Source organism: Pituophis catenifer, unplaced genomic scaffold (genome assembly GCF_029215685.1).
Source record: "Pituophis catenifer annectens isolate HBS135680 unplaced genomic scaffold, rPitCat1.0.hap2 SCAF_2, whole genome shotgun sequence".
Taxonomy (NCBI): Eukaryota; Metazoa; Chordata; class Lepidosauria; order Squamata; family Colubridae; genus Pituophis; species Pituophis catenifer.
In genome coordinates, this window is record NW_027256882.1 from 73,586,882 (window position 1) to 74,163,597 (window position 576,716).

At 37.4% G+C, this 576,716-nt stretch overlaps 1 protein-coding gene across 2 annotated transcripts; it reads left to right on the forward strand.

Moving 5' to 3' along the window:
- The first annotated feature begins 2,473 nt into the window (after positions 1-2,473).
- Positions 2,474-441,481, forward strand: ERC2 (ELKS/RAB6-interacting/CAST family member 2). Of its 2 annotated transcripts, none has more exons than XM_070933636.1 (15): positions 2,474-3,130; positions 92,701-93,117; positions 153,389-153,463; positions 164,752-164,907; positions 171,823-171,990; positions 223,950-224,117; positions 245,991-246,128; positions 251,490-251,630; positions 253,329-253,469; positions 268,257-268,450; positions 290,970-291,135; positions 343,177-343,337; positions 413,544-413,691; positions 434,777-434,908; positions 441,455-441,481. In XM_070933636.1, the coding sequence occupies exons 1-15, from the start codon at positions 2,474-2,476 to the stop codon at positions 441,479-441,481; spliced, it is 2,889 nt and encodes a 962-aa protein (XP_070789737.1). The 2 variants fall into 2 exon arrangements, with proteins under 2 accessions (XP_070789737.1, XP_070789738.1); XM_070933637.1 differs by having other exon boundaries at positions 291,000-291,135.
- The last annotated feature ends 135,235 nt before the right edge of the window (positions 441,482-576,716 follow it).

Below are 576,716 nucleotides of genomic sequence, written 5' to 3' on the forward strand. Positions count from 1 at the left end.
AATACAATGAGCGAATATAATGGAGAAAGTTCTAATTCTGTATTATTCTTATGTATACTTAATCATTCTCTAGTTTGTATTTTTAAATAACTTGATGAAGTCTAATGTCACCTGAGGTTCACTTCCATTTTTGTTGGAAGTAACCAAAGCTAAATTGCAAAGAGTGGCCTCATTACGGCATCTAACTTTGTTTCTACATGTGAAAACCACTTTTGTACTTGTTGAGAGAAACCGAAAGAAATGCTACATTAATTTTGGGATTTGACTATTAGAAATGTTTACTTACAGAAATACTGGCTACTATTGAATTTTAGATTGCAAGGTTAATTTTTTTAATTATTTGTAACTGCTTCAAAGAAAGTTGAAAGCTATTTTTTCCTTTATCTATTTTCATCTTTATTCCTTTGCACCTTCCTTTCCCCCCTATCTTTTTCCTTCTTAATAATTTTTGTTTGCTATTTATATTTTCTTTTGTAGAATTGTAATAAAGTATATTAAGGAACCTTATTACTGCTCATCGTTATGTTTGAACCACTTCACAGTGTGTTTTACTATTATATGTCATCTTTCCCTGTAAGCACAATTCTAGAAGATAAGAAAAGAGTCATTGTAGCATTTATAATTAAAAGATGAAAAATGAATATATGGGATATAATAGCCTGATTTGGACACAAAATAGTTTGCATTTAATTAGGTATGTGTAAATGGAATTTGTTTGTTTAACAATGTTCCGTGTTCACCATAATTTAAGTATTTAGTAGCCGACAGAGATCCATAAACCACAAATAATGATAGGTCCTTTTGGGAAGAGGGAAGTTGGTATGTTATTTCAGTAAATGTATGGCAATTTTTTCAAGTAATTTCTGATTAGAGCATAGCAGCCACTTGTCAGTACTGGTAGTACTGGGGTTATCAGGTAGTTTTGGAGTTGTTGCATTTTTTTTGTTTGATAAAGAGATGCTTGGGAAAGCAATGCATTTTTTTAAAATAAAGAACAAACAGTAATCTTAATATTGCCATGCCTTTCTCCATTTTTTTTTTACTATATTTGGAACCTTGAATAATGTTTTGGAAAATTTGAAATAGAGGAATGGCAGTGTTAGGAAGCGTTAAATTAGACTACTTAAAACAATTTAAAATGGGTTATTTACATCTTCATGATGTCTGATAATTTTTTCATCTGTTCCATTTTTATAAGAAGGAGCGCATTTACATATTTTAAGACAGACATAGTACTTTATCAAGAGCCGCAGTGGCACAGTGATTAGAAAGCAGGACTACAAGTTACTTCTGCTGACTGCCGGCTGCCTGCAATTTGGCAGCTCAAATCTCACCAGGCTCAAGGTTGACTCAGCCTTCCGTCCTTCCGAGATGGGTAAAATGAGGACCCAGATTGTTGGGGGCAATATGCTGACTCTGTAAACTGCTTAGAGAGGGCTGTAAAGCACTGTGTATATAAGTCTAAGTGCTATTGCTACTGCCAGTGCTATAATACTAATTCCCTTTTCTGTGGCAGCACTTTTCCTATGGAACACTCTTCCCCCTGAAGTTTGATAGATCTCCACACTTTTAACTTTCCATAAGGCTTTAAAGACCCAGCTTTCCCATCAAGCATTGGGAACAGATCAGATGATGCCACGTTAGCACAGATTGGCACCAGGATCTTGTTATTTTAATGTTTTATGTTTTAATTGGTTGCATTTTTTTATTTTTTAAAATTATTTTAAAGGTCTTCTAATCTTGGATGAGAGCTGCCCAGAGTTGGCTGAAAGATGGGTGCCAATATAAATGTTATAAATAAATAAATAAAGTCTAATCTTTATGATTGCTGCTTTGGGAGCAGGAAATTACCCATCATGTTTCTGGCCATGTGACTATTAGTTCTGTGTATTCAGTGACCATATGAATTTCATAACATATGAATGAAGCAAAGCTATAAATAATAATAAAAATATGTTCTTTGGTACAACGATAGTTTACCTTCTTTAATTAAGCATTATTTACTAAATACTCATCTTATTTTTGATACTCAGGATTAATTATACGACCTGGAGAATTTCTAGCAATGCAAGATTTCATTAGTTTTTAGCACTGTGCTCCTATACTGTAATATGGTATTTTTAGCATTTCCTCTTTTCTAACCTTTGGATGCTAATTGAAAAGAATATAAATATGAAGACTTAAAAAAAATATTACCAAGTTCAGTGAGTGGGATTTGCAATTTATATAACCTGATATATGACATGAATTAGTTCTCCCAGATGTCGCTGCTATAGTGTTACTTGCACAACAATAACATTGTTGCTTTATTTTCAGATCTCGAACCTGGAAAATTGATTTCAACGAATGTGTTGCCTTCTGGAAGAGTGCTGTGAAGCTGTTTGCCAACATTTCCAACTGAAAATTAATGCTAGGCATCCTACTTAAGAGAAGAATAGTTTCTTGTTAAGTAGTACCACACAGTAAAATCAAAATGTATGGAAGTGCAAGAACAATCAGTAACCTGGAAGGCAGTCCTGCCAGATCTCCACGTTTGCCGCGGTCGCCTCGCCTGGGCCATCGGCGAACAAGTAGTGGAGGAGGTGGAGGGACAGGTAAAACTTTATCAATGGAGAACATTCAGTCACTTAATGCTGCCTATGCAACATCTGGACCAATGTATCTGAGTGACCATGAAGGTGTGGCATCTACTACTTTCCCAAAGGGCACAATGACTCTTGGAAGGGCTACAAATCGAGCTGTCTACGGTGGACGAGTTACCGCGATGGGAAGCAGCCCTAATATTGCTTCTGTTGGCCTTTCCCATTCAGATCTCCTTTCTTATACTGATCAGCATGGAGGGTTGACCACTTCCTCACATCATCACCATCATCAAATTCCTTCCATGCTGAGGCAAGTAAGAGACAGCACCATGCTAGATTTACAGGCTCAGCTGAAGGAGTTACAAAGAGAAAATGACCTTCTAAGGAAAGAGCTAGACATCAAGGATAGCAAGCTTGGATCTTCCATGAATAGCATCAAGACCTTCTGGAGTCCAGAGCTTAAAAAAGAAAGAGTTTTGCGCAAAGAGGAAGCAGCCAGAATGTCTGTTTTGAAAGAACAAATGAGGGTTTCTCATGAGGAGAATCAGGTAAACAATGAACAGGAAATAATGACATATATCAATTGAATAGCATGTCTTAATTTAATTACACGGTTATTCCTTAGTGATATTTCTTGTTCCTATGAAAACATGGGTATGTCTTTGATATGGTTGCCATCTATATTGCTACTTGATCACTCCTTAGTTTGCATTATTTTCAATAACTTCTATAAATACATAAATATACATCTTCACCAGGTAAGGGAACATACTCAGAAATAGGTGTCTGCTGGGCCATTAGAACTGTTCATTTATGTAAAAAAAGGCAAAACATGCTGTGGTACTTTGAAATGCATCAACACATATTTCATTTGATAGTTGCTTTTCATTTCATTCTATATTTTGAAGTGACGTAGTAAATGATCTCTTATGAGTAGTGGCCTATGTCAGTGATGGCAAACCTATGACATGCAATTCTTGGAAAGGGGACACACCATTATGATTTGGGTGACACACCGGAGTTCAACATCTGACAAAAACTCTTTTTGAAAGCACTCCCTGTTCTTGTGTGATTTTCTGAGTTATTGTGAGAATTGGGTGTGCTGTTGTGTGGCCACTAGAGTCACCAAAAACCATATAAGAACAGGGAATGCTTTGGTGTGGTTTTTGGAGGCCACAGGCCACAGAAGAGCATTCTGCAAGAGTGCTGCAGGAATTTTGTTCTGCAAGAAGAAAAGCCTTGTATGACACAAAGCAATCTCAGGTAGGCCATAGGGCCTGTCAACTGAAAGAGAACACTGCCTGAAGGCAAAAGAACATGGCAGATCTTGAGGACCACTAGGCCACAGGGCAACTATATCAGTCTCCGAGTCTTTTCTCTGTTGAGCAATGGCATGAAATGGCCTTTGGAATGGCAATGATGGTAATAGGGCTGAAGTTGAGGCCCAGGCCTCTACTTCAGACCCAGCCTTGGCATTGCTATCGGGTGCTGCTATTCAAGATGACTTAGATGGTGGTGAGGGAGGTGGAAAACACAGAGAACTGCTTCTCTTTTGTTTGGGTATGTGTAGCAGAATCAAGTTAGGCATTTTCTGAATTTCTGACATGCCAAACCCAAAGGTTTCACCATCACTGGCCTACAGTTATAAAACTGAAGATTCATCTGAATTACTATTACAACATCATCCAAGGGCATCAGAAAGCAAAGGCAGAGAAATCATCTTAGTGAGTCCTGGTAACTTACCATTATTACAGTTTCATGGCGTTAATGGTGGAGTTGGAAACAGACAATTGCTTCCTGTGACAACTTGGACAGGATCGTATTATTGACAAAAATAGATAATGATATTGTCCAATTTCCTTGATTACACATGTTAATATTTCAGTGGAAAGTATATACAGTACATTCATGATGACATATGATTTCCATGAACTGACATGTCATTATGGAGGATGTTTCTGAACTATTCTATTGTATTTAGAAAATAACCTCCTTTAGAAATGCTGAATAATTAGAAAAATTATTTCCCTTTATATCTTTTGGCTGTATTTTTGTTGAAAACTAGGCAGCTAGTCAAGAAAACGATGGACTCTTCTGAAATAAGATCTCCAGATAATTGCTTGGAAGGAGTTAGTAGTGGACGATGTTTGCGTTTAATTCTGGGTTAAAAATCACAAAAGTGTATGAAGTTCTGACTAGATGCAAAATGATTGTATTTGGATCTGGAAAGGAAATTAAAATATTATGGGGGAATTATATTTAAATTGAGTGTAACGGTAAAGGTTTCCCCTGTCCAGTTATGCCCAACTCTAGGGGGTGGGGTGCTCATCTCCATTTCTTAGCCAAGGGTGACAGCCTTGTCCAAAAACACTTCTATGGTTATGTGGCCAGCATACACTGAGGCACATGGAACACAGTTATTGACTGGTGGGGAGCTTCTACCATCAAGACGCATGACATACTGACATTTTCAAAATAAAGTATATTGTAATTTAAGATAATTAAAGGATGAGATACAATCTTGAACATTGCAGTGGAGGATAGAAGCTTTTGGTCATCATCTCTGGGTTTGGTTTTATATTTCTCCATTCCATAAGTGCCACAAACGCAAAAGCAATAGCATTTAGACTTATATACCACTTCACCGTGCTTTACAGCACTCTCTAAGCAGTTTACTGAGTCAGCATATTGCCCCCAACAATCTGGGTCCTCATTTTACTGCTCTCGGAAAGATGGAAGGCTGACTCAACCTTGAGCCTGGTGAGATTCAAACTGCCAAATTGCAGTCGGCTGGCAGTCAGCAGAAGTAGCTTGCAGTACTGCATTCTAACCAGAAGTGGTAGTCAGCCGGTTTGCACCAGTTCGGGAGAACCGGTAGTGGCAATTTGGCCTGGGTCGCCGAACTGGTAGCCACTTCTGGCTGGCCATGCCCCCGCCCAGTTGCCCTGTCACCGCTCGCTCACCCCTTTCAGCTGCTCGACGCTCACTCATCCCTTCCGGCTGCTCGATGCTCACCCCGCCCACCCCCACCCTATATATGTTGCCTTTGCCACATGGCCCAGCTAATCGCCTTGCCAGTTGCCTCACCAATGACTGCTTAGCTCAGCTCACCAAAGTTAAGCAATGCATGCCTCCTGCTCTCCCTTCACCTTGGGTCGGGGGCCAGTGCCCCGAGGCCCTGACCTGCCACCTGCCTCGGTAAGGTCAGAGAATGCACGATTCCCCAGCTCTGGCCTTGCCCCAGAGCTGTCGCCACTCACCATTTACCTCGACCAAGTCGGGGAATGCTCCATTCCCCAGCTCTGGCCTGGGCCTTGCCCTGGAGGTCTGCTTGCTCACTGCCCACGTCGGCCAGGTTGGGGAATGCAAGATTCCCTGGCTTCGGTCTTGCCCCAGAGCCTCCGCCCGCTGCCCGCTCTCACTTAAGCATGACGCGTTGCCCTGTTTCCCCTCCTTCAGAGGCCCTGGCCCTTAATCTCCCCACTTCCTCCCCCATGACCGCCTCTTTTGTCATCCCGTGGCTGCGATCTTCCCTTCCTCCTATGTCTGGCTGCCAGGGAAGGCAAGCCAGGGCTGAACTGTCGTCATCGCTGGGCTCCCTATCAGCCTGCATCTCTACCCCCTTTTTGCAGGATGCCTGCAGCCGCCAGAGTCCAGCTGCACCGAAAAAAAGATGCGGCTACAGGCTTCTTGAAGCAAAAATGACTGACCTCTGGCTTCATTTCTCCAACACGCCGCCACCCTTTTCTATGCGCCAGCTGCACAGGCGCACTCCATTGCCTGCTCTGCTGCTCCGCTCGTCCAGCCCAATGGTGATCATAAGTCACTGACTACATATATATGCATGTTGCCATCCCATACAATTTTTTTCATTCCATATAGCACTACATAGCACTGTCTCTTGTCCTTGGTATGCTAATTATACAAGAGCTTGGGTGAGAAAGAGATGCAGTGCTTTCTCAGGAACAAAATGTTGCAATCACTATTGGAAAAAAATGCAGTTTTCCCGGAGCTGAAATATTGTTATAGCTTTGCTCAACAATTTTCTTTGGTGAATGGAATTATAAGTATTAAACCATTGCATGGAAGGTCCTTTGATAAGATAAAGTAAAACCAAAATAAAATATAATAATCTTGATTCAGATTTCTACTGTACCGAACTAGTTAAACTGTGTGTTAAAAGAAAATGTTAACATGAAAAGTGTCAAATCAGTCTACTATTGTTAATGCTTAGTACTTCTTGGGAGTGTTTTTTCTTTCTTTCTGCAGCTGTTTAGTCCTTATGTTGTTACGTAATACTTATAAAATATATATGCTTTACTCATAGTAGTTAGTGCTTTGGTCTGTACAAATTTCAAATGCTGAAAGGAAATGATCCATAAGAACATCTGTGGTAAGGTAATAACTCTTTTAAAGACAATTTGACTACGAAAGTCAATGTTTGGCTTTTATCTCCATGAGGTTCCATATGACCAAGGAGTTGTGTTGTCAGGACCAGCTTTACCAGAGCTTGGCAGAAGGAAGGAGAAAGGTAATGGGAGAGAGAAACAAGCTGATCTCCCACTAAATATGTGAAGTCAGAGTGGCAATTCTACGTTAAGGGAGGTACCAAATTCAAAGAACATCCCCTCTGAGTCATTTCTTTGGCATACTTTTCAATCATACCTAGAAGGAAAGATTGAAGGATTCCAACTAGAAAAACTGTATCCTCTCATTGGTTTGCATAGTAGCTGAGATAGTTATCTTATTATCCTTCATATTAATATACAGTATGAGTCCATTTTTGAGATAATGGCAGGGGTGAAATGCTCCCGGTTCAGACCGGATCGGCTGATCCAGTAGCGATGGAGGCAGGTGGTTTGGAGAACCAGTAGCAAAAATCCCTGTCCCCCCCACCATGCCCAGCTGAGCTGCACAATCATCAGAGGCTTTTTTTTTTTACTTTTAAAAGCATTTTTTTCTACAACCTCTTCAGCGTAAAAAATGCTTTTAAAAGTAAAAAAAAAAGCCTCTGATGATTGCGTGGCTCAGCTGGGATCGTCAAAGGCTTTTAAAAGAAAAAAAACAACCTTTTTTTCTTTTAAATGCCTCTGACGATCCAAACTGAGTTGCCTGATCGACAGAGGCTTTTTAAAAAACTCAGCTGGGATCGTCAGAAGCATTAAAAAGAAAAAAACCCTATTTTTCTTTTAAATGCCTCTGACGATCCCAGCTGAGTTGCCTGATCGGCAGAGGCTTTTTAAAAAAGCCTCTGCTGATCAGGCAACTCAGCTGGGATCGTCAGAGCCTTTTGAAAGCATTTTTTTACAACCTGTTCGCCGAAGAGTTTGTAGAAAAAATGGTTTTAAAAGTAAGTAAAAACAAATGGCCACGCCCACCCAGTCACATTACCCCCCCACCAAGCCACGCCCACAGAACCGGTAGTAACAAATTTTAGATTTCACCACTGGATTATGGATAGGATTGTCTAATAGACTCTTTAAATTATTGGCTGGGTTTACTGCCAGAATGTGATATCCTTGTTTGTGCACCAGTGTGCCATGTGAACTGAACTTTTACATCATGATTTATGGTTTAGGGAGTTATGCAGTCATGACTTGGAATATACTACTCAGTAGCCTATTGGGAAAAAAAAGATTATCTGGGTAGTTTCGGAGAGAGGTCAGCTAATACTGTTTGTTGAAAAATATTATAGTACTATTTTTTCAACATAATTTTTGTATATGATCATTTTCAGAACAGAAATTAGAAATGGAGATAACATATTTGCAAAGGGTTAGATTGACAGGATCTTCTGGCAAACCTTTCTAACCTGGGTTATTTGCTTGGAGATGTTTCATTATTTGACTAGGAAACACTATTAGTGCTAGTGATTGTGGGGTTTATTCTCTGTTTATATATAATAGCATGCTCTTCCAGTATTGGTGGGGGTGTGGTTTTCTCCTTGGTATATCCCAGTGGTGGGTTGCTACCGGTTCGTCCCGGATCGGGCGAACTGATAGCGGCGGCAGTGGGAGGCTCCGCCCACTTGCCCAGACGTCTCTGTGCATGTGCAGAAGTGACACACGCGAGTGCACGTGCATCCACGAGCAAAACGGTAGCGACGGAATTTGAATCCCACTACTAGTATTTCCTCCTTTAGGGTATTATTATTTTCTTCTTGATTGCTTGTCAGGTGTTAATCTCTGCTTCTCTAGGTGTTGGATATTGAAGAAGGATGTGTTCTAATCTTTTTGTTTCATTTTTAGGGTTTTTTATTGTCTCTTTTGAATGATGTGTAAATATGGTTTATCTGAATGTATCCATTGATGGCTGATTTGTCTGAGTGCCAAGCTTCCATTTTGGGATTTAGTTGGTCTAAGTTCCTTACAGTTTTTCAGTTCCCCTATTGTTGAGTCTGTCCATATGTTGTGAGATGAAGGAGTTTTCATGGTCTCTTCTAACTGGACATGCTCTACTAATTTTCTGCCTGTCTGTCTTATATATTTACTGTTAGTCTTTATACTGCATGTTGGAGATAATTCCTGTTTTTTTTCCCCTGGGTCTACTGGGCCTTTTGGTTTATTTAAGACATTTTGGAAGGCTTTAGTTTGTTTGTGCATTAGGGTGGTGCCTTGTGGTTGTAGTAGTCTGTTGGTTGTGTTTGAGATATTTCTGATGTATGGCTGTGCTATCCTTTTTACAGTTTGTATTACTTGCATTGTGGTGGGTTGAGTGGTCAGGTACTTTTTGATAAAGTTATGTGGATATCCATTTTGTTGAAAAATGTTGTTGCATTTCTGGTGTTCTGGGTTGTTGCAGTGTGTTTTTGCTCATCAGAATAATGTTCACAGCAATTCTTGTGACACGTTGGGTTGTTATTTTGATAATGAAGTATTTGTTTCTAATTTGTCATGAATTTCTCTGCAGGAAGTTGTTTTTTCTTTCCTTGTGAATTTTATTCCTTTTAAGATATTGCTTGTTTCATGTGTCTTCTGTAGTTTTTTCTTTTGTATTATACTGAAGGTGTCATGTACATATAAGATGCATACTTTTGGTTGTATGCATAGGAGTGCTACAATTTTTAGACATTGCATTGCAATCTCTGCTACGAATCCTGGGAGTGATTCCCATGGATATTCCTCTAATTTGTTGGCATATTGTCCATCAAATTGAAAATAGGCAGTGAGGCAAAGTTTGATGAAGTCCATGATTCTGGATAGTTCAATGTGCATTTAGTTAAGTCGGATGTGTTGTGTAGTATTGCAGCCATAAATTCTTTCACCAGTTCTGGGTCTATGGATATAAAGAACGCCTTGACATCAAATGAAATCATCATTTTATCGTCTTCTATTGTTAGGTCTTTGATTTTCTGAAAGAACTGTAGTTGGGAGCTGATAGAATATTTACCCTCCTCTGTGAGATGTTCAAGTTTATTGTAAATTCTTTGACTGTATTGTATGTGGGGCCCTGGCAATGATACCATTGGACAAAGAGGTATATTGGGCTTGTGTATTTTTGGATATCCATTGAAGTGGGAAAATGGATCCCCTGGTTTTCATCTGGCACTGTTTTTCTTTTGTTATCTGACTTTCATGATTAGGTCAACTTCTCTTGATGAAGTTGTCAAATTTCTGTACCAAGTTGGTGCATGCAGGGATATAGATTTATTTGTCTTCTAGTAATTCTTTGATTTTTTGTGTGTATTGTGATCTGTCCATGACAATTATTGTTGTTGTATTTTATTGAATAGTCCGAAGGCCTTTTCAAAAAAAAAAAAAAAAAAAAAAAGGGAAAGATAAAACAAACGTTACAGAAATAACAGTGTAAAAATATATGGTATATATATTTCAGGTCTGGGCACAGCACGGAAACGGCATTGGTCGCGTTGGTTGATGATTTCTGGAGGGCTCGGGACAGGGGGTGCTCCTCTGTTCTGGTCCTGTTAGATCTCTCAGCGGCTTTTGATACCATCGACCATGGTAACATGCTGCACCGGCTGGAAGAGTTGGGGGTGGGAGGCACCGTGTTGCGGTGGTTCTCCTCCTTTCTCTCCGACCGGTCGCAGTTTGTGTTGGCAGGGGGGCAGAGGTCGACCTCGAGGCCTCTCATCTGTGGAGTGCCGCAGGGATCGGTCCTCTTGCCCCTTCTGTTCAACATTTATGTAAAGCCGCTGGGCGAGATCATCCGTGGCTTCGGGGTGAGATACCACCAGTACGCTGATGACACCCAGCTGTACATCTCCACCCCAGGCCACCCCAATGATGCCCTTGAAGTGATGTCCCAGTGCCTGGAGGCTGTGCAGATCTGGATGGGGAGGAACAGGCTCAAGCTGAACCCTTCCAAGACTGAGTGGCTGTGGCTCCCGGCAACCCAATATAGTCAGTTGACTCCATCACTGACTATTGGGGGCAAGTCTTTGGCCCCCACAGAAAGGGCTCGCAATCTGGGAGTCCTCCTGGATATGCAGCTGTCCTTGGAGGAACATTTGACAGCTGTAACCACGGGGACCTTTTGTCAGGTTCGCCTGATTCGCCAGTTGTGGCCCTTTCTTGATCGGGATTCCCTGTGCACAGTCACTCATGCCCTCGTCACTTCTCGCCTTGACTACTGCAATGCTCTCTACATGGGGCTCCCCTTGAAGAGCACCCGGAGGCTCCAACTGGTCCAGAATGCAGCAGCGCGGGTAGTGATGGGAGCAGCATGGCGCTCCCATGTAACACTGCTCCTGCGTGAGCTGCACTGGCTCCCAGTGGTCTTCCAGGTGCGCTTCAAGGTGCTGGTTATCACCTTTAAAGCGCTCCATGGCATCGGGCCTAGCTATCTTCGAGACCGCCTACTGCTACCGACGACCTCCCATCGTCCCGTGCGCTCCCACAGAGAGGGCCTCCTCAGGGTGCCATCAGCCAATCAATGTAGGCTGGTGACCCGCAGCGGGAGGGTCTTCTCTGTGGGGGCACCTACCCTCTTGAATCAGTTGCCCCCAGAGATAAGGAGAATCCAAGACCTTAGTGCCTTCCGCCGTGCCCTTAAAACCCACTTTTTCCAGCAAGCCGGCTGGAATTTTAAATGTTTTAATTGGTTTGTATTTTTAATTTTGGGCCAAATTTATATATATTTTAATTGTTTTTTAATATTTGTATTTTATGTTTTTTTAATTCTGGCTGTACACTGCCCTGAGTCCTCAGGGAGAAGGGCGGTATATAAATTTAAAATAAAATAAAAAAATAAAAATAAATATGACATTAAAATTTAACAATATCGAAGTTCAATAACTAAATTTCCAAAACTAGATAACCCAAATAAGATAGCTCCTCTCTAACTCAGCTCGTCTTTCTTACAATCAATGAAATTCTTTTCAATGTAACTGGCTCGTATTGCTGTCATCCTTTTAAGATAGCGAGTCATAGCCCTTACCAGGGGAGGAGAGTCTGCCTTCAATAGAAATGTTAATTTATGCCTTACATTCCAGTGGGCAAATTTATTTATAATTGGGGACAGATATTGTTTTCTTACTTCCTCATACAGCCTACATTCAAATATTATATGTGCCGTATCCTCCACAACGTTTGCCCCACATATACAACAATTGTAGATTGGCCTTTGCCTGATAACAGGATGATGATGGTTTGGTTTTTCTTTAGATTTTTGAATGCGTCTCTGTCCTCTGCTTTGAGCTAGTTCTGTGTTCTTCTGATCTGTAGGATTATTGTCTGCTTTATGTTTTCTTGGGTCTCTGTTGTAGGTTCTGTGGGCTTAAATGCTGCTTCTAAGGCTGCAAAGAATTCTCACTGATTAGTATCATCTATTTATAGTTGAGACCTTTCTGGAGAATATTGTGTTCTGCAGTAGATAGTGGGCGACTGGACATCTTGACAACGCATCCAGGTTCCGGTACCTCTTTGCTTCTGGGATATAGTTTGGCTTGGAGTTTGGTTTTTTTTTTCCAGCTTGTACTACTATGTGTGCATAAAAACTATCTCTTCCTGAGCCTGCTCTGAAATTGATATGATTAGTTAATTGACATGTTCATTATATTCAGTTTTATGGCCGATAGTGCTCAATACACTCAAATAATGTTAAAAATGGCAAGAGTTGTATTTATTTATTTATTTTATTTATTATTCTTATTTCTATGCCACCCACTCTCCAAGGACTCTGGGCGGCTTACACTAAAGACAGTATATTAAATAGCATATTGCCCCCTAACAATCTGGGTCCTCATTTTACCCACCTCGGAAGGATGGAAAGCTGAGTCAACCTTGGGCCGGTGAGATTTGATCCGCTGATCTGCTGAACTAGCAGTCAGCTGAAATAGCTGCAGTACTGCACTCTAACCACTGTGCCACCTCGGCTCATTAATGCCCAACATATATGCCATATGACTAAATACATGATGAAAAAAAGCAGCATTATTAGCACATCTCTCTTCTCATGTACACACCATGATGTAGGATTTTCTTTTCTTTTTTTGGGGGGGGGGTTGGGATCAGTGGTGGGTTGCTCCCAGTTTTGTCCGGTTCTTTAGAACTGGTAGTAAAAGCGGCGGGAGGCTCCGCCCACCCGCCCAGACATCATAATTGACGATCTGCGCATGCGCAGAAGTTTCTGCACAGAAGCACGCGCACTTGTGCAGAAGCACACAAGCGCGCTCCCATTGCAAACCAGTAGTAAAGGTAAGTAGAACCCACCCCTCGTCAGGATATGTTATTGATGTCAACCACAGTAGCAAAATTGTTTGGCCATTTTCTCTCCTCACGTCCTAGATTTACAATTTTGGCAAGGTTGCAAAAATAAAATTCTGGCAAGGAATGAGAAAGATAAGGAAATAGCTCTAGATTTATGAAAAAATCACCTAGTAGCATCTCTCATTAAACAAACATTACATTGTGGCATTAGATGCCAGATAGATATGTAAAAATAATTGTGAGAAAACATCATTATGTACAATAATTTATTTGATTGCTATATGTAGAAAAGAAGCTTTCAGTTAATGAAGTAATTGGTCGTAAGAGTGACTTCTTTTTTAATTGGCAGATTATGTATGGCTAATTTGGATTGGGAACTGTACCATACCTGATCATTTATTTTTAATTTTCTTCTATTACTTCATCTGTTTGTGATTAAAGAAAGGTAAGTGTGCAAAAGATAATATGAAATATGAACAGGTTCAAATGTAATTTTGAGGCAATGGCAATGAATCATACACTTGTAGTTATAGGTAGTGTTTGATCACTAAACTAATGAATACAGATTCTCTAGAATAGCAAACACCATATGCCAGTCATGCAAATATAGACTCAGTGGTATAGAAAAACGGTTCTTTAAAAAAATGTAAATGTGTTCCTCCCTCATAATATAATTTCATTCAAGATTAACCAGACTTCAGTCCTACTGTATTAAAATGAGACTTATTGTGGTTTCTTTGAGGTCCAACCGCACAATCCTATACAAATGTACTAAAAAACACAGCATTCAGTAAGGAATGCCTCAGGAAAAATATATAAGATCATGAGCATACAAAAGTTCTGCTGCCATCCACATCTTCAACCCAGTGGTGGAATCAGGGGTGGGTTCTAAATTTTTTTACTACTGGTTCTGTGGGCGTGGCTTATTATGTGGGCATGGTCTGATGGTCATATGACAATTCTTTAGGATTTAGCAGAGGTACTGGTCTACCAGGCTTTTAACTGCTTGCAGAGATGTACCGGTCTACCCATTTGTTCTTGGAGTGTTCTGGTCTACCCATTTGTTTTTGGAGGCACCGGTCTACCCATTTGTTTCTGGAGGTGCCGGTCTACCCTTTTGTTTTTGGAGCACACTGGTCTACCACCACACTGCCTTTTAACACTGATCAGCTGTAGGGCGGCCCTTTGAAGCCCTGCGGCAAGAGTTTAAACAGTTTTTTTCCTTCTAGCCAATCAGCTGGGACTCGGGAGGCAGCGAATAGATTGGGGGCAGGGCCAAATAAAGGTAAGAATAATGCAGGAGGCAGCACAGGAGGGCTCAGCTCCCGAACAAAGAGAACCAGTTCAGTGACATCATATCGTCACCGCTACTGGCTCGGCTGAACCGGGCCAAACCGGATGGAACCCACCACTGGGTGGAATTCAAATTTTTTTACTATCCGTTCTGTGGGCGTAGCTTGGTGGGCGTGGCAGGGGAAGGATACTGCAAAATCTCCATTCCCACCCCACTCCAGGGGAAGGATACTGCAAAATCCCCATTCCCTCCCCACTCCTGGGGGAAGGATATTGCAAAATCTCCATTTTCACCCCATTCTGGGGCCAGCCAGAGGTGGTACTTGCCGGTTCTCCGAACTACTCAAAATTTCCACTACCGGTTCTCCAGAACCTGCTGAATAGCACCCCTGCTTCAACCAATATAGCTCTTAAAATCAGCAGAGCCATTTCTAATATATTTATCCATAAATAGTTAAACAATCAAACAACCAGACAGCCTTGCATATTCCCTGCTCAATGCTGAACTATTTGTATAGTGTTCCATTTATTCTCTCACACACTTTTCTTTTAATAATAGCCAGCAATCAACTCTATATTCATGCAAAGCATAATCAAGCTTCTTCACTTGGTCACCTTTGCATTGCTCTCATCACTTCTAAGCTACCTTCGGTCTCTTAAGACTTGGTTGTGCCAGCAAGACTGGGGACTCCAAAGATGAATTTGTGGGGTGACTCCATTAGCATCCCTATATCTATTATGTTCTTGTCTGGTTTATTTATTTTATTTTTTTAATGTTTTTATAATTAATGAAAATGGTGGTTTTGCATATTTATTCATTGTTCTTAGCTTTGTTGTATACTGCTCAGAGTTACCTTGATGAGATGGGTGTTTATATAAATTAGATAAATCAATCAATCATATACTTTCTCTCAATCAAGAAATACAAAGTACACTTACTTTGTTCATATTCATAATTTTCTCCATGACTTGATGAAGAATAAAAATCTAGTTTGCACAAGAGTTCCCTCGTATAAAGCCAAATTGCCCCACTTTGCTCAACGACATGAAATAAAAGATGATGTAAAAAGAAAAAATTGATTTTTCAAATTTCTGTTCATAGTACATGTGTGTGTTTATAAAACTATTATGAATAGAAAGTTGAAAAATCGTGTTTTTCTTTTTACATCATCTTTTATTCCTTTAAATGATCCCATTCACTACCTTCATGTTTGACAAAGATATACATGATTATTTATTTACTTACTGCAATGTAAGTTGGCATCTTACATAATAGAAGAAAAATGATTTCAAAATTCTATGACTCTTCATATCCTGCATAAATTATTTGACAAACTATTCCTCTGAAAAGTAGAAGAGGTAGAAAGGAAAATTCATACTGCTTTTGTATGAGGTGGGCAATTTGTGGTTGGTGGGCAAACATGTAAAGTTTTTAGAACATAAAATTTTGAGCTTTTTCAGCATACTGGTATAACATGAAAAAGAAACTGACGCTTTTCCTGCCCATTTCTGATAATGTCTGCTATAATTAAAAGATTCTAAACAAAAGCCAGTTAGGACAGGGCAGTGGTGAAATCCAAATTTTTTTTCCTACTGGTTCTGTGGGCGTGGCTTGGTGGGCTTGGTGTGGCTTGGTGAGCATGGCTTGGTGGGTGTGGCAGGGGAAGGATACTGCAAAATCCCCATTCCTTCCCCATTCCAGGGGGAAAGATATTGCAAAATCTCCATTCCCACCCCACTCTGGGGCCAGACAGAGGTGGTATTTGCCAGTTCTCTGAACTACTCAAAATTTCCACTACCGGTTCTCTGAAGTGCTCAAAATTTTCACTACCGGTTCTCCAGAACCTGTCAGAACCTGCTGGATTTCACCCTTGAGATAGGGAAACTGAAGTTTCTGGGCACATTCTTGCCCATAGATATTATATTACATGCATATCATTTTCGAATTCTGTAGGCCAGGTAACTTCTGAATTGTAATTCAGCATCATAGAATTGAGGAGTTAGAAGAGACCACAAGAATCATTGAGCCCAGTCCTCTTTGGTATACAAGGAAACCATCTAAAATATTTATGAGAGGTAGCTCTTCTTTGTTGTTGTTGTTAGTTGCAAAGTCATGTCTGACCCATCATGACCCCATGGACAACATTTCTCCATGCCTTCCTGTCCTCTACCATCCTCTGGAGTCCATTTAAGCTCACGCCTACTGCTTCAATGACTCCAGCCAGCCACCTCATTCTCTATCGTCCCATTCTTCTTTTGCCCTCAATCTTTCCCAGCATTAGGTTCTTCTCCAGTGAGTCCTTCCTTCTTATTAGGTGGTCAAAATATTTGAGTTTCATCTTCAGGATCTGGCCTTCTAAAGAGCAGTTTTAAAACCCTCCAAAGGTAGAGAGCCTACAACTTCTATAGGAAGATTGTTCCAATGTCCGCACCAGTGTCATCTAATCCACTTCTGTGTAAAATTCCTTTATAGAGCCCTTGCTACTTAGAGGTCAGTGGAATATATTTCATCTCAGTATAAGACTGCAATATTATTCTTCTTTTATTTGGGAGGTTTAAAGGTCATTTGAGAAGCAAGGCTTTGTATTCCTTACCAGCTAAACTCAAACATCATCCCACACCATAATGGATATTTGTTTTTGTTTTAATGGATTTTACACTTTCAGTCATCACAGTTTTCTAAAGTAAGGTTTGTGGTCTGAGGCTTATTGTAATATACACTCCTTAGCCAATTGTGGTTTATTTGATTGTCTGTGTTTAAAATCTGCCTTAGCATAAACATACAAAGCAGATTATAGAAATCGTGTGATGAAAGGTGTGATTGAAAGCTGTGATTACTTGGATTATATGGAAGAACACAGCGTTAAGCTGTTGATGTATTCTTATGAATTATTTATCTGCCTAATATTGCAGTATTTTACATTAAAAGGCTTTCTTGTCTTTAATAACAATTTCAATTTTCTTTTGATTCCTCTGTGATTGTGATATAACCCTGGAGATTTACTCCACATCATTTTTCAGAATATTAGTTCTATTCTGTCTTTCTGAACCTTGACATTATCCTGTTGCCTAGAGGAAGACCAGAAATTACTTTTTCCAGAGGAAAAAGGGAGAAATGTAGTAGAGGGTCAAAGTTATCTCAACTAGATATAACTTCAGAAATTTTGACTGTGCTGGACACTGCACCTGATTGTAATATCTTGTGATTTGGGGCATGGTGTTATTAGTTTTTCTATCATATAGTTACTAGGTCTTATTCAATTTGTCTACATTAACAGGTGCCATTCTAAAGTCTTTATAGAATACTTTAAAATACTTTAAACAATAAATAATTTAGACCTAAAAAAAAGAAAAAAATTAAAATACAAAATATCCAGGATAAAAAACTTTATCCATCACTTTATCTACTAAACTCAAGACCTGGTTATCGTAATCAGGCCTGGGCTTGCAAGGAACCAGAGATATGTTCTGGTGTCTCCATTGTGTGGTGTCCATTCTTATCCTCCCTTTGCATAGGCTTGGTATATTTGTTTATATAATTTCTTTTTTAAAAAACTGGATTTTATATTTTTATATTGCCTGCCTTTATATTTGTTGTTATTTGATTGTTGTGTGCTGCTCAGAGTTGCATTTTGAAAGAGGGATGGCTATACAAATTTGATAAATAAATAAATAACTTATTCACAGTGGAAGGTGCACAGATCTGTGTTAAATTCAGATCCAATGGTTTCCGACAGCCACCTCTATGGTCCAACATTTCATCACCTTTCTAGAGTCTCTAGATCTCTAGATCTAGAGATTTTAGAATATAGAACAAAATCATAGGGTTAGAAGAAACCTCGGAGGTCTTCTGGTCTAACCCAGTGGTGAGTTGCTACTGGTTCGTCCTGGACCGGGCAAACTGGTAGCGGTGGCGGTGGGAGGCTCCGCCCACCCACCTGGATGCTTTTGCACGTGCACAGAAGCATCGTGCATACATGCAAAAGCATCATGCACACGTGTGAGCGTGCACACGCGCATGAGCAAACCGGCAGCAAACTAAATTGAAATCCACTTCTGGTCTAACCCCCTGCTCAAGACAAGAGACCTTATAGCTGTGATGGCAAACCTATGGCATGGATGCTGGAAGTGGCATGCAGAGTCCTCTCTGTGGGCATGCGCACTGGCCAGCTGCTCTCTTCTGGGTTCTGGCACATGCATGCATACCGGCCAGCTAGTCTTCGCGCAAAGAGCAGCTGGCTGCCGCATATGCGTGCATCAGAATCCGGAAGAGCAGCTGGCCGCCGCACGCATGCGCAACAGCCAGCTTCTCTGTTCTGGGTTCTGGCGCTTTGGTACACTAAGTTTTGGCACTTAGTGCCAAAAAGGTTAACCATCACTGCTTTATAGCATTCTAGTCAAATGTCTATTTTTGAAAACCTCCAGTGATGAAGCACCCACAACTCTGGGGATTAAGCTATTCCATTGACTAATTGTTCCTGGTCATTTAATTGGTAGCATAAAGTTCCCTTATTGGTATTGGCAGAGAAAGGATTAACTGTATCCTCCAAGGCTGATAGATAGAACAGTGCAGCTGTTTCAGTTTCCGTGTCTGGATAGGAATATAATTGAATTTCCGGTCAATACCACTGAGGGCAAATCAGGTGAGGGGGTTAGGTTTTTTAAAATAGATTTTTATTATATGATGGATTTTAAAAATGTTCATAAACCTCTTGGAGTCACCTATCTGTCGGTTGGGTGGCTATGTATATTTGTTTAATAAATAAATAATAATAAAAACTAAGTGTGAGAACCTTTGTGTGAGCAAGATGTAGTAAAAATATTTGGAGAAAGGAAGAGAGGAATAGATGAACTTATAATAGCAGAGGTATGAGGTGGGCTTAGAATCAGGTCAACAGAGAATATTTTATCTTGATATATAAAGTACATAGAGAGATTTCACACCTCATACCTCAGCTACAATGACCTCGTATTACAGTAGAATATACCCTTCTATTACTATTTTTCTGCCATTAATAACAAACTTCAAAGCACTTTTATGGATTCTTAACTGTAGAAACAGATTACTCAAACAATTTAATTAGATTTTCAGAGTGAATTTATTTCCCAGATTAGAATCACGGAGCGTGAAAACCCTCGTTTGCTAACTTTCTGTATTAAGCTATGCTACATAACAGAACTGTGTTCTGCTTTAATGCTAAGGGGAGTCATGATTCCTTTTTGTCACTGGAACAAAACCCCATCACTTCAGATTTTTGCTAAATCAGGGGTGTCAAACTTGATTTCCTTGAGGGCCGCATCAGAGTTGTGTTTGACCTTGGGGGTCCGGGTGGGCGTGGCCGGGATGGGCATGGCCAGCTCAACGTCATTCATGTCTGGGATCCTGTTTTCGGCCACGATAGCCTCCTGCAGCCCTCTGCCAGGGAAAATGGAGCCTGGGGGACACAGGAGGCCATTGTGGCCAAAAATGGAGCCTGGGAGGGCTGTGCGTGGCCCTCCCAAGCTCTGCTTTCAGTAGCAGAGGCACTGTGGCTTGGTTCTTCACTATTTCCAGGGCGGCTCCGCGGGCCAGATTGAAGCATCCCTGTGCTAAATGGTCCACATTAGTTGTACGGGCTTCAGAACAACTCTTGCTATTTTTTTTAGTGTTATTTCCTACAGCAAAAGCAAGACACTCTTAATAATACTTACCTTAGACTTTTTGCCTGAAAGCGCTCATATTTCAGCCTAAACGTTTCTCTAGGCATTTTGTTTTCCATTTTTTCTTATTCCATTCTGGAAGATATATTTTCAGAAGCATTTCATCCTATTCCATGAAAGGCACACAAGTATCACATTTTTTCCTAAACATTCTTACATGCCCTTCTTTCTGTATATTGTATATCAAGGGGAAAAAAGTGTGTTTTCTCCTGCTTCTTGAGTGTTTCTATAAGATACTTATTGTATCTTATAACTGTTACATTTTCTAGCACCCTCTTCCAGCCTCACCATAAAGGTAGTCCTCGACCTATGACCACAGTTCAGCCCAAGATTTCTGTTGTTAAGTGAGACATTTGTTAAATGAGCTGTGTCCCATTTTATGACCTTTCTTGCCTCCATTGTTAAGTGAATTACTGCAGTTGATAAGTCAGTAACAGTGGTGAAATCTTCTCCGGTTTGCTGCCCATGCATGCACGGTGTGCATCAAATGCGCAATGCGCACCAAATGCATGCTGCATGCGTGCATGCACATTACTGCCAAACGTGCACTTTGCATGGAAAAAGGAGGCTTGGGAAGGTAGGTAGAACAGTGAGGGGGGAACAGCTGTGCCGTGCGATTTAGATTCACTAGAAAGCAGGTTTTCCTGCTTTATAGCGATTTTAAATCACGTGGCACAGCTGATCATTGGAAATACCGTTTTGGAGGGACCCAGAGGTGGGTTTCAGCAGTTTCTGACCAGTTCTGGAGAACCAGTAGTGGAAATTTTGAGTAGTTCGGAGAACCGGTAGTAAAAATTCTGACTGGCCATCTATTCTCTGCCTCCCGACTCCTAGCTGATTGGGAGTAAATGGGGATTTTGCAGTATCCTTCCCCTGGAATGGGGTGGGAATGGAGATTTTGCAGTAACCTTCCCCCAGGAGTGGGGAGGGAATGGGGATTTTGCAGTATCCTTCCCTTGGAGTGGGGTGGGAATGGAGATTTTATAGTATCCTTCCTCTGCAACGCCCACCAAGCCACGCCCACAGAACCGCTAGTAAAAATGTTTGAAACCCACCACTGGAGGAACTGATAGCTTTTCTTTACTACTGGTTCACCTGAACTGGTAGTTTTTATCTCTACCGGCTCACCCGAACCAGTGTGAACCGGTAGTATTTCACCGCTGGTCAGTAACCTGGTTGTTAAGTGAATCTGGCTTTCCCATTGACTTTGCTTGTCAGAAGGTCACACAAGGGGATCGATCACATTTCCCTGGGACAGAACAATGTTCATAAATATAAACCAATTGCCAAGCATCCATCCACATTTTGATCATGTGATCATGGGGATGCTGCAAAGGTCATAAGTGTGTAAGCCACTTTTTTCAGTGCCATTGTAACTTTGAATGGTCACTAAATGAACTGTTGTAAATCAAGGACTATCTGTAGCCCTGCTCTGGTTTCCTCCTTTTAAATAATTTAAGATTTTATTAGAAAAATAGTATTTTTTTAAAAAAATATTTTCTATGCTTAAGAAATAAATAACATGCTTCCTGACAAGGCCATAACTGAGCGGCAAAGTACACATTCATAAACTCATGAAATCAATGGACTTAAATAAATCTTTATTGCATTTAAATTGAACGAAACTGTATTAAAAAACTTATTTAAAATATTGTCGACTTCTGAATTGAATGTGGTTTACAATCCCTTGACAACAATAATTGAACTCCCCTAGTAAGGAGAATATTTTCTAAAATAATAGTACGATATCTAAAGAATATGAAAGGCAGACCTCTTTAGCCATCAAGTTTTGTCTTCTGCCCCTTTCTATCCACCGCAAATTTTTTCTAGAATTTTAGGGGTTCCTTTTGAAACTTTTGGGCTACATTGTAAGATGCTTTTACATTCTGTAAAGAAATGTTGGTAGCTTTTGTATATTCTAGTGGCCTTTTGAAATAAAAAGATTCACAATTAATTTTTGCAGTGTTTAAAGCAAAAACAACACTGCAACTTTTAAAAAAGTCTACCCTCAATATCTGGTCAGAAATGCTTTAGTTGTAAGGATTTGGGAAACGTTAGTCAGGATAGTTTGAATTAATGTTCTTATTAAGAATGACATGCTGTGTAATGAATAGCACAAGGGATGCATAAATTGAGCATTAATTGTCCTATGAAGGTGGTCAAGTGACGAAGGAATAAGATTTGATTTACCTTCAGTTTGGTAGTATTGATTAGTTTTCTTACTATTTTCTTAGGTTTGTCTCTTGTTTACAGCAAGATGGTTTTATTGAACCAGAATGCTTTGTTTTAAGTGGGAAAAAAGGTCCATGCCAAGCTAGAATGCTAATTCTATATTTGTATTCCTTGCTAATAATACTCTTATTATACCTGTATTCATTTCTTTTTTCCCACTGTTATATCATTATAAAAACATGAGGCATTCATATAAAGCATACACTTGCAGATGAAAATACCGGTACAACCAAAATTTCTCTTTGCTATTTGTGTATCCTTCCATAATAAATATTAAACTTAAGCAAAAGATTTATTTTTTTATACGGAATGTCAGTCAAACTGGTATCAAGCCTATCCTAACTGTTTTGAAACAACACATTGATGAGAATATCTTAGTTTACAAATCTTAAGCACAAACGGACAAATAATTTTATTTTAGGGATAATTGCATTTGTGTTTTTCCTCCTGGAGAAAATCTAGCTCTGCGGCTGCTAAGAGTTGACACACCAACTTGATGGCACATAATCATTGTTAGCAATTCAGAGACAAAATGAGTGAGATAAAATGATATTTGTTGTTAGGTAGAAAATAATAATTATTCATTAACTGCATGACCTTATTGTGTTAATGCAAGCTGAAAACGGAAGTTGGCTGAGTCTTGATAGGAGACATCTGTTTCTCTGTATCAGAGAACACAGGGAACAATTCATTTCTGGATCTCTGGCATGGAAAGGAAGTCTTGTCTACAACACAGCTCTTCATTAGAGAAGCTGCATACTGGATAAATGAGTAAGATCGTTAGTTTACCTGTTCTGTCCTTCTCAGTGACCCTTCTGGCTTCTCCTGAACCTTGTCCTTCTTGAGAGAGAAAAATGGGCTGTGAACTTTTAGATCATCAGTTTCCAAGGAGGTAGTTGTGTTATTTATGGCAACAAAAAGATGAGCAGATCTTAAAGATAAGTCATGATTTTGATGTAATTGAAAGGAATCAGAACTGACATCTATAATTAGTCAATGGAAGCCAATTAGATTATCTTCTCATTCTAATTAGCTAATTAATTAATTTTTATGCCACCCTACTCCCCAGTGAGGTGACTTTGAGAAGCTTACAGATAGAAGAATGATTAAAATATGTTAAAATATGAAATCTACCCAGATTAAAAATTTTAAAAATTATATTAAAACCAGAAGTAAGAAACAGATGGGGCAGGGATTCTTTCTGGAACCATAGACTATTCTCAGATGTTTCACAGAAGATTGGGCAAACCTGATTAGTGAATTAGAGTTATGTTTGTAGAAAACGTTTAAGGACAGTTTTCTTGACTCTCATGCCCCAGTGGTAAAGCCCATCATATTCACTGGGTTCCCCAACCCTGGGGAATATGGGGAACAGGGATGTGGAGGCAATGCAATCTTCTTTCACAAAGCTTCTAAGTGCATTATACAAAATGGTATAAATCATGGTGTTCAAGACTGTATTGTGATTGCTTGCAATATATTACACTGCAGTGTAACATACTTACAGTACTGAAATATAGTTCCTAAGAGCTTATGAAGAATTGGCCCAGGAATACCTAGTGTTAATATATCAGTTTTAAAGTAGTTTTGTTACATAGAACTAATTTTAAAACAGTTGAGTTTTATAAGATTCATAGTTGTGTTTTAATTTAATTTTTAATTTGGTGGCATTTTAGTTTAGAAGTACCTGATGATTAAATGACCTAATATGAATTAAACATAACCAAGATCCTTGCAGAATTCTAGTCTTTTTGAATGAGTTTTTTTCTTCTATGTATGGATGTGACAACAATAAATTAAGTAACCTTTAATTTGGAATGGCTGATGCTAACCTATGTAGAGAAGAATCAGATGATGGTTAATGTACTGGATACATGGTCAATGGGAAGAAATGACGCAAATATTTAATAGAAAACAGAATTTCTGTTGTACAGAAAGATGGTTTATTATTTTATTTTGAAGTGGGTTATTGTCCTAGGCTATTTGTATCACTTTTTTTAAGTATCTAGATCTAGAGCAGGGGTGTCAAATTTGATTACATTGAGGGCCACATCAGGGTTGTGTTTGACCTTGGGGGGCCAGGGTGGGTGTGGCCAGAGTGGCATGGCATCGGCGTCATTAGTGTCGGAGGCACCGGTGGTGGTCCGAGCTCTCTGCCAATGAAAAAGGGCTCCCTAACTCCATTTTTGGCTGCAATGGCTTCCTGCAACCCTCTGCCAGGGAAAACAGAGCTCAGGAGGACCTCCTGCAGCCCTCCTGAGCTCCATTTTCCCTGGCAGAGGCACCGCAGGCTGGTGCTTTGGTGTTTCCAGGATGGTCCCGCAAGCTAGATCTAAGCACCCTGCGGGCCCCTGAGCCTTGAGTTTGAGTTTGATACCTCTGATCTAGAGGTTTGTGCCCATGACATGTATGGAATCCTTTGATCAAAGGAAGAAGCTAATCTTTACATGGAAAGGAATAGAGATACTGATCAGAAGTTTCTGTTTCAGTTGTATGCCTAGAACACATGGCCAGTTAATTTCAGGTCCTGATTCTAGTCATAATAATTTTTTGAATTTTTTTATGCAGGAATCTTTGCAGGAAGATACATGGGGAGGGAAGGAATACGTGGTAAAAACTACTAAGTTACTGTTAACATTTGCTTTCAGAAGCGTAGACCTCAGACATGAGGAGAGGAAGCATGGAGTATTTAGTCATTTCTGTACAAATTTTGAAGTCAAGCTAGAATTAGGCCTAACACTTACCTCAACACTTTTAAGAACAGATTTATTTTCAGTAACAACACAAAATACATTAAGAAAATAAGTGTGTTAGTTGCAGAGCATTAAATGATTTGTAGGCTGGTGTTGAAATTAGTCAACACCAACATTGGGTAAGTGATATGTCAGAAAAACATTTTAGGCTGGTAAGCAGGTGGTATCAGCAAATCATGAGAGCCAGCCTTTTTTTAGGGGGTGATCACACCTGAAATACATCAGTCAGATTTGGATTTCAGATTTGTATTCTTTAATTTTTCTTTCTCTCTTTAGTCTGAAAAATCTGGAAATACTCTAGACTCTTAATGACTGTTGAAGGAGGCACTGCACTACACTTGAACCCTGTAATTTATGGAGTATCCTCACTTGACCATTAGCAATGAGCAATCCCTGTAAGGACATCAGGTTCTTTGCAAAATGATTGATGTCATTTCTATAGTCACAAAGACAATCCAGGAAACACTGAAAAGAAGTAATTTCTGTGCAGAAAGACCCATTAAACAAAGCTGGAAAACCACTCAATCACATTGTATGTTTAGAAAAAGGAAATAAATCCTCCAGACCTATAGATTTGCTTCAGAGAGAGAAAGACAAGAGCTATGCCAAATCAGTCCATTGGCCATCTAGACCAACCTTCTATACTTCACAGTGGCCAACTGGATGCATACGAGATACTTTGGGCTGGACTCAATGCTTATAGTCCTCTTGCATTGTCACTTTGCAGCAACAAATATGTAAGACATGCTGATTATGATTTAGGGGACAGAAAACTGACATCAGAATTGTAGCCACCTGATCTTTCATGCACTAATCCAATCTCCTAAAACTTTTTTTGGATCTATTTCCGTTACCACAACTGCTGACAGTGAACTCTATGTATAATTTAACCCATGGAATAATGAAGAACACAGAATCTTTTTAAGATAAGAATAGCTGGAAAATCCAGTCATAGTAAGCCTGTTTTGGAGGAAACATTTGGAAGCTCCTAATAATCCCTTTTTGATTTTACCACATTGAACAGTTGGCTGCCCTCAGCAAGTATATCATTTGTCTTCTTAGTCCTAACTCTTGATTATTTACTTACAAGTTAAAAAACACAGATATGACCATCAATATCTATGTAGATGGGCCATTATCAGTGGTGGGATTCAAGTAATTTAACAACCGGTTCTCTGCCCTAATGATTTCTTCCAACAACCAGTTTGCCAAACTGCTCAGAAAGTTAACAACTGGTTCTCCTGAAGTGGTGCCAACTGGTTGAATCCCACCACTGGCCATTATGTACATTTCCCCAATATGAGCATTTCTCCCTTATTCCTGTTCTTTGTTCCCAAGTTTTTAACCTGTTGCCAGGCCATGAGATCACATCAGTGGTGGGTTGCTACTCGTTCGCCCCAGATCGGGCGAACTGGTAGTGGCAGTGGCGGGAGGCTCCGCCCACCCGCTCGGACACTTCTGTGCATACGCAGAAGCGTTGTGCGCGCACGCAAGTGAACCGGTAGCAAACTAAATTGAAACCCACTACTGGATCACATGTCTTCTTTCCTAGAAGCTGAATTTGTTTATGAGTTTTCGGTGAGGAATAAAGAAGAGTTATTTTTGCTTGTACCACCAATGTATTCACGTTCTTAGGGATTGTTCTTGGAGCAGACCCTCATTCCCAGTATTCTTTAAAAAGTATAACAATCAGAAGATTGCATGACTTAAAAAAAATAGTTTCTAGAATTAGTTATACCTGTATCAATATATTACATAGCAAGTTATTAAACATGGAATTATTTTTATAACTAAAAGTGGATACTTTCTCTCTCATAAATGGATTTACTTTTAGACAGTGCATTAAAAGGAGCTAGAAAAACAGGTGAATTAGCATCATTAATGCATTGAATCCTATTTTGTTTTTCAGACTGTCAGCTGCATGTGAAATCAGGTAATATATTTGATGCTTTGCAAATATGATTGGAGAAAAATGCTGTGGATATACTATATTTAGACTTTAGTGACAAAGTAGACCATAGCCTATTTCTTGGCAAGCTGGGACAGTGCAGGATAGACTAATCCACCACCAGATGGATTTGTGATTGGCTGACCAACCACACTCAGCATGTGGTCCTGAATGGAGCTACATCCATGTGGTGGGGAGCATGGTGGGGTACCTCACAGCTCTGTCTTAGGCTCAGTCCTCTTCAATGTCTTCATAAAGGACCAAGATGAGGGGATTGAAAGAGCACTCATCAAGTTTGCTGCGGGAAATTGCTAACATTTTGGAACATAGACTCATGATTCAGAAGGATCTTGACAGACTTGAGCATTGGACCTTATCCTACAAGATGTAATTCAGTGGTGAGAAAAGTAAGGTTAGGCAGGAAAAAAACAGATGAACAGGTAAGAATAGGCAGTACTTGGCTCAACAGCAATGCCTGTGAGAGAGATCTAGGTATCCTGGTGGATCACCACTTAAATATGAATCAGCAATATGCTGCAGCTGTCAAAAAAGTCAACACAGCTCTAGGCTGCATCAACAGAGGGGTAGCATCAAGATCACGGGAAGTGATAGTACCTCTCTATACTGCACTAGTGAGTCCTCATTTGGAATACTACATCCAGTTCTGGTCACCATGATACAAAATAGATGCTAAGGCCCTAGAAAAAGTGCAGAGAAGAGCAACAAAGATGATAAGAGCTCTGGAGACTAAATTGTATGATGAATGGGTAAGGGAATTAGGTATGTTTAGCCTAACGAAGGGAAAGACTAAGAGTGACATGATAGTTGTCTTCTAATACTTGAAGGGCTATTACAAGGAAGAGGGGGTCAATTTATTCTCCACAGCACTTGAGGGCTGGGCAAGAAGCAGTGGATGGAAGCTCATCAGAGGAAGATCCAACTTGGAACTAAGGACCGATTTCCTGACAGTGAGAATAATTAACCAGTGGAACAGCTTACTTCCTGGAATTGTGGGTACTCCATCACCAGAAGAAAAGATTGGACAACTAATTTCCTGGATTGTATATGGATTGCTTCCTTGGGTTGGCTAGAAGACCTCAAAGTTCCCTTCCATCCCTGTGATTCTATCTCAAGGCAACACAAGTTACCTCTTCATCTTTCTGCCCAATAGGCAGTAGAGATAAAAGCACTGAGCCATCCAAATGGAAGCTTTGATCAGAAAAAGGGGATTGGACTAGCAGCTTCCAAAGTCCCTTCCAGCTTTATAAATTCAGATTCTAAAATCAGTTCTTTTAAGGAATATAATTAGCTATTTTAAATACAAGGTTTATATTTTAATAAATCTGTCAGTCCAAGCAAAGAGAGAAAGCGAACTGGCTCAAAATCATCCTGTCTCTTAGACACCCTTTGTGTCTGAGGCAGAAGTACGGTAGAATTTCTAGTCTGGTGCCCAGTGCCTTTGACTATTATACCAAATGGGTTCACTTTGATTATATGCTTCGATTAAGATGGCAAAAAAGAAACTTCAGGCTATAATTGGAAAGTTATTTTTCATTGGTGTGGGATATAGGGATCCTTATTCACCACTACAAGAGAGATTCAGTTTTAACAGTTTGTTAAAATGTGCAACTGTTTTGACATAGGTAATCAAACAAGGAGTAATGTTGTTGAAATATACCCTTGAGAGTGTTCTTTACACAAGAAAATCCAGTTTAAATTGTCAAAGGTCTTCTGTGCATCTAAGAATAGCAATACTATTTGTTTTTCATTGTGAGGTTCCATATTCCAGAATATCCAAAACATTTCTAATATTATCTTGTAATTGCCTTTTAGGTAAAAGTCCACACTGATCTTCATGAATAAAATTCATGTGAAATTATTTTCAAACTTTTAGTCAAAATTATCATAAACAATTTAGAGACATTACATTCAGTGAAGATATCGGACAATAATTTCTTGTTAAAGTCTTGGTCCTCTTAGGTATCAAGGCCATTTTAGCCTTTTTCTAGCTATCACGGATCTTCCATTCTGTAAAATAATATTCATTGTTTGTTATAAAAGGTTGTAAAAGTTCATCCTCAAAAACAGGCCGTTTGAACCAGGTGGCTTTCCTGTTTTGGTCTTTAAAATAGCTTCAGACACTTTCCTTATTGTCATAGATCCATTCAAAATCTGTTTCTGATTCTCTGTAAACTTTAGTAAATTCTATTTATGTTAATATTCATCCACTTTTTAAGAAGAAATTTCTCGACCTTCATATAAAGTAATAGCAACAAAACACTTTTCACATAATAGTAATATCTGTTACCGCAGTATTTCTTTCTTATAACTTTAATACTTCTTTTTCTTTTCACAATTTATATGCCAATCATTTCCTTGTTTTATTTGAAAATTCAAAATTTCTTTGCTTTGCATAATTTATCTTTATTTCCATTTCTCTCACTGTTAATGTGGATAGCTGCCTGTAGAAGCTTAACTTGGTGAATAGTAGTTAGTTTATGATGGTTGTAGCGGTCAGTGAAGTGGTGGGTTGCCCCCAGTTCGCACTGGTTCTATAGAACCGGTAGTAAAACCGGCGGGATGCTCCGCCCACCGACCCTGACATCATCAAAATGCTTCTGCGCATGCGCAGAAGCTTCTATGCTTATGCAGAAGAGTGTGCGTGCGGCCCCCTTGCGAACCGGTAGTAGAGGTAAGTAGAACCCACCCTTTGTTCAGTGGTCATGTGATTAAGATCTGTAAACTTCTTAGCTTGCTTCTGATGAGCAAAGTCAATAGGGGAAGCCAGATTTGTTTAATAACCATGTGATTCACTTAATGACATAAACAAATCATGTCATTAAGTCAAATCATGTCATGATTTGTTTAATGTCTATGATGATTCATTTAACAACCATGGTAAAAATGGATATAAAATTAGGTCCAGTTACATGATGATTTGCTTAATAACCTCATTGCTTAGTGACCAAAATTGGGTTCCAAATGTGGTCATAAGTTGAGGACTTCTTGCCCTGTTTTCTAAGGCATGCCTGTCAGAAAAAAATATTCTGTTTTCTAAAAATATTGTCCCTTTTATCCATTTAAAACTCTTTTGAATCACAATCTTGTTAAGATTGTTCCATTTAAATTAAAATCCTTGAAGATACTTTTTCCCCTCTTTCTCGCTTTAATTCCCCAAAGAAGACAAATCACTAAGTGACTTTCTTTCCTGCCATTTGGAATGGCTCCCTTAGGTTGTAAATGTAGTGTTTAAGAAAGTGAGGTTTTTTTGCTGGTCGTATGTTCACAAATGTTGCACAGTACTTTTGAATGTGCTGATATTTCCTTAGTTCCTAGGCTGCTCAACTCACAATCAACTATAAGAAATTATATTTCTGTAACTCCTCAAGAGGCAAAACTATCTGGAGCAAAAGGGGGTGACACCCCTCCCCCCAAATATCTCCTTCTTCTGGAGAGATTTTTTTGTCAGTCAGCACCATCTCTTGGCTGCCAATTTCATCACAGTGTTGTCTCTGCTTGTGTAACCACTCACAGGGACAACTAACACATCACAGATCCTCACCTGAAAGCCACTTATATTCTATGATACTTAAGAGTTTTACACCATAGATAGAAGTAGGGATGGATGAGGAATTTATATATTTTTTTCATCTCAGTTCAAATTGACCTGAATTGTAATCCCTGGACTAGAATGTAGGTTGAAAAGTAGCTATTCATCAGAAAGCATGCTGTGGGAAAGACTTCAGCAATTTTAGGTCAGGTAGGCTGATATGGAAAAGATTCTTTAAAAGGAAATAATGTCTTCAACCAGTCCATGTTTAGAAATTGTATTTAAGCCTCTTCCCACATTATTAAAAAGGATGAACTCGTATCCTATCTATACAATGTTTTTCTCTTCCCCCTTTCTCTTCAAGCAGTTCTTCCTTCTTATATTTGTGAATTAATTCTCTCTCTCTCTCCCTCCCTCCGTCTCCCTCCCTCTCTCTCTCCCCCCTCCCCCCTCTCCCATTTTAACTGAGTTCTGATTACTCAATTTTGCATTCAGCCCCATTCATTTATGATCTTATTTCTTCATATCTAAACACATACATTTCTTAAGTAACTTATTTCCACTGCATTGTGTTTAATTCTCCCGATATAACCTACTTTAGTTTTCATATAACAAAGTGGGTAGAAGCACATCTTATACACAATGAGATTTGCATCTTTTGACAAAAATCCACATATCATCCAATAGTTTTTCATGACTATTTGCGTATATAAAAAGTTTCTGTACACATATCTTAATTTCTAGTGAGATACTGTCAATGTACACAAATACTTTTGATTGCTCTAGTTTTCCATCATGTCTGTAAAATTGTTACTCATTTATTCCATTGATTTTTATACTTTAATTATCAAATATGTAATCCTTGTTGTATCATATCCAACATTCACTATCCAACATTCACTACAAATTGGGTTCTTAGCAAGAAAACATTGGTATACAAAGTCCATGCAAATTCACATCCATAACAAATAGACCTCTAAACTTACCACAGACATTCTTTATAAATGTATTCCTAAGTACATTGAACCATTAAGGGAACATCACACATCCACGTCTTTCTTCCTCCTCTCTTATTTTCATGCCCCTTTCTGTTCATTAATCAGTGTGCATATTTTCAGAGACATGTTTCATTTCCATCCTAAGCTGCTTTTACCATCTTCATATGATATATTATGCAATTAAAACATATTCACTTTATACTTTTTCCAAATAAAAAAAACCTGCAATAAATTGTTTTCACATTCATACATACTTCAGTTTTGACGAGAAGCAAAATGACTTCAGAGAAAAACAAAGTCCTGTTACCTTTTGAAAAAGCACCTTTGCGACCTGAATGACTGAGAATCTCCATAGATATTCCTAAGTGACCTTCATTACAGCTATCTGCCATGTGCATTTTTCTCCTATAGAGCCCCTTTGTTCACCATTCTCATTTCATAATACCCCTTAGTGTAACTCCATATTCTGCATTGTGAAATACAATTCTTTTCATGCTGTTTCAAGTTTCTAGGGCTTATGCGTACTTCCATTCAGTTTATTGGGATGGCATTCTTTCAAAACGCTACACAATTTCCCCCCAAAGTCATCCCTTCTATTATCACCATTCGCTGGAAGATGACATTTAACTGTCACCAACCTATGGATTTTTTCCTAGGTATTGACAAAAATCTAGAAAATACCAATTCACACTTTCTGACATATAATTTAACTCTCATTCATAATTACCACCATCATTTCCTGAATGCATTCATCAACTCCATTCTACAAAAACAGTTCACATTCATTCACATCTATTATATCTGTAGATATAAAATATCTTGCTCCATCCCTCCCCTCCCTCCTGTGTTTGTGCATACACACACAAAATACCAATCAGCTTTGGCCAGTGTACCATAAGTGAAACAAAAATCCAGTTGTACCCAAAGCATGTTCGTGATACACCAGATAGAATATCTAATTTAAAAACATTTTTACAAGCCAACATACTCCTGCCTGGTTCCCACCGACTATGAAATAAATGTGTTGATGCTACACATACTGATACCAGTTCATGATACTGATATTTAAAATGTTGGAAATTGGTCTGAATCAACCTGCTGATGAAATCCAGCAGGTTCTGACAGGTGCTAGAGAACCGGTAGCGGAAATTTTGAATAGTTCAGAGAACCGGCAAATCCCACCTCTGGCTGGTCCCAGAGTGGGGTGGGAATGGAGATTTTGCAGTATCCCTCCCCTGGATTGGGATGGACATGGAGATTTTGCAGTATCCTTCCCCTGCCATGCCCACCAAGCCACGCCCACAGAACAGGTAGTAAAAAAAAATTGAATTTCACCACTGGTCTGAATACACTATTAACAAAACAAGGAAACCCCTTGAAAATACCTATAATAAAGAGTAAAAGTATCCAAAACTGGTAATCTTTGATTAGGTGTATCTATGATTAATATCTGTAGAAATATCATTCTTGATAAAGCAAATCAAATCAAGAATGCTTGCCATACTCCTTCATATCGCATATTTATATATATATATATATATATATATATATATATATATATATATATATATATATATATATATATATATATATACAATTGTTCCCAAGTTTCTGTTCTTATTAAACTTTATTTTATCCCTTGTATTATTTAATTTCTAATCTTTGTTGGTTTTGTCTGTTTTGCTTAATAGAAAAGCAGTAAATAGGGAAGTAATAAATACAAGCAAAATGGCAATAGCATTTAGACTTATATATCGCTTTACAGTGCTTTACAGCCCTCTCTAAGCAATTTACAGAGTCAGCATATTGCCCCCAACAATTTGGGCCCTCATTTTACCCACCTTGGAAGGATGGAAGGCTGAGTCAACCTTGAGCCTGCTGAGTTTTGCAGGCAGCTGGCAGTCAGCAGAAGTAGCCTGCAGTACTGCACTCTAACCACTGCACCACCATGGCTCATATGCAGTCAAAATGCAGTCAGCCTTAATTTCTCTTCCAGTTTTTAAATGTTGAAAGACCTGATTATGAATTTTTTATATCTTTTTAGACACTCTTGCAGATTTGCTAGAAATTTCATTGCTTGTATCAAAGCATAGAAGATAAATACTTTGCAAGCTTTTAGAAAATATATTATATACACATAGGAATAGTAATGAGGATTGTGCAGTAACTGTATGGGCTATTTTTCTCTGGTTAACATGAACACTATATCTGAAGCAGTATAACCTAATTATAATTCTAATTATGTAAAATCATTTTGCTAGCAACTAGAAGGAAAGTATAAACCATGTTTTAAGTAAATTCCTGTCCATATTTTTCAGATAATTCAGGATTTTGGAAATGACACACTCAATTTTTTCCCCATGCCCTATTATTCTTTAACTAATTTGGTTCATAGTAATAATTTTGATAGGCTGCAATGAACAAATGTCTTTACTGGATTTATGTAACACTAGTTGAATATAGTTTTTTGAATGTTTATATTTTTGAACGACAGTAAGTCAACTCTTTTATCAATGTGGATAATTAAGCATATTTTAAGGGTGAATAAAAACAACTCTTAACAAACAGAACATGTGGTAAGTGCTACAAATGTAATGGACAAAACATATGTATTAATTATTAGCAGAATAATGTTGAAAAAGGCATGGTATTAGAAGTTGGCATTGTGATTTGAACATTTAATTGCATTTTATAGTACCACAGGGAATGTCTCAAATTTATAGTGTAAATACCAACACCAATGATAGCTGCATTATTTTTTTAACATTAAAGTATTGTATTGCAATAGCTAATATTTAATACAGGAGAGTTTGTTTACTTTAGGTCTTTTATGAAGAACAAGGTCAACTTCCCACTTACAAACCTATCTTGAGTCTAATACACTTACATGTTCTAATATTATTTACAAAGGCTCTGTGTTCTTCCAATCTAAAGGAAAGAAATGCTCTTATCCCATAGGTATTATTGGAGGCAAGTAGTAACAACTGAAGCTTATTTTTCAGTGAAAAAAAATGCAGTATGAAGAGGGAAAAGACTGGTGTCCTGCTTTAATTCAAGACCTGTTTTTCCCAATTTAAAGCAGATATTCAATGTAATGTGCAATTTGATTTCAAATTTGTATAAAGTGGATTGTTTTCAATAACAGATTTGGCCTTCCTAACTGGGGAGCACGGCACTCTAGGAATTAAAATCAATCATGTCGAGAGAGCTCTATGTTGGAGAAGTGTATTTATTTATTCCAGCTAAGTTTATGTGATTGAAAATAAAACATTTACTATCCAGAAAAGGTCAGAATCTAGCAAATTGCTAAAATAATTTTAGCTGTCCAGATCTGAAGTTGCATTTCTGAAGCTGCAGCCACGCTTTTGGGTGAAACTGAAGCTTAATTGGAACTGTAAAAAGATTTGGCCATGTAATTTCAGACAAGAGGAGATTTTCTTTTTCAACTACCTTTGTTTTTGATGATTGTATTGAACAGGGGTGTAACACTGAAGAGACAGAGATGAAATTTTTAGTTTTTTGGGGGCCCAGAAAAATTTAAATTATAGTAATGATTGCAATAAAGACTTACTTTATTTATTTTGTTTTATTTTGTTTTATTTTATTTTTATTTATATGTCACCCTTCTCCGGAGACTCAGGGCGGCTTACAATGCGTTAAGCAATAGCCTTCATACTTTTGTATATTTTATACAAAGTCAGCTTATTGCCCCGACAAACCGGGTCCTAATTTTACCTACCTTAGAAAGGATGGAAGGCTGAGTCAACCTTGAGCCTGGTGAGAATTGAACTCGCAGTAATTGCAGGCAGCTGGAAGCTAAATAATACCTTTAACAGTAGCATTAGTCTGCTGCGCCACTCAGGCTTACAGCAGGGGTGTCAAAATCACATCGTCACATTGTCATCACGTGACGTATCACAACTTTCCCCCCTTTGCTAAACTGGGCATGGGAGTGGCCAGCATGTGATGCATCCAGCCCAAGGGCCACGAGTTTGACAGCCTGGCTTACAGTATCATATGACAGAAATCCAGTATATATACACTGCTCAAAAAACTAAAGGGAACACAAGCAGAAGACATCCGAGATCTGAATGAATGAAATAGCCTTATTAAATACTTTGTTCCTTACATACAGTAGTTTTGTATTCCCTTTAGTTGTTTGAGCAGTGTATAAACTACTGTATGTAAAGAACAAAGTATTTAATAAGGCTATTTCATTCATTCAGATCTTGGATGTCTTCGGCTTGTGTTCCCTTTAGTTTTTTGAGCAGTGTATATTTGTTCCTGCCTACCTAGCAGTTTGAAAGTATGCAAATGTGATTACATATATAGGTACCACTTCAGGGAAGATAAGTGTTCCATGTGCCTTTGGGTAGAGTCATGCTCGCCACATGACTATGGAAATATTTTCAGACAATGCTGGCTCCCTCAGCTAAGAAACAGCAATGAGCATTGCCCCCTAAAGTTGGACCTGACTGGACAGGAGAAACCTTTACCTTTATAAATATATTCATCTTTTTAAAAAACATACTAACTGAACACAAATCTCTAAATAAGCCTCAGTAGTGATACAATTGGCTATTTTACCCTCTGGATTCAGTGTTTGAGTGGGGCACATGATAGATAGAAAGGTATGTAATGCCACTTCAAAGTGTGCCAAGCCACCTCTCCTTGGCTGGTGCTTTGCTCATGATTTTGCTGAGTATAGATTTTGAGCTTTGTTCCAAGTCCTATGATAAATACAATCCTAAAGTACCTTTTCTGAAATCAGTGAAAGCCTGATTCCAAGATAGGCAATAGCTTTCATAAAATACATTTTGAAAGGCTGTGACAAAGCCTTGCATCTGGATGGCTCAGTGCTTTATCCCTATTATCCTTGTGCAGAAAGATGAAGAGGTAAGTTGTGTTGTCTTGACATAGAATCATAGGGCTAGAAGGGATCTTGGAGGTCTTCTAGTCCAATGTCCTGCTCAAGGCTAGAGTCCATGTACCATCCAAGATGGGTGGCACAGTGATTAGAATGCAGTATTACAGGCTAACTCTGCCCACTGCCAGAAGTTTGATTCTGACTGGTTCAAGGTTGACTCAGCCTTACCTCCTTCTGAGGTTGGTAAAATGAAGACCCAGATTGTTGGGGGGCAATATGGTGACTACGTACATTGCTTAGAGAGGGCTGTAAAGCACTTTGAAGTGGTAGATAAGTCTAAGTGCTATTGCTATCCAGGAGAAATGGTTGTCCAACTTTTCTTGAAAACCTTCAGTGATGGAGCACCCACAACTCTGTTCCAAAGACAAATGGTTCTGTTGGGAAATTTGTCCTTAGTCTAAGGTTGGATCTTCCTCTGATAAACTTCCACCCATTATTTTTTGTCTGGTCCTCAGGTGCTTTGGAGAATAAACTGACCCCTTCTTCTCTGTAACAGTCCTTCAGGTGTAGGAAGACGGTTGTCATATTACTCCTAGTCCTTCCCTTTGTTAGGCTAAAATACTTACTTCCCTTAGATGTTCATTGTATGGTTTAGCCTCCAGTCTCCTTATCATCTTTGTTGCTCTTCTCTGCATCTTTCTAGATGAGTTTAGAAGGTGGGTGACCATTTCAAATCTGTGACTGAAACAATCAAGAGTATTTCTAGCAATTGCCTTTGAATTTTGATTTTGCTTTTTATTTTTTGTTACATATATACTAATGATGTTATATGCCCTGACACACCTAAGATAAGCATTAACTGGCCAGTCAAGTATTATTGCTTGATTCCTTCATGTTTACACATCAAAGCCAACCATAGTCCAGTACAGATTATATTTTTTCTGCCCTAGATATCAAACCATCAGTATTTTTATTCCCCAGAATGGCTCATTTTGATTTCTCTGTTCATGCAAATATACAAACATCTCACCATTGCGTAAATTGAAGCAGTGGTGATCAAAAGGGTAGAACAAGTTAAAAAGAAATGCTCAGTCCAACCACAAACTCCTAACACTGTATAAAATTTGCCTATATCACTTCCAATGTAATACCATCCAAGATGAGATGTGAGTCAAGAGAAGCAGCAACTATGAATCTTTTGTTCTGTTAGCAGAAAATGCTTCTGTAACAGAAAAGTCGTACTGGATGCCTCTATATAGGGGAAATCAATAAAAAAATTGAACAAATACCATTATATCTACTGTATTAATGTTTATTCTTGACTGAGGTAGATATTTTTTTTTTGAGAGAAACAGCAGCAATCTACACTCCCCCACTCACACTTTAGCCAAATTAATTAAACAGATGTTAACATTAAACAGTATACTTTAGTTAATTAAACAGATGCATGCCTTTGTTTTTCACATAAACAGTTAACATATTGGGGACATATTTTGTAGTTAGGTTTTCATTGTTATTCATACATATACAGCTATTTGCTCATCTGGTAGCTGCTAAGAAGGAAATTATTCTTAGCCATCATCAGTCTGGTATTTGCAGAAGCGCATAAAACAAAAGGAGCTACAGAATTAAAGTTTCAAATTCTGAATGTAAACAATGCTACAGAAAATGAAGGATACAGTGGTGATAGATTTAATAATGGATTCTGTTCCCCACCTCCCAACTTCCATAAATTTACCTTCATGCCAGCAGTCTCCCAACTTCCCTCATGTGGTAGATTATTTTAGTTCTCTTTGTCAGGGTTCCAGGTAACACCCCCAACGAAAGAAGACTCTAAGGCTAGAAGTTCATCAAAGTTCCATTTTATTAGAGATGTCTTATTGGCACATCTGGGAAAACCCGAATCTGAAAGCTTCCAGGTTCCCCCCCCCAAAAGAAAGTCCAAGTCCCTTCCCCCTACACCCACATGTCCATCACATGGTCCAATCAATGCACCATCCCAACTGGAGATGCCTCTCAGTCACACCATTCCAGGTGCAGGCTGGACTCTCAGAGTCTCCTTGACTCTCAGAGAAAAAAATATAATTATGGCTAGATATCCCTGCAACTCCATGCAATCCCCCCCCTCCGAATTTCCCACAGCACTAACTGTGGCAGCCCTGAAGATCCAAAGAAAAAGATGGCCTCCAGGGCTGACACTCTTCTCTTTTGATCTGATTGGTACAGGGTCCCCAACAGAAGTTTATGTTCCCACTGGGGCCGCTCTTAATATATTGAAGATTTGAGTCTTCCCAGTCAAAAAAAATCCACAATCATACAGAGAAGAAGGCTTTGCAAACAATATGGGTATATTTGCTAAGAAAATTGTATGAATATGGCAGTAACATTTTGATGATTTTTTTATGTCAGATGATGAAATTCCCAATGTAAGGACACACTCTTCTAATTACAGGGAAGAGGATTGAGCTTTCATGAGATGTGGAGGTTAGGTAGTTTGTTCACAGATGGTGCCAATATTGAAAAAGGGGTTTCTTGGCTTATAAGGACACATGTAACTAAAACACTGAATGAATTGAAGACAACACTTGAAATTGTCAAAGCAGAAATGAAATATAGTTAATTGATGCTTTAGAAAGAAGTGAACTTAAAGGACTGGAGTAGGCCTCTTTAAATTACAATATATTTATTCAAAACATCAAACCATAAGAAGGAATGAAGTAAAAGTGGAGCCCAGAAGCACATTACTAAAATCATGCTTAGCTGTAACTCAATAACAAGATCAGAATTAGTGACTACTTAGTGAACATTACTGTTTGTATATATGCAGCTTATATACCACAGGTAATGATGGAACATGGCAAGGAATTCTATGGCAAATTGTGGGAGTTACTAAATGAATAATCTAAATAGAAAATAGTAGTATGAACAGGTGATTGGAATGCAAAACTTGGAGAAATTGATGAAGTTACAGCAGCAGTAAATTTATATTGGAGGTAACGCCTTCAGAAATAAATTAATAGAATTCCAGGAAGATATAGTTTTATTCATTGCTAATAGTTTCTTCTAGCATCATAGGTGCAAATTCTAGATCTGGATATCAGCACAATCTTACATCTCTAGCAGGGATGAAATTCTACTTTGTTGCCTTTAAGATCAGAAGCAAAATTCTGATCCAATAAAAGAAATACATGAGGGGCCCTTGGTACTCTCTGAGCTTGTTTGTTTTCTTCCAGATGTTTCACTACCTTAACTAGGTAACATCATCAATTACCTAGTTTGGGTAATGAAACATCTGCAAGAAAACAAGCAAGCTCAGAGAGTACCAAAGGCCCCTCATGTCCACCCGGAGCTACAAATATTCCCCTATATTAGTAAAAGGAGTACTGGTGCTTAAAAGAGAACCGGGGCAAATAAAAACCCATGGTTTTTCTTTTCATTTATATATTACTGTATTTTTGTCTATGGCTTTTAATTGAATAAATGAATGAAATTGTCAGCTGCCACCTCATGCTTGTGCTTATGCTTGGCTACCACTCGGTGCCAGTCTGCCATGGACTCTTAGGGGGAGTGGATGGGAATGGGAAAGATTCAAGGGAAATTAAAAATTCACTGTATCTCCCTGTGATGCAGCTTCAAGGTCAGCTGGCTAGGAATGGAATGTAGCTGCATACCAACTAATGGAATTAAGGGTTGTTCTTCTTTAGAGGCTCAAGCTGAGGCAGGTTTGACTGAAATGAAGTTATAGAAAGCTGGAAAGACTACACTGATACCCTCTACAAATAGACTACTAGAATGCCAGAAATATATGTAGAAAACTGATTGTCCTAGGTTTCACAATCAATTTTGGGCTTATCACAATAGGGGAAGAGAAAGACTTGCTGGTTCTTTCTCCTTTGCTATTAACTCTTGTGTATTCTGATGAATCTCTTGGATAGTGATGATAACTCACCAGTTTTATAGAGTTGAAAGGCGTTCAGTTCCACTGAATCCAACTTTCTGTTTAATGCAGGGTAGCTCTCCCTCCTTAACATCTTCATCAATGATTTAAACAAGGCGATAAAAGGAGAATTCATCAAATTTGCAGACGACACCAAGTGACATGAATAGCCAACACTCCAGAAGATAGGTTCAGGTTACAGAAGGATCTTGACAAACTTGAACCCTATCTAATAAAATGAAATTCAATGGTGATAAATGTAAGATTCTACATTTAGGCAAGAAAACCAAATGCACAGGTTTAAAATAGGTGGTACTTAGCCCAATAGTAGTCTGCAGAGGGATCTTGGAGTGCTAATGGACAATCACTTGAATATGAACCAGCAGTGTGCTGCAGCTGCCAAAAAAGCCAAAGCAGTCCCAGAGGGATAGAATCAAGATCACATAAAATGTTAATACCACTTTATAATGCCTTGGTAAGGTCACATGGAATATTGCATCCAGTTTTGGTTCCCACAATATAAAAAAGATGTTGAGACTCTAGAAAGAGTGCAAAAAAGAGCAATAAAGATGATTAGGAGACTGGAAGGCTAAAATATATGAAGAATGATTGCAGGAATTGGGTATGTCTAGTTTAATGAAAAGATGGACTAGGAGTGATATAATAACAAAGTTTTGTAGTTATGTACCGGTAGGTTTCCCTCCCCCCACTCCACCCTGGTAATCACCCTGATTTTGATTTGGAGATGTTTGTTAAAATCCTCCAGTGATTTTCTGTCTCCATTTGGAATGAATCAATGCCTTGTAAAGATCATTTTAGTTGTTCTTTCACTAAATTCATATTTGTTGTACCCAAAGGACTTGTCCATAGTATTCTTAGACAGAATTGCCCAACATTTCTCTTCCTTACTAACTTCCCATCTTGGCTTTTACCTAGTAAAATTTATCAATCAGCCAATCAATCATTCAAATTTCTAGGCCACCCAACTTCAGACCAAATGTGGGTAGTGTCACAAAACTTAAAAGAAAACAACATTGTATAAAAAGGGCAATACTCAGCTGAGAAAACAACATCATGTTCTTCTACAACATCATCCTAAAAAGCTAAAAAGTATTTAGCTTTTTGTCATCAGCATTTAGCTTTTTAAATTGTGAAATGGATAGTAAGCTTCTTTTGCCTTTTACAGCTACAGGTTTGATCCAAAGCTTTTAATTTGGCTTCTTGTTTGCAATTTTGGTTGAACTAAATTCACACCTTTCATTTTTATACTCTGTTACAAAAGTCTAGAAAGTCAAGTCAATTGTGCCAAAGGATCAAATTGGGAATATTCCTATTTTTTAAAAAGACATTTTCATGTAGATTGAAGAGATTTATCAGATTCAGGTAGAAACTGATAAGGATTTTTTCAAAGGTCTCATGCATTTTCTGTTGAATTGAGTTTCCAGCTAGCAACTAGGTGTCAAAGCAATGCTTTGGATGAATAAATTTAAAATTACTATAATAGATCAAGTATGCACAGTTGGGTATGACTTTCAGTAAAATCTCGACTAAGGTAGGAAGAATTAAGCAGATCCTTTCCCCCTGACCAGCAGTATATAAATAAAAATTGGAATCCCAAACTGTTAAAATATTGAGAATGTGATACACTATTTGAGCCAGTAATCTCTGAAGTGTGTGTGTGTGTGTGTGACCCAGGCTGCTGTGATATTGAATAACTACCACAGTATGGAAACTCTCCTTGTAGTTTGTGAAATTTATTAGCACAGTGTGCACTAGGTTTTTCTAATATTTGGTGTTATGAAAGTGAACGTTAGGGTGGAATTGTAAAATAATCTTTTCTTTTGTAACACACTATAGCTGGGAACCTAAGAACGATTTTAATTGAATGTTGTACTATTTAATTGAACATAACATTTTCTTTTACCAGCTAATGTTCGAAGTGTTTTTTCCATACAGTGCTGGAGTCTGACAAAGTATATGTTCAGAGATAGAATTACTTATAAACTCTTTCCATATATCCTTAATATTTGCTTGCATGAACCAGAAAGAGGGCTGAGACAATATCTACAGACACCTCACATCTTGGACATAAACTGGTTTAACGTATCCCCTCAAGACGCCGATATAGGGCATTACATGCCAAAACAACTAGATACAAAGGTAGTTTTTCCCCCCAGTGCTGAACACCTGCTGAACACCTAATTCCCACAGCACTGACTTAAGCCTAAATAAATTTATCCATGAAGTAGGCCATATTGTTATTATCCTTCTCGACTTCTCATTTCCCATCTTTTCTCGTCTTCTCATCTTTTCTACTATCTTCTCCTATTGGTATCTTATGATTTGTCACTTATTGTTTGCATTTTATGATTAATGATTGTAATTATGATTTATGATCTATAACCTATCACTTTGTTGTTTGTATGTAAACTGAGAGCTTATGTACCAGAGACAAATTCCTTGTGTGACCAACCATACTCGGCCAATAAAATTCTGTTTTGTTCTGTTCTGTTCTCCTGAAAGTAGACTTGCAGAAAAATCTTACAAAATGGAAGCAAAGATACATCATGTCTTCCTCTTCTCTCTCCAGGTTTCTTTTTTTCCTCTCATAATAGTCAACTTTTCCATGGCAATTGGGTATATTCCATCTTTAGAAAGTTGCTTGCAGATGTGCCCCCTCCCTCAGAATTTTGTGTTTCTCCCCCTTGTATGTGGATGGTGCTGTTTTGCACATTAGAACTTACGCTTGCAGGACAGGAATTGTTACTGTTACAGGATTATTGGAAACTGAATGCAGAATTCATTGTGACTTGACAAAACCTTTTCACTTGAAATTCCCTGCACATTCCCTTCCGCCTGAGTCTGACTGTAGTATCTGATAGTATTACGAGTCTTGCTGAATGGTGCTGAATGGTGATACGTCTAGACAATTTATTGTTTGTTTATAGTACAATCCATTAAGTGATTACTAATTGCTGGAAGAAGTGGCTATAAAATATATATAAGTTGGTTTTATTGAGACCATACTTGCATCCACTAAAGACAAGCAAAGAACAATAAGTTTTGTCAGATCAATATTGTATTGTATCTCATATGAAATCTTGTGATTTTACCTAGCATAAAATTCCTACACAGCAAGCATAATTTCTTGAACCTGGAATTAATAACCCATTGTGCTAATAAACATATAGAAAAGTATCAGGTGCTAAGATTGGTGTCTTAGCATTAATTTATAGTTGACATTTACAGTGGACGTTAATAATATATGGATGAGAGGAAGCTAGCAAGATAATCTATAATGAAATAGTCAGTGCACCTCATCCTGTCCTGACAATCATCTGAGATTTAGATAATCTCTGATGTAAACATCTCTCTGCCATTATGAAATGGAATCAGAGATCAGCAACACACAACCTTGGTTTGATTTTGTTTCTGCAAGTGACCAGCTTGGGCCTGTGACATGAATGATATATGTCCTTCCCTACAGCTGACTGAGAATAAGAATGAAAGAGAAAGTAGGAGAAAGAGACAGAGAGTAAAGGAATCACACTGCCCATTTTTGCTCTGGCATCTTCCCTTCCTGCATATTTTTGTTCTGACCTAGGCTTCCTGAGAAAGCATAAATCACAATCTCAGTCCCCAAAAACCTTTTATTGAGATTTTTTAATTAATGATTCACAGTCTGTGCAGATTCCGACAGATGTCTGCTCGAGTTGACACAGTCTTTCAGGGTAATGCTGATAAGCACCCACCTTTATCTCCTTTGAAACGCTGCCAGAGACCTAATTGCCAATTAGTTTTGCAAGACCAAACATAGCACAGAGTCAAACAGGACTTCTCAGAGCTTGAACCAGCTATATGAACTAATTGCTTCCTGCAAAGGCTCCTCTTTTATGTCTTACAGGAGAGGCCAATCAACTCCAAGCCTTACTCCCGAGTCACCCTTTTTTTTCCTTAATTGTTCTTGCCTTCTGGCAGCTCTGCGCATGCGCACACTGGGAACTGGCTCACACTGTTCTTCTGCCTCGCTGATGTCAGATTCTGGAGGTTCTGGAGGCAGCACATGGCCCTGGCCTCCTCTTTGCCTTGGACGCAGAGCCCTTGTCCAAACCTTCTCCAGACTCCAGGACTGGCCCACGTTCCTCCCCAATCTCCTCACTGTCCGACTCTGCTGTCAGCTCCGCAGGCTGCTGGCGGCCACAACAATTTTTTCACTGAGTATCCCTAAGGGAAACAGCTTCTTTACACCCAGAGTTTATATTATTTGCTTATTTAAAACATTTATATAGCTGCCCATTTTAAAAACAATTCTGGTATATATGCACTTGAATATTGCAGTATTTTTATGTATCTGTTCCTTCATTTTTGCAATGTGATTTGATACCCAGTTATCACTGCAGCCTTTTAGCTGCACAAGGCCTTGGGATTGGTGGTGATATCGTACTTCCTTCTCCTACCTCTCTAACCTCAAAAGGCAAAACATTTTTATAGCGCTTTAAAAGTATGCATATCTAACATGCAATTATGCGTTTAATTAAACCTTTCTTGATTTAGCTGCTGGGAGCCCTAAGGGAAATGACAGTTTATTTCTAAAAAAGATTTGATGCATAAGGACCTGATTTATCTCTCATTAGTCTTGCGTTTTACAAGGTTCAGCCCTGTGGGTTTTAGGAGCTTTTCTGTGATTGAATCTCTATGAAAGTGAGAGAAGAATTCAACTGCAGTTTTCTCTCTCTCTTGTTGTTTTTTCAGATGTCCTGATTTTAGCATATTGAGCTGGAAGTGAAGGTGCAAATTAATCCTGTTAGATGTTCAGTTAACTGTTAAAACAATTTTGAATTAGGGAATGAGAGAGCTCACCCACAGCGCAGATAGAAACAACTCATGTTTCAAATGTATGTTTTGGTTTTTTTAAAAAAAGGTCATGGTGGCATCAAAATATTATAAACATTTTTACATTTAAATACAGAGACGACTGAAAAGTAAAGGGATATGACTCAGCAGGATTGCTCAAACATGGCAGACCTGCTGTCTAGGTGCATCCTTTTGTTCAATAAATTACAGAAGGTGAATTACCATGGAAACTAAATGGTTGGGCTATTATTTATTGCTCCTAGTGATTTTTCCTATTCAGAAGAAAGCAGATAAGAAGGGGAAATGAATATACTTACTCCACACCCCACCAACCCAATCCAGTCAAGCATGGAATACTCCAAGTGTTTGCATATAAGAAGAAAGTGCAAAGTATAAGGCAGATATAAACATTTATTTTTATTTTATTTTATTTTATTTCATTTCGAATTTATATACCTCACCTTCTCCCGAGGGACTCAGGGCGGTGTACAGCCAGATAAAAACATACAATACAAACATTAAAAACAATTAAAAGAATATATATTAATTTGGCCCCAGTTTAAAATGACAAACCAATTAAAAATATTTAAAAATATGTTAAGACATACAGCTGAGTATGGATCTTCTGAGTTAATAGGCTTTGGGCAATGCCTTGTGTTGATACTTGGAATTAGGAATATTGACTGAAATTATAGTTTTGCCTTTAATTAGGCTCATCTTGCATATTTAAAACATTTATACCGCTGCCCATTTTAAAAATTACTCCGGTATATATAAGAGACACTTGTACAATGTGTCTTTCAGACACACTGATGTTTCTAAATGCTTCTAAATATTAAATAATATTAATTTATCTAATCTTGATTATTCTATACATTACGGTAGAATTCCACCTGCTATATGTCTGGCTCATAAAGTTCTGTTGTGATGTGACCTGGCTTTAAGAAGCTTGACAACTGCTACCCAGACTGTCAATTTCTGTGTCTCAAACAGGATCCTCCTGAGGAGGGATGCTTGTTGCGTGTTTTTGAGGATCAGACTCAATAAATGATTCAAGAACAAAGTATTTAAACAAAGCACTATTTATTTACATTAGGCATTCTATATTCTCTGAATGATCGTAGATAGAAGCAAGGAAGGAGGTGCATACATCCCCTTTTATATCAATGAGGCGGAGTAAAGGATGGGAGTGGTTACATATGAATATATTAAGGAAGGAAGAATAAATTAACCCCTGATACCCTGTGTATGTACATTTTCCCCATTTGAGAATAAGGCATTTACTTGTGACAATGCTTACCTTAATAATCAGCTAAAAGAGATTCTTGTTATTCTCTTCCTTTTCAAGAGACAGCTGCAAACTATGCTGTCCCTTGTCTGACTGTTCCCTAGGCAGCGTTTCTGGGCCCAGCTCATGCCCACATACCATTTACAACAAGAAACCCAACCAGATGAGCTAATTCTACATTATTATAAAGTTTACATTACCAGAATCTTGGAAGTCTGAATGCACATCTCTCCCCCCTATCTCCTTTACAGCAGGGAAGGTCTTTTCTGAGCCTCTTGCCCTACCTGTGTTCCTGCTGCAAGCTCAGCTGCCTTTTATCCGACCATTTCTTTGGTTGTGTCTCTTTGTCCTATATCCCAGGGTCATGCCCACATACCATTATAGAGATTGTGCATGCATTATGGTTGTTATTTTTTCCTGATGTTTATTTTCTCAATGCAAGCTTACTTACTGTATGTTTAATGTACTCTGGGATTTCTGTGCAACAAGTTCTCCTACATTACTTGTGGCTCTATCCCAACTTGTGAACTGCTCCATGACTTTTCTCCTTTGTAGTTTTCTACGGGAGATAACCTTTAATATGATTTTAGCTGATATATTGCTGATATATTGTTTTTGCATGTGGCTATTTAGAGTTAAAAAGAAATGTTTACCCTCAGGGTCCTTTGTTTTTTAAATAAAGGTTATTTTAATAATCCCTGGTGAGGTTGATTTAACTCCCAAAGGGAGTAGGGATTGATTTACCACCTTTAAAGTGCTCCATGGCATAGGACCTGGGTATTTGCGGGACCGCCTTCTGCCGCCTTCTGCCTCCCACCGACCAGTACGCTCCCACAGAGAGGGACTCCTCAGGGTGCCATCGGCCAGGCAATGTCGGCTGGCGACCCCCAGGGGGAGGGCCTTCTCTGTGGCAGCTCCCGCCCTCTGGAATGATTTGCCCCCGGAGATAAGAAGGATATCGGATCTCCGGGTCTTTCGCCGAGCCCTGAAAACTCTTCTTTTCCAGCAAGCAGGGCTGGCGTGAACCCCGCCCCCTTTTTTAGTTTTTAATTGTTTAGTTTTAATCTGTTAATGGGTTTTAATTCACATTGTTTTAATTCGGGCCAAAGTATATAATTCTTTTAATTAATTTTAAATTTTGTATTGTTATGTATTTTAGTTCTGGCTGTGCACCGCCCTGAGTCCACTAGGAGAAGGGCGGTATATAAATTGAATAAATAAATAAATAAATAAATTTAGCTAGTCACATGCTTCAGAACTCCACAGTCAGGAGGTGGTGCAACAGAATTTATTTCATTTTCATCATAATTTCCCCTCTTTTAAATGCATCTTGTGGCATTCCCACTTATGAAGATCTTATTTATAAATATAAAAATATAAATAAGAAGTGAAATTGCTAAAATGCACAAAAGGAATTGAATGCAGCATATTCTGGTAGGTGCACATGAAATTAATTCATTTGCTGTGATGGTTGAATGTTACACTGAAGCACACAGTGATAATGAAAGAACCAGGGATTAATTTTAGGGGAAATTGTGCAATTCCAACTAATGCAATGATGGGGAAGGGGAGGGAATTGTTTGAGAGGATATGAATGGATAGATAGAAACAAGTCAAAACAGCAAATAAAAAGTAATAGCTATTTGTTCAGTGAGAATATGCCTACAAAGTATTTTTTGTTTTAATATGTGGTTTATGGACAAGCCTGTTCATATGTATACTTAACAAAGGAATGAATCTAAAAGCAGGGTTGATTTGACAGTTTGTGATGAAAGATAAGAATTACTGAATGATTGGGACAGATGTTGATTATGAGACAGACCATTATTTAGTAGTGTCAAGAATGGATTTGGGGAAAATGGATATGAGATAAAAGGAAGAAGTGAAAAAATGGGAATGAACGTAGAATAATTGTAGGAAGAACAATTGTGACTCCTATATGAAAAAGCATTAGAAGATATATCCATCTCAGCAGAATAAATCAAAATTGGATATAAAGAAAAAGGATATGGACACTTCTTGGAACAACGTGAAAAGAATTAATGACAATATGCCACAGAAGTGTGTGCAGTTATGCTAATGGAAATCTGAAATGAAAAAGGCTGTATATGAGAAAAAGGCATATAAAAGTTTGCTTTAAAAAATGAAGATGCGAAGTATGTATTGAATGCAGTATATAGAGGGAAAAAGAGATTTGCAAAGAATATAATCAAAGAGAGCAAGGAATAGTTAAGATTATAAAAGGCAGAGAGAATGTTGAGTGATTTTCATGAAAAAAAATTTTTTTGGAAGAGCTAAACAATGCACCTTCATTCCATCCATCCATTCCACAAAGTGAATGAAATTAGGAATAAAGTCGATGTAATTATTTGGAGTGCAATGGTGAAGAAATGATTAAAGGGTGTTTTGGAGATTTGTTTGGGAATTAAATGATACATCAAGAGTGAAATTGATGGCCAATTTGGTCTAGTGGTTAAGGCCTTAGGCTAGAAACTAGGAGACTGTGAGTTCTAGTCCTGCCTTAGTCATGAAAGCTGGTTGGGTGTCTTTGAACTGGTCACTCTCTCTCAGCCCAACACTCTTCACAACTTTGTTGTGTTGGGGAAATAAAAGGACTGAGGATATTATGTATGTTTGCCATGTTGAGTTACTTATAAAGTAATAAAGCTGGAATAACAATCAAATAAATAAACAGGAATGCTAAACTCTGTGACAATATTGAAAAATGGTGAGCCTCAGATGTAAATGATGAAACTGGGAAAAAGTTAAAATATGGATAGCATTTGCTTATGGAATGTCTGTGTAAAGAAAGAGCACATCTTGGCCTGATGATTATCTATTTGTTTACCAAATATATGAGGCTGCCCATCCATCTTGGGGTGGTGAACAAAAGTAAAAACCATCAACAGTCATAAAAGAATACACAGAACAGACAAACAAAACCAGGTTGAGTTTCTTTCATTAAAAATCTTTTTTTAAAAAATATGCATACAGTACATCCAGACCAGAACTTTTAGTTTTAAAACCTTGCTTGAAAGTTAAAGTAAAGTATACCCCTGTTGTATGAAAGGGATAAAATTGCAGAGTTACAATCATAGATTGATATATGATAATATACTAGGATATTGAAATGATTGTTTTATGATGGTAAAACATTTGGATAGTTAAGAATTAACCCTGAATATAGTAAAAATATTGGTAAATGAATTGACGAATATAATTTAAAAAGGTAGCTTTTCAACATACTGCAGTAGCAATTATGCAACATGATTTGTACTGAGTACAAAAATGAGTGATGACCAGGTTTTTCAAAAGCATATTGAGATGGTTTAGTCACACAGAATGAATGGGGGATCAAACTGCAAAATATGAAGGAAGAATTAATGGTCAAAAGGAAAGAAAATATTGTGAAAGTCAAGATGGGAGGAAGTTGATGAGATCAATAGAGAGATGTGAGAAGTATAGAGAACAAAAAAAAATGTTTATGAATTAGAGTATGAACACCATGACACCAAGGTTGGTTTCCAAAGATAGAAAGGTATGAAGAGATAGTTAATGATAATGGTGAAAATCAGATTTAAATTTCTTTTTCTTGCCTCTTATTTTTTGTCTTTAAGTTATTGTCCTTTTGTAGTTTGTATAATGTTGCTTACCCGAAAAGGGAGAAACATGATAAATATATAGGATACAGATATACTGTACATCAGTGATGGGTTTCAAATTCTTTTACTACCGGTTCTGTGGGCGTGGCTCGGTGAGCGTGGCATGGCTTGGTGGGCGTGGTTTGGTGGGCATGGCAGGGGAAGGATACTATAAAATCTCCATTCCCTCCCCACTCCAGGGGAAGGATCCTGTAAAATCTCCATTCTCTCCCCAATCTAGGGGAAGGTTACTGCAAAATTCCCATTTCCTCCTGATCAGCCAGGACTTGGAAGGCAGAGAATAGATGGGGGCGGGGCCAGTCAGAATTTTTACTACCGGTTCTCCGAACTACTCAAAATTTCCACTACCGGTTCTCCAGAACAGGTCAGAACCTGCTGAAACCCACCTCTGCTGTACATCCAAATACATGAAGGTGCCGATGATTTCCTTTTTTAAACAAAAAACCCCCCCTCATTAACTAATGATTATACACATTTTGGAACATAATTCTTCATCTTCTTGGTGATGAACATGAAATTTTCATCAAAATGTGAACTTTTCTTAAAAAGATATTTTAGGATATCAGAAATGATTTGCTGGCTTTACAACACAATGGGCATCTCACCAACAAGACTTGTATACCATCTGCCTGAATCTGCCCAAATCTTACTGTGTAATAACGTTGAAGTGTCTGTCACTCAAAAATAAAAGATATGCCATCTGGCCATTTTAAAAACTGAAAAAGGGAGTGTTTACAGAAATCTCTGGAAATGTAGGGGCAGGGTGTTATAAATTATAGACAGAATTCTAGGGTTGTCCTGTGCAAGGAATTATACTGGTATGTTGTTGTCATATTATAATATGCACAATGATGAAAAGACAAGGAGTAGATCATAGTAACTATTTTTACCTATTCCTGTGGCAAAGTGTGGAACAATGAGGACTGGTGATCTAAGCTTGAAATGATTGGCATTTCCCAGATCTCTATAAGATGAATGTCCTGTTTTTGGTAGACTGCTTGAAATCATGAGTTGCTAACAGGGGTGAAATCCAGCAGGTTCTAACAGGTTCTGGAGAACCGGTAGCAGAAATTTTGAGTAGTTTGGAGAACTGGCAATGTCACTGTGTTTCTTGTATTTGTCAGCTGGGCTCCCATTCTGAGACTTACGGTAGACTGATTTGACTCTTATCTCAGAAGCCACTGCGCATGTCCACATTCTTTCACTTTCTTCTAACTTTCTTTGTTCGCCTGCCAAGAGGTACGGCAGGAACGCTGCCAAGATGTAATCATTAGCTAGTAAGATGTTTTTACTTCTTTATAATAAAATGTGTTTATTAGAATATATCTCGAGTTTATTTTCTTAAAGTATACTGCATGGAAAAGTCACGGTCCGTCTCTACTTAGGTGTAATTACCCAAAGCGGAATGGGATTAATTGCCACCCTGACACGTGGTAGCAAAAGATGGTTTGGATTGATTTATGGCTTTTTCCTTGCTTGTTACTTTGAAGATAAGCGAATAGGCTAATTAGACAGATGATTATTTCGGCGACTGAGGAATGCTGATTTAATTACTGCAAGATGCCAAAGAAGAAGAAAAAAGGAAAAATGACAGGCAATACCACCTCTGGCTGGCCCCAGAGTGGGGTGGGAATGGAGATTTTGCAATATCCTTCCCCCAGGAGTGGGAGGGAAGGGATTTTGCAGTATCCTTTCCCTGGAATGGGGTGGGAATGGAGATTTTGCAGTGTCTTTCCCCTGGAGTGGGGTGAGAATGGAGATTTTGCCACGCCCACCAAGCCACACCCACAGAACCGGTAGGGAAAAAATTTGGATTTCACCCCTGGTTGCTAACAACAATAGACAAAGCCTGGGGAAAAGTACAGGTAGTTCTCGACTTACAACAGTTCATTTAGTGACCGTTTGAAGTTACAGCGGCACTGAAAAAAATGACTTATGACCGTTTTTCACACTAATGACCATTACAGCATCCCCATGGTCATGTGATCACCTATTGCGACCCTCTGACAAGCAAAGTCAATGGGGAAGCCGGATTCACTTAACAACGGTGTTACCGATTTAACAACTGCAGTTAACAAATGTGACAAGAAAAGTCATAAAATGGGGCAAAACTCACTTAACAAATTTCTCACTTAGCAACATAAATTTTGGACTCAGTTGTGGTCATGAGTCGAAGACTATCTGTATTGTGTCACATACTTGATACAGCCACTTCATTACCACATTAATCAGTTGGTTCTGAGGTCCAAGTTAAAGTTCTGATTTCACCTATAAAGTCCTACTTGGCCCAGCTCCTGTGTACCTTCAGGGCCTTCTCCTGTGACTAGAATCAGCTGGTCCTGGCTGTGCATTTTGGAAAGAGAATCTTAAGGTCCACACCCTAGGGGAGATGAATGGAATGGGGCCTGGAGATATTTCTTCTTGATGGCAGCCTCAAATTTTTGAAGCAACTTAGCCCTTGAAGTTGGTTTCTATAAAACAAAGAAAATCATTTTGTTTTGGCATGTAATTGGGTGTTAATGGGTATATTGGGCAGCCTTAACAATTTTTGTGATTCTGTTCTGGGATGTTAAGCATGTTTTTGCAATTAATATTATAATATCGTAAATGGTTTTTACTGTTTTAGGCTCGGGTAGCTAAAACATTTAAATATAAAAAATTATAAAAATATAAATACTGGCCCTGCAAAATAAGATACATTAAAAAAAAACAATGTCCTAGTCTTGTGAAGCATCTGTTTTTCCAGCCAGTCTTAGAATAGACCAGCCATCTTAAACGAGTCGGCCATAGAATTTAGATTTACACGCCAGTAGAACTGAGACTGCTCTAATCCTAAATTCAATGTTTGGTTAAACTCCTCTAGTAGAAAAGGCTGGGTAGAGTTGCATTGACACTGCAGTGTCATAATCAATTAGAGGAAGACATCCATGCCCTTTTTTTAATTGCTAGTGTCTGCTGGTGCGTCTCAGCAAGCATTGCCATTTTGTTCTTCTTTTGCTTGATTTTGTAACAGGCAGTAAATAAGAAGCAGCAAAATGATAGTTCTGCAGTTGTGCCTTTATTTTTGCTACAGGAGAAGCCAAGGGCTTCCATTGCTGCCCAAGAATGAGGGATTGAGGACCACAGTCCTCAATCTTCTATAAATACAGATAGTCCTCGACTTACAACAGTGATGACATCATTGAAAAAAGTGACTTATGACTGTTTTTCACACTTATGATCCTTGCAGCATCCCTATGAATACGTGATCAAAATCAGGATGCTTGGCGACTGGTTACAGTACCCTGGGATCATGTGATCACCTTTTGCGGCCTTCTGACAAACAAAATCAATGGGGAAGCCAGATTCACTTCACAACTCTGTTACTATCTTAACAGCTGCAGTTATTCACTTAACAAACATGGCAAGAAAAGTCATAAAATGGGGCAAAATTCAGTTAACAGCTGTCTCACTCAGCAACAGAAATTTGGGATTCGATTGTGGTTGTTATTCAACAACTACCTGTACTCCATTGGGAATATAGATGACATCAATAGCAAGGGAGGGGATTGCCCGATGATCTTGAGATTACAACAATGGTTCACACCATTATAGTTTTTAGTAGAAATGATACCAAAGGAAGAGAGTTGCCAACACTGTACTTATGAAAATATCACTCTTGAAAGGTATAAAATAGGTATGGGAACAATAGATCCATATTAATGTATTTATGGATTGAATAACCACTTCTACCAGTCAGCTAATACATTCAGAGTTTCTTACATATACTGTATACTGGAAACTCATATAAATACAAATATAGCAACACGACAAAAAATAAGCAAGATATGAGCAATACCATGAAAAGCATATTCTTTGGCTGTCATCCGAATGTTGTCAGGGAATTAACTAGGATAATGGGCTTCAAAATCTGAACCCCATTACTAAGAATGCCTGAAAAAGCCCTTCTATTTTCCATAAAAGAGACATGATTTGATGTCTTTATCACCCATGTGGGATACAGCTGTACTTTTCGCACTATTGTCATGTCATGCTAAGAAACATAAGGAGATCTGTAGTAGTAGAAAATAGTGGTAAGAATAGTAGAGCTATGTGGTAACAATTGGCTTTCTGTGGATTATTTCCACACATTAGTTGGAATGTATATCTTGTAAGCAACAGAGAGTGCATCTTCCTCTGTGATTGCTGTATTGTTTGTTGTTCAGTTATCAAACAAGGGGCAAAAAAAAAAAAAAAAGCCTGATTGTTAAAAAGAGTTCCTGTACTTCAATAATGGTTGCTGGGCGATTCAAAAAAATGGGTCTTTACTTGTGTTCTTTCAATCTTCATGCCACAAAGCAATTCCCCCGGTGACAGTTCTAACAATGCCTCTATTTGGTGGCACAGCTATTAATGCATCTGTTAAACTACAGGTAGTCCTTGACTTATGACCACAATTGAGCCCAAAATTTCTGTTGCTAAGTGAAACATCTGTTAAGTGAATTTTGACCGATTTTATGACCTTTCTTGCCACATTTGTTAAGTGAATCACTTGAGTTATTAAGTTAGGAACATGGTTGTTAAGTGAATCTGGCTTCCCCATGGACTTTGTCCACCTTGTCAGAAGGTCACAAAAGGTGATCACATGACCCCGGGATACTGCAACTGTCATAAATGTGAGTCAGTAGTCAAGCATCCGAAGTTGATCATGTGACCATGGGGATGCTGCAATGGTTGTAAGTGTGAAAATTAGTCATAAGTTATTTTTTCAGTGCCGTTGCAACTTTGAGCAGTCACTAAATGAACGGTTGATGATTACCTGTATTAATACTTGGTTAGCTCTTATATAGGGTTAGGGTTAACAACTGGGCTAATAGTCAAAATAGAGTATCTGGTGTTCTAGCATAGTGGCATTTAATGTCATTTCACCCTTAGTGTTCAAGACAGCATATATGCATTTACCACAGATCATTGCAACTTGTACATATAGTATTAGCACCAGGGATGGGTTTTACTTACCTTTAGTACCAATTTGCAGTGGGAGCACGCACTTCTGTACATGCGCAGATCACCCATGATGACATTGTGGCGGGTGGGCGGAGCCTCCCACCAGTTTTACTACCAGTTCTATAGAACTGGACCGAACCAGGAGCAACCCACCACTGATTAGCACTTAAACTTGCATACCACTTCATAATGCTTTACAGTACTCTCTAAGCAGTTTACAGTCAGCATATACACAGATAAGTGAAGTGCTCCTGTGATCTATTCATGATAGGAATTTATTTATTTATTTGTTTGTGTCTTTGTAACACAAGGCAGTGAACATACATAATATTTCTTCCTTCTTCTATTTTCCCTCCAACAACAATGCTACGAGGTGGGTTAGGCTGAGAGAGAGAGAGGCCAACCCAGAGCCACCTAGCTGGCTTTCATGGCAGGACTTGAACTCACAGTCTCCTACTTTCAAGCCTGGTGCCTTAACCACTAGACCAAACTGACTCTATTGTTCTATACCACGGGTGTCAAACTTGATTTAATTGAGGACCGCATCAGGGTTGTGTTTGACTCGGGTGGGCATGGCCCACTTGTGTCAGGGTGGCACCTGTGGTGGCCCGAGCACTCTGCCAGTGAAAACGGACTCCTGAGCTCTGTTTTCAGCTGGGATGGCCTCCTGCAACCTTCTGCCAGCTAAAATGGAGCTCAGGAGGGATGCGTGTGGCCCTCTTGAGCTCTGTTTTCATTGGCAGAGGCACTGTGGGCCAGTCCTTTGATGTTTCCAGGGCAGCCCCAAGGGCCAGGGCCAGATCTAAGCACCCTGCGGGCTGGATTTGGCTCATGGGCCTTGAGTTTGACACCCCTGTTCTATATGGATTATGTTGAGAAACTGAGGTTAAGAAAGAGAAACAGAGAATGATGTTGGTAAACATGAGATATATAGTAATAGAGAGGTGCTAATTCTTGGAAGTAACCACCAAACTACAGGAGTCCCATTACTGGTCTTGCCTGTGATTTGCAAAGTCCTTATGTAGAATCTCTAAACAGGTTGCGAGAAGACAATTCAGTCTTCATTGTGAACCCATTTTGTACAAAATATCTTTTTTTCTCCCATCATTGTTAAAGAACATGTTATTCAAAAGGCCTTTGAAAATTGCAGGATGCTGGCTATCATTCATACATACTTTAAGTCAATGGTATTTTATTTTTATCATGGAAATGACTGCTGCTTAAATGACCCAACACATATTCTGAAAACCCAAACTGTGTCTTCAAAGAACCGTATGTTCTTTGGACCAAAGAACAGAGATACATTTTAAATTGACCCATTCTCATTAAACAAGTTTTATCTCCGATTCTGACAATGGCCATCCTATGTATCTTCTTGCAAATTATAAAGTCTCAGCAGTCTGATAAGGATATATTATCATACAACAATATCATATATTTGTCACAATAGTGACATGCAATATTATACACTTTTACACTTTTAATTTCCATACCATTTTTTCATGGTTAATACTATGCAAAATGGTCCTTATTAATTGTTGAATGGAAACACTAAGGCTGCTTAATTATAGCTGTCTGGGAAGAGAATCAATTCCTGTGGTTACCATGACATTGAGGATTAGAGAGAATTGAAAAGCTGCCTGCATTTTCCAGGGCTGGACTTGCCCATACGGTTTATAGGATACATATAATATTCTGCATACAGAATAACTCTGCCATTATGTAAATATTTTGTTATTAATTGATATCAGAAGAATAGTTGAGCTCATTCAAGGGGAAAAAAAATCACACTATTTTTTGTTGACTTTGAGTCCTTATCTGGCCTTTCTACAAAAATAGCTCTTAATGGAGACTTTTTTTTTTAGTGGAGACTTTTTTTTAAAAAAAAATTACAAATCTATTTAAAGAAACAGCAGTAAAAATAATTAGGATCAAGGTAAAATAAAGCTGCAAGTATTTTAACTCCTTGGCTAGAAAAATCTACTGAAAGAGATTATATTGCTCATTAACAAGACAACAGTGAGAAGGTCAGCCAGGCACTCTGCTATAAGGGCTGTGCAATTTCTTTCAAAGAACTACTTTGGAACACGCTGGGAGCAGCTCATTAAAGCAGCTGCATCTGTTTCTAGGATCAGGTGGTTGCATCAGCAGGCAGTCCCAGCTGACTCCACAGGTGTTTGCATGCATAGCCATTTCATTTCCAAATAGTGCTTTCAAAGGATTTGCATGGCAGCCTTATTGCATTGTATCTATATATAATAACACTCTTCAAGTACCTGAGAGGGTGTCATACTTGTGAGCTGTTTCTGTTGTTGGAGAATGCAGGACATTGAATAATACCTTACCAGAAGGCAGATTCTGGTTGAATATCACTAAAAAAAGCATCCTAAGAGCAGTTTGATAGTGGCGTTTCTTCTCTCTGCTGGCTGTTTTTCAAGCAGAGGCTGGACAGCCATCTGTCAGAAATGGTTTAATTTGGATCCTTGTTCTGAGAGGGAGGTTGGAATCAATGGCAGGCTTCCAGTTATATGATTCTGTCATAGGGACAGCCATATAGTAATGCATAAGGCATAAATTTAAAACAGGCATCGACTGCCAAAAAAAATGTAAAATTAGCTAAGCTAAGGGGGCATGGAGGAAAACCTGCACACTGCTAGGAATCCATAACATCCATATTTTCTATTACAGTGAATGAGCAATACAACCCCACTGAATAGGAAGAATTACTAATTTACTGAGCATGGGGATAGGGCAGCAAAGTGTTGGAATGGCAGTGAGAATCCAGATTCACAATCTTGAATCATTAATATGTGTTCACATTTTTTTCCTGTTTCTCACAGTAATGGGAGCTTTGTAGGGTCATGGTTTAATGATATGTTTTATAATTAAGCTGAATAATTTCCAAAAGGCAATGTTACATTATTTTTCCTTTCCCCCTTCTCCCCCACCTTTTGTCTTTCCCCCCCTTTTATTTCTCCCTATTTAAAATTGAAGAAATTTTAAAAAGCCAAGCAAGCACATTTTAAGACTCAGTGTTTAAATTATTATTTTTTTTAAAAAACCCTGCCTGCCCCCATTTGAACATTGAAGCTTAAGTATTACTTTCATCCTGATAGAACATTTGCTAAAATAATTTCTGGGGTATAGGATGTACTTTTCTCATTCGAAAATGATTTCTAATCTTTCACATCCGAGCTTATTAAACTTCAAAAATTACTTTTAAGGAATAAAAATGCCTACTACCTTTGGGAGATAGGTGGAGTTTTTGTTTTTTTTAAGGAGTATTGTTTTGGGTTTGGAAAGAGAATTGAAAATGACATCTGGCTGATAAGTACCCCATTGTTCTCTGTTTTCTCTGTTCGCTCCAAGTGCTGTTGGAAGAAATATCCATCTGGTTCAGTTCCAAGCAGGGAGAAAGACACTGGAAACATGGAGGCTGATTGGAAAGATGGTTTAATAGAGCAGAACCATCAAGCACATGGTCCTGGTGCAGCTGAACACCAGTGGAGCATGAGATTTATTTATACCATCTCTTGGGCCTTGCCCCTGAGCTTCCTGTTCCTGTGGCAAGGACATGCATTCTATTGGTTGCTGTCAGACTCCCTTGGGACTATGCATGGGTCATAGCTGAGGTTGTCTGATGAAATGAAGGGGCTTGTTGTGCGATTCCTATTGTGGCTGAAGGCTAACTTTACCTTGGTTCAGAGCCAGACTTTGCTGCAGGCAGTAACGGATTATCAAATCTGCATTTCTAAACCTGCCCCAACTCAGTATCTGCTTGGTGTGTGTGAGTGTGTAGGGAGCTGAGGCTCTGAGTTTCTGTCTCCCTTAAGATTTCTCTTTCTCTTTTAGGGGAAATATAATATTCTGCCTTCTTAATATTTCTCAAAATATTTCATTTTTCTAAGAGAGGGGTGGGTGCTAACTTTCTACAGTACCAAATGTGTATAAGGAGTTACGACTGGTGGCTTAATGACCATCTGAAGTTAAAACAGACCAACAAAAGGTACTTACAACCCAATTTCTAAGTTCCAAAGGCTGTACGGCTGCTTCATTTGCTTAACAACTGGCATGTCTGTTTAACAAATGATGTGTTTGCTTAATGACTTGTACCAAAAAGGGCACAAAATCAGGTGTGCTCATTTGGTGGCCTAATTAATGACCACAGCTACTTACAACAGTAATTCCAGGGACTATTGAAACTACAGTTCACATCCTATTGCACTGTGCCTTCCATAAGGACTCACGGACTTCCTTCATAACATCTTACCTGATAAAATACCCCAGAAACATCACTCTTTTTAAACATACAACTGCCGTTATCAGATCAGTACAATGTCATTTCTTTGTAGCTAAATTTTGTTATACTGCATGCAAAATTAGGCAGACTTTGACTGCTCACCGACAATCCACCATTTAATTAATTTAATTTAATTGCAATTAATTAATTTAATTGTAATATATTATCTTGTCTTTATTATTCTTTCTAATGCTACTTGTTTGTAATGCTGCTCTGCGACCATAATAAAAAATATTAATTCCAGATCAATTACAGTCATAAATCAAGGGCTACCTCTATGCTCATTTGCAAATACCAGACATGAGAATATAATGGCAATTTCTCTACTTACGATTCTTAAATCTGCTTGCTAAAAAAGTGGCCATTTGAGTGGCTGATCTTACCTATCTGATCACTGAGATTGCCAATCCGTGTAACAGGAGAGGAGACCACATATGTATGCACATGTGGATTATTCTAGAATATTTTTGTATAGGTTTATATAGGTACAGATCAACAAACTTGCAACCACAATTGAATTTATTTTCTCCAATCCACTGTGGTTTGAAAGTAGGGGTTTATAAAATGTATTTTGGCTGGTACTGGAAGAGGGAGCCAGGCAAATAACAGAAAAGTCCTGCCTCAGCATTGAAGCAGCAGAGACAAATCACTTCTCAAGTCCTTGTGGTTACTCTTTAAATGTGAACCCCATTCCTACAAAGGATTATAGTGTTTTTCATCAAAAAGGCTGAAAATGATCAGAACCCCACACAACTATATTTCTATCTGATTTGATGTTTGCTTATTCTTCCTCACTTTCAAAGTACTGTGCGTCAGAATATTAGTTCATTCCGAGGAGATACTGGCAGGGAGAAACAATGGCTATTATCCACTTGCTAATAATGCTTAGGGTGAGGTCTGTAGATGAATTCTCCAATGCCTTATAAGATAGGATTTAGTGACACCTTCTAAGTCAGGGTTTGGCAACTATGGCCACTTTAGGACCTGTAGATTTTAATTCCCAGAATTGGCTGGCTCAGGAATTCTAGAAGTTAAAGTCCACAGGTCATAAAAGGGACTATCATTGGACTAAGTGACACCCTCTAAGCAGGGCTGTCAAACTTGCGGCCTGTGGGCCCGATGCATCGTGGGCTGACAACGCCAGTGCCACTGGTTCGGACCGGTTCGCAAGAAAACTGGCGGGAGGCTCTGCCCATTGACCCAGACATCATCACAGGTGATCTGCGCATGCACAGAAGCTTCTGCGCATGCGCAGAAGAGTGCGCGGGCACGCTGTGAACTGGTAGTAAAGGTAAGTAGAACCCACCCTGGACCACGCCCCCATGCCCGGTTTAGTGAAGGGGAAAAAACTTCTGATACATCATGTGACGATGTCGTGACAATGTGAGTTTGAGACCTCTGCGAGTCTAAGCCAAGGCCAAAAGTAGAACAAAAGTCTTCCATCATCTCATTTGGTAACATAAGCAGTCAGAAAGGACCTGCAATTAACAGCGTAGTTCTCCCCAGTTATAGAATAGCAGGGATACAAAAGAGACCATGGTAATCATTATCACAAATGTAGCCTATTTCACATCCCTTTTCTATCTCCTGCTCTGAATCATCCATCAAAGCAGTTTCCAGGTCTAAAGCTGGATCAGAACAAGATAAAACTCTGTAGGATTTGTGCAGTATCTTACTTTGCTTTTTATGGACATAATATCCTAAAGGAATAATTTTATTGTTATTCGTGCCTTAGAATGAATTCTTAGATGTTGAAAATCTTTGTGACGCATCCAGAGCAGTGTCACAAAAGAAAGGAAATAAAATGCAGAATGAATGCACCTTAGGTGGTATTAACAGTATAAGTGACATGCGGCTAAATGGCATCCATCAGAGCACAGAGACACAAGCAACTGAATATCTGAGCTGAACAACAACACCAACAAAACATGTTTGGAATAATTTTTAAACCAGCAATAGGAACATCTGCATTGTGTATTTGTCCATTCAGAGTAAACACTTTTACATACCATTAATCTGATGGAAATTAATTTTTTGGTTAAGAATAAATGGGATATGGATTTTAAGACTATGGATGGAAGTATTAATTACTACTATTAGGATTAATCCTAACCCAAACAGAAGGTACAAGTTTGATTTTAAGCAGCACGTTTTATACAATAAATCTTCATAATGACTGCAATTTTTAATGTTTTATAATAGGTGTTCCCCCCCCCAGTTGTATTTTACATTATTTACAGATGAATATTACAATTCAGATTTGGTATATTTTTATTTTGTGTGTGTTTATATCAAAGTGCAATACGCGGCAGGGTTGAAATCCAGAAGGAGAACCAGTAGTGGAAATTTTGAGCAGTTTGGAGAACCGGCAAATACCACCTCTGGCTGGCCCCAGGAGTGGGGTGGGAATGGAGATTTTGCAGTATCCTTCCCCCTGGAGTGGGGAGGGCATGGAGATTTTGCAGTATCCTTCCCCTGCCACGCCCACCAAGCCACGCCCACAGAACCAGTAGTAAAAAAAATTGGATTTCACCACTGATACAAGTCCTATTCAACAGGAACAGCCCTAGGATGTAATTTGACTAGAGAGAAAGTAACTTGGCCAAAGACACCCAGAGTGGGCTAGAATTTGAGCAAAATGTTTTAATCATTAAGTTATTCTAGCTTCCAGTTAGTTCTGGAATAATGAAACATGTCCTGCTGAATTTTGACAGCTTTGACAGCATACCTGTCTGTTACAGTCTTTTTAAAAAATCCAATTTGGAAGGAAAATATATAGATGTTTGTCACCTACATATATATTACCCAAATGCTATGAAATGCTTCAGAATATGTAGAGTGTAATATTGAGGTTCATTTGCAACTCAGCCTTCCCTTCCCAAAAATAAGTAGGAAGAACATGCACAGTCTCTACTTCTCAAATGAAGATTCCAAAGAGAAGTTCCTCTTTTGCTAATAATCAGTATGGAATAATAGGCAATAATAGGCAATAGCACTGTGAAATCAAGGAGAACAGGAGACACAGTTGGTAGAAGAAGGTACTGAAGAGAAGGAGCAATGAAAACCAGTGAGAGTTGGTGACTAGGAAGAGTTAGGGCAACGTTGGTGAACCTTTTCGGCACCGAGTGTGGGCAGGGTAGGGGAGTGCCAGAAACGGGAAGAGCAGCTCCTAGGTGCACACGCCCAAGAGCACTGGAAACCGGAAAAGCAGTTCCCCAGAGTGAATGCACCCAGAAAGCTGAGCGTCCAGTTTCCAGCATGTGCATGCGTGGCAGTCACCTGGTTTTCCAGTTTCTGGTGCGCATGTGCACATGAAGACCAGCTGGCTGGCGTACATGCGTGCGCTGGAAACCAGAAGCTCAGCTTCCCGATGTGCGCATGTGCACCAGGGAGATGCTTTTCTGGTTTCTGGCATTCCCATGCCAGAACCTGGAAGAGTAACCGGTGATGGCTGGCGTGCTCGGAGAGATAGCTCTGCATGCCACTTCTGGCACATGTGTCATAGGTTCGCCATCACGGAGTTAGAGAAAGCATCTAGAGGTAGTCCTTGACTTACGACCACAATTGAGTCAAAAAAATTCTGTTGCTAAGCAAGGCAGTTAAGTGAGTTTTGTTCCAGTTTACAACCTTTCTTGCCACAGTTGTTAAATGAATCACTACACTTGTTAAGTTAGTAATGGTTGTTAAGTGAACCTGGCTTCCTCTTTGACTTGTCAGAAGGTTGCAAAAGGTGATTGCATATCCCAGGGACACTGTAACCCTCATAAATACTTGCCAGTTGCCAAATGTCCAAATTGTGACCATGTGACCACGGGGATGCCACGAGGCTGGTGTGAAAAATGATCATAAGTCGCTTTTGTTCAGTGCTGTTGTAACTTCAAACGGTCACTGAATGAAAGGTTATAAGTTGAGAACTTCCTGTATAAACTTTCTGATCTTAAAGAATTGAAGTGAAACTCTACCTTCATTGTCAATGACTCATAGTTGCTTCTCCTCAAGTAAGTACTAGCCATCTACATCTTAAGTATATTTACTATCCACAAAGTGAAAACCAGATTCTAGCTGGTAAACAGAATGGGACAAGGTGTGAGGATTTTTTGCTTTTTTAAAGGTGCTGATGAATTCAGCATAGGGCTGACCTTGCCTGGCCTTGGGTTTAGTGCCTGAATGGGAGATGTCCAGAAAATTCCAGGGCACTTGCAAATCAGAAATCACTGGCATCAAAAAAACTTCATTGGAATTGAGCTGGCCGTGAGGGTATTAAAAACAGAAAAGCAAACTGAACAGGTGTGTAAACAGAAAGCGGCAGTCAGCAGAGATAACACAATGTATATGACTGATTTAGGTCCATGGTCGCATGGGATGGTGTTGCATTAGTGGTACAGATGTGCAAACGTTTGGAAAAAAACAGGTTGAGATCTGCAAATGGGATTCTGATGAATCTGATGCAGCACCCAGGTCACCTGTTTCCCATTTCCGAATTACGTAAATTATGTGTTTGGGGTAATACATAGCCAGCGACTACCCAGTTTGTCTCAAATTGAGTTTATATGGAGAGAAAAAACAGTGGAGTCTACTTGTGACCCCATATAATTTCCAGAAGGAAATTATTAGAAAAATGTATTTTCCCAGTGTCTACTTTGGGATCTGTCAATCTTAAAAATTCAGCTCGTTTTAGTGCTTGTTTGGGGGCAGGGCAGTTTTTCCAATTCTGTGTTACTGTTTCCCCACCCCTCCAATCTCAAACAATACCCATACCTGTATTCATCACCTGTTTCATCAGTTGAGAGATGCATTTTATCTTTAAAACTCTTTGCGAAATGGTTGAAGGCCCTCTTCAATGTAACTTTTCAAAAGGCATTACTGTTATGCTCCCGTCAGAGTCTGAATCTGTGGGGGAAGATGAGCTGGAACAAGAGCCGACAGAGATTGAGGGGGCGGCACCGTTGGCCTTGGAGGAAACTGGGGAAGGGAAGAGTCAGTCCAGGCAAGGCTTTTCTGAATTAGTAAGGCCTGCAGACAGGAAGGAGCAGGAGAGGCAGAGTTCAGGAGAAGAGGAAGGATTACTCCCTCCTGATCAGTGGTGAAATCTAAAATTTGTTACTACCGGTTCTGTGGGTGTGGCTTGGTGGGGGGCTGTAATGTGACTGGGTGGGCATGGCCAATTATTTTTTTTTTTTACTTTTAAAACCATTTTTTCTCTTCAGCAAAGAGGTTGTAAAAAAATGCTTTCAAAAGGCTCTGATGATCCCAGCTGAGTTGCCTGATCAGCAGAGGCTTTCTGCCGATCAGTCAATTCAGCTGGGATCGTCAGAGGCATTAAAAAGAAAAAAAAGTTTTTTTCTTTTAAAAGTCTTTGACGATCACAGCTGAGCCGCACGATCATCAGAGGCTTTTGTTTTTTACTTTTAAAAGCATTTTTTCGGTCAAAGAGATTGTAGAAAAAATGCTTTTAAAAGTAAAAAAAAAGCCTCTGATGATTGTGCGGCTCAGCTGGGCATGGGGGGGGGCAGGGATTTTTGCTACCAGTTCTCGGAACCACCCACCTCCATCGCTACTGGATGGGTGTTCCAGTCCGAACCGGGAGCATTTCACCCCTGCTCCTGATCCGAGAACAAGGAGGGAAGAGAGAAGGCGAGATCAACGCAGATTGAGCCGGCTATGAAGGAGGAGAGTGCCCCGCCCCCTTTCACAAGGCACACTTGGGGACTCAGATGTAAGGAGGTGCCGGTGGGAGGGCCATTTATTGGGAACAAGCATTGAATCTGTCGAGCCTCGTATGCACTTGCCAACGGCTGGAGATTGCTGTATTCTGTCTCGTGGGGCTTGCCCGGTTTGCCTGCTTCGCTGAACTTCTTGCTCTGGTTACTGTTTGGCTAACCTGGTTTATTGGATTTCTGGCCCTGGTTACTGTTTGCGCTAACCTGGCTTATTGGACTGCTGGTCCTGGTTGCTGTGTGGCTAACCTTGCTTACTGGACTACTCGCAGCCAGAGGCTTCTGAAGAAGAGCTTCATGTGAGAGCTTTGCTCCAGGACTTGTAGTGAATGTGGGAACATTTGGGGGCACAGTTGGAGCAATAAAGGGGAGTTAGACCTGTTTTCTGGTTGTGTTGCTTTCGTGCCACACCCCGGGTCATCATACATTACTATTTTATCAGCACTGATCTATCCCCATGAAGTTTTCTTAAGCTGATGGGCAACTTTCCCAGTATTTGAAGTCAAAGTATCTCAGAAGTTTATGCAAGAACTTGAGATTTACAGGTCGAGATATCTACAGGTCGCAAGCGCAGTACCCAGGTGTATTCCATGTAGAAAACAATTGGAATATTCACCTTCAGCAATAAAAGTAACTAGGCAAAAGTTCCAAATAGGAAATGAAGACATTGCAGTGCATGTGCACAAGGCCATGTATGTGTATGTACATCCTTTTTTTCCCACCTAGCTATCTGCACAGAAGATGCTGTCTAGTATTCAGTTGCAAGATATATAATGTTCATGCCCCTTTGAGAGATGCATGTTCCATTACATGTAATATTCCATTAAAATCCACACAAAGGATAAAGTGCTTATTAAAAACACAAGTAATCCTTGACATATGGCCACAACTGAGCCCAAAATTTATGCTGCTAAGTGAGACATTTGTTAAGTGAGTTTTGTCCCATTTTACGACCTTTCTTGCCAGAGTTAAGTGAATCACTGCAGTTGTTAAATTTTGTTGTTAAATGAATCTGGCTTCCCCATTGACTTTGCTTGTCACAAGGACACGAAAGGTGATCACATGACCCCAAGATAGTGCAATCATCATCATAAGTTGCCAAGTGTTTGAATTTTGATCCAGTGTGAAAAATGTTCATAAGTCACTTCTTTCAGTGCCGTTGTAACTTCAAACGGTCGTTAAATGAACTGTTGTAAATCAAGGACTTACAATTTATACAGCAATGACTAAGTGATAGAGGAAAAAAATCAATAGCATTTTTATTTTACACTCTTTCAATAGGTGACTTTTTTTCTTTTTTTATATTTTCAACTATAATAAAGACTAAATTAACTAGGTAAAAATTTCCATCCTGCCAGGTAAATCCATAGTTTTTTTATTTCAAGGATGTTGGCAAGAGGTCTTCTGCAGCTTCAGCTTTCATTTGATGGACCATTTTAATTTATTGGAAAAAAGTGGAGCAATAAGCAGATTACAGGAAGTCTGGGATGCATTTAAAAATCAGCAGTTTTCTTTCACGTTTGTAAAATGAAAGTAGCATTCATCTAGTACATTAACTCCTGGTAAAAGAAGGCTGCTAGCTTTTTGTCCCATTTGATGATGACAAATACACAAATTTGTAGGATATATTTATTTTTACTGATTCATTCCTAAATCAGTATTTCTCAAAACAATTCAACCTTGAGGAATGGGGAAAAGCTGCAGAAAAAATTAAACTCCTTGGATTCTTCTTATTCTGCTACCATAACTTTTGTCAATCTTAGCAGGATAATTGATAAATGGCTAAAGCAGAAAGATATTTAATTTCAATAAAATCGTTCATAGTAAGAGCTGTATAAAAGTATTTATTGCTTGGGAACCCAACACACACTTTGGAAATAATAGAAGCAGGTGCTTTCTTTATAACAGCAAAAGGAGGCAAATTCAAACACTTGAGACTCTCTAATACCTTTTAGCTTCATTGGGGCATTCACCTTTCTCAGTAAAGAAACATAAATGAATGTGGTTGCTTCCTTATATTGCTTTAATTCATGCTTAAAATCTTTTTTTTAGTGGGAAATTCTTTGTCACTTCTCAAACCTAAATGCATCAACTGAAAGAATCACGGATAAGATCCTTGTTTATTTTTGCCTGGCTATTCTTTGCCTTTTGTTCAAATCAGTGGTGGGATACAATTTTTTTTACTACCGGTTCTGTGGGTGTGGCTTGGTGGGCGTGACATGACTTGGTGGGTGTGGCTTGGTGGGCGTGGCAGGGGAAGGATACTGTAAAATCTCTATTCCCACCCCACTCCAGGGGAAGGATACTGCAAAATCCCCATTTCCTCCAGATCAGCTGGGACTCGGGAGGCAGAGAATAGATGGGGGCGGGGCCAGTCAGAGGTGGTATTTACCGGTTCTCCAAACTACTCAAAATTTCCACTATTGGTTCTCCAGAACTGGACAGAACCTGCTGAAACCCACTTCTGGTTCAAATGTAGATAGCCTTCAGATCAAAGATCAAACCCTATTCTTATGTAGTTCTTTCACATGTACTTTTCTCTTCTCCTTTCTCTCAACATTCTAACATCTTGGTTTAAGAAAATCTGAGGGACTAGTATAAATGAAAATAACGTAAAGGATGGGAAAAGGGTCAGAAGTCTATATGATCATACATTTTCTTCACTAATTAATTAGTTAGCTGCCACCAATGATTAAATTAATAAGATTTCCCATCAGTGAACTGTCATTTTGTTTCCTTAAAAGCTGAGTCACTGCTCAGTCAGCTAATCTTTGATGGTAAATTGATCAATCCAGAGCCTTAGCAGGAAATAATGACACAAGCCTGAAGGGTTCCTACCACAAGGCAGATCATCTGGACACCTGTTTTAAAGCCTTAAATTTTGTATAGAAATATTTATTTCTCTTCAGCTTTTGTTGGGTTCAATCACTCAAAGAGCTGCCTTTCCTTTTATCTAATTAAACTAAGATTCTATTCTGGTTTGTCTTGTACATATAAAGTGCCTTAAATATTTAGTTGTGCACCCGACTATTTTAATTCCAGAGTCCATAATAATGGTTAAGCATTTATTCAGTCTCCCCCAGGTACAGGTAGACTTCATGTTAAGACCACATTGGGACCAGAATTTCCGTTGCTAAGCAAGGCAGTTGTTAAGTGAGTCATGCCTGATTTTATAACCTTTGTTTGCCATAGTTGTTAAACAAATATCTGCAGTTAAGTGAATTACACAGTCATTAAGCAAATCCACCTTTGCTCATTGACTTGGCTCGTCAAAGGCCAGCTGGGAAAGTCTCAAATGATGATCATGTGACTCCAGGACACTGCAACCATTGTAAAAACATGCCAGTTGTCAACTGCCTGAATTTTGATCACATCATCATGGGGACTCTGTGATGGTTGTAAGTGTAAGTCACTTTTTTCACTGCCATTGTAACTATGAATGGTCATTAAATGAATGGTTGTTAAGTCAAAGACTCCCTGTCAGAGATGAAATGCTCCTGGATTGGACAGGATTGCCTGATCCGGTAGCAATCTTGGCTGCTGGTTTGGCAATCCGGTAGTGATGGCGGAGCAAAGCTCCGCCCACCCGCCTGGGTGTCATTACTTCCTGGTTTTAACGTGCATGCGCAGAAGGTTTTGCGGGCACTTCTGAACCAGTAATGAAGGTAAGTAGATTTCATCCCTGCTCCAGTGGTGGGTTCATAGGAGAGAGAACCAGTTCGCTATGAATGTCAGTTTGGCCCTCCCCCCCACCAGTGCGCTATACCTACCTTTATTTCCTTTGTTTTTTGGTCAGCTGTAAGGCGTGGCTGAGGGGATTGCCATGCCTCAGCTGTTCTGTTTCCTAATGCTCTTGCATGGAGTGCAAGTTTGGCGCGTGTGAGAGCGAAGTGAGCATGTGCATGGTGATTGCACGCAAAGTGCGTGTGCGATGCGAACCAGTGGTAAAACAGATTAGAACCCACCACTGCCCTGCTCCCTGTACTGTGAATTTATATACTATATGCATGCTCATTACAATAATAAATTATGATTACTATTTGATAGTAATCAAATAGTAGGAGATATGTGATGAAAATAAGTTTTTTTTCTTGTAACACTAAACATTTAAAGTTCTGTCTGAATGTAGTTAATATATGTCTTGTTTGTTTATATTACCTTTTTTAAAAATACTAAATCATATCTAAAATGCATATGCAAGGACTATTAAACAATAATTCTAGCAATGACACACAGTTTTTAAATTATTTATTTACAGTTTAAAAACCCTCATTAGGATTTCTCAGAGCAGACATGTTTTTTAAAAAATGTAAAATAGATATCCATCGTACTATTCCTTTTTGTAGCAAATGGCATTATGCAAAGAGCATAAGCAAAGTAAATTAAAAGAGGGGAAAAAAGGAAATCTAAATTGTGTACGCTAACCATTTGCTAAATTTCTCCATTTCTTTCTGTCCTTGCAAACTATTCTTGCTTCTGCTACATCCACACCCTGATCAATACATTGTTATTTGTTCTTAAAATTGACCATTTCTCTTATTTGGAAGACCTCATCAATTCTATGCAGTGACAGTATTCTTATTGCACCATTCTTCCTTCCTTCATATATTTGCTTTATGATGTGATCCTCTTTCATTCCAATATACCCAACCACCAATGTTCTTCTTTTGTAATGGTCATCCACTCAATATTGAATCCATGTTCACCCAGCACCCATTTATTCTTGGCTTTCTCTTCTTGTTTCCCCACACATTATTATCCCTTTCTCACACATTCAGCTAACTCACTTCTGTAAATATTAGCTATTTTCATTCCCCCCCACAAACATTTGTTCTCTACCACACACCACATGGTATCCACATTTTTAAAAGAAGAACAAATCACAACCAGTCAATTGTCACCTGCTCTGCCTTTTATCTGCCTTGCAGAATAAAAGATTTAAGAGCAGAAGATTCAAAAGGGAAAGAATGAGTTCAAAGCTAACGTTCCTTGGAGGGTATTATCATAGTTTTTATCCTCACCACTCAAAAGTTCTTATCTGGTTCCCACCTGATAAACTTATTCTGGCAAAGGGACCCCAAGTGTTAAGTGTCAGATATGTATTTGTTTTCGATTGTAGCAGCTGAACCATTTGTGGTTTAATATGTGGGTAATTATTAGGACAAAGCTCACAATTTGCTTTGTTTCCATTAAGAACAAACTGTTCAGTAGAACAAATGTTCATTAGGATGAAGTTCAGTAGAAATCAAAATGAAAGCTCTTGGCACTCTCCACTTGTTTGAATTTCTTTTTCATCTGGGGCTTTAAGGAAATAATTCAAGCTGCATTTGGCAGCTCTTTTGACAATCAGTGATGCAGGTGGTGTTTTCCCTTCAGTTATGCTTTATAAAAATGGCTAGAAAGTATTGTTTGGTCTGAAAAAGTCGTAGTTCAATTGGTCAGAAGAAATTGAACATCGGAAAAAGGCAATGGGAAATTGATAGATAGGCAGAGGCAAATACTGCAAAGTTTAGCAATATATGTGTTGATATCAGTGGACTAGAACATCTTGGAACCAGTCCAGGCATCAGGATTATACTAACAATAGGATAGGAAAGTGAAACCGGAAAGTCAATGATTTTGACAATGAAATTTTAAAGATATTAGAAATGATAAGAAACAGTAAACAGCAGAAGAGACTGAACTTCTATGGAGATGAGAAGGTTTCAGTTTTTTATTCTGGGAATAAAATTATCACTTTGATTATGCACACTTCAAGATTGTAGCACCTGGCCAACTATGAAAAAGCTAAGCCAGTTGGAGTTGGGTATCACAAGCATGGGAAAACTCCAAGAAATTCCAGAGGTGTAGGCAATGCACATTATTTCCATATTGTTGCATGGATGGATCTATATGGTCAGTTGAACTCAACTCAAGGATTTTTAAAAATATTTAAATAAAGAAATAAGAATATCAGCAATAGCTGTCATGCTCTATATCAGAGGTATCAAACTCAGGGCTGCATCAGGGCTGTGGTTGACCTTGCGGGGCTGTGTGGGCGTGCCCGATAGGGTGGGTTTGGCTGGGTGGGTGTGGCCAGCTTGATGCTATTCTCCAAACTGCTGGCATGTTTTCTGTTTGCACTGGGTAGACCAGGCTGAAGCCATGCTGGCCTGATGTTTCCTCTTCACATTGGGTAGACCGGGTTGAAGCGACGTGGGCCAGTCCCCTACATTTTCCAGGATGGTCAGATCCAATCAAAATCATGGGCCGGATGCGGTTTGTGGGCCTTGAGTTTGACACCCCTGCTCTATATATTTGATATGACATGTACATGGCTATTCTTTTTGAGTTCATGCCATACTTATTGAATAACATATGCACATTGGCCTTCGATCTGCAACTGCATGCAGTCTCACAATAATCAGATTAAAGCAATACACTCGCAGAAGAGAAGTGCTACACTGAAAATGGCACAGTTATACATACCTGAGGAATTTGATCTTTGCTCTGAATCACAGATGGGTCTGAATATAGTTATAGTATGGATTTTGCAGTTTTCTATATTTTAAGCAGGAAAAAAAATCTTCATTTTGCAATGAAATGTACATTTTGAGATACATTTTGAGGATGTATAATTTGGGAAAAATGCATAAAGATATATATTTAGTGAAGAGGTGAAATCCAATTTTTTTTACTTCTGATTCTGTGGGCGTGGCTTGGTGGGTGTGGCAGGGGAACTATACTGCAAAATCTCCATTCCCTCCCCACTCCTGGGGGAAGGATACTGCAAAATCCCCATTCCCTCCCCACTCCTGGGGGAAGGATATTGCAAAATCTCCATTTCCATCCCACTCTGGGGCCAGCCAGAGGTGGTATTTGCTGGTTCTCTGCACTACTCAAAATTTCCGCTACCGGTTCTCTAGAACCTATCAGAACCTGCTGGATTTCACCCCTGATTTAGTGAAACTATATGTTCAAATTAACTTTTTCTCATATGTATTTAAATTTAAGTTTTTCTACCTGCTTTGGGCTTTTGTTGTTGTTGTTGTTGTTGTTATTCCTGTTTTCCTTCACTTGCCAATAATAAGACTGAACAAATTCATTTGGAAATGTAATTCAAGCCAAAATAAAGCTGCATTGGAGTTTAGGATTTTTCCCTCTAATCACATGAATGATTACTTATCATATTGCTAGCTCCTTTATTTGAGTCAATAGGTCAAATGTTTTAGAGTGTAAATTGCTATAACTTGGCTCAACATTCTGAATTTCAAAATTCCCTAGGTTGGATAGCATTTCTCCTTGTTTTAAGCTGCCAGAGAGCAGAGCTGCCAACCTATTATCCTCTCATCTTCACTCATAGCATTAGGAAGTTCTACTGCACTGATTTTTTTTTCCACCCGAAGGAAAGCTGGTGCTTCAACAGCAAAGTGCAGTAAGACTATGGTGGGGATTGCAACGAGAGTTGCAACAAGTTTTATTTATATATTTGTTAGATTTATAGTCCACGTTTCTTTCAAAAGCTCAAGGACTCTCACATGGGAATCTTCCTTCATTTTATATCCCTCCCTCCCTAGTGAAGTAGGCTGGGATGAAAGAGGAATGGGCCCACATAGAAGACTTTCAAGGAGACTTTTTTTTTTTGAATATATGGTGCATTTTTTATATTTAATTATTTTACAGTTTCTTAAAGGCACCCTGAACCCTTTACCAGGATAATGACTGGCCTAGTGATTTATGATAATGTCCTTAAATTTCTAGAATATCACTTTTCAGATAACAAAGCTGGACTTGTATCCATCTACTATTACTTCTCACTATGCTGTCTTAAAAGTGTGCAAGTTTTATGGCTCTAAATGGATCTAGGGCAGTGGTGGGCTGCAATCAGTCTAACAACCGGTTCTGTGAGTGCACGCTTAAAACACTTGTGTGCAGTGTTCAAAGTACAGCAATTTGAAGCTCAGCTGCTTACCTTCTAAGGCAGCCCTGGTAAGTACAACAGTGGAGGTGCGGAAATCAGCTGTGCTGCGCGAATCAGTTGAGCCAGAAAGAAGGAAATATAGGACAGGATAGAGTAGGGGTGGGTGGGTGGGGCCAGCTGATCATCAGAACTACCGGTTTGCCTGAACTGGTCTGAACCAGCAGCAGCCCACCACTGGTCTGGAAGACTTGCAAATAATTCTTTCAATTACAACTACACTATCAGGATAGTCAGCAATAAGTGCAGAGTAAAACACACAAATGCTGTAAATTGAATTCTACAGTGCATATTGACATTTTTTTGTCCTAAGTGGGACGTGCGGTTACAATTTGCTAGTATAAATGCTCCTTGGGTCCCCTAATATTTCAATGAGTCCTCTGCAGACAACGGCAAATACAAGCAACTGGATATCACTTGCAATTAGCAAGGTATAATTTGTTCTGGAGCACCCAATATGACAGGCAATGCAAAGAGAACAAATATCAGAAATTTATTCCCTCTCCTCTTATAATTCAGTCATGCATACCAGTCTTGCTTAATAGGAAAAGATAAAAACTCTTGAGCTAAAATCCTAATCACTTCATGGATATGCTCATATAACATTTTTGGCAACAGTATATAAGTAGTTTGCCATTCCCTGTTGTTCAGTCTAGTCTAAACTAATTAACCTATAGCCCAATATTTCCTGGTCTTCTCACATCCAAGTACTAATCAGATTCAATTCTATTTAGTTTTGCTGAGATCAACCAAACCTGGCTAGGTACTGCCAGTCAAGCCGGACGTATCCAGGTGGCTTATTTCTTTTCAAAATAGAGTATAGACTCTTTGCAATCTCTAGAACAATGCTTTGGCTGTGAAACTCTAGGATGGTAGAAGCCTATTATTATTACTTGGCTCTTATGCACTCAGTTTCCTATAACTGAGTCCAGGATTGAACCGAGTGTCAAAAATAGAACTTGAGGGTTCACAAAGCTCATGAGATGTTTCCACTGCCGTTGGCATTTTAATTCTGTATTATATATTCATAGTGCAAATTCCAGAACAAATCATAAAGAGGTCAAAGAGACAAAAATTGAAAGGCTTGGTAAAGCACGTGGCAACACACATACAAAAGAGGTGGAACTTACTGTAGTCATGCTTCTGTGTTGCTGCTTTCATCAGCAAGATATTGGGTGATATTTCACAATATTTTATTTTATTTATTTATTTTATTTATTTGATTTGTATACCGCTCTACTCCCGAAGGACTCAGGGCGGTGAACAGCCAACAATAAAATACATAAATACACAAAATTTAAAAACCCGATAAAATCAAATTAAACTTTTTGGCCCAGACAAATTAAAATACCCCAATAATTTAAAAACAGATTAAAATTTAAATATTTAAAAAGGGAAGAGATCAGGCCAAGCCCGCTTGATGGAATAAAAAGGTCTTCACAGCACGGCGGAAGGAGCGCAGATCCGGGATCCTCCGTATCTCCGGGGGGAGCTCATTCCAGATGGTAGGTGCCCCCACAGAGAAGGCTCTCCCCCTAGGGGCCGCCAATCAACACTGTTTGGCTGACGGCACCCGGAGGAGTCCCTCTCTATGAGAGCGTACTGGCCGGTGGGAGGCTATTGGTGGTAGTAGGCGGTCCCGTAAATAACCAGGCCCTAAGCCATGGAGCGCTTTAAAGGTGGTAACCAAAACCTTGAAGCGCATCCGGAAGACCACCGGGAGCCAGTGCAGCTCGCGCAGGAGAGGTGTTACATGGGAGCGCCATGTCGCTCCCATTACCACCCGCGCGGCCGCACTCTGCGCCAGTTGGAGCCTCCGGGTGCTCCTCAAGGGGAGCCCCATGTAGAGAGCATTACAATAGTCCAGGCGGGAGGTGACGAGGGCATGAGTGACCGTGCGTAACGAGTCCCGATCCAGAAAGGGACGCAACTGGCGAATCAGGCGGACCTGATAAAAAATCCTCCCGGTCACGGCCGTCAAGTGCTCTTCTAAAGACAGCCGTGAATCCAGGAGGACGCCCAAGTTGCGAGCCCTCTCCGTGGGGGCCAATGATTCGCCCCCAATAGTCAGTGATGGCGTCAACTGGCTATATCGGGACGTCGGAAACCACAGCCACTCGGTCTTGGATGGGTTGAGCCTGAGCCTGTTCCTCCCCATCCAGATCCGTACGGCCTCCAGGCACCGGGACATCACTTCAAGGGCATCGTTGGGGTGATCCGGGGTGGAGATGTACAGCTGGGTGTCATCAGCGTACTGATGGTACTCCACCCCGAAACCACGGATGATCTCGCCCAGCGGCTTCACATAAATGTTGAACAGGAGAGGTGAGAGGACCGACCCTTGCGGCACCCCACATATGAGGGGCCTCGGGGTCAACCTCTGTCCCCCTGTCAACACAGACTGCGACCGGTCAGAGAGAAAGGAGGAGAACCACCGCAACACAGTGCCTCCCACCCCTAACTCTTCCAACCGGTGCAGCATGATACCATGGTCGATGGTATCAAAAGCCGCTGAGAGATCTAACAGGACCAGGACAGAGGAGCACCCCCTGTCCCGAGCCCTCCAGAGATCATCAACCAACGCGACCAATGCCGTTTCCGTGCTGTACCCGGGCCTGAAGCCTGACTGGAACGGATCCAGATACGTCGTTTCATCCAGGTGCTGGGGAAGCTGTTGCGCAACCACACTCTCAACAACCTTTGCCACAAAACGAAGGTTGGAGACCGGACGATAATTTACCAACATTGCCGGGTCCAGGGAAGGCTTCTTGAGGAGAGGCCTCACCACCGCCTCTTTCAAGGCGGCAGGAAAGACACCCTCACCCAGCGAAGCATTTATAATCCCCTGGAACCAGCCTCGAGTCACCTCCCGAGAAGCCAGCACTAACCAGGAGGGACACGGGTCCAATAAACAAGTGGTCGCGTTCAGTCTACCCAGAATCCTGTCCACGTCCTCAGGGGTCACAGGATCAAACTCATCCCAGATAACATTCTCAAGACCTGCCCCAGTCCCTCCCCCTGAGACTATCCAGTCGGAGTCCAGATCTTCCCGAATCTGAGCGATTTTGTCATACAGATATTGGACAAAATCCTCGGCTCTACCCTCCAAGGGGTCCTCCCGCGCTTCCTTCCAATATAAGCCCCTCAACGCTTTCAGAATGAGTGAGGGCTTGAATCACAACATTCTGTCCCATTATCTTGCTAGTTTTGACATACACATCCCATGCCTGAGATATATCATTGTAATAGAAGAGAATATTTATGACTCAGGATTGAACTGTGAAGTCTTGGTGCTCTCTGATCTTGGTTGTTTTCTGCAGACTTTCATTACCCAACTAGGTAATATCTAGAGCAGAAAGCAACCAAACTTAGAGAGCTACAAGGACTCCACATCTATGATTTTAAACTGTCTATAATATAATAATATCACTATCCTATCGAAAGCCCGTTTAAGCTATTTATTACTGCTGCTCCTTAAAGGGCAATATACTTTATACCAAAAAGAGGGTGAAAATCTGGATGCGTCTTATACTCCAAATGTAGCCCCGCCCAGCTTCTCAAACGGAGGTTTCATAGGCTGAAAAAAGCATCAGAAACGAAGCTTCAGAAAAGAAGCCCCCAAACAGAGCTTCAGAGGCTTTTTTTTTTCTGAAGCTCTGTTTTGGAGGCTTTCGGGGCAGGAAAAAAAGTTTTTTTTGAAACAGAGTTTCAGAAGTTTCAGAGGCAGAAAAAAAAAAGCAAAAAAAAAAAAAAAAGCAAGGCACAGAGTTCACAACCAAGGAATTTGTTGCTAAAATTCATCTCTGGGAACAGCTGATTGGGGGTATTCTGGGGGGCTGATCCACCTGCCAATCAGCTTTTTTCTTATTTTCCTCCCCAAAAACTAAGGTGCATCTTATACTCTGGTGCGTCTTATACTCCGAAAAATACGGTCATTTCTATCACTTCTCTTAAGCATGTACTTGAACAATCTTTGCTGCAGAGACCTCACCCTGGAAACCAAAAAGGAGAAGGATTCTGCTATTGGTAAGATTCAAGTCTGTCAACATTTTGATGTGGCCCAAGTTGAAAGGTAGTCAAAATAATTTGTCAGAAATGGGTCATGGCTACATCCATCTTTGTTTCTGTGAAAATTATACTGCTTAATTTAGTGACTATAAACAGTGGTTGGTAAGTCATTCAAGCCAATATGTAAGAACCCCCTAAGAGTAGAAAATCAGATGTAGCTATTATTTAATTATTGACTTTGATGACCTGATTGCTCCATATTTGTGATCTGTGCATTAAAAATGCTAGCTTGAATTAAACTTTAATTGAAACATCTGTGACCTAATTTTTCAGAAGTGCTGTTTTTTAACACTTTATGGATTGATATAAGAAACAGAAGGTGAAATGCACCTGTGAAAGTCAAGGCATAATATTTTCTTCATCACTGCCAAAAGAATTCAGCATACAGTGACTCTGGCTACATGGCTCCAGGAAGTGTTGGCAGTGCCAGAAATAATTTATATCTAGTTTCTTTGATACTCCAGCACAGAGAATGCCTCGTGCCAATTTCATAGCACAGACAAGAGAGTTCTTTTTAAATGAACATCATGGTTTACATGCAAACCTGAGTTTATTGGATTGAATTTCAATAAAGTTCTAGTTGTAAAATGATCTAAAGGGAGATGAAGAATTTAATAAGAATCAAGATCTTCTCTTTAGTATTGGGCTCTTCGGCTTTGAAATGGAGATGAGCAGTCTCTAGCAGGTTACAAAATCTTTGCCAGCCTAGGCTCATAAACCAAGCATTATTGTATGCGACCTCAGTGAAAGGCAGGGAGTCCGTCCAATTGGACTGCTGATAGTTCACGTAACACTTCAGGTACTGCTCTACCATGGCATTCAGTCTCTCCCCCCCCCATTGGTGCTTGGGTGAAAGATCAAGCTAAGGCCCTGGGATGACCCAATTGACCGCAGGAACTCCCTCCAGAACTTAGCCATGAACTGGACCCCTCTGTCTGAGATGATCCTTCATGGCACTCCATGAAGTGGTAGATGTGCTTCAGGAACATTTTGGCTAGCTGGTGGGCTGAGGGTGCTCCGCTTCAGGGTATGAAGTGTGCCTGCTTGGAGAACAAATCTATCACAGTCCAGATCATTGTGTTCCCCCCACTCTTTGGCAACTCCACTATAAAGTCCATTACGATTTCCTCCCATGGCATCCTCAAATCTGGCTTTTAGCTCTTGTAGGAGGGGGGCTGTCCTCTTGTGGAGGGCTGCTAGCCATTCCCTTGCTTCTCCCTCTAGCCCCTTGGCAATGGTATTCACCATGGCTCTGGGGGATGGGTAGAGGTGTCCGTAGCACTCTAGGTGGACCCCAGCCGAGTCTAGGATTAGAGCCAGCTGATCTGAGTCCCCATCTAATTTCCCCCTGAATTGGGGCGGCTCATTTAGTGCTGCTCCTCCCTCATATTGGCCCCTGTTGGCTTGCATGGAGGAGGCACCAGCTTGGGCTTATTGTCCTTCTGGTGGGTGGAGAAGGGGGGCTGCGTTGCTGTCTGCATCTCCTCACTTCAAAGGGCTCAGCTGCAACCCCCCTCTCTTTTGGGTGGCATGACATCCCCTCATCACGAAGGGTGGCTTGCTCAAATTCTTCCCTCATGGATCTCTGCTCTATGGATCTCCCCAAGGGTTCCATCAGAGTTTTTAGGAGCCTGGCCTGTTCCCAGTCCCACATCCATTCCATTCTTCCTAGCTCGCTCAGGGGTTTTCCCCAGCCTTGGGTGCTAGGGTGGGGGAACTCAACCTCAGCTGCTTTAGGGATTTTTTTTCCACCAATACTCATCCCTTTTTCTTTTGGTTGCTGGGGCAGGTGTCTCGGTCAGGGAGGGCTGCACTCTGGTTCTGATTGGGCTGCTGTGTCCTGGAAGTCCCTGGGTGGAGGCAGGTTCTGCCTCTTTCCGGGTCACCTGGAGCAGGCTCTCTTCAGATAGTTTGCCCTCTGCCATGGAACCTGAATTTTTCTCCACGCACCCCAGGGATCGGGGAGTGACTGGAGAACCAGGGGCTCAATAGTCCCGGTCATTTTGATTAATTTTGAGAGAGTTGGCTTGCTGTCAGGGTTCCAACCAATGCCCTAATTAAATCATGATCCTCGAGCCAAGCTTCAAAAGAAATCCAGTTATGTATTAGGAGCTTCATGTTGGCACGTTCCAAGTGAAGCCAACTCTGACTGCACTTAATTCATGCCCTGGCTCTGACCCTGTTTCCCCCTCCCCCCAAGGTGTGTCATCAATCACATTCCCCAACGAAGCAATTTCGCCAGTTGTAGAAGTCCCTCCCTCCAGCCACTGTGGATCTCCATGGAGATGGCCTTTGAAGATAACACTGAAATGTCACATGGAAGAAATGAATGATGTACTAAATGTTTGTTTGTCTTAAAAAATAAAAAAAACCCTTTTTTTTAAAAAAAGGAGATGGCCTTGACAAAGAGATAACTGGAATGTGCTTTTATTTTGACTGAAGTGTAATTCCTTTGCTGCAGCTGTGAAGCTCGTTTCCCCATCCCCGTGCCTATGGCAACTTGAGAGCAGGTCAGGAATGCTTTGTGAGTTGACAGAGCAGTGAGAAAGGCGCGGGGGGGGGGGGGGGGAAAGATATGTAATAAAACTCAATATTTTTATTTCAGTTACTTACTGGAATAGAAATCTCTACAAAAATGCTTCATAATTGACTAGTAATGTCAGTAGCATTTTGACCCAGCTGGTAAAGTCACTTGTAGCTTGAGGTCACAATTAGTGTATCTATGCTTATAGAGAAAACTAGCTATCTCATCAAGCATTACTTTTGTAGTGATGATTTAATATGTGCATTAAAAATCAAGTAACCACCCTATACAAAACCCCCTCAAACCAAGTTCTCATTCAAAGCACAAATGACAAGGCTCAAATTATCCTACTTCAGTTATGTTATGCAAAGACACAACTTTCTGGAAAAGGCTTTATTGTTGGGAAAAGTAGAAAAGAAGAGGGTGAACAGTGGCAAGATAGATAGATCTACTTGCAGTAAATCCTTGGAAGACCTTAAAGTATAGCTTAGGATAGATCGTTCTGGAAAAAATGTATTTATGTGGTTGCTAGGAGTCAAAAATGACTTGATGGCCCGTAATCAATAGGTTTTGAGAATATTAACACTGTCCAGATTACAAAACTTACAAAACTGGTCCCCCTGGTTCAATTAAATCTTATTATATTTCTTTATTCATTTTATTAAAGTTCTAGAAAGTAGGCAATATATTTGCCAGACTCAAATATATTTTGAGCATTAATCTCAGGAAAGCAATAATATCAGAGAGAGCCTGATATTATTCTAAAAGGGCTTGCTAGATCAATTTTTCTTTCCAAGGAGATGCTAGACCAACTCTAGAATTAAGAAAAGCTGCAACTTTATATATGAACATATGGGCAGGGTAAATGCTTCCATCTCACTGTTCCACGAAAAGTTCAATTATGTATTTCCATTGTCTGCACACATTCACCTGTCTTTGCAAGATATGGATGCAATGCCATCGTGTGGCCAGAAATTAACTTGCAAGCGTTTCTTAGTCTACCAGTTATTTAAATCTCAACAATTAAGGAAGATTACAACAGAGGAAAAATACAGGGTTCAGAAGCGCTGTGAAGTTTGAGTCTTCTCCATTTGGATACTTAGCTTAATGTTGTTGTTTTTTATAACCTGAGATGTGGTTTTTTCAGTAATTAGTCCTCCCAATTCATCTGTTAATAATAATCTGTTTTATTATCCCAGGATGAAGCAGCTTCTCCAAATTATTATTTTCTTTGTTGGCATGTCCTGAAGATTGTCATGATTGTAGTCCTGAACTTCTCTATCTCCTCCTTCTCCCCATTTTTCTATTTCTAGCAGTATAAAGTGTCAGGCAATCTTTTCACAGACTTTGAATGGAAACTAGCTCTACCCTGCAATTACTTAGAGGTTGCCAGTCTAAATTGGAAGGCAAGTCTGGGCACAGAATCTTTGAGCATATGCAGTGTAGGATTTGACTCATTGAAACGAACCCAATTTAGCTGCAGTTGCAGACTGGTACATATTTAGTTTTGTTTGTACTTTGCCAGACTTTTGAGAGGGGGTTGCAGGGAGTAGGGTTGTTTTTGCTAAGTTGCTGTATTTACAAATTTTCTTCAAGAAAATGATTCCAGAGACCCACCTTATTAAAATTAGTCTGCTGTTCTTATCCATGATGAAAGAGTGATGTATACCTAGGATGCAACTTTAAGTGTAATTGGAAGTAAATTTATTTCAAGTAATAAGACTTATTTTTGTTTATATATAATAGTTGTATGTCATATAAGTTACACCTGGTATTTATTGCATTTGGAAATATTTAATAACATATTGGAAAGTACATATGTTCTTAGATGATGAAAATACTTTTTAAAAACCTCAGAGAGACAAATCCCTGTTGAGTATTCCATCCAAAGCAACACACAGAGAGTCTCTAGGATAAAATATAAATGCTATATAAAAACAAGTTACAAAACTTTTTAAAAAAATTAAATTTAAAAACTTTTAATTTTTAATTTAAGGTTAAAACTTTTAAAAAGAATTTTAAACTATAAAACTCTTTTATACAGGTCTGATTCCCAGTTACACTTCTTTCTTTCAAGTAGTCTAAGTCAGCAGTGGAATTCAATTTTTTTTACTACCAGTTCTGTAGGCGTGGCTGTGGGCGTGGCAGGGGAAGGATACTGCAAAATCTCCATTCCCTCCCCATTCCAGGGGAAGGATACTGCAAAATCTCCATTCCCACCCCACTCTGGGGTCAGCCAGAGGTGGTATTTGCCAGTTCTCCGAACTACTCAAAATTTCTGCTACCGGTTCTCCAGAACCTGTCAGAACCTGCTGAATAGCACCCCTGGTCTAAGTCCTTTCACCTTCTTGTCTTGACTTGTGATACGTTGCAGGGCTCAGGATCTTGTTTAAATCAAGCTCCTGATCAGCTTATCCAGTCTAAGTTGTGTGTCTCAGGGACATTCTCTTCAGGCAACTGAGGTTTATTAATATATTTATATATCAAACATCTTAACTGTCCATCTACCTCACAGAGGAGCTTTGGGCAGTATAGAATTTAATCAATACAATCAAACATTAAAACCAAATAATTTATTAAAAATGTAAAATAACATTATAAAATTGAAAGATATGGAGAGACCCAAGATGGGGAGACTAAGAGTTTTAATACAGGTACTTGTGGAGAGATTTCTAATGGGCCAACCAGTCCAATTGCTGTGTGGGCCTTGTGTGCCCCAGACAAGGCTACACAGCCAGGTTTTGACCCCTTTGTGGAAGGCCAGAAGATTGAGGACTTTTCACACCTGTGGGCAAGATGTTCCACAAAGCAGGGACAGTGGCAGAAAAGGCCCTCTTTTTTGATCTGCCAGGTGAAATTCTCTGACCAACAGGATCTGTAGCCTGACTTCCCTGCCTGAATGAGAGGGGTGGGCTGATGTGTTTGAGTGAAGCTGGTTTCATAGGTAACCTGGCCTATGCCATGTAGGATTTTATTGGTAATAATCAATACCTTGAATTGGGCCTGGAAGCAAACCAGAACTCTATTATTATTATTATTATTATTATTATTATTATTATTATTATTATTATTATTATTATTATTATTATTATTATTATTATTATTATTATTATTATTTTATTTCTATACTGACGGTGTACAGCCAAGATAAAACATTGCATATAAAATTTAAAAACAATTTAAAAAACAATTAAATAATTTCGGCCCAAGATATTAAAAACAACCCAATTAAAACCAAATTCAATTAAAACTGAGAGGATGGGATCAAGCCAGCCCAGCTAGATGGAATAGGTGTGTTTTCAGGGCCCGACGAAAAGTCCGGAGGTCTGATATCGTGCGTATCTCAGGGGGTAGGTCATTCCAGAGGGTGGGTGCTGCCACAGAGAAGGCTCTCCCCCTGGGGGTCGCCAGCCGACACTGTCTGGCCGACAGCACCCTGAAGAGGCCCTCTCTGTGCGAGCGAACCGGTCGGTGGGAGGCTATTGGTGGCAGAAGGCGGTCTCGCAGATAACCCGGCCCTAAGCCATGGAGCGCTTTAAAGGTGGTCACCAACACCTTGAAGCGCACCCGGAAGACCACAGGAAGCCAGTGCAGCTCACGCAGGAGAGGTGTCATATGTGAGTGCCCCGTCGCTCCCATAATCCCCGCGCGGCTGCATTCTGGACTAACTGTAGCCACCGGGTGCACCCCAAGGGGAGCCCCATGTAGAGAGCATTGCAGTAGTCCAGGCGGGAAGTGACGAGTGCTTGAGTGACTGTGCGTAGGGAGTCCCGATCCAGAAAGGGGTGCAACTGGTGTATCAGGCGAACCTGATAAAAAGCCCCCCTGGCCACGGCCGTCATGTGCTCTTCTAAAGACAGCCGTGGATCCAGGAGGACGCCTAAATTGCGAGCCCTCTCCGTGGGGGCCAGTGATTTGCCCCCAATAGCCAGCGATGGCACCAGCTGGCTATATCGGGACGCCGGAAGCCACAGCCACTCAGTCTTGGAAGGGTTGAGTCGGAGCCTGTTTCTCCCATCCAGGCCCGCACGGCCTCCAGACACTGGCACATCACTTCAAGGGCATCGTTGGGGTGGCCTGGGGTGGAGATGTACAGCTGAGTATCATCAGCGTACTGATGGAACTCCACCCCAAAGCCACGGATGATCTCACCCAGCGGCTTTACATAAATGTTGAACAGAAGGGGCGAGAGGACCCACCCTTGTGGCACCCCACACGCAAGTGCCTCGGGGTCGACCGCTGCCCCCCTGTCAACACAGATTGCGACCAATCAGAGAGGTAGGAGGAGAACCACCGCAGAACGGTGCCCCCCACCCCCAGCCCCTTCAACCGGTGCAACATGATACCATGGTCGATGGTATCAAAAGCCGCTGAGAGATCTAACAGGACCAAGATAGAGGAGCAACCCCTTTCCCCCGGAGCCCTCCAGAGATCATCCACCAACGCGACCAATGCCGTTTCCGTGCTGTACCCAGGTTGGAAGCTGGACTGGAGTGGGTCTAGATAGACAGCTTCATCCAGGTACCGGGGAAGCTGCCGTGCTACCACACTCTCAACAACCTTCGCAGCAAAGCGAAGGTTGGAGACTGGACGATAGTTAGCCAATACAGCCGGATCCAGAGAGGGCTTCTTGAGGAGGGGCCTCACTACCGCTTCTTTCAAAGCAGCCGGCAGACCCCCTCACTCAAAGAAACGTTAACAATCCTCTGGAGCCAGCCTCGTGTAACCTCCCGGGAAGCCAGTACCAACCAGGAGGGACACGGGTCCAATAAACATGTGGTCGCATTCAGCCATCCCAGGATCCTGTCCATGTCCTCGGGAGCCACAGGATCGAACTCCTCCCAGATAACACTCTCAAGACTTGCCTCAGTCATCCCGTCCGGACTTACCCAGTCAGAGGCCAGGCCTTCCCGAATCTGAGCGATCTTGTCATACAGATACTGCACAAAATCCTCAGCTTGACCCTGCAAGGGATCATCCCGCGCTTCCAGATGGAGGAGGGAGCGGGTCACCCTAAACAGGGCGGCTGGGCGATTATCTGATGACGTGATAAGAGCGGCAAAATAACTAGATTTCACCGCTTTTATCGCCACTAGGTAGGTCTTAATATGAGACCTCACCAGTGTTCGGTCGGATTCAGAATGGCTGGTCCTCCAACTACTCTCCAGGCATTTTTTCCGGCGCTTCAACTCCCTCAGCTCCTCGGAGAACCAAGGAGCTAGGTGAGTTCAGTGCCGGGTCAGAGGCCGCAAAGGCATAACGTGGTCCAAAGCCCCGGTGGCCGCACTATCCCAGGCGGCCACCAGGTCATCAGCCGAGTCGTGAGCCAGAGTCTCAGGAAATGGCCCAAGCTCCAACTGGAACCTATCAGGATCCATCAAGCGCCTGGGGCGGAACCACCTGGTTGGCTCCGCCTCCCTGCAGCGGGATGTAGCGATTAGAAAGTCCAGTCGAAGGAGCGAGTGGTCAGACCATGACAGGGGTCGATGACTATATCCCCTGTATCAAGGCCACTCGACCACTGACCAGAGACAAAAACTAAGTCCAGAGTGTGTCCACCCGTGTGAGTAGGGTCATGAATTAACTGAGTAAGGTCCATGGCCTTCATGGAAACCATGAACTCTCGAGCCACCTCAGATGTTTCGCCGACAGATGGCAGGTTGAAATCCCCCATGACTAGAAGTCTGGGGGTACCAACCGCCACCTCAGCTATGACATTGAGCAGCTCGAGCAGGGCCGTTGCCACGCGGCAGGGAGCCAGGTACGTGATCAACAAGCCCATCTGTACTCCACGACCCCATTTCACAAAAAGGGACTCACATCCGGCTATCTGTGGAACAGTGGTCTCCCTCGGATCAAGACTTTCCTTTATAATAACCGCCACCCCCCCGCCCCTGCCCTGAGCTCTCGGCTGATGGAATGCTCGGAAACCTGGTGGGCACATATTCAATGCAGTTCACGGAGCAGAGATTTTATATGTGCCCTTCTTTGGGCTCCCAGTATAGCTTCTCTGGCCACATTCTGCACCAATTGAAACTTCCACATACTTTTCAAGGGTAGGTTCAGTCCGATCTTCTGAACTTGAGGACCGAGATGAATCCCTAACAATAGTTCATAGTGAAGATACAAATATGTTACTTGAATGTAAAATTTAAATCAAATTGTTTCAAAAGCTATTTGTATTATACAGAGCCTCCTGGATTGGTGTAGTGGTTAAGGCACCAGACTAGAAACCAGGACACAGTGAGTTTTAGTCCTACCTTAGGCATGAAGCTAACTGGTGACACTGGACCAGTCACTTTCTTTCAGCCGTACAAAACAGGCAATGGCAATCCATTTCTGAAAAATCTTGCCAAGAAAACTGCAGGGACTGGTCCAGGCCATGAGTTAAAAAAAAGCAAAACTGACTTAAAGACACACATCACAAACACACACACACACACACATGTTGGATACATGTATAACAGGATAAAAGAGTACTGTGAAAGACTGGAAATATAGTAGTTCCTGGAACTAAACTGGGGTGACAGAAGGGATGCCTTTTTAGCACTTCCAATGCAAGTGGAAAGCTCACCCCAATAAGAAAAAGTGGTTATAACACTTTTTGTCCAAATGTGCAGGTTTCTTTCTAAAAGAGAATAAAAAGGGTGAGAAGTGTTTCAAGATCTATGTTTAACAAGAAGGGAGGGAGAGAGGGAGGGAGAGGGAGAGGGAAAGGGAGAGAGAGAGATTTCTCAGATACAACATGGCTTTTTTGCCTTTTGCTTCTGCTTTTTCCAGTATTGTTTCATGGAGAGGAAGAAACCATGCTTGCTGAAAAATCCCTTATTTTGCAGCTGGGACACAGAATAGAATAGAATAGAATTCTTTACTGGCCAAGTGTGATTGGGCACACAAGGAACTTGTCTTTGGTGCATATGCTCTCTGTGTACATAAAAGAAAAGATGCATTCGTCAAGAATCATAAGGTACAACACTTAATGATAGTCATAGGATACAAATAAGCAATCAAATCATATTAGGAAACAGTCAATATAAATAATAAATTGTATATAAATCATAAATAAATTGTAGCTGTGTGATAGTGGTGAATATCTGTAGCTCGAAGATAGGATGAGGGTGGAGATTTGTTCTCCGAGTTTATGGGTTGGTTTCCAAACATTTCGTTATCAGGCTAGGTAACATTTTCTGAGGAATTTACCAATGCTGACATTCTCTAAATTCTGCTGAAGATATTACTTAGCCTGGTAATGAAATATTTGGAAACCAACCCACAAGTTTGGAGAATGAACATCCACCCTCAACAAGAGCTGTTTTCAGTTATATGGCAAAGAAGGAAATGACTATACTGGTTTTGCATATTATGTTATTGATCTTGCAGGGAGATCTCTTAGAAATCTGATAGATACATATGTTGCCTGGAAGAAAGAAAGTCTCTCCCTCCTCTCTCTCTCTCTCTCCCTCCCTCCCTCCCTCCCTCCCCCCCCCCCTCTCTCTCTCTCTCTGTGTGTGTGTGTGTGTGTATGTGTGTGTGTGTAATTCATTTACAAAGGAAAAGAGAAACCCTATTGTAGTAGAATGCAAACACAATGTCTCAAGTTCAAAAATAACTAAACAGTTACAAAATTAAGCAAAGGCTGAAGTAGTATGATCAGGTCTTGGCAGCTTTGTTGTAAGAAATATCCGAGAAGTCCTTGGAGGAGATTCAAAGGAATTATTTTACCGAAAAAGAGGTAAAAAAGAAAATAAAATGATCTGTTTAGTCTAACCGAAAATATATGATGAGTGGGAAATTCTTGTATACAGTTGCCAATAAAAAAAAGTATTAATGAACAGGCGAAACATCAGTGAAATAAACAGTAACTACTTTGAAGTGTATTCCTAGCATCCTGGGATTAACTGAGACTATGAAATCTTCATTTGCCAGGACCTGTTGGCGCTACCGTAAAATTGCTGTTTTGTAATGAGCTGTAAGTAGAATTATAGCCCTGTTTCTCTATTTTCCTGCAAAAGCGGATCTTTAGATTGACAAGAGAGCCAGGTGAATGTGGTGGTTAAGGCATCAGATTAGAAACTGGGAGACTGTGAATACTAATCCTGCATTGGGCACCAAGAGAATATCACACATGAATAGAAGCAAAAAGAAAAAGAAAAAAGGAAAGAAAAGAAAAGAAAAGAAAAGAAAAGAAAAGAAAAGAAAAGAAAAGAAAAGAAAAAAGGCTTACTTACACTTTCCTGCAGCCATGCTTTAGTTTCCGGGCCTTTAATCATCCTAGTTGCTCTTCTCCACACTTTTTCCATCTCTAAAATTAATTTAGCCCCCTCCCCTTTTCATATATGTGCACAAAGCATTGCTTGAATAATTACTCTTGTAAATATACATATACCCAAAGAAATTTGAGGGCATATAGGTAACGTAGGCTAACATAAACCTTCCAGCATTTGCTTGAGAAAGACCCATTGAGTTCTATGGTTCTTAATCCAAATAGGTTTGCTGAGCATGAGCAGTGCTGTTCATCCAGCATGCTATCCTCTTTTCTCTGCCATCCCTCTCCATGTATTAAGGTGCTTCAGTGGAGAGCCTCTTTGTCCATCAACCTCCTTTTGAGTCCTGATTTGCACAGAAATTTTCCATGGATGGAGGGATCTCTCCACGAAATGAACCTCTAAATGAGAAAAGTTGAGAAGTGGGAGGTAAAGTCAGTATTCTTCAACTCAACTGCTTGAAACAACCCATTCAATGATTTCTTCATCTTATTTCATCTTTCATCTTTGCAAAAGTCAGAAGGTGTGGGATTAGGGATCTACCTCCCTGTCCCTCTTGAAATGAAGTAGCTTTTTTGTCTCTGTTGTCTTCTTCAGTGTTCTGCCCCAGCTACGTGTCCCAAGAAGTGTAGCACACACACACAGCTCCAAAAACTCTGTTTAATACAAACAGACCACTTTCAAAATGCAGGCTTTAAGGACAAATGTCCTTATCAACCTGCTATGAATTACAGAGATTAAACAAAGTCTGACAAGGGTTGGCAATCAGCCCAGAAACCAAGTTGTAACAAAAAACTCACTCTCAAAATGCTCTGCGTAGGACCAAGTGTTGTTTCCAGCAATCATTGCTATCTGTGAGCGAACCTAAATAGGCTAAGGGAGTGGCCAATTAGCCCCAAGACTTACTCTCAAGGAGACCTCCTTCTGAGTAGCCATTCCTGCCTTTTGGCAGCCCTACGTGCTCAAGCATTGAGAAGAAGCTCCTCCACTTCACTCTCTTCACTTGAAGGAGCCTCTGGAGTTTCTGAAGGCCCTGGCTGAGTCTCTGCCTCTGGCACCACATCCTCTTCAGCCTCCTCGCTGTCTGACTCGAGCACCAGCTGCACAGGCTGCTGGCGCGACACCATACCAGCCTCCTCGTCATCGGGATCAGCCACAATCCGCACAGGCTGCTGGAGGGCCACAACATTCAGCTACTTACTTTTATTGTTCATACTCATCATGCTGTTACTGAATTTAACAGTGAAGTTAAAACACACTTCCTCCACTTCACCGCTAATTTGGGAGCAAGGGTGAAATGCTACCGGTTCGGGCTGGTTTGCCCGAACCGGTAGTAAAAAATGCTTTAAAAAGTTTAAAAAAAAAAAAAACTTTCGACGATCGTGCGTCGCTCAGCTGATCTTCGGATTTTTTTTTTGAACTTTTCAAGCATTTTTTTACTACTGGTTCTCCGGATCCGGTAGTTAAAAATGCTTTAAAAAGTAAAAAAAAAAAACAAAACAAAACAAAAAACAGAAAATCCAAACGTGCATGTTTTGTGCAGACTGCACATGTGTGCGTGGCACACATCTGGCACGCATTGCACAGCACACATCTGGCGCTCACCACGCATGCGCGAGCAACGAACTGGTGGCAACTGGCGGAGGCTTTCACCACTGTTTGGAAGAACATCCACCCTCTCCATAATTATTTTGAATAAATGTAACAGTTGCATGTACACCCATATATTTTTCTAGAAAGGATTTATGTGTGTGCTGGTATGTAGGGATAAAAAAAATGAGCATCTATATGCATGGATATCTAAGCTAAGAATGAAGCTTATGTATATAGATACTGTGTGCTAGGAATGGCGGTGGTGGGAAATAAATGTGTAAATGAGGAAGGAAATGTGTTACTAAAAGAGTGGAAAATGTAAGTTTGAAGGAATGATTTTGTACATTGCAATCAAAGCCTGCATCTGCCTAATTTTTACATTTAACATTTAAAAAATTTAATGGTTCCATTTTTGCTTGTATGATGTTGTAAGCCACCCAGAATCTTCTGACAGTAATATGGGTGGCATATAAATTTAATAAATAAATACTGTAAATAAATTTACTAGCTTCCCCCCAACCTGGAATGTTAATGAATAAGAACTAACACAGGCAAGAAAAATAAATCCATTCTAGAATTTCCTGATAGTGGAAACAATTATCAACAGGAAGGCTTATCTCTAGAAGTTATGACGTTCCATCATTTGAGGTTTTTAAGAAAAGATTTAACAAGCATTTGTCTGGAATGATACAGGTTCTCCTGCTTGAACAGGGGATTGGACTAGAAGACCTCCAAGGTTCCTTCCAACACTATTACTCTATGTTCTATGTTCTTATATTCATCATCTCAGTCAAATGACATCTGTTTTTCTTGAAATAGGCCTTTTTGTGACTAGTAGCATCAATTATTTTGGAATTGGATACCTGGAAACCATGTTGCATCATTTAATATCTGCATAAGTATGCTCAGTCTCATCCTAAGGATCTTTGTTTATGTGTGGAGGGGGACAGAAAAACAAACCATCTTGATGGGAGGAATGTACACTTCTTTGAGAGACTCCTCAGATTGGTTTAGAATTTTTTTCAACCTAGGTTAATAGTGTAAAACAGAATGCAGTACATTCTGGAAATGGAATTCTGTTAGTAATTTTGTTTATAATTGTGTTCTGTCATTTAACTGGATGATGGCTGGGAGGCAGAGAGGATGTTCCTTTTATTTCTGCTGTACTTGCCATATTTTTCTTAATAACAGAAAGATTTTATGTAATTGCCAGCTGGCTTTGGGAATTGATTAACTAACAGCAGACATTAATCTTTAAACAAATTAACAGTAACTTTGGTTTGAGATGCAATTTTTATCGTCAGTGTTTAGCAATAAGCTATAATAGAACTGCATGAGTTTTGGGATCTTCCATAGTGTAAGCTGGGACTAGTATATATTCAGTAGATGACAATAAACACATATACACATTTTTCAAAGCTACACTTCAACATGTAAAGCCTGATCATACAATCTAATTTGTATAATCAATTCTTAAACATGAATGTTAATTTTAAACAGTAAGTACTGTTTAAGTAAGTAAAATACAATCTAAAACTCAAAGTCTAGAAACAACTAACATGAAAATAAATCCTGTTTATAATTAATATTCAGTGTTCATATGCCAGTGCTTAATATGATTATGTGACATGCCGGCTCTTTGGAAGAATATTCAACCCAACACATGTATTTTGAGATGATAATGTACTGTTGTAGGAGCAAATATCAAATTGAACTTAATATGGATGAAGATTGGTATCAAGAGTAAATAATTTGGTCAATCCATGAATTATAACTCAAATTCAAAGTTGCAATTCTGGATCCTAAAAGTGTCTTGTGCACAATATGCTTCATGGAAAAGCAAAATAAAATTCAAAGACATCTTGTCCCCTGTAAATGGGGCATTTGTGGGGTGGGATAAAAGTGAAGATGGCAGTCGTAACTCTGTAGTTGAAAGCTCTGCTTTTCTTTATGGGAGAGGTCTTCAGATGTGCAGTCACACCCCCATCTTGACTTTTCTGATTCCCCATCCCCACACATGCCTCTGTCTGTTACAAATTGTCGCAGTTAGACAAATCAGGAAAGATGATTACAGATTTATCCATTAGTATTGTCAAGGGCATGTGCAGAATACTGCTGGAGATAATTTTTGAATCATCAAAGTTGGAGACTTTGAATCCAACTCAACTTCTTTTGGTCCTGTGTGCAAAACTGCATTTTTGATTGCATGAAGGGGTGGGTGCATGTGCTAATATTATGGAATTGTAATGCTACTGCATAAGCTGATACTGTTTTTATTTTCTGCTGGGGATGCTTTAAGTGAGCTTTAGTTCTTTTGGTTGAATCGCTTTTGCTTGCATTTAAACTTTATGTTGATTTTGCTTCATTTTTTTTTCCATTTCTCATGCTGTTCAGGTTTTGGATGCCAGGAAAACAAAGGTTTGTTCACTTTTTGCAATCAGTTTTGTTTGCAAAATGTAGCATTTCTTAATGTGTGGTTTTTGATATGCTTATCTCAGTAGCTGCAACAATCCTGCTTAATAAAGTGGCTCATAGCTTTCATTAGCAACTTCATTTAACAGTTCAACTCCTTTACTTTCATACGGCGTGATTAGCACTAATCACTTGCACAGCTGCACTGTATGAAAATGTCTAAGCTTCTCTTCCCTCCTACACCCCAACCAAACCTGATTTCTAAGGCTTTTTAGATACAGTGTTTGGTTATGGAATGCCAGTCTTTAACATTTACATTTTTAACACTGTTCTTTTCACCTCCTTGTCATAAGGTTTGTGGTTCACTCTGGGTAGTATGTGTAATTTGTACTGTTTGTGTTTTTCATTCATCTCTCTATGGTTTCTAACTGCAGCCAAGAAGCATCATAACAAATACTATCACTCTCATGTGTAGATTCTCACCAGAAATTTTACTAATGTTTGGAATGTTAAGTAAAGGTTACTTAGAAGTTTCTTTTTCATTGCAGCATCTTCAGTTAACAATTCAGGCGCTCCAAGATGAACTTCGAACCCAGAGAGACCTTAATCATCTCCTTCAGCAAGAAAGTGGCAACCGAGGGGCTGAGCATTTTACGATTGAACTGACAGAGGAGAATTTCCGAAGACTTCAAGCTGAGCATGATAGACAGGCAAAAGAGTTGTTTCTCTTGAGAAAAACCTTGGAAGAAATGGAGCTGAGAATAGAAACCCAAAAGCAGACACTGAATGCCAGAGATGAATCCATCAAGAAGCTTCTAGAAATGCTGCAAAGCAAAGGGCTGCCATCCAAAGGAATGGATGATGAAAACGAAAGAACTCGAAGGATGGCAGAAGCGGAATCTCAGGTTAATCATTTAGAAGTGATCTTAGACCAGAAAGAGAAGGAAAACATCCATCTTAGAGAGGTAAGGAAACCATGCTCATTTTGAACAGAATTCAGCTGCGGTTTTTGCAGAGTCTAAAAAACAAATGGAAACAGGATGGTTGCAATCTTACTTTCTGTAATAGTTTTATAAGTGGTCTTCCTCTCCAATCCACTTCCCAAGTGGCAAGTAGAATGTAAACATTTGAAAGTGATCCCCGTGCTTCGCCAATGCCATTTTAAACTTCTGGCTAGCAGTTCTGTGGAACTTAACTGTAAACTATTATACTTTATATGAGTGATGTTTATCTTGGGGAGTGGGTGTCTCTGCATGTCATAGTACACTCCTTTCCTCACACAGGGCCTACCAGTCATTCAGTAAAGTTTATGCAAAGCAGCCAGCAGTAGAGCTGAATTCTGGATCCTTGTCATGTTAATTGAATGTTGCATCTTACATTTATTGAAGGGAGAATTTTTGGCTCTTTTCTACTACTTGGGAAGGTGATTTTGCATTTCTGTAAAACAGCTTTTCTATGCAAGACTTAATACTGTTTTTACTGTATTACTGTATAAACATTGGTCTTGCTTAAGGGTCTGCTGCTGATTTTTGATAGTACAACAAAGAAGAATCTAAAGATCATCAAAAAGTGGTTGGGCTGAATAAAAACTGTTGATCATGGGTTAAACTTGGGCCCAACTGGATTAAGAAGGTCTAAGAAGAATATTCTCACTTTCACACATGGTTCCTCTTCCAGCTAGGATGTGCCATATTGAAGCATACATACAACCCTTAACTCATGAGTGTCCAACTTTTCAGCTTGTCTGGGATGCACTGAGTGAAGAAAAATTGGATTGCATATAAAATATATATTATAGTTAAGGTATATAAATTACAAATTTCCTTTAAAAAGTTATGATTTTGTGGGGCCACATTAGTAGCTGTCCAAGGCCTCATGAGGCCCGCAGGCCATGGCTTGGGCATGCCTGCCTTAACTGGCCTTGGATCCAATTTTTAATCTGACAATTCCTATGCTAACGTGCTTAATTCTTAGAATTCTAATTTCCTAAAACTATTTTTATAGGAAGAGTTAATCTTGATTAAATCATAAAGCAATTGTACAGATTACAGCACAGCATCATTCTTTGCAGCATGTTTTGCAGTGAAGTTTTTGAGGTATATTTGATGCAAATAATAAACATTGGCACCATTTTTGTAAAAATGTGGGTTTTAGGGAAAATATATAGCTGCCAGCTTTAATGGAGCAAAAGCTTACTAAGAGTTAATCAGATGTGATAGTGAAGAAGAGATGCCAAAAGAAGGTAACTCCTAGCTACTGGAATTCTGTCTCAGTTGTCCAAGCTGCATATTTCATGCCAAAACAAGAGATGAACACGAAGCTTTCAGGCTAATATAGCACATTTCATTCCTTATGTTACACAGAGATGGGCCAATACTTCTGTCAGTCTTTTTCTAGCTTTGGGGCCATTTTTACTCAATTTTGCCTTCTGCAGCTTATTACTGCAGCTTGATTGGATGTGAATCTATACAAGTGATCTCAGACAATGTACAATAAAGTCACTATGGATTGTACTTTTCTTTTCTTTTTCTCTGTTTATGTCAGCTAATGAGGAGACATTGAAATGCATGTATATGGGATAGTAAGACTTTATCAGAATACAATGGTCAATTTTGCATACTTATTAGGAAATTGCAATAAAAATATTAGATTTACTATTAAAGTTTCCAGTTGTCTTCACAATGCTTTTTAACTTTAATAGGATTCCTCTGTGATTAAGCTGTGTGATAAAACATAGAATAAGCAATGTTTTTTGGGAAACATTTAAAATCTTCCTTTATTCAGAGCAAAAAGTAATCACACTGCATGAGGCCCATTTTGATGTTTCCAAATAAATGCATGTAGTTGAATTTCTTGGTGTGCAAGCTGACACCTCTGAGAAGAATGAAGTGAAATGGAATGCTTTCTGTTTAAGAAATACTTATTCCTTTCATGAAGACAGATAGTTGCAGAAATTGTCTCCAAATGTAGTTATTGAAGGTAGTTTTTATAATCCCTGAACAAATTTTAATAGTGGAAGTGTTCTTGTTCGAATGGCAGCTTTCATTGCAATATATTTTTACACTGCCTGACTATGAGCAAAGGTTATTTACAAATGCCTTCTGTTATTGTGCTTTGTATAAGTTAAACAGATACTTAATAATATACATTATATTCATATTATTAACTATATGCATTATAAGAGCCGAGGTGGCGCCGTGGTTAGAGTGCAGTACTGCAGCTACTTCAGCTGACTGCTAGTTTAGCAGATCAGCGGATCAAATCACACTGGCTCAAGGTTGAATCAGCCTTCCATCCTTCCGAGGTGGGTAAAATGAGGACCTAGATTGTTGGGGGCAATATGCTATTCAATATACTGCCTTTGGTGTAAGCCGCCCAGAGTCTTCAGAGAGTGGGCGGCATAGAAATATGACAAATAAATAAATAAATAAATAAATAAATAAATAAATAAATAAGAGGCATGCTTAATGATATGAGCCAATAGTGTGCTGTAGTTGCCAAAAAAGTCAACACAGTCCTAGGCTGCATTAACAAAGGGATAGAATCAAGATCACATGAAGTGTTAATACCACTTTATAATGCCTTGGTAATACCACAGTTGGAATACTGCATCCAATTTTGGTTGCCACAATGTAAAAAAGATGTTGAGACTCTAGAAAGAGTACAGAGAAGAGCAACAAAGATGATTAGGGAACAGGAGACTAAAACATACAAAGAACGGTTGCTAGGTTTGGGTATGTTTAGTTCAATGAAAAGAATGATGACTAGGGGTGACATGATAGCAGTCTTCCAATACTACTTTGTGGGGTTGTCACAAAGAAGATGGAGTCAACCTATTCTTCAAAGCACCTGAAGACAGAACAAGAAGCAATAGAAGGAAATTAATCAAGGAGAGAATCAACCTAGAATTAAGGAGAAATTTCCTGACAGAACAATCGATCAGTGGAACATCTAAGCTGACTTTGTATAAAAAAGAACACCGCTTGGGCCCCCCCCCAAAGCCCTACTAAGCAGGTATATACAAAAGTATGAAGGCTATTGCTTAACAAATTGTAAGCTGTCCTGAGTCTCTGGAAAAGGGCGGCATATAAATCGAACCAATAAATAAATAAATAAATAAATAAATCTTGCCTCAAGAAATCGTGGGCACTCCATCACTGGAGGTTTTTAAGAAGAGACTGGACAGTCACTTGTCTGAGATAGTATAGGTTCTCTTGCTTGAGTAGGGCGCTAGACTAGAAGACCTCCAAGGTTCCTTCCAGCTCTATTCTATTCTAAAAAAATGTGTTGGGTATAGGGTTTCCTACCTGAGCAAGGGCTTGGACTAGACGACCTTCAAGATCCCTTCCAACTCTGTTATTCTGGATACACTCAAGTATTTAACTTTTTCCCAAAATGAGTAGAACATGTTTAGTCCTTTGAAAATAAAATAACAAAAGAACAAGGAAAGTTTACACAGGATTAGCAATGAGCTATTTCAAAGCCAGGATTCCCAAACTTTCTCTTATAGATCAATGGATCCAAATAGAATTAGATTTGGAGTAACCAGAAACCGCAGCATTAGTATTCTTATAATCTCTGTAAAATCTCTTAACGAAGTTTACACTAACTGTATAATTTAGGGAGAAAATGTGTCAACACCTGGACAGTAATTTTTTCACTCTTCTTAAAATGTTTACTTTCCAAGTCCTCAGAGCAATTCAGAGCATAGGCCAAAGCCTTTGTAAAGTTCTAGTTGTTACTGGACACCTTGCATCTGTTCCAGATATACTACATGTAATCCTCATTTAACATTGACTTGCTCAACAACTGTCCAAAGTTACAATGATGCCAAATAAGGCATACTCATGACTGGTCCTTTTAGCTGTGGCTGTTAATCATGTGTCACTTAATCATGATCTGAGCATTTGGCAAGTGGCTTGCAATGATGATGCCACAGTGTTCTGCAGTACCACAACTGCCATTTGTGACTTTCCCTGCCAGCTTCTGACAAGCAAAGTCAATGGGGAGCTGGCAGGAGGTTGCATATTGTTGTGGAGGTTAATAAATCAATAAACCGTGAACCTCTATCTCTATGAAACTCTACTTAAACAAATGAGCCTCTGAAGCAGCCTACAGCAAATGTTTTTATTTACACAATAAAAACATAATAATATATATATACAATTAATAAACATCACTAAGTTACTATTATAAATTATACTGTCAGCTATCTATCTATATACACATCTATTCTCTCTAAGCTATGCTATCTATGAATATTCTTCCTCAGAAGAAATACCACTTTATACCACAGAACTGCTCTTCTAACGGACTTCCAGACTGCTCAGTTATCTAAAGGAAGATCCTAGAATACAATACAATACTAGACAGAAGATCAAACTGAACAGCAAGGTGAAGAGCAAACTGAACACCAAACTGAAGAGCAAAGATTTCTGTTAAGAATCTCCTTTTATATTTCTAACTGTGACAGTTAGAGGAGGGCCCTGGAGATTCAAACATATTAGCTGCCCTCTGATTGGCCCACACATCTGTACATTCCAAAAGCCATTAATAGGCACAGCTATAGAGAAATAATTTTTCTCTAACACATATGTTGAACATGTGAATGCAAGGCACTGTGACTGTGAGGGATTCACCAAACAATGGCCATTAGGACAGCTAGCTCTGTTGTTGTAAATGGTGCAGTGATATGATATTGCACATTATGAATATATCGCTTAGCGACAGATTCCTGGCTCCAATTACCCTTGGTAAGCATGGGTTATTAGTAAAGAGAAAATGTAGGCAGAAGAACCTACATTGGTTTTAAATTATGTAAATTAAAGTTTATTTACTTATTTTATTAAATAAATGACTGGGTGTTTCACAAAGAAAAACATATTCATCTAAAATTGCACTTTGAGCAACTTGTAGACTTTTGTATTTGGGCAACATTTGTGATTAAAGGCAGCTTTTCCAATGTTTATAACAAGTTATTTTTTGTATCCATTTTTTCAAACTGCTTTAAAGGAATTTGGGGGTGTGATTTATGACTTGAATAGATGACATTGTAATGCCCCCCATAGCAAACTGCTCTCAGAAGTCAGCACTGCCAATATACAGAAAATTGGAGGCTACAGTATTTTGACCCAAAATGGGAAAGGTGCTCTAAAATAAAGTTTAAAATCACTTCATAAATAACATCGTACTCTTACATAGACAATGTATTAATCATGCTGTTTCAACTTTATGATGGAGCCAGTGTGGGCTTATACTTCACCTCAGATTTCCATATTTGTGTACAGTAAATTATATTCTATAACTATATTTTATATTATATTTAATAATATAAAAATACATTTAATTAACTTTCCTGTTTCAAAATAAAGGATTCCTGACTTTTATTCTCAAATTTTGTCACACATCTGTCTGATGTGATAAAAAAAATAATTCTTTTTTAATCATGTGGAAATCTAGCACAGATGGTTATTATTACTCTTTCTTAAATGTAGTGACCTCACATGCTTTACTCTAAGTACCTTAAGGATTAAATATATATAAATTATTACTGCTGTTAAAATCTTGCCTTTAGTTGATAAATCTCTAATAAAGTGTAAAGTTCCACTAAGTGTTTTATGTATACATATACCGATACTCTCACAAACCGAGTATACATTTAATGCATTTTCCCTAAAACAGAATATGATGTCATTATTATGTGCAGTTTTTAACCCAGGCTTCTATCAAAGTTGTTTTGTTAAACTGAAAAATAGGGTGGTGATGTATGTAAGTGTATAATTATACAAGTACCCGTTTCAAATGCTGGACAACTTAAACCAGAGAAAACTTTGCTTCTCTCTCTGCAAATAACCAACTGAAAGGATGAGGACTGATAATAGAACTTGAACTGCTGACATGAATTATTTATGGCAAAGTTTTTAGAACTTATTCACGGAGTAACATTTCTTCTGTAAAACAGATGCTTTGCAAACATTTGTGTTTATTGTAAATGCCTTTCATTGGAGCCAGTTATAATTTACTAAGGAAACCTTTTATCAACCCCAAGCATTTCTTTCTCCATCCCTTTGAGAAGTTAGTTATACAGATTAGCAACCATTCCAACACCAGCCTCTTTATTAGGTTCATTTTGACTTATTTTAGACAAGCTCACAAACTGTGAATTGTGCTTGAATATATGCAGATATGGTATAAATATAACTGCATGAGCTCAATATATGGGTATGTAACATTTCTCTCTTTGTGTATACATGTGTTCATGCATGCTATGAATACCATCCTATCAAAAAGGCGATTGTATTTTATTAAAATTCTGTGTATAAATTAAAATACAATATTTTGGACCGAATTCGTAGGTGTGGAGTAGGACGCTTTCATAATCTTGGCACAGACCCCAGACAGGAAAACATAGATTCACTCCAATTATATTCCTGAAAACAGTAATTATATTTAAGGCTGGCTGAAGGCGTTTTTGCTGCCTCAAGCACTACCACAGCCAAAATATTAGGCGCAAAGGCAGGACAAGCTTTTTTTGCTACCTGAAGCACAGCATGTCACAAGTACTTTTCTCTTGGCTCTTTAATTTACTTACTTGTAAGTAAGTTTCCATAATCAACTGAAAATGTACTATGCCTTTATAACAAATGGTGGATGAGGGTGGGGCTGATGTAGAAAATAATATCCAATAGTCTTCATATTTAGACTGCCTTAATTTTCTGCCCAGCTACAGAAAGACAAGTTATTAGCATTCTCTCCCCCCCCTGTAGTTTTCTTCTATTCATCTTTTTTTTTTAATTATAGGAATTACAACTAATTAAAGGTTTAACCTATTTTATTTAAACCCATGTCAAAAGGTTCCAGGAAATTATGCTGCAAGTGGGTGCAAAAAAAGAAGATGAGGGCTGCATGGATCTACTGGCTGTGTGGGATGCTTATCACAGCATTTTAACTTAAATAACGAAGGCAAGTGGGGCCCAATTCTTCCCCAGCAGAAGATGAAACTCATCACATGCATTCACACTGTCCCTCGGGGCATAGCATTCTTAGACTACAGTTAAAAACCACCATTCCCTGTCTTCCAAATCTAAATTCAGTGATGATAATTATAATGATGTTACAGTATGTCCAGTCTGAGAAGAGCATATGTGACTTCATTAACTATGCCAACAAAGTTTCTGCTGACCCAACTGGGCTCTAACAAGGCTGGCAAATTGTTCCGTGCTTATAGATTTTCTGCAGGCCAGTTTAAGGACAGAAGTTGGGATATTTCTCACCCAGCTTTATCAGACAAAATAACATTATCATTGTCCTGGGTGTCCTTTGACATATATGGGCAGTTGGCTGAGAAGGGATGGCCATCTTTAATGTTGCCTAAGTGACAGCTCACTGGTACAGAGGTGCTCTGCTCACCTATCTGGTCACCTAAATGACCTATCACTATTTCTGTAAGACTAGCAACTCCTGTCAAAACTGCACACCTGACAGCTGTTTGGGTGGAAGCAGAAGCCTTCACTTCTGCTTCATTCTTGTTCCATCTTTGATCCATTGGCCTGGTAGCCATACTATTTTTGGATGTGGGTTTGCTAGTCGTTCTGTATTGAGTGGAATGGGAAACTGGCAGTTTTCTGCCAATTTCATTCTAGCTTCCTCAAAATGGCACTTTCCAAGTAATAAAAACAGCAGGAAACCTTGGCTGTGCTAAATTCATTGTTGGCAAAAACAATGAGAAATTTGTGGAGCCTTTTCTAATGAAAAATCTGCAGTACATTCCTTTGGAAACCAGCAACATACCCCTAGCAGAGCCAAGCTCCCTTTCCTAGTTTAAATTGATTTTCTATGCAAGAAAATATTTATATTTTTTACATAGAAAGGAAACCTTCCTATGCAAAGTCATCTGTTGACTTTGGGCTAGTATAAAGAAATGGAAATGTTATGTTATGCCAGTTGTACCCATTCATGGACTGAGGGGCCCTGCATATGATCACTCATAATGATATCTTCCTGATTGGATTGTTGCAATGCAATCTACATGGGGCTGAAAACCACCTGTAAGGTTTACTTGATTCAGAATACAGTGACATGGATAGTTATGGGTGCAGTTCCGTATGGCTACTCTGAGAGATGCACTGACTGCCCAAAAGCTGCCAAATATGATTCAAGCTGCTGGTTATGATCTCTGAAGCCTTACATGTCATAGACTGGGTTACTTGAGGGCCTATCTTTTCCCAAGAACATCTCTCCGCCTGATATGCTCCCAAAGGGAGAGCCTGTTCCAGGTTTCTTCTTTTAAACCTTGTCATCTTTTGGGACCTAGAAAGCCTGCCTTTTCTATGGTTGTACTTGTTCTACGGAAGGATTACCTTCACTCTCCCCATATAACTCTTGTATTTTGTTGTTTTCAGGAAAATCCATTAAGATCTGGCTCTTCCCCCAGGCATTAGTGGCTAGTTTAGTGGAAGTTATATTCTGGGAGTTTGGTTGCCATTTTATATTTTGTAATATTATATTGTCTGTAGAGGTGAGTTTTCATTTGTTGTCTGTAAATGTGAGAAATGGAAAAGTTAGTTAGGTCCTTATCTAAAAACATTCATTATTTATGTATGCATGAACGTTTGTATGTATAAATGTCTTTCCCCCCTTTTCCTTAATTAATAAAAAATCCTTAATTCTTTAAAATACTCTTCTGTTAACATTTAAGTAGACAAATTTATAATCCTGTATGGATAATATAGGACTGATTGCATTATATGCAAGTACTTCAGGTTCTTGGATTTTTTTTTTTAAATAAAACATTAAGAAGCTATATCCAACACATACAATATGATGATTCAGTGTCATGTTTGTTTGTTTTTTTAATTTACCTCCTGCTGATTTTCTTGTTGAGATTCAGCACTAATACAGAAATACAGCCTATCCAGTTGAAACTTTGTCTTACAGTATATAATCTCAATTGTAATATGCAATGGGGAAATATTTGGATCAGGTGAGTAGTATCTGCAGAGAATTATGCACTAAGATGCATTTGCTTGCATCTTAGTGGGAATACTCTGGAAGACATCACATCTGAGGCTTTGAGTTTTGCATATTTAATCCTAGATAAGTGGGAAAATAGCTTTAAAATATGAAAATACATTTTGCAAATATTTCCTATTAGATTGTTACATTCCGTGGTGGCGCAGTGGTTGGAATGCAGAATTGCAGTCTAAATCTGCCCACAGCCTAGAGTTTGCTCCTCACTGGCTCAAGGTTGACTCAGCCTTCCATCCTTCCAATGTCAGTAAAACGAGGACCCAGATTGTTGTGGGCAATATGCTGACTTTGTAAACTGCTTAGAGAATGCTGTAAAGCACAGTGAAGTGATATATAAGTCTATATTGCTATTGCTATCTTATGCAGCCAAGCTTTTTAGTAGGATTAGTAATACTTTGTTATTGGCTTTATTTACATTGCAGAGTACTGGCCACCTTGGTAGCAATAGAAAAGCTGGAAATTAAGTAAAAGAAAAAGAAATGGGGCTTTCATTGTAGAGGTACCCCAATTGCTGCCAGGGAGGAATATATTGATGAAGAATCAATAAATGGAGTGTTCTGGGAACTGTTTATTTTGAATCCACTAGATTCAAAGTCATTCTATTACTGTAGGTAATGTAATATGGGCCAGTCAACCGTACCAGCCATGGATCAGGAGAAGTTAATTTATCCCATATTGCTAACGTGGGAGGGGCGAGTGCAATTTTTAGTAATATCAGGATTTTCACATTGCACATTTTTGGCCTTGGCCAGAACAAAGTGGTAATGTTGGAATGTGCAAGAAGATATGCCAACATTATTTCTCCCCAGCCCCATAATAATTTGCTCTATATGTGTGTTTGGGATTCGGAACATAGCCTAAAGGTGCGTCGTTACCATTTACCATTCCAGGTTTAGCAGCTATGTGACTGTTTTTCTTCTCTTTCCTCAAATATCTTTTTTCCTTTTCTGTTTATTTTTTCTGTCTTAATTATAAGAGGAGCAGCAACAGCCTCTTGAAGATTTGGATCAGGAAATAACTGGTTGGTGAAAAAATAAATTCATCATGAAACATTTAATACATTCACATAGACATATATAAACAGATGGTATGACTTGGGTTGTATTTCAAGACACGGATTTGCCTTTTAGGGTCCTCCCAGTAGCTTGGATTATGGTTTTAAATCAATTAAAATTCATCTTTTCTTGCCCAGTGGATGTCCAGCGAGCCTTTTTTACTTCCTCGGAGGCAAAGGTTAAATTGATCTAAGTGTAAATAATCATGCATAGAGCAGCTGATGGTCTTGGTAAAGCTGCAATTATGTAGGTTCACTAGGTGGCACTATTGAATGAGGATTGTAAGATTTCACCGTTTTTGCAACCGAGTAAGCTACGGTTCCTCAAACTCTTGTAATACATGATTTCTAAGAACTACTTCTGGAATGATAAACTAATGGGTGATTTTTTTGTCGGGGCCTGGTTAAAATTTGATTCCTGTTCGCAAAAGTCCCCTCTCTCTTCCTTCTCTATTTTTTTTTTTTTTAGAACTTGTCTCCTCCTCCCCCTCTTCTGGGAACATTTAATCAGAATTTAGGATTTTAGGAAAAATGAAATTGCTACATGAAATTGAACCATCTAAATTAAAAATAAAGTTGCCTCATAATAAATCTGTGTCGTTCTGTTGCAGCAGATGAATGTTGAATTCAAACCTCCTTTCCTGTGTATGCATATTGCTTGCAGCCTTAAGGGAGTAGATAAAAAACAACAACCAATTTATGACAAATGCTCATAGTTGAGCAGATACATTTTGTGAAATCAGAATGTTCCAAAGTTATTTTTTGCATGCCGTTAAAACTGCAGTATCGGTGCTATAAAACCATACCAGATGGTTCATACGTAGAGCTCCAGAACCCCTGAAAAGCCTCACGTTACCTGATTGGCTCTAAAAATAAGCTTGTGCAGATATATCACAGAAGCACAGTGATATTTTATTTTAATGAAATGCCTCATAACTTTACCTGCTGTATAGTACATTTATTTGAAAAACGATTAGTCTGAGTTAAACTTTAAAATAACTATTGTTAATTAAGCAAAAGGGTTTTTACTGAGTTAGTTCGACAGACTCAGTACTACCTCAGGGGCAATAATAGTAAGTTAATTCATTGATTTAACAGTAATTTACCAATCACAGCAAATATTACAAATTATTGAAATAATTTTTAAAAACCTTTTCTTTTTAACCTCATTTTGACTTTTTGTGTGGATTACTATATATAAAAATAGTCAGCCAAGCATCAGTCTCCCAAGTACATTAAACAGGAAACACAACAAGATTTATTTTTTTATTTTATTTTATATTGGATTTCTATACCGCCCTTCTCCCTGAGGACTCAGGGCGGTGTACAGCCAGATTAAAAAACATGCAGAACAAATATTAAAAACAATTAAAAGATATATAAATTTGGCCCAATTAAAACTCATTACCAATTAAAAACGTTTAAAACATTTAAAAAACAGTTAAAAATTTCATCTTAAGCCAGCCCGGCTTGTTTAAATAAATGGGTTTTAAGGGCGCGACGGAAGGCACTGAGGTCTTGGATTCTCCGTATCTCTGGGGGGAGCTGATTCCAGAGGGTAGGTGCCCCCACAGAGAAGGCTCTCCCCCTGGGGGTCACCAGCCTACATTGTCTGGCTGATGGCACCCCGAGGAGGCCCTCTCTGTGGGAGCGCACGGGTCGATGGGAGGTCGTTGGTAGCAGCAGGCGGTCTCGAAGATAGCTAGGCCCTATGCCATGGAGCGCTTTAAAGGTGATAACCAACACCTTGAAGCGCACCCGGAAGACAACTGGGAGCCAGTGCAGCTCGCGCAGGAGCGGTGTTACATGGGAGCGCCATGCTGCTCCCGTCACTACCCGCGCTGCTGCGTTCTGGACCAGCTGGAGCCTCCGGGTGCTCCTCAAGGGGAGCCCCATGTAGAGAGCGTTGCAATAGTCAAGGCGAGAGGTGACGAGGGCGTGAGTGACTGTGCACAGGGAATCCCGATCAAGAAAGGGCCGCAACTGGCGGATCAGGCGAATCTGACAAAAGGTCCCCCTGGTTACAGCCGTCAGGTGTTCCTCCAAGGACAGCTGCATATCCAGGAGGACTCCCAGATTGCGAGCCCTCTCTGTGGGGGCCAATGACTCGCCCCCAATAGTCAGTGATGGAGTCAACTGACTATATCAGGATGCCGGGAGCCACAGCCACTCAGTCTTGGAAGGGTTGAGCTTGAGCCTGTTCCTCCCCATCCAGATCATAGATGAACTAATTCCACTTTATTGTAAGTCTGCCAGCGTTCCGAGAAATGCACCCATTGAAAGCAGAACTCCAAGGCAGGTAGATTCCTCATAGAACATGTTTATTGGAGACATCCTATCGACACAGCTGGTGAAAACCAACTCTAAAAGTTCCTGTGGTTTTCACCTAATTAAAAAAGTAAAACTTCGCTCCTTCCCAATGTCATCAGTCACATTGTCCAATGAATATAGCTGGCAGGCTCCTCTCTTCCTTCACCAGCCACCTGTTACAATGACCTTGGTTCCCACAGGAAAACCTTTTATTTTGACTGTAAGCTGGGCTATCTACTTTCCCCCTCCTGTCTCTCTCTCAGGCTTCATGGCAACTATAAGGCAGCACAAGATGGCTTCAGTCAGGTTCGCTTCAGAGTTGACAAAGGCTACATTAACAGAATCTTGCAAGTCTGAAACTACAAACTGTTTCCTTTTACTGCCTGATAAATTAGGGCAGAACTTTTCTAAGTTTCTTTCTCTGCCCATTACATGATGGTTGGCTCCTCCCCCTTTTGTCTGATAGTTTCTTAGAGGCATCTCTTCTTCCCATCTTCCAAGGTCATTGTCACATTCCATTACAACAGGGCAAAAACCATGCTTAATTTGATTTAAATTATGATTACTTTTAGTTACAATTAACTATAATTTACTCTCTATCTTGTTCTGTCAGATTAAAAATTATGATTTATAACCACTTTGAAGAGCTCATATCCAAGATTTGGGCAATTCCTATAAAGCTCTATTGTGATCTACTTATTTAAAGGGAATAACATGAAAGTTTAACAGACTTTAAATGTTGCAATGATTAAGAGTTGGTTTCTTGTTCGGCTGATGTCACTTTTTAGTGGTCAATGAGAACATTATTATATAAAAATCAAATGGGTAGTAGAATTCCACAAATATTGATGAAACAGAAATATTATTTTTTAAACAGAATAAAAAGATGAATTAATTAAAAACACTGGACCAATGTTATATTACCATATGAGAAGAATTACTGCAAAATCATATTCAATCATTTTTTAAAAAAATATGTGATTTTCTTCTTCAGGTGATTGTATTTATTCTTCTTACAGCAATAAGGTTTATAATCCTTGTGATGATTTCACACTTGTGCACAAATTGGAATGCATATCTAATCATCTTAGAATCTGATACTCGATAGAGAGACTAAGGAGTTAGGTAGGTTATAATGGCATTTCCAGTAAGAAATTTCCAATATAATTGAATGTGTGTAAGAAAGGGGGCTACAAGCAGCACTGTTGTACAGCAAGGAATAGACGTGAAACTTGTAGGGAATTTTTAGGATAATGGGAACATAGACAGCATTAGAAAATGAAGAGCATTTAAGCCTTCTCCAGGACTGTGGATTTTCAGAGTTAAGTGGCACAGGAGATAGGTAAGACCAATAATTTCAGCTTTGTTAACTGATTTTAAAAGAATGAATGACATCTTATTACTTCAAACTAGTGAAGTAAATAATAAAGAATGGCTAATGCTGCTGACCAGAGACATAACAATTTGCAGAGTCACAATTTCAGAAGAAAAACCAGGATTACTATAAAACTGTGCAAATAAAACCTGGTGAAAATGAAGAAATGTAAAGAATTGTAAAAGAATGAATCTAAAAGTCTACCCTTAACTTTCAAACCAACTGGTATAAAACAATCTAGATCTTAATCTAGATTTTGATTTTGAGCAGCTCAACCATATCAGCCTGTTCCTCTTAAATGTGAGGGTGCCATATAATCTGTGTTTGTTCGGAGGAAGGAAAAACTTTACAGAATCATTGAAGCATAGGGTTGGAAGGGACCTTTGAGGTCTTCTAGTCCAACTCCCTGCCCAAGTCAGGAGTCCTCATACCATCTTGGACAAATGGTTGTCCAATCTTTTCTTGAAAATTTCCAGTAATGGTACATACACAATTCTGGGAGCCATGCTGTTCCATTGCTTAATGGTTCTCCCTGCACGAAATTCCTCCTTATTTCCAGGTTACTGTGGAGAATAAACTGATGCCCTCTTTCCTGTGGTAGCCTTTCAAGTATTGGAAAACTGTCCGCTGATTCTGTTAGCTGTTCTTCATAGGATGTAGACTCCAGAACCCTAGTCAACTTTGTTGCTCTTCTCTGCACTGTTTCTAGGGCCTCAGCATCTTTTTTGTATTGTGGTGACCAGGACTGGACAAAGTATTCCAAATGTGGCCTCACATCTCTCTGTTGATGCAAGACTACATTGGCTATTTTGGCAGATGTAGCATACTGCTAACTCATGTTTAAGCAGTGGTCCACCAGGACACCTAGATCCTTCTCATAGGCACTGTTGTTGAGCCAGGTACCACTTATCCTGTACCTTACTTTTCTCACCACTAACTGCATCTTGTTGGCTAAGGCCCAATGCTCAAGTCTTCTGAATCTTGAGTTTATCTTCCTATTTGTGTGTCATTTGCAAACTTAATGTGTGCCCCTTCAATCCTCACATCTAGATCATTTATGAAGATGTTCAAGAGCACTGGGCCCCTTGAGGATCCCTCCACATACTTTCCTATTTCCCTAAGCATAGATGTAGTTTCATTAAGGACCACACAATGAGTATGTGTATTTCATGGTTATCGCCTGATATATTCTTCATATTCTGGCAAGAAATTACTTTGTAAGAACAAGCACTAAATGAAGTTTTAATGCACTTTTTGCAGACCATTAGAATTCAGTACATCAATGGTGGCAGTTTTTAAAAACTGAGTTCCAATAAGCTAGTTTAAAATACTTTCCCATGTATTTCAGCCCTAAAGAAATTGTATTTTTTCTTTTCTTTGAAAAACCTTTAGCAGATTTAGGAAATAGAATGTTGTAGGTCTAAACTTTGTTGGCTTCTAAAACCTCATCTAAAATAGTTAATGTTCCCAAAGTGATCTGTATTCACTTACACTGCAAAATACTTTTGGGAAGCTGTTGTCTTGGAATAAAATGAACTGGAGCTACTTTTAAAACAAAACAAAAATTCAGAATCCTCCCCTCCAGCCACATTGTTTTTGATGTACTTATTTGGGGCTCTTGGATAAAACCTCTAGATAGGCATTTGCAGAATTTAAACTGAAAGGCTAAATAATTTTGTTAGAAACATATGATTTCAACATGTCGTGACACTAATGGGATGGAATATATGCAAAAAGTATCCAGAATTTGGGTTTTGAATTTTTGTGATGTAAAGCTAGCCTAGGTCATGTTGTTACAAGGTAGCACAGACTTGAAAACAAATGAGCCAGATAAGAAACCAAACTGCCAGTTTTGCTCTTAGCTTCCAACATACAGATTTCTTGGCCTGATTGCTGCATATTCAAATATGTTTGGCAATATTTCTAAAAAACACTCCTTTACTATACTTAGCATTTACAGTACTGGACTTTGTCTTTAATACAGGAAGCCCCTCCGGGATTCTGTAATGTGCTAAAAAAGATCTTGTCTAAAACTCATGAAAATAAATAACATCTAAAATCTGGTTTGAATAAATGACTAAAATGAACAAAAACCTTTTCTGTGTGTTCAGTTTATATGTACAGTTTATGTGTATGTTTATATATGTGTACATACTGGCATCCCCATAGCTATAGGGTGACATATATTATAAAACCTACAGTCATGCACCAAGGACTGTTTTGGTCATAGATCGTTCTCATTGTTTGAGAGAGAGGGATTATTTTTCCAACAATATATTTTCAATTCTTTCTTTCTTTCTTTCTTTCTTTCTTTCTTTCTTTCTTTCTTTCTTTCTTTCTTTCTTTCTTTCTTTCTTTCTTTCTTTCTTTCTTTCTTTCTTTCTTTCTTTCTTTCTTTCTTTCTTTCTTTTTTCCTTCCTTCCTTCCTTCCTCCCTCCCTCCCTCCCTCCCTCCCTCCCTCCCTCCCTCCACCTTGCCTTGCCTTGCCTTGCCTTGCCTTGCCTTGCCTTGCCTTGCCTTGCCCTGCCTTGCCCTGCCCTGCCCTGCCCTGCCTTGCCTTGCCTTGCCCTGCTCTGCCCTGCCCATCCCATTGAGCATCTTGATTTATATGAGGTTCCACTCCTGTTTTTAGTGTTCTGGCTCTTTTGATATGGTTAGCAATGAAGATTTAACATATGCAATCAAGTTAACTGCTCAAATGCAATTAACTGTGAGAGAGGTGAGTTACCTTGTTGGAGGTACCTCTGCTTATCCTCTCCATTATAGAAAAAGGTTTCTTTCAGAGATCTCCCTGATCTCTATTGCAATCTTCCTTTGGAGTAAAGCAATTATCTTTTTATTCTGCTGCATTTAAAGGGTGAAGGGTATTTACTGCCCAATTACAGTATATATTAAAGTGAATCTTTCTCTACTGGTTTAAATTGGATTGCCATATGTGCAGCCTTTAACTTTTTGATCCTACCTACACAGAATTATTGGCTTTGTTCATGGTGATATAAGCCATCATGGCAACTATTTGCCATCAGGCAGTTAATATAGGTAAGATTTATCTGTATAGATAAATAGATAAATATAGATGTATCTGTATAGATAACTAGGACTCTCCATTTAAAATATTTCCGAGTACTTCATTGTGGCTAATTATATTTTTATGTTACATTGATCAATTGAGTGATAACTGATTATGTGCTGTCAAGTCAGTGTTGACCTTTAGCAATGTAGATTTGCTCCATGATGATCTGTCTCTAATTTGGTCTTTCAGGTCTTCCAACGGTTTTTATGTTTTATGTTGAAATTGAAAATGGCCCAAACTGAAGGGAGGAGGAAATTGGACTGATTTTGAGTTAGTGTATATTTGCAAGAAGCAAATTTAGTTCATTTGTAAATATATGCAGAGCCAGCAGGCATATAATTTAACATATAAAATATATGTTAAATTAAGTTGTAGAAAAACAGATCAGTTTAAAAAAAGTGTTTGATAGCATTTTCTACATCCTTTTAAACATACTGCTTGGTAATCTGAGAATGTACGATCTAGTTTCAGTCCCTCTGGTTTTGTATCAAAAGTACAATGTAGACGTTTTGGTAATATGGATGTTTTTTAAAAATGGCATATGAAAAGCCATGCTGCTAAGCACCATTGTAATTCCTTGTGTAGCAGATCTACATGGAAAAGCTATAGTCCAATGGTGGAGCACAAGCTGAGAAACTTGGAAAGTGATTGGTATATCAAGTCAGTCAATCCATCAATCGTCAAGTATTATATCTAGAAGACTGCACGTAACATTTGAGAGCTGTTCTGATCTAGTATAGTAGAATGTAGTGAGCTAGATGAACCAAGTCTATGTTTGAGAGAAGCCCTCAAACATAGACTTGGTCTTGGAAAAAGGCTGCTCAAACTCCTGGCTATATAGCAGTGCCCAGTGGGTAGGCTGGTTGTTGGTGGCAGCTGAGTTAACAGATGGCCCAAATGTGGCCATAAATGCAGGTGGGACCAAATGGGTCCAAATTTTGTTCATGTGTCTGTGTGGGGATTGCAATAGTGGAACTTTGAGCACTTGTCCTAAATCACTTTGCTCAATGTGATCATAATTTGGAACAGTTTCTAAATGAATAGACATTAAACAGGGACTAGCTGTAACTAATATGCCACTAACTGCTTGTGTTTAGAAGATAGGATTTAAGAAACAACTGAAAGTCAAAAAAGGAGAAAAATGGAGAACTTTTTTTTAAAGTATTGAGCAACTTAGAGTTCCTAAGAATGGAGATGTTTTGGAAAAGATAAGCAGAGAAAAAAAAAGTAAGGATAGAAATGGAGATATTGGGAATATGATGTTGACATTTATAGTTTCTGCAGTAAATTGAAAAAAATGGCCATGCTAATTTTTTTAACTCTTTGACAAGGATCATAAAGTTTCTGGGTTGAGAGGAATGCTATGGCCTTACTTCAAACGTTAAATTAAATGTATATTTAATTGACATTAATTTGATCAAATAATAAATATATTTTATTATAGTTGGTGATCAATGTTAACTGCAGTTCTAAGGCAAATCAGATAAAGTAAAAAAGAAAAATAAAGACATAAAAACATCACAGAACTAATGTAAAAAGTTCCTGAAATTATTAAACAAATTACCAAATGATTAAAATTCAGTGAAGCTGACACAATTATTGCCTGTTCACATGTTAATAGTTCACTTCTATCATGTTAACATTCAGTCATAACATTAAAAACCTTTAGGACTATACTTTTGATTTTTCCGGGGGTGGGGGGGGTAGGCATGTACAGTCCTGGAACTTTAAGTATTATATTACTACAATGGAAATATAATATTCACAGCATGTAAAAATTACTATAGCCCAATGTTTAAATAGATTAAATTGTGACATAAAATCACATTTTTGCAGTCTTTCCTTATTGCAAAGAAAAAGCGAGTTCAAAGGCCAAGAATTATAGATAAAACCAGCATTTACTAACTGGTATGAAAGTGATGGTCATAAAATATGTTATGATGCTTTTGGCAATGGCCCAAACTCAAGAGATCCGAAAGTCTTCATAAATTGACAGATTGTAGATTTGGGGATATAATTAAATAGAATAACAGAATAACAGAGTTGAAAACTTAAAGTGTTGGAGCATTCACAAATTCTGGAGGCAAGTTGTTCCACTGATTAATTGTTGTAACTGTCAGGAAATTTCTCCTTAGTTCTAGGTTGCTTCTCTCCTTGATTAGTTTCCACCCATTGCTTCTTGTCCTGCCCTCAGGTGCTTTGGAAAATAGCTTGAAACCCTTTTCTTTGTGGCAGGCCCTGAGATATTGGAACACTGCTATCATGTCACTTCTGGTCCTTCTTTTCATTAAACTAGACATACCCAGTTCATGCAACCATTTTTCATAAGTTTTAGCCTCCAGTCCCCTAATTATCTTTGTTGCTTTTCTCTGTACTCTTTCTAGTCTCCACATCTTTTTTACATCACTGTGACCAAAACTGGATGCATTTTATAATACCAAGGCATTATAAAATGGTATTAACACTTCATGTGATCTTGATTCTATCCCTCTGTTTATGCAGCCTAGAACTGTGTTGGCTTTTTTGGCAGCTGCTGCACACTGCTGGTTCTTATTTAAATGGTTGTCCATTTAAATATGTTCCTTCTCACAATTGCTACTATTGAGCGAGGTACCACATAGACTGTAGCTGTGTGTTTTGTTTTTCTTGCCTAAATGTAGAACCTTACTTTTTTCACCATTGAATTTCATTTTGTTAGATAGCACCCAATGTTCAAGTCTGTCAAGATCCTTCTGTATCTTAAGCCTATCTTCTGGAGTGTTGGCTATTCCTGCTACTTGGTGTTGCCTGCAAATTTGATATCCCCTCGTCCAAATCATTGATGAAGATGTTGAAGAGTACTGGGTCTAAAACAGAGCCTTGGGGTACCCCACTGCATACTTCCCTCCATGTAGAAGCAGTTCCATTGAGGACTACATGTTGAGTGCGGTTGGTCGGCCAGTTACAAATCCATCTGGTGGTGATGCTGTCTAACTCACATTTTTCTATTTTATCTAGTAGTAGATTATGGTCTACTTTATCAAATGCCTTACTGAAGTCCAAGTTAATTATATCGACAGTATTCTTCTGGTCCAATAATTTTGTCACTTTATCAAAGAATGAAATAAGATTAGTCTGGTATGATCTGTTTTTGACAAACCCATGTTGGCTTTTGGTTATTACTTTGTTTGCTTCTAGGTGTTCACTGATTCATTGCTTGATTATCTTTTCCAGAATCTTCCCTGGTATTGAGGTCAGGCTGATAGGTCTGTAGTTTCCTGGATCTTTTTTTTTTCTTTACTTTTTTGAAGATGGGAACTACATCAGCTCTTTTCCAGTCCTCTGGCAGTTCCCCGGTGCTCCAGGATCTTTGAAAGATATAGTTCAGTGGTTCTGTGATCTCGTCTGCCAGTTCCTTCAGAAACTTGGGGTGTAGTCCCTCTGGTCCTGGTGATTTGAACTCATCTAGGGTAGACAGGTGCTCACTTGCCATTTTCTTCCCTATTTTAACTTGTGTTCCTAATCTGTTTTTTGTGGTTCTGTTTTTGATAGGTTGGGCTGTTTTTTCTCTTTGTGTAAAGACAGATGCCAAAAATGAGTTAAGTACTGTATTTTTCGGAGTATAAGACACACCTTTTTCAGTTATCAATAGTGGATCAGTTTTGTTTAAAACCTACTTGTTCTTCTGCAAGGATATGATTTTCCTCTACCTAGATTTCAATTCTATTGAAAAGGAATCTAGCATATATTTTTGCTGCAATGTCAATGTCAATCAGACTGATGGACCTATAATTACTAGGATCCTTTTTATTTCCTTTTTTATATTTGGGGACAACTATTGCCACCTTCTGCCATGTTTTTAACATGTTGGAAGAAGATTTTTTTGGTTATTATTTACTTTTGTTGCAAGCCTTTGTTCATTGTGAGCCTTAGCTTTCCTCATTTGGCAGGCTCGGGCTATTTGCTGATATTTTGCCTTAGTTATGTGCCCCTCTTTCCACTTTTTATACTTGTCCTTTTTGTCTTTCAATTTGAAAGACAAAAAGAACTCTCAATTTGAGAGTTCTTTATGCAGCCATGTTGGTTTCTTTTGAGAGCTGTTATTTTTCTTCTTCATTGGTATTGTATTCATTGGTAGTGAAGCATTAACATCTTTAATCCTCAATGTATTTACAACATGTTGGTTCATCACTGTAAGTATACTCAGCCAAAGCAGTTATTAATAGACATGACTGCATCTCTATTATCATTCCTTTAAATTATAACAAAAACAGCATCCAGCCTTCTCTGAACATCCATTGAGGAGTACAATATTTTGATTGATCAACTTTGATCTGTAGAATTTCTGTTTTGTGCGTACTCATTCAGGTATAAAATTATTGCAAGAGGTATATTCCTTCCAAATTTTGGCAACTAGTGATAGAAAGAGAGCCCCTTGGAGAAAATACTGGCTAAAGACTGGGATTGTGTAATCTGGTAAATCAAGAATGTGGGAGGAAAAGATATCTAGATTTTATTAGCATAACAAAATAGCCAAATGGGGAGGCAAATGCTAGTATTACATTTATCTCTTTAATAGCAGCCCTTATAAAAATATCAAAGCAGGAGTGAACTTTCAACTATTTATTTTTAGACCAGGAAGCTTTATTTGCTTAATTCTCTCACATTATGTTGCTACTAAAAGCAGAGAGGAAAGATATCCACCTTTCACAAAACCCCTGGCTCTTTCATTTGCTATCTCTACCATCTTCTCCTCTCTTCTACTCCTTCCTTCCTTCCTTCCTTCCTTCCTTCCTTCCTTCCTTCCTTCCTTCCTTCCTTCCTTCCTTCCCTCCCTCCCTCCCTCCCTCCCTCCCTCCCTCCCTCCCTTTTATTGTAACAACAATGGCCACAATGTCCTCTTTCCTCAAAGCTTACTACTGTGATGCCTTTGCTTTTAAATGTTTTCAATAATTTTATTATGCTTTTACCTGGATTTTGCATTGGCACTGGTGCAATTTATAGAAATTGTCAGACTATTTCTGCTTGTCTACCAAAAAGTTCATTACCCAAAAGATTGCATATTCCCTAGCTACATATTCGAATAACATTATCTTCAATTCATAAAACTATAATATGAGCAGTCTGTTTCTTAAGAGACTCCCAAAACAAATGGGATAGATGTATAGTTCTTTAATATGAGATCATTTATCCAGCTGTAGCTTGAGAATTGCACTGGTGCCAATTTAAAATCCAGGTAAAAGCATAATAAAATTCTCAAGCATTATTTTAAATCCTGATAATAAGGATATCAAGAAATTTCCATTTCACTTGAATGGGCACAAGAAATCGATTGGATTGATGAGAAGCATTGTGATATAAAGTATATTTCCCACAGGTATGTATGTACGCATGGATTGTGTGTGTGTTCATTTTACAAAGTAATCCTGAGAGTTATTTCATTATGATTATCTTTATTATTTTTTTAATCAAGGAAAAAATATTCTCTTTGACACTTTTCCTCCTCCCCAATACCTCCTGGGATAGAAACTACTTTGAGGGACTAAAGCTACTTGTTTAGTTTGTTTATGAAGTACTATTGGAGGATTATAGTTGCAGTTTGACATTAGAACAAAATGTCAAAACAGTCTCTTCCTGGGTTGATCTCATCTTTTTCCCCAACTGAAGTCCTTGTCACAGAAGGGTATAAGCCTTTGGCTGGTTGGAGCAGAAAAGGTTGACAAAATGAAAGAAGCAGAGGCAAAAGGTTATGGTCTCAGAGGATCTGTGTTTAAATCACTCCACATCTCCTTTCTGAGAAGTCTTTCAGCTGGAAGAAAGTCTGTCTCTTTGCTGATTGGCAAATAGGGAACATGGCTGAGCAATAATACATTGATTCAGGGACAGATTGGGGACCAAGATAGACGTCCAACGTGATGAGAAGACTATTGGTAGATCCTTGGGAGGGTAAATGTGCAAACATAGAATGTTTCAACATTTGGCTGAGATGAGCAGGCTTGGCTCAACTGTGCTGGATGACACTTGGTGCACTATTTAAGATATAAAGATTTTTAAAAACCCTTTATAACATCACACAAATGTTTTACAGCTGGGTATCAGGGCCACTGAAGAGTGCAGGGCTGCCAGAGGGGAGCCAAATGTCATTTGGTCCCAACAAAGGTGATGGAATGGCCTGTTCAATTTCCCCTACTCTTTAAAGTTTACAGCTTTGCAAAAGGGGATAAATCTTGGTGTCAATATGAGCTTCCCTCCCAAGGTTTTTTAAGCTGTGAATATAGCTGCTTATTTCCCTACTTAAAAAAAAACCACAAGAAAAAAGAAATTTGGATTTTTGAGGAAGTATATCTTCTGGGTGTAATTACTGCCTCTCTCATGGGTCTGAACTTGGATAGAAGAGAGAACGAAACATGACAAGCTGGCAAAAAATGGTAAATATTTTATTAAAACTACTTAGTCTTGACAAATATTTGTTACTCTTACAAGTCTTCATGATTGTTCCATGCAGTAACCTATTCCTCATGTTGAAGATTAGCTTTCATGCAGCCCTTGATGTTTTTGGCTCATTTAATGGATTTCTTTCATAAATGCAGAATCTTGATTGAAACTTCAAAAATGTCACGCTCCAGGCTGGAGTAGGAAGTTCTTGCAAGTGGGTTGCAACAGCCAAAGTATTCATTGCCTTTAGATGCTTGTGACTCAGTTGACATGCTGAATGTGAAGGCAGGTGTGTGGATGTTTTGAGTTTACATCTCTTAAAGGCAAAGGTGCTGGTTAGAATTAGCTGGGGCTTTTCTTTTCTTTTGCCACCCTCTGGATTCTGTTTGAACTCTAAAGCTTATTTGTCATGGTCTGAAAGTTCTAGCCTTAATCAAAGGCTGGGATTCTGAAACCTGAGGCAGCAGAATGAAGCCCATTCATTTTGTGCATTGAAGATCAGGCACACCCCAACAAGGCCACTTATTCTTATACACCAATTAACGGCGATGGGAACAAGTACTAGTTTGTTCTGGTGTTTGAGATCAACTTCTTATTCCAGCTATATTTCCATTTCTTTTTTTAAAAAATCTTTTTTTAATAGTCATCAGGCATTTTCTAAAACTTTGGGGAACATTCTGAATAGTGGAAAAAAGTGAAAGATGTGGTGCATTCTATTGACACCTCTGTTTCTTTCCAAGGTCGGGTCCTCACATTAACCAAAATCTGGTAACTGTTGGCATCAAAAAATAGGAACTATGGGAATAGTTCATGCCAACCATTTCTTCTGTCAGTCTGAGGCCAGAACACTGTTAATTGAAGGCATATGGTCCTTTCAGTTAAAGTTTGGGTTAAAATAACAATAGAAAACTGTAGGGATGACCTTTCTTTTGGGAAAAAAAATAGGGAAGATTACTTATTAGGGGAAGCGGTTGGCACTAAAATTCTGCTAAGTGATTTCATGTTACCTATTTCTTTCTTAAAACAGTATTTACATTGGTGAAATGCACAATAGTTGTCTTTTCCCTCACTATTAAAAAAAACCCCTAGTGTGCAGGTTTTGTTTAAAGCCTTTATATGCTAGGCCAGCAACCTTAAATACTCAAAGAACCATTTGGGCCCATTTCCCACAGAAAAGAAAACACTGGAGCCACAAAATCTGGGTGGGGGTGGCCAACTCGATGTCACTCACTTCCACCAGTCACATGACCCCCTAGCCATGCCTACCCAACTGGTCAATAGGGCAGAGAACCAGTTGTTAAAAAACACCGGGAACCGCAAAATCCTTTTGACATATCTTTCTCTCCCCTCCCTCCCTCCCTCTCTCCCTCCCTCTCTCCCTCTCTCCCTCTCTCTCTGTATCTCTCTCTGTCTCTGTCTCTCACCCCCTCCCTATGTATCTCACTGACTCTGCCCTGGCTGCTTCTCCATCCCCCACCGTCACCCTTACCTTCTCAAGCCAGGCGAGGAGTGACTGGGAGGGGATGCTGAGGGGTGGGGCCAGCCAGTGGTGGGATCACCTGACAGGGAGTCACAGCAAAGGGCTGCAGATTGCTGACCCCTGTCAGCTAGGCAGTTTCACGTCTGCATTTCATGGTAGGGAAGGCAGAGTGGGATTTAGCCGGTTCGTACTGGTTCGGGCGAACTGATAGTTGTGACCTGCACCCTGGTGCTATGCTGTCCTATTTTGCTGCGTTTTTAAAGTCGTGTGCATGCATGCAAGCATGTATGAGCAATATTTTTGGTGCTGGGGCGAACCGGTTGTTAAATTATGTGAAGCCCACCTCTGAGGGAAGGATTCGCTCAGTCCTATTTTCCGAAACTTACAATATGTTCAGCAGGTCCCGTGTGATAGTCGAAAGTTTATGATCTTTTCTTCTTTCTTCCTTTTAAAAGGTGAAAAGGGATTTTGGTAAAGTTCAGACTAGGTGGGGGGAACAGCATGTTGTCCTTCTGTATTATGCACACGGTTTCTTGATAGAAATTTGATATGAACTTCAGACATGGGTAGGTATTTAGATCACATGCGTAAACAGAATGGTGTTTGCATCTTCACTGCCATTTCCGTGGTCTGATTCAACCACCTCCAGTCTCCTTTCCTTTTAAAAAGAATGTTCTGTAAGTCTCCAATTTCTCACTCCGTGTGGTGTGTTGGCCCGAGGATAAACCGGTAGCTCTATTTTTTTTTAAAGATCCTGTGATTGAAATTAGCTATATTTTATTTTCAAAATGCAATTATTGCATTGGGGTTAGTTCAGACAAGACTCTGGGGATTTGGGTAACTTGAGTGATCCAGTGGAGGAGAAATACAGTAGTTGTGAGAATTCTTTCAGAATGGAAGAGAGGAATGGAGGACATAATAAAATCTTGAAGCTATGTGTAACAGTAGGATCCAGGAACTTAAAGAAAGAGGGAAAAAAATTAAACTCAAGCTGCATGATATATTTCCTCTTTCATAATAGTGGAGGAGAAATATGGTAAAATTGTACATACTTATCTGCAAATATTGCATTTGTAAAAACTGTATTTGCATTTTAGCTGCTAAAGATCTGTAGTTAAAATTGGTTGTGTTCATCAGATGGTGCCCATGCAGTTAGTTTCAATGGAATCTTCAATTTCAATGAATTTTTAAGGTAATTGTATAGAATTCCAGTCATGCCCCATACTAACCACTTGCAAAGATTTATTAGTTTGCTTTGTATTTTAATTTGCTAATTATTTTAAAAATTAGAGTGGTAGTTCCTTTAATGATGAGTAAAAGCAAAACAAGATATATAATGATTTGTGGTTTTCTTTAGAAATGGAATTATCACCATGGGCTTCTACATTTTAAAGACATGTATTTTTCTAAATGTTTCCTAAAGCTCTCAGCTATTTAAAAAGTAAATGTCTTTAAAACATTGGGAAAATACCACTGGGAAATTTTTTTGGCTATTTACCAGTTTTACTTATTTATAAATTTTTATCCTGCCTTTATTTTTGGTTAAGACAGTTGGCAAACTTATGGCTTCCATCTTCTTTTTTTTTTTCCATGACAGCTGGGTTTTCTGCTTAAGGAAGGACTAGAATTCACAATCTCCTGGTTTCTAGCCAAGTACCTTAATCAGTACACCAAACTGAGTCAATGTTATATGTTTTTGTCTATTATTATGGGTTGGTCCCACAGTCAGCCAGATGTTTAGACTGGGTTAGGAATTTTTATTCACCTATTAAGTCCTTCCCAAGAACTTGAGATAGGCTGATGTTGATTTTTAATGATATTAAAGTAATTGTTGCAGGATGTACTTGTAAGCTGTTCCAAAGGTGCCTTTTGCAATTAACCGATGGTGATTTTGTCAATGCTGATGGCATTCAAGTGATGCTGCCGATGGTTTGGTATTGAACCCAAGGCACCTATTACTATTGATATTATTTTTGCTTTCTTTTGCCACAGTCGTTCTACTTCTTATCAGCAGATCTTTATATACACTGCTCAAAAAAATAAAGGGAACACAAGCAGAAGACATCCGAGATCTGAATGAATGAAATAGCCTTATTAAATACTTTGTTCCTTACATACAGTAGTTTTGTGTTCCCTTTAGTTGTTTGAGCAGTGTATAAACTACTGTATGTAAAGAACAAAGTATTTAATAAGGCTATTTCATTGATTCAGATCTCGGATGTCTTCTGCTTGTGTTCTCTTTATTTTTTTGAGCAGTATATTTTTTTCCAGTTCTTTCTCTTTTGTTCTGCTATCTCCAGGGACTCCAACATGTCCAGACTTTTTTGTCTTTCTTATCGACACTTGTTAAGTCTGGGATGTTATTATTATTATTTAGATATTCTTTGTTTTTTCTAAACACATTTATCTAACAACAAAAATTAGTTTGTGAATTTCTTATTGTTGTATTTACACTAAATGCAAACCAACTCCACATTGTTTGTTACTGAAATGCAACAGGAAGTTTTCAGTAAACATTGCCCCGTTGTTCAACAAGGGTGTGTTTATATGTATATAGGATTTTTTTTACAGATGTAGATGATAGCTTTTTTTTTTTTAAATAATTTTCCAATTATTTGCGCAGTAGGTGACCTGTCAAAAGCCTTGTGTCAAAAAGGAAATTCATTTTTTAGAATGACAGTTTTTTGCCATATAGGTCTAAGGAACAAGTATCCTAAGACTGAATGTTTATACATAGCAATTTGTGGACAAATAAAGTGACTAATATTACTCTGGTGTTTAAACTGAAAGAAAATTATAGACCCTGTTAAATTAAATTTGGGAGTGGAAGACATATTATGCTTCTATGGTAATAAATGTCCTGTATTGGAGTTCAACTTTTATCATACCCAGAAACTGAAATTTATCTTATTTTTCAAAAAAAGAAAAGAACATAAAAGCAAAGTGGAAAAAAGAAACTTAGTTTATATTTTTGAAAGGGAAGAAGATAATGCTGCCACTGATCTAGAGCAGTGGTTCCCAACCGTTTTTTGACCATGCCCCACCTAAGCATCTCTACAATCCTGATGTCACTCCCCCCCCCGTGACATATAATTCTTACTTTACTCAAAAAGTGAACTCTACTCATGCAAAGGAAGCCTAAAAGGCCATTAACTTGGTTTAAACAAATTGCCCCCATTAAAAATCAAATTGCCCCCCACATTGTGAACCACTGATCTAGAGGCTGGTTCCAAGTTAAAGACAATTATATAATCTCATTACTTTTAGCATAGATAAAAATTATTTTATTGTATACATACAGTTTTACTTTTAATGGAGCTCTAACAGCATATAATCAACATCCAGTTGATGGGTTACATTTATAATAGAAACAATTTCTTGCACATATTTTAAAGGTTTACAGAAAATAGATAAAAACTGAGAAAAGGATATCAGTCTTTAAGTGAACATTCAATCTCTTTCTTAAGTTTGTGTTTTCAATATTTATATATCACTTTTTTGAATAAGCCCACTGAGGATGTAAAATGAAAATGTTTTATAAAATCTATCTCGATGTCTATCTGTCTATCTTTCTCCCTGGTTGTTTCTACCCAGATGTTTGTCCCCATTTCATCTGGTCTGCCAAATGGGCTTGTTTCAGGTCCTATTGGCTAAGGAATATTGATTGGCACGACCCAGGAGGTATTTTCTACCACTTTCCCTCCAGAGATCAGGATGGCCTCAATCTGCTGGCTTTTCATAAGGCCCTAAAGACTTGGTACTATGCCTAGGCCAGAGGTCAGCAACCTGCGGCTCGGGAGCCACATGTGGCTCTTTGGGCCCTCTGCTGTGGCTCCCTGTCAGGAGATTCCACCACTGGCTGGCCCCGCCCCTTGCCCTCCCCTCCCAGGCACTCCTCACCTGGCCTGAGAAAGTAAGGGTAACGGCGGGGGATGGAGAAGCGGCCAGGGCAGAGACAGTGAGATACAGAGAGAGAGGGAGAGAGAGAGACATAAAGAGATACAGAGAGAGAGGGAGAGTGGGGGAGAGAGAGAGGGAGGGAGGGAGGGAGAGGAGAGAGAGAGAAGTCAAAAGAATTTTGTGGTTCCCGGTGTTTTTTAACAACTGGTTCTCTGCTGTAATGACTGGCTGGGTAGGCATGGCTGGGGGGGAGGTGTTCATGTGACTGGTGGAAGTGAGTGACATCGAATTGGCCACACCCACCCAAGTTTTGTGGCTCCCGGTGTTTTCTTTTCTGTGGGAAATGGGTCCAAATAGCTCTTTGAGTATTTAAGGTTGCAGACCCCTGGCATAGGCTTTGGGCCTGCAGTGTGGAAGGGACCCATCTGTGGGGTGAGGTGTTGTTGATTGGACACTTTTTTCAACTTCTATGCATTTTTAATTTTTCTACTTGTATTCTACTTGTATTTCTCTTCTCCTAAGACAATGACTGCATGAGAAAGTGACAGTTTCTAGGTTATGCATATTAATATTGCCATTTGTATTGAAATCCATGTACAGTGATAAGTGCTTGGAGAGGTTATTGCATTTGATGCTGATGTTCATGTGGTTTTTTTTGTTGTTTTATCCATTTTATTAGACTTTTCTCTCATCTAAAGCTGAAATCAAATTGCTTCCTTTCTTTGTGCATACTACCTTTAAAAAAAACAAATCCCACCATTTTCTTCTCTTGGAAGCTTTTTCAATAGAAACAGGGTGTTCAAGGGGAATTTGTTGGTATGGAGAATACAATATCTTGCTTCATGGGACCAATCTCTTTTGGGTTTTTTTTTTTTTTGAAATAATTTTTGTTATAAGCAAAGAGGTACAAGACAAAAGTTCTTTTCTTAAAGTGGAACTGAGGATTCCTTGGCATCAAGTGCCCAGAGAATCTCTTTCATGAATCCCCTACACCTTTACACTTTCCTAGGAATACCACTGAATATAACATCCTTGCTTAACTATCATTTATTCAATCACACAAGATGGTAAAGGCTCCCTTTGCAAAACCTACAAACTAGGCTGCACCTGATTAGTGATTGAATGGAAATCACCAGGACATTTCAAAGCAGTAAACTAGACTGGGGATATTGAAAAAATCCTGGAAGAAGGCAGTGATAAATCATAGCCACATTGTTGCAAAGAAAACAATAGAAACCTTTTCATGTAGCTACCAGGAGGCGAGCTTAACTTTAGATGTTTCTCATATAAAAAGATTCATGCGACTGGATTTGAGTATTAATTTTGATTCCAGTTGAAGCATTTGATGTTGTAATACATGCTCAGCTTTTTTCTCATGTTTTGAAAATTTTCACTATTTAGCTTTACAATCAACTTGTATAGCTAATCATCAATATTTATTAGCATATACAGTATACATGTTGTTTTCTTCTATTTTCCTGCATTGCAAAAATAACAAATCCAACATCATTTAACAGTATATTGTTACTACCAGTTGAAAGCATCTTTGGTTTCATGGCATTCAGTTAATACAGAAAGATTAAATTACAAGAATAAATACGTTGCTGTCAAGACATGAAACAAGAAGTTCAAGAGAACTCACAAAGCAAGACTGTCAGGGAATAAAATGTCGGAGGCAGCTTGCATACAAGGGGGAAAACTGCTTGTGAAATTTATGGGCTTTATGATAATCTACCAGGAATTCAACTTGAAGCAAGTCTTTATCTTTTTTCAACTTTGTTTCTAGAAATTAGAAAACATCTTTAAGAAAGTTGTCAGCATTTCAAAGGATTGGACTCTTGTAATTAATTTAAAAAAATCCCCTGAAGTAGCAATAATCTGATTTGTTAAAGCCTAATCATTTGCTGGCCATGTGATATATTTCAGCTACAGATGTTCTGTGTGGAAGGTAAATATTCTGCTGAGTCAAGCTCAGGTCCCGATTGCTAGAGTCATTTCCATGCTGTTTTCTTGGTAGTAATACAGAAATGCCTTCCCATAGTTGCCTTCTTCAGGAATGTTTGTTCATCTAGCCATCACTCCTAGAATTCCATTGGTACCTCATTCATGACATTCATGATCTAAACTTGTACTGCCTTACGCTTATCTGCTTAAACCTGCTTGGAAGATTAATTGGATTAATGTAAAAAATAATTGATCCTATATTGAGGAAAAATATGTTTTCCCCTAAATTAATGTAAATTATCGTAACCTTATACATGTATATATTAATTCTATCTTTCTCTTTTATAGCTATACTAAGTCTTTAATACCCACAATTAAACTTTAATATATGTGTTCTTACTGTTATGATAGTGCCATGTAATGGGGTGAGCTCCCGTTATTTGTTCCAGCTTCTGCCAACCTAGCAGTTCGAAAGCACATAAAAAATGCAAGTAGAAAAATAGGGACCACCTTTGGTGGGAAGGTAACCCGTGTGCCTTTGGTGTTTAGTCATGCCGGCCACATGACCATGGAGACATCTTCGGACAGCGCTGGCTCTTCGGCTTTGAAACGGAGATGAACACCGCCCCCTAGAGTCGGGAACAACTAGAGCATATATGCAAGGGAAACCTTTACCTTATTGTTGTATTCAACATTATGACCATGTCCCATGATGATAACAGCAGCAATTGTTCTGATGAGCACCCTCTTTCACTGAGCCATCTCATTGCCTTTAAATTTCTCAGTTATCTGGATCTGCTTCTCCCTTTCTTTGATGTCTAACTATTAACCTAACTATTAACTATTAGACTAAATTTTTCCAAGCAGGATTCTTTTAAAACTGTGGATTTTAACTTGAAAAATTTTCAGCAACGACAATGCTGACTACAGAATTCTGGAAATTGAAATGTAGATTTTTTTCAGGACAAAATCTGCTTTAAATTTTCTTCCCTTCCTTCCTTTACTATGCAAAGTCTCTTCCTGTATCTACACTTTCTCTCCATCAATTTCTCTTTCTTTCTCTTCTAAGTGTTGTGATGCAACTTTGGGGATTTAGAATATTAAAAAAAAATACTCAAAACTAATCCTATGTGGTGATTACAGAAACAAAAATCTTCATTCCATCCTTAAAAAATCATCTGGTACAGCAGCAGAATGTCATAACTATTTATGACAAAATTAATCATCCACAGAATGATGTCTTCAAATATTGCCAAATTCCAACCCATATCGCTGGTCATTTATCAGTGTTGACAGGAGCAGTTAGGTGGAGCAGTTCTGTCCTAGCCTTGTTTTAATGCAATTTCAGTGGGATAGGTTGAGAATTGAGCATTGAAGATGAAATACTGTTCTTTTCACTTAGAATCTTTTCTTACTCTCATAGCGTAATTGCTTGAATGGCTACTTTCCTGTGTCCTTCCTCAAGGCATAGACAAGACATTAAAAAGATAAGTAGGATACATTTCTAAAATCCTCCTATAGCATTTGGATGAGTTACAGCATGCCAGGATTAGTAGGATTTCCAATTCAACCCAACCCAAACCGAATAGGGGTGGGTTTCACTTACCTTTACCACTGGTTTGCTGCGTGCGCATGCTCACTTCACATGCACGTGCTATCCGCGCATGTGCCTGACCTTCCACGCATACGCCCGGCCTCAAAAATGTGCCTAAATAGCATGACTTGGAGCCGGAGTGGTGGGCAAGCCCAACCACAATCGCAGCTAACCGGTTCACCTGAATTGGTGCAAACTGGCTAAATGCCACCTCTGAAACCGAACCCAAATCTTTATTTAGTGTCATAGATCAACATGACATTTATTTGTAAAGGTAAGCTTTTGTCAGAGAATGAAAAAGACTGAGTACAGTGGATGACAAAACTGAATAGCTATTTCAGGTAGTCCTCAACTTACAATCATAATCGAGCCCAAAATTTGCATTGCTACACAAGACAGTTGTTAAATGAGTTGAACCCCATTTTACAACCTTTTTACCACAGTTGCTAAGTGAATCAGTTCGATTGTTAAGGGAACCATGTGATCGTTAAGTGACTCTGGCTTCTCTCATTGACTTTACTTATTGGAAACCAGCTGGGAAGGTTACAAATGGTGAGCCCCAGAGAGTGCAACTGTTATAAATACATGCAGTTACCAAGCGCCCGAATTTTGATCATGTGACCATGAGATGTTGCAATGATTGTAAGTGAAAATTGGTCATAAGTCACTTTTTTCAGTGCTGTTGTAACTTCGAACAGTCACTAAATGAATTGAATAGAATAAGTACCTACTGTACTTATATGTATACCAGGGGTCTGCAACCTTAAATACTCAGCCATTTAGATCCATTTCCCACAGAAAAGAAAACACCGGGAGCCACAAAACCTGGGTGGGCGTGGCCAACTCGATGTCACTCACTTCCACCAGTCACATGACCCCCCCAGCCATGCCCACCCAGCCGGTCATTAGGGCAGAGAACCAGTTGTTAAAAAAACACCTGGAACCACAAAATCCTTTTGACATATCTCTCTCTCCCCTCCCTCCCTCCTTCCTTCTCTCTCCCCCTCTCTCCTCCTCTCTCTGTATCTCTCTATGTCTCTCTCTCCCCCCTCCTCTATCTCGCTGTCTCTGCCCTGGCCGCTTCTTCATCCCCTGCCGTCACCCTTACATTCTCAGGCCAGGAGTGATTGAGAGGGGAGGGTAAGGGGCGGGGTCAGCCGATGGTGGGATCACCTGACAGGGAGCACAGCAGAGGGCCCAAAGAGCTGCATGTGGCTCCGGAGCCGCAGGTTGCTGACCCCTGGTATATACCTTAATTTGTTTCTTTGGAAACAAATATTTTATACAGTAACTACATTTAAGAGAATATACTCAGTAGATGCAGTCCAGCTATGCAGTTATGATAGTGTAGAGGCATGAAATGTAATACATTATGTTAATATAGTTAGTGAAAACAGATACTTTCTTAAACCATGCAGAAAGAAAATACAATGCAATCAATATTTCAAATAGAGCAAAGGCAGCAGAAATCCAGCAGAAAGGGAACCCAATGTTAGAATAGGCAGTAATTAGAATAGACAGCATTAAAATGAGTGTTGCACATTAAAAACCACTTAAAGTAAACTTGTCTTTTAAGTTTTAGTGAAAGACTCATAGAGAAAGCCTGACTAATTTCAATTGGGAAGGCAGCCTAGAAACACACCACTCCAGATAAGGCACTTTCTCTCTCTCCCTCACACACACAAACAGTTGTGGTATCTCCTAAGATGATGACATGGATATTTATTTTCTTTAAAATATTTATATTCTGCCTTTTAGTGTCAAAAATAAAGGCTGAAGTATGAGCCCTTTGCAGTGAACTATATGGAAAAGAACTAAACATTATGGTTAAATTAGACAACGAAAGAAAACAATACAGTAACAAATTAACTCCTTTTAAAAGAATACTACCATAATTAATATATAAAGTTGAATTACAGTCAAACTCCCAAACTATTGCAAATTATGTTTATTAAAAAATAAACATATATTTAATTGTTTACTATTTCAACTATTAACATAAACATTATTCATCATTAGTGATTGCTCTATGTGGCTTTGTCCTTTGTCAATAAAATTAATATTAAGTTGGTTGATTTTGCCTAAAATGCAATGAAATTAGAAGGGAAGAAGCAGGAAATGAGCACAAAGGCATTACTCTAGTCTTCCCCTCCCTGCTTTGGCTTCCCATCAGCTGAAACTACAAGAATTGCTGCCTGTGAAAACAAAACAAATTTAGTGCCAACATGACTTATGCAGACTTGTAACCATCCATTTGAAGTTATAACAGCACTGAAAAAAGTGACTTATGACCATTTTTTACACTTAATAACTGTTGCAGCATCCCAATGGTCATGTGATCAAAATTCGGACTCTTAGCAACTGGCTCATATATATGATGATTACATGTCCCAGGGTCATGTGTGATCATTTTTTGTGACCTTCTGATGAGTAAAGTCAATGGGGAAGCCAGATTCACTTAACTTCTTACTAACTTAACAATTGCAGTGATTCACTTGCCAACTATGGCAAGAAAGGTTATAAAATGGGGCAAAACTCACTTAATAACTGTCTCACTCGTAGTGGTTGGTAGGTATATGTAGCACTTTCCCATAAGAACAATAGTTTTGTAGGGAAGCACTCATTTGCCTTAATCGAGAGTAAAATTATGAGTATGGTGATGATTTCATTAATGTGAAATGTTATAACCTAAAGATAGTGAGGGTGGACATCCTCTGCCAAATATGGTGGTGACCTTTAAGGTACTTTTTTTTTCACCCATAGATTTTGGAAACTTTTCTGGACAGTGCACAATATTTTGAGCAAGGACTTAAAGTAAACACAGACCCCTCTCTTGCCCTTTCCCCTCCAACAGGACAGTTAGTTCAATTTCAGAGATAATCATTGCTTTAGAAATACCTCTTCTGGCAGTTTCTTTACTATGGTTATTATATCGTGATATTTGGATAATGAAAATAACTAGGCACTCTGTGGTTAGTGAAAAGAACTTTGAAGCTATTTGACTGAAAATGCTAGTGAGGAAAAAATAAGGGTTGTGAGGTTGCAAAAAAAAAAAAAAAGAAAAGAAAGAGAGAGAGATAGAGAGAAGAAATAAAAAAAATAGATTGTAGCCTATTTTGGGAGGTGATTACTCTTTGAAATACAGCTCTTTTGGGGCCAGCTTCATGAATTATGTAATGCAAAATCTTACCATCCTATCATCTTGCCAGGAAATATCTATGAATTTATTCACAAGCAATGTAAGAGGGCCCTTAGTGGACCACAAAATGTCTGTTTACTCCCATAATTCTGAATTATAGTCACCTGAAAATTATAGATTTCTTCATTCTTCAGTTATACACGAACATATAACAACATTCAAAGTCTTTAATTCTAATAATATCAGCCTTCTTTAGCTGAACTCGCTATTCTGAATAACATGCACATCTGAATGGAATTGTTATGGCAGAGATCAGCAACGCTGCGCCCTTAGCCATTCATGTCACCTGGGACAGTTCTATGTGAAATCCCCCAGCCCTGAATAAATAAATGGCTGAATCTTGTGAAACTGCCAGATCTTGCCTTTCAGTTTTCTCACACAAAATCAAGAGAGAACTTTGGATGAAAATGCTGAAATCTTGTAGGAATTTCAGAACAGGAAGGCCAAATCTAGAGGGAAGACGTGAGATTTGAATTGTTTTAAATGGGTTTCCCCATTAATTTGGGCACTGTGCTGTTATGAAAAATGATGTGACGACATTTGGTAATATGGAACAAAGAAGTGATAGAGAGCCTCTGTTCTGGTTTTTTCCTGATGTCAGAAGTCAAATATTCAGTTCCACATCTGTGGTCTGGCAGGATCCCACAAAACCACAGCATATGCACTTTCAGCGAGAATGACATAGGAGTGAAAAAGCATGAATAGAACTAAAGGTTGGCATAAGAAGGCTACATAAAAAATACAGCTAAGCCTTTATTTTAAGCCATGCTTGATTTTTTTCTATGAATCTGAGTATGTGAACGTGTGTGTGTGTATGTGTGTGTGTGTGTGTGTGTGTGTGTGTGTGTGTGAAAAGAGAGAGAGAAACCAAACTGTTTTCTATATATCTCCTTATCTCATATTAATACAATAAAGTATGTATTTAAGCATGCCTAGTTACTATCAAGTTATGGTCCTAGTAACTCAGAGGTGGGCTGCTACCAGTTCGGACTGATTCTCCCGAACTGGATGTTAATTTTCTCAGCAGTTCAGATTTAATAAAGCTGAGTAGTTTTATTAAACAATTAAATTTGAACCATTTGCTGCCACTACTGCTTCTCATGGTTGTTTGATGGGATTTTAATATTGTATTATTTTTCAACGTAGACTGGCAAATAATTCTGATTTTGTGGATTACCTCATAAGCGTGGGAAACAAATGTTCCTAAAGCGATGAATCTAACAACTTTGTTATATATTTAGCTCTCACATAATTACCCCCCCCCCCCCCAAATTTAGAGTTGAGTACTGGTTTGTTGATACTTCCTTATTAAAATATAGCATCTGATTTCATGTTATTCTTCAAATTGACAGGTGATCAATATTATAAATAAAACAAGAAGTTGGCATGCCCAATACATATTTGTTCAATAGTTACACTTTGGGGAAATAAGGCTACTGAAGATCAAGACAATTGGGGCATTTACAGATATCTTAAACATATGCACAGTCCAGCCAATGAATGAACTCAAGGACCCTGATGATGGACAGGCTCACAGAAATCTAAGCAAGACCTCATGAGTAAGTTTTTCTAATAAACAGAGCATTCATGTATGTTTTTATTGAAGAAAAGAACACAGTGGCATATTTGCCAAAAGATACATTTATTTTCTCCTTCACTATATTCCTTTGCTATTGTTTTCTAGCTTCTTTGCCATTATTCTTATGGAATGGGAGAAAGACAGAAAAAGAAGAAGTGAACAGAACATCGGATTAGATTCTCTCTATATCTCTTCCAAAATACTGTATCATCTATTAGAAATTATACTGTGAGAAAGAAAGTCTAAAAAAGCAATTAAGGGACCTCAGTCTAAAGGACACTAACCCAGGCAGGTATAATTGCAATTCTTTGCTTTTGATAGAAGGTTTGTGCTGTTGCTCTATGTATACTTTAAGGCTGCCTGGGAACAGATGAATGAGCCAGATGAATGATAAGACCTTGAATAGTTTAATACTAAATTTACAGGTTCTATGAAAGCATTAGAATAATAAGCTTTTTTTTTTTATCCTTGTAGGTTTTAAATGGCATTATATAGAAGCATTCCTTTTGCCTTCAGAAGATTGAGCAAGATGGGAATGAAAAGAATCTGGCAACAATTAAAGTGCACTTCACCACCCACTGCAAGCATTCTGTCACACGGTGGATTGAGTGAACCATCAGATTGTGTAACTTGCCTGTTTTTAATCATGTACATGCTACGGGAATAAATATAATAACAAAAGTAGGAAGAAACATTCAGCGTGAGGATTCTTTTATTCTCTTGTACCTCTGACTAGGCAACAATTGTATTTCACATCTAAGATACCACCAATAGTAGATTCGTTTTCATTAATTGTGGTATTGTAGTTGTGTACAAAATGGCTAGTTTCATGCCTGCTCCATTGCCTCCTCCACCATTGTTTTAAAATTTAGCTTTTGATTTATTCCCTTTTATATCATTCAGACAGAATTCTAAAGATTTTTTTTCCCTCCATCCATTGGAACTGTAATGTCATGGATTATTTATTTTAAAAAAGTTATAGATAAAACAAGTCAAAGTCAAAGCTAAAAGCATTATTGTGTTTTCTATATTGCCATCTCATTACTAAATATCTGATATCAAATATCCAGTGCAGGGGTGGGTTCTACTTACCTTTACTACCTGTTCACAATGGGGAAGCGCGTGTGCATGAGCGAAGCAAGTGCGCACGTGCTCTCTTCTGCGCAAGCACAGAAGCATTTTGATGATGTCAGGGTCAGTGGGCGGAGCCTCCCGCCGGTTATACTACTGTTCTATAGAACTGGTGAGAACCGGGGGCAACCCACCACTGATCCAGTGGATAAATTATTGAGGCAGATAAGCTAGTGATATTTTGTGCGAAGGTTATCATTATAGAGCATGGGAGGAGACAAATATGAATAAATGGAATTTGCTTATTTAATACATTACATGAAGATAGTAATCTAAGGGAATTTTTTTTACATGACAAGCACCAGTGGCAATATTAGAAGCAACTTGCTTTAAGAATTGAACATCAAGAAAGAAATCTCTGTAGAAATTCCCATGCTATAAAAATGATGTTATTGGGTACAGTAATTTAGTTCTATCTGGGTCTATGGCCCAGATGTTCAGAGAAAATGAGTACCCTCAGTTTATTGATGCCTGGTTTGTCATATTTTATATCTTCTGGAAACTGATTCATTCAAACAATTGCTGAATTCAGTATTACAAGCAAATGGGACAGTTTTAATTTACAGATACTTATTTAGATCAGCATGCATTAAAAGCATAATTAAATCCTAACTGAAATCTTTAAATTAAACTTAGTACAATAGAAATAGTGAGCCACTCTGAGTTTATCCAGGGCAATTAATGCAGGTCACGTCACCTTTACACTGGAGGACAATTTCTCCATTTTGTGCAAAATCTGTCTTAAAATTCTCTCTATGTAGACAAGCGATACCTTAACCAAAAGTGAGAGGATAGGGGAAAACAAGAAACCCCTGAGTTGGACCAAACATATCTACAATGAGGCTTGTTATTTATAATTTTCTCACACTGGGGAATAAAATCTAAATGAATTAGTCATGATAAGTATTATAGTGTTGGTTTCAGATTATCCTTCATTTTTAGGGAGAAATAGTAAGAAAGGATAAATGGAATGTAGAAGAATATATTTCTTACAATACCCAGAATCCATACTTAGTGTGCAGTACTATTTGTAGTTTTTATTGTGAATGATTCTGATTGCACTTATAACTATACTGAATTCTGCTTCTATGCTCTAATATTTTAGGCCATTTTTTAAAAAGTTGGCTTTGGCTTTTACAACTTTTACAACTCCAGAAGTTGTAAATGCTCCAACACTGGAAGTTTTTAAGAAGAGATTGGATAACCATTTGTCTGAAATGGTATAAGGTTTCCTGCCTAAGCAGGGGGTTGGACTAGAAGACCTCCAAGGTCCCTTCCAACTCTGGTATTCTATTCTATTCTATTCTATTCTATTCTATTCTATTCTATTCTGTTCTGTTCTGTTCTGTTCTGTTCTGTTCTGTTCTGTTCTGTTCTGTTCTGTTCTGCTCTATTTTCTTTTAACTGAAATCATAGTAATTTCGTTGGCTGGGCTTGTGAACCTTATGTGTTTCAGGTCAGCATTACCTCCTACTGGCCATGTGGAAGTTCCTAAACATTCATGACTATAATTGTACATTCTTGTTCCAAAGCTAAATATCTTTTATTTCAATTGCCAATAAGTTTAGATTATTATCTAAATTATTATGTCTTCATAAACATCTTTGATTTGAAATTATTTGAGGAATAAATATAGGCAAGTTACACCAGACCCTAGTCCTTAATTTTTAACTGGTAAAGAACAGTTACAGAGAGCCAGTTTGGTGTGGTGGTTAAGGCACCAGGCTAAAATTTGGGAATCAGAGTTGCTCTCTCACCTTTGACACAAAGCCAACTGAGTGACCTTCAGCTGGTCATTCTCTCAGCTCTAACACTTCTTGCCAAGAAAACTGCAGGGATTACTCCAGGCAATCTGCTAGGAGTCAGGGCTAACAAAATCACACATCCAATACAATCTCTCTCATAGCTAATATAGTTTCAGTCTCTGTCTCTGTCTCTCTCTGTGTCACACACACACAAAACAGGTACACATGCCTATTATCAATGTTTGGTTTGAAATATGGGAAGAAAATGTCTAGCAATTGGGAATGACTTTCTTCTTCCCTAAGCCACTCTTAAATTAAATAAAGACATCTTATATTTACATATACTTCCTAACAAATTCTACTTACATTATAAATAGTATAGCGTAAGCATTCAGCAAATGGAATGTTTGTATATTGGTATTATATAGTTTGAACCAGAAAAATCTCAAAAGTTCTGATCTCTTCCACTCTTTTTATTTTTAGGAGTCAGACCAGACCCTGTTAATGTAAATACAATGGAAAATGCTGTTAACATGGTAGACTCTTGTGTCAAGGTCTGCTTTTGCAAATCAGACATTCGCCACTGGGTAGCTTTTTTTCCTTTGGATATTTATTCTGTCACCACGAAGACATAACACCCGCAGTTTTGTTTGTATGTTCATATATGCAGTCCTTGCTGCTGGATTTATTTGTAATTACTATTTCTAAAAAGTAGATGACATCACTTATGTTATATCATGTAGCACTAATGTGAGTAAAATATAAAGACAGAAGCATTCAAGCCATCTGGTTTACAGATCCTTATAGAACTGAAAACATATAATTTTGGGCTTTAGATTTCACTCATGGTTAATGCTGTTCAAATAGGATGAAAATTATATGTTTTCTAATGTGTACCTGTAGCCTTAAAGATACAAAGGAAACAGAAAAATAAGGAAAAAATATTAAAGTTGAGCTGAAATGTCTCAGGAAATAGTTTTCTGACAATCTCTTGAACATTTTCTACTTTTCTCTGAACTATTTGAAAATTTCATTGCTTTGTGGAGAACACTTAGTAAATGTTAGTTTGTCAACTGTGGGCATAAACTGTGAATTCCAGACTTAATAGTTCTGAGTGTTACTTTAATAGTTTTGGAGCAAGGAAAGGGATTGGCTGCTGCTCTTTCCAATCCATTATTTACAATACAATACAATTATAAAGGAACTTAATTAATTTAATTCTTTATCAATTAAATACAAACTTGCCATAATGATTGAGAAAGACAGATTCTAGAATTGAACTGGGAACTGGGATAAACTTCCAGGTGCTTGATGTTCTTAAGAAATTTGCCAAAGAAAATTTTCCAGAAGACACATTGTTACAGGTTTGACCTAAACACTTAATTTATTGTCACATTGCAGTTGCTAAGAAGTATCATTCAGAGAATCTTCATCCTCTGAAATCCCTGGGGAAATGTCACAATGAAATACTGCAATTTATTGCATGTAATTGAGAGTAGGAATTCGGGTATTTAGGGCAAATCTTTGGAATAAAGTATGTGTTTATGTTTCTATATAATTTCTGTGATATAATGGAGTAAAAACTACTATACTATAAACAGAATTGCTTTGAAGAGCAGGGAGTCCCATGAATTTCATTATACTCAAACTTCATTGGGTGTTCTTTGATGTAACTCAAGAAAACATGGAAGTTTTTCTCAAGGTTTGCTAAGGATTCAGTCTATTTTCACACATGCTTCCCTTCAATCATATTTTACTCTTCCTGCGTTCATCAACCCAGGTTTAACTTCATACCTAGGCAAAGGGCTTCATAAATCAAGTCTGTTCACTTTATCATATGCTTTCTCTAAATCAACGAACACGCAATAAACTTGATAACATTTGTGCACTTCTCAACATGCTGCTGAAGAGCAAAAATCTGGTTTGCATACCCTGCACCTGGCATTAAGCCACACTGTACTCTTTCTGCTTTTCCCTTTATATAGGGAAACAATGATGGCATTCTTCCAGTTGGCAGACGCCAGTGCAATTTTCCTACACACAAACAGGTTTCATAGCCATTCCATAAGTAAACCATATCATATTTAAGATTTCTCTAGTTACACCTCTATATTTATACAACCGTCTTCTCCATTATTTCAGCATTCTCAGAGTGTTTACGACTTCCTTTTCATAGTTTTTTTTACTGGGACCCTAACATTTATAGCATTCATTTCAGTTCCATTCTTTAACATATCACTATCATTTCCATATAAATCTCTAAAATACTCCTTCCAACAATTTCCTCACTTTGGCTTGGTCCCAAATCTTTTCATCACTTTTGTTTTATTCCCATTCACTCTGCTTGTTTAGCCCTCTTCACCCTCTTCCAAAACATTTTTTTAAAATTACCATCAAAACTGCTCTGCATTTTCTTTGCTTCTTTTAATTGTTACATTCTTAGTAACTATATATATTTTCCTTTCTATCACAATCTTACACATGACATGGTCATTCTCTAGATTGGCCTAGGGATACTAACATTTGCTGACCAACTTGCTTTTATCAGTTGAGGATTTCATATATTGTTTTTAGTACAATAGAGAAGGCACAGATGACTCTATAATGTCTTACTTACATTTCAGCCATATTTGGCGTTTTCTGCTAATACAATGGGCTAATTAGCCAATGTACTCTAAGAGTAACCAAAGTCTAGTTTTATCCAAAACAAGTCAGCATGATTCTCTACAAGCTAGGATCTCAAATCCAGAAACTAGTTTGCAAATCAATATAACTTCCTGCTTCCTACTAACTAGGAGGTATATGCAATGCACTTACAATCAGGATACATTCTCTGTGACTCATGTAAGAATACATAGTATTCTTACATGAGTACATGAGTACATGAGTACTTACATTATGTACATGAGTACATAAAATCCATAACTTCTTTTTGTTGCTAAAAATGCACTCTCAAACTTTGAAACTGGGTAAAGCACAACCAGCAACTTCATGAGATAATATTTACTTTACAGCTTTCATTTACAGAGTGCCATTATTGGCTTAATACATACTGTTTTGATAACCTCTATGTTTTGTTTTTCACTCTAGTGGTATACATGGATTTGATGCAGGATTTTTACCTATCAAATTAAAGGGAGGGGAAAGGAAAACAATTATTGGCAAATAGTTTATTTCAAAAACTACTCCAATTAAGAAAAAACTCTGGTTTTGGATTATACATTGCTATAAACCAAAAGGTGTTTGAGTTTAGTTTATGCATTGTGTGAACTTACCCACTGATCATTCTTCTTTAAAATCTAACTTGTAGCTCAGTGACAGACTGTGCATATGTCTAAAATTCAATCTATACTAGTTTGGGCCATTGATCCTTTTATTTGAATGGATGTTAAATGGCTGTTGATAGATTACGAGTCCCCACAGTATCTTGTCTGCCCCCCAAAATGTAATGCAATGCCATTGGTAATTCCATGCCTCCCTCTCTATACAAGAATAATGGCATGTAAAACCATTCTTACAGGTCTTCTGTTCTGTTTAATTTGAAGCTAGAAAAAGGCCACGTAGATTGGATTTACACTTAAATGTTTTGCCTCTCAACAAGCAGGAAATCTCTATATATTTCTACTTAACCTTTATATTTATGATGCTGGGAGGAAGCATGGCATTGTCAGGCTTCCATAAATTATCTAAAGATGTGTGGTAAACAAAACTGTGTATTTTTGTCCTTTATTAATGGATCTCAACGCAATGTTAGTAATAATATCTATTGGAAAGGTTGTAAAACTTTTGCCAATCAAGATGGTCTCTATTGAGCTAAATGGACTATTTATTTGAATCACTGAATGTCCTAAAACTTGGTATTAAAGTCCTCTTTTGGCTATTGCTAACTTTGTAATAAGTTAGACCATGCCAACAGGTCAAAGTGAATGTCAGTATTTAAGGATCTCTTTTAAAAAACATGTTTACTTAAAATTTGTCACAGTGGAAATATTGGTTTAAGATTTGTGATAAAAGCTTTTAATGTTAGTTGCAACCATCCTGACACTTTAATGATATGAGCTATAGTACTCAGAGTAATGGAAATTTGACCTTGTTTAAAACCATTATGTACTAGATTGATTGAACATTTTGCTTACAAGAGCATCCATTTATTCTATGCTGTCTAGATCTGATAAAGCTAATCACACATATTACATTTCCACAAATCTTTTTACTGTAGTGCCAAATATTTTGAATTGTAGGAAGTTGGAAGGCTTCTAGGGATTTTTAAATAAGGGAGAAAGGACAATAACATTCATTTATTTCAATAGCAAATGTCACATGTAACAATAGATGATTAATATAACAATATTACTTAATGTGTTCGATGTAACAGTGTATGAAAAATTATGATAGGTATTGTTCATCTACATTTGAATTTCAGTGTGTGAGATTTGAGGTGAAGGAAATGTCTCTAGAAGACTCATATTTATGGTATTTTGGAGTAAAATTCTATTTTAGTTATGTGGCTATTATTTCCAGGCTTAGTAAAAAGACAAAAATAAACACTTTAAGTACCATATGGATATATCTTCACATTGGCATGTTAGCTGCAAAAGGTTTAAGAATATAAGGTATGCATTGATGCTTGTAAGATATAACTTTGATGGGGTTTAAAGTAAAGGCTAGAATATTTATGCTCAACTTCTGATGACTTCATGAACTTTCCATATAGATTTCTGAGTTTTATTTTCCCAGAAAACCAGATAAAGTGGTAACTTGAAAAAATAAAGCTGATTGATTATTATTATTGATCGTGTACTAATGTAAATGCCCTGGTGGGACAGTTCAAGTCAATATATGATACTACACTGAAATATTTTACTCTTTTTTGTAATATTTTTTTCAAATATAAGTATTATTTAAAATATTTGCTCCTTGAACATTTACCCCTATATAATTGCAAAAGAAGTTGTAATCCACTTTTGTATGGTGAAACATGAGGTTTGGTAAATATATATACATTACCCACCTATAGACAATAGGTGAAGAGAAGTAAGGGTACACTTGAGAAGTAAGGCCACCACCAAATGGAATATAGATTTTGTTCAACTAAAAATATACTATACTTGGAGCAATCCTATCAATTAAATTTTGAAAAGTTAAGGGAGGTGAGAAAAAATAGATAACAATAGCCTTTCCAGAATAAACATGTCTCAGAAAGACTCAGAAGAATGAAGTTTTAAATAATCACTTTTATTTGAGCCATTATTTATTTTGTGAACCAGGAACAATGTATTTAGAACTTAATTTGTGTTAGGATTTGATAGGCATCAATGACAAAAATGAGATCTAGAATATGTAAAGAATAGGTAATAATATTCAACACAGGTATAGGCCTTAGGAACAACAGAGAACTTTCCTTCAAATGGAGAATATGAAAAGATATAAACTGATGCCAAGGTCTGTTTCTGTTTGGATAGCTTTGACTTCTGGAAAATAACACTGGTTCCTGATTTATAAACACATCCCGACAGCCATACATGTACCTGTTGCTTTTAATACTGAGCGCTTAATCAGAAACAAGCTCTGTGTGCAGCAGGTTTTATTTCCTAGTGATTGTGAATAGGATTGTGACTATAATATACCATTTATTTCTCGAAAAATCAAATGTATTTACAATATAAAATATTTATGGACTGAGTGGCTACTCCAGATTTCACATACTAGCAAAATAATGCTTAGGGTCATTCAATACAAATTACAACCTTACATGGGCAAAGCGATGCCAGATGTTCAAGATGGATTTTGAAAAATCTGAGGAACACAAGACATTAGTGTTGATGTCTACTGTATAATTGAAAAAGTCAGAGAATACCAAAAAGAAATCAACATGTCCTTCATTAATTATAGAAACACCTTTAATTGTATAGATCACTATGAAAAGTGCTCTGAAAAAATTGGAATCTCAGATCAGATGGCTTCTGACCAGCAATGTCAATGGAGAAGCCAGCAGGAAGTTGCAAGTTGAGGTCATGTGACATTGCACTTACTGACCATAGATAATTCACTTCATGAGCACAGCCTTAACTGACTTTGCAGGTTATGACTATGTCACTTAGTGATGGAATTGTAGGTCCCAGTTGGGGTTGGGAGGATTAGCTGTATGTAATAATGACAGATACAGATCCTTCCGTAGAGTTTATGCTTTTTAAGATCATTGTTAGCAGTACTTCTCCTTCTTGTTAAGCCTACATATCCTATCTCATGTGGTATAAATCAAGAAGACAAAGATTGCCACCAATCTTGTCATTATGTCACCATTATTTGATGAATGGTGCTGTGGGTGTGTCTAAATAAACAAATAAACAAATTTAGTGATAGGCAGACTCCAGTAGCTCAGTAGTGTTCTGCTATTTTCTATGTATGTCTTTTATTTAAACAATTGGGCTGCTGTGCATAAACTGAAAATATGTTCCTTAAGAAATCATTGCCAGCTGCTGGCAAGCAGTCAAAGGAATATAGTGAAGGAATAGTTGAATTCAATAACAAGCCTGGGTACAATTAAATGCATGTCAGGTGCTGAAGAGGGTATAAAGTTGGCAAGAAAAAAGAACATGATTATGTACTCTATTTTGGGTGTATTTTTGTGTGCACTGATTAATTTCAGTGGTTTATACTGTAGTTCTGCTTTACCTGCATTATTCCATTGTGCTCTGGTTCAACACATAAAATCTATTGTATTTGAGCCTGGTGCTTTGTTGCCTGGAATCCATGCATCTTTTCCATTGGGAAAGCAGTTGAAATAACCACTTATTTAGCCGTCTCTGCACATATGTAATTAGAACCAATAATTAAAAGGACAGTAGGACTCATTGCTAAGTAGATCAATTGCCTAAAGAGGCTAGAAAACACTATCCTAGGAAAATCACCTCTTTTAGGATACAATAGGTCAATTTGCTGTGGCCAACTTACCATGGCCAATTTGCTGTGGCCAACTCACTGCAACCAACTTGCCGTGGGACAACTTGCCATGGCCAACTTATTGCAGGACAGTTCACCATGGGACAATTCAACAAATACAAAAGTTAAATTAATTTCAATGAAATGGTGGCAATAATAATAAAGTCAATCCAGAAATACAAGAGTTACAATAATTTCGATGAAAACATGATCACCAATAATAAAAGTTGCTAAATGAAATGACTAATACAGCATTGAATTGTCCTACGATGAGTTGTCCTGTGGTGAGGTGGCCATGGAGAATTCTCCTGTGGTGAGTTGATTGCAGTGACTTGGTGGTGGTGAGTTGGCCACAGTGAGTTGTGCTAACCCTTTTAGGAAGCTAGATGTGGATGTAGCTGAAAACTTTTTGTTCCAAAATGCCAGCAATAACAGACCAGCTCTATGTACCATTTTTCTTTTTATTTGTGAGTCACTATGATTAGTTCTTACCTAGAACTGCTGTATATCTGATTCTTAGCAGGTGTGGATAGTAAGATGACCCCCGTGGAGTTATGCCTGATCTGTTCATTATTTAGGCAACAGGGGCTGAAACAATTTTTGTTGTTGTTAGTTGCAAAGTTGTATCTGACCCATTGCGACCCCATGGACAATGTTCCTCCAGGCCTTCCTGTCCTCTACCATCCTCTGGAGTCCATTTAAGCTCACGCCTACTGCTTCAGTGACTCCATCCAGCCACCTCATTCTCTGTCGTCCCCTTTTGCCTTCAATCTTTCCCAGCATTAGGCTCTTCTCCAGTGAGTCCTTCCTTCTCATTAGGTGGCCAAAGTATTTGAATTTCATCTTCAGGATCTGGCCTTCTAAAGAGCAGTCAGGGTTGATCTTAAACAAATTTTAAACAAATTAAAATTAAACAATTTTAAGCCTTGAGAAACAATACAATATTCAGAAGCAGTTCAGGCAAACCCTTCTTTGAGTCACTGGAGTAAAAAAACAGGGGATGGGAAAGGAAGTACAACACAGTTCAATCAGCAAGGTTCTGTTGTTATAGCCAATCTCAGTAAAAATAGTGTTAGCCTTATGTGGAGCTAATGGTCTACATAGTGAGGCTTACAGTAGCTCTGCAGCTCTGTGATCAAAGTTTTTAGTGTGCTCCATATTTAAAAGTTAAGATTTTTGTGATGTACAGTTTTACCTTTTCTGCAGAATAACAGGAGCTGACAAAGCCTATCATTTCCCTTTTACAGTCTCATGAATATTAATTGAAGTTGGCTTTTGGGAAGAAAAAAATCTCTAGGTTTTCACATTTTAGGTACTATTTTTGTTGAGATGAGTCATGTACAGAAGACTTCAAGAATAAAAAGGCGGCAATAATTGAACATCACATACCAACCAAGTAGATAAAGCAAAATGCCATTAATTCAATTTTGCCTTTTCAGTTTGATCGAACAAAAGGAGTTGTCTTCATTTGTGCTTCCTTTCCTGAACTTTGTTGAGGTTGTGCTATTGCCCAGAATTGAAGCTTGTACCTTTAAGCTTATTCAATGAGCCTTCAGAAGAGCTGCTTTGCTGTAACAATTCAATGGTGTTCTCTGCAAATAAGAATACGCCTATTCAATTTCATAAAATATCTGCACTTAAAAAAAAATTCATATAAAATTAGAGATCTACTAGGTCCGTGATGGCGAACCTATGGCACGCGTACCAGAGATGGCACACAGAGCCCTCTATGTGGGCACACTCGCCGTTGCCAGCTGTTCTTCTGGTTGCCGGTGTGGCAGCCAGCTGGTCTTTGCAGGTGCCAGAGTGCTGGAAAATGGCCAAAAACCAGGTCATTTTGGGGCCGTTTTCTGGGCCATTTTCAGGCCATTTTTGGACCATTTTCTGGGCTGTGTTTGGGCTGTTTTCAGGATGCTTTTCATGCCATTTTCTGGCCTGTTTTTGGCCTGAAAACAGCCCCAAAATGCCCCCCAAACAGCTTGAAAAAGACCTGAAAATGCCCCCCCCATGGCCAAAATAGGTCAATTTAGGGCCATTTTCAGGCTGTTTTGGCCTGAAAATGGCCCCAAAATGGCCACAAAACACGCACCGACCAGCTGGTCTTTGGGTTTCCGGTGCTCTGGTGCGCGCACACATACACATGCACGCACATTCCAGTTTGGGCACTCAGTGCCAAAAAGGTTCACCATCACTGTACTAGGTTATATCAGCTGTACTATGTATACCAGACCAAAAAACTAGCTCCACGGGTATTTTAAAACTGCTTTATTACATTGGCTATAGTACCGTAATAGAATCTTACAAGTCTGATAGTAGTTTACTTCTCCTTTCCCTTCACTCACCTGTGAAACTAAGGAGATATCTATCTGAGCTCTTTCCTACTCCCTTCAGATTGTTTGAATTGTGTTTTTTGTCTTGCTGCTGTAGGAACAAGTTTAGCTTATATCTATCAAGGTCATCTTCATTCCTGTCTACAGGTTGATACTAAAATATTAGCAAGACACTAAGTATGTTTTGGAATTGGGGAAAAGTCATAATTCCCCTGCCTTGGTCACACCAGTTTCTGGAAGCTGGACTTGGTGGTCTCACTTGGGTTCCATGGAAAACTTAGGGCTGTTGCTGAAGGTTTGGTTTACAATCCAGTTGAAGCATTTTTTATTTATGTTATTTTTAAAATTGATTTATAATAATAACTTTATTGTCATTGTACGTATATACACAGTATACCCATACAACCAAATTCACTTAACACCCAAAGACCAGGTCTAACACACATAACAATCCCCAAACACATCCCCGCCCACTACAAATTCCCCGCCCCTAAACCACCCAAACATCCACACAACAGACCAAGTAATGCTGTCCAACAGCTCACTGATGCCCTTTAATCCATTGTTGAATGCAATTATAGCTCTGGGATGAAAACTATTCAGAAAACATATGGTCTGTGTTTTAATTGTTCTGTATCTTCTGCCAGAAGGCAACAGTCCAAAAAGATTGTAAGCAGGATTGGAAGAGGCTCTGAGAATGTTATCCAACTTCCTCAAACAGTGAGATTCGAAGATGTCATCCAGGGCTGGTAGTTTGAGCTCCCATACCATGCAAGAATGCCGTATGTCAGGACACTCTCAATGGTGCTGCGATAGTAGGACAGAAGTAGATGCTGAGATAGATTTATCTTCCTGAGCATTCTCAGGAAGTACAGCCTCTTCTGTGCCTGTTAACTTTCTAGTCCATGAGAGGTCCTTTGAGATATAAATGCCCAGAAATTTGAAGCTACCAACCCTCTCCACCTCCTCACCATTTATGTACAATGGTAAATGTACATCTCTCTTCCTCCTGAAGTCAATTATAAGTTCTTTTGTTTTTTTTTGGTGTTAAGTGTTAAGTGTAAGATTATTTTCTTTACACTATAATGTCAGCCCTTGTACTTCCTTTCTATAAGCAGACTCATTGTTCTTATTAATGAGCCCCACCACTGTCGTATCACCCACAAATTTAATAACTGTGTTGGTATTATTCAATGGGGTGCAGTCATGTGTATACAAGAAATTGTGTGCTTAGCACACAAACCTAGGGGGCTCTTGTGCTTAGTATCAGAGTAGAGGAATGGTAAGATCCCATCCTTACTGACTGTGGCCTATCTGTCAGAAAATCCTTTATCCACAAACAAATCCTCTAATTTATACCCAAATTGAACATTTTAAGAAACAACCTGTTGGGTAGAATGGTATTGAAGGCAGAGCTAAAATCCACAAATAACAGCCTCATATATGTTCCCTGTTGTTCCAAATGATTCAATACAGTATGGACAACAATAGACATAGCATCGTCAGTTGATCTATTACTCCTATATGCGAATTGGCATGGGTCCAAAGTAGATGGAAGACTAGCCTTAATATAGTTCAACACCAGCCTCTCAAAAAATTTCATGACAACAGATGTTAAAGCTAATGGTCTATAATCATTAAGGGATACCACTACTGTCTGCTTAGGGACTGGCACTATAATAGATGTCTTCAGGCAGGTAGGGATAGAGCAGGGAGGGCAGGGTAGGACGCGACAGGGATAGATTGAACACTCCAGCTAGCTCTACAGTGCAGTCCCTAACAACTCGTCCCATGATTCCATCAGGCCCAGCTGCCTTCCGGATATTAACATTCTGGAAAGCGTGTCTCACATCAGAGATCTGCAGTAGAAGTGGTTGTCTATTGATGGTACATGTTAATGGTGTACTATCAGTGGTAAATGCTGGAGTGATGGTCGTTGTCTCACACGTTAGATATGTTGTCTCACCTTTATTATTTTTATAAACAGCTCAAGTTGGTGAACATACTTAATACTCTTTCCTCTTCCATTTTTTCCCAAAGCAACAACCCTGTAAGATCTTAGTTGCCTGAGAGAGATTGACTGACCCAAAGTCATCCAGCTGGCTCCAAATGTAACACTAGGTGATAGCGATAGCCAGGGGAGCTTTTGCATAGCTCTGTGTGGTGTGCCAATTTCATTCTTATCTGGACTGGGAGGCACTGCATATCACATCAGTATTTCTGCATTCTTCTGTTCATAGGCATAAATCTGGATCAGAGTTAGAGGAGAGAGTGGCTCATGGGAGTCTGATCCTTCTCAATCTCTTTGCTTGGATTGGCTTTGTAAGGTCAGTCTTTTCCAAGACCTTCCTTGGTTTCTCTTCCTCTGCCAAGCACGAATCATTCACACATCATAAGGCTACACTGTTGACAGACTTTTTTTGTCTTGTAGAACCAGAAAATTCAGCCCAGGAATGGTACTGTTATTTCCTTATCAAATCGTTCTTTTAAAAAGTAAAAAAGGATGTTGAAATGAAACCACAGTGATTCTCAATAGGATCTAAATAACTGGTGTAATGAAGAGAGGCATTTAAAAATATTTTTCAGGACTTCAGACGTATTATAAAAAAAATCCCCATCACTGGTTGTAGTTATATTTAAACCTGATTCATTAATTCAATACCAGAGGGGACATAGTAAAACATTTTTTTCCTATTCAGAGTGAAGAAACATACAGTATCAAACAACTCAAGACCCAATTTTTCAGAAGAAGAAGAATTTAAATATTTGTGATGTTTCTGACCCAATTTGCAATCATCTCTCTTGTTTTGAAGGCCTTCTCAAAGCAATTGCCTTAAGATGGTTTATGAGGCAACAACATGGAGAACCACATGGCTTTGAATAGAGTGAAGTGGCTTTACCAGAGGGCTTGGCCTAATTTGTTGTCTGTTCTGACCCACCATTTCTTAGTAGAGTTGACATATGTCACATACCTATAGAATCTCTTCCTGGCATCATCTCTCTCTTTCAGTAAAGGCTTTCATGAAAAACTAAGACAAGATGGCCTTGGATTGTGGTGCCTATAATCAAATATATCCCAGAAGCACTAGCTTGCTTATTTCTGCTTTGAAAGATAGGCTATGATCATTTTTCTCGAATCTTCTCTTGTTTTTTTGCATCTGACTCAGATGCAACTTTCTTCCCAGCTGTCTGTGGGTTGGCACTGATCTACAGCCAAAATTTTGTTTGCTTTTATCTAAGACATGTCTGGGACAATGTGGCATTTCTGTAATTATAATTAGAATTATATCAGCAGAATGTATATCTTTCCCCCCATTTTAAGGAGTACTTTTGAATGAATGCATATCTCTATAGGCTCATAATTTATACTATAATTAATAAATCTAATTGTTGACATCCATTGCTTGTTATCCTGCCTACAGGTGCTTTGGAGAAATATTTGCCTTGAGTTTTAAAAATCGCTTCATATTTTCCCAAAAGTATCATTTAATATATTTTACTGGGCTTAGCAAAGCTATCTATACTGTGATGATGCTAAAATACTACATTTAATATTTACAATAGGAACATGCAATGCTTTAGATTTGATTTCCAAAGTTGCTTCAAAATTCTTAATCCTGGGAAAATGCATAGTTGGTTTAAAGAGCTACAAATGGATACTATGTCATGTGCTCCAAAGCACTTTTTGGAGATTGAATCTAAAATATTGCATAGCCCTAATTTATGTTCTGATCTGATCCGCCCTAATTTATAATTCTGACCAGCTGGAAATATCTATTGAGCAGCGTACTTAAATATAAACAAGGTATGGAAAGTATGAACGTGGCTTGTGGAAATCTTTCCAATCCTTTTATCCAGTAGTCCTATGTTTGAATAGATGTATGAATTGGAAAGTATGGGGTCAGATGATCAAGAGTAAAGTGGTCTTGGACTGGAGTGGACATCAACAATTCAAGCTAATGCTTGACTTCTGAAGCAGGGATGACAAACCAAAGATATCTCTGCAAAAGTGTAGCTGAAAACCCCAATGTAGCTGAATCTCTCAGGATAGAGAAGACGAGATTGCCAACATATGCTCCGGATGGCTGCTTCCAATAAGGAGATCACAGGACATTGGTTTTCTGTGGGTTTGAGCTCTGGCAGACAATAGGATTAGTCATCTCTCTTGCAACTGTGACAGAAACTTTTAAAAGACTCTAAATTCACAAATGTCATTTTCTAATAACTTTTAAAAATTGCTCATCAGCTACTTCCAAACTATTAGAGACCTTTAGAATGACAAGTTTGAAAATGCCAGGTAGAGCACTCTTTAATCCTGAATGAAAGAAAATGTTAATCATAAATTTAAGAAGTCAAAGAATCTGAAATAAATAGCAAAATGCTAAGTAAGATTTTGATCTTAGAAAGTTATAAACAAAGTATGCATCCATATATATTGGCATATCAAAACTTTTATGATTAGATTTCGGAATTAAATATAAAGTACAAACTTTATGAGATTCAGATCCTGTTTTGGTTTTTATAAGACATAACATAGATAAATAATTTCATAATTTCAAAAACTAGACACTAGAGGTGACCCAAGATTTTAGGTAGATGAAAGATATACATAATTGCAAGATGGTGCAAGAATAAAAGTACCGAAGAAGACTTTTGAAGAATGGAATAAAAATATAGTAGTCACAATATCAACAATGTAAGTGAGGATGTCTGCTTCTATGGATAGACTATGTCCAAGAGATATTATTGAAGAGATGTAGAATGTAGAAGAAATTTTATTTGACAAGACAGAGATGGTATTGAAAGTGAAAATGATTTAGAAATGATTGTGTTTCCCTGGATCTCCAAAAGAAATTTCCTTTTAAAATTTAAAAAGGAAATAAAATGACAAACCAAGAGAGTGAACTGTATAATTTTTACCACTGGATTTACAAAAGAGGGTTGTTAAAGTCTCGCTATATTTGAACAAACTAAATATTAAGACTGTTAGAAGTAAAAGAAGGGAATATAAAGTCAATTTATTTGATCAAGGTGAAAATAAAATGTTATTATTTCTAGCTAGCCTTTATGATCTTTCTGATGACACCAGGACTGAAAAGATGAAGCCTTATGAATTTGTTTATAGATAAAAGATGAGATATGGAATGAAGAGATACATGTCTGTAATCTTAAGCAGGGTAAATAGATGCTATTTTTTATATTTGTTGTGACGAAGTTTGGAAGTCACTTCTTTTATATATTTCTTATCTCTTTATTATATTCTTACTTTTTTTCTCTTTTATGTTCTTTTTCCTTGCACTCCTTTCTTTTCTTTCTTTAGTTTGTATTAGATTTTACTACTATAACCAAACTTTTTGATAAAACAATTCAAATTGATACTCAAGTGCATTATGAGAATCCAAGGAAAATTGCATTCTCATGCACTGTGGCTACTTTGTCCCTTTCCCATGATGTAGGGTTAGGGTTAGGGTTAGGAATCGTCTTCTGAGGGATAATCAGATGACATGATTGTCCCCACAGCAGATATTCCTGTTCCTTTTTTTTTTTAATAACACAATCATTCTGAACAGGACCAAATCCAGCTACCTATAGCAATGAGAAATAACAGAAAAAGATCACAGTTTTCCTATTGCTTCTTCTTATGCAACCCTCTTGCTGTGTCTTTACCGTTTAAACCTCATTTCATCTGGAAGTGAATAATATTGATAAGAGAGAAAAGAGAACTCAGAATCTAGAGCAGTGATGGCTAAAGTTTTTGCCATCACGTGCCAGGAAGGGGGGGGGGTTCGCGCGTGTGTGTACCTACACCCATAATTCTATGCGCCCTGCCCTCGCGCATGTGCACGCAACCCCCTGATGCTCCCCTCACCCCTGGTACGTGATGGCACGGTAGGCCCATTTTTTGCTCTTCACAGCCTCCAGAGCCTTTCTAGGAATCTGGGGAGGGCGAAAATGGCCTCCCCCCCCGGAGGCCCTCCAGAAGCCAAAAATGGCCCATTTGCCAACTTCCGGTCCCACCAATTTCATCCTCCCCAGACTCCTAGAAAGGCTCTAGAGGCTGGGAAGAGAGAAAAATGGGCCTTCCTCACACCCTCTGAGGCCCCCCAGAGGCAGGAATCAGCCTGTTTCCCTACTTCTGGTGGGTCCAGAAGGCCCAAAAATCAGCTGGCTGGCACACACATGTGCGCCGGAGCTGAGCTTGCGTGCCCACCAATAAGGCTACACATGCCATCTGTGGCACATGTGTCATAGGTTCTCCATCATGGCTCTAGGGAAAAACATCAGATGGATTAGCAAGCAAAAAATAATATTGACTATGCTGTGTGTCTATATTCTTCACATTGCTTAATGATTCTAATCCAAAAATAATGAAAGCATTCCTGGAAAAAAAAATCAAGAAATCAAGTGTAGTCAGACTTGCATTAATTGTAAGAGGAATTGTGTGCCATGAACTGAAGACCTTGATGCTTACGAATATCAGCTTCTTTAGTTTAAATATTAATAGCAATGCATGAGGCAATGTCAATACAGATGTAGACATATTTATAACATAATCCCCCATGTAAATTCGTTACTCAAGTACCTGTACTGATGTTCTGGTCTTTATCAAAAGTCTTCAGATGTCAGCTTTGAGGTTTGAAATTCTAATTGTGCTAGATTCTCCATATGGATGGGTCCAAATCTGTTGATGGTCTAAGTGTACATCTATATCCATGTTGGTGAACCTATGGCATGCATGCTGGAAGTGGCATGCAGAGTCATCTCTCTGGGCATGCCAGCTGTTGCCTGTTGCTCTTCCGGTTTCCGGCGCGCAAGTGCACCGGCCAACTGGCCTTCACACAAGCATGCACGCCAGAAACCGGAATACCAAGTGACTGGCACACATGTACAGGTCAGAAACTGGAAGTTCAGCTTCCTGGTGCGTGCATGTGCCCTGGGAAACTGCTCTTACGATTTCTGGTGCTCCTGCATGTATGTGCTGGGGAGTTCCTCTTCCGGTTTCTGCTGCTCCTCCATGCGTGCGCTCCTGTTTCGGCACTTGATGCTGAAAAGGTTCACCAACACTGATCTACATGCTATCTTGCAATGTGAGACAATAAGGGGAGACTCTTAGACAAAATTTGCCTAACATATTTTCAAATGGGTCAGGATGCAACAAAACTTGTATGCATCTTATTTCAAGTAGGTACTCTTCCAAGATTGTACGATTGAAGGGGAAAAATGCCCCTCATTCTTCAATTACTTGAATATTCATTAAAATAAAGAGTGCAGGTTTTTCTTAAGGGCTCAGTTTGTAGCAGATGCATTGGAAAGGTTTGAAGGGACAGAGTAATAAACTGTAAATCATTTTCTGATCTTCTCCAGAATGCCACTGCCCGCTGCATTTTGCCAGAAGGAATAGGAAGGAAGCACTTTTAAGAAATTTGATTTATGTTGCAAACAGGAGAAATCTAATAAGGCACGGTTGCCTATTATGATAGAAATTTAGAAATGCTCATCTCTGGCAGCAAATATATCTTTGACAAAAGGGATGGAAGTTTGGGCTTTTTTCCAGGGGTGATGGATAAACACCCAGTTCATATGCCAAGTTCATTCTTCAATCCCCACTTTTTGGGATTGTTCAGTTTTAAAACTAACTTAATACCTGGCTAGATAGTTTTTTGGCCAGATATTCTCCTTTCCTATTCCAAAACTCTGATATAATAATAATAATAATAAAAGCAAATTATACATTTATGTTTAAATCCCATCAACTGAGACATTTCCCACTTTAAGAGTCATTTGGCTATTATTCTAAAATGTAGGAATTATCAAAATGGTGAGTCACTTGCATTCCTGGAATTTAAAATAATGTCTGGTTTGGTATTTGGATTTAGCAGAGTAAGACTATCATTTGGAGAATTATGCACTTTTAAACTCTACTAGTTTCAGTGGAAATGTAGATTTAAAAAAATTAATTCTACCATATTAATAGATGAAAAATATATGAAAGATGATAGATAGAAAGAGAGATAGACAGAGAGATAGAGATACACAGATAGAGATAAGAAAGAGAGGGAGGGAGGGAGGGAGAGAGAGAATGCACTTAGGCTTATATACCACCCCATAGTACTAGCACTTTACAGTTGTTTCTGAGTAGTTTACAATATATTAGATAGAGATACTGTAGATAGAAATAGCTAGCTAGCTAACTAGATAGTAATCTTATGTATGTTTACCCCAAAATATGTTCTGCTTTGTTTAATAGAATTTATAGCTTTGTAACTATATCCATGTAAAAAAAATGGAACCAAAGTACAAAGTAGGCATGAAGTTAAATCCATGTTTACATTTGTTTAGAAAAGTGAAGATTAAATTTAGTTATCTCATTAATTGAGATCACTTCTCCCCCTCTATTTTTAAAAGATATTTCTCTTTCCATTGATATGAAAATTGATCCCTGAGCCATTGGCTCTGAAAGGAGACCTTTCATGGCAACTTCACTTCCATAACTGCTTGTGGAAAAAAACAAAAAGTTAACAGCACAGCATAGAAAGAGTTAAATCCTGTCCTCCTGTACCTTGATGGGGTTATGATTTCTTCCACATACAGCTATTTGAAAGCCAACTTCCAACAGCATATGCATTTCTGCCTTTAATGACAGAATTTCTTTGAGACCCTGAAGCCTAGCTGATATGTATTTTTATCTTACATGAACTTTAGAGCTTCAAATAATAAAGAGAAAAGGGTAATTCAAAAATCATTTTAAACAGAGATTTTGGAATTGCATTGAATGCATTTAAAATACTTCAGAACAATAGGCAAACCATTAGGAATATGATATTGTAGAAGATACTAGTTGTTGCCATGGAGCTTAGTAATGAACCTGATCCTATGTGAAAAACAAGATGAGGGAGAATTTCACATGTTCAGCCCAAACAAAACTTTTCCTGATTAGAAAGACAGTCTAAGTGACTTTGTTTTCAAAACCAAACAAGACTTGCAGTGGTTGACCAATGACTCAGAAGATGCTGGCAATATGGGGGGAGGGGGGGTGGAAATAATAAAAGTATTTCCATCACCTCTGAATCTGCTGAAAGTAGATCAGTTTCTCAGTATTTTTGACAGGCCAGCCAGTTATCCCAACATTATTGTTTTTTTATAGTATGATTTTTATATTCCAAAGCAGTGTTGCTCAACCTAAGCAATTTTAAGATGTGTGGACTTCAACTCTTAGAATTCTAGTCAACGTGCTGGCTGGGTAGTTCTAGGAGTTGAAGTCCACACATTTTAAAGTTACAGAGAAACCCTGTTCCGAAGTCTTTTTTTTTTTTTTAAAAAAAGATCCTAATGATTAGAATAATGCTTCTGATCTGAGAACCATCCTCCTTCTTCATGTTAGTTAAGAAAAGATGGGCTTTTGCTGAAATGGTAGAAATTGCACTTTTAAAACTATTATTATTATATTGACTGTCACCATCTATAAGAAGTGTGATGGCTTAGAGGTTAAATATGCTTGTCAACTGGAAAGCTGACAGCCTGGGTTTGAGACCCGAGTGCTGCGTTACCAGGCAAACTCCCATTTTTGCCCCAGCTCCTGCGTACCTAACAGTTTGAAAGCATGCAAATGCAAGTAGGTAAATAGGTACCATTTCAGTGGGAATGTAAGAGCGTCTATACGCCTTGGTATATAGTCATGCTAGCCACATGACCCCAGAAATGTCTTCGGACAATGCTGGCTCCCTCAGCTAAAAAATGAAGATGAGTACCACCCCACAGAGTGGGAAACAACTGGTCAAAGGAAATTTTTATCTTTACTTTACCACTGTCTATAGATAATTTGTGTAATTTCTTGTCTTTCTTTCATCATTTCTTTGGCCTTATGCTTCTAACACAGGACTTTTAGTAAGGAAAAATATCCTATCAGCGTATGTGTGACAGTGAAACTCTTTAGCAGGATAGATGATGGGCTACCCTTCCCTATATGAATTCAACTGGACAACTGGACAAGCAGGAAGACTCAGCTCAGTTTGCATTGCCATGTCTAGTTCTATAATTCCATGACTGCTTGTCATGCATCATCACTGAAATTCATTTCATCTGACTGAATTTCACAATGTTATGTAGTAATAAAAGCCAATTTTCAATGTTTGAGGATGCTCTGTGGCTTTTGCTGCCAGTACAATAACTACCCCTCTGAGATGAGTTGCAGGATTCAGTGACATGGAGTGGGGGGGGGAGGGGATTTTAAAAATATTTATAATCAGTTGTTTAAGACAATTCGTACTACTGTTTATCATGAAAGGCAAGGAAAATAAATGTGATCGTGTAATTTCTATTTGATTCAATGAATTTGAAGATAAGAACTTCCCATAATATTTTTTTAAAATCCATTTGCTGTTTAATCTGCTATGTAGTACCGATATCTTGCATCATGTTTTAAACTATTTATCAAAACCCTACTTCTTAATGTACAAATGGTTGTTCTTGGAACGATTGGGACTAATGTGGAAGTAAATCTCCTAAGGAGTGAAATGCAAATTTTTATAAAACATCAGATTGTGAAAAAAAAAAAAAGATGAACCAACATACAAAACCTACATTAGACAGTTCTACATCAACTTACTATATAATTACTATTCTGGAAATGTCAAATCTGAATGCAATGTCTATAAATTACTTGGTTCCAGCATCAGAGAAAAACAATGCAGCGAAGTTGAGCAGAAATTTTAAATGGCATTTCTTTCTTTCTGTCTTTCCTTCTCTCTCTCTCTCCTCCACCCCCCACGTCTTTTCCTCTGTGTGTTTTAATTAGCAACATAATGTACTGCAATTGAAAGACTTATTATTCAATGCTTGGGCAGAGAGGTATCATAATCTCTCTTCGTCCAAATGCAACATGCTGCCTTTGTGACTGCTGACATTAATTATTGAGAAAGAGTTCCGAAATAGCACATGTGTTCGGAGCCTTTGCCTGTAACATAAGATAGAGATGCAAGAAGGATTTGCAGGCAGTGATGTACCTGTAGCATTTCGCCTTTTGTATGCCTGAACTGCTGTGAGATGTAAAAAAAAAAAAAGAAGAAGAAACCTGTTTTGTAGATCAAATCATGGAAAGATGAGTCGTCAAGCTTACTTTTATCGTGTCCCTCCACAGGAGTTGCACCGAAGGACACAACTTCAGCCTGAGCCAGCAAAGACAAAAGCTCTTCAAACAGTCATAGAGATGAAGGTATGGATGTTTTCCCATGTTTATTCCATGTAAGGCAATGACCCCGGTGAGTGCTTGTTGGATGGATCATGGAATTGTCCCTTGCTTTTATTGTATGGAATACATGGATTTATGCAATATGTGTGTATGTCATGTTGCAATCACACCATTTGTTTCCCAGAGAGCATCAATCAAATTTGTCAGATTCGAAAATGTCTCCTATACAATACATGTGACAAATACCTAAAATACTTGGCTGGGAGAAACAGGGTTTCATTAAAGAGATCTTTTTAACATTTTGCAGTCTTTCTTCAATAAATGCAATTTTCCCATTCTGCTTGATAGATGTATCTGTTTTGCTAAACAACTTGCTTTTGATACATTGTTAGAAAATATTTTGCAGATTTTTTAAAGGAAGGTAGCAGTTTTCTTTATATTAACCATCTCTTTAGACATTTTGAATGGTATCAAAGCAAGTAAATTATTCTCCATTCTATATTATGTTCACTTTTGTTGTCCTGAATATAGCCTATGCTATTTCATTACATCCATAAATTATGAAACAAGTTACCCTAAGTTTAGGTAAATGGATATTGAATAAGATAGCAACTTTCAGGTCTGATCACATGACAGTAAGTTATATGTTGATTTCAGTAATGATATCCTTTCCTACTTCTGTTAATCATCACAAAAGGGTTTGTGGTTGAATAGGTGCTATTGACATATGGGTCATGAAAATAATGGCCTGCATTATGATTTGCAGAACAGCAGTATATTGTTTCTTTTTTTAAAAAAATGATTTTCATTGAAGAATTTTATGCAACAGTAGTTTCTACAATAATAAAAGTGACACAATTTTAAGAAAAAGAGAAAAGAATAAAGAAAAATGATGACTCAAGAAAAGAAAAAGAGAGAAAAAGAAAATATAAATAAGAAGCTTTCAACCCTCTTTAAAGCAGTTAAAATAAATTTATCTCCTGTCCTCATTCTTTAAGATTATATCCTGATTCCATTCTTTCCATATTTTATGCTTTCTAGTCATAAAACCCATAAATCACCAGTTCAATTTTTCCATTTTCAGCAATAAAATTCCATAAAGGATTTTCAATTATTAATAATTGTTCTTGTTTACTTTTGCCTAGTCAAACAAGCCAATTTTGCCATTCCTGAAAATACTGTCAACTTTCCTCCATTGTAGTATGTCCAAATATTTCCAACTTTGTGAATATAATAATTTTGCTTCATTACGATTTATAAAAATAATATTTTCTATCCATAAATTCCAACAGCATTATTTTGTTTCAATGGTACCTTGGTACTCAACTGCTTTGAAACTCATCGAATTTGGTACTCAATGCATTTTGATGCAAAAATTTTGTCCCGGTATTCATTGTTTGTTTGGTATTCAATGCACAAGTTAGAACTTGTTGGTGTTGCTGCCTTGTGTCTCATTACACTTCTAATGGGAAAAGTCTGTTTGGTAGTTATCGTTTTTGGTTCACATCACACCTCCGGGAACCAATTAATGATGGGTAACAAGGTATTGAAAATCTGTTTCTGTTCTGTAACCCTATAATAAAATTAAAATAAAACTAATTTTAGCATTCATAACTTTGGTATCCGAGTTTGGTCTACCTCAAAGGACTGATATCGGATGAGGCTGCAGCTTTTCCTTGTTGCCACCACAGACTACTTAGGAGTAGAGTGGAATTTCCACTCTTTCTTCTCTCTAGTCTCTGCTTTATTTGCTATCTCCTCCTTTCTTTATTAGCAATCAGGCAAACAAATTCCTTCCCCCAAACACTAATACCTACTGCTTCAGTTACCACCTTTTGTCACCACCCACATGCACTTCCTCATGCATGTCTCAGTTGCTTTGTCCCATTTTCTCTTCACCTCTGGTTGGGGAAATTGACTCCTCCTCTTTGAGTTTGTCATATCTCAAAACACTTAGTTTCCTTGACATATGTAGTTTGATTGGCTCTCTGACTTACTTTACTCATTTCCCGTTCTTCTGATTTCCTTCTTATTTATAATTCCATTCCTATTTACATCTTTTATTTGTATTTTCCAGACTTTAGAATGACACTTTACAGGCTTGCTGTCCTCCCTATCCATTTCCTTTCTTCCTGCAATCCTGCAAGATTATCTCTAGTACTTCTTCCTCTTCTAGTCTGCTTACCCAGACATTTCTCCAGATTTTTCCATACTTGCCTGGACTGAATTTCCTCCCTGATGTTTATCTCATTGAGCCCATCCAGTTAGCTCAATGGGAAAATCACAAAAACACAGATAATCTTTATGAGAATCAGATCTCCCCTCTTTGATCCTGCTCCTCAGAGGATTTAAAGCCCCATTGTATAGCCCATGTTAACAATAAGAATAGAAGGGCCTGGTGGCTCAGCAGACTGATAGCATTGTGATTAATACCAGCTGTCTGCAATTAATGTAAATTCGAATCTCACCAGGCTCATTTCATTTCATTTTCATTTCATTTCATTTTATTAGATTTCTATACTGCCCTACTCCCGAAGGACTCAGGGCGGTGCACAGCCAAACAATAAAAACACATACAATACAAAATTTAAAAATAGAATAAAATCGAATTAAATAATTTTGGCCCCGACAAATTTAAAACCCCAAACTTTTAAAACCAATTTAAAATTGAATATATAAAATACTAAAAGATATTTAAAATTTTAAAAATCTTTTATAAAAGAGGGGGAAAATTAGGCCAGGCCGGCCAGGTGAAATAGTAAGGTCTTTAAGGCGCGGCAGAAGGTGCGCAGATCTGGGATCCTCCGTATCTCTGGGGGGGAGCTCGTTCCAGATAGTAGGTGCCCCCACAGAGAAGGCTCTCCCCCTGGGGGCCGCCAGTCGGCATTGTTTGGCTGACGGCACCCGGAGGAGCCCCTCTCTATGGGAGCGTACCGGCCGGTGGGAGGCTATTGGTGGTAGTAGGCGGTCCCGCAAGTACCCGGGTCCTAAGCCAGTCTCCGGAGAAGGGCAGCATATAAATCAAATTAAAAAAAAAAAAGAATGCTTAAATCAAAGCAAAACATTACTTACTAAGATCCTCAATGAAATGATATATAAATTCACAACTATAAGATAAGATCATATACAGTATGTAAAGGAGGGCATCTGATCCAGTTTCAGGAAGCATTTTCCTGCATTTTCAGAAAGCTAATTTTCAAGAACATAAATAGTCTTTAGAAAGGCTATTTCATCTGCCATATGTCTTCTAATACCTACCTACCTACCCACCCATCTACTTACCTATCAGCCATCTAAACCTAACATGAGCTAGGAGTATTAAGCTCATTCTGATTTCTAGTCATATTTCAAATGTTAGTAAATGAAAAGTTTAATATCTACACAAAATAACTGTATAGACTTTGCTCATATGCTCTTATCGATTTAGAAGTCACAGCTCAAGCCTGACACATTTTCAAACGATTTCCATTATTACAAACATGCCTGTTAGAATACCATTTGTGCAGGCAGAAAAAAACCCAAGTCTATAACTCACTGATAATCACTTTCAACCAGTGGTGAAATCCAATTTTTTTTACTACTGGTTCTGTGGGCATGGCTTGGTGGGTGTAGTGTGGCTTGGTGGGCGTGACTTGGTGGACGTGGCAGGGGAAGGATACTGCAAAATCTCCATTCCCACCCCACTCCAGGGGAAGGATACTGCAAAATCTCCATTCCCCCCCTCCTGGGGGAAGGATATTGCAAAATCTCCATTCCCACCCCACCCTGGGGCCAGCCAGAGGTGGTATTTGCCGGTTCTCCGAACTACTCAAAATTCCCACTACCGGTTCTCCGAACTGCTCAAAATTTCCACTACCAATTCTCCAGAACCTGTCAGAACCTGCTGGATTTCACCCCTGCTTTCAACACATACACCTTTGGAATTTCTGATGGATTTATAATTCACATTATTATAAACTTCTTGTTAGTATAATATGGGAACAAGTGGCTGAAATACTTAAAAGGGTAGCCTGAGATCACAGTGTTTGAAATATTAAAACACTTTCTTGGATGATACACACACACACACATACACACACATACACACATACACACACACAACTATAGGAAATGAGCACTTGTATGTTACATGCACATTTCTCTCTGAGAATATATATTTATACACATGCATTTACACAGGCTTTATTGCGATTCACAAGAATACAGATTAAACTGTGTAAGCATAAGCACCAAGAAGTACTTTCCGGCTGCTACTTTATTCCTAAATGGGAAAACTAAATTTCTACAACATAGTTAATAGTTCACTTGAACTATGTTCAATAGTTAGTTGAAGCCTGAGAAAGGGCACTGAATGTAAATTAACAAACAGATGCACATGCAACTGTTAGGAACAAAGAGTTCAAAAGCAAATGAGTAGAAAAATAGAAAATAAAATGGAAGGGAAAATCACTCCATAAACACAGGTAGTCCTCGACTTATGACCACAATTGAGCACAAAATTTCTGTTGTTAAGTGAGACATTTGTTAAATGAATTTTGTCCTGTTTTACGACATTTCTTGTCATAGTTGTTAAGTGATTCACTGCAGTTGTTAAATTAGTAACCCGGTTGTTAAGTAAATCTGGCTTTCCCATTGACTTTGCTCATTAGAAGGTCGCAAAAGATGATCGCATGATCCTGGGATATTGCAACCGTCAAAAATATGAATTCCTTGGCAAATTTCTGACTCTTGATCACATGATCATGGGGATGCTGCAAAAGTGGTAACTCTGAAAAACGGTCATAAGTCACTTTTTTCAGTGCCATTGTAACTTTGAAGGGTCACTAAATGAACTGTTGTAAGTCGAGGACTACCTGTTCCTGTGCTCGGCTTCCCTTTATCCCTGCTCCCATTTTTTTCTCTTCTGTACATGCTCATTAGACATACAATGCAATACGATCAGGTACACTCTTGTATAAAATAATTGGGGTAGCTCTACCTTTTCAGTGTTGATCTCGGATATCAACGCACATTCTGGCTGAAGAACCATCACTTCTAAATCCGTGACCGCATGCAAGCTATAGCAAAGTCTTAAACTTTACATTGTTACATTGATAACAATGTTGCATTATTATCAAACACTTCATTTTTATTTTGGTGCCTCTTTGAGGCCCAAGTAGAGAGGAGATAAGGTAAGGTAAGAATTGTATGCTATTTACACAGTCAGGGAAACTTTGCAGTCTCATTTTAAGAACTTATTATACACCTTTCTAATGGAGGTGCAATAAATAAAATAAATAGCGATATAAAATCTGAGTTTCATATTGCAAGACAGGAAGTAAGCATATCCAAAATTCTTAAGTGAATGAATTGTTTTGTGGTTTACCCCTTGCTTCTTGCAGACACAACCATCTTTATATATTGATCCTGCTGTGGCATTTCAGGTATGTTACAGCACTGCTGCTGAAATCTGAGTGTGTAGTGTGCACTGCATAGCTTTTCCTTTGTATTAGACTCTTCTATCTCTAGTTTTACATTAATTTCTAGATTGTCTCACAATTGCAATATGAACATATTTACTTAGAAGGGGAATTTGGAGTGGAAAATATATAATTTCACCTGATCAGGACAGCTGAATGTGGTGTGCATAAAATTTGGGGAACTGATGATACACTTGCCCTCTGTATGAAATGGCTCAAATACAATTAGAGTAAAACAAAATGTATGTGCCAATTAAAATATAGGGCAACTTATAAGAAATATGACTTTACAACTTGCCAAATACACAAAAATATATTATCTTAAGGTTTTCTTAAAACAACATGAATCTCCCAGCACCCACTAAACTTTCCTGAACTTTCACAATTTCCCCTAGCCCCTCGTTTCATCAAATGTGGACACCCATCACCATGTATGATTCCGACTAAATGTCAGTGGGAGTTTGCTCCAAGCTCCTCCTGTACAAAATTCACGAACTTTTACTTGGCCTATACTTGGCCTATACAAGCAGGGATTCACCTGACTTCTAAGAGAATATCTGCAGGTCCTGCTCTTGTCAACATGTTTAGCTTTACCTCATGACTTCTTAAATTAAATTGGTCTTTATCCGATATAATTTAATGTTATATACTTCAGCAAGTCTTCTGTGTAGGTTAGAATAAAAACTATTTTAAATCTTTACTGCTGAGGAAGCAACCTCTGTACTATGCACAACTTGCATTTCTACAAAATAAGAAGTCTTTCTGTGAGGGAAATAGGTGATTTCAAAATCTGACAAACAAAGAAACAAACAAACAAACAAATCCTGATGGGTATCTTAGCTTTCATGGACTTTTTATAAGAAGTTACTAGCAATGGTGTCCTTCTCGTGGATATAATATTTATATATATAAAAACAACACAAATATAATAATGGAATAATTGCAATTATATAATGACAATATACTTTTTGTATAGAAGATTTTTAGTTCATTAGACCTTCTAGAACACAGATAGACTGCAAATGGGCTTCATGTGAGATTTTCCTTTAGTGTCCATTTTGTGAATGCTTTGTGTGTTTTTGCTCTCTTACAATATCAAACTTCACTATCTAAAGCTTACAGTACTAAGTCTGTTTTTTCCTGAATGTTTTAAATCTTTATGCCTGTTTTAGGAACTTAAAAGAAAGCAGAGGCTTACAGCCATACTTTTTGAAGACCATTAGATTTAGAAGCAATGCTGTGGAAGATCCAGTGGTTAGGCTACATTTCTGCAACAATTAATGATCTCAAGATTGCTTCCTCATTTTTTTTATTACTTTATTTTCTCCCATTAAAAGCTTCTTGTAATTCAGAATTACACACAGAGCTACCCCAGAAAAATGTAAATAAGGTATTGCAGCACTATATCACTCATATTTCATGTTCTTTATACAAATAAAATATTACCTTAAAGATTATAGGTATTTTATTTGGCTGCTATCATCTATATTTATTATAAAGATTATATATTGATAAAAACAAAGAAAATAATAATCATAATAAACATAACATAACATACCAAACCAAACATAACTGTAGTTGAAAAGGAGAAAATGTAGTTAATTGATGTGGCAATACCAGGGGATAACAGACTAGAAAACAAAAAATTGGAAAAGATCACACAGTATCACAAAGATACAAAGATCTCAAAGTTTTAAAGCTGAACACTGAAATTAAAAAATTATGGCCTAAACCTTCCCACTGGTTATCAGCACATTGGGTGCCATACCAAAAAAATACTGGACAGCACTTGTGCATTGACACAATTTTCATTTGTCAGTTACAAAAGGCCACGCTGCTTGGGTTCACACACATGCTATGCAGATACATTATGAGGTCCTACGTTCTTGGAAGAATTTAATGCTTATGAAGGCCAAACCCAGCTAAAGAATTGACAACTGTGACTTCACATTGTTGTGAACGGAAAACAATAATAAAATTTCCATCTGTCAACTAGAAAAAACCACAGTGCTTGGCTCTGCAATTATATTATGCCAATACACTTGCACTTCCTGGGTTCCTGGGAAAACCTCAATGTGTCTGAAGGCCAACACCAGCTAAAGAATTGGCAGCCGTGATTTTACATTATTGTGTGTACAATAATAAAATAAAGCCCATCAGGCCACTTAGAACATCAGTTCAAATGGTTTGTATGGGAGAACTGTCTGTTGGCCTCATCGGATCAAGATATGGTTTTGAAATGGGTCCCAGAAGATGCTACCATGTATATTAATTAACTAATGTATTCAGTTTATTGCATCATTTAATTGAAATAACTCAAAGCAGCATACAATAGGTTAGAAAAATCACAATCTTCCTCCAATGTATTCATTAGTATGTTCAGCATGTTCCAGTAGAAAGTTCTGACCTAGGCTTCCTGAGACAGTAAAAAGCTTAGTCCCCAAACCCCTATTTTTATTTCAACAGTTGTGAATTCTGTTTATTCACAGCCCATCATGAATCACAAATAGAGTCCGACAGAAGTCTGCCACAGTCCTTCAGGGTAAGGCTGATAAGCACCCACCTTTATCTCCCTTGACACGCAGCCAAAGACCTAATTGGCAATTAGCTTTGCAAGGCCTCATGGAGCACAGAGTCAAAACGGAGCTTCAGAATTTAAATCGACCAGAATGAGCAAAGTTGCTTCCTGAAAAGGCTCATGTCCCTTTGCTCCACCTTTATGTCTTATGGGAGGGGCCAATCATCTCCAAGCCTTACTCCCGAGTTGCCCTTTTGTCTTAACTGTTCTTGCCTTCTGGCAGCGCTGCGCATGCACGCACTGGGAACAGGCTTCTCTTGTTCCTCTGCCTCGCTGATGTCAGACTCTGGAGGCTCCCGAGTCAGCACCTAACTCCCAGATGGCTGTCAAGTTTCATTGTGCTTGAAGTGCTGACAATGGCCCTGGCCCCATCTCTGCCTCTGCCTCTGACACAGACCCCTTCTCCGAGCCTTCCCCAGATTCCAGGACTGGCCCATGTTCCTCCCCAGCCTCCTCACTGTCCGACTCTGCTGCCAGCTCTGCCGGTTGCCGGTGGATCACAACATAGAAAGTACAATAACTCTGATAGAGTTATTCTATAGTTTTTGAGTGCCTCCAAAATAAATTTCTCTGAATAAATCAATGTCAATTTTAAATACTCTGAATCCTCAGCAGAATGCCTTTTCCTTTTGTTAAACAATGAGTTGGATTAAAAGTTGCACATGCAAAAATCTGCTTGCACATGAAATCTTCTTGCTGTGAATGTAACTGTAGAACTATGTGGAGCATCTGGAGTACCAGACAGGATGCATAGCTCTGTGACACAAATTGGGGTAAACTGGCTACTGCCTAAATAGAGGAAATGTAAAACTATATGGATACCAAATCTGAGATGATGAAAGAAATCTTATTTAAATAAAAAACTTTTATTTTTTTAAAAATCCTGGTTATATGTTAACTGATGCAAATACCATTTATAGTAAAACATTCTAAAGCCCTTTAAATGTAGAGGCTTCTAAGCAATTTGGACTGGATTTAAATGCAGAGACATTATGTACTTTCAGGGCCCAGTTAGCATAAGAAGAGTTAGTGTAATTTCCTATTCCTGGTTTGGCATCCTAACATCTAATGTCCTCCAGAAAGACTCTAGAAGATGCAGGTCTTGCAAGTGTGCTACAAAGAGGAGAGAAAGTTACAGTATATGATGCAGCACATCATTTTGGATTCTAAGAAAGCATTGAAGTGCGTAGAGCCCATAGAATGACTGTATGGAGAAGCATTTCCTTTTTTTAAATGAAGAAGTAGAGAACTAATGAAAATATATATTTTTTCAAAATAGCGTTATCTACTCCAATTCTGGGAAATGGCAAGGAAGAAATAATTTCTTCCAGCCCAGTGAAATAAAGTTGAATGGATTTTGTATTCAATTTCATCTGGAATTCCCAGATGATCCGGTATCCTAATACTATCTAGAGCTAACCCTACTAAGCCTCTGAGATCAGCCACTTCTGGAAAACCTTTGAAATAAAAATCTGACAGACACAAAGATATAGGAATTTTAGAAAAAGTTGAAACTACCACATTTTTATCAGTTGTTTCAGTATTCAGTATGTCCTGAACAGTATGTTCAGGAGCCACAGTGGTGCAGTGGTTAGAGTGCAGTACTGCAGGCTACTTCTGCTGCCTGTCTGCTGCCTGCAATTTGGCAGTTCGAATCTCACAAGGTCAAGGTTGACTCAGCCTTCTATCCTTCCGAGGTTGGTAAAATGAGGACCCAGATTGTTAGGGGCAATATGCTGACTCTGTAAACTGCTTAGAGAGGATTCTAAAACACTGTAAAGCAGTATATAAGTCTAAGTGCTATTGCTATGTTTAAAGAAATCTTCAAATGAATCTCAAATATAGTGTCAGCAGTTTTGGTTTTCATTTGATTCTTAACCTTTTCTTTCCTTGTGTCATTCTTAGAAATCTTGAATTCTACCTGTTATTTCTCATTGCTTTTCTTGATTTTGTACTCATGGCCAGAGAATTTGATCTGTCTAACCAAATCAGTGCAGCTTCCCTGCCAAATTGGATGGGGCAGAAAAACTATACAAGTAGTCCTCAACGTACGACCACAATCGAGCCCAAAATTTATATTGCTAAGTGAGAATTTTTTAAAGCGAGTTTTGCCCCAATTTATGACTTTTCTCACCACATTTGTTAAGTGACTGCAGTTCTTAAATTAGTAACACGGTTGTTAAATGAATCTGATTTTGCTTGTCAGAAGGTTGCAAAAGAGGATCACGTGACTCTGGGACACTGCAACCATCATAAATGTGAGTCGATGGTCAAGCATCCGAATGTAAATCATGTGACCATGGGGATGCTGCCATGAAAAATGGTCATAAGTCACTTTTTGAAGTGCCTTTGTAACTTCAAATGGTCACTCAATGAAGAGTTGCAAGTCGAGGACTACCGAAACTCTCATTCATACAGCTCGCTTTTAGTTCTCCTGGCTGACTGTATGGAAACTTGAGAGAATATATATTTTCTGCAACAATGGTGCACTCATATTTTCAGGTCAATGCCTGAAGAGGTTAGTCACACATTCACTAATTGTTCTGCCCAACATAAGAGAACAGATGATCTTCTACTTTTCTGCCTGTTGCAGTAGGTACCAGCATCCTTAATTTCACAGTAGCTGGAAACAGAATACTTATTTTTCTGTATTGTACAGGCGGGTACAATAGGGTAGGGAAAGATTCCACACCCAAGTTGAAGGAATTTTAAAATATTTCCATTCATCTCTTAAGCTGGCTCCACGTTAGAAAGTAATGAAATAAGTGTGGTATAATGGTGGCTTTCATTTGGTTTGGATCTATTCCATTCTTGTTTTATCTTATTTGAAGAGACCGTGGCTTTTTATATCAGATGTGGTAGTGAAACAGATGTCTTAAAAAGGTTATAAACTTTTGCTTTCTCACTGCACAATAAAAGTATAGTTAGACCCAGATTTCTTGGCTTTTTTTTGTCCATTTTCTTACATTTATTTTACTTTATGTTCTTTTATTACTTTGCATTCCAGCCTACTTTTCTATTCATAGCACATTCAGAGTGGCTGTTTAGTGGCTTAGACAAGTGAAAATTTTGACAATAATGTATATATTTTTATTCAGCTACATAATTATTACTGAACTTATCTCAGTGCTATTTGGATAAGAAAGGGCTTCAGTTCCTTGTGCCAACTTAGTTCTTTAGATTTATTGCTCTTGTATCACAAGTTATATGTCTGCTTTTCATATAAATAATTTGTATAATAATTGCATACCAACACTTTCTTTACAAAAAAATAGGACACAAAAATAGCTTCCCTGGAACGTAATATCAGAGATCTCGAAGATGAAATACAGATGTTGAAGACAAATGGAGTTCTGAACACAGAAGATCGAGAAGAAGAGATCAAACAAATAGAAGTTTACAAGAGTCATTCCAAGTTCATGAAAAATAAGGTATGTGCAGCTAAGAAAACAAGACATTAAAATTCTGATTTTTGAAGGAGATTGGTGATTGTACTGTGTCAACAAAAGATCTGAAGAGGAGTATCTAGTATTAAAGAAAACTTGCCTGGTAAACAAGGTAGATTTTTCCCCCATTAGTAATTCACTTGCTGAGAGAAGTTTCCATGTTATATCTCAGGTACAGAGACAACCTTTGTTAGAGCCATGTCAAGCCAGTGTGAAAAATGTGCCTTATTTTGAGGACATTCCCTGGGGGAAACCATATTAAATTGCCACAGAACAAGTACTTTTGTCCCTTTGAATAAAAAATCATGACAATGGCATTCCTGTTATCAGTTCTTGGCCATCTCTCCTTGCCGAGTAATTACAGCAAAGGCACCTGTGGGACTGGAAATCATTCATAGGTCTTTCAGGAGATTTTCCATGTTTGCAACAAACAACCATCAATTGTTTTCAATATTAGGAAGCAATGCAATTTATAACTCTTCAGTGCAGATATGATGCAAGTAGAATAAAATGACCTCAGATGCAGACATAAAACACCCGAGTGAAGTCTCATATGTCTGATACCCAAAACTCTTGTGATCGTTGTTGACCATTCAGATTTATACTGTGTAAGATGGTTGGTCGTATAAATATTTTAAACAAACTAAAAAACAAACAAATACATTAATAGGCTATACAAACCTAAAACAGTACTATATACTGTATATGGTTCACAAGCAATCATTTAATTCTGAGGGTTATACTGTATATTAATTGGAATTCTGATAACATAAAGAGGAAGATTGTAATGATTTTGTGAATAAGGGACTCAATGCAACAGAGTCCATTGTTATAGAGAAAATCAGAGCAAAATGTTTGTATGTGGTTGTTGGTCACAGCCATCTGATCAGTACTTGGATAATCGTGCCTCATTCTGATGAAAGCCTGCCTAACCTCTGTCAGCAGCCCTGTCCTTCTTCTGACAATTGAGATTTGTAGCAAAAGATCGTACTTTTGCCATTCATCACAGGACCTTTCAAGGTGGAAAAAATATTTATAATGCTGTCAGCAAGGAGATCTCATTATACCCCATCTGTCCAACCTGAGATCACTGATAAAGAACCCCTGATAAATGTAAGTTCTGATTGATAGCAAACAGTAGAACAAAGCTCTTTTCATGGTCAACAACTTAAGGTGTTATAATACCCTTTGGGAGGAAAAAGCTTGGATTTAAGAAATAACTATTTAAATTATTTACAATTTAAATGGAAGAGGAGAACATGTTGCTAAAGGCAATCCATTGTGGAACATTGCTAACTTCCCTGGAAAGCTAGGTTACATCAAAGTTTGGGTGGGTACAGAAATCAAAGACATTAACAGCAAACACGTTCTTCCAGATCCCCAAATGTCTAGGTGAAATGACAAGAATAGAAAAATAGGAGCAGGTAATTTGCTGGTTCCATCTTGCATGATTGGCTCTGGCTCTGATGGCAAATAAAGGGCTCGCCTTCTGTTTGCAGACTGGCTCTAAGAGAAAGAGATGTTTGAGTTAGCAAAACACACGCAAGTCAAGAAGCAGCTTGCACAAAAAGACAATGATTGGGATTTGGAGGAGAAAGCTGCAACACCCTTTGATTGCCAATTAACTGATTTGTTTGCCAGTTAACTGATTGCCAATTAAACTGATTGATGTAATTTTATAACATATGGGCAGTCTTAACCATAGTTTCAACTGGGAAACTGAGCATCCTAGATCAAACTAAGTCCAAAACCACTACAGAATTCCTGGAAGCCTGGCACTCAGACAAATCAGCCATCAACAGGCACACAGAGATAAATATCATCTACATAACATTCAAAAGAAACAATAAAAAAACTAAAAAGATCAGAACATCTTCTCACCAACAATCAACACCCAGATTAAACAGAAATTAATATCAAGTTTAACATTAGACCAACAATCAAGCAATAACCCAATCAAGGAACTATCAACTCGGACAAACAATCAAACAATAAACAACAGTCTAATCAAGGAACTACCAAGACCACTCCCACCAACACTGACAGGACAAGCCACTAGTATATAAACAGAGAACAAGCTCCAGGGGTGGGCTGCTGGGGGTTCGCAGGACTACTGTAATGCTCTCTACATGGGGCTCCACTTGAAGAGCACTTGGAGGCTCCGACTGGTCCAGAATGCGGCTGTGTGGGTGGTTATGGGCGTGACTCATTGTGCCCACATGACACCTGTCCTGCATGAGCTGCACTGGCTCCCAGTGGTCTTCCGGGTGTGATTCAAGGTGTTGGTTACCATCTTTAAAGCGCTCCATGGCTTAGGACCTGGGTACCTTCGAGACCGACTTCTGCCGCCAGTAGCCTCCCACCGACCAGTCCGCTTCCACAGAGAGGGGCTCCTCAGGGTGCCATCGGCCAAGGTATGTCGGTTGGTGACACCCAGGGGGAGGGCCTTCTCTGTGGGAGCTCCTGCCCTGTGGAATGAACTGCCCTCAGACTTGCGCAAGATCTCCGACCTCCGTGTATTTCGCTGTGCCCTCAAGACCCTGCTGTTCCACCAGGCCGGGCTATCAGTGTAAAGGATTTTAAATTGGGTGTTTTAAATTTTTGGGTTTTAATTTGGCCAAAATTATTTAATAATTTTAATTATTTTTTTAAGTGATGTCTGTATATTTTTGTGTTTTTAATAGGCTGTACACTACCCTGAGTCCTTCGGGAGAAGGGCGGTATAGAAATAAAATAATAATAATAATAATAATAATAATAATAATAATAATAATAATAATAATTTAAGATTCTGTGCAATTCAGAGAACCCCCAAATCCTACTCCTGGCTGGCCCCGCCCACCCTGCCCATCCCAGGAGTCCCCACGTGGCCTGTTTTGGATGCAGGTAAGTGCAGGCGCGCATGGAGGCATGGGGAGGGTGAAAAACGGGCCTACCGGAAGTTCGGGAGGGCTGGAAATGGGCCTGTTTTGAGCCTCCAGAGGGCCTCCGGAGCTTGGGGAGGCCTTTTTCACCCTCCCAGAGGCTTGAGGAAAGCCTCCGGAGCCCGGGGAGGGCAAAAACACCCCCCCTGCCATGGTGCAGGAGGCCAACTAGGCCATGCCCACTATGGCCACGCACACCCAGCAACCAGGCAGAGAATCCCTTGCTAAAATTTTTGAAGCCCACCCCTGGCAAGCTCCCTTCCCTTCTAGAATGGATAATGTTACTTAGTTGGACAATGAAATTTCGTAGTTGGACAAGAAAACAACTAACTGCCAAAGAGCATGGAGGCCTCCACAATGAATTCTTAAATAAATCTAAATAGAATTTTTAAAGACTTATCAGGTCTGGTTCCACTATTTGAGGTGAAATAGATCTTGTGGCAGAAAGTAGTCATGGGGACTACTTGGTTGCTTCTGATGAGAAATGTTTTTTAAAATTGCCCTTGTGGAATGAATGCAGAAAATACTACTTTTTTCTTGCTATGACATACTGACAGCATCATGTTCAAGATCACTTTACATGATACATTCTGGAATGAGATTGTGCTGTGAGATTCCAGCATTGTAGAAAGAGGAAAGCAGAGTTGTTTTAATTGATTTAGCTGTCATTTATGAAAGGAACATCTTTACTTATTTTATGTTAGGATTTATATGTATACCATGCAATTTGTTTTTACATTTTGTTTCTATCATGCTTAATCCTAAGTATTCATTGGAGAGTTGCACACTTTTCAGAATCAGCTGACTGGCCTGGCCTGCAAATAATAAACAAATAAATATGCAGACAAGCAATGAAGAAAGGAAGGAAGAAATAAAAAATAAACGGAAAAAGTATCCGAGAGAATTTTCATGGCATTTTTACATCCTGAAATCTACCATTTGCTCTCCCTTTAGAGATATTACAAGAAACATTTGTTAAAAAGAATTTTAACATCTTGTATGAAGCAGGAAAGATTCATCAGAGTAGATCTGAAATGCTTTATTTTGTGAATGGCAAAACTCTTTACCAGCTTGCAAATCATGTTGAGAATAAAAAGAAATATATAGCATACCTGAAATGAAAATGATTCCATATTCGTTGAACAATTGGCTATCAGAGTTTGGTGAGTTGAATCATCAATAAAAATAGGAAGATCCTTTGATAGAGATTAGGTTGTGTGGTACCATCTGGGACTAATATAAACCACATGCTGCAGTATGTATTGGTGTCAACTTTCCTTCCATTTGTATTGTGTAATATTACTCTCACCTTATTTTTCTTTATTCCAATTTTGGCTCTTTGTCTGTAGTGACACAGTTTTGTCGTCAATGCATTGGTGATATTACCCATTTTCATTTCTCCAAACAAATCATTTCTAAAATGTTGTGCCTTTGAATATTATGGTTCCATTGTATTCTTTAATAATTTATTCTTTAATAATGCTTCTTTGTCATAGTTATGTTTGATCCCAATTAGTTATTCCTTTCTTCTGTGGTTCTTTTGGGCAGAATCTGCCTTCAATTATGGTAGTTTGAACTTCTCTGAATAGGGGAAGTGCACAGAGACTTCATTCCTAATCATATGTAATCTTTATAAGTTATTATGTAATTTTAAAAAAAATCAAGTAGGATAATGGTTCTGATGTAGATATGTGAGTTTGCATTTTACTTTAGATGTTCCACATGTGCAAGTATATATAATATACCTTTTGGATTTAATTCTGAAAGAATTAATTTTGTATTGTGAACTAAAAAAACCCAGGAATTTGTAAGAAATATTTCCTTCTAATGTGACTTGGTGGTATTAAAGCTGATAAATATTGTACTTTATTAATTTGGAACATGTGGTCTGATCACTATAAATCTGTGATTAAATTCCAGCTTTTTTTGGCTACCATTCTCTTTTTAAACCCTTTTCCATTTTCAACATGTAGTGTAGAATGAATGAAATCCACAACTAAAGAAAGATAAACAAATAAAGAAAGATGGCTTCAAGCATTTCTTTTCTGCTGTTCCAAAAAGGTTCCACACCCATTTGCACTATTCTGGGGACCCTCCTCAACAATTATTGCTTAACGCATTGTAAGCCGCCCTGAGTCTCCGGAGAAGGGCGGCATATAAATCAAATTAAAAAAAAAAATTCTCAGAAAGAGGGCTAATGACCAGATGACTGAAAGGAATATAAATTCCATCCCCCATCCTCCAGTCAGAACTGAAGAAACCTCTTGGATGAGAAGCAAAATAACTGGAGATATTGAGTTCAGGCAATCTTCTTCCTGGGCTCTTCCTCAGATTCATGAGTATTAACTACTGCACATAGTATTATATGTTTATGGTTGTATATTACCTACTATATATGTAATAGAATAGAACAGAATAGAATTCTTTATTGGCCAAGTGTGATTGGACACACAAGAAATTTGTCTTTGGTGTATATGCTCTCAGTGTACATAAGGAGAATAAAATACATTCATCAAGAATAAAAAGATACAACACTTAGTGATAGTCACAGTTACTAATAAGCTATCAAATCATACCAGGAAACAATTAAAACAATATGAATTGAAAGCAACATGGTTATAGTCATAAGTGGGAAGAGATAGATACTAGGAAGGAAGAAAAGAATAATAATAATACAGTCTTAGTAAATTATTTGACAGTGTTGTGGGAATTAGTTGTAAAGAAGGGTGATGGCATTCAGGAAAAAAACTGTCCTTGTGTCTAGTTGTTCTGGTGTACAGTGCCCTATAACTTCGTTTTGAGGGTAGGAATTGAAACAATTTATGTCCAGGATGTGAGGGGTCTGTAGATATTTTCACAGCCCTCTTTTTGACTCGTGCAGTATACAGATCCTAAGGTGATCATTTAGATAATTTCCATATTCTTTTCATGGTTTTCAAGAGAGTAAAGACTGTAAACAGAAGGAATTTTACACAGATGTTCCAAAGCCATTTGAAATTTCATATTTAAAGCACGATCACATGTACAGGCCATTATTTGAAAAGTCAATACTCGAGTACTGAGAGGCAGTATTGGTAATACTGTCCAAATCATATGAATCATATACCTGCTAAATTGTCACAGGAGCTGCTTGGCCTTACATTGATTCCATAGTATTCATTTAACTGAATATTAAAACAATGTCCTAATAATAAAAACATTTGAGAGGGGATCAAATTGCTGAGATAAGACGAGATTGCTGGAAATGTTGAAGCGGAGGCTAGACAGACATCTATCTGAAATTCTTTTAACTTGGATTCCTGCACTAAACTGAATGTTGGATTTGGTGGTCTAAATAGTTTATTAGGTTATTATAATGTTCTAATGCTAATTAGCTTGTTCCATGTAATGGCCAGTGATTGGATCTTAGGTGGGAGTAGGGTAACAGTATTTTGATTGGCTTTCATTGACTCAGCTGTGGAACTTCTGTATCCAGAAATACCTACAGTCTTAGGACAGAAGAAGCAAAATTATTATGTATTTCCAGGACAAGACCACCAATTCCTATACAGTAATGCATGCAAAATTGAAAGGGAAACATTTCCCCTTGATATGTTGAGCATAGTTATTTGAATTGGGAAATTCAAATTCAAATTCTCTAGGCTTTTACATTTGTAGGTTTCCCTAATCAGAGTTACATTCTTCAACGTTTGATATTGACCAACTGGAGAGCAGTGTAGCCCTTTTTCTCCTCTTACTAAATGAGCTTCGTTCATATCCTTAATACATAAAGGTAGCTGCAGTTTTTCCAGGATTATTATTTTGTAATATTTTACTTTCATGTTGTATGTTGCCTCCAATTTGTTCACATCATGATAAACAGTAATCCCAAAGTTGATCAAATTAAATATAAATTGCCCATCTGAATGCAACTCAATGTGCAGTATTGAATACAGTATTTGTTAACATTAATTGTCCTCCCCTTCATTTATTGCAGATTGACCAGTTGAAGCAGGAGCTTTCAAAGAAAGAATCAGAACTTCTTGCCTTACAAACTAAGCTTGAAACCCTTAGCAATCAGAATTCAGATTGCAAGCAACACATAGAAGTGCTTAAAGAGTCGCTTACTGCCAAAGAACAGAGAGCTGCCATACTTCAGACAGAGGTAAGATAGTTTCTTAGCATCTTATTCAGGATAAATGTTTAGTTAATGGAGTGTGTCAGAATTAAAGGTGACATTCGGGTTACAAATCTGTGCAAAAGACAACATCTAATTTAAAAAAAAAAATGGCTCCAAAGTAGTAAAACAGTTAGATGCCAAGATCCGTTCTCTAACACTTACAAATTTTCTACTAACCAGATGGGGTTGGTTTTTTTTTTTTAATTTAGAAGATTTCAGCAGGAAAACCACAATAAGTATTAAATTAAACCAATAATTTAATTTCCCCCTGTTGCTAATATACAATTGCTTTCATTTATCTCTTTTATAAGAATGCTTCAGTTAAATCTTTGGAATTGGCACATTGTTCAGAAGGATATACAGATTAGTAAGAATATAGTAACTGTAAGAAATATGTTCAAAACAAGGGCCAAATGATTAATTAATGGGGAAAGAGTCTTTTGACTTTTAAAAAGGTTAATATTTCCAATGGGTGACCTCTGAATTTGTTCAAAGCTGTTATTGCAAAGAAAGCATTGGTTTACCTTAAGTTTGTATCTGTTGTGTGCTTGTATATTGTTGTGGTTGAAGCTGAAGTAGTCATTGACAGGTAGGACATTGTAACAGATAATTTTATGTACTATGCTTAAGTCAGACTGAAGTTGGCGTAGTTCTAAGTTGTCTAAGCCTAAAATTTCAAGTCTGGTGGCATAAGGTATTCTGTTGCGAGCAGAGGAGTGGAGGACTCGTCTCGTGAAATATCTCTGGACCAGTGGTGGGTTGCCCCCGGTTCAGACCGGTTCTATAGAACCAGTAGTAAAATCGGCGGGAGGCCCTGCCCACCGCCCTGGATGTCATCATTAGCGATCTGCGCATGTGCAGAAGCAAGGTGCGATCCTGTTGTGAACAGGTAGTAAAGGTAAGTAGAACCCACTCCTGTGCTGGACTCTCTCAATTGTATTAATGTCTGATATGCAGTGCGGGTTCCAGACAGATGAGCTGTATTTGAGAATTGGTCTAGCATGTTTTGTATGCTCTAGTTAGCAGTACAATATTACCAGAGAAGAAGCTTCACAAGATTAGGTTAACAACTCTTAATGCTTTTTTGGCAATGTTGTTAGTAAAATAAAGTTGTCTAGGAATCATTCAAGTACTCTCCTTCTCCTAGCTCCAAGATGGCTTGTTTATTGTTGTTGAGGATGTGATTGTGCATGTTAATAACTTGTGTTCCTTGTTGCATTCTTCCCTCCCCCTTCCCCCCTACCTCTGTTGCTTTTCAACTGCTAAATTTCAGTCTCCTTGGTGATCTTATTCCCCGATTTTGCAAAATCTTACAATGGTATACAATGGTGAGTTTGAATACAGTTGCAAGGGATTACATGTGCATTGTTGTCATGACATAATATATCAAGATCTAATTTCCAAAATCATACAATAACATACCAAGGACAACAGAAACTACTAAGTTCAATTGGCTGCAGCGGAGATAACTGCTCTCCTTTAGTGGCTGTGATGATGGACAGGGCTAGGAGTGGAAAATAGTATATTAAAAATCACATTGAGGTTCACTGACTCTATTGTCTGCATTTTATTTTCTCTCATGTTGTCATAACTAAAAGATGCAAATACAAATGTGTTTGTTGGTTTAAATTTGTTGTGGAGAATCTTAAGAAAAATAGGCCAGTAAATTGAAAATTCCATTACGCTCCATGCATTGTTGAGGGTGTTAATTATAGTTTTGCAATTATCCCTTTGCATTGACATGGATTTTTAACACATGATTCTGTGCTGTTTTATAAGAGAAATTGCATTTAATCTCTTATTTTAAGATCATGCTGATACAGTCATTTAGTTTATTATACGTTAAAATTGGTGACAAACAATGTGAAATTGCTGGCTATGTTTTCTTAAGCAGTCTGTAGGGATTTGGTAATTAATTACTGCACACAGTCTAAGTAATTATAAGAACTATCATTATAGCAAATTAAGCAGGAAATCAATTGAAGCACAGTTTCAATTTGTAGAGTATCTCTGACACTCCTTCGTTAGAATAGAGGTAGCTTTTTAAAAATATAGAACCATTTGTTTGACAACAAACCAAGTGTAAAGTTAATAGTCATTTGAAAGGAAATGCTGTAAATGTTAAAATAGGCCTTATCAGGAACTGAAGTTAATGAAAATGATTCCATAATTCTATGAAGAATTACTGATGTATACTGCATATTGCATATTTTTTTAAATGAAACTGAAACAGAAAATAAAATTTCAGGTGCCTTGATTTTAAATAAATAAATACACTTTTAAACCAAACTATCTTTAGATAGTAGTTACTTTCAGTGGTGGGTTTCAAAATTTTTTACTACCAGTTCTGTAGGTGTGGCTTGGTGGGCATGGCAGGGGAAGAATACTGTAAAATCTCCATTCCCTCCCTAATCCAGGTGAGGGTTACTGAAAAATCCCCATTTCCTCCCAATCAGCTGGGACTTGGGAGGCAGAGAATAGTTGGGGACGGGGCCAGTCAGAATTTTTACTACTGGTTCTCCGAACTACTCAAAATTTCCGCTACCAGTTCTCCAGAGCTGGTCAGAACCTGCTGAAACCTACCTCTGGTTACTTTGTAGGAAACAGGTAAGCAGAAGTGCAGAGAAGGCTGTTTCTCAAATCTAATTTAAATGTTAAACTTATTAAATATCAGAAGCAGCTTTTGAATTAATTCAATGGAAAACAGATGTATCATGTAATATGTGTGTGAATGTGTCTGTATGAGTAACCACCACGAAGTGGGTAAACTGGGATTTTTTGAATTTGCAGTGTTTCACTTCCTTGTGTTGTGTCAGCCAAGGTTACAGGATAAAAAATTATCTGCCTGTAATATGCTCTAAAGCTCTTGGATAACTCCACTCCTTCAGTACTATGTTCCTTTAACTTGATAGGACTATAGTGTGTTTCAGTTGGCTTGGGGCTTTTGCTAATAACAAATACTAACCTACTTGCCTTTTATGTATGTGTGGGGAGGTGTATATGTGTGTGTGACTGGAACTAGTTCAGATAACTAGGGATATGATGTTATACATAGTCTTGTGAAGCAGTTAAAAATAGGCCAGGTTCACTCAAATTTAAATTGTACATATGAGCACTTGATTTCAAAAGAGGAATTGTGTATCAAAAAATTGAAAATTGATGAAGAGGAATCTGGAAAAAGAAATAGAAAGGGACACATAAACTCTCAGAATACCTGTGGAACAGGGGTGGATTCTAATTTTTTTTACTACCGGTTCTGTGGGCGTGGCTTATTTTGTGGGCGTGGCTTGGGGGGTAATGTGACTGGGTGGGCATGGTCAATTTTTTTTCTTTACTTTTAAAAGCATTTTTTCTACAACCTTAAGAGGTTGCAGAAAAAAAATGCTTTTAGAAGCCTCAGACGATCAGGCAAGTCAGCTGGGATCGCCAAAGGCTTTTAAAGGCATTTTTTTTCCTACAACCTCTTTGCTTGAAGAGGTTGCAGAAAAAAATGCTTTTAGAAGCTTCTGACGATCAGGCAAATCTGCTGGGATCGCCAGAGGCTTTTAAAGGGATTTTTTTCCCTACAACCTCTTTGGCTGAAGAGGTTGCAGAAAAAATGCTTTCAGAAGCCTGTGATGATCCCAGTTGAGCTGCGTGATCATCAGAGGCTTTTTAAAAAACTTTTAAAAGCATTTTTTCAGCTGAAGAGGTTGTAGAAAAAATGCTTTTAAAAGAAAAAAAAAAGCCTCTGATGAGGTGGGCGGGGTAAGTGAGCGGCGACTGGGCCGGGGACCGATTCGGGGGCGTGGCCAGCCAATGTTATTACTGGTTCTCCGAAGTACTAAATTTTTTTACTACCGGTTCTTGTGAACTGGTACGAACCAGGAACAACCCACCACTGCTGTGGAAGCATTTGAAATTTGGCAAACATTCCATGAAAAATATCACTAAGAAGGATGCCAGAATGTCGGAGGGACCAAAACAAAGAAATTATCAGAGGGTTAGAAAATTTTATTTGTAAAGCTGCCCAAATGAGAACAAAATGAAACACAAACTGCATAAATGCAAAATAAAAAAAAACACAAAAAGGAATAAACAAAACCCACAAAAGGTTTTATTTCTTTATTTTTTATTTATTTCTAAAACATACTGTAAATTGCAACAAAAATGAGATTTCTTTTTAATAATTTTTAAAACTAGAAAAAACAGGGCATCAAGGTAACTGGATCACTGGGTAAAGACAGACAGAAGGCAAATCTTTTTATTTATTTATTTTATATTAAAATTACATAGTATCAGTCCAGGTAGTTATCATCTCTAGAACTCTTTAAAAAAATGAAATATGAACTTTTCATTTAAAACGTGACTTCTAACAAAACTCCACTGTTTGCCCCTAACACCGCTCTGCATAGAAGTTGGGAATGTGGTCACCAGTGATGACTGCTGTATTGTATGTGGGATAAAAACCATGAAATTCTGAATACCAGTCCATAGGAAGCAATTGCACAAGAAGGCATAGTTTGTATGTCCCATGTGTGGCCTTCTCATTATCACTTGTTACCCACTGTGGGAAACATGTTGCATTGGGAATTATTGTTTCTTAGAATTTGGAAAACATGCCTCAGGATATTCAGGCTAAAATTTGCAATTGCCTGTTTTGTGGCCACATAACACTGCTGGCTCATATTTACTATTTAATCTATTGATGTTCCATTCCCCCCCCCCCCCCCTTAAATACTATTTCCAAGCTGACTGTCACCATTCTTTATCTATTTATTTGGTAAATTAATACAGCTGTCTATCTCACATTTGTGACTTTGAGTGGTGTACAGAGTTAAAAAGACAAAACAATGCAATAAAATAATAAAAAACCCAGCAAAAAAACAATTAAAATCTATTAAAAACAATAAAACCCGTTAAAATTCATTTGAGTGCAATTGGTGAGATGAGTCATTCATTTACTGGTGCAAATTTATTGCAATCGAGTCATACATATTTAGGTGTGGTGATATGGCTTCCTTTAAACTCGGATCCCTTCATTTTGTGCCTTGTTTCTGATCTACTATTGTTAATGTTACTTATCATGATCATGAGTTTCATGAGGGCTTTTTTTTGCTGTGTATATATGTATCGGTATTGATTCAGTTTGAAAATATTCCTGCAAGATAATTAGGATTCTGAATCTGTGTATTTCTTAAGTGGCCAAAGGCAGAAATGTCAACTAGTAAAAAGAAAAGATTTGTCAGAAGTGCAGTTTTAGTGGATGGGCTTTTGTTAGTGGTCCTATGAATGCCAAGATATGTGCCTAGACAAATTTTGATTGAATCAATCCAGTGATTACATTATATCAGAGATGCTACAGATAGTCAAAATAGTTGTCATGGTAACATACATATTTTCCTCTAATTATTGTGATTTTTCCACTCCAACTAATATATGCGGCATCTGTTATTTTTCAAAATGCTAACTCTGTTCTGATTTGGAAACCAGACTGAAAAACAAAATGCGTAGCATAATAAACGTAAGAGAAAGAGAAGAACTATGAAATGAGAAGGATGATGCTTCATTTCAACTAGAGACACAGATTCAAGAAGTTGAGATGTGAGACCAACTATGTAGTCAATATTCTACCCCTTTGGTTTTTTTAAAGAAAGGCTTGATTCTACTTTTCAGTGATTTTAGCCAGTGAAAGAACAATAATAATAACAATTCACATATATAGCCTCAGTAGAAGGAAGACCTTTGTGTTTGTTTTAAAAAAACCAACAACATCTTAACTGGTAGAAAATGGTTGTAGCCTGGGGTGGGTTCTACTTACCTTTATTACCGGTTCGCAATGGGGCTGCGGTCGCATGCGCAGAAGCTTTCTGATGATGTTGGGGTCAGTGGGCGGAGCCTCCTGCCGGTTTTACTACCGGTTCTATAGAACCAGTCCGAACCGGGGGCAACCCACCACTTGTTGTAGCCCCATAAAGACTAATTAATAAATCCAGGCCTTTGGTGTAGCTGTGACTGGTAGCAGTTGAAGTGTCTCTTTAGAAATGAACAACTAAGAGCAAAAATGCTGAAAATAAAATCTGCCAAGAACATCCCTTAATTTCCATTTCTACTGTAAATTCCTGCAATCTTCTCTGCAGAAAACTCACCAACTGACAGAAGATAATTTAGTAGAATAAACCATCAAACCAGAATAAACCGAATAACGATGTGAGAGTTGCACTGGTTCTCATTGTTTTCTGGGCCCGTTTCAAGAGGCTGGTTATCATCTTTAAAGCCATGTAGGCCTCATTACCTTCAAGCTGTGGTGTTGGAGAAGGCTTCTGTGTGCATTCCTTGGACATCAAAGGTGATAAACAGGCAACGACTGGAGCATAAAAAACCAGACATATCACTGGGGGGCAAAATCACATAGTTCTGTCTTCCTTATTTCAGCCCTGTCATGCAATTTGAATTTACCGAAAAAGGCAGTTATGCTCAGGATGGCGAGCAATAAAATGAAATGAGGTCACCAAAAAAACACAGTGACTAGACACCATCAAAGCAGACATCAGCCAGAGCATAAAATACCTGAAAGAAGCCATAGAAGATCGGAAAATGTGAAGAGAGCTGATCCAAAACATTGCCAAGAATCAGACACGATTGAATGGACAGCATCCTCACTTTCAGGAGTTGCCCTTTCTAGTGAAATCTTCCCACCCGGTTTGTGTCATCTGGGAGGAAAAGCTCTGTGTTCCCATGTCTGGGAGGCTGTGGTGGGCAAAGGACTGTAATTGAAAGGCTGTTAATTTCAGTTGCAGTTCCCTCTTTCTCTGGGACAGCTTTTGCTAGAGCCTGTGGAAACCAAGCACAGCAGGGAAGGGGAGTTCATGTGGGATGAAAGTAAGTATTCCTATCCCAGGAGCGTGTGTGTGTGTGTGTGTGTGAGAAAATATTTCAAAGTGACCTCACCCTAATTGCTATAAATTTGCCTGGAATTTTTTCCTTTTTTCAAGCTTATATTTTTTACCTTGACCAGCATTCATTTTTTTTTAAAAAAACCCATAAGGTCCTCCTTGAATTTGATCAAGTGACTTTGCATATTTGGGCCATCTGGTGATAGGGTTCTTTGGTCCTGGATGGAATGACAATCTATGACTCCTTCTGGACTAATGGCTCCTGCTGGAAGAGCAGATGGCAGCTGTGGCTAGGACGACCTTTGCACATCTTTGGTTGTGTGCCAGTTGTGTCCCTTCCTAGACCAGGAGATTCTGTTCACAGTCACTTTGCCGGTTTCAGATGTGGTTGTTATAAAGAAAGACAGAGTTCAGGTATTTACCTTAGTAAGCCTTACGTGTTTATTAAGCTGAATAAAGACTGGCCTCTCTTAGCAAGGGAGAACCCTGAACACACTTTAATACTCATATATATATGTTTGCTACATTGTCCACTTCTCCACCAAGAAGCACTGGCACACTCCACCCAGACATGCTGGCACACTTTAGATAAGATAAAAAAGTACAGAAATAGCTATCCACCATCCTTGGAGATCTTCCAAGGACATTGGGTGTCATCTCAGGGACTTTGGGTGTTTCCTGAGGAACTTTCCATGGCATTGAAGGCCTGCAGAAACAATGGTGACATTGGCACATATGCTCCCTCAAGACTTTTAGTAGAAACATTAGTTTCCTGGTCGACAACTCGTCCTCTCTTGACCTCTTGTTTGGATTACTGCAACACACTCTTCATGGGACTCTCCATAACCCTGATCCTGTTGACCTTTTGTAAGGCTTTGGAAGACCTGGCTTTGTTAGTTCGTGAAGGGCCCCGTTTCCTGGCTATATTGACATCTATAATGGATATTTTTCCTTGACTGACATATATATTTGATTTTGTACTTTATTATATCTGGTTTTGCTTGATGATAGTTTGTCAATCAAAGGCATTTGTTTGACATGAGTGGCTGCAGAAGTTGAATGAATGAAAAATAAACAAACAATCCTTTTATTGAAGTCTGTGTAACTCTAGCTTCCTTGATCATGCCTTGCTGTGAGAAGCTTGGTTACTTATATGATCTCTGTGAATCTTGGAAATAAAGATAATGCTAAAGACTGGCTCTTTGCTTTCCAACAAGCTACCCTCCTATTAGTTCATTTTTGCAAAATAAAAAAGTCATTAAAAATTACATCCAGATGAAGTGGGGATCCTGGTAGCTCTCAAGATAAGTGTGTGGAAACTGTATCATTAAGGCCAGAAAATACTTTATGATTATCTACCTTAAGCTCTAAATCCTGGATGGGCATGGTTGGTGGCTTCATCCAGTTCTTGGCCACAAATAATGTTACCTTGAAAGCCACAAGGAACCCTTAATGTAGTTATGCAATTTTCAGAATTTAAAATTAGATTGCTGGCTTTTGACTGCGAGTAATGACAGGAAACAGGCCAATTTAGACTGTCAGGGCATTTCCCAATACCTGCATTAACATGCCTTCCTCCCATGATTTAATCATGTAGGAAGTATGTTGACATAAATTGTACTACCCGCAGTTGAGCTTTGCTGCATTTAAGGAGTGAGATTGGGCAGTTGCAACATGGGGCACCTGTATGAATATCTACGTTTGTCTCTTTAGATGGCTCTCATTTTTTTTTAATTTCTTGAATAAATTGTTTGAAATTGTGTTTATAGTATCTGAATGATCAAAATCTGTCCTTCTGAATCTGTTCTTCTATAAGTCTGATCCTTCTTTATTTCTCTTCACCTTGATAGTATTATTTCAAGGATAATATGGTATTTTTCTTCCAAGGTTCTGATCCCTTTACTTCTTCAACCAAAGCTTCCTTATGGGTAAGGTTCAGGAGATGAGGACCTTCTCTTTTCTTCTACCTTTTGATAAATGAAGTCAGCAAAAGATGACTGAGAGTTGTTTGACCTCTTGACTCTTGAACAAGATAGATTTCCAGTGGTTGTAAGGTTATTGAAATCTCCCGTTGTCGATATTGTGTGTCTTCTTGAAAGTTTGATAATCTAGCACATCATATCTTTTGTCTATCTATAATAAACTCCCACAACAATCCAGGGGTGGTATTCACTTACCTTCACTACCAGTTTGCAAATGTGAGCGCAAGCGCACATGCGCAGAGTGTCAAAAATGGGACGTGATGACATCTGGGTGTGTGGGTGGAGCCTCCCGCAGCTGCCGCTACCGATTCGCCCGAACCAGGTAGAACCGGCTGAATACCACCACAAATCTATTAACAGTATGCATGTATTGAAGAAAGTTAGGAAGCCATATTTATAGAATGTCAGCAGCTATAGTATTAGCCTCTATTCAACATTCTTGTATTTTGCTTTTCTTTCTGTCTAAGTAACAAACAAGTTGGTTGGCTTTTTTCCGTCTATATTTTTGCAGTGATCAGATAGGTTTGATCTTATCTTGGTTTTCTTCTCTTGAACATGATCACTAACTCATATCTGTACTTGGAGACAAAAAACACACAGAAATGGTAACAATGTTAAAATTATCGCATTTAGCTTAGGGAAATAAAGAAATGTCTCAAATCCCAAAGGGAACAAAATGAAGCTCCAACTCCCCTGTCTACATTTGTGATATTGTTTCATCCAGCTTGCATTATTGACCCATCCACCTCAGTTCTTCCTTTTTATTCTTATGTATTTATTAAGTTTATATGCCACCCATTTCACTAGCCAAAGTTCTTGGCTCTATCCAAATATTTAAATGGCACCAAAGGATTGCTTAATCCTCTAGTAGGGAAAGGCCCAGAATCACTTTGGATAGTAAGATTGGCAGCATATAAATTTAATAAAGGGATGTGTGTGTCATTCTTTCTGATGCATGAACTTTAATGTCAGAACATTGGTACTTTAATTTTGGTGCTTTAGCTCTCAACTTTTATATTGAATATATTGGAATTTTGATTTGTTTCATGCCTTAAAGTCACTGTTGACTCCATGCAATTGCTTGGACAATTCCCTGTAATTTTTCTGGCAAGATTTCAGAAGTGGTTTTCCAGTTTCTGCCTGATAGAGCCAAAGGAGAGAGATTGGCCCAGGGTCAGTTAGTTGGCTTTGTGCCTAAACAGGACTAGAAATTCTAGCTTCCCAATTTCTAGCCTGGTGCCTTAACCACTGCACCAAACTGGCTCTCTATACTGGAGTTAATGTGTTGTATTTATTTATTTTATTATGTATGAGTGTCTTTGCCCTCAGGTGGGCAGTTTTCCTGTAAAGATTAGCAACAGTCTAACCCATTTGCTTCTTTGTAAGCAGCTCATATTGCCTACCCGATCACTTACAACTGTACTTTTAGTAAACAAAGAGCCAATTCAGGCAGACTCAGAGAAATGTGATTTGTTTCTGATTGCTAATTATACATAGTTATGGGAATATTTCAGCTTGATTCCTGTGTGTGTCTAATGGGATTGTGGTAGACAGTCGATTTTTTGGCACTGTTGTCATTTCTTGATGGAGATTTTTAACTCCTAGAAGTTCTATTATGTCATTAAGTTTTCCACTGGTGTGATAAGAAACAATTTTCAGGGGAGATTATGAATTGTTTCATGCAAGATGGATACCATGAATACATGTATTATTTTTTCCATCCCTGTGGCCTGGATGTGATTATCTGTCCTGATCTTGGATCTAATCTAGATGATTTGTCTTTTGAGGCTTCTTTGCCTAGGTAACAAACTGACACTGCCATCATCAAGAAAGAAGGCTAATGCATTAGGTGGTTTTGGTAGTGATTTCAGCTTCTATGAAGTGAAGAATTGTATGGTACTTTATGTGAGGCCCTACCTGGCCTGGTCATCCAATCCATTTCTGATTTTGACCTTCTTGAGTAGGAACAGATGATTCCAGGCAAAGAAAGGCTTATTCCCCAAATAAGCAAAACCTATATGGATAATCAGGTACTAGAGAAATAAAAAATAACTTTATTCAAAAAAGTGGGTGAGCCTAGGAACATCTTTACTAAATGCAGCTTATGCAGGTAGTCCTTGACTTACGTCCACAATTAAGCCCCAAATGTATGTTGTTAAGCGAGATAATTGTTAAGTGAGTTTTGCCTCATTTTTATGACTTTTCTTGCTCCATTCGTTAAGTGAATCACTACATTTGTTAAATTTGTAACACAGTTGTTAAGTGAATTTGGCTTCCCCATTGACTTTGCAATGGTCATAAGTGTGAAAAATGGTCATAAGTCACTTTTTCAGGGCCATTGTAACTTTGAACCATACTAAATGAATGGTTTTAAGTCACTCGCGTCACTGTAACTGTATGAACCGCTTTGTGAACTTTTGAACAGAAGTAGAAGGAAAATATTCACAACAAATATATCCTGATGAGATTGTTCTTTCAGGCTAATTTAAATATGGCTGTTTTTTAAAAATAAAGATTGGGAAGCAAGATTTCAATTGTATTGCTTTTCTTACACAATAGGGTAGAAGATTTAGTTGGGATTTGGAAATATTTTCTGAAGATGTACAAAGCCTAGAAAAAATCTGGCATATCAGGATATCAGGAATAGAACAAGCATCTTTTAAAACAAATATCCAATTTAGCTTGTCACTATTCCACTATTATTAAATAAACATACCCCAGATAATTTCTACTTCATCTTTTTACTTGACTTATTCTTTTGCAGATCTGCCATGCTCTCAACATCTGTTTAAGAGGAATTACATCTGCTTTTGTACAGGCTACAGAGAAGACCCAAATGTCACTATTTTACAATTGTGCCCAACTATACAAGGATTCCAAATTTGGATGGGGGGCATTGAATGATGTGCTATTGCCACAGTAGCAGAGTGCAACTGTCTGTTTCATGTTCCTCCATCCTCCCACCCCAAGGAAATAGGAGCAGAGAATTTAGATTGATGCAGAGGGCTGTTAAATGTCCCCAGTGACCACCACATTTCCCCAAATAAACTGCCCCTCACAGCTGCTCTAAGGGGAAAAAAACTTAAGTAGTCAGAAAATCCGTTGCAGATCTCCTGGCAAAATATACAGTTTGGCCCTTAGGCACATTTGAGTACAATATTAAAGGCTTTAGAAACTTGATGAGGACTGCAACTACTGTGGGTTTCTTCACTCTCTGTTTTCAGCAACAAAGAATTTTCTGTGGGTGAATTTAACAGAGCCTCATGAATGTGCCCGATGCAACCGTGTTTCGGATGCAGATGGCTGCTTTGCAACTCTGCCATGAAGGCTTCTAGTAAATAAAAAAGCCTGTGGACCAGTTGGCACTAACATGCGGGAACAATTTTCTTAGCTTGGAATTGCTGTGGGAAGTAATTACAGTTGCTGAACACACTGAGCCATGAAAGTTGTGGTTGTATATTTGAGAAAAAGGCATAGTGCAGTGCTACTGTGCACAGTAACACCTTGTTATAAATACTGCTTTTGTTAATGCCGTGTTTGTGGAAAGGAGACATGAGTTAATGAGTAACTTTATTAAAATAATAGTTGTACTACAAACCCACAGTAAGGAAAATCTTCAAAAGCAAAGGGCTTGCTACCTCTGGCTGTATTTATTATATAAGAAATGATCAAACCTCTTTGAAAAGAAGGTTAATTTTGCACTTAACCATGAGAAAAAATAGTTTATAAGAAAAATCACTGATTAAACAATGGCTGGCATTGAAGTTTTCCTTGAACTGCTTGTTATTTTTGTCTACAATTTATAAAATATACTGAGAGCTTTCTTTTCAATTTAACTTGGTCTGCACTGTTCAGGCAATGCTCCAGCTTATGAAAAGATATGTGAAATTATTATATTATTACATTCTAGCAATTTATTAATAGTCGTATTCTAATAAGTTCTTAAGAATCCTTTGGATGCCATTGTCAGGTACATCCTTATTACTGGGATGTAAACAACAGTATGCTTTGCTTGCAAGATAATGTTTAGATTAAGGATCCTAGTTTACATAGGATAAGTAAATATAAAACTTTGATTGTGCTTGTAGCATTCTGACCAAAATGTGCCCAAAATGACTTGTATTGTCTCCTTATTGTGTATGATAGTGGTATGACTAAGGCTGGTGATATAGAAAATAGTTCTAAAACATGTGAACACATTGTTTGTCTAAATCCACTGTGGTTGGTGAAGCCAATATTGATTAACTCATCTACCAACAATTTTGGCAAATGGAGAATTGTGACTTGGAATGTACAGTATGTAGAATAGCTGGTAAAGAGCATGACCTAATACATGGGGGAAAAAAAAAGAAAAAAAAAGAAAAAAAGAAAAGAAAAAGACTTTGTATTTGTGAAACTAAGAAGTTAAATTTTGGTTCAGAATTGTAATAGAAGGGAATAAAGGTGGTCTGATATCAGAGTTGATAAAAGTGAGTGAAATTGTAGTTGAATTTTGAATGAAAAGATTACATGCATGTTAGAAAAGATCATTCAGGTCAGTTTTTAATGTATGTGAAAATAACCATTTATAATTTCTAATTACATGTTACATTTCAGTGAATGAACAAAAGATGAATTTGGAGAAATAGTGGGCAACATTTTAAATAAATTATATCCAGGCATAACAATTATTCTATAAATTGGATGAATGGGAATGAGAGAAGAGAATACACTAATAGTGACTGGGTCATTAGGATACAGAAGCACAAATTAAAACGGTGATTGTATTAGGAGTACCCAAAAATGGTCTGTTGGTTTAGAATATGTAGTTTAAGCATATGTTTATTGCTGTGTACACAAAGAAACTAAAAGTAGGTTTAGGATACCAAATTGAGAAAATTAGTGAAGAATACAGTGGTGACAAGAAGTTGTGAATATAGAAAAGTGCATATTTTGGTAGCATCTAGATTGGATCTTGGGAAAAAATGAATATGGAAAAAATGTGCCTTTTATGAATAGGTACTAAAAGGCAGATGAATCCTTAAACAGAATAAATGGAAAGTGAGCAAAAGGAAAGACAATGCATAAGTTGTTTGAAACACAATAAAAATATGCTATAAAGAGCCACAGAAGTTCTTGAATTACGCTAATAGAAATAAAATATATTTAACTTTTGAGCAGTGCAAAGTCATGTAAGATGGGCAACTCTATATATTTCAATAAATAAACAATATTTATTGGAATGATGATGTAAAAGAGACTGTTTATATGAAAAAATGAAAATGAGGGAATGATACAAAAATGATAAAGTCTGAATTTCAGACTTGATAAAATATCTTCAAATGGAAAACAATAGTTGCAAGGAAAGTAATCAAAGAAGGTCCAAAACAGTTAAGACAAACATAGGATAGTGAAATTGGTGGGGTGGGAAATAAATAAATAAATAAAATAAAATAAAATACTTAAAAGAAGCAGAAGAAATGTAGACTGATTTTGATGGAAATTAGGAAAAAATGTTTTGGGCATGGTGAAGAGGATGGAACAAAGAACTTCCAGTGGAATGAATTGATTTAAGAATGAATATGATGAAAATATTTGGGAGAAATGAGGAAATGCTGGAAAGAATACCTCGGTAGTCCTTGACTTTTGACCAGTGATTTAATGGCCCATTTGGGAATGTAGATTTGGATTTACTGCCATGAGTTTCACTTAACAACTGCTGTAAAAAATAGTCAAAAAATTGTGTCTCGTCATTTGGTGCCTCAACCTATGACCACAATGATTTTATGACCAGAATTCCAGCCCCAGTTGTGGTTATAAACTGAATATTAGTAGAAAACTTTACATCTATTTGTGTTGGTAAAAATATAGAAAGTAAAATAATCTGTTCTGAGGAATGAATATTTCTCAAAACAATTGAAAATCACTTTGCATATGAATATGGTTCTGTCCACATATAGATGTGAATGCTGAGTGTGCATGTATGAGTATGATAGATGTCTGGTTTTATGAAATTTTATGCAGCTATTATTGCCAGATTTTCTGGTAGGGGCAAATAACAGCAGATAAATGCATGCTGTAGTCAGTTATTCCAAGGAAAATTAATATGCTCATTGTTTCACTGTGAAAGATGTTGGGTGATTAAATTGATAGTCAAACTGTATATGCAGATCAATTCCTCTTGTTTTTTTTAAAGTGCAGATAATTGACTTCAGTTAAATAGTTTGTATTATTTCAAAGGTGTACATGGAAGAACCAAATGACTATGTCTGATATGTCTTGTTCCTGAAATGAGAACTTCTATTTCCAACCAATTAGTTCTATAAGCTGCTCTTTGCTAATATAATGGGCATTATTAGAGCTGCGTTGCAAAATTAGTAGATTATTGCAAAATCTGGATAACTACTAAATTATTATAAAAGCATGTCAAAGACTCTAATGCTTTGTGGCAATGTGGTAGTTATGGGAATTTTAAAACCACAATCTGTTAGCATAATGTAATGTTATTATTAAAAGAGAGTCAGAAGAACTGCTGCAGCATTGCTCCACCAAAGTTATATGCTAAAATGAAAGTAATATGTAAAATGAACCAAATGGATATAGGTTTATATTTAGCAGCTTTTCATTTTCATATTAAATATTAATATTAAACCTGGGGCTTTTTTTTTTTTTAATTTGATTTATATGCCGCCCTTCTCCGGAGACTCAGGGCAGCTTACAATGCGTTAAGCAATAGCCTTCATTCTTTTGTATATTTTATACAAAGTCAGCTTATTGCCCCCACAAACTGGGTCCTCATTTCACCTACCTTAGAAAGGATGGAAGGCTGAGTCAACCTTGAGCCTTGGAGAGATTCAAACCAGCAGAAATTGCAGGCAGCTGTGTTAATAACAGGGTGCACTAAACCACTGTACTATCAAGGCTCTTTCCAATTTGGGTTGCAAAAGTCTAATATACTAAGGTAAATCTCTGCTCCCCTATAGTGCCTGTCTCAGCTTTTGCAACCAAGGTATGGTAGTCTTAGTTATATTCAACATTTCCATTTGTATTCACATACAAGATAATTCATATTTAACATGGGCAGTCCTCGGCGATATTTAATGAAGAACGTAGATCAGGGGTGTCAAACTCAAGGCCCGTGGGCTGGATCAGGCCTCCGGGGTGCTTGGATCTGGCCTGTGGGGCTGCCCTAGAAACAGCAAAGGACCGGTCCATGGTGCCTCTGCCAGTGAAAATGGAGCTCTGGGGGGGCACGTGCGACCCTCTTGAGCTCCGTTTTTGCTGGCAGAGGGCTGCATCAAGGTTGAAAACGGATGTTGAACTGGCCATGCCCCCCGGGCCACACCCCCTGCCCCTCCCCAAGGTCAAACACAACCCTGATGCGGCCTTCAATGAAATCAAGTTTGACACTCCTGACATAGATGAACTGTGGATGTCCATGTGTTGGAAATATAATTCTGAGTTTGTTCTTTTGAACGTTCCCTCCATTACACTTGGTGATAGATGCTCAACCTAGTAAATAAGTCTTCATGCACAATGTGAATTAACCCTGACTCAGAGTTGCATTACTTAATTTGAGGAGTACAATGAGAACACACACACACATTGTCTTAACATATAACATCTAGTTTAAATCATCACAGCTTAAAACCAACAAACTCTTGCCCCACAATGTACGGTAAAATATTTTAAAGAAATACAAAGCTGAGAGCATTTTTAAACAAGAGTCAAGAACCTGCTGGATTTGATTGACTTGAATTAGCTTGATTGCCTTTTATCAAATGCAGCTGCTCTATTTAGCATAAAAATGCAAAACATCTAAAAATCATTTGCCTTGCAGCAGAATAGAAAGATGTTTTTGCTTAGGTTTTAAAGATGTTTCAAATGTGTATTCTACACAGATTCCCTGAGAATAGATCCAGAACATATCTTGTTACAGAGAATTAGCAGAAATATTGTAAGCTTTCAGAAAATTAATGGAAGAAAAAATGTTGCATTCTGAATGACATATTTAGATATCTTAAAGCTTTAACTGTTATAAATTAAACAATTCAAAGATGTTTGTTATAGTGTCATAATCAAACATCTGCTGCTAAAGCTTGATAGAAAAGCCTCCAGAACTTTTAACATAATGTACAATTAGTCTCACTTGACTGAACATTGTCATGGTGCAAAGAAAAATTCAGGAGTCATGTAAAACTAATTTTCTGTCAAAATCAGAAAAGAGACCTTTAGTCAGTTACAGGATACTACAGCTTCACTTTGAATTTGAATTGATAGGTAGATAGACAAATTTAAATAAGGGAGAAAAAAATGTGTTTAGGAATGTACTCCATGAATAAGACATCCTTTTTTAGATCTTCAGCTAGGAAACACTTGCTTCCCTCATCCTGTATGTACAGTATGAAAGAGGCACAAAGACTGGAAATATCATTTATTTGTTCTCTCTCTCCACTTGATGGATAAATTCCAGTTATGGCTTTCCTCAGTAGGCCATGCAGTCTTCAAACAGATCCAGTGTGCTGTAATGGTTAGTTCTCAATGTAGGACCAAGGAAACCCAGATTCAGGGAACAGTGTTCAAATGCATCCCTCAGGCATAGGAACTCATTCAGCATCTTTGGGCCAGATACTCTTTCAGACTTATTTCATAGAGCAACTGTGGGGGGAAATTGAAGAAGGGAGCACTATGAAATGCCACTTAGAGCTCCTGAAGGAAAAGGATGTAAATCTAATTAAATTCATTTAATTTGCACTATGACACACCGAAGCACCAGCCCTTAAAGTATAATTTTTGTCCGTGCCTGGCTGATAAAGGCTTTCATCATACTAAGCATATAGATTTAATTTGAAGTGGGTTAATGCCAGTTTATAGGCATGGAAATGTGCTTTCACAGGTCATTGTCATGATCATCATCTTGGCACTTGAAGTGAAATTCTCTCACAGTGGGAATTGGAATGGCTGTTTTGCAAAATACTGCAGAATTAGAACAGAGGTACCTTCCTTCCTCTTTATCAGGCTAGGGGGTGGCAACATGCTCCCCTGCATCAAAAGGCAACTAGGAAGAGGATCAAAGACATAAAGGCCCTGCCTTCAGTTATTCACTGATAAAAGTGGACTAGGGTACACATATCCAGTTTCAAAGATTCTGCAACCTAATCCCTTTTCCTTTAACAAGATTTGATTAATGGGACTGTGAGAACCTAGGAGGAAGAGAGCAAAATAAATAAATCAGGAGTTTGATAGTCCTCTTTTTTTTGACTAACATGTTTTGTTTAAAAAGCACAACTTTTTGTGAGCTGCCATTCATGTCATGATGGTTATTTTTTAAAAAAAATTTGAAAAAGTATTACCGGAGTCCTCCTGACTTTTTTTTGAGGGCCTTGAGTGGAAGTGAGATTTAGGGATTCAGCAGTAGCTTTGGCTACTCTATTCTCCAATTACTCAGCATCTTCAGTGTTCTACCTAGTTCTTCATCATCTCATTTCTAATTCCACCCATCTCCCACCCTGTCTGCTGGGGATGTGGTGGGTTTCATTTAAGGTGGCATCAAGCATGTGAAGTAGAATGACACTTCCCAGCTCTGCAGCTTGGTAATATAATCCAACTACAAGGAAGACGCCCACCTCTCTCTGATAAGCTGACATTCCTTTTTTTAGCCAGCTGACCTAATTGGTTTCGGCAGGTAGCACTATTTAAAAGAAGCGAAGGAAGGCAGGAGCTACAGGGCACATATGTCAAACTCGCCATGTCACGTTGCCGTCATGGGATGTTTCATGATGTTTTTCCCATTTGCAGAGCTGGAGTGGGTGCGGCCTGTGTGTGACACATCTGGCCCACGGGCTGCCAGTTTGATACCTCTGCAGGGCATAGATGTGCATACTCATAGCTCCATAGGGCAACTTGAATCAGTTTTTCAAGTGCTTGTACACTTCTTCTTGTGTATCACTTGCTGGGCTGACTTTTTGTGCACCATTACATCAGCATTGCTTTATTGTCACCACATTGATAGACTATCTTCAGGATGATCTGTCCCTACTTTGCCTTTCAGGTCTTCTGGTAATGTACTTATTGCCCGTGTAATCTAGTCCATCCACTATGCTGCTGATCATCCTTTTCTTTTCTTTCTTTTCACCTTTATGAAGCATTATGGACTTCTCAAGAAGCTGGATTTTCATGATTATTATAGCTCAGAAAATAGTGTAATTCTATTCAATTGCCGATGTTGTTCACACTGAACTGTAAGAACTCTGTTAAAATTACACACACACACACACACACACACACACACACACACACACACACACACTTACTTTTAAGAATAACCTTTTGGTTTAGCTGGTTTTGGACTTTCACTGTAAATCAGTCTACACTCAAATATACATATACAAATAAATTGACACAGTACTGCATACTTAGTTTGGTGGTGGGATCTTGGCAAAACATATTTCATGTCACCAGCTGCTCAATCATTTTAATAAACGTAGCAAAGAACTGAACCTGGAATCCTCTGCCTCTAAAACATACAGATTTTCTTACTTCTGGCATTTGCAAAAGTTAATGTTACGTTGCTGTAAAGAAGACTCGTGTTTTTTGAGCACACCCGTTTCTGCACAATATCATAAGTTGCTCTAGAAACATGTGAAAGCATATAATCATATTAGAATGAATGTAAAATTCTTTAGACTTAATCTAAAACTATTCTCAATTTAGTTTCTTCCAGTGAAGTAAATATATGAAGCATCAAGATGTCATTCCCAACATGCAGGGTTAGTTAACAAGAATTATTACAGAGTAGCTAAAATAAATCTTTACTATATTTTGTGATTCCATTCAAGTGATTAACAACCGTAACACTAATAAAAAGCATAGTTGTGATTCATTCAAGAATCACACCACATAAAACTAGAGTGGATAAAATAATCAAACAGTAATGAAAAAGTATGCTAAATAGTTAAAATTGGCATAAGAATGCAAATAAAATCAGTTGAAATAGTAGCCTGTCAGTGAATGATAATTAGGATTGAAACTAAGCAAGGCTTCCTTCAGAATCCAGGAAAGTGATATGGAAATGCTCCTGACTTGAGAAGACATTGTTGTTGTTATTGTTGTTGTTAGTTGTGAAGTTGTGTCCGACCTGTCGTGACTCCCATGGACAACGTTCCTCCAGGCCTGCCTTTCCTCTATCATTCTCTGGAATCCATTTAAGCTCATGCCTACTGCTTCAGTGACCATCCCGCCACTTCATTCTCTGTCGTCCCCTTCTTCTTTTGCCCTCAATCTTTCCCAGCATTAGGCTCTTCTCCAGTGAGTCCTTCCTTCTCATTAGGCCAAAATATTTGAGTTTCATCTTCAGGATCTGGCCTTCTAAAGAGCAGTCAGGGTTGATCTCCTCTAGGACTGATTTGTTTTATCGCCTTGCAGTCCAAGGGACTCGCAGGAGTCTTCTCCAGCACCATAGTTCAAAGGCCTCAATTCTTTGAGAACCATGATTCTTTGAGCACCCTAGTTCTTTGAGTTCTTTGAGCACCAGAGTTCAAAGGCCTCAATTCTTTGAGAATTCTTTGAGAAGACATAGCAAGATCCATTAGACCAGTGTTTCCCAACTTTGATAACCTTGAGCTATGTGGATTTCAACTGTGGACTTCAATTCCCAGAATTCCCCAAACAGCATGCCTGGCTGTGAGATACTGGCTGAATTCTGGGAATCCTGGGAGTTGAAGTTCACAGATGTTAAAAGTTACCAGGGTTTAGGAGCACTGCATTAAACTGGGGAGTCTCATTCCTAACTTAGTCAACAATGCCTAAGTGAATTCTAAATCCTGTTGCTCAAAACTCTACATCTAAATTTCAGGTTACATGTTATTTGAAAGGATGTTTCACTATTTATTTTTTTATTTGTTAATACAAAGAAAGTACAATAGGATGATTATAGAAAACTCTATGTCCAATCTTTTATGTTCCTTTGTCACCTGCCGCTTGGGATCACAATGAAAGAAATGTGTTGCATTGAGAGATAGATAAATACAGTCTTATACATACAGTAAAAGTATCCATAAAACATAACATATAATGACTATAACTTCATTATACGCTGCACTGTATTAGTAGATACACCATTTCTGCAAACACTTGTTGCTAAGTAACAACATTCACAATAACTGCTATCATTTTTAGGTTTTTTAAAATCAGGCTATATATAGATATGTATGGCCAGGCAATCTGAACAAATGTTAAATTCTTTTTATAGATTGCCTGGCCATTCTGCTTTCTGTTTCCCCCGGTGATGATACTATGATGCTGTTAAATATTTGAGGATATATCACATTTGCACACAGCAGGACCCCAGATAGCTTTTCTCTGGAACTATATAGTAGAAATATCCTCTAAAAAGAATTTCTGTAAAATTCAGAATAAAAAAGAGAGAGCAAAAAGTTTAAGGTAGCCACGAACTTAGCCTACCTTTTCTCAGTACAATATCCAGACTTGTCACTCCAAAGGTTCCTAATAACTGAAAAGCAGTTATTGAGCAATTTCTGAAAGTGATTTAACAAAAAAGTAGTAGGCAAACCTCGTGTATTTTAAAAAGTTCCTTCATGGTTTGAGCGGGATGGCTATTCCCTTGCGTCTCAGGGCTCTAAACCTGTTGAAGACAATTGTGTGGTAATCTCTCTGTGAGGAACAACTGTCTTTAGCACTTGTAGGTGGGCTCAAGTCCTCCCTTTCTCTGGGAGCTGGTCTACTCACTGTCTTCATTCCATTGTGAATTGGCTGTACTTTGGTAAAGCTGTCTTATGTTTGCATGAAATCCTTTCCTGGAAGTCCTCAGATCTTATGTTTCTTGAACTGAAATGATCAGAATGACAGGAGAGAGGAATCTGGTAGGGAAGGGAGAAACTTAATTTCATCAGTTCGGAACAACCTCTATAATTAACAGTGCTTCAGGTTCCTGTATATTGAATTCAGGTCCCATCTGCCTTCTTCACAGACTGATAAAACCACAGAGAAAATGAAAATAAGATTTATTTTCTTAAACAAACACCACACAAAGAGGATAGTCGAGATGATGCTTATATGTACTCTTTTATTTACGCTCTAAAAGTTCTGGAATGCTTGTGATTTGGCTTACTATATAAACTATTTTCTCTCCCTTAGCATATTTAAAATGGTTTGCCGGTATGGTTTAACAAGGATAACTCAATATAATTCTTTGTACTATGTGACATCAGGTTAATTCACATCTTGTATGCATTTAGGCAATGGCACAATGCAAGTGTTGTTACTTGCCTCTCATGTCTATTCTGTATGCCTAGGTCACCAATATTAGAAGAGGATTTTCCTCTTCTGTGAAGGTTTCAGAAAGAGGCAAAGAAACTTCCTTTCAGTTTGTCCCAAAGGTGCTTTTTCAAAAGGCAACCGTACTTTGTTTTTTCCTTGAAGATGTTTTGCTTCTCATCCAAGAAGCTTCTTCAGTTCTGACTGAATGGTGGAGGATGGAAGGATTTATATTTCTTGCAGTCATCTGATCATTAGTACTCACTCAGAATGAGAAGCAAAATGTCTTCAAGGAAAAACAAAGTACAGTTGTCTTTTGAAAAAGCACCTTTGGGACAACCATGACCTGGATGACTGAGAAATTCCATAGACCGGGGGTGTGTCAAACTCAAGGCCTGTGGGCTGAATTCGGCCTGCAGGATTCTTAGATCTGGCCCCTGGGCCCGCCCTGGAAACAGCGAAGGACCGGTCTATGGTGCCTCTGCCAGTGAAAACTGAGCTCAGGAGGGCTGCCTCCTGGGCTCCATTTTCACTAGCAGAGGGCTGTAGGAGGCCATCCTGGCTGGAAACGGAGCCTTGATGAGTGCAGTTGAACTGGCCGTGGTCCCTGGCCATGGTCCCTGGCCATGCCCCCCCCCGAAGGTCAAACACAACCCTGATGCAGCCTTTAATGAAATCAAGTTTGACACCCCTTCCATAGACTTTCCTTTCAATTTCTTCATGCATTGGCTTTCCCCTACCTGCATTACCATGTGGCAAAGCTTCCAGGCCTAGATTCGGGAGAGGAATATTCTGTTAAACTTGTTATAGCTTTCATTTCCTTCTTTTGGAGAGTAGATCTCTGGACAAAGAGTTACTTGGTCCAGCTTTCAGTGTTCACTGACCAAGACCAGCACTGACTTTGAAAGGGCTATGTCAGTTCTTGCCATCCCAGTAAACTACCTTGCTATTCTAAAGAGACCATAAGGCATATGGTATAACTCTTAACTATACTTTATGAATGATTATCAGTGCATCTATTGAATATGCTTTGAACAGAATGATACTCCTGTTTTTTTGTTTTACATTAGATCCTGTAACTATTTTGTTGAGAAAATGTTTGAATATTTTAGTTTCTTTCTGATATTTCATTTGACTTTATTATAATTTCAGATATGATTTCTTCCATTCCAAAAAGTGGAAATTTAGATGTTTATTTCTCTAAATATGTAGATACTTTGCATAGCTGAGCTAGGCAGAAAACTCTCAAGATCATATTTTATTCATAATATCTTCTCCCACCAGCAAATAATATTTGAAATACCATATACATATGTTTAAGTCCTATGTACATTATCATATCAATTTTCTTTTTTTAATGTAAAAATCTATGAGAAACCATCTGGACTAGATTACTATGTACAATCAGATTAAGGGCTAAGAAGCAGAATTTCCTGCCAATGAACTAAAAAGAAGATAAGAACAATGGAACAGTTAACACTTGAGAGATTACAAATTTATGACAAAAATATAAATTAAGATGCCAAACAGAGCCAAATTCAGAGAACCCTAAATTCTTTTACATGTGACTCTCAATCTGGGTATGAAAGCCATATGCATCAACAGCTAAGGTCTTGTCTGAACACTTTTCTCAGTGTTTTGTGACACTCAGTGTTTGATTTAAAATCATCCAGTGGCTCTAATTTGCACAAGAGAAAATGGTAACTAAGCCTTTGAAGATTCTTCTATCACCAGGCCAGTGGTGAGTTGCCCGGGTTTGGACTGGTTCTATAGAACCGGTAGTAAAACTGGCGGGAGGCTATGCCCACCGACCCCGATGTCATCAGGAAGCTTCTGCACATGCGTGTGCGGCCCCATTGTGAACCAGTAGTAAAGGTAAGTAGAACCCATCCTGCACCAGGCCAGTCAGTTTCTCTTTCAAAACCAGAAATTTTGTGGATGCACTTTGTTGTTGGACAAGACAGGTTTCTATTAGAACTAAATTAGAGCTCAGATTGCAGAGAATAGCAATAGCAATAGTATTTATACACCATTTCACAGTGCTTTACAGCCCTCTCTGAAAGGTTTACAGAGTCAGCATATTGCCCCCAACAATCTGGGTCCTCATTTTACTGACCTTAGAAGGATGGAAGCTCAGTCGACCTTGAACAGGTCAGGATCAAACTGCTGGCAATACTGCATTATAACCACTATGCCACCACAACTCTTTATTCTACATTAATTCTTTATTTTACAGAAAGGATAACTTTCTGTAGTCTCTTAGCTTTAAACAGTCAAGTACTTCTGTTACTAAAAGACACACATGAAAATAAGACCCACTGAGATCACAATAAGTTGCTTTGTAGTTGGTTTTTTTTTTGGTCAAAATGATTTATTGGGCATCGATGTCAGGAATATTACTACTTGCATATTGTGGTGGTAATAGGCAAAGAATTTTTGTTCATAATAACATGAATAAGCCAGCTGGAGGTTTAACAGATTTCCCACCCCAAATCTGTTAAAAGAAAGAAAGGAAAAAAACCATACTGATGTTACTTGCCCTAATAATTTGCAGGCTTGTAGGCACAAGATTTTGTTTTGTTTTTAAACCTGCCTGCTATAGATATCATAAAGCAATTATGGCTAACCTTTTCCAGAATGAGTGCCCAAAGCACGTGCCAAACCCCTCAAAATGCAATGTGCATGCGTCTCCCCGTGCATATACGTGTGGCCCCCTGCATGTGGCCCAGCCCCTGTGCATGCATGTGCACCCCCCACACATGTCCCACCCCTGCGCATGCACACGTGGCCCCCTGCACATGCTCCGCCCCCCATGCATGCGCAGCAGAGACCTGACGACCAGCTGGCCGGCGGGAGGCACGCACACACACATGGCAGAGCTGAACTGGGTAGACGGCTCATGTGCCCACAGAGAGGGCACTGCATGCCACCTATGGCATGCATGCCATAGGTTCGCCATCACAGTCCTAAAGGCTTAGTGGCAAACAAGCCAAGAATCTCAAATCTCTTCCTGTGTGAATAAAATATAAGCCTGGAAAACTAATTTAGTATTAGAGAAAAGAACCTGTTTTTGGTCTTTCCCGAATGTAGGATGATTTTGGGATGGAAAATGAAATAAGAGAAATCTATGAAGGAGGAAGGATTATGCTACTGGGTTACTCAATTGTCCTCTTATTCCTGACAGAGGTAGATTCTGGTTGTGGATGAGATTTCATTTTTTCTAATAGCCCTTGCTGTAATTACCTTTGCATTTTATATAACTGCCTTTGAATTCTATATAGCAATTTTCCTGTCAATCTCTTCCTGGAGGCCACTTCTCGGCTGTGTTTCCTCCCATGTGATCCATTCAAAGCTTTTTCCTCTTTTCAGGTTGTCCAAACTTTGAATCTCCTATAGTTGACTATTAAGTACAGTAGAACCTCTGGTCACGAACACTTCTGACCACAACCAAAAAATTCACAATTCATTTTGGCGGACGATTTCCCCTTCCACACCATTTTTTTTGTAAGTGCCAAATTTCCAAAATTAAGGTCAAGTCACGACCAATTCAGGTTGCGACCAAAGTTATGCAACAAATTATGGTCATGACCAGAGGTTCTACTGCAGTTTGCTTGTTGATAAATGCTTGCTATTTTCTCTATGTGTGTGCGCGCCCATTGCATTTTGGGGGTTCAGGTGCACGCGCACGCTTTGGGCACTCGGTCTGGAAAAGGTTAGCCATCACTGGTATAGGATTTTCTGCTTGAGCAGGGGATTGGACTAGAAGACCTCCAAGGTCCTTTCCAACTCTATTATTCTATTGTCTATACCAGGGGTGCCAAACTTGCAGTGTCACATTGTTGTCATGTGATGTATGATGGTTTTCCCCTCTTCGCTAAACTGGGGGTGGGGGTGGCCAGCGCGTGACGCATCCAGCCCATGGGCCACGAGTTCGACACCCCGGTCAACACTGTCAATTGGTCTCTTACATAGCTCAAACTCTCTCTCTCTCTCTCTCTCTCTCTCTCCCTAATAGTTGAAAACAGTAAATATTCAGTGGTGCAAAGTGCTCTGCTAAAGCCATATGCTTTCTCTCCTTTTTCTACTTACTCACAAGAAGCTTTTCTGCCTGCAAAGAGGGTACTCCCTGTTCTGCTATTTATAAAACCCAGTCCTTTCTATGTTCCCTTACATATGTTTCTAAGCTAAATCTTCTGTTTCCAAAACTAGCATTTTTCCATCTATTCTATATTTCCTCCAGCTTCCTGATTACTTGGGAATTACTGGTTGCCAGAAAGTTTGGAAGAAGAGCAAGGCAGTTCTTAGTTCTTATTTCCTACAACGTGCAACTTAGTGTTTAGCTGAATAATTTTTCCTACCTTGCACCAACTTTATTGGGCATTGGGCTGCATTCAGATTGTTTTTTAAGTCACTTAATTAAAGTCAATGGGTTATCTAAACATTTTAGATAAGATACATAAGAATAGTTTTTTAAAAAAACAAAGGTAGTGGAAAAGTAAGACCCAAGCAAGTAAACAAGGGCTCTAAAAACATCTAGAAGGTTATACTTTTCCAGTATATAATTACTTGATTATGATTATTAATTATAATTATTAGGATAACTAAGTCTTATTTCTTGTTTTAAGAAGCTAAAAATCTAAAGTTCCAATCAAGGATCAATAAGAAGAACTATGGTCAATACTGGATGAATCACCAAATAAAACTATGAATGCAGTAGATTGAGTGAAAAATGAAAGTATGTTCTGATCTAAATCTACCATGAAATTAAAATATAAACAGTATGTGTTGGAAAGCCACATTTGGGATGAGGCACAAATCCATACATTGAATTGTAGTCCAGGAATAGTTTCAGTTTAAATTAAATTCTGTGTCAGATTTACTTTTAAGGATAAAGTAATTTTAGATATTAAAACATAATCCCACAAATTGGTTAACTATTCTTCCAAAGAAGGAATCAGACAACTTTTCCAACCAAATCCATGTAATATCTTTGCAGTCATTAACATATACAAAGCTACTTCAGTGCACTTAGAGGGAATATGTGTTTTGGTAACATTGAATAAGAATATCAGTTTTAACAAACATTTATTTATTACCCAATGTTGAGGCCATCCAACTTCTTGACTACACTGGGTGACTTAGAAATATGAAGAAAATACCTATAAAAACAGAGCATAGCTGACCAGAAGAACAATATGAACAGCTAGAAAATCAAACTTATCTAAAGAGGATTCCACACAATTACCCTACCCCAAGATATAGGAGAACAATCAGGTTTTCATGATTTCCTATACATGATAAGGATAGGAATTGTATGACTCTCTGAGCATGTTGGGGAGAGTTGTTCCAGAGGATAGACAATGTAACAGAAAAGGTATACTTCCTGGTCCTGTAAAGTGACAGTGATAGTTTGTGATATCTAGCGCACACCCATTCTGCTTGATCATACCAGATAGGTAGAAAGAACTGGAGATAGAAGGTTCCTCAGATAACCAAACTCTAGGCCATGAATGGCTTTAAAGTGCTAACCAGTACCTTGAATTGCATCTGGAATCGATTTGGGAACCTATGCAGCTTACAAAGCATGGAGTCACGTAAGCATAATGCAGCATCCCCATCACTGCCTATGCTGCCGCATTCTCACCCAAGTTTCTGGATGGTTATCAAGGACAACCCCATCTCATATGTATTGCAGTAGACTATACTGCATACATGAGTGACTGTTGGAATGATCACTGGTCTAGAAAAGGAACAACTGGCTCACCAGATGTCCCAAAGATGCTCTTTCAAGAGGCAACTGGACTTTCTGTTTTTTTTTTTTTTGAAGACATTTCACTTCTCATCCAAGAAGCTTTTTTAGCTCTGACTGGATGGTGGGAAGTAGAAAGAACTGAGTCCTTTCAACAGTTCCAAGAAGGCTCCACACTCATTTGCACTACTCGGGTGACTCTGAGGACACAGATAAATGATAAATCTCTAGGTGGCCTCAAAGACTCTCTAAAAGAATGCAAAAGACTAGCTGTCTGCAAAGAATATAAATCCTTTCATTCCCCACCATCCAGTCAGAGCTGAAGAAGCTTCTTAGATGAGAAGCAAAATATCTTCAAAGAAAAACCAGAAAGTCCATTTGCCTCTTGAAAAAGTACCTTTGCCTCTTGAAAAAGAATCATTATAGACATTTGGCAAAGCCTTCCTGGTCACAACTGTCATCTGCTGTTTGAGCAGGAGTTGCAAATCCAAAAGAATCTTGAATGGAGTCTAGAATGGAGAAGTGCAAGCCCCTGAAAAAATTAGCAATGGAAGATCCTAGAACCAGGAGGCCCAAGCAAGCACAGCCACTCAGACTTGTCAGGATTGGGTTGAATCTGTCTCCACGCAGGCCAACACAACCTCCAAGCACTGAGAGAGGAATTCAGTAGCATTGCTTGGTCAACCTGGGGTTGAGTTGTATAATATATTGATGATACCCAATCGTAAAATGATAGAAAACCTCACTCAGTGGTTCCATATAGATGTTAAACAGAAGAAAAGAGAGTATCAAACTTCTAGCATTTTTCAAGTAAAGTTTTACAACTGTGCTCTCTCCACGTGTCAACCCCAATTGAAAGAAACTGAAAAGAAAGAAAGAAAGAAAGAAAGAAAGAAAGAAAGAAAGAAAGAAAGAAAGAAAGAAAGAAAGAAAGAACTATTGTATCAAAAGCTGCTGGGAAAAGTTTAAAAGTTGTTTCATTTTAAAATGAATTAATTTTCAATTTCAAATTTCAAATTGGTATTAAATTATTTTTGTTCTAATTATAATTCCCACCATTTTAGAAAATATGTTATTCATTTTAGCAATCAAAACTTGTGGTATTGTCAGTGATAAAATATCTTATACAAACTTTCTTTAAATGTAATATTCAAAGTAAATGTAATACTCTTCTTAACAATGACATTCTCTTTGTTGCATCGTTCAACAATCTAAACAATCTAATTAGCCAAACAGTTAATTTTCAGATGAAGCAAATAGCTAGTATAGTATATATCTTCAAAGCTGATATACTTTCTTGAGAATACACATTTATTTATTGTTTCAATCTACTCCTCAGCTTTCTACCCATTTTGGTAGAAAGTTCAGCTCTTATATCATACAGGTTTTCATATTTATATTGTACTTTCAGTTTGAAAAAGAAAATTGCATGTTTTTTCAGGTAAGTAAGTTAGGAAAAGAGGAGTAATTCTGATTTGGCATTATATCATTAGGGAAATTCCTGCTGGCAATTCACTTTCCATCTTTTTAATTAGTCAAGGGTCCCAAGGTATTATAGAATATTTTCTATCAGTTACATTACTGAGTTATAACCTAATTAAGTAACCTTATCCAAAGTGATGTTCTTAGCAAATAATTTAATAAGGACATCCAATTACATTATCACATTTCTGTAGAATGTGGAATTCACAAGTTGCATATTTCTCTGATTAGACTTGAGAATTCTCAGCTACACAGTGTAGTTCATGTATGTGCTAAATGTAGTAATATAATAATAAACTAGTGCTTAATTGGCTTTCTGCTTTAAATTGTGGCCATTTTTACACATACTGAGCTACTGAGATAATTAATTTTAAAGTTTTCTAAAATGAATAGCTCCAAACAGGTTTCTGAAGTAAAGCTAAGGTTTGATTCCTTCCCTCTGTCCCCAGCAAAACCATGTGGAAGGATTTATGTCATTTCTATGTTGCTGATGTGGTTCATGTCCAGATATGAGGCTGAGAGAGAAGGCTTTATAAAGAAGACAGACAGCAAATCAAGCTAGTCACTGCAGTACCATGGATAGCACTGAGTAAGAGGTGATCCATAGGACTGATATTAAATTAAACCCACTTTCTTATGTTTTGTCATCCAAGGCTCCTTCTTACACTCTACCCCTTCCCAGCAAAAAAAGAAAAGAAAAAGGAAAAAAAAAAGAGAAAAAAAGAGAAAACTCTGAAGACAAAGGCCTTTGGATAGGAAATTTGCATCCTTTCTTTTCAGCTCTCATGCCTAGTTTATTACCTTCTAGGGTACATTGCCTTAATGAAACTGGGAATAAAGCTCATTGCTGCACTGGTTACAGGAACCGTGGTTTTAAGTCCAGATTCATGAGCCTTGGTTTTCAGAGAGCTTTGGCATCTTAGCTTCAGATATTTCCAGTTCTGGGGTGATGCTAAGGCCTCCATTGGTAGGTTAAATTTTGTGGTCCTTCTTGCAGGTGACATTTGGGTTTTTGAATAATGACTCTTATATCCTGTAACTAGAACTACATAGATTATTGCCAGATTTGGGTAATTTTTAAATATTATTAATTAGAGAAGGCTAAAATGATAATTTGTGTGAGAGAGGGGTAAAACACGAAGAGAATTCATTGACTTACATTCTATTAATCAATTTTTAATATACCTTTTTGGATATATTATCACCATCAGCTGATGACTAGATAAAGTAATATAAAATTTTGGAAAAAAAGTTGATAAATAGTTAAATAGATTATTGTAATGCTGATATATTAGTGGTTTAACCTAATGCAGCTAACATTACTTCCAACTTTTATTTGGAATTTTAGATTTTCCTAGGGAGAAGAGATTTGGGTTTTGAAATTTCTTCCAGTGATGGAATATTTTAAAACTAAATTTATGAGGATAATCCTTGGCATTCCAATATTTCATTTTTATGGTCCATGAGTATTTTTAAAAGCACTAGTTTGTCCATACTATATTAACTAGCAATGTAATCAATGTCCATTTAATTTTTAGAGGACACAGAAGTGAATGCTATGACAGTCCAAATTTCCCTCTAATAGTAATGATTGGGTAGAGGATTTCTCCTGTTATTTCTATTCTATTTCTTTTCATACAAATTATTTAATTTCAGGTTATTGTAGGAAAGCAAATTACTCTGAATTCCTGTAGGTTCTTTATATCCATGGCAATGAGGCAGTATGAATTTTGTTTTGTCAGATCTTAAAGTTGGAAGTAATGTACTGAAAAAACACCCATTCATCAAGTAAAAGGATGATGGAAAATCCAACTAGAATGTCCCTAAAACACAAATTGCAATCATTCATTTATATCTGTGTCCTTTGTATTATCACAGACGGAGCTACAGTATACGCACTCAAACTCACATACATGCAAGAATTTCTCTAGATGTGGAGGTTTCCCATTATCTTCTTTAGCACTGTTGGAAATGATTAGTTGGTCACCATGATGATAATGATGCAACATTAGGTGACAATATTATCATCGTCATGAGTGGCAACTTTTCACATCTGAGGACTTTTCTCCCTTCTATCTATTGTTTTTTTTTTCCTTGGTGGAATAATTTTTGACCATGTGAGGTATTTATACAATTTACACATTCGGTGAATAAAATGAAAAAGAGAAATTTGTGAAAATTGACTAAGTTTCATGCTAAAATTTAACACAATTTCCTTTCATAGGCAGATGATAGCAACAGCAGTTTGGTTGGAAGGAATATCTAGAAACTTTTATGTTCTCTATGTAATACTTTCTCCTAATTTTTTTGGGCCTTATTTATTATGTATTTTTTTCTTGCAGCTGGTAAGTGTCACAATGGCAAAAATAGCTAGTCTGTCATAAAGAAAATTGTACTTTTCCAGTTGATAAATATATAGTAATATGTTACTTTTCATTGAAGTATAGTATAGTGCAATACTTTGGGATGGGATTTGATTTGGGAATGTTGTTTCCCAAACTTTCACTTTTTTTGTATGTTCACATGAGAATTTTGACAAAACTCCATGCATAGATAGATAGCTAGATAGATAGATAGATAGCTAGATAGATAGATAGATAGATTTGTTATGGTCATAAGAACTCATCAATTTTAATTCAGCAAAGTAGGTCACTTTTACATCACCTAATTTCTTTGGAAATTTATTCTTCCCTTTCAGTTTTATCTCTGATAGATTCATATGTCCATTTCCATTTCTCCAGGGCTGCTCATGTGTTGCTTTTATCAGTCGTGAAACCAAAGATTCCAGCTGCCACATCTCAGCTTGGTGATTCAGTTTTTGGTTGCAAACATTTTTGATCTTTTGATAACCCTTGCTCACATCTGTCGTATATTATTCTGAGAAGCTTTTGCACAGGATGGTTTGTTATCTTTTTATAGGTGGTTGGCACTGGAATCTGGCTCTCCTTTATTTCTTGATTTGGAAGCAGCAGTTTATGTGTCATTAATAAATGTTTCTGCCTGTGGTTAAGTTCATTTTGGGATAGCTGTAGAATGTTATGGAAGTGGAAAGATAGATTTCAAAGGAAGCACCAATGGAGATCTGTAATAATAATATTTGTAGTATTCATTGTTTAATGTGGTGTTTCTTCTCCACAAACCAAGAGAACTCAACTGAGAGCTTTTGTGGCTCTTTACATTATTTTTTATTGAAATGGTTGCTTGTCAAGCCTTAGAAAAGCATATTATTTTCACATAAATTTTGATTGATGTACTAGTTCTGGAAGGCAGCATGTCATGAAGTTGATAGCTTTCTCTTGATAGTTCACTAATGAAGATACATTTTTACTGTCACTCAAACAATGGCTCAGGCATGCAATTGTTCTACAAATTAAAAGACAAAATAATTTCCATTCAATTCTCCCAAATTATAAAAGAAATGACTCAATATGATTTTTTCTCATAACTGCTATCCACCCAATAATGAAAAAATTCTCTGGGTTGGTTATGTTGCAAGTAACTATATATGGTTTAAAATAATCAAAAATAATGCTAATATATTATGTGATTGTTTACTACCTTTTAAGATGTGTTTGTGCATTATGGTTGCTGGAATTGTGATGTGCGTACATATCTAAACTTGCTGGCCAGAGATTTGGGCTTATTTTTCAGCAATAGGCAACCACTTGGAATCATAATGTACTATTATCTTATGAAGCATAACATAATTCATAGTGAACTATTGTTGAGTTAGGCAAGATCAGAAAACATTAGGAATCTTGGTATGTACTTTAATGTGGTTAGGGTATTGTAACAGAATCTTGAAATCTGTCAAAGTTTTTTTTTCTACTTCAACTTATACTTAATAGAGTCAAGGCAGAGTTATTTTGAGGGTCTTTCACACATTTTCTACTTTTCCAGGAATCAAATAACTTTGCTGTAATGGCTTGGCATTTCCCTTCCCCTTTTCTGTGTCAAGCAAACATTCCATCAGAAATATGGCTTATCCACTTTCCATGTCTGAAATTGGAATCACAGCTCATGCCTGGTTTGTTTCCAAGACATGCCCAAGATATCTGCCGTACGTTAAAGCTAAATTGTTCTGTGCTTTCTCAAATTAACTCTCTAGTCTGAGTTGGTCTCAGAAATATGTCCCTTCCAACTTCTCTCTGAACAGCTATCAGTGTAGACGCAGATGGCCCTAGTGTCAAAGCAGGATGCAAAGAGGTACTGAAAGGGACTACAGTTTGTCTATTTCCATTCAAAGAATCACTTTCATAGAACATATAGTCGCAGAGCTGGATGGAATCTTGGAAGTCTTCTAGATCGGGGTCTGCAACCTTAAATACTCAAAGAGCCATTTGGACCCGTTTCCCACAGAAAAGAAAACACCAGGAGCCACAAAACTTGGGTGGGCATGGCCAACTCGATGTCACTCACTTCCACCAGTCACATGAACCTCCCCTCCTAGCCATGCCTACCCAGCCGGTCATTAGGGCAGAGGACCAGTTGTTAAAAAACACTGGGAACCACAAAATTCTTTTGACATATCTCTCTCTCCCCTCCCTCCCTCCCTCCCTCCCTCCCTCCCTCCCTCCCTCCCTCCTTCTCTCCCCCCCCTCCCCCTCTCTCTGTATCTCGCTGTCTCTGTCCTGGCCACTTCTCCATCACCTGCCATCACCCTTATCTTCTCAGGCCAGATGAAGAGTGACTGAGAGGGGAGGGCGAGGGACAGGGCCAGCCAGTGGTGGGATCACCTGACAGGGAGCCACAGCAGAGGGCCCAAAGAGTCACATATGGCTCCGAAGCCGCAGGTTGCTGATCCCTGTTCTAGATCAACCCCCTGGTCAAGGCAGGAGATCTTATACCATCCCGGTCAAATCATTGTCCAGTCTATTTTTTAAAACCTCCAGTGATGGAGCACCCACAAATTCTGGAAGGCAAGCTATTCCACCGATTAATTGTTATATTGTCAGAAGATTTCTCCTTACTTCCAGATTGCATCTCTCTTTTATAAGCTTCCATCCATTACTTCTTGTTCTACCCTCTGATGCTTTGGAGAATAAGTCAAAATCTTCTCTGTGGCAGCTCCTCAAGTACTGGAAGACAGTTAATATATTCCCCCCTCCCAATCCTTGTTTTTGATAGGCTAGACATACCAGCTCCCTCAACCATTCGTCATATGATTTAGTCTCCAGACTCCTTATTATTTCTTTGCACATTTGTTGGGGTCTTACCATCTTTTTTGTATCATAGTGACCAGAATACTGTATGCAATATCCCAAATGTGACCAAAGCTAGTGCAGTATAAAGCAATATTACCACTTCTTGTGATCTTGATGTTATCCCCCTCACTGCAGGTATAAAGATGCAAATGGCTTCTTATGCTCTAACTGTAGTGGTTTATATTTCTATCTTCATTCCACATAAATTAATGGACTCTTTTTTTTTTATTGCAAAAGTTTTACAATTACATTTTCACCCCTTTTTCCCCCCCTCCTCCCCCCCAAACTTCCCAACCTCCCTAACCCTCCCTAACCCTCCCCTCCCCCCAGACTTCCCTATAATATACTCATAACTCGTAAGAAAAAAACACAAGAAAAAAAACCCTTAATATGACACTTATATGTAAACTTGAACCCCTCCCTCCCCTGTATAATTTTTCTTTTTACCTCATTACATTAAAATATTTCTAAAACATTATTTTCAGATAAAAGCTATTTGATACTTTCTAGTTTGATATTTGTTCTGAACATATTCTATCCATCTTTTCCATTCCCATTCATAAGTCTCTTGTGAGCAATCTTTTAAGTATGCTGAAATCTTCGCCATCTCTGCAAAGCTGGCCATCTTCAAAGTCCATTCCTCAATAGTGGGCAAAGCTTTATTTTTCCAATATTTACCTATCAACAATCTTGCTGCTGTTATCATATACAATATCAGTTTTGTTTCACCCGATGTAAAACCCTTAACTATACCCAATAAAAACAATTGTGGAGAGAATTGAATTTTTTTCTTCAAAACATTCTGCATGACCCACCAGATTTTTATCCAAAAAGCCTTAACTTTCCTACAGGTCCACCAAACATGATAATACGTAGCATCCAAACATTCACATCTCCAACATTTTGGCTGAACATTAGGGTACATACATGACAACTTTTTGGGATCTAAATGCCATCTATAAAACATTTTATAGAAATTTTCCCTCAGATTCTGTGACTGTGTAAATTTAACATTCTGAACCCAAATTTTTTCCCATGTTTCCAACATCACTGGTTCCTCAAAATTTTGTGCCCACTTAATCATACAATCTTTAACTAATTCGGTTTCTGAATCCCTTTCTAGCAAAACATTATAAAGCCTTTTGATATGCATTGGACCTTTCTCTTTTATATGTCTAACCAATTCTTCTTCGTGCAACATAATACCAGTTTTTTGGTCCTCTTTCCATCTCAATTGTAATTGATTATATTGTAACCATGTTAGATTAATCCCTTCGTCCAACAGTGTCTGCAATGTCTTCAGCTGCCATCTGCCCGCATCTGTAAAAAGAACCTCTTTGTATAAAAACCCCCCGAGTGACATTATATTTGTATTCCACAAAGTATGACCAAGATCCAGCCATAGCGGTATTTTATAATCCCATTTGAGTCGGTGCTTCTTCCAAACTCTCATCAAAGAGTCTCTAAGTATATGACTTTTAAATACTTTATCAACTTTGTCATCATAAAATAAGTAAGCATGCCATCCAAATTCGAGATCAAAACTTTCTGCATTCAGTATTCCAGTCTTTTTCCTTCCAAACCAATCACTTGTTAAAGTTAAAGCTGCTGCATCATAATATAACTGTAGGTTTGGAAGTTTAAGACCTCCTCTTTCTGGAACATCTTGCATAATTTTCAATTTCACTCTCGGCTTTTTCTCGTTCCAGACAAACTTATTGAGTCCAGTTTGCCAGACTTTCAATTGTTTATCACTTTTAAGCACCGGAATCATTTGAAACAAGAAAAGAAATCTTGGCAAAATGTTCATCTTAATTGCTGCTATTCTTCCAAGTAGAGACAGCTGCAGTTTTTTCCAAGTCTCCATGTCTTTCTGCACCTCTTGCCACAACACCTCATAGTTATTTTGAAACAATTTCATGTTTGATTCTGCAACCTGAACTCCTAGATATTTTACCTTAGGTACAGTCTCAAAACCTGCCCTCCTTTCTAGCTCATGTTTACGATCTTGTGTCATGTTTTTAGCTATCATTTTAGTCTTTTTTGAATTCAGTCTAAAACCTGAAACTTTACCATAGTCTTGTATAATGTCCTTCATCAAGATTATTGATTCCATTGGTTGTGATAGGGTAACAACCAGATCATCTGCAAATGCCTTTATTCTGTAATCCTCTTGCCTAATCATTATACCTTTCAAGATATTATTTATTTATTTATTTATTAAATTTAAATTTATTAGAGTCCCATATTGTATTTAGCAAGACTTCTAATGTTAGAATAAATAAAAGTGGGGACAACGGACATCCCTGTCTTGTTCCTTTTTCAATTTTAAACTCTGTTGTCAAACTTCCATTAATAATGATCTGTGCCTTTTGCTCTTGGTAAATTGCTGAAATCGCCTGTATAAATTGATCCCCAAAATCCATCTTTTTTAAAGTCTTTAGTAGAAAATTCCAATCCACTCTATCAAAGGCCTTCTCTGCATCCAAAAAGACCAGCACTGCAGGAATCTGTTTATTCTTCTCAAGATATTCCAATAAATCTATTACTTGCCTTACATTATCCTTCATGTGTCTGCCCTCGATAAATCCCGCTTGATCGTCATGAATCACCTTTTGGATTACTGGCATCAACCTGTTGGCTAATACTTTCGCATAGATTTTATAATCTGTATTCAAAAGAGATATTGGTCTATAGTTCTCTGGTTTTTTAGGACCGACTTGTTCTTTTGGTATCAAAGATATATAAGCAGTTGTCCATGATGGGGGTATTTTACCCCCTTGTTGAATATTGCAAAATAAATCTCTGAGTTGTCCCACCATTTCAGCTTGCAAAGTTTTGTAATACACTGCGGTCAAACCATCCGTGCCAGGAGCTTTGGCTGTTTTTAGCTGTTTAATTGCTACTATTATCTCCTCCTCTGTTATAGGATAATTCATTCTTTCCTTTTGTTGATCAGTAATTTTTGTAACTCTTTTATCATTTAAATATTTTTCTATAAGTCCGTTCTGCACCTCCTCTTTGGCATATAGTTTGGTATAATAGTCCACAAAAGCTTCTTTAATTAATTTTTGTTGAAAAATTTCTTTCCCTCCAATATCAATACTATCAATAGTCCGTATACTTTGTTTTTTCCTCAATGTGTAAGCCAACCATCTGCCCGGTTTATTAGCGTTACAAAATGTATTATGCTTCGCATATTGTAAGTTTGTTGCAACTTGTTCCGCCATAAGCATTTGAAATTGGTCTTTCAAAAGTTTTATAGCACTACATATTCTTTCATCTGTTGGATTTTTAATAAGTAACTGTTCTTTATTCTTTATTTCTATTTCCAATTCAGATCTTTTCTTTTGTCGAAACAGTCTATGTTTAGAGTTCATGTAAATAAGTACCCCTCTCATATAAGCTTTACTTGCGTCCCACACAATTTCGATTGGGGTACCTTTATTCAAATTTATTTCAAAAAATTCTTTCAAATGCTTTTTAAGTTCTGTTATATTTTTTTCGTATCTAAACAAGTTCTCATTTAATCTCCAAGAACGTCTCTCAACCTTATCCATCTCAATTTCTATCCATACTGGGCTATGGTCAGTCAAAGTTCTTGGAAAAATCTTTGTTCTTTTTGTCTTGACAAGTAAGTCATCTGACAACAAAATGAAATCAATCCTAGAAAAGGATCTGTGTCTGTCAGAAAAAAAAGTGTAGTCCAATTCTTTTGGATTATGTATTCTCCAAACATCTTTTAGTTCCATATCTTCTTTCATGTCAAAAAAGGTCTGTGGTAATCTGATCCTAGACTTTGCCAAACTCTTTTTATCTAGTTTGGAATCAATTACTCCATTCCAGTCTCCCATAATTAAAATAGATCTGTAGTCCCATTGCAGTATTTTAGTGTGTAACATCTTATAGAAATGGTCCTGTTGTTGATTGGGAGCATAAATTCCAATCAGAAGAATTTGGCCATTTGCTGTAAGCAATTCAATTGCTACAAACCTACCATCTTCATCTGCTTCTATAACTTTAGCTGTTAGCTTTTTATTTACATAAATAACCACACCATTCTTTTTTTGCAAAGTTGAAGATATAAAATGTGTTCCTAGTTTGGAGTTTATCAAATATTTTTGATCTTGAGTTGTGATATGCGTTTCTTGTAAACAAATTATATCATTATTAAATTGTTTCAAATATGTAAATAATTTCTTCCTTTTCTGTGCTGAATTCAACCCATTAACATTCCAAGATAAACACTTAAACGTCATCTTCATCTTTCTGGAACAAAGAGCAGAATAATCGAAGGTCATCCGAAAGCTTCGATCTCGCTCCCCCCATGGCTCCAGTCTCTTGTGCAGTACTCTTCACTGCCTTCTTGTCTTGTCTTTCCTGTTGTTGTTGTTGCTTTTGTTTAAGTAACTTAGATTGAGCTCGAGTTATACGTTGATCCTTAACTTCAATCATCCGAACCGGGTCCAAGATTGGAGAAGATTCCAGCAGAGGCTCATCCAGAAAACCTCCTTCTGCGCCTTGCATTTCCTCTAATTCCTGCTTAGACTGTTCTTGCAGTTCTTGTTGAGGTTGCTTCTCTTCACTCTCCTTAATCTCCAAAACTGTAGATGTACGTGGAGATGGTGTTCTTTCCTTAAGAATAGTAGTATAAAAGTGCTGTGCCTTCTCCACGGTATTCAAACGATATCTTTCTCCCTTGTATCTGAAAATTATACCAACTGGGGCGTCCCACCGAAATGGTATCTGTAAATTTTGCAATTCCTTAACAAGAAAGCCGAATTCTTTTCTAGTTTTCAGCATTTTAGGAGGTAATTCTTTATAAATTCCAATTCGTGAGCCCCCCACTTGCACAGAAGTGTAAAAGGATTTTTGCAGGATGTCATTTCTTATTTCTCTATCTGTAAAATATAAGACCACATCTCTGGGCAATTGTCTTTGTCTGGCCACCCAAGAATTCACTCTGTAAATTTTGTCTATTTTGTGAAAAACCACATCAGGATTAACTTGTAAAATCTTGGCCAGGGCCTCAGAACAAACTTGTCTCAAATCCTGTCTTTCCTCTTCTCGAATTCCTCGAAGCCGTATGGCAAACTCCATTGCCCTGAATTGTACCATGACAATCTCATTTTCAACTCTTTGCATTTTATTGTCAACATCAGCAATTTTATAATCATTGTCTTTCATCTTAACATTAACTTCTGATTTGAGTTCTTCAACTTTAAAATCAACTTTCCCAATAAATTCTGCCAGGCCAGACGCCACTTCTGATATTTTTTTGGTCACCTTGTTTTGATTCTGTTTCACCATATCTTTAACTTCATTAATTTCCTGCATAAATTCCTGATGTGATTTTTGAAGTTTATCATCTATCTCCTGTTGAGATTTTTGAAATTTATCATCCAAAGTTTTAGAAATAAATTCTTTTAAATCTCCCACATCAAAATCTTTTTTCTGAGTCTGTATCTGTTGTACTGGGGGAGGCTGTGCTTTATGTGTGGGAGATCCACCTCCTGTTGCCTTCGCTTCCTGCTTCTTTGAGGCCATCCTGCCACGTAGGCTGGTTTTACTAAAAAGGGAAGTTCTTCTTCCTCTCCCACCTCCACAAAGACTTCTAAAAAAGTCCCCCAGATTTAATCAAATAAAAACCAAAGTAAAGCAAAGTCCAGTATTAAAAAAGGAGAAATTTCTCTGTTATTCTCTTGTTACAAGCGAAGCAACTTTGTAGCAACTTAGTAACTTTGTAACAAAGCAAGATAACTTCACCAATCCACACTTGCTGGCTCGTTAACTCTAATGCTGAGCGCCATATTTTTTCAAGTCACTTTCACTCATTCGCATTTTTTCTTAAATTGAAAAGTCAACAAAGCGCTAATACTTGTGATTCCAAGTTTCAGGGTTCAAGTATATATCCGCTGCTTGTTAAAGTTGATTCCTTTCGCTTTAAATGTTTACTGCAGCCGGCTTGTTCTGCAGAAGCAGAATCGTCCCACGCCGCCCGGAGTCTCAGCAGGTTGGGAGGGAGCCGCGCCTGTTTCCTCCCCAGAAACGATTCCCTGGGGGGTTACAGGGGCTCGACCTGTGCCCTGCTATCTCTCCTCCAACAATCCTCAGGATTTTGAAGTTTTCGAGCCACTTCTCGATCGCGAAGCGGCTCTACAGGCGGCGGGGCTGGCGGAGCTTCAAAAGGCACCGCCGCCACCGAAGGCTAGCAAACCGGAAGCCTATTAATGGACTCTTTTTTTTTTTATTGAAAAAGTTTTAAAACAAACAAATTTTCCCCGCAACCCCCCCAACCCCCCTCCCCCTCCCCGACTTCCCAGAGCAGAACACAAGGTATTTCTATTGATCTTTAACAATAATCTAAATTGCATAACCAATCATTAAACTAACACCCCTATAAGAAAATTTCTTAACCCCCCATATATAAAATCCTATTTCTTAAACATAATACATCTAATATCACTTATATAACGCTTATACAAATAAAAGAGATCATTCATAAGCTATTTGATATTTTTTGGTCTGATACTTATTTTGTATATAATCAATCCATCTTCTCCAGTCCTGTATGTACCTTTCTTGTGTATGATCCTTCAGATATGCTGAAATTTTAGCCATTTCAGCTAAATTAGTTACTTTCAATATCCAATCATCAATAGTAGGCAAAAAGTCCTTCTTCCAGTGTTGTGCAACCAACAATCTTGCTGCTGTTATCAAGTTCAAAATCAATTTAGTCTCTGCAACTGTACAGTCCGTAGTTATACCCAGTAAGAACAATTGTGGAGTAAATTTCAGTCTCTTTTTAAGAATATTCTGCATCACCCACCAAATCTTTATCCAAAATGCTTTGATTTTTCTACAAGTCCACCATATATGATAATAAGTTGCATCATCACAGTCACATCTCCAACATTTAGCTTGCACGTTAGAATACATACATGATAATTTTTTAGGATCTAAATGCCATCTATAAAACATTTTATAAAAATTTTCTCTTAAATTTTGTGCTTGTGTAAATTTCACATTTCTAATCCAAATCTTTTCCCAAGTTTCCATCATTACTGGCTCTTGAAAATTTTGTGCCCATTTAATCATACAGTCTTTAACCAATTCAGTCTCAGAATCTATTTCCAGTAAAGCACTATACAACCTTTTAATATGCATTTGTTTTTGATCTCTAATTTGTTTTACCAAATTCTCCTCATTTTGCACAAAGCCAGTTTTTTGATCTTCCTTCCATCTAGCTTGAAGTTGACCATACTGAAACCATGTATAAATTATACCTTCTTCTCTCAGTGTATCTAAAGATTTCAAATACATTACCCCCCTTTCCATAATAAGAAGCTCTTTATAAGTAATCACCTCCTGTTTTTGTTCTATACTTATATTTTCTATTGCATGTCTAGGATTTGCCCATAAAGGTATCTTATAATTTAACTTATATTGATATTTTTTCCAAACCCTTAACAAAGCATTTCTTAATATATGAACCTTAAATACTTTATCCACTTTTTTATCATATAACAAATAGGCATGCCATCCATATAACAAATCATAACCTTCTAAATTCAAAATTCTCCCCTCAGTTAAATTAAACCAATCACTGATTTGAGATAAAACCGCTGCTTCATAATATAATCTTAAATTAGGCATTTTAAGACCCCCTCTTTCACGTGTATCTTGTATAATTTTCATTTTTATTCTGGGTTTTTTCCCAGCCCAAATAAAAGTATTAACACCTTTCTGCCATTCTCTCAGATTTTCATCTTTCTTAAGCACAGGTATCATTTGGAACAGAAATAAAAATCTAGGTAAAACATTCATTTTAATTGCTGCAATTCTTCCCAATAAAGACAACTGTAATTTTTTCCAATTTTCCATATCCTTCTGTACCTTCTGCCAAAGTACCTCATAATTATTTTTGTATAACTTTGTGTTTGAAGCTGCTATGTATACCCTTAGATACTTAACCTTTTTAACTATTTCAAAATCTGTTAATCTTGCTAGTTTGTCTCTTTCAAGTATAGTCATATTTTTAACTATCATCTTTGTCTTATGTGAATTAACTTTAAATCCTGATACTTTCCCATATTGATCAATTATATCCAATATATGTGAAGCCGACTCTATAGGTTGAGATAAAGTAATAACCAAGTCATCTGCAAAGGCTCTTAATCTATAATCTTGTTGTCTAATTACAATACCCTTCAATTTTTCTGAATCACGTATCTCATTCAATAATACCTCCAAAGTCAAAATAAATAACAGTGGGGACAGAGGACACCCCTGCCTTGTTCCTTTCTCAATTTTAAAAGCCTCTGTTAAACCTCCATTAACTATGATCTGTGCTGTTTGCTGCTGGTATATCGCTCTAATTGATTGTGTAAAATATTCCCCAAAGTGCATTTTCTCTATTATTTTGAACAAAAATTGCCAGTTCAAACGATCAAATGCCTTCTCTGCATCCAAAAATATAAACGCTGCAGGGACTTGATTATTTTTTTCCAAATATTCCAGTAAGTTTACAATTTGTCTAACATTATATCTCATTTGTCTCCCTTTTATGAACCCTGATTGATTATTATGAATTATTTGTTGCATAACTGGCATTAATCTATTAGCTAATATTTTAGCAAAAATCTTATAATCAGTATTCAGAAGTGAAATTGGCCTGAAATTCTCCGGTTTAATGGAATTTTGGTCCTCCTTTGGAATTAGTGAAACAAAGGCTGTTTTCCAAGAAGGTGGTACTCCTCCTCCTACTTGTATTTTATTAAATAAAATTTTTAGTGGTTCTAACATTTCAGATTGTAAATGTTTATAATAAACAGCTGTTAGACCATCTGTTCCCGGGGCCTTACCTATTTTTAATTGTTTAATTGCCCCAGCAATTTCCTCAGAAGTTATTGGCTGATTCAATCTCTCTCTCTGTTCTAGCGTTAATTCAGGAATCTCCATCTTTAAATATCTATCAATATCAGCATCTTGAATTGCATCTTTAGCATATAATTTTGTATAAAACTCCAAAAAAGCCTTTTTTATTAAATTCTGTTGATAAATCTCTTTACCTCTAAATTCTATCTTGTCTATAAGACGTGATTTCTGTTTTTTCCTCATCGTGTAAGCCAACCATCTCCCAGGTTTATTAGCATTACAAAATGTGTTATGTCTGGCATATTGTATACTGGTTGCTACTTGCCCAGCCATTAACATATTAAATTGCTCTCTTAAAATATTAATCATATCTTTTGCCTTTTTATCTCCCGGGTTAATTACAAGCAATTGTTCTTTCTTTTTAATTTCCTCCTCTATCTCTTTCCGTCTATTTTGTTGTTTTAATCTATATTTATTATTCAAAAAAATTAATGTTCCTCTCATATATGCCTATTAATGGACTCTTGATGTATGGTGCTTGGTGATTGTGAAACTGAGTCATTGTTGTCTAACTGCCATTTTTGGCTGTTTCCTTTCTTAAACCTCATCCAGTGTGCAAGGAAAAAAACAGGACTTTTTGCTTGGTTGATAACTTTACAAAACATCTTTTCCCATCCTTTGCTTATGATTACAGGTGATGAGGGAGTAAAGAAGAGTCAAGAAGGTATATGAATAAACAAGTCAGGGAAGCCCAAGTTTAGTTTTATCAATGAGATCATGCCCATTTTTGTTCTATAGATATAATTTAATAGGAGGAAAACACTGGGAGTATCATCTTTCTGAATAGCCGTGTTTACTATTCTTTCTCAGTTTCTTTTAGCAGAAAAGGAAGTTTAGAGATTTCTTGAGTCAATCACCTTAGATGTATCTAAGAAGAGGGAAGGAAAGGTTCGGTGGCTTGTTGGAATATTTGGTTCCTGTAGTTCTGGTACGATGTCCAATGAATAGCAATAGTAATAGCACTTAGACTTATATACTGCTTCACAGGGCTTTACAGCTCTTTCTAAACAGTTTACAGAGTCAGCATATTGCCCCCAACAATCTGGGTCCTCATTTTACTGACCTCGGAAGGATGGAAGGCTGGTCAACCTTGAGCCAGTGACATTCGAACTGCAGAAGTAGCCTGCAATACTGCATTCTAACCACTGCACCACCACAGCTCATTAGCTGAGTAGCCATTGGCTGCTTGTACATGATATCAGTATTGCAGTACTGTGAAGTATTGCAGCACCATGAATTGGGATAGCAGAAACAGTGGGCAATCAAATCAAAACTCTGAAACAAGCTGGGGTCTCTTGGGTCATGTACAAGGCTAAACAAGATGAACAAATTTGATCAACCAGTTAGTACATCAGCTACTTTTTAGGTGTGAGGCTTTGTAGCCTATTTTGCCTTTTTCCAGTTCTCAGTGATTTATGGGGATTACTGTAGCTTCTTACACTTTCACTTTTGAAGGTTGGAGATTAGGAGTTGGACAGACAAGGGAACCAGTTTGGAAATTCTCCTGCATATGGGAGTATAGTAATAAAATAAAAGCCTTTGAAAGCATACAGTATGTGGCTTCTCTTTTAGATAAGCGGACATCACAACATAGGCCTCAACTCAGTCAAATGACAATATAGATTATTGTTAACTGACTCAGAATGACTCTATTTTTATTGCTTAGAGAATTGACTTGGTAAGGGGGACCACACTAAACTGAAAAATAGGGTAGTTTCCAAGATATAAAGATTTGTGAAATTATACGTAAATAGTAATAATTGCATAAAGATGCAACATGAAACTGCATCTACATAGTTAACTGTAGGGTGTCTGTTCTTTTTCATAATCAACACGTTTTACAGTCTGAGGTGCGAGCACTTGCTCCAACATGCTCTGAAAACTAAATCTACTCAGATATATGTTTGGATGTTGCAAATGATGGACTAAAAATTGTATTGAGTAAGGCTCATGGAAAATTCAAGACTTCAGTTCCAACTGTTTGCTGACCTTGCTTCCAGCAGTGCCTTCATGTAGGGTTGGAATCGATCCTTCATGTTAAAGTCCTACAGTATATTATAATATCTGTGTGACATCTGTATGCTTAACTAACCTGTAACACTGGGAGCCCGATGGTTTTTTTGCCCCAAATGTGTTGATTTCTGGCAGCCAAGCAATTAGCGTCAGTATGGAATTGAGGTTAGTGACTTGAGAATGGATCTCAAAGAGTCACTTCCAGCCAATCCATCATTCCAGCCAACCCAATATATTTTCCAGGACTGTTGTGGAAATAAAATAAGGAGAGATTCTCACGAATGGCATTTTCATCTTTAAAAAAAAAAAGAAAAGAAAGAAAATTAAGCATATTAATCTGAAAAAATTAAAATGGACGCTATAAGACACTATAAGATGCTAGCTGCCAACTTCTACATTATTTACTATACACACAATGAAAATCAAGATAAATTTGTGCCATGTGTTAATTCCCAGTTTATGGGATTTTAGAGCAGAGATTCATTTGCAGGTCTGTCTTGGTGCCATGTGAAACCTAAGAGCAATTTGACTCATCAGCTCCAAAACTGTTTCCTGAGTGCCCTTTCCTTCCGTCTCTTTGTGGAGTGCATCTGAATGATCTGACAGCCTCTTTCATGATGATAGAATAGCAAAACACGGGTCCCAGGCAGTAGAATTTGCCTGAGGGTGAGACTGCATTAAGTCCACCATCAACCCCTTTAAGATAAGTTTTATCTTTAGCTGAAAAGTAAAGCTATTCAGATATTTTATAACTGGGGCAAAGTTCACTAGGGACAATAGAATCTTATACCACCAGAGTGCCCCAGAGTAAGATCAGGTTTCCCCAAAACAGCTGGTAAAATTAGACTTAACATTATAGATGTAGGCAAATATTGGATGGTCATCAAACAGAAAAGTCAGTGAAGGGATAGAATCACTGCTCTGCTAGCATAACTTCTTAGATTTATGCATTACGGCATGTACAGGTCCTACCTTTGGCCAATGAAAGTACAGTAGTTTGGTTCTTGGCGTGATATTACTAGTTTGATGGGGTGGAGATGGGGCAATCGCTTGTGTAGCTACAATGTGCTAATAATACTGTACATTAAGAGAGGGGCAGTTTTGGGATCAATCAACTAGCATTAGAACACAGGATGAAAACAAGCAGCATATAATTTGATTTGTTAAGTCGGATATGAAAAATCTTAGAAAAAAATATTCCCTACAACAATATGAAACTTAATATGAGGTTAAACATCAGATAATAATTGAGGAAAGATAATTAGTTTTCTTTCTAGGGCAATGTTTGTGTGTATGTGCACACACACACACACACACACACACGGGTGCAAAGTATATCAATCTCTGGGGTGATCCCATTCCAGAGTGGAGACACTGTAATACTGTACAGTAAGCACGTTTTCTGGGTTCTGACATTGTTGGACTGATGGGATCAACGCTTTATGATCAGAACTGACAGACAGAAACTATTGTAGAGATGTGGTCCATCAGAGAGGCAGAATCTACATCAAATGGGCCTTTGAAGGTAATAACTACCACCTTGAATTGTAACCAATGCAGTTTGCAAAGCCGTGGAGTCACATAAGATGCTATCAAGATGCTCCCAAAACCATTTGCATTGCTGTGTCCTGGACCAAGGTTGCTTCTGTAGGGTCTTCAAGGGCTGCCTTGTGTCCAACACATTCCAGGTCTGGTCATGACAGCGTATCATGAAAGTGAGGTCATCCTTTAAAATTTTGCACAGACATAGCAAGCATTCTAAAAAATTCAGTTCTTATGCAGAACTTTTATCTTGCTCAAAGATGTGAATCAATATTTTTTTTTTAAAGAAAGTGTAAATCCAGCAATATCTATGTATATATATATATTTAGTTTGAAATGGATTAGCAGTATTTACATCTGCAGCCCATCCCATCCTTGTATGCTAAAAGTAAATGAACTGGCATTTAGTAAATATAACTCCAAATAAAGGGTCTTAAGGAATCTTAAAAAAAAAAGAAAAAAGAATGGAAGTATTTAAAATTTGTGTTTTATTTGCACTCTATATAATTGATTGATTATTTTAAAATTTGGTTCTGAATACTGTAAATTTATAACTATCATTTCATTGTGAAATAATACAGATTTACAAATGACCTACTTCCTTTTCGCTGTTGTTAAAAATACAAATGACATCTATAATTTTGTAGCAAGTATTTTAAAAAGTGAGGTAAGTTCAGTGAAGTAAAACTGGTGTTGGAATGTTTATTAAGAAAAATGTCTAAGTATTAATACATGTTATTGATTCAGTGGTGAAATGTAAAATTTGTTACTACCGGTTCTGTGGGCATTGCTTGGGGGGTGGGTGGGTAATGTGACTGGGTGGGCATGCCCAACTTTTTTTTTTACTTTATAAAAGCATTTTTTACAACTTATTCGCCCAAATAGGTTGTAAATAATGCTTTTAAAAGTAAAAAAAAGGCTCTGACGATCACAGCTGTGGTGCACGATCGTTGGAGCCTTTTTTAATCTTTTAAAAGCAGGAAGTAATGACACCCAGGTGGGTGGGTGGAGCCTCGCACCACCATCGCTACCGGTTCTCCGAACCACCTGCCACAATCGCTATTGGATTGACCGATCTGGTCCGAACCGGGAGCATTTCACCCCTGTATTGATTCCATATTAGCCCATTTGTAGCTGAAAATGAATTCAGCATTAGATTCTGGTGATGAATTTCTTGTTTAAAATTCTTTAATCTTAATCCTTAATCCTGCATATGACCACAATGTAAAATTGAGTATGATGTTATTAATTTAGGTTCCATTTAAACAATTCTCAAAGCAGTCTATAATGCATTTTTCCCCACATTTAATTAATCGGATTTCCTATTGCGTGCTTCAGGTTAGTCGCACTTGGAGAATGCATATATGGTCATGAAGTGTCTCCATGCAAGCATAGACATGCAAGCATAATCAAAATTTAATCTGGTCTGAAAGGTTCTTAATCTTTAGGAGTTGCTTAGGGAAGGGGTAGTTATCATTGTCAAGAGAAATGAATGTGGGTTCAAAAAGACTCTAGTCACAAAATTTTCTACACTTAACTTTCCAGATTCTTATCATTTACTACTTAACTGTTAATTTAAGAGAGATTTTGAAAGCTTGTAGTTTTCTAGAAGGTCAATAAATGATATTTTTTTCCATCCATCTACTAGCCCAAATCTTTTAGATTAGCCTGAATTTAAATTGAATTTCTAATGCACCCCTATTCTATAATCACACTTAAAACTTTCCCCATACCTCTCTTTAATTTTTGAGGTTGAGCTGTGCTGTAATCTTTAGTACCAAAAGTGTAATAGTTTTCATTCAATTTGTCAACTTGCCCTCCCTGTTGAAGAATGGGTAGATTTTTTCTTCTTTTTATGGTTAGCATCTTATTAAAGCTCCCTCTTTTTTACAAAGTGAAAATGTCATTTTCAGCTGTTCTTTAGTTTTTAAGTTTCCTTCATCAGTGAAGAATTAAAAAAAATGATGTAATGCTTGTTTAGCATATAATTGATTTCCCTCCTGGAGATGGCTGGATACAGTTCAGGCAAAAAAGGGTTTGGTTGCTGGGAAAACCATTCTCTCTCCTGCTCTTTCTCTCCTCCACTTCTCCTTCTCACCCACCCCCCAGTTGCACAGAGTTGCATGAGAAATTATAGGCTGAGAGAATAACTAGCATTCCACGTCTCATTTGTACATGGAAATATATGTCTGCACACGCTAGACCACACACAAGAGTCTGCATATAGGCTAACTGTTCCCTAGTGATACTGTTTTACTTGTTGCTTCATATCTTTGTGGCAGAACTACTCTTAGTTTTATATTGCTTTAGGAAAGCAACTGTGTAACAGGTCTTCGGTTCCTTTACATCTGGAAAATTAAGTAAGTAAAGGTTGGGCCAATTGTAGAGGTACATAAACTAGGAAATGGAATTCAAGTCCAGTTTATGTTGCATTTAGGGAAAAACCGAGTTAAAAAATAGCCTTTTCACCAGTAGTGGGTTCCATTTACCTTCGCTACCAGTTTGGAACCGGTAGCTTAGCTCGCACGCGGCACTTCTGCGCATGCGCAGAGTGTCCATGATGACATCTGGGAGGGTGGGCGGAGCCTCCCATTACCGGTTTGCCTGAACCGGGGTGAACCAGTAGAAACCCACCACTGCTTTTCACCTTACTATCTTCTTGAAAAAAAGTAATGCAAGGAAAAGTAATAAATAAAAATATAATATAAGAGTTGAGTGCAACAATGGTAATGCAATAGCGTAATAGTGAATTTATCAAAGAATAGTAGTTTTAAACATTGGTGCAGATATCAAGATTAGATCTCACATTTTAAAAATATGGACAGTTCAATGCCTCCATTTATTTATTTATTTATTTATTTATTTATTTATTTATTTATTTATTCGATTTATATGCCGCCCTTTTCCAGAGACTCAGGGCGGCTTACAATGCATTAAGCAATAGCCTTCATACTTTTGTATATACCTGCTTAGTAGGGCTTTCGGCCCCCCAAGCGGTGTTCTTTTTTATACTGTCAGCTTATTGCCCCCACAATCTGGGTCCTCATTTTACCTACCTCGAAAGGATGGAAGGCTGAGTCAAGCTTGAGCCTGGTGAGATTTGAACTTGCAGTAATTGCAGGCCGCTGGCAGCTAAATACTACTTTAACAGCACTTAGTCCACTGCACCACCAAGCTCCTTAACAGGAATGTCAAACTTCATTAGACATCCATTCATTTTTAAACCAACCATTATAATTAAAAATATTTGTTTATAAAAATAAAATCTATTGAGTTCTTTATTGAGCTGATTATTCTTGATGAGATTTACAACAGGTTGTAAGTAGCCTGAAAGTACTTGAGAACAGCAGATGGGAAGACACATTGCATTAAGACCACGTGTGCCTTACTTTTGAGTTAACAAGTTGTGTAATGCCAAACATTGTGGTTAGTTGATTTATCTCATGGCTTACTATAATGTGTAAACCAAGACATAAGCCAGTACAATTTATTCAAATCATGAGTAAAGCAAAGCATAATCCATATGGTATGTGAACCCAGCCCATCGTTGTTAGGCTTAAAGGAAGATTGGGGGTGGGGAGGGGACTTAATGAATGAAAAAAAAATCCACTCTGAAGTATTTTTATGTTTTAGAGCTTAAGTCAGTTAAACCTCAAAAATGTTTCAAAATGTATTTACTCAATTTTTTAATTTTCTTTTTTCCAATGATGGCATACTTCAAAAAGGATATAAGTGACTAATTTAGAATAGTTTATCTTCAATTTTAAGAGGAAAAATATCAATTAAAGGCTTGCAATAGCTTTGAAAATATTTGGCTAGTCATTTTCAGTGGCAATGTGTTCATGTTTTTAATTTATTGAGGAATACATTTTATCTTTCCTCTTGCATTCTCACCTGTTTGTTTCATGGTCATCCAAATGTCAATTTCATTTGTTTGTTTAATAAAAGGATTTTTAATCATTGATAGTATTTTTATGTCTTCTAAAGTCAATATTTTGGGCTTTCTTTTCCTGTTATAACAAAAATGAAGAAATAATTCTTACTCACAAGGAAGGCTGATGGTGTCCTTGTCAGGGATCTTTAATAATAAAATGTCTAAATTCCATTCAACTCAGCATATAACTTTTCCCTTGAGTACAGAGATGAACTCAGCCATTGCAGGAACAGGAAGGAACATGCATCTTGAGATCAAATAGATCATCCTAATTGGTCCCAAATTGATTTGCAAAAATAGATTTGCAAATATGTTCCCCCCCACCATAGTTTAGCATTACAAAACTCAGTACAAAAAAAAATAGAATAAATCAGTTTTATTCACAGACTTTTCTCTCTGTACAACATGCTGTTCCCAAATGAAGAAGATATAATTAATATAAATAGAATTACTGGTCTGCTTTTTTATGCCATAGAAGCACTGACTTGGTTATTAAAGCATTTAACCAAGTATATGAAATTCATCTTACGCAGTTATTATTTAGTAAAATATGACATGGTTGTAATTCAAATGATCCTTTAACATTGTACATTATTTCATGATGGTTACAATAAATACAGATAAATGATCACATTGAGTTCAAAACAGGACTTTTAAAAAATGTCAATAGAGTTTTGATCCTATTGTCTCTAGGTTTATATACCAGATAATACAGGATTACAGAGTACTTTGTTTCTCCATATCAACCGAAAAATTTCATTTTTGGAATGCTTAGAAAATGGTATTTCTCCAAGTTTTTGCAAAAATATCTTACTGGTTGTTTTTCCAGTTTGAAAATCTACAACTAATAGCTATCGCTGTTGCTTTCTGTGTGTTGTAAAATTATTAGATATGTAAAATATGTTCAATGGCTTTACTGTTGTGATATTTTGTGATTATTCTATGTATTTATATCTTCATGTTTTATTATAGGTTGATGCCTTGAGATTACGTTTAGAAGAAAAAGAAAGTTTTCTTAATAAAAAAACCAAACAACTGCAAGACCTCACAGAAGAAAAAGGAACTCTGGCTGGAGAAATTCGAGATATGAAGGACATGTTAGAAGTTAAAGAAAGAAAAATTAATGTTTTACAGAAAAAGGTAGGTATTATGAGAAGGACCATTATAATTGGACAATCAGTAGAAATATGCAAGGCTGATCAGAAAAGAATATGGATTTAAATTCAAGTGAAATTTCAGACCCCCTTTCATCAATGTTAGTTATGAAGAGCCAAGAGACATCTGAGGATTATTACTAGAGAATATTCACACCAACAGTCTTTAGTCTCTCAGGCTTCCCCATTTTCATTGACTTGAAAATATCAAGAAAGATAAGTTGCTATGGGTTTGCTCAGACTGAGAAACGGGGACGGAATACTGAAGATCTATAGCACAACACAACATAAACAATGAACAATTTAATATTTGTGTATAGTCATACAAATATTTGATCAGAAAATGACTGGGGAAGGTGGTAGATAATGGATTTTTTTTCCTAACATGCTTACTTCCTATTTTTATAATCCCTTCTTGGCTACATAATCTAGTTAAAAATCAATGGGCAAGTATACCTGCTAGTAAAAAGCAAATGATTATATATGTGTAGGATATATTGTTTTGTTTGGGTTATATGTGATTTGGGTTCTTCTCACTTAAAAGAATTGAATGGTATGATGAAGTATACGTTTTGCTCAGTTAATTAGATGTTATACTTGAATATCAATTTCTAATGAATAAATACAGATTGAAATCAAATTTGTCTTGAAAATAATTCCATGTAAATTCATATATGTGTTTTATAGTTTGTACTGGTAATACCTAATATTTGGATTATATGTTTTAGGGTGAGATTAACACTAGGTTTTTAGAATAGATTTCATAATGGTAAGTACAAACTAATTCATGTTTTCACTTGCAAGATCAAATAATTTTTTCTAAGTGTAAAGGTAAATAGTGCTATAAGGATTAAAGGATTCAGACCAGTTATTTCTGTTTAAATGCCTGGGTTACGGCTGTAGTTTTCTCTGTGGCCTTGAGGACTGCATGATTTATTTCCAACAGATGGTGTGATAAATTCATTCACAGATGATTTATCTGAAGAAAGTTTTAACTGAAACACTATCCTCTTTCCCTTCCAATTGTTTGAGTAAATTCATATCATTACACCATAAAGAAAAAGTTCACTGTTTATTTTCCTTGGGTCTGGTGTGCAGCCTCCAAGTTATGCATTGGGTTTTCCATTTAAACTGTCTTTTTAAAAATGGTCTTCTTATTAAGTTTATAAGCGTAGACTGATTGTAGAACATACTTTCCTTTTTAAAAGGCCTTTTCTACTTACTTACTTCCAGAGGGCTATCTTACCTTTTCTCCAGGACCAAGTAAATTACTTCCTCTTGGTCATTTCATGAAATGGCATAGAAGTTTCCCTGTCTATTTAATTCTGAATCCAAATGCTTATACATAGATCTCTGGGGCTTACTATATAACAATAGCAATAGTACTTAGACTTGTATACCACTTCATAGTGCTTTTACAGCCCTCTCTAAGTGGTTTACAGAGTCAGCCTATTGCCTCGAACAATCTGGGTCCTCATTTTACCCACCTCGGAAGGATGGAAGGCTGAGTCAACCTTGAGCCGGTGAGATCTGAACTGCCGAACTGCAGCTAGCAATGAGCTGAAGTAACCTGCAGTGCTGCATTCTAACCACTGCGCCACCTCGGCTTTTAATTATATCATTATTTATATTATATCATTTTGGGAAGATTCTTAAAATGCTTTCTTGTTTTAACCTTTACCCAGTTCCTGATGCACTTACACTCTAGTGATCTTTTTTTTAAAAGAAATCTTTTGACCTAAATAAGAGGTTCCTAAGCTTTTTGCCATCACCCCTCCCTTCAGTGTAATTTTAATGCACCCACATCACCTAAAAATCCAAACACCAGAATGAACACATATGAAGATTGAAAACAATACAGGGAAATTTTGGGAGAGGTGGGTTTAGTATAACAACGTATAACTAAAAGGTTCTTCGCACCCCCCCCTGAACTCTGTCTGCACCTCCCCAAGGGAAGTACACTTCACAGTTTGGGAATCCTACCCTAAACAATAGAACAACTGTGGAACATATAGTGATCCTGGAAAAACATGAGTCTGCTTTAAGTAGTTGAAGAGAGATGCTATATTTATTCTTCTGTGAGTTGTGAAATACATTTTGTCTTTAATCTGAAGCACTGCACAATTAGAGCAGATGTTCCCAACTTCAGTCCTTAAGGAAATAGATATAACATAAAGTGGTTCCTGAGGGTTTTACTCTGCTAGTCGTAGCCGCCTTTGGTATGTGTGTATGTGCCAGTGTGGGATTCAATTTTTTTTTACTACCGGTTCTGTGGGTGTGACATGGCTTGGTGGGTGTGGCTTGGTGGGTGTGGCAGGGGAAGGATACTGTAAAATCTCCATTCCCTCCCCACTCCAGGGGAAGGTTACTGCAAAATCCCTATTTCCTCCTGATCAGTTGGGACTCAGGAGGCAGAGAATAGATGGGGGCAGGGCCAGTCAGAGGTGGTATTTACCAATTTTCCGAACTACTCAAAGTTTCCGCTACCGGTTCTCCAGAACTGATCAGAACCTGCTGAATACCATCTCTGGTGTGTGCTCATGTCTGTTTCTGTTAACCATTGAGCCAGCACTGTCCAAAGACAATTCCATGGTCATGTAGCTAGCATGACATCACACCACAATGCAGAGCTTACGGTAGGGGTGTCAAACTCATGTCGTCACACAGCAGCACGTGATGTATTGGGACTTTTTCCCCCTTTGCTAAAATGGGCATGGGCGTGGCCAGTGCATTCAGCCTGCGGGCCAGGAGTTTGACAGCCTTGGCTTATGGCATGGTGGCTCATGGCTTAATAGACAATGGAGAAGGTCTATGTTCTGGAGGTTCGAGTTTTACCACTGCGTAATGAAGTGAACTCCCATTATTTGCCCCTGCTCCTGGCAATTTAACAGTTCGAAAGCATGTAAAACTGCAACTATATATATATATATATAGCAGGGGTGAAATGCTCCTGGTTTGGACTGGATCACCCGATCTGGTAGCGATGGCAGTGGGTAGTTCGGAGAACCGGTAGCAAAAATCCCTGTGCCTCCCCCGCCATGCCCAGCTGAGCCACGTGATCATCAGAGGCTGTTTTTTTTTTACTTTTAAAAGCATTTTTTCAACAACCTGTTCGGCTGAAAAAATGCTTTTAAAAGTAAAAAAAAATGGCTGAGTTGCCAGATCATCAGAGGCTTTTAAAAGCATTTTTTTCTGCAACCTCTTTGGCTGAAGAGGTTGTAGAGAAAAAAAAATGCTTTTAAAAGCCTCTGATGATCCCAGCTGAGTTGCCTGATCATCAGAAGCTTTTAAAAGCATTTTTTTCCCTACAACCACTTTGGCAGAAGAGGTTGTAGAAAAAAATGCTTTTAAAAGCCTCTGAAGATCCCAGCTGAGTTGCCAGATCGTCGGAGGCTTTTAAAAGAATTTTTTTCTGCAACCTCTTCGGCGGAAGAAGTTGTAGGAAAAAAAAATGCTTTTAAAAGCCTCTAATGATCCCAGCTGAGTTGCCTGATCGTCAGAGGCTTTTAAAAGCATTTTTTTTCTACAACCACTTTGGCCAAAGAGGTTGTGGAAAAAATGCTTTTAAAAGTAAAAAAAAAAGAGTTGACCATGCCCACTCAGTCACATTACCCCCCCAAGCCACGCCCACAGAACCGGTAGTAACAAATTTTACATTTTACCACTGATATATAGGCACCACTTTGGCGGGAAAGTAATAGATACAACCTAAGTATAACATTACCCCACACAATCCTGCTGGATTTGGCTAACGATCCATTCTGTCCTGGATCAGAATGAGATGCATCTTACACCAGCATTTTGTTTCTTGTAGTAGACCACCAGCTGCCCCTGGGGTGCTTGCAAAGAAGTTGAAGACATAATCTTCTCCCACTATTATTTCCCTGCAACTAATATTTGGAAGAATGCTAGCCCAACCTACTAAATCATTGAGACAAATAGCCCATGTTACATTTATTTATTTATTTATTTATTTATTTATTTATTTATTTATTTATTTATTTATTTATTTATTTATTTATTTATGAAATTTATATGCCACCCTATCTCCAGCTGGACTCAGGGCGGCTCACAACAGTTAAGAAACATCTAATAAAAAGTTAAAAAATTAAATCCAAATCTCATAATTTAACAGTTAAAAGTAAAATTAAGACTAACAAGTTAAAATTAAATTAGAATTAAAACCCCATCAGTCCAGGCCGGCCAAATGAAACAGCCACGTTTTCAGGTCATGGCGCAGAGGTCGGGGGCCACCCAGAGCTTCAGAGGCAGTTGATTCCAAAGGGTAGGCGTGCCCACAGAGAAAGCCTTCCCCCTGGGGGTCGCCAGTCGACACTGTCTGGCCGACAGCACCCTGAGGAGGCCCTCTCTGTGAGAACGCACCGAGTGATGGGAAGCTGTTGCTGGCTGCAGATGGTCCCCCAAATATCCCGGGCCTAAGCCATGTAGGGCCTTATAGGTAATCACCAGCACCTTGAATCTACATGGGTATGTATGAAGTTATCCAGTTAAGCTATCTAGGTTAGTGGCTGTATCAAACCAGGGAAAGAGACACTAAATTGGCAGAAAGCAGTAGCGGGTTCAATTTACCTTCACTACTGGTTCGGAACTGTGAGTGCGCATGCGTGTGCAAGCTCACTTTGCTCGCATGTGGTGCTTCTGCGCATGCGCAGAACCTTTTGTGCATGCGCGGAGTGTCCGTGATGACATCCGGGTGGGTGGGCGGTAGAAACTCACCACTGCCAGAAAGTATTGATTCCTTAGTTCTGTTGCTCCTTAAGATTCACTTAATCAGTGTGGAGGGCAGAGCTAAGAATGGTTGTGCTTCGAAATAAGATTTCCCTCCCAGTTTGTGAAATTCCAAGATTATACCCAAACTATATGAAAATGTTTTATTATTGTTTTATGGGGAGATTTTTTTTTTAAATTGATGGCACTTTGTTCTTTGGTCTGAGAAGGATGCTGTAATTTACTTTGTGAAAGGAGCTGCTCAGGCCAAGGTCACCACAATGGAGACTTCAGGTGGGTCCTAATACCCATTACATTTGAATAGGATGCTATACTTTAGTGTTGCTAAGACTACATGACTCAAATCCATGCCTCTAGCATACAAATCACATTTATATGGTAAGATTACTCATCTGACACATGCTGATTCTGTAAGGCCATTCATTGTTTGTTCCAAAAATGATAATAGCTTACCTTAATAGCCTTGACATCAGTCATTTTACAGAGGACCATAGGTTCCTCTGTAAACTATAGGACACCCTTGGATATGTGCATAAGAGAAAGCTGCTCAGGAATAATTTGCTATAGCTTGTTCTAAATCTTGAGATATGACAGATTTACTCCCTGGTTTTTGGGAAACTCTCCAAGCAGTCACTGGAGATTGACTAGATCCAAAGGGAATTGAGACAGGTCATCTTAATTGATATAACCTCCATAAGGAGGGATGACTACAAGCTTCTGGGTGACAGAAAGAATGTATGTGTTTCACAAAGGGCTAACAGAATACCCTCAGCCCTCAAGGATAAGTATGTGTCAGGCTAGATATTAGTTGCCAGCCTGCATTATCTGTTTGTCATAGTAGCCATGAAATTCTGAGCAATTCCTGAGCCAACTCCCAAAAGGAAGAAGGTTAAAACCTTAAAGGATTGTAAGTTTAAGGGGCTCAACAAGCTTGAAGACATCAGGAAGAGCCACATTAATATAATAAATATTATTTTATAATTTTATAAATATTAATGTTAAAGTGCTGTTTTAATATTTCTTAGTACAACTTTGAGCAATATAATTCCACAATGAATCATGTTACTTTATGGTTATTAGAAAATTTGACAGCACTTCCAAAGAATGCACCTAAATGCAAGATCATGTCAGCGTTTTAGGATTATTACAACTGGGCTTTGTTTCTGGGGTCCCAGCATATCTGATGATTTATTCAGTTCTTGATTTGATTTATTTGTAATCTATTTACTTTCGTAGGGCATGTTGAAATCAAGATGTATACAGATGGGTATTTCTGAAAGTAGAAAATATGCTACTGAAGTTTTACTGAAATTATTACAGTTGGGGAAAAAGCTGTAGGCAGATTTTAGGAAAGGAAGTGATAATAAAAGAGGATTAAAATAATACTTCACCTACAAATCTTTCCATATAAAATTAATATAGTTTTCATGTTTAATGGTGAAGGCATATAATTTACTAAGTACACTACAATTTACAAGCCAATCAAAGTTAGCAACAGGTATCCTACAATGTAATGTAATTGGTATGCGCAGACTGAATTTGTTTGTAGTGTCCTGCTCAGATTAAGGGTATGTGGTGTGTGGACCAGATATCAGAGTTTCCAGGTATTGTGAAGTTGTTAATCATATTCTTAAGCTGGGTTAAGCTGCTGAACATCGTAAAGCAAAGTTAACTTAGGTACGCAGATTGTTGAGCAATTTTCACTACTAGCAAAAGCTGCGGTGGGGGTAGTAGGAGATGTTAGAAAATATAAGAAACTCTGGGAATCATGCAAGACTTCTCTTTTGTAAAATAATTAGGAGACATTAGAATTAGAATAATACAATATAATCTGTTCAGATAGCCTTCTGAATAGCCTTCATATTACAAGGCAATATGGATGTGCCTTGAGACGGTACATCTCAAAACCTTGAAGCAATAAGAAGAGAAACTAATACTGTGGTAGTTCCTTTTAATATTCCTAAATATGATTCAAACGCTTAATCAGATTGAAACCAAGTCCAAGAAGAAGAAAAATAACTTTCACTACTTTGACTCCCTTATTTTCTCTTTAAACTGTCTGCCCCAGAGCAGCTTTAATAATCTTGTAAAAATGTCTAATTGGCTTGAGGCGAGTTCTTTTCGTGTCTTTCTGGTGTGAGAACTACTCAGAAAAGAAAAACAGTTTGAAACATATTTTTAAAACATATTTGATTATATAAATTGGTGCTTAGAAGGTCTGAAAATGGATTAGTCAGGTTTTTCTGCCCTCCCCGCCCCCGCCTGTAAGTGCAGGTCACCTGTTAAGAATAAATACTTTCACTTACAGAATGTAGATTGTGATAGTCTTATACATTTGGCCTCAGTAAGTAGCATCTGGAGATCGCTTTGTTTCAAATGCATGGTTCAGCACTTAATGTTTAAACATGGAAAACAAATACAGATAGTCCTTGGCTTATGAAAGTAGATGACCATGTGTACCCTGTGTGTACTGTACATGTAGTAGATGTTGCTAGATATGTAGTATGTAGTCTATTGTAAGAAAAGAAAGTGAAATCACTGTGTGTTGAATGGAAGAAAAGAAAGTAAAATCACTGTCTGTTAAATGGAAGTGAGAACAGGCTATGTCAGGAGAAACTAAAAATAACTTGAAAGCAGTGGATTTCTTAAGAAGTACAAATGGTAAAACAAGAAGATAGAGTGTCAAGAATGAATGAGTACTGAAGGAATATGGGTTTTACAGGGGTGTCAAACTGCAGATGCATCACGTGCAGGCCACACCCACCCCAGCTCTGCAAATGAGAAAAATGTCATGTGATGGCAATGTGACGCAGTGAGTTTGACACCCGTGAAATACAACAAGTGAGTGACTAATATGAAAGTGGTATACTGAAGTGGCTTCGTCATAGTGAGAAAATGAAAACGCAATTGCAAAAAAAAATATTTCAGTAAGAAGGGGAGAGATGGAGAAAACTGAATTTGAATGGAATTGGTGAAATTTAGAGAAAGGAGATGAAATTTAAGAAATAAAAGGCAATATATGAAGTGGTGTATGGTCATAGTAGGTGTAAAGATGCTTTGCAAGCCTAGAATTTTATGGATAAGAGCAATGAGTTGGAATAATCTAGATTTGGCTATATTTTCTTTCCTTTCTTCTTTTACAACTGTAATTTATTTTGCATACTATCTCTTGCTCTGTTTTTTTGGATTACATTGCTTACCTCCAAAGCTAGCTAAGTATATATAGTGTGTCTCTGTGCTTGAAGTCATAAAAATGGCCTCTTTCAGTGCTGCTAGGACCTCTGGCATCACGTAACAAGGGAGTTCTGTTATGGCAGATCACAGAAGCCAGGAAGGTCAAGTGTCAAGTACATGTGTAATAAACTTCTGAATCTCCAGGAATCTGATCAAATCATCTGATTGCACAAACTGAAATGAAGCTATGCAAACATGACAAGAGGAAAAGGCAGGCATCCTTGACTAATCCTGAATTTGTGACTCAGATTCAGTTTTACTACAAGGTCACAGTATTGTGGTTCATGATCACAGACCCAAAAATATTGGCAGTAAACTTTACTCCTTCCTTGAACTGCATTTCTTTGAGTTTCTGGGAGTGTTCAGCCAAATTATTGCACCTTGCTCAACAAAGTATACCAATGATATAGTTCAGAGATTAATTGTTTGCAGGATTTGTGTCCCGTCCCCCCAACGTTCTTTAGGAAAGAAAAGCATATATCTCAATTATTTTTATAAGAAGAGTCAGGAAAATTGTGTTTCTGTTTTTAATAATGGAATAACGTTTAACATCTTTGTTAGCTTATTTTCTCAATGCAATGTATCCATTAACAAATACATACGAAGCATAAGCTGGTATGAATCAGCGCTGATCCATTCAAATTGGATCTTCAACTTTCACAGATGGTGTGATTCAGAGATTGTGATTCAAGATACAGGGAAAAACTGATTCAAGCAAAGCAGCTTTGCAATTTTATTGAAGAAACAATTGGCCAGAGACTAAAATGCGGATGAAATACAGTGGCTCCTCTTCTTCCTCTTCCTTCTTTGTGATATTTTTGTATGCATATTTTAAGGCAGAGATAGTGGAGCTAAAGAAACTACAGAGTTGCAGGCTCCAAATTGTCCAACAAAGAGTAGTGAAAATATTCTTGGCATAATGGAAAAGGGTGCACCTCCATCTTAAAAATATAAAACTTTCAAAAATAGCTTGAAGGTTTATCTGGAGTGACCAGCTGGCGTGATACTAGAGAATGATACTATGATCACTTTTTTGGAGTGGTGTAGTATTTATGAGGTGAAAGTTGCCAGAGCTAATTGGCAAGTTCAGTCCTTCCTAGAAACGCTTCCTATCATTGATAGGTAGAGCACATTTGGAAAGTTGCCCTTGTGTTGGTGTCATGGTTGTAGCTAGTTACCAAAGGCAAAAGAATCAGGTTAGCCCAATGTGCCACACTCATAGAAAGAAGCTAGTAAAGAGAAAGCATTTTTAGTCCTTTGGATGATGACTCTTTCGCACAATTATGATGTCATTCACTTGTTCATAGTAATTGTTCAGGAAGTTTAACCTACTAGCACTGATAGACAGTGTGATTAAAAGAGGTGATTGCAATTCACTGACTATATTGCCTGCAGGTAGGGTAGAAAATACTTTTTTTTAACTATAAGATAGGTAGAGTATATTTATCCTATACTCTAGAACAGGAGTGTCAAACTGGATTTCTTCGAGGACCAGATCAGCATTGTAATTCTCCTCTGCGGGCCGGTGGGAAAGGGCGGGGACAGCATGGGGGAGACAGGATGGCTGCCTCCTGCAGCACCCTGCCAGCCAAAACGGGGCGAGGGGGGTCCGTGTGCAGCCCCCACACCTTGTTTTCACCCTCCATGGCCTCCTGCAGCACTCTGCTGGACAAAATGGGCCGTGCGCAGCCCGTTTTTAGGCCGTTTTCAGCCCCATTTTTGGGCCATTTTCAGGGCTGTCTTTGGCCATGCAGGAAGCCATGGAAGGTGAAAATGAGGCACGGGGAGGCACATGCAACCCGTTTTAGCCACCAAAGGCATGCGGGCCAGTCCTTTGTTATTTCCAGGCCGACCCCATGGACCGGATTTAAGTACTCCATGGACCAGATCCAGGCTGCAGGCTTGAGTTTGACACCCCTGCTCTAGAATATTCCTTGATTTTCTGTTGGGCTCCAGTTTTGCAAACTAAAATGGTTCTTCTTGTGTCAGATTAAGCAATACTGATATCCCTCATAAATTAGTTATTTCAACTTTCTAGCTAAAGGTAAACCAAAAGTAACCAAAGTTTGAAATTATCCTTCCCTTCTAATTTTTGTCTATATTACACAATCTTTCAATCTAGTACCTTAATATTGAAAATTATGTCCTATAAGCAAATAACAATAGCTTTCACCCAATAATGTTTCCTTAGAACCTTCCTCCCTTCCTTCCTCCCTTCCTCCCTCTCTTCCAATTATTTTGCCCTTGGGATGAAGAAATTGTTGTATAGGATTAATAGAATAATATACTTTGGTTTATGAGATAGGGATTTAAATCCTGGCTCAATTCCAAGCTTCAGTATGGAGTATTTTTTCAGCCTGACTTGTCACATGGGAAGGTTAGAGAGAGAGAGAGAGAGAAAAAAAGGGGGTTAATTTAGCACATGGCTCCAAAGAAGGAAAAATTAAAGTGCAATGTAAATGGCATTTTATCAGGTCAAAATGCACTGTTGTATACATTGCCTCTTATTCTCAGTGCAATGTAAATGATTGTTAATCTTTTAGCAGCATGGAGTAGAGTGTGCTTATTATTTTCACTGTTTATAATTATAGTTTTTACTATTGAATTTTCCTCCCACTGGAAAATTTTTATAATGGAAGTATATCTGGAGATAATAATGTCAGCATTTAGTTATACTGTATCTGCTATTAAAAAACACTATTTTGATTTTTTTATTAGGTCCTTGTTTAGTTGACACATTTGAATGTACTATCTTGAAGTAGGGTTAAATAACACTGAATTTAAGTCCTGCAGAGCAGGCTTAGTATGGAAACTGTATTAATTTCCTGTCTCACAAGTTTCTTTTGAGAAGTGATTTAGAATGAATGAAGATAAATATGCATCCTTGTTCAACCAGATTTTTCTTGATAAAGTTCCTTCTTGCTTTGTCTTTATTCAGGTTGATTGTCTTTGACCTCACAGTTTGGCAAAATGCAGGAATAGAAAAAAAAGGAAGGAGAAAATATTGAGAGCAGTTGAGTAACTTTCTTATTGTCAAGAGGGCTGCCCTAGAAAGGAATTTTCTACCCAAGTCGCACCTCACACGCCAAAGTTAAGGTTTCCTTTAGTGGCTGTGATTGTAAATTTCTGATTTGGTTTAGCTGGCTTGCTTTTATTTAGTAAGGAAGCTTCTGAAATGTATTTCTGAATGAACTCTGCTCTTTCCCTTCTGGAAGGAAATTCAGGTAGGTTGGCATCTTTTATTAGAATTGTGTGGCTGATTGGTTGATTAGGTGCCCTCATAATAACATCAGTACTGGTTTTCACTTACCTTTGCTACCGGTTCGGGACTGTGAGTGTGTGTGTGCATGCGCTTGCTTTGCTCGCACGTGGCACTTCTTTGCATACGCAGAACCTTTTGCACATACGCAGAGCATCCGTGATGACGTCCGGGTGGGTGGGCGGCGCCTCCCGCCACCATCGCTACTGGTTCTCCTGAACCAGGGCGAACCAGTAGAAACCCACCACTGAATAGCATGCATTAATGAAAGAGTACACATTTTTGGAGTATCTGTTTATTCATTCCCTTGTTGAAAAAAGATGACTTTACAGATGACTTCATCTAGTTTTGTACTCCTCGTGATCCAACATGAACGTATCTGGCAAATTATAAGTATATTGAATAAGGAACATCCTATTGACATGCTGATTAGGTTTCTGAGATGGCTTATTATTTGGAATGTTCAGAGTGATATGGTTCACGTTCCTTTTGAAATGCAACTGTCATTCATTCATAAATAATGCTCAAAATTTAGGGTAATAATTCATATCTTAAATTTAGAAAACTGGTGATAGTATTCTTCTTAGGGCAAAATTGATCATTCTCAGTAAAAAATAATTTAGACAAAATAAAGCAAAGCTTGTATGTGTTTGTGCATAGGTTTCAGTTGAACTACAGTAAGGAGATGGGATATTTCTACTTCCGATGCAAAAAGATTTAGTCAGCTCTTCCCAAAGTAAGGTTAGAACATAGTTATTCTTTGGATTTCACTGAAATTTTAATTTTGTAATGTAGTTTTCAGTTAAAGTCCCTCAAATAACTGGACTCTTTGTCCTGTAAGTCTTTATAGATCATAACTAGCACCTTGGATTGCACCTGGGCGTTTGCTAGGAACCCATACAGTTTGTTAAAGAAGAGAGTCATAAGGCACACTGAGGTAAACCCATCAGTACCACTGCATGTGCAACTGCATTCTCAACTAGTTAAAGCCTCCCAATAGTCTTCAAGTGATACCCATGAAGAACACCATGCAGATCCATGTGGACTCATGTTTGTTGATATAACATTGTATCCATTTTTATCTCTTTCAGATGAAATCTAAAATAGTCAAAGCACCCAGAGGGCTCTCTTTTCATAGAACCTCTGTTGGATGTCATCTTTATCATGGATAGCTGGAGAGTAATATCCTGAGTAGCATTACATTAATGTTAACAAATCCTACTCCGCTCCTATTGTATGACCCTGTTATACATACTTTGTAAATAGGGGCTGTTGTCTCCTCTTTTTTCCCCTTGTATATGTTCATCCATAGCTTACCCATTCAAATTCTCCTGGTGCATTTGGTAAACCTAATGTAGAAGTACGCAATCTTGGTATTTTAGAAGAAGGGAATGAATTAGGATTGACTTAATTTACAAAATAGAAAATGGAAGTCTGTAATACTGAGGAACATGAACACGTAAACCTTATGATTTTGTTCAATTAATACAATACATTTTAATTATGTTTATTACTTACAATAGTGCTTATGAACATCTGGCTCAGTGAAATTTCTTTAGATCTGTTAATCTTTTCTCTCCTTTTAGAAGTTTTCAGTGTGTACTTTGTTCCTCTTCTGCTTTCTACATTGTGTCTTTGAGTGGCCTTCCCACTCTTTTTCTCCCACTGCCTTCTGATTTCATTCCTTCCTTTTAAGTCATTGATCAAAATGTATTTTATTCTACAAAGCTTCTTCTACCTCAATAAAAGAGACCATTGACTACTCTTTGCTACTTATTTATTTAACAGGGATTTAGTGTGGCTTCCTTTTTTTTAGCCAGCACAACATTTTCTTTATTTTGTGAAACTCTTGCATTCGTGGTAATTAAATAAGACCTGTGAAACTTTGTAAAAAAATATTTTAGTATACTCTCGCATTGACTATAAGTGAAAATTATAAAAACACAGATTTAATACTGTGAATTGAAGTGTGTTAAAGTGAAAGATCACTACATTAAGGTGACACCTTACTGCAGCAAGTTATACTGTATGCATATGAATATTTGTAAAATTAAAACCATGTCCCATTATGGAACATAATTAGGGCTATAATAAAAAGATTTAAGTGTTTTTCTGTTCTTGGATCAGGTCCATTTATTTGTTGCCAACAATCTGATAATCACAGGGTCTTAGAACTACAGAATCATAGATTTGGAAGGGACTTCAATGTTCATTTAGTTCAACTCCTGCTCAGCACAGGGTTTCCAAAGCATTTTGAACCAATAGCTTTTCCAATCTCTGAAGAAGGTTTAAAGACCTCCAATGAAGGGGAACAGATTCACATCATGAAATAGCTTATTCTACTGGATGACTGTGAAATGTATTTTACATAAATATTTTTTTTTGTCTTCACATTCAATCACTCATGGAACTGAGAAGTATGTTTGGCTTGAGATCAGTGATAATTTGTGAGAAGTATTTCCTAGTCTTCCAAGAGATTATATTATTTCCAGACTTTTAGAATGAACAAAACTTACCTCTTTATTAATCAAATTTATTTTCTTTAAAATGAAGTGCATTATTTTCCGAAGATACTATCCCATAAACCTACACAAACCATTTAATGAAATACTTGGAATTAGCATATGAGAAGTTTCTTCTAGTTTAAAGACTAGTAAGGAAATGTGAGCTCCCACCAATTTTTGTCAATTAGATTACAATTTGATTTTTTATTGTGGCTAAAGTCATTGCAAATATATTTGTCTTATCGATCATTAAACAATATGATGGCACTAATCAAGGATGTTCCCTGTCTTCTCTAATCTTTAACTTAGTTCTTGAATATGTAGCTTCTTTCATTGGACGATGTCAAGATATGCAGGTTGTGATGATAGTTGATATTGATATTGAATACAAACTGTTCTTACGGATAGATGATATCATAGCTATTGTGGATAATTTTTCAATTCATTGCCAAATCTTATTGAAGCTACAAGCAATATGATTTATGTTCTGGTTATACCATCAGTTAGGAAAAGTCTAGTCTTTTTTCCTAAAGGATCTAAAATATCTATTCATTGATATCTATCCATCAACTAATGTATATTTTAAGAGGGATTCCAATATTAATTTCTAATAAATATTTTATACAGATAGAGAAATTATTGAGAAACTTTTTTGAGTATTGCCTGCATTGAGTACAATTAGATAGTAAGTTCATGAAGCCTTTGAAATCTTGGCAAGTAGTAGGATCAGGGTACAATAAACTTGGAATTTCTTTTCCAGACTTGAAAGCTGCTGGACATATACTTGGTTATTAATAGATAAGTGATTAAGTTTTCAGTCAGAATATGAATATTGATATTATGGAATATTTAAAATTTGAAGTTAATGAGGAAAATGTTTAATTGGAAACCCTGAGCCAAAGTGTCAGCTTTGTGAGGTAAACCAGACAGGAAAGATGGCTAGATGAATTAATTCTACTTTATTGTAAAATTACATCAACATAATCTTGTAATTCTGAAGGTACAGTATACTCCCCCCCCACCAATTTGTGACTTTCCTTTCCAGATTAGAGGCATATTATGGTTGTTTGTATGCAACAGTGTCCACATTTTCACTTGACCATGTCTCAGGCATGCCTTATTCTTTATTAAGCTGTGTCCCCTGAAGTTCTACTAGCTTCTCTCCAGCCTATAATGGAAACAGACTTAAGATGACCTTAACAATCTTTTCACCAATGCTGTAAAGTAGATCAATATTTACATTGCCATATTTCATTTAGTGTCCATAGACAAGGAGGGATCATCTTCTCTTAAGCTATGGAGGCAGGAACCTTTTATTTAGTTACCAGATACCAATTCTCCCTGAATTTAGTGGAACTTAACATTTGAAGAAATATTGATAATTCTGTTAGGTCCACACAAACTGTGCTGATTCTTAGTTCAATCTTTAGCCAGTCTTAATATATTGTCTCTCCAGTAAGGTGAAGGTGCTTTATTAAATATAGTAAAAATACTTTGCTACAACTGTACAACCAGAATATTTATTTTATGGAAGAAAAATGAGGCTGGAAAGAAGATAGAGAAGAGAATGTTAAATCTCCATATATTAGATCTTGTACACTGCAGGAACTACTGTCCCTTTTCTACATTTAGTTTCTCCGTTACCTGGAAAAAAAAATCGAGAATGTGTTATTTTTAAATATGTAGAATTAAAGAGGTCATGGAAAATGATGCCATGTTTTAACAGTTTTTTTTTTTAAATAATCTCATAGCTAGTTGTGAATACATTTTCCTCCAAGTTGCTTAATTCCTTGCATAATTTAATACTATGTCTGAAAATAGACTTTGAATCTCAGAAGAGTCAAAATCAAGATCAAACGAACTTCATAGTCGAATTCTCCTTTTTAAGTTATGGTTTGAGTTTAATTTTTTTTTTTAGTTTCATAAAAAAAGTATGTGGAGAAAGTTCCAATTAATCTTTTAAGTAAAGTTTTAAAAGAAGTCTTTAACATGTATCTGTAATTATTGGTGATTATAGTGTTTTATCACCACTTGTAGCTTCCAGTACACTATTTTTAAAAACTTAAATGACAAGGGATTTTTTTGGTTTTGTTTTGTTTTGTTTTGGGGTTCTTAAATTTCTATCAAATTGTAACACTTAAATCCTTTGAGCATTTAAGAAGCATTCCTGAAATGTTTGCCAGAAAAGTGACAAGTTTACCACTTAGAAACTTATTGACAGGACACATAATTGAAAAGATTGCATGTGAAAGATTTTAATGATTTTTAATAGATGGAGTGGCAGCTCTAAATGTGTTTATACCCATTTATGGAAATACCAAAGGATTATGTGAAGTCATTTTAATAGACAATTGTGCAATCTGATTGCAGACAAGGCAGCTGGAGATTATACGTATGATTCTTATCTTGTCTGGTCATGTCTTCTATATGCTGGTTAGAAACACATTTAACACTAGTGCATTGACAATTGGTGGTGTCACCTCCCATCTATCTAATTAGTTTTTCAGTTTAAAAAAAAATGAAGAAATGTCCCTGATGTCACCAGTAATTGCAGTGTTGTCATTTATAATGATTAGCATCTGAATGGTTTTTCAAAAGATATATTTATTAATTTCTATCTTATTGACATTAACTTAAGAGCAATTGTGAAAATAATCAAGACCAGGTTGTACGTGGAAAAAGCAATATTAACATGACTCAAATGTTTTGAAAGAGTGTAAAACTTGGAGTTCACAGGATCTAAACGTTCTACTCACCATTGTCTTTTGGAAGTGTAATACAGAGTGCAATGCACATAATTTAATGTCTGTATCCTTTAAGGAAAGCATTTTTACTAAGTGCAGCATTTTAAGACCCACAGTCTCAGATAAAGCTTGTAGTATAATACCATGATTTCTAAGAGAACTGATATAAAGTAAATACATGAGAATTCAGATAAACATTCAGGAGACGGTATTAATTTAGGGTGTTTATTATATGTATTGTAGCCAGAGATAATTTAAAAAATGCCCAAACCTTGTATACAAATTATATTCTCCTCCCTGCTCCATTTTGTTTGTTTGTTTGATTGCTTTGCTTATATCTATTCACAACTATATTTTGACAGAATCTAAATGTGTAGTGTCTTTAGAATTCCACAGGGTGTCGTAATGTAGTTGTTGAATCCATCATAGAAATGAAAGAAATATGATGTATGCTCTTTGGAAGACTAGTTAGCATTGATCTGAAAACAGAGAATGCATAATGTTATAAAACAGCAAACTGTTAATTTATTTACTGATTGCCTTTTTTCTACAGTTTTGTATAATGCTGTTGTGTGTAAAGAAACAAGAACTTACAGACTCCTTCCTAAGAAGCATCTGTCCTTTATACTGGCAGATACATAAATCCATTTAGTTTTTCTATTTGCCCAGAGGAAGGTGGAAGTAGAATATTAAAGAGACTCTTTAACCTATTTTTAATTCATTTTTTCCTGCATTTATTTTATGATTCATATGCTTGTCAATTTTTAAAAATACACAAATCTATACAAATAAAGATACAGAGCTGGATATTCAAATAATAATGATTGCAGGCTCACGGATCAGCTATATTTCATGTATCAATATTGAGCAACATTTTGCTGATGGTTTATTTTCTCTTATACACTTTATGGAGCATCCTTTGGTAGGGCAATGGACTTGAGAGCTTATATTGTCAAATGTTCTCATTCAAATTCTTATCTTCTATTAGAGATTTCATTCTATAATGATGACCAAAACTATGATGAAATTAAAAAATAAACTACCCAGATTTACGTAAATTGAACAGTAGCAGTACCTCTATAATTTCCTGAACCACTGCAATTATTTTGAATAGGATATCATTACAGATAGTCCTTGACTTACGACCACAATTGACCCCTAAATTTCTATTGCTAAGTGAGACATTTGTTAAGTGAGTTTTTCTCCATTTTATGATTTTTCTTGCCACAATTGTTAAGTGAATAATTGCAGATGTTAATTAGTAACATGGTTGTTAAGTGAACCTATGGCTTCCCCATAGACCTGTGATGGTGAACCTATGGCACATGTGCCAGAAGTGGCATGCAGAGCCATCTCTCCGGGCACACCAGCCATTGCCCGTTGCCATTTTGGGTTCCGTGTGGGAGCACCAGAAACTGGAAGAGCAGCTCCCTGGCACGCATGCATGTGCTGGGAAGCTGAACTTCTGGTTTCTGGCATGCGCACGCACACCAGCCAGCTGGTCTTTGCACGTGCATGCACTCCAGGAACCAGAAGACCAGGTGACTGGTGCGCATGCACATGCTGGAAACCGGAAGCTCAGCTTCCCAGCATGCACATGCGCGCCGGGGAAATGCTCTTCCAGTTTCTGGTGCTCCCACATGTGTGTGCCAGGGAGCTGCTCTTCTGGTTTCTAGTACTCCCCTGTGCGTGCTCCTGTTTCAGCACTTGGTGCCAAAAAGGTTCACCAACACTGCCATAGACTTTGCTTGTGAGGTCACAAAAGTGATCACAGAACTCTGGGACACTGCAACCATCATAAATATGAGTCTGTTGCCAAGCATCTGAATTTTGAACACATGACCGTGGAAATGCTGCCACGATCATGTGAAAAATGGTCATAAGCCACTTTTTTCAGTGCCGTTGTAACTTTAAACAATCACTAAATGAACTGTCGTAATTCGAGGACTACCTGTAATTATCATTAATTTTCTTTACATCGATCAAGATTTTTTTTGGCAATATTAGTTTTACTTAATTGCTCCATTTTCTCAATGTTTCTGTTATTTTTTTCTTCTTTTTTGTCCCATTTCCTCAAATACATAGATAAAAAGCAGAAATTTGCTTAACTTTAAATTTAAAAAATCATTTATGTACTGTTGAAAATAAAATGTAAGAATGCACTACTTAAATTGTTTAGTTCTTTTTTTATTGTACTAGAGCATCATAGACTAACATTTTTCTTGTATCCCAACCTTTTTTCTTTTGCACTGTACAGCAAATAGATGCAACTTCCACCTCCACCCCACCCCCAAACCATTTTAACACGATACAATTCTGTCTCTTGGGGGTTTCCAAAATAATTTCTATCATATTTGTAATTTATGTCAAGCATTGCAATCTAGAAAGTATATGACATTTGAGATGGGATGGGTATTTTATTGCAAATGAGGAACACTTCTGCCAAATATATTTCTTCAAATGAAATAAATATATTACTTTCCCATTATATCTCAGTTTGGGTATAAAAGCTTATAAAGAAACTGCAAAGCAAAGTAAGCCAATGACAGTCTAACTATGCAACCATCCCAATGCAATAAAGTTTTAAAATACTGTATATCTCATTCACAAGTTAGAATATAATAACCTCACCATTGATCTACACTGTATCACATCTCTGGAGGGCTCCAAATTGAGGGAGATAATTTTATGGTATTTAATAGCTATATGGGACTACCCTAGGTGAAATTTGAAAGCACAAATAAATGTAGAGGGTCACAGTGTATGTGAATTCCAATAGTCTTCATTGGATTCCATATACTTTGATTATTATTGACTGTTGGAGTAGGTGCATCACGTATCATCATAAGGTTGTGTGGCATGCCAATAACAACTGACTATGATCAACGGTACAGAAATGTGGATTTGCATTTTTTTTTTTTAATTTTAGGTGAATCATTCTATTCAGTTAAGATTTATTGAAATGTTGACTGGCAATAACTCTGCACTTAAATAGTGGCTAAATAAGTGGCATGACGGAAGAAAACTTTCCAGGTAATCTAGCAATGCCAGATCACCTTTCAAAAGATCTGTAAAACAGGGACTTCCGGTTGATGTCGTGGCGGGGTCGGACATGAGGAGCGGATCTCCGAGCTCCCGTGCTGAATTCTCCCTGTTGGTGGGCTCTGAGAGGAGCCAAAACTTCCCTGTAGGGGAGGCAAAGCAAAGAGGGGTGTCCTGTGAGGTCATGGAGAGTCACAACTCTCATGCCTGACCCAGGATTTTTCTTTCCCTCTCAGCCATGATGTGGAGAAGAGGCAGCCTAAACATGGCTGCCACGAAGCTGGGGCAGCTGAGGAACACCTAAGACTGGTGCTGGAGTGGAGTTAGTGAACAGTGATTGAATCTGGTTGAGAAGATTCCTTTTTTTTTTTTTGCATTAGTCCCTAAACTTAAAGGAAAAAAGAAGAAAATCCAGAGAAGAAAAGAGACTCTTAGAATTACCTTTTTTAAAGTGGCAAACAACCATAGAGAGAAATAAAAGAAACTGATGAAATGGAATGAAAGGAACTGAGGGGAGAAAAGCTAAAGATTTTTTAATCAAAGAAAATTAGATTTTAAATTGAGTAGACATTGTTATGGAAAGGCATTATAATATGCTGGAACTATGTACCTGAATTGATTTGGGTATTTAATTCTGTCGCTATAAACTGAATTAAATTTAGATTTTAATTTACCACATTCGAAACAATGTTGAAACCTCTGTTGATGCTGCCATCTACTGGTGAATAGAATATACTAAACTCCTGCAAATCTAGGAAAACTTTGACAGAAGAAATAAGCAACATCTTTTTGAGGGATTGAGGTGATACTAACTTTGTTATAATTAATTACTTTACTATTGTGATAAGGAAGACTTTTAAGTAAAGTAAAGTGACTTTTGTTGTGCGGAAATTGTCTGGACTATTTAAATGTAATTGATTACTAACCCTGAGATGTAAAGAGCTATGATTATTGAACTTTGATGAGCAAAACTGGAACTGAATATATTGTTTGTGGCCCTGACTATAAGTGGACTTATTAAACTAAGACAAGCCTTTTCATGGGGAAATGAATGAGTTTTCAAGAGAAATGACATGGATATTTCAAAGCATTAGGCATACCATGACAAAGAACCAAAGAGAGATAAAAGACTTAATTCAAGGCATGAATGACAAAGTAGAAAATATGATACAACTGGCAATGAATGAAGATCAAAGTGTCCAGGAAAGAGAGGAGAGGATGGAAAGAATGGAGGAAAAGATAGAACAGACAAATCACCAAATAAAATAAGCAGATGAGAAAAACTTTTTGAGAGATATAAAAATGGAATTGGAATTGGATACTCTGGAAGATGTTTTTGAAAGGGAAATAGGACTATGGGTGGATACTCTGGAGATTTGGCAGTTTAGGAGGATAGAGATGGAGAAAGACGGAATAATGAAGATACAGATGTTGACAGAGACAAAGATCCAAGAGAGGAGTATGGGAGGAAAGCCGAAAAACAAATAAGAATTGAAGTATTAAAATGGACAAGGGATATTGGATAGAATAGAGCTATTTTTCCCCCTTTTTTCTTTCTTCTTTTTTCTAATATAATGATGGCCTGATTAAAAACTAGAAATAGAGGTAGAAATAAGAATATATACCTTTACATGAAGGACTATGTATTAACATAAATATATGTTTTAACATTAGGATTAGTGAGAGTGATCTGACTAGAAGCCAGAATAGAAGTAGAAATAAGAATTAGGGGGAATATTAGTAGTGATAATTTCTATATAAATTGAAAATAAGTAATAATTAGATGGAAAGATGAGAGGTTGGAAGATGATATTACTATGTATGTTCAAGAAGATCATTGACATTAGAATGGAACATTGAAATATTGAATAACTACTTTAAAATAATGAAGTACACTAATATTAGGATTATATAAATTTGATTAATGTAACAATAGACTGTTGTTATTTGTATTAACATGAATTATACCCAGAGGCCACACTGTTCATGTATTGATGTCGATATAAGTTTAAAAATAAAAACCCAATAAACCTTGGGGGGAAAAATAAAGATCTGTAATACTCTTATTTTAGGTCCAGTCTTGAAAAAAAATGCTAAATGCTTTGTTAAATCAGGTTGAAATGGAAGTCTTTTTCCTATATTTGACTAAGAAGCATGATACATTGATTTTAAATATAAATTTTGGTCTACATGTTCTAGTTCTGGATTTCAGAAAGAAGCACCCAACCTATGCTTTGTTTTGTTAGGATAGCATGAAATCTTAAACCTTGCCTTCTGTGATAAAGAAACATTTCATTATCTTGCCTCTCTCTCTCCCCCCCACAAAGATTGAAAATCTTCAGGAGCAACTTAGAGATAAAGACAAGCAACTAACTAATTTGAAAGATCGTGTGAAATCATTACAGACAGATTCCAGTAACACAGATACAGCTCTAGCTACCCTGGAAGAAGCCCTCTCTGAGAAGGTAGGTTCTCTTGTTTCCTTCTACAATTTCTTTTTAGAATTGGCTCTGATGTTCTACCAGCTGGTCCTTTGGACACAGAAATCTCTCCTAAATGATCAATTTCATTGAACCATGTACAAAAACTATAAAGATCTTCAGGATTCATAGATCCTGTTTGGGGTTAGTAGATATTTCTGTCTTAAAATACAAATAATTCATTTCCTAAGGTTCCAAACATGTATTTGTGTCTGGACAGCTAAAAATTACAGCTTTGGCATTCTCTCCTCAGTTCTGATTGGCCCAACAGTTTCATGTTGGTAAAAAATTGAATTGCTGATGTTGTTGCAAGTCAGGGCTCTAATGCATCTTGATACAGAGGATCATCCTGATACAGAGAACGTGGTGGCTCAGTGGCTAAGATGCTGAGTTTGTAAATCGAAAGGTTGGCAGTTCAGCAGTTCGAATTCCTAGTGATGCGTAACGGGGTGAGCTCCTGTTACTTGTCCCAGCTTCTGCCAACCTAGCAGTTTGAAAGCACATAAAAAATGCAACGTAGAAAAATAGGGACCACCTTTGGTGGGAAGGTAACAAAGTTCCATGTGCCTTTGGCGTTTAATCATGCAGGCCACATGACCACGGGGATGTCTTTGGACAGCGCTGGCTCTTCGGCTTTGAAACGGAGATGAGCACCACCCCCTAGAGTCGGGAACAACTAGCACATATGTGCGAGGGCAGTGGTGGGATTCAGCCAGTTTGCACCACTTCGGGAGAACCGGTTGTTAACTTTCTGAGCAGTTTGGCAAACTGGTTGTTGGAAGAAATCATTAGGGTAGAGAACCGGTTTTTAAATTACCTGAATCCCACCACTGTGCGAGGGGAACCTTTACTTACAGAGCTTTTGGTCTCTGTGATTGAGTTCCTGTTTGCTTTTGTGGAAAAAAAAAAAGACATTAGATTAGACTTGTAAGAAGAGAGATATAAACCCAGAAATGCTTGCCAAACAAAATAAGACTAGAAAGGATACATTGTTGCAATTTCATTATATTTGTGGTTAAACATCCAAAACATGATATCTAAAAGCATTTTAACAAGTGTAGTCACCACCTATCTCAGAGATACTGCAGTTCAAGTCCTCTTTGTTTTGTGTTTGTGAATTATGATGTTGAGCGTTTAATAGAATGCGTGACTGACAACAGAACTAGATTTCAGTCAATAGAGTAGGAAAAATAATAACTAAAAGGTACAAGTGTCGCTGTGTAACCAAATTAATCTTAAGTGATAACTTTAAACCTGCCTACAGAAATTCATAGTATTTTGAGAGATATTTTTTCCATTGTGCTTAGTTTTCTATTTTTTATTTCCTATTCTATTTTTGTTCTTTTTAATGGCTTTGAAGGGTCACATAACATTGTATATGTAATGTTGCATACATTTTCCCCAATTAGAGAATTCTTTCCTTAATGTACAAATTTTTAATGTAATTTTTCTCATATGCCTATATTACTGTGCATTTTCCTCAACATACATACACATTTGTATAGGTTTTAAAATTGTGAGCTGCATTACAAAATGTAGAAAAATCTGGCAAGGACTATATTCTAGTTTGTGTATAACTTTGAAAAGTGCAAACTGGATCACTTTGTGCCTAAATGTGAATGAAATGCTGTCCTTTGTCTTTGCTCTTCCATATGCTGCACTGTCAAAAGATAGGATTGATTTATCCATGTTAAGATTACAAATGAGGTAGAGAAAGTAGTTGCAATGTTGGAGAAGGGATGAAATAGAGATCTGTTTAAGTAGACAGGTTTCATTTTCTGTTTGGCCCTGATTTTCTTGAGGACTATCACAGGGCCCCAAGTCAGAGTAGCTATTTCACATTATTGTGGGCCAAGAACATTTTCCAGGTGCTAAATTTTGGGAAATCATAGTTAAAACAGCCAATAGTGTGGTTGATAAGAAATACATTAGAAAAATATTTAATTAGAGATAAATTAGGAAAATATAATTAGACAATTGAGGTTTAGGATTTCTACCCCATTTGACCCACATCTTCTCTGACAGTTCACTTCTCCAAGAAACAAGATCTTTACTTTAGAGTTAGCAAAAAAGAAGAGAGTACCTAATATATCTTTTTGCACATATTCGCTTGTGTTCCGCCACTCATTTTAGTTGTGTCTTCATTTTTTCTTTTCTACAAGAAGTTCTCATTATTGCATCCCACCCGAAGCCTAATTATTTTACATATGGTAATAAGTAATGTTAAGTATTAAGATAAGCTTTATCACTTTACCATTTTCTGTCCAGAAAAGGTCATTCTCAAACTATAGTTAAGGGAAGCTCTTAATAAATTAATCTACAGTAATTTTTCACTTTTAAAATTAAGGATGGTCACTATTTTAGTAATAAATGTGACGTAAGGATAATTTGTATTTGGGTAGAATGCAAAATGATCACTTCCCTACAAACCAGAAATCTAAGAAAACCTGGAATGTGAGGGGCAGTTGACTGCTGGACAGAATTAAAAGGAAAAGAAAGCTATTATCAAATTGAAAGACAAGACAAGACAAGACAAGACAAGACAAGACAAGACAAGACAAGACAAGACAAGACAAGACAAGACAAGACAAACAAACAAACAAACAAACAAACAAACAAACAAAAGATCTTGTTCTTCTCTACAGCCCTTCTACAATTTGATATAGAGAAGGGCTTTTGCTGATGAACAATTTATAACTTACATTTTGTATCTATATAACGACATTGCTAAATAAACTTTAATTTGCTAAATAAACTTTAAAAGAGCCTTGGTAGTATAATGGTTTAAAGCACCCTGTTATTAACACAGCTGCCTGCAATTACTGCAGGTTCAACTCTTACCAGGCTCAAGGTTGACTCAGCCTTCCATCCTTTCTAAGGTAGGTTAAATGAGGACCCAGTTTGTGGGGGCAATAAGCTGATTTTGTATAAATATACAAAAGTATGAAGGCTATTGCTTAACGCATTGTAAGCCGCCCTGAGTCTCCGGAGAAGGGCGGCATATAAATCAAATTTAAAAAAAAAATTGTTCATAATCAACTGATCCTCCCTATAAACAAGACAATTTAATACCTGTCCCCAAAGTTTTTCTTGTATCCAGATGTATCGTGTTGGCATATGTAATGAAATGTTCAAATATTTTCCAAAATAAATTCAGCTAAAATATTTATTTCACCAAATTTATTTCGCCAAATAAATTAACTGCTGCAATACAATTGGGAAAATTATTATTTATTTATGTCTTTATTAAATATTTATATGGCTGCCCAGCTCACATGCACCCAATTCTTCCAGCATTTTATAAATAAGAACAGGGGCATATCTGGAACAGTTCAATGTAGATTTTCCTTGGTTAAAGGAAAATGGGATGGAAAGTTGGAGTCCAGTAAAGGAAGAGCAATATCTTCTGAAGAAGCAATTCAGTTGACACTTCAATAATTTTTATAAGAAGGATTTCAAAGTGAGACCACATTTCTGTTCAGTCATATTGCTGATCAAGTCCATCTTCCAGGTACAAAATCTGTAGAATACACGTGTTAGCCAGTAGATTGTTTGATAAGAAATATAATGGAAAACCTTATATTTTATATAAACCTAAGATAAAGTAAGAATATCTAAATTTCCCAGATTATCAGTATTTTGGAATATCTCTCAATAGTTACAGTATAATACATATATCAAATATCCAGGTTACTAAGGCTAAGCTATCAGAGCCATTTTATGGAAACCCAGAATACACTTCTAGTAAGAAACAAAGTTCACTAGATCTGTTGAATTCAAATCTGGATGAGCCATGAGATTTATCGGCTGAGATCTTGATAGAGATGGCTATGTCATGTCTTTGGGGAATAGATGCAAGCAGCATTTCATCATGGAACAGTAGCTGTCGTTTTCTACTGTATATTGTGTGGTGTGTGTGTGTGTGTGTGTGTGTGTGTGTGTGTGTGTGTGTATGTATGTATATGTATGTATGCATTGACAATAGAGATGTACCTATTTTGTGTGTTTATTCTTTGGATAAAGTGAACCCTGAAAAAGTTAATGCTGTATGGGTGCAACAAATTTTTATAATTTTATAATTCTAGGAATTCTGGGCAGAGGAATTAAGTGAGGCTAATAGTTATTCAGTCAGGGTGGGATTAGGGCTAGTGTTGCAATAATAACCAGTAATAAGTGAATAGTCTTCCATTCTGCTTGACATGAAAGAAATATCTAAATTTGCCAGTATTGTATGTTTGCCTTAATTAGTGCAGTTCATCATTGCTATCCATCTAAGGATTTTCAGCCTTTCTATAAAAATGGTTTTTAAAATGCAGTAGCTAATAATGCCTGTTCTGTATCAACATTCTTATCTTATTCAAGATCATTGGTATTAGAGATGATTGTTTTTCTATGTCAAAAATCTCCCAGTGTGTACGCTTGGAAAGTCCCTTGACTGAGACCTGATTAGTTGGTTAAATAAATGGCTTCACTTGAATGTTAAAAATCTCACAATAATATTAACATTAGTTATATATTTGTACATCTAGTATGATACATAGCTTTTGCTACAGTACTGATCAAACAGAAAGCACTTTTGTGTGATGTACCATATTGTACTACAGAAGAAAAGGGCTAAGGTTATTAGGGAAACACAAATATTTGCACACTCTTTTAAGAGTATACTTTTCAAGTGAAGTATGTATTTTTCCCCCTCTTGAGTTATATTGCTTGTTTGGCTTCTGAGAGAGGGACTGTTGCTTGGTTCCTCCTTTAGAATGTTAGTTTGGTCTGGAATATCAGCACACTGACAATAATTATTTATTCCTTCGAGAAAAGTGAAGGAATATTAGAAAGTTAAGTTTACATTCTTCCAAATCTATTCTTACATTCTCCCATTTATTTCATTAGTCAAATTTTTTTAATGAAATAAACCCAACCCATCAATTTGCCAAAATGGCCTACTAGAAGTTATTTACAGAGACAATCAAGAGTTCATATCCAAGAGATGGATACATTCCCAAATTCTACACTACCCAGCTTTGTGCAGCCTCTCACTGGGATCTCAGTAGATTGCCTGCTTTTCCTACCTGTTTTAGACAGCAAAAGTGAATTCTCAAGCATCTGAATTCTCCCTCACATAGTTGTTAGTCAGCACTTGAGCCTGGTGGGTCACACTGGAGAAATTCTGTCCTAATATGTAATTGCTTCTATTATGGCCTTGTTATGTATGTTCTGCTGTTGAGTGCCATGCTTGATTTTCTATTTGAAAATGTAAAATAGTGTATTTTTAGCTTCCTTTATGTTCACAGAATTTTCAAGCTGCTGCTTCTGTTTTAAAATATACCCATATTTTTATGCATTTAGGAGAGAATTATAGAGCGATTAAAGGAGCAGAGGGAGAGAGATGACCGTGAAAGAATTGAAGAGATTGAATCCTTCAAAAAAGAAAACAAAGACCTGAAAGAAAAAGTTAATGCTTTACAAGCAGAGCTGACAGAAAAAGAGGTCAGTATTTGCAACCAATAAAACATTTTATTGTAGGGATTCAAGTGTTATAAAGAATCAACCCTTTACAAGCAATGTAAATGTTATAAGTTGGTTATTAAGGCGATTTATCATACTTCAAACCAAGTAGTTTTGCAATCTTACAATTTTTATGCATCTGTTTATAAACAGTATCATAGGATATGGCAGAATCCAGCCAACATTGGCTATTCTAGCAAAAGCTAACAGTAAAATATGGAGAGGACATTGGTGGGAGACCATGGGGCCAAAGACTAGACTGTAATGTTGAAAAAAATAATCTGGAAGAAGAATTTGTTTTCTGTGCCAATGCTGAGAAAGCTGTATGGGTATGTCCTGCACAGGTATTTCCTGGTGACAGATTTGTCAAGCTTAGATGAACAGAACAACCTTGCTATTTTATCTACTGGGTAAGATCTGGATGTATTCTTCCCTGAACACAATTAGTCTGGATTTAGCATGGATTCTACTAATTAGAAGTAGGGATGATTTTCACTTCTTTTCACTATCTTCTTTATTATATTTTTCAAAGAGGTCCCATACATGTGTAATCGATTTTATAGAGATTGCACAGGACTATGGAAGAAAGGGAGATAAAGCTTCAAGAGCTGTCTTAAAAGAGCCAACACAATCAATGACTGTATTCCATCATTTCTGCTCGTGGTTCTAGAAACCTGCATACAAATGCTGGTTAGCTTACTATAAGACTTTATACATGGGGCTGTTTCTGAAGATGTTCTAAAAGCTTTGATTAGGACAGAATTTGTTTAGGTTATTAATTAGAACCTTGTCTTGCAATTAGTTGCAATTTATACTTTAGTTATATTTTATACTAGTATTTTGTAATATTGCTCTACTGGCTCTTGCAACATTTGCCAGTCTAAATCAAAAGGCTTCTTTTTTCCTTTGGACTATGGTATCTGAAAATGACTTTTTTCTATTTAAGCCTTGATGTTATCAACAGAGACCAACTTCTAAAGATAGCAACTAGTGAAACATCTTGTCAGTGTTGTCTTTTTAGGATTGTAGAATCCTATCCTCAGAGATGAAGGAGGCAAAGTTTTTTTTTTCTAAAAAACAGATTGAATTACATTTTGATTTCAAAATTTAGGATGAAGTTGCTGAGTGGACATGAAATATGCATTTTAACGCACACAACTTCCTTTTACATACCTATTTTTCCCTTCTCTCCACCATGGTGAAGGGAACCTTCACTCTTGTGCCTTAAATATATTTGGCGAGGGAATAATTGTTACCCTTCATGAAAAAAATTGTGATTCTAAGGAATCCTAGAATGACATAGCTAGGCATTTGGTTCCACTGCTGTTTCATGGCCTAGTTGACAGTTAATTAGTTAGGTAGCTCAGAATGGAGAAATGTGGACCAGGATCATACAGAGTAGTATCGAACAAGTCTACATGGTGGCTTTGATTATGGAACTGAAGCTCTATTTCTTTGGTTTGACTAATAAAAAACGAAAGGTTATCTATAAATTCTGCCTCCATGTGAATACATTGTAAGTAGACTACTTGCTTTCAACCAATAGATTCTGAGATATTGGCACTACTAGTCATCAGAAAACTATATCTCTCACAGTCCAAATCTACTGTGAAAGGTTTACAAGCAATTGCAATCTGGTAATCTCCATTTTCAATTTGTCTCCCGTATCTTTTTTTCTAGTCTAGCTTAATTGACCTCAAAGAACATGCATCATCGTTGGCTTCAGCAGGGCTGAAAAGAGACTCCAAATTAAAGGCTTTAGAAATAGCCATAGAGCAAAAGAAGGAAGAGTGTAGTAAGCTAGAAGCACAACTGCAAAAGGTAAGCATGATGGAATATTATTGATTCTTACTCTAGTTGCATGTTGGCATTTTTGTAGTGAAAAATGTTTCTGTTAGATTCTGTTAGTTTCAAGCTCCAAGTGTTAATGATTTGAAATGTTGACATGATGCTTTATCAATTTTTCCACTACAAAGTCTTTTTTGTTAGTTAAACTGTTTACATCTCATGTATTGTTATCAAAGGATTGTTATAAGCTTAAAGTAGAAGAACATTTTTTTTTATTAGTAGTGCTTTAGATTTGTTCTTAAGGAAAAAAACTATTGTATATAATTGAATATTGGATGTTGTCTAGCTAGCACATCTAATCACATTTGAACTAATAATTATCAAAATAATTTTTACTATATTTTAATAATGTATTAAATCACATTAATACATTTACTATCATACCTTATTTATCCATATGTCAGTTACTATTATATGTAGTCTTCGTTGAAAGACAAACTCATGGCATATTTCTTGATTTAAGTATCATGTTTGCCTTTCAAAATTTGTAAATAGCCATGTTGCCAATGACTTAATGAAGGTACAATGCTTTAACTGAAGAGACAGAATTTAATGTTTAAATTTGACTGTTTTCTGGCTTTCATGATACCTTGGAAAGAAATATATAATGTGAGTAATAATTAAAAACAAAGATACTGTTTAAGATTTTATGCACATGGTACATGGTATCTGGGTAATCTTGTCTTAACCTACAAAATAAAAGAATATACTACTTATACTGCAGTTGATGCTTTGCAGTTCAAGATAGCATACTAAAAAACAAAATATAGCAATACACCTAATCACTGTCAGCCAATTAAACTTTGATATGAAGTAATCTGTTAGTCTCAATATAGCACAAAATATATCTGTTGCACCACTATAGATTTGATATCCATAGCATATTTGGGCCATGTACACTATACATAAATTATGTGTAGCAGTTATTCTTTCTTGCAAATTTGTATGTTACTGTGGTCACACAAGGCTTTCAAAACCCTTCTTGCTAGATTATGCCATGCTAGTTCTGGGAAACTAAATATGATTTTAAAGTGTTAGACAGTCCACTTCAAATTAATATCAATTCTTGTATAATTTTATTTATTTTAATTTAAACCAGTGTTGCCTGCAACTCAGGTCCCAACTATGGTTTTGGAAATAAACCAGGAATTTGTGAAATTAGCAATCAAACTATTGACAATTGATATAGTTAGTGGGGAATGTGAGTAGGTTGGCCTTTTTCCATGGAAGCCCTGTTCATACTTGGTTACAGCTGACCACTTGTTGACCATTAATGGACCAGAATATTAAATTATCAAGCCTTTTTGCCTCATTCAACTTTTGTAACATTTTGATTGATTTAGTTTACAGCAGCAGCATTTCTCTGCAGAACTTTAACCTAGAGACAGATCAGGGGTTTGTTTTGTTTTTTGAAATGGTTTTTTCAGATTTTTTTTCTGAATGAAAAGAAAAGGCTTAATAAAAGCAAGAATTCCCCCCTCCATTTCATCATGTTATTGATATCTTAAAAGCTAATATCTACATTGTTTGAAGGAAAACATAGGTTGTGAATAATAATGATCAACAATGATAATTTCTGATTTATATTTTATTTGGTTACATTAAATTCAAGCAATCATTTAGAAGAAAATGGTCACTGGAAATCTTGAAATGCAGGCATTTCAGTTTTAAGAAAATCACTGATTTGGGCATTTGGTTTCTAATGATAATGTCAACAGTCAAAATGGTTTAATTCCTAACATATGTCCCTTTTAAAAAATTCCCTTAGAGCAGTGAAAACTGATGGATCTAGAAATTAATGGTATGAGGAAACTAAGTTGTTGCTTATCTGTTATAAAAGGAAAAATGATCATGATTATAAGAAATAAAAAATGAAACTCTTTCTGGAGTTAGTTTAAAGAGAAGAAATGTATTTCGCACTCCCCCCCCCACTCTCCCTCACTCCCCCCCCGCCGGCCCTGCTAGTTCCATATTTTTATTTTGGGAAGCCAGGAATAGATCAAATGGAACCTGCATTAATCTTAGGAGAACATTATGAAAGTAAGACCCATCAAATTCTGAGGCTTCATCTTTCCTGTTTGAAGCATGGGTGGATCTGAAAGTTGAAGTGGGAATCCTGAAGAATGTTTCTAATGCAAAGTTAGTTACTGGAAAAGGAAATTTGGGTGACAGAGCTGTCTGGAATCACACAATTAAAGCCTTACCTGTAACATGCACAAAAAGGGACGTGACATTCATGGCTTCTATCTTGACCTTTTTGACCCCTCCTGTGGATCCCTGCACTGGGCTGTGGTACCATACCTGTGAAAGCTCTGTTGATACATGCATAGGAGGTTATGAAAAAAAAAACTTGTTGATGTTTATTTCAGAAGATGTCTCTGTTTTCAATGTTATATCACTGCCTTTATATTTATCAGCTATAATTTTCCATCACTTCTTAGATGTGGCCACTACTATTACCATACTAATTAAGCCATACACTATTCTATATTCAAATAAAATGGAAATTAAATTTTATCTTAATATGAAAAGAAAGTGCCACATTTAACAACAAAATCTAATTAATCTTTCTTATTTCCATCTTTGAACCTTTGATGATAAATTGCAGCCTTGGCCAAAAACACTTCTAATGATTCATTGCTAGAAACCAGCACTTAATGTATCATCAGCAGTGGACAGCTTTCTGTATTTCATGGATTATTTCATTTGAGAAAGGGAAAGTAACACAACCCTTGGATTTTATACTCTAGCCATTCTTTTCTATGAGCCAAAATCAACATTTATTTTTCCCTAGAGCTTCTCATATCCAATAAGGAATGCTTAGAAACTTAAAATTTCTTCTTCTTTTTTAAATTCCAAGTTCTTCTGTGCAAATATGCCAGTTTTGCTAAGCTAATACTGTTTTCCTGGATCTTTCCTTCTTTTCCTGTCTGTGCTTCATTCTTCCCACCTTTGCAATGTAGCAAGCTGAACAATTGTTCAATCAGATGTACAATCCCGTAAGTCCTTTCAGAAAGTCTCCACTGTAACATATGAAAGCATGAGGATCTATTTTACCCATCATGATGTTCTATTCTTCCTCTGTAGCGCTTTGCAGAACCTATGATGGCTTCATTTGCATTGTGTTAAATTAAGTGGGCTCTGTGGACTTTAAGGCCAATGTTCTTTTTAAAATGGTATTCATTAAAAATTGGACAAATAAACCTTGCATTCAAATTTTGCATTGCCTTCAGGTCCTCAACTGCTTAATTGTAAGAAAGCATGAAAATATCAAGCTTTAATTGTTATTTTACTGCTATGCTTATGGCATACTTTATTAGATCCTTCAAATTAAATGTAAGCTTTGGAAAGTTATTCACCGTTTCTCAAAAATATTAATAAATGCTGTTATCCTGGAACAAGTGATATCGCATAACATGCATTGGTTAGTAGATAGTTGAGTTTTAAGTATAAAGAAAATCAATGTCCAGCATTGGTAATATATTTCAATTCAATCATTTGACCATAGTTACAGATCCATGGCAAAGTCTGTAATTACAAAGGTATTTAAAAAATGGGTTACAAATATAATATAATAATAAACAGGCAGGTGTATACAATCAAATGGTATTGATAATTCAAGACATCACTTAGGCCATTATCTGATGCTTATACTTTGTAGGAGGAAAAGTCTTGTTAGTTTATGGTAGCCCCAAATCAGGAGGAGTCTGATAGCAACTTTTCTGGCTACAAAAAATGATTAAAAGGCAAACTGATGCCTTTTAATAAAATCTGTTAGTTAAAAAACTTGCTACCAGATTTCTCCCATGTTTATGGCAGAAGACAGAAACGTATTGTTTCTCTAATAACTTGGCTTTTATTTGCGTTAAATACCTTTGCTTGCATCTACCAAAGCATTTTGCCAGAATAGGGTTGTGAAATGTACATGTGCATCTCTATAAAAATTACACAAGAAAAGCGATAATGATTGGATCCACATGAGCAGGTGTGCTTTTCATATGGTCTCCCTCTGAAAGAGCTCTCATTACTGCAGGTGGCACAATGTTTCTTCAGAACCTTGCAATCTTTTGGCACTCTTAAAACACAAGTGTAAGCATGCCAGCAAGAATTTTGCTGAAGTGTACACAGCTGAGAGGATGAATTAACCAGTGGCTATTTCAACCAAAGAAATGCCATCGTGTTTCCTTTTAAGCACTTAGGTTTTACATTTATGTATTCAGCAGTTTAAAAAAAAAACTACCGATGAATTGTCTGGCTTCTTAAAGCCTTATTAATGTTATTGTGATAGATGTTGGGAGGGTCTATGATAGTTGGCCATGGCCAACTTGCCATGGCCAACTTGTCACAGCCAACTTGCTGTGGGACAATTCACCACAACCAGCTAGTTGCAGGACAACTTGCCACGGGACAAGAGTTACACTAATATCACTAATATCAAAGAAATAGTGGGATAGAATCATTAAAGAAAGGATGCAAAAGGAGAGGCAAAATAAAATGTGAATGGCAAAAATAAAAACCATTATTTATTTTAAATAATTAAATAGCATTGTTAAATTGTCCCACAGCAAGTTGTCACATGGTGAGTTGGCCATGGCCATGGTGAGTTGTCCTATAGCAATTTGGCTGTGGCAATCTGTCCCATTCCAATGTTTGGGAAGTACCCAGCCTGGCAGGGAGGCGGGATCAAGCACAGAGCTAATTTGGAGTCACTGCACAACCACAAAAGGCTAGGGCCAACCCCCTCTAAATTTCTTGGAAACTTATCTAACTATTCCCAGGAATGGGCTGTCAGATTGGGGAGATTCTTGTATTATAAGCAGTACATAATAACGTAGTTAGCTTGAACTCTGCGTGTATGGGTCTAGTTATTTGTGCCTAACACATTGCATAGAGCAGGCTTCAATGATTGGGTGAGAAGAGAGCATACGTCATAAATCAATCAGCATTCCAAATCTGAAAATCATTTTTGAGGAAAAAGTGTGTTTATGTTACATATATTCATGAAAGCTATTTTCCTATATGCATCAATAGAGTTATATTAATGATAGAACTTCATGTTATCCTATATTATAATTTTAATAATTTTTATAATTTTTTATAAAATTATGTTTATTAAAGTTTTGTAATTCGAGTCTGAAGGTAGGACATGTCTCTAAGCAAGCTATGTATAATATACAGAAGTATTATACTCCCTCTTAACACAGAACTGTTGTAATAAAAACACTGAGTGAATAAATAAGAGGTTTTTGCAAACATTCCCTTATTCAGATCTACCCTGTAATTATATTAAGTATTGGGTAGCATTAAGTTCATATAAAACCTGGAATTATTCTTATTATTCTCTGCTAATTGAGTGCGTCAGCTGTTTTAGTCACTTCAAGTGTTCCAGGCTTAAGCTGGAGATAAATTATCAATGAAGTATAATTTCTTTTTCAACAGAAAGCAGATTTCTAGCAAGATAAACTTTGATGGATGGCAAATGGTTGTTGCCCCCAAAAGATAGAAATTAGGTCATTTTTCATCTAGGACTACTATGAACTGGGATGTTTGTAAACTACAGAGTAAAGAGGGCTTAAAAGTACTCATCTCAAGCATTCTAAAGCCCATTTCATTTAAATGAGATTTCCATCATCTTATCTAAAATATGAAATCTATCTGGAGCCACTATGAAAGTGAAAAAGATGTATTATATACATGACCCCAGTATAGAGAGGTATATTATATGGCCTATAGAAAGGCATTCAGCACGGTTCAGTCTGCCTACTGTTTTCGACAGAGAATCTTAGTGTGATTCAGGGCATAAATACATAAATATCCCTTTAAGAATCTGAAAGATAGTGTGAACTGCATGCAAGATTCCCTGTAGAGATCCTGTGAATAGTGGGTGATGGAAAGAGGCTGACATAAGAGTTACTCCTAGTAAAGCTTATATTTTGGAAACTGTTCACAGTTCCTCACCCTCCCCCCTTTTTTTGCTTTAAATCCTTCCAAAAATACTACACTGATTTAAATTCAATTATACTGGCTTAGTATCACAATGAAACAGGGTCAATGTGACATAGACATGAAGGAGCCCATCCTGGCTGAGAGGCTGCATGACACTATTTGATTTTCTGAGTGTAAAACCAGAACTTGACATTTTTCACTAGAAGTTCTATGGCTAGAATAAAACATAGTTTGGCTCAGGAAGCTGCCATAGCAAAAGGTGAGCAATGAGATAACTAATCTAATATATTGTTTTTAGACAAGTTCTTACTCGGGATATTCTCCTTAACCTACTTAACAAATTGCAACTCATCAGATTTCTACAAGTGATTACAATATACTGTTTTGAAATGATATAATCCAGGAGGTCATCAAGCCCAACATCCTACATCAATGCAAAATAATTTTACTTAAAATGGAGATTTTTTTTCAGAGCATTATGCTGTCTTTTCAATAATTTCCTAACCAGTGATTTGAAACATCAGTTCTACACTGAGATTCTGTTAACTATTCTCTAAACCTTGTACATGAACTGTTGCAATGTGGTTTATAGAGGATTGTCTCCAATATTACTGAGAAATTGCTCTTGGCCCAGAATGTAGTACTGTGAACAGTTATGGGCAGATTTCATAATAACCATATAACAGGGGTGTCAAACTCAAGGCCGGGGGCAGGATCCGACCCACGGGGTGCTTAGATCTGGCCCGCAGGGACGCTCTGGAAACAGCAAAGGACTGGCCCGTGGTGCCTCTGCCAGTGAAAATAAAGTTCGCATGTGAACTCCTGAGCTCCATTTTTGCTGGCAGAGGTTGCAGGATGCCATCGGAGCTCGGGAGCCCACTTTTGCTGTCAGAGTGCTCGGGCCACTACAGGCACCCCTGACACAAGTGACATTGAGCTGGACACACTCCCCCAAGGTCAAACACAACCCCGATGTGGCCCTCAGTGAAATTGTTCTGCCCCAGCTCCGGATTTCCGAGGATATTGACACACACCAATGGTCCTTATCAAATTTATTAAGTAGCAAGAATAAACAAGACCGGCAAAGGTTGGCAACCAGCCCAGAAAACAAGATACGATAAACCAAAATACTCTGATAATAAATACGAGTTGTTTCCAGCAAGAAAGCACTAGCTGCGTGGGACTTAAATAGGCTAAGGGAGTGGCCAATTATCCTCAAACCCTACTCTCGAGTAGACCTCCTCCTTCTGAGTAGCCACTCCTGCCTTTTGGCAGCCCTGCGTGTTCGAGCATTGAGGAGAAGCTCCTCCACTTCACTCTCTCCACTTGAAGGAACCTCTGGAGGTTCTGAAGGCCCTGGCTGAGTCTCTGCCTCTGGCACCACATCCTCTTCAGCCTCCTTTCTGTCCAACGCGAGGGCCGGCTGCGCAAGCTGCTGGCGCGACACCACACCAGCCTCCTCTTCATCGGGATCAGCCACAATCCGCGCAGGCCACTGGCGGGCCACAACAGAAATTGAGTTTGACACCTCTGCCATATAACATCTCTGATTTACAAGTTGCACTGCTTAACAGCATGGATTGTTATTCTTAATAATAACAGCAGACCTCTTTATGGAATTGAAGTTGCTGGTTATAAAGCCTACATAGCATCATGCCTAGATGTCTGAGGAACTCTGTGTCTCCCATGGTTTCTGCCCATCCTGTATGATCAGGCAGAATTTTCCAGTTCCCATCAATTAAACAATATCTTCTAGTAAGACTCACAAAGCATGTCTTCTCTAGCATAGCATCTGCCCTCTGGAACAACATTCCCTCAGAGATTTCAATTGTGAGTGGCCCAGAGTTGATTGCAGTTGGACAGTGTCTTTAAGTTGAATAAGTACAATAAGTTAGACTGCTCCTCTGCACTTTAAATGAGCCTTAAAAAAACTGCATCTTCCCTCAGGCCTTGGGCTAGTTATTAGGCCCCTTTGGATTGTGTGTTGTATGAGAAGGATGGTTTTTATGATTGCTTCTGGTCAACTATTATTCTCTTTTATTATTGTGATGCTTCTTGTCTTTTAATAAACAAACAAGCTAATTTTCTGAGAGATGACATTTGGCGGCACTTGAAAATATTAAAGAACATATTGATTTTGGTGGATTTATAATAAGCATTTATCTTTCTTTGAAAAGTAATAAAAGGAGAATGCATTCTATGTATTTATTCTATGACCCTGAAAGACATCTTTAGATCATTGGTTGTGTTGGTGGATATGAGCCCTACAAAGTCAGGATCTGTGCTTTTGTGTGCCCGATATCTCTCTCATACTTCCCTTTGCTTTCCAAGCTTCGGTTGGTTCAAAATGCAGTGGCCTGCATGATTGTGTGCCGGTGTAGCTGTGCACATGTCTCATCTCTCCTGCAGGGGCTGCATTAGTTGCTAGTTTGCTTTCAGATCCAATTTAAGGTGCTGCTTCTCACTTCAAAGTCCTACATGGCTTGTAACCAGGTTGTTTGAATATCTGGTAAGTCAGGTAGATGTGATGTCCTTTTCTCATCACATCTATCTGACCCACTAGAGCAGGGAGGCAGGAAATGCTATGGGTCCTCTCTGTTAAGGAGGGTTAAGATCAATCTAGTGGGATCACGAAGAAGGGCCTTCTTGTGAAACTTCATTCTATCTATATATTCTTCAATTCTGATGGTATTTTCTACTATTTGAATCCCATTGCCTCAGTCTATTTTCTTGTCAGAGGAACTCCCTTAAAGAAAAAGATAGAGTGCTTTTCAGTTGATAGTAATTGTTTTTGTGAAAACACACCAAATAAAAAAATAGCAATTCCCTGGTCTTGTAACCTAATTTGGTGATAGCTTCTGTCTTAAATAGTTCGTGGATTATAATGTTTTGCTAAAAGATCATATTTTTGAATCTTTCAGTTTGTCCTGAGGTTATCTGTATTTTGTAGATAATGTTTTTGTTTTCTGCATTAAAGGAACGCTATCCATTGGATTCTGTTTATCTAAATGTTTGCAGAAACAATGGCAAACAGCAAACAATCTTTAAAGTCAGTTTAGAGGACAGTTCTAAATTATAGCCTCCAATCAATCCCAGATATTAACTAATAACTGGAATTGAACCATCTCAGATGGCATAGTGTTGTTAAGTCCAATTTGAAGGATCTAAGGTATTTTCTTGCATGCATCTTTCTGCTGTCTCATTTATTAATCATACTCATATTTTGGCTCTTCTAAATAAACATGTATTGCTCTTCTTATGCTTATATACCAATGTTGGAAGAATAAATGATGCATATAACATGATAATAAATAACGTACACCTTTTCACTTTTTTACATTCATTATGATAAAGTAATATTGCTGTGTATAATAATTTGAATAACAAGGAAAAATAATGTAAGACTGGTTTCTTCATAAAACCTGATTAGGTTTCTCTCCCCTTCCTCCCAAATTCAGCCCCTTCTCTCTCTGTGGGTGTGCAGAAGCATGAAAATCAGTTGACAGTTCATAAACTGTCACACGGATATTCTGCACAAAAAAAGTCTCATGCTCTAGCAGTTTTTAAATGTTAATTTATAATTCATTCAGCTTTCTATAAATATTTGGAAACAATCAAATTGCATGAGTGTAATTATGACTGTATAAAATAATGGATGAATCTCCTTTTCTTTAAGCTTATCCTGGATATGATCCCAAAATAGCTAAACTATGTTGCTGCTGCAATCCATCAAAACTAGCAGAGACAGTTGATTTAAAATATACCCTAAGTGCTGCTTGGCCTTGAAGACCTGCAAATCTGAAGCAACTATGTATCTTCCCCCTGAGTATACGTTGATAAAGCAGTTGTATAGTTCTCTGGGCTTACTCATTGAACCCCAGATGCATATCTGGTTGCCTGCTCTTAAGCAGAAAAAAAAAAATGAAGGGGTCTTTAATATAGCTCAGCTAAATGTGGACCACATAATTGGTGGACATTACATTTTCCGATCTGAAACATTCATAGGAATATAGACTGGGAAGAAGGTTGGAAGGAGTGTTGGAGATCTTGTAGTCCTTGCTCAGTGTAGAGATATTGTAATCCTTAACTTTGTCTACTGAATGTACTATTAAACAATAAAGACCAGTAGATAGAAATTGAATAAACAGTATGAAGAGGTCTGCAGGTAGCTTCTGTATTCTTTTGATGGCCTTTGAAAATGAATGAGCGGATAATAAAGGATGAAAAGGATAAAAAAAGAGGAAAGTTCTGATCTCGTCTCTTGGAATTTCCAAGCAACCTAATATGAGATGCCCATTTATAGTTACTAGTATGATCTCTATCTTTAATAAGTTGTAGATTTTTTTTAGAATTTCAGAAAATATATTTCAATGTCATGAAGCTGAATGGAATATAAGAAACAAATTTCTTAGAGCAGAGTTAATGTACATATTGCTACCCTATCCATAGGCTATCTGGAGTGTATATCTTAAGTGACTTTTCCTAGTGACTTGCTCAGTGTGAACATTCTAGTTCTGTGTGATAAATATTGCAACACACTCATAATTAGGCCTTCCCATGCTACTCTTTCTTGTTTTTTCAGTGTACAGCACTGATATCTATGGCATATACATGAGATGTGCAATATGGGGGCCATAAATATGAACCAGCCCCTAGATGCAACTAATTAATGTACAAAAACCCATACAAAGAGCTCAACACATTTTGCATAGCAGACCCCATCCCCCATCCCCACTAGGAATATCCATAGAGGAGGGAAATAAAAAAGTCAATATGGTGATCACAACTACAGGTACTCCTAAGTTAATGACAGTAATTGGGACTGGGAACTCTTTTGCTAAATGACATGACTACATCATGTGATCACCATTGCAACCCCCTGTGAGCTTCTCCATTGATTTTGCTTGTTGGAAACTGGCAGGGAATGCCGATCACATGAATGAAGGATGCTGTAACTGTCATAATTGTGAGGCAATTGCCAAGCATCTAAATCATAATCATGTGATTGCAGTGACTGCAACTCCGAGGACCTGTGTAAATTTCCTTGTTTAAGGCTGTCATAGCTTTGAACAGCTGCTAAATGAATGGTCATTAACCAAGGACTACTTGTATGTAATCAAAGCCATGTCCTGATTTAGCCACCATCTTGATGTTTTGACTGTTCTTTGCAGATAATTCTGATCACATTTATATCTTATTGTAAGTCCAGCAGTTCTCAGATCAAAAGGATTATTCTGAACCTTTTGAAATTGGTTTAGATGCAGATTTGACATCTAAAGGTAACTGAGGCAGATGGCTCAGTTACCCTGCTGATTGCTGAAAATAGGAAAGACAGAGTACTGTGATGTTGTTATACTCCTGGATGCCTTGGCAGATCATTATACTTTATAACATTAACTATAATTGGGTAGTGTTGGGCTTTAAGATTTAGTGAATGTGGGCTAGATAGTAGATTGCAGACCACGGTACCTCTGAAACCGCTGGCCATTGTTGCCAGCGAAACATCAGGAAAACTGCGGTTAGACCATAGTCACTAAACCCTGAAGCTAAACACATACTAGCCATAAAAGCCTATAGCAGTGTTGGCAAACCTTTTTGGCACCGAGTGCTGAAATGGGAGCACACATGCGGAGGAGCGCCAGAAACCGGAAGAGTAACTCCTTGGTACACACGCATGGGAGTGTCAGAAACCGGAAGAGCAGTTCCCCGGTATGCATGCACGTGCTGGGAAGATGAGCTTCCGGTTTCCAGTGTGCGCATGCGTACCGGTCACTTGGCCTTCTGGTTTCTGGTGCTTGCGAAGACCACCTGGCTGGCACACATGCGTGTGCCAAAAACCAGAAGCTCAGCTTCCCGGCACGCACATGCACACCAGGGAGCTGCTCTTACAGTTTCCGGCATTCTTGCATGCATGAAGACCACCTGGCTGGCACGCATGTGCATGCACATGCACGCATGTGCATGCCGGACCCAGAAGAACAACGGTCGATAGCTGGCATGCCTGGAGAGATGGCTCTGTGTGCCACTTCTGGCACGTGTACCGTAGGTTCACCATCACATCAATATATTGACTCTAACTTCTTATTCAACAACATGAGGAGAGTTAAGTGTTCTCTGCTGGCTGGTTATCCTCTGAGTCCAATTCAGGATGCTCATGATAATGTTTAAAGCCTTAAAAAACTTATAGACTCAACCACTTACAATCTGTCTCCCTCTTGAAGACTATTTTGCTGCTGCTGTTTCCTTGGCTCAGTTGTAATCCTCTCTTAAAGAAGTGATGTATAGTTCTCCAGATATCCCAAGAATTCCCACAGAGATATTAAGAATAATAACCCCTGTTTTTCTTTTATGAAGTTGACACCTCACAAAATAAACCTTTTGGGAGGGAAGGGGTCAGCATTTGTCCTGTCTGAAATCCTCCCCACAATCTACAATCTATTTCCATCTTGTTTCTTTTCAATATTACGCTGAATGAAGATTTTACTTACGAAAGCCTATCTGAAAGAAACAGACAAAAATATTATTCACCAAAAGTTCTGGTTCATTCTTCTACTGATCATTTATCTTTGTTATTCCACGTCTATTTCTTATTTGAAATGGACCATATAAACCTTCACATTTTTCCCCTCTGAAGAAAAAGTAAGTCTAGTAAATAGAACAAACATTTGCCCAAACTCTCAACATCTCAGCTATTTTAAAAAAAAAATCTTTAAAATTCTAAAAATAATACTTTTGTTTTATTTGCCAAATGGCAAATGCAAGAACTTCTTTAAATGAACAACTATAGTATCAACTCAGCATATAGCATAGATATATTTTTAATCTTATATCCTCAACATCCTTTGTAATTATACCACCAAATCTAGCATGAATTATTAAGGTGCAGAAGTGTCATGATTTATTCATTGTACTCTGAAATAACTTTCAACCAAGTCTTCCATAATTCTATTCAACTATTGTTTCACTAAGTACATAGATATGTCCCACAAGTGGGATTCTACCATTGCTAATTAATTTGTGTTGTTTTCTACTGTTTACCCTCTTCTGTCCCATATCCTATAATAGACATAGCATTATTGAATTTTTAATTTTAGAATTTCTAGATAGGATTCAGGGGGCTGTATTTGCAACCTTTAGGTTCTCATTGAGCCCTGTCCCCACACCCAATAGAACGGGCGTTCAGGTAAGCCAACACCCTTTCTAAGGCACTCGCTATTAGACTATCCAAAATGCAATTTCAGAAAAGTCACTATTCACATTTTAATATTAGGGCATACTTGGATTTGAACAAGTTTGCACTGAAATGAATGGAGGTAGCCCACAGGAATACTTGACAACTGTGTATTTTGTAAATGGTGTACGTTATATTTGATTTATGGAGAAAATTATTCCCTTCGTGTTTAATCTTAAGCTTTTTCAATCATGGCAAATTCCTTGTATTTCTAACTTTTCCATTTAGAAAGTATACTGCATATTAAAAAGTTTACATATAGGCAACAAATGTCACACAGCTCAATTTCTTTGTGGATAAATGGTGCACTTATGATTTGTTTAGATTTTAAAAATAAGTCTATGTAGAAAACTCGCCACTTTTGAAATGTCCTCTGAAGTTTCTTTGAGAATAAGAGATCCACTCAGACTAAACCTGTCTTGATTATCCTCATGCTTGACTAATATGTTACATGCAGATAAACTGCCCTGACCATTAATTCATTAATAACTTGATTTTTGTACATTACTTCATATTTTCCTGAAACTCAAGAGTTGTTCAAAACTGAAAAAAAGTCATTGCAAAGCATGTCAAGCTTCAAGAAGTAGATATCAATGTGATCTTTTATCTGAAATGTAAGCTTCGTTTAGCCTGTCACTGTTTTCTTGCTAGTTTATTTTCTGAAATAATAAATGTGAAAGGAATAGAATCAACACCGAGACTTGTACTGTATTATTAGCTAGCAGCAGAATATGCAGTCTTTCAAAGTATCCTTAAACCTTTAAAATGTATTTGTGTACATTGAAAAGCTGTTCTCTGAATTGTGTCTTTAATGTGCACTGCAGTTAAACTACTTGTTTTCTCTCTGCCTGCTCTTTGAAGATGCCAATTAGGAATAATGGGAAACAAGGGGTAGGCTAAGCATTGCAGTGCATTCTTGTTTACATCTGTGTGTGATTATTTCAGTGTAATGTTTTAAACCCTTTTGGCCCATTCATGCTCTCAATGACATTAATGAGGTTTTGCCATTAGCTTTAATGGGAACAAGACTGGGCTTTGCACTTTTCTTTTCTGTTGTGTTCATTGCATTCTTTCTTGTTTGTGAACTGACCAGCCACTCATGCATGTGTTTGCCAGGTATGTTTATTTGTGCTGTTCCATGAGGGGCTTCTTTCTCCTTATGTTTCAGGTTAAGTATTGGCAGTATGAAATAAAATAAGGGAGGAAAAGGGGGATTTGGGGTAAAACGGTTGGTTTGAGGCATTCACATCTTGTCTGAAATAAATAACTTACATTAAGTTGTTCAAGATTTGCTTAAAGTAGTTATTAAATCAAACCATATCAGGTGTAGACTTAAGTTAACTTGTTCAATGTGATTTTTCCAGGAAGAATTTTCTTTCTAAAACTTAGAATTATGGTCTCATCCCTCCCCTCCCCAAATAATGGGATATTGAAGGAAAATAGTTTTTTGCCCAATAGCAAGAAAAGGTCACCAACTCACAGAATACTTAGTTACCCTTTTGTTATAAAGAGCTTAGTGGTAAAGACTAGCGCTATAAACTAGGGGGAAAGGCTAGTGATTGATTTATTTTTTAATTTAACAGGCTCACGAAGCTGAGGAAGAAGCTCGGAAGAATCCTGAATTTGCTGATCGATTGAAGCAGCTTGACAAAGAGGCTGCCTACTATCGAGAGGAATGTGGCAAAACCCAAGCCGAGGTGGACAGGCTCCTAGAAATCCTCAAAGAAGTAGAGAATGAAAAAAATGACAAAGATAAGAAAATTACTGAGCTGGAAAGGTACACTTCTTATTGTCTGTGTTTTCTCATAAATACATTCTATATCCCTGCTTGATGAAAAGAAATAGCAAAATGTATCATGGTAGTAGGCAAATGAAATAGAACAGCACCATACGTGATACGACAGGGTTTTTAGAAAAATATGGTTCTGTGTAAATCGCTTGTCCAAATGCTTTTGAAGATTCAGTACGATAATAAAGTCTCGGCTCCTTTATAGAGAAAGTTTGCCTTACCAACCGAACCAGGGGGCGGCTGGGGTGGGGAGACTGCATTAACATTTTTTTTTTTTTTTTTGCAAAATTGAAGGAGAAGATAGTGTAATAGAATAAAAAAAATGAAAATAACATGGACATCAGACTTTGCTGAAAGAAACTGGGATGTAATAAGAATAAAGTAAAACTAAATAAAAAATATTAAAAATAGAAATGGTACACTAAAAGGTTATGAATGTAAAATTATTTAGAAGTTAACATTTGTACTTAGAACAAAGTAGTGTAACACTTGATAACTTGAAAAGTTGACTTTTGCATCAAAGAATTGTGTTATGATTGTGTCAATGAGGCCTTGTTAAATCAACATAGTCCACATCTGTGTTAACAAAAGCACACCAGTACACAAATAAAATTAGATTGTATAAAAAGTATGATTGGGAACATTTATTTATTTGCATATAATAAACAAATATACACATCTTGCTAATAATTGTCTTACAACTGGTTATTGCCACAGTATTAAAAACTCAAATTTCTAGCATCAAAATGGTCTAGATGTTGCAACTAAAACTAGATGTTTCAAATAATCTTGGAAAACAAGGAGTGCTCAGCTATAACAAAAAAACAAGGTTTAGCATAATGTTTTCCAGAATCAATGAATAAAGAGCTAGGGTTGTTTTCCATTCCTTTTTCCATATTTTTTTTACATCCCCCGTTTCTTCCCAGCATTCCAATTTAATTTTGTTCAATTTCTTCACTGTTTAAAAATAAAAACTTAAAAAGAAAACAGAGTAAGAAATGTACACATTACTATGATATTTAATTTATAAATGATCCTTACAAATGGCTTTTCTTTTTCTTGCGTTTAATGCGTACTGGGTTACCAAATTTGATCTCTGTATTTTTGGAATTAACCAGATTTACTGTCTCCCATCTTTATACCAGTAGTCTTTGATTTATGACTACAATAGAACCCAAAATATCTGTTGTTAAGTGAGACATTTGTTAAGTGAATTTTGCCCCATTTTATGACCTTCCTGCCATAGTTGTTAAATGAATCACTGCAGTTGTTAAGTTAGCAACATGGTTGTTAAGGGAATCTGGCTTCTACATTGATTTTGCTTGTCAGAAGATCACAAAAGATAGATCACATGACCCATGGGGATGCTGCAACAGTTGTTAAGTGTGAAAAACAGTCATAACTCATTTTTTCAGTGCCATTACAATTTGAGAGGTCACTAAATGAACTGCTGTAAATCAAGGACTATGTCAAGTAACACCCCCAAGGAAGGAAAACTCCAAGGCTTGAGTTTTCTCAAAGTTCCATTTTTTTCATTGGATCTTCAGGCCTGCCAGACTACCTGTGGTGTCTTCCATTAATAGACTAAGGTTCTCCCCACAAGACCATTTTAAAGCTTCTCCACAGTGCCTAACTCAGCCTCTTCATTGGCTGCCAAATTGATTAGTATCTGCTGACATATATGAACAATCTACTAGTGACCTGTACATTAAGTCACATCAGGCAAAACAGTCAGAGTTCTGTTTCATGTATTGGTGATGGTGACTTTGATGGGGCAGGAAGATGCAGGTTTCACTCCCACGTAAGTCGTGGGACTGCCCTTCCCGCCAGCTGTGGCACTCACTGCCAACTAGCTGTGTGTGTAAAAGATGCTTCAGGGTAGGTAATATATTAGAGTTCAAAGGCAGTACACATAAGAGGAAGAAAAGATAACATTTAATTTCTTTTTATAAGAATAAAAGGAAAGAGATTAAGGCATTCTGTTTGCATATTTTAAAAGACTTCAAAAAGAAAGGGGAAAAAGTATTTTTCTGGAATCTGTCCAATTCCATTCATTTGGAAAATTAAGAAGTTTGGGAAAGGATGTGTATGCTAAAATTCAATGCCATGTTTTTTTAGGCTAGGAGATTATTGCTGGATTCATCTATAGAGTCTCTTACTGCTTCAAAATCTCTAATCTTGTGCATCTAGTTATTTAATTTTTAAATATTACTCTTGTTTCTAAAGCATACTTCCAAACCTCGAATATGTACAAAAGTTGCAGATGTTTTAATACTTTTTTTTGAACCATGGAGGTTCATGTAGAGAAGTGAAAATATTGTCTTCTGCTCCAAAGTATTAATGCCTTACTGTGTAGGATCTCCTGTGTAGATCTTCTTGTTTCATTTTTGTTCTTTCCTTGGAGAAAGGAAAGTGATATTTACATTGAATGGAGAATTATAGTATAGTAACACCTTGATTTAATGGACTATTCATTGGGAGTGGAAGGCAAACTCATGCTTTTTGAGGCAATTTGCCTTAGGTGAATTATGACATCCCTACAGAAATGACATAAATAGATGCAAATGATGTAAATCTCATTCAACTGAAAGTAAATTGAAATGGCTGGTCTGGATTTCTTCATAGGCGACAGACTTGTTCATTTTTTTCATGGTTGTATCCAGACAGATGATTTGTCCATTGCATCTGAAGTCAGTTAAAAGGGTGATCAATTAAATCAAGATTTTATTGGAATTCAGAGATCTTACAGATTAAGTTATCCTTTAAATTGCTTTCTTAACTCTTGTACAATTTTTAATTTTTTTTGATAAAGAGATAAAATAATGTTTAGGTTTGCTACAGTATATGCACGTGTGTGTGTTTGAGAGCTTTCTCCAAGTAATTACAGCTACATCAAATTCATTCTGACATCATTGTAGGAGATCACTAGAATTGTCTTTTCTTGCATGTATATCAGGTTGTTCTTAGACCAGGGGTGGGCAAATGTGGCCAAGCTGTCTCAGGAATTCTGGGAGTTGAAGTCCACAGGTTGTAAAAGGGCCACATTTGCCCACCCATGTTTTAGACTCTGTTATCATGACAAACGTGAACTAGCTGTCTATTAGAGAAGAAGTGGGAATTACGAATTACTCCAGCTAAGAGGAAAATATCACAGTATTGTAGTTTTATGATTTCAATTAAACAGGAGAAAATATTTTGATGAATTTGTTTTCTCTATTCCTCATTATTGGAATGTCAAGTAATTTTCAAAATGTAGTTTATTGGTTTATTTTAGTATAACGTTTATTTTCAAAATGAAAAAGAGTAATGGGAGACCGAGAGAGCGGCAGAAAAACATCCAAAGCACTGAAAATAGGCATGGTTTTTCTTCTTCTCTTGCATCGCTTAAAACATTTCACTGAAATTAAATGGAGTTAAGGCAGAATTGATAGGAGCAAGTGCTTTTTTCACATAGTGCATCATTACAATGAAAATGTTGTATTACAACATTTTGTATTACATGTGGTATTACAGCATTTTGCATCATTACAATGACAATGAGTCTTCGGAGGGGGCGGCATATAAATTGAATTAATTAAATTAAATTAAATTAAATATTTAAGAATTATTTAAAAAGTATTCTTACTGAGAATCAAGAAATCTACCCTCTTCTTTTCATTTTTTTTTCTTCCCCTGGGCTGGCAAGGTTGTTGGTGAGGCTTTTTACCAATATTAGCCTTTTTGGGGACTGATATGCTCCTCAAACTTCCTTTACTGTATAAACATATCAATATTCTGTATTTAATGTAAAGTAATATACACAATTACTTTAATGTAAAGTAATATACACAATCATCAGATGATGACTAAACCTGACTGCTTTGTCCCTTTAAGTCAGACATTCTAATTCTAGCAGAAGAATGAAAATCTTAAAGAATGGAGCATTTCTTCAAGGGCTGCGATAGGTGTAATTTGCAGAGGTTGTAAAGCTCATTGGCTGTTGTTTGCTCATATTTGATATAAAATCTGTGTGGTTTCAGTATGCAGACTTCCATTAATATGATCGGTTGAAAGGGTTATAGTTGAACTACTACCAGATAGTTCTGCTAAAGGAAAACTAGGAAATTAAGAATAAGAAGTAAAGAAACCAGCATACCCGATAGGTATTTAATGGTTTCTGATGTTCCCCCATCTTTTTTAAAATAGTAAATATATCATCTTTTGCAAAGTAGTACAGGAATGTGCACCTGTGATGTCTCTGGGGATTATTTTACTTTGGCCTTAGATAAGAGTTTGTATATTGCTTTGACTAATTGAAAGGACATGTTAAATATTTTTGCAGAAAATAAGTTATCAGGCATCTGGATATTCTCAGAGATGAAGTATTAGTCTTATTCTTGGGTCTGAAAAAGATTGCTCTCAGCTTTAGCAAGAACTGTATTTCCATAAGAAAAAGAGTGTCTTTGATCAGTGTAAGTGATCAGTACTCGGGAATCACCAACATAAGAATTCTTTGAACATGTAGCCAAGCCATTTAACTTCCTTTATTTTTCATGGGTGAAGATGACTTGCTCATATGAGTCATCCGAAATCCAAGTCGGTCCGCTTAAGGCCTTCCAAGAAAGAATGCATCCTGCCAACCACCTGGCCTTGTAGTTGCCACCATCTTCATTGTGGTTTCCTGGACAGGGAGTGTGTCTGAGGCAGATTTTTTCATAGTAGAAAAGCTATTGCTTTTTTTTTTTAAATAGTCTTTATTTACATTTGTAGTTAAAAAGAAGACAAAAACCAAACAAAAGGAAGAACAGAACGACAAAACAAAAAATATAAGAGAATATAAACAATACCTTAATAAGCTAATATTTAACATAAACCTATACAATAGATTCATAATACAATCCGGGGGAGACAGAACAACCTATTTTGAGTTTTTATACCAATCAGGTCTATCCGACCTCACTTTAAAGTATCTTCAATATATACAACGCCTATTTATATTATATTAATCTGATTGTTGTCTTCTTTTTGATAGCTATTGCTTTTGTACACTATTCACACAATTCTGTCTTGATTTCCTTTTTAAAAATTTTTAAATCATTGATATAGTAATTGTTCATTTTTATGTTGTAAAACTAAAGCTTTTCTTCCCTTTATTTCTTCAGTATCATTTTCTTTCTTTCTTTCTTTCTTTCTTTCTTTCTTTCTTTCTTTCTTTCTTTCTTTCTGTCCGTCCATCCGTCTGTCCCTCCGTCCCTCCCTCCCCAAATGGCTGCTTTCAGTCTGCTTCAGTCAGCTTGACCTTCAAATCATAACTATTGATATGTTTTCCAATTATTCCATTCATTTATCAGGTCCCCTAATTCTTTAAATAAGAGTATACTTTCCTCTAGCTGGTAGTGTTTAAAAGAATAACAAAATCCTTTGTTACAGGAAGGGGCCTTTGTACTCTGCAACCTGATTTTGTTTTCTTTTCACTTTTTTTCCCTTCTTATTGTTGTTAGACTTTGTCTCAGAATTTCCTGATTACCTCAAGCATTTGATATGGTACAAATTCAGCATTATAAATTGATATATAAGGAAAGTACAGGAGCATTCCCCTGGCACAGCGTAATGTCAGTCACAAGATTTTGAAATATTTAATAGTGTGCGACAGAGTGAAAATATCTCTAGCGAAGATCTATAATTTCTGAAACTGAGCTCCATCAATTTCAGTCAACCTGTTATTTAGTTATAACTAGATAACTGCCACTGGATCAGAATAAAAAGAGAATTTGATATTATGTATTGTAGATAGCACCACATTCCATTTTTTTCCTCTAAACCTCTCATGGTTTCTTAAGAGATTAAAAAGAGTCTCTGTGAAATTTTATAGTAAATGTTTCTGGTAAATAAACTGTTTTCTACAGAGTCCTCTCTCTCTCTCTCTCTCTCTCTGTGTGTGTGTGTATTTGTGGGCATATAATGAAGAACTCTTGTGTGAAGATTTGTACTAAATGAGTGTGATAACTTTTGTTTTTTAAAAAGAGGTTCTTTTAAAATCCCACAACTCATATCTTCATTAAATGTACTCTTTCAATTAGTAAAGAAAGTTAAATATCTTCTAGTAGAAGCTCATTACCAGCTAATATAATTGATAAATAAATAACGGAGGAGGAACATAGGAAACAGATAAATTATTCCTAGGAATTGGAATCCAACCTGCTTCACTATTTCCATTAAAACAGAAGTCAGTATTTTTTCTGGCATTCTGTTCTGCTGGTATCTTTTTTTTTCTAATTTAAGGCTACATTTTTTTAATAGTTTCATATATATATATATATATATATATATATATAGGTCTTTGGTTATTCGGGTCTTCTCCCACGTAAAATTGGAAGTGTCTTGGCGACGTTTCGACGAAGTCTCATTCGTCATCTTCAGGCTGGTGTTCTCGGCTTCGTGCTTCCAGGAGCAATGTGAGATCGCAGCTGTCTCTTCCTTTTAACTGCTAGTGGGGGTGTGAGCTGATTGGGTGGGAACTTGGCTGTGTTCTGATTGGGTGGAGGTGTGTTCTGATTGGTTAGGGGCTTGGCTGTGCTCTGATTGGCTGGGGGTGTGTTCTGTTTGGGTGGGGGCTTGGTTGTGCTCAGCTTAGTCTGAGTTGCAGGGGGATTTGAGCTGGTGAGCTGCGTTGTTGTTGTTTGGCTTCGTGTTTGTGGCCGTGCGAGCTCTTCATGGTGGGTGTCAGTCTGCTTCATGTATGGATTGGAGGGGTTTAAAGTGGCTAATGATGCAGCTGCGGTCTGGCTTCTGGTCCTTGGTCGTGGCTCATTATCAGTGTGGGTTTGAGTCTGCTTTCTGCGTGGATGTGTGATGGTGACATCAGGTGTGGCACTCGTGAGTGTGGGTCTGGTGTCATTCGTCGTGTTAGGGACTCGTTTGTCAATAAGGGCGGGTTTCCAAATGGCTGGTAGGCGGGAGGTATCGTCTCGTTTGTTCATGCTGTGTGGGCGTTTTTCTATCTCGATGGCTTCTCTGATTATCCTGTTGTTAAAGTGTTCAGTTTTGGCGATAGTTCTGGTCTTTTTAAAGTCAATATCATGTCCTGTGGCTTTAAGGTGTTGGACTTTAAAACATATATATATATATATTTGCATTTGGATAAATATGGAACTTTTTTGTATCAACAACCTCTCATATATGTAACTGTTATCATCTGTCTTCATAACTTTTCTCCAAGCTAAACTTGTTTGTTTTTCTCACTGTCCTATAGAATTTGGTTTCTGGTTGTCTTTCTCTGAATGCATTTCAGTTTCTTATTAACAGAGGGACAGAATCAAGATCACATGAAGTGTTAGTACTCCTTTATAATGCCTGGTAAGGCCGCACTTGGAATATTATATCCAGTTTTGGTCACCACAATATAAAAAAAAGATGTTGAGATTTTGGAAAGAGAGCAGGGAAGAGCAACTAAGATGATTAGGGGATTGGAGGCTAAAACATCTGAAGAACGGTTGCAGAAATTGGGTGTGTCTAGTTTAATGAAAAGAAGGACTAAGGGTGACATGATAGCAGTGTTCCAATATTTAAGGGGTCGCTACAAAGAAGATGGAGTCAAGTTATTCTCCAAAGCACCTGAAGGCAAGAAAAGAAGCAATGGATGGAAACTAATCAAGGAGAGAAGCAACCTAGAACTAAGAAGAAATTTCCTGACAGTTAGAACAATCAATCAGTGGAACAACTTACCTCCAGAAGTTGTGAATGCTCCAACACTGGGAGTTTTTAAGAAGAGATTGGACAACCATTTGTCTGAAGTGGTATAGCGTTTCCTGCTTGAGCAGGAGGTTGGACTAGAAGACCTCCAAGATCCCTTCCAACTCTGTTATTCTGCTACATTAGAATGTCCTATTTACCACCTTCTAAACTGACTCAAATTTCTTGTTAGTCATTCAGTCTTTTTTCCCCCAAATTAATATCCAGACTCATGATAAATATGGGCAAAATAACAAATAATATTTGGATGACTAAAATGTGCAAATAAACATAATAATGTAAATTTATTTGCAACTTGTGAATATGAATATGTGAAAGTGGATTAACTTACTGCTATGGTAGATGGTAGTAATTTTGTAATTTTATTTCTAATTTAGTTTCTGCTGGTCTTTACTTGGAGCAGATGTCTTCTGCTGTTAGAGGGACCCTCACAAAAGAATGCCTTTTAACAAATCATCCAGAGGCTCTTTAATTTTTGGATTGAAATAAAAGAAGTAATATATCTTTTTGCATATGTTCCCCAGGTGCATAATTTTAGTTATCTTGTGTTTTCATTTGCCAGCAGGATTCCAAGTCACATTTATTTAACTTAAGATCTATACATACTATGCATTTGTATGATTGCATAAATATAAAATATTTCAGTGTAAATTAAAACTCAGCCGGTAGCATTCTTACAGATTGCTGATAATCACCTGGGCAAAACTGGTGAATATTACTGTTTGTCTTTTTTAGTGAGACAGGCTTTAGTCAGCAAATCATTTTACTATGGCACCATTAGTTTTACCAACAAGAATGGGTAATTAAAGTTTTGAAGTTCAATTTTTTCTATGACAGAAATGGTTATATGTGGATGAACATATAAGCCCCACTAGAACCTTGTGGACTAATATAAAGAACATTTAATGGTGTGGAAACATAGAGGTATGGATTAAACTTCTATAGAAATGCATTAATAAATTAGATAAAAATCTGAGAGGAATATTTGTCCCTTACTATTTTCCATGTTTTAATACTAGTCCATTGTCTGATTCTTTGCTCCATCTGGTAACGCTTACAAGTATTAGAAGTTAGCTCTATTTACCTTATAAGTTACTTTCTAGCTTGGAACATGAAAGAGAGCAGTATGGAGACACTTTTTGCAGTGGTTCTTTTATTCTTGAATCTTTATAAGTTGTTGAGAAATCAGACAATGCAAAGGAGAACTGACCCCAGACTAGAATTTGAAATAATTATTTTTTTTAAAAAATCAGCTTGACTTCTGGTTGATGTCGTGGCTTCCTCAGACACAGTGAACGGGTCTCTGCATTCATTGTGCTGATTTCTCCCTGTTTGTGGACTCCGAGAGGAGCCAAAGCCACCCTGTAGGGGTGGTGAAGCAAAGAGGGGCACCCTGTGAGGTTGAGGAGAGTCGCAGCTCTCCTGTCTCACCTGGGATTTCTTTTCCCTCTCAACCACAGCAAGAAGAAGAGGCAGCTAAAGATGGCTGCTACAAAGCTGGGATAACCAATGAACATCTAAGACTGGTGCTGGAGCGAAGTAGGTGAACAGTGACTGGAACTGGGGGAGAGAATTTCCTTTTGCTTTAAATTCAATCCTAAGAAACAATTTAGAACTATTTGCTCACAATTATCTGTTTAAGCAGTATCTGAGCATTCTGAGGAACTACCAGATCAGAAATGAGGGGTGTAAAAGAGAAAAATAACAAACTTTGAAATATACAGAAAATTGGACTCTCGAATTGGGAAGATGTGGTACTGGGAAGGCACTTTAAAAATGCTGGAATCATTTACTTATAAAACTTATTCAGCTTTTATAATTGTTTTACAACTAAAAGATCACTTGATTAGTGGCAATACTGAAATTTAAGCTGAGAGTGCCACCTGCTGACTATTAAAATATCTATTGGAATTCTTTTAACTACCCTATGACTACTGGAAATCCAAATATGAAAATAAGGAAGCTTTTTTTTAACTAAAGGGACCCTTGAATGTTATGCTAGAAGGCTGAACCTATAAAGGGGATATAAAGAGGCTTTGGATAACTTTTGGGATTATCTAAATGGAACTGACTGTTTATCTTTGGGACATAAAGAACTGGGACTAGTGCACTCCCAGTTGGACAAAAGTTGATTTTTTAAAAAACTAAAACAAGATGCTTTATGAGGCAGAAATAGGTGGAATTTCAAAGGAAATGGTGTTACTCTTCCAAAACACAAAAGACACCATGGAGAAAGGATTTAAGGAGATTATGGAAAAAATGGAAAATACCATATGAGGCAGGGGTGAAATGCTACCAGTTCGCATCAATTTGGGGGAACCGGTAGCAGTGGCGGCGGGTGGTTCAGCAAACCGGTAGTGGCAGCAGCGTGAGGCTCCGCCCACCCGCCTGGTTTTAACCAGGAAGTAACTTGTTTTTGATCCTCTGCACTTGCACAGAAGGCTTTGCGCATGCGCAGAGGGTCTAAAATCCCACGTGAGGCGCATGCACGCGTACTTCCGAACCAGTAGGGAAGGTAAGTAGATTTCACCCCTGATATGAGGGATGATGAGTAAAGAACAAGACACCCAAGAAAGGGAGGAGTCAGAAGAAGAAACCAAAGGAAGAAGAGAAAGAGGAGACAACAATGGAAATAACAGTGATTGATGAATTAAACCAGGGAGAAAATGTATTAAGAGAGTTGGAAGAGACGTTTGAAAGGGAGACAGGGGCCTGGGCAGAAATTTTGGGAACTAGGCAGTGGAAGAGGATAAAGATTGAACAGCCAAGAAGCAGATTCTGACAGAGATAGAGATCCAGGAAAGGAATTTGGGAGGCAAGTTAAAAAAAAAAAAGCATAGCAATTAAAGTATTGAAGCGGGCAAGGGACAATGGATAGATGATTTTTTTTCTCTGTTGTTTTGATTTGCCTTTCCTTTTCTCTCTCTTTATTTTCTTTTTTTTTTTACGTAAGTGACATGATTAGAAGTTAGGTAGGATAGAAAGAAAATGTTTTTTTTTAGTAAAAGTTGATATGATTAAAAGTTAGAATAAGTGATAGAAATAAGAAAAGGGAGAACGTTAGTGTATACTCTTTTATATAATAAAACAAAAGTAATAATAAGATAAAACATGGAATAATTGAATAATGACAGATTGTAACTTATTATAATTGTGTATCACTATTAGAAATATACGTATAAGTTGATTGATCTAACAATTATGATTAATTTTACTAGTTGTATTTGTATTAGAATGTTGTTCACCCAGATGCCACACTGTTCACGCATTGATTTGATATGTTTATAAAAAATAAAAAAAATAAAAAAACTTTTTTAAAAAATCAGCTCAAAAAATGTTCTGGAATCATTTTTACATTTGGTGTTAATCCTCAGGAAACTATGGGAAATATGCCTCTGCCTAAAATTATCTGTTTGTATCAATGTATTTTATTATTTATGGAAAACATTACAAAAGGATTATCCAAATTTCAGTTCTTTCCTTGTTTGCTTAAAGAACAAGAATGTAAGGGAACACTCTATACTATGTCAAACACTATGATGAGGATGAGGACTGATAAAAGCAAACTCCATTCCTAGGCTTATGATAATGTGTGTCCCAGATGCTGATATTGTGCAGCAGAAAAAGTTTCAGAAAAGTTTCAGCCATTAGGATTATGGGAGATTTTTCTTTTATTCCTTTTAATTAAGAAAGCTGATAAATAACAACTACTTTAGAGTAAGCTGTCACCAGAATATTCAAATTGCCTTTCATTATAATGCTGTCACTACCGATAAGCCAAATAGATACTGGCCTCAGGTCAAAGGTTTTCTATTGGATTAATTTGACAATAGTATTCAGAATACATTGTTTATCTCTGAGCAAATGAAAAACTTTTAAATCAAGCACTATGTTACAACTGGGCCAGTGGTGAAATCTAAATTTTTTTACTACCAGTTCTGTGGGTGTGGCTCGGTGGGCGTGGCAGGGGAAGGATTCTGCAAAATCTCCATTCCTACCCCACTCCAGGGGAAGGATACTGCAAAATCCCCATTTCTTCCCCACTCCTGGGGGAAGGATATTGCAAAATCTCCATTCCCACTCCACTCTGGGGCCAGCCAGAGGTGATATTTGCCGGTTCTCTGAACTGCTCAAAATTTCCACTACTGGTTCTCCAGAACCTGTCAGAACCTGCTGAATTTCACCCCTGAATTGCACTCTATTTTTATTTTATCAGGATGCCTTTGGCATCTCTGAGTATACCAGAACAAACTTGGAAATAAAAATTGTGCTTTGCAGCATGAAATTATTATTTTTAATTAAAGTTTTAATATATATTATTATGATAAGCCTGAAATCCTCCTCTTCCTTCTCCTCCTCTGATTTACTGCTAAATTTTGACTGCTATAGATATATATGCCCAGAAGTGCCCAGAAAGAGAACGAGAGGCAGAAAAATGAATATGCATTATCTGCTCATATATTAAATGTTAAAGCACATCATTAAAAATCATTGTTAAGAAAATAGAAGAGCTTAAGTGTACGTATAAAATGTATGTGTAAAATTAGGTTAGAAGCCTAATTTTATTATTCTTGTGTAGCAAAATTATAGGCTTGATTAAAGAAATCTGTTCTTATAATCCAGCCATTTTTTTCTTCTGCAGTGGATTTGATTATATAATTTGGTTTACTAGGGAATGCCAACAATGTGTTTTTTTCAGCTTGAATAATCATTAATGTCTGTCCTTTTTTAAAAAAAGAAAGTGTTTCTTTATCATTTCAAGTATTTTCTAGTTTCTTTAATTATTTTTTCTGAATTTTAATGAATCAGTATTTTCCATAACAATATTTTATTTATTTATAAAATTTATAGGCCGCCTATCTTATCTCAAGGTAATTTCTATGCAGGCTGAGATGTAAAATATAATAAATATAAAATCAATAGCTATAGTTAGAATTCCCATCTAGGCCAATACTACAAATAAAGATATAACTGACCAAATAGTTTTCCTATCATCCTGTGATGGTTTTCTGCCTGTTTTATTTTGAAAAGTAAAACTTAGTGAGATGTTTGAGCCAAGGGAATGTTAAATCCAACTTTGCAACAAGTTTCTGTTTTCATAGGGTTGAGTTTTGTGGCCCTGGCACTAAGAGTGCTATATCAGAATATCTATAGTACACAAAATTATGATATTTAAAGAAAAACAGTTGAAGAATATGGAAAGCTTATAACCATCACATTGAGCAAATCTGCACTGCCTGGTTGCTGCATTGTCTGCAACCATTTTAGGATAGTGGAATAATGGATGATACTGTCCTGTACTCCCCTCTCATTTCAGGTATGTTTTCTTGCTCCATTTTTCAAAATGCTGTTTTTCGATTTACATGCCATTACACTACATGCCATTAAATCATTGTTGACTCTTAGCAACTACATAGATGGATTTTCTCCATGACGAACTATCCCTAACTTGGTCATTCAGGTCTTCCAATGCTAGATTGGTTGCACCGTCTATCCACTTTGCTGTGGGTCATCTTCTCTTTCTTTCTGACTTTCCCAGCATTAGAATCTTCTCCAGACATAATGTGATAATTATCCAGAAATAATTTGGGAATGTGATAACACATAATGTTTCTGGAGTAGGATAACTTGATCCTGGTCATTTGTGCCAAAAATAAGCTCTGGGTGATGATCTATTCTTTGCACTTGACTACTTCAAATCTGTTTAGAGCCATATGACTGAAGCCACATACAAGCATTTGTAGTATAGACAGACAGGCAGGCAGGCAGGCAGGCAGGCAGGCATATCTTTTACTCAGACAGGAAAGATCTTTCAGCTTAGTTAATAGTTGCTAAGATCTGTGTTGTCTACTACAGTTACATTTAACTGATCTCCTGCTGCAATCCAGCAGTTGCATAAAAATAACAGAATTAATAGAGTTGGAAGGGACCTTGGAATCTAACCAGTGGTGGGATTCAAGTAATTTAACAACTGGTTCTCTGCCCTAATGATTTCTTCTAACAACCACTTTGACAAACTGCTCAGAAAGTTAACAACCAGTTCTCCTGAAGTGGTGCGAACTGGCTGAATCCCACCACTGAGTCTAACCCCCTGCTCAAGCAGGAAATCTTCTACCATTTCAGACAAATGGTTGTCCAATCTCTTCTTAAAAACTTCCAGTGTTGGAGCATTCACAACTTCTGGAGGCAAGTTGTTCCACTGATTGATTGTTCTGTCAGGAAATTTCTTCTTAGCTCTAGATTGCTTCTCTCCTTGATTAGTTTCCACCCATTGCCCTCAGGTGCTTTGGAGAATAGCTTGACTCTCTCTTCTTTGTGGCAGCCCCTGAGATATTGGAACACTGCTATCATGTCTCCCGTAGTCCTTCTTTTCATTAAACTATTTATTTATTTTTATTTTATTTATTTTATAATTGGATATAAAATAAATATTTTATTTATTTTATAATTGGATTTATATATCGCCCTACTCCCGAAGGACTCAGGGCGGTGAACAGCCAAAAGATAAAATACACATAACACAAACTTTAAAAACCATATAAAAACACATTAAATAATTTATATTAGAGTTATAATATTTCTCTAGTTTATACAATAAAAATCCAACAGGATTGTTTTTCATTACTTGTTTTCTTTCCCCGAGTATCTATGTCCATTTTTTTTTTTTGTAATGCCAGAAGTGCAGTGTTTCATCACTTCTCCATCACTTGTGGTAAAAGGGTTTCTGTCCCTTTTACTTGAAGACAAAAAAAGTTTTCAATTCTTATCTTAAAAGACCTCAAAGAATGTTTCCTTCTTTTATTTCAAGTGGCTGAGAAACATGAAATGGTTCAGCTCAGGGGAAAAAAAACAATACATCTTAAAAATAATCTTTCAGTTGGATTTCAAACCAAATATATGCTAGGAAACTGTAACAATGAGTGCACTGTTGCAGAACTTCGGTTTAAGATAGCTCTCTCTGGAGAACATAGTTTGAAAGAAATGACTTTTTAACAATCTATTGAACTGGTTGCAGTGTCTGCCAATGTTTGCATTTTGATAGATATAACTCTGTATTTATGTATGTAGGAGGTATTATTGTTGCTGTTTTGGTACCTTCATGTCAGTGATGACTCCTGGAAACTGCCTGGACAAGTCTCTGCAGTTTCTTAACAAGATTCCAGAAATGCTTTGCCATTGCCTGCTTCCTCAGGGTGAGAAAAAGTGACTGGCTCAAGATGACCCAGCTGGCTTTCCTATCTAAGGGAGGACTAGAATTCAGGTTTTTTTATTTCTAGTCTGGTGCCTTAACCATTACTCCAAACTGGCTCTTTTATTTTTACAGGTAGTCCTTGACTATCTGTAAACATTAATCCATTCATTTAGCGATTGTTCAGATTACAGTAGTACTTTAAAAAATTGATTTATAATTGGCCCTCACTCTTATGACTATTGCATATGGTCACATCAGGGGTGGGTTCTAAATTTTTTTACTACCAGTTCTGTGGGTGTGGCTTATTTTGTGGGCATGGTTTGATGGTCACGTGACAATTCTTTAGGATTTAGCAGAGGTACTGGTCTACCAGGCTTTTAACTGCTTGCAGAGCTGAACCTGTCTACTCATTTGTTCTTGGAGTGTCACAGTCTATCTATTTGTTTTTGGAGCCACTGGTCTCCCCATTTGTTTTTGGAGGCACCGGTCTACCCATTTGTTTTTAGAGGCACCGGTTTACCCATTTGTTTTTTGAGCGCACTGGTCTACCACCACACTGCCTTTTAACACTGATCAGCTGTAGGGTGGTCCTTTGAAGCCCCACAGCAAGAGTTTAAATAATTTTTTTCCTTCTAGCCGATCAGCTGGGACTTGGAGGCAGCGAATAGATTGGGGGCAAGGCCAAATAAAAGGTAAGAATAACGCAGGGGTGCGGCAGAGGGCCCAGCTCCCGAACAAAGAGAACCGGTTCAGTGACGTCATATTGTCACTGCTACCAGCTCGGCAGAACCGGGCTGAACAGGGAGGAACCCACCACTGGGTCACATGATCTAAATTTGGGCACTTAGCAGCCAGCATGTAGTAATGATGGCTTCCCAGGGTCATGTGGTCATAATTTGTGACCTTCCCAGCCACTGTCAAACAAGCAAAGTCAATGGGAGAAGCTGGATTTGCTTAACAACTGCAATGATTCACTTAACAACTGTAGCATAAAAGATCACAAAATCAGGCATGACCACTTAACTGCCTTGCTTAGCAATGGAAATTCTGGTCCCAATAGTGATTGTAAATTGAAACTATCTCTGCACAGGAAGACCCAGTCACAGAAAAGAAAGCAATTGTTCTGTTAATTTTCTAGAACAAAAATTTGGGAGAGCAATGTCCAGTGGGAGGATAAAGTACCCTGCAATTTGGACTAAATAATTTACAAACTGTTGCCAACATATTCCCAATCCAGACATGTTCCTATTTCTGTTCTGTGAAAAGCATTAGTTTGCCTCCCAAATTATTTTTTAATTAATTTAATTAATATTAGTGTAGGGGTAGGGGTGTCTTACAGATCAGTGTGCTTCTTTAACAGGTCCAGAATATACATAAAATGCAATAGCTTTTTATGTTGTTCCCACCTCCTTATTTTATATTAGTGTATCATTTGTACTTTTTAATGTAAAAACTTTAACAAAGAGCTATTAACTTCATAGGGAGCAACAAGAGGTTTGCAAGTATTGTTGCCTGCTTTTCAAATTGCTCTGAAGAATTCCAAGGATTGGAAGCTGGCTTTTATTTCTGCTGGGCCTATTGGAGTAATTTCCTCTTAAAAGCAGACAATAATCTGTGTATTTTTTCATGTTAGTCCTTCTATGCAATTTACAGTGCTATAAAATGAAATAAAGAAAGTGACCCAGATGGCTGATTAAAGGTTTTAGTTTCGTTGCTGGATGAGTAACAAGTAGTCTTAGTATTTTTGCTATTATTTATGACAGAAAACCAGACCCTCCTAAGCAGATAAGGATCCTCCTCCCACGAAGGGACTTTGTTTCTGGAGAATTAAACATGATGAGTCTCTTAATTGTAGCTCTGGTCTTTTGAAGACTTTGTTCTGTAAGATGTTAGAGCAGCCCAATAAACTGTAACAGTGAGCCAAATAAGATAGTAACCTGCCCTTTGCAAACATGGGTTTAAATTTTGACATAAAATTTAGAGTCCTGAACAATTGCTTATATGCAGGTGGTAAAGCTAAGATGATGCAGTAATAGGACTGCAGAGTTTCTAGAGCTATTTGTCAACTCAAGAAACTCATTGTCTCTGCAAAACTCTAGTTCAGATTTGTGTATACCGTAATTAAAGACAGGCTCTGCTCTAAGGATTGCTTGTGGGTCTTTTATCCATCCCATCTTGTTGGCAGAAAGAAAGAGAGAAAACAATTCATATATTTCGTAGCACACCCCAAATGTGAGGGCTCCCCCACCAATATAATCATATTTCAGTTTTAGTTATATTTGTCAATATCAATTTAATGTATTGTTTAGTGTTTATATTTTTGTTTGCGGCTTGTACTAATTAATTGATATAGAAATATAATAACTATAACTGGGCAAAAATTATCAAGATTGTAATTTTCTGGACATAGTTGATGAAAAATTAACAATAAAAAAACAAAATGGAATGAATGGAATGGAATGGAATGGAATAGAATAGAATAGAATAGAATAGAATAGAATAGAATAGAATAGAATAGAATAGAATAGCAGAATTGGAAGGGACCTTGGAGATCTTCTAGTCCAACCCCCTACTCAGGCAGGTAACCTTATACCGTTTCAGACAAATGGTTGTCCAATCTCTTCTTAAAAACTCCCAGTACTGGAGCATTCATAACTTCTGGAGGCAAGTTTTTCCACTGATTAATTGTTCTAACTGTCAGGAAATTGCTTCTCTCCTTGATTAGTTTCCATCCATTGCTTCTTGTCCTGTCCTCATGTGCTTTGGAGAATAATTGGACTCCCTCTTCTTTGTGGCAACCCCTGAAATATCCTTTCTCCTGAGATATGAAATTGTTAGTGGGATTTCTTTTTCTGTTTTTGTTTATTGTGTACTGTTCAGATTCCTAGTGATTCAGAAAGTATACAAAAACTGAAAGCTAAATAAATAAATAAACGAATGAGTTGCTGGTTTAGAAATTAAACTTAGAACACATGAATCCATAGCTTAAATGTACTTCAACATACACAAATGTGACCATGATGTTTGGCTGGCTATATTTTCATTGTGTTTATATGTTCCAAATAATTTTCCACTTGGGGAATATAACAAATTCATTCATTATTTGTACCCATGCACCATATATCCACCAGAACTAGACTGGGGCAGATTGAACAGAATGCCTTCATAATCAAGTGGAAATCCATTCTTATAACAGTCCTCCATATGAGCTTCCTGCAGCTCTCGAAATCTGCTCTGGGGGTTTCAGAAATCACTTTCCTTCATTCCTAAATGTGAAGTAACTTTGAGTCATAGAAATACATAGTGCTTCCCATGGTCTCAAATAGAAAATAAATAGGCAACCATGCTCATTAACTCCATAATTGTCTACTATGGAATAAGGGTCTACTTTCTATCATATAGAAAAGGCAGTGTGTTACCCAATATTGATGCTGTTCATGTTGTTTCCCTATTTAGTTTGATTGGCTTTAATTGAGAATTTTCCCTGATGACTCTCCCTTAATCAGAAGGGAAGCATCTTGCTGTAATATAAATGGAAGTCGTCAAGATGCAATTGCTATTTAGTAGGAAGGCCACCAGAACATACAATGGGCCTACCTTTTCTATGATACCCTGGGCAGCAATTTGTTAAGCTATCAGAGAATCTGATATGGATGAAGTGATGCATTAAGAATGCTGTTTTCACAAGTGGGAGTTTCAGACAGGAAGGGAGAAGTTATAGCATCACTGAAAAAAAAAAAACAACAGTTACTAAAATGGATAAAGAACTAAAGAAGTATAATAGGCCATCTTTCTGGGGAAGAGGACTATGAAACTAAAACAATCACAAGAGTGCTATGTGATTTCCCCATTGTTTCCTTTTCTGAAACCCACCATCCCATCCCTCTTTCTGAGCAAACTGTTAAGATTTAATGTGTCCTGCTCCAGTACTACTGCACATAGCATTGTCAAACAAGATTACATGTCAGAACTCCATTGTACTTTGAGAGCAATGAACTTGGCTCCTCTTCTGTTGTTTCAAAGCACTTCATTGCATCGAAGCATTCAATTTGTGAAAGATCAAAGGTAGAGTCAAATAAAGACAAAATGGTATTCATTAGCTAAGGGATATAAATAAGTTTAAAAATGCTAAGAGTGAAAGAAAGAGGGAAACTTAAGTAGACAGAATATATAAACACAGAATAGATAAGCTAACAAAGAAATATTTGGGATTTAAAAATTAACTTCTTTCCCAAGTGTTATATTGGAATAGATTAAATAACTTGCTTAAATTGCATTTATTTCAGTAATCTTATGTCAGTATCTATTGTTGGTAGGGAAGGGGAAGACATTTGTTAAAATGTAGTGTAATGTGATTGTTCAACATACTGGGTACATCATCCTCATCCATCAAATTGTTCTTTTAAGATGCAATGCAGAGGAAGAGCCACTTGGTCTCCTACTTTCCAACTTCATTCTTCTGTTGTTATGTTACAAACAAGAGTTAGGGCTAGAATAAGTAGAAGACACTCCCTTAGGAACTACCTGTGTTCATTACCCACATGCTCTGGAAAGCTCTGTGCCTTTTGATAAGAAAAATGGATAATGTTAGTTCTTGCCTTTTGTTTGCAAATGTATCTCTCCCTACTTAAAAAGTTAAAGCTGGCTCTACTTTATATGTCATGTTGGGGTTCTTCAATACCAGTGCATTCCTGAACTTGGGCTATCTGCATCCTAGACTGCATGCTATTATGGAATAGAGTGAACAGACACCATGCTTATAAGCTGTCCCAGGTACATGTGACCTGTCAAATCTATTACTCTGCTGCAAGTCGCTGAATAATTCATATCTCAGCTAATAAATAAAATATACAAATCCAGACTTATGAGCCACCTCTGAGTATAAATATATAGCTATTTTTGTGATACTAAGCAAAATATCTGAAATTGTGTGTCCTATTCCGCCCCCTTCTCTCTCTCACACACATATGCTATGGGTGTTAGAAGTCTTTATTGAGGCTTACAAGCCCTGAAAAGTCTTCCCCAGAAATTTCTCATGCCCACATCAGCACCACCCCCAAGGTTCAATAGGCTATTCGATGAAAATCCCATGCCAGTCCAGAGAGCAAAGGCAAGCCCACAAGCCAAAGACAAGTCCAGGGTTCAAGAGGCACAATCCAAAGTTCGAGATACAGAATCCAGCAATTAATGCAAGAATCACAGTGGCTAAAGAATGCACAGCAAGCAAATGGTCATGTTCCCAGCATCGTTTTAGTCCAAACGCTGAGCTAAATAGCTGCTCCCCAGTGCAGCCCATGAAGAGGGGCAAGGCTGCTGCCTTGCAAGTAATATGGCTTCCTTTGTTGTACCTGCCTCCTCTTAACCCTGTGAATTCTCGAATTGGGAGGGGAGAGACAATTCTTCCTTATCTCCATTGGCCAGTTGTAACTGTGTGCCCCTCCTCCTGAAACCTCTGGCTTCCCAGCTGCAGCTGTGCCTCTTCTGTTCCTAGTTCAACTGGCAGTTTGTCCATTCACTTCTGCTGTAAATACTCTGCTGGGCTGTGCATCTCCTGGCTCAGAGCTCCCAGCCACCTCTGGACGTTCATCTATGTGCCTCCCAATGTCCATGAACCAAGCTCTCCCTTGCCGAAGTAGCATCCAGAGAAGCATCTGGGGAAGCAACCAGGGAAGCCATCACATGGTGTATGATTTAGACTTTTATAGGTGATGAATCCATGAAAAAAATAACAATTAAAATATTATTTAATCAAGTTACTGTAAATTATTAAATAGTTTTGTCTCTTTGTAAATTGAGTGGCATATATATTTATTTACTTACTTATTTAAATTGTATCTTCTTACAACAAATTGTACCTGCATGTTATCTCTTTGTTCGGGGCAAAATAAATTGATAAAATAACTCTTCCTATTGGGTGTACCATTGGAGGACCTAAAGGTTGGAGTCCTGGAGAAAAATTGTCCTGGAGAAAAATCTACCTGTGTGATTGCTCTGACTGGATAGTACATAATCGGTCAATCAATCCAATCCTTTCATGGAAGCATACCATGAGCTGAGACTAATAGGTTTTCTGAATAATATAAATAATAAGTTTTTAAGAGAAGAGTTCAGTGGGAACTCTTTTTAGAGTAATTTGGAGAACAATGTCACAAAATGGTTAAAAACACATTTTTTAAAAAAAATATAACTTAATTGAACAGCTTTAAAAAACTTCAGTTGTAGATGAAGTAAAACAGGAATAATAAAAGGACGAGACTTTCTTTAAAAAAATACTCAAAGAACAATTAATATTGTTATTGTGCAAATTATACAAAATGTTTTTGGATCTCCTTCCCATTTTCTATATTTTTTCCACTGAATATAGAAAACATGACATTCTTTCTACATTATAACTATATGAATCATATTTCATCATATTAACTATAAAACTGGTTGTAGACTGGAAAATGGTAGTTACTTTCCTATGCTAAGTAGACTTAATAATATTTATTTTTCAGGATTGTTCTTGATTGTTGTTGTTGTTTTTAGCCTAGAACCATTGGGGAGCTTTCTCTTGAAAATAGCATTTGCTTTTCCACTACCAGTATAATTTATACTATTATTTTGCAATAAATATCTAAGGACATAGCATTTTACTTACTAAATATTCACAAGGAAATAAAATATTTAAAAATAAAATGTACAATCATACATAATGCCTCCACCTCACCAAATGCTTTAAAAACTTTGCGTGATCATATGGACATTAGAAAATATCCTTTCCTTTTGCCAAAAAAGATTAGTGTGCAAATCTCTTTTGGAATTTGCACATGACTATTATTATATAGATAAAACGAAAGAAATTCCTCAGAATCGTGAGAGAGTCAAATAAATTAATATCTAAGAACTCAAGCAGATAACAGTTATGTTCTCACATTTCTTCTGCAGCCTTTCATAGTAATTAGTCAGTCATAAAATAATGCTAAATAATGGCTTATCATCGTTGAGAAGTTTTAATTGGTCATATGTGGGCTTTTCTGGATGCAGAGACATGATTTTTAAGTTGTGATGGACTAATTTTGTTTCTGAAAGTAATGTTGGGATGTAGTTTTGAATCAATTTAGGTTGGAACTGATTTTTAGAATAAAGTCTTGGCATGGAAAACAATTTCTGAATGGATGTTTTAATTTACTCAGAGACTTTAAAAGGAGAAACCAAGCCTTCTGAGAATACCAGGTGCACTACCTAGCCATTTCAGTCCAGATAGACAATCAAATATTGGAGTTGTAAAACTGAGAACCCTTAATTTGCAGCAGTAATGAAATGTTATGATCCCTGTTTTTAAATTTTGCCCCTAAAAATAGAGATGGGGACCTTGGAGTTTTCACGTCTAAAATTAAGCCAGTCTAAACTACAACATATTTCTATCTTAAAGATTGCTTCATGCATGTCTAATCTGCAGTACCATCCAGTATTTCCTATGAAGCACTCTGATTTTTCATAGACTTCCTACTTTGGAATGTGTAATGAACAGCTCTGCCTGATGATGAGCTTTATACTGTCGTTTATACATTTGCTCTCTTACATTGTTAATAGGCCCATTAGAATTAACAAGCATATGCATACTATTCTTAGACACATGAAGGATCAAAACAAGAAGGTGGCCAATCTGAAGCACAATCAACAAATAGAAAAGAAGAAGAATGCCCAGTTGCTAGAAGAAGTTCGGAGACGTGAGGACAATATGACAGACAATGCTCAGCATTTGCAGGTAAATTGCTTCATTTTTTATAACACTACTATACTAAATATTTTACTGTTTGTCTACACATGACTGAGTTGTCAATCCAAATAACACATATACTTCATAGCTAGTGATTAATAAAGTATTGATTTTTCTTGATTGGCAAATGTTTAGTTACATACAGTAGATCCCATATATCCCATATATAAATCTTTTGGTATCTTTTGTCTTTATTTATTTAAGAAAAAGTTCTGTATCCTTGGATTTGTCATAGATATCACTTAAGAAATTGGTCTGGGCTACAAAAATCTACATCCTACCATTGCTACTAAATGGTAGCAAAGATGCAGAATTTTTGTTTATTTAGACAATTTATATATTTGCCTATTTCCCCAAACTGACTTTAGGAGGTGTATAGAACTTTATTACTTCCCTGCCCCCTCAAAAAAAGAATAGTTTAATTTATAAAAAGCAGCATTTAATATTCAAAAAAACCTATAATATATTCTAAGAAATTAGTTCCTATAAATTTAAAATTAATCATATAGGACGATTTTGCAAGGTGTAGCTAACAGTCCAGGATTCAAGAACACTTATCTATGAAAACTACCGGTAGTTGATCTTACAGGCCATTAGATGGCAGCAAAAAGATATAAATTTTTGTCTCTTTTTACTGCCATCTGGTGGTTTTTCACACTTTGCAGTCCAAATCTTAGTGAAACCTCCTCCTCCTCCTCCTTCTTCTTCTTCTTCTTCTTCTTCTTCTTCTTCTTCTTCTTCTTCTTCTTCTTCTTCTTCTTCTTCTTCTTCTTCTTCTTCTTCTTCTTCTTCTTCTTCTTCTTCTTCTCCTTCTCCTTCTCCTTCTCCTTCTTCTTCTTTTTCTCCTTCTTCTTCTTCTTCTCCTTCTCCTTCTCCTTCTCCTTCTCCTTCTCCTTCTCCTTCTCCTTCTCCTTCTCCTTCTTCTTCTTCTTAACATACAGAAAACTTTTCAGGGATATACCCCAAGCTTTTATTCTGTGGAAGGGAAAACACTAGAAGAAGCTTCTAGTGCAGATAGATCTTGCTCTAAAGGCCAGTGAGATATACTGTATTATGAGAATATTAGTCTGAATCCATGGATACAAAGTGGAATTCACAGGCAAGAAGAAAAGACAGAAGTCAATAGTATCATTGGGTTTACAAACATGCAAAGAAAAGTCTCAATTTAAAAGCAAGTTCTAAAACATAATGAAGCTGGTCTCTGTAGTTCACTGGAACATTAGGCAGGTTGATATATCTGTGATCTACAAAACTTAGATCAGAGGGTTTGGTGCTCAGAAGATGAAGCAGCATGGTTTGTCTATTCTTTCAGTCTTCAAGTTAGGCATTCTTTGCTTGCAGTTACAGTAGTAGATCTTTAAAACTTTCCCCAGATAAAAGACAGTTGACACATTTATTGCACTATCTCCTCTTTCCTATAAATCAAAGGTACATGGTATTGCAAGCTATTTAGATAATTTGGCACTGTTGTCAAAATACTTTCCGTGTATGTTCTACCCTTCTTGGAAATAAAGATATAACAGTGTTAGGTAACCATCAATCTTTAGGTAACATTTAAAACCAGCTGCCTGAAACATTGTTCATTATCTGTGGACACAAGGAATAATCAGTTTTTCAATCCTGTCTGGCCTTTTATAAAACTCATCTGGAAAGATTAAGAATTTTCTCTTTTAATCTTTCCCCCCCCCCTCTTGGCTCAAAATACTTAATTTTTTTGGTGATACCTTCGTTAATCAGCTTCCATGTATCACATCAAATTTGTTGCTTTTGTCTGAATACTTTTCATGTTTCTAAAGTAGTATTTCTGTTTTGCACATAGCACTACAAACATGTTTCATCATGAATTATATTTTTTAATAATAGAAGTGAAAAATGGACCATGATGACTTTATATATATTGGATTGATGTATACATGGTTTTTTAGAGGTAGATCAGACAAAATAATATTTTTGTTCCATTGGAGGTCATGCTTTTGATTTAACCATTGGTATCCCAGGTTACATTAATGTACATGTCTATTTAGAAGGAGTTTCAAAAGCTTCTGCCCCTGAAAAAGTTGATCAAATTAACTTTGCAAATCTTAACATAAACTAGTGAACATGCCCAGTGAGTTAATGAGATGAGGGCATTTCAAGTTGCCCCACTACTTGACCTTCTCCTGAGTGGCACTCATGCTATGGGATATTATGCTCAGGAAGTTCATTGGACTCCCACTTTTCCAGTATTTAACAACATGGGAAAATATCCCTGTTTGTCCAATTTTGTTAATTTACTTTAATGATATTTATTTTTACCCCTCACACAGACATCCAAACACCATCTAAAAGTTAGCTTATGTGAAGATCTTAGAAGGTGGACTTTAGATAACCTCAACAATCATTACAGCTTGCGGAATGTTAAGATCAGCATTTTGAAATATGCTTATTGGCTCTTATACTGTACAAGTGACATAAAATTGGAATTATACGCAAAGTTTTGGCACTCTACCATATGAAGATGAGTGACTTACTATATAAATCAGCATTAGTCTTCATATATCTTAAGGGGGCAATCCTATAACCGATCTTGGTAGTCTGATTTAGAGAACAATGGATAATTAGGTCATTAGGTCTAGTTCTCCAGATGGCACGCAAATCAGATTTTTGCAAACAATACTTTGGTCATTGCTGCCAAATCTGGCTCAGCCATCAGTAAGGAATCCAGGATCATTTCCAAGTTGTACACCTGGCCAAAGGAGGAGTACAAGTCTGTTGTATGCTATTATCCAGATCAGCTTCTTCTCAATCCACTGCAGCAGTATTTTTCCAAGATTAAGTTTCACTTCCTCTTTTCCACTCAGTTCAGAATCAATTCCAGGCACTTGTTTAAGAGTTTCTTAACCTTTCTAAGAATGGTGGTAAAAAACAGAAAGGGAGAGCTATTTGTCATCAGCAAATTAATGACACTGAAATCTCCATCTCTAGGCAGTTCTTGGCAGATTCATTTAAAACTGAATAGGATTGGGATTCTTGCTTGCCTTAGACAAAGTCCACTTGAAGAAGAGAAATTCTACTATGAACATCTCGTGAAACAGATTACATCAGAATCAGTGTAGAAGTGTGCTTCCTAAACTCAGGCCAGATGTTGGAAGAGGAGATGGTGATAAATAGTAACAGCTGCCAATTAGAAATTAGGACTTGTACTCTCAGTATCCAGTAAGTTAGCAGAACAAATGAAGGCCGTTCAAAAGCAGAATTATGAAGAGATTGGGATAAATCTATATAATTGATTTGTTCCAAGTCACGAGTTCTTCACTTTTGGCCTGGAGGCTTTTATCAGCCATAATTGGAAAAGATCCAGAGAACAGGTAGTGAGCTGCAAACTTCCTGGCTAGTTTGTCCATATTCTTTGGGTGAATTAGATAATGTGCATCTTTCCCAACTTGATGTTTTGATATTAGACTGATTATAATTGCAGACTGATTACAGAGTAACTTCAAAGTCAGCACAGAACTCACCAGATACATGTAATAGCAATAGCACTTAGACGTATATATCACTTTACAGTGCTTTTACAGCCCTCTCTAAGCAGTTTACAGAGTCAGCATATTGCCCCCAATAATCTGGGTCCTCATTTTACCCACCTTGGAAGGATGGAAGGCTGAGTCAAACTTGAGCCTGGTGAGATTCGAACTGCTAAACTTCAGCAGCCGGTAGTCAGCAGACATAGCCTGCAGTACTACACTCTAACCACTGCACCACCATGGGTCAAAAAAGGTTTTTTTATAACTGAGAATAGCATTGATTATCAGCATTGTGCAGATGTAAAGACCATGAAGCTTTCAGTACCTACTGTCACTGAGTAATACTTAAGATAATCATATACACAATGAGGGTTTTTTTTGGCTACTCGCAAATCTAATAATTTAAGATTGCATAAACTGCTGCAATTAAACTACGATTATGTACTTCTAGGAGTTTTGGCATTGGTGGGTTGTGAACCAATGCTACTCTGCATTGTCACACAAGTGGAAAGCTCAGAGCAGATGAGAATCATATCCCTGTTGGCTGAGCTACTCATCTTTCCTGTTTTTCTAGTTTATCCCTGGTGACTCAGTTGAGGAATAGCTGAAATCTGATGGAATTGGCCTTTCGCCATAGCTGATGGGTGACCATGTTTTCTATGGGTCTACTTTAGTAAGTCTGCTTTTTAACTGAAGTGGTAAACCATCAGGTGAAGCCTTTTTCAAATCAGTCTCCTTCTGATACACTTGCTGTATCATTTATATATTCCATGCACTATTAATGTATTATAATGTTGAACTTTAAATTTGATCTTACAGACCACACAGAAATATTCAGTATATTTGGCTGAGTTGCACACTCAGTTTTCTTTATTTAAATCTCATACACCTTTTCTGTCTTCAGCAAATTTTCTTTTTTTTTTTTGGAAATTCAGTCTCATATTGCATCCAAATGGATAACGATTGTCATATTTGGTTAAACTCCATTTTAATGCTTCTCTCTCCCGAGTATAATAAATTAATGAAATAACATATAAAGAAATGTAACAGCCAATATTTTATGCCAATAAAATATCCTTAGAATTCACTCCAATTCATTGTCTAAAAACTAAAGTATATTTTTAAATATTTCCATTTTTTCTTTTATAGAATCCTTGGAGATAGTATATTTTCCTCTCTTCTAGTGGTTAAGATGAAGTGTGATTAGCTTGACAAAAGTATATTTTGGTATGTTTTCATTTTCAAATCAAAAGATCCCTGGGGATAATATGGTTACTTCTTTTCCAGTAGTTAAAATGACCACTGAGATTTCCATACATATTAAACAAAACAAAAGAGAAAAGATAAAAAACATGACAGATCAACAAACAATATCATGGATCTGTGTACCCTTGAGATTATTTGCATCTCTAATTACTGCTTCCTTGATTTATAACCACAATTGAGCCCAGAATTAAGCTCATAAACTGTGCTGGTTGTTAAGTGAGCCACACATGTGATCACCTCACTTAATGACCACAATCTCTGAAGTCTGGCGGTTGTGGAACTTCTGGGTTTGCATCTCTGCAAATCATACATGGCCTCTCCCGGACTTCCTTTTGAGGCATCCCATGCTCCATTTCCCATTTTGCTGAATCCTACACCCCCATCACACTTTGGTCCATTTATGTTTTCCAAATATTGTTCTTAGGATAAAGAAGCAACTGGTTGATTATAATTGTGGGTGCCAAGCACCCAAATTTTGTTCATATGACAGCTGAGACGCTGTAGCAGCCATGACTTTTAGTACAAGATATAAGTCCTTTCTTTCAGCACCATTATAATTTTGAATGTTCACTAAAGAAATGGTGATAAATTGGGGACTACTTATATGGATAAATTTTTCCAAGACAGGAAAAATTACTAATAACACAAACCTCAAAAATCCTTGACTTTCAGTAAAACATATAGTGCAATGTTTCTCAACTTTGACATCTTTCAAATGAGTGGATTTCCACTCCGAGAATTTAAGAGAGTTGAAGTCCACTCATCTTAAATTTGTCAAGGTTGAGAAGCACTGGTATTGTATATTACTAATTTCACACACTTCAGTGAGATTTCTCTTCCTATGCATAGATGCTTTTTTTTTTGTTAGCCTTGTCCATGTGCTTTCACATTTAGCATATCTTTTTTATCTTTTCTTCATAAGAAAAGAACTGTATATATAAATTAGGTTTAATGTGTTCATTTTCTTTGTCAGTCTGTCTTAAAGCTCTGATTAAGTTTGCTCTAGAAAAGCAAACTTGTGCCATTCATGATTTATTTCAACAGATTTAAAAAATGTTAGCATAATTACAAAACACAATCAGAAGTTGAACTTAGCTCATTTAAAGATAGCTAAACATGATAACTTACATATATGTGAATATAATAGCTGAATGTGAATTTGATTTTTACCATAGATGACTACTGAATCATTTTCTTTTCTTGGCCAGTAAAGATTCCATTAAATTGTGAATATATTCCATATGTATAAAACGTCTGCCAATGTAGTATTACTATAGTGGGAAAGACATTTCACTGAATTCAGTGGATGAGAAGACTTAATGAATGTCCTAAAGACAGAATTTGATTGATATGACTGAAGGCAAGTGCCAGATTTGAGGTTTTATACTATTTGATTGAAAATTGAGGTTTATGCCATTTTGCAGAATTAAAGTGACTCCATTAAACAAATCCCATTTAATACTCACTTCATGTTATTTTCTTCAAGGAAATATAAAATTAACATTTTACTTTCATCAATCATGTCTCCTTTTATGGGACTTATTCCAGGTAAGCTATTTTTCTTCATTTCTTTGGAGAAAGTCCCACTGAACTCAGATCAGTTGAGGAGATAGGATTGCATGGTCAAGGAATCCATTGCACTGTTGAGTTCTGGAGTTGAGTTTTTTCCTGGATTTTCCTCTGAAAGTAATACATAAATAATAAACAATGGAAAAACTTCACTTACACATGAATCTCTGTGAAGATGTTCATATAAAATATACATTTGGGAGTTCTAACCTCTTCCAGTGAATGTTACAACTGCTTAGAATATTGAACTTTTGAGCCAAATCCAAGGTGACAAGATAAATTAACATGGGCAGTGTTCAGAAGAGTGATGATGAAATAGATTGTTGCAAGCAAGGAGCTACTTACAGGATCAGAGCTAGAAACATGATCTCTCAGACCATGGACAGCTCCAAAAACAATATCTCAATTGCATAAAATTCAGCTGTCCTTGAATCTAGATGAAGACCTTGAAGATGGTTCTGAGTACAGTCCCTTGCTGCAGTGTTTTTGAAATACACCTGAACTTTAGTGATGCTCAGGACAAAGAAAATTCCAGAGAAGGTTGCTTTCTAATGCCCATATTGTTCTTTAGTAATGATAGTTTATGGGAAAAAAAGATGCTTTATATCTGGAAGATTTTATATGAGAGTCAAGCATATATAGAGCATGTAAAAACTTTGGTAACGTTATGCATTTTAAAGCTTTAACCACTAAAAATAATCTCATTTTGTTAAGTAGCCCTAACTTTCTTATTGATATGGTTTTGGTTTTTACCAGAGCTTTTCCACATATCTTTTTTTTAAAAAATAAATATGATTAAATGGTCCAAAAATTATAGAACTTAGGAAAAATAAAACAAAAACACCAAGATGTTATCCTACGATTGCCTTTCTCCTTTTGGTATTTATGTAAGAATTCACACCTGTAGGACTTTTGAGGATAATTACATTCAACATACATTCAAAAATAGTATTTGTTTTTTTGTTGCTGTTTTTTTTTTTGGTTAACCATATTTTTTCAATCCAGAAGTAATTATCCCAGCTTTACAATACAGTATAATAGCAAAAAAAATAAAAAAAAAATAGCTACCAGATTCTCTGCAACAGAAGCCATGTCTCAGTTTGACATCATCAGACTCATAGTAAATCATTGCAGCCTAATATAAAAAGTTTTTCTTTTTTTCAGTTAAGTTTATGGCTTGACTAATATCTTATCAAGTTATAAATCTGAGCAATCAACTTTATATAAATTATAATCAAAGTCAAAAGCAATTATTTTGAAATCCTGCATTTATAAAGAAGTAATAAATTACCTGTGTCTTATAAAGAAGTGGAGCTTAGTCAATTCAGTGTAAAGTTTTACTCTTTCACTATTTCTTAATATGGTTGGCATATAATTTCCAAAATCTGCTGATAAACTACTGAGTTCTTTAAATCTGTATTTACACTTTTACCATGCTTTGGGGGCTACATGTATTGAAGCAGTAAAACACACATTACAAAACCATTACATTGAAGATTATAAACTGCTGTTCATAATCAGTCTGACATGGAATGGCAGAGCAACTTTAGTATTATTTTGAAGTGATGGTGTCGGGGTCTTAATGAGACAAAGTTCAGGATGTAGCCAGTGATTAGCAAAGACAAGCACTGAATTAAAAATGGTCCCAGTATGTTGTGTGAACCCAAGAGATTGAGTTATTTGACTAAATTATGGTTATGTTAATGATGAATAAACATATTTTATTTAAATCATCCAAGCTTACGTGCCAACAATAAGCTATAGTGATAATGAGGTTGAAGAGTTTTACGATGATGTGTCCCACCTTCAAGACAAAGAAAAATGCCGATACAAAATACTAATGGGTGACTTTAATGCAAGAATAGGAATAATGATACCTGAAGAAAAAGCAACTGGCCCACATGGAAATGGTGAACAAGATAATAGAGGCAACAGACTAGTAGATTTTGCTGAAGGACAGGAATTTTACATCATGAATTCCTTTTATAAGAAAAAAGCTAGCAGAGAATAGAGATGGAAGAGTCCATCTGGACAAGTGCAATTGACTATATCATGTCAAGTGATAAAACTATATCCTGCAATTGTACTGTCATCAATCATTTTAACATTGGAAGTGCCCATAGAATGGTACAAGCTAAAGTGAAGATAGACTGTCAAAAAGAGTGTATGAAAATGATAGACATCACAAAAAACAAAAATAAAGAATGATAAGCTGTTAGAGAAGATAATAATGTTCTCTTCTTCCAAGATCCAGAAGAGCTACAAAGACACATACAAGCACTGCACAAAGCAGGAGAACCATTTAGCTTAAAAATAAACCTGAAAAAGAGACAAGTTATATTTAATAAATTCACTAAAGAAAGGAAAAAAAAATATATCTGGAGAAAAACTAGATATAGGAGGTATTACATATACCTTGGCCAATGGATCTCAATGGAAGGTGATACAATAAAGGAAATAGAATGTTGTGTTAAATGTGATTGGCAAGCATTCAGCAAGCTAAGAGTAATTTTCAAGAACAACCTCCCACTATGTCTGAAGACAAAGGTTTTCGATCAGTGCCTGCTACATGCTCTACCAAATGCTGGTGAAATATGGACACTAACATCACAATCAATACAAAAACTACGAGTGGTGCAAAGAGGAAAGATACATGCTCAGCATTACCAGACAAGATATCTATCGGTGTATTTAATTTGCATACATGTCATATGAAATCATATTTACATAACCATGTTATCAAATAAACTGTAACCTATTACAGTGGCTGAACTGATGCAAGTTGTTGATCTAGTTACTGAATCCCATGTGCCTAAGGATAAATTTGTACCTTCAGTGCTAATAGTCATCTTGAAAGTTTATTTTAATATAACTTGAATATATGTATGCATACTTGTTAAATATATGTTAAATATATGTAGCTGTAAAGTGAAATAATCACCGGTTTCATGGTTTCTCTTGATACTATCCTCATCCATCTTGAACCAGATCCCAAAGTAGTTTCTATAGTAGTGCTTCCAGTTGTGGACCACTAGGTGGTGATAGCACAAATGTGCAGCTTGCCTTTACCAGTTGCATTAACCAAATCAGTAGTTAAACGAAGCTTTGGCTTAAATTTTGCTCAATCAGGTCATAGAGCTCATTCCTGTAGATAAACTACCTTAAACTACCATAAGTTAAATAACCTGATGTCTATCGGAGTATTTAATTTGCATACATAAGTGTGTGCATGCGTGCGCACACATGCATGCACACACACAACATTATATGCACACACACACAGACATGTATAAGGGAAAATTATCATTGGAAAACTATTCTGTTCCCTCTAATATATTTGTACTACTTTACAGAGTAGTGGAACAATTGCACAAATTTCAGCCTCTGTATGGAGATTGTGATCATAAGTCATGATGGCAATAAAGCAGGTCATCACATGAGCTGGCTGGGGAATTCTGGGAGTTGAAGTCCACACATCGTCCAGCGGCCAAGGTTGAGAAACACTGTTTTAGAAGGTCCATCGTAAAGTTCACTAAGCGACTGCTTATAAATTGAGGACTGCCTGTAATACATTACCAATATATGTAACAGGCTTCTTAAGCCCTTGTTGCTATTCAGGAAAAAATGATTGGAGAGGGATCAGTTTTCCTGGAGGTGATACAGTCCAAGGAAGTCTTGGCCTTTTCTCAGTGTTCCAAATAATACATGCCACAAAGGAATAATCTGTTGAAGAAGGGGTTTTTGTGTGTGTGTGTGTCTGTCACCTTTTTAGTCAGAGCAATTTTCTCCCACTAAATCTTCTTTTTAAAAAATGGGGAGCAGGAAGGAAGGAAAGTTATTGAAAATAAGCAGAGCAAGTAACTGAAAATAATAGCTTATGTTGGCCACGTTTGAAATAATGAACATGTTGGATATCCCAAAGGTGTTTTTTCCAAAAGGCAACTGAAGCTTCTTGGACGAAAAGCAAAATGTTTTCAAGAAAAAAGCTTGAAAGTTGCCTTTTGGAAAAGCAACTTTGGGACAACCATGACTGGATGATTGAGAATCTCCATAGATAATATGTTGGATAGTTACCTAGAAATAGGATGGCGTTTTGGCATGTACATCTAGAGCTAATCACTGATTTTTGACAGTTTTTTCAGAGTAGATTAACTGTCTATGAAACAAGAAATAACTTAAATCTTAATAGTATTAATTTCTAGAAATCAATACTATTACAGGGAATAGTGCTAATCCTCTGGCATGCAATATTCAAAGAATGTTCAGTAACAAGGAGGAGGACATCAATAGTCTATGTTTTAAGATAAGTCATCCACCTGTGAATTGTCTTAGCAGCATCTATTGTTGGATGAGCTTTTGCTAAGCCTATATAATTACTTAAGGAAGTAGCATCCAGACTCTGTTAATAAAATATAGATATGTGCACATCAACCTTATTCAGTTGAACCATTTATTTTCAAAGCTACTTGTGTTTGGAACATTGGACTATAAATAGTATAGAGCAAAGAATTTTGAATTTAAAAAGTCCCTGGTTGAACTTCTGGCTTCTTTGATTAAAGGGTTAAAGTAGGAATAAAGATTTTGATTTTCATCTATTTATTTGTATATTTGCGTTAGTAATATTGTATGATATTTGACTGGATTTGATTAGATTAAGACAGCTGGTGCCTTTAGATTTGGATGGCAGAATGGCTAATGTTCAAATGAATTGTAATCCAGAAACAACAGGAGGGAAACAGCATCAGGATTGCCTGTCACCAGATAATACAAGGACAGATAGTATAAGAGTATATGGATCAGTGTCGCATTCTAATAAGCTTGTTTTGATTTAACATACTTTTTACACACTGGAGTTATACTGTAGCAATAACACTTACATTTATATACCACATCACAGTGCTTTACAGCCCTCTCTAAGCGGTTTACAGAGTCAGCCTATTGCCCCCAAAACCCTGGGTCCTCATTTTACTTACCTCGGAAGGATGGAAGGCCGAGTCAATCTTGAGCTAGTAGGACTCAAACTCCTGGCAGCTGTCAGTCAGCAGGAGTAGCCTGCAGTACTGCATTCAACCACTGCGCTATCACCAGTTATGTTTCTTTTGCATTAATATTCTAAAAATATTACTGAAATTATAAAATAATGTTTAAAACATTACAGGGAATGTGCAGATAAGTATTTCTTTTAGTAGTTTTTCTGTAGTGCAAACTAATAATAAAATATGTGTCTAGAATTCACAGCGGCAAGTAATGTCCAAAAGAAGGTATTTAATACACATTGTTTTATACCCTCTTCTGTTGCTCCAGACAATAAAGCATTTTGCTAATGAGCAGATGCTGACAGATGGTCTCTATATCACTAGCTGAGTCTCGCTTTAGTTGCCTCTGGAGAAAGATCCACATAGCCGCCTTGAGAATTAGATAAATTTACTAGGCAGTTCTAGGATAGCGAAAGTGAAAAATGCTGCAGATATTGAAATAAATAGCAATAATGCAAACAATTTTGCTTTCTTTGGAAGAACATAACGTTTAACTTTTTAGAATGCACTGCCTATTTATTTGATAGCTGTTAAGTCAATAAATCCATAATCATTTTGTTTAGTTTGATACTGCAAAATTCAAAAGATAAAAGATAATCCAGCCACATCACAAAGCTATTAAAACTAAAATAAAAGAATCAGTCTTTAAATGCCATTCCTCCAAGATAGAAAATGTCAACTTACTATATGATCTCATGATTAATTTAACATGATAACACAATTAATATAATGACAACATGAGCACAGGGATTTATTTTTCCTTATCTGATGATGTTTTTCTAAACAAACCATCCTACCTGAAAGCCTCAAAAATGTGTATCATTAAAGTTATTGGACTGAATGTAATTCTCCAGGAGGAGGCAAGAACATCACAGTGCAACTTTCATCATTTTGGCATTATCTTGGTTAAGAAGTTGAGAGAATCTGGAAAATCCCAAACATATAATAATAATAATAATAAACTAATAAACAATTTTCTAGCTCTCCTGCACAAAACATCTGCAAACATGTAGGAAAGGAATCAGGACATACAACAAGGATAGATAAATTTTTGCAGCACCATCCTGCAGTGACTCAGTGCATAGAATACATTTAAGAAATGGGGTTTTGAGTCCATCAAAGGGAAAGTGGATCTTAACTCACCTTTTATTCAAGGATCTCAGTGCTCAAAGACATAATATAACCTCCACAGAGTACTTTTATAATTGCATACTGCGTTTCCCTGAAAATAAGCCCTCCCCTGGAAATAAATCCTCTCCCGAAAATAAGCCCTCCCTGAAAATAAGCCGCCTTCCCGAAAATAAGCCCTCCTTGAAAATATTTAAATGCATGCGCAGCCGGTCCCCACCATTTCCTCTGGTTAGGATTAGGGAGACAGAGCTGGAAATCAGGTAAGGCGGCAAGTGGAGCCCCATCTTGCTCCACACGCCCCAAAATAATAAGACCTCCCGAAAATAAAGCCAAACGCTTATTTCGGGGTCCAAAAAGATATAAGACAGGGTCTTATTTTCAGGAAAACATGGTAGTTGTTACTGCAGGTACATCTTGATTTTTATATTCTCACTTCCTAGTTGAGGAGGAACTTTCGGTGAATGGCTTTTTGTTTTAAAAACTGGAAGTTGGCTCCCACTGAACTGATTGAAAAATTTCTGCACTAAAGAGTTACAAACTTTATTTCTATGTATCATTATTTTAATTATAATTATTGTTATTTACTTCATGTAAATGTGAAAAACCTCCATGCTATTCCTGCTGTGTCCTTAATGCTATTCCAACTTAGTCTTTCTGCTGGTGGTGTATCTTTTGGCATAATAGAGATCTGCTTGTGAGTTTAGCTGCTCGTAACTCCCTTTTCAAGCAGTATGGCGGGACTTCTTCAAGAGCCTAAACCCTTTCGCTCAGGTTAACTCCAGCATAGGATTTCATTCTCGAGAGTCTTGAAAATGCTTCTGTTGAATTTCAGATATGTTGCAGGTTTGTCCTCTCATATCTGGGGTGGGGGGTGGGTGGGGGGGTTAAAATATGTAGCATTGATTCGAATGCACTAAATGACTGCTGTACTGTCAAAGCCAATTAGACCTCTGGAAAATGAAGTATACTGCTTCCTCATGTCATTATATTGGATTTGTTTTGTTAGCATTTTTCCTTGTGAAAGAAGCTTTATGAAAAACCAGAAAATTACAGTTCACAGATGAACAGTATCCTCAAAGGTTTGCTGAATACTTGAGCAAGCATAAGGTTTCAGGGAGTTTTTTTTTTAAAAAAAGTGAAATACTCCCCTCTTAAGCTGATTAAATCTTCAGTTAAACTTTTAATTATCCTTACTCAGGCTTGAGGATTAAAGCTGTAACTATGCTGTAGATTAGTGTAGAAATATACATTTTCCCATTACATGTTTTGCCACATGTTCAACTGGAACTTTTCTTAAAGTTTAAAACAACATATTACAAAGTAAAATATTATTTAGCAAAATGGTGTGGGTCGCAGTGAAAAAAAAATCTAATTTAAGGAGAAAGCATGTTTTACACTAATTGTACAACAACCACATATTAGCAACATCTTTAATATGCTTCTACTAAGGAGAAGTGGTATTCTTCCTTATCAAACCTCAGAAAAATTCAGTTGTATAATGTGCTTTCTAGTGATTTATATTTTGGTAAATTCGGCCCAGAAAACATACAAAACCATCAGGGATTTCCTGAATCAATGTATACAATTTGGTTTCAAATCCTTATTTCATCAGGAGTTCATTATGTGACTTGAACTATTGCTGTTTTTCAGCTTCACCTACCTTACAGATTTCTTATAAGGTTCAGCCTGGAGAGGGAAGGGAACATACAGTACTTGTTTTCTTGAATTTATAAAGAAAAGGTTTCATAAAATTCCCAAGTTTGTCCTTTTTATACCAGTTTAGGTGGACAGGGGGAAATCAGACAATATATTTACAAATAGGAGAGAGTGTATTTTATTTGGTGTGTAAATGAGACTGAACATGTTCGTGAAAGTCAATTCTACAGTGCACAGCACCATCCTCAGGATTACTTCAGGACATCGCCATAAAGTATCTGACAGATCTTTCTCTTACCACCTTGAAATGCCTCGTCTTTTTTAAAAGAAAGAAAATGATAACTGTTCTATAAGTAATGTGTTTTCCGTCTGAATATTCCTGTGTTATATCTTCTTTGAATCAACTTGCTTTGATCTTGTTTTGAAACTGACCATTTGGAAACCTAGGGTGAAACCCTTTTCCTCAAATGACTTGAAAAATGATGAAATGGTGCACCAGTGGATTTATTTTACAGTATTTTTTTAAAAAAGAAAAGTGTAGTAGCAACATAGGTGCAATCACCCTTGTGCAGAGGTGGGCGTCACATAATGTAACAACCAGTTCACCCAGAACCGAAAATGTGAGTATGCGTGCTCTCTCTTTGCTCACGTGTGCACCTTCCGTGTGTGTGTGCAGCAACAAAAACATGACCGGATAGCGCCGGTGCAGGTGGGTGGGCCTAGCTGCTGCTCGGAACTACCGGTTCGCCTGAACTGGTCTGAATGGTAGCCCACCTCTGCCCTTGTGCTTCTTGATCTCTCAGTGATTTTTGATATTGATAACCAAGGTATGCTGTGGACTGGCCCTGGGGGTTGGCACTTGAGTCCACTTCTCTATAGTTCTCTTAATTGGAGTCCATTTCCCATTGGAGTTGGTGAAAGAGGAGAGGGGGGGAGAGGAGAGGAGAGGTCATTTCATTGGGTGCCACTTCCAACTGGTGTTGGTGGAAGAGGAGAGGTCATTTACTTTTTTATTGTTTTAGAAATATTCACCTGATAGGATTTTAATGTTTTAATGCTGCAGGTTGCCCAGAGTCATTTTGATATAAGATGGGCATTGAATAAATAAATAAATAAAAAAACAACAACAGGTCCATCTTTGGGGTGGTGGTGCCACAGAATCCACACTATCTCCCCTCTTGTTTGCCATGTACATGAAACCATTGGGTGAAATTATCTAATAGCTTGGAATGGATGATAAACTTAGACTGCAGTCAAACTAAGTACGGTAAGGCTGTTGAGGTCCTGTTCCAGTGTTTGGAAGTTGTGCAGGTCTGTATGGGGGAAAAACCAACTCTAACTCAATCCTTCCAAGACCAAGTGGCTATAGATGTTGGAATGACTTGGATCATCTGTACTCTTGGATGCAATATGTGAATCTTTCTGAATGTACAGTTTTTGCTCAATGAACAGTGGCAGCTGTTGACAAGAAGGCTTTTGCAGATCTCTATCTGGTCTGCCAGTTGTGTCCCTTCCTGATAGAGAAACCCGTTCACACAACGACTTGTGTCCTTACCGCCTCATAGCTCATGTATTTCAATGCACTCTACACGGGGCTTTTCTTGAAATCAGATCCAATATGGAGCAGTATAGGCAATAATGATTATGCCTTAGTTTGCCTACGTAGAATGCCATCTTCATGAATTGCATTGGTTACCAGTATGCTTTCATGTGTGGCTCAAGCTGCTGTTTATCGTCTATAAACCCCTGTTTATTTGAGGTGCTGTCTATCACCCAGAGCAAGTAAGAGCCAGAAGAATGGGTATCCCAAAGGTGCTTTTTCAAGAGGACTTTACTTTTCTTTGAAGATGTTTTGCTGAAGAGCTGAAGAAACTTCTTAGATGAGAAGTGAAACATCTTCAAAGAAAAATAAAGAAAGTCCACGCCTCTTAAAAAGCACCTTTGGGACAGTCATAACCTGGATTACTGAGAATCTCCATATAGACAGAAGAGTGGGTGTACAGGTCCCTTTGTTCAAACAGTGCCATCTATTGGGACCCAAAAAGTGTGTTTTCTCTATTGTGGTAGTAGTTATACCTGTTAGTTGTTATTCCTGCATGTGCATTTTGATGCTTTAACTTCTTAAACATTTTAATTAATTTTCTGTGTTTGTATATACATATTTATATAAATATATACAAAGAAATACATATTTCAGCTGCTTTTGTGGAAAAGGAAGCTGCGAAGTCACTCCAATGTGGGAATTGTCCTATAGAAGGATAAAATAATTTATGGTCTAGATCAAATACTTTACAAGCTACTGCAAAAGTGTTTCAGGATTTCTGTGTTTAAACTTCACAACCAAAGCCTGTGAAGTTATAATACAAACCCATATTAACCTAACATTTATTTTTCAGTTTAAAATATTTAAAGTACATATTATGTATTTTAGAGAGAACCATGTTTATTGAATCTATTCTCACTTAGCACTATTTTCTGATCTGTGATAGAAATACAATTTTGTATTTCTATCACAGGCTCTCCCAGGGGGAGAGCCTTCTCTGTGGGGGTACCTGCCCTCTGGAACGAGCTGCCCCCGGAGATTCGTTGGATTCCTGACCTTCGTACCTTCTGCCGTGCCCTTAAAACACTATTATTCCATCAAGCAGGGCTGGCCTAAAATATCATTTTTAATGGGTTAACTTATTTTAGATTATTGGCCAAACTATTTAATAATTTTAAATTGTTTTAACTTTTATACTGTTGGTTTTTATCTTGGCTGTACACCACCCTGAGTCCTTCGGGAGAAGGGCGGTATAAAAATTTAATAAAACTAAACTAAAACTAAACTAAACAATCTGAAATTCAAAAAAAATGGCTTACATTTAGACTTTGCTTCCCATAAATGGAAGGATTTTGTTGATTCACAAATAGCTTATGATCCTGTAAAGAAATCACTTTTTGACTGCTGAGAACAAATCCTTCACAAAGCTCTCCAACAAACCATAAGATGAATGAAAACAATGCACTGCTAAAAGTAGTAATGGCTAAAAGGAAAAAAAAATCAGAAAATACTTTTCCTTCTTCTACTTGAAAGTCTTCCAAAAACAGAGCTATTTAAAAGCTGGGAGGAAAAACTACCCTTTTTCCAAATGAGGACATCCTGAACACAGTTTTGAAATTGATTCCGTATTTGTCCCAGTGGCCTTTTTGATCCATATCTGTCAGGATTTTGAATAGCTCAATCAACTAAAATGGTATTCTGGTGGCCAAGTTCCAAAATACATTGGTAATGAACTTTTTTGGACTGGAAAGCAGCAATTGATCCATACCAGATAGCATCAATTGTTCTACACCAGATAATACTCTCTGGGAATCATTGGTTTGATTGGTTCAAGTCCTTTTGGTCTTTTGCAGTATCATATGATGCATTACAATCCTGGGAATTGCATCTTATTATAGATATCCTCCGGGTCCAGTCCTGGATCCTATTTTTCTTATTTCTCTTAGTCTTCTTGATTCATGATCATAGTTTTCAGTGTCCGCTATTCTGAGGATACTTAGATTTATCAGTTTTTATATAGTTCTTGATGATGATGCACAGTGAACTTTGACTGAATATCTTAATGTTATTACAGTGATCTTTTCCCAGCTTGAAATCTTGGGGTCATAATTGATAACTTTGTGGCCATTTATTATTTTGTAGGCAAGAATGCAAATTTTCACTGAATGAGTATTCATAGAATACTCATTCATGGAAAAACATAGCTTTATTGGTATTTGCTTCAGTTGTTTCAGGCCCGGATAATTACAGATAGTCTCCTGGCAGGTGTTTTGATTTCTTTCTCCAACCCTTGATCTTATACAACAGTGTTAGCACTAATAATAAAGAAAGAGAAAAGAAATACATAAAGAAGTAATTTTCAAACTTCAGACATTGTTTTGTAGCAGAAGCAGTTAACAAGCAACTTCAGAAAGTGATGAGAAATAGAGTAGAAGAGAATAAAATTTTTTATTGGCCAAGTGTGATTGGACAAACAAGGAATTTGTCTTTGGTGCATATGCTCTCAGTGCACATAAAATAAAAGATATATTCATCAAGAATCATAAGGTACAACACTTAATGATAGTCGTAGGGGACAAATGATACAAGCAACAAAATTACAGCCATACAATCATAAGTGGAAGGAGATGGGTGGTGGGAACGATGAGAAGATTAATAGTAGTGAAGACTTAGTAAATAGTTTGACAGTGTTGAGGGAATTATTTGTTTAGCAGAGTAATGGCAAAGTGGGGTTTGCAAACTTAAGTTTCCTTTCAAAGTTTTTGATATGATTGTAAAACAAGGTGTCTAATCCTATTGTCACCCAGTGCACAAATTAATGGAAAACTACTATCCTATGGCCTCCTCATGAGTTATCTAGAGCACAGGTGGGCAATCTCCAGTCCTCTTCTTATCCAGGGAGCTTTCAAGGAATTGGTCTTTCTCACACTTGTTGACTCTACTTTCACAGAGCCATCTTCATACCTTCCCTGGAGGTTTGGCTGTGTTAATAGTTGTTTGGATGGTTCCTGGCTCCTCTGTGTTTTATTTTAATATACTGTATTTAATCTATGTTATTGTAAACTGCCTGGAGTCATGTATGTAAATACATAAGGCTATTATTATTAATAATAGTACATCTATGAGAAACTTAATATATAAATTTATATCTTTATTTAAATACATGTAATTTATGCTATTAAATGGAGGTACAAAAACTGATCCCCACATTGTTCTTTCTTCTAGTCAGGATTACAATGCCCAAAGTTAATCCTGAAAGTGTGAAAATTTATAATTGTGTAATGAAAATCTTGCACTCTTCTAGTCTAGGATTAATGCCCAAAGTTAATCCTGAAAGTGTGAAAATGTATAATTGTGTAATGAAATTCTTGCACTCTCTCCAAAGAATATTTTATACATCCTTTTAAAATAATGTGGTGGAATAACAGCAGAAAAGGCTTCTTAAAGTGTAAATCATTGTAGTTACATTTACCTTAATCACATTTATTTTACTTCAATTCTCAAAGGAATTCTAGACCATATGACTAGTTCTCCTTTCATTTGCATGAAAAAGTGTAAATTCAAATTAAATCTCGAGTAAGCCTCCTGGGAATTATTATACCAAGATAAATAAAGTTGACAGAAGGCAATCTAAAGCTCCAATCCTCCAATCCTTATTGTATAAATTCTTGCTATTTACCTTATGGTTAGTGGGATTTGATCTATTTCCATTTTTAGAGTAAAATACTTGGACAAAATGCCTAATTCAAGACTGATGTAGACTTGTACATTGAATTGTAAACAAGAGACTAAAGTGAAAGGCATTTTGAATAAGGTAAGTAGTTTAAAAAATAGGCTCCATTTTCAGGATAGTACATGCAAATTCATGATGTTCTATGATATCTAGTCCTGAAACATTGCATGTTGGCCAATGGTGACATAACGGAGGGGAATGGTATGTGTAATGATGTAGTCACATCATTAGGCAAATGTCATAACTTTGCATTTGTGTCTTTTGTTGCTTTGTTTGTAGTTTATAATTCATTATACCATATGTATATTCATGTGCTGACTGTTTTTAATCTTTATTTATTTTGTTTGTTTGGGTGTATTTGTGTGTGTGTGTGTAAAAATGCTAGGGAATTCCTAGCATTTTGGCACTCAGACAAATCAGTCATCAACAAGCACATAGAGAAGTTGGGTTTTAGAACTTCTTTAGAATGGTTTTACACACCATTCAAAAAGATAATGAAAATCTAAAAAGGAAACAAAATGATCACCTCATCCTCAGCAGTTAACATTCAGATAAGCAAGGGTTAAACACCATGAGCAAAGTTAGATAAACAATCAAGCAGTAACTAATATGCTAATCAAGGAACTACCAATGAGAAAGCAACATCTTCACCAACATTGCCAGGGCAAATAACTGTATATAAATAGAGAGCAAACCCCATTCTCTCCAGCACTGAAAATTTTATTTAATTATCATATTTAGAGACTGCCCATTTCCCTCATAGAACGACTCTGGGAAGTGTTACCTAGCCAGCTAACAAAATCTCTGCAAGAAAATAGCTAAATTCAGAAAACACTATGGACTCCATGGTGTATATGTGTGTGTGTGTGTGTGTGTGTGTGTGTGTGTGTTTGTGTGTGTAATATATTTGTAAGCCATCAACTGTCTTTTAGGGATTTGGCAGTATTATCACTGTTATATTTGTTGTCCCAAAGGTGCTTTTTTTCAAGAGGCAACTGAACTTTCTGGTTTTTCTTTGAAGACATTTTACTTCTCATCCAAGAAGCTTCTTCAGCTCTGACTGGTTCTCACCTTCCAGTCAGAGCTGAAGAAGCTTCTTGGATGAGAATCAAAACATCTTCAAAGAAAAACCAGAAAGTCCAGTTGCCTCTTGAAAAAAAGCACCTTTGGGACAACCATGACTTGGATAACTGAGAATCTCCATAGATGTTATATTTGTTATTGTCTTTATTGCCCAAAAATTGGAACACAGTAATGAAATACATGCTCATTCATGAAGCTGTAGTTGTATCTCCAAATTTGGCACAGGTTTTTCTTTTCTAAAACCCGAGTTCTCTTTAGTTGGCTTAAGATGCAAGTACTGAAATGTAATGATCAAGGGGTCCAAAAGACCCTGATTGCCGACCCTCTTAACTTAGGGACTTTGCCATCTTTTAACAGAAATTGTGGGAAATTCAATTCCTCAGTGATTTTAAACTAGCGTCTTCTGGAGAAAGCGAGGGAATTGTAAATGAAAAATGAATATGACTAGACCTTTAACAAACTGTGATAAATGAAGCTTCAGCCAGATATACCAAATAGCTTATGGCCTTTTGACAATGCTGTGCTGATTTATGGTTGCACAAGGAATTCAAGAATTTTGCATAGTTTGACCCCAATTCTGGAAAAACAGTTTCATTTTTGGCTAAGATTCAGTTTGAGTATTGGCTTTGAAAAGCCAAAGCAATATTTAAGAAGAGAATGATGGCCAAAAAGAAAAGAGAGAGACAGAGAGAAGAAGAAGAGAGAAAAAAAAAACCCAAGAAGGAGTGAAGGGAGGGAGGAAGGGGGAGGATGAAAATGTAACCTAGAGAATAACATTACAGAATAACAGCCTACATTTCTGTTTTTGTTCAAAAGAGTTCTAATTATGATTATCCTTTCCTATTATTTTCTCGACCATGGAATGAACCCCCAGTTAATTACTTTTTTTAAGAAACACAAAGCTTAAAAATTCAACCATCTATTATTGTGAAAAGATTTCTTAAGAAATGAGTCCAGGGCTTTTAATCTCTGGAAAAGACTAGATAATCCTGGGGAGCTGCTCCTGGTCCATGAGGCTAGAACTAGCCTGGATCATCTGATCTAAGAAGGTGTCCTCCATGCCTCTGATCAGAAACATGATTCTCCAATAGGACGTGCAAAAGGCACTTGATGGGATACCCCTCCAGTGACGGACAAAGCATATTACTCTTCTAATATAGCATCTGTGATGGCACAGTGGTTAGAATGCAACATTGCAGGCAAACTCTGCCCACAGCCTGGAGTTCAACCCTGACCTGCTCAAAGCTGATTCAGCCTTCCATTCTTCTGAGGTCAGTAAAATGAGGATCCAGATTGTTGGGGGCAATAGGCTGACTCTGTAAACCACTTAGAGAGGGCTGCAAAGCACTGTGAAGCTGTAATATAAGTCTGCTATTTCTAAGTGCTGTCCAGCTAACCCCTTGTTTTTTTTCTTGGTTATACTGTGAAAATATAGAATCCCAGTCCAGAACAGGACTGCCATGAAATGGTATTTGGAGGCTTAAATTGTCTTCACCTGCTTCATTTCAGAATCTGTTTCCCACCCAGATGAAAAAAAAAAACAGTTTCCTATGGGTAAATTTGGGGCAGGGTTATTCTCCAAAAAAGCAACTGGGGCATAAGATTTAAGTTTCCTCTGTCTGTTTATATGGTTCCTGGCTCTGGATTGTAACACCCTATCTGTCAATAAGGTAAACAAAAATGAAAGGGTATGCATGAAATGTAACATGTGTTTTGCTCCTGAGTATGTGCCATGTGATAGAAACAGAACTCACAGAAACACTTTGGTCATATATTAACCTTATAAACATAATGTGATCCCAATATTACAAATTGTAATTCTTTAAACGTCAGCAAAATGCAATGACTTCTGTTGCTTTTAAGTCCTTGCCACGGATCTGGTATGTAAGTACAGATTGCATAGATGTGTGTGTAACTCTCTCTTTCTGTGCTGTGCGTATATGTATATGTACTATATTTAAGCATCCTACTGGCATTAAAAAATCTCCTGCTTATGCTCAGACTGTCAACAGTTTTATTTAAAAAATAAAAGTTTTGTGGTGGACCGCTTAAGAAAGTTGATTGAAAGAATAAAGACATTTAAGTCATAATTTTAGCCAAATCCTTCAAATCAGGCCAGCCAAGTTCAAGCTTTACCTTGCCTGCTATTTGTATGTGATTCAAGTATGGAAAGTTTAATGGATGAACATTAATATGAAATATACCATTGTAAGGGGTGGGCAATCTGCTGCTTGAGGGCCAGATGTAGCCCTTGACCTCATCTGGAAAGCCTTCTCTCAGCCATCAGTTTAAATCTCTGGCAAGAACCATCACCCTTTTCTCTGGCATGGAAAAAGAAAAAAAAAGTGTCAGGGAGATAAAAAAGGGGTGCCTTTGGCAGAAGAATGATCCCTAATACCCACTGTATAAAGCTAACTGTATTTATCTCCACAAAATCCCATATATCAGCTGTCTTTAGAAAAACTACTTGCAGACTTGGAATTGTCATGAGCAAGATAGATTCGGACATGGGAGGCAATGCCAGCTTGACTATAAATTTTATTCCATACATTTGCCTGTGGAGAACTGGTGTTGTCCAGCAGAGTAAGACATATACATTCATATTTGAAAAAAACAAAAACCTTTGTCCTAGTCCTAACTCAGTCTTGGATTCAAGAGCCTTTAACATAAGCATCTTTTTTGGCTTTTGTTCTCTATCAATGAAATGTGAATAGTAACAACTGACTTATACAAAAAATGTTTTCATTGGCTCCCATGTCACTCCCCTCTCTGTTTTTGTTTTGTTTTGTTTAAGGATTTACAGAACCAGCAATCCTTTCCAGCTGACTTCAAGCCATCATATTAGGAGTTTCTTTGCCAGAATAGTATTTTTTTTAGCTAATATTTTTGATGCATGTCAGATAACTGATGTTACTTTGAGAAAAATAAAGATTTAAGTCTATTTAGTGGAAACTATAGCTTTTAGCTGATTTATTGATTTAATTTATGGCTCTAAAGGTCAAGGAAATATCTAAATGACTGTTTTTACACCCATGTGCAGCTTAATGGAAGAAACTAAATCTTCAGCCATACTGGCTGTGAGTTTTGGGAACTGTAGCGCTTAACACATTTGTATGGCTCCGTCTTGAAAAAGACTGGAAAGGAAAGTTTTATCTCCTCAATTGAAAATATGAAGTGTTATTATTATTGTTATTACATCGGTTGAAGATAAGAACTGAAACAGAGACAGATACAGTATCTAGACGAGTAGAAACTTCAGGCCTGTCAGCAAACCAAACATGTAGCTTGAAAGGGGCGAATTTTTTTTTTAGTGGTGTTACCCTCTTGAAGGGGAGGGAACCAGTGATGGGTTTCAAAAACTTTTACTACTGGTTCTGTGGATGTGGCTTGGTGGGCGTGGCATGGTTTGGTGGATGTGGCTTGGTGGGCGTGGCAGGGGAAGGATACTGTAAAATCTCCATTCCCATCCCCCTCCAGGGGAAGGTTACTGCAAAATCCCCATTTCCTCCCGATCAGCTGGGACTTGGGAGGCAGAGAATAGATGGGGGAGGAGCCAGTCAAAATTTTTACTACCAGTTCTCCAAACTACTCAAAATTTCCGCTACCCGTTCTCCAGAACTGCTCAGAACCTGCTGAAACCCACCTCTGAAGGGAACCTGCAAGGGTTCATTTCTATTTGTCAGCTGAAAATCTGTTTGGAAAATTTTGGGACATTTCTTTTAATAGAGAAAGCTTATGTATTTCTGGCATCCTGTTGACTGTTTTGAAAATATTTAATATTGAGCAACAGCACATTCTGCAATCCCCATTTTTCCTACTCCTCTGCTTGTTTGAAGGCATTGAAATAGTTTATGGCCAACAATGGAAGAATTTAGGGACAACTCTCAAGGGCAGTTTGTCTAGCAAACAAATGAAGAAAGCATGTAAGATAGATTTACAGCTTAGAGGAAGCCTATAAAAATCGACTATAAATGAATATAGGAAAACAGATGCAAGTCTGTATTAAGCAAGGAAATATGTTGTCCCTGAAAAGTAGATTTTTTTCCAAAAAGTGCCGACAGCCTATGAATCGCATTGGAGACAATGGGTCACAGAAATGTTCAGAAACATTATATGCTATTGGAGGAGGAGGAGGAGGAGGAGGAGGAGGAGGAGGAGGAGGAGGAGGTATTAAAATACAGTTGATCTCAATTTTATCCATATTATATAATTAGCATTCATTGCTGAAAAACAATATAGGATACATTCTTGTGCATATATTGTTTAGTTTCATGATACTTAATTTTTAAATATATATTTATATCCCTGTTTATACTGTGTTGACTGTCGTTGGTCTCACAGCAATTTTTTTGGTGTGGATTTTACAATATGTTCTATAGATTAGAACGAATAGGATGATTAGGGGACTGGAGACTAAAACATACGATGAACGGTTGCAGAACTGGGCATGGCTAGTCTAGTGAAGAGAAGGACCAGGGGAGACATGATAGCAGTGTTCCAATATTTGAGGGGCTGCCACAGAGAAGAAGGGGTCAAACTATTTTCCAAGGCCAGACAAGGAATAATGGATGGAAAGTGATCAAGGAGAGATTCAACCCAGAAATAAGGAGAAATTTTCTGACAGTGAGAACAATCAACCAATGGAACAGCTTGCCTTCGGAAGTTGTGAGAACTTCATCATTGGAGGCTTTCAAGATGAGACTGGACAAGCATTTGTCAGAAAGGGTGTAGGGTCTCCTGCTTGGGTGGGGGGTTGAACTAGATGACCTACAAAGTCCCTTCTAACTCTGTTAATCTGTTAACAGATTTGAAATCATGAAATGCACAATCATAGCTTTGGTCATGAATAAGTATTTCATACTGATATCATCCATAATATCACTGAGGCATTTTGTTTTCTGTTGGCCCTCTGTTTTTTATTATATTCAATTTTTCCAAGTATCAATGTCCTGTCCAGTGAGTCTGTCCAAGATATTTGGGCTTTGGTTTCATTAATAGTGTGTCCAGTGAATAGTCTGGTTTTATTTTATATAATTAATTCTTCTGGTCCCAAAGTATTCTTAACAATTTTCTCTAGCATGAGAATTCAAAGGCATTATTTTTTATCCATTTAGCTTTCTAAATGATCCATGATTCACAGCTATATGTTACAAATGAGAAATGAGGGGGTTGACTTGTTCTCCAAAGCATCAGAGGACAGGACAGGAAGTAATGGATGGAAGATCAAAGAGAAATCCAACCTAGAAATAAGAAATTTTCTGGCAATGAGAACAATTAAAAAATGAAATAGGTTGTGCCTCAGAGTTGTGGGTGCTCCACCATTGGAGGTTTTCAAAAATAGACTGGACAACTATTGGACTGGGATGGTATATAAGGTCTCCTGCCTTGAACAGGAGGTTGAGCTAGAAGACCTCTGAGGTCCCTTTAAGCTCTATGATTCTATGTTCTATGATCATAAAGCAGGCTATCTCATGACTGCTGTGATTTTATATCTTTTTTGGCAACACTTGTAAAGCAAACACCGAGTTTGTTAAGTGTGCTCATTGTTTGCCATGGGTTTCCATGGCAAACTGGTTTCCAGAAAAAGTGTCATAAATCATGGTCACGTGGCCATGGGACACTGCAACTGATAGTAAATATGAGTTGGTTGTTGAGCACCCAAAATGCCATCAGAACTTTGGAACTTGGTCATAAATATCTGTTGGGGTGGGGTATTGTAACTTTAAACAGTTTTTAAGCAACTGGTCATAAATTGAGGATTTTCTATAACTTCTTCTAATTAATATATCTGATAGAACAGAAATGGATTCTACCTACCTCTTGCTCTTGGGTCAGTGGTGGGTTGCTACCGGTTCACCCCGGATCGGGTGAACCGGTAGCGGTGGCAGCGGGAGGCTCCGGCCACCCTCCCGGATGCTTCTGCACATGTGCGGAAGTGTTGTACGCGAGCGCAAGCGCATGCACAAGCGAATCAGTCGCAAACTAAATTGAAACCCACTACTGTCTTGGGTGAATGCCCTCAGATCACTAAAAAAATTGCAAAATTTTTATCTATTGCTATTAGATGGTACCAGAACCTATTAAAGGACGCATAGAGGCTTACATTATCATTTACTGTATTGTGCTCCTTCATTTTCACTATTTTTTACATACAACATATATATATATATATATATATATATATATATATATATATATATATATATATATTCTCTTAATAGCTATTTCATGATGATCTTCTTCTAATATTCACATTTTCCCCTTTTTCCCTTTATATTATTCCAGTTTCTTCTTGTTCCCTTCTCTTTTAATTAGTGTATTTCTTAACATTCATATTAATTTTATATATTGACATATTCGTTCTTTCCTTTTTTACATGTCACCCCTATTTTTCTTCTCCATTATTCCTATTCTCCAGCCACTTATACCATAAAGAAAAGGAGCATTTTCATTGTTTTTAAGTCATACTTCTTCTTCTTCTTCTTTTTTTTTTTTAAAAAAAATGATTTTTCTGAATAATTTCATCTTTGATCAAATAAATAAATTGACATTACCAGGATCACACCATTCTCTTAGTTCCGTGGCATAGGAGTCAAGAGGAAAAAACATTTATACAGGTAGTCCTTTCCTGACAATAATTCATTTTGTGACCATTTGAAGTTTACAACATCACTGAAAAAAGTGGCTTATGACCGTTTTTCACACTTATGACCATTGTGATCATATGATCAAAATTCAGATCCTTGGAAACTCATTTATGATGGTTGCAGTGTCCCAAAGTCTGTTGTGACCCACCAGCGGCCTGCATGGATTGTGGCTGATCCCGACGACGAGGAGGCTGGTGTGGGGTTGCGCCAGCTGTCTGCACAGGCAGCGCTCGCGTCGGACAGAAGAGGATGTGGTGCCAGAGGCAGAGACTCAGCCTGGGCCTTCAGAATCTCCAGAGGCTCCTTCAAGTGGAGAGAGCGAAGTGGAGGAGCCTCTTCTCAATGCTCAAGCACGCAGGGCTGCCAGAAGGCAGGAGTGGCTATTCAGGAGGAGGAGGTCTCCTCGAGAGTAAGGTTTGAGGATAATTGCCACTCCCTTAGCCTATTTAAGTCACACACAGTTAGTAATTTCTTGCTGAAAACAATGTGTAATTATTACAGAGCATTTTGGAGAGTGAGTGTCTTATCGTATCTTGTTTTCTGGGCTGGTTGCCAATCTTTGCTGGACTTTGTTTATTCTTGGTCGTTATAACTTTGATAAGGACCGTTGATGTGTGTCACAATCCTTGGGAATCTGGAGCTGGGGCAGAACAAAGTCATGTGATCACCTTTTGTGAACTTCTGACAAGCAAAGTCAATAGGGAAGCCAGATTCACTTAACAACCATGTTACTAAGTTAAGTGCAGTGATTCACTTAACTAGTATGACAAGAAAGGTCATAAAATGAGGTAGAACTCACTTAGCAAATGTCTCACATAGCAACAGAAAGAAAGAAAGTATGGGCTCTTTTGTGGTTGTAAATTGAGGACTACAGTACCTGTACAGCATATTCGTAAGAGAAAGGTATGTCATGCTTCATCTCTTTTCTGGAAATATTATATACCGCAGTGTTGGCGAACCTTTTCGGCACCAAGTGCCGAAATGGGAGTGCACGCGTGCATGTGTGCGTGTGCATGCCAGAAACCGGAAGAGCAGCTACCCAGTGTGCATACGCGTGCTTGGCGGCTGCTCTTCCAGTTTCCAGCACATGCATGCGCACAGGCCATTTGGTCTTCTGGTTTCTGGTGTGCATGTGCGAGCGAAGGCCAGCTGGTTGGTGCGCATGCATGCACTAGAAACCAGAAGAGCAGCTGCCTGGTGCACATGCGCCCACTGGGAAGATAATTTTCCGGTGCGCACATGAGCACTGGCCAGCTGATCTTCACATACACATGTGTGCCAGAAACCAGAACACCAGGTGGCCAGAGCGCATACGCGTGCTGGAAACCGGAAGAGCAGCCACGCGGCATATGCACCAGGCAGCTGTTTTTCTGGTTTCTGGTGCTTCCGTGAGCATGAAGACCAGCTGACCGGTGCAGCGGAAACCAAAAGAGCAACGGATGATGGCTCGCGTGCCCAGATAGATGGCTTTGCGTGCCACTTCTGGCACATGTGTCATAGGTTCGCCATAATGGATATACAGCATAGAGAACATGAGAAAGATCAGTTTGCTTCAAACTAATATATAAATTAGATTGTGTGCACGGATCCTATTCCTCCACCCCCAATTGGACTGTGTAACATTTTGTAACCTAGGGACTTTTCCTGGCTTTATAATACATGCTACAATTTACCCATTTGTCTCAACTTTTCATGATACAAAGCTGATAAATGTTAGTTATTATCCCATGTAAAGGCAGATAATTCTGAGCTGAAGTCATCAGCTGTTTAATCTTGGAAACCAGCATGCCAGAGATGCTTAGGTCAGGAAGAGAAAAATTAAGATATATCGAATTTAGGCTGCAGAGAGAATTTTGGAGGGTAGAATGTACAGCAATTACAGGAGTTGGAATTAATCCAGGTCATTGGGATTAACATTTTCAGTATAAAAGAAAGAACCAAGGGATTTTCAACGATAAAATATGGTCTTTATATCACTTCTGAAAGACAACACCTTCTGAAATTCAAAGCTAATTGTCTAAACCATCAGCTTGGCTACTCAGTGTATGGTATGCTTGCACTGCTTTAACTACCAAAAATTGACCCAGACTGACTTTGTTTAATTTGACAAAAATAATAATCACACTGTACAGGGAAATGTAGTTCTAAAAAGAAAGGGACAGGTGGTAAATTGAAAGAGTCCTCTGAAGTTACAGACATATTCCATTCCCATCACAATGCATACTGTACATAGTACTTTATCAAAGTCACTACCATTCAGGAATCCAAGGTTTAAGGTAACATATTTTCAGGTATTTCAAGTTTCTATTTTGTTGACCATTCTCAATGTCCCTGTCTGAAATGATTTCAGTTTATTTGAAACCCTCCATGAAGTGTGGTTTCCAGAAATCAACTTAGAACTTTAAGTGGGGCCTGACCAAAGCGGAATAAATTGGAATGATTATTTGACATATTATGACAATCATATTTCTATTGATGTAGTGCACATTTGCATTTTTTTGCAGCCACATCTTGTTTTCAGTTTGATGCTGAGCTTGTTGATCGAAAGGTCAGCACTTCAACTGTTCGAATCCCTCGTGCCGCATAATGGGGTGAGCTCCTGTTACTTGTCCCAGCTTCTGCCAACCTAGCAGTTCAAAAGCATGTAAAAAATGCAAGTAGAAAAATAGGGACCACCTTTGGTGGGAAGGTAACAGTGTTCCATGCGCCTTCAGCATTTAGCCATGCCGGCCACATGACCACAGAGTCGTCTTCGGACAGCGCTGGCTTTCGGCTTTGAAACGGAGATGAGCACCACCCCCTAGAATCGTGAATGATGTGTGAGGGGAACCTTTACCTTTACCGTTATTTTTCCAATATCTTTCTTACAAGTACCATACCAAGCCAGGTATCCTCTATGCTATGTTTATTTTATGCTTCGTTTCCCAAATGAAAAACCTTTTATTTTTTAACATTTTGTTTAAGTGAAAATCTTAGCACTTGTTTCTATTGCATCTCTTAGTCTTATACATTTCTCTACTATGTCAAGATTGTTTTGAATTTGGTTACTGCTTTCTATTCTACCCTATCATTTGTTCTCTGCAAATCTGATAAGAGTTCTTTCCAACCTCTTCAACCCAACATTAATAAAAACATTGAAGAATGGAAGGTTTAAAATTGAGCTTTATGCCACCTTTTGATACCCCCTTTCAATTTAATGAAGAACCCCTGGGTGCAACTTTTAAGCCAGCTATGTATCCACTGCCATCCATACAATGCTAACTAGTTTGCTAATCTGCATGTCATGGGATACTTCATCAAATGCCTTGCTGAAGTCAAGCTATATTAAGTTCTTCACAAATTTCCATGCTGACCTCTTGTAATTATCAGTGGTTTTCTATGTGGTTAAATGCTGATGCCCTTTTGAGTTGCTTTGTCTCATCATGCTTATAGATAAATCTCTTGATAATGTGCTTTAAAATCTTCCAGGTATTATTGTCAGACTGACTGGATTGTAGTTTTCTGTATCTTCAATTTTTTCCTTTTTTGCAGATGAAGTTTCTGCTGTCTCAGTTTTCTGTCATTTCATCATTTCTCATGTTTTGTTTTTAAAGCTAATGCATACTGGTTTGATCACACCATTAGCGAGTTTATTTAGTATCCTTGAATTAAATTAATCTCATCCTGGAGTTTGGCACTCATTAAAAGCAAAGAAATACTGTTTGACCATGTTTCTTTGAATCTCAACCTTCAATGTTTTTATAATTTCCTGATAGAACAGGGTTTTCTTTTAATCAGAGAAGTCTGCACTAAAATAGGAATTGAATATCTAACTGGACTGTCTTTCTATTTCCCATATTTTTTTTCTCTCCAGAACTTAAAATAGATTTTTGTGTAGCTACCTTGGCTATTCCTATTAGTCTGTATTTCTCCCCATCATTGGAATGTTCTGCACTTTGATTTTATTATTTCTTTTGTTAGGAACTGTTACTGATTTTGAATTCTCTTGTCATGCTATTCTGCTTATCAATGCTTTGCGTTTTTGAAGGTTAATTTTTTTGAACTTCAAGAAATCTGTTTAACTGTGCTCCTGCATTACAAGCCTTTTTTTTTTATTCCTTCTGTTCAATCATGTCCAATTCTTGGAGACTACCTGGACAAATCCATACAGCTTTCTTAGCAAGTTTTTTTTTGAAAATGGTTGCCAATGCCTTCTTCTTAGGGCTGAAAGAAAGTGACTAGCCCAAGGTCACCCAGCAGGCTTTGTGCCTAAGGTGGGACTAGAACTCACAGTTTCCCAGTCTCTAGCCTGATGCTTTACAACTAAGCCAAACTGGCTCTCATTATAAGCCTACTTTCTGCCAATTTTCTTCATATTTTCACTTCATCAATTAAAGTTTACTGTAGAGTAATATCACAAGACTCACAATTCGGGTAAATAGGCAATTTTCTTTCTCTTGATGTCATATTCAAGTCATCTCTCTGACCAAACAGTAAAAAAAATCCGTAATTAAAACCTTCAGTTTAAAAAAAAAACCTCTGTAGTTAAAGTCAAAATAGCAAATGCATCAAATGATGGATTTTAAATTACTTCTTAAACATTGGGCAAACATGAACAGCTGGCACCTTTAAAGACAGAATTTCTAAAGTGAACAAACTGCAAGTGAAATTCTTATGTAGGCAGACCTCTTTCTTGGGCATTGTCTACAGTTGCCACTGTGAGCAAACTGCCTTCCAGAGATCTCATGGATTAGTTTCATAGATTGAGAAAAGATGCTCAGTGAATTAGAACAGAACAGAACAGAACAGAACAGAACAGAACAGAACAGAATAGAATAGAATAGAATGGAATTCTTGAACTATAAACCATTTATGGCCTTATAAGGCAGTAATAATAATTTGAAATAGACTCAGAAGTGCATAAGCAGTGAGGGCAGATGATAGAGAATAAAAGTGATTTGTATACTATTCTGAACTACTAAAATGATTCAGATGTTCAGGACATAAAAATACCTTCTCTATCCTTCTATTAGTGCATATAGTCAAGGCTATGGTTTTCCCAGTTGCAATGTATGGTTGTGAAAGTTGGACCATAAGGAAGGCTGAGTGTCAAAGAATTGAGGCCTTTGAACTATGGTGCTGGAGAAGACTTCTGTGAGTCCCTTGGACTGCAAGGCGATCAAACCGGTCAGTCCTAAAGGAGATCAACCCTGACTGCTTGTTAGAAGGCCAGATCCCGAAGATGAAAATGAAATACTTTGGCCACTTAATAAGAAGGAAGGACTCACTGGAGAAGAGACTAATGCTGGGAATGATTGAGGGCAGAAGAAGAAGGGGATGACAGAGAATGAGGTGGAGTCATGAACAGTCGGCATGAGCTTAAATGGTCTCCAGTCTACCTCTCCGTATGGTAGAGGACTGAAAGGTCTGGAAGAAAGTTGTCCATGGGGTCCCGATGGGTCGGACATGACTTCGCAACTAACAACAACCCTTCTATTGATCTGATGAATTAGTTATAAGATTTTACTATATTAAATATGTGACTCTTTAAGATACTTTAAAATTCTTTATGATTCTTATTCAAGATATTAGCACAATCTTCTGTTGTGTTGTGGTTAGATTCAAACTTGGAAGAAAGGTAAAATAGAAATAAATAATTCTAAAAAAACAAACAAACTACCTTCCAGGAAGCAATGTTAGGCATACTTGTAATTCCCTGTATCTCCAATGCCTTAAACCTGGATTAATTATTGTACATCCTTAAAAAGTGGCAGTATTTAGCTATATATTCTTAGGTACTTAGAATCTGCTTTCAGTTTTTGATCGGAGAATAAAATAAGCTCTCCAGCCGTATGTGATTTTGCCACCTCCCACACTGTACAAGTGCATGTTTATGGAAAGTGTCAGGATGATGTTTCGGGCAGTGTGTAATGGACTTCATCATTGTGATAGTTAAAGATTCCACTGGGATTTGATACCTACCAACATTCAGCAACAGTACAGCAGACAGGTGGTGTTGGGTTGGGAAAGAATGCAGTCGTAGCCTCAAGCAAAGACTCAGGTCATGCAGCTGCTTCAGGGTCCTAGCAGCATGATTTAGTTACAATCAAATAAAGATTTTATGCCAGTATTTCTCGACTTGCATCGGCTTGAGTCTGACTCTTTTTAAAAACATTATAATTCAAAAGGCATTAAAATGTATAATACCTGATATGCAATTTATATCTTCTGGTACGTTAATCCATGTGAGCCAGAGTAGAATTTCACTTTATTGGCCCATCAACAATTTAAGTTTTCAAATTCATTCTGCAAATTTTGAAGCTGAGTTTAAGACTGCATATAAAACATAGTCTCCCTGGGGAATATAATAAGGCTTGTCCTTAGAATATTTACATACCAATGTCAAGTGCAAATATTCTCAAGGCAGTTGGTACAAAGCATGCCTTAAATTTCTTCAGCAGCTATAAGCAGTATCTCTCAAGATATTTATCTGGATTATTATAATGACACTAGTAAACTACCAGTTTCCTTAAGGACTTATTGCTTATCAAAAAGATAACAGAGAATATTCCGAGGATCAAACAATGATCCTCGGAGACATGTTACAATGTCTGTAACATTATTGGAACCGACAGATGTAATTCTCAAGACTATCTGATGTAATTATTTTTTCTCATTGTTCCTTAGGCTTCATATAAAAACTTCCATATATTTAGTAAATCCTTGGGGAGAATTTTCAGGATCATAAATGACAACTTTGGCACTGCCAGGACTATAGTTTGCTGAACATTCTTGGAAAAAAAAAAAGATATTACTACAGATAGTCCTTGACTTATGACCACAATTGAGCCCAGATGTTTGGTCATAAGTCATTGTGGTTATTAAATGGGTCACTATATGACCTGGTTCAATTTTATGATCATTTTTACAATGCTCAATAAGCAAGTCAGCATGGTGGTTAAGAAAATCACATGGTTCTTAAGGGAACCCAGCATATCCAATTGGCTATTTTTAGCGTTTTCTGCCAGAGAATGCCAAACAGTATTACAAATCATGAAAGCGTGCATGGGATGCTGCAATTGATTGTAATTGTAAATGCAAGCTGGTTGCCAAACACACACTCACACCCTGCGAGTGGGAGTGTGCAACAGTTGTAACTTCAACGATAGGACAGAAGTAGCTTTTTTGAAGTCTGTTGTAACTTCTAACAGTTTGTTAAGTGATCGGTCATTAAACAAAGACTTCCTGTCTGTACAGAAAAATTACAACTGAAGAAGGAACCATAATTCTGCAGTGGTTTTCCTTAGTTTAAGAACACGCCTAGTAGCCATGTACTGTATACACATCGAGATAATTTTTTCATGAATATCTACTGGATGGTAATGGTGGAATGGGAGACATGAAAACTGAGAACATTTCTTAGGTAAAAATTCCTCAGTATTCCTGTTCATGTGGAGAAAGAAAAGTTCGTTCATGGCAACATAATAGCACTAGCACTTAGATTTATATATACCACCCATAGTGTTTTACAGCACTTTCTGAGCAGTTTACAATATCAGCATATTGGGCCTTCATTTTACTGACCTCAAAAGGATGGAAGGCTGAGTTGAACTTGAGCCAGTCAAGATCAACGGAATCAAACTCCTGGCAGTGAGCAGAGTCAGCCTGCAACACTGCATTCTAACCACTGTGCCTCACTATGGCTCTTAATCAGTTTAATCCGGTTATAATCCTAATCACTCATTGCTAACCTGAAATCTAAATTTGCAAGCAACATCTTCATTACATGGGAAAATAATAAATAGATTATTTGCCTGGCCTATAGTTATGATATTATTTATGCAGCCAAATGAAGTCTTTTGCTATTTTCTAGGAACAGTCCAGATAGAATGTGCAATATTACATTCAGATTAAACAGTCCAGTGTATTCACTAATGCAGTAAGAAATGGAAAGAATGCCTGGGTCTAAATCAGGTGTGAAATGCTCCCTGTTCAGACCAGATCTGGCAATCCAGTAGCGATTGTGGCAGGTGGTTTGCAGAACCGGTAACGATGGTGGCATGAGGCTCCGACCACCCACCCGGGTGTCGTTACTTCGTGGTTTTAACCAGGAAGTAATGTGTTTTTTACCCTCTGCGCTTACGCAGAAGTTTTACGGCGCGTGCACTTCCGAACCAGTAAGGAAGATAAGTAGATTTCACCCCTGGTCTAAATCATACCATGCTGAGGTTCTAAAACAAATGATTGGGTTTTGTCACAATATAACACAGTAGCCTCAGGGAATCGCAGCATTAAAATGGGATTTTTTGTCAATTGAAAACTTAATCACATAGATAGTAAACTTGTGGAAACACTACTGTTTTGCAAGATACAAATTTAACAGCCACCACTCAGGAATTTGCAGGCATGGAGTTGCTAAATTACCTTGATATGTAAAATTTTACAGGGTCCATAACTTTGCTATATTCCCGAATTTATCCATGTACTAATTTTGTATGATATTTTCAAATCCATTCTTCTATAGAGCAATTGAGTCTGATGTCAAATATTTTCCAAAGTAATGATTTCTTCTTTACTGTCTTCATTGAGACTGGTCAAGAGCTAATAATTAACATAAAATATTAATGTTGCTTCTGTTTCGTCAAGGTATGAATTATAGCACCTCTTTTCAATCATTTGCTGTCTTTTCTCAGGCTACAGTTCTCTTGGAAGTAAATCACATTAGACTCAGTATGGATTATTTTAATCCTGTTGTAGAGATTGGATTGCCTTGTTTTTCTAAATATCATGTGCTATATATTCAAAAAGATATCGGTAATTGAACATATTTGATACAGGATGATTTTTCATTTAACAAATATTCCTTGAAGCATATTTCAAACTGTCACTGGTGATAAAATTAGTAGTATTTTCTGTGTCTTGAAAAAAAAATGCATTGCTGGACATGCTTGTCATAAGATTCTCAGGATGTCATTATCGTATAAAGTCCCCCACTGGCAATGTCTGGAGAAGATTAGTATGAACTATAAAACTGGCTTTGTTTCCATTTTCATTTTTAGTTAGAAATATTTCTCTTTATATCTGATCCTATTTCACTGGGTATATGATTAGATTGTGGGAGAATTATGGATGGACAAATCTGTCAATTTTGGTTTTGCTCAGGATGTTTTTCCAACCTTAGGTTTGCACAAGAATATGTATGCATTTAATGCACATTTCTCTTTGGATAGCTTTTTTGCAAGCTACATTCCATAATAATAATATTAAAACATTTTTTTTTTAATGAGGATAGCCATTGTGATGCTTTGCCCTATTTTTGTCTGCATTTTATGGAAGAACTTCCTCATATTTTTAAAGTGCAAATTTGAAATATACTTACATGTATTAGCTTCAGAACTTACAGTAAGATATGATCTAATTAATGTTACTCCCTCTCTTTCCAACTCAGATAGGAAGAAGCTATAATGTCTGTCCAGTACTTGGGTTCTTCAAAATTGACGTATTTATTTATTTATTTATTTATTTATTTATTTATTTATTTATTTATTTATTTATTTATTTATTATATTTCTATACCGCCTTTCTCCCATACTCAAGGCGGTGTACAGTCAAGAAAAATATAGATACACAAACATCATAAAATTGCTAATTAAAATTATTATTATAACATAGTTTGGCCCAATTAAATAGAACCTAAAATTAGATAACATTTTAAAAACATTCACATGTTCATATGTTTAGCCCCGCTTGTTGGAACATCAGGGTTTTGAGGGCACGGCGGAAAGCACGGAGATCAGGGATATTTCGTTTCTCAGGGGGCAGTTCATTCCAAAGGTTTGGAGCCCTCACAGAGAAGGCCCTCCCCCTGGGAGTCGCCAGTCGGCATAATTTGACTGACAGTACCCTGAGTAGTCCCTCCCTGTGAGAACGAACTGGTCGGTGGGAGGCTATTGGTGGCAAAAGACGGTCTCGTAGGTATATCCAGAGAGGAAGATGAGTTTTCAACATATTTGTCTTTTCTGCCAAGGATAGATAGTGCTTTTTTCAAGAAATAGTCTCTGTAGAGGAAAAACAAAAGTAAAGGTCCTTGGAATTTAGTGGCAGAGTAATCAATTGTATTTGAATACAAATTAAGAGCATTTTTAGCAAAAACTATAGTTTTCATTTTTAGTGCTTGTGTTTATTCAATCATATCTTGGAAGTAGTATTCCTGTTAAGCATATATGCCTTCTTTATGATAGTACTTGCAATTTGTGGTTCATACAAGGACTCATGCTTATTTTTTAAATGATTGGTTCAATAAAAGTATCCACAGAAGAAAGAAAAATGACTCCTTTTCATCCTTGCTGTGATGGCAGATGTTCCTGCAACTTTGTCAATAAGTTTTTCATAGGCTAAAGAAAGGCCACAAAGGGAAGTAGAAATTGGATGGGGAGAGGTGGCAAGAAATCTGTTTTGTTCAAGAATTGTGCTAATGCGAAATACAGATCTAACTAAATAAATTCATCAGGAAAAATAGATTGCTAAACTGAGACAGAAGATGATGCTGAATCAAAAGCGATTTAGTGCCATTATTGACTCCTATAAAATCAAATCAGGATTTTTAGGCCATGCAGTCAAATTCACTACTCACTGAAGTATCCAAAGAAATGGCCAACTTTGCTTGATGACAACTAGATAATCAAAATGTTTCTCAGAATGTTAATTGCAGCAATTAAAATGAATGTGTTACCTAGATTTTTATTTTTGTTCCAAATGATACCTGTGCTTAAGAAAGATGAAAATCTGAGAGAATGGCAGAAAGGTGTTAATACTTTCATTTGGGCTGGGAAAAAACCCAGAATAAAAATGAAAATTATACAAGATACAGGTGAAAGAGGGGGTCTCAAAATGCCTAATTTAAGACTATATTATGAAGCATCAGTCTTATCACAAATTAGTGACTGGTTTAACTTAACTGAGGGGAGAATTTTGAACCTAGAAGGTTATGATTTGTTATATGGATGGCATGCCTATTTGTTATATGACAAAAAAGTGGATAAAGTATTTAAGGCTCATATACTTAGAAATGCTTTGTTGAGGGTTTGGAAAAAATATCAATATAAGTTAAATTATAAGATACCTGTATGGGCAAATCCTAGACATGCAATAGAAAATATAAGTATAGAACAAAAACAGGAGGTGATTACCTATAAAGATCTCCTTATTATGGAAAGGGGGGTAATGTATTTGAAATCTTTAGACACATTGAGAGAAGAAGGTATAATTTATACATGGTTTCAGTACGGTCAACTTCAAGCTAGATGGAAGGAAAATCAAAAAACCGGCTTTGTGCAAAATGAGGAGAATTTGGTAAAACAAATTAGAGATCAAAAACAAATGCATATTAAAAGGTTGTATAATGCTTTATTGGAAATAGACTCTGAGACGGAATTGGTTAAAGACTGTATGATTAAATGGGCACAAAATTTTCAAGAGCCAGTAATGATGGAGACTTGGGAAAAGATTTGGATTAGAAATGTGAAATTTACACAAGCACAAAATTTAAGAGAAAACTTTTATAAAATGTTTTATAGATGGCACTTAGATCCCAAAAAATTATCATGTATGTATCCTAATGTGGAAGCTAAATGTTGGAGATGTGACTGTGATGATGCAACTTATTATCATATATGGTGGACTTGTAGAAAAGTCAAAGCATTTTGGATAAAGATTTGGTGGGTGATGCAGAATATTCTTAAAAAAAGACTGAAATTTACTCCACAGTTGTTCTTATTGGGTATAACTACGGACTGTACAGTTGCAGAGACTAAACTGATTTTGAACTTGATAACAGCAGCAAGATTGTTGGTAGCACAACATTGGAAGAAGGACTTTTTGCCTACTATTGATGACTGGATATTGAAAGTAACTAATTTAGCTGAAATGGCTAAAATTTCAGCATATTTGAAGGATCACACACAAGAAAGGTATATACAGGACTGGAGAAGATGGATTGATTATATACAAAATAAGTATCAGACCAAAAAGTATCAAATAGCTTATGAATGATTTCTTTTATCTGTATAAGCGCTATATAAGTGATATTAGAAGTTTTATGTCTAAGAAGCAGGATTTTATCTATGGGGGGTTAAGAATCTTTTTTTTAGGGGATGTTAGTTTAATGATTGGTTAAGCAATTTAGTTTATTGTTAAAAGTCAATAGAAATACCTTGTGTTCTGCTCTGGGAAGTCGGGGAGGGGGAGGGGGGGTTGGGTGGGAGGGTTGTGGGGAAATTGTATTTGTTTTAAAACTTTTTCAATAATAATAATAAAAAAATGTTTCTCAGAATGTTCAGGGGCTAGGACAGTGATGGCTAACCTTTTTGTCGTTGTGTGCCAAAAGTGCGTGTGCAGGCGCTTGCGACCGCGCAAGTGTGTGCAAGTGTGTGTCGGCACCCACACAGAATGCAATGCACCACCCCTGTGCATGCATGCATGCCCCCCGCTCCCCCATGCATGTGGGTCCCCGTGCGTGCACCCCAGCCCTCCGTGCATGCGCCCCGCCCCTCGTGCCCCTTTTGGGCCTGGAAAGCCTCCTGCATCAACCCACTGTGGACACTGCCTAGGATCCACGTTGGAGGCAGTTTGCGCCAGCAAAGCGGCACTGCCTCTTTGCCGGTGTGAACAGCCTGCCACCACAGCGTCTTTGCAGAGGCAGCAGCAGCTCCTCCTTCTCCCCCTCCTGCCTGCTTCGTGCTCTGGGCAGCGTGCAGCATGGCTGGCTTGCTGGAGTGCAAGGCTGCCTGGAGTGCAAGGTTGGCAGGAGGAAGAGGAGGAGGAGCCACCGCTGGCTCTGCAAAGACACTGCGGTGGCAGGCCATTTGTACCGGCAAAGAGCCAGCGGCACCTCCTCCTCCTCCTGACAGCCTCTTGCTCTGGGCAGTGTCCTGCCAGCCATGCCTGGCCTCCCCCTATGGCAGCCCTTGTGGATCCCGGGCAGCGAAGCTTTGGGGCCTTTCCTGATGGCAGCAGAGGTGAGGCAGGCAGGTGGGCACAGGGGAGAGACTGGCGGCAGTGCTCCAGGCTGGAAAGGGGGTGGATGTCCCGGGGCTGCATGCAGGCATTGACGGCATGGCCGGTGCGCACACGCACTAAGAGGAGCTGCCCAGTGGGCATGCGCGTGCCGGGAAATAAACTTCTGCTTTCCGGTGTACACATGCACACTGGTCAGCTAGTCTTCTGGTTACTGGCACGCATGAATGCATGATGATCAGCTGGCCGGTAGATCTTCTGGTTTCTGGCACTGCCACACATGTGAAGTCCAGCTGATTGTCACACGCGCATGTGTACCAATAACCAGAAGACTAGCTGGCTGGTGTGCATGCCTGCGCCGGAAACCTGGAAGGGAAATGGACGATGCTGCGTGTGCCAGGCGACATGGCTCTGCATACCACTTCGGGCACGCATGCCATAGGTTCGCCATCACGGGGCTAGGATCTCCTACTGTTCTTCCTTTCTTAGGAAATAGTAATATACTTTTAAATAGTAATACATACTTTTATTCTCATACTGTATTTCCATCTTTCTTTGTCAAACTAATTTTCAAAGTGCCTGAAAATGGCTAGCTGCATTGGAACATTTAAGAAGTGATTAAGTTGATGGATAACTAATTTGTAATCTCCACATTAGTCCACGAGGCACAGATCAGATCGGTTCAAATTAGAATCTATAAAGATCAAATGCCTGCAGCATCTCTAAACCATAGCTACTAAATACCTTCTGCAGAACTTTATCTATATGCAATGAGTGTATATAGCTGAGAATCATTTTCAGAAAGAAAAATATGCTAGCACTCATTAGACACAGTTTATTAGATGAAGGAAAGTGTAGTTAATCAAAACCATCTTGTGCATTTATTTTTATCTGTTAAATACTTTCAGTATATTGTAGAAAGTGTAGGATTTATTTTGTATTCATGCATATCTAATGTTCATTTTCTATTATGATTTTCATGTAGTTAGTCCATTATCTATTTCTGCTCTGCAGTAGAGTTTAAAGAAAGAAAGGGAATGCAAATCTCTTTACAGGATGCAAAATGTTTGTAAATAACTCCATAATGTTAATCTTTCTTTTAAACAGTATTTAACTTGTGATGAAGCTCAGCTATACATCTATTTTAAATATCAGGCTCTTATACTAGATTAGAGCATTCCCTTAGCAGATATAAAATGTAATTTTATTCTGCATGAAGTAACTTCAGAGAGGCCCCACCTAGTAAGGTTTAGAGAAAATAGCCTTCAAATCACAAAATGAGGTTCTGAAAGACTTAGGAGCTATTATTTTTATTATTATTATTATTTATTGGTTAATCTTTAGTGAGATTCACAGCCTTTGAGGCTGGTTAATAGCTCAGCAGCTCGAGTCCTAACCAAGGACCTAGGAACTGTTAAGGTATCGTCGGAGGATGTAAGCTGTTCCGAGTAAGGTGGTTTTTTGTAGAGTCAAAATGTTCAAGTGCGGCAAATTTAGAATTTCTAAATAGCGGGGTAGCCCTTTGGGTATTGCTCCGAGGGCTCCAATTACAATCGGGACAACACATGATTTCTTTTTCCACAGTCGCTCAACTTCAATTTGTAAGTCCCGGTACTTTGTGATTTTTTCTTGCTGCTTATCTTCAATTCGTGCATCACCAGGTATTGCAATGTCAATGAACCATACTTTTTTCTTTTCAACTATTGATATGTCAGGTGTGTTGTGGACCAAGTGCCTGTCAGTCTGAATTCTAAAGTCCCACAAGATCTTGAGTTTCTCATTCTCTAAAACTTTCTCAACCTGATGTTCCCAGTGGTTTTTGCTGTACTCAAATCCAAACTTCTGGCACAATTTCCAGTGAATGATCTTAGCAACACGGTCATGGAGTTGTTGTTGTTGTTGTTGTTGTTGTTGTTGTTGTTGTTGTTGTTATTATTATTATTATTATTATTATTATTATTATTATTATTATTATTTTACTAATAGCTAAGCACTGCTATTTAGTCCAAATTGCTAAACAAATGCTATAATGTTTCTGACTGTTTTTCATTCTAAAAACATATTTGTAGTTAATAAATGCTTTTAAATAAATTTTTACTGCCTTGCCATTGTTAGATACAATCCCATGGGAAGTTTTAAAATCTGCAGTGTAATAATATTATGAAACCATGGTAATAAAAGTGCTGGTTTTCCAAGTGCAAAGACCTCTTTCCAGCTTGATTTTTTTCAAATCAAGCATTTGCAATGAAACTACAGTGAGTGTTTTGGAGGGGATACAATCAATTAATGCAGGCCACCAGAAAGACTTACAGACTTCAGTTTCATTTCCCCATGTGAATAGTCCTTGTACATGCAACCTAGCCATGCAGTTGCATTTTGCTATGAAAGAATATGTTTTTACTTATTAGAAAGTATTATTAGTTGAGGCACATGGGTTACTGGTTTTAATGGTTGGGTTTTAATTTTTTTACTCCACCCAGAGTCAGTGTTGTTAGATGATGGCCATGTAAGTAAAGTAAATAAATGTATGATAATGACCTTCCTTATGAGATATTTTTTCAGCAAAGTTTGTTTCTTTTTACTGTTCATTCCTATTCATTCACATTGCACTTGTGTCAGAAGCACTGAGGGGTTTCCGTGTTGAAAGGATTAGCTGGTGACATCACCATTGCATGGGGGACACCCAGTTGGGGACTCCTTTCATTTCGCTCAGCTGGAGCGAAGGTTGAGAGTTCACCCTGCCTCATGGCAGCACTCAGGTCTCGAACACGGGCTTGCTAATCTCCAAACCAGCATCCTATAACCATGTGAGCCTTAAGCGACATGCTGAAATTTTATTTTGCAAGCTGTAGAAATGGAATGTCCACTTCTCCAAGTTATTTTGTAGATGTTCTACAAAGGACTGAAACCTTATTATGTGAAATGGACCTTAAAAATAATTTTTAAACTTTGACAATGAAATAAGAAAATGAGTAGCCCTAGAAGGAGTACCAAAAACCAGAGGAATACTTATAAGTCCAGTGGTAGAACCTAATTTATAATATAATATAATAAGCTATGCTATTTTAACAGTGTAACTCTTTAGGATGCTGTGATGACTTTAATCCAATGTAAAGACTTTGCCATTTATTGCACTAAAGCGTTTGGGTTACCATCTGAATGTTGTAAGAGATATTCAAGAGGAAAAACCCAAACTAGACTTGACAACAAGCACATGACTGCAACCTCTTTTTGTTTTTGTTTTAAATAAGAATTTCAGCATTCATATAGAGCTGGATACTGATTGTAGTATATTGAGAAGGAACTGAGGTTTTCCTTGTGTACCACATTCCTGATGAAAAACATCTTTTGGAAATGCTATTTGTTTTCCACTTGCAATATGATCTTGATCAGACTTTTCCCCACACTATATTTTTTAAAGTTCAGAAAGATCAGTATGTAATCATGCATTTCTCATCATATCTTGGTTGGCTCTGACTTTCGTATTTAATGTAACCTTTGGCATAATAATCATGAATTTGTAAGGAAAGTGTACAGTTACTGGACAAATTATACTTGAAGCAATTCACAATCATCTATCAAACGTTAGCACATACTGAAAAGAGCCAAATAAGAAAAAAGATCAATGTATGATTTTTAGGTCACACTAAAAGAAAAATGGGCACCCTATCTGTGGCTGATCTGTTTGACTTGAAAATTTCTTCAATAATTTAAAAGAATTGTGCTCTAATTGATCATAATCCAGGCAAGTGTAAAAATATCCAGCCATAAATGCTTGTGATGTTTCCTGTCCTTCACAGCTAAAGGAACAATACTTTACATATTATTGAAGATCGTCCAATATTTATTTTATTTTGAAAGTGTTTTCAATGGAAATTATGGCAATGAAAGAAAAAATTATCTTAGTGCCTGTTCTTACTGGCCAGATGTGATCCTGAAGGCTCTTATTCATGCAACTAGAAATTGGAGAAATTGGATATTTGGGAATGGAAATTGGTGGGCTTCCAGGCAATATGGCATCTAAAGTGCTAAATCCTTTAATAAATAAACTCTGATTCAGACTGGAATGTATTGGTTGGATCTAAAAGGTGATATTAAGAAACATTGACTGGTCTTAAAGATAATTATCTATGCATTCCATTCCTGCTTCTGCCATCAGCAGGGTCAGAGCTGTCTGTGAAATAAATTTTATTTCCAGTGCAGCTATGTAATACTTAGATTAGCCTCATTCCCTGAGATTATGTTAAAAATCTCTTTCTCTCTCTCTCTCTCTTTCTCTCTCTCTCAGATTCATTATTTGAAACACTTACATAGACTTTATTGAAAGCAGGATTTATGGCAGTATCAAGGAATATTTTCATTCTCTTTCTTTCTCTCTCTCTCGAATGAAAATATTCCTTGATACTGCCATAAATCTTGCTTTCAATAAAGTCTATGTCAGTGTTTCAAATAATGTATCTGAATATCATTGGCATCCTTTGTCAAATGCATATCCCATGATATCCTTTAATGCTGAGTTATGACAATGTCATCATTGTTCAGTATGAAACTTTTACTACATTCTCTTCTAAAAATCTTTTAAAAATCTGGAGGACAAGTACCAAAGAAATATAATTTTACTTTACCAATTATATAAATATAATGAAATATATTTATAATTATATAAATATAATTCTGGGAGTTAGCAATAGTTTATCATGGCAAAATATAATAAGTACAGTGGTTAATTTAAATTATATCCAATATAAGGACTTAAATTAGACTATAGCAAACATAACAGCTTTATTTTATGGGCACAGAGGTTTATTAGCACTGATTATCAATGAGGTGCCCAAAATGTTAATATGAACAAAATTCTCCCGCCTTAGATATCTTGTCTATAGACTCTGTAGAAAGTCCATCAGTCTATATGACCTGTGATTTTACCTTCTTTCTTCATGTTGTTCCCACCAACACCTTTGCTGATTAAAAAACAAACAAACAAACAAACTGGGTCAAATCTGGTTAGAATTGAACTGACCATTAAAAAATTGCCAGGTTGTACGCTTTACTGGGAGTATGAAACATATCCCAGAAGATGCTAATAAAACCATTCCTGGATTGTTTTCAGGAAACTATATGAATAAGTTCATGAATTCATTAGGAGTTGAGCTTGGGTCAAATCAAACTTTACTTATATTTATCTATAGTGAAAGGTTTCCAAGCAAATTAAGTTAATACAATGCATCTTGTGTGACAGTTACAGGCCACGTTCATAGCATGAATTCCTTCATTACTCTTCTATGAAGAAACCAATGTGCGCCAATAACAGCTTAATTTTCTTGACTAGATTTAGAATAATCAGGCATATGCAGAGAGGTTTCTTCTCAATATTTCTTAAGATAAATGTAGATTAGAGGTGGCTTGCTGATTATGACTGAACACATGTAAGTTAGAGTCCCCCATAAACATAATGCTATTATAGCACTGAAGTGCCTTGGTGGACCTCAGATATCCAGGCCCTAGACCAGCCATTTATCATGGGAGTAGAGTGTGGCTAGAAGGGGACACCTCTTTCCCATGGTGCAACACATATTTTTGGGGAATCTATATCATTCATAGACAATGTGATTGCTGTTGTTCTAGTAATCCTGCTCAGTACAAGAGGAACTGCGGTGATGCTAACACATTTGGCATAGCATGCTCTTTAGACAAAGTTTACTGATATTTTAGTTAATGAAGATTTAAATCTGAAATCCACCAGTACAGTGGGAGTGCACCAGTGGTGGGTTGCTACCGGTTCTCCGGGTTCGGGCAAGCCAGTAGCGGAGATGGTGAGGTGAGAGCAAACTGGTTCACTCTGACTGTCAGTTGGGTCCTCCCACCCACCCCTGCGCTATACCTACCTATATTCTTTCATTTTTAGTCCAGCTGATAGGCACGGCAGAGCAGATTGCCCTGCCTCAGCTGTTCTGAAATTCAATGCGCTTGCGCGAAACGTGCACAAAGCGAGTGCGTGAAGTGAACCGGTGGTAACACCAGTTGAAACCCACCACTGGAGTGCACTCCAAAGTTTACAAAGACTCTCCATTAGAACTTGCCTGATTCTGACATTTTAAAAGTTTATTGTAGTGTGAAATATGAAAAAGAAAGTGGTAAGCTGCAGTGACAATAATTTATTTATTTCTAAAATAATATTTTCAAAAATGCCTTTAGGCCTCCCGCCCCTACAAACTAGTGATGTATTAATCAGTATTCAACTAGAGGGGATAATGTGTATATATGTGGGCCTTTTTATGATACACCTTTTTAATGTTTTGATTGTTTTGTGTTTTTTGTTTTTCATCTTTTGGAATTTTTTCCCCAGAATTTTGTATTTTAACTTTGTTTTGAATAAAATAAAATATACAATAAAAAAAGAATGCTTGTACTTTTATTTTTCCAAGGCTTTATAAAAAAATTATTTTTTATAGAAAATAAAAATTGTGGAGTAGTCTGGAGATTTCTTTCCCTGGAGATACTGTATGCCCCTCTGCCCAGAAAATACATTTTTAAACATAATCCAGGACCTGTTATTTTCAGGCAAATTTCTAAACCCCCTCCTGAAATAAAAGGGAGACCTCCCAGCTATGGAGAGAAAGTTTGCATTCTTCTTTCTGCCCTGGGGGGCTCTGCATTTCAAAGCTCAGGTTTAGCAATGGTTGTAATTATCTTTTCCATGGAGTTTCTAAAAGCTGCAGGTGTGTCTTTCATACAGTAGGCTGTTAACACCTCAGTTAACATGAGAAAAAGGTAATTAATTTTTTGTCAAAAGTTGAATTCCTTCAAATCTGTGGACAGGGGGAGGGGGCATTTTACCCTTCACATTTAGACTTCCTCTAAAAGTCTCTGATTCAGTTCAGCTAGTCTGAGTCAAGATAGAAGTGAAGTTTCAGGTTACAGTACTTGGTTTAAAACCCTAACCTATCCATCTCTCAAAATGCTTGGCAGTATTAGAAATCAAACACCATCACATGGTCTGGATGTACAGATGGGTGAGAAATTAAAAGCAGGGGTGCTTGAACACGTGAGTACTCTTCACTCAGTTTCATAAATCAGAATCAAGTTAACTGAAGCCTCTCTGAATCCAATTTATTCTGCCCCCCCAGTTTTCTTTGTCTTTTGCTGCTTCCTATACTTCCTCCTTTTTCTAAGAGCTAAAGGAAGCTTTACTGCAATCAGGTAGCTAAGGCCGAAGATATTTTTTTTAATAGGACAGGATTTGGAAGACTTTCCTTTGGTGTAAATAACCTTTTGAACATTTTATCTGACCAAGCTATCAATAAGGTTATCATGACACAAGAACAGGTTTTTCCCCAACGCCATCACTCTGCTAAACAAAATAATTCCCTCAACACTGTCAAACTATTTACTAAGTCTGCACTACTATTAATCTTCTCATTGTTCCTATCACCCATCTCCTCCCATTTATGACTGTATGACTGTAACCTTGTTGCTTGTATCCTTACGATTTATATTGACTGTTTCCTAGTATGATTTGATTGCTTATTTGTACCCTATGGCTATCATTAAGTGTTGTACCTTATGATTCTTGACGAATGTATCTTTTCTTTTATGTACACTGAGAGCGTATGCACCAAGACAAATTCCTTGTGTGTCCAATCGCACTTGGCCAATAAAGAATTCTATTCTGTTCTGTTCTGTTTTGTTCTGTTCTGTTCTGTTCCATGTCTAACTGAAAAATGACATGCTTGGCAATAATTTTCAGCCTATAAGAAGCCAAGTCAATTTCTCTTATTTATCATGCAAATTTTTTTATTGCAGTTGTTGCTTTGCGATGAGCTTTGAGGCCACCCACTATGCTCTTCAGCCACTAGAATCAAATCTTTGAGGAGACAAAAAAATTCTTGAAAGCCTCAGTAACACCTGAGATGCACAGTTGCATTCAGTAGTAATCATTTTCAAAGTGAACAGCTGGATGTTTGTCCAGCCCTGCTTGGAAAGAAAACAGGTTCAGCACATGGATGGAATTTGCTTTAATATCAGATGTTGGGAATACGCAGCAGGATATGGATACTTCATACTAATACTCAGAAGCCGAATGTCCTGTGCTTTTTTGTAGCTTCTGGTATTTCTGTGAAGATGATACAATTTGCATACCTTTCTTTCATGGAATACGTGTAGTAACATACTACTTTATTTGCTAGATTTTTGGTTTACATGTAAAAAGAAATATTTGTCTATAGAACTACCGGTAGTATAAGTGTGTATGATTCCCATGGACCCACAATTCATTTAATTACTTTAGTTTTTGATGGGATTATCACACAGAAATAAACTAGACAAGTTTATTCCAACCGTGCTGAAAGACTAAATAGGAGAAATGCTTAATATTACACAGAAGGTTCTTTCTTATTCAAATCACAGCAACATAACATTTTTAACTTATATTGCATTTTATTGTCGCTATAAATTCATGTGTAATTGGAAGGTAGATCATTCATGAAATCTTCTTTTACTGTACTGTGTTTTATATCTTTAGTCCACAAATGTCGAATCTAGCTTTACAAGTAGTCCTTGACTTAACAACCACAATTGAGCCCAAAATTGATGTTGCTAAGTGAGAAATTTGTTAAGTGAGCTTTGCCCGATTTTACGACTTTTCTTGCCACATTTGTTAAGTGAACCATTACAGTTGATAAGTTAGTAACCCAGTTGTCAAGTGAATCTGGCTTCCCCATTGACTTTGTTTGCCAGAAGGTTGCAAAAGGGGATCACATGACCCCGGGACACTGCAACAGTCATAAATATGAATCAGATGATAAGCATCTGAATGTAAATGACATGACCGTGGCGATGTGACAATGGTCACAAGTGTGAAAAATGGTCATAAGTCATTTTTTCCAGTGCTGTTGCAACTTTGAACACTTGCTAAATGAACTGTTGTAAGTTCAAGGACTATCTGTATAGAGCAGGGGTCAGCAACCTGCGGCTCTGGAGCCGTATGTGGCTCTTTCACTCCTCTGCTGTGGCTCCCTGACACTCAAAATATGTGTCACACCTGCCGGCACGCAATTTATTGAGCTTTTCAACCCCTGGTAGGCCAACCATGGATAAATCCAAGAAAAAAAAAAAACTTTCAAAAGAAAACAGAACATTTAATTCAACTACATATGCTAGTTTTGTGGCTGTTCAAGAAATAGTCAGGCACAGGAATGGTTTTGTGGCTCTCGGTGTTTTCTTTTCTGTGGGAAACTGGTCCAAATGGTTCTTTGAGTGTTTAAGGTTGCAGACCCCTGGTATAGAGGGTCTGTTTGTAAGGATAATAAGCTTTGTAGCTACCCTTTCGGTCTTTTGGATGCTTTACAAAAATATATTGGACAAGCCTCATCATTTCAACAGATCGCAGAGGTGTTCCCTTGTGACTTACAACCTATAAGTGTGCTAGGAATTGTATTTTGCCTTTAAAAAATGTACTTTACCCTTTCTCCTTGCAGTCAACCTGGTGGATGAAATAGTGGATGTGTGTATGATTATAGGCATGCTTTCTCCAAAGATCAACATTTGTACACACTTTGGTCACCTTTTATACATAGTGCTATTGACATTAACCAGAAAAGCCACTCTGACAGCACCATACTTTAGCACCGCCTAAAGAGTTGCTGCATTTGCAGAGTTTCTTTAAAGCAATGTCTGGGGGCGGGGGGTGGGTGGGTGGGGGGAGAGGGGGAGGGGGAATCACAAGCCTAATTGTTTTCCATCAAGAGGAATTGTCTTTGAAGTAAACTGTCCTGAAAAATAAGGATATTTTCTTGAAGGCTGAACGTGGCACTGGAATTCTGAAAGGAGAACATAATGAACAATTCTCTTTGTTTTTAAAACAATATAGATTCTTGCTGCAGGATATGTACTCAGGTGAACATGTGCATGTTCTTTTGCTGGTCAGTCATTGTCCTTAAACCTAAAGAAGCAAAATGTGGTTGAGGTTAAAAGATGCAGTCTTAAACTTGATTATCCTAAGACAACCAGACAATCTGTTTAGATTCAGCAGCCCCAGAGAATTTAACTACTCCCGTCATAAATATCTTGTCTATAGAATCTGTAGAACAGGGGTCTCTAATCATGGCAACTTTAAGACTTCTGGACTTCAATTTCCAGAATTCCCCAGGCAGCATGGCTGGTGGGAAATTCTCAGAATTGAAGTCTACAAGTCTTAAAGTTGCCAAGTTTGGAATCTCCTGTTGTAGAAAGTCCATCATTCTTCTATTTCCCGTGATTTTATCTTCTTACCTTGCCCACCAACTAGTACTTTTGACCACAGGCTCAGTGGACTTCAGTCTGAAAAACCTACAGCACCTTTTCTAATAATGCAGAGAATTTACTGGTTCAAGTTGTGAAAGATCACTGGAATTGTCCCCTTAGTCTGTTCCATAGTTCAAAGAAGCATATTTATTTAAAAGATTTGTATGTCTATCTGTCTTAGACCATAAATATAAGAAGCTCACAACAACAATAAAATCACAAAAAGTAAAAAAAAAAAAAAGATCAATGAAAAACAAAGACAAAAACCCTAGTGCCATAGCAATTTTATTGGGATACCCTCAACACCACCTTCACACTTCTATGTTAGTCTCCCCCAGCACCTCAGGAAGATCCAGCTCTTTATTGCCTTATGAGCCATGGTGGCGCAGTAGTTAGAGTGCAGTACTGCAAGCTACTTCTGCTGCCTGCCGGCTGCCTGCAATTTCAAATCTCACCAGGGTCAAGGTTGACTCAGCCTTCGATCCTTACAAGGTCAGTAAAATGAGGACTCAGATTGTTGGGGGCAATATGCTGACTTTGTAAACCACTTAGAGAGGGCTGTAAAGCACTGTAAAGCAGTATATGAGTCTACGTGCTATTGCTTCTGGATGGGTAAACAGTTGGGGATCTGTGAAATTGTCAGGGGAAGAGTATGCTTCAGGAGAAAGATGAAAATAGAAAGAGAAAACATACCTCTATTCTATGTAAATAATATTTACATTATTTACATTATTCTTTCATTGTGTTTAAGTGCATGTTTACAATATGGGCATTCCAATTAGTTTAAACCTTCATTGTGTGGCAGAATTTCTGGTGATATTTCCTGTTACACTTGGTTTAGCACACTGTGTGAGCCTACTGCATTTTTTTGCTTTGGTCAGTTTATGATTTAGGATATTATGAGAACCCAAAATGGATTAATTCACTTAACTATTTCAACAGGAATTTCAACAATAATAAGCTGAAGTTTCATCTTGAAGTTTGGTTAATTAAGTAATGCTAGCTTATGTAATATCAGTGTTACAAATGTGAGTTCTGAATAAGTTCTCTTCTACTTCTGACACATCCACTCACAATCAATGACCTTTGTTCCAGTAAGTGCCAATATCATTATTTTGCTCACAAAATAATTAAGAAAAGTCAGCATGGATGCTTAACCCGGACATATTTTGAAATGCCTGAAATTACACACACACACACACACACACACACAGTATACATACATACACACACACACACACACACACACACACACACACACACACACATATATCTCTGTGTGTGTATTGAGTGAATGCATGTGAAATGAAATGAAACTGAGAAGTTTTATCCTTCTTTAAAAATAGACCCATGAACCATTATCATTGGTCATAGGTCTGTAATAAATACTCTTAATCTTCTTTCTTTAATCAGATGAGATATGTATATCTCCTTTTTATGAATAATGCTGTTAAAATCTATTACTTAACCCACAAAATTCACTATGTTCCCTTGAAGAGAGTAAATATTTAATGACTGTGGGATTACCCATTACAATTTCTTGTTCATTTGCTAATTGTGAGTACCTGAATTTATCTATGCTTTTTAGTTAGAAGAATTACGGAATGCATTGGATAAGACCAGACAAGAACTGGATGCCACTAAAGCTCGCCTTGCCTCAACACAGCAGTCTCTGGGTGAGAAAGAAGCACATCTGGCCAATTTAAGACTAGAACGGAGAAAACAGTTGGAGGAGATCCTGGAAATGAAGTAAGTGCATTTATGTCTCTTGATTTTTCATTCCTGCTTGCAACATTTTCAGCTCTTTATTTCATAGACAGAAGATTTCTTTACCAAAATGAAAATGAATTAAGCTAAATGACAGTAAGTAATAATATTGAGCTACAGAAGTTGGAGTAGAATATTTTGTTATTTACAGATGGCAGTAGCAGGAAACACTTCTTCAAGATTAGATTGATATGCAGGTATAAGCAGACTTGAAGTAAGCAAGCCACCAAGAAGTTTTTATGCACAATGGGGTACAATAAATAAACTAGGTTCATTTTAGTGCTAAAGTGGTAAATATATTATTTAATTAAAGGAAGCCATGCATTCATTGAGACACACTGATTCGTAGGTAAAATTCTATGCCATAATATAACATTATTTACTTGTCACAATTTATCTGAAGTTACAAAGGATGGAAAATCACTATTTATATTTCCAATAAAGTTTTTTTCCTTGTTGAATACCCACCCATATACCTTCCCACACAAGCATTCACACACACACACACACACACACACACACACACACACACACACATATATATATATACATACATATATATATATATATATATATATATATATATATATATATATATATATATATATGTAGACTATGTTAGTGATCTTCTCTTGAACTTCAGTCCCCCACGTAAATGAGCTTGCTTCCTTACTGCCATCAACTTGTTCTCACGTAAGTGGAAATAAATGGTTCTGTGAAGTCGATACATTACTATTAGCTTGAGTAATAGTAATAAATATAGTTGAAAGCTACAGAAATAAATAAATAAATGACATTTTTCATTTATTGATCCAATGAAAATCTAGGTATGAGTAATGCATCAAACCTATTTGATAATCATGCTATTTAAATTTCTTTTTGCCCAATAAGGAAGGTTTAGTTACTTCTTGTAGTCATGTTGGGTTACATGATGAATACTATCAAATTCTTGATTGTAGGCTCAAGGGAGAGGCAACTCTCAAACAACACTATTCCAAACCAGTGATGATGGTAGTTTTGATGTTCCCTATTCTCTGAAAAAGATGCATTCTGCCATTATGTACATAATATTTTTTGGGGGGGGGGAGATTATTTTTTCTTTTTTTTTTTCATGCTTGAAAGAACTCAGTACATTCAAATAGTTATTACATTTCTCCTTATGTGATTGTATCATTAGATAGTGCTTTATATCAATGCTCCAAAATAGCCTATCACACTATGAAGACTAAATTCTAAAATACATGAGGTTTATCAAAAAGGTTTATTCCTTCCTTCCTTCCTTCCTTCGCCAACCACAAACTTATGCTTGGAAGAATATCATGTTCCTAAGGAAAAAAACTATGTCACATATCAGCTATGTAGTACAGTGTTGCCCTAGTTGAATTAAGAAGCAAAAACAATTTAAAAGCATTTCCAAAAATTTCCAGATAATTTATAGAACCCTTGAATACTCTCATTTCCATGGATTACCAAATGCACCATGTCATAATTAGTTAGCTTTGATCAGATTTACATAATATTGAGAAGGACATATATTAGATAAAAGTAAAGTAAAGGTACCATCTCCTTCAAGCTCCTGGTGATATCATGAATATATGTGTGTAGCATTATTTTGGTAACAATATGGAAATGATTTTCCACTTCCACCTTTTGGAATTATTATTTTTTTACTTCCTCTCTATTCTACAGTCCTTATATTGCCTTGAAATCTCCCATCCAAATAATTACCTGTCCTGATTTGGCTTACTTCTGAGCCCAGCAAGATGGGGCAAGTGTTATCACCTGCTGGTGTCCATATGTAAGAGATGGAATTTTTATAATTTCTATCAAATTTACCTGTCACATTTTGAATATATACATATGTGAGCATAGGCACATGAGAAAGGAGTGTGACTATTGTATAGATGTGTGTGTATGCACGTATGAATAATAGACTACTGGCTAAATCCATTTTATATCTACATTTTATAAACTATTTCAACACCAGTACTCCAAAAATTGTTTCTCTTTCTTTTATTGGTATACTTTTATGTAGGTTATATAATCTTCAGTAAATAGGCAGTGTTATTTATGTTCTCCACAAAACCTACCTTTGAAAAGTGGAAGACTTGGTTGATTTTTTACAACCCATGGTGTGCTTTCATTTAACGATGGGATCCATGCTGAGAGCATAGAGAGTTATATCCCAAATTAAATGCAAACAAAACAGCAGGATGTTGATACAACTGTGATTTCCATGGGAAGTAGTTAGGACGTTAATGTGCCCTTCTTGGAACTTGGGTAGAAATTCTCCGGTGACTCCGATTTCTGCTCCATAGATCTGAAAGACAACACATCTTGACTAGCTTTTTTGACACCAAGTTGCTAGCACCATAAAGATTAGAAGAATCAAAGGCTTTGTTCTTCACTAAAATGAAGAGGTTTTATTTAAAAAGGAAGAAAGAAGAGAGACAGAAAAAGAAACAAAGGCCAATAAACTTATCTGTCAATAGTTTATTTAATTTAGAGCAGTGTTGTCATTTGTTTAAATGTATATGTTATGATTAATGTCAAGCAATATTTCGCTAGAAATTTTGTGTCTGCTTATCAAACTGAAATAGTTCAATCTATTCTTAATACATTCAGTTTAGCGTATGAAACTTTGTTTAAATTATTACAGGCATAAAGCTAAAAAGTACAGCAGGTGAACTAATATGCAGGCATATGCTTTGTGTTATGTTTTCAATTTAGAGCTTAACTGAGGAGTAACTATAAAAGGTAAGATAACTGGCCAAGCTAAGTCTGTAACATTCACATTTGGTAAATCAAAGCAACCACACACCCTTCCTCATATTGCTGTCTGCTGTAGATACAATTCTGATGCAAAACAAGTGGATTCCAGAATCTTAAATCTATTTAAGTTTTACGTTTCTCTGAACCTGGTGCTGCAGCTATTGGCTTAAACTAACCCCAAAACAAATAGATATTTTAGCATAATCTATGCTTGTAAATTCAGACTTTGCCCAAAAAACGTTAAGAATGTTACACTTCATGAAAAAATGCATTAAATATTATTTCATGGGTTTTTTTTTTTTTAAATAGCTGAGAGCATGACAGCACAGTTATGCTCACAGAATGAGCACTGCAAATGTGAAACTGATGTAGATTGGAAAGAATGTTTTTTATCCACCTCTGGGGATATTTTCTCTAAGAAAGTAGGACTTCCTCTCTCCCTTGGGCAGAACTGCTCAGTAGAGCATGATGGGCATATCCAGTAAGTCACTGGCAGTTTTGAATAAGAATACCATGCTTGAGGTGCATACTTGTGGAGAAACACATGATGGCATCAAAGGGTTAAAGTGTTCTCTATCTCCTAGCTACTATGCCATCACCAGAGTTTTACAACCAGATATGGAGTGGCTAATTTTGCATATTATTATGGTTCATTGCACTATCAGCCAAATATTCAGAGTAGATTTGGCATTTTTATCCACCTATTGAGTCCTCCCCAAGGACCTGGAATAGGCAGATGTGGATGTTTGTTGGAGTTAAAGGTATTGCCACAGGATATAATCTGTGAGTCATATTATTATTAGAAGAAGAGACTGAAACTTTTTCTCACCAGTTTCTTGTGGGCTTCTAGAGATGTCAGGGACAGGAGCTGTGGTGGTGCAATGGTTAGAATGCAATATTGCAGGCTAATTCAGCTCACTGCCAGGGGTTCGATTCTGACCAGCTCAAAGTTGACTTAGTCTTCCATCCTTGTGAGGTTGATAAAATGAGGAGCCAGATTGTTGGGGGCAATATGCTGACTCTGTAAACCGCTTACAGAGTGCTATAAAGTACTATGAAGCAGTATATAAGTCTAAGTGCTACTGCTATTGCTATTTCTAAACAGTTCTACACACATACTTTAAATATAGAGGCAAATCCAAATTTTGGCTTCAAATACAAGATGACTCCAAAACATCTTATATAGATTAGTGACTAAGGCGTTAAACTAAGAGTGGACAGATCCAGGTTCTGATTCAATGGAAGTTAGAATCATGGAAATTCAATGGGGGATTTTGGCCCAGTTCCTTTTAGCTCAGTTTACCTCATAGTATTGTTGCTGTGAGGCAAAATTGGAAAAGAGATTGTTATGTGTGCCAATCTGGCTCCTCAATGGCAGAGTATAAATTAGTTGTCCATATATATTTAAATACACACACACACATACACACACACACACACACTCACAAAGAAATAATGAAATAAATTATAAATTTATATCTTTTTTCCAGTGGTGGGATTCAAATAATTTAACAACCGGTTCTCTGCCTTAATGATTTCTTCCAACAACCAGCTCACCAAACTGCTCAGAAAGTTAACAACCGGCTCTCCCGAAGTGGTGCGAACTGGCTGAATCCCACCACTGCTTTTTTCTTTCTTTCTGTGTATTTATGGGAGTGTCTGTGAGTACAAATATAAGCAGTAGATGTAGAATAACTTATTTCCATAGATCATTCTCTCTCTCTCTCTCTTTCTTCTTCCCTCCCTCCTCCCTCCCCCCTCTCTCTCACACACACATACACACACAGACAGCCTCTATATATTATACATTTTTCTAAAACTGATCTCAGCCAAACCTTTACAAAAAATATTAACATCATTGGAAAATGCTTTCTCAAAGTTTTATTAACTGAGAAAATAATAATGATCAAGACGATGAAATAGGATCATATTTATATTGAACTAAAGCCAGCAAGGGAATATGTGGGCCTCCATTTCTGATTTGATAGAAGTATAAATGACTATAAAGGCAACAGGGACAGTGAGGGAGAGGAGCACTAGAAGGAAAAAAGAAAGCTAAGCTTCTGTTTTCAGAAATTTCTCTCTCCCCTTCCCCCCAATTTTTTATTTTTTACTTTTTTTTAAGAGGCTGACTGAATTGCCCTCTTGTCTACTGAAACTCTTAGTTTAATTCCCAGAGGCCTCAGTGACACCTAGGGCAGGCTGATCAACTGCACCATTCTACATTGCTAACCTCAGCTGACAAATTGATTATGAATTTAGCAGATGTTCCAGAATAGAATGGGTCCATTTTCCCCTTATTTAAATAGCAAATAGGCTTAAAACAATACAATTTTACCATAAAAAAGAAGATCTCTCCAGCGGGACCTGATCCACATATATAAGTCAGAATAGCTAAATAAGCTAATTCATTTCAATAGAAACTAAATTATCACCTTGGGATTTGATTTTGTGTATGCATATTTACATACAGCATGCAGAAATGATGCAAGCTTTGGAATGCTTTCTTCTGTTTTTTTCTTCTTCTTTTTTCTGATATTGTTTGCCAAATATAAATTCAGAATGATCTAGATGTGCCTAAATAGAAGGAAGTCACCCTTGCTATTCTCATCAGCAGGAATGTGCTAGAACCATATCATCTTTTTGCTTACTTACTTTCTCACCTGAGGAGCAGCATTAATAGAGATTAGATTATAAATAGTGGGCCCAATCCAGCTAAAGTTAATAGTGATTGAAAAAAACATGAAGTCAGCATTTCAGTCAAAATTTGAACCAGCTAAATACAGAATAACATCCTCAGTCCTGTTTGCTTTGTGAAAAACAGGTTTTAAAGGATGGACTTAGTCATATGTATTTATTTATATGCCACCTTTATTATTTTTATGAATAACTCAAAATGGTGAACATACCTAATACTCCTAGGAGTGACATGATAGCAGTATTCCAGTATTTGAGGGACTGCAGCAAAGAAGAGGGGGTCAATTTATTATCCAAAGCACCAGAAGGCAAGACAAGAAACAATGGATGGAAACTAATCAAGGAGAGAAGCAACCTGGAATTAAGGAGAAACTTCCTAACAGTGAGAACAATTAACCAGTAGAATGGCTTGCCTTCAGAAGTTGTAGATGCTTCATCACTGGTTTTTAAGAAAAGACTGGACAGCCACCAGTCTGAAATGAGCAATGGGTTGGACTAAAAGACCTCTAAGGTCCCTTCCAATTCTATTCTATTAATTGATCCTTCATCCCCTACTATAACAACAATCCTGAGAGGTGAGTTGGGTTGAGCGAGAATGACCCAAAGTCACCCAGCCACTTTTCGTGGCTAAAGCGGGACTAGAACTGAAAGTCTCCCAGTTGATGCCTGGTGCTTTAACCACTAAGCCCAACTGGCATATCTTACTTGCTATCAGAGATATTGGCTTTTACATACAGCCTTCTTTTTTTAAATTAGTCAATATTTATTGGTAAATTATTTATTTGTTGAATTTATATCCTGCCTTTCCTCCAACAGCTCAAGGCAGCATTCAGCATTCCGTCTCCATTTTTCCCAGAGCAATCCTGTGAGATGCACTGGGCACAATATAATTTTACCCTTTTCCCTTTTGTTTTAAAGAAACATGTACACTCATTTCTTAGAGTGAAATAATTTGTGATCTTATACACTAGAATTAAATTTGTTTTGGTTTGTATTGTAAGAAAACTGGCTGACCAGCTATTAAGGACTGAATTTAAAAGGACTTTCCTCAACTCATATTATCAATATCAAATACTGTATATGAACCTCCAAATAATTAATGTGATTTATTTTGGAGTTCCAGCTAGCTTACTGTATATCCTAAACTGTTACAGGCGATGACCAAGTTGAATCCGAGTGAAGGGACAAACAAGTTATCAGTCCCAAATCCCTTCACGCCCACAAGAGATCTAAGTCCAGCCCATCTAGAATTTCATTGACTCTTACCTACCACAGATTTGCTTTGACCGTTAGTAGTTCAGATTCTTGTAGAGAGCTAGAACTTGCAATAAATCTTTATATTAATTTGAATTGCCTGAATTTCCTGATATCCCCACTCTTGACAACTGTCTATGCCAGAGACATAAGAAACCAGGGAAGTTTGGTAATATTAGCCATTTAGAATTGGTCTGATAAATTCATACTTTAAGTTCACTTATTTGGCATTCAACCCTATCATGTGAACTGTCAGCTCAGATTTCCATTAATCAGGTTTTCATACTGGAGGCAATTACAAAGCCTGCACTGATTGTTATGAACTAGAATTGCACCTTTTCCATTATGATTCTAAATAAAATATAGAAATTAAAGCTTAGTAAGTGGGATTGCTATCCTAGCTTCATATTCATACATACAGAGAAGTTTTATTTAGTGTAACTAATGTAAAATGGTATATAAAATAAAAGTGATTTTAATTATTGGATTTAGGAAGCTCCAATGGCAATATGATCTGTATTTGACAAGCCACTGGCATTTAAGAATAATGTAACCATTACTACATTAAAAATGCAACTTTACACTGCCAACATAAAAGCATTTATTGTATGTAAATTTTGACAGAGAACTGACTTTGACAGAGAACTGACAGAGATTTTGATTTGACAGAGAACTGACTAGAACTAGAAAATGGCTCTGTAAAATTTGTTCAGTTCATATCGATGCTGACGACTTTTATAAATGTTTACCTTATGATTTACTATTATTCAAACTTTGCAGATGCTTTGTCATCAGGCAAACATAGCCATGCCATGTCTTAAGAAGAGAAAAAAATGAAGAAGAGAGAGAGAGAGAGAGTGAACGAATAGGGAAAGGAACATAACCAGTCCGGTTCTAGAAAGAGGCCTCTTTGTAGACCATCTGAATCCACTTACATGTAAATTACTTGTCTCTATGAATTAAGGTGAAGGTTATGAAAGAACTGCTTTTCTATGTTTACTGTAGGATTTTTGACAGTCTCTTTCCTCTTTCAAGTAAATTTGGCTTAAGTCCATAGTCAGTACAGTTTTAAGTAAACTCCTCTTTTGTTACGTTAACAAGGTTATAACATCACGGAGGCAGATTTCCAGGCATATGAATTGAGACCTAAGAATGCTGGCTAAAAGGGATAATTAAAACCTTAGGGTGGGAGAGTTTAAACTATCAAGTAAAATTGGATAAAAGACTAATTGTCCACAGCAACATAATGCATATTTCTAAATACCTGTGAAAAGAAGTAAATAGTAGTGGCTTTTATAATGTTCATTCAAGCATTTAAATAGATTGATGTGACTATCCTTTGGGCCACAGGTTTTTTTTTTTTTTGGTTTGGAAAAGAAAAAAGCCTGAGGTTGAATTTGTTATTTAAATCCTGATTTATGAATCCATTAGATATTTTATGTTGCAGGAGTGTAAGTCTAAGATGGAGGTAAGAATAAAAGAAAACTGGTCACTTCATGCTTTGTCAATTTTTTTTCATAACTTAAACATAGGGAGGGGAGGGGTTACATACTTTTGTTGACCTTCTAGAAGATGACATACAGTCAGGCAAGATGATGCATTACCGCAGGTTAAAAAACACACACTAGAATGAGTTGTAATGGCAGCTTGTACTGTGAAAGCCCATTTGTTATTCATTAAGAAAGCCAGAGTGAGGTTACAGAGCTGGTCTCATAGTGGGCTTTGAAACTTAAGGTCACTCTACCCTTAATATTTTAGTAGCATGGGCAGCCATTAATTCTTTTTAAGAGTGTTGGCATTTTTACACATTTCAGTAGTTTATAGGTATCATTTCAATTCAGAACAATTATAAAAAATAATAGCATTTGTTTAGGGTTTTTTTTAAATACGATAACCCAACACTCAAATTAATTTCTCATCATTTCTCATTTCTCATCTTTGCATGTCTATCTATTGGATAGACATATATTAAACCCACATACATATATACCGTGTTACCCTGGAAATAAGACCCTGTCTTATATTTTTTTGAACCCCGAAATAAGCACTTGGCTTTATTTTTGGGGAGGTCTTATTTTGGGGTGCGTGGAGCAATGGTGCTCCTCTGGCCATCCTACCTGATTTCCAGTTCTGCGTTTAAATATTTTCAGGGAGGGCTTATTTTCAGGGGGAGGCTTATTTTAACGCATGCAGTCAAAAGCCCAATTGGGCTTATTATCAGGGGCTTATTTTCGGGGAAACAGGGTACATACAGTAACATCTATTTTTCTTATAAGAAGCAACACTTGAAAAGAGGAAAACGTGGGAACGTAATAGTGTTCCAGACCCTGCCCAAATATTCAGTGCACCAAAAATGAGAACATGAATTTTTTAAAGAGTGTGTGCAGTATCTGATCCTTTAAAAGGAATTTAAATTTTAGGGAGGAATAAACATTAAGGGGAACATGCTTCTTATTCTGTCCACTTATTGTATGAGGATAAATTCTCATGACATCACATTTTAAGATATGGGACAACATTGGGTTAAGGGTTTGTATGAACCAGTCAATGGGGCAGCGCCCAATAGTGTTCCTTTCCCTTTCTAGCACATCACTACTCCTAAAAGCTGTGAGATCACTCCTTGTTATTTTTATGGCAATCTGAAACTGCGATTTGAGTTTATTTTAAATAGGTAGTTGTAAACTTTAACCATCATTGCATAGATTGTTTTAGATTGAAGTAGCCTACAGATTTTATAAAGAAATAATAAGTTAAGTTGATGTTATTAATGGTTATGAATTTAGCATACAATGGATAAGTTGCTATCAACCGTTTAGGTGGGAGTCAAGGACTTATAATTTATTTCTACTTAAAAATAACCCTCCTTTGAAGTACTGTGCAAACATAATTTTAGTTCTGACAAGCTAAAACTGATCTAGGTTAAAGATAGATATGGAAAAGAAGTTGAACTGCATGTGGTGCTTCGGTCACAAAAAATGAGAAAAAGTTCAAATAAAGCATAAATACAGATTTTTTTTTTGTTACTGCGGAATATGCAGTATGTTTCAATAATTGAATTATATCAGTTATTCATTGGGAAAATACTAACAAAATTTCAGGATGGAATGGCATTTGTGCATACTTTCTGCTGGAAGAAGTAAAATTGTCCATTTTTTTTTTTAAAAAGCAAATTATTGTTTCCATAAAGGGGGAAAAAAACCAGTCCTTTTACTGAAAGTATTTGCAATTATTTAGTCCACAGTACAAAAAAAAAAAAAAGAAAGAAAGAAAGAAGAAGCAGAAGAACAGAATAAATAGCAAAAGTTTATTCAATGTAATAAATAATGATTGGCTACTTGAGAGATTATTTTATTAACACAACATTGTGTTTCTATCCAAAAGCATAGATAGGGTACAAAAGATAATTATGCTACACTTTTGTTCATTAATTAGTTACTTAATTTCTATATAACCCTCTTCCATTCTTTGATAATAATATCAGGGAAGCCAACATAAAAAGTCAGTTTGCAATTGTAGAAAAACAGAATAATAAAATTGAGAATGTTCAGCCTTACCAAAGGACTTCAATCAATCTGTCAAAAAAATTTTAAGATTCGAGACCAAAAGCACTCAAAAGCCTCAAAGAAATGATTTTAAAAATGGGAAAATGAGTGCAAGCTGAGTGGGAATTCCTAAAAAAAGGTATATTAAATGAAAAGTTCCAAATAATTCCAATTTAGGAAAAATTGAGACTCATAGAATTGTGGAGTATTCATCTAGTCCAATCTTTTGCAATGTGCAGGAAAACCAATTCAACCATCCTTGACAGGTGAGTGTCCAGAGATGGAGAATGTACAATATGTAGATTGTTCCACGATTGTACAGTTTGTGCTGCAAGGTTAGAAATGAGTAATCTGGGACTACAGAGTGAATGTTGGAAAATGGAATTCCAAAAGAAGCTGAAATTGACAAAGAATTCTCCTCCTTCTCCTTCTCCTTCTCCTTCTCCTTCTCCTTCTCCTTCTCCTTCCCCTTCTCCTTCCCCTTCCCCTTCCCCTTCTCCTTCTCCTTCTCCTTCTCCTTCTCCTTCTCCTCCTCCTCTTCCTCCTCCTCCTCTTCCTCTTCCTCCTACTTCCTACTTCTCTTTTATCACTTTGTATGTCAAGGGAGATGCTAATACCATAGTAGCAAAAAGGGTTTCCCTAAATAATTTCAGAGGAGAAGGAAATAAAACAGTTAATATACCAGTCACTGAAGATGTAACAATGCTAATAAATTAGATATTAGATCAAGCAGTTTCCTTGCTAGATTGGAATGCTGTCACATTGTATATCTTAACTTCAATGACATTAAGCAAGGTACTCCATAGCAACTGATTAGCAAACAAATATGAGTGGATGGCATGCCAATTAAATATATGCTCATCAATTGTTCCTTGTCATACTGGAGAGAGGTGTATAGAGGCATTGACACTGAATAATGCATTGCTCTAATTCTGTATGATGGATGTGGGCTGTCTGTCTGAACACAAGCAGGCATGGTATATATGCTGCATTAAGTGTATCTTTTCTTTGCTTAATTAAATCACACTGTATTTTTAAAGGTGGGTTGTTTTTAGTTTCTGGTTTTATTGCTACCTTTTCCTAATGTATCAGAAGAGGCATTTTCCAATAGAAGACAATATTTTTTTATTTTATTTTTTTATTTTTCAATTTATATACCGCCCTTCTCCCTAAGGACTCAGGGTGGTGCACAGCCAGAATTAAGAACATAAACTACAAATATTAAGAACAATTAAAATATAAATAAATTTGGCCCAAACATTTAAAAATCACAAACCAATTAAAACATTTAAAAAATTTAAAAATTTCTTCTTAAGCCAGCCCGGCTTGCTGGAAAAAGTGGGTTTTAAGGGCACGGCGGAAGGCACTGAGGTCTTGGATTCTCCTTATCTCTGGGGGCAACTGATTCCAGAGGGTAGGTGCCCCCACAGAGAAGACTCTCCCCCTGGGGGTCACCAGCCTACATTGTTTGGCTGATGGCACCCTGAGGAGGCCCTCTCTGTGGGAGCGCACGGGTCGATGGGAGGTCGTCGGTAGCAGCAGGCGATCTCAAAGATAGCTAGGCCCAATGCCATGGAGTGCTTTAAAGGTGATAACCAACACCTTGAAGTGCACCCGGAAGGCCACCGGTAGTGGCCTTTTGTAGTTCAGGATTGAACTATGGGGTTTTAACTGGTCTCTGAGTTTGGTTGTTGTTTTTTTCCAGATGTTTCATTACCCAACCAGATAGCATCATCAGTGCTAGAAGGGAGTGGAGTTTGCTCTCTGTTTATATACCGGTACCAACTTCAATTATATAGTAGACCTAAACTGCTCGAAAGTGATGGGCAGATTTGGATGTCTAAATTAGCAATACATCCATTAGAATTATTGTAAATGATAATCAAAGTCTGTTTTTTCAGAAAATATAATAAAATGATCAGGAAACATTTGTGCTGATTTGTGTTTTACTGTTGTTTAGATTTGAGGTAGACTTCAAGATGTTCAAAAAAAAATTCTTATTACTTAATGGCATTGGCAAATATGAAACAATGGGCAGAAGCAGCCTTCAGATACAGCAATGCCAGTATTTTGCCTGGAAAAGCCTCCATATTCTGTATATAGTTTTTAAAGTGTGATCTCATACAGGTATTGGAAGTGTTTTCATACTGTACCAATTCTATTTTATGAAAGTTTTCTCACCTGAGGCTCAAAAACCAACTCTTGGTTTTCAGGAATAAAATAAAGACTTTCTAAAACTTTCTAAAACTCTAGGGATGTGGTGGCTCAGTGGCTAATACCCTGAGTTTGTCGATCAAAAGGTCGGCAGTTCAGCAGTTCAAATCCCTAGTGCCATGTAATGGGGTGAGCTCCTGTTACTTGTCCCAGCTTCTGCCAATCTAGCAGTTCAAAAACATGTAAAAAATGCAAATAGAAAAATAGGGACCACCTTTGGTGGGAAGGTAACAGTGTTCTGTGAACCTTTAGTGTTTAGTCATGCCGGCCACATGACCATGGAGACGTCTTTGGACAGCATTGGCTCTTCGGCTTTGAAACAGAGATGAGCAACGCCCCCTAGAGTCGGGAACAACTAGCACATATGTGCGAGGGAACCTTTACCTTTAAGACTTTTATTAGTTTCAGTTAATTGTAAATGAATCAAATTGTTCTAGAGTGACATTTTAAGTTAATAACTTTTGATGTTAGTCATGGTTAGCTGTTGGCAAATGAGAAGGACAAAATTATCTTTCAAATAATTACTTTTTTGGGGGGGGGGTACTGAGAAGCATGGAAAAAAGGGAAATTCCAAAGGAACATAGGGAATTTGTCAGAAAACAAAGCCAGCCTTTGTAAATCTAGTTCAGGATTATGTGCACAGCAGTTTTTTAAAATTTCCCACAAAATTCTTTATGTCCTGCTCTACCCCAGATATAGCAAGGGCTGTTTTATTTATTATATATATATAACTTCAATACATATATATTGTAATAACTCTGTAATTATATATAATATATTTACAAACCTGTAGCTAGATTTTAACTGCATGATCAGATTTTCTAAGAATAGGTGGGTGCCAACTTCCTACTGACTGATGTTCAAATTTTGTGGTATTTGGCAGTATAGTAATCTGTGTATCCAGTGGATAGTCAGTCATTTAATATTGCACTGAGTAAATATTGAATCATTTAATCGTCATAAACTACCATCTGCAGTGATGATCACTAAGATTATACTACATGTGAAGATTTCAACAGAACTTCAAGTATCATTTTTCCTTGATACAAATGTCTCTTTAAGACACTGTTTCTGAACCTTGCTAAGTTTAAGATATATGGACTTCAGCTTCCTGAATTCAGAAATTAGTTCTAGGAAGAGAGCTAATATATTAAAGAAATCTTATAATACATTAAAGTATACTCACATATTTGGAATTTATGTATTTGTGAAGAACATTGAATCAGTCATGCCAAGAATGTGGCACAAAAGATGATTATGTGTTGTTGGAAATATACTTCTGTATAATAGCTAGTTGGACCTTATGTGTTGATTCTCAGTCTTTAAACTGCCTCTTTATCAGACAAAGGAAAGACAGGACAATATGATCACATATGGTCACAATTCAATCTATTGCTTCAAAACTGAATTGTATTAACTTTTATATACCTACAAGTTGTTGAGTGTTACTTAGGATTTTTGTCTTTTTGTAATTCTATATTTAATTTTCTTTTGCTTATTGTTATCTATCTATTAGTGCAGTACAGGTAATCCTTGACTTACAAACCTTTGTTTAGTGACTGAAAAAAATGACTTACAATAAGTCCTCGCAATTATGACCCAGGATGCATCCCCAGGGCCATGTGATCAAACTTGGAGTGCTTGATAACCCACATGTATTTACAAACATTGCAGCATCCTAGAGTCATGTGTTCATCATTTGTGATCTTTCCAGCCAACTTCCAACAAGCAAAGTCAATGATGTAGATGGATTTGCTTAATGACACTATGATTCATTTAACAACCTCAGCAAAAAAGTTTGTAAAATTGGGTGTGACTCACTCCCAGATTGTTGGGGGCAATACACTGACTCTGTAAACCACTTGGAGAGGGCTGTAAAAGCACTGTGAAGTGGTATATAATAGAATAACAGAGTTGGAAAGGACCTTGGAGGTCCTCTAGTCCAATCCCCTGCTTAGGCAGGAAACCCTACACCACTTCAGACAAATGGTTATCCAACATATTCTTAAAAACTTCCTGTGTTGGAGCATTTACAACTTCTGGAGGCAAATTGTTCCACTGATTAATTTTTGAGCTGTCAGGAAATTTCTCCTTAGTTCTAAGTTGCTTCCCTCCTTGATTAGTTTCCACCCGTTGCTTCTTGTCCTACCCTCAGGTGCTTTGGAGAATAACTTGACTTCCTCTTCTTTCTGGCAGCCCCTGAGATATTGGAACACTGCTATCATGTCTCCCCTAGTCCTTATTTTCATTAAACTAGACATACCCAGTTCTTCATATGTTTTAGCCTCCAGTCCCCTAATCATCTTTGTTGCTCTTCTCTGCACTCTTTCTAGAGTCTCACTTATATAAGTCTAGGTGCTATTGCTATTAACAATTTTAAGTGCTTAGCAGTGGGAATTCTGGCTTCAACTGTGAATTGTAAATTGAGGATTACCTGTAAAAGACAAAAAGAAATAGAATAACTAATCTTGTGGAATAGCAGAAGAAGTTTAAACCAATATTTCAGATGTTTTTATTTGATTGTTTCAGATAAACTGTCTCTCTGTATGTTTGTATTTAAATGACTCTGTGTATGTGTATTCATACATGTATACCCCTATGCATCTCTCTATGTATACCTATAGACCCAGACACACATTTTTACATTCTGAAAGTTTCAGAGATCATTACGGAGATGTAATCAGAGATGAGTGATTAAACATTTCAGGATATGTTCTTCTGGCAGATGTTCAAACAACCCGGGAGCTGAGGAAAATGATAAAGTACAATGAAATGCAAAGTATTTGAAGAGAATTCAGTATCAACATAATTCACAATTTCTACTTTATCATATCCTGAACATTATCTCTGTGCCTGTCATGAGCTCAAAATACCCGTTTGAAAAGCAAAGTCTCAGGAGGTGGTGAATGGGGGTGGCCAAGAGGTCAAGAGCTATCAGCCCTGGATTCTGCATGCCAAAGTTCTCCCTTTATCCAAGCTGCTGGAAATGTGAGATCTGACTTTGAACTCGATGGTAATTCTAGATGCTGAACTGTTAAGAGGTCAAACAAGCTGACAGATTTCATTGAAGACAAGCTTCTGATTAAATGGACTTAGCGGTAAGGAGCTACATTCATGTCACAGTTGGGCAAAGACAGATGTGCAAATGAGCGATCAAATTTAACAGCAGACCCTGTAAAGGGCTAACTAATCTGCCAGAAGAGTGTCTGTCTCTTTTCTTAAGACAAGTATATCAGCTCATAAAAACACAATTGAACATAACAGCAGAAAAAGCCAAGGAAACCTCTCTCTTCACAGTGAAGCTCCAGAGGCATATTTCCTGTGGTACTGTATCCTTTTCTGACCAGTCTGTAGGAAGTCCTCATCAACCAAAGTTCATAGGAAGCAACTGGTATCCTGCTGCATAACTTACTCACCTTCTCGATTAGGAAAAGTGATTAATTGTGTTGAATAGCTGCATACTTTTCCCAAAGGAGGAAACATGTGACCGAGGAACATTCAGCGGAAGAGTTAGAATTTCATTATTCCATTCTTCTGTGTTCCATCCTCCATGCTCCAGGTTTCACTTCCAGTTCATTAATGTTCCTTCCTAATAATACATTTGTTTGCAAATTTTACTGGATAGTCAAAGGAAAAGATGATTAGGTAAATGGAATCTGTCATCTTCTTTCCTGCACTTTGTCCTAAGCTACCTGATAAATATATCATTGTACTAACAGGGCAGCCATGGTACTATGTGAAAGCAGGATTGCATGGATTGGGGTAATGATGGTAATAATAAAAATGCACAACTTGTTGGCTACTGCTTAAATAATAGCATAGCTAAGTCACTAATATCCCAGTTTATATGATGAGAAAATATTAACGGGAGTAAGGAAATGAAATTTTTATAAATAAATAAGAAAAGACCTCACTGATCTCCTAAAACATGCATAGGAAAAAACTTTTCTGGATTAAGCAGCCGGTGGCTAATTAACATCTATAACAAGATGAAAAGTAAACTGAACCTCAAGTTGCACGAAATAATTTATGCCTAAAGCATGATCAGAAGAGAGACATTCTTACTTGCTTTGTTCCAAATAGTTTTTCACACACCCTCCCCAAGAAGTATAAACCAAACAGTTCAATAACTCCCAGAATGACATCTTGGTAGCTATGCAGTAGGCAGACTTGAATTGCAGCTTGGCTTGGCAGGAAGTTAAGTTCTGTAATTCTTTTTCTTACCACCAATGACAAAATGAGAGGTCTCCAATAAATGGGGAGTATTGCTTTCAGCACAATCCATAAGAAAAACCATGGATTTTGGATGTATGTTGATGGATATTCTCAGTCATTCAATTGTCTGGAAATTGAGTCATGGCAACTGGACTTTAAAACAACAACAACATTTTGCTGTTTGTCCATGGTGGTGGAATGGTTAGAATGCAGTATTGCAGGATAACTCTACCCAGTGCCAGCAGTTTGATCCTGATCGGCTCAAGATTGACTCAGCCTTCCATCCTTCCAAGATCAGTAAAATGAGGACCCAGATTGTTGGGGCAATATGCTGACTCTATAAATTGCTTAGTTAGGGCTGTAAAACACTATGAAGCTGTATATAAATGGTATTGAAGATTGCACTTCAGAAGTAGCTTCTTCAATCTGAGCAAATTGGTTAGGGAAATTCCATATATGTCCTCCAAGGTGGTTTCATTTCTCACCTAATTAAATAGGCTCAATACTAGTAAGTGAGTAATGAGTAGGATTCTCCCTAGCCAACTTGCTCAGACTGAAGAAGCTACTTGGATAAGCAGCGAAACATTTTGAAACACACAAACAAAAATGTCAGTTGCCATGACTCAATTTTCAAACATGCTGGATGTAGTGACACAGATGAAAGATAGGATGTCACCAATCTTCTTTGAAGCCTCCTGGATCTATGTCTCTTAGTCTGCCTTTAACCAAATTTTGTAGTGGTTGTGGTTCTTCTACTTACCTTCTGGGAGGGAGGGAGAGACCTTGATGTCCTCTTCATACCCAGGATAATAAACACATATTGGTCTTGCTCTCCCTATGCCTCTCAGCCCTTGAGACCCCATAGCAGTGTTTCTCAATCTCAGCACCTGTAAGACTTCCATGTCTCAGAATTCCCCAGCCAGCACACACTCTACTATAGCACTGAGGTGTATAATGAGAGGCATTCATCTTTTTTCTTTATCTTCCATAAAAATTGGCTAATCTTACAAGGCATGAATTAAATATTTAAAAAGCATTTTTTTTCTTTTAAAAAAGAAATCCAGTATAAAAATTTTAAATGTCAAAATACAAATACTCGGGATTAAGGTGGAGGGAACCCTTTCCAGAGCTGTTCAACTCTTGGCTGGGGAATGCGGGGTTCCTCTTAGACCATAGGATGATGCTGATCTGCTACAAATTGCTTGTTTTTGCTGTTTGACTCCAAATTTTGCAGAGTTCCAGTTTAGCAAGGAAGAATGCTGACTGAAAGTTTATAAGGCTAGATTTGTGAACGGAGAACATTAGATATGATAATGGGAATGACACATTATTCCCCAATTAACTGTAGATTTATGGCTAAACTTTTATCTTATTACTATCAAAATAAACAATACTCTTGGGATAGATGTTCCCTCTTCTCCTTTTACCTGGATTACCCCCACTCCCCTTTTCCTGGAAATTCCAATGTTACTTTTGATACTATAAGGATATTTTAAACCCTAAACTTTCCCTCCTCATCCCAGCAACTTTTGCTTAAAATAAGCTCCAGCTCTTCAGCAAAGATGGAAGGACTTGAGCCATCTGACTTTATAAGCGACCCACCGCATTTATTTATTTATTTATTTGTCGCATTTCTATGCCGCCCAACTCCCAAGGGACTCTGGGCGGCTTATTTTATAGCATGCCACAATTCCTTGGGAAGATGTAGATCCTGTGATTGTGTTGAGGAGAATGTATATTCAGAATGCCCGGAATGTAGCTCCCATGCAGCTAATAGTTGAGATTTGCACACTGGATCCTATTAACTTTCTTTCTCCTATTGCATCTAATCCGATATTTCTGGAACATTCACAATATGGGCATAAAACAATGTACCAGAAGAGGTAAACTCATGGAATAAAATTTAAAACTAAGGGAGTTCTATTTGTAGAATAGTCATTTCACTGCTTCTCCATTGTAGAGTCACAATCTTTTAGAGCAGATTTGAAAGACATAAAGCAATGGAACTGTGCAATAGGTTTGTGCTGTGTATTCTTTTGAGAGAGAGACACAGTTAGCCACAACTTGGTGCTTTAAGAATCTTGGAATTAATCAGCACTTTTGATGTATTTATATGCTGGGAAGTTTTGTTGCTGCAGGGTCTGTGATAAAATCACATACCATTATATGGGGGAAGACTTTACATTTCATCACTTGCCCTCCCTTTTTGCCCTCCTGAAACACTGATGTCTATATTAAGGTTGTTCCAACTTTATGTCTTTTAATCCAGATCTCTGCACTGCCCTAATAAATTTATCTGAGATTAAGGTTGCATATCAGCTGGTGAAAATGAAACCCTGGGTTTGCATTTGGTTAGTCATCCAATTGGTCCGTCATGAATCCTACCCATAAACTGGAATTATATTCTGAATTTTGTGATACAGTTTTCATGCAAAAATGTATGTGCAGTGTAGATTCCAATTTGTAATGAAAGCTGTCTGTAAAAATTCTTATAATGGGAGAGATAGACTGTGCACATGAGTCTTCGGAGAGGGGCGGCATATAAATTGAATTAATTAAATTAAATTAAATTCACAAAGAATAGATGCATTTGATCTTTATGCCTTTTTTGAAAAAAAAAGACAAATTGGGAAATTTGTTTAGGTCTATAAAATTGGCACATGCAGTATGATTGAACTTGATAGATTTAATTTACTCCTTATTTCAATAGAGTCACATTTTATTTTCTAAAAGCAGTTAGGTTTTTTTTCTTCCATGGAATTAGTAGAAATTCACTTAGTGAATTTTTGCCTGTAATACAGATGCTGAAATTTAAAAAGTGTGCCAGAAAATAACTTGTATTCTATTTAAAACCACTACCAACTCTAACAAAATGTTATAGGTTTCTCTACTTTTTCATGAAAAATATCTATTTCTGTGAATAGTAATGTCAATAGTATTCTATTCCCTCAGATCATAGATTTTGATGCTAAGTAATAATCAAAATTAGCAGTTAGCTGGTTCAAATCCATGCTTTGGAATCCTATGAATGACAGCCAACACTTTCTACTTTTGTACAATTTGTGTATTGGATATTTTTGTGAAGTGTATACTTAGCATTAAATAACTATTTATGACAGTGGCAGATAATGAATCCTCCCCAGTGGTGACACTGAGCTAAAGTTCCTGGTATTAAAATATAATATAGTCTCTCGTGACATTCAGAGGTGTCCTATTACCTGTTTCCCCTGCAAAACAAATTAGCTACCTGTCAGTTTTGTGCAGAGTTTATTTATGTTTGACACAATGGGGGTGGCCTGCACTTTATCATCCATCTTCTCTATTTGCATAACCTTTCAGAGCTAATGGCTGCCATCTTGACAAATTAAGCTGGTTTCCTATGTCTTTCATGGATTAAGCCCACTTGGACAAGTTGTATTTCAGCTAATTCTTGTATAGTGTTTGCTAAGTATTGTAAATAGTGTAGTCATTCGTTTTTTCCCCTACATGACATGTAGTCCCCAAATTATACATTTGTTAAGAATTTTTCAAATGCATTTGGCATTAACTAATATTAATAGTACTGAGATCAAGAATGTCCATTGAATCAAAACAAGCCATTCTGATTTCAGTTTATATTTCCTGCACTTAACAAGATAGTTGAAATCAACCTTGTGAGGAATTATTTAGCTGCAATTTGGAATATTTTAAAAATGAACTTTTTTGCCTCATGACTTGTTTTTTCTTTAGATTGTTTCTGATCTTCATGTAACCTACTTAGAATGTGTTTTCATTATGGTAAGGAAACCATAATACTAGTCCAACATTTTGAAAAGCAGTTTAATATTGTAAATGTTCTAAAACATTATATTCTATAGAGAAAGATCATGAAAAGCTTAAAAATAATGCAATTATTAAAAATAAGTGCAATTCCATGCACTTCTGTATAGGGACGTGGATAGTCTTCAGTCAATAAAGAAAATTTGAGAGTAAAATATCCTAAATTGTGTTTCACCCTATGTAGAAAATGTATGCTAAAATCAGCAGTTCACACATCATACTACACTATAATGTTCCAAACTAAAGTTTATTAAGTAACTCATAATTAGCTGGTTTTATACAGTTAACTATAAACCATGTTTACAGACCTCAGTGACTAAATTCCCTAAACAAACTTCTCTGCTGTGTGTATGCACTAGACCAAGGGTTGATTATGAACAAGTGTTGTTTATTGTAGTTTTGACTATTTAGTCTGCATGTTTACCATATTTGTATTACTGAAAGTATGGTGATTAGAAAAGTAACCGTGAAAACATGATTCATGTCAAGATATTGATTCCTATAGCTAGTGAGAGTTCATTGCATTATTAATAAAGTTTAAATTTGTACTGATAATAACTATTATTTGAATAAAAAACCCCAAATGTTTCCCAACATAGGATGGTACATAGAATTATGTACCATTCTAACTTCACCTTGGTATTAGGAATAGACGCAGTATTATATACTTATCTTCTATGAAAATGCAGAGGCAGTGAGAAGAGGGGGAGGATTGAGTGCATTTCTCTTTAAATCAATTTTTACGGTATTTATGAATAGGTGATTTCAAGCTAAACAAAAATTACGTCATGTTCACTCCCAACTGGCACAGTCTGAGCCACAGCTGCAGGATTTCAGTTTCAAAAAATCCAGGTGGAATTGCAACAGACATTTTCCCTCCTAAACTCCATATTATTAGAGAATCTCATGTAAAGCTGCACTGGGTGACTAAAGTTAGTGAACTTTGTGTAACATATAACAACATTTCCTGAGAGCACAAATTCATAGGCAGAGGTTCATAGTTGTTTTCTACTGCAGATTTTTATTTTTTTAAAAAAAGCTTTTTAGTTTTTTAAATATAATGTTGGGGATATTTATGATTTGCCCCAATTATTTAGGCAAATGGTTTTCAAACTATCTTCGCATTGCCTTTTCTTCTATCAAATCTTTGTGGGTGCACCATAGAAACCTTGTGAGCATAACAGATTATGTGGGATATACAATCTAATACCCTTTAATCAGAGGATAAGGTGATTAGTATGGTTGATTGACGTGCTCTCCAGCAGTTCATTAATGAAATATGGGCATTCCTATGACCCTGCTAACTGAGGTTCAAAGGAATATGGCATTCCATGTGGCTTGTTAATTGAGACGTGATATAACCAACATTTTAAAATAAATGTTACAGTAAGAAAGGGAGATTGGACAAAACACCTTACACAGAAATCTACCTACTGAAATAATCAATATCTTGTCCACATGTTCATAATTAAAAGAAAAAAAACAACAACACTTGTTCTAACCAAACTAAAATTTCCTCCTGTAACTCTCTTCTCAAGGCACTTTAAAAAAATAAAATAAAGTCAGTTGATAAATAGAGAGAAAATCATGCCAGCTAAAGCATAAGAGTACCTGTTCTGTACACAAATAGTTCTTTAACTTAGACCTTCTAAGGATTGACAATCAGGGAACTTGTCAAAATGCAATTGGAGGTGAATTCCAGTTCTGATGAACATTTTTCTATCAAACTGACTGTTTTTATCAGCAGTAACTTGGGATACTTCCACTGTTGATCCTAAAACATAGTCATGGACTATGGACATGGTTGAGGATAATTCTTCAAGTAACTTGTTGCTAATATTTAAGATCCAAAGATCAAAGCCAGAGGTGGGCTTTGAATTAACAACCGGTTCGCCCAGCACCAAAAATGTGAGCACATGCAGCCTTCTGCGCATGTGCTTTGCTCGTGCACGAGCATGCGTGCGCGCAGTTTAAAATACATGGCTAAATAGGACGGCATAGCGCAGGGACGGGTGAGCAAGCCCACCTGCATGTCACAACTACTGGTTCATCTGAACCAGTCCGAACCAGCAACAGCCCACCACTGATCAAAGCTGACAGTTTACCTTGGATTTGCAAAGGATGGCAAGCATGGGCATCACACAGTCCAGCAACACAGGGGTACACCAGCACCTGCATTCTGTTAAAATTTCCAAGTAGCTCTAGAAGAGCCCACCTAGAACTGCAGTACCGATCTCTAGAACAAAATTAACAGCACAGCAAACTAGAGCCATAGCTTCCCACTTCTTTTTCATAGTACTAGTGATCATTTCAAAAGTTTGAATTTTCAGGAAAAAAAAACATAGTCTCCTGCCTCAGTTCTACAAGCATTTTCTAGTTTACATTTTAAGGAAAGACATTCCACAGGCACTGAAATGGGCTCTGCTCTCTGATCCTTCTTATTTATTTTTTGATCCAGCAAATTGGAATTTATTATCAATGGCAGTTTATTATCACTTCTGCCTCTCATTAGTCTATAGTCCAATATCAACCTCTATAGAAAGTAGGCAATAAAGGAAATAATTCTTGAATCAGTGGTGGATTAGAATCCCTTGTGAAGGCTTGAATAATGGGGGTTGGAACAATTCTCTGTCTCTGAAGCATTTTCATTTTGTGTGGTTCCTTATACAAAATGATGCTCAGGAACAAAGTTGGAGGTAATCCCTGGTTACATGTGAGCATTTTGGATCGTACAAGTAATAGGTCCAGTTCACATGTAATAGTTCTGGCTTTCTTTCACATGGAAAGCAGTATAGAAATTAACTACATAACTTCATAGAGAAGATGTTGGCTTCACTTCTCCATCAACATCTGAAGGCTACTGATTATCTGGAGAAATTTCACTTCGGTGAATATAAGATTGCTTTGCCTTTTTTTATACCTTTGAGCATGCTATCTTTTTGGACCACGTGAAAGGGTTAGGCTACTTGCAATGGTTCCAGTCCTCCCACTCAATTTGTATCCAGAAGGTGGCACTGGAGGACTATTGTTCAACCTCTTGGTGATTGTCATATAATGTCCCTCAGGATTCTGTCTTACCCCCTGTATTATTTACTGTCAGTGTCTGCACAATACTCCTAACCGTATCAGGCAAAGACCAACAATTAATTTGTTCAATGTGAGAAACTTGGTAAGTTTTAACTTCAGTAAGGGTTTTATTTTTCATTTGCTAACCTAGCAAATCGTAATAATATAGTTAATATTTTCATGAGGTTGCCAAACACTTATCATCTAAGGCACCTAACTCATCTCTCCTTGGCTCAAAACAACTGTGGAAATTGAAATATGAAAAGCTGATTGAAATAGTTCACGTTTGTTTATCTATTCTTAAATACTGTGACAGTAAGATAGTTACTTACACTTCTTCCAACTATCTCATCCAATTTCTTTTATTCTTATCTCCCTGGAAGAAGATCTCTTTTCATTTTGTTTGGCTGTTATCCCAGCTTCATTATTAGCATTTTGTCAATGTGATGCTTTGTTAAAGAAAAAAAAAAACCTAGATGAATTGTAGGAGCCTCATAAACAATTTAGAATTGTGCTGTGGAAGTCCATTCTCTGCCCTATCTATTCATGTCTCATTCCATGTTACAGAGGCTTCTATAGGTTTGAAAGATTTAATGCAAACAATGAAAGCCATATATATTGTTTTGTGCATAACTGCACCACTAGGGTACAGCTTCTAATATTAATTGCTCTTTGACCTCCCTGCAAATGCCTCTAAAGGTCCACATTTTTTCCCAATGCTATCCATGGTTTTGGACATGCATCCACAGTTGTATCGATTTTGGAATACCTTTCCTTAATATATGCACATAATATCCATGTTAATACAGGTAGTCTTTGACTTATTACCACTTGTTTAACAATCATTCAGAATTATAACGGGACTGAAAAAAGTTACTTATGACCAGTTCTTGCCCTTATAACCATCACAGCATTCCCAAGGTCCATTATCAACATTTGGGTGCTTACCAATTGATATGTATTTATGACAGTTGCAGTGTCCTGGTATGATCACTACTTACAACTTTCCCAGAGGCTTCTGATAAGTGAAGTCATTTAGAGAAACCATAATACTTAATGATTATGTGATCTACTTAACGAGAGCAAAAGAAGTCCTAAAATTGGGCATCATTCATTTAACAACCACATTGCTTTGTGAGAAAAGTTCTGGGCACAATTCTAGCTGTAAATTGAGGACTAATTGTACACAACTTACATAACTCTTCCAGTAATATTTTTCTTGTTTAGCTTCCCATAATATATGCTGAATGAATGCATTTCCTTCACAACTGTACAGTGATTTTAATGAACTTACCTGCAAATTTATGTCAAATCTGCTTAGATCAATTAGGCATTTGCATATCAAGGAAAAGTGGTTTTCTTTTGTATCTCTGCAAACAGGTATCTGATTCTGATGCATGGGAAAATACAGCTTTTCTGTATTTTCTGTTCTTAAATCAGGCTTTGCTTTCTTGTAAGAATGCAAGAATGCAAAATGTGATATCTGCTAGATGCCTAAAATATATCTTTAATATATCTGGGCATGAGGCTTCCCATAAAGTTGCTGCTATTAACTAAACTATGCTTTGTAACCCCCCCCCACTCCAGTTTTTCTCAGTTGTTTTGTATGGCATCTTTATAATACTTTAACAACTCCAACAAATTGGTTAATCTTTTTCTCCTTATTTTGAAAGGGAAGTTTGGGACTCCTGCTAAGAAGTGAAATTTGCTTTAATATACTGACAACCATAACCAAAAGGGACAATACTTCTATTCAAGCAATAAAGCCCAAAGAGGAGCCTGCCCTATTGAAGCAATTGTAATCATCTGGTATGGGAGCACAACCCCTAGATTTACACATCTGGTGGCAGGATATTCTTAGCAGAGGGTGTGTGATTATAGAATTCTCTTCCCACAGTGATTTAACAAGACTGACATATCTTTATCCTTGGGGCACAGGACAAGAGCTATTTCCTTTCCCAGAGAGAATGTTTTCCTTAGGGATTGTAGCCAACCCAGCACTATGCAGACTTGTGGTGGACAATGGCCATTCTGGCCTTGAAGGTTAAGTTGTCCCAGAGGTGATAGAGCAAAAGGTTGGTCTACAATCCGCTGAAATTTACTGAAATGTGTTAGCGGGTTGTAAATATTAGCAGATTTTGAACTGGAGCAATTCCCTTTACCAACACTCTCTGTTGCTTTGAAGCCCCAGAGGAAAAACAAGACTGTACAATCTTCAGATAAAGCAGCAGCAATGGTGGCTGGAAACTTGAAAGGAACTGATGCATAATGTCATGTGTTGATAATGCTTGTAAATACAACCCATGCCTGCCTCAGATCCCATGTGGATCCTTTTGAGAGGAAGGGCAGTATATAGCATAATAGCAATTACAAGAAAACAATTAAAATGTACAAGAGCTCTCCTACAAATTATACAGATAGGGTAGGCAGATCAAAGATATCTGCCTTTTGTTGTGAAGGAGGGCTGGGATGCTTGAAAGACTCAAAACAATTGCTGCTGGTGATGAATTGGATGTCTTTGTCAAAGGAAGAGAAGATATCAATGCATTTGTTGAGATTATACATAAATTGGGGCAAATGAACAAAAGGGAAGAGCAGATCATTATCTGCTATCTTTTCATAATGACTTAAATTTCCATCTTAAACATTACAGCAATGCAAAGCTTCAAAAGAGGTGCCAGGGAACATGTACAGTATCCATGGTGTTTGCAAGTTCTTAAGCAATTGCATGAGATATTGATCCTTAAAGACAGTTGGACACAGCTGCAGTTAGACCTGAACTGAAGTAATATAAACATTGAAAAATGGACACTTAAAGCATAAACAACTAAACAATCCACAATGGAACAATGTAACTTTGGATAACCACATGGTTATGTTTACTTCTTTTGTATATGGTGATAACTATACCCATAGTGACTAGGTCCTCCTCCTCCTCCTCCTGCTATTTCTTCCTAAAAAGTCATTTTATACTTTATTTTATTCACCAAAGTAGTAGAAAAAAATAGAGTCCTATTGGAAAAATGTAGCAGTTGCAAATTTGCATTTCCTTTGAAATGCAAGTTGAAGAAGAATGTCATTTGATGTATTGGTATTGCTGGGGAAAAAAAGGCTTATCACAACACACACATTCATTTAAAATAACCTTCTCATCATGCACAGAAAGCAAAATTTGCAGATTTATCCATCAAGTTTTGAGTGCTGAGTCTTTTAAATGTCTATCTTTAAATTGTATTTAAATATGTATTCAACCATCTTTGTGGTTTCTTCATTAGAACTGCCAAATTGCTTGCTTGTTTGACAAATCTGTGGCAGTCAGACACAACATAATGTTCTTTATATGGGATTATTTATATCTACTGAAGATGACCAGTGGAGATGAGTGGGCATTTTTTGTGATTTATTTTTAAGTTTTCTTCTGAAAATATGCATTTTTTCTAACATATAGGATTAATTTTAAGACTGATAAATTTTTTGGAGGCAAGTTCTGCTTTTACCTGTTTCAGGAAGCCAGCAGATATAGAAACAATATTGTTTCACAGGAGTCATAACAAGTCATAAGGAGTAGATGAAGAGAGGCGTTACAAGAAGAAAGTCAAAGATCAGCAGTCAAGAGAGAAAGAAACTAAGCAAACAATACAAGATCAAGGAGAAAAGTGTAGTTTAAAAAAACCCCAGGAATTAAGATACAGTTATCCAGACAGGATATAATTATAGATAGTTAGATTAATATCTGACACTACCTGATAATATTAACTAGCTACAAATGAATGAATGAATGAATGAATGAATGAATGAATGAATGAATATAAACATTATAATAATAAACTAAAGCAAGCATAGTAATATAATTGGATAACGATTAAAAATCATCAATATACTATATACCCCACAGTTAAAGCCAAATACACACTAGTATTTGTACAATGCACTAATGTGCCTAAAATAAACAGAAAATACAGTACAGTAAAGATACTTCTTTAATCAAAGTTTCAATTGAATCCAATGAAAATCGCACAAAATTTTGCAGCACGCTTAGAAGTCGTTAATGACCCATCTGTAAGATAGAGAAAAAAGTCTTTAGGATTCTACAACTGTTAAATAAAAGTGTTGTAATTAAATCCCTATACTGTCCCAAGTAGAAAAGGTGAAAGTCATTATTTTTCCAGCTGTCCTGGTTGATCAAATAATTTCTTCCAAATTAAACATTGTGCAAATGGATTCCCACTTGATCTTTACTTTTCTTCTTCCCCTTCCTCTGAACAAAGAGCTGCCATGAAGAGGCGGCATTTGGTCTGCTAACAATGTGTTCCCCTGATGAGAAAGCACTGGAAGATTCACCCCCCCCCCCAAAAAAATTCTAAATCTCATTTTAAGTTCGCTACAATTCAAGAAGCAGTTTCAAAAATTAACTTACTATGAAGAAAGGCTTCTTCTTCTCTGTTTCTACATTGAAATTTTCACCCATAATGCCAAGAGAGACATACATGGTTGTTAGGTCTCCTATCGTCATAACAAAAATGTGGCAGATCTGGCATAAAAAAATCTGGTTGACCACAAGTTGGAAACAAACAGAGAGAATCTTCACCTTTTGAAACATTTTGCTATCATTTAATGATCACCTAAGTCAGATAACCCCATCTGACTGAAGTTATCTTATGCTGTTCATGTCTGACTGCAAATTTGAATCTGGGTCTTCCGGCTTTAAAAATCTCCCTGGGCTTTGCTAGAAGAAATACAGTTTTACATTTAAGTTGTTGAATGAAATACTCATATGGTGATTGCATCTCATGTTTTTAGGCTTGCTGTTGAGATACTTGTATTTTCTCTTATAGTTCTTATCCCAGTCATACAAAAATCAATGCAATTAGTACTTATTGGTTTGAGATTGTTATTGTTGCTTACTAGAATGAAGAAACATATTCCTTAATTCCTTAATTTGAGCTGAATGAAACCATCTCCTTTTGAATTTCTAATGAAATAGAAACTGCAAATTTATTTATTTTTAATGTAATTTTCATAAGCATGCATCTCTCTTACTACCTGTGCTGTGCTAAGTGCTAACTTTGTATTACACAGGATAAGGCTAGCCCAAACTCCCACCTGACAGAGAAGAGAAGCTGAAACAACATTCCAAGATGGCACATGTCTTTCCCATATTGCTATTATCCTTATCCAATCGAAGTTTTCCCACAAGTGGGAAATGAGGAATGTAGCTGGAGTCTTTTCTGTTCACTGTATGTGTAGTACAAAATTTCTCCACACCACATGTCCCTCTACAAAGTCTTTACTCTATCTGCCAAAATAAATATTTTATTACATTTATTTTTAGTTGGTATTGCATATGTTCTCTTAAGATTAAGCAGTTAAAGGTCAGAGAAGTTGACATGAACTGCAGTTTTAAATTAATTGCGTGGTGCACAGTGTGCATATGTGTATGCATAGAGATAGGTATGTTTCTTGATTAAATGCTTAAGAAGCTTCCTTTCAAAAAAAAGAGCAAAATTATCCTAATGTATCATAGGTGGATCTGGGCCCCCACTAATCAAACCTGGGCTGCATCTGGTTAAAATAGACTTGGCAACAACTGGCTTCACTTGAAGGTTTTACCATGTCAAGGGAATCTTTCACTCACAGCAACGACCCATATTGTGCTGAACAAAAACATGAGTAGTTTATTGAGAACAATAGCTTAGCAAACCACTTCCCAGGAACACTGAAAGAAAACTATGTGCCTTTGGCAGTTCCTGCCTTGAACAGTGTTTATTTGAAAACACTTCAGAGGTGTCTCTATTAAATGTCTGAGGTAAAACTATCTAAAATAAATGTAATAATAAATCAAGAAGTAAGTAAATCCTATCAAAAGGCACAAATATAAATTTACTAAGATAAAGCACTGTGTTAAGAGAGAGAGTTTTCATATAGTGACATGCATTAATCACAATACTGTAGTAATAGTGATTATAGTGACATCAATTGCAGTGATTGCCATTCTCAGTTTAATTTTCACTTCTTTGTTCTGCTTAAGAAAAATGTAGGAGAAAATGGGCAAATCATAAACAGTTTCTGCATGTTAGTTCTTGTAGCTATTGCTCCCCCCACCCCCCAGGATTCTGCAAAACATTGATGCTTTCATGTGAAGCTGTGCTCCTAAACCTTTTCCAAACTTCTGCTACATGTTTGTTTTATTGTATGCTGACATCCTAATGCTGTAGCTTCTCATGGAACTAGTAGTTGTGATGTACAGATGAAGCTCCCCTATTCACAAGCCTTCTGCATTCACTTCACAGATATCTCCAAATCAGAATATTAATTGGTAGTAAATGTGATCATTTGCTGAAGTAGAGAAGGAGGTGACCTTTAGCTACATCTGTTATCTGAGACTTCTCAGCCTTCACTTCTGTGGTAAACTGAAGTTTTGGATATGCAAAGTCTTACTTTGATAACTGCACTTAAACAGTTCTGACAGAAAAATGCAAATTTCCTTTGTATTAATAATTACATTTAAAAATCATTTGCATCCACAATCAAATTGTCTTCTTGATTCACAGCTAAATTGTTCAAACTCTCTATTTTTTAGATGGCCTTTCATTGTTTAGGGGATTTGAGTTAATAAGGAAGTCCATCTGTCATATGATTGCTGAAATCTGAAGAAGTGGAAGACTTCTGTTTTCTGTTCATTTTTCAGATTTTCTGAGCATACCTACTTTGAGTGCTTTTCCTGATATCAGAAGGTGCTTCAAGACGATTGTGAGTCAGGATGAAAATCTTTTCAAATGGATTGGTTAGATCTGCCAATTACTGAAGTTAATTTTAAAAATAAAATTGAGAAAAAATAATGTTTGTACCAGGGAAAAAGTAATGCAGAGATGAGTTAAATGTTTTTTAAAAGTTTAAAAAAAAAGAAAAGAAAAATACCCACAAAGAACGTTGACTAAATTTACAATATAAATTTATAAATAAAAGGATTTTGTGATTTCACAGTAACCAATACCATCACTAGGTACTGAAGGCATTGATCAGGCATATGCTTAGAAAATTCCAATTCCTAGCAGAGAATGGACCTGTAACCCTAAATATCTATAAAATCTTATTTGCTTACTCTATTTAATGAGTTACTGACATTTCAAGAAATACCAGATTAAATGTTCTGAATTGGAGAAGTATAAGATATTGCAATCATCATCTTCTATACTGAGTATTTTGGGTAGCAGTCTAACTAAATAACCTACTAATTAATGCATACTGGAGTCTCCAGCCTCTTAGTGATGTATATGGGGCTTATACTTGCTGTACCATCCAAGTGGTGCACATTGAAGCTTCCTATCACTGCATCAACTGAGTGGCAATGCCATTCAGTCAATATGCTTTATACAGTAGCTCCCAATACTTATGAGTTCACTTGTATGGCCTGTCCCTCTTCATGTATGGCTAATGATGACATTGCTGAATTCCAGTTATATATGTATGGTTAATATCTATCCATTTCACTTTTTAACACATATCTCATCCAAACCAATTAATATTTATATAAAAATGTAGTTATGCTTTCATGTTTATATTTGCTGAACTTTATAAATTGATAAAGCTTTAGTACAAAATGCTTTCAAAAATCATATATTTAATGGAATGGAATGGAATGGAATAGACTAGACTAGACTAGACTAGACTAGACTAGACTGGACTGGACTGGACTGGACTGGACTGGACTGGAATAGAATAGAATAGAATAACAGAGTTGGAAAGGACCTTGGAAGTCTTCTAGTCCAACCCCCTGCCTAGGCAGGAAACCCTACACCATTCAGACAAATGGTTATCCAACATCTTCTTAAAAACCTCCAGTTTTGGAGCATTTATAACTTTTAGAGGCAAGTTGTTCCACTGATTAATTGTTCTGTCAGGAAATTTCTCCTTAGTTCTAAGTTGCTTCTCTCCTTGATTGGTTTCCATCTATTACTTCTTGTCCTACTCTCAGGTACTTTGGAGAATAGCTTGACTCCCTCTTCTTTGTGGCAGCCCCTGAGATATTGGAACACTGCTATCATGTCTCCCCTAGTCCTTCTTTTCATTAAACTAGACATACCCAGTTCCTGCAACTGTTCTTCATATGTTTTAGCCTCCAGTTCCCTAATCATCTTTGTTGCTCTACTCTGCACTCTTTCTAGAGTCTCGACATCTTTTTTACATCATGGTGACCAAAACTGAATGCAGTATTCCAAGTGTGGCCTTACCAAGGCATTATAAAGTGGAATTAACACTTCATGTGATCTTGATTCTAACCCTCTGTTTATGCAGCCTATAATGTGTTGACTTTTTTGGCAGCTGCCGCACATTGCTGGGTCATATTTAAATGATTGTCCACCAGGACTCCAAGATCCCTTGCACAGTTACTACTATTGAGCAAGGTACCACATATACTTACCTGCGCATTTTGTTTTTCTTGCCTAAATGTAGAAATTCACAATTGAATTTCATTTTGTTAGAGAGCGTCCATGGCTCAAGTCTGTCAAGATCTTTCTGTATCTTAAACCTATCTTCCAGAGTGTTGGCTATTCCTGCTAGCTTGGTGCCATCTGCAAATTTGATGAGTTCCCCATCTATCTCCTCATCCAGGTCATTGATGAAGATGTTGAAGAGTACTGGGCTTAAAATAGAGCCTTGAGGTACTCCACTGCATACTTCCCTCCATGTAGATGCAATTCCATTGAGGACTACACGTTGAGTGCAGTTGGTTAGCCAGTTACGAATCTATCTGGTGGTGATGCTGTCTAACCCACATTTTTCCACTTTAATAGTAGGTTATGGTCTACTTTATCAAATGCCTTACTGAAGTCCAAGCAAATTAGATCGACAGTATTCCTCTGGTCCACTAATTTTGTCATTTTGTCAAAGAATGCAATAAGATTAGTCTGGCATGATCTGTTTTTGACAAACCCATGTTGGCTTTTGGTTATTACTTTGTTTGCTTCTAGGTATTCACTGATTTGTTGCTTGATTATCTTTTTCAGAATCTTCCCTGGTATTGAGGTCAGGCTGATAGGCCTATAGTTTCCTGGATCTATTTCCCCCCCTTTTTTGAAGATGGAATCTATATCAGCTCTTTTCCAGTCCTCTGGCAGTTCCCCGATGATCTAGGATCTTTGAAATATATAGTTCAGTGGTTCTGTGATCTCGTCTGCCAGTTCCTTCAGAACTGTGGGGTGTAATCCAGGGGTGAAATTCAGCAGGTTCTGACAGGTTCTGGAGAACCGGTAGCGGAAATTTTGAGTACTTTGGAGAACCGGCAAATACCACCTCCGGCCCCAGAGTGGGGTAGGCTGGCCCCAGAGTGGGGTGGCCCCAGAGTGGGATGGGAATGGGTATTTTGTAGCATCCTTCCCTACCATGCCTACCAAGCCACACCATGCCCACCAAGCCATGCCCACAGAACTAGTAGTAAAAAAAAATGAATTCTACCACTGGTGTAATCCTTCCGGTCCTGGTGATTTGAACTCGTCTAGGGTAGACAGGTGTTCACTTACCATTTTCTTCCCTATTTTAACTTGTGTTCCTAGTCTGTTTTTTGTGGTGCTGTTTTTGATAGGTTGGACTGTTTTTTCCCTTTGTGTAAAGACAGATGCAAAAAACGAGTTAAGTAGTTCTGCTTTCTCACTGTTGCTTGTCACCTTCTTGCCACTTTCTCCCAGCAATGGACCAATTGTTTCCTTGACTTTTTTCTTGTTTTTAACATGTTGGAAGAACCTTTTTTTCTTATTTTTTATTTTTGTCACAAGCCTTTGTTCATTGTGAGCCTTAGCTTTCCTCACTTCATCTTTACAGGCTCCAGCTATTTGCTGATATTCTGCCTTAGTTATTTGCCCCTCTTTCCACTTTTTACACTTATCCTTTTTGTCTTTCAATTTCATTTGGTAAAAATGTGTGCAGCAATGCACCTATTTGTGAAAATATTAAACCAAACATTCTACACTAGGCAAACCTAATTGCCAGGAAATATATCTACGGCAAAATTACAAAGAAAATGCACCAGAAATGTACATTTGGCACATGCATGAAATTCATATACATGTGTGTATATGAATTTTCAGGAAAAGTTTTAAAAAGCACACACTGCCAAAAGAACCAAATAAAGCAATTTAAGTTTATATAAAAAATGAGGAAAAAATGAGAAACCAGATAAACCAAACTTCTAATTAACCTTTCAAATATTAAATTTAAAAGTCAGTTCTAGTTAAGAATACCTCTGGGAGCATTTCCATGCTTTATATATAGATTGGAATATTATTTCAATGGGGCTGTCATCCTCTTAAAATTGGCAATACCAAGGAAATATCTATCAGATGACTGCTAAAAATAAGAGGATGTATGCTGATAAAGGACTAATGACTCTCCCTCCCCAGATATTTGGACATATTCTACATAAATATCTAAGAGCCTTTGAATCAAGCAAGGTAATTTCATAAGTATTTCTGAAAAAAAGAACTGTATTTTTATTTTGGATATACCACATATGAGTTGTATAGTTCTTAATTAATCAAAGCACAAATAATCTCCACCCCAGACCACCCCAACGATGCTCTTGATGTGATGTCTCGCTGCCTGGAGGCCGTGCGGGTCTGGATGGGGAGGAACAGGCTCAGACTCAACCCCTCCAAGACCGAGTGGCTGTGGCTTCCGGCGCCCCGATATAGTCAGCAGGTGCCATCGCTGACTATTGGGGGTGAATGTTTGCCCCCCACGGAGAGGGCTCGCAATCGGGGTGTCCTCCTGGACGTGCGGCTGTCTTTAGAAGAGCATATGATGGCTGTGGCCAGGGGGGCCTTTTATCAGGTTCACCTGATTCGCCAGTTGCAGCCCTTTCTGGACCGGGACGCCCTGCGCACGGTCACTCATGCCCTTGTTAATTCCCGGTTGGACTATTGTAATGCTCTCTACATGGGGCTCCCCTTGAAGAGCACTCGGAGGCTCCAACTGGTCCAGAATGCGGCCGCGCGGGTGGTTATGGGCGCAACTCGTTGTGCCCATGTGACACCCCTCCTGCGTGAGCTGCACTGGCTCCCAGTGGTCTTCCGGGTGCGATTCAAGGTGTTGGTTACCACCTTTAAAGCGCTCCATGGCATAGGACCCGGGTACCTCCAAGACCGTCTTCTGCCAGCAATAGCCTCCCACCGACCAGTTCGCTCCCACAGAGAGGGTCTCCTCCGGGTGCCATCGGCCAAGTTATGTTGGCTGGCGACACCCAGGGGGAGGGCCTTCTCTGTGGGAGCCCCAGCCCTGTGGAATGAACTGCCCCCGGAAATACGTAAGATCTCCGATCTCCGGGTGTTTCGCTGTGCACTGAAGACCCTGTTGTTCCGCCAGGCCGGACTATCAACATAATAGTTTTAAATTGGGGTATTTAAATTTTTTGGGGTTTTAAATCTGAGCCAAATTTATTTAATTATTTTAAATTTTAATTGTTGTTTTGTCTGTGTTTTTAAATAGGCTGTACACCGCCCTGAGTCCTTCGGGAGAAGGGTGGTATAGAAATAAAATAATAATAATAATAATAATAATAATAATAATAATAATAATAATAATAATAATAATAATAATAATAATAATAATAATCATCATCATCATCATAGGATAAATGGTGCATTATTTCTTTTTTTTTTTCTTTCTGTTTCTTTTTCTTGTGGTTAGTGTTACAATGCTTCGGAATGAGAATAAAAAGGAAAAAAATGTGAATATATATTCACTTGTATTCAGAATTTTTATTTAAAACAATTATTGGTTTCCATTCTTAACTACAGATAGTCCTTGACTTACAACAGTTCGTTTAGTGACCATTCAAAGTTACAATGGCACTGAAAAATGTGACTTATGGCCATTTTTCACAGTTATGAACTTTGTAGTATTCCCAGGGTCATGTGATCCTCATTTGCGACTTTTTGACAAGCAAAGTCAATGGGGAAGCCTGATTCACTTAACAACCGGGTTACTAACTTATCAACTGCAGTGATTCACTTAACAACTATGGCAAGAAAGCTCATAAAATGGAGCAAAACTCACTTAACAAATGTTTCATTTAACCACAGAAATTTTGGACTCAGTTGTGGTTGTAAGTCGAGGACTACCTGTATATATTGAAATCTACCAATAATCAAGCCAGTTTCAGCACACTAATGTTGCTAATTAAAATTTAACACATTAGCAAAAATATACTTCAACTTATGTAGTATATATTTTTTCTAGAAGACTATTTTTTTTTCTTTTCCAGATTATTATTTTCTACATTTGCAGTTATTATGCTATGAAGTGTTTATGTAGCTAAAATTGTGCTATCCAAAAAATTTGCTGATAGGGTTGGAACCTAAAATTTACTAAAAAGAAAAAAAGCATAATGGCTGCTGTTTAATTCTCTGAACAAGGCAGGTAAGGATTGAGGCGAGACAGGTTAACAGATAACATAACTATTTATTGCTAACAGTAAGAGGCTAATGGTGGACCTGCTCTGAGCTAACCGTATGTGAGCGAGCCGGCTTTTGCTTTTCTGACAGCTCTTTTATATGGCAGCTGTCAAACGGCTAAGCCAATCAGGGAATGGCTGTTTCCCGCCGGGTGGTTGCCGGTCAGACAGCCAATCAGAAGCGTCTCTGTTGTCACGTGTTACCTGGACCGAACGTAACAGCTGCTTTTCAGTTAAAAGAAAAGAAAAATTTGTTCAGCTGATATATTCCATCTCAGCAGAAGAACTAAGCAGGATTTTTTTCCAAACAGTAAGTGGGGAAGTTATTATCGGTAACCCTATTTCTTTTTATTCAAATTCTTGAAAATGTTTATTTTTTTCCACCTGGGATAGGATTGCTTCCACAATATTTCTTTTTCCTCAGATTTTAGATGAATTCAGAGTGTTCCAGCATTTCGGTTCCAGCTGATACATTTGGATTTTTCCATTATCAACTGCATATTTTTTTTCTTTACACAAACAAGTATTGTGAAGCAGCAACTTATCAGTGTTCACCAACTTTCCAGAGTATCAATGTATATGTGTGAATTAAAAAAAAAAAAAAACTTCACAAAAACAATGTTAGTGAGACTGAATCTATAATTGTAGGCCTTAAAGTGTGCAGAAATTTGGTCCTTTCCTTAAAAGAACAATGAAACCAATTGGTAATTGGTGTCCTGAGAAGATCCCAAGTTATCTCTGTGGTATTTTTTCAACAATAACTTAAAAAATAAAGGTTTTGTATAAAGGGAGAGATTGCACAGATGTTGGCAAAGCAATTAAGTACCCTGTAGTAAGATGGTGTGGAATGTCAGTCTTAATGCAAGATGCCTAGAGGTTGTAGTAAACAGACTTTTATTATGGCCATTGTAGTACATGCTAGAAGGACTTAATTAGCTAATAAGTACAGGAAGTTATTTCAGCTTTTTATTTATGAGCAACTTGAAAGATTCAGTTGGAACATGTGGCTGTGCTTAAGTTTCCTGTTTATTTTTTTCTCCTCGCTTCCCACCTCTCATCTTCACAACTTGGCTACATTCTTCATATTAATCTTAAATGGTCCCAGTGACAAAAGCAAAACTGTTGTTGCCATGAGACCATATAAAAGCCAGACATTTGTGTCAGTGACCTTTCAAATACTATTCACAGATCTAGAAAGTCAATTACTGTAAGGATTATTGTCATGTTTTCAATAGGGTGAGGAGTACGATAACAAACAAGATTTGTCCAATGGGTGATGTTTCCTAAGCATACACATATCAAATTCAGGCATTTGAAAGGGTCCCACTGGTTTTCAAAGTGAAAGACTTAAGCCATCGGTGAAGGCTAGAAGTGCCTAACTATAGCTGGATTATACCTATAATGTGTAGGTAAATAAACTACTGTAGCATATTGTATGGTTCCTATTTGGGGCAATTATATTTCACTTAAGTTAATCACCAAAAATAACTTATTATAATGGGAAATAGCTCTGTTACACAATCTTCCAGTCAGGAAATGAGTCATTATATATAATTTTCATGTTCAAGGATTGCTGACCTATCCTGTAATAATACAAATACTGGGCTACCACATAACCTACATTCCAATATTTTAGAGGTTTCAATTATCACTGCTAAGTTCTGTATTAAAGGAGGCTAACATCAACCAAATTGACATCATTAGACGTTTTCATCTGACTGATTAAATCAGATACCCAGCTCTGACAATAAAATGCCAGAAAGAGCCATGACTGTTTACAGTTGATGTTCAAATACAAAATTAAAATAACACTGAGAGGCAATATTCCAAATGGAGCTCTGAACAGTTTCATTATGAATTAAATAGTATTGGCAGTTAAAACTCTACAATTTTCCTCTAGAGGTAAAAAGGTTGTGTTTTCTTTTCTTTCTTTTCTTTGTCTACTTTTTTGGAAATACCTTACCAACATAACATGTTCTGCCTCTTGAACTCTGAATTTGCAATGATCTGAAATGATAGGAAGTCTCACGACAGACCCAATTCAGATTAATTTGATATCAAGGAGATATAAGAAGATATACTTGCCAGAATTTTTCTTTCTTCACTTTTTTGTATTTGAAACTTGAACCTGTTTTATAGGAAACTATCCTGAGGTCATAGGCAACAAAAATCAAAAACATTAAAATATTAATAATGAAATGAACAATGTCTTTTGTAATAAGAAAAACCAATGAAATCAAATTGACAATGGACAAGTGCCTTACCAATTTTTTTAAAAAATCTTAAGCATTGGCCTCTTAAGCATTTGCCTGCCTACCCTGCCCAAGGGCATGAAAACTCACAGTCCAGTCTAGGCCATTGATCATGGCCTTTGTCCAGATTTATGTGCTTGAAAATATGGACAATCTAGAAAATAAAATACCTAAGAAAGAAGTGCTAATTTTATTTTGACTTTTTTTTTTTGGCTGTCAGGCTGTTTGCACGGACAGGGAAACTCTTACATAATAATCTAATGCTATCAAAAAGTGCATGAGAAATTTGTAGAACATTTTGGAAATATAGCTTGCCTTCCAGGACTGAAGGCAGGCTTCAAATGCTTGTGTAGAGAAGTAAATGTTTATTTTTTAACTCTGCCTTTTAAAGTATGAAGGTGTGGGATGTGCTTAGCTTAGCAGAAAAAGGAAAAGCAATGCAGTACTTATGAAAAGAAGATAATACATGGAAATGTTCCATCTCCCCCCCACCTTAAAAAAAACAGAAACAAAAACCAGTTTGGAGGTGAGATGTGTTGTGACCCAGGTCCAAGTAGGTAGCAATTGACACAAACAGTTCCAAAACAAACAGACTTTATTAGAACAGCTGAGAATTAACTCATTCTCAGCAAAGTCCAAACTAAATTAAAACAAACTCTTCATAACACAAATTCTTCAGTCTAATCACCAACCTTGGTATAATTAGGCAAACTGCCAAAGGCTTCTCTTGGCAAAAGTTCAAAAACAGAAGACACCGACAAAAGATAAGTGCAGCAATACTATCAACGTTGTTTTCCGACAAAGAGCCCAAGAGCCGTTGCTGGTCTTTAAAGCCTTATGGGAGGGGCCAATCATCTCTTGGCCCTACTCCCGAGTCGTCCTCTTTGCTTCAGCTGCTCTTGCCTTCTGGCAGCTCTTCTCATATGTGCACTAGGAGTCCTCACATCACTCTCTGATGGCCCTGGCCCCATCTCTGCCTCCGACGCAGAGCCCTCATCTGGGCCTTCCCAGCCTCCAGGACTGGCCCATGTTCTTCCTTAGCCTCATCACTGTCCGACTCCGCTGTCAGCTCCGCAGGCTGCTGGTGGACCATAACAAGATGGGATGAAATGAGGAGATGGATATATGATGTGAATCTGGTCATTTACTCAATTGATTGGGTGAATCAATAAAATCTTAAATTTGGAGAAATTTTCTTTATCGCTCGATATCAAATGATAGCTGAATATACTGTAAGAGATTTAGGACCTGTTTTATTTATTTATGTTTTATTTAAATTTTTATGCTGCCCCTCTCCCCTACAAGGTGAGTCTGGGTGGCTTAAAAGTTATAAAAAAGGTAAAAAGTAATTACAATATTAAAACATTAAAACTTATTAAAATATTATTAAAAACTGCTAAAATCAAAATTAAGAGAACTAAGAGAAAGATGGGATGGGGATAAGCTCTTCTTACTCTGTCAGTCGCCCCCAGTGGTGAGTGCCCCCCTCCCATCAGGGCCCCAGGCCAACCGGCAAAGTGTAGACATTTTATCCACCATCTTTCTCTTCTAATTAGTTATATGAGGGTTTGATAGTTTATCTATTTATTATACAGTGAGCATGAATGGACAACCATTTGACAAATGATGTTGTAATTAATATTTTGTGGATGCCGCGAGCATAAGGGAAAGATGAAACAAAGGTAGAAGCAACATTTTCCAATTTTGATTTCATCATTGCCAACATTTCATAATAGACACTTTCATAAGGAGACACTGATTTGTTTTTATTTTTTAAAAAAGCAATATAAGGGGCAAAAGGCTATACATTGTTGCAATATATTGTATTAAATAATTATATACATATGCATAGATACGTGGTAGACAATGTTAATAGAATATGGAATTGTTCTATAATCAAATAGTTCCATATTTCTAGTGCATAGAAATCCCTATCTGACCAAACTAAGCTGAAAATAGCTGGTTGATAAATAATTGTTTGGAAAAGATGGAAGCAATTCTACTCTTGATTGTTTATATTAGTATATCCTCAACATATCAATGAGGTATGTTATTACAACACAGTGTATGCTTATTAAATAATACCTGGGATTATTATCTTCATTGCTGGGTTTTATGAACAATATTTCATGTTCAAATAAGAAAGTTTATTGTTTTTTGTTTTTGTCTTAAAATTCATCAAATATGAAAGACAGCAGATTTTTAAAAGTGCCTTTTTAAGTTAAAGGTTTTATGAAGTTTAAATAAATGGATAACAATGTGAAACATTAAATCAATCTGATTTACAAAAAACCCACAGACTAAAAAGATGTAAACTTAATCGATTTGAATTATGCCTTGTATACTTAATGTATACAAGAAATAGTATGTTTGTCTGTTGACTTCTATTAAAATTTAGTATCTACTCTTATGTAATAACTTACTTTTTGTGAGTTTGACATGTCTTTTATATCTTCTGTGTGCATGGATATGTAACATACACAATCGTGGGTGAGGATCTTGAGAAAAAGTGCAGCACTATATTCAGAGGGAGGAAATACTAGACATTGTTGTCCTATAAATTTATTGATCTCTCCATCCTTCAGTTTACAGGCAGTATTAAACCAGTCAGAAAAACTGAAGTTGAGATGTTACTTACATTAGTTTATACTCATGTGATGTATTTTACTCCCTGAAGAATCGTTTAATTCATTCTGGCTGATGTTAGAGTTATCGTGCATGTTTCATGGTCCAGCCTTTTTAAAACTCTTTGTAAACACCTGCATCTTCAGCTGTTTTTAAAGGAACTCATTCAATTTACACTTTAATATAGGCTGACTTAATTCACTAATGCGCAAGCTGAAATGCAATTATTCTTCTACGGTTACACTTCTCTAAATGTGTTTCTAATCACATTTCAGATTTTTAAAAGTAAAATATGAAATATATAGACAAATATAAGCAAAGGTGCATAATAATAACCTATAGGAAAATGTGCCATGGCCACTTTCAGGCATTTTCACCTTTTACGCATTGTTTATTAATTGTGATATTTCTTGATAGTCCACCTTCCAAATAAAAACCAAACATAATCCTATTTAGTTTTTCTGGAGGCAGCCAATGTCAGCTAGGAGGTGATATATGCTTTGACTTAAAACGTGTATTCATGAAGATTTTAACTGATGTGGAAATAGCAGAATGAACTTTTGTGGCAAAATAATACAGAAACTGAAGCAGCCATGCTGATGGTTTCATGATGTCTGAACTCAAAGCAGAAACAAGTTCTAAAACTTCATTGTCTATTTCAATAATCCTTGAGTTCAGCCTTAAACATATCTATATAATCAGCATTCTTCCTTATCCAAACTGGCAACTTAATGCAACTTTAGATATCTTGCCAGCTAACTACTACCTAGCTTTCATACTTTTTCCCTTTCCATTTGTTGCAATAGAACAAAATGTTATATCTCATACATTTATTTATAAGAGATATTTATTATACTTTATAACTTATACAGGTACAAATTATAATAAATATAAGGTATATACATATACCTTACAACAACGAACCTTGATTATAAAGCATATTATTTATATTGCTTTGTTTAAAACTCAGTACTAGAAGCAAATCAAAGAAACCAAATTTTGAGGCCAGTCTTGTATGAACTAGTTTTTCACATGTCTGACTTCGAAGAGCTGTTCTTCCCTAGCTTCTTCTGTCTGAGAGCCACAAAATGGTTGTGCTTGATCATGCAATAGACACCATTGTCCTTCTGAGAAACAATTTGTCTTTCTCAGTCTTGCTATTGATGATATTCGATGCCAAGACATTGTAGTGGCCATCAATAAAATCTAGATGGCATCATATAAATGTATAAAACTAGCTACAAATGGAACCTTCTGAATTCTATCATCATCAATCATCCTAAATAAACATAATGGTAGAATGATTTAATTTTGCAAACTTGCACATACAGTTTTGCAAAATTAGCTGATTTCTATCATTATTAATTCCAGTGCATTGTATAAATATTTCAGTGTCTTATGAATGAAAGAAAAAGACATGGTATCCTTCAAACACTGAACTGATTGTGGCAAATTCAGTAATTCATCATTGATGAAATAGTTCCATGATCAAGTTTAGAGTGATACTTCAAGGTTCTTATGTAACCAAATTGTTCTTTCCTTCACCACTTAGAAATCTATCTTTGTAAATGATTATAGATTGATAAATGAAAAGGGAAAACCCGACAAGCTGGAATTAAATAATCTCTCCCTAGAGAAGGTTTGTTCAGTGAAACAATGACCTTATGGTGCAACTCAGGAGTTAAGCCTCATGAAAAATAAATTGCAATATGCTACCTTGATCAATCAAGAAGTAACTGAAAAATAAGATCCTGTTTACAGTTTTCATAGATAGATGAGTGATAGATGATGATGATAGATAGATAGATAGATAGATAGATAGATAGATAGATAGCTTTGTCTAAACTTGTGTCATATGTATCATTTTTGAAGACCTACAAAGTAGAATTTGATGTCTCTTTCTATAATATAACATTTAGGCAGTGGTGGGTTGCTCCTGGTTCTGTCCGGTTCTTTAGAACTGGTAGTAAAAGTGACGGGAGGCTCCACCCACCTGCCCAGATGTCATAATTGATGATCTGCGCATGCGCAGAAGTGTGGGCGCTCCCATTGCGAACCGGTAGTAAAGGTAAGTGGAACCCACCCCTGATTTTAAGTTAGAAAAGTCATCTTATTTTTCATTTTTATAAGAATTTCTATGTAGGAGAAGAATAAGCTAAGTTAGAAGGCAGGGTTAAATGTGTTATGATTTTGGAGTCATTTTGTTGCCACAAGAGACCTTTTCCAGCTTGCCATGAATTCCATTGACTTTTATCTAGTGCTAATGTAGCTTTGACTTTTAGTTCACTAGATTCTTATATTAGGGACAGCAATAATAAACTCTTCTGTGTTTTGAACTTAACAAATGCAGCTAGCTATTTGCACCAGACAGTCTGTCAACTTTGTTTTGCTGAAGAAGTGTGCTAAACTTTACTTGTATCAGTTCAACACTATTCCATAAATCTTTACCTCAAATTCACGCTGTGGTTATATTTCACAAAGCAAAATTTATAAACCAAAGCTGTAATACATCTTCCAAATTTAAATAACAAGTATATGTGTTAAATCTGAAGAGCAAACATTTTTAGCTTGAAGTGCTAAACTTCATGTCAAAAGTAGTGATTATTTAGTGGCTTACTTAAAACTAAATTCTGAATCAGATAATGGCGATTCTTGAAAATAAATTGCAGTTCTGGATAATATAGTCAATACTGGCTGTTTTCAAGGGGAAACTGGAATTTGGGGGAGGTGTTAGGATCATTGCAACTTGTCTTCATTTCTGCTGATACTTGTATATAATATAAATTATCCTTTAGAAACCAATGTTACTACCCTCCCAAATGGGCAACTATTAAGATAGATATGCCCAGTTGATAGATGATAGAAGAAAGAGACAGGTGATATATAAAAGATAGATGATAGATAGATAGATGATAGATAGATAGATAGCTAGATAGATAGCTATAGATAGAAATACATACATTTATTAGAACGTATTCCATCTTTTAAAAATTCATTTGTGATTCAGTTTTACCCAAGCAGATCAGCTACATTTTTCACATTAATCTACACCTCTGGCTGGGGTTTTAACTATTTGAAATAATTATGTTTCTTTAACTTTCAAACTCTTGGGCTGTGTCTCTTCTGCAAGGGTGCCTGAGATCCACCTTAATTAGTTGAGTTTTTCCACTTCCTGGACAACAATAAGCCAATTGCTCTGTTGGGAGACATTCTGCTCAATTTGCAAAGAAAAAAATGATCTCACTCCCTACAGCTGCAACAAAGACATAATATTCTAAACTTAGTTCATAACACAGATTAGATCCAATTAAAATATTATAGATTTCTGTATTCTTTTACATGAATCAACTCTGATATAATTCTCTAATAGATGTAAGTCCAATTGAGCTCCTCCCTGTTCTTGGAAATGCTCTAAAGTTCTAGAAGGATACATTAAAATTAACTTCACTGGGTCTGAGATCCCAAATATTCCTTCAGTGTGTGGGAGATCCTTTTAAACCACAAAGTTTGTAGGAATTTTTTTGAGTACACATATTTAATGTTCACCTGCAGATTTCCAAGAAGGGACATTCTAGAAATTTCCAAGGCAATATGTCATGATGAAGATCCACTTAATGTTTCTGCATGCTCTGTTTGTAACAAATTATAATGAGGCCTAGCTGTTTATTCAGGCACCTTTGAAAAAGTTTAAATCTGTCCTTATCGCTTGATCTTCCTAACTTACAAATATCATTCTTTATAGACTTTGGATGGGGTAGGATATGTGATAGATAGGGTTGGTGTTTGTCAGGCGTTTCTGTCGAAGGACATTGAAGCAAGGGTGAAATGCTCCCAGTTCGGACTGGATCGCCCAATCCGGTAGCAATGGCGGTGGGTGATTCGGAGAACCGGTAGTAAAAATCCCTGGGCCTCCCCATGCCCAGCTGAGCTGCGCAATCATCAGATGCTTTTTTTTATTATTTTTAAAAGCATTTTTTCTACAACCTCTTCGGCCAAAAAAATGCTTTTAGAAGTAAAAAAAAAAAAGGCTTCTGATGATCATGCGGCTCAGCTGAGACTGTCAGAGGCTTTTAAAAGCATTTTTTTAAACAACCTCTTCAGCCGAAGAGGTTGTAGAAAAAAATGTTTTTTAAAGAAAAAAAAGCCTCTGACAATCAGGCAACTCAGCTGGGATCATCAGAGGCTTTTAAAAGCATTTTTTAAAAACTATTTTAAAAAATGGTTTTAAAAGTTAAAAAAGAAAAAAGTTGGCCACACCCACCCAGTCACATTATCCCCCCACCAAGCCATTCCCACAGAACCAGTAGTAACAAATTTTACATTTCACCACTGAAGACAGAGTCTTATTTTCGGGGAAACACGGTATCCTTACATAGTCAGTGTTATTCTGATGTATGCAATTTTGGGACATGATCCTTTTCAGCAATTGTTTGGTACCTCTAGAATCTTGAATTTACATTCAAGGGCACTCCACTTGTAATAAGCTTATTGGTATGAAAGTTAACTGATATGTGTTAGTTAAAAAAAAGAAGGCAACTATCCATTATTTTTATGAAACTCTTTACATCTTATTATTTTTTTTAAAAAAATCAGTTGAACTAATTGATCAGTATTGAACATTATTATTATTATAAAAACAATTATGCTATAGGAAGTTTTAAAAAGAAAAGAAAATTTCAGCCACATTCCTTCAGCGTTTGAACAGCTAAAATGTTGAATTCAGTGAGGAACATTCAGGTTTGAAAAAAGAACTGATGAAAAATAATTTCGATTTACAGCCTATAACTCCTAAAGTAGAGAAGACTTAATTAGTTAAACATTTAGTGTTTTATGATTTTTATGTTTGGTACAGGGGAAATGCCTACAACCCACCATAATCAGTAGCATGCTGATATTTTTAAATTCAAATCAAGTTGTAGTGCAGATGTCAGATGTTAGATATCCATTCAACTGTGATATTTTCATATACAGTAACATACAATATAGGTATGTCAATCCATACCCGCATAACTCTTGCTCAGCCACAGTTATAATGTTTCGGTAGATTCATTGAGGCTACTCAGGAATAAGTGCTTTTAAGTTAGAAGTCATTCTGTGTCAGTGGAGAATATACGACATATGAACATTAAGAAAAGCTTTGTATTAATATACCGTTGACAGAGACTTCCTACTCTTTGCCTCCGAACACATTCATCTATGACTTCATCAGATGAAATACTTACCTTTCCCTAAGTAAAGAACTCCAAAGCACTTCTTTCTAATGTTTTCCACATCTGGTGTCAAGCCTGTTCTGAGGTTCTCTGTCTTATGTGTGACCCTTTTCCATCCTTCCACCAAATTCACCATACCATCTTCTCTCCTCTATATCTGTCTTCTTCTAATGAAGAATGCTGGCCTTCTGAGCTGGGATGCCCCCCTCTAATTTTGGCCCAGCACTTAGTACACACTGTTGTTGCCAGACCCAGTGGTATGGATTTATCAGACATGCAGCTTAGTGGGTGATCTTGAGTCGATTGTTATCTCCCAGCCCATTCCATGTTGCCAGGATAAAAAGGATAATCTCTAAGCATACTGCGATGAAATCCTTAAAAGAAAACTGGTATATAAGTGTGATAGATAGTCTGAAAGAATGATAAGTAGTAATTAAAAAATAGAGCCCACTGATGCTTAAACCATCCAGTCTATTGAAGTATTGTTTAACAACTGTGTCATGCAAAACCTAGCCTTTGTAATTATATTACTGGGCCTCTTTTAGAGGAACAGGGGAAGGAACAAAGCAAAGTTTGCCTGTCTTCACTCTCCACAGTCTTGAAGATAAATAGTAGACAGAATGTCTGAAAACAAGCAGAGAGCAGACATCTACAAGACTCTTTGCCCTTGAATGAGGTTTGTGAGATCTTGAGTACTTTGCCAGCTGGCCTGTTTTCTTTGTGCTTAGGGTTTGTTACTCTGGCTTTGTTTTGATTTTTTTTTTTTAAAAAAAGATGCCATTTTAACTTTGTATAGTTTTCCTAGATACCATGGCAATGAACAATTGTATATAATTACAGGGGAGATTAGGGATAATACATAAGGATAGTTGTTTCTTACTGACCTAACAGAAAAAGAGTTCTTTTGCATCTAATAAGTGTTTATCTTATTTTTTAATTGCAAAAATGTAATAGATTTAACTGAAATTTGACTAACCGATGTTGCTAGTTCATATGATTTTTTTTTTTGGTAAAGTTCAGCAGGTCAATCCAACTTTAAAAACAATGAAATTCCTCTGGGGACGTTTTAGGAATTACGGACGTACTGTAGAGGAAAATGTAAATAACGAAAGAGCAAAGAGCAGGGTCATCAAGAACACAGCCTGTTAACACAAGGTTCTAATATTGAATCACTGCATCCCTATAAATTTTGTCAGCAGAAAATTCACCATCTCTGAGATACAGAGCTGGACAAAGCATCTGGCTGGAATAGTTTACATTCAGTCAACTGATTCTGGCTGATTTCCTGAGCAATTAGCTCAATAAGTGCTATTAAAGCAATGGAATTGCCTTCAGCTTCAAGAATAGGTATTTAGGATATTAGTCTCATGTAGAACTTTTTTTTAAATAAATCAAACAATTTGTATATAATTGGATGTATATAGTTATGTATGGCATCAGTTGAACAAAAGCTTCCTTCTAACCACAAAATGCGACAGTATTGGAACAGCTGCATTTGCAACACTTTAGCAGAGCAGCTCATCATGCTGGCTAAATTCAAATGAAAATCTACATGGGTGAGATAACAGTCAGATTCTTGGCTGTTTCATTCATAATTTATCTGAGCAGCCCAATCTAGTGAGCTAAAGGTTATCAAGAGGAAGTTGAAATATTTATTTAAAAAGACAGCTCATGAATAATTCTAATAGTTGGAAAAGATACCACATTAGTGGACCATGAGAATATGGTAGAAATATAGGGGGAACAAACCAGTCTCCAAACAACGAAGTATGTTGCAGAGGTTGATCTTGTGCCTAAATATAAAATAGGAGCAGCTGATGAGATTTGTTTTCCTGCACTTTCCCAATGCCATCATGCCAGATTGTGCTATGCTAAGGCAGGGCTGACAGAAGAAAGTCAATAACAGCTGCTTTCTTCTCATTAGTTTAAGGAAAAACTGAATCTTAACAAGATTGAATGGCTTTGGGTTTGGGGATCTTGTGTATCAAAGGATTTACCATCTTTTGCAGTAGATGGGATTGCACTATCCAAACAGATCCAGTGTGCAATCTGGCAATCCTGGAGTCATGATTCATGCTCAAATAGCAGGTGGCAGCAGCTCCAGGGGGTGGGGGGTGGACTTTGTATAGCTTTGGGTTGTGTGTCAGTTGTGCCCATTCCCATTCTCAGTCACTTATGCTCTAGTCTAGACACCTCCTGAATAGATTACAGTACTGTGCTCTACATAAGGCTGCCTCTGAAGAGCAACCTGAAGCTTCAAGTAGTACAGAATGCAGTGGCCCTGGAAGTTATGTGTGCTCCGAGAACTGCATACAATTGTACCTCTGCTACATGAGCTATGTTGGTTGCCAGTGTAGTGGTACATTCGAAAGGCCTTGAAGGACGAGGGGAAGAAATGCTGCCATCAAGTTCAACAAAAGAGGCGTTGTCTGAAATGGTGTAAGGTCTCCTGCTTGAGCAAGGGGTTGGACTAGAAGACTTCCAAGGTCCCTTCCATTTCTATTGTTCTATGTTCTATGGATCCCAAAGCCAAGGAGCTTTGTTTGGCAAGATCCAGAAAGGGAGCCTTTTGTACTGTAGCACCTGTTCTCTGGAACACGATTCCCCCATAATGAATATAGTCATATGCTTCTAACCTTCTGGAAGGCCCTTAAAACTTAGGTCTCCCAAGGAAGTATGGAATATGTGAAATGATTATATTGTCAGAGTGAACTCTCCTCTGCTTTTTTTTATTAATTTTAAATGCTTTTCCTGGTAGATGATTATGACTTTTGTTGTGTATTAACTATGTACATCACCTAGAGTGATATACAAGTGAGATAGGTGGCCATATAAAATAAATCAATGAATAAACGAATGAATAAATGAATGAAATGGCAATGCATCCCACCTACATTATCTACTTCTGGTCAATATGGTAATAATTTAAATTCCATCATACTTTTATTTAATTTGTTTCATTTTCTTTGGCTGTACTATCCTTTGGTTTGGAGATTGCTTTACAGAGGACAGGATTGTTTTCCTCCTCTCCTGATTCTATTTTTTTTAAAACTATGAAATCCTGTGCCTGCTTATTCACAAGTAAGGGATTAGTAGGTGGTTTTAAGACTGCAACTTAACACTTACTGAAATGTTCACTCAAGCAACAAATAAGCTTTTGTATAAATTTAAAAAAAATCTCATTCAAGAACTGCATACGTATCTGCAGGAATTCATGATTTTCATGAGCATTTCTCATACTGATATTTTTTGAGTAACTACTTTTTACTGCTGAAAATCCTCAGATCCACTTCTGAGCATCAATAACATCCTACATTATCATTTTCAAAGCCTAAATAGGCATAAAGTGAAGGGTGGAGATATTTCTTTAAAAGTTAACAGCTTTCTTTTAGAAATGTGAAGTACAGAACTAAAGAAAGCGAGATTACCAGAGGAAACCTCTAAGCATCATTCTGATTTTTCTAGAGTACAATCCTACCTAAAAAAACCTTGCCAATCTAAAAGAGTCAGGACTTATTTCCGGCATCTGAATCCAGCAAAGCCCCTTTTTCCAGCAACCTATCCTCCCCAACCTCCAAATTCGTCTAAACTATACTAGTCTCAGGGCTAAAGAATGTGTTCCTTATCTTTATAAAATTTAAACATTTTCTCCTCCTTATCTTCTGTTCTGGTCACAATAAACTGACAGGATTTATTATCATCACTCTAATCTATATTCTATCCTCTCAGGTAGCTATTCTTCCTGTTTTAGCTGCTTTTTCATCTACTTCTACAGACCATGAAATAGAATCAGTTTTATTTTTCCCCATTCCATTTTGTAAAAAAAACAACAACCCAAAATCTAATATTTTTTTCTGAGTGAATCTATTATCTCCAATAGTCTGATAACCTTTAAGCTGTTTCTCTTTTAGGTGAGTGATTGGGAACACGTTTTATTGCTCCTGAAACAAAGTATTCCAGTCTAAAGAATGTAATTGGTGTGATTTACTACATTTTAAACATATGGGCAAGAAACACTTAGTAATAGTTGACAAAGAAGAACTAGCTGAACCTAAGCGGAATTGTTTTCCTTTTTTTAAGAAGGAAAATAGACTTTATCTCTCTTTAAGTGCATTTTTGTTTATAATGAACTATAAAATCTCAGAGTGTCTATCATTCAGGTAATTCAAAAAGGAATGTGCCGGAAAGGACTTATACTAAATTAAGTACTTAACTACTCAATGCATTTAAAAGAATCTTGTGGTAAAAAAAACTTTATTTACATCACCCAGTAAAATTCACACACAAATCCTCCCATTCCTTATATATAATCTATTTTACACATTTTATTCTTTCAAAATATTTTTTTTTAAAAAAACATCACATTTTAAATGGATATATTTCTGTTATAACATAAATATAGATATTTGGGCAATATGATTTGAATAGCTAACATGTATAATAATGGGCTTTGGTGCATACTTATGGGCAACAATATAATCTTTCCATAGAAAGGGAATTGTGTATATTTCATTCTCAATATCTCAACAAAATTTAGAGTGTGATTAAATCGTTTTAGTGTTGTGTATTTTTGTACAAAATATAAACATCCAAGAGGTGTCTGCTGGGTAGGATAAAAAGAGACAATATGGCCTCTGTGATGGTGAGATTGAAGTTTTGCCCCATTTTGTACAGGGAATTTTTTAATGTGCAGACTTGATTTTATTTGTTAGACAGCCTCTGAAGACACTCCTGGTATATTCTTGCTTAATGTACACATTTTAAGAGCATCAAAAGAACATTTGAAAAAACAGCTTTTTGATGTTATCTCCAGTTTCAATGTAGGTTTACAAATTAATTTTGGTCTTATTTGTAATATTGTTTTTGTTTAAATCCCATAATGGGAGAAAAAAATTTCTGAGAAATGAGGAACCGATTTACCCAGTTGAGCACAGGGTTCTTAGCTTTTAAAGCTATCAGTTTGACAAACCCTTATCTATCCAACCAAGGCTGAATAAAAGCTTGCCTCCTCTTTATTCCTCTCAGGTTCTCCATCTTTAATAGCTGTATTACAATACAAAATGAATTGTAAGAAGAAGATATATTCGTTTAGATAAATTAGATTTTTGCTTTTGGTTAAGAGTTTACCAGAATTTTCAATAATTTTCCTAGGAGAATTTCCGCAGAGACAGCTTTTCTAGTTGTTCTTCAGAAATGGGTAAGAAAGAACTTAACACTTTAAAAAAGTCAAGTAAAAGAGAAGCCATAGCTAGCCTACCAATAACTGTTTACAGGTATCTCTTCCTTAGTCATGGAGAAAAGAGTATTTGACTTCACATTCCTTCTCCTAAGTGCTCATTTGTTCTGTTCCAGGCACCAGGGCAGGAGATCTGGAGACTGAGAAGTCTGAACTGTTCCCCCCTCCCTTTCCCCCCAAAGACCTGATTAACACCCCCACCCCATCCTTGCACACCCTGCTATTAAGTTTAGGAAGAAACCTCAGAGTCCAGGAAAAGAAAACTGATTATTATTCATTCTCTTCTCAGTAAAACTGCTTTGATGTTTTCCTCACACCTCATCTGAAAAATGGGAGAAAGGGCCATGGACTACATACAACTTTACAGTGAGGTTGACATGGCTGTCTCATGGCTTTCTGACATTTGAACCAGCCATAATACTTAGGACAGGTTTCTCAGAAAGTGATCTGAATATTAGAAAGGAAATGTATGAAATTAGCTAAAATTAAACGTTATAAAAGAAGGTCATCAAAGGTATTAGCAGATCCTCTTTTGGTAAATGAAAGTATTGGTAGCTCAGGATTGACATGAGTCTTTGGTGTTCCCTGAGCTTGTTAATTTTCTTGAAGATGTTTCATTACCCAAATTAGATAACATCACTAGTGCTACTCAGTGCTAGATGACCATGTTCAAAATCTGTTTGCCATATGTGGTTGTGATTTAAATTTGTGATTCTCTCCCTCAGATTTGTCAAATGGGTACAGGTGCTTTCAGTACTGCAGCTAATCACTGGATCATAAAGACATGTCCTACCTGGGATGTAAAAGAGGATAAGGTGGGAAAGCAGTAAAAGAGATGGGCCTGGGGACAGATGATTGGCATTGTTGCTGTTTGTTCTGAAGTCGTGTCCGACCCATCGCAACCCCATGGACAACGTTCCTCCAGGCCTTCCTGTCCTCTACCATACTCTGGTATCCATTTAAGCTCACGCCTACTGCTTCAATGACTCCACCCAGCCACCTCATTCTCTGTCATCCCCTTCTTCTTTTGCCCTCAATCTTTCCCAGCATTAGGCATTTCTCCAGTGAGTCCTTCCTTCTCATTGGGGGACCAAAATATTTGAGTTTCATCTTCAGGAACTGGCCTTCTAAAGAGCAGTCAGGGTTGATCTAGGACTGACCGGTTTGATCGCCTTGCAATCCAAGGGACTCACAAGTGTCTTCTCCAGCACCATAGTTCAAAGGCCTCAATTCTTTGGCACTCAGCCTTTATTATGGTCCAACTTTCACAGCCATACATTGTAACTGGGAGAATCATGGCCTTGACTATACACACTTTTGTTGCCAAGGTTATGTCTCTGTTTTTTAGTATGCTGTCTAGATTTGCCATAGCTTTCCTCCCTAGGAGCAAGCGTCTTTTAATTTCTTGGCTGCATTCCCCATCTGCGGTGATCTTGGAGCCCAGGAAAATAAAATCTGTCACTACCTCCATTTCTTCCCATCTATTTGCCAGGAATTGAGAGGGCCGGATGCCATGATCTTAGCTTTCTTAATGTTGAGTTTCAAGCCAACTTTTGCACTCTCCTTCTTCACCCGCATCAAGAGGCTCTAGTTCCTCTTCGATTTCTGCCATTAGAGTGGTATCATCTCCATATCGGAGGTTGTTGATATTTTCCTGGCAATCTTAATTCCAGCTTTTGATTCATCTAGCCCCGCCTTTTTCATGGTGTGCTCTGCATATACATTAAATATGATTGGCATAAGTAAGCACAAAAGTGGATTCCAGCTCTCCAAATGTCTCTGTTGCAAAGTTGGCATCTAAATTTGAGAACTCATGAGATATGCTTCTAAAGATATAACTTCCAAGTAGCATTTTAACTGCAGCAATAGAAACCTCTCTCTTCCTTCCTTCTGCCAAGGGAAACACACAAAGCTCGGGGAGCTAGCCAGAAGACCATTAAATCTCTATTCTACGAATAGAAGTGCTGAGGCTCTGTTCAAACCATTCAAACCTTGATTGTGTTTAGCTCTGTGGGAATGGCAATTATCCGATTAAACCACACACGTGCACGATACGTGCATAAAACAGCCTCTCAGAATAGCATCTATGGATTTTAGCGAGAAATGTTTCTCTTCTTACCTCCAGACCCCAGAAATTTGTATACCTTGCTAAGCTAATGCAGAGATGAGGATGCTGGAAGTACTGTATGCCACTGTGTCTTTTCAACACAGAGATCACGTTTCAATTGGTAAACATGAAATGTTTAACTCTTAGCCTTGCAAGCGGCAGACTTTGAAAGATGTTAAGTCTGCCAAATTGTAGTCCCTTCTTTTGGCTTGATCTCTTTTCAGCTAAGAGCCATGGAAAGGGGCTGCCAGACTTGTTTCTTTTCATTACCTGGTCTATGTCTGGCTTAACATTTAGATTTTAGAAAATGGAAAAAAGCTGTTTGTGAAATCACACTGCTCTAGAGCTCTTAGTATCAATGTTTATTTATTTAGTCTTGGGCTGGGTTTCAAACGGCCAAAATTGGAAACAGAGAAGGTGACTCCGAATACCATTTATCTATAGCTAAGCAAACGTTCAATGTACTTTTAATTTAAAAGAATGGCTGTTTCCTACGAGAGGGAGATATTTTTCACATTGTTAAAACATTTTTAGAGGTCACTAGGTGGTCATGTCACCGGCAGGGAGCTCTTATTTGGCAGGCAGCATTTAGCAGTTAGTCACAAATGCCTCCCAAGACTCAGCATTCAGAGAGAGGTGTGCTGCGAGAAACAAATGCTCACAAACCTGAAGGCTGAAATATAAAAAGGAGTGACAAGGAGAAAAACATTTGGAAATGTAAAACAACACCTTTAGTAGCCAAACTAGACTGCTTGGGGAGTTGAAGATTACATTTCTACTTTAAACTTCAGTTTAGAGAAGTTTACAGAAGCAGTAAAATCTTAACTACTTTGCTTGGAAGTCACCTCATTAGCAGCGGCTGAACCACTGTTAAGGCAAGCTCTGCTGCCTAGGTGGAGGTTTGCACTAGTGGTTGGGAAGTTACCAGATTATTCCCCCCATGCTGGAGTTGATCCATATTTGAAGGGGAGGGCAGAATTAAACCTACGCTTGTGGTTTATTGCCTGGTTTGCCTCTTTCAAAAGGAATAACCCAAAGGTGCTTTTTTTCAAGAGGCAACTGGACTTTCTGGGTTTTTTTCTTTGAAGACATTTTACTTCTCCTCCAAGAAGCTTCTTCAGTTCTGACTGAACTGGAGAATGGAAGGATTTATATTCCTTGCAGACAGCTGGTCATTTGCATTCTTTTAGAGAGTCATTAAGGCCACTTGGAGGTTTATCTGGGTCCTCAGGGTCACCTGAGTAGTGCAAATGGGTGTGGAGCAGTGGTGGGTTGCTCCCGGTTCTGTCCGGTTCTATAGAACTGGTAGTAAAACCGGCAGGAGGCTCTGCCCACCCACCATGACGTCATCATTGGTGATCTGCATATGTGCAGAAGCACGCAAGAGAGAGAAAGAGCGAAGCGCGCGCACTCACGCGCACCCACTTCAAACCAATAGTAAAGGTAAGTGGAACCCACCCCTGGTGTGGAGCCTTCTTTTGCAGTCTATGTAGACTGCGGCTACATAGACACGTATCTGTCAGTGATTGCTTGACTGCAGCAGTGAAGTAAACTTACCCGCTATTGGTTTGGAAATGTGAGCATGCGCGTGCGCTCGCTATGCTTGCATGCCTCTTCTGTGCATGCGCAGAGCCTTCTGCGCATGTGCCGAGGGTCAAAAATGGGATGTAATGACGTCCCGGTGGGTGGGTGGAGCCTTCCGCTGCCGGCCCTACCAGTTCGCACAAGCCAGATAGATCTGGCCGGATTTCACCACTGCTTCACTGGGAATACTCTGAAGTTTGCAATGCTAGTTTTTTTTAAAAAAAGTGCAATTGTCATATTAGGTAGCAGATTCTCTTCATTGGCTGGCATAATATTTTATTCAAAGTCATACCTGAAGTTCAGGCAAAAGATGTTTAGAATCAGGGGAAACTGCCTTATACTACTTCACCTAGTTCAGATTTTTCTACCCAGGGTATATACTACAAACCCCAGAATTCTTCCCAAATCCAAGGCAATGACCATATTGGCTGGTAATTCTAGGAACTGTAGGCCCTGGAGGTAACTCTGCCACTGTCCTGTCAGATGTGTTTTCTTGCCCTTATTAGGATTCAAACCTGTAATTTTTGCACATGCTCTAAATTTTGCATTTTCGATAAGTATAAAATTTATGCAATCAACATTTATTAAATTGCAAATATTGAATGAAAAGTCTACTCTGTCCTTTTGAATGGTCAATTATTAGATTGTTGTTCAGAACAAAATTCTTCGACCTTGGGTTTTCTGGGTGTGTTGTATATGAACTTCTGCCATTTCCTTGCTGGTTGGCATGAAGCATTTGTGGGCCACTGTAGCAGGATACACTGATTATTGTGAAATCCAGTTAACTCTTTTAAGCAAAAGAATCAAGGACATCGCCTGTATAAGCCTTAAATGCATGGCCTTGATGAAGAAATGTCTGATGCTTGCTTAGTAATTTCATTCTGAATACAGAGGAAAGGGAGGGAATCTGACAGCGGGCCATTTTGTGGGAAACCTTCTCTCCAAATGAAGTAGATTATCATTCATTGGCAACTTGTAAAATACCCTCCTTCATGCTGTTATTCCACTCCCCAATCTCAGATTCCCAACGTCCTCCAGCACGTTCTACACATTTAATTGGTAACAATTTAGGGAAGACTGATCTAAACCAAACAATTTGAGATTTAAGCCCTAAATCAGTTATAAGGGCAGGAAAAGAAAATAAACCTTTGCTTCAGATTTCTAAGCAGTTCAAGGGAAGAGAACAAAATATAAGCAGCTGTACAATTTGATAGAGCCCCCATACCCTACCAAAAACTCTAGGCCTCCAGAACATCTAAGCAAGAACTTAGATAACAAAATATAGCAGGTAGCAGGTATTTGTATTCCTGTTTATTTGTTGCTCGACTCCTTTCTTTATCAAGGAAATTTACTGTAGCTGTATGGACTTTCAAGAAAATTCCATTCATCTGAAGCATATCTTGGCAACTGCACCTACTGAAAAGAGAATAACTTCCAAATGAAAGTGTCTGCTAATTCGGGAAAACTAACCTCTTTAAATCCTGGCACCCCAAATTAATGTCTTGGTGCATGGGCATCCATAAAATAAACACAGCAGTTTATGGGTGGAGGGGGAAAAAATACAGGCAGGGGCAACAAAAAAATTGCCCCCTTCTGATGGTGGTAAAATACTTGGGGCTTAACTTCTCTCTTACACTTCCTAGACATCTTTGTTATTCAGGACTAGCCAGGACTTTCAGGGGATGTGCTGCAGTTTGTCTGAGATTTCACAGGAGATTTTGTTTAGAGCATCCTTTTTCAAATGTTGTATGTTTATAGGTGGATTTAGGCAGTAAGACTGGACATATGATCCAAATTCAAATGTATCTCATCATATGGTTCTTGTTACTCATGTGGCACTCCACAATCAGTGCCAAGTGGCTAGCATTTCCCAGGCAGTATGGACATAATATAATTAAAAATAGAGCTTTCTGGTTTAAGTAAAAACATTACAATGAACACCAAGGCTAAGATTTTATTTAAGTAAATAATTATACATTCATATGTTTATTTTTTTGAACAGAGTCCCTTCCTTTCTTCCCTCACTCATTATATCAGGGAAATAGGCTCAACTGGAAACTCTCAGGAGAGTTTGAAATTGGTCACACTATATCAATCTTGTAAATAAGTATTTAAATTCATGAGAAAATTATAAATTCATAGCAAGGGTACTGAAAGTCACTGATACAATATCAACATGCCTAGGAAATATGAATGTATAGGACCTGAAATATAAAACTGTCAATTTTATGCACATAGTAGCTTTGATAATATATTTGCCAGGACAGCTATTCACAGAAACAGTAGAATAATTTATCACTCAGCAGCCAAAAAAACAAAAAAACACTTAACAATAAAAATATTCCACATTCTCTTCTTTCCACACAATTTCCTTTGGGTTGCTATAATGGTATTTAAGACATAAACTTGCTGTTACTAATAACAAGTTCAGCATCTTTGCTAATGTGTCCCAAATAAACAGATGTTGGTATTTTCTCTAGAGTAGTGTTTCTCAATCTCAGCAGTTTTAAGCTATGTGGGCTTCAACTCTTCAACTCTTTCCCACCCATGCTGGCTGGGGAATACTGGGAATTGAAGTCCACACAACTTAAAGTTGCTGAGTTGAGAAACACTGCTCTGGACCTTCATTTCAGAAAGGAACTCCATTATTCTAATTCCTTTCTTAAATATGCCTCTAACTTTAGTTTGAAAATTCTGCGGTATTAGGCCACACAATACTAGTGCTCAGATTTGTGATGATTTTTTTTTCCAGATTCAGAAAACAGAATGACAAGGTTGGGAGAGACCTTGGAGGTCTTCTAGTCCAACCCCCTGCTCAAGCAGGAAACCCTATGCCATTTCAGACAAATGGGTCTCCAATCTCTTCTTAAAAACCTGTTGGAGCACCCACAATTTCTGGAGGCAAGTCGTTCCACTGATTAGTTGTTTTAACTGTCAGGAGATTTCCCTTAGCTCTAGATTGGAACTTTCTTTGAATAAGTTTCCATCCATTACTTCTTGTCTTGCCCTCAGGTACTTTGGGTAATAGGTTGTCCCCCTCTTGTTTTGTGACAGCCTCTCAAATATTGGAAGACTGCTATCATGTCACTCCTAGTTGTTCCCTTTGTTAGGCTAGACACAGTGGTGGGATTCAAATAATTTAACAAACGGTTCAGCTGGGTGGGCGTGACTGGATGGGTCATGTGATTGAGTGGGTGGGGCCAACTCTACATCACTCATGTGGGTGGTGCCTCTATGGGACAGGCAGCATTGGGGAGGGAATCCAGGGGTCTCTGGTGGGTGGGATGGGAGGGGGGCATCTCTCTCTCTCTCCCTCTCCCTCTCTCTCTCTCTCTCTCTCTCTCTCTCTCTCTCTCTCTCTCTCTCTCTCACACACACACACACACACACACACACACACACACACAGAGGTTAGATTGGATCTCTCTCTCTCTCTCCCTCCCTCCCTCCTCCCTCCCTCCTTTAGGCAGGCTTAGAAAGTCTGCCAGGCCCGGCATGCTGCTGATGCCCCTCGCTCGCCCCTTTGCCTGGCTTCCCTCCTCTATGGTCTCCTCGGTGCTCGCTCATACTCTGAGCGAGTATGCTTGAGGCAGGTGGAACGGCAGCATTAGTGCACAGAAACAGGAGCACACAGGAACGCCACCCCTTTTCTCTCTCCCTCCCCACTGCTGGGTGATCCCGTGCGAAGAAGGAGGATAGCAGAGAGGGGAGAGTGTGAGGTTGCTGCTTCTGAGACAAGGGGACCTGGGAAATGTCTGGGCCTGGCTCACCCGGCTTCTTTTCTGCTTGCAGCCAGCTTTCCCAGTCTAGCTTGACACAGGCTTCCTCCCCAGGACCCCATCCATTTCCACCCCCCACTGACAGCTGGACATAGCTAGGCAAAAAGACAGCCTTCACCGGCACCCAGGCGACAGCAGGCTTGCAAAGGGCAATGTGAGCTGCCGTGCATCAAGCTAGACTGGGGAAAGAGAGCATGAGCGAGCCAGCGGTGCTGCCCTCCAACTCACGTGTACCTTGGCAACAGGACTGTTTATCTCTGCCCCCTTTTCCTGTTTTGTCTGCTGGATAGGCACAGGGGGACAAACCTAGCTTTGCTGCCCATTGCAGCTAGGAATCTCAAAACTGAGGATGAACGTTTGTCTTGTAGCCAGCCTGGGTGCTAGATCAGCCCCCTGCAAACTTCATCTCTCGAGGAGCCCGGCTGAAGCTTTGCATGCCCCATGCTGAGATGGAGGGATGGGCTGGAGCTAATAGGTGGCCAAGATAAGTGTCTGAAGGACCCCATCCTGTCATCAGGACCCCTGGTGCCTCAGTGAGCGAAACTTCGGCCGGGCAGACAACAGAGTTTGCAGGGACCTGCACCTGCCTATCTAGTGCCCAGACTGCTAACAACACAAGCATTCATTCTTGGCTTTATTTGAGATTCCTAGCTGCAATGGATAGCAAAGCTAGGACTGATCCTGGCCGAGGCTTCCAGCTCTGAGCTGAAATGGTGGGAACCGAGGGCTGCCTTCGGTACCACCAGCTGGCGCAAATGTACCATGATGAAGGCAAAATGGGCAGCGCAAGTTGCACTTCGGTCGTGCTTCCCACTAAGGCTTCAGCCATCGCTACTGCCGCTTCAGCCCATCTGTGCCACCCCCCCCTTGCAGCCACAGCACCATTACCTTTAGGTGCAGCTCGTCTCAAAGATCGTGTGGCAAGACAAAAGGCATCCTCAGGTGCTGCTGCTGCTGTTCCAGATGGCTGTATCCAAAGTGAAGGGAAATAAAGAGGCCAGCCGGCAGGCAAAGGTTTACTTGCTTGCCTTGCACTCTAGTGTCCACTGCCTTTTCTCTTCCCAGCTCCCCTTGTCTCACAGCCAGCTTTCTCATTTAGAGAGCTGCAGTCTCAAAGATCGGGAGGGCCACGCAACAAGAAAAAAGGCAGTGAAACTTGCAAGAGCAGAGGCAGGAGAGCAAAGCAAGCGATGCTTCAGCCTGCTGGCTGGCCTCTATTCCCCCTCACTCCCAAGGCACCCTGGTAGCACTACAGAAGGCCGCGGAGACTTTATAGTGTTTCTGGTATGATGGGAGCATGCTGCTGCTGCCGTTCTAGAGGCCAGAGGGCAGCTGGAGACCAGGCACTCCCACAACCTGATCGGGTGGGTGGGCTTGGGTCAGCTGGTTGAGGGCAATCGTTCCTTCACTTGCAGTGCCAGGGGGACTGGCTAGGAGCACCCAGCAGACTCAGGGCTGGCTGAGAGGAATCAGCTGGTGGAGGGCAATCATTCCTTCACTTGCAGTGCCCGGGGGACTGGCTAGGAACATCTGGTGGACTCAGAGCTGGCTGGCTCACGCAGTAGTGGCAGAGATAATTACTTGGGGGTGGGCTGCCCTCGCCCAGGCAGCTTCAAAATTAAATGCAGAGAGTGGCATACTACGGGAGGGAGACCCACTATGGACTTGCTCATTCAGCCGAAGGGCCACCTCAGGGGCAATATGGCAAGGCTTTTCGGGCCCAGCTCTCAGCTGCTGCCAGCTTACCCTCCCCTCCACCTTGGGTCTCACATCCATCCTGTGATGGGGTGACTCACCACTTCTGGGTGGCGGGCGAGTGAGCGCCACACTGGGATGCTGTGTGCCTGGACCAGGCTCTTTGTCTTGGGCTTCCCTGCCACAGGCTGCATGGAACCCGAGAGCTAGGCTGGGCCTGAAAGGCAATCGAGCCTCATCATGTTCCCTCCTGCGATCCTTTGGCTAAGCACAGCAGGCCACAGGCTGGATAAATTGCTTCGCCCTGGGGGGTGGGCGTAGTTTGAGGCCAGGGGTTCTAGGCGAGCATGGGCAGCGAACATAGATTTCCCAGGGGAATGCATGCAATGGCCCCGGGTTGACTCACACCATGTAGAACAGCACCTTACTTACCTAAAACTAGGGAGTGGCGATGGCTTGGGAGCAAGGAAGCCGGAGAGCAACTGGGCCAAAGCAGACGAGGCAAGGAAAAATGTGGCTGTAAGAGGGAGGGGGGCCAACCAGTTGTGGGATTTGCTGGTTCGCCGAACTGTGCAGAATCTTAAGAACTGGTTCATATGAACCAGTCTGAACTGGCAGAAGACCACCTCTGGCTAGATATAACCAGTTCCTGCAACCGTTCATATTTTGACTTCCAGACCCTTAATCATCTTTGTTGCTCTTCTCTGCACTCTTTTTTGTATTGAAGTAACCAGAACTGGATACAGTATTTCAATACGGTATTACCAAGGCAGTATATAATAATGGTACTAATACTTCATGTGATTTTGATACTATTCCTCTACTGATGCAGCCTATGACTACATTTTGGCAACTGCAGCACATTGCTGGCTCATACTTATGTTGTGGCCTGCCAATGGCCTGTGCAGCTGGTAGCTGATTCCAACAGTAAGGAGGCTGGTGTGGTGATTCGCCAGCAGCATGTGCAGCTGGCACCCGAGTCAGACAATGAGGAGGCTGGAGAAGATTTGGTGCCAGAGGCGGAGATTCAGCTAGGGCCTTCAGAACCTCCAGAAGCTTCCATAAGTGAAGAGGAAGAGGAGAAGGAGCCTCTTCTCAATGCACGGGCACGCAGAGCTGCCAAAAGGCAGGAATGGCTCCTCAGGAGGAGGTCTCCTCGAGAGTAAGGCTTGGGGCTAATTGGCCACTCCACTAGCCTATTTAAGGAATGACGATGACTGAAACAATTTGCAGAAAACAACTTCGCATATTGACTCCAGAAACGTCTGATCAGCTCTTGCTTCTCTCTTGTCATTTTTCCTGCAAATTGTTTCTGGGCATTCTGCCAACCACAGTAAGCTTACGATTATCTGAAAGGCTGTCCCTCAGAATTGAATTATTATTCCTTGGACTCTTGTCGGCTGTTAATGAAGTTAAATTAACAGCCCTTGTTCGGAAAAGACTGATTTAAACTGCACTTGTGTTTGAACAACTACTAAGAAAGCTCATTAGTAGTCCTTAATTAGTTAACTAAGGTTTGTACAGACTTTGTGTGTGCTGTGTTCTTTGTGGTCCATAGCTGGGGCAGAACAACTTAAGTGGTTGTCCACTAGGATGCCTAGATTCCTCTCATAGTTACTGCTGTTGAGTATGTGCCACCTATTTTACCTGTTCATTTGCTTTTTCTTGCCTAAGTGTAAAACCTTATTTTTAAATTTAATTTAAACTTAGATAAAGTTCTCAGTTCAGTATACTTTTGGGAAAATTCATTTTTAGAGTTTTTACAATCTAAACATTGTCCAAAACAATGATAATATTATTAATTAGTTTAGCAAAGCTAAATATATATGATCTCACCTCTTTATTGATTATGTAGCACACAGTGAGTTCAGAGCAAATTCATTTCACACATTCAGTTTCAGCTGCCAAAGTGGAATTACATTTGCTTTAAATACCAGTATCTCTTGTATTGCATCCTCAGCATTTTAGATTACAATTGTGATCTTTTTTAATGCTCTGGCTATAAGTAGCCAAAAATTCAGTTGGTTCCATAGGCCAAGTTAAAGTTATTCCTAGTTCATAAAGCCTGTGTCTATTTCCTACATTTTGGGGAGCCCAATGTTCATTAGCAATAAGAAGGTTACAATGAAAACAGGAAGGTAATTTTACCATATCTATTTATTATTGAAGAAAGGTTAAAAATACATGGAGTTTAATGTCATTTTTGGACAGTATCCAAAAGAACTTTAGTAAACATTAAATAATTTCCTAGTCTAGTTAATACAAGGAAGGTATTCTCTCACAGTTACATTTGAGAAGATCTGTTTCCCTATGTGTGTTTCTGCCTGTTTGAAACCGGGGCCAGTCTATTAACTTTCTGGAGTTTGTGATCAGTGCACCTCCTCTTTCTAAATATTTTCATCTGCCTTTTGTAAAGGCTGGTTTCTTGTCTGTAACAAATTTGGGAAACATTTACCCACCAAAGAAGATCAATGAGTCAGTTGCCCTGCTCAAATTTGACATTCCTGCTCCTGGAAATGCCTGCAGCGGTTCTTTTAACAAGGAAGTCATAATTAGTCGACATGAATCTGGTATCTGACTTCTTTTCATGCCTATCTTTAAACTGCTAATTAAGGAAATATTTGTGTGCTGTTGTCTGAACTTCTCCTCTACTCGAAATCTTGAAATAACTTGGATCGGTTCCATATTTCCCTCACCTCCCAGCAATGTTCTGCCTTCAGATTTGCTGCAGTTTGACACCACACAGCTTTTAAATTAAAGCTGGGCCAGTTGGCTTAAGAAGTTAGTGAGGAGTTTTAAAAAGATTTCCCCCCCCTCACAGTTCTGTTTGTATAGTAACTTCATTAGTATTCTTCAGCCTAAGAGTAAAAAGCAGTTTAAAATCTGGCATGATGGCTGCAAATAACAGTATAAGGTGTATGATTATTTCTTGCTGAATTTGGTTTGTTATTTTGAAAATACTTTGCTTGCTACCATGGAAAGAAAAACCAAACTCCAAGATATTTATTGAAATGAGGCTGATTTAATTAAAGTTAAAATTGAAGAGATTCAGAAGTATGTTTTTCAGTAAATAAGGGAAGGAAAGGGAAAGAAAGTAAAGTAAAAAGGAGAGAGGGAAGGCAGGCAGGCAAGTAAGTCACATGCTGGTGATTCAGATTACCCTCTTTGATTCTTTATGGTATGTTTTATTAATTTTCTACCTCAAATCTTTTTATTCTCATCCCTACTCTCTAATCCTGTATAAAATCAGATTCAAATTAGACTTTTTAAAGTAATGGTCTCATGGATATTTTTTAAAAATATTGTTAATTCCCCAGAATAACAAGTACTTTAGTAGGGCTATCAAAAATCTTAACAATTTTTGCTGAGGGTTGGGGTTTTTTTTGACCTGTTTGTACCTTATGCAATATTTTTCTCTCATTCTCATTTTTTGTAGTCGTTCTCTTACATGCATTTTTCATCCCAATTATTATTCCTACAAAACATCCTTTTTCATATTTTCCATTAGTAAAACTTCCCTGAATAAAAAGTTACAATTTATTTCATTTTTGTTTGTTCAGTTTACTCATCCTCTTTCCTTAGTCCATTTTCCATTTATTTTGATGCGAGATTGATCTATCTTCTAATACAAGGGTGTCAAACTCAAGAACCAGGTGCTTAGATCTGGCCCATGAGGCCACCCTGGAAACAGTGAAGGATTGGCTGTGTACAACCGTCCCAACTCCGTTTTCTCTGGCAGAGTGTTGCAGGAGGCTGTTGTAGCCGAAAACAGAGCTTGTGAGGGCCATTGGTGACACTCCCGACTCCGTTTTCGCTGGCAGAGGGCTGCAGGAGGCCATCACAGGCAAAAATGGAGCTTGGGAGTCTGTTTTCGCTGGCAGACTGCCCTGGGCCACCACAGGTGCCCCCCCCAACATGAGTGATGGGGGCCACACACACCCTGCCCCCCCAAGGTAAAACACAACCCTGATGCAGCCCTCAATAAAATTGAGTTTGACACCTCTGTTCTAATACTTCTTCATACAATTTCATATATCATGTAGTTTCTCTTCCTGCATTAGATTTTCTTTCACTGTGCCTTCTTCCCTTTCTTCCCTTTCTTCCATGTATTTTTTTTTCTTCAAGGCCCATTCCTATACAACCAAGAAATGGCCTCTTTCCATTCATAACCTTTTGTCAACTTTTATATCCTTCACTAGTTTCCTCAGTATCTACCATAAAGACTTAAATCTATCATGTTTTTATATCCCCCCCGATTCCATTCATTTAAAATATTGCGCTCTGCAATATTCATTGCAAAATTTAATTATTTTATATGCTGCCCATCTCCATGCTGAGTCTGGGTGACTGTTTCCCAAAGCTCATTCTGGTTCTTCCATTACTGCCATTCCTATAACTAGTTTATTAATTCATACTTTCACAGGCATGTATTATAACCCTGATGAAATTAACTCTTGTCATGCCTTTGGTGTCTTAATTAGATATAGCTGTTTCAACATTTGTCACATTTAATAAAGCTATTTTTAAATTTTTCTTTTTCTTTACCATGGAAATCTATGCTTAGTTTATTTTGTTATTTTAGGGTTCTGTAACTTCCATTGTACTGATAATACTTGACCAGAATTAGCAGAATAACAGAGTTGGAAGGGATCTTAGAGGTCTTCTAGTCCAACCCCCGGTTCAAGTAGGAAATCCTATACCATTTCAGATAAATAGTTATCCAATCTCTTCTTAAATTAAAAGGATTCCTTTTGACAAATGATTTCAAAACAATGATTTCAAAACCATTATTTTGTTGTGGTTCTCATTCAAATTCAATTAGTGTAATACATACAATTCCTAGCCAAATCCAAATACTTCACATTCATCATTTTCAATATGGCATCTTCTTTATGTGTTGGAATAGGAATTGCCAGAATTATTCATTTCTGGATAATTTTTCTGGGAACACGTCTTAATGAAGACTATTCCATGCAATTATATTCTTTGATCATTGAAACTGAGAATAAATAATGGTTTTATTATCCATGAATTTCTGTATCTGCTTTTTCAATTATTATCCCATGTGTATTTGTGAGTACATATGGTTTTGTGCTCTAAATCTATGTGCAAAAATGTTTTAACTTGGGCCAAGAGTACCTTCATTAAATTCAACTGAATTGCTAACTCATTTATAGTGCTGATCTGTTGCCAATGCATTCCCAACCTCGCAGTAGGACCTATTGACCATGTGATACTGTTCTTGAGTCAGTGGCAAATATATATATATATATTTAATCCATATATCAAATATATGGATTAATTTTTGATAAGGAGAAAGTTCTTACTTAGTGACCACAATTGGGATTGGTAAATTAATGGCTAAGCAGAAAACCATGTGACCAAGCCCTTTTTTATTAACTCTACACGTCACAAACCAGTTGTGAAATGACCACGTGACCGCATGGTGACCACCTGACCATGGGATGTTGCAAAGATGGAAATGTAAATGTATTGGTCACAAAGTTTGGTGGGTTTTTTTTTTTTGCATGTTTGTAACTTTGAGCAGTTGTTAAGCGAAGTAAGCAGTAAGCAAGCAAGCACTACCTGTCTAGTTAAGAGATTAAAAAGCACATTACATCAGATCTTCAGTAGTAACATTTTTCTAGTGCACGGGTGTCTAACGCACGGCGTCACGTTGCCAGCATGTGATGTATTGCGACATTTTCCCCCTTCACAGAGCTGGGGTGGGTGTGGCCTGTGTGTGTGATGCATCTGGCCCATGGGCCACCAGTTTGACACCCCTCCTCTAATGTTACCTTCCATCTTTTAACTCATGACCCTTCAGCTTGTCCAGCTTTTAAAAGATGACTAAACAGGACTAAGAGAGCCAATATGGTGCCCAGCTATATTTCTATGACACAACACTAATTAAAAACTAGTTAAAGCAATCTCTCAATGTGTGGTTCTATGGTTGTACCCTCTCTGGATTTACTTCCCTGTGCATGTAGCAGCATTGGATTAGATTTCCCTGACTTTTGTGCAATAGTGCATGGTGGGAAAATATCATGGTATATGATATACACACCATAGGTTGTCTGTAGAAAGATTAGGAGTTAGGAGCCAGCTTGGAGAAGAGAGCACGGTGTGATGCCTTCCCCTCCATATATTGTTATATACTTGGGAAGAATCTGTGGGGAAGTGCTAATTCCAGGAGCTGTAACTATTTCCTTTTATGGATTGGCCTCAGTGGTGGGATTCAAGTAATTTAACAACCGGTTCTCTGCCCTAATGATTTCTTCCAACAACCAGTTTGCCAAACTGCTCAGAAAGTTAACAACCGGTTCTCCCGAAGTGGTGCGAACTGGCTGAATCCCACCACTGATTGGCCTCCAGAATCCATTCCTGAGAAATTCTTCTGTCAGCCAGTGCCACAAAACATACCGGTAAATCTAGAATGTCAAATGTGGTATTGAATTTTTCCATAAATTATTATTTTGGGGCAATTGTGCAGATGTGACATAATATATCGTTTTAAAAAGGAAATATGCATTCAGTGCAGATAATAGAGCTCTGATTGTTTATTTAAACAATCATTTACATCTATATCCATAGTAGATTAAGAGCATGTTTGGTTGGGGGCAGAAGGTGAATGAAAGAAAGAAGTTGCTTCAAATGGGATCTCTCAGCACAGTTTTCCTGAAATCACCTCCTACGGAACGTAAAGTTGAATGCTCAGGGTCAGAAGAGAAAGAAAACAACAATTAAGGTGACAGGATGATTGAGTAGCTTATTTTCCATTCACTTATGATCAGAACATAAAAGATGGGATATATGTTCCAATTAAAGTGGTATTAATTATATGTTGTTATTTTGCAATTAATTATATATTTTATGACAATGTCAATAGACAGTGACAATGTCTATTGTAAGTATATTTGTAGGATTATATTGGTGGCAATTTTACATGGGGAAAACTTGCTTTCAGAAATATTGAAGTCTTCATATTGCATTGCCTCACTCTTCCATTTACTCAACTTAGTTACTATTGAAAAAGCATAGAAGACTGTGCTCTGATTAATCAAGCTGGGGAATGAAGCCAAAGTGTTTATATTATTCCCTTTTAAATAGACTGTGAGGTACCATGGCAATGGATTATTCTTAAAGGCTTCTGGGAGACTGTTCAAGAGGGTTAAACTGCTTGACAGCAATCAACACCGAACATTTGTTTAATTCTAAACATATTTTTTTCAGTGCAAGCTAAAACCATTTTTGTCTATTTCATTAGCTCTGTTGTAAACATTTTCTAAAAACTGAACACAGTGTAAGGTTATTAAATCTGTTTTAGTGCATGTTTTGATCTGTTGTTAATTAAGTTCAAGTGTATGTTAAATGTCTCTTATTTATTTTTGTTTTGTTTTTTAACATTTTAACCCTTATTTTGAGACTAATATCTCTTAACATATATAAACTTATTTATAATTACCTATAAATATATTATTTCCCATGTTCTGTTTCTTTTAGGTGACAGAAATGTGAATATGTGTGCATTCATTGCTTGGGGACTAATACCAAGAGCCTGTGGTTACTTCACAGCTCCAGATAGTCCTAAATGACATCAAATGTTTACAATAACTTCTAGACAAGCTTTCATCCTGGTTTGGAACCAAAATCCCTTTAATGGCTCTAATAAAAGGCATACACTGTGTGTTTGACAGGAGATAGAATAAATTTTCTTGGGAATCTATTGCTGTATCTTTATAGTGTTCTCATGACTATTTCATAATTTTTTCTAAACCAATAGAAATGAATGATTTAGCCCTTAACATATTCTTTAAAATCTCATCACAAACCTGCTTTTTCTATCACTGCTGTTGGTATTCATAGGTTTTCATAGAGCTGCACACATTTTCTGAATTTTGATCATATCACTGTCTATAGACTTCATATTTATATAAAGCTAGTGTAGGGTTCTGCTGAAAGCTGTATATATCTTATAATTATAGTATATTGACTAAAACTGTTTTAGGGTTTGAGTATATTGTGTTTATTTCAGCCATGAATTTATAAAATAGAACCCAATACACTAAACACATGTATGGATGCATACATCACATACACACAAACTTTGTCACACTGAATTTTAGTACTTTTTCTGAATATGTGGAAAAATGTAACAATAAAGTTACTGTTAAGATAATGATGGGTTTTCCTTCTCTGAGAGTTATCAGTAGCAGGAAACACAGATATGCAAAAATGAAAAAGCAATGAAATGTAGTATGTGAGGGTTTCTTGAATTTTACAGATTGTACTTTCAAGTGCATTTCTGTATTCATTTATGCGATTGAGACTTTTGATATTGTACCTTGCTACAACATTCCCCAGAATTCAAGATTCTGATAAAATTCCTTGGTCTGAGTGATACTATCAATAATAGTATCAATCAATCATCATCACCATCCTATGTTGATGAAACCTCTTCTGATAGAGAAACTGTTACTGATTATAGAATTTGAGTAGTGAATTTAAGATGCTGCTTCTTTTGGGGCTATATTTATTATATCTCACAGTATTACTAGAAATGGAATAATGCCTTTAAATTTATATTCTCATGCATATAAATTGTTATTAGGAATTGGTGAGGGGTGGACCTGTGAAAGGAAACAATTAGTATTCTGGTATGGTTTTGATTAATAAGATTTATTAAATAAGAAATCTGGTTGCCTTCAAAAGACCATGATAAGTTTTGTTTTCATCATAGCTACAATTACTCATGTTTTGGGAGATTGGCAGCAATGAATTGGAACCAATCTTTCTTGAAACATACTTTTTTGCTCTCAACCCTCAGTGAATACCCTGCTTAAGTGATTTATGAGGACTAACTTTGCAATTTAGTCAGTACTGAATCAAGAAGACCATTGAAAAAGATGGCAGAGTTCACATCTTGTTGATCATGTTTTATGGTTGATGAGTACCATTGTAAAATAATTTGTAAAAAGTGTAATCACCCAGTGTAAAATGGTAAAACTGGCAATTGAGGGATGGATAAATATGTTTGTAGTTGAACTTGTAAAAAACAGGCTTCAAAAATCATATTTTAACAATAAAAAACTGGTAAGTAACTGCCTAAGCAACTTGAAGTATGCCATAGAGTTTTCTAACATAATATGGAAAGTAGCAAAACTTAAACTGAGTTCCTTAGATTCTTTATTAGATCAGGGTAATATATCAATTATGAACATTAGTTAACTTGAATTCTGCTGTTCCAAGAAAACTTACAGTTCACATATGGTTTTGCAGAGATGGCCTTAATTTATACCACATTCCATATATGCACCAGGTATACATGTAAATAATAGTATTCATGCACCATTATTTATAAAATATCCGATATTCATATGCCAATGATGTCACAAATTAAATTATAAGAATATTATACAAACCAACCCAGAAAAAAATATGTTTGGGGGTATCGTGTACAGTATACACAAGCTAAAATTCAACATGTATTGAAGAAGCTTAATATGATTTTCTTCTTGGTTTTACATTTTATAAACTATTCTTTGTTCTAGAAAATGTTTGCCCAGAGATTTGACTTTCTTTCTTTCTTTCTTTCTTTCTTTCTTTCTTTCTTTCTTTCTTTCTTTCTTTCTTTCTTTCTTTCTTTCTTTCTTTCTTTCTTTCTTTCTTTCAGACAGGAAGCATTGCTTGCTGCCATTAGTGAAAAAGATGCAAACATTGCCTTGCTTGAGCTGTCTGCTTCAAAGAAAAAGAAAACGCAGGAAGAAGTGATGGCTTTGAAAAGAGAAAAAGACAGATTGGTCCATCAGCTAAAACAACAGGTTGGGAAACTTTTCCCCCCATTTCTTTCTAGGGACTCCAACATTATTTTCTCAGTTTTCTTCTGACTTTAAGTTAAGCCTTAAAACAAACCTTGTGACAGCTGGAGGAAAAGTGAGGATCAAAATACATGTCATCTCTCTACTATTTTACTAGCCTTTAGCTGAGTACTAGTAGAGTTAGCTTATTCCATATATATCTTGTTTTCCCTTTCACATCTAACTACTGATAATATAATAGTAGACAGTAAGCTTTTGAGATATGTTCCTAACTAACTTTATTTCCTGTATATTATTGCATTATTTGCTTATTTGGATGGTCCAATTGTGAACCTTTTCCAGGTTTATCTGGAAGTTATATATGTAACTGGATTTCAGCACAAACTTAGCTATAATTTGCTTCAGTTATAATTACCAGTTGTACATCTATGTGTGTGTGTGTATACACATGTACACACATTCTTGTCCCCAAAGTTTGTTTGCAATTAATTAACAAAATATGTTTGTGTTTTTCCCCTTATTGTTTAAAAAATATTACAACCCACTGTGCAGTATGATTTGTTGTTTTCAATATTTGATTTGAACTAGAGGGACCTGAATTTAGGATGTCATAACCTTACCAGTTTATACAAGTGAGACCTCAAAACAAATTAATTACTAATCAAATTAATAAATAAAATGAATATTTATGCCTCCGGATAAAAATATAAGAACTAATTATTCATTTCAAACAATCAAATTTATCATGTCATTTTTCAATTTTTGTTGGGAATACATTGTATATTTTTCAGCTACTCTCCATCAGGGGTGAAATCTACTTACCTTCCTTACTGGTTTGGAAGCGCACATGCCATGCATGCGCTCACTTTGCTTTCTTGCACGTGCATCACATGTGCGCGCAGACCTTCTGTGCATGCGCAGAAGGTAAAAAACATTACATTAAAACCAGGAAGCAATGACATCTGGGCGGATGGGCAGAGCTTTGCTCCGCCATTGCTACCAGATCGCTGAACCAACGGCTAAGATTACTACCTGACCAGGTGAGCTGGTCTGATCTGGGAGCATTTCACCCCTGCTCTCCATGTTATAATCATTAGCGTTCACCAACCAGGAGAGACATGGATCTATTGACAGGTACTTGAGCTGACAGCATCAGGTTATTAGAGATGCCTGGTAAGATGGTTTTACCCAGTTTTCTTGAAACAGTTTGATCCTATTGGACTTGATGAAGTGGGCAGGGTCCTCAGTGCTATCAGCACAACTACTTGTCAATTAGATCCGTGTCCAGCCTAGTTGATGAAAGCCTCCAGGATGGAGACCTCTAGGTAAGTTCAGGCAGTGATAAATGTACTACTGCAAGAAAGATGTTCCTGGGACCTTACCTACCAGCACTTTGTTCAGGTAGTCTGCAGTCATGCAGGTTAAAGGCATGGATTCATCCCAGTTAACTTTACATTACCAGAAATTTCTTAAATCCTGAGATAATGACTTTTCCTCATTTACAGTTGTCTCAAGAGTTTAATATAGATTTCAGAAATTATTCTCTAGTACTCCACTCCTCTTTATTTGTGTCAAATAAGAGGAGGTTCACACCCATGCTGAAGTTATCTGCTTTGTTGCTGCTCTCACTCTACAATGTCTTTCAGAATATCTCCCATGAATGACAAGTTGTCATTTAGAAACAAAATATATAACCCTACTTTTTAGAGCCATGGTGGTGCAGTGGTTAGAATGCAGTACTGCAGTTTGGCCGTTCAAGTCTCACCGGCTCAAGGTTGACTCAACCTTCGATCCTTCTGAAGTGGGTAAAATGAGGAGCCAGGTTATTGGGAGCCATATGCTGACTGTAAACCACTGTGAAGAGATATATATGTCTAAGTGCTAAGTGCTATTGCTAGAATACCAGTAAATAGAAAGCAAATCCTAAAATCAACCTGTTGACTGTTTGGCCTAGCTTTTACTGATATTGATGCCACAAAGGTATGGGTAGAAATGTGGTTTCTGTATGCAAGAAAGCCCATTGCTGAATTATATAGATTTGTCCCAACTATTTAAAAAGTATAGAAAGCCTGAAATTAAAAACAACAATAAACCCCTCCAAAAAGCCTTATCCTTTGTTAAACAAGACACATACCATTTCCCCACTTTTATCTGTTTTCTGTGCTACATAACTTTCCATTGATCACTTTATCTTCTAGACATTTAACTTTCTGGGAATTGTCTATCTTCCTGAGTAGTCACCAAAATCCCTATTGTTGAAAAGCTTCCTTTATGAAAAATCGATGGCCTTGAATGTCATATAAAGGGCAGGTCTCATTTTTCTTTCTGAGAAAGTGTGAAAAGGAACAATAATTTATTTTAATGATTAGCAAACTTAGACTTCCCAAAACAGAAGGTTTGTATTTTGCAATACAAGCAATAGCAATAGCACTTAGACTTATATACTGCTTTACAGTGCTTCTACAGTCCTCTCTAAGCGGTTTACAGAGTCAGCATATTGCTCCCAACAATTTTACTCACCTCGGAAGGATGGAAGACTGAGGCAACCTTGAGCCTGGTGAGATTTTAACTGCCAAATTGCAGTCAGCCGGCAGTCAGCAGGAGTAGCCTGCAGTACTGCACTCTAACCACTGCATCACTGCTGCTCAATTTAGGGCCATTCCTCCCAGATCAGCTCTGGAAGATATCACAAAATTTCTGAAACAGAATTTTGGACTTGTGGATCAGGATCAGGCTTTACTAGTTTTCCTCCATTCTCTTCCAAACTGTGATCACCTGAATTGTGACTTGTCACTTGTGAATACATGTATAGAAGACTAAGTAAAGCTGATTTCCCTCCATATAGGAGGGAAGATTCAGAAGAGGAAAGGGAAGGGTAGAAGAGCCCATTTTCATTTATATCTTTTTAAAGTGCTGTGTCATTTTAAGGGCTCTCCTACTCCTATTTCCCAAAGCATGTTCATCCAACTACACTTGTGGGAAGAAGGGATTAGGGGTATCCTTACACAGAGCCACATTGTCTGCAAGCATCTGCAGGTACTTTTCTAGAGAAAGAAAGTACAAGATAAATGGATTTTCCTTCCCCTTCCTCCTTGGATACTCATCAGAATTCAGTCACTTACCCCTCTCTGAAATGACAAATAGAAGATTGTTCTATCGTTATTATCAGGAAGTTTCTTACTCTTTTTATTTGCAAAGTTTGTAACACATAATTTAAATGTGCTTTCAAATGCTTTAAATCTTCAAACAGAAAGTGGTAGGCTTTTTGTTAATATATCCACTTGAGTGATATTTGAGATTGAAATACATGTCCTGTAACATATGGATATATTAGTGATTTAGAATAATGTTGCTGAAATATCATAATTCTGTAAATGGTTAGTTTGTATTACTCTTTAGGAGCAATGCAATGTCCTTCTTTGGAAGGATTTGGTGACTTGAAGACTTCTGCTTATCCACTTATCGATGACACAGATCTCAGAGGGACTTGCTTTTGTTTGCATTGCAAATCATACTGAAGAAAGCCATAAAAATGTTGGTCTCTCTCTGATTAGAAAAAGTCTAGGATGACAGGCTGTATTTAATTATGCTTCCTTTTCCTAATGCTCTTAATTCTTTTCCTTTAAAAAAATAAAAGTATTCTTATTATGAAGGTAACTGCTGATGTCAGGAACCGAATCCTGATTCATGATGGGTGGAATTTATATTTATGGATCACCCAACATTTCAAAAATGATTGCCTAAAAGAAAATTTATTCTTTCAAATGCTACAATGTCCAGCCAAGATTAATAAAGAAGCCTATATGGACATTGTAAGAATAAATCCATGAAAAATCAAACTAATGCTAGAGTAATTGTCAATAAAATAAAATACACTTGTTAATAATTGTAATAAATTCATGTATTATTTATTTAGGAAGAAGAAACAGTATCTAGAGACATACTTCTGTCTGTATAATTTTAATGTGATATCTATTTTTTTTAAAAAAATATCACCCTTACATTAAATTCTTTATATAATAAAGTAATTGAATGAGCTGCTTTAGGGATTTCCAGGGGTCTCACCATACCCAGTTGGAATTTTAAACTTTCCATAAACATGTTTATAGAAAAGAACATGGAACTACTTTTGTCATACACATCTAAATCAGCTTTGTAGCAGTTAATTTAGGAATAAGCAAATTTTGCTTTGTTTCTATATTACTGAAATGCAAAATGATTCAATTAACATTTTTCAAAGGTCATGCAACTGGCATGGAATCATCTCCATTTTTGGCAGTTATTTATTTTTTGAAATAAAAATTTTCAATAAAAATATATGTATAAAACTGCATGCACTGAAAAAACACACAAAGCTACTTGCTGATAGACAAGCATATATTTTTCTGTATTGTATAGGTTTCCTACCTGAACAGGGGGTTGGACAGAAGTCCTCCAAGGTCACTTCCAACTCTGTTATCCATTATATAGAAATGTACACAAATAATGCTTGAGTAATGCACACACATTTTTAAAATAAAATGTGCTTTACAAATAGGGAAAAGTGGAAAGATTAAAAAGAAAATCAGGCTGATGCATCCTTTAGTCAGTTTCCAAAATAATTTGTCAACCAGCAAATTATTTGACATGCAAATTTTGTTCAGTTGTATGTTAAAGTGTACTAAACTGGAGACTAGAATGTATAGATATTGAATTTTACTAATAGAAAATCCATAAACTGTTTTCATCTGAAAATATTATTTAGATCAGAGGGAAGAACTATCTTACTGTTATATTACAAACCAAGATTTCTTTATGCAATATTCATTCTATCTTTCTTGACTTTATATCTACAGGATATAGTGAAGCATAGATTGACTTAAAACATGAGGCAATGCTATTATACCTTGTGGATTACCTCAATATAACAAATTGATTCAAAGCAATTTGTTGTGATTGGATTAATGCCAAATGGATTGATTCCATCAGAATGTGTAATGCATCACAGCAATATACTGAGGTTGAATTACCAAAAATCAAATATGTCTAAGTTTGTTTCATTCACATAATATTTGGTAGGCTATTAAGGATTGTCTGTTAGGTAGATCTTAATTCCCTCTGTATTGTGTTTCTACATGCTTCTTTAAAGGTATTTCCAAGGTTAAACACTAGTTAAAGTTCCGGAGAACAATGGCTTTTATTATGAGAAGAAAAGAAGTATAGTACATATTCCAGGTGCCAAATTATACATTGATTTCCCTTATATTTCTGAAATGCCTTCTTTAGATTGATTATGTGTCATCAAATCAGTGTTAACCCATAATGACCACAATTAATAAAAAAATCAATATTGATCTTATTTACATTGTTCGGTTGCTCATTGCCAAGTTGAGCCACCAACTGTTTCTGAAGGGCAAAAATGGGCATCACCCTCTATTAATCCCCCCACTCACTATTAAATTGGCCACTTCCAAGGCATACTTTTCATTTTATGTCACCTCCAGGGCTCCTGGATATAGTAATGCACTTAGTTTGTTGCAAGCTAATCGCAGTAATTCATTGGTTATTTTGCAGAGGCAGGAATAGCATCATGATCTCCAGTCCCATTTAGAGTTAACTTGATTCAAATACTTCTGTTTCAAATGCCAGGGAAAATAACAAAATGGTGCATCTAATTTAAATAAAAGTACAACAAAAACTAATTAGCTCAGGAAAAGAAAGAAAGATAGTACTTTTAAAAAAAGTCTGCTGGTCTTTAAACCTGCAAGAAGTTTGAAAAACCTGGGTCCAAGAATATCTTTATAAACTTAAAATATCTGGATGATTAAACCCCCACAAGGGACTACAGAAATAAATGTGCCCAGTATCTACGGTACAAGAGATTTAAATCAGCCTTGGCTGAACCTGCAGGTACAATATGTGCACATTGATGCTTCGTCTCTGTGTGTGCATGCATGTAGGGGCAGAATTTCTAAAACTGGCTCAGAATCAAGTTGGAATAAGCACAAGCAGGATAGGAGCTTAAACCATGAGACACAATTATCTCCCATGCAGACTGCTGTAGCACACTCTACATTGGGCTATAAGTCCAACATTCATTTTTCCTTCAGAAAAAAAGCTCTGGGGGTATTAGCAACTCATTCAGGCCTGCCGCAGGACTTGAGACCATGCTACTTACATTACTCCATTCTTCTTTATGAGCCTCGGTGGGTTTTAGATTCTGTGGGTGAGTCCAGAGGTGGTATTCAGCAGGTTCTGACCAGTTTTGGAGAACTGTTAGTGGAAATTTTGAGTAGTTCGGAGAACCGGTAAATACCACCTCTGACTGGCCCTGCCCCCATCTATTCTTTCCCTCCCGAGTCCAGCTGATCGGGAGGAAATGGGGATTTTGCAGTATCCTTCCACTGGAGTGGGGATGAAATGGGGATTTTGCAGTATCCTTCCACTGGAATGGGGAGGGAATGGAGATTTTATAGTATCCTTCCCCTGCCATGCCCATCAAGCCATGCCATGCCTACCAAGCCACGCTCACAGAACCGGTAGTAAAAAAAATAATTCTCACACTGGGTGAGTCCCCACCCTCAATCCCACTAACACTGGATATATTTCTTGCAATCCTTTCTTTGATTGCTATTCTTCATTTTGCCAGTGGAGCTTAAGCTAGCTCCATCCTTTTCTTCTCCCATTGATAGGCAAATGTACTTTGTCTTATTTTATTTATGCATTTTCTTTTTATTCCAGCAGACCTTTGGCAGATCAGTGAGTTGGCTGCTAAGTTAGTTTAGCTTTTAGTTGGGCAAGCAAAGTGAGTTGTCACTGCACTTACTGTTTTTACTCTTTTTAATCTTATTATAATAGCCACCTTGAGTGCCGTTCTTTGTTAGAAGTTTGGAATAAATGTTCAGCAAATACGTACAGGTCTCTTTTGTTTATTGCATGTTTATAAGCCTGTTATATTTTAAATCTGACCTTCCTCCAAGAGGTTTGAGTTAGCGTACATGCTTTGCCAAGAAAAATAACAACCAGTTCCATTTCCAAGAAGGACAAGAATCCAAGTTAGACATTCCATCCATTATATAAAACTGCTTTTTAAATTCCCCTACCATTTAGGGTGGATAGATGTCCTTCTGTTTTACTGAAATTTATTTGCATTTCTACTGTGCGTTATCTTTCAGATTCAAAGCAGAAGGTGAGATTTGCTGTCCAATAAATGTGTTCAGGATAGCACAACTGAGGAGGGAACATTGGTAGTATGAAAAGCTAAATTGAAGATTCTGCAAAACTTTACTATTCAGAAATTATTGCAATCAATCAAATCGAAACTCCACTTTTAGTTAATAAAGGCCCTTTCTTATACTTAAATCCTTGGTTTCAATATTGCATCATGTATAGGAAACATGGGGGAAACTCTACAACCCAAAATATTCTAGGTAAACTTAACCAGGGAGGTCTTATAGACCTCAATGTGACTGGAGGATACTTATAAATATGACGTATTTAAGACTCTTTAAATCATAGGCCTGTCAGCGTTTAGTCTGTTCTTTTAACCACAAGAAAAATGTAATGAAGAAAGCAGAGGGTGTCTTAGGGAATGTGTCTGAAGAGAGCAGGTTGAAAGATGACATAAATCAAATATATTGTAGCTGTGCATCAATAAAAGAGTTATTCTGAAATGTTGCAGCCAAAGTCAAAACCTTTCCAGAATCCCATGTATTAGAGTGGTTAATGTAGTTGTGGCCAAAATGTTATACTGAGGCACCATTTTCACTGAAGTAGCAGTCTGGCAGTCAACCAAGATGAGCAAGAACTGGTTTTGGACAAGCTTTAGGGACGTTTAGCTTGAGGACCACCTTTAAATATATTCATGATCACAATGATAGGCTTGAGTTAAAGTAGGCAACTCAAGAGTTAGGCTCTTGACTAACGCAATTACAATATTTTGAAAAAAATCTTTACAGTAGTGGCCAAAATTGTGGAAACCTTTTGGGAAAAGTGTATTTTCTAAAACTAGCTAATAACACCACTTTTTTTTCGAGTAGTACCATAAAATTATATATCAATGAAAAGATAATTTAATCAAGAATGTAATGCACTAACTTTTATGAAGGATTTGCTATTAGAATAGCAGTTACAGTATAAAGAATAAAAAGTGAAACGTAGAAAAAATGAGATATACAAAAATTATTACCATAGAAAAAAATGAGATATACAAAAATGATCACATGAGTTAATACTTAGCTGGGTAACCTTTAGCATGAATTACGGCCTTACAACATCTTCCCATGGAGTGAACCAAGTCTTTTAGTTCTGCGGCTATTATAATGTGAAACCAAGATTGAATGATTGCTTCTATTAACTGGGTTTTATTGCTGGGTTGCTTCTGACTAACAAGTTTCTTTAGTCGGCTCCATAGATTTTCAATTGGGTTAAGGTCTGGGCTATTCCCAGGCATTCCAGCAGTGGATTATGATTATCTTGAACCCCCCCCCAAAAAAAGTGGTGTTATTAGCCATCAAACCTCAAAAATACACTTTTGACCACTACTGTAGTTCAGGGGTGGGTTCCACTTACCTTTGCTACCGGTTCGCAATGGGAGCGCGTGTGCGCACCCATGCGCAGAAGCTTCTGCACATGCGCAGATCGTCTGTGATGACGTCTGGGCAGTTGGGCGGAGTCTCCTGCTGCCGTTACTACCAGTTTGCAAGAACTGGACCGAACTGGTAGCAACCCACTACTGCTGTAGTTTAAATGTTTTACTTTGAAAGAACTGCAGAAATATTTTTTCTCTCTCTCAACTAAGGATGCTGATGCTAGAAAGCCAAGAATCAGAGAGATGGGTTACGTTCCACCTTCAGAGTTGTACAGGTAGCCCAAAATTTCTGTTGCTAAGCGAGACATTTGTTAAGTAAGTTTTGCCCCATTTTATGAACTTTCTTGCCACGGTTGCAAAGGGAATCACTGCAGTTGTTAAGTTAGTAACATAGTGTTTAAGTAAATCTGGCTTCCCCATCGATTTTACTTGTCAGAAGGGTCACAAAGGTGAGCATGTGATCCCGGGACATTGAAACCATCATAAATATGAGTCAGTTGCCAATTGTCTGAATTTTGATCAGATGACTATGGAGCTGTTGCAACAGTTGTAAGTGTGAAAAATGGTCATAAGTCCCATTTTTCAGTGGTAATGTTGAATGGTCACTAAACAAACTGTTGTAAGTCGAGGATTCCCTATACTCTTTCACAAAGGCTCAAATTTGCATTTTCCTAAAAAGTGGCTTGAACCTCAATGCTTTCCCCTCCGTTACCAGGAAGTCCCTTTGCGACATCAGCAGCCATGGTAATTGATCCCTAAATGCATCTCAAAAGTCATCCTACCTAAGTTTGAAATCCTACCTAAATTTGAAATTTGGCTGGGACATGGGTGGAATTGGCCTTCTGGCATATCTGAATAGCATCAGGTTGCAGAAGGCTGTTCTTTTATAAAATCTTGCATCGGGATACTGGAAACAATTCAACCATTTTTAAATCTGAGGCTATTTTCAGAATGGTTATTTTTAGAAGACAAAATATTACATATTAAAGAGAAGAAAAACACAACTGCAATGCACACAATATGTGGATGTTTAGAATCATTAATTGTTTAGCAAGCTTGTTTCATGTCGAAGTATCTGATATAAATAAAAAATAGAATATGTCACTGCTGTATTAAAAGAAATCCAGTGCTTTGCTTGCAGTTGAACAAGTTAAAATTTCTAGTTAGAAAAAAAAATCAAAGATAAATGCTGTTAGTGAAATATTTACAATGATGTCAGATTTCCTCTCTGAAATAACTTGCCTGAGAGCTATAATTAAAAATTCCCCAAGGATTGTTAAGAATAACTGATGAATTTCCCAATTGTCCTTTTTCATTATTAGGATGGCCAGCCAAAAATGTAAACAGAATTGGCCAAAAACTGCTTGCAAGAATTTCAATGTAGAAGCGTTCCAGCTACTTCAATACCACAGGTGTCCATAATATATCAGCCAGAGACAATGTTAGTGTTTGGCAATCTTCACTACTCATTAGCTCGCTATTTTGTAAAAGTTTTAGGAATCAGTAAGGTGACATTGAAATCTTATGACACTGGAAGTGCATAAAAAAATAAGAAAAAACTTACTCTTTTCTTTTTTATTTCAACATTCTTTCATCAACTGTATCCAGGAAATGAATCCAAAAGTAGCAGACACACATTCTGCAGGGACCTAACTCAGCCACAGAACTATTGATTAATAGAAGTCTAAGGAAAAGCTAGCATGTGAAAGATCAGGAAATGTTGTCTTTTGGGATCTTTTCCTTTAATTCAGTTATGCTGTATGCAGTCCCAGGAAAGGAGTAATTAATAATGGAGAGCGGGAACAAATAATTGAACTCATAAGTCTTCCATGACTGCAACAAGAACCTGAAGACTATAAGAATTTGTAGTGGGGAGGGAAGCATTTTCAGTACTTTGTACAGCTCAACAGCTTTATTAGATTTAGACATGGAGAGCTTGCAGCTGGCAGGATGATCAGCAACACACCACTGTCACAATCTCTGATCATGGCTGCTCCTCTGATTTCGTAAGTCATTTGATAATACCTGGCCTGCAAGAGAAACCTCAGCCAGCATATTGAAAGCCCAGGTAAATCCCAAAAGTAGCAGGCTAGTTTAGAAGACATCACACAAATGGCCCCCATTGGCATGCAGAATGTGTGTCAGTGGTCAAGAAACAAGAATGGAGAAAGGTGGAGTAGGGCGTAAGCAGAGGCAGATGTGGGAGGATAGAGCTATGTTTCCAGTGACCTGCCAGCAACTTTTAGCAAACTGCTTTCTTTGGCTGAAGTTGACATGGTCGCATAAGAAGCGCTGAGGGAAAAATCTATTCGCTGCTCAGTCGGCTTCTGCAAGTAGACTTATGGAGCCTTTCGGTCAAACAGCAAAACGTTTTGGGATCAGTCTTGGTTCACTACTTAGGATGCTGATTTCTGAAATACAATACTGAACATCCCATTTCTAATAATTGTTAGCCAATCTTGCTTACAGTCTTTGTGGCAGCCCTGTTTCTTTATTATGTCTTCCCACATGCAAATGGATTGCAGACTTTACCTCGGTCCCATTCAATTTAGAAAGTGAAACTGGACAGTTTTTATACTCAAGTATAATTTTTCTTTGAAAGATCACCTGCATAAAAGATTACAATAATTTTCCTCATCTATGATACGATGTGAGCTACAGTGTGGTTTTTATGATTTTCTATCTGTTAATTTCGTTGAGAGATTATGATGTAATGATTCTGTTGCCGTGATTCAGATAGAAATAAGGAAAAACATATTTATAATGTGTGCTGGAATCCAAATGGTCCTATGGAATATATCAATTGTCCATCCCCTCAAATCAAGCTTGACTTCAGGTGGCTACATGGACATACATTTTTTTCTTGACAATTAGTATGGAAATTGTTACCACTGCCTTCTATATGGATTTTTTTTTTTTACTTGATATACTAATCTATAGCTTTGGGATTTTGTAGTGGTTTCCAACACCCAATTCCTAACCATTTCCTCTTATGCTTAGCTTTTTAAGATCAATCAGTATTGACTGAATACTGCCTAACTTCTTGGAGAAGTTTTCTGCAATACTTGTAAGCTCTGATTCTTACAATTCCCTCCCCCCAAAAAACCCCCACTAAAGACCCATTATTCATTTTTATTAACATCATTACAAAACAGAACCTTCTTTATCACTTTCGATAAAAATGACATTTCTCCGATCTTGCTATAAAGTATTTAGTAATAGGAAAATTATGGTTCATATTGCAGTCCATTAATCAGATGGGGAAAAAATAAAAAGCGTATCTTGTATTTCTTACATTTCAAGATTTGACAAAAAAAAGTAGTAGTGGTTATTGTTGTATATATTTTCTGTTAACTATCTTAATATAGTATAATAATAGTTCCCGGATCTGTTTTCTTAAATAGTTATTACAGAAAGTTATCTGTTCAATGAGTTATTTTTTTTCTGCAGGAAAAAAAAGCAATCTGAACATTTTATATGGCCCATGTATATTGGTCTAAAATGTTTTCAGAGTCCAGACATCTCCTTTTTCAAAGTGCTAATTATATAGCTGAGCCCCTTTCTTTGTATTTGTGTTCTTACATCCTTCCATATAATTACCACTTTTATTATTTAGAACAGAGACAAATACTTTTAGCATGAGTGCAGCCTATACATTACTGACTTCACTCTCCTACACCATCTCTCCTGTATGCTCTGCTACATTTTTTTTAAACCCCCAGAGGTCTCAGACATTTAGGAAACAGAACTCCCAAATGTGTGATGATCATAAGAGAAATGTCAATTGTCAGCATAAATTTACTCAATCACAGATGCCATGGAAATTGAAATTTGGTCGTAATAGTTTAGATAAAGGTCTTTGTGGCAGTTAAAATATCGTGCTTGCCAGTCTGTTAAGTGTCTAATAGTCCAGCTGGTGTTTGCGAAAGGACAATTACCCATCAGGATTTGAAAGAAGGAGCTGTATTATGTACTTGAAATAACCAAGCCCATTTTGTAAAACTGTACAATGACAGGTGTCAAAGTTGTTGCCATTAATTAAATGGCAATTTAATTCTAAAACCATTAAAATAAATGCACTGCCTGTCTGCTACTGTTGAAATTAGCCAACTAAAGGAGTTGACAAGGCAATTGCCAAAGTATATTTCTAAAAATCATTTCCAGCAATCTGGAAGGCTTTGATTGTGTTACTTTGGGCACATTTCATACTGAGGTAGAATGCAATTTTTAAGGGCCATTCTGATTTCTTTAGGCTCCTTGCCTTATTGTATGAACTCATTTCATACGATATGAAATTCATTCTATTTGTTTTGTCTTTCACTGAGACAGGGTAAGAAAATGCAACCATTCCAGCAGAACTGTATTTTGGAGCAGGGGTGAAATGCTCTGAAGTCTGCTACTGGTTTGCTTCGTGCATGCATGTGAACTTTGCACACATGCACCAGAACTGGTAGTAAAAAATGCTTAAAAAGTAAAAAACAAAGTTCCAACAATCAGCTGTGCAACAACAGCTGTGCCGCCTGATCGTCGGAACTTTATTTTTACTTTTTAAAGCATTTTTTTTACTACCGGTTCCAGCAAATGGGTAGTAAAAAAATGCTTAAAAAGTTAAAAAAAAAAAGTTCTGACGATCAGCTGTGCAACAATCAGCTGTGCTGCGCGATCATCGGAACTTTTTAAAAACTTTTTAAAAGCATTTTTTACTACCAGTTTGGGCGAACCGGCTGTTTCACCCTGTTTTGGAGGCATCTTTCTTATCTTTCACTTTGGGTATCTTGCAAATGCTGGAAGATGCCTTTAGTTTGAGGTTGCAGAAAAGAGACTATGCCTGGATTAGGAAAGATCTGAGCAAAGCCTGCCTTTACATTTTGCCCTGTCCCCAATCTAGGAAGGTTTATTTGGTCCACATCCACAAAAGCAGATATATGGAAGGCACATAAATACATATATAATAAATATGAACCTAATACTGTCAAGCACCAGGAAGGGTGCCACATGCCCGCACACACACAAGCGAACCGGTAATGATGGGATTTGGAACCCTACCTAAAAGCTTTATTTGCAAAAGAAGATGGTCCAATATTTTATTTTATAAATAATCCCTAACTATCTTGTAAACATATTATGAAAAAAGCTCAAGCTTTGGCATTCTCAAAAATTAACAAATTTCTGCAATTGCTAGATGACAAAAAGGATTTTATTCTTTGTATTATGCTTTACTGCAGTCTTAACATAATAAGGGAAAAGATAATTTTCCAGGATTATATAGATATAATCTCTGCCCATTTACAAATGAAATGACCGTCGCCCTGTATAAACATACTTCTTGCTGCAGTTTTTATGAATACAAATACTTCTATTATTCATGCAAATACTTCCCTATACTTTATCACTGCTTCAGTATTCTAGAAAAGAAATCACACCCTTATTGATAATGAAAGCAGAAAAAAAATACAAATTGAAAACCAAAATGTGAAATGTCATGGCTATTTTTAGCATAGCTGATCTCAGTATACATTAAATTTAAGTTTCTTGTCATTTGTGCTCCATTGGATACTGGATTTTCTTTGAACTTGGATTTCCATTTCAGATTACAGAAAGAATAGAACTCCTGAATTCCTTGTGTAGATCCTTTTACGGCTTGAAAGTGAAATTACCAACTTGCCCACCTAATCCAGGCCACAGCTACTTTAAATGCAACCCGTGTCATTTGTATATCTAAATCAGAGGTGTCAAACTTGATTTCATTGAGGGCCACATCAGGGTTGTGTTTGACCTCGTGTATGTGTGGGGTGTGGCCTGCGCATGGCCAGCTCAACATCACTCATGTTGGGGGTGCCTGGTGGACCAAGCGCTCTGCCAGCAAAACTGGAGCTCGGGAGGGCTGCACGCGGCCCTGCTGAGCCCCATTTTCACAGTTGCAGGAGGCTGTCACAGTCTAAAAACAGAGTGGCAGAGACACTGAGGGCCGGTCCTTCATTGTTTCCAGGGCAGCCCCTGGGACAGATTTAAGCATCCTGTAGGCCAGATGCGGCCCATGGGCCTTGTGTTTAACACCACTGATCTAGACAATGGTTTTGCCTTCTTGCTACATAGAAAAAAAACCACTCCCCTCCTTTTATGCCAATAGAGGTGTCTTTCTCACCAGTATAATTGCCACACAAAGGGGATTTTTCATTAATATAAGCAACTAAAAGTGAAAAGAAAAAAAAATATTAAGTGTTGTGCCACCCATCTCACTGACACAGTATCTCTGAACAGCTTACAATAGAATGACAAGTTAAAAAAAAAGGCAATACAAGACAATTAAAATTAGGAGAGTTAAATAGGAATGCTAAAACCCAAAATGATTGGTGGTCTGGGGGTGGGGAACTTCTCTACCCATCAGCCACCTCCAACACAGCACGCCTCTGTCAGGGCCCCAGGCCAAGCAACAGAGCCAAGTTTTCAGACTCTTCTGTAAGGCAACAGTGAGAGAAGAAGAAGGGAAAAAATTAAGGCGTGTTTGTGTATAGGAAGGATAAGACCTTGGATATGAGTAACTAGTTGGACTTGTTTCCTTATCTGTTTTCTATATGTAAGAACAGAATGAAATAATAAATGTATAAAAATGAAGAAAGAAATAATGTTGGCTTGGGTTAATATCAAGATCATTGGCATCTCTGCCTCTCCCTTAGAGGAGGGATTTGGCCATACTCACAACCAGCAGGCAGCCTTTGAAAAATCCTTGTGAGAAAAAGAGGTCTATAATAGGGAAAAAGGTTTGCCACCTTTATTTACAATACTGTATTTATGCAATGTATCAGTTAGGACAAGGGTGTCAAACTTGATTTCATTGAAGGCGGCATCAGGGTTGTGTTTCACCTCAGGGAGCCGAGTGGGCACAGCCACGATGGGCATGACCAGCTTGATGTCACTTGTGTCTGGGATGCCTGTGGTGGCCTGAGCAGTCAGTTTTCACTGACATTTTTGCTGGCAGAGGGCTGCAGGAGGCCATCACAACTGAAAACAGAGGTTGGGAGGGTCGCACATGGCCCTTCCAAGCTCCATTTTCGCTGGCAGAGTCACCTCTAGCCAGTCCTTCGCTGTTTCCAGGGTGGCCCCGCAGATCAGATCTAAGCACCCTGCAGGCCGGATGTGGCCCACAGGTCTTGAATTTGATACCCCTGCATTAGGATCACTTTGGAACTAAGGATACGGCTTTGAAATATGTTTGAGTAATATTTGCACATTATCACTTTTTCAGTATCTAATGGCACATCGTTGAATGGGTGCATATATTTGGCTGTATGTGTTTCTTATATATTTTCGGAGGACCCAAAGCTGAGAGACAACCTAATTAATATCACTTCACCAAAATGTTATTAGCATACTAACACAACATTTGTTGGCAGAGAGAGAAAAAACAGATTTAGATATTAAATAATATCTTCTGTCACTAATAATGTGACTTAACTGTTTTTCATATTTATATCACATGTGCCAATATTTCAGTATTAATCTGCCATAGATAATAAAAATAAGAATGTTATTAGGAAAATTGAAAAAATATGTTTCTGTGTTCCAATTCTAATCTGCATATTGCTTTTTTTTTGTTGGTTTGGTAAGCAAGTCAACTCAAGCTTTTGATTTCTTTCCATTTTATTGTTGTGAGTGATTCAGAAGGTTATATGGCTATCTCAGCTTTCCCAGAAAGAATGCAATTTTATAAATTTTTTAAGCCTACTGAACTTAACAATCTTCAATGTGGGTAACTTACTGAACTTTCAAGGCAAAAATGCTAGTTGTGGCTATCTATGATATTAGAATATCGATGTGGAATATTTTTGCAAGGATAATTGTTTCATGCTTTTGGGTTTTATGGCTGAGATTCATAGTGATGATTAGGATACTTTTCTCACATGCAACAGGATTTTGAGAAATATCCTCTCTACAAAACAAAATAAAAAAAACCTGTAGTGATATTTGCGAGGAATTCTATTCACACTGAAAGCCCCAAATTTAGGGACAGATTATTTAGACAAATACCTGAGTGAATGAAGGCAAATATACATGTCTAGGATAATGTTGAAGGATCCAATCTGGGTCAGTCACCGGGACCAGAGGTTTAGTCTTCTGAGCTTTCAGATTCGTATTGGAACCCATCCTCAGAGAACTTCTCTCTCACCAGAATGTGCTGAGAGAGAAGTTCCCTCAGGATGAGTTCCAGCATGAGTCTGAAAGCTCAGAAGAGAAAACCTCTGATCCTAGTGACCAACTCAGATTGGCTCCTGCAAATACTTGAGTACTCAAGAACATGGACTTGGAAAGGATAATTTGTTGTAGATACTGTAATAAACAACCATTGAAACAACCATTGCTCCTTTTTCTCTATACTTAGCAAAGCTGAATGGCCAACCTAGCAAACAATATATTTTAATAATTGAAGTGTGAAACTGACATGCTTTCAGCAGGCTGTAATGTATGAACAACATTTACTGTATGAAAAACGAAAAGGAGAATCTGAAACAAACTGTTTCCCATGGTTCTTATGGATCTATTTTTCATTAGCGTTCTGCAACTCTCAGGATCTTGGCCGAATCTGATAAAATACTTAAAAAAAAAAAACCATAGAACTTTTACCCCTGTTTTTGAGGTATATAGGCTGTTTTTGGGGTATATAAGGCTACTTACTCAGTGAGATTTGTTAGAAAGAAAAATGCTATGCCAGTGCCAATATTGTCCAGTTGCATGTTCTTTTGAAATTAATTACACACTGCTTTTAGCCTGTACTCTCACTCTAACTATGAACCTGCAAGAGATGGTGAAGGGCTAGACAATCACAAGTCATTCAAAAGTTATCACTTTTTTTTAATGAAGCTGTAGAGAATTTGCTTTTTGTCCTAGTAAGTACATTGTTTCATTGTTAAAATAATGAACTACTGTATTGATATTTATTATCTAATAAAATCCTTCACGCACTCCACCCCCCAATAAGTTTCTTTATTATTATTATTATTATTATTATTATTATTATTATTATTATTATTATCTTCTAGTTGTTTCAGAATCACTCCAAATTCCACTCCTGGTGACTTTCAGATTTGGGTGGATTGATAATTTTGACTAGGCTACATTATTTGGAATTAATATCTCAAAACATAATTTTTAATAAAGGCTGTGTGGATACGTTCTTAAGCAAAGATTCTGCAATAAAGTTTTCTAACTGATTTTTCACATATCTGATATTTAAAGAATATTAGCTTATTCATCAAAGACTTTTAGTTCAGACCTTTTTCTACTGGGAGCTGAACTAAACACATGACGCCTGAAGATGCCCTTCAGAGCCAAGCTTACATTACAGTATGATTTTCATTGTTTGGTTGCTAACAGGATAATTGCAGAATGTATTATCCACGGACTTGCTCCATGAAGTGATAATCCTTAAGGATCAATCTCTTTATTATAATTTGGCTCTGCTTAGTGAAATATCAGATTAAATATAGCCAGGAGAATATGTTGCCAAGGAGGAATTATTTATTCAAAAGCATATTTTTCCATACTATAATTGCTTATGTATCTGATCCCCTATTCCTCTTCCTATACGAGCATAGTTCCTACTGCAAGTTTGCATAAGCATTTGGTCAGATATGATTCCTAAAGGTTTTCCATAATAGGGAAATAATGTATCCCAAGACTTTTCATTCTGTGAAATATTGTTGTCACTTCCTGATCATGCAAGCGAAATACCTAATACTGAAATGCAAAAACAAAATATGAAGTTAAATTTAGAATTAAAACTGTCATCATACTTAAAGCAACTGAAATCAATTTTTACAAGCTGAAGTCCAACCGTCTTGAAGAAAAATACAGTGTTCCTGAACCATCTATCATTGAGCTTACTGAATATTAGTTAGGAAACTAATTTAAGAAGTTAAACTAATCTTGATTAACCATATTTTCCAAAATATACAAGCAAAGCGATACCAAAGTATATGTTCATAGATATATTACCAACTCAAGATTGGTAGAATGCTTAATTTTTTTTCTGTCCAATGCTAATTGGAAACAGATTCAGTTTATTCCTTCCAATGCTAACTGGAAACAATGAACTTCAACATATTTTAAAGAAATTCATGAAACAGGAAATGGTGGCAGAAAGAAATCAGTAGGTGGCACTCTTCCCTCCAGATCAATATTTTTCATCACATTGCCAAGAGACCCAGTACATGCTTATTCTCCCCACCAAGCTTTTAAACATATGGGGTCAATAAAAGTTCCATTGCTTTTTTGTTTCTCAAGTGTAGAGCCCTTGAGGTCCTGGACAAATTCCAATCTAGTTAATTAATTTCTTCCTGAAATAAAACTATACCTGGCATTATAAAGCCTTCTGACTCTTAAAAGGAATTAGTCAGGGCTGCAATATTTCACAGTATTTAATTTAAATGATTGGGAAAAAAATATATTTAGCCCATATTTTCTAGACACTTTTATTCTTCCTATTTCATCCCCTAAAATAAGACATCTGATTGTGTCACTTGGAAGCTTGAAACCACTGAAGATGCAATGTCCAAGTTAAGCATCATGAATATAAACATATATTTCTTATAAGAATGCCATAAGAGAAGCCAAAGGGTGATCTTAAATTGTGTATGTTCCTGTTATTCTAGCCAATGTGTAAGTCAGCAAAACAATGATCTTTTCTTCAGAAAGTTCTGACATAATTTGGTATTAATCAAAAGACAGGATGCAGTTACACTGCAAAAGGCTTCAGAAGGATAATTATACTGTGAAATATTTAAATATTTATTCATTTAATCAATTTATATAGATGCCCTACTCAGAGTATCACACTTGGTATTAGCTGTAGCTTTGTGTTTGCTTTGCCAATAGTTTGGATTCAGCAGGAATCAATATTAAAGGTGTTTTATTTATGTTTCAGCACTATATTAAGAATATGGCATCATTCATTCACAGTTCTTATTCCATGACAAGTTTAATCCCCAACACCTCATTACAGGAAACACTTTCAGGATTGCATATATCTTCTTGTTTAACTTGTGCATTTTTATAGGATACAGTTGAAAGGTAGGATATTTAAGGCTGTTCACTAATAAGAAAATAAACAAATAAAATGTTTTAAAAATTCAAAGAAGAAATAGGTAAGGATTAGAGTTGCTCTTTCTTAGAAAGCTGATTGCTAAAAACGTAAGATCATCTTTTCCCTTCTTCCAATTCTAGAATTTTTTGCTTTGCTTTGCTTTGCTTTATTAGACAAAGACAATTTATTTGAGAAGGCAAATCCTTGAAATCTACTAGATGTTGTGTAGATTGAAAAGGGATTTTCTCACTGTACAGTTGGGAGCTATGTTTCAGACCATATAAAAGTTTTCAGACTGTAAATCTGAAAAAAAAATTCCCCCAATAAATGCACAACTTTAGGATGTCACTCACCAGTTCATATTAAAAGAGGGTTTAAGTTTAATAAATGTGTTATATTTTTATTTTATTACCCCACACATGCTGCATGTTCTAAATTATTGGCCAGGAGGACTCATCAACTATTTAGGTGATACGTGTAGAGCTATAACACAGGTGTTAAACTGACTGCATTACGTTGCTGTCACATGATGTTTCGTGACACTTTTTCCATCCATGGAGCTGGGGTGGGTGTGGCCTGTGTGTGATGCATTCAGCCTGTGGGGTACCAGTTTGACAGCCCTGAGCTAGAAAGTTCTGATTCCCATGTTTATCTACTAGGTCGATTTGTTCTAAGTCTTTACACTGCATTTATACAATGGTGAATCTGAAATGCAATACTTTCAATAAAATAGATGTGATCCATGGCTAGCCTATGTGCATAGTTTAGAATACATGCTTTTTGAAGTATGGCTTCTTGTAAATAAACATTCTATGAAGCACATCTATCTTAATTTATGTTTTATGGCCCAGTATTAAAATTGATGGATGGATGTGAAATTTGTAGAAAAGTTTGCATCTTCAGTCCATGAAGGTTTAGGTATTTCTGTTGATTCTATGGGGTGACTGATTCCATCCATCCATCCATCCATCCATCCATCCATCCATCCATCCTCTGCCTGCCTGCCTGCCTGCCTGCCTGTCTGTCTTCTGTCTATCTTCTATCTATCTATCTCTAGCATGTTCTTACTCATTCAGTTCTTGAGGGCTGCTCTAAATGGGTTGTGGGTAATAGTTGCCTATTTTAGTTATCATGGAACAAAGTTTATTTTTCAGCTAAAAAGTCAAAAGTGTTGCTGAACATGGTCAACCAATATGCTCTTGGGATTAACAGATAATCATGACAGAGATAATTCTGAAAGTCGATTCATTGGTGGATCCATAACAAGTTATTAAGCACAAAAATGTCACCACTTGTTCTGCAATCCTTGATATCAGCTGTCACATATTTCATATAATATACTTTGTTGTAGGGAGAAATATTGGTCTCATACAGTAGAGATAGTGTCTAATGTTGTCTCTGCATTCTAGAATTTAGTGGGGTTTTTTTATTTCCTTCAGACTCAGAATAGAATGAAACTGATGGCAGACAACTATGACGATGACCATCATCACTATCACCACCATCATCACCATCACCACCACAGATCTCCTGGAAGGACACACTCCAATCATAGACCCTCTCCAGAACAGGTAAGACACTACTCTTCTTGCTTTAATTTCATCTTTACCCTCTTACCAGGGCAATTTTAAGGTAAAATAAATGTTCAAAGAAAAAAAGAAAACAATATAAGTTATCTGCTCTATGAATTGAAATGAATGGCTTTATTTGTTTCCATCACCTAGAGAAGCCATTTTCCTTTCTCTTTCCTCCTTTGATTCCCCCCCTTCCTTTTATCTCTTCCCTCTTATTTTCATAACACTTATAATAGATCTCAGTGTAACTATTAAAAATATTTTTGAATAATTGCTTTTTGATGGTAAAGAGGGGTTTGGTTGTTTAGATAGTTGATCCACACAAATATAATCTATTATTATTTTGTTTTATGAACTCAGCTTGCTAAAAACCATTAAATGAGTTGAATGTGTTGAATTCAACTTTGAATCGGTATTAACAAAAGGTTTGTCTCTTTAAGTTATGTCCTTTTATGTTAAATTAACAAAACAGTGTTATTTGTTTTTCATATTAGAAAACCTCAAAATATCAAAGATTTCTAGGATAGGTTTTTATATTATTCATAAAATGTCTAGCTTTTTCACAAATAGATAAGGAAAAAAACAGTGAGTTTGTGGGAAGAATCCAAATTCTGCAAAAAAGAGATGAAAAGATTTATCATATCCATGGCATCAGGTCACTCATGTTCATGCCGGAAGCACAAAGGCGCTTCTGGGAAGAAAGGATTAGCTGGTGACATCACCATTGGGGGGGGCACCTGTTTGGGGGCTCCTTTCATGTCCCCATTAATGTGCCCACCTAGCCGGCAGGAGCTGGAGCAAATCACAGGAGCTCGCTCGATCACACAGTAGCACTCAGGTCTCAAACGTGGGCTTGCTGATTGTCAACCCAGTGAGCCACTGTGCTCCTTGCAATCTGGTGAGGGAGAATTTTTTTTTTTTAAAAAAACACCTTGCTTTATTTGTTAGACTTTCTTCTAAGCAATTAAGGCAGTATACAACTGTATACTGCCTTAACGGTTGAAGAACTGTACCCCAAACAATGACACTGTGGGGTTAAGCTAAGTGAAGAAAGAGTGATTTTAAGGATGGCTGGGGTTTTTCTTAAACCAAAGTCTCCCAGGTCCTATCCAGCACCTTAACCACTACATCATGTTGGTTCCTTATTTTATTCCCTGCAGTCTGTTCAAAAGAAGAAAGAACCAAGTACTGAACAAAGAAAGGTGATAGGTGTTGAAAGAGAGAGATTCTTTCATGAAAAAGTCATTTCCTCATCTCGGCCAACATGAAATAAAACTTTTGTTACTGGTGCACTGAATGACTTTCCACACTTCATTCTGTAATACCCCACCCATGCTCTGAACACACTTTTCAAAGAGTTCTTGGCAAGAATTTTCTTTTTATTCATCTTTGATTATTGGTCAATGTTGATATCTCACTTTTGAACAAACAGTCCAAAGTTCCTTTAACAGAACTACAAGATGAGCTCACCATTCCATTCATCTGAGGAAGGGCTTGGTTTGGAAAATGCGTTGAACATGTTAATGGCAACTGGTCTAATTAACACTCCCCAAGCAAAATTATGAATTGAAATCCAGATAGATCCTTTTTTAAATTTTGTCAATTTAGGCTTGAAGGATTGCATGTGGAGAGTTGAGAACATTGCATATATCTTTTAAAAATGAATACAAAATGCATGTTTAAAAATGTATATAACATAAAAAATTGCTAACAAAGTGTTCATTAGAGGAAACTAGGAGGAAAGAATAATAGCTACAGCTACATAAATTGTCCTTCAGATTTCCTTGGTCCAATGCACATAAAGATAAGACAAAATATTTTTGTTTGAAGAGAAATGAATGCTGTTGAAAATAGAGATCTAATGAGGGGGTGGAGAAAATGACAAGTGGATCAGCGTAGATATAAATGCAAAGAGGGTACTGCTTAATAGGAGAATTAGATTTATTTCTAAAAAGAAAAGAATTTCAGTGTGTATTTCAGGGCTTTTTTTATTAGCTAGTTAAAAAGTGGATGAATTTTATTAGAAGTTATTAGGTGATGTTTCAGGAGGTTGTATACAGAAAGGGTAAAATGTAAATATTCTAGACTAAATTAGTCTCTTATAAGGACATATTTCCAGAATGCCTTGCTTTGCCCAAGGCAATATTTGCAAATCTTTGGGCCTTTTTATTTAATTAAAAACTGGCTACATTAACCGTTGGCGATCAAGTTGATGGCAAAAAAGTAGCTTTGAGTAAATAGTACAAGTGATACTTAAATAGTAAGAACATTGTGGAGACAAAGAGCAGAATAACAAGTGACGGAGGGAGTGCGGTATACAGCAGTATCTGATTAATGAAGGAAGTAAACAGAGATTAATTATGCCATTGGAAAAATATACAGTCAGCCAGAGCCTGACCACTAGCAAATGGAATCAAGCAAACTTCAAATTAACCATTGGTGTGCCAAATTTTAAGTATCTTTTTTTTTTTTACAGCTATTGTCAACTGATTGTACCAGTGGTGGATTGCTACCAGTTTGTCCTGGATTGGGCAAACTGGTAGCTGTGTCAGTGAGAAGCTCCGTCCCCCACCCGGATGCTTCTGCGCATATGCAGAAGCTTCTGCACATGACCAGAAGTGTTGCGCATGTGCAGAAGCATTGCGCATGCGCAGAAGCATTGCACATGCGCAGAAGCATTGCATGCACATGCATATGCGCGCCCACGAGCAAACTGGTAGCAACGGGTTTTGAAACCCACCCCTGGATTGTACCATAGTTTTATTATACTAGTCTGTGTCATACAAAAATCTCTGGACTGATTTAATCCCTAACACTGGTATAAAATCACAAAAAATTCCAGGAGATTCATAAAACCCATAGTTAGAGCCAGTAGAATAGAGTAGTTAAGATACTGGACTAGAACTGGGAAGACCCAAGCTTAGCTACTGGTGAGATTAGGTGGTCATTCTCTTGTGACACAACTTATTTCACAAGGTAGACTTTGTGGGGATAAAACGAAGTAGCCTCTCTATGTAAACTGGCTTGAGAAAAGGTGGATATAAACCAAATGAATGAGAGATTTTTTACTTCATTCTGTTAGACCTTATTGTTTCTTGTACTGTATATTGAAGATTAACACCTTCTGAGGTTTTGTTTTTAAAGGTCCTATATACGATAGAAAACTGGAGTCTTTTCAGGTCACAGTGAGTGAGAAATGAAATCCCTTGTGTGGCAATCACTGTGTTGAAAAAAGTAAATTTGTCTGCAAGTGGTAGAAAAGCTTTCACAAGCCTGGGGCCAGTAGTAACATGTCTGACAGCTCAAACCACCAGTTATAGGCAGCAGACAAGAAGACAAGAATAGGATGCCTTATTCTAGTTCCCTTACACCATGCTTTTTGGGAGAAAAAAAAATAAACACTATTTCATAAGATGAGTACATTATTTTCACTAGATTTACTTTAAGTTGAGATGTTAATTCTTTGTGCTCAAGGATATAAAAGTCATCTATTACAAGTCTGATCAGGCAAGTTTTTTTTACTGAAGAAGGAGAAGCAGAACACTTAAACTTGTAATGATTGTGTTGTAAGGCATTTTTAATTAATCTTAGGTCCTAGTAAATATTCCAGAAGTATTTTATTTTAAAAACATCTGGGCAGATTCTATATCCTATTTGTGACCAGAGACACTGAGGAGATAGGCATTTTACTGAAGTTTTCCAAAGGACAAGAAATTCTTCAGATGTTTTTAGAAAGGGAATCTTTCTTTCTGTCCTAACATAACATCTAAATTTATTTGTTTTCTACTCTGTCCTGCTCAGCAAGGGAGCTGCCTCTAGATGACCTTAGCTGATCTCAGAAAGCTAAACAGGGTTGGACTTGATTATTGTTTGGATAGGTAAACATCAAGACATATCAGTGCTCATTAGGAAGTATATTTAGTATTATTAGGAATATAGTATTTATTACTATACTATTTGCTACGCTACGCTACGCTATGCTAATAATATAAGGCTCAGCAGTTAAAGATACTTGTCAGCCTGGGTTTGAGACCCAAATGCTGCACAATGGTGTGAGCTCCCATTACTTGCCCCAGCTCCTGCCCACTTAGCAGTTCAAAAGCACGCACCGTAAGTAAATTAATAAGTACCACTTTGATGGGAAGTTAACAGTATTCCATGCACCTTTGGCAAATAGCCATGCTCGCCATATGATCACAGAAAATGTCTTCAGACAGTGCTGGCTCCCTCAGCCAAGAAATGGAGATGAGCACGATGCCTTAGAATCAGACAGGCACAGGGAAACCTTTACCTTTAAATTTATTTTACCTTTATCAATATAAAATAATATTATGATATGCTACACTATGCTAAGTTATGCTATGATTCACACACACACATATATATGTACATATACATTATACACACATACACACACACACACACACACACACACACACAGATGATAGATAGATAGATAGATAGATAGATAGATAGATATGATAGTCAACAAAATAGCATGAAGTTGACCTAATCTAGAGGGAATCTTTATCACTTTTCTTACTGAAGAATGCTTGAAGAACAATATTTTCATCATCTAATATGTGCATTATTTTTACCAGTAGCTTACACTAACTGTTTTCTGAAGAATTACTTGAACAGGTGAATAAGAATAAAGCATTTACCATTTCCTCAGAGAAAACATACTCCACCTGTTTTCAATGAGAAGAGGCAACATGATGTTGCAGGGCAAACATTCCAGAAAGAGAGTATTCACAGCTTAGAAAGACTTGATCCCATCCTGGGAAATTATTCAACATCTGACTGCACTTGTAATCCAGACAGGAGAATTAGAATAGAACAATTACCATCTGCCTGAGAAAAATTCAGTAGAATCCATGGTCATTAATATTGAACACAGTAATTCCTTTATCTAAATGTGTTCAACAGATTTATCCTGGAAAAGCAGGCATTTTCAAGCCATCTTTCTTTTCTCTTTCCTTTCCTTTTTAAATCAAGTAATCTCTCAGCCAGAAAATTCTTTGTTCTCAAAACCACACTAATTTAATTCTACCCACTAATACTATTCTGGCAGTTTCTATTTCATGTTACACACATAAAAATAAAATCCTTACAAAAAGAGAAAAAGCAAGGTAATTGCAAACGTGGAAGTAAATTTTCAATTTAAATCAAGCAAAAAATAATAATAATCAGGATCCCATTTATATTAGGGTAGTTTGGAACAGAATTTATTCTAAATAAATACATTCTGAATAAATTCTAAATGGTTATGTAAAATTCTGGAACTACATGCAAGGAAGCTCATAAAATTGCACTTGGAGCAGAAAATTGTTGGCATCTTGAGAGAAATGTGGCATGTTTCGTATCAGGCAAAGTCCCTTTAGATTCACATTTTCTATAAAAATACACTCTTTAGGGCTGCACCATCCTTGCTGCCTCTGCTCTGTCCCTCACTTGTTCCCTCTCATCTTTAGACATAGGAAGCATTTGGAGTCAAAGGATATGTGTGAGGGAGGAGACATACAGCTGTAGCAGGAAGCTAGTTAGCCACCATGATACAAAAAAAAGATGCTGAGGCCCTAGAAAGAGTGCAGGGGTCTGGATGCTAAATTGTAGAATGAAGGTCTAAGGGAACTAGGTATGTTTAGTCTAACAAAGAGAAGGAGACATGATAGCCATCTTCCAATACTTGGAACAGCTGTCATGGGAAGTGGGGGTTGATTTATTCTCCAAAGCATCTGAAGAGCATGGGTAGAAGCTTGTCAGAGAGAGACTCTATCTGGAATTAAGAAGAAATTTCTTAACAATGACAACAATTAACAATTGTTGAACAATTAATCAATAGAACATCTTACCTCCCAGAGTTGCGGATGCTCCATTGCTGGAGATTTACAAGAAAAGATTGGACCACCTATCTGTAATAGAATAAGGACTCCTGCCTTGAACAGTGGGTTGGACTAGAAGACCTCCAAGGTCCCTTCCAGCTTGAAGTTTTTATTTCTATTTGTTTATTTGCCTCAATAAATTGTCTCTTTTGGTCATTACTATATTTCTGTGCTATACAAAACTAAAATGATTCATTAAAATACTTACTGATATATTTATTTAAATAGTCACGTTAAGTTTAAAAAAAATTATATCCTCCTCAGAAATAAGACCAATGGAAAATCATAATATTGATAGGTATAGTTAGCAATGTGCTTTCCGAAAGAGCTATGAAATTATCTTCTTGTTATTACCTATTCAGATTCATAATATCTTTTGGATGCAAAATTACAACTCTGTTCAAGCCATGTTTCACTACATTTTTGGATTTGTGCCTTGTGAAATGATCAACACTTGATTGATCATGGAACCTGCCTGTGTGGGAAAAATTGTAGGAAGGAAAATAGTTGTTGTTTACATTTCATTCCAATGTGTTTGAGAACCTGAACTTTCATCACCAAAGATTAATAGATCTTCAACTGCACTGAGGTAACTAATTGTTTCTTCCTTTATTCCAATGCTAAAACTCCAATCTACCTCCTACTGGCTGGCTGGCAGGATGATGAGGAAGGCATATGGGCATAACCGGTTCCTATAAACCAAAGTTCCAGTTTTGTTTTGAAGGGTGAGATACTATTTTATTTTATATTTGGATGCAGTGCTTGATTATTGTAATTTCTAACTGTGGTAATGGGTGCATCTTGTGAATGAGAAACAAGCAAACTGAGATAGTGATTTCCACTGATCAATTTTCTATTACTACTAAAGGTTGGCAATCTTTCCCATTGTAACATATCCTATGCAATTCTACAGAGTTGAAAAATATTATGGTGATGTTCAGTTACATGAATCTACCTGGACTTCATTGAGCTAAAAGCTATACAGGATTGTATATGATTAATACTTGGATAAGAGATCACCAGAAAGTTCTGTGGCTAAAAGAAGGCAACTGCAAAATAGTTCTATATCAGGGGTGTCAAACTCAAGGCCCAGGTGCCAGATCCGGTTCGCAGGGTCTTAGATTTGGCCTGTGGGGCGGCCTTGGAAACAGCAAAAGACTGGCCCATGGTGCCTCTGCAAGTGAAAACAGAGCTTGGGGAAGCTGTGCATGGCCCACCTGGGCTCTGTTTTTGCCAGCAGAGGCTGCAGGAGGCCATTGCTGCCGAAAACACACCCTCGATGAGTAACGTCGAGCTGGCCATTTGTGTGTAATGGTGCATTCAGGATACATTCCAGTATTTTCATTTTATCAGGCATAAAAAGTGTCAGTAGTTCTAAAAAATGGATAGATGGGTATCATTAAACAAAATAATCAAAACTCATCATGTTATATTGTCATGTTCTTTTTAAATAAATTTCAGGACTTGCTTATGATATTTTTCATTTCATTTTCCTTGACTTCGATTTAATTATACCAATTTAATTATTGATTTCATTCATTAATCACACCATCTGTATTTCAGCTACTTATCTTTGGACTAATGGTAAGTTAGAAGTAATATAGAAAGTAAAATAACACCAATGTCTGTTGCAGGAAATGCAGAAAAATCTTATGAATATTTGTGTATAAAAACTTGACTCAGAACTTTTATGGGTTCAGAAAGCAAATTTATTTCTGGTACAGCCACAAGAAAGTTTCAACAAAAATGATTATTGAATAATTATCAAGGTACTATGAATTTTGCATTACCACACCCACTTTATATGTTATTAATTTGTGATTATTTTCCACATCCTCTGCCAAACAATGCATTTTAAAAGAGACATATTTTCTTCATGTGACTGAATTTGTTTTTATATCACACTGATGATAATGATAAAACTCTTCTTTCTCAAGGATTACAACATATTATTAAGAATTTCTTTTCCATGCTGCCGTTCTAAACTGTTGTGTACGTTAACATATATTTGCTTTTTTCATCTGCTGAGTATTCAAGACAGCTAGCCTATTTTAAAAAGTAAAACACAATATAAGTTTATTTTATTTATTTTATTTATTATAATTTGTCAAACATAAAGAAAAACAGGAATATTATAAAAATACAATGACAGGGACGATTGGCACGTTAGTTTTTGGAAAGTTTTTGAAAAGTATGAATTAAAATTAGCAATAGCAATAGCATTTAGACTTATATACTGTTTCATAGTCCTTTTACAGCTCTCTCTAAGTGGTTTACAGAGTCAGCATCTTGCCCCCAACAATCTGGGTCCTCATTTTACCCACTTTGGAAGGATGGAAGGCTGAGTCAACTGCTGAACTGCAGCTAGCAGTCAGCTGAAGTAGCCTGCAGTACTACACTCTAACCACTGCACCACCTCAGCTCTTTTAATTAATACTAAAAATGATACTAAAGGAATTTAACGATTATGCATGTACAGATTTTCTCAAGACTAAGAGAGGGAGGATCAGCATCTACAGCATCTCTGCATGCATAGACAGAAACACATTTTAATTTTGATTACCTTTATAACACATTTAAGCAAAACCGCCAGCAGTTTTGCCAGTAGTTTCCAATGTAATTTACAGTAGCATATGTCCTCAAAGTTATTTTTATTAATATTGGACATAGTTCCTGCTGTCAGTAGTTGATTATATGCCATGACTGGCCATTGTTCATATTTCAGGTGAAATCAATATTTTAAGATTTGGCTTTAAATGTAATACAGACTTTAAATTCGCATTTGCCTTATTTCGGGATTTTTTTCATTTCCCAATCAAGCCTTATTCCTCTTTAGTACAGTAGTTTCTTCAGTACAGTAGTTTTTCATCTGAATACTAATGAGCAATGGCTCAGCTTAGCTTCCAGACCCACTGGATGTAAAAGTGGTAAACATCAGTGTGGCTGATACGGGATTAATTTTAATCACATATTTTAGATCAATGGATTTTTTTTCTCATTTTAATATACAAAGGCTTAAAACACAAAATAGAATACCGGTAATCTTGACTTATGCCCAAAATTTCTGTTGCTAAGCAAGACACTCGCTAAGCAAGACAAAATTTAAACGTTTGAATTTTGTCGCATTTTATGACCTTTCTTGGCACAGTTGTTAAGTGAATCACTGCAGTTGTTAAGTTTGTAACACAATTGTTAAGTGTACCTGGCTTCCCCATTGACTTTGCTTGTCAGAAGGTCACAAAAGGTGATCTCGTTATCCTGGAATACTGCAACTGTCATAAATATGAACTGGTTGCCAAGAATTTGAATTTTGATCACGTGACTGTGGGGATGCTGTAATGGTTGTAAGTGTGACAAACGGTCATAAGACACTTTTTTCAGTGCTGCTGTAACTTCGAATGGTCACTAAATGAAGCGGTTAAGTCGAGAACTACTTGTTTTAACAAAACACGCTTTTAATAGAATGTTAAGGGAAAAACAAATAGTGGCTTCCACAGAAATGACCCTTGAGAACTGGCAACATCATTGTTGTTACTCTTCATTTTTCCCCCCTGTGATGTTGTTCTTTTTGTTAATTAGGTATGTTTTTTATTTAGTGCTTTGATTTATTCAATTCCCAGGAAACTGTGATTGTTGAATTGTCTAGATGATAGATACAAAGATAGAAAAAGAAATTCAGTTTTAGTTGGTTTTTAAACATAAGCCTTTAAAACTATTTTTTATATAGGAAAGATTTTCTAATAGTAGTCATAAAATGTTGATTGACTGGACACTGAGGTATAATGCTAAAACAAATGTCACATGAGATATGAACTGAATCTTATTTTATGAAAGTGAAAGCAGGCATGGCAGAGTGATGGCTGCATGTGATATGTATCCCTGTTCAAATGTTTCCCCAAGCTAATGAATAAGAACCTACAGTACAGAAATATCTTTTTGATCAGAAACATACACCAAAGGCAGTCAAGAACCCAACTTTCAAGTCTTTCCCAAAATCTATTTTTTTTGGTATCGTTTATTCCTATAACTAACTTTGCTTACTTTTTCAGATCTGCCCTAAAAATCCCTCAAAATAATTTTTAACTTTGTCCAAGGCCAAGGAGCAAATTGAGTTTTCACAGAAACCCATTGCTGAGGCAGTAGGGGAAGATGATAGCTAGATGATAAATGATAGATAAACAGACGGTTAGATAAATAGGTAGGAGAGATAGATAGATAGATAGATAGATAGATAGATAGATAGATAGATAGAGAGAGAGAGAGAGAGAGAGAGAGATGATAGGTAGGTAGGTAGGTAGGTAGGTAGGTAGGTAGGTAGGTAGAGATAGATGATAGACAGACAGGCAGGTAGGCAGGCAGGCAGTCAAACACGGAGGGAGACAAACATAATGGCATTTTTCTGTCAAAGTTCAAAGAGCAGGGTACTGTTTCTTTGAAGTAAATTTCTAATAGTGAATTTTGATGGAAACATAGGTGTGCATCCACAAACAGTGTGTGTGTGTGTGTTTGTGTGTTCCTTTCTGGATCTCATCCTATACTGAGTATTAAATTGAACAGATGGTTTCAGCTTCTAAAATGTGAAATCTCTCAAAGGATTCATGAATATATTGGACATGATCTTCCACAGACTTCTCCAATCCAATGAATAGAATGAGACTCTGAGAAACGAATGTGTCTTGTGTATAATTAAATTCAGTTCATATTATCTGAATGACAGAATTTTTTTATCTGACTGCAGGGATAAGTTTACATTAAAAAGAGTAATGGGAAAGAAAGAAAAACAATAGATCTTTACTATTCCCCTACCCACTCACATTACTGCATTAAATAATGGAACATTTACATCTAAAATACAGTAATTTAACCTCGAAGAAAATGTAGCTCAAAAAAGTTATACTTCTTTTTCTTACCAGATTGTGGCTATACAGTGTTATGCAATAACAGTTATCCATTTAGGGTTGCTGAACCATTTGGTTCTGAGTTCAGAAAATTGAATATTGTAATAGTATATTGTATAAATATTAATTAGTTAACTATTACTTAAGACAATATCTGATTCCAGCCAGTTTTAATTCAGAAATCCATCAATAGTTTAATAAATGATGGATTAACATAAAGTGTGGAATCTATCATTTTCATTTTCATTTAGTTCAGAAAGAATTTAAAACAAAGGGAAAGAAGCTGAAATGGAATTGTTAAACTATTATTATAAAAATGGAATTGCCTTATAAAATAACACTTTCCTGATTCTTGGCTGTTTGTTGCTACATCGCAAAACTCCATTATGCCTTTCCTTCTTCAAACTTTCAATAAACTTTCCACGTGGAAATCATACAGTTAAATGTTCTGTTCTTGACTCCTCAGTCTGGTCTAGATCCCGACCTCGTGAGTCCCTTCAAAAGACAAAAGGTTCATCTTGATGGATACAAGAAGAATCTAGATGAATACTGCAAATAATGACATATTCCTCAAACAGCATCTTTCCCAAGTTTGAATTTAATAAGAGTTGGATGAGAAGAGGGAAAAAAATACACTTAGTCCTCTATTTCCAGCTATTATTTCTTGTTAGTTATCTTATAGTTTTGTCTGCTTCTTCTTCTTCTTCTTTTTTTTAAAAAATAATCTTTATTTACATTTCAGTTAAAAAGAAAAGACAACACAACATAAAGTGACACACAAAAAACAATACAACAATAAACATACGTACTTCCATATAGTACCTTAATGAACAAATATTCGGTACTATAACTCTAAATTATATTCTGGAGAAGACAGAACAACTTGTATACCTTAATACATCAATTAGGTCTATCCGACCTCACTTATCCTATATAATATAAATTTCTCGTTAAATACCATTCCTCATCTAATGTGGGTTATAGTTTCCTCTTTTCTAACCATTTATAAAATTTGTCCCAAGCTAAACCTACTTGTGTTTGCTCTCTATCCTTTAATTTTTTAGTTAGCATATCTGCTTCCGCACATTCTAAAAAATTTTTTATGATAGCCTCCTCTGTTGGGATATTTTGATTTTTCCAGAGTTGAGCATATGTCAGTCTCGCCGCTGTAATGATATGTAGTGCCAAATACCATAAGTCCCTTTTTATATTTTCCGGCTTAGAACCGAGCAGGCATGTCTCTGGTCACCAATTAATTTTTAACATTAAGATCTCATTGAGCCATTTTTTTATTTTCCCCCAAAATATCACTGTTTTCGGACACGTCCACCACTGGTGGTAATAGGTGAAAATAGAGATAGGTGAGGAAATAGTCAAATAGTCAAAGATTCCATGATTGCTTGGGGGAAAAACGTTAGGTACCCAATACACTTAGATAAATGGCAAGAGATTTGGTGGGATAATATGAAATTAGTAGTATTATGGCCTATAAAGAAAATATCTATAAAATGATATACAGGTGGCACCTGCCTCCCGATAGACTAGCTAAAATGTTCTCTGGGCAGTCGGCGGATTGTTGGAAATGCGGATGGGAACATGGCACCTATTACCACCTGCTTCTTCTTCTTCTTCATGCCTAGATCAAACTTTAAACTGGCAGAATGAAGTCATCTTCTTGGCTTTGTCATTGGCCAAAAATAAGTCATTATTGGTACATATTTCTGGTAGTAGCCAACATACCAGCAGATGGGCCAGCTACATGGCATTAGTTTCCTATCTGGTCTATCCTGAAGGGATGACATTTCTTGAGTCCTCGTAGAAGATTCTAAGACCCAACATACCCATACATTTCTATAAACGGCTTTGCAGGTACTATAAATAATTGAAAATCAATGCAAGCTATTTTCCTCTAAATAACTGTGAAAATGGAGGCAGCTATGCAATCTTATTTGTTCTGTAATGCCAAACCACTGGTTAATCTGATATGAAAAACTCTGGACTCTCCCTCTCTGTATTACTTGTTTTCTACTTTCAATAGAACAATGGCATCAATTGCCTGGTTCAAATGAAACAACAGTCATTGGGTTTACATAGAGCACTAAATCTACTCAGGCTTACTGAGTAAATCACAATTCTCACACAGCATGCTAGGTCAAAACGGAGCAAAATACATTTATTGGTCTGTATTGGCTATGCAAATGTTTTCAAAGAGTTATGAGGCGTTTACAGATTGTACAGATTTGCCCAGCTATTTATCAGAACTGATCCTGGTTCTGTCTCCATGTCAGTGTGGCTTCTGACACATTGTAACATCAGTCTGAAAAAAGACATGGTTGCTTTAACAATTGAAAAAGAGGTGGTTCAATACTACCCTTTCAAGGGATTTTCACAGCCTTAGTATGTGTCAAGCAGAACCAAGCTAGCATGTTAAAATCCCTATCTTTTAAATAATTCCCTCAGATTTTAGGGTAAAGGGAAATTCTAGTTAGTTTAAATCCAGATGTGCTTCTATGTTTGAATTGAAAGGGGAAATTCCTTTTCTTAACAGTGCAGTTCTCCGTAAGGGCAATAGGCAATCATTCTTTTTTATGGGATAAATTGAAAAGAAGCACTTGAGGGGATTCGGAGATTGGGGCTAAACTTTCATTTCTAACTTAGATACTTGATTTATTAAGAATCCGACTTTGTTATATCTGTTTCGCGTTGCCCTGCCATTCCTTTAACACAACCAAGGTTTGGTTAGATGACAGCTTCATACCCAGATGAATTCTGTCATTTTTTCAGTAACTAGAACTCAGTAGTAACCTACAACATCTTCTGCTATCTTCTAGTTATGGTTGTAAGGTTGCAAAGCTTGTCCTTGTTAATGTTACATTAGCACAACAATGACTGGATTGCTTTGAAAGGTGCAGCATCCTGCCTCCAACTGAATTTAGAAAATAAATCCTGTGGAAATGAATTTGCTTTCCATAAAAGTGCTACTTTCAATGGACTTAAATTAGATCTGCCCACTGGAGCTGATGCTGACTGCAATTGTATTCCCCCCCCCCGCTCCCCTTCAATTGATAAATCCCTGGATAACTGTAATTGTTTGCTTGTTCATTTGTTTATTAAATTTCTACACTGCTCGTCTCACCAAAGTGACTTTGGGTGACAAATGTGTAACGGTGCAGGGATGGTTTTTAAAGCAGCCTCTGCAACTCCATTTCACCCCAATATTAATAACATTGAGATAATTTGTCACGGTAATATTATAGTTACTCTGATTTGCTCTAGAGGGTATATACCTGTTGCTAATAGAGGTGGAGAATTATAGCCACACCGTGATTTGTCAACTTGTCATTCATACATTTCACATTTCAGGAGACTTTTAATCCTTTCACCAGTCACTTATAAGCCTGTTTTGGTAAATCTCTGTAATTTTTTATTGTTTTGGCTCTTTGCAATATAGAGAATTAAATCTGTGAAGCCCTGGATATTGTGTTTACTTCTTGCAGCATGCATGTTCGTCAAAATTGTAAAACAGGTTGCAAATATTTTTACTATTTTTCTTCTCTTATAAGAACTGCCTCTTTTTAACTGTTTGAAGGTTAAAGGATCAAAATTAACAGGGCTAACTTCTAAGCTCATGTTTAAACTCTTTTGCCCATATTATTTATTTCCTTATTTTGATATTCAGCTAAAGAAAATAGCAGCGTGGGGACCTCTCCAGCTATGTCGTGAATCTCCGGATGCACTGGAATTAAGTCCTGCATTTGGTGTTCCTTGTTTTGCTTTGTTTTTCATTCACCTTGAACTCCGATGTGATTGCATGTCTGAGGACAATGTTCTTTACAAACTCCTGCCATGAAAATCTTTATGATTACAAAGGGTGTTTCCCATTTGCCATATGTTGTTTGCTGCCGGCACATACGCTGCACAAATGCTGTTTCAGAGGTGACTGGTTTTGCTTTTGAAGTAGAGCACAATGTTTAAAGCTTCATGTAGACTATACATCTGAAGGAGCTGTTTGGATAAGGAGGATACATTTTATAATGCTTCCACCAGTTTGGCCTCTTAAATTATATGGTGTGGCGTATTCAGTTTGGAATGGTGTTTTGAGATGTAATCCATTTGAGTTTTGTGTTCAGACTGGATAATGCTTCCCATCTCTCCGGATTGTAATGGGTATACAATAAATGACCTTCCCATGGAAAAGAAATTAAAAAAATTATAGTTTCACTAAGGAGAATTTTATGTTGTAAATTGCAGACAAAAGCAAAGACAGATCACTAAATTTGCTTCTTATGTGGCTCTAATAGCTTTTTCTTTCTTTCTTTTTTCTTCTAGTAGCAAAACTATGATTTCTATTTCCTATGTCTATCTCAACCTGGTTCAGGTTATTCTAGAGAAAAATAAGGAAAAAAAAGTTCATTATTGCCAAGAACTTGTTTTCAACTTTTTGCTGGCCACCAAGTCACAATATCCTAGGACTTTAGACCTTGCCTTTAGCCAGGCATAGTGGCTGCTGGTAATGTGTCATTTTAATTTTTTTCTTTATTCAAATTCATTAGGGTCGCCTAACTCATAAATTTCATAAGTTTCATAAGTTTATTTGTCAAGCATATATAAGTTAACAGGCAAAAGTATAAACATAATTTGAATACATGAAAAGAGTAAGTGAAAAGGAATATTAATGAACTTTGTCATTAAATTGCCAATGGTTGGTTATCCAAGAGGACCATGTTGGGTCTGCATGCAGATCTATCTATCTATCTATCTATCTATCTATCTATCTATCTATCTATCTATCTATCTATCTCTATTATATTTGAATTCAGTCAATAATACCAAACATATATCAGAGAAGTTGCCCCATCCATCCAATAGCAATAGCATTTAGATTTATATACTGCTCCATAATTCTTTACAACACTCTCTGTGTGGTTAACAGAGTCAGGCTATTGCCCCCAACAATCTGGGTCATCATTTTACCGACCTCAGAAGGATGGAAGGCTTAGTCAATCTTGAGCCAGTCAGGATCGGCAGAGTTAGTCTACAATACTGCATTCTAACCACTGCATCACCATGGCTTTTAAGCTACCCAAGTCCAGAGTCTGGACGTTAAGGTTCTCTGAAATGCAACCAGGTTGGGAGTCACTCAAATCTCAGGAGTAATCTCATCAGAAGGCTACAGAGAAGACATTATTAGGAATCCTGAAAGATAGCACTCCTTAATCAAAGAACCTGGAGTATGTCAGATCAAACGAGCTAGACACGAGACAGGTAGTTCCTCACATAGCCAGGCCTTAGGCCATTTAGGCCATTAAAGGTAGTAACAAGTCCCTTGAAATACATCTGGAAGCAAATTGGCAATCAGTACAACTCATGAAGCAGAAGTGTTACATAGGCATATAAAGGCATGTCTATAGAGGGTACAATGGGCGTCTAATATATTGGATAGAAGATGGATGGATGGATGGATGGATGGATGGATGGATGGATGGATGGAGCGAGTTGCTTACTCAGTTTCATTCTGCACCAGTTGAAACTTCTATATGGTTTTCAAGGGTAATCTGTTTCTTCACAATCTCAGTTCTGTTCTTCTTTCTATTTTAGACTACAGGTTCTGATTCATAGGGGTTGGGTAGAAGTTCTACACCAGCATAACTGCCTGTAATCTACAGGTGTCCCATCTTTTAGTAACAGTAAAAATTCACATCTCACCATTCTCCAGGTATCCTCTGCATTCCTACTAAGGGTGACAGGAACACAGCCAACTAGGGGACTGTCCAGTAGAAGAATTCACCTTCTGAGTGGTTGTCAAACTGTGGTTAACACTTTTGTTAACCACATTTCAGTAAAACTCAGTTGAAATTGAAATCGTATTTTTCCTAATTGAAGTTGGCATGGAATTATTTCCTTATTTGTCCTATATATTTGCCACTTCTTGAATAATTTAAAATTAAATCCTTTCCAAATGTCAGAATACCCCATCATTCATGAAATGCAAACTAGGAAATAAACATATAGTTCATTGATTTTCATTTTATTGATATTAGATTTTATATAAATTCATTGTGCTTTCTATCCTCCTATTAAAAATTATTTTAATGGGATTTTTTGGGGGAAATATATATAATTATATTTTACAATACTGTCTTTTGAGGCAACATCTCAACTATCCAGTCAATTTACAGTATGTTTTCTAAAGGCTAAAAATTACAGATCTGGATTTTGGAAACCCTGCACATTATTATAGCATTTCAAGCTTATTTTTTAATGCGGTAATAATAGCAAACAAGAATTAATTTCAGTGTTGGAGAAATACTACATAATGATTCAAAAATAACATTTTTCTGCTATTGTGAACTATGTACATTTGAGCCTCCAATATAACATAAACATTAAAAACTTATTCATTTCATATTTTGTTCTATTCCAAATGTTTTGAAATGGAATGCCTGAGAGTAGTCATCAAAAATTAATATTTTTGATGCAGAACATGATTAGAATTAAATTAAAAATATATACAGAAGTTTTGGCTCTACAGTAATTCTAATATTTCGTAGGGTTTGGTTTTTTTTTAGCTTCAATAATCATTCAATAAGCTTGTAATATTACCTGTTGAGAGTTAAAACCATCTAGTTTCCAGATAGGAGAATGAAGATGTGCATTGCAGCTTATCTTATTTCTAAATAAAAAGAAAGAAAACCCCACCTTTACCAGTGCTGCCAGCTGCCAGAAATAAGAGAGTTGGACATGGGAAAAAATGAAATAAATATCCTATTTACAAGTCATGCATTACAAAGCAATACAGAAAATGAAATCTTCTTTGACCCTGAAAATGTGAAGTGTGTTAGAATACTGACCTTGGGAAATGAGACTAAATTGGGACAGAGACTAGTTGCAACCATAGCTACAGGGAAAGCCACCTGTGCAATTTCTGGAATTAGTGTGATGCTATCAGCGAGAGGCTTGCAGGGAGGGTGCTGCCTTTGATGATAAAGTACAAAGGTGTGCAAGGATTTTAGGCATGTGTTGTTTTTTTGCTAGCTCTGTGTTCTCGATTAAGCTGTCGTTGGTTGTGGTTCCCAAAGAAATCTTTTAGGCTTAAGTGCTCCCATGTTTACACAGGAGACTCTCTCCGACTCTCTTTTTAAGCACCGCACTTTTACTGCAGTGAGAGAGATTTCTGAAGTTTAATTAAATTTTGGGAATGTCTCTTTCTTCAGGGGGAGGGGTTTTTTTATTTTGAAAGATATGATTCAGAACGTGGGATACTATGCATGCAACAGGTAGCCCACACTCTTAAAATGATGCATGGACTGTGGTCCTTTGCTTACTGAATGGAGAATCAGACACACTGAGTTCAATAAACTTCTAAAGAAATCATCAGAGGCTGCAGCCCCAGTTATATGAGACATAGGTGTCTCTAAAATTTTAAAAGCGATTTTGCCTTAAAATGAAACTATGCATATCAATTTGTACATAATAACCCATTATATGAAAAGCAAAGAACAAAGCTAATTGCTTTAGCCACTATTTAAAATGAATAAAGTTTATTATCTGAAATTTTTGTTTAGCGCATGCTTAGGAAAAAAATATGGCCAAATTAGAATGAGAATTTGGAATATAAAAAGAAACAGATCAGTGGATTCTATGTCAACTGTTTAATTTAGTTTTCTTATATAGCATATGAGGCCTGTTAAGTTTATAGAAAAGCTAGCCAGAAGAGTTTTTCATTGCCTGGAGTCTGAAGTTTTTTTAGAGTGTGTAACTTTCAAATATTATGCATTTTTTTAATATTGATAATTAACTATTGAGATACTGCAATCCGGAAGCATTAATTGTTATTACAGTTACCAATAGGCTTTGTTTTATAAGTGCATCTCTTGTACATAAAATTTACTTTTCATGGTTTTATTTAGCTGCTGTGATCTTTTGGCACCAACTCTGAATGTACATTTTCATTACCTGAAAATTCCAAAATTTGTTTAATCTAGATTATAGTGAAATTCTGATTGAAAAGATTTTCAGGGCAAAATGTATCTATTAATTCTCCTGCTAGGAACTCTGACAGATCTGAGAATGCCAACATTTCTTTCCTCATTTTAAACTTATCTAGACAGTTTTTATTAATATAGCTAATCAGTGGTTTTTGAAATTGACTGAATTTAACTTTTATTTTAGAGTTTTTCAGAGCTCTTCTGTTAATTTTTCAGATAAAGCAATTTCCTACATTTCTAGATATCATTAATTCAAGATATGGTAAGTGTTAATAACAATGAAAAATCTTGCCACTAACATTAAAAATTGAAACATTTTTATATTGCCTCAATTTAAATTAAGGCAACAGACACAGACAATCATAGGATTCTTTATAAAAGATTGATTTTCCCAATTATTTTCCCAAAGATTTGACAAAAAGCACTGCTTAAGTAAACCATCAAAAATGTCTTTGTGAGAGATTTCTGAAGTTTAGTTAAATTTTGGGAATGTCTCTTTCTTCAGGGGGAGGTTTTTTTTTTTATTTTGAAAGATATGATTCAGAACGTGGGATAAAATTTTCTGCTACAAATTTTAAAAAGTGATGCCAGAAATGGCTGAAACAAACTCCATCTAAATCCTACTGCCTAGAAAAAAATTGTTTTGACAGGATTTCTCAGCCTAACTGCATTTAAACATTATGTTACTTTGATTTTTTCTCCTCCAATTGGAATCTCATTTTCGTAGCATTTTCTTATTTGAATCCAAAATGATGCCTCTGGAGTTTAGAAATGAAACACAACATCAATCATCAATCAATCAATTAATCAATTTTTATTTGGTCATAGATCAGCAAAATAAAACACAAAAATAACAACTAATTTGGATAAAAAGGGAAAAAATACAATTGTTTTAAAATATCTAAAAAATATTAGAAGAGATACAATGGTGTATCCTACAAACTACAGAACAATACTTATTTGTGGTCAATGAAATAAAATCAGGTACTCCAGAATGCAACTGCAGCTGCTTTCCAAGACATTGCAACAACCTTCTTGCTAAGACTGCAAAATGTCACTCTGGAACTGATACCGCAGTATTAGCTACTAAAAGTTTCTTTCTATTGCTCTTCTTCATTAGGCACATTTCAAACTTTTTGGTACAAAGTTTGTAAATTGGCAGTCAATTTAGGACAAGGAGTTGTTGAGGAGCAAGATATATGCTACTGAAACACAATATTGGGCATCCCAAAGATGCTTTTTCAAGAAGCAATGGGACTTTCTGGTTTTTCTTTGAAGATGTTTCAAAGAATGAGTTGAAGAAGCTTCTTGGATGAGAAGCGAAACATCTTCAAAGAAAAACAAAGAAAGTCCAGTTGCCTCTTTAAAAAGCACCTTTGGGACAACCATGACCTGGATGACTGAGAATCTCCATAGACACAATATTGAGCAGTCTAGAGGTTAACAGAGGATACCATAGCATCTTCTCTTAATACTGAACAACAAGGACAATCCTAAGAATCAAACTTGGGCTTGATTCATTTGATTTGATTCATTAAATGATAGAAACCGCACTCAGTTCAATTACACATTCAGATCTTTGAAACCGTGAACAAAATCCTTAGATGTCAAAGCCCAACAAAATAGCTTGAAATTTTTTCCTTCTCACATAGCCAAATATTTTGTTTTGTAAGGATTTACTAAAGTTTTATTAATTGCTTTATTTTTGCCATTTAGAGGCTGATGCTGCCAAGTAAGAAGTGCTTGGAAATTCACAACTGCATATGTATATTTTGTGTAGGTTATTAAACAAAACAAAAAATTAGGTCCTTCTGGGATTGTCCAGTTGGGATTTATATTTACCTTTTATGCAAATGAAACTTATCATTATCTAAAAGCAATTTCAGCTGGTGGAAGTCTTTGGTAGGCATCATCTAGAATTGTCCTTTGTGTTATAATTTTGAACTTGTTTTACATATAAACAGTGTTTAGTCTATTTCTGCCTTTTCCAGTGGATATTATGCTTAGTTTCTCATCTGTAACCACAGAAAGGATAGGAACTTGCAGAAGGAACAGTGTTGCTTGGCAAAATATGAAGTAACCTTTAGAATGGATTTTAGCTGTTTAGTTTTGCAGCCTCAAAAAAAAAAAAAAAAAAAAAAAAAGGAAGCACACCCATGTGATTATTTTCATTGCTAGACTGTGTTTTAGATAGAATACCCTTCCAGCCTGAGGAACATGCCCACTATCATGCCAATTTCCCAGCTGGAAAAGGAATTTGAGGCACACAAAGAATCTGGCAAGATTAACCTGAGGAACTAAGGGTTAGTTTTAAGGTTCTGGCAGAATCCACTTCTATTGTACTTATTCTGCACCCTGGATTCAGACTCTGAAGCAAGTGCAACCTACCAATTCTGTGTAGGAACCGTCCTCATTAAGGGGAACACAAGAGAATTCAGTGTCAGAAAAATAAGCTTTTGCAGCTTTTAGAATTGTAGCAATGGCAATGCTGGAAGGGGATTCTGCAACCTGACATCCACCTAGTTTGTTGGTATTATCTCTTGAGTCTACCATCTTCTGCTAGGCCTTTTGGTTAAGGATTTTTTTTTTTCATATTGGAAGGACTTTATTAAGGTCCTTTCAGAATGCCTCACTTTGAAATACTGTCAGCTAAGCAAGAATCATCAACTCAGCAAAAGGAAGAATTTGTTGCTAAATGTAAGTATGATGAAAGAAAACTTTAAGCAGGATTGAGGATAAAGAAGCGTTCCCATTTCCCCGTCTCCCCGATGTCAGCAAAGTAGAGTAACAAAAAACTGACAAGCAACTATCAACTAAAATGTTCAATAAAGTTTCACGCCTGGAAATCTAAATAATTGCTGTCCAGGATTATTTTTTACCTCCACAGCCACTAAAAGAGTCACGTGTTCTAAAACAAAATACACAAGCGATTCAATTTTTATTTTATTTTTTGGGTCATACTACTTCAGTTTGCCGGGCAAACTTTGATCTTATTTTGAAGTTTTCAAAAGCTGCCCATGTTGCCAGGTTTGGGGGGGGGGAAATCTGATCTTACAGGTTTAACTTAAATATTATTTCCATTTTGAAGCCTGTCATGTGGGTGCACCACAAAGCGTATTTGGTTTTTGCCTTGATGCCTTGGGTGGTAGCATGCAATAAGTAACAAAATACTGAGAATAAAAGAGAAGTCCTGGAATATATATATCCCTCCAGCTATTGCCCAGTTGAGAGACAGAGAGACAGAGAGAGAGAGAAAGAGACAGGATGTAAAGTAAAACCAGTATTTTTCTTTTTGATCAAAGGACAGATTCTCCCACCACCCAGCAGGCGATTAACACATAAGTAAATTCTCTTGTAAAAGCCACTGACTGGGGAAAAAAAGCAAGTATCTGCTTAGCACCTAGAAAGCAAACTTCACTTATCCGGAATGCAGTTTTAAAAGAAAGGAGGAGGCGGAGAGGAAGGGATTTCTTTTCCAAGTTCAGGGTTATAAAGGAAGCTAAATCCTCTCAAAGAACTATCTCTCGGTAAAGTGATAATTCCCCTGTGGGTTTCTCTTGCTCACCTTGTGACCATTTCCACATTGGTAAAAGAGGAAGTAGCAAATTAGGGCCTGTCACTTCATAACAAAAGAGGTGCTAAGACTCAGGATGGGGTGCCCAGTAAACCAGTCTTCAGTCCTATTGACAATATTGGGAAGATTTGGTAGCTTTTTGTGGGATCAGGCTGCTAAGGGATTGTTTCCATTATAACATGTTTTCCAAGTGTATGGTAAAAAGGATTAATATCCTTTTTACCATACACTTTCTCAGACTCTGTTAAAGGTCCAGACATTTGCCCCTTGACATGATATCACAGTTGTCAATCATTTGCTGGCATAAGTAGCTGGGCAATCCCAAAGATTTTCCCCAGAACCCATTTCTTGTTTGCATTTCTATTACAGAAAAACTTGCACTGTTATTACACCTGCCAGCCTCTCCTGACATTGACCTCTCATTTAATACTGCTCTTTTGCTCTCTGTCCCCCCTCCAAAAAAAATCTTTCTCTCTGTGTGTTATGGATTTGCCATGCAGCCTTGACAGTTACAGTGAGAGGTGAACAAGAATAATCTACAACTCTCACACTTCAGATTGCTTTTCTGAAGGGCCTTTACCTTAAAGTGAATGGTAATATTTTTCACTGGTCCAAACATCAGTGTGACATCCTGACTTCATCCAAAGTAAATTGCTGTCATTTCCTATTGAACCATTTTACAAGTTTCGCTTAGTAACTCAAAGCCACCATTCTATATAAGTAAGAAACCACCACTTCAGAAGCAAGAAAATGCCCCTGTCAAGGAATGCACATCCATATTAAGCTTCTGATCCATAAGCTCACTGTATATGGTCTTGAGGAGCCATAAACTGTAGAGACTTTTTATGGGAAGGTTTTGTTGAAACAGAAATGCACTAAAATCAAGTAAATATAATCTGTTTTGTCACTAACAACTAGTGATTTATTTTTAAAAAGGATGTAAAACTATTTTAATTAACTCACCAGCTGCAGCTGAATCATAGTTTAGACTCTGGAAAATGTTTCTTGCAAGCAAATTAGTGCAACAAGACTGGCTTTTAGACTGGTATGAATCAAGTAGAGCAAAGAAAGAACAGTCTTCAGGAAATAGTGCAATTCCAATCTCTGTTTAGAAGAGGGCCCCTCCTTCAAACTAAATTGAAAACAAGTTTTATAAAACTACTAGCATCTGCTAAGAACACAGAAACAAATTACAATGTTTGACATGTCAAGTCAATAAATATTAATTTGCTTATTGTTTAATCATTGCTTTCAAGGATATTCCCACTACTCCTCATCCACCCACTTTATTTTGTATTCAATGCCATTATAATTGGTTTTGCAGCGAGTGCCTTTACCTATTGCCTTGACTGTTATAACAATTAGGAACAATTGTAAAATGTTTCAACTTGAATCTGATAAAAAAAAAAAGGAATGACAGAGGTTGGTTTTCAGATAAAAATCTTTCACAGGAACTGTTTTTTTCTCATTTATTTTCCATTGATTTCCCACACTTTTCCAGTATGCTTGTATGGTATTTCAAATTTTAAAATAGTATATTGGGTGAGATTGCTTACTGGCAATATGATAATGCACATTAAAGATCGGAAGGCAGATTTAAGTGATTTAAGTAATGTAATCAGCAATATTATCTGCTATAAAGACAAAACCAGAGTGAGGAAATCAGAAAAACCAAATTTGAAAGCTTTGGTTATGAAAGGACCTTTTCAAATCAGGTAAGTTTTTATATAGAAGATCTGAAGCTACGGTTGAAGCTTAGCCATAAGTAACGTAGAATTATCTTCATGGTAAAAAAGATGTTGAAACAGGGTAGCTTTCTATTAGTAATTGTGTAAATTGTGACAAAATTATTTTAAATCAATGCTATCTTTCACCTTTAAATTCAAAAGCAAATCTCCCATTTTACCAATTGTGTGTTCTACCTAGAATATTGTAAGGATACCATAATGAAAAATGAAAAAAAATTGTTACCTTCAGTTTGTCTTACTTACTTTCGGTGCCAGCTACTACTAGCAAAAGCAAATCTGAAACATTTATCAGAAGAACAGGTGTAGTTAACTATCCTTGTCAACAATATTTATTTTAAAAAAATCACTGCAGAAGAACTTTGATATAAGGGCATGTTTTCAGTGCATTTCAGCAGGGGTAACATCTATTAGATGAAAAAGAAGGGAAAAGAGGGAAATAAACCATAGAACAAAAAACAAAAACACAAAACAAAACACTGCAATTAAGTATAAGTAATCTGATAAAGACTCCACTTGATTTGGAATATACAGTCACTTTTCCCTCCAGTAACTTTAAATTTCCATTCCTGGTTTAGTTGAACAATTAATCTTATTGCTATCTGCAAGTTCAGCAAAAGGCCCTAGTATTTTTGTGTTCTACCATTACACACGTGTGTTTGTATATACATTCAATAAAAAAGCAACAACACATAAGCACATAGAAAGTATGCTGGAGTCATTTTGGGTGGGGGTTAGTTTTCTTTGCATAATAAAGCACTTTTTAAAAAAAGACACAGAGAGGCAACATACCATCAGTAAAGATTCATTATCCTTCATTGACCAAGACCTGAATCAATAGCTATGAGTGTGTTTCATTTTTTTAAAAAAATGTTTAGGCTGTTTAATTTCTCACTGGAAGGAAAGCAGCTGTTCAGTGATTGAAACATGAAGAAAGATGTGTTGGAATCAGATAAGCATTACTTCCAAAGCAGGTTTACCTCAACATTTGCTTGCCTTTGTAGTCCTATGAGCCCTTATGGAATGCTGAAACTGAGCCCTATGCTTGATTTGAATTGCAATCTCATAAGATATATTTAAACCTGACTTTAGCATGTTTCGGTTGCCATTGTGCTTGTCACCCAACAAAATACTTGTACAGCTCCACAAACTGAAATTATAAACAGGGAAAACATCTGACCTTTGATTATTATCATACTATAATTCCTCTAATTGTCATCCTTTATTATAATTTTCTTTTTTGATGGTTTATGAGGCGTTCCCCCCATTTCTCTCCTTTTTTTATCTGAAGTAATTGAACAACATGGCTTGCTTTTATCTTCACGTATAAAGCTGCACTTAAAAGACTACATTCAGCAGCAATTAATCCCCAAGTAGCTTGGTTCAGTTTTCACAGCTGCTGCCAAGTGGGCCTTCTCTCACAGTCTTTTTAATCATTTGTAAGACTTAAAGTATTAGCTATGAAAAATCTTTATAAAGGTAGTCCTTGACTTACGATCACAATTGAGCCCAAAATTTCTATTGCTAAGGGAGACGTTTGTTAAGTGAGTTTTGCCCCATTTTATGACCTTTCTTGCCACAGTTGTTAAGTGAATCAGTGCAGTTGTTAATTTAGTAACACAGTTGTTAAGTGAATTGGACTTCCCCATTGATGTTGCTTGTTGGAAGGTCACAAAAGATGGTCACATAACCCCAGGACAGTGCAGCCGTCATAAATACGAGTCAGTTCACAGACATCTGGATTTTGATCATGTGATCACAGGAATGTTGCAATAGTCATAAGTGTGAAAAATGGTCCACAAGTCATTTTTTTCAATGTAATGGTCACTAAATGAACTGTTATAAATCGAGGACAAGCTTTAATAGGTATTTTTCTCTTTTTAACTCCTGACATTTTTTTAAATGGAGTCTTGTTAATGTGCATTGTAACAATCAAGAATTAATGATAGGATACTATATTGGGAAGGTATTTTAATTATATATGTTTGTATGATAAGCCATATTCTCAAGGGAGGCTTAAAAGACAATTTTCTAAAAATTGCCTAAATTTAGCTTTTCTTTATATTCAGGACAACCCACAAATTAGAAAGCAGCACTTGGGGTGTAGGGAGGGGAGGGGTCATAGAAACTGTCCTGTTATAGGTAGCCAGTTTTTCTTCTCAGTTCCATTATAGTAAGGAGACTCTTGGATGGATGTCTCGGCTCAACCTTCAACAAATTCATTTGTCAGGGTCTGAAAAGTCTTTGATCTAAGAGAAAAAAAATGCCCAGGGAGGAAGGCGTTAGATTGCAAGGAAAACTTGGAACTGATCTTTAGAGAGACTCTGTCTTGCAGTTTTGTAGGATATTGACAAGGTTTACTCTTTGTATCCCCCCTCCCTTCCTTTTTTGTGAATATTGCAGTTCTGATTTATGAATGGGCAGCCACAAAAATATCAGGTTTTTTTTATCGGTATTAAAACTTCTGTTTAGTTTCTGTTCCTTTCCATATGAGGAGCTGCTTCCTACTTGGTGGTTAGGCTCATACATCATTTTAAGCCATAATGTGGTTGGTTTGTATTTGGCTTAGCATGATATGTGAACCCAGACTTTGTGGCGTGTAAACCATAGCTTATGTCTTTACATTATCTTTGAACCAAGCCACTGGTAGCATGTTCAACAAACCATGCTTAACATAAATCAACAGACTCAGCACTGTCTTTCATAAATGCAGCATCAGCCAAAACTCTTAATTCTGAGAATTTATTCCTTCTAAATTCATTTCATTCAGTGCAAGTATGTGTTTTAATTACAATGGATACATTGAATGAATGGAGGAAATCAAAGAACAATTTCAAGTCAGTTTTTTTTTTACTTTCTTCAACATTGTTGTTTCTGCATATTTCTTCATCTTCCAGATCTAGTTGACTACTTTGTCACACTCTCCCTTTCTGTACAAAAAAAGAGGAAAACAGCTGTTTAGGGGGAAAAGAACAAAGAACAATGAAAGACAGAGATGTGAAGAAAAGCTGTTGCAAGTTAGGTAATCAAATAAGTGATTTTTTTTTTTTCCAGAGAAGGAACACTTATAAGATTTTCCAGAAGGTCGGTGTGTTTGTCCCCCAAGCATTTATAGAATGCATTTAAATGATTTCAGAATGTTTGTAAGCTTTTTTAAAAAAATCTTTTCTGATCTATGCTGATATTCAAAGCAATATAATCATGGCCAAGTCAGTTAGTGTTTGTTATATATTCCTACCTCTCCATTAAAAAAACAACAAAAAGAAAGTAACTTATTCAATTTCCACACTCCTGTGATCCATACATTTGCCAACATTTGTCTAGTGATTTGAAATAAAAATGCTTTTGAGAACTGGTGACAAGAGAAGGTTAAATGTAAAAATGTAAAGAAAAATGTAAAGAAATGCTCTTCAAGTGGCAGGTATACAGTAATATGTGGCAATACATATGACTTCCATAGACTTCCAGATACTTAGGACCTTGGAAATATGGCATTAAACTTTCATTTAAAAATATTTCTGAGTGTATTTGGGAGTGTATTTGGGAGTGTTGCAGCTCCATAAATAAGAAATTGAATCTTAGGCTGAGAGAGAAGGTAGAGGGGCTGTATCCATGTAGAACTAAGATGCTGAAGTTTAGCACAGTAATGAAGGTGAATTGAAAAACAGCAGAATAGAACTATGACACAGTTATGAAATTAATAAAATGTGGGGGGGGCATTATAAAGTGGATAAACAATATCTAAACGTATTGCTATATCTCCTAGCTTCTTTAAACTTACGCTTTGAAAACAGATGATTGTTGGGTGCATTGAGAAGTGACAAGGAATTGTGGGCAATGTTTAATATTCAATAAACAATCTGAGATGGGAACAATTTGACCTGTGTGCTCCTGGCCCCTCTTAATTTTCTAAACAATTCCTTTTGACATATGCTGGATAGAAAAAGCAAATAAATGCATCTGAAATACTTTTAGTGTGTTCTTGGAGACTATCCATAATTTTCAGATCCCTGACTATGCTACTAGAATAAAAATATAGATCCAGTCCATATATTATAGAATCTTAAGAAGGGGCTTTCTTTACATTTGTTAGAATGTAATATTTAAATGATGATATATTTAAAAAGACTAGAATCTAGAAAACAAAGAATAGAATAGAATAGAATAGAATAGAATAGAATAGAATAGAATAGAATAGAATAGAATAGAATAGAATAGAATAGAATAGAATAGAATAGAATTCTTTATTGGCCAAGTGTGATTGGACACACAAGGAATTTGTCTTTGGTGCATATCCTCCCAGTGTACATAAAAGAACAAAGAAAAAAAAAGAGAGGAAAAAATACATTCATCAAGAATCATAAGATACAACACTTATTGATAATCATAGATTACTAATAAGCAATCAAATCATAGTAGGAAACAACTGAATATAAATCGTAAAAATACAAGCAACATGGTTATAATCATAAGTAGGAGGAGATAGGTAATAGGAAGGATGTGAAGAGTAATAGTAATACAGTCTTAGTAAAGAGTTTGACAGTGTTGTGGGAATTAGTTGTTTAGCAGAATGATGGCATTTGGGAAAAAACTGTCCTTGTTCTGGTGTGCAGTGCACTATAGCATCGTTTTGAGGGTAAAAGTTGAAACAATTTATATCCATGATGTGAGGGGTCTGTAGATATTTTCACAGCCCTCAATGGAAGGCAGGTTGGTAGCAATTGTTTTTTCTGCAGTTTGCATTATCTGTTGAAGTCTGTGAATGAAGGGATCCATTGCCAGGTTGGTCTAGTAGTTAAGGGATCACTAGAAACCGAGAGACTGTGAGAGCTAGGCCTGTTTTAGGCATGAAAGCTGGTTGGGTGACTTTAGGCCAGTCACTCTTTCTCAGCCCAATTTACCTCACAGGGTTATTGTTGTGGGGAAAATAGGAGCAGGAAGGGTTATTGAGTGCATTCACCACTTCAGAGTTAGTTATAGGATTATTTAAGGTGGTATGTAAATAAATAAATAAGTACTACTTCTTCCATATTACATGTTTTAATTTTTCTTTCTTTCACAGAGATTTATTTAGAAACGATAATCCTTTCCCATATTCAAAAGATCATAATATTCCATCTCTTTGTACAAATTCATTCAAATCATTTACAATATCTTTGGCCATGTTTTAAATAAGTAAATGTGGTGCAATAAAAGCTAATCAGCTCATAGGGTGGACCTGACTAGCAAAGAAAAGAAAGGATCTTGATTGCTATTAAAGAGTATAATGAGATTCTTCCAGTTGCCTCTCACAGGAGGTATAGATTTAGCAACCTCTGTGGTACATGAAGGTCAGTAGATTTTTAGTTTAGAATTCATCAGTTAAGAAAAAAATGGAAGATTCATAGCTATCAAATCATTATGTCCTTAAAACTCAAGTTTAAAATGTAGAATATGTGTTTTGGATGGCTAAAATTCTAACCAATAGAGAATTTGGTAGCTATAATACTGTATATGTGAAGTATTATGGATTCTAAAAGAGACAATATCTCAAAAGCATGAGATGATTTGTTATTTCAAAATCAAAATCAGCTCTAATCTAAGAAGTAAATATATCTTTAATTTTGCTGAATTGAGAATATAGTCTATATATATATAAAAGGAATAGCTGCAAAAGACAAATTTTTGCAATTATTTTTTTTCTCAGACCAGTCCTACACTCATCTGCCCTATCCCAGAGAAGACTGCCTGATTTGCATCCTCACAACAGTTCTTTGTGTTTGGATTTGTGCCAACTTTACCAGGCACCATTCAGTGGTGGTATTCAGCCAGTTCTATCTGGCTCGGGAGAACAAATAGTGGCGGCTGTGGGAGGCTCCGCCCACCTGCCTGGACATAATCGCATCCTGTTTTTGATGCTCTGCGCATGCGCGGAAGGCTCTGCACATGCGCGGAAGGTTCTGCGCATGCGTGGGGTTGGCACATGCGAGCAAAGCTAGTATGTGCATGGACATGCTCACATTTGCAAACCAGTATCGAAGGTAAGTGATTACTACCCCTGGCACAATTTGACCATCAACCGCAGTTGTTGATTAGTTTAGTTTAGTTAGTTTATTAAATTTCTATACCACCCTTCTCCCGAAGGACTCAGGGTGGTGTACAGCCATATTAAAACACACATAAACTCACAAAATTTAAAAACAATTTAAAACGACTATATTAAATTTGGATTAAAAAGACATTTGAATGATCCACCAAGGCAAATCCAATTAAATTACATAAACCCAAACTGATGTTGGGATGAAGGCAATTGGAAGGAATTCCTATTGAACGAATAGGGCTTGCCTACCTGAGGATGTACATTAGATTGAATTCTTAGTTCTTACTGAGTTTTCAGATAATTTATTCTATTGGTTTTGTTATAATTCTAGCTGCCCAAATCTGATATTTATATTTCAATAACACTACTAAAGAGGGAATCAATTGTACTTATTTAAGTATATTGCATGAAGCAGCAGTATGGTGAATCAGAAGCAACATTTGATTGCAAAGAGAGAAAAAAAAGATTTCCATATATTTTTTCCTCCACCTAAAGATTTTAATATCTGACATATGATACTTTTATGAATGGTTACTCACTGGTCTTGCTAATGATGATTGATAAAGATAACTTAATTTTGCTGTGTAAGTGAATGCTCTACTGACAGTTCCTCCTATGCACAAATTAAGCTCTTATTTTGGACATTTTTATCATATTAATTCATTCCTCTGGAAGAATGTCACCTTTTACATTTTTTAGAAATGATTCCAAATAGCTCATCCAGATTACATCTTGCACTTGAAATTCAGCCGGGGTTATGTTACAGTGGAGCCTGACAATTTTGTAATATGGGTATTTCAGACAGTGGAAGACAAAGCAAACCAACAAATCCTAATAATGTCTCTTTCTATGTGGGTTAATTAGCATGTGTATATTTAGAAATTGGTTGAAAGGCCACTATGCCAGTTTTAACCATTACACTGCTTGCAAAGGCAGAGGCAAAGACCTGAGATCAGACCGGACCATTTTCAAAACACAGTGCAGGTTGGCTCCACACTCATGGCAAAGAAAAAAAATGGCAATAACTCTATTATTTTATTTTTATCTATTTAATTCACTTTAATTCATCAATGACTCTGGGCATTTTACAGTTAAAAGGAAATGTCATATATCTAACTGAAAGACCCATTCTATCGCCATCTCTCACACACATGCACGCACACACACACAAATAGAGACTTGACAACCATCCAAAGACTTGGAGGACATCCAAGTTTTCAAGGTGGAACAATACAGAATCTGAATGAACATCAATCCATACAATAGGGCCACCACCAACAAAGAACACCTCCTGGCTTCTGCAATATGATATTGTTTGATGAGTGGGAATTAAAGCATGGCCACTCTGCCTGACTTCATCAGACATACCGAAACATTCAGTAACAAGGTCCCTCAAATGGTCCTATACCAGTGATGGTGAACCTTTTCCGAACTGAGTGTCCAAAGCACACATGTGCCCAAATGCACATATGCGCACAAACCCCCCAAAATACAACCTAACACCTCCCCCTGTGCATGTCCAGAGTCAAATATGGAATAGCAAGTTGGCTTAGGAGGTCAAAAACCTAGAGCTACTCTGTCTTGCCATGATTGAAACAAAGGCAATTCCTTCACATCCAGACTGTTAAAGCCTCCAAGCACTTGGCCTGCATTGACTCAGCATCACCTGTCTGAGTTGTCTGGCTAATGATATTAGACCCCATATTGATGGGTAGCCTCCCTCAGTGGTTTCATGTAGATGTTAAAAAGGAGAGGTGAAAGGCTTGAATCCTGAGGCACCCATATTGGAGGGCCTTATGCTTGACCTCTCCTCTCCTACCACTGAAACTGGCCATGGTGGAAGGAGCAGAACCTTCCTACAGTGACACAGAGTCTCCCACTCCTAACCCTCGAAGCTAGTCGAGAAGGATACCATGGTCAATGATTTCAAAAACTGTTGAAAGGTCCAGTAGGGCCTGAACAATTCCACAACACCCATCCCAAATCCTACAAAGGTCATTGACAAGTGTGATTAATGCAGTTTCAGTGCTGTACCTCAACCTGAATCTAGTCTGAATAGGGTCCAGATAATCTGTTTCATATAGGGCCCTTTGTAGTTATAGGCTAACCATCCTCTCAACAGCATTCCCTAAAAAAGGAAGATTCGAGACTGAACAAAAGTTGTCTAATACTATGCGGCCCAAGGATGCCACTGCCTTCTTCAGGGCAGAGTCTGCTACCTCCTCACACAAAGAATTGTTAATCACTGTTTGGACTCAGCCATGTGCCACATCCCAAGAAGCCTTGACCAACCAGAAGGGCATGAGTCAAGAACACAAGTGGGCAAACCCTTTGGAGAAGACAGAAGCATGTCCAAGCCTTATTATCTGAGAGGAGTGTGAGCCAGTTCTTCTTGAGAAAGGTCCCTAGAGCTGTGAGCTCTGGACTGATCTCCTGCTTCCCAAGGATGCTGATATTTCGGAATCGTATGTAATTGTGCAATTATGGGTGACATAATGGATAACTCTTATTTTTAAATATTAGGATAAGATTATTCTTCATATGGTGATAATTTCATTTATGAAATATCATAAATGAGGACAATATATATTCAAACAATATATTTCTTTTTCAGTAAAGGTTGGCACTGTTTGAGATGCAATTCTTGCCAAGGACTTGCTGTCAACTCTTAGAAGCCATTGGTTCTCCTTTTCTATTCACATTCTTGTCTGCACTGGCTGAACCAAGGTGTTGTGAGCAAGAGAGTGAACCATACAGAGAACTGAAGAACATTAATTGTGCCACTTTTTGACATATCAGAGAAGGAAACCTCTTGAGTAGTAACCTATACCTTGTTTTGTTGTCTGCTGCGTTTGTTGGAAAAGAAGATGAAAAACCAAATATGAGGCAAAAAGCAGTCATCAGAGTCAAGGACAGGAAGTAAGAAGTTCCATTCAGTAACTGTTTAGTAGCAAGGGGAAATTGCCTCTGCATGAAGCCTCTTCATTTGTTTGAAGGTCAGACAGAAGATCTGAAAGGAGCCTTCTAACTTGTTTTGCACATGTATTGCCATTTAGCTCACTGGTTACCTATTGGTTATAAAGGTAATCAATCACTAAGTCTACAGTCACAAGCAGTAGCAGTCTTCCCCACCCAATGCTTACCAGATGTGCTGGACATCAATTCCTATAATATCAACCAACATTAATAGCAGTAGCCTTACACATATGGAGGGCCCCATGTTGGGGAAGACCGGATTAAAAAAATGAGCCAAAGAGCAGCCTGTTCTACTTATAATTAATTAAAGCTATTTGGGATTGATTGCCAATTAGTCTTCTGCATTGTTTATGTATATATTCAAATCATTTTAATGTGTATAAGCATTTTTGTTATTAGTACTTATTTTAATGGATGAATTCCATGGACCTTTGAGTTAGAAATGTATTGTGCGCTACTGAGACTTTTGATTGATTAATATGAAAGAAAAGAAGAAAAGAAAAAATTCTGGAATATTAAAGCATATTTTACAATTTGATTGCTTTATATGCTGGTTTCAGAAGGTAGTTCCATGGGGTTAATGGTATTTATTCCCATATAAGGGTGTAAAACTTTGCAAATTAATTGTTGTTAGACAGGCAATTCCATTGTGCCCCTTGAGGCTTGAAAATTTAAATAAAAATAAAACAGATTCTATGCTAAGGCCAGCAGTTCTTTGAACAACTTATCTCTGCTGAGCACAACAAAATTTCACAAGTTTACTTTTAACTGAAGAATTCACAATATAAATAGCTTGATTATAATCTAGGAGACACAGGTGCAAAATAGATTTCCCATTTTTTGCCACTGGGTGACTAATTGGTTCAATTCTATAAAACATCCTCCTCTTCTAGTTATGTGACTACAGTTTGATAGATGTACTGTCTTATTCTTTCCTGTAATCTCATTTCCTGATGGAGTTATGTTTGTTATCCTGCAATCCAGCAAGGTAGCTAGGGTAGTAAATTAATGAAGAAAAATGTTCTGAGTATCTTTCCCTAGACTAGATAAAGCTGAAAATGCTTCTGTTAGGGCGATAATATTTCAAGCCTTGTATTTAAGGCTAAATCCTAAATGAAATTTCAGCTGCCTTTGTTTCCCACATGTTCATGCTGATGTTTTTCACTTCAGGATAGCAAATTGACCAAGATTTGGAAGGGGAAAAGTAGCCATTTATTACTAGCTTGAGAAAAAGTCTTTCCTTGGATTTGCCACCGATCACTTGCTTTAAAATTGGGTTTGGTCTAGTAACTATTTCTCTACGATCCCTTTTTAATTATTTTTGTCAATGAATAAACTTAATCCTGGATTTGACATGAACATAGATTAGAGTCTTCATTTTGTTGATCAAACTTGTAAAACTGAAGGAGGTAGGTTTTGTCCATTCTAGTGTGCTATTCAGGACAGAGGTCAAATAAGCTCACTTGCAACATATTTTTCTGACAACAGTTCTCTTTGACTGATGATGGTTTTTTTCCATTACAAAGCATGTCAGTAATTTCTTCCAGTGCATCGGCAATAATCGTGGGAGTCAGGCTTCAGAGAGAGTGTGAAAATGCCTCAAAGTCACTCAATGAGTAACAGGGTCAAATGGGGTTGAATCAAAATCTAGAAATTTTATATACACAGAAAACTCAAATAGACAATCATACATACAAGACCTCTGGGAAACATTTGAAAAAAAATGTGTTTTAGTATGAGGCATCTTCTGAATTATTAAAACAGGTGCACAATTGTTTGCAAAATTGCTCCTTGCTGTTTCACATGTGTGTGAATGTGCAATCACTTTATTGGATAAGAAATTATGGAGCATATTTTGTGTGTGTGTGTGTGTGAGTGATGGGATTCAAAAATTTTTACTACTGGTTCTGTGGGCATGGCTTGGTGGGTGTGGCATGGCCTGGTGGGCGTGGCATGGGAAGGATACTGTAAAATCTCCATTCCAATCCAGGGGAAGGTTACTGCAAAATCCCCATTTCCTCCCGATCAGCTGGGACTCGGGAGGCAAAGAATAGATGGGGGTGGGGCCAATCAGAGGTGATATTTACCAGTTCTCCAAACTACTCAAAATTTCCACTACCGGTTTTCCAGAACTGGTCAGAACCTGCTGAATACCACCTCTGGTGTGTGTGTGTGTGGGGGGGAGAGAGAGTTCTTTTAACCTGAAAAGGCAATATAATTTAAATAATCCTTGTCAGACTCCCTCCAAAAATAGATAGCTATGAACCTCACAACAATTCCCTGGTCTATCTATCTGGAAAGCTCATTTCTTCTACACAGGACATTCTCTTTGGCTCTTCTCAAAAATACTCAGAAATACTTCATGACCTTTATGAGAGTCCTGAAACACAAGGTTTAGTTGTATAAATGTGCATATTAATAGAGATGTTTTAAACAAGAAAATATAAGTCCAATGAAACCTAGGTCTAGACATGAAAATAGTTGCATTGGACAAAGGAAAAGTGTGGAAATTGATACATGTTATGAACATAGTCTGCATCCTAGTCTTTGGGCTCAGACTCATAACCCACATTCCTATAACTGAAAGATGGCCCTTTGTCAAGTAAACAGAATGAGCTAGCCCAAACTTTCTTTACTGGCTTAACTTAACAGAAGTTTATGGATAATGGAATAAGTATGGAGGGATGGTGGGACTGTCCACCTGCCCAGTTGCTTTTGAAAAATATTCTAGAATCTCCATCTAGTTGGAGAACGCCAGCAAAATAAGCAGAGGAATATTTACTTCTGTGTTTTGTCTCACATTCTTTATTTCAACGTTCAAGTTATTTATTTGGTTGTTTAGTTTTCCGTCTTCAGGTTGGGGTCACAATGATATAACTTTTCTTTATAATCTGTGGTGACCTTTAAGAATAATTCACAAGGCTCTCTGGCATAGTGATACCAAAACTGAATAGTTAGCCTTGTCAGAGTTCTTTAAAGTTGCCAGTTTAGCTAACAAGACCTGAAGCTGGCTAATGAATAAGATCAAGAGGAAAAGATCCCGTATCCTTACCAAGAATGATGTAGTCCAAGTGAAGGACAGTACTCTTAGCATTGTTAATTTTATGGGTAAGGGGTTTTAAATTGGGGAAGCCAAATTAATTTAATCATGTTTTAAATTATTTTAATTTTTATATTGTATGTATTTTAATCTTGGCTGTTCACTGCCCTGAGTCCTTCGGGAGAAGGGCGGTATAAAAATTAAATTAATTAATTAATTAATTAATTAATTAATTAATTAATTAATTGTTTGCCTGTTATATTCCTGGGCAGGCCTGTTGCACCTCACCTAGCTGAGTAAGTGTGGCAGGACAGTGAGCAGACTTAGTGCTGCATAGTGCAGATTCAGAGCCGAGACTTAAATTCTTTTAGTTTCCCCATCCAAGATGTCCTTAACTATGCTGGTACTTTCAAAGAGGAGAAAAAACAACAACTTAGATAGGCAATCTAGATAGGTCTGAGTTTCCATTTGAAGAAGTGATTTATCATTCTGTTTTAGGATCTGGGAAGAAAGTCAACTTATTGCTTTGTTTTAACTTAAAACAGCAGAAGCTTAATGGTTTATCTATATATTGAAAGATTTGTGCCACTTGATTTATTGTTAAGAAGATATTTGATGCAGAGTTTCTGTAAGTAGAGAAGTCTTTAAGCTTTTGTTTTTACACATATGGAGAAAAGAGACTGTTCAGTCATTGCTTTGCTGTTTCCTGTCTGTTGACTCACCTGATGGAAAATCATATGGGGGTCTTTTATATATCCTTATCTTTCCATAAGACACTGCCAAGATTGATTTGAAGGGTGGAATAGCTAAAAAGCTTCTTTTCTCATGCCACTGCTTCATTAGTTTCAGAAATTCTAATTAGTTTCAGGAATTCTATAAAGCAGGGGGAGGAAATTGGGAAAAACATGAACAACATGTTGCAGGTATTATGCCTGAACTAAGAAAGAATTTGAGAAGCAGTTTAGTGTAGTGGTTAAGACATTAGGCTAGAAACCAGGAGAGTTAAGAATCCTAGTTCTGCCTCACTCAAAGCCAGCTGAGTGACATTGGGCCAGTCACATTCTCTCAATCCTAGGGAAGGAGTCAATCCAACAAAGATATGGTTCATGGTTGAACAAAGATAAGTAATTTTGATAATATAAAAAATATCTGTCCAAGATATGCCTAAGACTCTCAGAGGATCCATTAAAATCTATATTTGATAATGGACCCCAAAATTCCCACTTTAATAAATCAAAATGAGGGGGAAAGGCTCCCATTTCATCTTCAGTATTAATAACATATGATAGAAATGTGGAAAAAGCAAAGCTGCTTTTATTCATACAAAATGAACTTGTAAAAAAATGGTAGTTCCTGAGGAAAAGTTACAGAAAATAAATAAATAAATAGAATGTTTGGGTATTTTGCCTTGAGCTTAAGTTGGGGTGTTTCTGAAATGTTTTTGATGTATGGTAGTATTATCTTGTGTTGATTGTACTGTATTGGACTGAGCAGTCAGGCCCTTTTTTAATAAAGCCACATCTGTATCCATTCTTTTTGCTAGTGTCCCAGGTTGCTGCAGTGGTTTTGAATAATGTTCTTACATACATTTGTGGGAGGTTGAGTTGTTACTTGGTTAGTGTGGGATGAGGATTTCTAGGAAGAGTAGAATGTTGCTCTTCTCTTCTTCCCTTATACATTTTATTTCTTTGAAGATATTGGTTTCGGGCATTTTCTCTAATTGTTCCTTTTTTATTATGATGAAAGTGTTGTCTATATACTGGTTCCATACTTTGAATTGTATGTGTCAGAGTGCTATGGTTTCTAGACACTGCATTACAGTCTCTGCTACGACTCATCAGAGTGCTGATCCCTTGGATGTTCCTCTGTTGAGTATGTGCGCTTTCATTAAAAGCATGGAGGCAGAATTACATGTGTAGACAAAACACAAACATGTAGAAACAGCACTAGCTTTGCTGTATCAGGTTGCAGATATCAAGACTGACACCTATGCCTTTCATTCCTGCCTTTTTTGAAATGTCCACAAAGCTGATATCTGGCTATTTACACACTGAAACAAGTCTATGGGGCAGTACATTGAGGTTAAATGAGCTGATTCAACCAGATAGTGCAGAAGGTATAGCCTAAATATTCCAAAAGGAAAAAGAAACTACTGAATATAGCCATTTATATACTGCATGCTCAAAGGTCTGGTGCAGTGGTGGGTTGCTCCCGGTTCTGTCCGGTTCTTTAGAACTGGTAGTAAAAGCGGTGGGAGCCTCCACCCACCCGCCCGGACATCATAAATGACGATCTGCACATGTGCAGAAGCTTCTGTGCGTCTCCTCTCATTGCAAACTGGTAGTAAAGGTAAGTAGAACCCATCCCTGGTCTGGTGGCATTTCGGGAACAAGCTTTAATGGCAACATTATAATTTCACTTAGAGATTTAATCAGAATGAGCATTTAATCAAGATGATAAGCACCCCTTACATAAGTGAATCAACATCTTAATGTGCGTATAAAGAGGTGGGGCTTGTGCTACAAGACTTCTTTGCGCATTCTCATCACCCCATTCCCCATTCGTGCTGGCAATCATCATGATTGAATTATTTCCTTACAGGAAATAACGCAAGGACTCAAAGACTGAAGCCTAAAGAGAAAGAGAAGGAAGCACCAGCCAAACTATTAGGATCTGGTGACAATAAACACTGATGCAGAGTTCTCTGCGGTTGGTCTTTAGCTGTTATAATAAAATGGCATAATAAAATGCAGTCCATGTGGCCCCCATTGTGCTTGTTGGGTGGGCAGAAGGCATCACTTAGTATTTTGCGTATTAGTGTCTTATAACAATTAAGAGTGAATGATTTTTGCTGCACTCTGTGGAAAGAAGTGACTATCCCTCTCCTGCGTACTTCATGCCTATTAACAATTGTTATCTGTAGATGTGAATCCATGCATACACAAAGAATATTGTTCTGGGAACCAGATCTTCAGCTTTTTTTTCTTTTAAAAAAGGGTGGGATTCAATCATCACTTGGTTATTTATCTGCAATTCTTCAATTGCATTGTTTTAGAAGTTGGACTTAATGGAATTATGAAGTCTTCCAAGGGAAGCCATCATGTATTACTATGGATAAAAAGCAATTACTACCATTGATTGGGGGGGGGAACGCACACCATATTTTGGACCAAGGAACATACCTGGTGTTAGTGTTGCTTGCTGAAGCTGCCCTTCTCCCCAGAAATAAGTGAAGAGGGGGAAAAAAATCACACAAGCAAGGCTAATATAAAGTTGAATGTTAATTTTACCCACGTCAAATCGATTGCTAAAGGATACATAATTCTCTCAAAATGAAAAAAAAATTCCCATTTAAATTTTTAAATTTGCCATTAAAAAAAAAAATCTGCAGTGACAGAAGAGGGAGCTTTAGGGACTTCAAAAAATCATCACTAAATTTGTGGGTAGATCAAAAGACATGGATTTTCACTTGTGTCATGTCTTTGTCAATGTGCCTTGAAGGGGCATTTCGGCTGCTGTGAAGATTGGCAGTTACATTTTTAAAAAGCTTGTAGGGATTATTAGAAACTTTCAATCATGAGGTTCTGCAAGTGGTGAAAAAAAATCAAGATAGTGGTTTTGACCACATGATCAAAGCCTTCCCTCTTTTCCATGTGGGGTGGGGCCAAAGCTAAACCTTCCATTGTTCATATGTGAATAGAAAGACTATTCTAAAGGGCAAAAAAGAAGAAAAATGCTGTATTTTCTTCTTTTCCTCCAATTTAACTTCCCACAACCCCAAGTCCTTCAAACTCCAGCTACATTGTTCTTGTTTATTTTGCAAAATGCTGTGAAAGTTCCCACTTCTATTATTTTTCTTTTCTTTTCTAGCACAAATAAATATACAGAGAAGATTAGAAATGCTGTTCTTTTCCCCCAGGGTTGATACTTAGTGAAATGTGTCTGTCTTTCTTAATTTGTAAAATAATGCATAAACTAATTCGTGACATACTATGGGTCACATTAGTCCAGACATTTTCAGCTGGCCATTGACAAGGCTAAATAAAATAAGTAAATAAATAAATAAAACCATAATTCAGCAGCCGGAATTTAATTTGATCTTTTTTCTTTTTTAATTCTATGACTTGCCCAGAAATTCTGTTCCCACATATTCAGTGTCTTAACAGATGGACATATGATTTCCAGCTCCTAAACATCAAGGACTCTTTTAAAAGGGGCAAGAATGCAAGTGGAGAATGGAAGGCTGGAATTAATACCTAGAAAGAATTTGATTCTGGCTCATACTTAATTGCGTTTCATTTTCCGTGTCTATACAGGCCTCAATTGAATATTGTGCATTTCTGCATCTGTTTATATTGAGTAAGAAAACCTGCTACAAATGAGATTATTTTAAACATTCTTTAATAAATAAAGTGAACTCAGATGCATACAGTTATAGACTCCACCGAGGTATACAGTGCAAATGTAGAAAGGACTGAACTTCTATAAGTAGGCCACAGGAATGTTCTGTAAAAGGAACTGCGAGGCATCCATACAAACTTTTAAATTTAATTCAGTAGTTTAATAAAATAATGCATCCTTAATACATATTAATACCGTATGTTGCTGACCATACAGGCACTGGAAGAAAATGCCATATTTTTTCTGCTTTTTTAATGTAAAGTGCCTTTCGTTCTTTCAATTAACCATTTCATCTTCACCATTTAGGCTACAATCCTGTGATTGAAAGGTGGAGAAATTACAGTTGCTCAGATGCTTGCGAATTGCAATTCATGGGGTACCTGTCCAACACCTTAACAACTGCACCATATTGGCTCCTTTTTGTGGTTGTTTCTAATTCGTGGTTATAACACTAACAAAATCTTTCTTAAGATTTCTACTTGTTAAACAGTGCATGGATTTCTTTTTTTTTTTAAAGAAGCGTTTGAAATATTGCAGTTTTAATCCACTTGATCCCTTGAAAATTGTTCCTAGGAACGTTTACAAATTTTTATTCTGTAGCCTGCTACTAACTCCAGGAGAAAGCCTATTCATGTCATGTGTTCAGTGATCATAGCATGCCTATGATGATAGCATGCCTAAGATGGAGAGGGGTTTGATAGAATGACTGCTTGTGAACAAGAGTTGTTGCAGTATGAGCAGGGAAGTTTTGTAAATCATGGATGATGACAAACACAGGTTGAATGACCTAAATAGGGCTGAATCTTGTTGCTTTGGTTTATGGCTTGCAACCGTCATCTGCAATTGCCTTCAGGTTTTGGAAGACTGATATGTATGTATGTATGTATGTATGTATGTATGTATGTATTTATTTATTTATTTATTTATTATATTTATATACCGCCCTTCTCCCGAAGGACTCAGGGCGGTGAACAGCCAAGATCAAATACATAAATATAAAAGTTAAAAACAATTTAAAACCAGATTAAATACTTCGGCCCACAATTAAAAAAATCCCATTAAAATCCAATTTAAAATTTAAAACTGTTAAAATTAGGCTAGCCCGGCTTGCTGGAATAACAAAGTCTTCAGGGCACGGTGAAAGGTGCACAAGTCCGGGATCCTCTGTACCTCCGGGGGCAGCTCGTTCCAGAGGGCAGGAGCCCCCACTGAGAAGGCTCTCCCCCGGGGGGTCGCCAGTCGACATTGTCTGACCGACGGCACCCCGAGGAGCCCCTCCCTGTGGGAGCGTACTGGCCGGTGGGAGGCTGTCGGTAGCAGAAGGCGGTCCCGTAAGTATGTTCTTTTTAGATACATTTATACGAAGGTTAGATATCTCTGCTGGAGTTTTTGAAGTATTGAAAAAAATACTGTTGCTTTTTTTAAAAAAAACTATTTTTCCTCAGCAGGTTTGTTTCTTTTTTCCTCAACTGCCATTGATGGCTATAGTTAAATCAGAAAGTATATTTTGTTCCTTACACTTCTCATTTTACATGTTGATGAAGGAATTGCTAACTCTCTAATTACATTAGGTGTGGCTTTTTATCGAAATCATTGCTTAGAAAAAATGAAGAGAATCCTAGAACTAAAGTGAAGAAAGAGGCAGTTGGTTTTTTTATCAGTGTAATTATTGATGAAAAGAGGAGAGAATATTGGTTTCCCGCAACCTTTTTAATCATAAAAAAGATATTCTGAATAAATAGAATATACTCAGAAAAGTTTCAAAAGCATTACCTGCTTGCAAACTAAATTATTCCAAATTATATTAATATGATTTTTTTCCCCATTTGCTTAATCTCACACTATCATTAAATTAGTGTTTCTTAGAACATCTAATCTTTACATCTCAATTTCTTTTGTGGAATATTTCATCTGGAACAGGGGTCTCCAACCTTGGCAACTTTAAGCCTGACAGACTTCAACTCCCAGAAGCAATGCTGGCTGGGGAATTCTGGGAGTTGAAATCCGCCAGGCTTAAAGTTGCCAAGGTTGGAGACCCCTGATCTGGAAGGCTAATAGCAAAATCTTGTATATGTTTATTTAGGAGCAGATTATTATTTTTTTGTATCAGCCCGTAGCCAAATTATATAGTGGGGGAGGCAGAGGAATTCCTATTTTAATATTTCTGTTAACTCATGGCTAGCTCAAGAAAGTAGTTTATACCTGCCACCCCATCCCATCCCTGTCATTGGAGATAAGGTACAGGGTCATTTGTTCCTTCAATCGTTCGATTTGTGTGCCGCCCATCTCATCTGGAGGTGATTTTTCAATCCAGCCCTGTACTTGCCTTGTTCTCATCAAACAATATGTCTTCTTTTGGAATTTTCTAATATTAAGACCTCAGAAAAGGCTAACAGAAAGTGTGATAGGCAGAAATGAAAGTTCAGTGTTGATGCTCCTCCAAGTCTGGAGCTTTCACTATAATTTAGAGAAGAAAATTCCTATGTCATCTGGGATACTATCTTTAAAAACATAAGACTGCATTTTAGGTATGTTTTTTTTAATGTCATAGAAGAGCCAATTCAGGGGTGAAATTCAGCAGGTTCTGACAGGTTCTGGAGAACTGGTAGTGGAAATTTTGAGTAGTTCGGAGAACCGGCAAATACCACCTCTAGCTGGCCCCAGAGTGGGGTGGGAATGAGGATTTTGCAGTATCCTTCCCCTGCCATGCCCACTAAGCCACGCCCACAGAACCGGTAGTAAAAAAAATGGATTTACCACTGAGCCAATTGATACATTTTCAAAAGTTGTATGACCAGAATCTTTCATATGATCAGATATGATTTGGTGGAAACCATGTTTTCAGTTTTGTTTTAGCTTTTATTTTGCCCTTTTTAAAATATTCATCTAGTTCAGCTTTCCTTATACCAATTGTCCAAGATTGTGCCTTCAGGTTCTTTTTTTTTTTTTTAAATAAATCTGGAGCAAATTACAAAACTATGGCATAGGCAAATGTAGAATCCAGTGGAAGCAAGTAATTGAATGCACAAGTTCTGATGCACGTGAAATCTGTTGTGAAGGACACATCATGTTTAGTTTGACCTTCTGTTAAGTTTCTCTGCAATGGGATACAGCTTTTGGATTTTGGTGCTAGGGATATTCTTTTCTGCAGTAAAGCATTGGTTTTCTGAACATGTACATGTAGTTTATCTAGATTAGGTTAGGAATAAAAACCATTGGTTTTCTGAACATGTACTTTATCTAGGTTAGGAATAGAAAATCAGCATAAGAAATTAGATACTAATTATGAAAATTTGACAGTAGTGGGTTCTCATCTAAGGCTGGTTGCCTATATATATATTATTTTCTTAATATAATTTTATTTTGGCAAAAAAAAAAAAAAGTTCCCATAAACCTTGGGATTCTGCCTGTAAGCCGCTCTGGTTTTTCCCTTCTCGTTATATGTTTCTTCTATTAGAATAGACGTCTAAAGCAGAGTCAGAGGGACAATATTGGCAAAATCTGTTGCACCGGGAAAGAAATGGGATTGTCTAAAAAAGTTAAAACTTGCAAAGAAGGAAGATAGCCCTTCTCTTTGATGGCAGATGGAGATACACTTTTACTACTTGGATTATTGCTACTGTCTAACAGTTTTCAGCCAGATCCAATGACAATCCAGGCTGATAGTCTCCATTGATGGAGAAGTCTTCCTTTAAAAAAAAAAAAAATTCTTTATCTCCTTAAAAACCAAGTGAGTATGTTGCCTGAAGTTCACTCACATAGGTAATAAGGTTACTATCTCAGGTAGCCAAAAAATTTAAACAAGCCTGTTCCTAACTGAATATTATTGATTAAAGCAAAGAGAAATCTGAAGTGAGTGGTTGCTCTTCTAGAATAAATAAATTCGTTTTTTTCAGTATCACATTCTACAGCTCCAGGGTCTCATTGGAACTAACTACTCTATATAGCCTAATTTTGCCTCTTGTATTTGTGGCCAACTTGAAGAGATTTCTGGGAAAGGGGATAATTTCCAAAGAGAGAAATTCAGACTCACCAGTCAGTCCTTGGCATTGTTTAACCCATTTTGCTTTGCAGGATTACTCTTGCTGAACAGGAGAGAAAGACAAGATTCCTTCTTTTCATTCCCTTTACCATCTATTGTTCTAGTATGGATATAAGCATTGATTCTGTGCATAACTGGATGGGCATCTCTAAAATATAATGCTTGCCTTTGAATGAGAAGTTGTGTTTCACTCCACGTAGCAAGTCATAGGACTCTTTCTTATTCCCTTCTGCTTATTAATATGCATAGCTATGTATCAGGGATATAGCTCTAGGACTTAGTCTTATATACCGCTTCACAGTGCTTTACAGCCCTCTCTAAATGGTTTACAGAGTCAGCATATTGCCCCCAACAATTTGGGTCCTCACTTTACCGACCTTGGAAGGATAGAAGGCTGATTCAACCTTGAGCCTTGTGAGATTCAAACTGCCAAATTGCAAGCAGCCGGCAGTCAGCAGAAATAGCCTGCAGTACTGTACTCTAACCATTTTTTTTGAAAAAAAAATAATCCTGCCATGCAAGTATTCTTGGTACGTAGCAGATGCTATTGTTAGAGTCATCTTGAAATGGACTACTGCTATGGTCACCTTGTGTACTTCAGAACAGAGAAGCCTCACATGGCAACCTCCCCCAAAGCAATACTCAGTTTGAAGTTGTCCATTTGTTAAGTGTGCTGTTTTTTGTCAAAAGAAATAAGAGGACATCTCATAGACATAAACTTTTGCTTTTGTGCATTAACTATGGGGTCAACTTTCTTGGGAGTTCGAAGGGCAGCCAGGTTTTCATTTTCATGTTAAATCCAGAGAAGCGGAAAGAATTTTCTCCACTGAATCTCTGGATCAGATAAAGGTTTCTTCCATTAGATGAAGCACCTCTCTCCAATGGAAACAGTTCTCCCATTGAAAAAAATACCTTCGAAGACAATCAGTTTTATTCTGTGTGTGCATATGATTACGTAGACCCTTGTTTTTCTCATACAAACTTTTGAATGTGTCAGATGCCTCTCCCAGATGTATAGGTGGAGAAGTTGTACATAGTGGCATAGTGCTGAAATGATACCCTGAGCAGGTAAATCCAACTCTCAGAAGACATCTCTATTTCTTGAAACCTGCCCTTGGTTCCAGACAAATGATTATACAAACATCATGTAGGAGCAACGTACCGCATTAGCTTCAGGACCTCACAGTAATTCATCAGCTTTTCTTTTCAAGATGACCTTCTCTGTTCTGCAACTAATTTGCCATGCTACTTTGTAAAATCTGCTCAAGGACTTTCTCTGCTGAATAATGTGCTTCTGATTAAGAGCATCCTATAACACTCAGGAAGATTATATGAAAAGGATACAAAACTAAGACATATGAATTTTGACTTCCCAGTTCAAATATTTGATAGCCCGGATATATATATACACACACACACACATATATATACATGCATACATATTTGTTTTCTGAGGTTTTCATGGGTATTTATATGCAGGTCTTTGGTTATTTGGGTCTTCTCCCACGTAAAATTGGAAGTGTCTTGGCGACGTTTCGACGAAGTCTCATTCGTCATCTTCAGGCTGGTGTTCTCGGCTTCGTGCTTCCAGGAGCAATGTGAGATCGCAACTGTCTCTTCCTTTTAACTGCTAGTGGGGGTGTGAGCTGATTGGGTGGAAACTTGGCTGTGTTCTGATTGGGTGGAGGTGTGTTCTGATTGGTTAGGGGCTTGGCTGTGCTCTGATTGGATGGGAGGTTGGTTGTGCTCTGATTGGCTGGGGGTGTGTTCTGTTTGGGTGGGGGCTTGGTTGTGCTCAGCTTAGTCTGAGTTGCAGGGGGATTTGAGCTGGTGAGCTGCGTTGTTGTTGTTTGGCTTCGTGTTTGTGGCCGTGCGAGCTCTTCATGGTGGGTGTCAGTCTGCTTCATGTATGGATTGGAGGGGTTTAAAGTAGCTAATGATGCAGCTGCGGTCTGGCTTCTGGTCCTTGGTCATGGCTCATTATCAGTGTGGGTTTGAGTCTGCTTTCTGCGTGGATGTGGGTCTGGTGTCATTCGTCGTGTTAGGGGCCCGTTTGTCAATAAGGGCGGGTTTCCAAATGGCTGGTAGGCGGGAGGTATCGTCTCGTTTGTTCATGCTGTGTGGGCATTTTTCTATCTCGATGGCTTCTCTGATTATTCTGTTGTTAAAGTGTTCAGTTTTGGCGATAGTTCTGGTCTTTTTAAAGTCAATATCATGTCCTGTGGCTTTAAGGTGTTGGACCAGGGAAGAAGTTGGTTCCTCTTTTCTGACTGAGTTCTTGTGTTCTTCTATGCATGCACTTATTCGTCTGTTGGTTTGTCCGATGTATGTGGTGGGGCAGGCGGTGCATGGGATTTCATATACTCCTTGATTTTCTAACTCAATTTTGTCTTTGGGGTTCCTTAGGATGGTGGATATTTTTCGGTTTGTGCAGAATGCTGTCTTGATGTTATGTTTGTGGAGGATTTTGCTTATTCTGTCTGTGGTGCCTTTTATGTATGGGAGGAGGGCTTTGCCGTTTTCTTGTTCTCTGTCTTGGATTTTAGTGGGGGTTTCTTTTTGGATTAGGTTGGTGATCTTATTTTTTTGGAATCCATTGGATGTTAGTACGTTAGTGAGAGTGTGTAGTTCGGTTTTTAGGTGTTGTTCATCAGCTAAGCGTTTTGTTCTGGAAATGAGTGTCTTGGCTACAGAGTTGATCTGGGCAGGGTGGTGGTGTGAGAGTGCGTGCAGATAGCGGTTTGTGTGTGTTTTCTTCTGGTAGATAGTGTGTCCTAGGGAGCCATTGGATTTTCTGTAGACTAAGACATCCAGGAAGGGAAGTTGGTTGTTCGCTTCTGTTTCCATGGTGAACTGTATTTTGGGGTGTAGGCTGTTGAGGTGTGTGAGGAAGTTGTCCAGTTTTTCTTTCCCATGTGGCCAGATTATGAAGGTGTCATCAGAGGGGAGAGCCGAGGATTTTGTTCAGTATCTGTATGACAAAATCACTCAGATTCGGGAAGATTTGGACTCCGACTGGGTAGTCTCAGGGGAAGAGACAGAGGCAGGTTTTGAGAATGTTATCTGGGATGGGTTTGATCCTGTGACCCCTGAGGACGTGGACAGGATTCTGGGTAGACTGAACGCGACCACTTGTTTATTGGACCCGTGTCCTTCCTGGTTAGTACTGGCTTCCCGGGAAGTGACACGAGGCTGGCTCCAGGGGATTATAAACGCCTCGCTGAGTGAGGGTGACTTTCCCGCCGCCTTGAAAGAGGCAGTGGTGAGGCCTCTCCTCAAGAAGCCTTCTCTGGACCCGGCAATGTTGGTAAATTATCGTCCGGTCTCCAACCTTCGCTTTGTTGCGAAGGTTGTTGAGAGTGTGGTCGCGCAACAGCTCCCCCAGCACCTGGATGAAACGACGTATCTGGATCCGTTCCAGTCGGGCTTCAGGCCCGGGTACAGCATGGAAACGGCATTGGTCGCGTTGGTTGATGATCTCTGGAGGGCTCGGGACAGGGGGTGCTCCTCCTGTTAGATCTCTCAGTGGCTTTTGATACCATCGACCATGGTATCATGCTGCACCGGTTGGAAGAGTTGGGGGTGGGAGGCACTGTGTTGCGGTGGTTCTCCTCCTTTCTCTCTGACTGGTCGCAGTCTGTGTTGACAGGGGGACAGAGGTCGACCCCGAGGCCCCTCATATGTGGGGTGCCACAAGGGTTGGTCCTCTCGCCTCTCCTGTTCAACATTTATGTGAAGCCGCTGGGCGAGATCATCCGTGGTTTCGGGATGGAGTACCATTAGTACGCTGACGACACCCAGCTGTACATCTCCACCCCGGATCACCCCAACGATACCCTTGAAGTGATGTCCCGGTGCCTGGAGGCCGTACGGATCTGGATGGGGAGGAACAGGCTCAGGCTCAACCCATCCAAGACTGAGTGACTGTGGTTTCCGACATCCCGATATAGTCAGTTGACACCATCACTGACTATTGGGGGCGAATCATTGGCCCCCACGGAGAGGGCTCGCAACTTGGGCGTCCTCCTGGATTCACGGCTGTCTTTAGAAGAGCACTTGACGGCCGTGACCGGGAGGATTTTTCATCAGGTTCGCCTGATTCGCCAGTTGCGTCCCTTTCTGGATCGGGACTCGTTACGCACGGTCACTCATGCCCTTGTCACCTCCCGCCTGGACTATTGCATCGCTCTCTACATGGGGCTCCCCTTGAGGAGCACCCGGAGGCTCCAACTGGCGCAGAGTGCGGCCGCGCAGGTGGTAATGGGAGCGACATGGCGTTCCCATGTAGCACCCCTCCTGCGCGAGCTGCACTGGCTCCCGGTGGTCTTCCGGGTGCGCTTCAAGGTTTTGGTTACCACTTTTAAAGCGCTCCATGGCTTAGGACCCAGGTACTTGCGGGACCGCCTACTACCACCAATGGCCTCCCACCGGCCAGTACGCTCCCATAGAGGGGGGCTCCTCCGGGTGCTGTCAGCCAAACAATGCCGACTGGCGGCCCCCAGGGGGAGAGCCCTCTCTGTGGGGGCACCTACTATCTGGAACGAGCTCCCTCCAGAGATACGGAGGATCCCGGATCTGCGCACCTTCCGCCACGCCTTAAAGACCTTACTATTTCACCAGGCCGGCCTGGCCTAATTTTCCCCCTCTTTTATAAAGATTTTTAAAATTTTAAATATCTTTTAGTATTTATATATTCAATTTTAAATTGGTTTTAAAAGTTTGGGGTTTTAAATTTGTCAGGGCCAAAATTATTTAATTTGATTTTATTCTATTTTTTAAATTTTGTATTGTATGTGTTTTTATTGTTTGGCTGTGCACCACCCTGAGTCCTTCGGGAGTAGGGCGGTATAGAAATCTAATAAAATGAAAATGAAAATGAAAAATATCTGAGCCAGAGTTTGGGTTTGTGATCAGATTTTTCTAGAGCTTGGGTTTCAAAGTATTCCATATAGAGGTTGGCAATGACAGGTGAGAGGGGTGATCCCATGGGTGCTCCTTCTATTTGTTTGTATTTCTGTCCATTATAGATGAAGTATGTGTTGGATAGGCAGTGGTTGGTCAGATCTAAGATGTGCTTGGGGGGGTTATATTTCTTTTGGATAACTATCAAGGCTTCTTTGATTGGTACTTGGGTGAAGAGGGATATGACATCGAAGCTCACGAGTAGGTCACTGGGCTGTAAGTTTTGTTGCTTTATGATGTCTATGAACTGGAATGAGTTTTTTACGTACGAGGTGATGGATTCTGCATAGGGCTGTAGTCGTTTGGCATACATCCAATGGATTCCAAAGAAACAAGATCACCAACATAATCCAAAAAGAAACCCCCACTAAAATCCAAGACAGAGAACAAGAAAACGGCAAAGCCCTCCTCCCATACATAAAAGGCACCACAGACAAAATAAGCAAAATTCTCCACAAACATAACATCAAGACAGCATTCTGCACAAACCAAAAATTATCCACCATCCTAAGGAACCCCAAAGACAAAATTGAGTTAGAAAATCAAGGAGTATATGAAATCCCATGCACCGCCTGCCCCACCACATACATCGGACAAACCAACAGACGAATAAGTGCATGCATAGAAGAACACAAAAACTCAGTCAGAAAAGAGGAACCAACTTCTTCCCTGGTCCAACACTTTAAAGCCACAGGACATGATATTGACTTTAAAAAGACCAGAACTATCACCAAAACTGAACACTTTAACAACAGAATAATCAGAGAAGCCATCGAGATAGAAAAACGCCCACACAGCATGAACAAACGAGACAATACCTCCTGCCTACCAGCCATTTGGAAACCCGCCCTAATTGACAAACGGGCCCCTAACACGACGAATGACACCAGACCCACACTTACGAGAGCCACACAGGATGTCACCACCACACATCCACGCAGAAAGCAGACTCAAACCCACACTGATAATGAGCCACGACCAAGGACCAGAAGCCAGACCGCAGCTGCATCATTAGCCACTTTAAACCCCTCCAGTCCATACATGAAGCAGACTGACACCCATCATGAAGAGCTCGCACGGCCACAAACACGAAGCCAAACAACAACAACGCAGCTCACCAGCTCAAATCCCCCTGCAACTCAGACTAAGCTGAGCACAACCAAGCCCCCACCCAAACAGAACACACCCCCAGCCAATCAGAGCACAACCAACCTCCCATCCAATCAGAGCACAGCCAAGCCCCTAACCAATCAGAACACACCTCCACCCAATCAGAACACAGCCAAGTTTCCACCCAATCAGCTCACACCCCCACTAGCAGTTAAAAGGAAGAGACAGCTGCGATCTCACATTGCTCCTGGAAGCACGAAGCCGAGAACACGAGCCTGAAGATTATGAATGAGACTTCGTCGAAACGTCGCCAAGACACTTCCAATTTTACGTGGGAGAAGACCCGAATAACCAAAGACCTACAGATATACATATATATATATATATATATATATATATATATATATATATATATCAAGGTTATTCTTTAAAAGACAAATGAATGGATGTAAATGTCAAGAGAAAGTAAGTACTTGCCAAAAGATAAATACAGGAATGTAGCCAAACAAATGCAACATAAGGTATAATCAGCCAATTTTTATTACTTATTTAATTAGCAGATTTATTCTGTTTCATGCATATGCTGACAGGGCCAGTAGCAAATGCATATAATAAAAAACGATGGAGGAGGTATTGTTAAATTAAAATTCCTAGGTTCTGTCAAATTAGAATCAAACCATGCAATTAAATCCTCAATGGCTCCACACAAACAAACATCCTGGAATAAAAGTACAAAAATGAATGAATTTGTATAGTTTTCTTGACAAAATTATGGAAATGGTTTGCTATTCCAGAGTGGTTTTTTGATGTCCCAGTTTAACCTATTGCCCTGAGATTTCTCAGCAGTCTTCCATCCAAGTACTAACCTTGTCAGTCCTGATTTAGTATCTGAACCCAGCCAGATGCTGCCACCTGATGAGGGTATATTAGAATAATTCTACATAATTAAAAGTCTGATTCAGTTAGCAAATACAGCAATTTTAGTGCACAGTCTGGAATCTGGGACAAACACTAAGATCCAAGTTCAGATCCCTATTAATCCATCAAGGTGACTGGCTAGGTCTGAACCAACTGCTGCCAATTTTTTTCAGACCAACATATCTCACTGTCATGGCAAGCAGCCATGGACTTGGAGGAAAAAAAAGTCAGAGTAGAGAAAGGAATTAGTCTCCCAAAGCATCAGTCCATGAAGTCCCCATATTTGGTCTGAGGAGGGGCCCACCAAATAAGATAATAGAAGCGGTCTAGTTCAAATAAAGGAATCTTTTTTTCAGCATTCCTGGCTGATTATGAAGTGATTGCAAACAATGGTGGTTGAAAGCTCCTGCCAAATTTACTAACTAATTTGAGGATGTCTAAACTGAGCTGAAGTTATATTTAAACTTAAACCTAGAATTTTCTGTAGAATATAGGAGCCTCTTCATGAGTTATCCTACACAGATTTTCCCTCAGCTCAATGGACAAATAAATTAAATTCATGCATTGATATATACCCTCCCAAAGTAAGACAATTTATCACACGGGTGTCAAAGTGCAGGCAGAGGGGGATGGCAATGCATGTATTATGAGGTCAGAACATATGCACCCTGACTTACATATCCGCAACAATAGAATCATAGAATTGTGAAACTGGAAGGATCACAAACAAGGATCATCTAGTCCAATCTTCTGCAATATTATAGCTCTTAAATCATTCTCAAGAGATGGCTGTCTAATCTCCACTTAAAAGCTTCCAAAAATGGAGTGCTTTCACCTTCCCTAGGTAAACTTTTCCCTTGTTGTAAAGATCTCACTGGCAGGAAGTTTTACTGATTTATATGAAATCTAGGTAGCTGCAAATTGTACCTGTTATTTCAGTTTCTCTGACATGGAAAATTCTTCCTACCTGTGGCAACTTTTTACATACAGTATCTGAACGCTGATATCATTCATGTTGCCCCCTCAGTTTTCTCTAGTCATGCTACTGCAGAAGGGTTGAGAACCTTTAGGAGAACTAATTATCAACCAATAGGAAGGTACTACATAAATACGACTCATAGAATAGTCCATATATTCCATATAGTCCATATATTCCAGTAGAGAGAGGTTCCCTGAAGATGACCTCCAGCACGTGGAAGAGTAGACCTCTGGTCCTGGTGATCGACCTAGATTGGATCTTGCAACATTATCTTGGGACACCTATATTTGCCATTCATGAGAAGTAATTATGTTTATGATGTGAGACTAGATTAAAGCCCTCAAGTATCTGCAAAATCTGTGGGAACACGGAACATAAGAAACATGAAAATGGGAAAGCTTAACATAGTATCAGCAAATAAAAATGGACAGGAATTGGACATCTCTATCAGAAGTTCTTACTGTTTGCTACTAAGGAGATAAAAACAAAGAAGAGACAGGGTTGCTTTCATAATCAGGAAGGCTATAGGAGAGACATAACTTGGGTACAATGCAGAATGACTGAATAATATCAATCATGTATGATGGTTATCCAAATTTATGCTACAACCACTGATGCAAAAGAAGTTGAAGTTGATGAGTTTTAGTGTCAAGTTCAAGCTGAAATTGGCAGAACAGGCAAGCAAGATGTGCTGCTTGTGGGAGGGAGAATAAAATGCCAAAGTTGGAAATAGTAAAGAGGAAAATATTGAATTTGTACAGTCTAAGAAACAGAAATGAAACAGAAGAACAATTTATCTGTTTCTATTAATTCTATTTTTTTTTCATTGCTGACACATTCTTCAAACAACTGAAACATTGCCTATATACACGTACATTACTAGATGGCAAATACAGAAATCAGATAATCCTATATTAATGGTACCAGGTAGTGGAAGGGTTTAGTCATAACAACCAAGACATGGCCAGGGGTTGACTAATTATGAGCTATATACTGATGTAGACATTCACAATTTACATCAAAGAAGAAATGATGAGCTTTTGCCCTGAATGGGAATGGACTATTTTTCTTTGGTTCTGATGTTTCACCAGCAGCTGTGGCTGACACCTTCAAAAATAAAGTCAGCTGCTTTGTGTACCTCTTGGCAACTCAGAGGCAACTAACCTGGGCTCTTATATTTGAATCTGACAAATTAATTTCTCATTGGTTTATATAAGGAGCCAGTGGCTCATGTGATTAGGATGTTGGGTAGGAGGTTAGCAAGCCAACGTTCGAAACCCGAGTGCTGCCATGGGGCGAGGTAGAGCTCCTGTCCTTTGCTCTAGCTTCTGCTGGGAACATGAAAAACTGGGTGTCCCCCAGGCAACTGTGATGTCACTGGCTAATCCTTTCAACCCAGAAGCGCCTCGGTGTTTCTGATATGAGTGCTATGCTATTGGTTTATATCACAAAAGAAAGCTGATTCCCAATTGGTTCCCCATTGAATTGATCTATCTTGAAGAAATTTACAGTTAAATGGCATCTGACCTGAGTTCCTCTGATTTAACCACTTAGGCTTCTGTAAATGTGTCCTTTCTTCCTCATTGGAAATCTTTGACATTGAACCATCCTTAGTTCCCTTTTTAAGATGTCCAGATGGCTACAACATTTTTGCCTTTATGGTTTTTTTTAATGATATCTTCCTTACTAATGATCTTGGTTTATTAAAAATGACCTTTCTAAACTCCATAATCGTGTTTGACTATTTTTATTACCAAGATTTTTGTTAAAAAGAACTTTAACAACATGGGATTACTTATGCTCATGTTTCTATCATTTAATCCCTTCAAGCAACTTTTTCCAGTTACCACTTTTTCTAAATGCAAAGTAATGGATTACCTAGCGCCCACCTCAACCTCTTGAACGAGATAATCATCACCAACACAAGCCAGTAATTCATATGACATCTTTTGTTTGGCAAAAGTATTCAAACAGGTGTCTCCATCACTATCACTTCATGGTTGTTGTTGTTGTGGTGGTGGTGGTGGTGGTGGTGGTGGTGGTGGTGGTGGTTTTTGAGGCCTTTGTCATCTACCACTTCTGATGACGGTGGGGTTTAGGAGACTCTTTTTGAGTTATATCTTCTGTTAGGTTGCCCCTTTATCTTAAACCAGAGGCTTTCAACACTTGTATTACCACCAATCCAACAGACCTCTGTATAGATAAGTACATTCCTGATATATAATATTCCATGACTGCCTCTTTTATGTTGCCTGTTTCTGGGAAGCAAGGTATACAAAAACATCAATGCTTGATTGGTGAGAGTTATCCCACTGTGTATTTCTAATCCTATAATATCATATTTGCATGACCTGATCATATGAAATACATCACATGAAGTCTGTGGCTCACAGTGATTTCTATTCTACTCCCAAGACCACTAAAGACATGCAAATTTAGCACATAATTGTGGTGTTTGCACAATTACATCATGACATACATTACTTTAAAATCATTGTGGTTGGTTATACTGTAGATATGTGAACATATTATTTTCATGATGCCTTTTTTGTAATTTGTTTTTGAAGAAGACTATGAAAAATTAGTCAATCTGTGTTCCAGCAGAGTTCTAGACTACACAAACTAGATCTACTTATCTTTCAATAAAAAGTAATCTAAAATAACTCATCAATTTATTTGCCAGTTGTTTTTGGGTATCTTAACCTCTCGACTACCTTGAGTTGCTTTGTGTAAAGCTGAGCAGATATATACAATAAGTTTGGCAAAATCTCACTAGATGTGTATTGTCAAAACAGGACTCTTCTTCTTCAGCAATTGGCATACTTTCTAATGTGTATCTATACAAAGCCCTGGGAAATCATATGGTTTGAAGCATTGTCTTCAAGTCTCAGTCAATTATTTTCTGGCAGAACTATAAAATGTGGGTGTAGCTTTCATTGCAGAATGGCAACGTTAAATGTTAATTCTCAGTCCTGTGAGTTTATGTGCTTTTGGCCATTAGATCAAAAGTTCTTTGAAACTTATGTTTGAAAGTTTGATTTTATTTTCCCCTTGTATTTCTTTGTGGCCAATCAACCATATTAGTCACCATTGCATAAGACTTGCATAACTTCAATTTATAAGAAGAAATTATACTTCCAATACATTACAGATTGTCTCCATTCATGTTCTGTGTATGTTCTTTCCAACATCCAAAAATATTGTGCAAACTCATTAAATAATGCAACGATTGGTAAGCAAATGGGGCACCATAGATATCTGCTAGAAAATTTCATATAGAGTTCCTAAGACTGTTTGCAAGAAAATAATTCATTATATCAGGATAGATAGAATGGTTGCAATCATAAAGTTTACCTAAAATAATTGGATAACTTGCTCACAGATTAAAAACATGTGTCAGCTGTATCCCTTTATATTTGAAGCCTTAGAATTAATTGCTGTCAGCATAGAGTAGACCAAACAAAAATAATTTGCCTCAGTTCACAGTAAAGACAAATCTAATAAGAATGAGGATAACTCTGTTTTGTGTTTTGTAAGTCAAGGAGTTAATTATACAGAATCCAAAAATTGAGGCAGAATACTATATAAGGCAAAAAGCGATGGATCTGTACAAAATTATAAGTAATACTTTTGAAGACAGAGTAAGAAAAACTCTTCTGGATTCTGTAAGGTTAGTCTATCTCACTTCAACTGTCCTCCCTCGAGGGCCAATTTAAAAAAGACTAAAGAAAGGTCAAAATATATCTATTGGAAAAACATTCCGTTTGTGGTAGACCAACTTCTGCATATAATGTATATTTTTATTTTCAAAATCCATACATGGGTTGCAGGCAAATAGGAATTGCACTTTTGCAATATATACAATTCAGTGGGACTTGCTTTTGTTGTCATGCAAAAGATTGGATTGTTAAAAGGGCATCTTTTTATTGCATGGTGGGCAACTCATGGTCCAATTTCATATAGCCCTTAGCTCAGTTTCAAAACCTCTCCTGAAGTCTGTTAATTAGGAAAGAAAAAAACAAAACATTTTTGGAAAATAATGGACCTCTTATATACCGTTGACTCTAATCTCAGCCATAGTTTGCTTTAGTTTCATTTACCGTATAGCTATTCCTCCAACAGCATATCTTTGAGGAACCCTACAGAAGAGAAAAGACCGCTCACTCTTCCTGATACTCTACAAAATGCATGCAAAGTGTGATTGGCTTATGCAACTGATGTTGATACTTGATCACTTGGCTGCATGAAATTCAAAAAGATGATTAGATTCAAAGGCGATTCCATGACATACACCTTCAGATTAAATTTCAGAGGCACTGAATCAATAATCAGTGATTTTGGAAAGGTTTTAAATGTTTCATAAGTCATTTTTTGTGGGATTGCAAAGAATGCTGCAATTTTCCTTACACATATTTATTTGTGTGTGTGTGTGTGTATGAATGAAATTACAGTATAAGTTCTCCAATAGTGACATGAATAACTGTCTAATGAATTATAGTACCTCTGCAAAACCTACCAATCAATGATGTGGGGGTGGGGTGGGGAGGACAGCAGTGTTGCTGTTTGTGTCTCATTCTTCTGTTACAGTTTGTTTAAGTAGGGCTGCCTGGAAAGGGGAAAAAATAGAGTGTCTCATTTATTTTACTGATTTATTCTTTAAATGTTGCTTGCCAATTGGCTAACCAGTGGGTAGGAATGTGATACCACCTCTCATATCTTGTGTCTGCCATTCTTCAGCTCTTCTTACCTGCTTATGTTCCCTCACTCTCCCAATAAGCAAAATAATATAATCCTGTTTTGTTTCTGATACTAGTCTGTCTATCTGTCTGTCTCTGTCCCAAAACAAACAGGGACAAGTATCAGAAACAATTAACAGTTAACCTTAACAGTTTCTTCTTCTAGACTACAGGGGGTCTGCGGGCCAGATGCGTCACACACAGGCCACACCCACCCCAGCTCCGCGAAGGGGAAAAATGTTACGATACGTCACGTAACAGCAACGTGACACCACGAGTTTGACACCTGTGCCTAGAGATATGTAGTGCAAACTACAGATAGGACATCTCCCTAAAATTCGAGACAATGCCTATCAATCTCCTTCTGCCAGTTCCTCTACTTTCTTCTGACTTGTCCAGTTCAGATGCTCATCTGTGAAACATATTGTGTCTTTGCACATGAACATTTATCCACCAGTTTCACTTCTGATTCTGCTTCTCAGTTTCACTTCTGCTTCTGATTGTCAGTTTCACACTACCTATCTCTGATTCCCTTCAGATGTATGCTAAGTCTTAGCTGTCTCTGATATTGGATAGAGAGAAACAAGTGGGGATCTGAGTGAAAGGATCTTGAAAGGCCAATATAGTTGGTTCATATCATTGGTTTTTGAGGCCTTTGTTAAAGGAATTCATGTACACACACACTCACATTCACACACACACACACACACTCACACTCATACACACACACTGCAAGATCAGAACTAGAGTCCCTGTCCTGATCATTGTAGGTCAACAAACTTAAACTGTTTCTCAGTTTAAGTTGAAACATGTTTATAAAGGAAGTCTACAGGTCTTACAACCTAGCTCACGGATTAATCTTTATATAGAGATTGCAACGTATGCAAAATCAAGAAGAAACAAGTTAAGAGGGAATAATGGTTATGTTTTTTTTTTTTTACTGTTTCTTAGAACATCTTTTCCAAATGCTTTGTATATGAAGATAGAGAGACAAAGCTCAAGATTTGACAAAACAATCCTGAAAACCCAGTGAGCTGTAGACTAATTAATAACAAATTCTCAGCACAATCTGACTTTGTTTTACGAGCAAAGAAATAATTAACGTTACATGCTGAATCCACAGACCATAAACAGAGCAGCATGCCATGCAAGAATTTCATATCAGAGGAGCTGTAGATGATTCCTTTAACTTTCTTTTAAGGATAAATCCCTTTTTGGTTTTGAAAGAATACATTGCATCTTTAATTTCCAGCTTACAAAACCTCACACATAGAGCAGAAGAAGAATTTGCACAGGAATCCAAATATGGAGATATTGAAAAATACTAGATTAGATGAACTGCGACAGAATAGCAGCAGGCGTTCAACTTTAAAAACAGCAGGATCTTGTTCTTTGCAGGCATGAGTGACATATTGCAAGCAAAATGGGGGATGAGGTAGGATGTTTAGCTGATAAATGCATGCTTTATATTCCAAAAGGATTTGATTTAAAAACTCTGTGAATGTATTGGATTAATCCTACAGGTTTCTATTTTGAAAGATTCATTCTTCCTAATTTGGAATGAATGAAGGATAATGTAATCTTAAAGAAGAAATATCAAGCTGGGGTGGGCAATTAATTCTCCCAAGGGACGATACGAAACTGGGACTGCTATTGAGGGCTAAACCAATAGGCTGTGAAGGTGCATAGGCATGTATACACATATATACATAAATTGAGGGGAAAAAAAGTCATCTTCAAAATATAAACAATCCATGTGGCTGGACAGGGACAGCCAAAGGACTCAGAGGCTGTAAAATGTCCAGGTCTGATATAGGATAAGTTTCAGAGGACAAGCAGGAGCAAGTTTAAGCTGTTGAGACTCATGTATCCTGCTCTAGATAATCTCCTGGTAGTTATACTCTCCAGCTTTTCCTAACTAACATATCCAACAGGAATTGTTGGCTGGGAATTCTGGGAATGAAAAGTACAAAAAAGAAATGATTAAGTTTTAATGTGGTTTCTGGTTCATGAATTTAATTTAATTTAATTTAATTTAATTTAATTTAATTTAATTTATATGCCGCCCCTCTCCGAAGACTCAGGGACAGAATGTTTTCTTTGCATTGGGATATAGAAAAATGTAATTTCTCAAGTAATTCTAATCCAGAGAGGAATAACTATATTTAGTTCTCGTCCTGTCCTTTCATTCATTATTCCATTTAGTCCATATGTAGTCAAAACATTTTAGTACCTGCATTGGACCGTGTTTCCCCGAAAATAACACCCTGTCATATATTTTTTGAACCCTGAAATAAGTGCTTGGCCTTATTGCCATGCACTCAAAAGCCTGATTGGGCTTATTATCAGGGGATGTCTTATTTTCGGAGAAATAGGGTATTTGATTTTGTTCTTCCCCCCTCCTTACTGCTTGTAGGCATGACCTTTAATCTGTGATATAGATGTCAATTTTATGTCTCATTTAAGTTTGATTTCATTTGCTATGTAGAATACCAGGTGGTACGGTGGCTCAGTGGTTAAGATGCTGGGCTTGTTGGCTGGCAAGCTGGCAAGCTGGCAGCTGAGATTCGAGACCTGAGCACCACATGAAGGGGTGAGCTTCCATCCTCGCCCAGCTCCTGCCAATCTAGCAATTCGAAAACATGCAAACGTGAGTAGATAAATAGGTACCACTTCAGTGGTGGGTTGCCCCAAGTTCGGATTGGTTCGCAAGAACCAGTAGTAAAACCGGTGGGAGGCTCTGCCCACCATCCCAGATGTCATCATAGGTGAGCTGCGCATGTGCAGAAGCTCGGTGCGCATGGGAGCGAAGCTCGCGCATGCGCACGATCCCATTGCAAACCGGTAGTAAAGGTAAGTAGAACCCACCCTTGTACCACTTCAGTATGAAGGTAACAGTGCTCCATGCTGGTCCACATGACTGTGGAAATGTCTTTGGACAGCGTTGGCTTAATGGCCTTGAAATGGAAATGAGCATTTCCCCTATAGTCAGCAATGATTAGCGGAGTAAAATCCCCAGGGACTCCTTTACCTTTTTTATATTGAGTAAAGCAGGTTGAAAAAGCATGAGTATCATTTCAGACATTGCTGAATTACATTTCCTAGCATGTCTCCCTATTGGACTTACTGGATAAGACTACTGAGAATTGTAGTTCAGAAACATTTGGCTGGCCACAGGTTGAGCACACTAGTATTACAACATTGTTTGTCTCTTTGAGGTGACTTTTAAATAAATCACTTTTTCCTTGTTTTTTTCCCTTGAGGAAGGGTTTATTGAGTTTTCATATCATAAAAGGTTGCCAATATAAATAATTTTCTGTACACTGAAAATTAAAATGAAAAGATTAAAATCTGATAAAGTAACTGGTGACTGATTTACACCTAATCACACATTTAAGTTACTATAATGCACTGTACATGAGGCTGGCTCAGGAAATAACTCAGAAACAATAGTTGGTCAAAAATACAACATGCCTGATGCTAATGGACATAAAATATTGTAGCAGCAAAATATCAGATCTTTGGATAGATTTGCCCAAAGATTTCCAAGTTCAAACGGAAGTATGATTTTTCACCTGAGCCCTGTATTGTTCAGGTTCCACATGTCTTTGGGACTGTCTGTCAAAAGTTAAAAGAAGAAATGCTTGGAGTTCTGTGCACATGAAAGGTAAAAGGGTCAGAATTGGAACCTAGAGGCAGATTCTGAAAACAATTTTAATTCAGTGGGCTTTTTGTAGAGGAACCCAGAGATGACCTTGGAGAAGATATGTGGGGATTGATAATAAAACATGAAGTCAACCTGGAAAAACACACAATTGATTTTAACCAAAAGGTTGAGAAGTGATACATATGTTCTTCTTGAAAAAAACAAGAAAGGGTGAGAAAGAAACTCAACATTGGTCCACTTTGATTTTCTTTGGTATATGAGGAGAGAAGGGGAAATCCTTTAAACTTTCAAGATTGATGTCAGCCTGCTAAAAGAAAATAATGATGTGATGGAGCTGAACTTGGTCTGGTTTACCTATTAATGTAGACTTGCCCAATTTTTGTTTCCACTCCACAAGGTATAATGAGGTTTGCACCTCAAGAACTGTAATTAAGAATAAGGTATGTACATATGGGGAGTGTATAAGAAACAAAGCATTTTATTAAAAATAATCCCTTGCAAATGTACATAAAGAATTAAACTAAAGAAACATAACAAAATTCTTAAATATATGTGTTTTTCTGAACTGATTTTAAATACAACTGCACAAACAAATGAAACATTTGTCCATATAAATGAAGTGTACTATATACATTATCCAAAGAACTGAAACAATAACTTGTGATACTAATTCTACTGATCCAAACAGGATTTTCTCTATCTATATAATGTATTTTCTTTTTGGTATAACTTATAACACAGTAAAATATATTATGATTGAGATGTCACATGATGAACTATGCAGGTTTTATTTTAAAAATGAAAATTAAATATATGTACTGAGATAATCCAGAATCTTTCTTCTCTAATGTATAGTTTTTGTGACATATTGTTATATATTATATTATATAGCCTCATATACAGCATTTTATCGATGACTGAAAAGATAATCATCTCTGGATTTATTTATATTAAATTACATGTCAATGATCCCTTGACAGCATTAATTTAATTAACATTTAGTTCTTCTATTCCTTGATTTTAAGATTTGCTCTTTCAGTTTGTAATATGAAATCTCCCAAAGCTGCTGAACAAATTGAGCTAGCTCCTGCAGAATCAAAATCTATATGTTCCACAGTTCATTTTAGTAGTATAATTATGGTATTTTATGAAAATGAAAGGTTATTATTCGATGTAGATGTTGTAAAAAGAAAACTAAAAATAAGCCTGCGTTTCTTTGGAATTTTATACAATATGTTTAGTGAGAGCTATCCTTGACCTTGGACACTGAATGATTATACCAAATAATATAGTGCTGTTAGAGTTTTTCAAATCACAGAGATACCTTTATGTGCAGTTTAGTAAAGGCTTAATTTAGATTTAGTGTGCTGTGTAGCTAATCAGTGGTGGGAACTTAACTGACAGCAATTTAACATGATTGGGGAAGGTAATTGCATAATTAGCAGTAGTGTTTATAAATGCAGAAGGATATTTTTATTGAGGGGAAAAAAACTAATTGCTTTCATACTAAGAAGGAAGCTAAATAAATAGGTTTGTTGTCACAGGTTAAGAGGATATGCTCTACTTGTTTAAGAAATATATTTATTTAGTGGTTTTGATTTTCTATTTTGTTTTAAAACCATATAAAGTAGACTGCTGTGTAAATATAGCCAGTGTATCAAATAGTGGTTTTGAAACTGAAGCAGATCTCAACAGACACGGCTTTTAGATGATCCAGAAGATATTTGGATGAATTTTAGATTATAGACTGAATAATGATATTTTAAAGGCTCCTCCATGTAATGTTGCTTTGTCCCAAGCCACCATTTCCATGGTTCTTTTGCTTCCTGTATTTCATAGTTTTCTTTGTATTGTTATATATGGAATTGTGATTAGCCAAAAAAAGCTAGTTGCTGATTTCAGTATAAAACTCACAGACCATTCAGTTACTTGAGCCCTTTCAGACATCATTTTAGTCTCCCAGCAAAATGCCCCATCTACTGGCCAATTTGATTATGTCAAAGCTACCCCATTTCTAAGTACTGTAGGTATTTTCAGTCCTTCTCACCATATTCCTATCAAAGGAGAAGCTCCCCCGCCCCCCCCCCCGCCCCCACTTTTGAAATGCACAATGTTGTTGACACTTTTCTCTTATTGGGAACTTCAGTAATTCTTTTCCAGCTCAGAGCCTGTTTTGTGGGAGAGATTTCTCAACTCAAGGAACTCCCATACAGTGTATAATTTGGCCAGACAAATGTAATAGTTTTAAGAATGGTTTCCCAGGGGTGTTTTCTAGCTCGTTTGGTCCAGTTCTTACAAACCAGTTGTTAAATTTTCTTTGGAAGAGCAGGGAGTCTCTCTCTCTCTCTCCCTCCCCCCCCCTCTCTCTCTCTCTCACACACACACACAGAGAGAGAGAGAGAGAGAGAGAGAGAGAGACATGCACACAGAGAGACATGTACACATGTGTACACACATGTAGTCATCACTCACAAGTGTTTTCCTACCAGTATTAACAGTCCCTCATCAGTAAGACAACTGGTTTTCTTTCTTAAATCTTAAAAGTACAAAGTATATCTCTTCTTGTAGCATCAACAATGGCAACTTAAGCCAGCTTCTCATTATTACACAGAAGAACCCTGGAGCCAAATACCTGAAGAAGTTCCAAGTCTCAGATGTAACTAAATTGCAGTCTTCCCCACTCATGATGGTGTTTCTGCTGCTAAGAGCACTCTTGGAAATGTAGTATTAGGGACAGCTGGACTTGGAAAGGACTTGTTTCCTCCTGGAAAACTGGTTTATTCCTTTTTCCTCAACGCTTTTCTTTGATATAATTCCTCCAAGAGTAGTTTTTTTTTCCTTGAGAAAGAACAGTTAAAAACACTTTTGTGGATGTGTGCAAAAGAGCCTTGGGATGTAGAATATATTTCTCCTCAGGCAGAGTAAAGAAATCCCTTGGAAATAAAGAGCTTCAATGTGGAAGTGCAGACTCATGTAAAATTTATTCAAGTTTTGGATAGACTGATATTTTTTCCTCATTAACTTATTTGCTATGTGGTCAGAAAGCATATGTAGTATCCTTAAAATCATTTGCCAACCAATGAAATAATGAATACAGGAAATCCTAGCTCACGGGTGTCAAACTCAATTGCTTCACGTGATGTATTGTGATGTATCACAATGTTTTTTGCCTTTGTGGAGCCGGGATGGACACAGACTGTGCATGACACATCCGGCCAGTTTGACACCCCTGCTCAAGTTTATGTTCAGACCTGTGTATCCTATACTGTTTCTGCTTTTATGCATTGGTTTTGCTTAGTTTCATGCTCCGGTAAAATGTTACATGTCAGCTTTGTTTTTCTTGACTAGATGATCCAGTCACTGTTGGAGGCACATGGCCACGGCAAAATCACATGCAGTACATTGATCACCAGTCCAACCTTTGCCTAGAATGTGATCCCCAGTTCCTTCAAGAGATCCAACTTTATCTGTCTTAAAGAAGAGGAAGAAGGAATCATCTGAAATAACCAAGCATCAGAGCTTTAACACCAGAGCAGGTTCAATCCAAATTTATAAATCTCCTACATAATGACTTTTATTTGCAGGTGATCCTTGTAATCATATACAGTACATTCATTTCCTAGGAAGCCCCCAAATCTGTATTGCAACTGGAAAGTTATATGGAGATTTTCAATCATCCAGGTCATGGTTGTCCCAAAGGTGCTTTCTCAAGAGGCAACTGGAGTTTCTGGGTTTTTTTTTTTTATTTGAAGATGTTACGCTTCTCATCCAGAGCTGAAGAAGCTTCTTGAATGAGAAGCGAAATGTCTTCAAAGACAAAAAGTAGAAAGTCCAGTTACCTCTTGAAAAAACACCTTTGGGACAACTGGAAAGTTTGATTTCTCTCAAGCATCTAGAAGCATATGAAATGAGCCTTGGTAGTACAGGGGTTTAAGGCACCCTGTTATTAAGCTTATTAAGACCAGCTGCCTGCTATTACTGCAGGGTTCGAATCTCGCCAAGGCTCAAGGTTGACTCAGCCTTCCATCCTTTCTAAGGTAGGTGAAATGAGGACCCAGTTTGTGGGGGCAATAAGCTGACTTTGTATAAATATACAAGAGGATGAAGGCTATTGCTGAGCACATTGTAAGCCGCCCTGAGTCTTCGGAGAAGGGCGGCATATAAATCAAATTAAAAAAAAAAATGTAGTTTCCTTGCACATTTTGTCCTTCACCACAAGGAAGACAGATTTGATATGGACAAGGCATTTGGAGTTTCACTTACTGGTTTAAGGACTGCCCCCTAAGAGACTAGCAGAGCCCACCCACAATCTGGAATATGTCCAGCTTTTTCTCTTAGCAGAAGGTGAACCCCTGACCTGGTAGCCCGAGGCAAAAGTGCTGCCTACTGAGCCACTGATACCATGCCATCAGCAAGTTGAAAGACCAGCTGCAGACTTCAGAGAGTTAATTATTTCAATGTGTAAAGAATTGTTCTTTACAGTTCACACAGATGGCATGACAAAATGGTTGTGTTGAATACACACACACGTGTGTGTGTGTGTGTGTGTGTGTGTGTGTGTGTGTATTAATATTAAAAATTACACTAATGATTTCTCAAGAACAAAAACAATGAATTTTGGACAAGGAAATGAACATTTTGATAATTCTGAGTTGTTTTTGTTTTAGTGAATCAGTATCAGTGCACTGTACACGCTTATTTGAATATAAGTGTAATGATCTCAATGAGTTTTAATTCTGAGTAAACACAGGTAGAATTGCACTATAAATCTTGATAAAAGAGTCCTGCAGTTCTTTCTATTTTTATGGCAATGTACATAATCTTCAAAATTTCTGGATAATCTTTTTAGCTATAATCATTTAGGTAGCTTCCTATTCAGTAGCCGAAGAAAACTCATATACTGGATCTGGATCCAATTCAGCTTTAGCCATATAATGAAATCAAGGAAATAGTCACAACTGGCAAATTCCACTATTTTCAATTGGACTAAGCAGATTCAGAGACACGCAGCCCCCCCTTAATATTTTTTAAATGAAAGCTAATTTAATTTATTTTCAGTGCTGAAATTGTTGACAAATTAATAATCATATAGGTTTTTTTTAAAGATAATATGATTATGGCCACTTGACAATGTTATAAACTTTGCCGACATGTTTACACATGACAAAACAATGGCCAATTGTAGCTCTTTATTACCTCTATATAATATGATTTACAACATTAGGAAATGTGTGAGTCAGTTTATCCCCTTCCCATAAGGAGCTGAACACACAACAGACCTTGCTTTGAGATAGTTAAGAAACAAGTAAAAATATGCTATATACATTTTATAAACAAATAAATTTATCTTAATAGAACACAGGGCATCATTTTGCTCTGTAAAATTGTTAGTTTACAGATTATTTCATTTATTTACACATGGCAGTAATATCAAAATTAATCTTATAACATGAGACAAGCAATGTGTTAAGACATTTTGCTACCCCAATAATCATGGAGTACTTTCATCACGCTAACTTATGCTGCATACTGCAATAACTTTGTTTTATTTTTGGAAGAGAAAAATGATATTAGGATAAGGAACTAAAAGTAGTATTATCACTAATTTCTGTAGAATGTACTAATATTTTTGATGTGCTGTTGTGGACAGGTAATTGTATATGTTTTCCCTGTTGTGGTTATATCAGTGCTCAACAGTGCTTAAATACTTTCTGCACTATTATAAGCAACCCTAGAATACTGAGCCCACTAGTCTTGGATGCCAATGTGTATGTGGCTGGGAATGAGTTATATGAAACCCAAGTCTCCACTTCCTTACAATATAGTCTGAATATAGCTTCAAGTATTTGTTAAGCTTTTGAATGAAGGTAAATATATGTGTCCCGGGATAGTGTTGCAGGATCCAATCTGAGTCAGTCCCTGGGACAAAAGTTTTATTCTTCCAAGCTTTTGGGCTTATGCTGAAGCTTATCATTGCTAAGATCTCCTGGGGCATTTTCTGGTCCTAAGTACTGATGCATCCTATCAACCACATTTCCATAATACGTTCTGATAAAAGTAATGTGAGATCAGAGATGGTATTCAGCAGGTTATGATCAGTTCTGGAGAACCGGTAGAAGAAATTTTGATTAGTTCGGAGAACTGGTAAATATAACCTCTGACTGGCTCTGCCCCCATCTATTCTCTGCCTCCCAGCTGATTGGGAGAAAATGGGGATTTTGCAGTAACCTTCCCCTGGAGTGGGGAGGGATCGGAGATTTTACAGTATTCTTCCTCTGCCACGCACACCAAGCCACACCCACAAAACTGATAGTAAGAATTTTTGAATCCCACCACTGTGTGAGATTTGCATGAATTGTCCTATTCAGAAGGGAAACAATGATGACAACATATTGTAATTTTTATTCTCCATAATGCTACCTGTAAATTGGGGAGTTAAAGTGCAGATGCACATTATATAAAAATGACACAAATATCTAATACTAATAATGACAGTATAGAGTATACTTTTCAGATGATAGAGTTGTCAGAAGGGTGAGGATAAAAATATTGTAGTTAGGCTTCAGCTTGTCCTTACACTGCCTCTGTCCATAGTTCTCTTGAGATTATCTACAAAGAGGCCATTTGCAAGGTAATTTTGACATGTTCATTTCTCCACTAGAAGGCTTCTGGAATCTATTATGAATTTTGAATTGATGTCACAAACAGTAACAGATGTTGCACTCCAGGTGGGGGTTGAAGAGGGTTTTTTTTTTTTTTTGTCTTTTCTCCTGCTTCATAACTTACCTGCCTGAGGAACAAGCATTTTGCCTGCTGTTTTATCCGTTTCTTTATGGGTTAGGCAACTTGGTGCCCTTCAGATATTTTAGATTATTATTATCTATTCCCATTGGCCATGTTACGTAGGCTTTTGAGATTTAGTCCAAGGTACCCAGAGAATACCAAATTGCTTTGTGGTGTTTCAGCTGCTCTTCCATAGGAAATATTGGAAAACTAGAATATTCATTTTTTGAAGACAGACATATGTCTTTTGCAAGCATCGTTTAGATCTGTGTGCACATGTTCCAGTATTCTAGCTCCTGTAGTTAAGCCAATTTATTTTCTTTTTTCTTTTCAAGTGGCAAACATGTTTTTGACAAAGGTTTTGTAAATAAATAAATAAATAGCTAAGGTGATTTTGAATATTTAAAATGATAACTTTGGGCTGAAGCTGAAGTCTTTTGTGCTCAAATCCTGATGGATTCACAATTGGCTGACCAACCAGTGAGTAGTCCTCAACTACATCTACATGGAGGGAAGCCTGCAGTGGGGTACTCTGAGGGTCTATCTTGGGCCTAGTGTTCTTCAACATCTTCATAAATGATCTAGATGAGTGGATTGAAGAGGCACTCATCAAGTTTGCAGATGACCCCAAGCTGGGGGAAATTACTAATACTTTAGAATATAGACTCAAGATTTGGAAGGATCTTAACAGACTTGAGCATTGGGCTCTATCCAATGAGATGTACTTCATCAGTGAGAGAAGTAAGGTTCTAACGGAGCAGGAAAAACCAGATATATAAGTAGAGAATAGGTATTATCTGGCTCAACAGCAGTGTCTGTGAGAGGGATCTAAGTGTCCTCATGGACTACCACTTAAGTATGAGTCAGCATGTGTGGTAGCTATCAAACAAAAGCCAATGCAGTCCTAGGCTTCATCAAGAGAGGTATAATATCAAGACCACAGGAAGTGAGAGTACCACTAATATATATCCAAGTCTGGTCACCATGATGGAAAAAAAAATGTTGAGATGTTGGAAAGTGTATAGAGAAGAGCAACAAAAATTATAAAGGAACTCGAGGCTAAATTAGTTGATGAATGGTTGAGGAGGCTACTGTAGGTATGTCTAGCCTATCAAAGAGAAGGATTAGGGGGAACATAATAACTGTTTAGTTCTTGAGGGGCTGTCACAGAGAAAAGGGGGTTGATTTATTTTGTATAGCACCAGAGTGCAGGACATGTTAAAGAGAGATCCAACCTAGATGTAAAAAGAAATTTTCTGACAATGAAAACAGGTACTCAATGGAATAGCTAGTCTTCCTGGATTATAGGTGCTCCATCACTGGAGGTTTTCAAAAATAGACCAGACAACTATTTAATTGGGATAGTGTAAGGCTCCTGCCTTGAGAAGGGGATTAGACTAGAAGCCTTCTAAAGTCCATTCCAGCTATATGAGTCTATGTCCTATGTTCTAAGTTCATGTTCCTACTTAGCACTAAACTCATTAAGTCATCTTGATATCTCAGATCCACTTGCCTCTCAGGATGACTATGGAGCTAAAAACACAGCTTCATCTCTGGTGAAAGTATAGCAGAACAAATACAACTAGAGGATTTATAGGGTATGATTTTAAAAAGTGAAATGGTGGCCCCCAATAGTTCAGTCAAAGCCACTTTTGTATGTTGCAGAATGCAACAATAATATTTAGCAATGCTCTTAATTTTTTAAATTTATAGGTGGTTGATATTCTCACAGTGGGTTGGACTAGAACAGGGGTGGGCAACTGTGGCCCTTTTTTCAACCTGTGGACTTCAACTCCCAGAATTCCTGAGCCAGCTTGGCTGTATCAGGAATTCTGGGAGTTGAAGTTCACAGGTTGTAAAAGGGCCACAGTTGCCCACCCCTGGACTAGAAGACCTCCAAGGTCCCTTGCAACTCTGTTATTCTATTCTATTCTATACTGTTATTTGTTGAAAACCAAGATATTTTCCTAGCGTGCAACTCTTGTTGGTGAATAAATGTATGACTTGAAGAAGCACTTCAGTGTGACCCTAATAACCTACAAACTTCCAGTCAAACAGCTCAAACCTAGACATATAGAAATGCAGATATGTTAGCAGGCCCTGGTGAAACATAAAACTGTAAAGTAGCTGAAGACACTGAAGATGTTCTCTCCATTTTAAGACCATATTTTTTTTAAAAAAATGTGAATATAAACATTGAACAAAAATAAATGAACAAAAACTACTCACAATTTACTATTGTAAATCAGTAGCTATGAAGCTTCTTTCAATGTATTAGCTAGTTCCTCACTGCTCCCTTCACACTATGGTATATTTAGTTCTGTAAGTAGTCCATTTCTTCTCGCTCACTCATTAAGGAATGAATCTGGTTTTGTTCAATATTGTATATACATTGCACCCATAAATATTTAAACTAAGTCAATATAGTACCTCAAACATGGAAAAGCTTTCATTTTAAACTGGGGGTGGGAGGGGCTTTTAGAATATTCTATTCATTAGCCAAATGTTGCCCTTTGAGGGAGGAATATGTAAGCCAAAAATACAATATATATTTTGCCTGCTGCTCCAGATTAGCTCTTGATTTTCATATTTTATATCTCTAATGACCTGGAGATGACAGAAGTCAGTGGACTGTCCTTTCAGAAACAGCAGAATCTGCTCAGGAGAATCTGGGGCTAATTTCCTTTTTTTGCTTCAATGAAGATATCTCAATTGCGCTTTCAAGCAATAGAATAAATAGTAATTGATTTATGGGGAAGTATGATGAGATTGTTCCTAAATGGAAGTAACTGGGGAATAATGGAAGTCAGATGATATATTAGTTTATTGCTTTACTGTTAATAAAAAATTATTGTCAGTATAGACATTTTCCATGAAGAAATATTACTGAATAGTCAGACTGGATCTTCGAAAAATACACTATAGATTCCTCTCACAAAGCTTCCTAAGAACAATAAACTGCAAAAGTTGTCTTTTAAATCTTCAGACTGGCAATGATTTCATACTTTAACTGCACATGTGTACCTCTAAATATGTTTGTTATTATACCAATTCATCATTTTAAAAGAAAGTATTAAAAAATCAAGGTATTTTTTGCCAATAATATTAAACTCAACCACATTTAGTATTTGGGTCTTAAATAACCCTATCCGTTTGCAGATCTAAGGACAGAGTCCTTTATATTCCTGTAATTAAATTTGTGCATTTATTTGTTATATTTCTAATTTGCAAACTCCAGCCCAGCCCAGCCTGTGGCAGTATGTTTATGAATTCTATAAATAAATATATTACACAAGCACTTAAGTCCACCAGAGTCAGAAAGGCTGGCATTAACCAGGGAAAAGTGTTTCTACAGACAATACAAAAAACCTGTTTTTAAATCACTTTGGAGTTGATTTATGCTTGTTTGGGCATAACTTATGAGATCCAGAATGGGGTAAACAGATCTACTGTCTCATCCAAGGTCACATTGGCTTGGACCAGTTACAAAAACAAAAATTTTAAGAAGTTTCTCTTCTGTTGAGTACAACTGGAAGATAAATTTATGTATGAGGAATCCATTTCTTGAGCATTCTCTAAGTTGCTATCATTTTACAATTGGAACACTCAGTTCTCTGGCGCGCTGCTTGGAAGAATCCAAGAGTGTGGGTAATATCCCTCAGGTAGCCTGAAAACACTGAGTGCATGTCACTTTAAAACTAACTGTTGACTCCTCCCCTAGGGACTGGCTGAGGCTCAGTTCCTTTCACTCAGTGCAGCCTGAACGAGTGTTTTTTCGAGTTTCTATTCAATATTTTTCCTAGTTGCAAAGAGCTCCGGGGGCTGGAGGGGGATATTGGATTTAAAAGAACTAAACAAATTGATCGCCTATCACAAATTCAAAATGCAGTCCCTCCACTCGATTTTGGCCTCGGTCCGACGATCGGACATGATGACATCCATCGACCTCAAGGAGGCCTACCTCCATATACCGGTCAGACCCTCCCATCGGCGTTACCTCCGGTTCTCATATGCCGATCAGGACTTCCAATACAGAGCCATGCCGTTTGGCCTTTCGTCTGCGCCCAGAACTTTTACGAAGGTCCTTGCAGTGGTAGCGGCTTCCCTGTGGCTCATTCCCATCAGAGTGCTCTGCTACTTGGACGACATCCTTGTCCTGTCCGAATCCCACCTGGCAGCTCTCAAGGATCTGGAAATAGTGCGAGATACCTTGCAACGGCACGGGTTTTCCCTAAATCTTGCCAAAAGCCACCTGCAGCCGACCAATCGTATCCTTCATCTCGGGGCCATCATCAACTCGTCCTCGGGTCACGTTTTTCTGGCTCCGGATCGTCGCCGGACCATTGCCAAGTCAATTGCACACGTTCAATCATCCCAAACTGTTTCTGTCCTACAACTGTCGCAACTACTCGGGAAACTCATTTCCTGTATCAACATCGTCCCGTGGGCGCATCTACATTCACGCCCCCTCCAATGGTACCTTCTACCGTACCAGAAATCTCTGGGCAGCAATTCCAAATCCCGGGTCCAGCTACCGAGCTCCATCAAACGGTCCCTTTGCTGGTGGACTTCCCCCGCGATATCGAGGGGCTGCATGTTCCAGGAACCCGACAGGATCACCGTGACAATGGATGCGAGTCTCCTGGGTTGGGGTGCCCACCTCTCCAACAAAGTTGTCCAGGGCCGTTGGTCTCCATCAGATCTACTTCACGATATAAATTGGCTAGAGTTGAGGGCCATACACCTAGCCCTGCTACATTTCCGGCCCGATATCCGGAATCGCCACGTGCTAGTATTAACGGACAATATTACGGGCAAAGCGCATCTGAATCGGGAAGATGGCACCCACTCCAAACAACTGCTGGACGAGGCAATCTCCCTCCTCTCCTGGGCGGAGGGCAACATCCTTTCCATGACAGCCCAACACATCTCCGGAACGGACAACACCCAGGCGGACTGGTTGAGTCGTTCCCAGATCGATCATGCGGAGTGGTGCCTGGATCCGGCTCTCTTTCAGGAACTATCGGCCAGGTTCAGTTCTCCTGTCCTGGACTTGTTTGCGAGCCCCTGCAACACACAGCTCCCTCGGTTTTTCTCCCGGTTCCCCAGTCGGGGGTCCGAAGGGACAGACGCTCTCCGGTGTCCATGGCCCAGGGGCCTACTGTACGCCTTTCCCCCTCTCCCTCTAATCCCAAGGGTGGTACACAAAATCCTGTCGGAGGGCGCGGAGGTACTTCTAGTCGCCCCGCACTGGCCACGTCAACCATGGTATGCAGATCTGCTGGACCTATCGATTTCCCGTCCCTGGAAAATACCCCAGGACAGGGTCTCTCTCAGCCAGGGGGCCATCCTACACCCGGAACCGGAGTGGCTCCAACTGGCCGTCTGGCATTTGAGAGGGACCTCCTGAGGAAGGACAACCTATCGGGGCGGGTCATTACCACCATGCAAGCCTCCCGCCGAGCTTCGACTATCAGAATATACGAAGCTACCTGGCAAGCCTTTCGCTGCTGGTGCCGCAAGAACAACGTGGACCCAGCCGGAGCCTCCATTCCCGTTCTCCTTGAATTCCTCCAGGACGGATTGGACAGTGGCCTGGCGCCAAATACCCTGAGACGGCAGGTAGCCGCCTTGAACTCAGTTTTGTCAAAGTCAGCAGACCGTCCACTGTCCTTGGATCGGAGAGTCCGGACCTTTCTTCGAGGGGCCACCAACCTGCGCCCACCGGTGGTCCACAGATATCCATCCTGGGACTTACCACTGGTGCTCCAGGCACTGATGGCTCCGCCTTTCGAGCCCCTGTCTTCTATTTCTCTTCGCTTCCTAACACTAAAGGTCGTCTTTCTAGTGGCGATTACGTTGGCAAGGAGGGTCTCTGAGCTTGCAGCTCTGTCTATCCGACCAGACCTTTGTATCTTTCACACGGATAGGGTCGTTCTCCGTCTAGACCCCACCTTCATGCCCAAAATTAATTTGCTCTATCATCGCGCTCAAGAGCTAGTCCTGCCGGATTTTTGCCCGCATCCTCGCAATCGCAGAGAAGCCCAGTGGCATACCCTCGATGTCCGGCGCGCTCTCCGGCACTACATCAAGCGGACTTCCCCGTTCTGAAAATCGGAAGCGCTCTTTGTATCCTTTTTACCAGCCTCGATGGGGCACAAAGTCACGTCGTCCACCATTGGCCGATGGCTCAAAGCTTGCATCTCTACGGCCTACACCCTTCGCAACAAGGCTCCGCCGAGCCGCATCTTGCTGCATTCCACAAGGAGCGCCTCGACTTCGGCTGCGTGGGCTACACAGGCCTCCATCCTGGACATTTGTCGAGCAGCCACTTGGACCTCTCTCACCCCCTTTGTGCGACATTATAAAGTTGACTCCTTTGCCTCGGCTGAGGCGTCCTTCGGACGGCGGGTTCTGCAATCTGTCATCTCTACTCCAGTCAACCGGGAGCATTCAGCCTCCCCTCCCATCTGATACTTGCTTGGGTACATCCCACGCTCTTGGATTCTTCCAAGCAGCGCGCCAGAGAATGGATGTTGCTTACCTGAACATCCTTTCTGGGCGCGCTGCTGAAGAATCCAACCCGCCCTGTTCGGCTTCTGCTTCTTGATCCTGAATGGACTTGACTCTTCGTTAAGACATTCTTCATGAAAGAAACTGAGCCTCAGCCAGTCCCTAGGGGAGGAGTCAACAGTTAGTTTTAAAGTGACATGCACTCAGTGTTTTCAGGCTACCTGAGGGATATTACCCACGCTCTTGGATTCTTCAGCAGCGCGCCCAGAAAGGATGTTCAGGTAAGCAACATCCATTTTTGGAGACTTCTATCTAGTGCTATCCGTAAGAAAATTATCAACTAGCAATAACAATAGCATTGAGACTTATATACCGCTTCACAGTACTTTACAGCCCTATCTAAATGGTTAACAGAATCAACAGCCCCCAACAATTTGGGTCCTCAATTTACCGAACTCAGAAGGATGGAAGGTTGAGTGAGACTCAAACTGCCAAACTGCTGGCAGCCGGCAGTTAGCAAAAGTAGCCTGTAGTACTGCATTCTAACCACTGTGCCAACATGGCTCTTAGTCCAGGGGTGTCAAACTGGCGGCCCATGGGCTGGATGAGTCATGCACAGGCCACGCCCATCCAGCTCCCCGAATGGGAAAAACATCACAAAACATCATGTGAGGGCAACGTGATACAGCAAGTATGACACCCGTGTCTTTGTCCATATCTGTGTGGAACTGCAGGAACCATCTCCTGTTGATGGCTTGCTGGTGAAAGGCACTTACGTATATCTCATCCTAAACTATTCCAACAAGTTGGATAGGATGGGAATCCAAGTCATCTATAAGCAATGTTTATGTTGCTTAATGTTGATAGCCAGATACATAAGCCATCTCCTATTGGAAAATATTGTGCTTCAAGTACCCTCATGTGAAAGAAAATTTTTGCCACTCTTGATTGTGCCCAGATGTAGTTGTCAACTATTAAGTTTTCAGGATGCTTCACCACCAGTTTTATATTTAAGATTCTAATTGAGTGCTACACTGGTAAATCTCTGTGCAGATCTGCTTTTTCTCATGAAGGCAGAATTCCATAATAATGAGTGATTAGAGAAAGGGAAGTGAATTATGCATTCATGAATGCATGATGCAGGCATAAAGATTTAAAATGTACTTAATGACAACAAGCTTCCCTTCTGGAAATAATGTTTTGCAAAAGGGCTTGTGGAGATCTGCCTTTTTGTATAATAATTCATTCAGTACATTAACATTTTTCAATCAAAGCCAGCATTAAGAAACAAAAGGCATGAGGAAGGGCAGGAATTCAACTAAATGGATTAACGTATATTTCTACAACTCTGTTCTGAAGTCATTTTTTCCATCTGCTCTGAGAATCATTTCATTGTCCTGCAAAATGTGCAGGCAACCTGATGAGACTTTGTACTTGCATTCTAATATCTTTGTTCTTAAGGGCTGAAAATAGAATTAATAGAAGTGTGGGCCTATCCGTTTCTTCGAATGTACTTAGATCAACAATACCAACACATGTTTGCAAAAATCCAGGAACATTGTTCACCATTTCTGTCACTGTCCCTTTATTGTTAACTTTCCACCTCCATCTCTCTTCTGGGTCCAGAAAGCTTGTCTTCAAAATTCAGAGACAAATGGTTATAAAGTATGTATGTATTTATTTACTTATTTATTCATATCAAACTTCTTAACTGCCAATCTGTCTCATAGAGGGACTCTAAACATCAGCCAGGCAATAGATCGTAACAATACGGCGTCTCTCTATGTCCTGCAGTAAACAAATATTATAGTATTTCTGTCATCCCAGCTTCTCTCCCTGGACAGTTGTATTCCCTAGATTTAATGGCTAGGAATTCTGTGAGCTTAATTTCAACTTCCCTGGAGTTGAAAGTGGATAAATCCTTCTTTCTGCAACACTGCCATATTCACATAAGCACATAAGCAGCTGTTTGCTGGCAACTTGAAAAAAGTCAATGATTAAATTAGTGCTGAAGTTGAAATTGATTTTGCCTCCAGTGGGTAGCAGTGTGAATTGGATGGAGCTACAATATATGTGTATGAAGGGATGCCTATTCAGGTAGGCATAAAGCACTCCTTGCTGACAGCTCTGGAGCGGGAGCTGCTTCTTCCAGTCTTATTTTTGGATATAACATATCTGGAATCTATTCTGGAATTTGAGAATGCTTGTTCTTTGCTGCTGCTTTGCTGCTGCAAATGATGTGACAAAGACACTTGGTACTGTAAAAAAAAGGGTCTAGGGAAGTCTATGTTCTGGCATGCAGTATTCTTTATCTGTAGAAACCACTCTAAGAACAGCAATTACAGTAATCAAGAATACCATCTTACTAGCAATGACTTGCTTGCAGGTTAAAATAGGAAAAATATGAGTCAGCCAAAGAATGTTGTACCAAATTCGAAGTGACTTCGTTTGCTACTGTATTTGTTTCTAAGCTGAATTCCAGAAGCTGCTTTTTTTTTCAAATCTCTAAATAATTTTGTCACAATTTATTATAGGATATTTTTTTCTATGACAAAGTATCACTTTGGTCATGAAGATAAACCTTGGAATAATATACAATAGTATGTTAACTTATCTCTCTTGTTGGTGCAGTTGAATGGTTGAGTTGTACAGTAGTCCTTGCGATATGACCATAATTGGGACCAGAATTTCAGTTGTTAAGTAACACTGTTGTTCAGTGAATCATGCTTGATTTTATGACTTTTTTGCCATGGTTGTTTAGCAAATCACTGCAGTTGTTAAATTAATCACATGGTTGTTAAGCAAATCCAGCTTTCCCCATTGACTTTGCTTGTTGGAAGCTGGCTGGGAAGCTGGTTGTTGTTGTTGTTGTTACTATTACTATTGATCATCACACAGTCAGCCAGATGTTCAGACTGGGTTTGGCATTTTTCTCTATCTATCGAGTCCTTACCAAGGACCTGGGATAGGCAGATCTGGATGTTTGATGGTGTTTCAGATATCATCGCAGGATGAAAGCTGTTCTGACTAAAGCCACCTTTTGCAATTGACTGATGATGAGTTTGTCAATGCCAATAGTGTTCAAGTGGTGCTCCAGTTGTTTTAGGATTGCACCAAGGCACCTATTACTATTGGTACTACTCTTGCTTGTCTTTGCCACAGTAGTTCTATTTTTATTTGTAGGTCTTTGCATTTTGTTATTTTTTCTAGTTATTTCTCTTCTCTTTTGCTGTCTCCAGGCACTGCCACATCCACTATCCAGACTTTTTTGTCTTTCTTATCGACAATTGTTAAGTCTGGGGTGCTTGGTGGAGTTTTCCTGTTTGAATTCTAAAGTCCCAGAGCAATTTAACTTTTTCATTTTCTATGACTTTCTATTGTTGTTGTTGTTATTATTAAAAACTTAACAATTCAAATCCTAGTCAAAACCTAAGAGCTGTTAAGGTAATATCAGAGAATATAGGCAGTTCTGAGTAAGGTGGATTATTATTATTATTGTTGTTGTTGTTGAATTAACCATCATCAGTAAATGCTGGTTGCCAAGCTCCTGAATTGTAATCACATGACAGTGCGAGGATTGGTCATAAGTCACTTTTTTCAGCGCTGTTTTAACTTGGAACAATTACAACTTTGCTGTTGTAAATCAAGGTACCACAAGGCAATCTAATATATATATAAGGAAGAAACAGCTGTGATCACACATTGCTCCTAGAAGCACGAAGCCGAAAACACCAGCCTGAAGATGACGAATGAGACTTCGTCGAAACGTCGCCAAGACACTTCCAATTTTACGCAGGAGAAAATCCGAAAAACCAAAGACCTACATACAAACACCCGCGAAAGCCTCAGAATATATATATATATATGTATAGTTAATATTTCGGGTTTCTTCCCGTGTAATTGTGGATATATCCCTAAAAGGGTAGAAGCGACGTTTCGACAGAATCCCATCTGCCATCATCAGGCTTATGTCAGTAGTCTTTTGCACTAACTGCCGTTGGTATTTCAAATCTGGTGCTAGTATTCTGGGATGGCTCCACCTTTTCATTCTGATTGGTTGGGAGTCCCAGTATGTGTTTATTGGCTTGGCTTCGGGTGTATGGTCGGTTTTTCTCCACTAGGTGGCAGGGCTTCATCTTTGTGGCTGGTTTGAATATGATTTGGTTGGGATTTCTTTGATTAATGTTTGATCTATGTTTTATATATGGTGTTAAGATTAGACGAATCTTAACACCATATATAAAACATAGATCAAACATTAATCAAAGAAATCCCAACCAAATCATATTCAAACCAGCCACAAAGATGAAGCCCTGCCACCTAGTGGAGAAAAACCGACCATACACCCGAAGCCAAGCCAATAAACACATACTGGGACTCCCAACCAATCAGAATGAAAAGGTGGAGCCATCCCAGAATACTAGCACCAGATTTGAAATACCAACGGCAGTTAGTGCAAAAGACTACTGACATAAGCCTGATGATGGCAGATGGGATTCTGTCGAAACGTCGCTTCTACCCTTTTAGGGATATATCCACAATTACACGGGAAGAAACCCGAAATATTAACTATACACACATACATACCCATGAAAACTTACATAAATATATATATATATATTGTGTGTACACACACACACACACACACACACACACACACACACACACACACACACATTTGTTTTCTTTTCGTAGGCCTTTATGTGTATTTCTCTTTAGTCAGGTTCTTCCTACGTAAACCAAGATTTTTATGCAGCCCTAGTTCAATGAAATGCCAATCCACTAGTTTCTAGGCTTTTTTTCCAGCAGCCAGCAAGCTCCCTGATGCCCATTAGTCTCCTTAGTCTCCCAATGGGCATCAGGGAGCTTGCTGGCTGCTGGAAAAAAAGCCTAGAAACTAGTGGATTGGCATTTCACTGAACTAGGGCTGCATAAAAATCTTGGTTTACGTAGGAAGGACCTGGCTAAAGAGAAATACATACATACATACATACATACATACATACATACTCCACACCCCTCCCAAGTTGCACGTCCTGAGCCTGAGTTCATTTAGGGAAAACCCTAAAACAACAACTGACTTGCCTAGCAGGTCCTGAGGCAAGACAATTTGTGGCCCTGTGCTGATATCCACCCTTTATTACTTCATTCTTGATGTTTCCTTCCTTTTTCTCTCTCATTTATTACAGGATGTATTTTTTTTTTAAAAAAACTTGCTTTTCTGATTGCTTAGTCATTTACACAAGTGCAGCATTTTATGAACTGAATGAATGAATAAACATTCAAAATGAGTTCCATAGAGTTTACTTTCAGGAAAATGGGCAAAAATCCTTTCGGTACTTCCCTTCCTCTTAGGCATTCAAGAATTGTTTTTCATTGGAAGGCCCCTTTTATATTTCTAGAAATGATTTACTATATTTTTAATGTAATTTTTAGTTGGAGACATGCTGTTTAATTTCATTTTTATTTCAGTGGATTTGATTTTTTTTTTTAAAAAAAAAATTAGAAATCTTTATTAGTTTTATTTGAAAAGAACAGAATGGAATCAGCGCATCTAGAATAACCATAATTCTATATGAAAATGAGATCTGACGCAGCCTTTCCTGTTTCCATCGATCTGTTCTTCTCGCCCTCTTTAACTTCCTGTACTAGCACTAATGTTTGCTTGGTTTTAGTCATTCCTGCTACCCTTTGTTAGCTCCCAATCCATCTTTAGATTTCTAATATCCACTTTCTCCTTTGGCTATTATAAGCTCTCAAGAAACTTAGGTAAACATTTATACTAGTGTGAGGAGTCGGGGGAGAAGGGGTCAAACCAGACAGCAAGGAATAAAAAAAAAGAGGAATAGCATGTTCTCAGATCCGCCGTTCACCTACACACACTGATCCCCTCAGAACCTTACTTGGTATGATGATGGGAAGCAGAGATTGATGACAAAAATCAGTTATACTCTTGTCCTTAGACATTCTTTTTTATGGCTGTTTTTGTGTGTGCACATTGTTTAGCATATTATCAGTGTCCCTTAAATGCTGAGCAACAGATGCAGATGCAGGAATGATAGCAAAAGAGGAAAAAAATATAGATTTCTGAGATAGTCAGCCAAGTCAGCTAAATTCATCTTCAGCCAGGTCAGTGCTAAATTCATCTTTTTGCTCCACCAGCTCTTAAAGGGAATCCAATTCTTGGGGTGAAAAGGGGAAGTAATCTTGGCTGATTTTTTTCCTTCCCCATAGAGATTTCCATGGACCCTGTCTTCTTCTTTCTCTGATTTCCTGGAAAAGAACAGGAGCAGATTTTCAATATGCCTTGAGGATTCAGTAAACATACCTCTCTTTCTATTAGTAGGATACTTTTCACTAGAGCTGGAAACTTATTGTTCTGCAAAACATTCTTTGATTGGCAAGAGGTTTAATTTTGATCCAAAACATTCAGGATGTAAATGAACAGCAGTTGTGGTTGTGTTCAGATTGTACCTATTCAAGGTTCACTTTGATTGCAGACGGGATATGAAAGTAATAATTTTGAAAAAGTAGAGGTTGGGAATAAAGTCATAATGTATATTCTCAACCTCCTCCATGATGCTAATTTGAGTTCATACAATATCCTAAGCCATTTTTCAACCACAGATAGTTGTATATGTCACAATGGCTGGTTTGTGCAATCCACGGAACCATACCCTACAAGAGCACAGTCACACAAGAGGCACAATTTAAAAACCTGGTGGTGCGGCAGCCTGGTGGCACGGCAGTCTGGTGGCGCGGCAGACTAAAGCACTGTTATTAACATCTATTAACATCTGCTGCTTGCAAGTTCAAATCTCACCAGGCTCAAGGTTGACTCAGCCTTCCATCCTTTCTAAGGTAGGTAAAATGAGAACCCAGATTGTGGGGGCAATAAGCTGACTTTGTATAAAAATATACAAAAAGTATGAAGGCTTATTGCTTAACGCATTGAAAGCCGCCCTGAGTCTCCAGAGAAGGGCAGCATATAAATCAATTTTTTTTAAAAAAACAAAAACAAAAACCCAAACCACATTATGGCTTTGTGTGAACCAAGCCAGCTATGTTCTGCCGAAATCTAAGGGGGATGAGGAATTTAGGCACAAATAAGTGAAAGGAACACCTGGAAAGAATAGGAAAATGGAGCTGTTGCACAAAGAGAGGAAATGAAAGAAGAATGGGGAAAGCAGAGCAACCTACAATGAGAAGGCCAAACTTTTTCCATTCTTTGAGTTCTTTTCCTTTGGAAATAATGGAAACCGATTATACAGTTTTACAAATAATAAAAATAATAATAATTAAAAACAGATCTCCTCAGGAAGGTACAACTGGGCGGTAATGGTTGGCTTTTGAGAATGTTCTTGTTGTTTGGAATTCACTTTCCAAAAGTGAGGATTAATGTTAACTGATTCAAGTACAACTGGGAGTCTACAGACTTTACCCAGTGCTAATGATTTCATTATATCCACAGGGTGAAGTACATCCACTTTCATCATTAAGGTTTAATAAGTTATATAAACAAAATAACACTGCTTTTGGGCGATAGCCTCACCTGCTTTTGAAATAGAAAAATCTTTTTAATAGATTTTTTTTTTTTTGAGGGGAAGATGTATTATCTTTTCTTTGCCTTTCACTTTTATCTTTGCATTTTTCTTTCCTATTCCCTTTTTCTTTTTTAACAATGAGAGCAGCTTGAAGTCAACAGGACACCATATATACCAAGCCAACACTTTTGAGGGATCTTTGTGAGAGAGTCATGCATTAAACTAATATTCTAAACAGCAATCTTAGATAAAAACCCATTTTCTTTGTTTTATTTTCACTATCTGCTAAGATAGAATAGTGAACAAGTTCTTTTGAACAGTGCATGAAGTTTAATCCATTAGTAAACAGTTTGAAGTAGCTTATATGCAACTATGCCCTTTGTTCTATAAATCAAGAAGATAAAATATAGGGAATAATGCAAGTTATGTATTTGGGAATTTTTAAGAGTTCTCATTTACGTATATATTATTCATTATTTACAGTTATTAATTATTTGCCAGAGACCAATAAACTCTCTTTATTTTTCAGTTGGTTGAAATTGTAGGATTGCCTGTCTGACAAGAACTCTTGTCTTATTTAAGCAGACAGCTCTCTTTTATTTCATCTCAGGTTTACAGCAGCCCCACAAAAATCCTTATAGGGTTGCAGCCTTAATTATATGAAAGAGTCCATTAAAAACAATAACTGTTAAGCGACATATGACTTTAGTTAGAATGCCATGCTCTTTGATAATTATAAATTTCATATATCACACTAAAGCACAATGTTGTTACTTTTGAAATTTAAGTCATAGTTTATGTCTTGGCTTATTGTGTAAACCTAACCCATGGTGCCATCATGTATCTTCTGTCAACCCTGAAGCAAACCTGACTGAGGCCATCTTTATGGCTTCAGGGTTGTCACAAGAGAGGGAGGGGGAGAAAATAGTTAGCTGGGATTGTGCAGTCAAAACAAAAAGTTTTCCTGCGGGAACCAAGAACATTTCAACAGGTGGTGGGGAAGAGGAGGAGTAGAGTAACCATGCAACTGGCTGGCACTTTCATTGGACAATGTGACTGATGCCTGAAGAGGGGGAAAAGGGGAGGTTTCACTTTTTAATTAGGTGAAAACTACAGGAACTTTCAGAGTCGGTTTTCACCAGTTGTGCCAATATGATGTATCCAATAAACTGTTCTTTGAGGAATCTACCTGCCTCAGAGTTCTGCTTTCAATGGATGCATTACTTGGAATACTGAAATCTTATTTAATATTCGAACCAAGCTTAAGAATGACTAACACTGGATAGTGAAGACATAGTGCTTCTCCTTTTCATGACAACCAGTACAGAAAGGGAATAAGATAAAGTGAACCAAAGAAAATAAAGTAAAATAAAATGTTTTTCCTTCAGGCAATAGTAGAAGCAGTGATTGGGTCATGGATGGCCTCAATACTTTGCAATTGGCTCCATCAAGGACAAGAATGGTTTGGTTTCAGGGTATTTCTATGAAGTCCAATGGTGGTGACATGGAAAGGATCTTAGTCAAGAGAGTTGGCCATGCTGATCAGTAATTGTCTGATTCCTTTGTGCAACTGCTCTTCCATAAGAAAGTTTTTTCCTAACATTCACCAAGAATCTCCTTTAGCACAAGCTGTTAGTGACTGCTTACCTTCTTTGCCAAGGGTAGAAGGAAGTCCATAAAAGATAGGGAAATTATTTACTTTGGCTTAACCCAAGACATTACCTTGCTGTCTTTTCTTTTATGACACTTTGAATCACTCTTAAGCAATAAAGGGAAAGAGAAAATTGAGAAGATTGCACACAACTGTGGACCATAATTTTCTACATGGGAATCAAAGAAAAAGCATAAGAAAAGGATTCCTGAGCAAAGAACAAACACTCAAATTGCTTGCAGTGTTGAAGTAACACCCAATGGCAGACATCTCTCCACAAAGAAGGAAATATTGCCAAATGAACAGAAAAGAAAAACAGCTGCTTTGGATAATCTTTTGTGATGTTTATTAGATTAATATTTCTCTTTTTTCCCCTGCTGAGCTTAATAAGTTTAATTATTTTCCTCAATGGACAGAAAGGAGAAAAAGCAACTATTAGTGATAAATCCAAACATTGCCAAAGCAATTTACATATTTTTGGCTAGTGAAAAGAGGAGAAGGGTTTTTTTTTAAAGAGTCTTTATCTATTCTGACTACCCTTTTTCAGATTGTTGCCTTCCAAAATGGGTTTGACCAACCAGTGTTGGCTGGAGGATTATGAGAGTTGAAATCCAACACATCTGGAAATCATCAGATTGAGCAAGCTCAGCCTATAGTGCATTGAAGTGATAAAATGCCACATTTTTTTAAAAAAAGAAAGAAAAAACACTAGCGGCCCATTTCATTGCCAGCACTTGCTAACAGTCAGTAGTGTAAACAGATAAAGAATGTTAAAGGATAGAACAATTGCCATGATGATCAAGTGGAAATCTTCTTTCTGTGATTTTTTTTTTTTTGGTTTGGCATTTGTGCAAAATATTACTGGATGTCATTATACACAGAAGACCACACTAACAACATCCAGGACTATTTGATTTTTCCAATTACAGAATTTGCTGTGGTGTGTTTCTGACTCAGAAACCATATTTCTATGGTAAAAGGAATATTTGGTGATCTGTTATTTATGAATAGCCTTAGAATAATACTTTCACCTTACTCAATCACCAACCAAAGTCTTCAGTGATGTTATATAACTGTTACGTTCAGCAGACAAAATTTTTGCCTTATTGTGGATAGAGAAAGGACATCCAAAACTCAACTCCTCCTAAAGCAGGCCATCATCAGAAATCCTGATCTTTTCTTGGAGATTGAGAGCATTCCTCTCCACTGAGCACTTAGCAAATGTGTGCATCATAACTATGCCATGTCATCTGCGATTGTTGGATTCATCTGTGGAATTTGATTTTGAACTTTATTATTTGTTTACTAGACCAAACCTGATTCCTGCAAGCCTCCATAGTTCTTTCACCATTAGGCTTCTGAAATAATTTTTTTTTTTATTTGATTTATATGCCGCCCTTCTCCGGAGACTCAGGGCGGCTTACAATGTGTTAAGCAATAACACATAATAATTACAATAATTATATAATAATTATAATAATTACATAATAACACAATAATTCTTAAGTTATGTATTTGCTTTAATATTGGTTTCCTCCAATCAATTGAAAATTAAGATGATAGTAGTTGAGCACAATTGAGAAAGGGCAAAATGTAAAATATTTCAAAATCCTTAGTGTCAACATTTGAAGCAAGTTGCTTCTTCAGATCTGAAAGTGTCACAGCAGTTGACTTCATTTCATACAATTCATTCTTTTGCTGTTGAATCACTATTTTTTTAAACTTAATGTCTAAAGCCTGGAGCTGAATTGCATTTTGAAATCTTTCCACGATTATGTAATTCTAAATTTTATTATACAAAAATTACAGATTTTACATAAAGTTTATATTAAATAAAATATAAATAAATACAAATTATATCTATATTATATAAATCTATATAAAATAGGTGAATCAGAGGCAAGGCAGAAAGAGTCTTCATATCATTTATGAATAATTTATCTCTCTCTCTCTCTCAAAAAAAAAAAGAAATTTAAAATCTTCCATTGAGTAGGATATCTCCTTTTAATGGCTGGATCAAATTTAAATATTGATCAAAATACAGTATAGTTTTCTAAGTAAATAAGATGCCTTGCTGTGTATTTTTACTCAAATTACTGAACTACCAACTACTCTATTGTGTTCATTATTTATCAGGAGAAAAGTTAAATGTTTGAAACTGGGTGGGTATTATTCACATCAGACTGATTTTAATTACTAGGTCAGATTTTTTTAAATAAATATAAAATATCATGTTTCAGTGCAAATTTCAAACTAAGAAATTTGATAATTCATTTCCCCTTTCTATCATATTCCAATTAAACAGCAAATGTTCATTATGGTAACAATTGTCACTTGAGTTGAAAAGCTTATTTTACTGATGAAATGTTTGAATGCTCACAGTTGCTTCTGATTTTCACAAACCCTAACAGTCATATCATCCCAGAATTTCCAGGAAGCTGTATTAATTCATTGACTATACATTTCAGTCTTATTGTCTTTCATGTAAAAGTTTTCAGGATTTTGTTTGTACTAATACAATAGTCAGGGCTGTGCAAATGGAAAGGATACACTCCTTCAGTGATTATCTCACTAGATGTGCCTCTAATTTTGAACTCCAAGTTTTGAGAGATACAGTATATGCACTAAGGGTAGAAGGATAGTCTTCATATGTTTATTGCATAGAAAAGTATTGGGCTATTTTTTCTTTTCAAGAATCAAACGTTAACCTAGATGAATTAATAAGAACGTTAGAATTCTTTGTTCCTAAAAGTCAAGATTTGGGAACTAATTGTGAGCATGTTTGAAATCATACAAAGTTCTGCCTGTGGTCCTAAGGGTGAAGGTTCACTTTCTGTGGTATCAAAGTAATTAAACCAATAAATGGAAGGCAATCAAGCAAAGGTTCACCAAGATATAACTTATGGTATAGTCAAACCCATGGACTACTCTTTTCCTTTCTGCTGTGCAGTTGCTGAAGGCAGAACCATCCCTATGCTCGTTCAGTCAGGTTTCAGTCCTGAATTATGGGACAGAAACGGCATTGGTCACACTTGTGGATGATCTCTGCCAAGACTGGGATGGGGGTAATGCCCTTTTGCAATGCCTGAAGGCTGTAGGGGCCTGGATGAGGAACAACAAGCTTCAACTGAACCCTTGTAAGATGGATTGGCTGTGGATGCATGAAATTTCAAGATCCAGAAATTTATCATCTTTAATTCTGGATGGGTTGGAACTAACCCCAGACAGATCTAATGCACAATTTGGAGGTTCTCTTTGAGTCACAACTCCTGCTCAAAGAGCAAGTGGCAATCATGGCTGGGAGACCCTTTGCACAAATTCGATTGTGCGCCAACTGTGCCCTTTTCTGAATTGTAAAGGCTCAGTCACTCATGCCCTGGTCATCACTCACTTGCATCCTTGCAATGTGCTCTACATGGGGCTACCCTTCAAGAATATTTTGAAGCTACAGTTGGTCCAGAATGTAGTAGCATGTACAGTATAGCTTTCCAGGCCTCTAGGGTAGCACATGTAACACTACATGAGCTGCACTGGCTACCAGTTTGCTTCCAGATCCAATCCAAGGTGCTGGTCATTATCTTTATGATATGGATCCAGGATATCTGAGGAGCTGTCTTGCCCTAATGGGATTGGTCCACCTCACTCATGCTGGCAGAAAAGACCTACAATGGATCCCATCAGCCAAAGAATTGTGGCTGGTGAGATCCAGGAGAAGAGCCTTTTCTGCCCTTTGGAATATTTTACCACAGAAAATGAGATCTGCCACCACCTTTCTGGCTTTCAGGAAATGCCTTAAAACTTGTCTATGCCAGTTATCATGGGGCCTGAAGGAGAAGCTGTTGGCTAGAGGTGGTTAGTGTAGTAACAGAGAAGCCAACACCACCTCTCCTCTCTAAATCTGTGGTTCTTAATATCTGTTTTATTTAATAGTGCCGAATTTCTGGCCAATCTTTGTTTTAATCTCCTGCAATTTTAATCTGTTTTTACATTTTATAATTGTTTTTAATTCTCTATGTTTTATTATATTGTAAGCCACTCAGGGTCCCCTTAGATTGTGAGATGAGTGGCATATAAATTTGATAAATCAATAAATAAAATAAGATGTAATACTTCTTAATGCAATAGAGAAATTCTTCTGCTAAAGCTTGGCCAGGTCAACATTCTGACTGAGTGCTGTTCACTTTATCTTGTCATGTTTTCTGTTAACTCAAAGTTCAATTGCCATTTCAGACTGCTATCAAGCTGCAAGGTTAATTGCTTCAAAAAAAAAAAAAATACTGTGTAAATGTTAAAATTTAAATATTGACATTATTTGGTAAAAAAAAAAAAAGAAAAGAAACCGGCAGACATTTTCCAATTCTGGATTTTCTGGTGGTTTATCTGAAAAATATACCTCGATCTTAGGATTCTTATTGTTCAGTAAAACTATTCTACTATCTTCCTTTTTTATGGACAAATAAAGCACATTTTACTTCTACAGATATCCTTAGCAAAGCTGTTAATGGCAGAAACATTGCTAAGTGCAGCCCTTTAATGGAATGGACTGACATTAGATCTATCTGAGGTTACTTGTCACCAAGCTGCCTGTAAAAAACGAACACATTATCATTTGCAGCATACATTTCTTTAACTAACCCAGATTTGGAGTAAGCCTTACATTCATTTGATATACATATGGTTTGTTGTTTCATTTTTTTCCCTAGTATTGCTACAGAAATGTGCCAAATCTGATTCTAATTGCAAAGCAAACTGAAGGAATTTGGAAGGCTTGGCCAGAAATTCGGCACTATTAAATAAAACACATGTGCATTTTATATGTTTTAGCAATCTGTGTCAGTACTAAATCCTGTTTCCTGATAGAGTAGTTGAATTGGATCTAAGGGGTGGGGGCGGGGGGGGAATCAACACCAAACCCCTCTAATTTACTCTGAATATCCATCAATTTTATATTACACATACTTGTTAGTGTAATATAAATTAGTGGTTCAGTACTAATATTAAATAAATGTAAATTAAACATAATATTGCAGCAAAATGTAAATCATAATGATTATCCATTTAGTTAAACTATGATTTGTGTTTTGGTCTGGCAAGAGGTGAGGAGATGCTGAAATCAAATAGCGTGGCAAAAACAAAGTATCTTTACTAAAATACAAAAGTTCTGTAAATCTGTGTTGTGACTGCTTCACTGGGGTCTAAAGAAGAGAGGACATTAAACCAAAGAGATTGATTGATTTGGTTTCTTTCAAATAGAAGCCATATTTGTTAAATGTTACAGGAAATAAATTACAAACAAGAACAGAGAAATATTGAATTCATTTCATAATTTTAATATACATTTACATTTGTTACATCAGTATGCAAATCAGAACTTTCAGCGCAAACATTCTTCAGTCTTCCATGAGGGAAAAAGGGAAAACAGAGAAGAAAACAACAAAAGGGAGTGCTTCTGTCTTGCTCATCCACCAAGTCATTCAGTCTGTCCAGCAAAAGCTCACTATGGTCCTTATTCACTTATTGGCTCTCTGTTTGCTTGATAGTGGAAGGAAGTGGCCAAAACATCAGCAACCAACCAATTAATCAGAATATATCTGATTGGAGGTCTTTTAAACCAACTCCCTGCTCAAACAGGAGACACTGTACAATTTCAGACAAGTGACTCTTCTTAAAAATCTCCAGTGATGAAGCACCCACAATACAGTATACAGTGCCGTATATTTTAGCCTCCAGTAGACTTGATCTACAGAATTAATCTGAGACCAGTATGTTGAAGTTGTAGCGCGTAAAATTCTCAACCAGTTTGACAATAAAGCACTCATTTATTTGTAAACAATTACATATCAAAGAAGAAAATAGAATAAAAGTTTTAACAGTTTGTCTGGCAAAGATGTGTGACTATTTCTTTAATGGATTGTTTTAGGTTATCTATTTATCAAAAAACATTCATTTCTTTATAATGGAGATAGATAAATCTCAAATAGTGCCATCCAAATTATCCAGCAGTTACTGCACAAAAACTTAATTTGTACATTCTGGTAGTCATTCTCTCATTTGCATGAGCAAAAATGGAATTGGATATTTCCTAAAGCTGATCACAACCAATTATTTTGGCTTGCAACATAAATGAGAAATCTCCAACAATTTGATTATTTGCTGCATTATTTCTTTGAAAAATCTTTCTGCCCAACCACCTAGATAGGCAATAAGAGAAGATAAAAGAGATGTGAAACCCCAGTTGAGGACTTTGATAATGTCATTGCCCATTTTATCACACAGGGTTTTTTTTCCCCATTTGGAACACTATTCTGTTAAAATATAAAAACAAATATCTTCTTCCAAAAGCCTCTTAAGTCATTAAATCCAGTAAATAATAATAATAATAATAATAATAATAATAATAATAATAATAATAATAATAATAATAATGGAACCGCAAAAAACTGTGCTATTCAGAACATCATATATTTTAAGAAGATACTTGGTTGATACCTAGGATGCTGGCCGCAACCCATATCAACCATTAGCACCAGTCAATCATATTTGTGACACATTTTTAAATGTTCACCTGACTGAGTTTCATGTTTAATGAATAAAAGAAATAATCATCACCATCATCATCATCATCATCATCATCAAGATGATGCGCTTCAAGTTTCTGGTTACCACCTTTAAAGCGCTCCATGGTTTAGGACCTGGTTATCTATGGGACCGCCTGCTACCACCAATAGCCTCCCACAGGCCAGTACGCTCCCATAGAGAGGGGCTCCTCCGGGTGCCGTCGGCCAAACAATGTCGACTGGCGGCCCCTAGGGGGAGAGCCTTCTCTGTGGGGGCACCTACGATCTGGAACGAGCTCCTCCCGGAGATACGGAGGATCCCGGATCTGCGCACCTTCCGTCGCGCGCTTAAAATGTTTTTATTTCATCAAGCTGGCCTGGCCTAAATCTTCTCCCTTTTTAAATTTTTAATTTTTTAAATTTAAATTTTAAACACTAATTTTAATTTGTTTAATTATGGGATATTTTTAAAATTTAGCCAAATTGTTTAATCTGTTTTAATCTATTTTAAATTTTGTATTTCTGTGTTTTATCTTTTGGCTGTTCACTGCCCTGAGTCCTTCGGGAGAAGGGCGGTATAGAAATTTAATAATAATAAAAAAATAATAAAATAAAAAAATCACAAAGTACCAGGACTTGCAAATTGAAGTTGAGCGACTGTGGAAAAAGAAACCGTGTGTTGTCCCGATTGTAATTGGAGCCCTTGGAGCAATACCCAAAGGGCTACCCTGTTATTTAGAAATTCTAAATTTACTGGACTTGAACATTTTGACTCTACAAAAAAACCACCTTACTCAGAGCAGTATACCTCCTTCGACAATACCTTAACAGTTCCTAGGTCCTTGGTTAGGACTCGAGCTGCTGAGCTATTAACCAGAATCTCACCAAAGATTTAATAATAATAATAATAATAATAATAATAATAATAATAATAATAATAATAATAATAATAATAATAATAATAATAATAAACAACCACCTTCCATTCTGTCAATGAGGTAGGATGAAGACAGTGATCTGGATCTTCAGCTCAGTTTTAAGGAACCTTTTCTCCATTTCTCCATGATTGAAGTGAAAATGAAGAGTTTCTTAATGTTTTTTTGAGTGGATGTAGTTACTTTTAAAGAATAGTTGACCCCAAAAGAGTCTGGATTTTGAGATGGCAATTTAAAACAGTACCAGGAGCTAGAAAAGTGGGGAAAGTATATATTGTTTAACATTTCAGTTTGGCTAGGTCTGGGAAAAAGTCATTTCCCCACTTTTTCCCAGATACATTTAGGATTCAAGACAGTGTAATAAGTTCTTTTGTGGAGAAGAACTTTTCTTGATTCATTGGAATTTAGACTTTCAGACAAATTGACTTTTTTTTAAACCAACCCATGAGTTCAATCTCATATTTACTGAACATAATTTAACAGCCACACTTTCTTATCCATGTGGCAAAATATTGGCCAATAGATTAGTGTAGGGTAATTACTTTCAACTGTTAAAATGTGTAGAGTTTATTTTCTGAGCTAAGAGGAAGAATGTGAGAATCAGTACTTCAGAACAGCAACCTCCAAAACTTTAATAAAGCACCAAAGCATAGATTAATACAAATTTCTTAGGCTATGCAGAACAGTGAATAATAGAAGTTGGTTTATCCTTAGGTGGACTCCAAAATTTCTACCAAACAAGTTTTTACCTAACCCTAACCCTAGACTAAAGTCAATAAAAACAATATTAACAATATGCATCCCTTTGCTATGGGTACATAGAAAGTTGTGTATTAGTTGTGCACACTTTTTAATTTTTATTGTTATAGTGTGAACAGAGCAGCACAGGAACCCAAAGGAGATTTAGGGAAAAAGTAACAGAAAAGCAACAAAATGCTGGCAGCATTTCCTTTTCAGTATGCAAAACAGTATTTGAAAACAAGAAACCACAATCATAGCACTTAATAATTTTCTATGTTTTTAAAAGGGTGTATGATGCAGAGAATAATGAATAGGCTGATTTTCTTTTTAAAAAATTATTTGACTTAATTGAAATCAGTATTTATATAACATGCCAAAATAAGAAAGGACTACAATAAACGAAAAGTTTCAGAAAAAAACTTTGTTGAATATCACAGTTATGAAGATGTTTGGGGAGGTAAATAACATGAATTATCACCCTCTTCCAATTTTCAAGGTTTTTTTTTAAAGAAGATAAAAACTAATAGAAACTAATATAAGGTAAGAAATCAAAGAGAAAGTACTAGAAAGGAAAAAGGAAAAATAGAATAGAAAAAAGGTACAAAAAGTAATTTCCAATCTTATTTATAGCAATTATAGCAGTTGTAAATTTATTTCTTACTTCTTATAATGTAACTCTTTTTCATAACTCTTTTTCATAACTCTTTTTTTCTGTCTAATAATCAAAAAACATGAATTATAAGCTCATTTTTTTGTTTCATGTTAAATGTCTCTAAGGGGTTTCCAGTCAGCAATAGATGTAGATATTGTCTTTTCTTTGATCAAAGAAGTCAATTTAGCCATATCAGCAAATTCCATTATCTTCCTCAACCATTCCTTCATTGTGGGTAGTGCTGAATTTTTCCATCTTTGTACAAAAATCTTGCTGGAGTTATCATGTATAAAAACAAAGGTCCACAACTTTTTCCCGCTTATTTGTCCATCAATCCCAAAAGAAAAACCTCTGGTTTCAATTTTATGCTAATCTTTACAATCCTCTATATATTTGAATCCAGAATATCTAGCTTTTACACAAGCATCAAATGTGATACAATGTCCTTTCTTGTTGTTCATTATAATATAATATACATTTTAATTCTTTTAACCATATATCTTTCCATTGTTCCATCTGTGTATTGCAACGAAATTTTTAGTCTGCATTAGCATACATCCTTTCATTTGTTTTTCTTCTTGTTTCAAATTTCAATAACATTTGTACATTTTAGCAATTACGTTCATCATTTGTACACAATTCTATTTCAAAATCAGTCTTACCATTTTTAAAATCATAAAGTCTTTTGTCTATTTTAAGTCTTTCTAATAATTGTAAATAAGAGAACCATTAACAACTATATCCGTCTCCACCAGTTCTTCTCTTGATTTTATTTTATTTTCCCCTTGACAAAATTCTATTGTTAATTTGATAACTTTGAAGAATAATTGATTATATTAATATCTAGATAATTATTCTTATCTAATTTGTATATGTACGTTTTAAAGAAACCGAAGAAGAAATTCTTCCAGGGGGTTCTGGGTTATCTCTCTCTTCTTCCCTCCCTCAATCCTCAAATTAAAGTACTTTTCTTGACAAAAGATTCCATCCATTCCAAGATCTTCTTTGAAACTATGAATATCTTAAGTGCTTACTTCTATCGCATTATTAGGCTCGGCAAAGATTTTCTTTATAAATCTGGTCCCAGATAATGATCTCTGTAGAAGGCTTTTAAACCCGTTAGTACCGAAAACCATAGGTCTGTGCTTCTGCGTTATTTGTTTAATCAGAATAGTTAGAAGCCTATTGTGGTCAGTTTGCTTATTGGACATAGGATACTTACAGAGCGCTAATGGCTTTCTCAGGCACATCTGTTTTTCTTTAAAAAGATAGACACACCGGTCAAATCTCTTTTAACAAATCTAGCAAAGAAATTAATCATGAACTAAAAGTGCAGGATGAGAAGAAGTGGATGCTTTCGGATGGGTCCTCTTTTCAAAGTCAGTGCATTACATTTCTCCCATTCTCTTTCGTAAAACTTCTCAATTTTTAAAAATATTTTCTAAGATTATTTATAGGAGTTGGATCAGGTTTTTTTTTTAATCATTAATTTAAAATGTCCCCCTTGAAGATCTGGTTGGAAGTTTTTGACTGTTGATGCTTTTTAGGACATCAGTACCTAATTATTGTTTTTCCTGTGGCATTAGCATAGGAAAGCAGTTGCAGCTTGCATCTTCTAGAGGAACACACGCATTTTGCGAAGTTTGGATTTTTTAGCTATTTATTATTTATTTACTAAAATATTTCTATACGATTTTTTTACCACAGATAAACATAAAGCAATTTCAGCTGCCATAAACTTATTCCAGAATAAAACAAAGTAAAAACATATCAAATATAATAAAAATCAGGCAAAGTCGGAAGAAGATAACACTTTACTGAAATAAAATATCTTGGGTGTGTTTGTTTAAAGTCCAAGACCAATAGTAGTATTAAATGAGTTACACTTTCCAGATTGATCCAAAATCACTAGAAAATAGCTTCCCTATAGGGGGTCATACGTCTTCTAAATTTTGCTTTAAAAAGTACCAAAATATACGTAAAGGTGTGGATTTTAGGATAATGCATGTAGTTGTGGAAAAAATAACTTGAGAAAATACATAAGCACACGCATGCACACACAGAGAGAGACAGACTTATATGAACACAGCAAAGGCCCTTGAAAATAAGGTAATTTTCACATGCTTTATAATGAATATTGATGCACAATATGACCAAATATATGTGAAGCAATTAGGGGCAGAACTAATGTGACTGATCTTTCCTCTTCCATTCCCTTTTTAACAGGAAAATTGAACAGGACAAGAAAGCTAATATTCTCCCGTTGCTTCTTTAGTGTCCTGTCTATAAAGGCATACTTAGTTAGTTAGGGTATAAAGTCCAATTGAGGAACATTCTCAGCAAATTGTAAACAAAGATGGAAATGGAAAAAAAACACCCTCGTTTTAAGGATAAACAGCAGGGAGGAAGCCTTAATTACTTCATTTTATAATCTTTAGACAAACCAATGATGAAGATCATGAGAGGAAACTAAAAGGTAAAGGTAAAGGTTCCCCTCACACATACTGTATGCGCTAGTCGTTCCCAACTCTAGGGGGTGGTGCTCATCTCTGTTTCAAAGCCAAAGAGCCAGCACTGTCCGAAGATGTTTCCGTGGTCATGTGGCCGGCATGACTAAACACTAAAGGCGCAGGGAATGCTGTTACCTTCCCACCAAAGGTGGTCCCTATTTTTCTACTTGCATTTTTATGTGCTTTTGAACTGCTAAATTGGCAGAAGCTGGTACAAGTAAAGGGAGCTCACCCCGTTACGCGGCACTAGGGATTCGACCCACTGAACTGCCGACCTTTCTGATCGATAAGCTCAGTGTCTTAGGCACTACCGCTCTAAGGTTCTATTGATGCTGCACCCAGATTGATGAAACAGGACATTTCCCGATATTCACCTAACAATTAGGAGTTTTTTTAGTCAGGTCTTGGCAATTCTAATATTTCATTGTGTCCTCATGATGCTAACTTTATCTTGTTCTCTGGCCAATGATTTAGGCAGGACAAAGTACCCTCCATCCAAAAAACACAGAAAAGAGCAAGAGAATCATGACAAGATATTATTACAAGAGAAGGTCTTTTTTATCACCGCGAGAAAGCTGGCTTGCACTTGCCGCAAAGGAAATCAGAAGCTGCTTCTTTTTATTTGTTTTTATTCTCTCTTTCTCTCTCTCTCTCTCTCCTCTCCTCTCCTCTCCTCTCTTCTCTTTATTCCTTATTATTTTGGATTAGATTTGAAAAGTTTTCTTTTTAAAACTTTAAACCCTTAGTACAATTTATAAAAGGAAGGAAGGAAGGAAAGAAGGAAGGAAGAGAGGGAGAGAGAAAGAAAGAAAGAAAGAAAGAAAGAAAGAAAGAAAGAAAGAAAGAAAAGAAAGAAAGAAAAAAAAAAAAAAGAGAGAGAGAGAGAGAGAGAGAGAGAGAGAGAGTTGGTTTCCATTGTGTTGGCTATTGTGTGAAAATTTCAGCATGGTGAAATTCTAGCTTCACCCAAAAAACAAAATGGCATTAAAATGTTGAAAATTAGGAATAATTGAAATGGGCTTTAGGTTACCACAGCACCTTTGTTAATTGAAAGAAGAGAGCGAGCACTATCTAAGATCTGTCCTTTTGCTTTAACAAGGTCTGTACTGGAAGAAAATTATAATGATCTCTGATTAAAATTATCCTCCTATCCTCAGTTTTCTTTTTTCCCTCTGTGTTTAAGATTTTTTGATGGAAATTCAACATGTTTATTGGCAGCTTGCATCATAGAGGGTCAAATGTATCTCCTTTAAGCGGATTCCTCTGTAATTTGGGGAATGGCTCACTTCACTTTAGATCGTTTAGGACGAAGTCTGAATAATCTAGTTTGCTGCTTTCAATTGGTATTCAGGCTTTGTTGAAAGCAGATGCATCTCTCCCTCTATTACCCTCTCACAGAAAAATATCACTCCTTATGAGAGTAACTGTACACTGTCTGGATCCAGTGCAGTTAGGGCAGATATGGGTTCCTCATCCAAATACATGATTTGGATAAATTTGATGTTCTTTGTTGCTACCTTTCTAACTTGGTAAACAGTTGAAAAGCACAGAATGTATCCTTTACATCCATTATTAACAGATCCATGATCATAGTTGCATCCCAAGGAAAGTACAAAAATATGGGTCTAGGGCCTGGGGTTTATTGCATATAGATCCTTCCTTCCTCTCTCAGAAAAATGGTTAGTTTTATGAACATAATGAAATCTGGAGCCACCATTGGTTCTGTCATTTAGCAGAATCTGATTTTTATCAAAAGGAATCATTCCCAAGAGTCACGTCTTAATCTTTTATTTATTATTATTTATTTATTTATTTATTTGTTTAAATTTCTATACCGCCCTTCTCCAAATAGGACTCAGGGCGGTGCACAGCCTAAGTAAAAACAAAGCATACAAAATTTAAAAAACAGTATTAAAATAATTAGATATTCTGGCCGTAAATTAAAACAACCCAATTTAAAACCAATTTAAAATTTAGCTCAAGCCAGCCCAGCTAGTTGAAATAAATAAGTCTTCAGGGCCCGACGAAAAATCCGGAGGTCTGTTATTATACGTAACTCCGGGGGAAGGTTATTCCAGAGGGTGGGCGCCGTCACAGAGAAGGCTCTCCCCCCTGGGGGTCGCCAGCCGACATTGTCTGGCGGATGGCACCCTGAGGAGGCCCACTCTGTGCGAGCGTACTGGCCGGTGGGAGGCTATTGGTGGCAGTAGGCGGTCTCGTAAGTACCCCGGCCCTAAGCCATGGAGCGCTTTAAAGGTGGTCACCAACACCTTGAAGCGCACCCGGAAGACTACCGGGAGCCAGTGCAGCTCGCGCAGGAGAGGTGTCACATGGGAGCGCCTCGTCGCCCCCATAATCCCCCGCGCGGCCGCATTCTGGACCAGCTGGAGCCTCCGGGTGCACCCCAGGGGGAGCCCCATGTAGAGAGCGTTGCAGTAGTCCAGGCGGGAAGTGACTAGTGCCTGAGTGACTGTGCGTAGAGAGTCCCGATCTAGAAAGGGGCGCAACTGGCGTATCAGGCGAACCTGATAAAAAGCCCCCCTGGCCACGGCCGTCAAATGGTCTTCTAAAGACAGCCGTGTGTCCAGGAGGACGCCCAAGTTGCGAGCCCTCTCCGTGGGCTCCTCTTCTATTAGATGCTCAATAGAAGAGGGAGATGATATTATGCGCAGGCAGATGATAGAAAGACACCTCCTTGAATCTATTAGTATTCTATAGCTTTCCTATTTTGATAAATCTGTATTGTGACAGAAGTATAGGTTCAACTCCAGTCCAGCCAGGAGCTGGATTTACATTGGTTGTTGGACTGGATTCCAAAGCTGAACAAAGTCACCATAAACTATATGATGAAACAAGAATATTAGCTCAGGGCTTACTGTCTTTGAAAATAGCAGTAATAACTATGAAACCAGTTGATGCTATAATGACATTATGGATCAGGACTATTATGAATCACTTTTTCAGTTATGGATGAATAAACACAGTTGGCTCCTAATATCAACTTGTACTTTTTGGATTGAGAAAGCAACTAAAGAAAGTTGATGTTATAAAAAAAAGAAAGCAAATGAAAAATAAATAATTGGTAAACGTGCAAACTTCAGATAATCCATATTTATTTGTCCAGATCTTTAAGAGCTTAGCTGAACTTAAATAACTCTTAAGGCTTATCTGTCACAAGTAATGACATGCAAGGCATGAAAAATAAATGTGTCTGAAAAAAAAGGAGCAAACAAGTCTGCTACTTATTAGTTGTTTTTTTTTTATAAAAAAGGCAGAAAGACAGAAAAAGCCAAAACATAATGAATTATGCTTGTACTTTTGCAAAATTTAAATGGAGACACCCAACATCAGAAGAAAAAGAACAGAACAATGGAATTCAAAGAGAGCAACATAATTTATAGCCTTATGCTGGTGTTCAAAAATGTTTATCTCTTTGCAAGAATCTTCTCAATAAGTATCATTTCTCAATATTTGTAGGTTTTGCCTGCAAAACAAAAAACAAAAAACAAATAAAACAAAGCCCAGGCAGGATATTGCATGTGGTGATCTTCAAAATCTGAATTTGGCACAGCGTCTTTCTGATGATAGCAGGTTTCTCAAGTTTGTACACATTGTTGGCCGTTGCTAGGCTTTGACACTGCCTTCTTGCAGTTTAGTCACTGTCTGTTTGTAAAGTAAATGCCAAAAACTGATCCATGGGTGAGGATGTGTTGCATGCAGAAAGTTTCCAGACAACAATTAATGTGCTTTTAAAAATGAAAACTTTTATCATGTCGCTTAACCCTTGAGCTTGTAAATGATGTGTGAAACAGAAACCCTGCTTAATGAAAAAAATTAGACAGGGTGTCCTAAAGAGACCATTACAAGATTAAAATTTTAGCTTTCTGAAGCACAGCTAGACTAATGATTACTGGAAATGTCGGGAGGAGCTGTGTTCATCCTCTGCCTTTTATGAAATATATATGGCTGAAGAAACTATGTCCAGTTATTAGTTACCTAATACAGGCATCATTTAGTAGCAATAAAGTGTTTGTTTCTACCATACACCAAAATATTTTTTTCCAAAGTGGTATGCTACAATCACAAACATATCTCTTACCATTTTGATACCAAAGCTGCTCACTAATCATTTACAGCAGTAATGCACAGCTAATAGGTAGCTTATTGAATCAAGAACTGGAATTTATAGCACATTTAGCTAGATAGTTTTGTGCTGAAATATATCCAAAGCATTTTTATATCATACAAAGTGCCATGAGATTGCAGAGACATGAATAACAATGCAGATCCAGGATTGTATTATTCTTTAATAAGTATATAGAGATTAGATAATTGTAACATGCAAATCTGTAATACATTTTAAGTAGAATTAACTAATTAACTATAGGGAGGAATAGCAGGAGCAAGCTTGCAACTAATCAGCGATATTTCCAGTATCAATTCCCAAGTTTTTTCTATAGATAAATCATTTATATTATAACATTAAATATTGAAATGGCAACCAAAACAATAAGGAATCTGAACAATTCTTTATAAAGAAACATTATAGAATTCAAGGTTATTTTTAATTAACTTAGGAGGTAAAAAAGCAGGACATGCTAAAAATATATAATATGATGTATCATTTGAAGAAAGTGGATTTGACCAAGTTGTTTCCCCTTCTTATTTATTTAGCAAATATATATGGCTGCCCATCTCACATAACATGACTCTGGGTGGTGTACATTAAAACGATTTGACCAATCGTAAAACACTGAATCAAAATAAAAACATGAAGAAGCCAAACCAAATTCTCAGGAAAATAACAATCACCTGACATCATACAGCCACTTTGCAGCATTTTCATGGGATCCCCAAGGTTGCTGGGGAAAAAAACAAGCTTTAAAGACTTTCTAGAATGGTACCAGGGATGGGGCCAAACTCATCTCAGGGGAATGATGTTCCACATGGTGAAAGTCACAGTGGACTCGGCATGACTCCTGGGTCTCACCTGAGGGGATTCCTTAGCAGGCAGTACCTACAGCATACCTCTCCTGCTTGATTGATGGGACAGGTAGATGTCATTGGGAAAAGGCAGTTCCTGAAGTAAGATGGACCCATGTCATGCAGGGCTTTATAGGTCAAAACCAGCATTTTGAATTGCACCTGGAAGCAGATGAGAAACATTGCAGCTCTTGGAGCAAATATGTAATGTCTGCCATCCTGGGTGGGCACATGACTGTTAGTGCAGCCACGCTCTTCATCAATGGACATTTCCAGATACTCTTCAAGGGCAGCCCCATGTAGAGCCTGTTACAGTAATCTCTTCTGGAGGTGACTAGGTAACTGTGAGCACAGCCTCATGATCCAGGAGAGGGCGCAACTAGCCTACAACATGAAGCTGTGCAAAGGCCTTCCTGGTCTTGTCTGCCATCTGTTTCTCAAGAAGGTGCAAGTATAGAATTACACAGCTGGTACACACCACCAGATTGCACACCTGGTGTTTCTGGGGTAGTGCAACTCCATCCAGTGTGAAGATGGTAAAGTCCCAGATCCAGAAAGCCCACAGCCACTCAGTCTTGCCAAGTAAAGCCTGTTGTTCCCCAGACACACACACACACACACACACACACACACACACACACACACACACACACACCACTGCCTCCAGGCTCTGAAACCTCACACCATGGCTATGAATGATCTCACTAAACAGTTTCATGTAGAATAGGAATGGAAAGAATACCATTCCAAACCCTGCAGAATCCCACACTGTAGCATTTGAGGGTGGGACTTCTTGCTCTCAGTCAACACTGACTGGTACTGGTGCACCTTAGGAAATAAGAGAACCAGCATAGTACTGTCCCACCCGCTCCCAACCTGCTCCCAATTGAGCTGATCCAGAAGAACATCATTGCATCTACTAGCAACCTAATTTTCCAGAATTACCCCAGTAAAGTTGCACTGTGTTTGTTACGTTAAGAAGATTGTTACTAAAAGGCATGACTCACATTATTCTGTAGAAAATAGGAGGCCAATCAAACTATAAAACTGATTATTAAAAAAAAAGTCCAAAAAAACAGATTATGGAAGAGTGTTAAAGCTACAATGCTTTTCATGCAGTCATGCCTGAGAAACTATGAGCCAGAATGTAATTTCTCTTCCATTATATTAACTTATCAAAGAATCCTAGCAGTGTTCTAAAGAAAAGAATCAGAGGTTTCTGAAATCAGTCTGAAATCAACAGTTTCTGTGTAGATTCTAAGCTTGTGCTTAGAAGAGAGTCATATGAAATTCTTTCCATTTTTTCAGGCAATTAAGCATGGACAATTTACTGAAATTGAATCCACATCATTTTCTCCAGCTAGGTAACTGATAGAGATGTAGTAAGTACATACATCAAGACTGCATTTTGCAATGAAAAAAAAATTCAAACACTGAGTTCATATACTGGAATGTTAATGATGATGCATATGATAGATAGTTTTAGAATATTGCACTATACGAATGCATTCATTTTAGAAGAAAATTGTCTGTCCACCTGATGGGCCCCATTTATAACTATGTAAGAAGATCCTCCCAGATCTGATTTTTCTAGCATTTTGTTTCCATAGTAGACAACCACATGCCTATGTGAAATCTAGGAACAGAGTTAACCTGTTCAAATAAGCGATCCCAAGAGATAATATACCCCCTTTTGTTGGAGGTAATTTATATTTTATTTTATATTCATACTTTTAATTTTTCAAATGATGATTGTTGCATATATTTATTGTTTTAATTAATTGTTGTGCACTATGCAGAATCATGTTTTGTGAGATGGGTGGCCCTATAAATTTGATAAATATAATCATTCTTCTCAGTAGTCACTGGTTTACTATGGATTGTCTAATCCGTCTTTAAAGCCATCCAAACTGATGCCATCATTGCATCTGGTGATAATGAATTCCATAGGGTAATTATAGGCAGGGTGAAAAAGTGCTCCCTTTTTCTTATCCTGAATCATCCAAGTTGCATGAATAAGATATTGATGAAGTTCAGTTAAATCATAAGCTAAGGGTTAAACATTCTTTCAGTCGTATATTATACTTATATGAAACTAAATAATAAAATTTAATAAATAATAACTTGGGCAGATTGATACAGTGCAATCACTTTATTCTAGTTCATGCAAGATCTTTCCTTTCCAATCTCTAAAATTCTAAAGCACAATAAATTAATATGTGATAGTCCCACCCAATTCAACAGATTATATTTTAATTTAGAATTAAAATAGAAACTGAAAACCAAATGCAAGTGGCCATGCAGATTGTAAGATGGCCTCAGGGCCGGATTTTCCTATAGGCTAACTAGGCTTCAGCCTAGGGCCTCAAGATCAAGAGGGGCCTACATTCAAATTGTTAGCAAAATTAAAATTACACTTTCACTATAGGTGAAAGGGCCTCATAAGTGGAATAGCCTAGGGCCTCTTTTCATCTAAATCCGGCCCTGGATGGCCTATTTCCATCTTTAGCAAGAAAAATAAATTCCTAATAGTTTTTCTAAAGTCATTGTGATCTCAGGAGCAAGCTTATTCTTGAAGGTGGGGGCAGTTTAGTTTATGAGCCCCTCTCCCACCTCCTCCACCATGAAAATCAGTAACATTCTTCCTGAAAGAGAACAAAAGACCCAAAGAGAATGTATGTACTTTGAGGAAATTATATTGCAGATGCCATAGACCTATGCACCAAAATCAACAAATGCTGCCTTTGAATTCAGGGACACCTGTAATATCTCTTAATGGCATATAAAAACCATATGAGACACTGGGAACCAGGGTGGGTTTGCTTGCTGTGAGAAGAGGCAGCACAGCTCAGAGATGGAGGTTGCAAGAAGGAAATATTTCCACCTTAAACAATTTCCTCTATCTATCCCTGAGATTTTGCATTTACAGATTTCAAGACGTTTGTTGAGACTTACATGACTGGCAAATCAAAAAATATCAGAACCATATGGATTCAGAAAGACATTTTTAATACTAATCAGGGGAACAGCATAATTTGTACTTGCAAATTTGTTAGTAATTTTTATATTGTAGGGAAATGATCTGCATTGACAAGATTGCTGATATTTCTATTCAAACTTACTGGAGAATCATTTGCCTTCATCAATACAGTGGCACTTCCGTCTCCAGGGCATATGTCATACTCTACTTCACACACTCTGTGCTTCTAACACTTCACACCACAACAAATAAAGAAGTGGTTTCAATCACCGCTTTAACGTTCATAGTACCTGCACTCATTGCATTCTCCCAAAACATAATTAAATAAGTTGTCCCCAATCTGGGAATCTCCGGACATAATGGAACTATAACTTCTAATCTAATTCTCATAGGCTGACAATTCAGAGAATTGTGGGGCTAATACATTTGGAGGACACAGCTTACAAAATTCTTCTATCCCAAAGTTACCTCTTTTTCACTCAATATTAATTTGGTAAATGTGCTTCACTGATGAGAGAAAAGGAAAACATTTCTGCATATACACATTGGCTGTGACTGTTAGTAAATCTATAAAGAACCGGTTCCTGATTTCACTTCTCTGATCGTCACCAATTTCAGAAATATTGATCAGGAAGACAAGGGTTAGGAATAAATGATCAGATCATTTATGTAGGGACAGCTTCATGCTGTGTGAGAAAGCCATGGTAAAATTTAACAGCTTCTACATGACTGGCACTTTCAGACAATAAGTGAATTGTAAATCTAGAGCTTTTTGAAGGAGGACAATGGAGCAGTGGAGACTCTACCTAGAACATATTTGAGAAATGAAACCATCAGATGTATTTTTTTTTTCATAAAAGAAAGCAAAATTAATCATTTAAAATATAAATTTCAGTATTTTGGATTTGCCACACATTCTTACTTACTGGGTTACCAAATTCAATAAACAAAATTATGACATTGGCATTGGATGCAATGGGGAAGTGATCAAACATATATTTCAAAGGTCTCAGTTTAATAGGACTTGTAAAATTCTATTCTATTCTGTTAATGTTTTTCATTTTCGTCTAAAAAATGCTAAACATTTTAAGCTAATGTCACAGGCAAGCTTTTTAGTTCTGAAATTCTCAAGCCCACTGATCCAACTGGAAAATTGCCAAAACAGTCCAGCTCCTGCTTTTCTGGATGACATCTTGTTCTAATAATATTTGGAAGGTTGAACCACAGGGCTATCATACACACGAGGAGAACAGTTTGGACCAGAAACATTAAATGTCCCCTCCCCACAATAGTTGTTGCTTAAAATACTTTCAAAGGCAACATTAGGAACTTCTGAGACAGTAACATGTGAGGGGGGGGGCTTTTGGCAGGAGAATCAAATTTCCAGGCTACACCTCCTCATTTTTAAAAATACCAATATTACATAAAGCTAATTCATACTGTTAATTCCTAATTCAGATGATGTAATTTGTCACTGTCTGCATGAAATGAAAACTTATCGTTGTTAAATTTTCTTTACTAAAGCAAAAGTTATAGAACCCCGTCTCTTAACCCAGAATGGACAGCTGCCCAAAGAAGCCACATTTCCACTAATTTCCCCTAAGAACTGTTCTCCAGACCCTTATTTATGTGGTCTTCCCTATCCTTCTTCATGCACTATTTGCTCCAGCTCTTTGAATTAATATAATTTGGGGAGTAAGAACAGTTCCTTGCAGCACTTAACAAATAGAGTCCCATGTGAAACTTTGTTCTGCAGAAGATATTGTAATGAAGAGAAATAGTCTGCAGTGTTGTAATCCTCCCTTTTAAACTCAACAGTTCTCCCTGCTCTATTCCCTGAAGAACAGAAACATATTTTGGAAGAATTCATATTAGCACTATAGTATATCTTATGAAATCTCCCATACAAATAAAACTTAAGCAAACATATCTTTGGCTGACTACTGGCTCTTTGGATACTCCTCATTCCACTCTTCCTTCATCAACTAAGATTAATTGTTTAGAAGGGAGGACTTCCATCTTCCAGCTAAGAATGCAGGAATTCTTTTGCCTTTTCCTTTTTTTTTTTTTTGAACAAACATTCTTGGAGCTTTTTCCTCACTATCACTTTCTGCACTTTCTGTGTTTCAAAGTTGTTTGTGGAGGAGGATGGATGTTTAAAAATTCCTGCATTAGGTTTTTATATACTGTACATTTTACTGTCCATTCAGAACTGCTTTTCAGCCCCTTGATTCATTGCCAAGTCAAATCATCTTATCATTCAGATATACTTTGCAGTTCCTTTTTCTGCTTAATATGATATTTTTAAATTATTCTCAAGAATCTTTCAAGTGCAGCTTCTATTTTGCTTTTTTTTTCAAAAGGAAGGAGGATATTCTGAGATCCACATTCAGCATATTAACAACTCTGTGGTACCAACATATATCCAAATGCGGGAAGCCATTCTGTTCTTTTCCTCCTCTGCTGCCACCCCAGAGGGCTCCAAGCCAGTGGTGAAATTTTAAAAATTTCCCTACTGATTCTGTGGGCGTGGCTTGTTGGGGGAGGTCATGTGACTGGATGGGCATGGCCAACTCGACATCACTCACATCGAGGGGCTCCTCCCCAGCCTCTTCCCTCCCAGCCACTCCTTGTCACGAATGGCAGGAAAATGGGGAGGGGGATATTCCTGCCTACCATCCTTCCCTCAGTCTGTGCTGAGATTGAGGAATGGATGACAGGCAGGAAAATCCCCTTCCCCATTTTCCTGCCTTTCATGAAAACAGCTCCATTCCAGCTGCTCCCCCTTTCCCCCTCCCTCCTGGGGACTACCTTAAAGGGACAGGCTGCAGCAGGTTCGTTCTGAATGAAGGGAGAAAAGTTAGCATTCTCTCTGCTGCATTTAACATTGAATTCTGTGGAACATCGAGCGGCCAGAAGAGGTGAGCGACAACCGGCTGGCCATGAGTGGGCCCAACAAGGGGTGATTACTACCGGTTCAGTGAACCAATGCCAATAATCCCTAGCGGTTCACTCGAACCAGTCCAAACCAGTTGGATTTCACCCCTGCTCCAAGCACTTTGAAATGGAGTCTCATCCTCCACAAACAGAAAAGACAAATGAACAGAAGTATTACAGCTATTGCTAAAGATAATAGGAATGCTATGAAGTTGTGGCTTGGTTGAGAGGCAAATTCATTCCATCTTTGGTAATCAAGAAGAAATCTGGAATCACTTTCAACCTACCACATGAATATATCGATTTCTCAAAAGCAACTCACTGTTTGACCTATCAACATAATGCCTACGCTCGGGTAGACATCAGGCCAAGGCAATATTTTAAAAAAGAATCTTGGATGTTTGTGCCCAAGCCAGTTTTGAATCACTTGCAAACATCAGACCACTGGAATGGTTGGGCAAAACCAATCTTTTGAAACAGAAAAATACCTGACAATGGATTTTACAGAAGACAGTGCAATAGCCTTTACCAGAGCAAGATTTGAGCAAGTGGTTAAATAATTCTACAAAGTGTCACATCCTGAGAGAACCTGTATATGTGGAACACCAAACATTGAAGACATTGTACGTCTTCCAATTATATGTGCCAGCAACTATATGTGCCAGTTATATGTGCCAGCAATGGCCCAGTATTTACAGTTAATACTTGACAAAACCATACAAAAGAATGAAATAAAACACTGTATTATTTTCATCAGGGCACATCATATATGTAGTTATTAGAGCTTCTAAATTTATAGTCATGCCTGTTCACCTGAAAATATATATTTATAGAATCCAGTGGGGAGCATGCAAAGGTGATGCATTCATCTAAGCACACAGTTTTGTATTTAATACTCATTTTATGTTATACTTTTGAAGTATATTTTTCTTACACTAGTTTATCTCACACCTTCATTTTATCTACTCATACTAATTTATCTCACTCTTTTATCTTTTAGTGTATCTTATCTTACTCTATTTTATCTTATCTTATCTTATCTTATCTGACTTCATTCACCTTACCCTATCTTATTTTATTTTTTATTGAGGCTGACGCCCACAGTTTCTTGATATAATTGATTGACTAAAGCTTTACAAATGCAAAATACTCCAGCAAAGATTGTGAATGTGGATGTGTCACTACAATTCATCTTTTTTTATAAAACATTGTATGGAATACATTATCTGTCCCCCTGGAAAAGTTTCAGGTAATGAAATCACATAGAGTATTTTTTGAGATATTCCTAGTGCTGATTTTTCTTTGTTAATTATGAAGCCTACCAAACCAATATAATCATGATGATAAAATAAGCATTCTTACTATGCATAGAGAGTATCTCTGTTTTTCTCTTTGCTCTTTTTGCCCACTATTTTGGCTCCTTTTGACATAAACAGAAGGAAGCAAAATAGGAATGTGAAAAATTTGTTTGGATGCATTATATTTCTAAAAAGAATTTAATTTAGTCATTACTAAATTATTCAACCCAATCCATTGCCATAGCAGTCTTTCCCTCCTGTAATTAATATTAATACACTTCAACCACATTATTGGACTATTTAAATATTGTTATTCTAGAAAAATGAACAGCTGTGCAGTTAGGATAAGGTCCCTGTCTGACTTTCCAACTTCATTATGTTTTAAAGAGGAGAATAGGATGCTCAATATTTCTAAAGGAAGTTTTGTAGCTGAAATGTATAACGAGTTATGGACTTTTCTGGTCAGCCAAATTACCTGACCCTATGTGACGATTAGGCAATTTCCATTCATGGAAAATTGGTGAGCTCCATAGTCACATCTTTTTCACCATAAGATATGGCCTTGCTATTTTTTGTTAGGTCAGAGGATAAATCATCAGTAGAATCTTGATCTCTCTGACTGCACAGGAATCTGCAAATCCTGCAAAGGTTTTTTTAAAAACTACAACTAGAAGCTCTGATTGGATGGGTGATACTAACCATAATGTTTATATAAACAGCTTAGCTGGCTGCTGAGACAACTTCCTCTTATTTCTTGTGGGAGGGAGCACCACCAACCAGTAGTTAACAGTTGGAGCTGTCCTTGGTCCTAGTTTCAGTTACCTTCTACACTACACAATTAATTTTGTTAATTTGTTAATTAATTGTGATTTTACCAACTTGGATTTTACCAACTTCAAGAGGACATTTCCATCTAGAATCGATTGTTTCTCTTGATTCTACTGTAGTTTCTTACCTATATGTAGCCCCTCAGTTAATATGTTGAACAGGATAAATGGTGCAACACAGGTTTGATATAACATAAATTCACTCTGAAGCTTCTCAAGATAAGGCTGGAACCCCTTTCTGAAACTTTGGAGGGCAGCTGCTAATCAATATTGAACTAGGTAGATTTGGTTTAAAGGAGATGCTTATATTTCCTGTGTCTTCCACTCTGAACAGTTGAAAGGAAAATGTGACTATGTAGAATATCTAAAATCAAGATTTTCTTTCTGTTCAATTATGTTTGATTCTCAGAAACAATTTTCTGCAATTTTCTTGGAAAGGTTTTTCAGAAGTGGTTTGGCATTGCCTCCATCCTAGTTCTGAGACTTTCCACAGTTTTGTTCTACTAAACCGTACTATATTTCTTACGTTATTAAAATTTATAATGATTACAACAGAAATATTTCTCCCATCAATCCAGTACATTTTTTCTCAGAATGTTTTGTCTGCTTCTTCCTTTTGAGACTGTCTCCAACTATTCTCTTGTTTCCTCTCTTATTTCAGAATCTCTATTTAAGAATCATGTTGTTATTGTCAATTCTTCTTCCTGTTCCTTCCCTTCAAGCAAGGGCAGCTTCTTTTAGAGTAAGTCCTGCATTGACTGTTTTCCTCCAGATATGTCCCAGAAAATGTTGGTACTATCTTGAATGGGAATAGATATAAGGGCAGGAGATAATAATAAGATGATTGTTGGTCTCGCTGCACAGAGATCCCCTTTGTAAGTGTGATCTCCAGAGCTTTCTTTATATATATATAAAGCTTTCCTAGCACAAGCACGAAGCCGAAGACACCAGCCTGAAGATGACGAGTGGGACCTCATCGAAACATCGCCAAGATACTCTCAATATTACACGGGAAAAGACCCAAAGACACCAAAACTTACATATCTCTACCCGTGAAAATCTACAAATATACATACATACATACATACATACATACATACATACATACATACATATCTTTTTCTTTTTCGTAGGCTTTTATGTGCACATTCTTTCTAGCCAGGTTTTACCTATGTAAGCTAAATTGTTCTACAGCCCTGGTTCTGTGAAATCTCATTCACAAGTTTCTGGGCCTTTTTTCTGCTGACAAACAGCAACTTTATATGTTTAGGATGTTTATATAGTCATAGTTCAGTGAAATCCCAATTCACTATTTTCTAGGCTTTATCAGACATTAACCAGCATTTTGCTGTCTGTTGTAAGATTTCACTGAACTATGGCTATATAAACATCTTGATTTACGTAGGAAAAACCCTGGCTGAAACAATAATGCACATATAGACCTACGAAAAAAGAACAGAATAAGTATTTGACCGTTACAGGGAGGAGTCATAAGATGAGGGTGTGGCTAACTGATGAAGACAAATAAGTCAGAAATAGATCTATTTTAGTCTCCCTTAAGTCTTACAACAGACAGCAAAATGCTGGTAGTCTGATAAAGCCTAGAAAATATTGAATTGGGATTTCACTGAACTATGGCTATATAAACATCTTGATTTACGTAAGAAAAACCCTGGCTGAGACAATAATGCGTATGTATGTATGTATGTATGTATGTATGTATGTATGTATGTATATATATATATATATATATATATATATATATATATATATATATATATATATATATATATATGATAGACATATTAAGATAGGCACACAGGCAATTTAATTCTGGCTATATTAGTCTCTGAATAACCTAATTGTGAATTTAAAAAGCTTCCTTGTTTTGCAAAAAAGAAACTTCTTAAACACCTAGGAGCAAATCTAAAATCTGCTGATAGAATGGGTGTCAGTGTGCACACAGTGTGACTATGCGAGACAAATATAGTAAACAGGAGCAAATATAGTAAACAGAGGTTTGTATTTAGATAGTGGTTTTATCTACAATGAATATATACATACACGTACTTTAGTCAGACCTCAAACAAACAGCAACCAGCAATTAGAACACAGAAGCATACATGGAGAGAGAGATACACCCAACAGGGTCTCTTCTTATGACAGGCTCTTAAAGTGATATCAGCCCCAAAACCTTGCTGACTCATTCCTAGCATTACATTGTCATAGCAGCTGGTCAGCTCTTAAATCATTACTCTGACAATGTGTGAGCTCTCTCCAAATATGGAAGAACAGGTTCCCTTGTACCTCAAGGCAAGCCTTCTTGATCCTAGTAGACTTCAGAAATATTGGCACTACATCTCCAAGAATTGGCTAGGCACATAGGGGCTGATAGTCCAACATGAATTGAGGGACTAGTCTGAGGAAGGCTCTTCTGAGTTGCTACTCTTTTCTATTCTGCCTTTCATTTTATCATTTAAAACAAACTTTCAGGGTGGTGCTGTTTCTAGTCTAGGTGGGATTAGGCAGTTTTAATTATTTTGAGACAGATCTCTTTTGTAATGGGAAAGATTTGAAAATGTTTCTCATTATGTCCTACTTGAGGGAACTTGAATGAAGATGCCGTGGGAGCCAGAGGCATTGTTTCAAAGAAACTCTTCAGCAACAATAAGCTATAAAAATAAACGGTCTGCAATGAAACAAAGAAGCAAAATTTTTAAAGTCTTGCACATTTCATGTTATTGAAGTCATGCTTCCCACTGCTTGTGTCACATGAAATGCCTGGCTGCATTCAGCAGTTGAAACAAGGATTTTTTTTTAACGGATTAAAAGTTGGTTTCAGGCCTCCTATTAAAATACATTAATTGTCTAAAGTGTATCATACTGTGTGATATATCTTAATTAATACTTTTAAGATGGACACTGTGTGAAGGAAAGACATTGAAAGCTCCCACAGTATTCTGTTGTGTATTATGCAACATCTGCAATGAATGAACATGAGTTACTGCTCTAGAGATAGTAGTTGGTTCAGACCTCAAGTGTTTGAACTTTGCTTATGAGCTCAGAGGATGCGTTCCTTTATGTTCATCATTTTATTTGTGCAGTTTCAGCTGAAGAAAGTTGATACATACTGCTCTGCATACTCAACAGTTGAGACCTTCAAAATAATCTAAAGTTTGGATCATCCCTTCCAAGAGCCTCAGACAGCATGACCAATTCCAGACCTAAGAAGTGTGGTTCAGAACATCTGGAGAGCATTGCCTTGTCCATCTAAACAGGCAGTAGCCTTTCCGGGCTTCAGACTAAACCAATTCCCAGTTATATTATGTGGACGCCTGCCATGAAAGAGACAGAAAGGAATTTGGCTTATAGTCTTTAACAGGCATTCAAAAACCTGCAGGCTACATGTAACCCCTGGAGTGACTAGCATCCATTAGAGTTATACCCCCATGGACTAAATCACTCTGCACTCTAATGATTGGTGGGCTACAAACAGGAGCAGGTAGAAGGGTTTGTGTCCCTATTGCTGTGAGGAGGTGAATGAAAGGAGTCAGTCCCCTCCTCCAGTTTAGGAAATGTATGTGAGTATGGTATAGGTTCATTGAATGTTGACATACTTAAACAAGAGACACACAAACATAAATGAACCATACAAGTCAATTAATTAAAATTAGACTCACGAACAATGTAGAAAAGCTTTTTATAAGGCAATATGCTCTGTTACATTTCCTTGTTGCAAATAGTTCCAGATAAAAAAACATACAATGTGCATTCAGAGAGCTCCATTCAAGGTCTCTAGGACATGGAAACAAATGATTCGGGGTCTCAAACATATTCCCGCAGCATTTATCTACAGAATATAAACTGATTAGGCATATCTAAGTTTCTGTCCCACCCAATAACATTATTAAACATGGTTCTGTTGCTGGAATGTTTGGAATGACTTTAAAAATTAAAACTGTTAAGATTAATCTGGAATGTGCACAAGAAAATGGTTCCTGTTTTGATGCAAAAGAACATGCAGATCTATAGAAGACACCAGAAGGTTTTGCTTCCCACCTAGGAAAGCCAATATATTAGAAGAAAGGAAACACAGAAGCACAAATTTATTCTAATGATATAAGAGAAAGGATTAATAGCAATAGCACTTAGATTTATATACCACTTCACAGGGCTTTACAACCCCCTCTAAGCGGTTTACAGAGTTAGCATATTGCCCCCAACAATCTGGCTCCTCATTTTACCAACCTCGGAAGGATGGAAGGCTGAGTCAACCTTGAGCCGATGAGACTCGAACTGCCAAGCTGCAAGCAGTCAGCAGAACAAAAGGATCCTTTTTGATTTATCCAATTTTAATACAGAATAACAGGATAATTTCCAATCAAATCTTTATTATGGTCATAGACCAGTATAAGGATACTTTTATATTTTATTTCACAAAGCACAAAAATCATTGCTATCCAAAAGCTGGATAGACATAACCTAATATGCAGATTTGATAAAATCAGGGCTACAAACCAAAGCTTAATATCCATGTGGAAACTAGTAAGACTGAATAAATCGCCAGGCTGCCAAACTCAACCACAATATGCTCAGGATATTAGCCTTCATCACAAGAATATATGAACATTGATTGCAAGGACCACTAGAAATGTAGACTAACAACCACAAAGACAATGGAAAACAAAACTCTTACACAGAGCCTTAAATCTAGATAAAAATAATCCAAAAGGGATATAAGCCAAGCCATAAGGGGAAAAAGCAGTTATAACAGTATATAGAAATAAAAGCAGAGATGGCATTAAACAGAGATGAATTAAGGCATGTAGCAAAGTCAAAGAACTTTAGTTACTGGAAGCTAAGGAACCAATCAAGTTCCTTTATCAGATGGACAAATTGGCTGTCACCTGAGATAGATATTCTCATAAGAAGAAAACAAAGTTGGAGCAAATTAACATAGGTATGCTCATTAGGAAGTGAATCATAATCTCTGAAGTGAATCTATTCTCTAAAATTAAGAGTTTCCAACAATTGGAAAATAGGAGCATGATGCTATAGTTCTAGTAAGGGCTGTTTCATTGCTAGGCAGAGGCATACTTCAGCGTCTTCTTACAGAAAGTGGCACACATCCATCCTAGAGATAAGGGCAAATAAAAGTTTGCAAATGGTTGACAAAATGGTTTTGAAATACAGATTTCTACAGTGGACAGCTGGTTAAGTCTGATAGCTGAAGTATAAATTATAAACTGGAAATTCTTTTTTTAAAAAAACACATAAGACAAAAAGCTCTCATTTAAGTACTGCTGATATAGATATTTTTTGCTACTTGGAGAAAATAGTGTACTTTGAATGTCAATGCCAAAAGAGGTGTAACAAAATACAAAAAGACAGCCAAAGTTTGTGTTTGCTGAGTGTCAAATGTTCCTTTGCTTTTTCTTCGTTGCTTAGATAGTGAAATAAAATCAGATACTGGCAATGTTTACAGGCCAACTTGTCCAAAAACAACAGACATGATTTATATTTGACTTTATTTTCTCTTGTGTTTTATTCTGACTACTAGAATCCCTTGAACAGATTGTGAATGGTGTCTGGATTGTAAAATATTTTAGAGAATAATTATGGCAATTCATCTCCATCATTATCCCTCATGTTTCTCTTCTGTTACTGGGCACTTAGTTGGTGTAGCCAAACATGAACAAATATCAAATAAAGAGACAGAACTCTAAAGATCTGATGATGGAACATTTGGGCTTTGTGAACAGAGATAAATCCACATTGTAGACCATGCTAACCATGCCAAGAACGTCAAGCTGTAATGGTACTCTAATCAAAATGAGAAAATATATTACTTAAATACCAAGACTATCTTCTTCTATTTTTCTGAATAGCTCCCCAACTAAGTCCCTTTAATTCAGTTGTTGGGACAATATCACTCTTAAAAGCCTTGAGGAAACTTTGTGGCAACAGGAAGTACTTAACTGCTATGACAAAGCAAGAGGCAGAATCAGGGTATGAAAACCTCCAGATTTCTATCCTACACCTGTACAGTAGTGTATTAAGACCACAGCTTCTCATTGCTGCTTCTTTAGCAAGAATGTCATAGAAATTTTAAAAAGTAACCTTCACTCACATAAAAAGAATGTAAATTAATTTTCAGTTTGTTAGAAATGTTTTGGAATACACAAAATATATTAGAATCTCTCTCTCTCTCTCTCTCTCTCTCTCTCTCTCTCTCTCTCTCTCTCTCTCTCTCTCTGTGTGTGTGTGTGTGTTTGTGTGTGTGTGTGTGTGTGTGTGTGTGCCACAATAACAATCTTCTTTTTCTGCTTAGTCACAACATTTGGCAATACCTAGAGGATTTTGACTGATCTTGAAAAAGCTGAGCAGGGACAGACTTGTTTCTTACTTGGATAGAAATACACCAGGAAATAGACTAGACTAGGAAATGTTAACAAGACCATCCAAAAGAAAACAGTGACAAACTAATTTAGGTATTGAAGCTATATGGTCACGTCTATGAAATCATTAAGTTCCTTCTGACTCAGAGGAGACTTTACTACTTCACAAGCAGAGGCTATTAATAAAGCAAAACTGGTTTTTTTTTAATGCCAACGTTTATTCAAATAATTTTAATTAAAACCCAAGATTTCTATTTTTGTAGCACACTAAATGTGCCCATTTCAGTCTATAAACATTTAGTTGATAGGACGTCCCACAGAATTTGAGTAGTATTAAATTTAGCATTCATCAATTCGGGCTGCATGACTTTTATATGTGGAGAATAACTAAATTTCTAACAACATCATATTAGGGTGGTGGTGGTTTTGTTTTTTGTTTTTTTTTTTGCAACAAAAAATATCTGTGAAGCTGAAGTTCATCTTCCAGCAAACCCTATGTTCTAGGAAGAGTGCCTAGAAAAGCTTGTAAAGGAGCAGGTGGTCTCTAACAGCAAATTAAAACATCTACATCCTTCTTGCCAAAAGTTGTTATAATCTGGCAGTGTGAAATGCATGTGTCTGAGTCCAAGTTTTTCCTTACTGTACTGCCAAAGTTCATCAGAGCCAGCCAAATTTTGACTTTTTAATTATGATGACAACCTAATATACTCCAAAAGTGTTTTTGCAGTTTTAATCTCAATCCAATATTTATTTAATGATAAAAATTAGGTAATGCTTTGGGTGCATATCTTCAATAGTGGACTATTCTACGATGCTGAGCCCAGATAATCTTTTATCCACTTCAGGCCCACCTCTTTTTTGATCCCTTGCTATTAAGTAGATTGAAATATCTGGCAGAGAGCCAAAGGGCAACACACTGGAAAGTTTGTCTCTGAGGCTTTGATGACTTTCCCTGTAGAGGATTGTTCTTCATGCCTTTTTCTCTCTGATAAACTATCGGCAAAGGTTATGAATTCTCCCAAAGCTAAATTGCACATGGTGCAAGAGACTGCAGCTGAGTGAGCAACCCTCAAGCACATTCTAATCCTATCTGAGTTCACATTCCTGAGTTCTTAGGAATACATCTTATGTATTTTCAAAATACACAGTATTTCAAAATATACAATATATAAATATGCACAATCCATTCATATTTATAATTTACATCTGACAAATTTGGTTGATTTGAGAGATGGGTGCTATGAGAACAAGTAACTGCTGTTTGTTAATGCAGGTTTATTGTGTGAACCAAGCCAATATATACTATTTGGCATGGTTTTGACTCCCCTGGGCCTCTTCTTCCCAGCATCACTCCTCTCCCCGACCTTTCGGATTTATTTAAAGCTAATGTTTGGTTCTCATCTTCTTGGCTTCTTCTTCCTACCGAAGTCTTGGGATCCAGGAAGTAACATGGTGGCCATCTTAAAGAGGTAATGAGGGCTCCATAGCTTTGTTGTTCTCTTCTTGCTGTATTAATTGAGGCACTAACAGAAATGGCAGAAGTAGAACAACAAAGGATTCAGTTAAATCTTACTACACTTTTTGTTCAATGACTATGGATATTTTCAACCATCCAGGTGATGGCTGTCCCAAAGGTGCTTTTTCTGGCAACTGGACTTCCTTAGTTTGTTTCTTAAAAATTCTCACTTCTCGTCCAAGAAGCTTCTTCAGTCCTGAACTGAAGAAGCTTCTTGGATGAGAAGCAAAATGTTTTCAAGAAAAAAACTAAGAAAGTCCAGTTGCCTTTTGAAAAGCACCTTTGGGACTTTTTGCCCAGTTGCATCCATGAAGCATTACACAGTGGGAAGGCGCAGGAGGTAAATTTATATGTAAATTCTGCTAATGGAAGAGGAGGAATTATCCCATCCTTAAAGTATAAGAGTGAAAACTAGATTAGCTTGCCACAAAATAAGAAAAGAAAGAAAAGGGACCCTGGAGTACTGCAATCTTTAGTACTAAAATGTGAAAGGAACCTCTTTTTTAAGTCAGCATTGCTGACATATATATGACAGCTAGGGTCTATAATTAAGAAGCAGGAAAGTCATACAATGATATCAACTTTTAATGGTGGTGTTGAGGACTATGTTAAAAGAAGTCTGGTGAGCCAGTCCAAAGCTTTACATACCTTGATTTTCTTCTTAAAAAAGCTTGAGAACTTTCTCTGTGGTTTGATGGTTTACCACGGAATTTTAGTGGCATGATTCCCAGGGTCAAGGATCCATTATTGTGGATTTATTATTTATTTATTATTATGAATTATATGTTAAATGCCACAGTCTGATTTAAATATTCAGCTAAGAATAGGGCACAATCACATTTCCTCCCCTCTCCCCACAAAATAATTTTTGGGTTTCTGCCTGGCAGGTAATATTTGTATTCTTCTGGTTGGTAGTATAAAGTACCCTAACTTGAGATCAGAGTCAGCATTTAGTTTTGTATATTTTTTTTCTTCACTATTTTCAGTTAGCTGAAAACGTTTAAAATGCTGCTCCCACTATATTTTTCAGCTAGAATACAGGCACTTTGCTCTTTCAATCTGTGGTTTATTTATCACTATACCACTCTGGTTTATTCTGACCAGGCAATAATTTATTGCTAGATTAATATTTCCTCCTTAGATTTTCCAGTAGTGCCAGATGTTAATGAAAGCTAGTTTCTAACAAGTACCATCCAGCACAACTGCAGAGTTCAAGGCTAGTACAGTAGTGATAGGTGAGCAATCCACAAGCTTGGCTTCTAGGAAAAATACCTCAAGTCACTTGGAAGCAGATGGCCCACAGTGCTGCATCTTCCTGCATTTATTATTGTCAACCTGAGGGATTCTGAGTGTTGAAATCTACACATCTGGGGGGTACCTAGGTTACAGAAGGATGCTGTGTGCAGCCAAATTCCAAAACTGAAAGTAATAATAATTGGTATAAAGCCAGGAGCAGATATTTTGCTTCCTAAAATGGAATAGCAAATGGTGCTTCTCCCCCTTCTCATTCCTGCCATACACAAAATCGTTGTCTATAGCATCCAAGGTTAAAACTAGTTATTTTGACATGAGGAAAAGAATTTCACAAGAATCTCTTTCTCACCCAGACAATAAAGAATAAAAATAACACATATGCTTTCATATATGTTAGAATAATAGATTGATCATTAAAAATGTATTGTTTTTCCGTGATATCCGAAATCTGATATTTAAAGTAATCTTTCTTTCTATTCTAGCGATTTGATTCAATGGAAGACCTAGAAAGATCACTTTAGATCATTCCAGAGAACAAAATGAATTCCAAATCAACTCAATGTAACACATGGAATTAATGCATCTATTTAGTTTAGTTTATTGTTACAAAAAAGAGAAGAAATGTGTTTTCATACGCAATATAAAATAGGAATGGTTTGGCTGCTGTATCTTTTTAATAATGTTTTGTTAAGACATTTCCAGATATTGCATAAGGGACTGAGAGGGAAATATGTCTGCCAGCTAAGATTTATCACAACCTTGTTGGCATCCTCATTAACAAGGATAAATACTACCTGTTATCTATAAGCACTGCAATACACCGTTACTGTAGAAGACTTTGGCAGCAGCAGCAAATTCAACACTGAGTTGGCTTTTATCTGTTAAAGATGTTCAGAAAAGCACATGAATACATATGTGTTTTGTTTAAGATCCTTCTGCTCCAGCAAAGGTTTTGGGATTCACCAAAAATATTTTCTGCTTGCCTCCCCCCACCCAAATACCCCCCTATTTCTCCCATACTTTTTTTTTTTCATTTTGCTCTTCACTTTTAGAAGAAATAATTTTTTCTTTATCGCCTATGGGATGTGCCATTTTTTTTTAGTCATCCCACCCTCAAGTTTACTATTTGCAGACATTTTTTTTACTTCTTCCACAATCTTTTTGCTTAATTTCTGTGTTTTTTGTCTGTCCAGAAATCCTAAAATCAGCCAAACTTCAAAACGATTCTTATAGTTATAGGAAAATCTAAGATAGAGGAAAGTTCTAAGTATTAAAGAACTACGATGCTTAGAACTTTCCGGTAATTTACGATAGCCATAACTAAACCAAGCTTATTCAGTGACTTTTTTTTCTATCCTAAAAGGCTTCCCTCTGTTGGAAGAAATATCCTTCTGGGTTCAGTTCCAAGTGGGGAAAAAGACACTGGATTCATGAAAGTTGCTTGGAAAGAAGGTTTATTGATGAACAGGATCCCATGCCTTGGAGATCTTGGGCGAAAAAGGGAAGAGATACTGGCAGTCCCTGGGTTTTATACCCTCTCTGGCTTTGAACTTCTTGGGGACACAGGAAGAGTATCCTGATTGGTTGCTGTCAGAGGTCATAGCTAGCTTTTTAGGTTGTCTCTGTGTTAAGTTTGGTTGAATCTTGCTGGGTGATGCAATGAAGGGCAATTAAATGTCTCTGCCTGAAGGAGGTAGATTTTGTTATGTAGAATAGACTGGCCCAGGCCTTAATGGCCCATTAACAAAGATAGGGGGTGCTGAATTTCTGCCTCCCTTTTAGGGGAAATATTCTGCCCTTTTAATATTTCCTAAAATATTTAATTTTCTAGGAGAGAGGTGGGTTTTAACCTTCTACACTTCGTAGGAGTCAAGATGCTTAGAATATTTTGTGACATCACAGTAACTCAGTTAACATTGATAGGAAACACTCACGTAGTAAAGATAATCATACAAAAATACTGAAAGCACAGGACCGGGGTGGATTCTACTTACCTTTACTACCGGTTTGCAACGGGGGGGGGGGGCACCCATGCTTCACTTGCACATACATGCTTCTGTGCATGCGCAGATTGTCATTTATGACACCCCGGTGGGTGGCCGGAGCCTCTGGGTGATTTTACTACCGGTTCTATAGAACCGGACAGAACCGGGAGCAACCCACCACTGCACAGGACCTTTATATTACTGGTGTCTTCTAGATATACCAAGGGATTTTCATTCTAGGATGTGTGATACTAATTTTTATTTGGCTAAATATCTATGTATAGTAGTCTGTTTGTCTTCTTAGTGATTTGTTTTCTCAGTGGATGGAATTTAAATTTCTAGCCAAAACCATTTTTCATCATATTAAAAATATGATTATGTAATGCTGGGGTGTTTCATTTCCAGCTCAAATGATGGAACAGCTAAGTGATATTCAACAACATAATGACTGTTTCACATCTAATATTCTCTTCCTGAGTTCAAATTTATTTCTGATGTTTGGCAAAGTATAATTTGTTTTTAATATCTTTTACATGTAGTTTTACCATATTTCATTAGTTTGCTTTTCTTCTAGAAAGGCTAATAACATGTCCAAACATCCAAAGTATTAGAATTGTTAAATTGCCCAATCACACATTTTTAACACAAACAAAACATCTCTGAGGAAAATGTCACTTGTTTGGAAACTGACACAGGAATTTTGCTTCAATTATTTGACATCCTCAAAACCCAAAAACCTGAATATAGAAAACCCCCCTCCCCAAGATATTCTGATACCAGCAGATGTCAGTATTCATTGGCACAGAAAGAATGGAGTGGGTTTTTTTAAAAATAATTTAGAGACTGGCAGTGCTGGTATAACAGATGGGTAGACATTGGTATTTTAAGAAAGACAAGCATTTGTGTAAAAATTTGATGAAATCTTTGGATATCCTTATGTATCCATATATTACGTGTGTTCAATCACACTTGGCTAATAAAGAATATTTCTATCTGTATTCCCAAGTAATAAATGTTCTAGATAGAAATATATATTTTAGATTTGAAGCAGAAGGGAATACTCCTAGTAGAGTGGAACTGAGAAATGGAGAGAGTATAATTTTTGTAATTTTATGCTGTCATTAATTTTTAACAGAAACCCAAATGTCTGGAAAAACATAGAAGTGGGATTTAGTTGATGGATAAGGAAGTGACCTATTCAAGAGTGGGTGTGTGTGATAAATGAATTTAAATAGAATACAAAAGTGAGTATATTGCAGTGCTTTTGACATAAAGAGAATGAATGGTTCAACTGCAGGTTAATTGTATAAAAGAATATAGATAGATGATAGAAGATAGCTAGATAGCTAGATAGCTAGATAGCTAGATAGCTAGATAGCCAGATAGATAGATAGATAGATAGATAGATAGGAGATAGAGATGTGTGTGTGTGTGTGTGTATGTATATGTACATACACAGAATATGTATCTGTATATTCTGTGTAAGTATATATACATATATACATACATACTACGTTACTACATACTGCATAATATGTATATGGTATGTAGTATATATAGTAGCAAATATACAGGTGGCCCTCAATTTACAACAGTTCATTTAGTGACCATTCAAAGTTGCAACAGCATTGAAAGAAGGGATTTGTTTTTCACACTTAAGATCATTGCAGATCCATTGTCAAGTGATCGAAATTCAGACACTTGACAACTGACTCGTATTTATGATGGTTGTGGTGTCCTGAGGTCATGTGACCACTTTTTGCGACCTTCTGAGAAGCAAAATCAATGGGGAAGTCAGATTCATTTAACAACCATGTTACTTCATTAACAACTACAGTGATTCACTTAACAATTGTGACAAAAAAGGTCATAAAATGGGACAAAATTTAACAACTGTCTCACTTGGCCACAGAAATGTTGGGCTCAGTTGTGGTCGAAAGTCAAGGACTATCTGATTATGAGTACATATATATATATAGGTATATACTTGCAGAGGTGGTATTCAGCCGGTTCGGACTGAAATACCAGTACTGGGTACAGTAGGGGCGACCCGTGGGTGAACCGGTGGGCAACCCACCCATCCGCCCGGGCGCAATCCCATCCTATATCATTGTGTTTTTGATGCTGCACTCATGTGCGGACGGCAGGCACGAGCAAATTGCCATGTTGTTTGATGTTGTACACATGTGTGGATGGTGCATGTGAGCGAATTGCCATGTTTTGTGATGCCGCATGTATGCACGGAAGGTGTGTGTGTGAATGAAGCGAGCGTGCATGTTCACATTTCCGGTGCTGGGAGAACTGGTTGCTACAGTATGTGAATCCCACCTCTCCATACTTGTATATGTATATGCATATACATATATACTTGTATATGTATATGCATATATATGAAGGAAGTTAAAAGTTCAGAGGAAAGAGGAAAACTGAAAAGGCACAGTTGGATGGGGTTAATGTAGTCTTCAAAAAGAGAGGTGAGGTTTAAAGAGCAAAAGGCAGTTTATGAAACCATATATGGATGAGATGGAAGCAAGGATAGTTTGCAAGTCTACAAAGATATGGGAAGGTAATCATAAATAGTATTAACAAAAATTAGCAATGTGTCCTTTCTCATTCTCTTATTTCCTTTGATATACAATTTCGTAATATTTTTCTGTGCTTTACACAATGTTGATTTTGCTTATCTTAGTCATACTCCAATATTCTAGGATACTAGGCAGAGGTGGGTTTCAGCAGATTCTGACCAGTTCTGGAGAACCGGTAGCGGAAATTTTGAGTAGCTCAGAGAACTGGTAGTAAAAATTCTGACTGGCCCTGCCCGCATCTATTCTCTGCCTCCCAAGTCCCAGTTGATCCGGAAGAAATGGAGATTTTGCAATATCCTTCCCTCAGGAGTGGGGTAGAATGGAGATTTTATAGTATCCTCCCCCTGCCACGCCCACCAAGCCATATCCACAGAACTGTTAGTAAAAATTTTTGAAACCCACCACTGATACTAGGTTATGGGAAGCTGATGTATGTGGTGAAATTTGTGTGAGTTGTATCTGACAAAGCCGCAGCATAATCACCTCCACACAGCAATTGTATTTTTGTCACCTATTCTGGAAATTGGTTTTGGAGGCTCTAAAACTAGGTATGGCCAAGGTAAGTCTTTCACGCAATGAAAATTTAGTAGCAAATGACCCAGGATCCTTATGTTCCCCCGTTTCCCTGGATAAAAAGGCTGATATTAGAGACCCAGCTTTTCTTGCTGGTATCACAAGTGTCTTTATGTGCATTCTCTCATCTATTTTCTCAGATGCAAAACATTATGTAATTAGTTGTGGGGTCTCTTGCCATCACTCAGAGATGTTTCCCATTTACATTAAAGGCCTGTTCTTCTACCCAATAAGTAATTGCCTCGATCGCCTCAAATCTCTTTCAGCTTGGTTTAATTGTTAAAACTTAATGTTGTGGGGGGAGGTGAAACCTTCAAAGGAAAGAGAAGAAAATATGAAATGCCAGAGGGGCAAAATATTAATAGGTCTGTAAAAGAAAAACAGTAATTCTTCTCTTTCTAAGCCTGGAGTCCTTAAGGCTGAGAAGAAAAGAAACAATTGACTATATTGCAGGATTATATAGGTTTCATTGACTTAGATGAACTGAAAGCAGCTGTAGGGGGATTTCCCTCAAGTTTTTATTATTAGCTATGAAGAGAAAGGTTTGAGGAGGGGGTGGACACTAGAATTTTGTTTGAATGCAAACATAATTCTTATAGTAGTTTTGAAATGTTTAGGTTATGTCACTATTTTTTTTTAATGTGCAGAGGAGAAGAAAGGGAACAAAACTATTCCTTTGTGTTAGAATGATCATCAGTTTAAGAACAGATTTAACTCTTTAGAAAAAGAAAAATATGATCACATGCTGCTGCCATTTTGATTAATTTTCATTCACATGGCTAATCTTTGAACGCTTCCTTGCAAAACCCTCTCTTCTGCCATTGATCTGAGCTTGAAACTTCAGAACTGCACCTCCTAAATTCTTCTCTCTTGCCAAAGGAGACAAAGATCAAAAGTACAAACTGAATGTATTAGCCTTTACTGAGGACTGCTCGGATTTTGCTGCAAACTTCCCTAAAAGGAATGGTGATTCTTATCTTCCCTCCCTTGAGTGAGATTTGATTAGTCAGAAAGAAAAAAAAAATCTTTCACATCTATCCTTGAATAAACTTGTCAGTGAAGCTCTAGGTCTTTTTATAGGTAGGGCACTGAATGGCAATTGTAGCAGTTGGACTAATATTAGCCTTCTTGTCCTGTTTTTTTCTTGGGTGGGGGTGGGCTGACTTCCTTGGAATAGCATTTGCATTGATTGTGGATTGAGTTTCACACCTCACGATCCTGATAACATTTTTTTGCTTGATATGTACAGAGACTAAAATGGTCTATTGTCAAGGCTATCTTCACCAAAGGTAGCTGCTCAACAATCAAAAACCCTAGAAGGTTGCTAGTATCTTTGTCACCTTGAAATCTCGTCTAGCAGTTCAGAAGCCAAAAAAAGGGATTGATACCTTTTATAGTGTTTCCAATCACCATCTGGAAGAAGCCTTTTCTGGAACTTCCTGCAGATGATTGGAAGATACATTCCCTGACTCTGCTAGGAATGTTAGAAAATTCTCTGAATGAGGAGATGACTGTCATATTACTACTGTTGGAGGAAAAAAAATTACAGACGATTATGAGCTTTCTTGAGTGGGAATCTAGTCTGAACAGTGAATGGTGACACATTTTTAATAACTATAACCAAGAACATTTAATTACCAAAAAAATGTATTATATGAATAAGCAAAGTCTAGTATCAATTTACTGTAACTACCCAGAAAAATAAAAATAAAAAAAAATCATGTGTTCTATGCATATGTATTTGAGGGGAAAAAATATTAAAAGAAAGTGGCCTGAGATCTGTTTTTTTTTTTTTTTTTAATGCTTCAGAGTCAGGCTTAACTCCTGGAGACATTTATCCTAACAGTTTTGTGGGCAAAGTTTGGTGGTGGGGGTTGCCTTATTCCTAAAGCTGAGAGAGAATGACTAGCCTAAGGTTATCCAGATGGTTTTATGCCTAAAATGGGACTAGAACTCATGCTCTCCTGTTTTCCAGCCCAATGTCTTAATCATACCACCAAACTGATTCTCCCAGATACACTAGCCATATCTAAAACTCAGGAGATACTCTCAACATCCAAATGTGTTCTGGACAGTTGGAAATCCATAGTGTTCTTTTATGGGCAATTAAAACATATTGTTAAGCTCAGTATCAGTGATTTGCAAGAAATTTTTTAAAAAAGAAATTGGATTTTTAAAAAAAGAATTGGATTTTTCCATATTAACACAGGACTTAAAACATCACATATATTTCCTATCATCTTAAAATGAGAATAATTCAGTAAACTATATCTCTGCTATTGAGTACCTTGGAAAAAGTTTACAAAGGCATTGTGGTCAACCGTAGGATAGGATAGGATAGGATAGGGTAGGGTAGGGTAGGGTAGGGTAGGGTAGGGTAGGGTAGGGTAGGGTAGGGTAGGGTAGGCTGGGTAGGGTAGGGTAGGGTAGGGTAGGGTAGGGTAGGGTAGGATAGGATAGGATAGGATAGGATAGGATAGGATAGGATAGGATAGGATAGGATAGGATAGGATAGGATAGGATAGAAGCTGAAAGGGACCTTAGAGGTCTTCTAGTACAGCCCCCTTCTCAAGCAGGAGAATCTATTCCATTTCAGCTAAGTGACTGTCTAGTTTCTTCTTAAAAAACCTCCATTGAAACCACCCACGATTTCTGAAGGCAGGCTGTTCCAGTGTTAATTGGTCCTAACTGTTAGGAAGTTTCTCCTTAATTCCAGGTTGCTTCTCTCTTTGATTAGTTTCCAACTATTGTTTCTTGTCCTGCCCTCTGGTGCTTTGGAGAATAATATGACCCGTCTTCTTTATGGCAGCCCCTCAAATACTGGAATACTGCTATCATGTCACCTCTAATTCTTCTTTTCTTTAGACTAGCCAAACCCAAATCCTGCAGCTGTTCTTTATATGTTTTAGTCTCCAGGCCTTTGATCATCTTAGTTGCTCTTCTTTGAACTTTTTCCAAAGTCTCAATATCTTTTTTGTAGTATGGTGACCCAAATTGGTTGCAGTATTCCAGGTGTGGTCTTACTAGAGTTTTATAAAGTGATAGTAATACTTCAAGTGATCTTGATTCTATGCCTCTGTTTATATAACCCAGGATTGTATTAGCTTTTTTGGCTGCTACCACATACTACTGGCTCATATTCAAGTGATCATCCACTAGGACTTCAAGGTCCCTCTCACAGTTACAGTTTTTGCCTAATCTGTACTTATACCTTTGATTTTTCCTGCCTAAATGTAAAACTTTGCTTTTCTCCACATTAAAATTCATTTTGTTGGATAGGGCCCATTGTTCAAGTTTGTCAAGATCTGTTTGGACCTTCATTACACTAGAAATATAAAATGATGCAGAAGATACATATGTATGTAGTATTGCCTTGTGCTATTGTTCCACTTCGTTGAATGTCCACAAGTTGGTTAATATGCTTTCATAATTTAAAGATATGAACTTGGTTCTGAATTTTATAGATATGGGTGTATGTATGCATGCATGTATTATATAAAACAAATAAATAAACCCAAATTGGCTCAGCCATCCACAGAGTTACCAGATCCAGGTACAAAAATCTGGATAAGTCAGAGGTACACAGACCAGGGGTTGGGGCACTGGTCCATGGAGCGCCAGCAACCGGATCACACAAACAAGCAAAACCCCATCCACGGGATGCAGGCAACACTCCAAACTACACCTCCTCCGGTCTGTGGAAAAACCTCTCTCCATGGAATCGGTCCCTGATGCCGAAAAGATTGGGAGCTGCTGGGATAAGTGCTAGATAGTGGTTAGATATTTCTGCATCTCAATGCTGCCATCTAATGGTTGCATGAGGTTTTGCATCTCAAGCCATAAAGTTTTATGCACAGGATTCAGCTAATTCCACTAATTTAGTCAACTCCTAGAATACTAATCCCAGGCAGGCAGTTTATTTTGTATTATTATTAATATCTATTTTTACTCTTCCTTTCTCATCTGTTGAATCTACCCATTTTGCCCACTTAATTTTCCTGGAAAAAGAAATTGCAAGAAGGATGAGCTGAAAAAGCAAGTTTTTTATCAGGAGCTTTCAGGTTTGGCCTGGCTACTTAGAATACATCTCCAAACAGTAACTTGCTTGGCTGCAGTAAGGCAGCACCTACGACTGCAGCTCCATGCTTGGCCAGTTGGAAATGGAATAGTATGTGTCATAAAACCTTGCCAGAATTTTTCTGGGGCAACAACAAACTAGGATACCAGACATTTCTGGAAAAAATGAGTAAGGATTTTTTTTCTCCACCGCAACTGTAATTTTTGACACTGAGTTAGGCAAGCTGTTTATTTACAGAACCACTGAGAAAAAATGTTGACTTGTTTAAAGCCTGACTTGAATTATATGTGTTGTGGTGTAAACCTAGTAAATTTTTTGCCAAAATTTACTTGAATCAGAAGTTTAACATTTTCAGTAGATTCAAAACAAAACAAAACATTTTAAAGACATTCCAGCAGACAGAATTCTGATCAATTAATAATATTTATATTCTATACTATAAATGTAACATCTCGCAAGAAGTCCAGAATTTGCTGAGCTTTCCAGATAATTAGGTTATTTATTAGAGTTACACTCCCACAATCCCCCAGACTCTTGGTGGATTAAAATAAAGTAAAACATAAAGCAAAATACAGAAATATAAGAAAGACTAAAAACCATATAATATACAATGCCAAACAATCAGGTGTCACAACCCAAATGACAACATTTATGCAGTGAGCTAAGTTAAGTCTTTAACTTGTGGGACCCTTCCTTTAAAATGTTTTAAAGGCTCTATGACCAAATTAATCCTTAATTTATCGGTGTCATACCTTCTTAGCAAAATTAGCTTACCTTGACTAATGAATTAAAACCTTCATATTAACAAACATAACCTCTTGATGAATAGGGGGTGCTTTGGCTTGAATTAAAACGTAGGTTATAGTGTAAAAGCAGGGTTGTTCCTAAAATTGCATATATTTATTTTACTACACTAGAGAAATGAAACTAAAAACAGGTTGAAAATATTTACCTGTTCAAAGAAAGGGCAGGAAGCATTATCATCCTTCTTGTTTAGTTTTTTTTTTTTAAATATTGTCACATAGCCAAAAATGAATGGTTTTGATTATTACATGGCAGTGCCTATGTGATTCCTGATTGGCTAGGACCACAATCTATAAATAAGAACAGATGTATGGCTCCCCCATCCTCTAAAATTCATTCTATCACCCTGAACATTTTCATGGGTCATAGCCCTAAATTATGCATACAGATTTAAGATGTGCCGAGGCATATAGGCTTTGTGTTATGTTGGAAAGAGAGAGGGAGAGAGGGAGGGGGGAGGAGGAGAGAGGGGGAAAAGATTTCATACCATGTCTATTGATCTATTGTTTTAACTTCAACTCCTATTTTCACAGTTTTATTCTGTAATCCTTTTTTTACTGCATATAGCTCGTAGGCCCTTCTGCATTAAAACGGTCATGGTGGACAATTGCTCACTTATTTAATAAAATAATTCCAAAATTCCATCTCCACCCTGCACTTATAAGGGAAGTATTTTGTGTGTATGTGAGATAATAGGATGAACAAAACTGATCTGAGCTGACATCACTCAGGAGGGCTATTCTAGGTGAAATTGCTAGAATTATCGTATGGAGAACATTGTAGTGAATTTATACTCAGAATATTAATTTAGACACTAATGAATATATAAAGCATACATTCGGTTTAAATATCTGAAAAAAAATGTATGTTTTGACCTAACTCAGGAGCTCTGGAATCAGGAAACAAAATCTCTCGCAGAGGGTTGGAGGGTATGTATATTTGGAAAAAATTGACAACTAATAAAAGAGAGGTCACTTCTTGTTGTTTCATAACCTGTTCATTCAACCATACTAGAAGTAGAAACAATGATTCTGAAATGTCAACCATATTTTAAAAATGGGAAAGGGAGGTTCAACTTCATTGTTTCCCTACTCAAAAAATACTAATTAATGGATCATAGATCAAAAGCAAATGTTTCTACAGTACATCAGTGCCACTCTCTTAGAAAAATTTCGCAAAAAATAAAATAAAACAGGGAAAAGTGGCAATTGTCTGCAAAGTTTGTGACAAAAGAAAGGACAATCATAAATCTTAAAAGATCTTGGCACATTTTGTGATGCATCTTGAATGGATAAAAAGCTTTATAAAGTTAAGAGCTTTTCTCAGCAATTATTTCCATAAGTTCCAATGAACAGCTGGAAGCTTTACTGATCAAATGTTCTACATCATGTCCTGTGTGCACTGTGCCAGTGTTTCCCTTAATCCAGCCACATTAAGCATGTCTAGGTCTCTTCTAATTCATGGAATAAAGAAGTATATGAGCCAACCTTTAAGGATTTCAAGAGATCTACTTTTAACTCAAGCTTCATATACAAGAAGAAAGGCACAAAACCCTTTACACTATAGAAATATTGTCAAAAAGGTGCCTGAAGACAATTGAAAGAACACATTACAAACCATATTACTTAGATTATGAATTCCCAGCTATGAGAGAAAATAAATAAATAAATCCCCCAATGTGGAATATAAATCTAAATAATGTTATAAAACATATTCACAACGTTTCTGAAAACGTTGCCCCAAATCTTTTCAGTAAAATTTGCCTAGTGTTTCCAGATGTTTCTTTCTACTGAATTTATGTCAGTCTGATGTTGACCTACCACAGTAAGCTACTGAGGCATGTCAATCTATGTCTATCTGTCTAGCCATCTACAGGCTAAGCAGAGGCATCTCCTAAATTAAATGAATGATCAATGAATAGTGAACTACTTGAGGGGAAGAAAAATAGCCTTCATTGTCTTTGAAATTGCTTCCTAGCTAGTGATGTTATTTTATCAGTTATAGGGAATGCCTGTCTTGCTTTTTCACTATGTTCAGCCAGTGTTCCTTCCAAGAACTGCAAATGATCAATAGGCCTTCTGAATTGTGAAAAATATTCTGCCTTAAAGGTTTTTCAACTCAGTAGCATGCAAAACAAGGACAAGCACATTTCTATAAAAGGGACATAATTCATTGACCAAGTTACTGTTATTCAATGAACTAGTATTAAATATAATCCTCTCCAGGTCTCCATGGCCTCCATCTTCCTGTTGCCTATGTTAGTCTTCCTCTCCTGCAAAGGTAGAAATCCTATAGAGGTCAAGAATCTTGACAAACCTACTGCATATATATTAGTTAGAGAGACATATATAATATGAGGTTGTTCACAAGTTTCATCACAAACCATAATTATGCCGTAACCTTCAACACATGACCTGAAAAGCCAAGTATTTCTGTCCACATCAATCTAACCCATCTCTCTTACTGTTCTGACCCAGCCTTAGCAGAAACAAGAAACAGATTCCTTGTCATGAAAAACTCCTCTTTATTTTCCTCTTGTGAATTAATTGCATTCACCCACCAAAAAGTCCAGACATTAGTCCTTCAAGGAGCTAACTGCAGTACAGAACCTATCAGTTCCTTGTGATAATTTCAAGGCCATGAGCTGCAATGGCACAAAACGCAATGAGCCAAAATCTTCAGAAATATGAACTGTTGTCTCCTATGACAACCACTCCCCTTTCCTTCTATTTATTCCCCAGCCAGGGAGGGGGCATTCAGCGTCCATGTGTGCTTTGCTTCCCAAGTCGACTTCTTGTCCTTCGTTGGTCTCCCCTCCTAACTGCTCTGCGCGTATGTGCATCTTGGAACAGGCCCCAGCTGTTCTTCCTCACTTATCTCAGCCCCTAAAGGCAGCTGCCTCTCTGGTGGCTGGGATATATCGGACGGCCCTGGCTCTAACTCTGAGTTGGACACAGAGCATTCATCAGAGCCTTCCAGAACTGACCCAAGTTCCTCCCCAACCTCCTCGTTGTCCAAGTCTGCCGCCAGCTCCGTTGGCAGTTGGCAGGCCACAACACTTACTATATTTTGGCTTTTATCTCAACTTTAATTTTTACTCAGGTTTTTTTTTTCCATTTACAAATACCCTTCATTGGTTGACTTCTCATTGCTCTGTTCCTTTTTCAAGCATTTGTGTAAATGTATCACAAGGAGTTCAAAGTTTAAATCTATATAAACATTCTACTACAGGAGCATAAATTCTTAAAACAGCATTCTTTATTCCTTTATTTAATTCCCCAATGCTCTGGTCAGCTGATATTGTCTACTGTTCCAACAATATCTGCCTCCCCATCCCCCGACTTATCTCAAAAAAAAAAATAAGCACATATGTAGATACATACAGCATTTTTGAGATATGGACCGTGTATAATATATTGCTATATAAAGGTTCTATTTGATGGACTTGTGATGCATCCCATGAGGAAGACCACCAAGCCTGAAGGAACATCCTTTCCTACAGCATTGAAACAAACAAATCAGCAAGAAAAGGAACCCAATATCCAGAATCTGCCCATGCAATTCATTGCCACTAAAGGCTAGAAAAAAACTCTGTGAAGCGTTCCTTATGTCAGCTAGAATTAAAATTGGTAATATTTATGCAGTCTTGTCCTTAAAGGGTTTGAGCTGACACAAAGGTTCCTGTAATATTACCTTATAGAATCTGGCATATTCTAAGTTACCATTGGTTATTTTATATGATTCATTTTTTCTGAAGAGGAGAAATCATAATATCTTTCCCTGTGCTTAGCCAAAGCAAACTGTTCAAGAATATATGTTTTATTGGCATCAGTTTGGAAGTGAGTCAGTAGATTGGAGGGGGGGGGCAGACTCCCTAGGATTAAAACTGATTTCTAATAATTAAAAATTTATGACAATTGCTCCTTCTTGTGATTTTATTGTTGTCATATAAATAATTTAGGATTTTGTTTTAAGGTTTTCTGTATAGATAAAAATGTCACAAAAATATCTTTGAAAGTTTACCTAATATTTGGAGCACCAAACGTTAGGTAAATTATTAGGTTAATAGAAACCCATAGCCAAAGAATTTTCAAATAAAAAAACACCTGGCTGTTTAAAACTAATGGAAGGAAGGAAGGAAGGAAGGAAGGAAGGAAGGAAGGAAGGAAGGAAGGAAGGAAGGAAGGAAGGAAGGAAGGAAGGAAGGAAGGAAAAGATTAATATGTATAATATGTATGTTATTTAAAATTAACACATTCTTTATTAAAATGATCATTGAATAATAATAGAAAGCATGTTAAGAAAGGCTCTTTTGAATTCCAGAAGAGAGATATAAAACATAGAATAATGGAGGTGAAGGGACCTTAGAGGTCTTCTAGTTCAACCCCCTGCTCAAGCAGCAGACCCTCTACCATTTCAGACAAATCTGAACCAGTCTCTTTTTGAAAGTGATGGAGCATCCACAACTTCTGAAGCCAAGCTATTCCATTAGTTTATTTGCTCTCAGGTTAGGAAATTTCTCCTTAGTTCCAGGTTGCTTCTCTCCTTGCTTAGCTTCCAACCAATTGTTTCTTATCTTGCCTTTTGATGCTTTAGAAACTAGTTTGACCTCTTCATCTTTGTAGAAGGTGGAACATTGGAACAGTGCTATCATGTCCCTCCACCCCTAGTCCTTCTTTTCATTTGACTAGACATACCAAATTCTTGTAACTGTTCTTTGTATGTTTTAGCTTCCAGCCCCCTAATTATTTTTTGTTGCACTTCTCTGCATTCTTTCCAGAGTCTCAACATTTTTCTTATATTGTGGTGACCGTAACTGGATCCAGTATTCCAAGTGTGGTCTTACTAAGGCTTTGTAAAGCAGTACTAGAACTTCATGTGATCTTGATTCTAATCCTCTATTAATGCAGCCTAGGACTACATTGACTTTTTTGGCACTTTTTTTGGGCATTGATTTCACAATTGGCTCATATTTAAGTGATTGTCCACTAGGACTCCAAGACCCCTTTTACTTGGCATTAAACCAAGAAAGGAAAATCCATTTTATTTCTATACTGTAGTCACCATTAAAAGAAACTTGCAGAAAATTGATGAAGCTTGGACCTTATTTGAGGTCTTAAGGGCAATTCAGCAGACCTAGGTGAAGAAGATGAAAATGTGATCTACCAGGAAATTTACCTAGCTGACCTTGGCAGAACTTGAAAACACTAAGAAATGTTCAGCAGTACTTGGGTGAGGAACCACTTAGGAATTACAGGGGTGTAGACTATATTGCATAGTTGCATGAATGTTCTGGCAGAAAGCAATGGAAACATCTTCAACATCATTGCCAAGAAAACAGCTTTGGATATGTCTGCATGACATCAGGGGTCAAACTAGATCCAAAGTAAACTTTACCTTACTTTTTTACTTTTAGAACCTGCATATATAGATCTCCATAATAAAAGCTTCACAAGCATTTTAACTTTAGTTCAAAATAGGCAAAAGTGAGTTGACCACAAGAATCTTAGCCAATTTTGCTACTTTATACTAATAGATCGGGTGCTTGTTGAAACTCTAACCATGTACAGTAAATACCTTCTTATCCTCCCAGAAGCACATTCATACAATGTTTATCTCCAAAAATGTAGTTATATCAGGATGAGTAGAATATATATTTATGCTTGTTACATGCATAAAATTGCAAACATGAAAAAGACTGAGTTTTTTTTTTAAACTGTTAAGCCTGTTTTAGAGCTCATCCTACAATTTTTGTACATTTCAAAATGGCAAGGAAATGTATGATAGATCTTCAGCAATCCTGGCTGAAGAATAGCCTGGAGAAACAAACAAACAAACAAACAAACAAACAAACAAACAAACAAACAATTATGTAGATTGATATGGCTTCAGGTCCCTAATCTTTCATCCCTGGATTTCCATAGCATCTAATCTATGACTTGTTCTTTGCATTGGTACAGCCATAGCAATTCCACATAGATTTTTTCAGTCATACAAATCATTGCAAAATCATTTCCAGGATCGTCACATCTTTCATATTACAGCAGGCATATTCCTTATTAAGGACAACTTGTCTTCTATCATAGTGAAGTCATTTAGATGGATTAACACATTTCAAAACAAGGCATAGCGTTAGACTGCATATAATGCTTCCACTCATTCGACTATGGAATCTGTACATGTTTGGTTTTCTCATTCTTATCTTTTTATGCTAAGAACAGTGGACACATTCAGTGGCATATGTCATTCTTGTTTTGGTTAATTAAAGTTTCCCAGGAGTAGGGTTGAGGAAGACTACAAAAATGTCTAAGCATTAGGAGTTCCTTGATTTGATTTGGATTGCTCATGTGATAAATTATTGTTTCTTTTAAGTTTCAGACTCTCAGTGTTCTCAGTCCATAAGCAGGTATGGTATATTTTAGGTCTTTCCTTTGATAAATCAACTCCTTTGGCCAACCATAAGTTCCTGGTTCCTATTCCCACACACACACACACTGTGTGTGTGAGAGAGAGGGGGACGAAGGGAGAGGGAGAGAAAGACATGTGGATGCTGATGTGGGTAACCAACAAATGCATATATTACAATAAATGTTATAAATGTACAATAAATGTATGGTAATAGTGTGAGTTACTTCCAAAGCTGAATAATAACAGCAGTCAAAACAGCAAAAAGCAAAAAGAGAAAAGTGAATGACTGGGGCCTTTAAACTAAAAATAGCATGTTACAGGATCAAGAAATTAAAGTGTGAACATCAAAAGTTCAGGAATAATTACACATAATTCTGGGCATAAGGACTAAGAACTCCAAATGCAACCTTTCTTAATCTTACTCCTCCTGATATTTTGGCCTAGAATGCCTGTCATTCAAAGGGTACCAACAATCTCAAAGGATGATGAGCACTGTAATTCAATGCATGTTTAGGATCCTGATTAGGAGTCCTTTTGAAGTGGCTTTGGAGCAGAGAGAAGAAACTCATAAGACAAGGTAATATATGCAAAGAAGTTTCTGAAGCATAGATTGTTTTGCATAGATGAATTGGCTAATGGTTCTCCATGGTAAATACATTCAAAATATGGAGCCAAATATCAAGCATATATATCTCACACACCTACAAAATGCACAGAATGCTCCCTCTTCAGTCTACCCAGAATCCTGTCCACGTCCTCAGGGGTCACAGGATCAAACTCATCCCAGATAACATTCTCAAGACCTGCCCCTGTCTCTCCCCCTGAGACTACCTAGTCGGAGTCCAAATCTTCCCGAATCTGAGTGATTTTGTCATACAGATACTGAACAAAATCCTCGGCTCTACCCTCCAAGGGGTCCTCCCGCGCTTCCTGGTGGAGCAGGGAGCGGGTCACCCTAAAGAGGGCGGCCGGGCGATTATCTGATGACGCAATAAGAGCAGCAAAATAACTACATTTCGCTGCTTTTATCGCCACTAAGTAATTCCTAATGTGGGATCTTACTAGTGTCCGGTCAGATTCAAGAAGACTGGCCCTCCAACTACTCTCTAGGCGTCTTTTCCGGCGCTTCAACTCCCTCAGCTCCTCGGTGAACCAAGGAGCCAATTGAGATCGGCGCCGGGTCAGAGGCCGCAAAGGCACGACCCGATCCAGAGCACCAGCAGCCACCCTATCCCAGGCGGCCACCAGGTCTCCAGTCGAGGCGTGTGCCAGAACCTCAGGAAATGGCCCAAGCTCCGTCTGGAATCTGTCAGGTTCCATCAGGCGCCTGGGGCGGAACCATCTGACCGGCTCCGCCTCCCTGCGGCGGGGTGCAGCGGTTCGAAAGTCGAGACGAAGGAGAGAGTGATCTGACCATGACAAGGGTTCAGTAACTATATCCCCTATATCAAGATCCCTCAACCACTGTCCAGAGACAAAAGCCAGATCCAGCGTGTTTCCCCCTGTGTGGGTAGGGCCATGAATTAACTGGGTCAGGTCCATAGCTGTCATGGAAGCCATGAACACCCGAGCCATCTCTGACGTCTCACCCACGGACGGCAGGTTGAAATCCCCCATGACCATAAGCTTAGGGGTATCAACCGCCACCGCGGTTTATTCCTTTATAGGAATGACTGCCCTAACTGGCAGGTAAGAGGAAATTGCTACCACTCCCAATCTGTGTGATCCTTAAGAAGCTTGAAAATAAACAGTTTTGAGTAAAAAATTTAAATGTGGTGTCTGCTTTCAAGAGTGGGCTCATTCTTGAAATAAAAAGTGAGAGAGACCTGGGGGTGGGGGAAGATTAATTTCATCAGTCTGGATTAATTTGATTATCTCCTTTGTCTTCTTAACTGCTTTTTTAATTTCTCCTACATTTGTTTCCCTTTCCCCCATAGATAATTTTTCTGCAAAATTCCCTGTCGTTGAACAGTGTGGATTTTATTACCGCATTTGCCAGTGGCAGGAGTTTACTGTAAATGAGAACTGAGTGGGATCCTGCTCTCTGTTTTTGTTTTCCAGGAACTTTAGGATCACTTTAAACTGAATACTTTTTCTGTCATACAAAAGGAAACCTTATACTTGGGCTGCTGTTCTCCTTTTTTTTTTTTTTTTTTTGAATTAGACACACACAGTGTGCATTGCGAATTCTGCCCCCCATCTGCCAAAAATAATTTGAGAATTAACTGTGCTTCACTGATAATCACCGCTGTGTTTGTGATGCATTTCTTCAGACTTGTGTCATTCTGTTCTTGCCCAGTATTTGGAAATAAAACAGAAACACATGGTGCTCGTGTTGTAAGCTGTTGCCACACTGCAGCTCTAATGGGCTTACTGACCACAACCTACAGGGGCCAGCATGTGTCAACAGCAAAAAAGGGCCAACCTCCATCACTGCCTGTGCTTTTACTAAGTTGTTATATGTCTAATTCTTTGCAATTCAGTTCTCCTGCTGTTTTGGCTGCTCCAAGCCAAGGCTCATATAGTATGAGTATAGTATAGCAGCCTTCCCTACCTCCAGTTTTACCGCAAAGGGCCCAGCAGGATCTCTTTACTGGAAGAGACAAGCCTGAGTCCAGGGCAAAAAGGGCATCACCACTTCCTAATAAAACTTACTAGATGGAAGTGGGTAAGAATGGAGCAGGGCTCCACACAGGTATTGATCTAATCTCTTCCCTTCTCAAGATCCCAGATATAGCTATGGCTTGTAATTCCAAAATTGACTCCAAACAAAAGAGCCTTTTATTACGTCAAGGAAAGTCTGCTAGTGACCCTTGTGATTTTCTAGTCATAGTATCCTTGCTACACAGGGAAAGAATTTGCTCCTAGAGTTGCCTTGTGGCTAGCTCAGGGCACAGCTTCTGGTGATGGAATGTCAGCCCTGAAGTGGTTAACAGACTTGAATATTGCTGGTTTCCCTTCACTTGCCTTGGCCTACAGCACTGGTGCCTGCTGTTTAGGAGTGAAAAAGAATTTCCTTACTTATATCCCAGGTGGCATCCAGGCCAACCATGTTATTGAGAAGCAGAGATCACAAAACTTTGATGTTCTCATAAGGCTCCATAATTAACTCCTAGTATGAGAATAAATGGCATTCCACATCAACAGGGGATGGGGTGGGAGGGAAGAGCCTCCTTCAGATTTCATTAAGTGATTAGTAATGTTGACTTGTTTTTTAGAAACCTGAAGGGACTGCTTTGTTATTTGACTCATTTTGAGCTCCACGCTTAGGAATATATTCTGGGATCCTTCATCGACTAACACTTGAGAGGAGAGGTTGATGCATTGATAAACAAGCCATATGGTCAAAGGGAGAAATATAAATGATTGCTTGTTTACACAGTTTGTTCCTCATTCTGCCCTGCAAACAGGAAAACCAGGAGAGACATTTCATTAGCAATCATGGGATCAGATTCATGCTCCTTCTGACCCATGTATGGGTTTTGTTCCATTTGGAATTCAACATGGAAATGACATCTTGAAAAATATGCATTGAGACAGCTTACATTTCCATGACTTGTGTTCAGGCCCTTGATATATACATATAAATATAAGAGATAAAATAAATGGGTATTCATTTTGCAGGTTTGATCTACAGCCATTCTCAGTGGGGGAAGCATCCTGTCTAGATAGACAAGAGTTAGCATTTTCATCTAGGCCTGTCACGGTGTTGCATGGTAACTTTCAAGGACACTCATTACTCCAAGGGTTCATCCATTTCCTTTTATGTATCCTTGGGGTATTTGCTGTTATTCGTAAGTCTATATAGTGATTCTAGCCTTTTTGGCAAGCTGGGAAGTTCATCAAATCTATGCAGTAATTGAGACACCAGCTGCAACTTCAGTTTTAGATCTTTTGTGCAGACAAACATTATTGCACCATGTATTTTAATAAAACAAAACAAAAATAACAAAACAGGATAGTGTATGTCCAGATTGAGTTAGTGTGACTGTGATCATTTGTTAATCCAAATATTTAGAAAGATATGATTTATCTCCCACATGTATTTATAATGAGTTTCAATTTTCAAACTAAGATTTAGCAATTCCTTCTTTTTTATATCCCTATGTAAGCCATGTCAGGTATCCTTTATCTGCCATCTGTTATAACAAAACCAGAAGATGAATTACCAATTTCCATTCACAAAATATATTTTGAAAACACTCTTTATTTTAATTCCACAAAAGTTTGTGAAACATTTGAGATACCACTGACCCATCCAATAGATTTGCGGACTAGTCTGATACTCAGCAGTCAGAAGTCAATTGCAAGTCTATACAGATGAATGAAAAAGAAAATGAAAAGCTACATAGCTAGTTATTACTGGTTCCATATTTTATAGAAATACAGAGTTTAGAGCGGCTACCAGTTTACCAATTTACTTGGTAATTAATTATACTGTCAAACTACTCCCCTACAGATGGGAACTTCCCTAACATTCAGTCAGCCTGCCCTTTTTGCAACTCACATTCATTATGTTGCATCCTGTCTTCTGGAATGATAAACAATAAATCTTGGCCTTTTTCTGTGTGACATCCTTTCAGGCACTGTCATATCTTCATTCATTCTCCTCATTCTGAAGGTAAACATTCCTTTATTCATTTGTCTGTCTTCATTGGATTTAGCTTCTAATTCACTGATTATCCTTGTGGTCTTTGAATCATCCTTATCTGAATCCTGCTTAAAGTGTCATGCCTAGAACTAGACACAGTTTATATGATTCATATTCGGTTTGTGACTAGCCACTCTTGCAGTATATTTTTTCTTGACATGGTATTGTCAAGCTGGATTTCTCCATTCTGTACCTGTGCATTTCATGTGTATGTCTGAGATGCATAACTTTGTGTTTATCTATCTGAATTTTATTTACCTATCTGAATTTTATTTAAAATTTATTTTATTTTTGTCTCATTTAATTCCTCATTGGAATTTTGTATCTGTCTTCTGTCCCATCTAATTTTATATTACAAGAAAATCTGAGATGCAATTTTTCATCCAAATTGTCAATTAATGTTGAAGAATAAAAGTTGCCATATTTGAACCGTCATTATCACTAATAAGTAGTGAGGGAGTTATCCCACCAAAGCAAACTCTACTTTCAAAAAATATTTTGTGAAAAAATTTAAATATTATTTTGACGTAGTGCTATTTATACAGTACTGGTTAAAATTATTAACAATAAAATGTTTAAATACTTTCAGCCATTGAAGATTCAGTAAAAGAATTGTATTGCTGTGAACACCCCAGAAAAATTACCATTTAATAATATAATGATTGTAATAATGTAATGATAATATTTATAAATATACTATAATTTTATAATACCAATTTATGATATAACACAATAAGTCACAATGAACTTTTTGCTTGCTATAGCCAGAACTTTTCAATTGCTGTGGTAGTTTTCTAAAATATGCGTAAAACAGAAAGTGAGACTATAATCAAAATTCTACCCTGGCATCAGGGTTGCATTTGACCTTGGGGGCTGTGGCCAGGGTGGGCATGACCAGCTCAATGTCACTTGTGTCGGGGGTGCCTGTGGTGGCCCAAGCGCCTCTGTCGGCGAAAATGGAGCTTGGGAGGACCGTGTGCAGCCTTTCCAAACTCCATTTTTGCCAACAGAGGGCTGCAGGAGGCCGTCGAAGATAAAAACAAAACTCGGGAAGGCCCCGCGCAGCCCTCCCCAGCTCCATTTTCACTTGCAGAGGCACCATGGGTCAGTCCTTTACTGTTTCCAGGGCAGTCTGCGGGCCACATCTAAGCACCCTGTGGGCCGGATCCAGCCCATGGATCTTGAGTTTGACACCCCTGATTTAAGGCAAAGGTCCCCACCAGTCATCCATGAGGGGTTTGCAGCTGGGCCGCAGAAATGGCCGGTGAGTGCACGTGCACACACACACATATCCTCACTTGCAAAAGCAGTGGGTGAGCACATGCATGTGCACTCCACTTGCATGAACTTCATACACACACACACACACACTTGCTGGCCACTCGCACAGAACCATCCCCTTCCCCCCCCCCCATCCCACTGGTCCACAAAGCCAGAAACGTTTGTGAACTCTGATTTAGGACAATAAAATTGGTACAATGAAGACAAAAAAATGTTCATTAACTATTTTTAAGAATACTATGAAGTATGTGGTGCATAACTACGGTGGCTCAGCAACTCGGTAAATATCTGACAGAATAACCAAAAGTTGTGCTTAGTTTGAAACTGGAATTTTTAAACTATTTTTTTTTTTTAATCAGTTGATGGCAGAAATCCTGGTCAATTGTCATTGCAACCTGAGGACTATCTGTGCTAGCAGACTAACTTTTGCACATTTTAAAAAAGCAAGCTCCTTAATGGATTGTGAGAATTCTGTAGACTTATACTGGTTTCAGCACAGCATTTGCTAACCCTGTAACATACTGTTTTTATTAAGCATTGAGCAGAATAGCCTATTTGCTATATTGGGTGAATTCACAATTGAAAACTGCACTCAGAAGTGCTCCACTAGACCTCTTCATCATATCAGAAGTAGGTGTCAAGTATGATAAAGTTTGGGCCTGAAATTCATACCCCTCAAATCTCCTTTAGTAAGGAAGTTCAAAGGAGAAATGAAAGGCATAGATAATACGATGTTGACCGTTGGCTTTGAAACAGTTTGGGTCAGTAGAATATTGAAACTGTAATTGCTCACAAGCTAGATATGAGTCAGAAATATTACATGGCTGATAAAAGTCAAATGCAAGTTTGGGTTGCATTATTAATATAAATACATTTTACAAATTTATCTAGTACTTGGGCACAATTAAGCCCAACATTTCTGTCGCTAAATGAAACATCTGTTAAAAGAGTTTTGCCTCATTTACTACTTTTCTTGCCACCGTTGCTAAACGAACCATTGCAATTGTTAAGTTAGTGAAATGGTTGTTAAGTGAATCTGGCTTCCCGATTGACTTTGCTTGTCAGAATTTCTATCATGTGACCATGGGGATGCTTCAACGGTCATTAAGTGTGAAAAACAATCATAATTCACTTTTTTTTCCCAGTGCCATTTTAACTTGGAACAGTCACTAAATGTACTGTTGTAAGCTGAGGACTATCTGTACTATCCTGAGAACTGTATCAAGATTGGGATACCACATTTTAAAATTCAGAGAAATTGGAAACAGTATCAAGAAAAGGGCAGAAGGATGATTGGGCACTAGACACTAAATCCCATGAACAGAGATCAGAGGAGTTAGGTATGGTAAACTTCAAGAAATGATGACTGATGAAGGGAATGATAAACTTTTTCAAGAAAGTGAAGAGGTATCACATACAAGAAAGGCACATTCCCCCAATCAAGGGATGAAATAATAGATTTACATGAAGGTAGATTCTGTTTCAATGTTAACAAAAATGCCAATAACAAGTTAGAAACAATTAGCAAGGGAGTTGGTCAGTGCTCCTTAATTGGATGTTCTAAGGAAACACTGGATACAATTTGAGGTGAATACATTTAGGGAAGCATATAAAGAAGAGGCTCTTCTAATAAAAGAGGACTTCAATTACTCTTAGACTGAGACATTAATGCCCAGGCCATAACAAAGAAAACCAAATTTTCTAGGTACTTTAAATGATTGGCCTTCAAACAGATGGCTTTGGAGCTGACTGAAGGGGGACAACCAGAGTTTTAACAATAAATGTTGACAGAATTAAGGCCTGGTGCAAAACTGCCAGCCAGGTTCAACACATTCCCATTTGATTACAAAAAGAGAAACTTTAAAAAAACAAAGGAATTGGTGGGGAGGGGGGAAACCAAGAGAGCCATTTTTCTGCCTAATACCTGCAGGAAGTTTAAAATGATAATATTGAGGTTCAACTGGAATATATTCCACACTGTTATATCAGGTCAAGCCTTAGAAGAAGTTGGTAGGAGGAAATAAAAGGAGAGTGGCACCCGGGTAAGAGACCAAACTGTAGATACACAGTCTATTAGATAAATAAGACCCTGTTCTGCTTCTATGTCTTTCAGAGACAGATCTTGAACACAATGATTTTATGATTTAAACGTAAGAATGAATAATATTATATTCAATTAAATGCCGCCCTGAGTCTTCGGATAGGGGCGGCATACAAATTGAATTAATAAATAAATAATAAATAAATAAATCTAGAGATCTACAAGCTGGAAACTCTGTTGACCAAATTAGAGCAACTGTGGCCTATTAGCAAGCTAGTAATTATTGTTTACCCATTTTGATAAAGATGAGCGTAAGGATC

Bases quoted from the DNA above. Each gene is read 5' to 3' on its own strand.
- ERC2 (XM_070933636.1), top strand. From the start codon at position 2,474: ATGTATGGAAGTGCAAGAACAATCAGTAACCTGGAAGGCAGTCCTGCC. The intron at 246,129-251,489 runs GTAGGTTCTCTT...TTATGCATTTAG, and splicing joins AAGAAGCCCTCTCTGAGAAG to GAGAGAATTATAGAGCGATT. The intron at 343,338-413,543 runs GTAAGTGCATTT...TCTTTCTTTCAG, and splicing joins GAGGAGATCCTGGAAATGAA to ACAGGAAGCATTGCTTGCTG.